The sequence below is a fragment of the Gorilla gorilla genome, chromosome X, assembly GCF_029281585.2.
Source record: "Gorilla gorilla gorilla isolate KB3781 chromosome X, NHGRI_mGorGor1-v2.1_pri, whole genome shotgun sequence".
NCBI classification, from domain to species: domain Eukaryota; kingdom Metazoa; phylum Chordata; class Mammalia; order Primates; family Hominidae; genus Gorilla; species Gorilla gorilla.
The window spans coordinates 151215258-151791973 of record NC_073247.2 but is presented as its reverse complement, the minus strand read 5'-3'; the positions used below and the strand labels follow the sequence as shown (position 1 = coordinate 151791973).

Sequence of the window (576716 nt, the reverse complement as noted above, 5' to 3'; positions counted from 1 at the left end):
AGTAATGATATTAATCATCAGAAAAACTCAAAATTCAAATTAATTTTAAAGTTACCTCTTGACTGGAAACTAGTAAATAAACAGGAAACTTTCTCTTCTATACTGTTCAATTTCTTAGAAACCATATGCAGTCATTATCTCTACAATAAAAATAAAGGACAATTAAAGGCACAATTTAAGACAATTTAAGTGATTCAGACGAGGCTAGGTTTGATAGTTTCTGAGCTAAATTACAGTTAATATTTTTGGAGGTCTTCAAAGATAGGTGAGGATAAATGGATTAACATGTGTATTGGTTCTTCTTGTGGTATCCTTAGTTTACACATCCACAAAACATTACCAAATGTCATAGCCAAATTACTAATATTCATTACAACCTAGGCTCCATTTCTGAAGCAACAGTAGTATTTCCACTTACAATTTAGATCCACATGATTGTTACCAGATACAGACAATGGACCCTTAGCTCAGTAAAATACAAGTACAGAGAGAAAACAGAAGAAAAGCAAACAAACAAACCAGGACTGTTTGTTTGTTTGTTTTTGTTTTGTTTTGTTTTGTTTGAGACGGAGTCTCGGAGTCTCGCTCTGTCACCAGGCTGGAGTGCAGTGGCGCAATCTGGGCTCACTGCAAGATCTGCTTCCTGGGTTCAAGCAGTTCTCCTGCCTCAGCCTCCCGAGTAGCTGAGACTACAGGCACGTGCCACCATGCCCGGCTCATTTTTTGTATTTTTAGTAGAGACAGGGTTTCATCATGTTGGCCAGGATGGTCTCAAACTCCAGACTTCATGATCCACCCGCCTCAGCCTCCCAAAGTGCTGGGATTACAGACGTAAGCCACCGTGGCCAGCCTGTTTTTTAAACAAATAATGCTGGAACAAATGGATATCCATTTGGGAAAGAATATAAACTTCTACCCTTATCTCACACCAGGCACAAAAATTAACTCAAAATGTTCCATAGATAGACCCAAATGTACAAACTAAAACTATCAACTTTCTAGAAGACATAAGAGAAAAATTTGGGACCTTGTGGTAGGCTGAGATTTCTTAGGATACAAAAAGCATAAACCATAAAAGGAAAACATTTAATAAATTGGACTTCATAAAATTCAAAACTTCTATTCTTCATAAGATACAAGGAGAAAATATTCGCAATACATACATCTAACATGTATCCAGAATCTATAAACATTTCCTATCACTCAGTAAGAAAAAGACAAATAAGCCAATTAAAAATAGGCAAAATGTTTGAACAGACATTTCACAAAAGTAAGTGTATGAATGGCCAATAAGTACATGAAAAGATACTCAACATCATTAGCCATATGAAAAAAATGTGAATTAGAACCACAGTGATACATCACTACACACCCATTCAAATGGCTAGTATTAAAAAGACTGACAATACCAAGTGATGGAAAGGATGTGGATCAATAGATCTCTCATAGAAATTGCTGGTGAGAATCCAAAGTGGGTATAACCACTTGGAAAACAGTATGGGAGGAGGTTATATATGTTATGAAATTAAACATACAGTTAACATACAACCCAGAAATTCCACTTCTAGATATCTACACAAAAGAAGTGAAAATATACATCCAGAAATACCCACACTCAAAAGTTCATAGCAGCATGATTCATAGTAGCCCCAAACTGGAAACAATTCAAATGTCCATCAACTGATGAATGGATAAACAAACTGTGCAATTAAAAGGAACAAATCCTGATAGACCCAACAAGATGGATAAATCTCAAAAATATTATGCTAAGTAGAAGTCAAATACAAAAGACTGCAGTGACAGAAAGCAAATTAATGGGGTCTTGGAAGGGTATAAATTGGCACAAGGAAACTTTTTAGATATACGAAACTGCACCATGACTTAATTGTGGTGGTGATTACACAACCGTATAAAATTACTAAAATTCATCCAACTATACATTTAAAACTGGTGGATTCATGGACACATTGTGGGGAACAACACACACTGGGGCCTGTCGGAGCCGGGGTGTTGGGAAAAGGAGAGCATCAGGAAGAATAGCTAATGGATGCTGGGCTTATACCTAGGTGATGAGATGACCTGTACATCAAACCAGCATGGCACACGTTTACCTGTGTAACAAACCTGCGCATCCTGCACATGTACCCCCAAACTTAAAATAAAAATTGAAGAAAAATAAATAAAAATAAAATAAAATCTAAATCATCTAAAAAATAAAATAAAAATAAAATGGGTGGATCTTATTATCTTATTGTATCTAAATTACAACTTGATAGAGCTGGAAATATTCTAAAAAGGAAAATTTTTTTTGGTTTTCTCTTCACCAAGGTATCAATCCATGTTAGTTGTCCGGTCTACCTGCTGTGAATGTAAGTCACTTGGGAGAAATCTTCCAAGCAGGCAATCACATCAGAAAGCTACCACATTAGGGACACAGGGACTCCACAACTCATGTAGACTGCCTCTTTCTTGGAACATGGTATGTAGAACTTTCCTTTCTTCTAAACTTTAGCCATCTGCAACAGTGCCTCCTCCAGTTTTTAGGCCTTTCTTGAGGCCTCCTTCTTCCTTTCAGAGTCTAAGCTATATATACATTAATTTTACTTTTCATTATTCCTTCAAGTTCCATATTTTCTTTTTTTTTTTTTTTTTTTGCAGTTGCAAGATGTAATAGAGTGAAAACAGAGCTCCCATACAAAGGGAGGGGACCCAAAGAGGGTAGCCATTGCCAGTTCGAATGCCTGGGTTTATATCCCAGTCATTGTCCCTCCCACTGTGCTCTCAGACAATAAATGATTGGCTATTTCTTTACCTCCTGTTTTTGCCTAATTAGCATTTTAGTGAGCTCTCTTTACTACCTGATTAGTCAGGTGTGAGCTAAGTTGCAAGCCCTGTGTTTAAAAGTGGATGTGGTCACCTTCCCAGCTAGGCTTAGGGATTCTTAGTCAGCCTAGGAAATCCAGCTAGTCCTGTCCCTCAGTACCCCCCTCAACAGGAAAACTCAAGTGCTGTGGGGAGGTTGGCCAATGACTGCTCTAACTGCTTCCTGCTGAATTGGGGTGTAGTAGAGGTCGTGCAGTTGAGATTTCCTCAGGAGGGGTGCCTTCAATATCATCAACGTTGGAGCATGGGCTAGCAGGCCAGTCCAGGGGTCTGTGGTAGATTTTAGTCATGGACTGCATCTGGGGCTCCATTTGAAGAACCATTTGTAGCTTTATGGCTTTGATTCTGGAAGAGACAAGCTTAACAAGGAGCTTAAAGATACAAGGTCCAAAGAGGAGTAACAATATTATAGCTGCTAGAAGTCCTAAGAGGAAGAATCCAGGGCATCCATTGGCTGAGGAGGCCCCAGGGTCCGGTGTTTTGAAGCTCTTCTTCTTAAAATCTCGAATTTTTTAAACTTTTTCGGTGATGATTCCGGATTGATTAACATAATAACAGCATTTTTCCCCTAAAAATAAACAGGTTCCCCATCTTTTGGTGGTTAGCAAGTCTAAAGCTCTTCAATTTTGAAGGACTACTGCTGCTAGGGAGTTAAGTTGATCTTGCAAGGTGACCAGGGAGTCGGCGACCCGTTCCATGTCACCATTTAGTTTTTGAGATAGTTTGTAGAACAGAGTAGAGGTTGTGATACTGCCAATGCCAGTACCTAGTCTGCCTAGCACTCCTGCTCCGATAACAAAAGGAAGAATGGGTACTCTTTTCTTGTGGGGCTTAGGTACGACATAATTGTATAAATCTTGTTCAGTGTAGATGGTCATAGGGGGCACTAAGAATGAGAGGAAGCACGTAGATTCTGAAGAGCCATTTAAACAACGATAGGCTGAGGTACCACAGACAAAAAATATTTCTGAGCGTAGGCAGACTATTTGTGTGGGAGGAGTTACCCACCTGATGCATTGGGAGTTGGTTGTGTCTATAGTATTGCTAAATTTTACACAGGTGAGGTTTGAGGTATGGGTTATTTCCAGATTGGAAACAAGAGGTCCTACTAAAATGGAAGTGGTGTTTATTTCTGTGCTGAAGTTGTTCGATTGTTCAGGTACAGGGATTGAAATGTATGGCCTGAAGCGCAGGGGGGTTTTTTTGGCACACTTCACGAGCCATGACCATCTGCTTGATAGTTTTGAAAAGGCCTGGTCCAGTAAATAATGATTTGGCCATCTGATGGTTGCTATCAATCCTAAGTGAAAGGTTTGGTGAAGGGTTTTAAGTAATTTCCATTGGTTAGCTGCAGGCAAAAGTATTTTTCCTTCTTTGGTGGCTAGCCATCCTGAGGGGAGGAAACTATGTCCTCGTGAGGTTCCCCATTCTATTTTTTCTTTTGAGTACTGGGGCTTGGTTTCCCGGAGGGGATTATCCCATATTAGGGGTCCTTCTATAAGCATTTTTAATGGAAGGTCCTGCCTTGTGGCTCTTTTGGCTTTAATATCCGCTTGGCGGTTTCCTTCTATTTCCCTTTTTTTTTTTTCTGATGACTCCTGTAGTGTAAGGTCTTTAGGTTTTTGTACAGCCAATAATATCTCCTAATCGCTTCCTGACGTTTGATAGGTGTTTCCTCAGAAGGTAGGAATTCTCTTTCTCTCCATATTGCTGCGTTGGCATGGAGGACTAGGTAAGCATACTTAGAGTCTGTATATATATTTATCCTTTTTTTCCCCCCTAATTCTAGTGCCTGAGTGAGGGCTATTAGTTCTGCCAGCTGAGCACTAGTTTCTGGAGTGAGGGGATTACTTTTAAGTATTCCATTATTACTGACCACTGCATACCCTGCTTTTTGAAGTCCTTTTTCTACAAAGGAACTTCCATCAGTATACAAGTTGAGGTTGGGATCAGTCAAGGGAACCTCTAGAAGGTCCCCTCGAATGGTGTAGGTTTGGGCAATCACTTGACAGTTATGTTCTATTTTTTCTTCATTGTCTGGAAGAAATGTGGCTGGGTTAAGAGATGCAAAAGTGCGCAGTCGCAGCACTGGCCCTTCAAGTAATAGAGCCTGATATTTAAGTAAACAGTTGTCTGACAGCCACAAGTCTCGTTTAGCAGCGAGTACGCCATTCACATCATGAGATGTCCACACAGTAAGATCTCCTCCCTGTATTATTTTAACTGTTTTAGATACTAACACTGCTACTGCCGCCACTACCAGTAAACAATGAGGCCAACCCTTTGCCACTACATCAATTTCCTTACTCAGGTATGCCATGGGTTGCAAGCTCATCCCTCGGACCTGTGTAAGGTCTCCTAGAGCTATTCCTGTTTTTTCTGTGACATTTAAACAAAAGTCTTGCCCTGTTGGCAAGCTTAACACGGGCTTGGGTTAGGGCCTTCTTTAGGGCCTGGAAAGCCACTTTTGCTTCAGATGTCCATTTTACTAAATGGGTATTGACTTTCTGAGTTTCCTTAATTAGTGTATATAATGGCCTGGCTATTTCGCCATACCTGGGAATCCATATTCGGCAGAAGCCTGTTATGCCAAGGAACCCTCTTAGTTGCTTTAGGGTTTTGGGATTAGGATAAGCCAGTATGGGCTGGATACATTCCTCACTGAGGGCCCTGGTGCCTTTGGATAATTTTAGCCGTAAGTATTTAACCTGCTGTGAGAAGAGCTGAGCTTTTTGTTTGGAAACAGCCACAGGTGGCGAGGAAGTTAAAAAGTGCTTGGGTGGTTTGATGGCACAAGGTTTCTGAACAGGTGGCTAAAAGTAAATCATCCACATACCGAAGGACAAGAATGTCCAGGTATGAGAACTGGCTCAAGTCTTGGGCTAATTACTGGCCAAATAGATGAGGGCTATCCCTGAACCCTTGGGGTAAAACAGTCCAGGTGAGTTGAGACCTCAAAGGCAAACAAGAATTGAGAGTCAGAACTTCCGTATTTTCAACACCTCAGTCACAAACTTTTTGTAGGCTTTGTACAGGAATATGGCTCCCATTTTCACTTGCTAGTGGATTCTCCACATTTACAACATGTATATATCTCCTCCAACCTCATGCTTTTGAATTCCTGTGCCCTCTCCAATTCCTTTGACACATCAAATGTCTCTCTACTCTGCCACCAATTTGAGGAGGTTGGAAGAAAGAGACAAATTCCCTTGAAGAATAGAGAGAGTATGTGTCCTAAACCTCCGACATGTTGTTCCCCCAGGTAACCTAATGGGTTTCTCAGCCAAGCCGCAAGCATGTAACTGCAACTTGAAGGAGGAGATGTCTTTAGAGACTTGGAAAAGACCAGCAAACTTCTTTACAAAATGGTCTCTTCAATCCTGGCATCCACTTGGGACCAATGAGATGGGATGTTCATCCTCATAGATTTTCACATATGTATCTTTAATGGTATCCCCAGGAGCCTGTGAAGTGCATCAGGACTTTATTTCAATGAAGTTCACACTAAGCCAAAACAAGGTATGCCCTATTCAATTTCTTGTGTCCCATTACACTCAGCTTTGCTGTCCAACTGATCACACTAGCTGAAGTCAAAAATGTGCACCAGAAAATAAAATGAGGCCTACTTACCAGATTGGCAAAGATCAAACAGGTTCATAAACCCCCATTTGGTAAATATATGGAAAAAACACATCTTTTTATATGCATTGTCATATATACATACATATATATGCTGCATTAATATATATACAATAGTGCATAAAAATACGTGTGTTGCTGTGGCTCTCGGACAAGAGGCAATGTGGTGTGCCTCTTGAATAAGAATTCAGCAACGGTATTAGAAATTTTTCACATGCATGCTCTGACATAGCAATTCCACATTGAGAAATTTGTTAAAAGCATAGACTCTGGAGTGAGACAGATCTGGATTTGAATTCTGGCACCAACACATCCTTCCTAACTGTGTGACTTCTCTCTGTCACAGTTTGCCCCTCTGTAAATTCAAGGTACATAATGGCACCCTGGCAACAATGGGTGGCACTACACTGCCCTTTATCAGTAAGGTAACTAAATGTCTGTGACTATAGGAAGTTGCCAGGATGTGGGACTTTCAGGGCTAAATACTGAAAGGTCCTTGGGAAACCAAGGTGAGCACCAGGTCCATGTTGCCTCCTTCAGGAACAACAAGTTCTTGACCAGTCAGCTCTACGAAGTATCAGAATCATTCCAAGTAACCATCTTGACCATTTATGAAGTACCAGCCACACCCCAGGCCCATTATATTTATCAATGGTTCTTAAACCTGAGCTTGTATCATGATCACCTGGAGAGCTTGTCAAAACACAGATTGCTGGGCCCAACTCCAGGGATTCTGATTCAGTAGGTCTGGGTTGGGGCCTGATCTTTTGCATTCAAAAAACTCCTAGGTAATGCTGCTGGTCCAGGGTATACACTTTGAGAACCACTAGCCCAACAAAATACCAATTAGGAGAGTATATGGGAAAGACACTTGAAAAAGCAAGGAAGCTTAAATTCTTGTAATAATGTATCTTCTCACCACCCCACGACACACACATATGCTGAAATGAGGGTTAAACCACCATATCAGGAGGCCCAGGCCCAGCCAAGCCCAATCACAAAACAGTCTAAAACTCCTAAGTGAAACCCATCACAGAAATGTATAGCAGTCACAGCCCAAGTGGTGATCTGAAGTAAGGTGACAAGGTGGACGGGGCCTCACAAGATAGAAACAGCAGGTAAAGACCATGAAGTTCACAACTGTCACTGGTCTCCACAGCAACACGGAGTGTTTTCTAAAACAGGGGACCCCATCTCATTCATCCTTGAAGTGTAGCCCAGAACTGGATGTATAGCAGGTACTCAACAAACGAACAATTCTCCTTGACGCCTCTATAAGGAGATGGATCTTTTAGCGCAAGCTCAGATCACACCTATTACCCCAGCTGACGGGTTTGCTACCTCATTTCAGGACACATACCCTAAGGACTACTAGTACTGCCCCAGGATGAGATTTATCCAGTGGCCTTTCATTCAGCCATTGTACATTTACTGAGACCTTCGCTAGGCCCTGTGCAGGACTCTAAACTTGATCATGGGCTCTGGGGTCAGCCAGGCCTGGGTGCAAATTACTGCTCTCCACTGATCAGCTTTGTGCACTCGCGCAACTTCACTTCTGTAACCCTTGATCTCCTTATCACGAAAAAGGGATGGAAATCCTACCAATTTCACAGGATACTGGTGGGGATGAAGTCAGAGGATAGGGGTGACACTCTGAGCACAGGGTCTGGCACCCAGGCAATGCTCCATATAGGTCGGCTATTGTTACCCAAGATCCCTGCCCTGGAGCCCTGCTGTCTGACCACAGGATGTGGTGGCTGTGGAGAGTCCAGGATCCCTGCACGGTCCCACTTGGCCACTTCCTAATTAGCCAGCAATCCTGGGGCACAGGAGGCAGGAGGTGAGTGAGGAGTGGCTGATGAGAGTCACTCTCAAGGACCTCTCAGCTGCTCTACGAAGAAATCAGTATCAGCCAATGACCCAATGGCAGAATGAACACCTAATACACCAGGGTTGGAACATGTGGGAACAGGAAAGCCTGGTTTTCAAAAGTAAGCAATAGGACTGTGGCAAGGATTAAGTACATTGATTCATGCAAAGTACTTAGTAAATTGATTCACGTAGAGCCCAGGGCCTAGGTTCAGTGAATATCAGCTTCTGGTACATTAGCCGCGGTCTCAGCCCCTTAGGGATCTGGCTAGTGTAGAACCCAATGTAATCATGGAACCCACCTGCACTTGTAGGGAGTGGCCTACAGTAGTGGAATTTGTGGAGCCCTAAACAGGCCCTGCTGCCTCAAAACCCCCTCTACCCCAGATGTCACAGTGCCACACTGTCATTATGAGACAGGCACTCCACATAGAATGGGTGGTGAATATGCAGCACTAGTTCTCAGAACACTTCCACCTTCATGAGAGCAGATATCACTGAAGAGGTTCTCTGTCCCATCAAGTCCAGACAGGACCTTGGATCAGGCTTCATGACACAGTGCTCTGTGTAGAAATTGCTCTGGGAGTTGTACCTCTTGCTTCTCTGAGACAGGTTCTCTGTCATTGCTTTATTTTATTTCTGATTTAGTTTTACAATTAGTGGCACTTTATCTGTCACTGTCTATGTGTTTATTGAAATCTTAGTTGAGGTAATTGTTGATGTAAGAGATAATACAGAGAGATCCCATGTACCCTAGATCCAGTCTCCCCAAAGGGTAACATCTTAGAAAACTGTACTACAAGATCACAACCAAGACAATGACATTTGTACAATCCACCGATGTTATTCACATTTCCCTGGTTTTGCGTGTACCCATTTGCATGTGTGTGTATTTTGTTCCATGGAATTTTATCACATATGTAGGTTCATGTATCTAACAGCACAGTCAACATACTGAACAATTTTATTACCACAAGGATCATTCATTTATCCTTTTATAATCACATGTACCTCCCTCCCAGACCCCAGCACCCATCCCTAATCCCTGGTAATCACTAATCTGTTTGCCAGTTCTATAATTTTGTCATTATAAGAATATTAGAATATTATATAGGGTAATAGGCTTAGTGCCTGTGTGATGAAATAATCTATACAACAAACCCCTGTGACAGGACTTTGCCTATATAACAAACTGGCACATGTACCCCTGAACCTAAAATAAAAGTTTAAAATAAATAAAGAAATAAATAATAAAAAAGAATATTATATAAAGGGAATCCTACTGTCTGTAACCTTATGGATTGGCTCTTTTTATTCAGCGTAATTCCCTGAAGAGCCATCTAGACTGTTGTGTGTACTAACCGTTCACTAATTTTCATGGCTGGGTCATATCCTGTGGTGGTGGATATACCACAGTATTTTTCTCTAACCATTCACCTACTATAAGACATATGAGCTGTTTCCAAGTTTTGTTTTGTTTTCCCTTCTTTTTTTTTTTTTTTTTTTTTTTTTTGAGACAGAGTCTCACTCTGCTGCCCAGGCTGGAATGCAGTGGCACAATCTCGGCTCACTGCAACCTCCGCCTCCCAGGTTCAAGTGATTCTCCTGCCTCCACCTCCCAAGTAGCTGGGATTACAGGCATGCGCCACCACACCCCGCTAATTTTTGTATTTTTAGTAGAGGCGGTGTTTCACCATGTTGGCCAGGCTGGTCTTGACCTCCTGATCTCAGGTGATCCACCTGCCTCGACCTCCCAAAGTGCTGGGATTACAGGCATGAGTCGCTGCACCCAGCCATGTTGTGTCTTTCTAATACAAATAAGTGTGCTATGAATATTCATGTACACATTTTTGCATGAGCACAAGTCTTCATTTTCTGGGACAAATGCTCAGTAGTGCAATTGTCAGTCATACAGCAGTTGCATGTTCACTTTTTAAAGAAATGATTTTCCAGAGTGACTCTACCATTTCACATTCCCACAGCAATGTATGAGTGATTCTGTTTCTCCATACCCTCAGCAGCATTTGTTATTATAACTACTTTTCATTTCAACCATTCTCTTTGATAGCTGTATAGTGACATCCCATTGTAGTTTTAATTTGCATTTTCCTTATGTTGAGGTATTGATGTGGAACACCATTTAAAATTTTTTTACCTTTTTTTTTTTTTTTAAGATACAGGGTATCACTATGTTGCCCAGGCTGGTCTCGAAGTCCTAGGCTCAAGCAATCCTCTTGTGTCAGCCTCACAAAGTGCTGGGATTATAGGCATGAGCCACCATGTCTGGCCTGGAACATCTTTTTATGTGCTTATCTGCCACCTGTATATCCTTTTCAGTGAAATAAATATTCATGTGTTATGTTCTATTTCTAATTAAATTATTTGTTTCTTGAGTTTTGCGAGTTTTTTTTAGTATTTTAGGTCCTAGTCTTTTGTCAGATATATGGTTTGTGAATATTTTCTCATAGTCTTTTCACCTTTTTTACATGTCCTGATTTTAATGAGGCACAGTTTATAGTTTCCCTTTTATAAATGGTGCTTTTGCGCTATTCATGGGATTTCAGATAAGGCTTAGTGGACATGTCCTTTTTGTCCTGGAGACCAGCTTTCTTGGAGGTTTGTGAATTGGGGTCAGATCTTAATCACTATGTGCCAAGCATGCTCCAAACATTACTTCATTTAATCCTCCCAAGAAGCCTATGAGATAGATGCCATTTTATACATGAAGAAACTGAGGCAAGAATGACTCCGGGCCTGCCCCAAGGTCCCAGAGGTAAGAACTAGGAGGTGGAAGAACTGGGACACAAATCTGGTCTGTTTCTGCCTCCAGAGCACCTGTCCATTGGTCCTTTCAAGTTCCCAGCAGGCTACATAAAATTCTGGTATACAATGTGTTTATAACTCCAACTTCAGACATGATGATACATTAGGAACCTTCTTGTTACCAGGTCAAGAAACAACAGGGACAGCAATGTACTCAAAGGCAGAATGCTCTCTGCCCAGTCTTTCATCTTCAGAATCCAAACACTACTGAACACCCAGTGTATTGCTCCATGTCTTCAGGCCAGCATGTGTCTGGTGGCCTGATGGTCGTGGACTTTGCTGGGGTCACCACTAGGCCCATGCACATCACTCTCTAAGAAGGCCCTCTGGCCTGGCCCCAAGCTTTATTGAGGACTTCAAGATTCCTAGATTTCAATTCCTGCTGCCTCCACTCAGAAAAATGAGTCCTATGCCCACCAATGTCTTTGAGGCCTGTACTGTCCCCCTACCAACCCTTCCCCTATGTGCTGCAGAGAAAAAAAGGCCTTCAGCAGCTCAATTATCTCAGAGACAGCTGCCTGCCTGCTATGGCTTGAATGTGCCCCCTGAATTTTATGTGTTGGAAACTAAGTCTTCAAATTCATATGCTGATGGCATTTGGAGGTGGAACCTCCAAATTAGGGCTAGATAAGGTCATCAGGTTGAGCCCCACCCCCTCACCCTGCAGTCAAAGGTGGGGTTGGTGGTTTTAAAAGAAGAGGAACAGAGACCTGAGCTGGCACACTGTTGCTTTCTTACCATGTGATGTCCTCCATCATGTTATGATGTGGCAAGAAAGCCCTCACCAGGCACTGGCCCCTTGATCTTGGACTTTCCAATCTCTAGGATTATGAGCTAAACAAACCTGTATTCTTTATAAATTACCCAGTCTGTGGTATTCAGTTCTAGCAATAGAAAGTGGAGTAATACATTGTCCACATTTGTCTCCTCCAACTTTCCTTTACTTCTGACTTGTGGATTTTGGTTAAGAAACTCATTTTGGACTCAGGTTCCTGAGCAATGGATATTCACATTCTTCTGTTCTTTGATGCATGTGTATCGATGGCCAAAGACCTGACCAACTTCCATGACATTTAATCTTACATCTTTGTCTCCTTCAGCAGCTTCTCTCTATTGACACAATGATTCCAAATCTTTTTTTAGAAAACTCTTTTCTTGAAACCTATTTGTTTCTTTAATTTATTCATTTTTTAACATATTCTTACTGAGACTCTACTCTTTGCTAAGTACTGTGCTAGGCACTGGGGATAAAGCACAGAGCAAGACAGACACAGACCCTGATGTCCTAATGCTTGCATTCTATCTAGGAGAAATTACTATCAAAGCATTACAGAAAGCATTGTTGGCTCCTGTCTTCACCCCTGGATTTATATCCTACTCCCACCGTCAAACCTTATGCGTTAGTGAAGGTGGATTAATCACCTTCCCCTAAACATACATTGGGCTTTCCCTCCTCCAAGCCTTTTTACATATTCTCCACTCTGCTAATATTTTGCCACCACATTTCCAGCAATTACCATGTACCTTAATATCTAATGCCTTCCTTAAGACCCAAATGAAATCCTTCTTCTTTAGTGGAGGATTTCTCCATCATCCCTGCTGTACATGATGTCTTCCCTGTCTGTATTTATAAAGTACTAGTTACCACTCATGACTCTGACTATACATGCACTACTTTCTGTCCTGGTTATTCCATACTCTTATTGCTTCACCTGAAAGACAGTAGAGTCCCTGAAGGTAGGGTCTACTTCTGACATGTCTGCATGTACCTCACACATGTATCAGTGCCTTGAATATAGCAGGCATAAAATGTACTCGGTGGGAGTATGGCTTCCCTAGACTGTTCATTTACTTAACAAATACTTGGGTAGTAGTTACAATGCACCAGGCAATGCTCCCTTAGACAGTAGCTACCAAGTACCAGACACTGCTTTACTATCTTGTCAGACATCAACTCCCTGGATTCTCACAAGAACCCTAGGAGGTAGGTACTTTAAAGAGCCACATTTGTAGATGAGCAAAGTGAGACTCAGGGAGGCCCAACATTTTGCCCAACCTCAAGGACCCCATATGGTAGATGTCAGAGCTAGGATTGAATACCAGGCAACCTTCTTGAGACCTGAGCCCTTAGCCTTGGTCCTTTAACCAGGCCTGGAATGATTTGCCCAGTGTGAAATCTGTAGCTGTAGGACAGAAAATATTGAATCCATATCTGATTCTTTTTGGCACTCTGCGGCACCACTTCCCTGCTTATGTTCTTCATAGCAACTATGTCTCAAAGGGGTGATGGGGCTAACTAAGTTATATAAAGTACTGACTTTCATTGGGTCTTTCTGAAGCATTTCTGAAAGACAGAGCTCCTCTAGCTCTCTATGTCAGTCCCTCAACCTTCATTTTCCTTATTGCCCTCCCACCTCCAGGAGTCTTTTTAGAACTTTTTTCCTAATTGCCCCCTTTCGAAATTTTAATACCACAGATATACTCTATATCAGTTTATGTACTGTATGTATATCTGTGCTTTGTATAAATCGAAATTTTCTGTCGCCCAAGAACCAATATTCTTCCCACCTTGGAGATTATATCACCCTATTAAGAATACATGCTTGATGTTGAAGGGCTTTGCATGCTTCTCATATCTAAGAGAAGAGCATAAGCAGGGATTCTTACCCCTATTTTACCCTGTGAAACCACAATTTTCAGTATCATCTCAGTGAAGTGACACACATTTGCAGAACTGACCTAGGCCCAATAATTACTATAACATCCACAACAGCAATACTTGTGATGGATGTTGGGAGAGAGGATGATCAGATCCCAGTCTCAGGTTCTGATAGGCCAAGTAATCATGAGGAAAATACATTTCTTCGAATTCCCAAAGACTCAGTTTCTTCCTCTGTGAAAGGTGGCAATAAAACTTGAAGTACTCACCTTAAGGAGCTTTTATGAGACCAATGAAGTTCTAAACTCTGCCAATTATTAAGCACTATGCAAAGGTAGATGGTAAAGTTACAGCCACCTAAATGAAAATGGGCTCAACTATTTTGAAAACCTCATTGAAAAGTCAACTTTACTCTACGTTAACGTATAATAATAAATACTGCAATGTCTGCCTGAGCATTGCCTGAGCATGTCATACGTCATACCGTAAAAGCATCCTCTGCCTATACTAGATTCTCTAACTGTAGCCACAAAAGCAAAAATCACATAATTGAAAGTTAAGCAGGGTCCTTCCATTGTCATTCATCTTCTTGCCATGACCTACTTTTTTTTTTTTTTTTTTTTGAGATGGAGTTTCATTCTTGTTGCCCATGCCGCAGTGCAGTGGTGTGATTTCCACTCACTGCAACCTCCACTTTCCGGTTTCAAGCGATTCTCCTGCCTCAGCCTCCCAAGTAGCTGGGATTACAAGCGCCGGCCACCATACCTGACTAATTTTTGTATTTTTAGTAGAGACGGGGTTTCACCATGTTGGCCAGGCTGTTCTCGAATTCCTGACCTCGTGATCTGCCTGCCTTGGCCACCCAAAGTGCTGGGATTACAGGCGAGAGGACCGCGCCCATCCAATCTACTATTTTTTTTTTTTTTTTTAGACAGAGTCTCACTCTGTCACCCAGGCTGGAGTGCAGTGGCGCGATCTCGGCTCACTGCAACCTCCACCTCCTGGGTTCAAGCAATTCTCCTACCTCAGCCTCCCGAGTAGTCGGGACTACAGGCACGTGCCACCATGCCCAGCTAATTTTTTGTATTTTTTTTTTTTTTTTTTAGTAGAAACGGGGTTTCACCGTGTTAGCCAGGACGGTCTCAATCTCCTGACCTCGTGATCCACCTGCCTCAGCCTCCCAAAGTGCTGGGATTACAGGCATAAGCCACCTCACCCGGCCTCCGGCCAATCTACTTTTAATTGTAAATGTAAAAGTACATTTTGAAAATGTAAATTTTTAAGATGGGTAAATATATTACGTGAAAATGAAATGCTTTTGTCCAGAGTTTCCCAAACACCTCCAGGCTCTGCCCCAGACATGTAAGGGTACATAGGCATGGCTGGGAAGTTTTATTTTTAATAAGTCCAAGCCTTGCCCTCTCTTTTTCCTACCAATCTTCTAAAATGCAGATTCTGATTCAATTGGTAGTAGGAGGTAGCACTGGATTGAAATTCTGCATCTTCAACCATAAAAAAGAATGAGTTCATGTCCTTTGCAGGGACATGGATGAAGCTGGAAACCATCATTCTCAGCAAACTAACACAGGAACAGAGAACCAAACACCGCATGTTCTCATTCATAAGTGGGAGTTGAACAATGAGAACATATGGACACAGGGAGGGGAACATCACACACCGGGGCCTGTTGGGGGGTGGGGGACAAGGGGAGGGATAGCATTAGGAGAAATACTTAATGTAGATGACGGGTTGATGGGTGCAGCAAACCACCATGGCACGTGTATACCTATGTAACAAACCTGCACGTTCTGCACATGTATCCCAGAACTTAAAGTATAATTTAAAAAAAAGAAATTCTGCATTTCTAATAAGCTCTTGAGTGATGTAGGTGCTGTTAGTGCATAGACCACACACTGAGTAGCTTCCTTATCTTATATAAGAGTTACATGCATGCTGAGGTTACTGATCTCATCATGTCCTTGAGGTTACTGGGCTAATCTTGGGTCAGCCAGGGTACTTTGACTGGTCATTGCTTTCCAGAACCATCCTTTTCTAAGCTCCTTGCAGCTGGTTAGAGAGAACCAGGTTCTGATAAGTGTGCCCTTGAGAAAATGTTGATAAGACTGGTTTAGGCTAGAGCAACATGACTTATTGATTACCCAGCTATGAAAAGAAAGAGAGAAAAGCAGAGCCAACATTGAAAAGATGTCTCAGGTTTCTAGATTTGCTATTTGATGACATTAACCTAAATAGAGAACACTGCACAGAAGTTGGTGTGTGTGTGTGTGTGTGTGTGTGTGTGTGTGTGTGTATGTAGGAGGGAGATGAGTTCAATTTTGAACATACTGAGTTGGAGTTGCCTGTAAGACATCCAAGTGGAAATATCCAGTAAAAGACTGAGTGGATGAAAATATTTGGGGCAGATGGAGAAAAATCCAACACAAAGACTGAAAAAAGAACATCCATAGAAAAATGAAAAAATACAGCTGGGCGCAGTGGCTCATGCCTGTAATACCAGCACTTTGGGAGGCCGAGGCGGGTGGATCACCTGAGGTCAGGAGTTCAAGACCAGCCTGGCCAACATGGTGAAACCCCATCTCTACTGAAAATACAAAAATTAACCGGACGTGGTGGCACGGGCCTGTAATCCCAGCTACTCAGGAGGCTGAGACAGGAGAATCGCTTGAACCTGGGAGACAGAGGTTGCAGTGAGCCGAGATTGTTCCACTGAACTCCAGCCTGGGCGACAGAGTGAGACTCCATCTAAAAAAAAAAAAAAGAAAAAATACAAGATTGTGTGTTTCTGTGGAAAACAAGGGAAAAAAAAGAAAACTTTGAGAAGGAGGAAGTGGTCAGTAATGTTGACTGCTACTAAACAGTCAGGTAATTGAATGCTTGAAAGTTTCCATTAGCTTTAGCAACAAAGAGATCACTAGTGAGAGCAGTTTCATGATGGGAGGAGTAAAGAAACAGAAAAAAATATTGTGGTGGATGGAGGAGTGTTAATGAGAAAATGTGGGAACTGTTTTAAAGGTGTTTAGTTGTGAAGGTCAAGAGAGATACAGGGCAGTAGTCTGGCAGGGAGACATGTGACCAAAGAAAGATATATTTTAAAGATGAGTGCATGTTTAAATGCTGATGAGAAGTTGATAGTAGGGAAGAGATTTTCAATAGAGGAAGAAAGACAGAATAGTTACTAAATCAGGCAAGATGCCAGAAAAGGCAGGCAGGAAGGCAAGTAGATCATGGCAAGAAGATGATACCTCATCTGACATAGAAAAAGGATGCAGCTAGGATTATAAATGTGGTGGAGGAGATTGAAGTAAGTTGTATCTGATGACTTCTATTTTCCCTAAGAAGAGACCTGAGTCGTTGTCTAAGAGTGGAGATGGAAGTAGGTAGCAAGGTCAAAGGTTTGAGGAAAGTGGAAAAGATTTAAAATAGTTATTGTACAGTGTGTGGCAATGAGTGAATTACTAGGCTAGGTTTAAGGACCACTTGAGGTGAACAATCATGAATGTGCAGTGGAATGAATTTATCTTGTGTGACCTTTTCTGGTAGTGCTCAGCTACCCCAGGAAAGGTATTAAAAAAAAAAAAGCAGATAATTTGAGTTAATCCAGATTTGAGGATTTCCTAGACAGTAGGTTGAGTTGATTGAGCCTCCTTCCCACACCCCCCTTCCCTGGCACAGAATGTAAGGAGGCACTCATTCTTAGGATCATACAAGTGTGGGTTTGGCACCAGAGAATGTATGCTCCCTTATATTTTGTATAGGGGGAAGAAGAGAGGGGGGGAGGCTCACTTGTTGTGAAGAATATTGACAAAAGAGCAAAAGATGAGCCATGTTATGCAAGATGGAAGGAGAAGAAAGTCAAAATAGGGGAAAGTAGAGGGATGAGGCAGTGGGGTCGGGGGTTGGGGGTAGTGGGAGTGGCAGAGACTGACTATGCAAACTAAAGGGCTAGGAAGTTGTGGTCAGAGAGGAATGTCAGAAGTCATGGTCTTAGAGATGGAACAATTCTGGGGTGCTAAAAAATTACGAGGTGAGATAGGAGATGAGGGTGGCCGAGGTGGAAGTCAAGCAGCTTCAAGATTAAGGTGTCAGATAGGTTGCTCACATAAGCTGTTGACTTTGCCCAGAATGTGTGGTAAGACTTGGCATGGGGAGAGAGTGGGCCTACTGCCAAAGTGTTTCATCAATACAGAGGTAAGTCTAGGAGACCCATAGATGATGGTGACAGGGAAGGTTAAAGAGCAGTTCAACTGAGGCATACGTCTCCAAAGGAGCAGAAATTTTTGGCCTTGTTTTTTGTTGTTGTTGGTTTTGAGTCTTGTCTTTGCTTAAAAGAGGGTGGAGGAGCTGTAAATGGGTTTGGAGAGTGAAGAAAAAACTAGCCCTGCTGGCCCATGAAGTGTGGGAACACGACGTGTAGGCAGCTCAAGGAGCAGCTGGAATGATGGTCTCTTTACTGAGGAACTAGGTTTCACTTAAGGCTAAGTCATGAAAAGACTGTTTTAGGAAAGGGTTGAGTTTACAGGCGAATTGGTTAAGCAGTCAGTGTGAATTCCAGATGATTTGAAGGGAGTGATTGAAGCATGGTAGAAGTAGCTGGTTCACAGGGTTGGGGAGGCAGCGTCCCAGTGAGTCCCATGGAGGAAGGTGGGCATCCATAACTCTAAGAATTCTATTTTGGCCTGCATGTGACAACCCGAAGCTACTATATGGGGCTCAAATTTTTTGTTTTTGTTTTTTCTTCCTCATGGTCCTCAGGGATGGGAGATAGCAGTCAGTGGTGATGGGGAGAATCTCACTGTGACTTCCATTCCTTAGTACCTTCTTTTCAGCCCGGTTGATAACAATGATAAAAATAATTATAATAATAACTGTAAATTTAGAACATTCTTGCCAAATGTATTAAATGCCTACTATGTGCCAGGCACCATTCTGGGTGCTGGGAACAGTTCATACATGACAAAGTTCCTGACCTCACATAACTTATATTGTATTGTATAGTCAGACCATGAACAAGGACCAAAAAAGAAATATATATATATAAGGTTGAGGTGCTGTGTTGTGAAAGAAAGTTAAGGGAGGTAAGTACAAAGACAGTGAGGATGTGATGGGGGGAAGGCTATGTTAATTTGGGTAGTCAAAGAAGGCCTCTCTAAGCAGAGACCTGAATGAAGATAAGAAGCTAGCCATGTGAAGATAGAAGGAAAGAGTATTTCAGATCAAGAGACTAGCAAGTGCAAAGGCCCCATGGGTGAGTAGGAGTATAGGATGTTTGAGAAACAACAAAAACATCATTATGGCTGGTAAGAGGTCTTGTTCCAAAACCTGAAAGCATCTCCTTTTAACCACCTGCTGCTAAGGATGAGGTTATATGGTCTCCATGGTTGAATTGTGTAACAACCTGAATCTCCCAGAGCTGATCCAAGAAGGTGAGGCTCAGAGAGAGCAGCAGATTACCCGTGGGGGTGGTAGAAGAACTGAGGAAACCTTTCCACACATTGTGTGAGAATAAACTTGCATAGTAGGTCAAAGCCATCTTAGTCTCAGTTCTACTGCCGAATCACAGTGGTGATGGGGAAGTGCCATTGCCACTTTCACACCTGAAAACATTTTATCATAAACTGGGGACTTGCCTAAGACCTTTAGCTTAGGGCTATTACATGAGGTAGTATTTGCTAGGGGCACCAGCAATGTGGTTGGCAGAAAAGTGGCATGAAATATAGGATTTTATTTTTCCATGACAAAGTCATCTCATGGGACTCAAGGCAGAAGAAGACAAAGACCAAAAGGAAGCAGGAACAGTGTGTCATGGACAGCACAACTAATGGGATGCTAGATACACACCCATCTTAATGATGGCCTCATGGATTGCTGGTTTCTCTAACTGGGATGCCTTATGTCTGTGAATCAGAGTTGATTCCATGGAGTCACCATGAGTCCCTGAGACTATCATTACTTTAGTAAAAAGGAAAGAACCTACACCTTGAGCCCTAATGGGATGAGGAACACTCCATTATAAGACTGAGGACCAGGCCAGGCACGGTGGCTCACACCTGTAATCCCAGCACTTTGAGAGGCCAAGGTGGGCAGATCACTTGAGGCCAGGAGTTCGAGACCAGCCTGGACAACATAGAGTAACCCCGTCTGTACTAAAAATACAAAAAGCTAGCCGGGTTTAGTGACAGGCACCTGTAGTCTCAGCTACTCAGGAGGCTGAGGCAGGAGAATCGCTTGAACCCAGGAGGCGGAGGTTGCAGTGAGCCAAGATCACACCACTGTACTACAGCCTGGGTGACAGAGTGACACTCCAGCTCAAAAAAAAAAATGACTGAGGACCAGGATACAAAATGGGGTGGGACTCAGCAAAGGCTTGGACACACCTAGGAGCCTAAATTCACTAATAAAGTTGTTTTTATTATTGTTGCTATTTGGCCTAGCAATTCACATAAACACAGAGGATGGTGGATATGGGAAGCCAGCCAGGGTAGTTATACGAATGTGTAAGCTTTATTGGGAGGTTCCTTGATAATGCTCGGGTTTCAGGAATTCAGGTCTAGCACACGACATGGAGTCCCCTCCCCCTCAAGCACCTCAGGCCTTCCTGGAGATGTCTGCAAGGCTAGAACTTTCAATTCAAGCTCCTGAAAAATGTAAAGGTTGAAGGAATGGTTCCTGCCTCCAACCTCAGAATTCTCTAGAGCACATCAAGGCCTTTGGCCAGGCAAATGTAGGGAAACACCAGCTACCTCAACAGAGCAAGAAGTGAGGTGTGAGGAAATGTTGGTATTTAGATTGCATCAGAATTTTTTTTTTTTTTTTTTTTTTTTTTTAGAGTTGGGGTCTGTTGCCCAGACTGGAGTGCAGTGGCATGTTCATAGCTCAATGCAACCTCAAACTCCTGGGCTCAAGCAATCCTCCCACCTCAGCCTCCTGAGTAGCTGGGACCATGTGCATGAGCCACTGGGCCCAGCTAATTTCTAAATTTTTTGTAGAGATGGGGTCTCACTGTGTTTCCCAGGATGCTCCTGAACTCCTGGCTTCAAGTGATCCCCCCTCCACGTAGGCCTCCCAAAGTGGTGAGATTACAGATGTGAGCCACCACATCTAGCCACTCCATCAGAATTTTTAATGACACCTCACCACAAACAACAAAGACTACAAGGATCCTTGCAATGACTATTTTAGCTCCCCTCCATAGCTTAGGGAGTATCTCCATGTTCTGCCTTTCATCCTTCTGTTGAAACATTCCTTTTCTTGTCTGGTCTTCCTGGTTTTGATCCTATTGGCTCACCTCCAGATTCTCCCTCTCTGCCTAGCTTGTCTGCATTGATGCCTCCTTTGGATGACTGGCTTCAAGTTGGTACCACCCAAGAATGTTGCCTCTCAATTTGGCCATCTTAGCACTACACGCTGCAGTTCGAGGCAAATGTTGTTCCTCCTATGCCCATCCTAAGCCCCCAGATACCAAAGCTCAGGGACCCCATTTCTTTGAGAGAGCTGTAATTATATTGCATATTAATATTTGTGGCCAAGTGCAGTGGCTCATGCCTGTAATCCTAGTACTTTGGGAGGTCAAGGTGGGACGATCACTTTATGCCAGGAGTTTGAAACAAGCCTGGGCAACATAGCAAGACCCTGTCACTACAAAAAAAATAAAAATTAAAAAAAAATTAGCCAGGCATGGTGGGGCACACCTATAGTCCCAGCTACTTGGGAGGCTGAGGTGGGAGGATCACTTGAGCTTGGGAATGCGAGGCCACAGTGAACTATGGTTGCACTACTGCACTCCGGCCTGGGCAACAAAGAGAGACCCAGACTCTTTAAAAAAAAGTAAATAAATAAAATAAAGCTATCTATATGTTGGCCTCTGCACTTCTCTACTGCACTGAACCCAGACCTGGAAACTTCCTGGTCTGGATCAGCTTCCTCATCTGTTAAAAAAAGGAATAGAAATGTCATCCCTGCCTACTTTATAGGGTTCTCCTGAGAATAAATGGAGACAAATGACAGGAAAGCACTCTGGTAAGGTGTAAAACATCATAAAAACGTATTACTATCACCTAAACTCTACAGATAACATACTGAGCTTTTTCTAATCTGGCCCCTACTCACCTCTCCAAACTCAAGCTCTAACCAGTCCTATCTCCTTCCATGTTCAGCAAGCTCACCATGGCGTTGAGGGAGGGAGCTGCCTCTGACGAGGAACCTTACTGTAGTGAAAAACTTAATAACCGCTATACTCATCTTCCTATACTATCAGAAGACAGATAACACAAAGGTACAATAGAAAACAGAAGTAGAAAGAGCTGATAAACTCACCACGATTTGGCCAGGGTGCTCCCTACACTTCACACATAGCCTGCCTTCCTCCTCAGCATGCCTTGACTTTGAACCAGTAAAGAGGTACTCTGTTGCGGACAGCCACTTCGTGATGCTCAAGGCATATACAAACACACAGCACATTCATTCCTGCTTCCTGATCCATTGTTCACCTTGATCCCCCTCTTTGAAATAATCTCCTCTTGCCCTTTGCTTGCTAAATTCTCCCCATCCTTGGGGATCCAGTTTCAGTTCAATTTCATTCAGGAAGCCTTCCCAGAACATAACTCCCTCATCAATCTCTTCTTTCCTTTGACTTCCTACAGTATTTAGAATCTGCGCCTGAATGATTCAGCATCTGCAGCTAGTCCTTTGTCGTGTGTCTCTCTCCCTAATTGTTTGGGATCAGTTAAGCTAGTCTCCTTGACTTCTGTGTACTTGTATATCTTTCGTTGTGGTGTCCAGCAAAAATACTGGGTACATACTAAGTGCTCAATAAATTCTTGTTGATGGAAGAGCATGGTTGAAAGCTACAGAAAAGGGAAATTGATGATGGACTTCATCCACCACACACTTTTGCCTCCAGCTGCCCTTTAATAGAAAGGCCATGCCATAGTTTGTAGTCTTGGTAATATCTGACTAATCTCAGAAAAAAATTATGCAGATGTTTTTGGGCGGGGCATGGTGGCTCACACCTGTAATCCCAGCACTTTGGGAGGCCAAGGCAGGTGGGTCATTGAGGTCAGGAGTTTGAGAACAGCCTGGCCAACATGGTGAAACCCTGTCTCTACTAAAAATACAAAAATTAACCAGGCATGATAGTGCACATCTGTAGTCCCAGCTACTAGGGAGGCTGAAACGGGAGGATCACTTCAACCCAGGAGACGGAGGTTGCAGTGAGCTGAGATTGTGCCACTACACTCCAGCCTGGGTGACACAGTGAGACTCCATCTAAAAAAAAAAAAATATATATATATATGGTGGCCTTCTCAAAATTAAACATGATATGCAATTTTTCTGTTAGGTGGATAATTTATTTTTATCCTAAAGAACTAGAAACACTTTATGTTCTTATTTCATGTATGCTTTCATTTAATATTTTGAGTGTCTGCTATCTGTCACATCCAGAACTGGGCCCTAGGGCCAGAAAGAGGAAAGAAACCCAGCTTCTTCCCTCAAGGATCTCAGCAGCTGGGTAAACTGGACCTATAAATAATTCATTAAATACAAAAGAAGTGCTCTGATAGAGGACTGGAAGGTATATCACAGCTTCACAGAGGAAGTGACAAAGGAAAAGACTTATTAAATACATACATTGTTATCTGTCAATTAAAAAATTTATTTTAAAAATCCTATAAGTTTTTGGCCTATAATGAATTTAAAAAATATGATATCCTCTCCCTTCTCCCTCTCCTCCTCTCTTTCTCTCTTTCTCTCACTCTCATAGTACACATATTAGGTGTAGAAGCATCTAGACACTTTAAACTATTTAAAGGAGCTTTTCTGGCTATCCTATCACACAGTGTTTGATGAAGTAAATAATAATTTATTATCATGAAGCAAATATAATGCCCTAATTGTTAGTCTGATATCTAGCACACTTCAAAGAATAAACTATAATTGAACTTGTATCCCCATGAATCATTTTCCTAGAAAGACAGTACTGGAACTTTCTAGTAGGAGTCCACACCTACCTTGGTTCTGCAGATGCCCAATTCCTTAAAAAAAGGGTCCCAGAACTTTGTATCGATATGCTTGCTGGGAAAAAAAAAAATCCGGATAATTCCTCAAATACAGCCCCCAGACATCCATAAGCGGTTGTGCTTAAGAAGTTCTTTTCATTCAAAAATCTTCATTTGGTCTTCTTTAGTGCTTTTCCTCAAGGCACTCTAATACTAGATGGGGCCATTTTTAAAAATCTTGTATCAAGTTTCTCCTTTAACATCTTACTCAAGCGTAGGTAACCACTCTGTAACTATTTTTTAGGATGAAATTTTTGGAAAGTAACTGAATATGTATACAGAGTTCTAGATTTTGGCTTTTGGCCAGTCTTGAAAAAAGCTGGTTGTTCAGCCAGGTTCACTTTAGTGATCCCAGCTTTCCACTTTCACTTTTCTTTTTTTTTTCTTTTTTCTTTTTTCTTTTTTTTTTTTTTTTTGAGATGGAGTCTCGCTCTGTCACCCCAGGCTGGAGTGCAGTGGCGCGATCTCGGCTCACTGCAAGCTCCGCCTCCCGGGTTCACACCATTCTCCTGCCTCAGCCTCCCGAGCAGCTGGGACTACAGGTACCCGCCACCACGCCCGGCTAATTTTTTCTATTTTTTAGTAGAGATGGGGTTTCACCGTGTTAGCCAGGTTGGTCTCAATCTCCTGACCTCGTGATCCGCCCACCTCGGCCTTCCAAAGCGCTGGGATTACAGGCATGAGCCACCGCGCCCAGCCCCCACTTTCACTTTTCTTTCCCACTCTCTATAACCCTCTCCTTCACCACTGTGCCCAGAGCTTTCAGTCCTGTGTGTGTTATTTTGATTTTATTATCCAATTCAAGAGTGTTTGTACTCTGAAAGGAGCTCAGGGTGTGGAACACCCAAAGAAAACTCAGTGGCACCAATGCTGTGATCTGATCTGAGGCTCAGCTCTAAAGCAGTTCCCCACCCAGGCTCCCCCACAAGCCCATCACTGGCTGACCACTCCCCTCTGAAGACTGGGCATATTTTTCTAACCACGAGTTCTGATCCAAGGTTCAGCAGAGGAGTTCTTGTGCCAATTCTGGCTGCAAATGACAGTCTGAGAAACAGTATTTGGACACAGATATTTGTGAAGATTGACTTGTTTTATGGTGATATATCTGCAGACTTTTAATCTGAAAAACACCAGGAACAGGGGCAAGTTAGTAGTATGATTCTATTGCCCTGATGTTAGGTTCCAAAGGGAGGCAGGGCAGACCATTAACTTTTCTGTTCAGACGTTCTCTAGTGGCCCCTCAAAACCTCATTATTTCATTGAATTTGTGTGTTTTTTGCTTTTTGTTTTTTGTTTTTTTTTTAGACGGTGTTTTGCTCTTGTTGCCCAGGCTGGAGTGCAATGGCATGATCTCAGCTCACTGCAACCTTCGCCTCCTGGTTTCAAGCAATTCTCCTGCTTCAGCCTCCCAAGTAGCTGGGATTACAGCTCCTGCCACCACGCCCGGCTAATTTTTGTATTTTTAGTAGAGACAGGGTTTCACCATGTTGGCCAGGCTGGTCTCGAACTCCTGATCTCAGGTGATCTGCCCACTTCGGCCTCCCAAAGTGCTGGGATTACAGGCAGGAGCCACTGTGCCCGGCCAAGTTTATGTCTTTTTAACAGCAGGTAGTTATTATTAGGTAGTTTTTAATTGTTCAGTATATGCCAGATGTATTTCATAACAGCCATATGAGGTAAGCACTGCTATTATTCTCCTTTTATACATGAGGAAACTGAGGCTCAAGAATGTTAGACTTCCCAAGTCAGGGCCTAGTTTCATGCCACGGTTTGTTTTATTCCAAAGCCAGGCTCGCCTTTAAATTGGGTGGGCCCCGCCTCCTGAGTTGGTGAATTTGCCCTCACGAAGGTGCCTCTTCCGTGATTATCTCCCTCCACCTGGCAACTCCCTCACTAGGCCTCTTACTCGATTAGTGTCTTTTCTACGCCTTTGGGAGACAATCCCACACTCTTCAGCGCCAATCCCACACTCTTCAGCTTCGAGTTCTCCATTGTACTCCCCTCACCGCTGGGTTCGCCTGGCTCATAAGTAGGCCAGCTCTCTGCTGCCCCCTCCTGGCATAACTCAGGACCTGTCTCAGTGGGACTTGCACTGAAAGATGTCTCCTCCCTTCTATTTGCAAACCCAGTCCTAGCCCGCCCAGCTAACGCACTCACCAGATCTAGGAATAAGAATGATTCACCTGACTATCTTACATCTGACCTTGACAAAGGTTTCCCAGACTCTGAGACCGGCACCTATTTCAGAAGATGCACATTTGAACAACCCATAGTAAGATCACCTGTTCTCTGCATTGATTAAGTGGCAAGTTGACAAAGCGACTAGGGTATTTTGCTCCCAATGAACACTGGAAACACTGAACAATTCAAATTACTTAGTAGTAAATTTTGAAGCTCTGAAAAACTGAATAGAATATCAAGGAGGCTTGTGTTGTGTTTAGTGATTCTCAGCCGAGGGAAAGCACTTTTTGACTAGCACAGCTATAGAACTCATGAAGAATTGCTCTCACCAGACTCTTGTCCTTGGTACAATACTTGATGCTAGGGTAACCACTGGATTGGAGGAACTTTGACTAGGATGCACTAGGTCTTGCCTGGGAAGCACTCTTGCAATTTTTTCCTTTGTGTTTAAAATGAAGTCCTCAACACTGTCAGTCTTTTGGACAAGGTCAGGGTGTTCAATGGAATCGAAGGCAGCCAACTGGGCTGGCAGAGATTTTTATTTAAAATAACCTCTAGGCTGGGTACGGTGGCTCACGCCTGTAATCCCAGCACTTTGGGAGGCTGAGGCAGGTGGATCACTTGAGGTCAGGAGTTCGAGACCAACCTGGCCAACATTACGAAACCCGTCTCTACTAAAAATACAAAAATCAGCCAGGCGTGGTGGCGCGTGCCTGTAATCCCAGCTACTCAGAAGCCTGAGGCACAAGAATTGCTTGAACCCAGGAGGCGGAGATTGCAGTGAGCCGAGATCGTGCCACTGCACTCCAGCCTGGGTGATGGAGTGAGACTCTGTCTCAAAAATCAATAAAAAATAAAATAAAATAATCTCTAAACAGTACTGGACAAGGAGTCAGGGGATCTGGGTTCTGATACCAGCACTGTGACAGAAGTGAAGAATTGCAAGTAAGAGACGAGTTAGGAAAATTATAGAGGTTTACCCAACTATGGAAACTGTAGGGACAACAATGTTTAGTTCAATATGAAAAAGATCATTCTAACAAATTAGAATTGTTCAACAAAGGAAAGTATGATTCAGGAAGCAGTGAGGTCTCTTGTTACATGGAGGGTTGAAACTGTAGCTGGGTCACCTTTAAGGTACATGACAGAAATAAATTCTTATATCAGTTGAAAAATTAGTATGGATCATTTCTAAGGTTCTGTATGCACTGTGCACTTAGCCCTTAGTAGGTACCCAGGAAAAGTTTGTGGTAGAAAGGAAAGAAGGGAGGGAGAAGAGAAAAATGAATCTTTCACTTCTTTCTCAATGGAATGGGTTAGGCTATAAATAAATAAAAGCAAGCCACATAAATACTATTTTAAATTGGCACTGTGAAAATAAGAGTAATAGATGTTGGAGGACTACTGTATTAGATAAGACTGTTTTTAGTATGATATAAACAATAATGCTAGTCAACATTTATCAAGCACTTAACATGTGACAGGTGTCATTCTACAACCTATTTAGATACTTCTATCAGACCCATGAGGTGGGTTCCCTTAGTTTAGGAAAGATAAGCAACCTTCTCGAGGCCTCATAACTAGAAAGAAACAGAACTGGGAAATGAGTGTGTGTGTGTGTGTGTGTGTGTGTGTGCGTGCGTGTGCGTGTGTGTGTGTGTGTGGCCCCGAAGCCTATCATGGTAGTTTCTCATGCTTCCTCTCCACTTCAATATATGGTTATGAGTTGTTATTGTTGTTTAAAATGAAATTATTTAAAAATACTTAACAATGCATATACTATACAATGCAAAACATTTAAAAAAGGAGTAAAAAGTAAATCCAAAAAAAATCTCTCTCCTATTCCTCTCCCTCAGCCACCCAGTAACCTGCCCAGGGGACAACCATCGTTAACAGTTACGCTTTTTTTTTTTTTTTTTTAACTTTTACAATACTGTGGTTTGACATTCCAGCATTTCATCGTCCACACAAACTTGAACTACATTACTACATATTTCTTCTCTAATTTTTAAATTTTACTTTTGTAAAACGTTCTTCAAAATTGGTCCCATAGAAAACATGATAAAAACAGCACACAGTGCATTGCAAATGCTAATGCTTTTCAGACATTAATTGTTCAATTGGTTAATCAAGCTTGGTGACATAGTATTTTCTAGTTGTTTTACATTTTCTATTTCTGTGATGTAACATCTTTTTACAATAAGATGGAACATCTGTCTGATGAAAAACGGGCCATTATTATTCATCTTAAGCCACGAAGCATCGTTCTACAGCTCTGAACTAATGGTCATTACATCAAATAGGTTTTACTTTAATCATTATTTCTAATACGTGAAATTAATACACAGTGTTTGTCATTACTGAGCACGGGAATATAATTCTAGAAGACGCAATTACTGTCTATCAGAAGTTTTTTGAAATATGATTATCAAATACTCTACTAATGAATCATTTGCATATCTGAAATTATAACCTAAACATTAAGCACTCTTGTGATAGGATGCATTAGGCTTAAGAATGAAAAAAAAGAGAGTGAGAGAGAGACTTAAGATATCAAGTTATATATATTGTCTGCTTCCCTCCCAACTCAGAATTTTTTCTGAGGAGAATGCATTTTCAAAACAACAGTTAAACAGCTTCAGGGGAAGGCATTTCTGGTGCTTTTCCAGGAATTAAAATTTTCTTTTCTTTTATTTCTTTTATTTACATGAAAAAGAATGTTGTTTAGAAGACCTGGACCTCTAAATTTAAAAAAAAATCATGGTTAATTGTCAAACTCAATTCCTATACAGAAAAATGCCATCCATTTCCAAATGATGCTTGTAAACTCTCTCTGCAAAGGGGCAAAGAAAAATGCACTGTATTTCCCCTGCAGTGTTATATTGCACGTTCACCTTAAGAAGCATATGCTGCTCTTTTGAAATATGCAGACTCCCCCATCATTGTACAGGGCATCTGTGAAAAGATAGAGGGCTCTGCGGAATTAACATATGAATAGGCTAACATACCTCCCAAGAAGCCCCTGCACGGGGTTGGGGGGGCACAAATGGAAGAGATTCTTTACATTCATTTTACAGTTAATGAAGAGTAAGAGGACCTTTTCTGACCAATTTTCCCCGGGGATTCAGAATTTACACCTAAAATGTTGAGTATAGAAAATATCCATTTAAGCCTGGATGCCTATTCATAACTAACCAAGCCCACTGGAAAAGGCAAATGTCCAATATCTGAAAAGAGTAACTGCTGATATCAATATTAATCATTGAAAGCTGATTATCACTGTTCTTGCCAATTGGCTACTCAATTCAGTTCACTTTAGCAAAAATGCTTTACCTGGAAGAGGTGAACTGACTAGGTTAGAGTCAGTGTTGTAGATGTAAGGGCATGACCAGTGGGAGGAGGTGTGAAGACAGTGTTTCTGGGGAATGAAGCCTTGAAAGTAGGACCAAGACCAGGAGCTTAGTCCAAAGGGATAAAGTCAGATTTGGCAGGATTACTGTCACCAAAATTCTAAGTAGAGCTCAAGACCCATTTACTAAGGAGATTAGGGTGCCTGCTGCTCTAATCAGCTCTAATAGAGGGTTCCATATCTCTTTCCCACATAGAAAGAGTTAAGTGTCACTTCCTCTGGAGGCAACCTCCCCTGACCTCCACAGCTGGGTTAGATGCCTTTCTCTGTGCTCCCACAAAACCCTGTACTTCTTGAAATATTACGTAAAAATTCCAGCATTGCTACACGGATGTGCCTCCATGTCTTTTTCCCTCGCTGTGGTGTGTAAGCTCTGTGAGGGTCACAGCCATGCCCACACTGTTCTTTGCTGTGTCCTGAGTCTGGTACAATGCCAAGCATATAATTGATGCACAGTAAATATTTGCTGAATAATGAAAAGTTTGGTTCTAGGTAGAAGTGAGTCAAAGCCATTGCCATGGTTAAGGCCCAGGAAACCTTGCGATTTGCTTCATGGGACAGATATGTTGATGGGTGCATGTCCATGGAGCAGTCAGTCTCGTGGACCAGACCACCAACTACCATTTTGTTTTGGGGTGATGCTTTCTGCTAGAACTGCATCATCGTACACCAGGATGTCGCTGGAATTAGAGTAATTAGATGGGAAGCAGGGACTGTACACAATCAGATGAGAACAAGTAGAGGAGACTAGGGTAAGAAACAACCTGTGCACTGAGTAAGGTGGGATGGCGTGGTGGTGGAGACATACCATGAAACGTAACTCATGGAGACAGGAAGCTGAAAATGTGATTTAAGATGAGGTCAGCAAACTGGACTACAGACCAAATCTAATCTTCAGTCTATTTTTGTACACCCTGGGATTGAAGGATGGTTTTTATATCATTAAATGGTTATTAAAAACATAAGAAGAATATGCAACAGAGATGGTATACGGCCAACAAAGCCTAAAATATTTGCTATCTGGTCCATTACAGAAAATGTTTGCTGATAGATGGTTTAAATGAATAAAATAATGATAGCAAAAAGCAACCACACCCACAGACATCGACATGCTCATACACACACATGCACGCACACACAAATGTGCTGTAATAACAAAACACAATTTTGTTGTAATCTGAAAATAGCAAACAAATGTTGATGTCCCACGAAGTTTGTGAAATGGAAATTAACTCATTTTTATTCTTTGGCAATTAAAGTAACCATAAATATATTTTTTGTAAGGCACTGTTTCGGTATTTTTTTGAAGACCGATTTTTCTTTTCTCTGGCGTCTCAGATATGGGTGTCTTATCCAGCCTCTGCTGTAATCATTCTGTTTGCCCTTGGACCTTTTCCTAATTATGAGAATTTTGCACCTCCTGAGAAGAGACTGCATAATGTGAATATATTTGAAAGATAATAACTTTGATTTGATCTCATTCAGCAATGTTCTTTGAAATACAGTCAGAATGCTCCAGAGCTGAAAGAGACCATCTCATCCAAATCCCTTGTTTTACTGAGAGAAAAATGGAGATTAAGTAATTTATTATATCTGAGGTCGTAAAATAAGCCAAGGCCAGAGTGAGACCCAGAAATCCTGGTCCCGAGCTTTCTCACACTGCTTCTTAGGCATGGTATTGTTCCTCCTCTAAACTCCTAGAGGGCAGAACGTGTCTGTTTTTTCTCTTGCCAGTGTGCAGCCCATTGCCCGGCACATAGTTGGTACCAATGTGTGTGTTGAATAAATGAATGAATTATAATCATGGCTAACATTTATTTTGTGCTTACCATTTGCCAATTATTATGGCAAACACTTTTACATACGTTATATAATTTGACCCTCACAACACCTTATGAGTAGGTTTTATTACTATTTCTATTTTACAAATGAGGAAAGTTAGGCACAGAGAGGTGAAATGATTTGCCCAAAGTCACACAGGTAGGAAGTTGTGAAATTTGACTTTGAATGGAGGTCTTAAGTAAGCCAGTGTTTTTAATCACCACCCTAAATGTGTGTTGGGAACCAATGAAAACATCAATTCTGGAATTATGCGGAAATGCTAAGCCTGTGCACTTACACATCAAAATACAATTTTCTACCCTGTCTTTCCTCAACAAATGAAGCCCAGTGAACGGGACCCTCAACTTGTTTTTTCTGACTTTGCCCCGACTCCTTTTGTGGCTCCACACAATCAGCTAATCTCTCAAGTAACCCAGTTCCCCAAATCCATTGCATAGCCCTGCTTTTTGTGACACCCCAGGGGGCCTCTAATTACCCCAGAGGGGTTTCATAAAATTCTCAAAACAAATTTTAAATGTAATCTTTTTTTTTTTTTAAAGAACATATGCTTTACAAAACCTTTAGGAGGATATAAGGGATTTGCTTCAAAGAAAACAAAACAAATGAAAACAGTTTTTATAGTCCCAGCGTGCAAGCCAAATGGTAAGGGATGCAGCGCCATCTGCTGGACATCAAACGCTCTAATAATAATTGTGATTAAATGTTGATAATGGGGAAGTATTTGTAGTCTGCAGCATTTCTCATGGTCTATTCTAAATATTCCTTTTTTGTAAATAACAAAAATACATGGCCATTGTCAAAAATTTGTAAAACACAGAAAAAATGACCACAAATGTTATAATAAGCACCTATAGTCTCACCTCCCTGAGAAACCTACCACATTAACAGTTTTTCTTTTTGTTCCCATGCATCTATGTTTTTTTAACCCAGGTGAAAACATATATGTACAGTGATGTATCATCTTTCTATTTCTAAACATTATATAATAAAGGTTTTCCAAGACATTTAACAGTCATCATAGGCACAATTTTTATTATTTATTTATTTATTTATTTAGAGATGGAGTTTCGCTCCTGTCACCCAGGCTGGAATGCAATGGCACGATCTTGGCTCACTGCAACCTCCACCTCCTGAGTTCAAGCAATTCTCCCATAGGCACAGTTTTTAATAGCTGCATACTATTCTAAGATTATACAATAATGTATTTACCCAAATCCCCATTGTTGAACATTTAGGTTGATTGACAATTTGGTTATTATAAATGGGCATCTCTTTGCATAAATTTTGTCTGGACCTCAGCTTACTTCCTGAGAAGTGATTGTTATTATATTAACAGTGGAGCTACAGGTCAAGGATAAGACGATGTTTTAGCTCCTGAAATATGTTGTCAAATTGCTTTCCATGAAGACTGCATCAGTTTATGCCCCCATTACCAATGTATGAATCCCTTTCTTATGCTACTCTGGCTAACTAGAGTATTGGAGTATTATCTTTTTTCACCTTTGTTTCTTTTTTTGTGTTTTGTTGTTGTTGTTTTGTTTCGTTTTGTTTGTGTTTGTGTTTTTGAGATGGAGTCTTGCTCTGTCACCAGGCTGGACAGGCTGGAGTGCAGTGGCAGAATCTCAGCTCACTGCAACCTCCATCTCCCAGGTTCAAGTGATTCTCCTGCCTCAGCCTCCCAAGTAGCTGCGATTACAAGTGCACGCCACCACGCCTGGCTAATTTTTGTATTTTTAGTAGAGATGGGGTTTCACCATGTTGACCAGGATGGTCTCAATCTTCTGATCTCATGATCCACCCACCTTGGCCTCCCAAAGTGCTGGGATTACAGGCGTGAGCCACCGCGCCCTGCCATCTTTGTTAATTAGTAGGTGAAAATTGGGCTCTTGCTTCCATTAGCATTTTTGATTACCAGTGCAGGTGAACATTTATTCATATGTTTATTAGCCATTCACTTTCCTCTTTTGTGACTTGTTTGTTAATGTCATTTTCCACTGAAAGCCTTTGGATTTTCTCATTATTTTGTATGTGCTCTTTAGCTATTCAAGACATTATTTTTTCTGTTATAAACATGGCAAATATTTTTCCAAGTTTGTTCTTTGTCTTTTATTATATTTGGTATGTAGAAGCTTTTTATTTTATATAGTCAGATATATAAATAGTTTCTTTCATGATTTTTCTTCTATCATTTTTAAGCTTAACATGTCCTCTATACAGAGGTGCAATAAATATTCACATTGTTATGGTCTTAATTTTTGGCCCCCATTTTTGTTGTTTCCATTTGTATGTACCTGAAACTAATGTTGATATAAAATATGAAATATGAGGATATATTTTTTATCATCATTTATTGAATTGTCCTTCTCTGCCTTCCTAAGTTGTTAAATTATCACCAGCATATATTTCACACAGCATTGTTCTTGTACTCTATGGAGAGTTGCAAAAGTACAAATTTTGTAGTAAACTTTGAAATGGTTTCCATTTTGCTGACAAAAAGATTCTGGAATGCGGAGATATTATAGGGATCATTTAAGAGTTTTGAGTGGGGAGTTAACACAATCATGCCTGTATTATTAAAACAAGGTGACTATCACATAATGTAGAATGAGAGTAGTGCAGAGCGGGGGAGAGTTTGGAAGCAGCCATGTCAGATGGTTTACAGTTTTCTAAACAATTTGTGCTTTCTTCTGAGCCTTATAGGCATCTTCCTCCTTACCCTTTGTTTTCTCAGTATCATCTCTTTAATCATTTTGGTATGTTCCAGGCACTGTGTTGGGCACTTTATATATGTTATCTCATTAACTCTGCCAAACTCCCAGTGAGGTAGGTATTATCACCCCCCTTTTACAGATAAGGAAGTTGAGGCTGAGGGATGTCATTTAAGTTGTTCAAGGTCCTACAGCCAGTAAGTTGCAGGATGCATAACTGAAACCCAGGGATTTGGGGAAAAACTTAAATATAAAACACTTAAAACAGTGCCTGGCTTGATAAATGGGAATTTCTTACTTGTCATCAGGCCTCATGAACTTAAAATTTTATATGTTAAAAGAACTTGCTGGCATCACGTTAACAAAATATCCCAGTAATTAAAGAAGGCTTATTCAAACATACCTGTGAATTATTTTGCCCTCTGATGTTTGTGTAAAAAGGGCTTCAGCATGGCAGTCAAGAAACCTAGCTGCTAGCACATCTTGTAGTGCTACGAAGTTGTGTCACCTCGGGCTACGAAGTGCTACCTTGTAGTGCTACGAAGTTGTGTCACTTGACCGTAAAGTTTCCTTGTCTGCATAACAAGAACAACAAAAGTAATCATGCCCCCCACAGGGTTTTCAGTGAAATAAAAACAAATCCAAAATGCTTGGAAAAGTTTCAAATTCCACATGATCTTATAGATTTCCCAATTAACAAATCAAAATTATTAGGCCATGAAAATGCCTATAGAAACAAACTACAATGAACAGTGAAAATGACCTCTGTGTTTTAATTTGTTTCATTTTTATTCTTCATCAAGTCCAATTTTCAAACACACAAAAAGTAGAGAGAACAAGTAATGAGTCTCCGTGGCCAGTCTCCTAGCTTCAGTGATTATAAACTCTGCTATTATTGTTTCATATAGCCCCCAAACATTTTATATGTCCGTACATTTTAAAACAAAATCCAAGGCAGTATATGAATATGATTCTTTTTATGATTATAAAAATAATGGAGTTGTATTTGATTTTCTCAAATGCTGAAGAAAAAGTTAATTTTAATACCTGGCAAATTCCAAGCAAATATTGATTTTACTTGGTCTTGCTGCTTTTAAAATGCCTCAGAATAATGAATCTCTGATCTAAATAATACATCAATTTTTCAGTACAGACCAAGGGCTAGTGAATTTCAATGGTCTATGGAGGACAAGCTGGTGGGGGAAGGGGAGGGCTCCATCTAGTCTACACAGAGGGCAGCATTTTATTTTTGTAATAACTATGTATATCATCAAACATTTAGCTGGTTTAGTATATTAAACCAGTTTGACTTCAGGGTAATTCTGACCAGAGATTTAACTATTCTTGACAAAGTGAGTGAAGGTAAGAAGATTAATTATTGGTTGGTACAAAAGCAATTGGGGTTTTTGCCATTAAAAGGAATGGCAATTACTTTTGTGCCAACCTAAGAAGAAATTTTTAAAAAAGAACAAAAACAGCCTATGCTGCCCACTAATGAAGCAGCTAGGAACGAGTTTCTCTCTAAACATATGTACTTGCCATTTTTTTCCATATGTCTAGTTTGCAAAAGCTCATTGACATTCCATAATCCACAGCCTAATGACAATGGCAGGGCAGGCATTAATGTACCCATTTGGACAAATTAGAAAGTGAAAGAGGTCACACAACCTGGAGAGTGACAGAGCTAGGGACCAGGGCCTAGGTCTCTTGTTGCCTATGCCAAAAATGACTCCCTATGTAAGCAAATTTACTGAAAAAGAATAAATTTCTTCACCTTCTATTTTCAGTCTCCCTGAGACTTAACACAGTACCTGTACTTTGTAGCAGCTCAGTAAATATTTCTTGCCTGTCAGACTATTTCCAAATAATGGTAGAAAAGAAATATTACAGGTAGAAAAAAAAACAGGAGAAATTGGAGAAAATGTTAAAGAAATAGGAAATGACAGTGACAAGCATAGCAAATAAAGAATAAGGTAGGAAAAATGAAACATGGAGGGAAAACATGTTAAACTGCAATTAAGAATCATAAAACATATGCCAGAAAAAAATATTTGAAGGCCATGTACCAAAAAACTGATGGTGGTGGTAATGACAACTGTGACTACTACCACTTACGTTTACCAGGCTCTGTGGTAAGCCTATTAGTCCTCTAATATTATGATGATGATGATGATGATTTATTTTATGTATTTATTTTGAGATGAAGTCTCACTCTGTTGCCAGGCTGGAGTGCAGTGGCGCGATCTCGGCTCACTGCAACAACCTCCGCCTCCTGTATCCCTCTAATATTATTATCCTTACATAACAGATAAAGAAAGTAGGGCTCAGAGAGGTTAAGCAACTTGCCAAGGATATATCTCTAACAAGGATAGATGTTAAAGAAATAGGAAATGACAGTGACAAACATAGCAAATAAAGAATAAGATAGGAAAAATGAAACATGGAGGAAAAACATGTTAAACTGCAATTAAGAATCATACAACATATGCCAGAAAAAAATATTTGAAGGCCACGTACTAGGATTCCAACCTAGACAGTCCAACTCAATTTTCATATTTTTTTGTATATTTTCTGTATTTTGCCAATTTCCTGCAATGAGCACGTATTACCTTTATTTTTTAATCCCGTAGCGTTCACCGTGTATAGAAATAATTTTGTCATTACATCATTAACTCTAGTTAATTACTATTTCTATTCATCATTTGTATGTCACCTCAATTAGACTGTTGAGAGCACTCCTCGGGGAGTGTCATGTTTTAATGCATATTATAGCTGCTCTATGAATATTTCTTAAATGAACGGACAATGGAAAGAAAAATGTGGGAATGCGAAGCAAACAACCACAAAAAATGGTTTAGGGAGGTGATGAAAGAGATAGATAAGGAACAGAAAAAGGGGCACAGAAACCTACCATCATGATCACTAACAGGAGATATACTTGGGACCTAGGTAGTAAGACAAACACATAACTATAAAGCAGGGTAAATAAGAAAGAAAGCTAGCTAAGTAGAACCCTGTTTTGGTGACCTCGGACACTAGGATGGGAGCTAAAATGCATTAACAAAACATGCCAGTCACAGCAAAAATGGAGATTTTTTAAAGATACGGTACTTTAAAAAATTTAAATAGAAAAATTGTTTCAGAGTACCTTATGAGAGGGGAAAGTACTAAAATTGCTTTTCTGGCAAAGCCTGTCCCTTCATCCAACAATTATCCTAAGATACTTGAGATCTCATCTCCATAAATTCAATAGGCAATTGGGGCCACTTTCTCTTTTGAGGCCAGATGCAAAAACAGAAATTACAGTCATTTCCTATATTGCAGAAATTAGCTGGCCAGTTGAAAGCCACCTGCACGCATTAATTCACATCATCAGAGGTTGGCATCTAGAAGGCTCAAGGCCCTTCTGTCTCTGCCACATACTTCACCCACATGGAGGCCAAGTTCAGATAATCAAAGGTGAAGCCTAAGTTTCCAGTTGAGCCGTGTTATGAGATGGTAGTCTCTTTGTAGCTCCTGCTGGCTTGTGAGTTAAAGAGCAACAATTTTTGTTTTCATAGTAACACATACACATAAACATAAAATAATATTGAGGCATGACATAGCAAATAACAGCAGTCCCCTACCCCAGCATTCCCCATCACCCTCCCAAGAAACAATAATAGCTGTTTCTTCTGATTTCCACATTATATTATCTAAATAATATGCCTAAAGAGCTATTTATTTATTGATGTTAGATACTATCTATTGATTTTCTTTTACAGTAGTTGACAATTTAGCTTTCTTATACCTCCCCACACTGCACACCCAGATTCATCAATTCCCTTAAAATTTCTATCACAATGCTTGATTAAATCATTGCCAGGTTCACACGATTATGGCTATGCAATTATTGTTTGCTGCTAAGCAAAGTAGCACATTATTGTTAGTCTTAGCATATTATTGTTAGATTTTGGGGGGTTTTTTTGAAGTTAATAATGGCTTCAGTATTTTATTATTTGAGATTTCAATATTTCTAATGCTTCCCCCCCCCAGTATTCTAACAGTTCTGTAAAATATCTATTAATAATTTTTCCAAACACTCTGATTCATCTAAAAATCTGCTGCTTCCATATTCCCCCTAAAGATTGCCGTTTTGCAGCTCCCTGTTCCCCCGCTACAAACTAAGCCAGTTATTCTCATGGCCTTGAACATGACTGTCTTCCTGGGACTCTCCCTTCCCATCCCCTGGAGTTAGAGTCTTTGTTTCCTGGATCTTACCCTATGTCTTTCTTTTTCTTGGCTTACTCCTTCATTTTAGTAGAGCAAAACCTCCAATTGCTTCCAGAAGAGTTCATAGGAGGAATTTTTTGAGTCCTTGCATATTTTACTCTAACATTTAACATGAGCATGTTTGGATTGCCATAGAATTTTAAGATGAAGATAATTTTCCATTAAAAATAGACATTTATGGTCAATTGATTTTTGACAAGGGTGCCAAGACCCTTCAGTGTGGAAAGAGTAATCTTTTCAACAAATGGTTCTGAGGCACTTGGATATGCAGAAGCAAAAGAATGAAGCTGGACCCTTAACTCACACTATACACATAAACTCCATATGGATCAATGACCCAAATGTCTCATCTAAAACTCTGAAGTTATAAAATGGTCAGAAGAAAACATTGGTATAAATCTTCATGACCTTAGATTAGGCAATGGTTTCTTAGATATAATACCTAAAAAGCACAAGTGCCCAAAGAATGAATACACAAATGGGACTTCAACAACATTAGAAACTTTTACACTTGTAAGGACACTATCAAGAAAGTGAAAGACAACCATAGAATGGGAGAAAATATTTACAAATATAACTGATATGGGACTTGTATATAGAATACATAATAATACTTATAATTCCATAATGAAAAGACAAATTACTCAATTAAAAATGAGCAAATGATCTCAATAGACATTTCTCCAAGGAAGACACACAAGTGGCCAATAAGGAGATGAAAAAAAGCATCATTAGTCATTAGGGAAATGTAAATCAAAACCAAAATGAGATACTACTTCATACCCACTAAGATGGCTAAAATTTTTAAAAAGGAATAAACAAGCACTAGCAAAGATGTGAAGATATTAGAATCATTGTATGTTGCTGGTAGAAAGAAAAAATGGTGCAGCTAATGTGGAAAACATTTTGGCATTTCCTCAATAATTTTAAGATGAAGTTACCATATGATGTAGTATTTCCATTTATAGGTATATCCCCAAGAGAATTAAAAACATATGTGTACAGAAAAATGTGTACACAAATGTTCACAGCAGCATTATTCACAATTGCCAAAAAGTACAAGCAACCCAAATGTCCACCAACTGATAAAATGGAAAAACAAAGTAAGGCATAACTACCCAATAAGATATTGCTCAGCCATAAAAAGGAATGAAGTACTAATACGTGCTACGACATGGATGAACCTTAAAAACATTATGCTGAGTGACTATTTACAATAGCAAAGACTTGGAACCAACACAAATGTCCATCAGTGATAGACTGGATAAAGAAAATCTGGCACATACACACCATGGAATACTATGCAACCATAAAAAAGAATGAGATCATGTCCTTTGCAGGGACATGGATGGAGCTGGAAGCCATCATTCTCAGCAAACTAACACGGGAACAGAAAACCAAATACTGCATGTTCTCACTCATAAGTGGGAGTTGAACAATGGGAACACATGGACACAGGGAGGGGAACATCACGCGCTGGGGCCTGTCAGGGGGTGGGGGGCAAGGGGTTGGAGAGCATTAAGACAAATATCTAATGCATGCTGGGCTTAAAACCTAGATGACGGGTTGATAGGTGCAGCAAACCACCATGGCACATGTATACCTATGTAACAAACCTGCACGTTCTGCACATGTATCCCAGAACTTAAAGTAAAATTTTAAAAAAATTATGCTGAGTGAAGGAAGCCAAACATGAAAGGTCACATATTGTATAATGCCATTTATATAAAATGTCCAGAAAAGGCATTTTCTGGACATAGAAAGTAGATTAGTGGTTGCAAGGGAATGGAGGCAAGTGGGAGTTGGCAGCAACTACTAGTAGTTATGAGATTTATTTTAGGGTGATAAAAATGCTCTGTAATTAGATAGTGGTGATGATAACACAACTGTAAATATACTAAAACCATTAAACTATACACTTTACTTATGTATTTATTTATTTATTTATTTAGAGACAGGGTCTTGCTCTGTTGCCCAGACTGGAGTGCAGTGGCCCAATCACAGTTGCACTGCAGCCTTGACCTCCTGGGCTCAAGCGATTCTCCTGCCTCAGCCTCCAGAGTAGCTGGGACTACAGGTGTATGCCACTATGCCTAGGTTGGTTTCTTTCTTTCTTTCTCTTTTTTTCTTTCTTTCTTTCTTTCTTTCTTTCTTTCTTTCTTTCTTTCTTTCTTCCTTCCTTCCTTCCTTCCTTCCTTCCTTCCTTCCTTTCCTTCCTTCCTTCCTTCCTTTCCTTCCTTCCTTCTTTCTTTCTTTTTCTTTCTTTCTTTGCTGGGGTTTCACCATGTTGCCCAGGCTGGTCTGGAACTCCTGAGCTCAAGCAATCCACCCACCTAGGGCCTCCCAAAATGCTGGGATTACAGACGTGAGCTACCATGCCCAGCCAGATTGTACACTTTAAATGGGTGAAATTTATGATGTATGTCTGGCTTCTTTCATTTAGTATAATGTATTTTAAAAAGTAATGTAGGAACCAGGTATGGTGGCTCACACCTGTAATCCCAGCACTTTGCGAGGCTGAGATGGGTGGATCACTTGAGGCCAAGAATTCGAGACCAGTCTGGCCAACATAGTGAAACTACATCTCTACTAAAAATACAAAAAAGTAGCCGGGCATGGTGGCATATGCATGCAATCCCAGCTACTTGTGAGGTTGAGGCACGAGACTCACTGGAACCTGAGAGGCAGGGGCTGCAGTGAGCTGAGATCAAGTCACTGAATTCCAGCCTGGGCAACAGAGCAAGACTCTGTCTCAAAGAAAATAAATAAATCAAATATATATTTTTTAATTTTAAAAAGTAATGTAGATACTGAGAGGCTGAAGTGGAAGGATCACCCGAGCCTGGGAGGTCGAGGCTGCAGTGAGCCATGATCGCACCACTGCACTCCAGCCTGGGTGACAGAGCAAGACCCTGCGAGACTGTCAAAGAGTGATCAGGAAATCACTGAGACAGCCTGAGTTTTCACCAAAAGGCAAAGGATAGACTACCAAACCTGAACAAATTTAAAATAGTGGGAGACAAAAATAAAGTTGATTTTGTAATTACAAATACATAAACATACTCACATAAATAAATAAAACAGGAGAGATAATAACAGCCAAATAAAAGGTTTAACAGAAATTGTGAAGACAGTTTACAGCTGGAGGAGAGGGAATGGAGGGCTCAGAGGGCACTATAGCCCAAGCGTCTGCAGAGGGGGACAAAGAGCAGTAGGTAAATTAGTCACCCTGTAGAACATAGAGTGCCCCAGAATTTGAAGGCATGGAATACAGTTGAAAACAGGAGTAAGGCACAGAGTTCAAAATAGAAAAGGACAGTTAAAAGTCAAATAATGGACCCCTCAGGTATCTTCCCCTGACTTCAGATGGCTGCTGGTAGACAATCCCACCTATGCACAAAGAACTTCCAATCTCGTTCTTATATATAAACAAATAGCTTACAATCATCAGAATTTTCAGAAAAATTTTCAATGCTAAAGAGAAAGAATAACATAAACAACAGAAATGAAGGGATTCTGAGGAAACAGGCAGTGCAGGTGGCAGAAGAAAACTTTCAGACATTATCATTGTCATCCTTAGAGATAAGAGAAAATATTCTACTCATACCAGAAGTATAGAATGTTATAGAAAAGAAAAATTTTAGGACAAGAACTATCTCTTTAAAAATTAAAGAGGGTGGAACAAGATGGCCAAATAGAAGCCTACACCATTTTTCCCCCCAACAGAAACACCAAATTTTAACAACTGTCTGCAACAGAAAAGCACCATCACAATAACCAAAAATCAGGTAAGCAATCACAATACCTATTTTTAACTCCATATTGCTAAAGAGGTACTGAAGAGGGTCAGAGAGACAGTTTTATATTACCAGCGCCACCTCTTCCCCATCCCCTGGCAGCATCCCTGTAGTGCAGAGAGTATGTGCGCACTGGAAAAGGAGAGCTCAGTGACTAGGGGACATTACATTGAACTCAGTGTTGCCTGTCATAATGGAGAACAAAGCCATGCTGGGCTCAGCCAGTACCCAGGCATGGAGGGAGCATTTGGACAAGACCTAGCCGGAGAGGAATCACCCATCCCAGCAGCTGGAACTTGAGTTTCTTGGCAAGCCTCGTACTGTGGGCCAAAGTGCCCTGGGGTCCTTGGTAAACTTGAAAGACTGTCTGGGACACAAGCACTATGATTACTAGGCAATTCCTAGTGCTGAGATGGGCTCAGAGCCAGAAGACTAGGGTGGCATGTGACCTAAGGAGACACCAGTCGAAGTGACTAAGGGAGTGGTTGTGCCAAACCTCCCCGACCCCGGGCAGTGCAGCTTGCGGCAATAAAAGTGACTCATTCTTTCTGCTTAAAGAGAGGAAAGCAAAGAGTAAAGAGGACTTTATCTTGCATGTGGCATATCAGCTCAGCCACAGGATAGGGCACCAAGCAGAGTCATGAGGCCCACATTCTAGTTCATGGCTCATGGGCATTTCTAGATACACCCTGGGCCAAAATGGAAACTGCTGCCTTGAAGGGAAGGCAGGATTCATCACTTCCAGACTAAAGAGCCCTTGGTCCCAAATAGCCAGCAGTAATAACTAAGAAGTATGCCATGGGCCTTGGGCTCTGAAATGTGCTGACTTCAGGTGTGACCAAGCACATTCCCACCTATAAGTGAAAGACTCCTTCTGTTTGAGAAAAGAAGGAAAAGTAAAAGGGACTTTGTCTTGCACCTTAGATACCAGCTCAGCCACAATAGGGTAGAGCAACAAGCAGGCTTTTGGGGTCCCCAATTCCAGGCATAGCCTCTTGGACACAAAATCTTTCTTCTGCTTGATTACTTCTGCTGTTGAGAGACTCTGATGCACTATGTATGTATGTATTTATGTATGTTTGTATTTATTTAAGACAGGGTCTTGCTCTGTCACCCAGGCTAGAGTGCAGTGGCACGATCTCAGCTCACTGCAACCTCTGCCTCCCAGGTTCAAGTGATTCTCCTGCCTCAGCCTCCTGAGTAGCTGGGACTACAGGTGCATGCCACCACAACTGGCTAATTTTTTTGTATTTTTAGTAGACACAGGGTTTCACCATGTTGGCCAGGCTGGTCTTAAATTCGTGACCTCAAGTGATCTGCATGCCTCAGCCTCTCAAAGTGCTGCAATTAGAGGCGTGAGCTGCACCCAGCCATCTGATGCATTTTTCAGTTTGTCAATTGAATTTTTTAGCTCCAGAATTTCTGCTTGATTTTTTAAATAATTTCAATCTCTTTGTTAAATTTCAATTCTGGGACTCCAAATTCTTTTTCTGTGTTATCTTGAAGTTCATTAAGCTTCCTCAAAACAGCTATTTTGAATTCTGTCTGAAAGGTAACATATCTCTGCCACCCCAGGATTCGTCACTGGTGCCTTGTTTAGTTCATTTGGTGAGGCCATGTTTCTCTGAATGTTCTTGATACTTGTGAATGTTCATCAATGTCTGAGCATTGAAGACTTAGGTATTTATTCTAATCTTCACAGTTTGGCCTTTCTTGTCTTGTCCTTTTGAGAAGGCTTTCCAGGTATTCAAAGCGAATGGAGTGTTATGATCTAAGTCTTTGGTCACTGCAGCCATATCTTCACTAGTGGAAGCCCCAAAGCCCAGTAGCACTGCAACTCTTGTATACTCCTCATAGATGTCTTAGTGGGCTTGGCTAAGATCTGTGAAAATTCCTGCATCACCAGGCAGAGTTTCTTGTATTCTTCCCTCACTTTCTCCCAAAGAAACAGTCTCTCTCTCCATGTTTGGCTGCCTGGAGTTGAGAGAGGAGTGATGCAAGCACTCCCACTGCTACCACAGCTGGGACTGTGCTGGGTTACACCTGAAGCCAGCATTGTACTGGGTCGCATCCGAGGCCAATGGCAACTACTGCTTGGCTACTGCTGATGTTTATTCAAGGCCCAAGGGCTCTTTAGTCAGAAGATGTTGAATCCTACCAGAGCTGGGTCCTTTCCTTCAGGGTAGCAGGTTTCTTTCTAGCCCAGGGTAGGTCTAGCACTGTCACCCAGGAGCTAGGGCCTGGAACTGGGGGGCTTCGGGACTCTGCTTGGTGCTTTATTTTACTGTGGCTGAGCTGGTATCCAAATTGCTAAACAAAGTCCTCTTTACTCTTCCCTCTCCTTTCCGCAAGCAAAAGCAGTCTCTCCCCAAGCTGCACTGCTTGGAGTTGGATCTGCAAGCTCTTCCTTGGCTGCCCCAGCTGGTGTCTCCATGGGTCACTTGTGCCCAAGTCCACTGGCTCTGAGCCCAGCACAGCAGCAGGACTTGCCCAAGGACTGTGGTCCTTGTGGCCTAGACTGCCTTTCAAATTTTTTCAGGACCCCAGGGCACTTTAGTTCACCACTGGTGGGGCTGGTCAGAACTCAGTTCCCACTGGAGTGTAGGATTCCCCTCTGACTGGGGCTGATCTAAACGCTCACTCCATGAGCATTGACCAAATCCTTCTTCCTTGTCTTGTGTTCTGCTGTGACAGGGTAGCGCTGAGTTCCAATGCAAAGTCCCACAGTCACTTTCTTCTCCCTCCCCAAAGGACACAGATTCTCTTTCTGTGTGCTACTGGGGAATGGGGGAGGGGTGGTATAGGCAATGTAAGACCATCTTTCCTACTCTCTTCAGTGCCTCTTTCCTTAATATTAAATATTAAAACCAGGTACTGTGATTGCTCAACTTGTTTTTGGTTCTTATGAAAGTGCTTTCTTCCAGGGATAATTGTTAAATTTAGTGTTCCTATGTAGGGATGATCACTGGAGGATTCTATTTGGCTATCTTGCTCCACCTCCTCCTTCTTGCTTCTTATAAGTGGTTGATTAGGAATATCCAATTGAAATATTTTGCATACTTCAGTTGCCAGATCGTGCCATGGATTATCAGTGCTTTTTCTTACTACTGGAAATGGTTATTAGCATCTTTAAATCTAATGAGATTAGACAGCCAATTCCAGACACCTTAGAACCATTCACAAAACTCATCCTTAAAATTCTGTTTCTCTGAAACCACTCTGTACCAAAATCTTTATTAGTCTGTATTTTCCAGAAAAACAAAACCAGTATCTTTCTTTCAATATTCAGAGAGCGATAGATAGATAGATGATAGATAGATAGATAGATACATAGATAGAGAGATAGAGAGAGAGAGAAATATAGATAGATACAGATCAGATAGAGATAGATAGATAGACTATTAAAAATTGGGTCATGTGATTAGCTAAGGACAGTGAAAAGTTCAAGATCTGCAGGTGGCAAGCTGGAGACCCACAAGAGCCAGTGATATCCTCCAGTCTGAGGCCAAGTCTGAAAGAGGGAGACCAATGGTCTAGCTGAAAGTTCAGACAGGGAGAATGAATTTTTTCTTACTTAGCTTTTTATTCGATTCAGTCTTTCCACAGATTGGATGAGGTCCATCCACACTGGGGAAGGCGATCTGCTTTATTCACTCTATGATTCAAATGTTACTCTCACCCAGAAACACCCTCACAGACACACAGAGAAATAATATTTAACCAAAGATCTGGGCAGCCCATGGCCTAGTTAACTTGACACATAAAATTAACCATGTTCTGTGGTGCAAAATTTTTAATTTTGATGAAGTCCAACTTGTCAATGGTTCCTTACACAGATCGTTCTTTTGGTAGTATGTCTAAGAGTCTTCACCTAGCCCTATTTCCCAAATATATTCTCATATGTTTTCTGTAAAGTTTTAGAGTTTTATGTTTATATTTATATCCGTGATCTATTTTGTCTTAATTCTTGTATATGATGTGAGGTTTAGGGGAGGTTTGTTTTTTTGCCCCTATGGTTGTCCAATTGTGCCAGCATCATTGGTTGCAAAAATTATCTTTCCTTCATTGAATTGCTTTTCATTCTTTGTCAAAAATCAATTGAACTGGGCAATTATTTCTTAGATATGGCACAAAAAAGAAAGCAAAAACAATATTAATAGATTAATTATACTTGATCAAAATTTAAAACTTTTGTGCTTCAAAGTGTCAGAGGCGTGTGAGTTAGAGCAACTCCATTTTGAATAGGAGATGGGTAAAATGAGGCTGAGACCTACTGGGCTGCATTCCCAGATGGTTAAGGCATTCTAAGCCACAGGATGAGATAGGAGATCAGCACAAAATACGGGTCATAAAGACCTTGCTGATGAAACAGTTTGCAGTAAATAAGCTGGCTAAAATCCAACAAAACCAAGATGGCAACGAGAGTGACCTCTGGTCGTCCTCACTGCTACACTCCCATCAGCGCCATAACAGTTTATAAATGCCATGGCAATGCCAGGAAGTTACCCTATATGGTCTAAAAAGGGGATGCATGAATAATCTACTCCTTATTTAGCATATAATCAAGAAATAACCATAAAAATGAGCAACCAGCAACTCTCAGGGCTGCTCTGTCTATGGAGTAGCTATCTTTATTCCTTTACTTTCCTAATAACTGGCTTTCACGTTACCCTATGGACTCACCCTAAATTCTTTCTTGCATGAGATCCAAGAACCCTCTCTTGGGGTCTGGATTGGGGCCCCTTTCCTGTAACTAATGCACCATCGAAAAAGTGAAAAGATAGTTCACAGACTGGAAGAAAAAATTTGAAAATCATTTATCTGGCAAGGGACTTGTATCCTGTATATATAAAGAGCACTTACAATTAAATAATAAAAAGACAAATAACCCAACTGAAAAACAAGCAAAGAATTTCAGCACATTTCTCCAAAAAAAAAAAGACATACAAATGACCAATAGGCACATCAAAAGATGCTCATTGTTATTTGTTGCTAGGGAAATGGAAATCAAAATCCCAATGAGATAACATTTTATACCCACTAGTATTCCTAGAATCAAAAAGATAAACGATGACAAGTGTTGGTAAGGATGTAGAGAAATTCAAACACTCATGCACTGCTGGTGAGAATGTAAAAAGATGCAACTACTTTGTAAAACAGTTTGGCAGTTCTGCAAAAGTTAAATATAGAGGTATTATATGACCCAGCAATTCTGCTATTAGATATACACCCAGGATAAATCAAAACTTATGTCAACACAAACACTTGTACACAAATACTCATAAGAGCATAATCCATAATAGCCAAAAGTGAAAACAATGCAAATGTCCATCAGATGATGAATGGATAAACAACATGGAATACTATGGGATTTTTTTAGCCCTTCATTTTCTCTATTTTTTTTTTTTTTTTTTTTTTTTGAGACCGAGTCTCACAGGGCCTCACTCTGTCACCCAGGCTGAAGTTCAGTGGTGCGATCTTAGCTCACTGCAACCTCTGCCTCCCAGGTTCAAGCGATTCTTCTGCCTCAGGCTCCCAAGTAGCTGGGACTATAGGTGTACACCACTGCGCATGGCTAATTTTTGTATTTTTAGTAAAGACGAGGATTCCCCATGTTGGACAGGCTGGTCTTAAACTCCTGACCTCAGGTGATCCACCTGCCTCAGCCTCCTAAAGTGCTGGGATTGCAGGCATGAGCCACCGCGCCTGGCCTGTTCTTCTATTTTCAACTGCATTGATTTCTGCTCTTTTTATTTCCTTTCTTCTGCTTGCCTGGGGTTTATTTTGCTCTTCTTTCTTTAGTTTTTTGAGGTAGTCACTTAGATTATTGATTCGAAGTCCTTCCTCCTTTCTATTGTAAGTATTTAGTGCCATAAATTTCTCTCTCAACAACTGTGTATAGCTCTTTTTGGTTTTCATTTTGTGATACCGTGGTATTTTATGAGATTCCTACTTTAATGGCGCCCTCTTCTGTCAGCATAACAAAGTTCAGCTATTTAGTAAATTTGTGCTTTTGTTTTGGTAATAGAGAAGGGGGTTTTTCTGTTCTCTGATTTTGTGGTTCTTCTCTTGCTGAACATAAATTTTGACCTTTTGCTTTTTTCCCCTTCACCACTCAATTGCCAAATCGTTCTTCATTACTTTTTTACCTTTTTTTCTTTCCCAGAAGCTAACTGTTTCAAAGACTGCCCCTTCAAATCACACATACTTTTAAATTTTTTCCCCTGTAGTCCATATACTCTGATCTACTTAGACACTTTTTAAAAAAATTTAGAGTATATTCACTCTTTCCGGTGGTGGTTTTACTTATCTTTTGGCCCTTTAGCTACCTTCCCTCTTCTGTTTTTCCCTCAGATTTATTCAGTCTGCCTTGCTGGCCACAATGTCTCATGGCAGGGCGAGTAGGAGGAAAGAGAAGCATGAGCAGCAATGCATTATGATTTGGTGTTATTTCTCCTTTTACTTACAGTTCTTTTGAATTTGGAGTATTCTTTCTCTTCAAGTTATTGTGAGAGTATGGTTTTGCATAGTTTTGTTTTTCTCTTGTTGTTCTGTATTGATTTTGGAGGGATATTAGGAGATTGGGACCTAGGTGGCTGCCATTGTTGTTAGCTACCCAGAAGTTCCCCTATTCTAAAAACAGACATATGCTATTTCTGGTGACTAAGTGTTTATTGGCATAAATATATATTAATTTCTGGTAAAAATTGATAGCACGCTAAAAATGATGTTGAAAATAATTTTCCTAGTTCTCAATTAATGTTGCTCCTCCTTATCCTATTTTCAACCTCAGTGTTTTGTTTGGAAGACAAATCCCTCCTCTTTCACTAACCACTACTACTAAATATGAACTGCCAAAAATCTAATATGTAAATTATTTTAGTTGTTATCTCCAGAATAAAATGAAATCATGGAAATATCAAGGTCTCTGTGTTCTGACTTAATTAAAACATTTTGAGAATAAATTGCAGTGTATCTTATTCTAATTGAAAGCATTTAGCCAGATGAGAAAAGACAAATTATTCAAGAGTTCGTTCCAATTTTCACCTATTTAGATTCCAACCTCTCATCCTCCATGGTTACCTTTGGAAAGCCCTTACTTAATAGAGTCATGATAGAGAAAATAGATTTTCCTTATGACATCTGTTTTTAGGTGTGGCCGTTTTAAGATAGTATGCTTTTCTTTTTTTTTTTTTTGAAAAGTTAAAAATTCCTTAATTTTTTATTCCTGGTACCACTACCACAATTTACAGGGCAATATACCTGATGTAATGAAAAGAAAAAGAAAAAGACAAAGCTACAACAGATAAAAGACCTCAGGAATGTACATCTAATTGACACTACATTGCATTAATCAATAGCTGCACTTTTTGCAAACTGTGGCTATGACAGTCCTGAACAAGAAGGGTTTCCTGTTTAAGCTGCAGTAACTTTTCTGACTATGGATCATCGTTCCTTCTGTGGCAGATTTTTACAGTTCCTCTAATGCATTTGGGACGACTGTCTCAAAGTAACCTGCAGCTTTCCTGACAACTCCTCGCTCTCTCTCTCTCCTGCTAAGAACTGTAGCCCTTTTTTGCTGTTTTTAGAACCTTCTGCTACCATATCCACCACTTCCACCACCAGATCCATAACCACCACCATAGGGACTGCCCGAGCGTCTTCCACCAAAACTGCCCCCTTTCATGGGTCCATAATTTGATTGCTGTTGTCCACTATAATCTCCAAAATCATTATAGTTCCCACCACCACCATAGTTACCACCGCCAAAATTTCCTCCTTCATTGTAACCATCATATCCTCCACCACCTCCACCATATCCACCACCTTGGTTTCCATATCCTGGTCCACCACCGCCATAGCCCCCTCTACTACTATAACCAGGACCACTGCCATAGTTGCCACCATCACCTCCAAATCCATTATATCCACCATCACCTCCCCCATAACTACCTCTGCTGCCACCACCTCCACCACCATAGCCTCCTCTTCCACCAAAGTTTCCACCACGGCCAAAATTACCTCCACCACCTCCAAAGTTTCCTCCGCAACCCATAAAATTGCCAGATCCACCTCCACGACCTCTCTGTGATCCAGCAGACTGCATCTCTTGTTTAGAAACGGCCTTTTTCGCTTCACAATTATGCCTATTAATAGTGTGGTATTTCTGAACAACAATTTTATCAACTGTATCATGACCATCAAAAGTTACAAAAGCAAATCCTGTCTTTTTTCCACTCTGCCTGTCTTCCATAACTTCTATGGTTTCAATCTTGCCATACTTTTCAAAGTAGTCTCTCAAATTATATTCTTCTGTATCTTCTTTAATACCACCAACAAAAATTTTCTTCACTGTTAGATGGGCACCAGGCTTTACAGAGTCCTCTCTAGAAACAGCTCTCTTTGGTTCCACTACATGCCCATCAACCTTGTGTGGTCGAGCACACATTGCTGCATCTACCTCTGTAACACAAGAATAAGTCACAAAACCTAAGCCCCTGGAACGTTTTGTTTGGGGTCTCTCATTACCACACAATCTGTGAGTGTGTCCCATTTCTCAAAATGTTCTTTTAAACTATCATCTGTAGTTTCAAAGGTCAGACCACCAATAAACAGTTTTCTCAACTGCTCTGGTTCCTTTGGATCATGGCCCTCCTCCCTCTGGCAGCGACAGCCGATGGCCGGAGTTGGGCTGGGGGCGACCAGGCGGTGGTTTTACCTCCATTTTGAGACCAGACTCGCCTCTTCCAATTTAAGTTCAATATAGATAGTATGCTTTTCGATGGCAACAAAAGCCATAATTGACAAATGGGATCTAATTAAACTAAAGACTTTCTGCACAGCAAAAGAAACTATCATCAGAGTGAACAGGCAACCTATAGAATGGGAGAAAATTTTTGCAATCTACTCATCTGACAAAGGGCTAATATCCAGAATCTATAGAAAATTAAACAAATTTACAAGAAAAAAAAAACCCCATCAAAAAGTGGGCAAAGGATATTAACAGACACTTCTCAAAAGAAGACATTTATGTGGCCAACAAATATGTGAAAAAAAGCTCATCATCACTGGTCAGTAGAGAAATGCAAATCAAAACCACAATGAGATACCATCTCACACCAGTTAGAATGGCGATCATTAAAAAGTCAGGAAACAACAGATGCTGGAGAGGATGTGGAGAAATAGGAATGCTTTTACACTGTTGGTGGGAGTGTAAGTTAGTTCAACCATTGTGGAAGACAGTGTGGCGATTCCTCAAGGATCTAGAACCAGAATTACCATTTGACCCAGCAATCCCATTACTGGGTATATACCCAAAGGGTTATAAATCATGCTACAATAAAGGCACATGCACACCTATGTTTATTGCAGCACTGTTCACAATAGCAAAGACTTGGAACCAACCCAAAGGCCCATCAATGATAGACTGGATAAAGAAAATGTGGCACATATACACCATGGAATACTATGCAGCCATAAAAAAGGATGAGTTCATGTCCTTTGCAGGGACATGGATGAAGCTGGAAACCATCATCCTCAGCAAACTAACACAAGAACAGAAAACCAAACACCGCATGTTCTCACTCACAAGTGGGAGTTGAACAATGAGAACACATGGACACAGGGAGGGGAACATCACACACCAGGGCCTGTTGGGGGTTTGGGGGCCAAGGGAGGGATAGCATTAGGAGAAATACCTAATGTAGATGATGGGTTGATGGGTGCACCAAGCCACCATGGCACGTATATACCTATGTAACAAACCTGCACATTCTGCACATGTATCCCAGAACTTAAAGTATAATTTTTTTTAAAAAAAGATAGTATGCTTTCAAAATAAATGCTAATGTTCTCACTCATATGTGAGAGCTATAAAATTGGAACACATGGAGGTAGAGAGTGAAAAATTAGATGACAGAGACTGGGAAGGATGTGTTGGGGGAGGGGAAGGGTAAAGAGAAGTGGGTTAAAGGATACAAACATACAGTAAGATAGAAGGGATAAATTCAGTGTTTACTAATAGAATAGGATGACTGTACTTAACAAAAATGTATTGTAGTTGGGTGATGGATACTCCGAATACCATGACTTGGTCGCTATGTATTATATACATGTAACAAAATTTATGTACCCTATATATTTGCACAAATTAAAATAAATAAATAAATGTTAATAAATTAAGTTTTAATGGCCACATTCTCTCGTGAATCTTTTTCAGAAATTATTATATTGGATTCAATATAAGAGTGGTTAAGGAGTGAGACTCTCAATGCCAGAATACCTGGATAAAAATCTAAGTTCCACCATTGTCTAGATGTGTGACCAAGTTACTGACAACATCTATACCTCTATTTTCTCATCTAGAAAATGGAGGCAGTAGTGGTACCTACCTCATATGATAGTTGTGAGTAAATACATGTACTTAGAATAGTGCATGACACATAGTAAACTCATGTGTTTGCAATATTTATATATTAATATACATAATTTATATAACTTAGTTGTAGCAGTATCTTTAATGGTTGTATCAGTAATCTATTGATGCACAATAAATTGCCACAATTTCACAGCCTAAAACAATACCCATTTATTATCTGACTGTTTTTGTAGGTCAGGAAACCGGCCGCTGCTTAACAGGATCTTCTGCTTCAGGGTCTCTAATGATGCTACAATCAATGTGTTAACCAGAGCTTGATTCTCTTCTGAAGGTTGGCTGGGGAAGGATTTGCTTCCAGTCTCATGTAGTTGTTGGGAAAATTCAGTTCCTTGTGGTTTGTAAAACCAAAGGCCTCAGTTTCTATCTGGCTATGGGCCAGGGGCTGCCCCAAGATCCTTGCCACAGTGTCCTCCTCAACAAGACACTTGCTTTTTCAAAGCCAATAAGGTAGCAAGTGTGCTGGAAAAACAGAGATTACCATCTCCTGTAACTTAGTCACAGAAGTGATAACTCATCACCTGCACCATATACTCTTTTTTTTTTTTTTTTTTTTTTTGATACAGGGTCTCGGTCTGTCACCCAGACTAGAGTGCAGTGGCGCAACCTCGGCTCACTCCAACCTTGGCCTCCTGGGTTCAAGCGATTCTCCTGCCTCAGCTTCACAAGTAGCTGGGATTACAGGTGCATGCCACCACGCCTGGCTTATTTTTGTATTTTTAGTAGAGACAGGGTTTCACCATGTTGGCCAGGCTGCTTTGGAACTCCTTACCTCAAGTGATCCATCCGACTTGGCCTCCCAAAGTGCTGGGATTACAGGCATGAGCCAGCACACCCGGCCAGCACCAGATACTCTTAGTTAGAAATGAGTCACAAACCAGCCCACATTCAAGGGGAATGAATACCTGGATGTAGGAATCACAGGAGGCCATCCTAAATGGCAACCACGATGTCTTAAAAAGGAAATGAAATATTGTCGAGATGTTTAAGAAGATTGATTTTGTAGTCAATTTACCCAGGTTTAAGTGCTGAGTGATTTTGGGCAGGTTACTTCATCTTTCTGAGCCTCAGTTTCTTCACCTATAACATAGAGTAATAATAGTACTGCGAAGATACTTTGGGGAGTATTACACGTGAATAACTGTTTATCAATCTTGGTTTAAACTTAGTGAGTGCTTAATAAATGTTAGTTAATGTTATTATAAAGCTAACAGAATGGGGACCGGGCATGGTGGCTCACGCCTGTAATCCCAGTACTTTGTGAGGTTCAGGCAGGCAAATCACTTGAGCTTAGGACTTTGAGACCAGCCTGGGCAAAACGGCAAAACTTCATCTCCACAAAAAATACAAAAATTAGCTGAGTGTGGTGGCATGTGCCTGTATTCACAGATATTCGGGAGGCCGAGGTGGGAGGATCACCTGAGTCTGGGAGGTCAAGGCTACAGTGAGTCGTCACTGTGCCACTACACTCCAGCCTATATGACAGAGTGAGACCCTGTCTCAAAAAAACAAATAAATAAAAAGCTAACAGAATGGTATTTAGTTTAACAAACTACTATAGCCAGGGCGCAGTGGCTCACGCTTGTAATCCCAGCACTTTGGGAGGCTGAGGTGGGCAGATCACTTCAGGTCAGGAGTTCAAGACCAGCCTGGCCAACATGGTGAAACACCACCACTAAAAACACAATAATTAGCCAGGCATGGTGGCATGCACCTGTAATCCCATCTACTCGGGAGGCTGAGGCACGAGAATCACTTGAACCCGGGAGGCAGAGGTTGCAGTGAGCTGAGGTCACGCCACTGTACTCCAGCCTGTGCAATAGAGTGAGACTCCGTGTCAAAAAAAAAAAACACGAAAACAAAAACAAAAACAAAAAAACCAAGCTACTATATTCCATATATTACTACTAAAAAGGTGATCAGATGGGGCTTGGGAAAAATGAACATAAAAGGCCATCACAAAATTGTTACACTCCCTTGTTAATTATGCCCATTTGAAAAGTGTCACTCCTGTATATACTCTCAGCTAGGTTCTGGTGTTTTTACAGTGCTTCTATGCTCACAATGAGATTAATAATGACAATTAGAACTCAATCCTCCACACCAGCTATTCTTCGACTACAATCAAGCCAGAGCATCTGCTATGCATATACAAGACTTAATTGCAGAATTGGTACGTTTTCTTGATTTAAGTATGCAATCATTGCAATCCCTCTATAGGCCAGTCCTTTGTTGAACACTGCGGGGACACAGTCCCTGACGTCAAGGAGCTCACAGTCTCTATGGAGTGTCAGGTAAACAGGGAATGACAGTAATATGGTGTGACACACACTGCAGCAAAAATTGGCTTAGGGTACTATGGAGGCACAGAGAAAGAGCATTAACCCAAATTGGGGGAATCAGGAAAGAGTTTTCTGGACCTGAGGCTTGACGAGTGGGTAAGAAAGGATATTCCCAGCAGGGAATATAAGAAGTGAAATAGAGATATTCTCTGTTCTCAGTTTCACAGTTTATTGGGGAAGATAAATTCATGGAAAGCTAATGAGAACACTGCTTGTGATGAAATGCTGCAGGAGCCTAAGAAGGTGGATTCTGACTGGGGAGGAGGGTGATCAGTGAAGGGTTCACAATGGAGGAGAGAGCTAGCCAGACTTTAAGGATGGGAAATTTTATCAGTGTTTGGTCTTCTTCAAGTTTTCTCCATTGCTACTTCCAGCAGTAGGTGGGAGTCATTTTATTTTTTGTTAATCAGTCTTCACTATTCATGAGTGACTCAAAGAATAAAGTCAGGCCGGGCGTGGTGGCTCACGCCTGTAATTCTAGCACTTTGGGAGGCCAAGGCAGCCAGATCACCTGAGGTCAGGAGTTTGAGACCAGCCTGGCCAACATGGTAAAACTCCGTCTCTACTAAAAATACAAAAGTTAGCTGGGCGTGGTGGAGGGCGCCTGTAATCCCAGCTACTGGGGAGGCTGAGGCAGGAGAATCGCTTGAACCCAGGAGGCGGAGGTTGCAGTGAGCTGAGATCACGCCACTGAACTCCAGCCTGGGTGACAGAGCGAGAATCTGTCTCAAAAAAAATAAATAAATAAAAATAAACTCATTGGAATTTAGAACGCTAGGACAGTCTACCAGCATTACACCTTGGCTGTTTCTCAACTTAAGCATTATCTTTGCCCTGCATGTTCATATATTGCCTGAATAATGACATATGAATAACGATAGTGGTCTAACATTTGTATAATGTTTTTCAGTTTATTAATCATATTTTATAGAAGTTAAATCTACAGATTAATTGTAAGTTGCACTTGATAAAATGATAACACAGCCACCTACAATCACCATGCAATTAACTGGACGCTACCATTTTGCTTCATTTGCTTCAGCTCTCTCTAAGAAATAATGTATTACAAATACAGTAAAACTCTACAACCCATGACCTCTTCATCCATATCTCTCCTTGGGTAAACACTGTCCTGCAGTTGTCATGCATCACTTTTGTGCATATATTTGTACTTATGTATGAATATAAGCAATTATTTCAGCCGGGCACGGAGGCTCACGCCTGTAATCCCAGCTCTTTTGGAGGCCGAGGTGGGCAGATCATTAGAGGTCAGAAGTTCAAGACCAGCCTGGCCAACATGGCGAAACCTATATCTATTAAAAATACAAAAAATTAGCCGGGCGTGGTGGCGGGCATCTATAATCACAGCTACTCAGGAGGCTGAGGCAGGAGAATCACTTGAACCCGGGAGGCGGAGTTTGCAGTGAGCCAAGACTGCGCCACTGCACTCCAGCCTGGGTGACAGAGTGACACTCCATCTCAAAAAAAAAAAAAGTATTTCAAGTATTCTTACAATTTTTAAAATTGAATAGTGTATGTTTGCTCTTTTTCTTCATTTTTTCTATGCAATATTGTTTTCAAAAACTTATTCATGCTGATTAATGTTGCTGTAGTATTCACTCTAGTTCATTCATTTTAACAGTTACATAGCATTCTACTGTATAAGTAAATCACAGCTTAATTACCCATTCATCAACTGAGAGATAATTAGGTTGTTTCCACTTTTTAATTTCAATTTTATATTTTGCTATTACAAAGAGTACTGGAGAAAATGCTCTCGTGGCATGTCCGTTTGTGCCCACTTCTGAGAGTTTTGCTCAGGGAGAGACTTAGGAATTGAATTGCTGGGCCACAAAGTATAAGCATTTTCCAGTTTACTAGATTTGCCAAATTACTTTGCAAAGTATTTTCTCTGTTCTGAGCACTTTGTATGTATTAATTCATCGTATCCTCACAACAACCATAGGAAGAAAATACTGTATAAACTCCTTTTTACAGATGTGAAAACTGAAGCTAAGAGAACTAAAGCAACATGTCCAAGGTCACACAGCTACAAGCAATAGCGCTATGCATTTGAATAGAGGCAGCCTGGTTCCAATGCCCATGATTTTAACCACTGCAGTGTTATATCTCCTGATCCAACCTATTATTGTTTTAATTTGCATTTATTTTTCCCATTACTAATGAAGTTGAACATCTCTTATTACCCCCCACCTTCTTTTATTGGCAGGAACGCTAAGTACTGTGGAAGCAGTAAGTACTGAAAAAAAAAAAAAATGCCACAGCCTTATCGTCAAGGGAAATGATTTTTTACAAAAGCCCAGCTTTGCCCATGGCCTCAGCAGGAAGTTTAGAAGACTACTGCAATTAGGCCGGGCGTGGTGGCTCACGCCTCTAATCCCAGCACTTCGGGAGGCCAAGGCAGTCGGATCACTTGAACCCAGGCATTAGAGATCAGCCTGGGCAACATGGCGAAACCCTGTCTCTACTAAAAATATACAAAAAAAAGTAGCCAGGCATGGTGGTGCATGCCTGTAGTTCCAGCTAGTCAGGAGGCTGAGGGGGGAGAGTCCCCTGAGCCTGGGAATTTGAGGCTGCAGTGAGCCATGATTGCACTACTGCACTTCAGCTTGGGCAATGGGAGTGAGATCCTGTCTCAAAAAAAAAAAGAAAAGAAAAGAAAAGAAAGGAAGACTACTGCAATTAATGGACTGATTTGGAGGAGGAATATCTTTTTAAAATTAGTTTTACATGGAATGAAAAAAGAGCCCACATTGCCAAGACAATCCTAAGCCAAAAGAACAAAGCTGGAGGCATCATGCTACCTGACTTCTACAAGGCTACAGTAACCAAAACAGCATAGTACTGGTACCAAAACAGAGATATAAACCAATGGAACAGAACAGAGGCCTCAGAAATAATGCCACACATCTGCAACTATCTGATCTTTGACAAACCTGACAAAAACAAGGAATGGGGAAAGGATTCCCTATTTAATAAATGGTGCTGGGAAAACTGGCTAGCCATATGGAGAAAGCTGAAACTGGATCCCTTCCTTACACCTTATACAAAAATGAATTCAAGATGGATTAAAGACTTAAATGTTAGACCTAAAACCATTAAAACCCTAGAAGAAAACCTAGGCAATACCCATCAGGACATAGGCATGGGCAAGGACTTCATGACTAAAATACTAAAAGCAATGGCAACAAAAGCCAAAATTGACAAATGGGATCTAATTAAACTAAAGAGCTTCTGCACAGCAAAAGAAACTACCAACAGAGTAAACAGGCAACCTACAAAATGGGAGAAAATTTTCGCAACCTACTCACCTGACAAAGGGCTAATATCCAGAATCTACAATGAACCCAAACAAATTTACAAGAAAAAAACAAACAACCCCATCGACAAGTGGGTGAAGGATATGAACAGATACTTCTCAAAAGAAGACATTTATGCAGCCAACAGACACATGAAAAAATGCTCATCATCACTGGCCATCAGAGAAATGCAAATCAAAACCACAAGGAGATACCATCTCACACCTGTTAGAATGGCAATCATTAAAAAGTCAGGAAACAACAGGTGCTGGAGAGGATGTGGAGAAGTAGGAACACTTTTACACTGTTGGTGGGACTGTCAACTACTTCAACCATTGTGGAAGACAGTGTGGTGATTCCTCAAGGATCTAGAACTAGAAATACCATTTGACCCAGCCATCCTGTTACTGGGTAAGGATTATGAATCATGCTACTATAAAGACACATGCACACGTATGTTTATTGCAGCACTATTCACAATAGCAAAGACTTGGAACCAACCCAAATGTCCATCAATGATAGACTGGATTAAGAAAATGTGGCACATATACACCATGGAATGCTACTCAGCCATAAAAACGGATGAGTTCATGTCCTTTGTAAGGACATGGATGAAGCTCGAAACCATCATTCTGAGCAAACTATCGCAAGGACAGAAAACCAAACATCGCATGTTCTCACTCATAGGTGGGAATTGAACAATGAGAACACTTGGACACAGCGGGGGGAACATCATACACTGTGGCCTGTCGTGGGGTTGGGGGAGGGGGGAGGGATAGCATTAGGAGACATACCTAATGTAAATGATGAGTTAATGGGTGCAGCACACCAACGTGGCACATGTATACATATGTAACAAACCTGCACATTGTGAACATGTACCCTAGAACTTAAAGTATAATATAATATAATAAATAAATAAATTTAAAAAAATAAAAAATAATAAAATTAGTTTTATTTTTTATTAAATAAATATACACATGTAGTTTAAAGAGACAACTAGATCTATAAGACCTGTTAAGAAAAGCAACAGTCCGTTCTCCACATGTATCCCAGAACTTAAAGTTAAATAATTTTTTTAAGAGAAATTCTGGCCCTGTGATGGCAAAAAAAAAAAAAAAGAAAAGAAAAGCAACAGTCCTTTCTTGTATTCTGCTCCCCAGATGCAAACACTTTCAGTTAGTTCTTTGAGCTGATTATATTTCTATTTACAGCTACTTCTCCAAATTCCATGCTTGCATGAAAAGGGCTTGGGTTTACAGCTTGAAGCATCTTTTAGATTGAGTTTACACTACGGGAGATAGGAGTTAGCCTCTGTACCTGTCTCTCTCTCTCTCTGCTTCTCTCTTACACACACATCCCACGACCCATCCATATGCTCTCAATATAGTTACACTTTTAGTTCAATATTCAATGTTAACATTATTATGATTATGTAGACACAATAGTCAACTTAGTCATGAAGTACATTATGATTATTTTCCATCTCCTTCACATTTTTCCCTAGCATTTTTAAAACTTACTTGATTTTCTATGTACTTACCACCAAAACAACCCCAAACTCTCCTCCTGGCAATTTCATCTTCTTGAAGAAATCTCTCCCAGAACTTTCAGGACTGCTGGAATCTGAACTCATTGCTCTAGGCCTGCTGAACAGCTGTGATCTAGAGATCTCTTTTTACCATCATCCTAGAGATTTTTTTTTTTTTTTTTTTTTTTGAGACAGAGTCTCGCTCTGTCTCCCAGGCTGGAGTGCAGTGGCAAGATCTCGGCTTACTGCAACCTCCATCTCCCGGACTCAAGTGATTCTTCTGCCTCAGCCTCGCGGTTAGCTGGGATTATAAGCACCTGCCACCATGCCTGGCTCATTTTTGTATTTTTAGTAGACATGGTTTCACCCTGTCGGCCAGGCTGGTCTCAAACTCCTGACCACAAGTAATCCACCTGCCTTGTCCCAAAGTGCTGGGATTGCGGCATGAGCCATGGCGCCCAGCTCATCCTAGAGATTTTCTTTGCATCTCCCTTGTGTTGAATTCTTGATTGCTTAGATCCACATCTTCTACTTTTTGGGCCTGCACTCCCATTTCAGTGTAGCCCACTCTCCAATAGTTGCCTAAGAAAGGGTGTGCAGTAAACTCTATATTTTATTTCCCAAGAATGGCCACAGAGATATGTTCTGTCCAACATATTTCTCCAGAATCTTGCCACTTCTCTGTGCAGAGGTAGACTCTGTGTTCCCTCCTCTTCAACCTGGGCAGACCATTGAGCATACCTTGACTAACAGAGCATGACAGAAATGATGCCGTGTGGTTTCCAAGTCTAGGCCATAAAAATCAGTAGTTTCTACCTGGCTTTCTCTCAGAATCCTCATCCTTTGAACCCAGCCACTGTGCTATGAAGAATCACAGGTCACAGGTAGAGGTCTATGTGGAGAGAATCAAGGACTCCAGCTCTCAATTCTGTCTAAACTCTCAGCCAGCAGCCAATATTAACTGCCAGACACATGAGTGAGCAATCTTGAAGTGGGCCTTTCAGGTCTCAATTGAGACACCCTAACTGATACCACTTGAAACACGAGCCCAGCCTTCCCCATTTAGACCTACTCGAATTTCAGAGTCATTAACAACAACAACAAAATTATAGTTGTTTTTTTAAGCAACTATGACTTAGGGTGGTTTTTATGTAACCAGAACAGAATGAATTGGAGGTAAATATTTTGAAAGCCTGCATATCTAAAAATGTATTTATTCTGTCATAACATTGGAAACATAGTTTGGCTCAGTATAAAATCCTAAGAAAAAATTTATTTTCCATAAATAATATATTAAGACATTCTTCCAGTATCTTCTAGCATCCAGTATTGCTATAAAGAAGTGAAATGCAATTTTCATTCTCATTCCTTCATATGTGATATTTGACTTTTTTTTCTCTGAGACAGCATTCAGGATAATTTATTTATCACAAAATTCTGAAATTTTGTGATAAAATTTTTTGATGATAATATGTATATATTCATTCCTTTTGGTGGACACTCATTGGGTTCTTTTAGTCTAAATGGAGACTCCAGTACCTCAGTTCTACGGAAATTTTATATATTACTAAATGATAATTTCACGTTCTTTATTTTCTTTGTTTTCTCTTTCTGGAATCCCTATTATTCAGATGTTAGATCTTTTGGATTGACTTTCTGAAGTTATTATTTTTGCTCTTATTTATTTTTCTTTTATTCTACTTCATAGAGAATTTCTTCACTTTGTATTTCAGCATTAGTATTCAATTTCTGAAATTGAGGTATGCACAAATTTCAATGTATAGCTAGATGAAATTTTACATATGTATATACCCAGTCATGTAACCCCCACACATATCAAGATATAGAATATTTTCATCACTTCAGAATATTTCCTCATGCCCATTTTCCAGTCAATATCAAACCCAAAGATAAACAGTATTCTGATATTTATTGCCACATATGGTTTTGACTGTTCTCAAACTTCAGAAAAATTATAGAGTATATTTCTTTTATTTAAAATAATGTTTTTGGAATTTAATCGTGGTTGCATGAGTTTTTGATTAATATTTAAATTTAGTTGTTATATTTTTTAATTTTCAAGAACTAGTTTTTGTTCTATTATTACATTTGGAAACCATCGTGGTTTGGGGATCTTATTGTTTATTTATTTATTATTTTTAGTTATGATGGGTATATAATAGTTGTCCATTCTGTTTTTGTTTTGTAAATGTAATTATCTGCCCTTATCTCTCTAGAATAACAATAGCTTAAGAACCCTTTATTTAGGTATAGTCGACATGAAATAAAATGCATATATTTAAAGTGTACAGCCGGGAACAGTGGCTCATGCCTATAATCCCAGCACTGTGGGAGGCCAAGGTAGGAGGATCCCTTGAGCCCAGGAGTTCAAGACCAGCCTGGGCAACATAGTGAGACCTCCTCTCTACAAAAAATGAAAAAAAAATTAGTCAGGTATGGTGATGTGTGCCTACAGCCCCAGCTACTAGGGAGGCTGAGGTGGGAGGATTGCTTGAGCCCGGGAGGTCAAGTCTGCAGTGAGCCCAGATCACACCACTGCATTCCAGCCTGGGCAACACAGTGAGACCCTGTCTCAAAAAATAAATAAATAAAGTGTACAAACTGAAAAGGTTTGACGTACATAATCATCTATGAAACCATCTCCACACTTAAGGTAATGAATATATCCATTGTTCCCAAAAGTTTCTGTGTGCTCCTTTGTAATCGCTCCTTTCTACTCCTTCCACCTTGACTCAAATTTGTCTCCAGGCAACTAATGATTTTCTTTATCACTATGGATTAGTTTGTAATTTCTAAAATATTATATAAATGGAATCATATAGTAAACACTTTGTTTTGTCTGGTTTCTTTCTCTCAGCGTAATTATTTTGAGATTCATGCATGTCATTATGTGTATTCTTAGTTCATTCGCTTTTTATTGCTGAGTAGTATTCCATTGTATGAATATACAACAATTTGTTTATTATTTAATCTATTAATGGCCATTTGGGTTGTCTCCAGTTTTGAGCATTTGGAGATTACGAATGAATATGTTCAGTATTTTAATTGAGGTGTTGGTTTACCAGATGTATATGTATGTGGAAACTGATCAAATTGCATACTTTAAACATGCAGTTTATTGTAGGTTAATTATTCCTCAATAGAGATGTTTAAAACAAAAAGAAAAAAGAAAAACAAAAATACCAGAGACTGGGGCCAAATTATGAGAGATTTTAGATAAAAAATATTTCCCTCCATGACACAATTAATATACTTCTCACCTGGATACACACACACACACATACACACACACTCACACACACACACACAGCCAATTTAATTGAGCTATAATTACATGCCATACAATTCATTCATTTAATGTACAACCACTTAATAAATGTACATAATTGAATGATTTTTAGTATATACACTGAGTTGTGAGATATATTTTTAACGCCGCTACCTCAACAGAATATTTTTAGTAATACACATGAATTAACACAAATAATTATAACCAGAAAGAAAATAAAGTGTAAATTTTCTCTATAAAACATTTTGCATATAGTTGTCATAGTAAAAATCATAAGACAATTTTAAGAAAATTAAGCAAAAGTAAAATGTAGGCAACTACTAAAATATGCAACTGATATAAAATTTTAGCATTTTGATTTTTATGTAGTATTAATGAGCAATTAAAGAATACATTTCATGCTTGAGTACATTGTTCAAATTCAGTAAAATATTTTATTTTCAAATGTAATAAAAATGTCTTTATCCCCCCAAATTTTACTCCTTAAATTTAACACTTCGTTTCACTGATTTAGACACCAATAAAAACAAGTGATTACACAGAATCACAGAGCTGAGGTAACTCCGGTTGTTCTTTGCCTTTATAATCACATGCTATAATTTTTAATTTCATGTACTTTTAAAGTGTAGACATATGTATCATATATTACCACAGGGACTGCAGTCTGGAAGTATGCTCAAAGAAAGCTCAAACTGAGGTAGGAGGCAGGACTTGACTCCAGAGGCGGGGCTTGGACAGCAGACCGAACTGAGGACTAACTAAACCAGGTCTAGGGCAGAAGCAGCTTTCCTTAAGCCTTGTCTAGCAATGTGGCATGTCAATTTACCGTTGCCATGGCAACACCCAGGAGTTACTGCCCCTTTCCATGGCAATGACCTGACAACCTGAAGTTACCACCCTCATCCTAGAAATTTCTGCATAAATTGCTCCTTAATTTGAATATAATTAAAAGTGGGAATCAATATGAGTGCAGAACTGCCTCTGAGCTGCTATTCTGGGGACACTGACTATGGGGCAGCCCTGCTCTGCAAGGAGCAGGAGCAGTACCTCTGCTGCTCTCTACACTTCTGCTTCAATTAAAGTTGCTGTTTAACACCACTGGCTTGCCTTTGAATTCTTTCCTGAGTGAAGCCAAGAACCCTTCCACCTAAGCCCCAAGTGTGGGGCTTGCCTGTCCTGCATCAAAACAATTCCAAATTGTTAAGAACTTACTTTAGAAAGGAACAGCCTATGTCTTGGACCAACTATTTAATAAGGATTTATCCAAATTAACTTCCCTGTAGAATAAAATGATTATTAAAACATAAATATTAAAAATCAGCTAATTTGCACCTTACATTGATTTTGTTCAAGCTTAAATTTAACCACAGCAATCTTTCACAACTCAGACCAAAAGAGGATTTGGGGAGAGAAAAATTGAAAACTTGTATCTGGTGCTAATAAGTAAAAGACAGACTTTTCCTGGGTTTTATTATTCTTATATTAAAATTCTCTGCAGACAATGTTTTTCTTTATGGCCAGCAAGTGGGCAGACCTCTGCCACTGCCCCCACACTTGGTAGGCCACTGCTCCATCCTAAGCTACTTAACAAGAAAGTGGCCTAATTAGTGCTGGGTTTGTGGCCTCCAAACTCTACTATTTGTCTTTCAGGGTGCTGAGAGTGACTCTTGATAGGATGAGTTTTGGGTCCTCCTGAGGGCCTTTACTTGCTTATAGCATAGTGTGGGGTACAACATACACCACTATGACACGGGTGACCTGGAGGTGGTTTTATTGTCTTTTTGTGGAGTGTGTTATTGCCACACACATCACACATAAAACCCTCCTCCTAACTGGGTTCTGGGAATTTAGACCTTGATGTTGCTACCCACACCTACCCTAAGTACATGTAGAAACACCAAAGCCCTTTTTCTTCTTGTCTGTGGGGCAAAGTGTTGATTTGTCTACATTTCTTAGTCCTCACCCACTCCTTATCCCCCGATGGCTAACTGTATACCTGTTGGTCTGGCCCCGAACCATACAGGACCCCGCCTCTCTCCCTCTTAGCAGTTTTTCTTCCTTAACCCCCTCCCCACTACAGACAAACATCCACATCATCCTTTTACATTGTGCTGATTTTATTGCATTCATCAGCATGGGTGGAACACTGTTGGGCTCAGATTTGGCCTTTATGTGATTGGTGATTCCCCAGAGTTGCTGTTGCTAGTTGTACGTTTCTGATCCAGGCTCTGCATTTACTGGCAGCAGAGATGGTCACTTGGGATGGTTTGCTTTTGCCAGCGGCTTCTGGGCTTGCTCTTCTGATTTTTATTTTCTGTTGTCTTTCGTGCTTGCTCTTCTGATTTTTATTTTGTGTCTTATTCTGCTTGTGGTGACACACAAATATTGTTGGTCTCATTGTTATCCTAGGCTTTTTGGAGCAGGAAGGAGGTGATTGAGTTTTTTTTCTTGAATTCCTTTGAAGGGGTTTCTTTACCTTTATGATTTTCTTCTCCACCTGGAAGGACAACACAGTGAGCCAGAAGGACATTGGTCTAGGGGAAGAGAAAGAGGTTGTATAGGAAGGGGAGCTTTATGAATAGGAGTGCAGGCTGAGGAAGGGAGTTGTGCTAGGCAAGGACAGGGTAGGGGTCTTGAGAGAATAGAGGGGGAAGAAAAGAAGGAACAAGGATAGGATCATCTGACCTTGCCATTTTTGTTGGTCTTTTGTTGAGAAGAGTTCTTCTTTTCCTTCTTCTCTTTGGTTCTTGGGGTTGGCATTTTCGTGCTTATAATTGGTTGTTTCATATTTTCTTTAGGCTTCACTGGCGTGTGGGTCTCCTTAGCCATATTTAAGCCTCCCAACGGTCTACCCCATGCTCCTGACCTCCTTCTGTATACCCACCCCTGGGTAATGAGGAGCCCCACCCTTCAGCTTTGTTTGGTCAGAATGGGGCACCCCTATCCAATGGTAGTCCTGGGGTGGCTTGGACATCACAAAGCGCTGATACCTCTGTGGGGGTGGTGTTGCTGGGGTGGCCAAAATGTGGTTGGAGAAAGGGGATTTTTCCACCCCAAATACTACCCGAAGGTCCATTTCAAAATGACCTGCTACCCTCATCATTTCCCCATGTTCAATTCTGGTGGGTCACATAGCAGGGAGAAGGTGTTTCCTTAAAGGCATTCCCTACAGCCACCCCCATTCAGTGGTTCATTCTGTTCTCTCCCACCCTTTACCATGACCTACTATTTTGGATGTCTTATCTGAAATCCCTCCAAGGTACAGTGGCCTTATTTAATTCTCAGTCAAAGTATGAATCATTCCACTTCCCTCAAACAAATTTCCATTTGTATCTGTTTGGGTATGGTTTGTAAACTAAGACAGGTGTTTTTGGTTTTTTTTTTTTTTTTGGTTTACATTTCTAAATGGTTGAGAAAAAAAGCAAAAGAATATTTTATGATGTAAAAATTATGTGAAATTGAAATTTCATTGTTCATAAAACTTTATTAGAACACAGATACACTAATTTAACTGTCAGCTATGGCTGCTTTCACACTACAGCAGAGTAGTTGCGACAGAGATTGTATAGCCTGCACCACATAAAGTATTTGCTATCTGTCCTTTTAGAAAAAGAGATTGCCAGCTCATCTATTCTGTTCCATTGATCTATTTGCCTGTCCTTATGCCAAAACCACATTGTCATGATTAATTTCATGTCATGTCACAATTTTATGCTAAGACATAAAATTAGGTAACACAGCTCATCCAACTTTGCTCTTCTTTTACGAGATCATTTCAGCTATTCTAGGTCCCTCATACATTCTTTTTTATTATTATTATGCTTTTAAGTTCTAGGGTACAAGTGCACAACGTGCAGGTTTGATACATAGGTATACATGTGCCATGTTGGTTTGCTGCACCCATTAACTCGTCATTTACATTAGGTATATCTCCTAATGCTATCCCTCCCCTAGCCCCCAACCCCCCAACAGGCCCCAGTGTGTGATGCTCCCCACCCTGTGTCCAAGTGTTCTCATTGTTCAATTCCCGCCTATGAGTGAGAACATGTGGTGTTAGGTTTTCTGTTCTTGTGATAGTTTGCTCAGAATGATGGTTTCCAGCTTCATCCATGTTCCTGCAAAGGACATGAACTCATCCTTTTTTATGGCTGCATAGTATTCCATGGTGTATATGTGCCACATTTTCTTAATCCAGTCTATCATTGATGGACATTTGGGTTGGTTCCAAGTCTTTGCTATTGTGAATAGTGCCACAATAAACATACGTGTGCATGTGTCTTTATAGTAGCATGATTCATAATCCTTACCCAGTAACAGGATGGCTGGGTCAAATGGTATTTCTAGTTCTAGATCCTTGAGGAATCGCCACACTGTCTTCCACAATGGTTGAACTAATTTACACTCCCTACATTCTTAAAAATTTTAGAATCAGCTTTTCTATTAATGTCAAAGCCTGTTATGATTTCATTGTGACGGTGTTGAATTTATAAATCAATATAGGGAGAATTGAAATCTTAACAACTTTGTGACCTTCAATTTGTGAACGTATATCTCTTCATTTATTTAGGTGTTTAATTTATGTCTGCAATGTTTTGTAATGTTCAATTTGTTTAAAATTGGTATTGTTTCCTCCTTAAGTATTTGGTAGTAGTCATCCGTGAAGACATCCATTCCTGAAACTTTCCTTTTGAGAAGCTATTATGTTTTGAATTAACTTTGGTATTTACACTATTCAAAAAGTCCAGTCTAATGTTAGTTTGGAAAATTGTTTTTCAAAGGCTTTTTCCATTTCATCTAAATTGTCATATTTGTTGGCATAAAGTTGTACATAATATTCCCTTCATATTTTTGAAATGTGTGTAGCATGTGTAGCGACGCGACCTCTATAATTTCTGAAATTGGTAACTTATGTTTTGTGTTTTTTTTCTTGATTACTTTTAGCTAGGCTTTTATGAATTTTATTCCTTTAAAAACTATCTTTAGCTTTCTTGATTTCTGTCTATCATTTTGGCTTTTTCTATTTCAATTATTTCTGTTCCTTATCTTTACTATTTTATTTTTTCTATTCAATTTGAATGTAATTTATAGCCCCTTAAGGTGAAATCTTATATTATTCACTTCAAACCATTCTTCTTTTCTAATATAAAAATAAACCTATAAATTTTCCACTTAGGACTGCTTAAGCTGCATCTCACAAAATTTGATATATTGTGTTTTCTTATGCAGTTTGATATATCTTTAATTTCACTTCTAATTTCTTTTTAAACCATGAGTTATTTAGAAAAATGTCCCTAATTTCCAAGTATTGGGGATCTTCTAGATATGTTTTTGCTATTGGTTTCTGATTTAATTTCTTTGTGGTCAGAGAACATATTTCATTATTTAAATATTTTAAAATATATAGAAACTCATTTTATAGCCCAGAATTTGGTTTATCTTGGTGTCAGTCAAATTTGGTTGATAGAAGTTTTCAAATACTGTATATCCTTACTAATTTATTTGTCTGCTTCATTTGTCAATAATTAATAGAGGAGAGTTTAAGTTTACAGCTGTGATTATGGATTTATCCATTTCTCTTTTTAACTTTGTAAAATTTTGCCTCATGTATTCTGATGCTCCGTTATTTCTTCCATACTCATCTATTGTTTGCATTGCATATCTCCTCCATCCTAGTACTTTCAACCCAGCTGTGTTTTGTATTTTAAGTGCATTATTTGTTAAGAGCATATAATTGGATATTGATTTTTAAATCAAGTTCATCAACCTCTGTCTTTTGTTGGAGTGTTTAATACATTTATACTTAGTGGGATTATTGACATGGCTGTGTTTAAGAGTACCCACTTTCTTTTTGTTTTCTATTTGGTCTCTCTGTTATTTGTTATATATATCCTTCTTTCATGTCTTCTTTTGGGTTGAGGGTTTTTTTTGTATTTTATTCTGTTTTCTCCATTGGCTTTTTAATAATAGCTTTTTATATTATTATTTTTTATTTGTTGTGTGGATTACAATATGCATCCTTATCTTGTTACATTCAACACAGAATTAATGGAAGCTCTAGCCAGATCAATCAGGCAAGAGAAAGAAAGAAAAGGCATCCAAATAGGAAGAGAAGTCAAGCTATCTCTCTACACAGACAATATGATTCTATACCTAGAAAACCCTAAAGAGTACACCAAAAGGCTCCTAGAACTGATGAATGACTTCAGTAAAGTTCCAGGATACAAAAATCATTATAAAAAATCAGTACCATTCCTATACACAAATAATGGTCAAGCTGACAGCCAAATCAAGAAGTAATCCCGTTTACAATAGCCACAGAAAAATTACTTAGGAATACATCTAACCAAGAAGGTGAAAGAGCTCTACAAGGAGAACTACAAAACACTACTGAAAGAAATTATAGATGACACAAACAAATGGAAAAACATTCCTTGCTCATGAATTGGAAGAATCAATATCATTCAAATGGACATACTGCCCAAAGCAATCTACAGATTCAGCGTTATTCCCATGAAACGACCAACATCACTTTTCACAGAATTGGAAAGAAACTATTCTAAAATTCGTATGGAACCAAAAAGAGCCAGAATAGCCAAAGGACTTCTAGGCAAAAAGAACAAAGCTGGAGGCATCACACTACCTGACTTCAAACTATACTACAAAGCTACAGTGACCAAAACAGCATGATACTGGTAGAAAAACACACATAAACCAATGGAACAGAATAGAGAGCTGAGAAATAAACCCACACACCAACAGCCATCTGATCTTTGACAAAGTCAATAAAAGTTAGCAGTGAGGAAACGGCAGTCTTCAATAAATGGTGCTGGGATAGCTGGCTAGACATATGCAGAAGAATAAAACTGGACCCCTACCTTCCACCATATAAAAAAGTAACTCAAGGTGGATTAAAGATTTAAATGTAAGACTTCAAACTTTAAGAATCCTAGAAGAAAACCTAGGAAACACAACTCTGGACATCAGCCTTGGGAAAGAATTTGTAGCTAGATCCTCAAAAGCAATTGTGACAACAACAAAAATTGAAGTGAGTCACGCCTCTGTCACCCTGGAGTAACCACATTGGTGCGTTCTCTGAGGCTTCTCCATCTCATTGTGAGGCTACTGGGAACAAGGCTTTATCAGGGTTTATGAGAGCAAAGTACACCTGTGATCAAGATGGTTAACTAGACACAGCCAGGGGGAACATCTGCCACTGAGGGATTGGGACATTGGGAAGACTGGTGCACTCTTAGCAGATCTTCAAAGGGAAGGCATTGAGAGCGGTTGTAGGGAAGACACAGATGTCGGGCCGAAGAGGGAGGAAGCTGGGAACCCTGCACGGGGCTACCATGCACCAGGACTCATTCCTAGCCCCCAACAACTCCTGGGGAAGGGTTGAGTTGAAGAAGCAAAGAGCAACCTGCTCTAACCATGGGCCTTTGGAATCCTGGCCAGAGGAGTCCCCATGACCACTGTGGACACTTGAGTTGGCAAAGACGGCTGCTTACAGAAGTGGTCAGGGCAGAGTTCCAGCCAGTGTGGAGCCCAGAGGGTTTCATGCAGGAGCATCTGTAGTGGAGCACAGCCAGGGACACCCATTCCCTTAGGCTCAACTTACTCCTATTGGAGACTTAGCCCTAGAGGAATTGTCATACATGAACTCTGCAGGGTGGTCTTGGCCATGAGATGGGACTGGTCCAACCTGAACACCCCTCAGCCTGCTGGACTCTCCCTGGGTGCTTGCAGTGCAGCCTCAGGTGCCCAAAAGGGGTGTTCCTCTTGGTGGCCTGCATCATAGCTCCTGTGCTGGCAGACCACACCTGACAAGCAGAGAGCTCCAGCAGAGCAGCCTCCACAGACACATATCAGCCTGCACATGCTCTCCTTCCACTGCAGCCTCCCCAGTGGTACCTTGCCTGCAGATACTAGCCCATGGCCACCTCCCAAATCACTTTGCTGGCATGTGTGTGCACAGGCAGATGTGCACCCTGCCATGCCACTTCTGCCAGCCCCTGCCATTCCCATCGAAGTTTTGGAGGGCATGGAGCCCCTTAGCCTTACCTGCCACCAGCACCCTGCCCCTGTGTTGATGCTGCTGTTGCCAGAAACTAGGCAAAGAGAACAGAGACCTGCCCTGGCCCAGAGCAGCCACCGCCACCCATAAACACACACAAAGAGCTCACACAGTCCTGTGGCCACCAGGGCCCCACCACTATGCTAAAACTGTCACCAGCACAAACATACACAAAGATGCCAGTGGGCCCCCCTGCTTCCCCATGACATGCTGCCAATGCTGCTGCTGCAAATGCCCACATGACAACCAGCATCCTGGCACCTGCTAGCACCTCACTGCAGCTGAAAAGTGGACACCTTATCATCCTGCCACTGATGCCACTCCTGCCATGGGCGAACAAAGATAAATCATGCTGCCACTGCCCTAGGAAGTACTTTGGTTGGCACCGCCCATTGGACTGTTGTGACTAGTGCTCTAGGAGCACCTTGGCCCCTCTAATGCAGCAGGTTCCTAAACTTAAGTGGCCAGAGAACAAAGCCAGGGCCTGATACTAGTCCTCCAGAGTTAGGACACGCAGTCTAGGAGTCCTGAGCTAAGTGTTAGCCCCCTAAAATCTTCCAGAAATGAATCCAGTTGACTGAAAAAACTTATGCCACAATCAAACCCCTAAGGTCATGAAATAGCATAAAAGGGGGAAAAAATCCAAAAATAGCAACTTCAAAGATTGAAGGAAAATCAGCCCACAAAGATGAGAAAGAGCAATTGCCAGAAGTGTGACATTTCAAAAAGCCAGAGTGTCTTCTTTCCTCCAAACGACCACATTAGTTCCCCAGCAATGTTTCTTAAAGAGATGGAAATGACTGAAATGACAGAAATAGCATTCAGAATATTGATAGGAACAAAGATCATCAAGATTCAGGAGAACATTGAAACCCAATTCAAGAAAGCTAAGAATCACAATAAAATGATACAGGAGCTGACAGACAAAATAGCCAGTATTGAAAAGAACATAACTGACTGATTCAGCTGAAAAACACACTACAAGAATTTCATAATGCAATTGTAAGTATTAACAGAAGAATAGACCAAGCCGAGGAAAGAATCTTAGAGCGTGAAGACTGCCTTTCTGAAATGACAGTCAGAGAAAAATAAAAAAAACAAGAATGGAAAGGAATGGAAAAAACCCTCTGAGAAATATGGGATTATGTAAACAGACCAAATCTGTAACTCATTGGCATCCCTGAAAGAGATAGGGAGAATGGAAACAATTTGGAAAACTTATTTCAGGTTATCATGCATGAGAAATTCTGCAACCTAGAGAGGCCAACATTAAAATTAAGCTAATACAGAGAACTTTAGCAGGATACTTCACAAGAAGATCATCTCCAAGACATAATTATCAGATTCTCCAAGATCAGATGAAAGAAAAAATCTGTTAAAGGCAGCTGGAGAGAAACGCCAGGTCAGCTACAGAGGGAAGCCCATCAGACTAACAGCAGACCTCTCAGCAGAAACCTTTCAAGCCAAAAGAGATTGGGGGCCTGTCTTTAATATTCTTATAGAAAAGAAATTCCAACAGAGAATTTTATATACAGCCAAACTAAACTTCATAAGCAAATGAGAAATAAGATCCTTTTTGGACAAGCAAATGCTGAAGGAATTTGTTACCACCAGACCCGCCTTTTTAGAGCTCCTGAAAGAAGCAATAAATATGGAAAGGAAAGACCATTACCAGCCACTACAAAAACACTTAAGTACACGGGCCTCTGACGCTGTAAAGCAACCACATGAACAAGTTGGCATTATAACCAGCTAACAACATGATGACAGGATCAAATCCACACATATCGATACTAACCTTGAATGTAAAGAGGCTAAATGCTCCAGTTAAAAGTCACAGAGTCGCAAGCTGGATAAAGAAGCAAGACCTGATGGTAGGTATGCTGTCTTCAAGAGACCCATCTCATATGCTAGTTTAAAGTCTGTTTTGTCTGAGATTGTGAGCCCTGCTTTTTTCTGGTTTCCATTTGCTTGGTAGATTTCCTCCAACCCTTTATTTTGAGCCTGTAGGTGTCCTTGCATGTGAGAGTTTCTATTTCTTCCTGATTTAATCTAGGAGGGTTGTAAATTTCCAGGAATTTGTCCACCTCCTCTAGATTTTCTAGTTTGTGCACATAAAGGTTTTCATAGTAGCCTTGAATGATCTTTTGTATTTCTGTGGTACCAGTTGTAATACCTCTTGTTTCATTTCTAATTGAGCTTATTGGGATTTTCTCTCTTCTCTTCTTGGCTAATCTCACTAATGATCTATTAATTTTGTTTATCTCTTCAAATCAACTTTTTGTTTCATTTATCTTTTGTATTTTTCTTTTTGTTTAAATTTCATGTAGTTATGCTCCGATCTTTATTATTTCTTTTCTTCTGCTGGGTTTGGGTTTGGCTTTGGCTTGTTCTTGTTTCTCTAGTTCCTTGAGGTGTGACCTTAGATCGTCTATTTGTGCTCTTTCAGATTTTTTGATGTAGACATTTAATGCTAGGAACTTTCCTCTTAGCACTGCTTTTGCTGTATCTCAGATGTTTTGATAAGTTGTGTCACCATTATCATTCAGTTTAATGAAATTTTAAATTTCCATCTTGATTTTATTGTTGACCCAAAGATCATTCAGGAGTAGATTATTTAATTTCCATGTATTTTTATAGTTTTGAGGATTCCTTTTGGAGTTAATTTCCAATTTTATTCCATTGTGGTCTGATAGGATACTTGATATAATTTTGATTTTCTTAAATTTATTGAGACTTATTTTGTGATCTACTGTATGGTCTATCTTGGAGAATGTTTTATATGCTGATGAAAATAACATATTTTCTGCAGTTCTTAGGTAGAATGTTTTCTAAATATCTGTTAAGTCCACTTTTTCTAGTGTATTGTTTAAATCCATTGTTTCTTTGCTGATTTTCTGCTTTGATGGCATGTCTAGTACTGTCAGTGGAGTATTGAGTTCCCCCACTATTATTGTGTTGCTGGTAGGCTGTGGAGAAAAGAGAATGCGTATACATTGTTGGTGGGAGTGTAAATTAGTTTAGCTACTGTGGAATTAAGTTTGGAGATTTCTCAGAGAACTTAAAATGGAACTACCATTCAACCCAGCAATTATACTACCAAAAAGCATATGCACTCAAATGTTTATCACAGCACCATTCACAATAGCAAAGAGGTGGAATCAACTCAGGTGCTCATCAATGGTGGACTGGATCAAGAAAATGTGGTACACATATGCCACAGAATACTATACAACCATAAAAAAGAGTAAAATCATGTCCTTTGCAGCAACATGGAGGCAGCTGGAGGCCATTATCCTAAGTGAATTAATGCAGGAACAGAAAACCAAATGCCATGTGATCTCACAAGTGGGAGCTAAACATTGGGTACTCATGAACATAAAAATGGCAACAGTAGATACTGAGGACCACTAGAGGGGGAGGGAGAAGGGCAACTGTTGAAAAACTAACTACTGGGTAGTATGCCCTCTACCTGGATGATGGGATCAATCATACCCTAAACCTGAGCCTCATGTGATATAGCCATGTAATAAACCTGCACATGTTCCCCCGAATGCAAAATAAAAGTCGAAGTTATAACAAACAAATAATATACCATTTATGTATAATAATAGTAAAATTATGTCATGATGTTTACACCCTTCCTGCTTTTAGTGCTATCATTGTTTTATGTTTTATGTTTTACTTTTACTTATGATATAACACCTCAAATATGTTGCTGTTATTACATAATTTCAACATTCAATTGTCCTTTAAAAATTTAAAGGAAAAAATGTGTTATATTTTACTACCTATTTAGAATTTCCACTGCTCTTCATTTATTACCTTATGTCTGAATTTCCATCTTGTTTTATCATTTTCACAGATTTTCCTTAGCATTTTCATAGATTAGATATGCTGGCAACACAATTTGCCTTTATGTTTACAAGATTTTTTACTGGACATAGATTTGTACATTGACAGGTTTTTTGAAATCACTGTATCACCAGCATCTGGCATGATTCCTGACACACGTAGTGAAGTCATTCCTTAAACACAAGATACATCCTAAAATCAACATGTAAAATGAAAATCATCTGGTCAAATGACTTTGCGTAATGCCTTAGGAAGGTGTGACATTGAAGAATGACATTCTTTTCTCAGAACGTTCAGCACTGCCAGCTTCTCCTCCAGTGTAGGAGCAGACGACTGGGTTGTTCCTTTTGTTTGACCCGCAGGTTAGGTAACTGGCTTGCACTCGTGGCTGACCACACTACATGCAAAATATGTATCTAAACAAAAGAATGACGTTCAGCAAAGTGAGGTGTTCACACTATGAGATGAAAGAACAAATTCGTGCCTTTCATCTCACACTCAACCCAGGGTATATATTAACTGAATATAATGGTGGGATAATTTGCCTGTACTATTTAAACAATTATCTCCTAGTGTGTATAGCTGAATTCATGTAAATGAAATATGTCTATGAATGCCAATGTCAAAAAGTTTCTTTGCGTGACATAATTAATGCTGTTCTCTCTACTTAAATATCTTCCTTTTGTCTCTGCCTATCAAAACCATATACATCTTCACAGCCAAGCTGATGAACCACTTATTCTCCCCAGCAGGCTAATTATTTCATTTATGATGTGTCTACTCTGCAGCACATAATGCAAAACACCTAATACTCTTTGCCCTCCTTTAATCCTCACACCAACTCCATGAGGTAGGAATAATGAATGTTCTTCCCATTTTAAGGATGACACTGAGATGTAGAGAGTTTAACTATCTTGCCCAAGATAGGTGTCATCTACCTTGTTCACTGCTGTCTCCCTAGTGCCAAGAACAGTGTCTTAACAAAAATCTGTTGACTGGGTAGAATGGCTGTCAAATTCTTGACCTGTTTCAACTCACAACCCTAACCATGCTTTCTTAGTCTATCATTCGCATATTGGTTCCAGCCAATATTATATTAATATTATAGATCTTTATTTGTTTTACATTTGTATTACAAAATCTGTAGGTATCTTAAATGTTTTTCCAAAGTGCACCTGCTCTTGGAGAGTCTGATATGTTTCTCCTTCCTCATAGCCCCTGTAAGATGTAGGGTCTGTACCACCCACATGGCACTTAATAAGATACTGCTTTGCATTGTAGGTACTTGCTGTCATACCAGACTCCTATTAACTTCAACAGGGATGGTGCCGGGTTCAAGAGGCCAAAGAAGAGACCCAGAGCCAGCAAATGAGACATAGGGTTTCATTAGCAGGAAGCTTATATGCAGGGATGGTCCGGTGGTGCTGGACTGGACAGGAGAACCACCTTACATACAGGGAAAGTCCAGTGGTGGCGGGCTGGGCAGGACAACCACAACGGCTTACAAAAAGCAATCAGTTTATATAACATATTCACTTAGCACCCTCCCCCTAACAACCTCCACCAAGCAAATTTCATTTAACCCAAAACAAAGGGCCTCACTCCCTTCTACATTCCACTGGATGGCCAGGGGTTCAGATGTTCCTCCTGGATATACAGGCAAGGAACGTATCTCCCAGTTGGCCATTTCTGGATTCCTCAGCTCAGAACTCACACTCAGGTGCATCTGCCATATAGGGTAATTCTCAGGTTATGCTTAAGTTTAATTTCACTGCCAGGTGTGTCTACCATACACTTGCATACACATCTCTACTGCTGTAGGAGGATAGATGCTCACTGACCAGTGTCATTCTCTGAAGTATTCATTAATGGAGTTTTGTTTAACATTGATTGATTGATTTTAAGTTGAAATATTATAATTATATGTATTTGTCATATATAACATGTTTTGAAATATGTATGAATTTGGGAATGTGGCTAAATTGAGCTAATTAACATATGCATTACCTCACATACTTATTATTTTGTGGTGAGAACACCTAAAATCTACTCTCTTAGCAATTTTTAAGAATACAATACATTGTTATTAACCATAGTCACCATGTTGTACAATAGATCTATTGAACTTATTCTTCTAACTGAAATTTTCTATTTGGACCCTAGTCTTGACAAGGTAAACGACTAGAGTTAATTGCCCTTCTGCTGACATGGTCAAGGCCTTGACAATCTAGACCAAAGCAGATGTCTAAGCCTTGCAGACTCCTGGTTTCCATCATATTAGTGTCCTCTTGCCCATACTGGCAGGAATTGGCCAACTGGTAACTATGCCTCAGTCTGTCTAATCAGGTGAGACCGTTTTCTTTAGCAACTGGCAACTTCTGAAACATCAGAGATTTACAAAATGTATTTTACTGCTGACTAAATATGCAAATCAGGAGATAGAAGGGTGACTATCTAAATATTGATGTGATTTACTTAGATCTTAAGATTTACTAATGATTTATACATGTCTGCCATGTGGCTTCATGGAACCCTCGGATCATTCTGAAGTTCTGGACTAGGAACATGTTTAGCTTTTAACCAGATAAAGAGATGCAATGATAATCATCAACCACAAATGCATCTATTTTAATAAGCAGGGTTATGGTGAGGTTTGCAAATGCAGAAGTCACAGTAAGGAGAGATCATACAGTAAAAGATCCAAGTTCAGAAAACTACCAATGGCAAAATCTAAACTAGGTAAAAATCACTAGACTAGACTTCTAAGAGAATTTTTCCATAGGCTGTACCTGTATTATCCTTAGCCAATCATTTTGATCACTACAGTGAGGCTTCAGGAGGGGTGGGTGGGGAGACAAATTTTGGCATTATGTACTAAGTGCTTACTGAATGCCAAGTTCTTTAAGTGGATTATCTCATTTAATTATTACAACTCCAGGATGAAGATACTGTTATTATCACCATCTTATGGAAGAGGAAACCGAGGCTCACACAGATCATGATTTGTTTATGATCATAGCCTATAAGGGCAGAGCTAAGATTTGAATCCAGATCTGACTCCATGTCCTGTGCTCATTTTACTATACCACGCTGCCTCTCCGTGGTCTCCTATTAACCTATGATAATAATAGCAATGTTTATTGGGAACTATCAGAGCAAAACAATGAAAAATTTGGGCTCGTGCTTTATAAATAATAGTTACCATTCATTGAGCGCTAGGTATGGTAATAAGGGCTTTACATATAATAGCTCATTTAATCATCAAAACCACTCTATGAGGTATGCATTATTATTATATTTGCATTTTACAGATGAGGGAAGTAAAGTTCAGAGGGGTTAAACGACTGGCCCATAGTTAGCTAGAAAGTTTCAGAGCCAGATTTCAAACCTGTCAGTTACCAGAGCTAGAGTCCTTATACCTCCAGTTCAAACCTGAGTGTGCATAAGAATCACCTAATGAGGCTATGAAAATATAAATTTCTTAGCCCCATCCCTGAGAGTCTGAATAAGTAGGTCTTTTAAAGAAGTTTCCAGTATTTTATTGAGGATTTTTGCATCAATGTTCATCAGTGATATTGGCCTGAAATTTTCTTCTTTTCTTGTGTCTCTGCCAGGTTTTGGAATCAGGATGATGCTGGCCTCATAAAATGAGTTAGGAAGGAGTCCCTCTTTTTCTATTGTTTGGAATAGTTTCAGAAGGAATGGTACCAGCTCCTAATTGTACCTCTGGTAGAATTTGGCTGTGAATCCGTCTGGTCCTGGGCTTTTTTTGGTTGGTAGGCTATTAATTACTGCCTCAATTTCAGAACTTGTTACTGGTCTATTCAGGGATTTGACTTCTTCCTGGTTTAGTCTTGGGAGGGTGTATGTGTCCAGGAATGTATCCATTTCTTCTAGACTTTCTAGTTTATTTGCATAAAGGTGTTTATAGTCTCTGATGGTAGTTTGTATTTCTGTGGGATCAGTGGTGATATCCCTTTTATCATTTTTTATGGTGTCTATTTGATTCTTCTCTCTTTTCTTCTTTATTAGTCTGGCTAGCATTCTATCTATTTTTTTAATCTTCTCAAAAAACCAGCTCCTGGATTCATTGATTTTTTGAAGGGTTTTTTGTGCCTCTATCTCTTTCAGTTCCTTTCTGACCATAGTTATTTCTTGTCTTCTGCTAGCTTTTGAATTTGTTTGCTCTTGCTTCTCTAGTTCTTTTCATTGTGATGTTAGGGTGTCGATTTTGGATCTTTCCCACTTTCTCAATGTGGGCATTTAGTGCTATAAATTTCCCTCTAAACACTGCTTTAGCTGTGTCCCAGAAAGTCTGGTACATTGTCTCTTTAGTCTCATTGGTTTCAAAGAACTTCATTATTTCTGCCTTAATTTCATTATTTACCCAGTACTCACTCAGGAGCAGGTTGTTCAATTTCCATGTAGTTGTGCGGTTTTGAGTGAGTTTCTTAATCCTGAGTTCTAATTTGATTGCAGTGTGGTCTGAGAGGCTGTTTGTTATGATTTCCGTTCTTTTGCATTTGCTGAGGAGTGTTTTACTTCAAATTACGTGGTCGATTTTAGAATAAGTGCTATGTGGTGCTGAGAAGAATGTATATACTATTGATTTGGGGTGGAGAGTTCTGTAGGTGTCTATTAGGTCTGCTTGGTCCAGAGCTGAGTTCAACTCGTGAATATCCTTGTTAATTTTCTGTCTCATTGATCTGTCTACTACTGACAGTGGGGTGTTAAAGTCTCCCACTATTATTGTGTGGGAGTCTAAGTCTCTTTGTAGGTCTCCAAGAACGTGTTGTATGAATCCAGGTGCTCCTGTATTGGGTGCATGTATATTTAGGATAGTTAGCTCTTCTTGTTGAATTGATTGGTGACAAAAAAATCCCTCAGCATTTGCTTGTCTGGAAAGGATTTTATTTCTCCTTCATTTATGAAACTTAGTTTGGCTGGATATGAGATTCTGGGTTGAAAATTCTTTGCTTTAAGAATATTGAATATTGGCTCCCACTCTCTTCTGGCTTGTAGGGTTTCTGCAGAGAGATCTGCTATTAGTCTGATGGGTTTCCCTTTGTGGGTAACCCAACCTTTCTCTCTGGCTGCCCTTAACATTTTTTCCTTCATTTCAACCTTGGTGAATCTGACGATTATGTGTCTTGGGGTTGCTCTTCTCGAGGAGTATCTTTGTGGTGTTCTCTGTATTTCCTGAATTTGAAAGTTGGCCTGTCTTGCTAGGTTTGTGAAGTTCTCCTGGATAATATCCTGAAGTGTGTTTTCCAACTTGGTTCCATTCTCCCTGTCACTTTCATGTATACTAATCAATTGTAGGTTGGTCTTTTCACATAGTCCCATATTTCTTGGAGGCTTTGTTCATTCCTTTTCAATTTTTTTCTCTAATCTTGTCTTCACGCCTCATTTCAGAAAGCTGAACTTCAATCTCTGATATCCTTTCTTCCGCTTGATTGATTCGGCTGTTGATACTTGTATATGCGTCATGAAGTTCTCGTGCTATGTTTTTCAGCTCCTCCAGGTCATTTATGTTCTTCTCTAAACTGGTTATTCTAGTTAGCAGTTCCTGTAACCTTTTGTCGAGGTTCTGAGCTTCCTTGTATTTGGTTAGAACATGCTCCTTTAGCTCAGAGGAGTTTGTTATTACCCACCTTCTGAAGCCCACTTCTGTCAATTCATCAAACTCATTGTCTGTCGAGTTTTGTGGCCTTGCTGGGGAGGAGTTGTGATCATTTGGAGGAGAAGAGTAATTCTGGTTTTTGAAATTTTCACCCTTTTTGCGCTGGGTTTTCCTCATCTTCATGGATTTATCTACCTTTTATCTTTGAGGTTGATGACCTTTGGATGGGGTTCCTGTGTGGGGATTCTTTTTGTTGATGTTGATGTTATTGCTTTCTGTTTGTAAGTTTTTATTCTAACAGTCAGGCCCCTCTTCTGCAGGTCTGCTGCAGTTTGCTGTAGGTCCACTCCAGACCCTATTTGCCTGGGTATCACCAGCGGAGGCTGCAGAACAGCAAAGATTGCTGCCTGCTCCTTCCTCTGGAAGCTTTGTCCCAGAGGGACACTGGCCTGATGCCAGCCGGAGCTCTCCTGTATTAGGTGTTTGTCAACCCCTCCTGGGAGGTCTCTCCCAGTCAGGAGGCACAGTGGTCATGGATCCACTTGAGGAGGCCATCTGTCCCTTAGCAGAGCTCGAGCGCTGTCCCGGTAAAACCCTCTTTGTCAGGATCAGCTGCTGTCTTCAGAGCTGGCAGGCAGGAACATTTAAGTCTGCTGAAGCTGCATCTACAGTTGCCCCTTCCCTCAGGTGCTCTGTCCCAGGGAGATGGGAGTTATATCTATAAGCCCCTGACTGGGGCTGCTGCCTTTCTTTCAGATATGCCCTGCCCAGTGAAGAGGAATCTAGAGAGGCAGTCTGGCCACAGCCACTTTGCAGTGCTGTGTTGAGTTCTGCCCAGTCCTTAGCACTGTGAGGGGAAAACCACCTACTCAAGCCTCAGTAATGGCGGACACCCCTCCCCCGACCAAGCTTGATCATCCCAGGTCTACTTCAGACTGCTGTGCTGGCAGTGAGAATTTCAAGCCAGTGGTTCTTAGCTTGCTGGGCTCTGTGGGAGTGGGACCCGCTGAGCAAGACCACTTTACTCCCTGGCTTCAGCCCCCTTTCCAAGGGAGTAAACGGTTCTATCCCACTGGGATTCCAGGCGCCACTGGGGTATGAAAAAGAAAAACTCCTGCAGCTAGTTCGGTGTCTGCCCAAACAGCTGCCCAGTTTTGTTCTTGAAACCCAGGGCCCTGGTGGTGTAGGCACACGAGGGAATCTCCTGGTCTGCAGATTGCAAAAACCATGAGAAAAGCGTAGTATGTGGGTGAGATAGCAAAATCCCTCACAGCTTTCCTTGGCTGGGAAAGGCAGGCTCCCCTGCCCCTTGCACTTCCCAGGTCAGGCGATGCCCCACCCTGCTTCTGCTTGCCCTCCCTGGGTTGCACCCACTGCCTAACCAGTCTCAATGAGATGAACAGCGTACCTCAGTTGGAAATGAAGAAATCACCTGCCTTTCGCATTGGTCTTGTTGGGAGTTGCAGACCAGAGCTGTTCCTAGTCAGCCATCTTCTGCTTGTCTATTTCAGCAGTGAATCCATATGGGTCTGCAGCAACATCAATTCTTGCCTTCCACTCCTGCCCTAAAACTTGCCTCAGTCTCTTTTTCTGCCTTATGCCCCTCAGTCAGATTGTCAACATCGATGCAAAAATCCTCAATAAAATACTGGCAAACCAAATCCAGCAGCACATCAAAAAGCTTATCCACCATGATCAAGTCGGCTTCATACCTGGGATGTGAGGCTGGTTCAACATATGCAAATCAATAAATGTAACCCATCACATAAACAGAATCCATGACATAAACAGAACCAATGGCAGAAACCACATGATTATCTCAATAGATGCAGAAAAAGGCCTTTGATAAAATTCAACACACCTTCATGCTAAAAGCTCTCAAAAAACTAGGTACTGATGGAACGTATCTCAAAATAATAAGAACTATTTATGACAAACCCACAGCCAATATCATACTGAATGGGCAAAAGCTGGAAGCATTCCCTTTGAAAACCGGCACAAGACAAGGATGCCCTCTCTCACTACTCCTATTCAACATAGTATTGGAAGTTCTGGCCAGGGCACTTAGGCAAGAGAAAGAAATAAAGAGCATTCAAATAGTAAGAGAGAAGGTCAAATTGTCTCTATTTGCAGATGAAATGATTGCATATTTAGAAAACCCAATCGTCTCAGCCCAAAAATTCCTTAAGCTGGTAAACAACTTCGGCAAAGTCTCAGGATACAAAATTCTTGTGCAAAAATCACAAGAATTCCTATACACCAATAATAGACAGAGTGCCAAATCATGAGTTAACTCCGATTCACAATCGCTACAAAGAAAATAAAATACCTAGGAATCCAACTTCCAAGGGATGTGAAGGACCTCTTCAAGGAGAACTACAAACCACTGCTCGAGGAAATGAGAGGACACAAACAAATGGAAAAACATTCCACACTCATGGGTAAAAAAATCAATATCGTGAAAATGGTCATACTGCCCAAAGTAATTTATAGATTCGATGCTATTCTCATCAAGCTACCACTGACTTTCTTCACAGAACTAGAAGAAAACTACTTTAAATTTCATATGGAACCAAAATAGAGCCCATATAGCCAAGACAATCCTAAGCAAAAAGAACAAAGCTGGAGGCATCATGCTACCTGACTTCAAACTATACTACAAGGCTACATTAATTAGCATAGTAATAGCACCATACTGGTACCAAAACAGATCTATAAACCAATGGCACAGAACAGAGGCCTCAGAAATAACACCACACATCTACAACCATCTGATCTTTAACAAACCTGACAAAAAAGCAATGGGGAAAGGACTCTCTATTTAATAAATAGTGCTGGGAAAACTGGCTAGCCATATGCAGAAAACAGAAACTGGATCCCTTCCTTACACCTTATACAAAAATTAACTCAAGATGGATTAAAGACTAAAACGTAAAACCTAAAACTATAAAAACCCGAGAAGAAAACCTAGGCAATACCATTCAGGATATAGGCATGGACAAAGACCTCATGACTAAAACAGCAAAAGCAATTGCAACAAAAGCCAAAATTGACAAATGGGATCTAGCTAAACTAAAGAGCTTCTGCTCAGAAAAAAAAAAAAAAAATTGTCATCAGAGTGAATAGGCAACCTACAAAATGGGAGAAAATTTTTGCAATCTATTCATTGACAAAGGTCTAATATCCAGAATCTACAAGGAACTTAAACAAATTTACAAGAAAAAAAAAACATCAAAAAGTGGGTGAAGGATATGAACAGACACTTCTCAAAAAGATATTTATGTGCCCAACAAACATATGAAAAAAAGCTCATCATCACTGGTCATTAGAGAAATGCAAATCAAAACCACTATGAGATAGCATCTCACACCAGTTAGAATGGCAATCATTAAAAAGTCTGGAAACAACAGATGCTGGCGAGGGGAGGAGAAATAGGAACACTATTATGCTGTTGGTAGGAGTGTAAATTAGTTCAACCATTGTGGAAAACAGTGGGGCAATTCCTCAAGGACCTAGAACCAGAAATACCATTTAACCCAGCAATCCCATTACTGGGTATATACCCAAAGGATTATAAATCATTCTACTATAAAAGCAAATGCACACGTATGTTAATTGCAGCACAATTTACAATAGCAAAGACTTGGAATCAATCCAAATGCCCATCAATGATAGACTAGTAAAGAAAATGTGGCACATATACACCATGGAATACTACGCAGCTATGAAAGGGAATGAGTTCATGTCCTTTGCAGAGGACATGGATGAAGCTGGAAACCATCATCCTCAGCAAACTAACACAGGAACAGAAAACCAAATACTGCATGGTCTCACCCATAAGTGAGATCTGAACAATGAGAACACATGGGCACAGGAAGGGAAACATCACACACTGGGGCCTGTTGGGTGGCTGGGGGAAAGGGGAGGGAGAGCATTAGGACAAATATCTAATACATGTGGAGCTTAAAACCTAGATGACAGGTTGATAGGTGCAGCAAACCACCATGGCACATGTACACCTACGTAACAAACCTGCACATTCAACATATGTATCCCAGAACTTAAAGTAAAATAAAAATAGGTAAATAAATAATAATATGTGCATTGAAATAATGATAGCAATGCATAATAATGCATTAAATATAATAAGAATCCATGAATCCATACTGATATTAATTAATTAGTTATTGAGTTAATTATTAGAGTAGAAGGAACAGTTCTTCCTTAGAGTAAAATACAAACCAATAAATCTAGAAGAGGCCGGGTGTAGTGGCTCACACTTGTAATCCCAGCACTTTGGGAGGCCGAGGTGGGAGGATCACCTGAGGTCTGGAGTTCGAGACCAGCCTGGCCAACACGGTGAAACCCTGTCTCTACTAAAAATACAAAATTAGCCAGGCGTGGTGGTGTGCACCTGTAATCTCAGCTACTTGAGAGGCTGAGGCAGAGGAATTGCTTGAACCCAGGAGGCGGAGGTTGCAGTGAGCTGAGATGGCGCCATTACACTCCAGCCTAGGCAACAAGAGCGAAACTCCGTCTAAAAAATAAAAAAAAGACTAAGCCTCCAGTACAGCAGTATTCTTTAAAGAAACTTACTGGCCACTTGGTGGCAAATTAACTAGATTGGGCCCTCCCATTCTGGAAAGACCTGCAGTTCATCTTTACAGGGATATATATATTTTGGAGATGGAGTCTTGCTCTGTCGCCCAAGCTGGAGTGCAGTGGTGCGATCTCGGCTCACTGCAACCTCCGCCTCCCAGGTTCAAGCAATTCTTCTGCCTCAGTCTCTCGAGTAGCTGGGAATACAGGTGCCCGCCCCCATGCCCAGCAGATTTTTTGTATTTTCAGTAGAGATGGGGTTTCACCATGTTGGTCAGGCTGGTCTCAAACTCCAGACCTCAGGTGACCCTCCCACCTCAGCCTCCCAAAGTGCTGGGATTACCAGTGTGAGCCACCATGCCCGGCCTTTTTTTTTTTTTTTTTTTTCCCTCAAGACAGAGTCTTGCTCTGTTGCCCAGGTGGAGTGCAGTGGCATGATCTCGGCTCACTGCAACCTCTGACTCCCAGGTTCAAGCAATTCTCCTGCCCCAGCCTCCCGAGTAGCTGGGACTACAGGCTTGAGTCACCACATCCGGCTATCTTTTTTTTTTTTTTGTATTTTTAGTAGAGATGGGGTTTCACCATGTTGGCCCTGCTGGTCTTGAACTCCTGACCTTGTGACCCACCTGCCTCGGCCTCCCAAAGTGCTAGGATTACAGGCTTGAGCCACCCGGCCGGCTCAGGGATAGATATTTATCCAGGCATAAGTTTGCCTTTTCTGCTTATAGAGCCTCAGCCAGCACCATTATCTGTGAGCTTATGGAATTCCTGATCCATAGGCCTAGTAGCCCATACAACATAGCATCTGACCAGACTACCCCCTCATAGTAAAGCAGTTGCAGGAGAGAGACTGGCTCACAGACTTCCTGAAGGCAGGGAACTCCTTAGACCAGATGACAATCCAGGACACTTCCACTTTCTAAGAGTTTATATTTGATTGACATTTTTTGTAATAGTGCTTTCAAACACATGAAGTCAGTTGTTTCCAACTTTTATTTTTGATGTAATTTCAAACTTAAAGAAGAGTTGCAATCATCGTAAAAGTACCCCCACAGACCATTCTCTAAGGTTTGCCAATTGTCTCCACTTTGCCCCTGTGTTGGTCCAGATCCTCTGAAAAGCAGATGTCAATAAAGGATTAAATGTACAAGAATGTTATTAAAAGAAATACCTGTGTGAAAGGAAATAAGGAGGAAGCTTGAAGAGTCTGAAAGCACCCTCAGACTGCAATACAATTCTGACTCTGGATGAAGGAAGCAAGGAGAAAAGTTTGGGTGGAAGTGTCCTGGATTGCCATCTAGTCTAAGGGAGTTCTCAGCCCTTGCTGGGAGTCGCCTGTGGGTGGTGTGGCACAACAGTCTCGCATAGATTTCAGAATGCAATAGCTGAGGCCCTTAGCCAATTATGGTCCCTGTAGTAAGAGGTCTGTGAGGTGCATTCTCATTGCTGCCACTGTCCATCCACATCTTTGGCCACACAGATTTACTCTACACAGTTTTGTGGAGAAGCTCCTGCATTGTCCCATGAACATTTCTTTCTGAGAGAAACATAAGAAGGTAGTTAGTGAGATGAACTACAACCCCAGTCGTTGTAGTTGGTCTGAGAGAGTCATCCTCTCCCTCCTCTACTATCCATTCTAAATCTACCTCTCCCTCAGCTATCTCCTCCGCAGGTCTTGTTGACTTCCTGGTGATGTGGTCCAAATCTTTATTCTTGAGTGGTCTGAGACCTACTTAGTCTGGAATTACTGCACTTCCCTATTCAGTTAGAATGGGGCAAGAGACTACCAGGAGGTACCCAAGAGGATCACCTAGGATCGCCGCACAATTCCTCCCCACCACCACTGTGTAAAAACCACCATACCAGCCGGGCGCCGTGGCTCATGCCTGTAATCCCAGTGCTTTGGGAGGCCAAGGCGGGCAGATCACGAGGTCAGGAGATGGAGATCATCCTGGCTAACACGGTGAAATGCCGCCTTTACTAAAAATACAAAAAATTAGCAGGGTGTGGTGGCGGGCATCTGTAGTCCCAGCTACTCGGGAGGCAGAGGCAGGAGAATGGTGTGAATCCAGGAGGCGGAGCTTGCAGTGAGCCGAGATTGCGCCACTGCACTCCAGCCTGGGCAACAGAGTGAGACTCTGTCTAAAAAAAAAAACAAAAAAACAAAACAAAACAAAACAAAAAAAAGCCCACCATACCTTCTCCTAAATGCCAGGATCAACTACCCTTGCCAGTATAGTGGCTCTTCTTACCTGCTTGATCCTGGGGCATGAGGAATCCAAAGTGCCCTGGAATCACCTCTGACTTGTAGTTAAATGGGACCCTTGCTGTGTTTCCTGGAAAGAGTGCATACCCAAGGGGCGGAGCCAAGATGGCCGAATAGGAACATCTCCGGTCTACAGCTCCCAGAGTGAGCGACGCAGAAGACGGGTGATTTCTGCATTTCCATCTGAGGTACCGGGTTCATCTCACTAGGGAGTGCCAAACAGTGGGCGCAGGACAGTGGGTGCAGCACACCGTGCGCCAGCCAAAGCAGGGGAAGGCATTGCCTCACGCGGGAAGCGCAAGGGATCAGGGAGTTCCCTTTTCTGGTCAAAGAAAGGGGTGACAGACGGCACCTGGAAAATTGGGCCACTCCCACCCGAATACTGCGCTTTTCCGGTGGGCTTAGGAAAGGGCGCACCAGGAGATTATATCCCACACATGGCTCGGAGGGTCCTATGCCCACGGAGTCTCCCTAATTGCTAGCACAGCAGTCTGAGATCAAACTGCAAGGCGGCAGCGAGGCTGGGGGAGGGGTGCCCGCCATTGCCCAGGCTCGCTTGGGTAAACAAAGCAGCAGGGAAGCTCGAACTGGGTGGAGCCCACCACAGCTCAAGGAGGCCTGCCTGCCTCTGTAGGCTCCACCTCTGGGGGCAGGGCACAGACAAACAAAAAGACAGCAGTAACCTCTGCAGACTTAAACGTCCCTGTCTGACAGCTCTTAGGAGAGCAGTGGTTCTCCCAGCACACAGCTGGAGATCTGAGAATGGACAGACTGCCTCCTCAAGTGGGTCCCTGACCCCTGACCCCCGAGCAGCCTAACTGGGAGGCACCCCCCAGTAGGGGCAGACTGACACCTCACACGGCCGGGTACTCCTCTGAGACAAAACTTCCAGAGGAATGATCAGACAGCAGCATTCGTGGATCACAAAAATCCGCGGTTCTGCAGACACCGCTGCTGATACCCAGGCAAACAGGGTCTGGAGTGGACCTCTAGCAAACTCCAACAGACCTGCAGCTGAGGGTCCTGTCTGTTACAAGGAAAACTAACAAACAGAAAGGACATCCACACCAAAAACCCATCTGTACATCACCATCATCAAAGACCAAAAGTAGATAAAACCACAAAGATGGCGAAAAAACAGAGCAAAAAAGCTGGAAACTCTAAAAAGCAGAGCACCTCTCCTCCTCCAAAGGAACACAGTTCCTCACCAGCAATGGAACAAAGCTGGACAGAGAATGACTTTGACGAGTTGAGAGAAGAAGCCTTCAGACGATCAAACTACTCCGAGCTACAGGAGGAAATTCAAACCAAAGGCAAAGAAGTTGAAAACTTTGAAAAAAATTTAGATGAATGTATAACTAGAATAACCAATACAGAGAAGTGCTTAAAGGAGCTGATGGAGCTGAAAGCCAAGGCTTGAGAACTACGTGAAGAATGCAGAAGCCTCAGGAGCCGATGCGATCAGCTGGAAGAAAGGGTATCAGTGATGGAAGATGAAATGAATGAAATGAAGCGAGAAGGGAAGTTTAGAGAAAAAAGAATAAAAAGAAATGAACAAAGCCTCCAAGAAATATGGGACTATGTGAAAAGACCAAATCTGCGTCTGATTGGTGTACCTGAAAGTGATGGGGAGAATGGAACCAAGGTGGAAAACACTCTGCAGGATATTATCCAGGAGAACTTCCCCAATCTAGCAAGGCAGGCCAACGTTCAGATTCAGGAAATACAGAGAACGCCACAAAGATACTCCTCGAGAAGAGCAACTCCAAGACACATAATTCTCAGATTCACCAAAGTTGAAATGAAGGAAAAAATGTTAAGGGCAGCCAGAGAGAAAGGTCGGGTTACCCACAAAGGGAAGCCCATCAGGCTAACAGTGGATCTCTTCGGCAGAAACTCTAAAGCCAGAAGAGAGTGGGGGCCAATATTCAACATGCTTAAAGAAAAGAATTTTCAAACCAGAATTTCATATCCAGCCAAACTAAGCTTCATAAGTGAAGGAGAAATAAAATACTTTACAGACAAGCAAATGTTGAGAGATTTTGTCACCACCAGGCCTGCCTTACAAGAGCTCCTGAAGGAAGAACTAAACATGGAAAGGCACAAATGGTACCAGCCGCTGCAAAATCATGCCAAAATGTAAAGACCATCGAGACTAGGAATAAACTGCATCAACTAATGAGCAAAATCACCAGCTAACATCATAATGATAGGATCAAATTCACACATAACAATATTAACTTTAAATGTAAATGGACTAAATGCTCCAATTAAAAGACACAGACTGGAAAATTGGATAAAGAGTCAAGACCCATCAGTGTGCTGTATTCAGGAAACCCATCTCACGTGCAGAGACACACATAAGCTCAAAATAAAAGGATGGAGGAAGATCTACCAAGCAAATGGAAAACAAAAAAAGGCAGAGGTTGCAATCCTAGTCTCTGACAAAACAGACTTTAAACCAACAAAGATCAAAAGAGACAAGGAAGGCCATTACATAATGGTAAAGGGATCAATTCAACAAGAAGAGCTAACTATCCTAAATATATATGCAGCCCATACAGGATCACCCAGATTCATAAAGCAAGTCCTGAGTGACCTACAAAGAGACTTAGACTCCCACACAATAATAATGGGAGACTTTAACACCATACTGTCAACATTAGACAGATGAACGAGACAGAAAGTTAACAAGGATACCCAGGAATTGAACTCAGCTCTGCACCAAGCAGACCTAACAGACAGCTACAGAACTCTCCACCCCAAATCAACAGAATATACATTTTTTTCAGCACCACACCACACCTATTCCAAAATTGACCACATACTTGGAAGTAAAGCTCTCCTCAGCAAATGTAAAAGAACAGAAATTATAACAAACTGTCTCTCAGACCACAGTGCAATCAAACTAGAACTCAGGATTAAGAAACTCACTCAAAACCACTCAACTACATGGAAACTGAACAACCTGCTCCTGAATGACTACTGGGTACATAATGAAATGAAGGCAGAAATAAAGATGTTCTTTGAAACCAACGAGAACAAAGACACAACATACCAGAATCTCTGGGACGCATTCAAAGCAGTGTGTAGAGGGAAATTTATAGCACTAAATGCCCACAAGAGAAAGCAGGAAAGATCCAAAATTGACACCCTAACATCACAATTAAAAGAACTAGAAAAGCAAGAGCAAACACATTCAAAAGCTAGCAGAAGGCAAGAAATAACTAAAATCAGAGCAGAACTGAAGGAAATAGAGACACAAAAAACCCTTCAAAAAATTAATGAATCCAGGAGCTGGTTTTTTGAAAGGATCAACAAAATTGATAGACCGCTAGCAAGACTAATAAAGAAAAAAAGAAGAATCAAATAGACGCAATAAAAAATGATAAAGGGGATATCACCACCAATCCCACAGAAATACAAACTACCATCAGAGAATACTACAAACACCTCTACACAAATAAACTAGAAAATCTAGAAGAAATGGATAAATTCCTCGACACATACACCCTCCCAAGACTAAACCAGGAAGAAGTTGAATCTCTCAATAGACCAATAACAGGATCTGAAATTGTGGCACTAATCAATAGCTTAGCAAGCAAAAAGAGTCCAGGACCAGATGGATTCACAGCCGAATTCTACCAGAGGTACAAGGAGGAACTGGTACCATTCCTTCTGAAACTATTCCAATCAATAGAAAAAGAGGGAATCCTCCCTAACTCATTTTATGAGGCCAGCATCATCCTGATACCAAAGCCGGGCAGAGACAAAACCAAAAAAGAGAATTTTAGACCAATATCCTTGATGAACATTGATGCAAAAATCCTCAATAAAATACTGGCAAAACGAATCCAGCAGCACATCAAAAAGCTTATCCACCATGATCAAGTGGGCTTCATCCCTGGGATGCAAGGCTGGTTCAATATATGCAAATCAATAAATGTAATCCAGCATATAAACAGAACCAAAGACAAAAACCACATGATTATCTCAATAGATGCAGAAAAGGCCTTTGACAAAATTCAACAACCTTCATGCTAAAAACTCTCAATAAATTAGGTATTGATGGGACGTATCTCAAAATAATTAGAGCTATCTATGACAAACCCACAACCAATATCATACTGAATGGGCAAAAACTGGAAACATTCCCTTTGAAAACTGGCACAAGACAGGGATGCCCTCTCTCACCACTCCTATTCAACTTAGTGTTGGAAGTTCTGGCCAGGCCAATTAGGCAGGAGAAGGAAATAAAGGGTATTCAATTAGGAAAAGAGGAAGTCAAATTGTCCCTGTTTGCAGATGACATGATTGTATATCTAGAAAACCCCATCATCTCAGCTCAAAATCTCCTTAAGCTGATAAGCAACTTCAGCAAAGTCTCAGGATACAAAATCAATGTACAAAAATCACAAGCATTCTTATACACAAAAACAGACAAACAGAGAGCCAAATCATGAGTGAACTCCCATTCACAATTGCTACAAAGAGAATAAAATACTTAGGAATCCAACTTACAAGGGACGTGAAGGACCTCTTCAAGGAGAACTACAAACCACTGCTCAATGAGATAAAAGAGGATACAAACAAATGGAAGAACATTCCATGCTCATGGGTAGGAAGAATCAATATTGTGAAAATGGCCATACTGCCCAAGGTAATTTACAGATTCAATGCCATCCCCATCAAGCTACCAATGACTTTCTTCACAGAATTGGAAAAAACTACTTTAAAGTTCATATGGAACCAAAAAAGAGCCTGCATCGCCAAGTCAATCCTAAGCCAAAAGAACAAAGCTGGAGGCATCATGCTACCTGACTTCAAACTATACTACAAGTCTACAGTAACCAAAACAGCATGGTACTGGTACCAAAACAGAGATGTAGATCAATGGAACAGAACAGAGCCCTCAGAAATAACGCCGCATATCTACAACTATCTGATCTTTGACAAACCTGAGAAAAACAAGCAATGGGGAAAGGATTCCCTATTTAATAAATGGTGCTGGGAAAACTGGCTAGCCATATGGAGAAAGCTGAAACTGGATCCCTTCCTTACACCTTATACAAAAATTAATTCAAGATGGATTAAAGACTTAAATGTTAGACCTAAAACCATTAAAACCCTAGAAGAAAACCTAGGCAATACCATTCAGGACATAGGCATGGGCAAGGACTTCATGTCTAAAACACCAAAGCAATGGCAACAAAAGCCAAAATTGACAAATGGGATCTAATTCAACTAAAGAGCTTCTGCACAGCAAAAGAAACTACCAACAGAGTGAACAGGCAACTTACAAAATGGGAGAAAATTTTTGCAACCTACTCATCTGACAAAGGGATAATATCCAGAATCTAAAATGAACCCAAACAAATTTACAAGAAAAAAACAAACAACCCCATCAAAAAGTGGGCAAAGGATATGAACAGACACTGCTCAAAAGAAGACATTTATGCAGCCAAAAGACACATGAAAAAATGCGCATCATCACTGGCCATCAGAGAAATGCAAATCAAAACCACAATGAGATACCATCTCACACCAGTTAGAATGACGATCATTAAAAAGTCAGGAAACAACAGGTGCTGGAGAGGATGTGGAGAAATAGGAACACTTTTACACTGTTGGTGGGACCGTAAACTAGTTCAACCATTGTGGAAGTCAGTGTGGTGATTCCTCAGGGATCTAGAACTAGAAATACCATTTGACCCAGCCATTCCATTACTGGGTATATACCCAAAGGACTATAAATCATGCTGCTATAAAGACACATGCACACGTATGTTTATTGCGGCATTATTCACAATAGCAAAGACTTGGAATCAACCCAAATGTCCAACAATGATGGACTGGATTAAGAAAATGTGGCACATATACACCATGGAATACTATGCAGCCATAAAAAATGATGAGTTCATGTCCTTTGTAGGGACATGGATGAAATTGGAAATCATCATTCTCAGTAAACTATCTCAAGGACAAAAAACCAAACACCGCATGTTGTCACTCATAGGTGGGAATTGAACAATGAGAACACATGGACACAGGAAGGGGAACATCACACTCTGGGGACTGTTGTTGGGTGGGGGGTTGGGGAGGGATAGCATTAGGAGATATACCTAATGCTAAATGACGAGTTAATGGGTGCAGCACACCAGCATGGCACATGTATACATATGTAACTAACCTGCACATTGTGCACATGTACCCTAAAACTTAAATTATAATAATGAAAAAAAAACTCTAGAAAATGAAAGAGAAACAATAAGAACCAAAGAATCAATTTAAATAGCCTGAATTGAAGACAAAACTTTGCAATACTCTTTTGGAAGGAAAAAGGCCTCAGTAGCACTGGAAGTGTAGAAAGTGGGAATTAGTGCTCAATTTCTTGGTACTTCAGAGTGAATACACTCAGACTGTTTTCCCCCTAGGGATCACTGGGAGCAAGAATTAAAGTCTTAAGTCGTTGAGTACAACTGTCCAAGCTTGGATTGCGAGTGAGGCCCTTGTTCAGAGTAGGCTGGAGTTGACTGGTTTAGTCTTGCCAAGATTATATGCAAACAGGAAAGGGAATACTTCCCTAAAGAAGGATTGGGATGCACTCACCAAAAGAAGGGGATAACCAGTCTGGGGAGAATTAAAAAAATACCAAGCAGGGGCTCATCAAGGCTGAGGGTCAGCCAGATCCTATATCCTCTGCTGGGATGGTCACTGCTCAGTCTGAGTCCATCTGCATTCCTCTTCCTTCCCACAGGCACTGGGGGTTCAGCCTGCAGTTCTCTCCACTAAGTACACTCACAGGACTCCCCTTCCTTCAGGTCTCACAGTCTCTGTCACTATTTTTCCTTCATGTCTCCCTTGCCTGTTGGAGTTCAGGCTCACTTCTTCAAATGGACGCAAGGTTATAGCAATAAATCAAAAGAGAATAAAAAGAGGAAGATGTACTATAAACTGTCTCAGTCGAAGGGATAAATAATCTGAGGAAAGTCAGGTTAAAAGAAATAACTACCATGAAGAATTAAACATTTATTGGATCACAGTGGTACCCCAGAAAAGACAGAGGAATAGGATTGGTGGAAGAAGATACCCCTAACTGGTCCATGCTGGGAGCAGGCCATTAGATATCTAGTGAGATGAGTGCCAACCATTCACAAAAATTTGAGGAGACTTTAAATGAGGGACTTTTCCTTCTTCACGTGAAAGACCCACCATTAGGGACTTTGTTCAGAAACTTTGGTGGGCATCCAGCTTCAAGGAACCAAATTCCAGTATTACTGACCTGAGTGGACAGAAGATACATCTGTATATGTATTTGTAAAGTTATTGTCACTGTTCCCAAACTGAGTAATCACGAGCTGAAAAGGAAAAGGAAGTTGGGGGGGGCATCATAGGTCCCCTTGCCATTCGGGCACCAGACACTTCTGTGAAGTCGAGTCAGGGGCCATGGGCCCTTTGCATTTCTGTATGTGAGAATAAGCAATAGATCATGTGAAGCAAAGCACCCACAGGCATTCTTCTGGAAGTGACTCTTTGTGTCTCAAACTGCTTAGCCCGCACCTGATCATCTGGTTTGACTAACAACTGTAGGGCAGCCTAGAACACACGTGATCCCTCGACCTTAATCCCTTAGGGTGTGGCAGTTAAGGGAAGGCTCTCAGGTCTGAAGGGGTTGGACTAAACAGAAACAGAAAGGACATACACTCACACCTTAAAAGTACACAGCGCCTCACGGTGTAAGAACTCACTGCACTTGCACTATTACTGGCATTTCCAATTGTTTCCCCAATAAATAATGAACATCCTTGTAAAAAAAAAAAAAAAAAAAGAGTGCATACCCTTTGAGAAACAAGACCTCCAGCTTAGCAGAGCCCAGAGTTAAAATGACAGAAAGTATAATCTCCCAGTGAGTCATTAAGAGTGAAAGCAATCAGGGCCACTCATCCTTCCACCACTTGGATTCTGAACTCATGTATCCTTAACACTGGAGCACAGCACCATATAGCAGTCTGTGATTTAACAAATACACTGTACTTTGAAGGTTGGCTCCCCATTTTCAGAGTGTTTCTTCTGAGCTGACACTTCAGTTGTACCTTTAGAAAGCTGCTCCAGGCCGGGTGTGGTGGCTCACGCCTGTAATCCCAGCACTTTGGGAGGCCGAGACGGGTGGATCACCTGAGGTCAGGAGTTTGAGACCAGCCTGGCCAACATGGCGAAACCCCATCTCTACTAAAAATAGAAAAAATTAGCCGGGCATGGTGGTTCATTCCTGTAATCCCAGCTACTAGGGAGGCCGAGACAGGAGAATCGCTTGAACCTGAGAGGTGGAGGCTGCAGTGAGCCAAGATGGTGCCCCTGCACTCCAGCCTCCATCCTGGGCAACAGAGCAAGACTCTGTCTCAAAAAAAAAAAAAAAAGAAGAAGAAGAAGAAGGCTTCTCCAGTGTTCTATGAGACCAGCTGCCTCTGGATGGTGTGGTAAATGAGATGATCAGTGGAGCTCATGGCATTTGAACTACTCCTGCACCTCCTTTGCTGTGCAGAGGTAGTGTAGTCAGATGCTATGTCGTGTGGGATAACCATATTTATGGATCAGGAATTCCATAAGGCTGCTTAGAGTGGTGCTGGCTGTACAAGCAGGAAAGGCAAGCTCATGCCTGGATAAGTATCTCTCCCTGTGAGGATCAATTTCCAGGATGAAAGGGCCCAATGCAGTCAACTTGCCACCAAGTGGCCAGTTCGTCTCTTCAAAGAATAGTGCCATACTGGGGGCTCAGTCTTGGTCTCTGTTGCTGATATGATGCTGAAATGGATGGGAAGAGTTTAAACAGGACTACAGTACTTACAGCACTGAAGCAAATTTTGTCATTTTCTTCACCTAAATGTTAGAGTTTGATTTTAGAGTACCAACTTTAATGTTACTCCTCTCAGATGAAAAGGTTTCTATCTACTGTCTCCGGACAGTTAAACCCAGATGACATAGTTTCTTAATGTCAGCACTCAGGCTGAAAGCTCACACCTGCTTTCATACCACTGTCAAAGAGGGCAGCTTTTACATGGAATTCATCCAGTCAAAATTCCCAGGCCCATGTTTCTCTCCTTACTTCTCTGGGCAAATGTCCTGCTGATGTTTACACACTGGTTTCCTTTTTGCTCTTTTGGGTTTTTTTGTTTTTTTGAGAAGGAGTCTCTCTCTGTCCCCCAGGCTGGAGTGCAGTGGCACGATCTTGGCTCACTGCAACCTCTGCCTCCTGAGTTCAAGCAATTCTCCTGCCTCAGCCTCCCAAGTAGCTGGGATTACAGCCATGTGCCACCATGCCCGGATAATTTTTGTATTTTTAATAGAGACGGGGTTTCACCACGTTGGCCAGGCTGGTCTCGAACTCTTGACCTCAGGTGATCCGCCCACCTCAGCCTCCCAAAGTGCTGGGATTATAGGCATAAGCCACCATGCCCAGCCCTTTTTGTTCTTTATGGCTCTATTTTCAATAGATATTTGGAATAAACAGAAGGCCCTGTCAATTCTTTCCTTCCTCTATGGCTTTTGTCTGTTGTCAGACCCGCTCTAGGATGGCTGCTTTGACCATAAGGCAGATAGGGTTTCTTTTCCATTTCCAAACAAGACAAACAAACAAAATTTGGTAGATATTTTATTTTATTTTATTTTATTTATTTATTTTTGAAACGGAGTCTCGCTCTGTCACCCAGGCTAGAGTGCAGTGGCAGGATCTCAGCTCACTGCAACCTCCACCTCCCAGGCTCAAGCGATTCTCCTGCCTCAGGCTCCCGAGTAACTGGGACTACAGGCGTGCACCACCATGCCCAGCTAATTTTTGTATTTTTAGTAGAGATGGGTTTTGTCTTGTTGGCCAGGCTAGTCTTGAACTATTGACCTCAGGTGATCCGCCCGCCTCGGCCTCCCAAAGTGCTGGGATTACAGGCATGAGCCACCGCACCCGACATTACATTTATCTTTAAACTTAAGTGCACCTTGTGAAATATTAAGTACTTTAAGTTTGAATGGAGTAATCATTAAACACATGTTGACAGAAAGGAGCCAGAGGACTAAGGACTGCAAAGAGAACTTGGAGACCATCTTGTCCACCCTCTTCATTTTACCTATGGAAAAACCAAGGCACAGAGTGGAAACATCACTTGACCATGGTGGTAGAGCTGGGGTTAAGATCCAGGTTTCCTGATTTCTCAAACGAGTGCTCATTCAACTGCATCCTAATGCTTCACTGCTGACAACTTTTAAAATTGTAATTTGCAAAAAACATTATTGTTGTATTCTTGTGAATCACAGTAGAATGTAAGTATATAAAGACAAACATAGCTACTGATAAAAACGTTATAACAGCATTCCAGAAAGTCTGGAAAGCAGAAGGGAAACACAAACCATAATGCCAGCATCCTAATGCAGCGTCTCGGTAGTGATTTACCAGTGGCATAATATTTGCTACTGCCAGCACCTCATGGGCACATTCACTATTTTTATACTCTCTCCTTTTCTTAAAATGGTTCATTCTGCCTGTCTTCATTTCCTGATTAAATCCATACTGTCACACATTTTTAACATCTCTATTTTTTTTTTTTTTTTTTTTTGAGAGGGAGTCTTGCTCTGTCTCCTATGCTGGAGTTCAGTGGCACGATCTCAGCTCACCGCAACCTCCGCCTCCCGGGTTCAAATGATTCTCCTGCCTCAGCCTCCTGAGAAGCTGGGACTACAGGCTTCTCAGGAGCCTGTATACAGGCGCATGCCATCACACCCAGCTAATTTTTGTATTTTTAGTAGAGACGAGGTTTCACCATGTTGGTCAGGCTGGTCTCGAACTCCTGACTGCAAGTGATCTGCTGGCCTCGGCCTCCCAAAGTACTGAGATTACAGGTATGAGCCACCACACCCGGCCTATAATTTATATTTTTAATGAGTCATTTAAAATCCATGCCTTCACATTTTAAGAAAACATTAAAGCTGGGTGAAGACTGATAGGACATATATTTTTAAAACACTATTATAAAGGACACTGGTCAAATTCTAACCCTTTAGACGGTGATGTTGATCTCCCTTCTCCCTATCCTAGGTGAGGCTTGGGACACAGCTCTTATCATTGCTATAAGGATAAATTTTGTTCTGATATTTTAATGATTCAGTAGAGTAATTTAAGACTTTTGAGATATATGTTATGATAGGAATGAAATATTCTTATTTTACTTAAATGCATTTGTTTTGAAATATTAAGATAGTTTTCACTTTAAGAAAACAAATCAAAAATGGAACTTGCAAAACAGTACATTTGAACAATTTGAGTTGCAAAGCAGAACAGTTTTACACAGTTCATGAGAACTGCATGTTAAACCAAGTGATGCTCTATTGGCGAAAAAAAAATAAAGTGACTTGTTTTAGAAGTCAATTGCATTTAGAAAGAAATAAACCTTCAGCCGGGCGCGCTGGCTCATGCCTGTAATCCCAGCACTTTGGGAGGCTGAGGCAGGCGAATCATCTAAGGTCAGGAATTCAAGACCAGCCTGTCCAACATGGCGAAACCCTGTTTCTATTAAAAATGCAAAAATTAGCCGGGCATGGTGGTGCACACCTGTAATCCCAGCTACTCGGGAGGCTGAGGCAGGAGAATCGCTTGAACCCGGGAGGTGGAGGTTGCAGTGAGCTGAGATCACTCCACTGCGCTCCAGGCTGGGCGACAGAGCAAGACTCGAAAAAAAGAAAGGAAGGAAGGGAGGGAGGGTGGGAGAGAGGGAGGGAAGAAACTTTCGACAAAAGCCTCCACACTTTCATTTCCACAGAGTTGGAAAGGACCTGGAGAGACCACCTGGTGAAGCCACCTGCCCTTCACGGCAATTGCTCTCCTTGTGGTCCTCTCACCTCGGCTCCCAAAACTAATCCCCACTAAGGCAGTTGTTTAGTCATTTGGTTCCAGTCTATAATGAAAGAATTTCAGGCATTTGACGTGTAATGGGAAAGAGCTTTTTGGACAAAAAGCCTTCCAGGTGCCCCTTAAACCACACCATTCTAGTTCTTCCCACTTTCTTTGCTGTCATACATCCATCTCTGAGCTTCATTTTCAACTCCTGCTCAACATGGTCAGAATTTGGAAAGGTGCTTTGAGATGTTTTACACAATTTACAGGCTACCTGAAATTGTTTACAGGCCACTCTTAACTATTTCAAAATAGCTCTTTCAGTAAGGCTTGTGTAAAGCTTCAAGGTTATCTCAAATTGCATTAGGCCGTGCTTAGGAAACCAGGCAGCCAGCAATCAGCTTGCAATGTTTTTTTGCGGCCCAACAATCAGCTTTGGTTGTTTGTTTATTGATTTGTGTGTAGAGTAACTGGCCTTTGTTGAACATTAAATTAAAAACGCATTATAAAGTAATTAGGTCTATTTCACTCACTAGCACTATGTCTGACCTGCCAATCCAATTTTCTAACAACAACAACAACAAAAAGTTGAGCCAGACAAAAATCTAACTAACCAAGTTATCAAAAGCTGTTTATTGCCGAGCGCAGTGGCTCATGCCTGTAATCTCACCATTTTGGAAGACCGAGGTGGGTGGATCACTTGAGGCCAGGAGTTCAAGACCAGCCTGGCCAACATGGTGAAACCCTATCTCTACTAAAAAAAATATATACATATATACAAAAATTAGCCGGGCATGATGGCGCACGCCTGTAGTCCCAGCTGCTTGGGAGGCTGAGGCATGAGAATCACTTGGGCCCGGGAGGAGGTCACAGTGAGCCAAGATCTCACCGCTGTACACCAGCCTGGGTGACAGAGCAAGGCTCTGTCTCAAGAGAAAAAAAAAAAATGTTAACCAAGTTCCTTCTTCCTCTATTCTCTAGCAGACTCCTCTTAAGCATACTTACCAGGAAAAGGAACAGATATTTTAGGGAAAAGATACTTGATAAAAGCCAGAATATCACTGATCTCCATGACAGGCGGCACAGTGAAGAGAGAGTAAAGATCTCTGGCTATGCAGCAGAAGTCTGCAGCCCCAGCCCAAGTTCTTCCCTGTGTTGGTCAAATCATTTCCAGTCTCTGGGCCTCAGTTTTCTCTTCCAAATCCTTCTCAACTTCAAAAGTCTTAGATTTGGAATATTCCCAGCACACACAAAAAAATAAATGTTTGAAATGATGGATACCCCAGTTGTCCTGATTTCATTATACATTGTATGCATGTATCAAAATACCACATGTACTTCAGAATATGTACAATCATTATGTATCAATTTTTAAGTCTATGTACCCACTGGTGTTGAAGGAAAAGCTATTCTTTAGGTTTCAAACTTCCACGTCACTTGTATTAAAAATTATACATAAATAGGCCAGGCGCAGTGGCTCATGCCTGTAATCCCAGCATTTTGGGAGGCCGAGGCGGGCAGATCACGAGGTCAAGAGATCGAGACCATCCTGGCCAACAGGGTGAAACCCTGTCTCTACTAAAAATACAAAAATTAGTTGGGCGTGGTGGCGGGCGCCTGTGGTCCCAGCTACTCGGGAGGCTGAGGCAGGAGAATCGCTTGAACCCAGGAGGCAGAGGTTGCAATGAGCTGAGATCGTGCCACTGCATTCCAGCCTGGTGACAGAGGGAGACTTCATCTAAAAAAATATATATATATATATACACATATATATATATAAATACATTTTTTTAATCAGGATGGATATGCACTTTAAATATTAATTTAACTTTCTCTAGGTGGTGTTTATGAAAGATATTTTTTGTTTCTATTTCCTGTTTTTAAGATAGTGGCATAAGTTCTTTATTTAAAAAAATAAACATTTTTAAAAGTTTCATCTTATTATAATGAATGAGTAACTCTGCATTATCTTAGAGTGCAGCATTAAGTTTGTTGCACATGAGATTTTAAAGGATTTGATTTTGATCATCCCTGGAGCAACCCTGTGAGATGGGTGGATGCTGTCTTGTTTCTGTAGATCAGCATTTTCAACTGAGGTTCTGTAAAGCGATTAAGCCCTGATGCCCTAAGGCATCCACCCTGTGTAATGAATTAACTTCTTTCCTATGCATCTAGAGTGGTACCAGTCATTTCTCCTTAAAGAAATGAAGGAAATTGAGGAAATAGTCACTCAAATAATTTTCTCTTTTCAGCAGTTCATATGAGGAATTTAGTTGAAAAAGACTACACGCCAGGCAAAAAAAAAATTCACCTACTTGATCACTTGATGAGTAGTTCCTTAAATTTCACTTTGAGTCATAGGTTAGTAAAATTGTTTGAATTAACTTTATTTATTGCTGTAGGCTCTAGGAATGAAAACTAAATGTTTTAAAGATTACTTGTTTCCCTAGGTAGTAAAGATTATTGAAATTTCCAGTTATTTAATTAAGAAATCTAGCCAGGTGCAGTGACTCACACCTGTAATCCTAGCACTTTGGGAGGCTGAGGTGGGAAGATTGCTTGAGGTCAGGAGTTCAAGACCAGTCTGGGGAATATAGCAAAACCTCGTCTCTACTAAAAATCAAAAAAATTAGCCGGGTGTGGTGGTGCATACCCGTGGTCCCAGCTACTCAGGAGGCTGAGGTGGGAGGATTGGTTGAGCCCAGGAGATCGAGGCTGCAGTGAACTGTGATCATGTCACTGAATTCCAGCCTGGGTGACAGAGCAAGACCCTGTTTCAAAAAAAAAAAAAAAAAAAAAAAAAGGATACTCTGGGCACACTGCCTATAGGGTAGCTCTGTTCCAGAAGGAGAAGTTTAAAAAACAGAGAGAGAGAGAGAGAGAGAGAGAGAGAGAAAATATATATATAAAATTTAAAAAAAAAAGAAATCTTTTTATCAGCACAATTTAATGATAGTGATCAATCAGGTTTTTAATACACAAGGCATCAATAAGTACTCTTTAGTGAGCAGGAAAACTTTTAAAACAAAAACAATGAGATTGAACAAAATCAGAGGTCCAATCAAGAGCATTTTACCAAATCATCTAGCTCCTGCAGTAACTATTTGTGAATCACATGTTTTTTTTCCTCAGTCCCATCCAAATCCTCATTTGCTCTGTAAGTCTGAATCCAAGATAACAATAGTAATAATAATAATGGCTAATAACTTCAGGTACATTTGCTCTTCACAAACTCTACCATTTTAATACAAAGAAACTGAGGTCTAGACACTTAAAATAACTTGTTGAAGGATTCACATTTAATAACTGGTGGAACTTTGGAAATTTGTGTCTTTCTAAGTTGTCATGTTTATGGGCATACATTTATTTATAATAGTTTCTTGTTATCCTTTTAATATCTGTAGAATTTATAGTGATTTGTCTCTCTTCTCTTTTTTTTTTTTTTCCTGGTAAGTGTGGCTGGAGATTTATCGATTTCATTGATCTTCTCAAAGAAGCAGCATTTGATTTCATTGGATTTTTCTGTATTGTTTTGGTTTTTATTGTTGTTTCACATTTCATTTACGTGTGCTCTGATCTTAATTATTTCCTTTCCTCTGCTGATGTTGAGTTTAATTTACTCTCCTTTTTCTAGTTTCTTAAAGTGAAAACTGAGGTCACTGACTTAAGACCTTTCTCCTTTTCTTTTTTCTTTCTTCCTTTTCCTTTTTTTTTTTTTTTTTTTTTTTTTTTGAGACAGAGTTTTGCTCTCGTTGTCCAGGCTGGATTGCAATGGCACGATCTCGGGTCACTGCAACACTGCAACCTCCACCTCCCAGGTTCAAGCGATTCTCCTGCCTCAGCCTCCCAAGTAGCTGGGATTACAGGCGCCCACCGCCAGCCTGGCTAATTTTTTTGTATTTTTAGTACAGATGGGGTTTCACCATGTTAGCCAGGCTGGTCTCGAACTCCTGACCTCAGGTGATCCACCCCCACCCCCAGCCTCCCAAAGTGCTGGGATTACAGGCGTGAGCCACCACGCCTGGCCTCTCCTTTTCTAACATAGGCATTTAGTGCTATAAATTCCCCCCAAGCACTGCTTTAGTAGCACTCTACAAATTCTGTTATACTGTATTTTCATTTTTATTCATTTCAAAATACTTACTAATTTCCCTTCTGATATCTGTTTGGGCCCATATGTTATTAAGAAATGTGTTGTTTAGTTTCCAATATGTGGGGGATTTTCAAGGAACTTTTTTTATTGATTTCTAATTTAATTCCCTAGTTGTCAAACAGCCTACTCTGTATGGTTTGAATCCTTTTATTCAATCCTAATTTTCTGACACAGTGTATGCACTATGGGAAATGTTCCACGGACACTTGGAAAAAAAACGTGTTATTCTACTTTTGTTGGGTAGAGTCTTCTATAAATGCCAATTATGTCAAGTTGGTTGATAGTACTGTTCAACATTTTTTTCCCCCCACTGGTTGGGCTTTTTTTTTTTTTTTTTTTAACTTTAAGTTCCAGGATACATGTGCAGAATGTGCAGGCAGGTTACATAGGTATATATGTGCCATGGTGGTTTGCTTCACCTATTGACCTGTCCTCTATGTTCCCTCCCCTCACCCCCAACCTTCCAACAGGCCCTGGTGTGTGATGTTCCCCTCCCTGTGTCCATGTGTTCTCATTGTTCAACTCCCACTTATGAGTGAGAACATGCGGTGTTTGGTTTTCTGTTCCTGTGTTAGTTTGCTGAGGATGATGGCTTCCAACTTCATCCATGTCCCTGCAAAAGACATGAACTCATCCTTTTTTTTTTTTTTGAAACACAGTCTTGCTCTATTGCCTAGGCCGGAGTGCAGTGGCACAATCTCGGCTCACTGCAACCTCCACCTCCCGGGTTCAAGCAATTCTCCTGCCTCAGCCTCCCGAGTAGCTAGGACTACAGGCACCCGCCACCACACTCAGCTAATTTTTTGTATTTTTAGTAGAAATGGGGTTTCATTATGTTGGCCAGGCTGGTCTCAAACTCCTGACATGGTGATCCACCCGCCTCAGTCTCCCAAAGTGCTGAGATTACAGGCGTGAGCCACCGCGCCCGGCCTGAACTCATCCTTTTTATGGCTGCATGTTCAACTTTTCTATATCCTTCGCAATTTTCTACCTACTTGTAGCAATAATTGAGGAAGAAGTATTGAGATTTCTGACTATAATTGTTATTTAACCTTGCTGCTTCTTCAATTTTGCCTCATACATTTTGGAGTTCTGTTCTTGGGTGCATAAACACTTAGAATTATTATTTCCACTCAATGAATTGACCCTTTTGTCATTATGAAACAACTTCCTTTATCTGTGACAATAATCTTTGCTTTTGAATTTACTTTGATATTTATGTAACCACTCCAGGTTTCATCTAACTAGTGTTACCACAGTATATACTTTTCCATCCTTTCACTTTGCCCCAGCTCTATTGAGTTATAATTGACAAATAAAAATTATATATATTTAAAGTGTACAATGTGATGTTTTGATATACATTGTGAAATGATTACCACAATCAAGCTAATTAACATATCCATCATTTCACATAGCTACTTCTTCCTGTGTATGGTGAAAATACCTAAGATCTATTCAATTGGTAAATCTCAAGTATAGAATACCTTATTATGAACTATTATCATGCCAACCTAAAATAACAATGGAGAGAGATTCTGCAAAGATAATGGGTTTATTCAGGAATTAGCAGGATTATAATCCAAGACATGTGCTATGATGGACCATAGGCATATCCAGGGAGGCTGAGGCAAGGGGAAACTTATAAAGGCAAAATGAAGACTGTTACAGAAATTATTTTGAAACGATTATTCTTGGCTACAAGAATTAATAACAAGGGTGGCATCAGTCAAAGGCTGAATAGGCAGTTGCTGAGCAGACATCCTCGCCTAAGTGTTTTTTTTTTTTTTTGAGACAGGGTCTCACTCTGTCACCCCAGCTGGAGTGCAGTGGTGCAATGGTGGCTGACTGCAGCCTCCCCTTCCCTGGCTCAATTGATCCTCCCACCTTAGCCTCCCGAGTATCTGGGACTACAGTTGTGCACCACTACACCTGGCTAATTTTTGTATTTTTTGTAGAGATGGGATTTCTCCATGTTGCCCAGGCTGGTCTTGAACTCCTGAGCTCAAGCAATCCGCCTGTCTTGGCCTCCCAAAGTGCTGGTATTACAGACGTGAGCCACTGCACCCAGTCTGCATAAGTATTTTTTGTGCAAGATTGTGGTGGTCCTTGTGCAAAGTTATGGTTTTCGGAGAGTACTTGGAATACTTTTTATCACAGGCATGTGTGTGTTAGAGCCCCTCCATTATGGCCTCCTGACTCCATTTCGTTAGGGTTTGGCGTAAGTGACTTCATTTTGATTCTGAAAACTCTCACAGTCACCATACTGTACATTATGTCTCCAGAACTTATTCATGTTACAACTGCAAGTTTGTACCCTTTGACCAATCTGGCCATCCTTTTATTTTTAACCTATTTGTCTTTATATCCAAAGTTGGTTTCTTATAGACAGAAGGTTGCTGAGTGTTGCTTTTTTATCCAATATGACAATCTCTGCCTTTAACTGAAGTGTTTAGACCATGTACATTTAATGTAATTACTGATATAGTTACATTTAATTGTATCATCTCATTAGTAGTTTCTCATCTCTTTCTGCCTTATTTGGGATTATTTATTTATGATTTCATATTATTTCCTCTGTTAACTCATTAGCTATATCTCTTTGTTTTATTGTTTTAGTGATTGCTTTAGGGTTTATTGGATACATCTTCATCTTCTCAGAGCCTACTTCCAATTGTTATCCCATTTCACACACAGTATAAGAACTACACAATCATATACCTTCATTTCTTACCTCCTTGCCTTTGTGCTATTACTGCCATATATCATACTTCTACTTTATTGTAAACCCTCAGAAAGTCTGCCTGTCTCCACCTGGATTCCTCCTTCATGCAGTGTGGCCCGGAAACTCTCTTAGTGTAATAACCTGGGACACTGTAGCATTCATCTTATGTTCCATCTCCCATCTCCCAGGATTACTATCCTCTATTGCCTGATGTTTTGCATCTTAAGACTGCTGTTTCATATATATTTTGTCTGTTTGTTGTTGTTGTTGTTGCTTCATGTGGCAGAATAAATGCAGCCCATGTTGCCCCATCTTGCTTGAATGCTGAACTCCAGGCTAGGGGTGGTGGCTCACACCTGTAATCCCAGCACTTTGGGAGGCCGAGGCAGGTGGATCACCTGAGGTTGGAAGTTCGAGACCAGTCTGGCCAACATGGTAAAACCCTGTCTCTACTAAATATATATATATATATATATATATCTAGGCATGGTGGTAGGTGCCTGTAATCCTAGCTACTTGGGAGGCTGAGGCAGGAAAATTGCTTGAACCCAGGAGGCGGAGGTTGCAGTGAGCTAAGAACGCACCATTGCACTCCAGCCTGGGCGACAGCACGAGACTGTCTCAAAAAAAAAAGAAAGAAAGAAAAAGAAAAAGAAAGCTGAACTCCAGAAGAGGCTTTTTGAGTCCAGTTAGGGAGCCTACTTTGTCTCATAACAAGGTTGCAATTAGGCAGGTACTTTAGGGTTGACAAATATCTGAAAAAAAATGCCTCAGCTAGTGATGGATGAGTGAGCCTGGGTTCTATGGAAGCGTTTGAGGGGAATTACTTGGAGCTGAGAATGAAGCAAGTTCCCAAATGAGAGGCAGTGTCTAAGGGACACTGGCAAAGAAACAGGCCAAGGATTGTGGAAGGACAGATTGAAATCAGTAACCCAAGTTAATGGTGACTTCTCGGACTATAACCTGCTTTTTGTGAGTGGACGGTGGTTAGCTAGTATTTTTGCAGATATAAACTGGGATTCAGAAAGAGCGTAGTTTGACTAACTTGCAGTCTTTGTGGGGCTAGTGTGGCTAATTTCTCATTATCTAATAAAAATAGAGGGCCAGCCACGGTGGCTCACACCTGTAATCTCAGGACTTTGGGAGGCCGAGGTGGGCAGATCACCTGAGGTCAGGAGTTTGAGACCAGCCTGGCCAACATGGTGAAACCCTGTCTCTACTAAAAGTACAAAAAATTAGCCGGGTGTGGTGGCGGGTGCTTGTAATCCCAGCTACTCGGGAGGCCGAGGCAGGAGAATCGCTTGAACCTGGAAGGCAGAGGTTGCAGTGAGCCGAGATCACGCCATTGCACTCCAGCCTGGACAATAAGGCGAAACTCCGTCTCAAAAAAAAAAAAAGAAAGAAAGAAAAAAGAAAAGAAAAAAAATAATGCAAACTTATTTCCATAGCTTTGAAGTAATCGAGTTGCTTATGATTATTTTATCCTCATAACAAGACTTGGATGAGATAAGCACCATTTCCCCCATTTGACAGATTAAAAAAATTAAAGTATCAAAATGTTTAAATGATCTACCAAAATTTAATCAGTTAATAAATAAGCACATGAGCAGGGATTTGACCTGAGGGTCACATGACTGCAAAGCCAAGGCCTTAATGACCATCTGTAGCACTGCCAAAAGGAAGGGAGATTGAGGTGGAACTTTATAACTGTGGGTCCGGAATATGTATGAGCACAGGAGTCAATGAACAATGAAAACCTGAGGCCTTAGGAGGTGTTTCAGTTATCTATCGTGCGTAACAACCATTGCCAAAACTTAATGGCTTAAAACAGCAACCATTTTATTATCTCACATTGTTCTATTAGTGAACTTGTCTCAGCTGGGCAGTTCCTTAGCTGGTTTCACTTGGATTATCTCAAGTGGTTGCAATTAGATAGTAAGATGCACCCAGGCTAGAGTCATCTGGAATGCTTGGAAGGTTGAGCCTTTCTCTTTTTCCTTGTATATCAAGACCTCGCCACTCCAGGTGGCCTTTCCAGCAAGGTATTTAGGCTTTTTTTTTTTTTTTGAGATGGAGTCTCACTCTATTGCTGGTATTTAGGCTTTTTACATGGTGACTGAGAGCTCCAAAAATTGCATATTTCCTTCAAGCCTTCACTAACAGTTTCTACACGGCCATTTCAGCTTTTGCCCACTGCCACATGTTTTAGATTCTTGTTACGTCAGCACTCTACTTTCACATATTAATTTCTATTTTGGTCACTTTTTAAATTTTTTTTTTGAGACAGAGTTTCACCCTTGTTGCCCAGGCTGGAGTGCAATGGCGCTATCTCAGCTCACTGCAACCTCCGCCTCCCGGATTCAAGCGATTCCCCTGCCTCAGCCTCCCGAGTAGCTGGAATTACAAGTGTGCACCACCACACCCAGCTAATTTTTGTATTTTTAGTAGAGACGGGGTTTCTCCATGTGGGTCAGGCTGGTCTCAAACTCCCAACCTCAGGTGATCCACCTGCCTCAGTCTCCAAGGGCTGGGATTATAGGCATGAGCCACCACGCCCGGCCTTGGTTACCTATTATTACATAACAAGCCACCCTAAAATTTAGTGGCTTAAAACCATTGTATTATCTATCATGGTGCTGTGGGTTTATTGAGCTCAGCTGTGAAGCTCTGCTGGTCTATCTTGGGAGCCCTCCTACAGTTGCAGTCACATGATAGCTGAGGCTGGAGTCATCTGGAGGCTTGACTGGGACACTGGTACAGCTGGACTGCTATGTCTCTCCATATGGTCTCAGGGCCTCTACCCTCCACATGACCTCTCCCTGTGGTCTCTGCAGAAGAGTGGCTAGACATTTCACACAGTGGCTCAGGGTACCCAAAAGTGAGTATTCCAAGAGATAGGAAGCAGAAACTGCCAGTCCTCTTAAAGGCTAGATCTAGAACTGACACAGTGTCCCTTCTACAGCAGTCTATTAGTTAACACCAGTCACAGGCCAGCCCATATTTAATGTGGGCAGAGATTACACAAGGGTGCAAATGCCAGGTCGTGTGATTCCCTGGGGGCTATCATCAGAATCTAGCTATCACAGAGGGCCAAAGGCAAACTTCACTTACTTCATAATTATTAATTCTTATCTTGGGTTTTGTTTTTATTGTCTGTATGTTGCAATCCAATGGGCAAAACCTGAGTTAGACTTTCAGACTCACTCGACCAGCAGTAAAATCTCCCAAAGAACAAAGATAATCATAATTCACAGTTGCCTTGTTAACAGGTTCTCTCCTTATTCTAGGCCAATGGAAGCTGATTTTTTGCTCTAAAATAAATTCCTGAAAATTTATTCTCACGTCTTTCAGAACTGTATATGAGAGCCTAAATGCATTTCAAAAAGCAAATTTAAAGTTGTTTGATGATCAAAGAGGATTTGACAGTGGACCCATGGTGCAATGGTCAGAAAGATATTTTGAAATAAGCTTCTGGAAGTTCATCCAAATGTGAGAGCTAACTGATAAAAAAACATAAGAGCTAGTTTGAATCCATCTGGTTAAAATTAAAACCCAATTTCACCATATAATATGGTGTAATACTTGAGAGCTGTTCAGAAGTAGTCAGGTCTAGCAGGTAAGGTCTGGCAGATGCCGTAGGTAAAGTCAGGCAAAATGTGAGGTACCGAGAGGTTAGCTGCCTAAGGCAGAGGTGAACACATTATGCAACATCTGTGCTGGCTTTTTTTCTGTTCCTTACATGCACCAACCTCTGACCTGACTTAGAACCCTTTCCCAAGTGCCTCCCCCAACCTGGAATGCTCTCTCTGCCCCATCAACTGATGCAACTTAATGCCACTAAATTTGAAATCTTTTACAAATTTGACAAACTCCTAGAAACCTACAATGACATGCCATTTTAACCTCATTAGTTTGGCCAAAATTTAAAGTTCTGGCAACTTCAAATGGTAGCAAAGGATGTAAACCAATGGAAACTCTCATACATTCCAGTAGGAACATGAACGGATATAATACAACCACTTTGGAAAAGGATATTAGGTTGTTTTGTAAAAGTTGAACATTTGTATTCACTATAATGCAGCCATTTGTTTCCATGTATATTCCCTAGAGAAACTTTTACACCATGTCCCACAAGTCATGTACGTGAGCATTTATAGCAGCATTGCACGTAATAGTGAAAAACTGGAAACAAGCCAAGTGTCTATCAGCAGGAAAATGAATGAGTACATTCTGGCACGTTCATGTGCCAGAATTCTATACTGAAATCTATACATTGGTGAAATTGGAATAGAATAGAATTGAATGTATAGAATTCTATACATTGGTGAAAAAAGAACTGCAAGTACACCAAGCAACATGGATGAATCTCATGAGCAACTTTGAGTGAATAAAGCAAGTCACAGGAGAAACGTAAAATGTATAAAAATTCCATTTTTATACATTTCAGAACAAAGCAAAACTAAACACACATACTTTTGGAATAAAACGGTAATGAAAATCAAGGGAATGCAAAAAAAGGATAGTGGCTATCTCAGGGCAAGGAGACAAGAGGATAGGGTCAGAGAGGAGCACCCAAGGAGATTCAGTGGCATTGGTGGTGCTGTTTCCTTAAGTTAGTTGGTGCATTCATAAGTATTGGTTTTATTATTTAGCTTCATAAGACATAGATATACATTGCCTTGTGTGCAATCGTATTCCTGTAATTTGTATTTCTTTGTACATAGTTTCCTAATGAAACTTTTTTTATAGTTTCCGTTTATATTCCCAGCTTATTTTCAAAACCTTCTGGCTTTGCCACTTACTACCTGTGGGAATTTAGACATGATACTTAGCCGTTCTGGATCTCAGTAGGCTCATCTGTAAAAGGAAGATGATAATGCAACGATAGTGCCTACCCAGCTGGCCTCCACCCAAGGGATTGCTGCGAGAATTCCATGCCTGGCATACGGTGGTGCTAATATGCGCTAGTTCCTCTGAGGGACACTGCATTCCAATCAGCAAACCCTCCAACCTGAACTCCTTGTAAAGATTTAGTAAAAGTAGTCAGCTTTTGGCCGGGTGCGGTGGCTCACGCCTGTAATCGATCCCAGCACTTTGGGAGGCCGAGGCGGGTGGATCACCTGAGGTCAGGAGTTTGAGCCTGGCCAACATGGTGAAACCCCGTCTCTACTAAAAATACAAAAATTAGCCCGGCATCGTGGCCGGCGCCTGTAATCCCAGGTACTCGGGAGGCTGAAGCAAGAGAATCGCTTGAACCAGGGAGGCGAAGGTTGCAGTGAGCTGAGATCGCGCCACTGAACTCCCGCTTGGGCAACAAAGCCAGACTCCGTCGAAAGAAAGAAAGAAAGAGAGGGAGGGAGGGAGGGAGGAATTAAGGAAGGAAGGAAGGAAGGAAGGAAGGAAGGAAGGAAGGAAGGAAGGAAGGAGAGTCAGCCTTTTTACGGGGTGGTGCGAGGGGACTTGTGTTTCCTCCCCATGTCCTTCCCACTTTTCCTCTACCCCTGGAGAAAAAAAAAAATCTCTAATCATTAGAGCCCTTTTCAAATGCAACCTTGGGTCATTAACACCTTGATGTTTGTGTTCCTTGCCCACACGATGGCAGAATAGGCAAAGAAGTGTGAAATGGATACTAGAATGTCAAGATCTCCCTTAGAGAATGGTTAAAACCTTCTAGAAAGCAACCTATTACGATTTCATTAATGTCAGTCACTGAACAAATTGAGGCTGGACGACAGTTCAGATCAAACCAGCTATTCATTCTTTATGTGGTAATAACTAGAGCACATTAACAGACATATGGCATATGAGATTTAAAAATAAACGAAACATAATTTCTAGTACTACAGATGCTTCCTACATGTTCTACCCGAGAGCTCATGCATATATGTGCATGTGTGAAGACCCTGGAGGGCACGCATGTGTACACATGTTGTGAACGTATGCAGGTAAGAATACACATGCCTTTCACTGGCAGGGAAGTCTTACTGGCTATGCACAGAGATATAAGAGGGGAAGCTGTTAACAGTCTTCTCACCAGAAATGTCCATGCCTGCAAAGAGGAGATGTGTTGGTAACTGCTGGCAGGGGAACATTTAAAATTCCAGTGAACGTGGGTGTCAGATTCATTCTACCTCAGCAGCATCCCCTGTGCTACAGAGGTGTGGCTGGGGGCTGCTGTCCCGCGAACAAGTATGCTGGGTCTGGCTTTGACCCATCAATCTGAATTAACGGCTCAGGGACCTCCGTGCTGTTATCCTGTTGTTTATATACACACATCACATCAATTTGTATTCGTTAGAGCCCTTCTGGTTGAAAATGACACAAAGCCAGTTCCAACCAGTGAATCAAAAAAAGGACTATATTAATACATATAATCAAACCACTAGAAGGGCAGCAATGCAGATGGCTGTAGGAAAACAGGAATTGTAACTCTCCTTGGAAGACTCTCCATCTTTCATCTTTATGTTTCTCTTTATGTCACTTTTATTCTTTGTTTGTTTATTTTGAGACAGAGTCTCGCTCTGTGGCCTAGGCTGGAGTGCAGTGGCGTGATCTCGGCTCACTGCAACCTCTGCCTCCTGGGTTCAAACAATTCTCCAGCCTCAGCCTCCCAAGTAGCTGGGATTATAGGTGTGTGCTACCATGCCCAGCTAATTTTTGTATTTTTAGTAGAGACGGGGTTTCACCATTTTGGCCAGGCTAGTCTCGGACTCCTGAACTCAAGAGATATGCCCGCCTCAGCCTCCCAAAGTGCTGGGATTACAGGCATGAGCCACCACACCCAGCCACTTTCATCCTTTCTAATTAGCTTACTCCTGCCGTCAGGGGCTGTGTCACAGGTACCTTTGGACATCTTTTCCAGGTTTACTGCGCTGGTGGTAAGGGAATTTCTCAGCCCAGATTGTTTGAAAAATCTTTGGGGAAAACTTCTGATTAGCCTGTCCTGAGTCACATGCCCAACTATAAACCAACCACTATGGTTAGAGATGGGAACCGATTACTGGTCTAGCCTGAGCCACATGCTCACCCTTGTGGCCAGGAGAGAGGGATACTATAATTGTTAGTTCTTATCAAGACCATTTGGTTGAGGTGGAAAGAAGTGGTTTTCCAAAATGATAGATTTCCTGCCCCCAAGAAGATAAAACAATTCATTATGTCTGTGAAAAAGAGAAGGAAGGACTGTAAAGTTTCATATATATGTATATATGATCAACCCTATTGATTATATTTTATGTTATTTACATATTCTACCTCCTTAATAATTTTGTGTCCACTTGATTTATCTTGAGCTGAAAGTTGTGTAGTATAACTTTGCTTCTATTTGTTCTTATATCTCTTCTACTTTTTGTTTCATAAAGTTAAACACTAGAGTTGATTGGCAACCACTCACTTTCCATTTGGGGACTCTTCTGCTTCTCTTTCTGGCCCCCATTCTCAAATTCCCTTCAGTCCCTGACTCCTGATACTAACAACATAGGTATTATCTGCTGGCCTACTTTATCGACTCTCTAAAAGTGGGTACTATATCCAATAATAATAACATTTCTTGACCACTTATTTTATTTTATTTTATTCTATTTTATTTTTTTTGAGATGGAGTTTTGCTTTTGTTGCCCAGGCTGGAGTGCAATAGCGCAATCTCGGCTCACTGCAACCTCCGCCTCCTGGATTCAAGCGATTCTCCTGCCTCAGCCTCCCGAGTAGCTGGGACTACAGGTGCCTGCCACCACACCTGGCTAATCTTTGTATTTTTAGTAGAGACGGGGTTTCACCATGTTGGCCAGGCTGGTCTCAAACTCCTGACCTCAGGTGATCCACTCTCCTTGGCCTCCCAAAGTGCTGGGATTACAGGCGTGAGCCACCGTGCCCAGCCACATGTGACTTTTTTTTTTTTTTTACAAGGAAATGGTTTAAGCATTAGTTGTGTATTTTTTAAAAATATTTTTATTGTAGAAAATTAATATAACATAAAATTTACTATTTTAACCGTTTCTGAGTGTACACTTCAGTGACATCAAGCAGATTCACGTTGCTGTACAGTCATCATCACATCCATATCCAGAAGTTTTCCACCATCCCAAACTGTACCTCTGTCCCCATTAAACAATAATTCCCCGTTCGCCACTCTACCCAGCCCCTGGTAACCACCATTCTACTTTCTGTCTCTATGAATTTGACCACTCTAAGTACCCCATATAAGTGGAATCATACAATATGTGGCTTATTTCTTAGCATAATGTTTTCAGGGTTCATTCATGTTGTATTATATATTGGAATTCCCTTCCTTTTTAAGGCTAAATATTGTTCCGTTGTATGCATATACCGCATTTTGTTTACCCATTTATCTGTTGATGGACATTTAGGTTGTTTCCACCTTTTGGCTATTGTGAATAATACTGCTATGAATATCAGCATATGAATAGTTGTGTGATTTTTTTAAATCCTGAAAAGGAATATTTATAGAATGTTCCCATTTATATGTAGTATGGGTGTGCATCATGTACATAGATATGTATGTAAATATGTAGAAAGAGATCTGAGAGATGCACATCAAATTTTTGTGTCATTGTCTCCAGAATGGGGATAGAGTGGAGTGGGGAAGGAAAAGAGTCTATAACGTTTTATTCTGTATATGTCTGTCTTGCGTATTTTTCATAATGAGAATGGGTTAATATTAATATATTCCTAATGCAATTTTAAAGTGCAATTAAAAATAGAGATGAAGATTTCAGGCATCTTCGCAAGCTGTGAGTAAGGAATATTTAAAGCAATTTTAAAGGGGTCAGAAGATCTCAAGGGATAAAGGAAGTCTGAAATACCTCTGTGTGATTTAAAATTTTTATAAGGCGCATATATTTTTTTTAATTAAAAAAAATCAAATGAGGGGAAAAAGTTGAAGGCCCAAGGCGGAATTGCACTGTCAATTGAGGTCCAGAGGAGGGCAGTAGAAATCCCCAAGGTGGCAACCCCAGAAAGGTTCCTCTCACCCGGATGAGGGCAAAGGTTCAAACTTGCCATGTGGGTGCTGGGAAGAGCTTAGGAGCTTTTCCTACTACTGATTCCTATAGATATGATGCCAGCCAGACATTGGGAGCAAGACAATCAAATATAATGGTGGAAATCAGAAAAGTGGTACAGGTTAATCTCTGGAGAACCAAGGAGAGAGAAACCAGGAGCAGCCATTCTTCACCAAGAATCATTACACAAGGGCCCAGGAGCAGCTCTCTGGGGAAAATGACCTAGTGAGATTTTTAGGGGTCTTGGGGACACAGCCCTGTTAAGTACCTGGCTAAGTCCTTGGACCCTTCCCCTCTGCTTTTTAAAGTGGAAAAGAATAAATATGGCCCTGCAGGCTCAAGATACAGAGCTGGGATTAGGGTGAGGGGAGTGGGACAGGCTCATGCAAATGCAGAATCAGATCCTGTCTTTATTTAAATGTTCAATATTTTGTTGGTCATAGATTTTTGGCATTAATTTTGATTTTTAAATATCACGTTAAAATCTTATTTGATTACTGAATTTTGCAACACCCCTTAAATTTTGTGCTACAGGCAAATATCTCACTGGGTTTTACTCTAGTCCTGGCAACAATCAAAACAATAACAACAACAAATATGAAGCAAGAAATGGGGTTTTATAGTGTACTTATTATACACAATTTTTATCAAAATAATACCTAGAATTTCTGAGTGAAATCTATTATTACTAACATGCTAGTCATGTAAACTTGCAAATGAAATAAAATCATATAAATCTATGTTAAAGCCAAAGAAAGTAAAGTGTTTTTGTAACCATTGTGAATATGAAGTTAATGTTCAAATTAATTTGGAAGCTGTTTCTGAAATACTGGCTTTAAGATATTTGTCTACCATGTATCCAACACTAGGGAAAAAAAAAAAAAAACCTGATTTCTTTTTTTAAAAAAGGTGACAGATACATTCTTTCACTTTATAAGCCCTATTCAAATTTTCAAAAGCAGCTTATTCAAAAGCAATAGAATAACATTTTCTGATTTTTATACAGTTAAAAAGTATGAGCAGGATTATTTAGACCTTCAGGGTAAAACTGAGTTGTATTTTTTTTTTTTTTTTGGTTTTTTATTTTTTTTAAGATGGAGTCTTGCTCTGTCACCCAGGCTGCAGTGCAGTGGCGCCATCTAGGCTCACTGCAACCTCTGCCTCCTGGGTTCAAGTGATTGTCTTGTGTTAGCCTCCTGAGTAGCTGGGATTACAGGCGCCTGCCATTACGCCCGGCTAATTTTTGTATTTTTTTTTTTTTATGGTAGAGAGGGGGTTTCACAATATTGGCCAGGCTGGGGGTTTTCCAATTAATATTTAATTTTATTATATTCCAATGGCCCCAAATGCATAATTTCAAAGACTGTCACCTTTATAGGACATGTTCTTTCATTTCTTTTTTACTCTTTATTTTATTTTTTTTGAGACAGAGTCTTGCTCTGTCGCCCAGGCTGGAGTGCAGTGGCGCAATCTCAGCTCACTGCAACCTCCACCTCCCGGGTTTAAGTGATTCTCCTGCCTCAGCCTCCCAAGTGGCTGGGATTACAGGTGCCCACCACCATGCCCAGCTATTTTTGCATTTTAATAGAGACAGGGTTTTACCGTGTTGGCCAGGCTGGTCTTGAACTCCTGACCTCAAGTGATCCACCCACCTCCGCCTCCGAAAGTGCTGGAATTACAGCTGTGAGCCACCGTGCCTTGAACCCGGGAGGTGGAGGTTGCAGAGAGCCAAGATGATGCCATTGCACTCCAGCCTGAGCCAAACTCCGTCTCAAAAAAAAAAAAAAAAAAAAAGTCATTTGGTAAAATTTGTATACAGAAGCTTATGCTTCCCTATGGTGAGATTATGTTGTCAGAGTATGACACACAATGGTAATGATGTCATAAATGCCTAGAACACTCTGAACTGTATAAATTCAGTAGTTACCTTAGAGTAGACAAATCATTTGAACCAAGTTGCGGACATGAATCTTGTTATTTGTGTCCTACTTTTGTCCATTTGGACAAATAATTGTATGACTACAAACCAAACCAATGGATCTTCTACTACAGGTAGGTGCCTAACCTTAAAACTTGTAAATTATGATCTGTTATAGTATACATTAAAGTATTTAATTAGAAACGCCAGCTGTATTTAAGAAATCTGCTGTTACTTTTAGCGGTGTTACCATTAGTAGGTCTTCAAGAATTTCTAATACAACAGCTGATATTAAAAAACTTAAGCAAAATATAAGCATCAAGATGACAGACTTATGGTCCTCCTTTACCACCCTTCCCCACTCAATATACTAACCTGTCCCCACCAAACTAGCTAATACTATATAAATGAATCTGGCAAGGGACTTAACATACAGTAGGGGTTTATTTTTGTTTTTTGTTTTTTTACTTTAAGTTCTGGGATACATGTGCAGAACGTGCAGGTTTGTCACATAGGTATACATGTGCCATGGTGGTTTGCTGCACCTGTCAACCCATTATCTAGGTTTTAAGCCCCACATGCATTAGGTATTTGTCCTAATCCTCTCCCTCCCCTTGCCCCCAACCCCCACAACAGGCCCCAGTGTGTGATGTTCCTCTCCCTGTGTCCATGTATTCTCATTGTTCAACTCCCACTTATGAGTGAGAAAATGAAGTGTTTGGTTTTCTGTTCTTCTGTTAGTTTGCTGAGAATGATGGTTTCCAGCTTCATCCATGTCCCTGCACAGGACATGAACTCATTCTTTTTTATGGCTACATAGTATTCCATGGTGTATATGTGCCACATTTTCTTAAACCAGTCTATCATTGATGGGCATTTGGGTTGGTTCCAGGTCTTTGCTATTGTAAATATTGCTGCAATAAACATACGTGTGTATGCGTCTTTACAGTAGAATGATTTATAATCCTTTGGGTATATATCCAGTAATGGGATTGCTGGGTCAAATGGTATTTCTGGTTCTAGATCCTTGAGGGATTGCCACACTGTCTTCCACAGTGGTTGAACTAATTTACACTCCAACCAACAGTGTAAAAGCGTTCCTATTTCTCCTCCCCTCATCAGCATCTGTTGTTTCCACACTTTTTAATGATCACCATTTTAACTGGCATGAGATGGTATCTCATTGTGGTTTTGATTTGCATTTCTCTAATGACCAGTGATGATGAGCTTTTTTCATATGTTTGTTGACCACATAAATGTCTTCTTTTGAGAAGTGTCTGTTCGTATCCTTCGCCAACTTTTTGATGGGGGTGTTTGTTTTTTCTTGTAAATTTGTTTAAGTTCCTTGTAGATTCTGGATATTAGCCCTTTGTCAGATGGATAGATTGTAAAAATTTTCTCCCATTCTGTAGGTTGCGTGTTTACTCTGATGATAGTTTCTTTTGCTGTGCAGAAGCTCTTTAGTTTAATTAGATTCCATTTGTCAATTTTGGCTTTTGTTGCCATTGCTTTTGGTGTTTTAGTCATGAAGCCTTTGCCCATGCCTATGTCCTGAATGGTATTGCCTAGGTTTTCTTCTAGGATTTTTGTGGTTTTAGGTTTTACATTGAAGTCTTTAATCCATCTTGAGTTAATTTTTGAATAAGGTGTAAAAAAGGGATCCAGTTTCTGTTTTCTGCACATGGCTAGCCAGTTTTGCCAGCACCGTTTATTAAATAGGGAATCCTTTCCCCATTACTTGTTTTTGTCAGGTTTGTCAAAGATCAGATGGCTTTAAATGTGTGGTGTCATTTCTGAGGCCTCTGTTTTGTTCCTTTGGTCTATGTATCTGTTTTGGTACCAGCACCATACTGTTTTGGTTACTGTAGCCTTGTAGTATAGTTTGAAGTAAGGTAGAGTGATGCCTCCAGCTTTGTTCTTTTTGCTTAGGATTGTCTTTGCTATACAGACTCTTTTTTGGTTCCATATGAGATTTAAAGTAGTTTTTTCTAATTCTGTGAAGAAAGTCAGTGGTAGCTTGATGGGAATAGCATTGAATCTATAAATTACTTCAGGCAGTATGGCCATTTTCACGATATTGATTCTTCCTATCCATGAGCATGGAATGTTTTTCCATTTGTTTGTGACCTCTCTTATTTCCTTGAGCAGTGGTTTGTAGTTCTCCTTGAAGAGTTCCTTCACATCTCTTGTAAGTTGTATTCCTAGGTATTTTATTCTCTTTGTAGCAATTGTGAATGGGAGTTCACTTATGATTTGGCTCTCTGCTTATCTATTATTGGTGTATAGGAATCCTTGTGATTTTTGCGCATTGATTTTGTATCCTGAGACTTTGCTGAATTTGCTTATCAGCTTAAGGAGATTTTGGGCTAAGATGATGGGATTTTCTAAATATACAATCATGTCATCTGCAAACAGAGACAATTTGACTTTCTCTCTTTCTATTTGAATACACTTTATTTCTTTCTCTTGCCCGATTGCCCTGGCCAGAAGTTCCAATACTATGTTGAATAGGAGTGGTGAAAGGGCATCCTTGTCTTGTGCAGGTTTTCAAAGGGGATGCTTCCAGCTTTTGCGCATTCAGTATGATATTGGCTATGAGTTTGTCATAAATAGCTCTTATTATTTTGAGATATGTTCCATCAATACCTAGTTTATTGAGAGTTTTTAGCATGAAGGGGTGTTGAATTTTATCAAAGGCCTTTGCTGCATCTATTGAGATAATCATGTGGCTTTTGTAATTGGTTCTGTTTATGTGATGGATTACATTTATTGATTTACGTTTGTTGAACCAGACTTGCATCCCAGGGATGAAGCCGACTTGATGGTGGTGGATAAGCTGTTTGATGTGCTGCTGGATTCAGTTTGCCAGTATTTTATTGAGGATTTTAGCATCAATGTTCATCAGGGATATTGACCTGAAATTTTCTTTTTTTGTTGTGTCTCTGCCAGGTTTTCATATCAGGATGATGCCGGCCTCATAAAACGAGTTAGGGAGGAGTCTCTCTTTTTCTATTATTTAAAATAGTTTCAGAAGGAATGGTACCAGCTCCTATTTGTACCTCTGGTAGAATTTGGCTGTGAATTGTCTGGTTCTGGGCTTTTTTTGGTTGGTAGGCTATTAATTACTGCCTCAATTTCAGAACTTGTTATTGATCTATTCACGGACTTGACTTCTTCCTAGTTTAGTCTTGGGAGAATGTGTGTGTCCAGGAATTTATCCATTTCTTCTAGATTTTCTAGTTTATTTGCATAGAGGTGTTTATACTATTCTCTGATGGTAGTTTGTATTTCTGTAGGATCAGTGGTGATACCCCCTTTATTATTTTTTATTGTGTCTATTTGATTCTTCTCTCTTTTCTTCTTTATTAGTCTGGCTAGTGGTCTATTTTATTAATGTTTTCAATAAACCAGCTCCTGGATTCATTGATTTTTTTTGAAGGGTTTTTCATGTGTCTATCTCCTTCAGTTCTGCTCTGATCTTAATTATTTCCTGTCTTCTGCTAGCTTTTGAATGAGTTTGCTCTTGCTTCTCTAGTTCTTTTAATTGTGATATTAGGGTGTCAATTTCAGATCTTTCCTGCTTTCTGATGTGGGCATTTAGTGCTATAAATTTCCCACTTAACACTGTATTAGCTGTGTCCCAGAGATGCTGGTACGTTGATTCTTTGATCTCATTAGTTTCAAAGAACTTCTTTATTTCTGACTTAATTTTGTTATGTACCCAGCGGTCATTCAGGAGCAGGTTGTTCAGTTTCCATGTAGTTGTGTGGTTTTGAGTGAGTTTCTTAAATCTGAGTTCTAATTTGATTGCACTGTGATCTGAAAGACCGTTTGTTATGATTTCCGTTCTTTTGCATTTGCTGAGGAGTGTTTTACTTCCAATCACGTGGTTGGTTTTAGAATAAATACTATGTGGTGCTGAGAAGAATGTATATTCTGTTGATTTGGGTTGGAGAGTTCTATTAGGTCCACTTGGTCCAGAGCTGAGCTTAAGTTGTGAATATCCTTGTTAATTTTCTGTCTCATTGATCTGTCTAATATTGACAGTGGGATGTTAAAGTTTCCCACTATTATTGTGTGGGAGTCTAAGTCTCTTTGTAGGTGTCTAAGAGTTTGTTGTATGAATCTGGGTGCTCCTGTATTGGGTGCATATCTATTTAGGATAGTTGGCTCTTCTTGTTGCATTGATACCTTTACCATTATGTAATGCCCTTGTTTGTCTTTTTTGATCTTTGTTGGTTTAAAGTCCGTTTTTTCAGAGGCTAGGATTGCAACCCCTGCTTTTTTTGGCTTTCCATTCACTTGGTAAATATTCCTCCATTCCTTTATTTTGAGCCTATGTGTGTCTTTTCACGTGTGATGGGTCTCCTGAATACAGCATACTGATGAGTCTTGACTCTTTATCCAATTTGCCAGTCTATGTCTTTTAATTGGAGCATTTAGACCATTTACATTGAAGGTTAATATTATTATGTGTGAAGTTGATCCTGTCATCATGATGCTAGTTGGTTATTTTGCACATTAGTTGTTGCAGTTTCTTCATAGTGTCATTGATCTTTATATTTTGGTGTGTTTCTGCAGTGGCTGGTACTGGTTTTTGCTTTCTATATTTAGTGCTTCCTTCAGGAGCTCTTGTAAGGCAGGCCTGGTGGTGACAAAAATCCCTCAGTATTTGCTTGTCTGGAAAGGATTTTATTTCTCTTTCATTTATGAAACTTAGTTTGACTGGATATAAAATTCTGAGTTGAAAATTCTTTTCTTTAAGAATGTTGAATATTGGCCCCCACTCTCTTCTGGCTTGTAGAGTTTCTGCAGAGAGATCCTCTGTTAGTTTGATGAGCTTCCCTTTGTAGGTAATCTGACCTTTCTCTCTGGCTGCCCTTAACATTTTTTCCTTCGTTTCAACCTTGGAGAATTGGATGATTGTGTGTCTTGGGGTTACTTATCGCCAGGAGTATCTTAGTGGTGTTCATTGTATTTTCTGAATTTGAAAGTTGGCCTGTCTTGCTAGGTTGGGGAAGTTCTCCTGGATAATATCCTGAAGTGTGTTTTCCAACTTGGTTCCATTCTCCCCGTCACTTTCAGGTGCACCAATCAATCGTAGGTTTGGTCTTTTCACATAGTCCCATATTTCTTGGAGGCTTTGTTCATTTTGTTTTCATTCTTTTTTCTCTAATCCTGTTTTCACACCTTATTTCAGTAAGTTGATCTTCAATCTCTGATATCCTTTCTTCTGCTTGATTGATTTGGCTATTGATACTTGTATATGCATCACGAAGTTCTCGTGCTGTGTTTTTCACCTCCATCAGGTCATTTATGTTCTTCTCTAAATTGGTTATTCTAGTTAGCCATTTCTGTAACCTTTTATCAAGGTTCTTAGCTTCCTTGCATTTGGTTAGAACATGCTCCTTTAGCTCAGAGGAGTTTGTTATTACCCATCTTCTGAAGTCTACTTCTGTCAATTCATCAAACTCATTCTTTGTCTAGTTTTGTGCCCTTGCTGGAGAGGAGTTGTGATCATTTGGAGGAGAAAAGACATTTTGGTTTTTGGAATTTTCAGCATTTTTGTGCTGGGTTTTCCTCATCTTTGTGGATTTATCTACCTTTGATCTTTGAGGCTAATGACCTTTGGATGGGGTTTTTGTGTGGGGGTCCTTTTTGTTGATGTTGATATTATTGCTTTCTGTTTCTTAGTTTTTCTTCTAACAGTCAGGCCCCTCTTCTGCAGGTCTGCTGCAGTTTGCTGGAGGTCCACTCCAGACCCTATTTGCCTGGGTATCACCAGCGGAGGCTGCAGAACAACAAAGATTGCTGCCTGCTCCCTCCTCTGGAAGCTTTGTCCCAGAGGGGCACTAGCCTGATGCCAGCCAGAGCTCTCCTGTATGAGGTGTCTGTTGACCCCTGCTGGGAGGTCTCTCCATCCGGGAGGCACGGGAGTCAGGGACCCACTTGAGGAGGCAGTCTGTCTCTTAGCAGCTCTGTGCTGGAAGAATCCTCCTTGTCAGAATCCACTGCTCTCTTCAGAGCTGGCAGGCAGGAATGTTTAAATCCGCAGAAACTGTGCCTACAGCCACCCGTTCCCCCAGGTGCTCTGTCCCAGGGAGGTGGGAGTTTTATCTGTAAGCCCCTGACTGGGGCTGTTGCCTTTCTTTCAGAGATGCCCTACCCAGTGAGGAGGAATCTAGAGAGGCAGTCTGGCCACAGTTGCTTTGCAGCGCTGTGGTGAGTTCCACCCAGTCCGAACTTCCTGGCCTCCTTAGCACTGTCAGGGGGAAAAGTGCCTACTGAAGCCTCAGTAATGGTGGACGCCCCTCCCCCCACCAAGCTCCATCGTCCCGGGTCTACTTCAGACTGCTGTGCTGGCATCGAGAATTTCAAGCCAGTAGATCTTAGCTTGCTGGGCTCCATGGGAGTCGGATCTGCTGAGCGAGACCACGTGGCTCCCTGGGTTCAGCCCCCTTTCCAGGAGAGTGAACGGTTCTGTCTCACTGGGCTTCCAGGTGCCACTGGGGGGAAAAAAAAACTGCCACAGCTAGCTCTGTGTCTGCCCAAATAGCCACCCAGTTTTGTGCTTGAAACCCAGGGCCCTGGTGTTGTAGGCACACGAGAGAATCTCCTGGTCTGTGGATTGCCAAAACCATGGGAAAAGTGTAGTATCTGGGCTGGATAGTACAGTCCCTCACTGCTTCCCTTGGCTGGGAGAAGGAGGCCCCTGGCTCCTTGCACTTCCCAGGTGAGGCAATGCCCCACTCTGCTTCTGCTCGCCCTCCTTGGGCTGCACCCATTGCAGTCCCAATGAGATGAACTGGGTACCCCTAAGTAGTTCCAGTGAGATGAATTGGGTACCTCAGTTGGAAATGCAGATATCACTCACCTTCTGCATTGGTCTTGCTGGGAGCTGCAGACCAGAGCTGTTCCTATTTGGCCATCTTGCCAGATCTCCAGCATATAGTAGGTTTTTAACAGAGGTTTGTTTTTATCACATCCCTTTTCAATTACACACACACATTCACACACACATTAACACTCAAGTACACTTATACATGCAAGACATACACACACAGATTCAAAAACCTGGGTAATGTGATAAGCAAGCCAAGATTCAGGGATAACCCAGGTAATGGTATGGATTAGTCAGCGATGCCTCCCAGATTTAGCTTCTGGACTAGCTGGATCCATGAGGTAAAAACATAACAGTGGTACAATTAATCAGGTTTAAAAAATAATTGATGAAGAAATGTTATTTTGATCTACACTATCAAACCACTATCAATGTGGAAAAAAACTTGGTTACCTAACACCTTCTCTGATTATACAATCTCTTTGCAGGAGATAAACCTGTTGAATCAATGCAGACAAAATTGAACTACCTTAGAAGAAATCTACTCATTTTAGTTGGTATTATCATCATGGTTTTTGTCTTTATCTGTTTTTGTTATCTCCATTATAATTGTCTGAGCGATGATGCGTCCAAAGCAGGAATGTAAGTTTTACTCCTTTAAATTAAGAGTGCGAGGTGTGTGTGTGTGTACATATAGTGGAGGTTTCATTGTTGTTCAGGTTACTTAATATTAACTTTAGACTTCTGAAGAGCTACCAACCTTTTGCAGGTGAATATTTTCCCTTAAATTATATCAGCTCTTAAATATTCTCTAGTACATTATTAACTTCAGTCAAAGTGTCTCTTGTTCAAGGTTCAGCTGAACTCCAGGACATTAATTGCATTATAAATTCAGTGCAGGAAAAGAGGGCATGAATATCCAAATAAGAGTGGGAAAATGAAGAGAAAGAGAGAGGGAATTGGGTCTCTGTTTTTCAAAGACAATAAAACATTTTGGATAATCTACCATTTTAAGACTTAATCGCATGAAAAATTATTCACTGTTGTTGCTCTCATGATCTCAGTGCCTGCCTTTTATATACTAGTTCCCTAAAAATATCCCATTCCAAAGACTGGTGACTAAAACGTGGTACCAGTACTGTATTCCTTTAGTTTCAGAGGAATGTTATTAATTTAAATATGCACTGATAACTTGATGTTGTAAATATGATACAAAAACAATGGCTTTTCCTACAGTTTTTTTCTTGTGATACATTATCAATTTGTGACTTTTTTATAAAAAGTTTAATTCTGAAATAAGTGAGGTTCATTCTCTCTCTCTCTTTCTCTGTGTGTGTGTGTGTGTGTGTGTGTTTCTCTCTTTTTACAGCAGATTTGAAACAACTTTGTGTAATTCTATATGTGGATTATATGGTTATCTAATGTGGTTAAATAGTAAAATGCTCTTAAGAAAAAGCATTAAACAAGAGTCCATATTTATAACCTTAGTTGTGGCTTTCACCACTCTCCAATTCTGTTTTTGTGTTTTTGTTTGTTTGTCTGTTTTTGAGACAGAGTCTCACTTTGTCACCCAGGCTGGAGTGCAATGGCATGATCTCGGCTCACTGCAACCTCCGCCTCCCAGGTTCAGACGATTCTCCTGCCTCAGCCTCCCAAGTAGCTGGGGACTACAGGTGTGCGCCACCACACCAGGCTAATTTTTGTATTTTTAGTAGAGATGGAGTTTCACCATGTTGGCCAGCCTGGTCTCGAACTCCTGGCCTCAAGTGATCTGCCCACCTCGTCCTCCCAAAGTGTGGGATTACAGGTGTGAACCACCGCACCCAGCCGTCACACTCCGCTTCTTACTGTGTTCAGTTTTCATATTAAAGCCCCAAAAGACCACAGGTCTAAGCAGTACCATATGTTCTCCGATAATAGTAATAGGTCTCTTTTGTTTTAAATCATTATACTCCAAATTTTCTATACTTTCAGGGTCAAGAAAAAAGGCGTAGCAGCCAAGTCATCCAAAACATCATTCAGTGAAGCCAAGACAGCCTCTCAATGCAGTCCAGAAACACAACCCATGCTATCTACTGCAGACAAGTCATCTGATTCCTCGAGTCCAGAAAGGGCATCCGCACAATCCAGCACAGAAAAATTAATCAGACCCTCAAGTCTACAAAAGCCATCCATACCAAACACTGCAGGAAAGTTAACTAGGCCATCATATCCAAAAAGGTCATCCAAGTCATCATGCTCAAAAAAATTAAGCAAGTCATCTCACCTGGAAAAGGCACATAAGAAAGGCAGCCTAGAAAAATTATGTAAGCTAGACTATGCGTGTAAGCTAGCCAGTTCAGATAAGCCAGTCAGGCCACCTCAGCTATTCAAGCCACTTTATTCATCTCATCCACAAAATGAAATCTCACCATCCAAGCCATTCGGTCTACAGGAATTGGCTAAGCCTCCCAAACATTTTAATCCAAAAAGGTCAGTGAGTCTAGGCAGGGCAGCCTTATTATCCAACTCTGAATTAGCTGAAACTTGTCAACCCTACAAGAAAAAACATCTTGTTGCCAAAACTTATAGGCCTTTGGTCAATGATATTTCTGAGGCAAAGGAGAAAAACACTCAAAACCTACATGTTTCAAGCAAAGTCAAGTCCTCTTCCAGGTCCTTTCGTAAGTTAGATTCCAGGAACAATGCATACGGTGATCATGTGAATGACAGTGATACGATGAAATATTCTAGTGAGGTTGACAGTGATAAAGTTATAATCATTACGTGCGACAGAGAGTACAATCAAGTCACCTCTGAAGTAACCCTAAATGATTAGGAGCTCAACAAAAATAAAATCCAAGTGTGAAAGAGCAAACTTATACCAACTATTTTATGCTCATCATCCCTTAAGAAACCAGTAGAGGGAAAAATCACTATCAAGATCACCCATATCTGTCTTGGAGGCGATTTATTTTAAAAATATCAATAAAATGCATGACATAAATTACTATTGTAATTATTATTTCATTTTAGGGGGCACAAGGATCTTTTGATGTCTCTTACTTAGACCTGGTCACTTGGATAAGAACCATAAACATACACTCACACAAACCTAGAAAGAAATTGCAAGATGGGGCCGGGTACGGTGGCTCACACCTGTAATCCTAGCACTTTGGGAGGCTGAGGCGAGCAGATCACCTGAGGTCAGAAGTTCGAGACCAGCCTGGCCAACGTGGTAAAATCTCGTCTCTACTAAAATTACAAAAATTAGCCAGGTGTGGTAGTGGGCGTCTGTAATCCCAGCTACTCGGGAGGCTAAGGCAGGAGAATCGCTTGAATCCAGGAGGCGGAGGTTGCAGTGAGCCGAGATCGAAGAGCTGCCCTCCAGCCTGGGTAACAGAGCAAAACTCCATCTCAAAAGAAAAAAAAAAAAGAAATTGCAAGATGGGTATCCTAGACTCTTCCTTCCCTAGGATTAGCTCTCAACTGAAGTCCCAATCCAATTATTTTTTAATGTTTATGTGCAGTCCTCACAGTTGAAGACTCTTTTTCTGTCATGCCCAGTGCTTGTTGGAAATAGCTCTGTGCTATGGACTAAATGTTTGTGTTCCCCCTAAATTGATGTGTTGACACCTAATCCCCTATGTGATGGTATCAGGAGGTATCAGGCTTTGGGAGGTAATTAGGTCATGTGAGTACCTTTCAGCCCTATATAAGGGTACTAATCCTTTATAAGGGACTGAAGAGACTAGAGTTCACCCCTTCCGCAATGTGAGGATGCAGTGAAAAGAGCCCACTTACACATCATAGAGCCGGCCCTCACTGAATACTCTTGTGCCTTGATCTGAACTTCCTAGCCTCCAGAATTGTGAGCAATAAATTTCGGTTGTTTATAAGCCACCCAGTTGATGGTATTTTACTATAGCAGCCTGGATAGACTAAAACATTCTGTTCTCTTGGTTCCGGCTGAGTTGGAGAAATTCCTGATAACCACTTGTTGTTGTTGTTGTTGTTGTTGCTGTTTTTGAGACAAAGTCTCACTCTGTCGCCCAGGCTGGAGTGTAGTGGTGTGACCTCGGCTCACTGCAACCTCTGCCTCCTGGGTTCAAGTGATTCTCCTGCCTCAGCCTCCCAAGTAGCTGGGACTACAGGGGCATGCACCACCAAGCCCGGCTAATTTTTGTATTTTTAGTGGAGACAGGGTTTCACCATGTTGCCCAGGCTGGCCTCGAACTCCTGACCTCAAGTGATCCACCTGCCTCGGCCTCCCAAGCTGCTGGGATTACAGGCGTGAGCCACCGTGCCTGACCTTCCTGATAACCACTTTTAACACCATTGTCTCTGGTGGCTGTTACCTAAAATGAAGATCCAGACTGTGGCACCCACACTTGGAGCACCATAACATTAGTCTAAGTGTTCTAAATTTCGTAACTCTCAACGAGGCTTTTCATTGTTTTTGTTACTCTTCAAAATGGTAAAAGAGTTTGCCCTGCATGCATTCTCCAAAGGTCTCAGTTGGTGAGACCAAAGGTCTCACATATTTGTTCTACATGTCACCTCTCCACTCTGAGTCAGAAAGGATGGGAAGCCAGAGGAGAATCTTGGAGTTTTATCCTCTAGGTTTCCCATTGATGAAATGTTATCCTTCCCTTCTTCCAAGGGCATCATTGAGAAAATCAGGCAAAGTCCTGTATTCCCAGCCTATATTCTAGTAGAGTACAATTGTCCCCTATAACATCCAGCAGGCAGAATTTAAATGCCACTAGCAAGCATATATTGGTTGTATATTATTCTTCAGGTACTGTACTAGTCCCTTTATATTTCACAGGTCCTAAATTCACCTTCAAGTTTGCTGATTCACCATGAGGACTCATAAAACTCAATACTCATGGTTAAGGTTTTGTTAGAGCAAGATTACACAGACTAAGAGCAACAGGAAAAATATATCAGGAGAAATCCAGAGAGGTTAGGGACAGGCTTTTGAGTACTTTCCCATCTGGGGCCACATAGGATATGCTTTCTCTCTAGCAGCAAACTGCATTGACATGTGCAGAATGTCTCTGCCCGGGGAAAACTGTTTAAGTCTCTTCGTCTGAGACTTTTATTGAGATTCAGGCTCATAGCGACATCATGCTACATTACCAGCCAAAGCAACTGAAGCACAGGTTCACAAATGAAACCAAATGCACTTCATATAGGTTGATGTTTATGCAAAGCAATCCTGACAAGCTGATGAGGCCTGGTCCATTGCTCCAGGTGTATAAATCATAATCATCAATCATTCACATAAGAACATTCTGAAGGCCACATTTCTAGGGGTTGGCCAAAGATCAGTAATGGTTCCAGGTTCCCTTGAAGACATGCAAGGACTGAACAGCCAGACCTGCTGTACTAACACTACATATCTTTTATTTAAACTTCAACAGTCCCCCAGTATATGGGGGATTAGATGAGTAAACTGAGGCTCTGGAACATACTGTAAGATTGCATCTAGTGATTGACTGAACCGAGATTTGGATCTATGACTGGCTTATGCTCAGTCATTCATTATGATGTACTGCCTTCTCACTACCAGCTACTAGGATGCTGATTACTCACAGATCACCCAATCCATCTATGTGAGCAAAATCTCTACTTCACTTCATTTTTTTCTTTTTTTGAGACAGAGTTTTGCTCTGTTGCCCAGGCTGAAGTGCAGTGGTGTGATCTTGGCTCACTGCAACCTCTGCCTCCTGGGTTCAAAAGGTTCTCCTGCCTCAGCTTCCCAAGTAGTTGAGATTACAGGTGCCCACCACCATGCCCAGCTAATTTTTGTTCCTTTAGTAGTAGAAACGGGGTTTCACTGTGTTGGCCAGGCTGGTCTCGAACTCCTGACCTCAAGTGATCCGCCCGCCTCGGCCTCCCAAAGTGCTGGGATTACAGGCGTGGGCCACGGCGCTCAACCCCTACTTCACTTTTAATCAGTCTAAGCTATTCTTTCAGCCTGCAAGGGGCATATAAATATGTTTTATTCATTCAGATCTGACTTCCCCATCTCTGCTTCTACACAGTTGGTCCCCCAAGTCTTTACCCATAAAGCCATCATAAAATTACCAGACGGCACAAAGTAGCTGCTTATGTATAAAAGGTTTCAGAAACCGTGTATGTATTAAAAAAGGATTGTGGGGGCCGGGCGCGGTGGCTCACGCCTGTAATCCCAGCACTGTGGGAGGCCAAGGCAGGCAGATCACTTGAGGACAGGAGTTTGAGACCAGCCTGGCCAACATGGCAAAACCCCGTCTCTACTAAAAATACAAAAATTAGACAGGTTTGGTGGTACACACCTGTAATCCCAGCTACTCAGGAGGCTGAGGCAGAAGAATTGCTTAAACCTGGGAGATGGAGGTTGCAGTGAGCCGAGATCACACCACTGCACTCCAGCCTGGGCAACAGAGCAAGACTCAGTCTCAAAAAAAAAAAAAAAAGGATTGTGGCCCAGCACTTTGGGAGGCCAAGGTGGGAGGATCATTTGATCCCAGGAGTTCAAGACCAGCCTGAGCAACATAGCCAGACCCCATCTCAGCAACAACAAAAAAGGATTGTGGGAGCTGCAGACTTGATTTCCTATTGGTACTACCTGTTTTAAAGCCTAGTCTTTTTTAAATTCACAAATAGAAAAAGTTTTCATCAAATTTTTAAACTGCTTATTGTGAAAAACGTTTAAACATGTACAAAAGTAGAGCAAGTAGTATAATGGACTCCCATATAAGCATTACTCAGATTCAACAATTATCACTACATGGCCAATCTTATTTCACTGAACTCCTATCCATTCCCCCTCCCATTTGTATCTGTAAAAGATAAAGACTTAAAAATACATGCAAACAATACCACTGTCTCACCTAAAATTAATGATAAGTGGGAGACGCGAAGGTAAAAATAATTAATGATAATCTTTTAATACTGATTATCCAGTCTGTGTTCAAATTTTCCCATCCATCTCCTAATGTATTATAGTTGCTTTGTTCAAATGATGTTGATCAGTGTTTGAAAACATTTAAGATTAATTTGGCCTGTCGCGGTGGCTCACCCCTGTAATCTCAGCACTTTGGGAAGGCAATGCATGCGGATCACTTGAGGTCAGGAGTTCAAGACCAGCCTGGCCAACATGGAGAAACACTGTCTCTACTAAAAATACAAAAATTAGCCAGGCACGGTGGTGCACACCTGTAGTCCCAGCTATTCAGGAGGCTGAGGCAGGAGAATCTATATCTTCAACTCAGGAGGCAGAGATTGCAGTGAGCTGAAATCGCACCACTGCACTCCAGCCTAGGCGACAGAGGGAGACTCCATCCACCCAGCTCCACAAAAAAAAGACTAACTTTTTAAAAATCGGAATTGCGATTTCTTTTTTTGTGTGGGAACCTCCCGCAGAAATCAAAAATTGCAATTTCATTGCCCAATCTGGCTTCATATTTTAGGATGATATTGGAGCTAATGTGAGCTAGCCTGGAAAATAGCAAAAGTAGAAATTGTATGGTTTTCAGTTTACATTCTTCTAGTATCTTGATAGACAAAGCCAAATAATCTAAGCTCTTTTCTCTTTCCTATTTTGAACCTGGAGACATGTAATGCCTTAAAAGCTGTGAATATTAATATCTAACAAAAGTGACTAACTGCTAGTGATGGCCAATATAATGACATCTTAAGAAAAGTCATCTGCATGACTTTTTTTTTTTTTTTTGAGACAGACTTGCTCTGTTACTCTGTTACCCAGGCTGGAGTGCAGTGGCAGGATCTTGGCTCACTGCAACCTCCACCTCCCAGGTTCAAGAGATTCTCCTGTCTCGGCCTCCCGAGTAGCTGAGATTACAGGCATGCGCCACCACCCCTGGCTAATTTTTGTCTTTTTAATAGAGATGAGGTTTCACCATGTTGGTCAGGCTGGTCTCAAACTCCTGACCTCAGGTAATCTGCCTGCCTCGGCCTCCAAAAGTACTGGGATTACAGGCATGAGCCACTAAGCCCAGCTACATATGTTCTTTTTTAAACCACACTTAATTACAGAGTAGGAGTTTACAGAATATTTGGAGCTCATTAAATATGCAATTTTTTTTTTTTTGAGACCGAGTCTCACTCTGTTGCCCAGGCTGGGGTGCAGTGGTGCAATCTTGGCTCACTGCAACCCCCACCTCCTAGGTTCAAGAAATTCTCCTGCCTCAACCTTCCAAGTAGCTGGGATTACAGGCGTGCGCCACCATGCCCGACTAAATTTTTTATTTTTAGTAGAGACAGGGGTTCACCATGTTGGCCAGGCTGGTTTTCAACTCCTGACCTCAAGTGATCCACCCTCCTCGGCATCCCAAAGTACTAGGATTCTAGGCATGAGCCACCGTGCCCAGCCTCAATATGAAAAATTCTAAGTGCATTAATGCAGGCTTCACACATAAGACCACTATAGGATATGTAACAGAAATAAATGTACCATAAGTCAGAGAAGAATTTTAGCACAAAAGGAAGGACGGAAGGAAGGAGGGAGGGAGGGAAGGAAGGAAGGAAAGGAGGGAGGGAGGGAAACAGGGAGGGAGGGAGGGAGGGAAGGAGGATTGACTGATTTACCAGTGAAAATTTGGCCAAGCTAATACTTAAAATAATTAAGCCCTATCACTCCAATAGATAGTCTTTAATACTTCTTGGAAATGTCCTGATTTAAGTAAGAGAGTCACAAATTTCTCCTTCTTGGCCTTTTTGCAACATTGTCTTATCTCTTATGGTACCTTACTTCCTTCTCTCCCACTCTCTATTTTGTCTCCCCTATTCAGTAAGACCTATTCAGGGTCACGTGCTCAATCCATCCATTGCTACCTTACTTTTCCCTTCTCCAGAGGGCATTGTGAAGCCAATTTCAAGTGCAGTTCTTCCCTCTTAGACCAGTCCTGCTCCTTTTCTGTTGAATCACCTTTCTTACACTCATCTGCTAAGTTTATAACCTGATCCTGGCTATGGGCCTGAAACGGATTATATTATATTTTGCTCCTTTTGTTCAGTACAATCCTTTCTAAAAATCCATTACTTTTTAAAAAAGCATTAAAAGGTCAAATTTTAAACATTTCTCTTGTATATTCTCTACATGAAATTATATAAGCATAGAGTTAAAAGGATTCTTAGAGATCCTCAATTCCACCCTCCTGTGGGGAGAGGGGTTGTTCTGAAGAGCTGAAAGAATGTTCATTCAGCAAGAAGACTACTTTCTACCGGGGCTAGGGGTGAGCTGGCTGTGGGATGGTGCTGGGAATCACAGATCTTTGGGCAGTCACAATGAAGTAGTATGCTACATGTGAGATGGTTATAGTGGTGTCAAGCAGGGACTTACTAAAAGTCTTCAGCTTTGTCAGTTCCCACAATTCTACAGTCCCTGCCATACTGTGTGCAATCTCTAAGAATTAGAAGCAACAAAGGAAGGGAAATAGAAGTAGGACAAAAGGGCCGGGTGCAGTGGCTCATACCTGTAATCCCAGCACTTTGGGAGGCCTAGGCGGGTGGGTCACCAGAGGTCAGGAGTTCGAGACCAGCCTGGCCAACATGGCGAAATCCCGTCTCTAGTAAAAATGCAAAAATTAGCTGGGCGTGGTGGTGGGCACCTGTAGTCCCAGCTACTCGGGAGGCTGAGGCAGGAGAATCACTTGAACCCAGGAGGCGGAGGTTGCAGTGAGCCAAGATCACGCCATTGCACTCCAGCCTGGGCAACAAGCACGAAACTCTGTCACACAAAAAAGAGTGATGGTGTTGGTGTTATGGGTTGAATTGTGTGCCCCAAAATTCATATGTTGAACTCCTAACCCCCTGTGCCCCATAATGTGACATTATTTGGAAATAGCATCATTGCAGATGTAGTTAAAATGAGGTCATACTGGAGTAGAGTGGGCCCCTAATCCAATGTTACTGGAATCATTATAAAGATGGGGATATTTTGTGGCCGGTCTCATGCAGATGGTAGATGCTGGGACTTCTCAGCCTCTACAATTGCATGAGCCAATTCCCATAATAAATCTCCTCATATATCCTATTGGTTGTTTCTCTGGAGAACCCCAACTAATACAGTGGACTCTGAGAAAAAGAGCAAACAATCTCAGTTCCTGCTTGGCTATTCCAGCTTTAATTACTTTGTGCCCTGGCTGTACTTCACAGTCCAGACATTTGTAATATTGTCTGTTGTATTGTTAAGAAATCTCCCTTTTCTGAGCTAGTTTGAATCAGATTTTACTCCTTGCTACCCCTGCTCTTTAATTAAGACAATGTACCATAAGACCTCTAAAAATTAGAACAGAAATGACAAATGGATTTCAACTCAAATGACTACTCTGATCTATTGACATGACTGTGTAGAGGGCCAGATTGAAAAACATTATGGTATTACTTCCAAATTCAATGACAAAGAGTGCTGTGATTGACTAACACTATTTGTTATGAAGGTGGGAGCAGAGAGTAAGCAGTGGCAACCGGCGACATATGTGCCACATATTTGCCATCACTGCCATTGAGGATGAAATTCAGATAAGTGTATGTCTTCCTGTAAAAAATGCCAAAGGTCCCTGTGTGACTACATTATGGAAATATGAGGTACACATAAAGACCCCAAATATACACAATCTCATAACCCCATAATCACAGCAGTTTGCTTAACTTTTGCCTGTTTCTTTCTTTCTTTTTTTTTTTCTTTTGAGACAGGGTCTTACTCTGTCATCCAGACTGGAGTGCAGTGGCGTGATCTCAGCTCACAGCAACCTCCACCTCCTGGGTTCAAGCGATTCTCCTGCCTCAGCCTCCCGAATAGCTGGAATTGCAGGCGCGGGCCACTACCACCCAGCTAATTTTGGTATTTTTAGTAGAGACGGGGTTTCACCATGTTGGCCAGGCTGGTCTCCAACTCTTGACCTCAAATGATCCACCTGCCTCGGCCTCCCAAAGTGCTGGGATTACAGACATGAGCCACCGTGCCTGGCCAAATTTGCCTGTTTCTAAACATTCTTATACTTATGCAATCCTTAGATCACCAATAGAAATGACTATGAATCCATTTCTCTGGAAGGTTTTATTTGGACTTTTTTTTTTTTTTTTTTGAGATAGGGCAGGGATTCTACAGGTATTACAAATATGCACACTATCCGGGAAGCACATCCCTAAAGAGGATGAATCAGGGCAGTGATCAAGAGTCCTGTACTTTAGGGTCAGGAGCAGTGGCTCACACCTGTAATCCCAGCACTTTGGGAAGTCGAGGTGGGAGGATCTCTTGAGGTCAGGAGTTCGACACCAGCCTGGCCAACATGGCAAAAACCCATCTCTACTGAAAATACAAAAATTAGTCGGGCATGATGGTGCGTACCTGTAGTCCCAGCTACTCAGGAGGCTGAGGCAGGAGAATTGCTTGAACCCGGGAGGTGGAGGTTGCAGTGAGCTGAGATCACACCACTGCACTTTTTCCAGCCTGGGTGACAGAGTGAGACTCAAGTCTTTTTTTTTTTTTTTTTTTTTTTTTTTTTTAAAGAGTCCTGTACTTTAGTCCTGTACTAAAGAAGGGGACATTTTGTGGCCAGGCTCATGCAGATGGCAGATGCTGGGACTTTTCAGCCTCTATAATTGCATGAGCCAATTCCCATAATAAATCTCCTCATATATCCTATTGGTTGTTTCTCTGGAGAACCCCAACTAATACAGTGGACTTTGAGAAAAAGAACAAACAATCTCAGTTCTTGCTTGGCTATTCCAGTTTTAATTACTTTGTGGCCTGGCTGTACTTCACAGTACAGGCTGGGCGTGGTGGCTCATGTCTGTAATCCCAACACTTTGGGACTCTGAGGTGGGCAGATCACTTGAGGTCAGGAGTTCAAGACCGGCCTGGCCAACATGGCAAAACCGCAGCTCTACTAAACATACAAAAAAATGTAGATGGGCATGGTGGCACGCTCTTATAGTACCAGATACTTGGGAAGCTGAGGCAGGAGAATCGCTTGAACCCAGGAGGCGGAGGTTGCAGTGAGCCGAGATCGCACCACTGAACTCCAGCCTGGGCTACAGAGTGAGACTCCATCTCAAAAAAAAAAAGAGTCCTGAACACTAGATTGCTGGTGGACTGAGAAATAACTCAAGGCAGCCCCAAAGAGATAAGAAACCTAATGATCCAGTGCTTAAAGAGAAATAGAAAACTGTTGCATGATGAACACACATGCACTTGGTCCATAAACTATTCCACCCTTTTGTGACCTGTCTATTCCTTTAAGCTTAATTTCATTTGGATAGCAATATTGGGATGGGGAGGTGAGTGGGTCTGCAAGAGATTTACAGTAATTAGACCTAGCTAAAACTTCCTGTGGATACCTGGGTGCCATTGGAAACATGCCTGCCCTATGGTAAAATACAACAGTCATTAATGATAGAAGATTGTTCAGCAGTCAAGGAATGACAGTTACCAGAGAAATAGCCTAATTATTTATTATGACTTATAGCTGAGCAGGAGTTCAGACATTACCAATCATAGTCTTAGTAGTGTTCTGTAAGAGAGAAGCTAATTAACTTCTTGTGAAGAATGACATGACCATTGTGCCTTTAAAGTCCAATATTCTATCTGGTTGCCTGGGCGATTGTGGGCAATCTATATGTATTTATGTACACACACAGTCAAGGAAGTAGCTTTACTCTGAATTTTAATGAAACGTACAATGTAAGTACTTATTTGATGGGTTTCTTTTGTTGTTGGGTGTTCTCTGTTGCCCTCAGGATTGATTAGGAAGATTCTCATAAGCCACTGGTGCAGTAGTCCAGAGTGGGGGGGTGGGTGGAGTAAGAAGGAGGTGTTGAAAATTGAAAGGTGAGCCCACTGGGGCAGAGACCTTCCCACAAATGTAAAACAGAAGGTATTGCACAGAATACTTGGCAGTCACTTACAAGGTGTCATTCAAGAGGCAGTAGGTCAGTGAACACACTCAAAAAGCTTACTTATTGATACTTGAGGTCTCATCATCATAGACCCAGCATTGCTCATTCCCTGTGGTTCTTATAAACATTCACACACTTTTAGAAGTCCTCAAATTCTTAAATTGAAGAGGTTTATCAGATCTCATTCCTCAACTCATAAGGGCAGAGGGGATTGCAGAAGAGCCCTGTACACTTGAGGCAGTGGCTAGAAAAAGGCAGTGATAAAAGGAGGGAGGCAGGAGTTTGAGAAGCTCTAGTAGATACCTATTGTGATGGACGGCTTGCTCACCTCTATTTCCTGTTTTGATGGGAGCTCTCTTTTTAAGAAGAATCTCCTGGTTTGCTGATGAATTCTAGTGGAGATGAAATGTCTACCCAGGTAGGATGACACAGCTGCTGGTCACAAACTGAGTGTTATCTGATCTGGCTGGCCACACAGTCTGGTATGCTCAGTGATATTTCATCATCTTGTGGAAGGTGTATATGTGGGAAAAGGCCTTTTTTTTTTTTTTGAGATGGAGTGTTGCTCTGTTGTCTAGGCTGGAGTGCAGTGGCATGATCTTGGCTTACTGCAACCTCCACCTCCCAGGTTCAAGAGATTCTTCACCTCAGCCTCAGGCACTCACCACCACGCCCGACTAATTTTTGTATTTTTAGTAGAGACAGGGTTTCACCATGTTGGCCAGGCTGGTCTCGAACTCCTGACCTCAAGTGATCTGCCCGCTTTGGCCTTCCAAAGTATTGGGATTACAGGCGTGAGCCACCGTGCCTGGCCAAAATAAGTTAGTTTCATAAGCAAGTGGTCCAGGCTCCCATGGCACTTTCTCCTGCCATATTGCTGCCCCTCCCTAAATCCATACCAGTGGCCTTATGGCGAGTCACCTATGACCAAATGACTGAAGAAAAAAAGAAATACATGAGGCTGGTTTACACACAACTTTGCACAGTTAAGGTGGCAGGCACCATCTGAAAGCGGCAGACTGCACCACTGGAAGCCCACCATGGGATGCCCATAAAGGACAATGGAAGAGACAAATTTTCCCATGTGGACAGAACTTTCGAGTAGCATATTTAGTTGCTTATTATGTCTACGAGAGATGACCTGAGGTACAGATCTACTCTGACTCACAGGCAGTAGCCAAGGAGTTGGCCAGGAATTTAGAAAATGTTTCTAACAGCAATCTAAATATTGCTATTTGGAAACCTAAAATTATATCCACTTTAAAGTGGCATGTAAAATCCATACAATTTCAATCAGAAGCAATTTAATGTCATCCAATCCCCTCATTTTCACATGGGAAAATAGGGTCCAGCGAGTATAAGTGATTTGTCTGGGAAAAACTCTAGTTAACAGGTACAACTGACATCTCCTGGATCTCAGTTCAGGGCTGTCTCCTTAACAGCACATAGATAACCATTCATTTGTTGTCAGCATTCCCTGAGCTTCAACATTGTGCCATGTTCTTCCCTGGGAAATGGGACAAAGATAAATAAGGCATAGTTCCTGCCCTGAAGAAGCTCTTGCGTTTGTTCTGTTTTGTGCATGTTGGTGTATTTTTGGTGCATGTTGGTGTTATTTGTGCACAGTTATATCCTGTGACAAGAAGTAACTGGAACCAAAATGGCAAACACGTTTTCAAGTAAGGCAGACTAAATACTTGCTGAAGAGTGCCAAATGGAGTTACAAATGCTAGAAATTGAGCCAGTAAGAACTATATGGCTTAAAAATAAAACAGACACCAACAGAGATATTAATTAATTCAAGGTTGGATTTGATTGTTAAGGGGAGTTTGCATCTCTATCACTGCTGGGAAGAGAGCCATTTTTAATGGATTTTGATGGCATCCTGCCTGAGTCTTAGTACCTAAATGTTGGCCTGGGTGAGATAAAATTTGAATTAATTGATCAGGAAGACTGGAGGATGGTGCAATCTGCTATTATTTTAAAACAGTAGAAAGTGGTTGAAATAGGGCTGTGGAGTACCAAAAGTTTTGCTAATTTTCAGCTCTGAACCTCAAACTGTATTCTTTGATTCCTTCTGAAACCCCATCCCCTTTCCCAGTTGCCCATTCTCATAAAAACTAAGCTTTGCTCAAAAGATAGAGACCACATACTCACATGCATTTTCTTCACCTAAGACCACTTGATTTGCTTTTTCTTCTCTCAGCCTTCTTTATAGTCTTAAGGAAGAGCACTCCCTCCTCCTCTCTCAAATCTGAGCCGTGTGTTCTCTAGTTCATCCCTTTCTACCTCATTTCACACCTAGCTTCCTCAATTATCTTCTTTAGCTTCTCCTTTCTACAGAATTTTTCCTTTTCTACTTTTAAACACGTGTAGGTCTCCTCTAGTTCAGAAAAGAAAAGTTGTTTAACCCTGCTGACAGCCCTCCTAAGCTATTGTACGACCTTTTTTTCTTTCTTCCACCATCAAGCTTTGCAAATTAACAGTTTATATCTATAAACTCCTGCAATCTGGCTTCCAGCCCAGCTAACACTGAAACTGTACTTTTAAAGCTCATGCAGAATTTCTGAAGCATTAAATGAAATAGCTTTTCTGAATTCTGATTTCCCTTGACCAGGAATAGATTTTTGAGGTTTAGAGCATCTTATACTAAGCTGTAACACCACATTTTCCATGCATACTGTGCATTTTTTATTTGAACACCCTATTATTACTTCAACATAGTTAAAAATGAACTCATAATTTTCTCCACTGAGGTTCCCCTGAGTGATTTTCCTATGGATGACAGACAATAAGCTCTATGAGAGCAGGGATCGTATCATATTTCTCACATTCATTGCTATATTTCCACCAAATTACTTGGATGTAGTCGATATTCAGTAAATATTTGTTAAAATGAATAAACGAATGAACGTCATTTTCCTAGTAAGTAAGCTTTAATTTCTTAGAGTTATTTTGGATTCATCCCTCTCTGTTCTATAAATTATTTCAGTGATTAAATCTTGTCAATTATGCCCCAAAACATAGTGGCTGAGAGTATGGATTTGTTGTCTTTTTTTTTTTTTTTGAGATGGAGTCTCTCTCTGTCACCCTGGCTGGAGTGCAGTGGTGTGATCTCGGCTCACTGCAACCTCTACCTCGTGGGTTCAAGGAATTCTCCTGCCTCAGCTTCCCAAGGAGCTGTGATTACAGGGGCATGCCATTATGCCCAGCTAATTTTTGTATTTTTAGTAGAGACAGGGTTTCACCATGTTGGCCAGGCTGGTCTTGAACTCCTGACCTCAGCTGATCCGCTGCCTGGGCCTCCCAAAGTGTTGGGATTACAGGCATGAGCAACCACATCCAGCACTTTGCTCTGCTACTTTCTAGCTGTGACTTTGAGCACAACTTTGAGTTTTGTTCCATAACCTCTCAGTTTCCTTACCTATAAGATGGAAGATAATAGTAGTACTTCCCTTATTGGGTTAGTGAGTAAATGAGTGATATAGTGTGTACAAAGTGACTAGCACAGTGTCTGCACATAGCGAGTACTAAATAAATGACAGCTATTAAAATTACCTTTGACTACTCCCCAATGTGGACTCTCACTTCCCTAGGGAGGTCTACTTAGTATTTTCTGTTTCATGTCTTTGCTGTTTCTCTTGGCTGAAATATTCTCCTTCCCTTCTGCCCATTCAAAATGCCATTTATTCTCGTTTATTAATTTTTATTTATTGAAAGTAATGCATATTCATAGTAAAAAGTTAAATATATTTAAATGGCTTATAAAGAAAAAGAGCATGTGGCCAGGAGAGGTGGCTCACGCCTGTAATCCCAGGATTTTGGGAGGCCCAGGTGGGCAGATCACTTGAGGCCAGGAGTTTGAGACCAGCCGTTTGAGACCAGCCTGTCCAACATGGAGAGACCCTGTCTCTACTAAAAATACAAAAAAAATTTAGCTGGGTATGGTGGTGCATGCCTGTAATCCCAGCTACTCGGGAGGCTGAGGCAGGAGAATCGCTTGAACCTGGGAGGTGGAGGTTGCAGTGAGCCGAGATCCTGGCATTGCACTCCAGCCTGGGCGACAGAGTGAGACTCCATCTCAAAAAAATAAATAAATAAATAAAAGCAAAGCAAAGAAAAGAGAAACGAAAAAGAGCAGATGCCTACTCTCTCTCTCCCAACTTCTGATCTGCACTACTAGAGAAACCACTTTTAATAGTTTTAACTGTTTCTTCTAGTATTAACTTCCATATTTCTTTTCTTGGTTTTTCTTTTTTCTTTTTTTTTTTTTTTTTGGAGGCAGAGTCTTGTTTTGTCACCCAGGCTGGAGTGCAGTGGCACGATCTCAGCTCACTGCAACATATGCCTCCTGGGCTCAAGAGATCCTCCTGCCTCGGCCTCCCAAGTAGCTGGGATTACAGGTGCCCACCACCACGCCTAGCTAATTTTTGTATTTTTAGTAGAGACGGGGTTTCGCCACGTTGGTCAGGCTGGTCTCTGATTCCTGACCTCATGCTATCCACATGCCCCGGCCTCCTAGGTGCTAGGATTACAGGCGTGAGCCACCGTGCACCCGGCCAGGCTAATTTTTTTTTCTTTTTTTTTTTGACAGAGTCTCGCTCTGTCGCCCAGGCTGGAGTGCAGTGGTGTGATCTTGGCTTATTGCAGTTTCTGCCTCCTGGGTTCAAGGGATTCTCCTGCCTCAGCCTCCCAAGTATCTGGGACTTCAGGCACGCACTAACATGCCCGGCTAATTTTTGTAGGTTTTTTTGTTTTTTTTTTTTAGTAGAGACAGGTTTTCACCATGTTGGTCAGGCTGGTTTCAAACTCCTGACCTCAAGTGATCCACCCATCTCGGACTCCCAAAGTGCTGGGATTACAGGCGTGAACAACCGCGCCTGGCTTTTTTTGTATTTTTAGTAGAAATAGGGTCTCACCATGTTGCCCAGACTGGTCTCAAACTCCTGAGCTCAGGCAATCTGCCCACTTTGGTGTTCCAACATGCTGGGATTACAGGCAAGCCACTGTGCCCAGCCCCATATTTCTATATAATGTACTTATATGGATATTTCTTAATCTTTCAATTTGTAGATACTACTTATTTTCTTTGTATTATGGAAAACAAAGACTTAGATCTCTTACAACAAAGCTCCCTCTAACTTGTTCTCCCTTTATCCTACAAAAGAGTTTTAATTTTGTAAACCAAGAATATAGTGTTTTGATTGCTATGACTATGTGAATGTCTGTCACTGTGGAGTCAGGGAGTATTTTATCATAACTCATTTACTTTCTTGAGCAACTGTTTGTTTTTCTTGGCATTAACAGCTGCCTTGGTTTTCGTTACTTAGTTTGCTTTACTTTCTATGTGTTTATCACTAAAGTTTCACTAATTTTCCCACAATACTGTAAAACCTTTCTGAATACTATTCTCCACATGGTCAAATACATTGAGTAATGTATCGGTTGTTTTTCTATTTTCTCTAAAGACATCCCTCCTTGATTCCTCTATCTTCCTACTCCCCTCTGACCTCTCTAGGTGTGCTACACAGCTGTCTACCTTGAATTTTCATTCATTATCATCTGGGGAATTCCCTACTCCTCTCTTTCATGTTCATCCCATTTTCTGGATTCCATGTCTTCCTCTCTCTTAGTTTATTCTCTCATTTGGTAGAATGCATATTCCAGTGGCTTACTGAGAATCAAAGTTAAAATTTTATACCATCTACTACTTGTGACCCCCAAAAATCTGAGACAGGTCTCAGTTAATTTAGAAAGTTTATTTTGCCAAGGTGGAGGACACGTGCCCGTGACACAGCCTCAGGAGGTCCTGATGACATGTGCCCAAGGTGGTAGGGGCACAGCTTTTATACACTTTAGGGTGACACGAGACATCAGTCAATATGGGTAATATGTACAATGGTTCAGTCCGGAAAGGTGGGACAACTCGAAGTGGGGAGGGGGCTTCCAGGTCATAGGTAGATACTAGACAAATGGTTGCATTCTTTTGAGCTTCTGACTAGCTTCTCCAAATGAGGCGATCAGATATGCATTTATCTCAGGGAGCAGAGGGGTGACTTTGAATAGAATGGGAGGCAGGTTTGCCCTAAGCAGTTCCCAGCTTGAGCAATTTTGGGGCCCCAAGACTTATTTTCCTTTCACACACTCCTCAGTATGGACTATTGCTTTTCTAGACAGGTCTACTTACTATTTACTGAAGTATTTTTTCACTTCCACATCTTTGCCATTTCCTTGGCTATAATGCTCTCCTATTCCCTGTTTTTGTGTCCAAATGCTATTTGTATTTTAAACTAATTTTTATGAAAATAACGTGTGTACACAGTTTAAAAAGTAGAACAGTTACAAGGCTTATAAAGAAAAAAACGTCCTTTATCCCTTTCTTCCCTACTCTAGATTTGTGTTCCCAAAGGCAAGTCATTTTTGTTATTTCAGTTGTTTCTTCTATTTACCTCCTCATTTCTAAATAAAATAATTATATTATATTAATATATCTGGACAATAACCAATAACTTCTTATTATTGGGGATAAAGATTTAGTCTTTTTTTTTTTTTTTTGAGAAGGAGTCTTGCTCTCTTGCCCAGGCTGGAGTGCAGTGGCAAGATCTTGGCCCACTGCAACCTCCACCTCCCGGGTTCAAGCAGTTCTCTGCCTCAGCCTCCCAAGTAGCTGGGATTACAGGCACCCGCCACCACGCCCTAATTTTTGTATTTTTAGTAGAGATGGGGTTTCACCATCTTGGCCAGGCTGGTCTTGAACTCCTGACCTCGTGATTCACCTGCCTTGGCCTCCCAAAGTGCTGGGATTACAATCATGAAGATTTAGTCTTTTTATGCCATATCTTTCTAACCTCTTCTCTATCCTCTCAATATAGTTTTGTAGGATGTTAAATTCTGAATTAGAAATTTCTTGGCCAGGTGTGGTGGCTCACGCCTGTAATCCCAGCACTTTGGGAGGCTGAGGCAGGTGGATCACTTGAGGTCAGGAGTTCGAGACCAGCCTGGCCAACATGGCGAAAGCCCGTCTCTACTAAAAATACAAAAATTAGTAGGGCGTGGTGGTGGGTGCCTATAATCCCAGCTACTCAGGAGGCTGAAGCAGGAGAATTGCTTGAACCCGGGAGGCGGAGGTTGCAGTGAGCCACGATCGCGCAACTGCATTCCAGCCTGGGCGAGAGAGTGAGACTTGGCCTCGAAAAAAAAGAAGTAATTTCTACAGAATCTTGAAGGCCAAACTTCACCTCAGTGAACTTATTGTGGCTCCTAGCGATTGCCTCTTCCCTTCCATGGTGATTTTTAAAAAAACAAAACTATCCTTTTAATGGTCAGTTATAGAACCTTACCTGCCTTCAATATTATGATTACTAGAATATACCTTCTTCCTGTTTTTGAAAAACAAGACAATATTAGATCATCACTCAGTCCCTTTGGACTTCTGCCATTCTCCATGATTACTAACCTCATCTGTCAGTACCCTAGGATGTAATTAATATGGGCTATTTGGAGGGCAATAACAGGGAGCCCTGATGTCATCTGAGGAAGTGACATTTAAGCTGAGAGCTGAAGGATGAATAGCAACGGTGGGTGAAAGCGTTCCAGCAGAGACTGTTGCCTGTGCAAAAGCTGTCAAGAAAGAAGGAGCTTTGGGAACTCAAGGAAGTAAGCAGACGCGTGGGATAGAGCCTGATGAGAGGAAAAGTCGTCCACCTGAGGTTAGAGGGACGGCAGAGGTCAGAGAATTCAGGGTTCTTGTTGGTGATGTTAAGGCAGGATTTTGAACTTATGCTAAGAGAGTGGGAAGCTACTGAAAAGTCCTAAGCAGGGGAGTGATTTGATCTGACTTGCTTGCCATAGATTTCTGTGGTTGCAGTGTACAGAATGAATTGGAGGGGCCCAAAAGGAAGATACAGGTAAAACTGATCATAAATAAACATCAAGGCTAGCCTTGAAAGGGGGAAATAAATTTCAAATGGGCAAAAGATAGTCTTACCAGATATGTTTGGAAGCTCAGACAGACAGTTGAATTCCTTCGATTTGCTAATGATGGGGTGATTTAGATGCTAATACAACAGCCTCAATTTTTTCTTTCTTCTTTTTTCTTTTTTTGGTATTAGATGGAAGTGATTCCTTCGCACCGCTCCCCTCCTGCCAGATTACTTGAATTGCTGACCGACCCACAGATCCCAGAAGCAGTTTGCGCTCCTCCGTCACAAGTGTGGCCTACATCCTATGCTCTAGTGGTTGTTTTGCTCACTTGCCATGGTGAGATTTCTGAGGGGTTGAGGTAGAAGGTATGGAAGATTGGGGGTGGGGACAATAGGGAAGAAGAGCTCCTGGGTAATTAGTACAGAAATGGTGCAACAGAATTGAAAGGATTGAGAAAGCACTCCTTCCCTTCTCTCCCTCAGGTAGCAAGCATTATCTAGTCAAGTTGGTAATAAGGACAGAAACAAGACTGTTTCCTCTGAATTCCTACCTGTGGGGCTTCTTTCTGTTGCAGTTAGCTGATCCACCAGAAGAGTTGGTGTTATGTTTCAGGGGTTCTGACAGTTTAGGCAGGAGGAAGTTCATTTTTGCAGTTCTGTTCAATGGAGTTGTCCCAATGAAAATGCTGGCTGAAGGCCTACTTTACATAGTCACAGACAACAGCTTTCTACAACACCTGGGTTTTCTTTGGAAACTGAGGAGGCACTAAAAAGAACCAAAATCTTTTTTCTTGTCTTAAAAAAACTCACAAAGGAGTGACTCTGAAGGATGTGTGTGAGAGTAGCTCTAATTTCAGGTTGAGTTTGGATACAGAAAAAATCACCTTGCATAATTTCATGTTTTGCTGAATATATTTTGATTTGTATGGAATTGCATTAAAAAAAAATAAAGATGAGGTCTTGCTACGTTGCCCAGGCTGGACTCAAACTCCTGGACTCAAGCGATTCTCCTACCTTCGCCTTCCAAAGTGCTGGGATAACAGGTGTGAGCCATCCTGCCCCCAGAATTGCATTTTTTTTTTTTTTGAGACGGAGTCTTGCTCTGTTGCCCAGGCTTGAGTGTACTGGCGCGATCTTGGCTCACTGCAACCTCCGCCTCCCGGGTTCGAGTGATTCTCCTGCCTCAGCCTCCCAATCCCGAGTAGCTGGGATTACAGGTGCGTGCCACCACGCCCAGCTAATTTTTGTATTTTTAGTAGAGACAGGGTTTTGCTATGTTGTTCAGGCTAGTTTCAAACTCCTGACTTCAGGTAATGTGCCTGCCTCGGCCTCCCATAAAAATACCTGGTATAAAAATCCCATAAAAATGCCTGGAATTGCATTTTTATAGTTGAGCAAATTAGACTAGACCCATGAGTATAGGTGGCGTATTGAAATAAATTGAGAGAATAAATAGCAGAATTATAACAAATAAAAATCAACAATACTGCTATATCTTTTTTGGGGGGTGGGGATGGAGTTTTGCTCTTGTCACCCAGGCTGGAGTGCAGTGGTGTGATCTCGGCTCACTGCAACCTACACCTCCCAGGTTCAAGCGATTCAACTGTCCTGTCTTAGCCTCCTGCGTAGCTGGGACTACAGGCATCCGCCACCACGCCTGGCTAATTTTTGTATTTTCAGTAGATACAGGGTTTCACCATGTTGGCCAGGCTGGTCTCGAACTCCTGACCTCAGGTGATCCACTCACCTTGGCCTCCCAAAGTGCTGGGATTACAGGTGTGAGCCACCGCGCCTGGCCCAATACTGCTGTATCTTGAGGAATCTTAAAATTCCTGTGATTAGGCTGCAGTAACATGACAATGGGTATGTATGAGAGCATAATGCAAACAAAAAAAAATTTCAGGTCTCTAATATTTTTTAAAGTTGATCTGTTTGAATCTATAAGCAAAGTACATTTTTTCCATTTGTTTAACAGAATTGAATTTGGAAAGATATTATTTACTATTCACTAGCAAGCACTTGTATCCCCAAATGTCTAAATTAGTTTTTTATTGATAAGGATGTATTTTGGTAAGAATTCTATACTTATACCTAGAACTAAAGACAATAACCTCCTCCACCTCCCAATTCCAGTATCTAGAATAATGTCTGCCACATAGCAGTCGTTCAACAAATAAACTAGTGAAGAAATTACAGTATTTGCTGTGTTCAATAAAAGTAAAGCTAGAGGCCGGGCATGGTGGCTCACGCCTGTAATCCCAGCACTTTGGGAGGCCGAGGCGGGTGGATCACCTGAGGTCAGGAGATCGAGACCAGCCTGGGCAAGATGGTGAAACCCCCGTCTCTAGTAAAAATACAAAAATTAGCCGGGTGTGGTGGCAGGCATCTGTAATCCCAGCTACTTGGGAGGCTGAGGCACGAGAATCACTTGAACCCAGGAGGCAGAGGCTGCAGTGAGCCAAGATAGCGCCACTGCACTCCAGCCTGGGTGACAGAGTGAGAATGTCTCAAAAAAAAAAAAAAAAAAGGTAAAGCTAGAAAGCTAGAAAATAACTCCATTTGAAAATCTTTAAAGCAGTAGAGAGCAAAACTTTAGATCTCTTTTGTCAATAAAATATCATATCTGATTAATATAAATTTAACATAAATCTTAAAAATCATTAGATACAGGCTCAACTGTGAGCAGAGAAGGAATCATAAGAGGGGAAGAATTGAAAACGGTTGGTTTTACTTCTTGGCAGTTAGGACAGTTTGGGAACAAACCTTAGGTCTCCTGCATTTGCATTTTATTGGGAGATGGGCTTCTCGTTGATCACAGAATGAAGTTCAAACTTCGTAACATGTTTTTGAAGAATTTTAGATTTTAGCTTTCGTTCGAGCCGCCCTTACCTACACGTCCTGGGCGTCTGCCACTACAGCGTGATCTCTTAGTTTGTCCTGCGCTTTTTCACTGACCTCTCCCTCTACCCTGGACTTTGTCCCCTTGGGCTCAGTCAGGTCCCTCTACAGCCTTCCCACGTTTCAAGGGCTAGTTTAATCTCCAGAGCTTTTAGGAAAACTTCCCAAACCCCCTTTTCAGATGCAATGTCGCTCTCCCCTATTTCTCTAGCACTTTGAACTCTAGCTATTATTAAATTCTAACGTGGCATTTTCGCTTGTTTGTATCCCCCAACCAGATTGCGACCACCCTGTTGGGGAGGTCTTTTAAGAAATCGCTGTGTCCAGCCCTGGCACAGTGCCTGGTACAAAGAAAATTCCCAGCAAAGGTTTGCTGAAATGAATCCAAACTCCGGAGGGTAAAGGAGAAGCGCCTATGCCTAGTAGTAAAGGCCTATTCGCGACCTTTGGGAAGGCCTGTGGTGTGGCTGGGCCCTGTCCCCAGCTCTAGACTGGCAGGAGAATGCGGCGAGGCGGAAGACTCGTGTAAGAGTCTCTGAACTCCCTTTACTTCTTTTTGACTTTTATAGAAGAATCCGCAAGTTCTTCTCCAACAGCCTTGGGCCCCGCCTTAAGGGGCGGTGAAAAGGGGTGGGGCTGTGGTAGTTGGGAGGGATGCCCAGCCTCGTGGCAATTCTGGACTCGCTTTTCTTTTGTAATTTTTAAAGTTTCGCAAATTCCAGCTCTAAGCTGGGGGCCGAGGGTGTAGAGGGTTTCCTGATGCGCACATTTTGCGTTCCATGGAAAGCTCCCAGGATTCGGAGCTTTGCCTAATTTATCCTTCTCACATGTCCCACCGCTAGGAAGCTACCGAGTGCGCCCGACCTCCACACCCAGCCGGCCAGCGTGGAGAACCCGCTGTTCAGCCCGCGCTTCCTTCTTCAACCCTCTGGGCAAACCCGGGACTAGCGTGTGGGGGAGCTCCCAGCCCGCGGTACCAGGCGAAGTAGGGGGACGGTTGGACTACAACTCCCAGGCTGCCCCGGGAGCAAGGAGGGGGAGGGGGCGAGCGGGAGGGGCCTGGGTGGGGCGGGGTGGGGGTCAGGGAAATCCCGCCCCGCTGCGCAGCAGCAACGACACAAAGCCTGACTTTACAACCTCAGAGAAAGTGGAAGTAAGAAGGATTAGGTGGGCAGGCAGGACGAGAGAAAGACTGAGAGGAGGGAAAGCCGCGTAGGTGGGAGTACAGCGGAGCGAGGGTCGAGGGGGAACCCTCGTCGGTGCAGATGAGGAGGGTGGGCTTTCAGAACTAGTCCCCCCTCGCACCCCGCCCCGCCCCTCCCGCGCTGGGGTCTCCACGGTGCCCTGCCTCAGAGCCCGGCTCCACCACGCCCGGAAGAGGGAGTCTGGCCGTCGGCTGGCTCAGGGCGGGCCGGTTGGCTGTACCCAGGCTCCCTGGCCCGAGTGCGGGACGAGAGCGCGGGGCGGCGCGGCAGCAGCGGACCGAGGAGGGGCTGCGAGCGAAACGGCGCGGCGCGGCACGGCGGACGAGTTAGGGCCGGGGCGAGGGAGGCTGTGGCTCCCGACAGGGACAGGGGAGTAGTGTCGGGCTGAGGCGAGGTGAGGCGCGGGGTGCCTCGGGAGGGTTCCCCGTGCCCCGAGGGGGGCGGCCGCGGAGTCCAGCGGGGAGGCGGGCGGTGGTGCCGCGTCGGGGAAGAGCGCATCCCGCGGGGTGCCGAGCCCGGCGCTGGCGGAGAGACGGGGGCGCCCCCTCCCCACAGGAGGAGCCTCGCGTTCCTCCGCCATCCTTCCCCCGCGCGGCGGGCTCGCCTTCTCAGTGGGTGCTGCGCGAGCTGCCGGCCCGCGGTGCCGGGGCCAGATAAGGGCGATCCGCGGGGCCGCCGCCCCCGGGTCAGGCAGGCCGGGGGCGGGCCGCGAGTGAGGCGGGGCGGTGGCTAGGCTGCGGGCGGCTGGGGGGCGGGGGAGCGCGGAGAGCCGAGGGGGGCAGGCGGCGAGCGGGTGGCCCGGCCGCCCGCCTCGCTGCTCCGCTTGGCGCCGCCGGCCCACGCCGCAGTGTGTTTTGTGGACGGCGCCTTCCCAGACAGCCCGGTAGAGCCCAGCTCAGCGCCCGGCAGCCTTCGACGCGATGTTCCGCCGGAGCTTGAATCGTTTTGTAAGTACACTCGCTGCGGCTCCGCGCGTGCCGGTTTGCTTGCTCGCCAGCCCCTTCGCCGGGTCCCTCACAACAGTTTACTGAGGGGGCAGTTACGTCTCTGGGAGACACCACCACCCCTCTTCTTTTCACCGAAACACGGTGCCCAGGCGGCCGGGGAGGGGAGGCAGGTAGGGCTCTCGGGGTATCCCACCCTCGCCCCCAGGACAATTCGACCAGGGCTTCCCGGAGCTGTTACAAACTCTGCCTGAAACTGGGGGCCGCCTTCGGGCTGGGTGGTGGGGGGGACTCGTGGGGGGACCGACCCGGGGACCCCTCAGTTTGCCAATTAGTCGAAGATGGCGTTTTATTCTCAGGGAGGTTGCTTTCTTTTGTTTCCTCTGCCACGAGCACATGGAGGTAAACCTAGACCTGTCACCGTGGCCCAAAAGAAGAGCTGGGGGCTGAGGGAGCCGGAGGCTAGGGCAAGACTCAGCCTTGCCTAGGGCTCAGCCAGCGGGCGGCTTCTGACCGGAGGCCGGGCAAACTTTGGAGACCCAGCTTACAAAGCTCACCTTTAGGGTGTTTGAAAGGCGAGCGTGATTGTCAGGGTGGGCCGGGTGGATGTGCAGCCGCGAGGAGGCTGCGCCGCCACTGCCCGTGCTGCCGATCGCTGGTCTGAAGCCTCGCGGAGGACTGAGCACTCCAGACCTTGAACCCATGGGAGAAGGCGGACTGTGACTGGACTCCTCCGTCCACGTTTACCCCCTTCAAAATGCCCAGAAAAGGGAATTTCATTTTCATGGGAGTTAGCCATAGGGAAAAATCGCTTTCTGGCTACTGACTTTTTTGAGTAACCTGTTTACTCCTAGAGGGTACATTAAGAATGGAGCGAAACAGGACCATTTACGTTCCGTGCTGCTATTTGTAGCAACTTCCTTAATTGCAAGAGGAGGTGGCGGGAATAGGATTTTATTTCTGCCAATGATGTGAAAGAAAGGGTTCATCTGCAAATTTTGATTTTTCTGTAGTTAGGAAAAAGGGTTGAAAGCTGAGTGCTTTCCTCTACCTGCCTTAAAATATATCTTTTGAGAACATGTCGATTTGGTTTTATTCATGCAGTTATTCCTAATCAAAGCGTTGCTAACATTTTTCATACATCGGATATATTTGCTCTCATTTTTCCTTCATTTGAAACTTTCACAAATGTACACTGGCTAAAAGTAATACTTGTACATCCCTTTTTAGAATAGTGCTGTGTTAATGGTTTTCTAAATGTTGACCCCACCCAGGAACATGCAGTATGAAATTGGAACAGATTATTACTTGTGGCATACAGCAGTAGAGGTTGTACATATCAATCATCTTGAAATCCGTAGGTGATGGCTTGTACTGATAGCTTTGCTGAAGCAAGTGACTAAAATTGGTTTCTCACATTTAGCCTGAGAATACAAACGGGTATTGTTCTTAATAGCTGTTTCACATAGATTCTTGTGATCTTGGAGTGTTGCGTGGGGGTGACAAAAAGGGAAAGGTGGCAATGAAAGCTAATTGTATTTAGGAAAAGGATAATCTTTTCACATGGCACTCTTATGGTGGAAAACAACTGGGCTCTGAATCATAATAAAATCATTAAACTTAAGTTGTTGAAATCCTTTTTTTTTTTTTTTTTTTTTTTAAGGATTTGAACATTTGAAACCGAACACCTCAAGTATTGGTCTAAAAGCCCATTGCTTCCCTTTTGCAAAAAGTGATCTGCATCGTATCAGAGTCTAGTAATTAAGCAGTGCTGGCCCAGGAAGCCAGGGCATGCAGTAGAATTTGCAGCAGTTGTTGAGGTGCCAGCCTGCAGGTTTGAGGCTAGTACTTTGCATCCCCGACCAAGATCTCAGCAGAGAATCACTTTTGCTAATACTGAAATGAGCTTTGACCTTATTGTTGCAGCTGGAATATTCAGCTGTTCACATTTTCCTGCGCAGCCATGACTGTGGTATCAGGAATTTGTACCAGTGCGGTAAGCTGGAAGGTTCTTAGGAGTTGTGTCTGAGCCCTAGGCCCAGGGCAAGGAATTAATCTGCATACCGTTGGACTGAATGTGAAAATTACTATCAAATAATCATTGCTAAAAAACGGCTTCAAAATTTGGGGGAGGGGGGCAATTTTTCCATCTCTTAGATCAGTAAACCATGCGCTGTTCTCATCTTTTGCCTGACAAATTCTTTGAGGGGTACTTCCATTTGAATTACTAGAAGACTAGAATTAAAGATTTGGGTGGAACTTTGAGACTTTCACAGCAGTATAGATGTAGTCAAGGTTGTGAGTTGTCTTATGATTGTTTTAATATTTTAGAAATAGAGCTATGAATTCCTTTCAAAATGAGTTGTTTTTTTAGTGTACCTGTACGTGTCTGATATTGGTTTTGATTGTGAAATAAATTACAGTGGTGTTGATTGTAGTTGTTGGTTATTGAAAACTAGACTACATATTAAAGAAGTGCTTCCTTTATATTTTAAACCTGACGTGGAAGAATCCCTTAGGATTCTTACAAGCATCATCTTCTATAGCTCAGTTGTGTTTGCTGAATCATTTTTGAAATGCCATTTATTTTTCGAGTTTTCCAATTTCAAGCTAAAAGAAAATAGTGATTCATTGTATTTTTTTAAATACATGGTCTTGACTTCTTTGCCATTAATAACTGTGTTCCTTTCTTTCTGATGAATTATGACTTTCCTTTTGACAGTTTTGAGGTGGAAAGAAATTGGTGGATTTGGTGTATAGCATTTTAGGGTTGAGGCATGTAGAGGGTGTCCTAAAGGATTTAAGAGTTGGATGTCTCTGAGTGCAATAAAAGCACCACCTGTTCTCAAGTAAACATCTCCATAAATACAGTAAATAAGTAATAATAGCTCTGTCTGTACAATTTATTTTCTTCAAAGGCATATTTAATCAGAAGTCTGGACTAGTTGAGATTTAAGAGTCATGGACTTTTATGTTATCCTGTCTTGTTTTATTCTTAATGCAATTCCTAGTGACTATAGTAACGTGTTCTCTTGGGTTTAAAGATTTATTGAAAGTCTAAAAACAATTCCCCCCTCTTTTTGGCTTATGAAATTATTTTATACTAAAGATTCAAAATAAGAGATTTCTTGATAAAGTAGGTTGGGGGCTTGGTCAAGAGGATGCTGTCAGTTTAGCTTGTCAGAGAGTGATAGTTAACAGGTATGCATTTCTAGACCTTTGATACATGAAAGCTTAATTGTGAGTGTGAAATACTGGAGTACATTTAAATCTCTGATTCTAGAAGCCCTTAAACTGCTTTGGTTTCATAAAGCATGTAGCATATAATCATAATATCACACAGAAAATGCCCAGGACTAGGAAGAAATTAGACTGCATAAGGAAGAATGGAAATTTAAAATAAGACTAAAAAATACAAAATAAGAATTAATGAAATAGGTAGCTAATTTATTGCTTTGAGTCCAAGGCAAGGCTAGTCTAATGAAGCAATATATGGAGGCAATTAAGAAAATAGTTCAGGTAATTGCTTTTTTTTTCCCCCCAGGAGCAAGAAGGTTTTTAGTTTCCCCTTTAAACTATCAGAGTAATTAAACATTTTTTTTTTCTGTTTCACTTTACTAATAATCCTGGCCTGACATTGATGAGCGGGAAAATATTGATTTTATTTTACTGTGTTTAGAAATATATCTGTATGTATGTATTGCAATATTTTTACATTTGCACAACTATTACAAATGGTCTGTGTATCTCGGCTCCCACATGGCTGTTCATAGAGGTCTAGGTTTAGCAGTTGAACTTGACCATACTTAAAAGCAACTTTTTTTTTTTTTTTAAATCATATTGTGTTATAATTGCCTTTTAACTTGTATGGCTCCCTAGTCTTTCTCAACATGGAGAGAATTGGCACTGATGCCCTAGGACATGCATTGTTAATAACAAATTAACATTTTCCTGCGCAGCTGGAGTGAAGGAACCCTAATTGAGAAAGGCTGTCCTAGACAGGGACAGTTCACAGTGTGTTCTTAGCTCCTAGCACAGTGCCTGGTCCCTAGTAGGTGTTCAGTAAAATATTTTTTGAAAGAACAACTTTTGTATGTATCCCATAAATAATAACCTTTACTTACAGATAGTGATTATTGTAAACCCGCTCTTATGCAGAATGAGCAAATAATGAGTTCTTGTTAATTGGGTTATACCGTATACATTACTAGTATTCTAAGAATTAGAATAAGTACATCTAATGCCGAAAGCTATACTGACCATAGTATAATCTTTTTTTTTTCCTTTTTTTTGAGATTTATTATGGGGATTGGATCATGCAGTTATAGAGGCTGAGAAGTCCCAGGATCTGCCATCTGCATGAGCCCGGCCACAAAATATCCCCTTCTTTTATTTATTTTTATTTTTATTATTTTTTTTTTGAGACAGAGTCTTATTCTTGTCATCCAGGCTGGAGTGCAGTGGCACGATCTCGGCTCACTGCAACCTCCGCCTCACGAGTTCAAGCGATTCTCCTGCCTCAGCCCCCCTAGTAGCTGGGATTACAGGCGCCTGCCACCACGCCTGGCTAATTTTTTGTATTTTTTAGTAGAAACGGGGTTTCACCATGTTGGCCAGGCTAGTCTCGAGCTCTTGACCTCAGGCGATTTCCCTACCTCGGCCTCCCAAAGTGCTGGAATTACAGGCAAGAGCCAGCATGCCTGGCCTCTTTCTTAGATGATTAAGGCATTGTATGGTTTTGCAGAGCAATTATCATTCAGCAAATATTCACTGAGCACCTACTATGTGCTGGGCATGATAGTCAATCCTGCGGTCGTAGATGAGCAAGACAGACAAGGTTCCTGTCTTCCTGAGCTGTAATTATCGTTACATACACAACTATAGATATAGAGGGCATGGTAACTGCATTGCATCGAATACATTTGTGACATACCATGAAATTTGATCTTTGTGAATAAGTTACTATTACATACTTGTCATTTTTCTTTCTACCAAAAATAGATTGTACAATATCAGTTATTTTCTGGTTGTTTGGATGTCAGTTAAAAAGGAGTTTCTTGCATTTGTCTCCTTTCATCTGACCTATGCATGGCAAACTGCTCTTTTGCAAATAGATGCTAGGCTGACCCCATGCAAGGTGGGAAACTTATTTAGAAATGAACCACTGTAACTTGAAATAAATCTTTACACAAGTGAAAGCAGGTTTTGTCTTCTTTTTTCCTGATCTACCTTTTAGTGACTAAGCAACATAAAACTCTGAATGTGTCCTGAATACTTTCTATAAGTGTTTACTGTTTGTTCCTTTTGTTTATGCTTATTGCTAATAATTCAGCCATTTAGTGAGTAATATTGAGTGCCTATATACCAGGTAGTTTCCAGTGTTCCTAATTAACTTTTAGCTGAATTGAGATTTGGGCAGGTGAAGCTGGCCATTTTTATATTGATGCAACTGTTCAAAAGAGCTTGTTTTTTCAAAAAAGCTGCCAGTTTACCACCTGCTGAGCAGTGGGTTCTAGGAGGTAAAGGATGGCCAGTGGCCCCTGAAAGAACCGTAACTAACCTTGCTGTGTCTGCATGATGTGCAAAGAACTAGCCCAATGAGTGAAATCAAATACTGGTTTGTTGAGTGATGGAAAAAATCAAGGCTCATTGCTTGTCTAACATGGTTATTCAGTTCTCTCAAAGAGGGTGAATGCATGGGATATAAAAAAAAATACTATTTTTTTCTTCAAGGTGGTGGAATTTCCTGTACATCTGTAGTGCTTTATACAGATGAACCTTTTACATCTGGAACCCTCGAGACTGGGGGAGTTTTTCTGGTTAGGTGGAGGGAGGTTCTGGGCTTCCACAAATGAATTAGGTGCTGGCTCTCGAGTTTATTTCCTTTCACTTAACATTTACCTTCTTGGCCTGGTATAAGGGTAGATTAGCGGTGATCGTAAAACAAAACATACTGGCACAACTGCAGCATATGTTAACACTGCTGCAGCTTAATGATGAATGAGTGCTCAGCACTGCAGATATGGGCACAGGATGCCCTATGCCCACACATTGGCAGACAGCCCCTCAATTATTGCAGTGTATGGACGGATTACTGGGTCGGCTGACTTCTTGGTAATAGAAGATGTGATTTATAAATGATAATGGACCATGGATTTCCAGATTTAGAAGGTTAACCTGTATTTGTGAAGTAGAAATCATTGATTTCTTGTGCCATATGTATTTAATGGAATATGGGAGGATTGGTGATGTTGATGATGTTGCTGTTCAAGCAGATATCATCATTTGTTTTTTAGGCATCTCTATCATATGTTGTCATAAAGTATTAATGTGGCAATGTTTTCCTAGTCCCTTTCTCTTTACCAAGGTATTCTTGGAAAAATCAGAAGTGTTCTTGAAAATGATCTTGCAGTTAGCACAGCATCAGGTAAACAGTAGATGTTCAATTAATACTTGTTTAATTGTTTTGAGCTGAATTGGTAGCACAGTCTGAGTCAGTAATAACAGATGAAGAATGATCAGTTTAGGAAGCAGCCACCAAGAAGCTTATGCATTTCAGACTGGGCTACATTATGCATTTCAGACTGGGCTACAAAATTAGCCAGGAGTGGTAGCACAGGCCTGTAATCCCAGCTACTTGAGAGGCTGAGGCGGGAGAATCACTTGAATCTGGGAGGCAGAGGTTGCACTGAGCCGAGATTGTGCCATTGCACTCCAGCCTGGGCAACAAGAGCAAAACTCCATCTCAAATAATAATAATCCTGTATGCTTACTATAAATACAGATTCCTGGGCCTTGAACTTACTGAATCCAAGTCTTGGGTGATAGACCCCAAGAAACTGTGTTTTTAACAAGCATTCCAAGTGGTTCTTAGGTTCACTAAAATTTGAGAACAGCCATATATAATATAGTAAACACGGAAATATTTATTTTCTGGGCACAATCTCTGTTCACCTTTTTGAACTTCAGTTTCTTCATCAGTAGAATGGGAATAATAATACCTATTTCACAAGACTGTTGAAAAAAACGTTTGGTAGACTATTCAACACTATACCAATTGTGACAGAGGTCCTCAAAACCGGCCTAGGTTTGTTGATTCACTGGCAGAACTCAGTACGTAGACACGCTTGGGGATGTGATTTATTATAGCAAAAGGATACAAGAGCAAAGTCAGTAACGGGAAAAGGCTCATTGGGGCCAAGTCTGGAGGAAACCATGTGCAAGCTTCCAGTCCTCTTTCACTGAAATCACACAGGTCATGCTTAATTCCTCTAGCAAATGAGTTTTGACAACTTGTGTGAAATGTCTACTAGGGAAGCTTATTAGAGATTCAGTACCCAGGGTTTTTATTGGGAGCTGGTCACACAGGCACCCTCCACCTGGTACACAGCAAAATTCCAGACCCCAAGGAGGAAAGCAGGTATTCAGTGTAAACCCTATTGTTTACACAGCTTAAGCAGAGTGAGCCACTCTTATCAGGGTGATGGAAACCCTCCCAAAATCCAAGTCCCCAGACACCAGCCAAGGACCAACCTTGCAAACAGGCCTTACTAAGAATAGCAGTGTCAGGCCTGCTATGTTAACTCTTTCCATCACGCAAATATTGTGAAACACTGGTATTTTTTCAGTGAAAGGAAATGACTTGTCCAAGATCATTAAGCTAATCAGCAGTACAGCTGAGACAGACTCCCAGCAATCACATCTTTTCATTGCTGCCCATAGCCGTGCTTCTAGATTATGGGTCATTCCTTTTCATACTGTCATTGAAAGCACTTACTATTTGTCACTTGAAGCAGAAGAGCAGCCTGCCGGTGGTAAATTGATGCACCCAGTGGGGGAGCCAGGAAGTATTGATGTTTCTGCCAGTTTAGCGTCAACACTTGCTGGTTTCCTCTCTGGAGCATCGCCAAGTTCGTGGATTTTCATTTTTCCTGACTTTTGGACTTTTGTTACTGCTCCCATTCATTTGCTCATAGTCCTAATACTCATTTGCATCATCACTTCATCCCATTCTATACCTTTTGGGTAACACAATTTCCAAACGGTGGGAATACTGCAGTATTTTGTCAAAGAAGACTATATAGGGAAAAAAAAATTCTGAGCAATGAATTTTATGGCAATATTTACAAATATTGGTTTATATCCTGGATTGTCTTTTGAGTTTTGTAGTCATGGAAAACCCTAGGGATATCTCTGGTTATTTGGAGTTTCAACCATTTTTACTGTTATAAAGGAAAATTAACAAATTTTTTATGATTGGAGCAAGGAATAAGGAAATCATACTGGATGGTGCAGTAATCCCACATATCGACAGGGAGTAGAAGCCAGGAGGGAATTGCCACAAGTAAGTAACAGCTGGGTAGAGCAGATTATGTAAGCTACACCTGTTGTGTAAGCAGTGGGGACGTTCTTTAAGCTTCACAATTAATGTATTTTGCAGTAATAAGGATTAAGGGATCTATAGTATAGTGTACAATTTACTCTGGCTTCTTTTCTGAAAACATTCATGTGAATCACAGCTTTCTTGGAACACTCATCCCCTATTTGGTGCTGTAGAGGTGTGTAAGGTACAGCCCTGCTCACCAGTAGCCTGCAGTTTGGTAGAAGAGAGAGAAGACCAGCACACAGGACCATCCTCCACACAAGGCCAGTAGGTCACCAGAGCCATCCTTTTGAAGGACATACACAGTAAGTGCAGTAGGCATTCAGAAGGAGGCACTGGCTCCTGGCTTTATTTCTTGGGGAGAGCTTTATGGAGGAAGTAGCCTGTCAACTGGGCCTCTGGGGACCCAAAGGGCTGAAGGTTCTGAGATTTTAGGGATGGGCAGTCTCATTACAGGAGGAGGCAATTACCTGAGCAATGGTGCAGGGTCATTGTTGCACTTAAAGCATGGGAACCAGTCAATTTAGAGAACATACATGCCAACCCCAAATGAGTTTGAGCTGTTATAAAAAAAGTATAACAGGTGGGGCTCAGTGGCTCACGCTTGTAATCCCAGCACTTTGGGAGGCTGAGGCAGGTGGATCATTTGAGGTCAGGAGTTCAAAACCAGGCTGGCCAACATGGTGAAACCCCATCTCTACTAAAAACAAAAATTAGCCAGGTGTGATGGAGAGCGCCTGTAATCCCAGCTACTCGGGAGGCTGAGGCTGGAGAACTGCTTGAGCCAGGGAGGTGGAGGTTGCAGTGAGCAGAGATGGCACCACTGCACTCCAGCCTGAGTAATAGAGCGAGACTCTGCCTCAAAAAAACAAAACAAAACAAATAAACAAAAAGTATAACATAGATTCAGTGGCTTATGCACAACAGAAATTTATTTCTCACAATCCTGGAACTTGGAAGTCCAAGATCAGGATGCCAGCATGGTTGGGTACTGGTGAGGGGGCTTCACGTTGCAGACTGGTGACTTATTGTATCTTCACATGGCAGAAAAAGAGTGAAATGAGCTCCCTAGGGCACTAATCCCATTTATGAGGGCTCCACCTTCATGGTCTGATCACCTGTCAGATGCCTCACCTCCTAGTACTGTCACCTTGGAAGTTAGGATTTCCACATAAGAATTTTAGGGGAACACAAACATCCTGTCCATGACACAGCAGAAACACCAAAACCTCGATCTTCAATGCCTTACGTTTGCTGTAGTTTTGATTTTAAAAAAGGAGATGCTAAAAACAGGTGGCTTTAGGTCTCCACAACAATAGCTATAGGAATCTTCCCATACATAGATGCTCTTTTCTGAAACCTATGACTCCAGTAAATTTATGTCATTTAAAAAAAATACATACATACATACATATATATATATATAGAGAGAGAGAGAGAGAGAGAGAGAGAGAAGGAGAGAGAGACAGTCTTGCTCTGTTGCCCAGGCTGGAGTGCAGTGGCACAATCTCGGCTCGCTGCAACCTCTGCCTCCTGGGTTCAAGTGATTCTCCTGCCTCAGCCTCCTGAGTAGCTGAGACTACAGGCGTGTGCCACCACACCTGGCTAATTTTTGTATTTTTAGGAGAGACAGGGTTTCACCATGTTGGCCAGGCTGGTCTTGAACTCCTGACCTCAAGTGATCCACCTGACTCAGCCTCCCAAAGTGCTGGGATTACTGGCGTGAGCTGCCATGCCCGGCCTTATTTGGTGCAGAGACAGTAAGGCAGAGACCAGGATGAAATATATATTTGGGGTAATATATCATGACACTACTTCATATATTATTATAGGACTGCTTACTTAGTTACCCTGCTTAAATTATGGGTACACATTTCTGGTAACTTTCACTACACATGGGAGACAGGATGGCAGTTCATTTTCTTGAGTACTAGTGGTCATTTATTTAAAAAGCTGGAGATCAGGCCTTTTTTCAGGAGCACATTCCTTACCAACACATTTATAGTTCACTGCTATTAGATAAGAAAGCTTTTGATAGACTTTCAGATCTGACTACATCATTCGGACTTACCAGAACATGAATTGCATCTCATTCCCTCTGTATTAGTCTATTTTCATACTGCTTTAAAGAACTGCCTGAGATTGGGTAATTTATAAAGGAAAGAGGTTTAATGGACTCACAGTTCCACATGGCTGGGGAGGCCTCAGGAAACTTCCAATCATGGCAGAAGGCAATTAGGACGCAAGACACCTTCACAAGGTGGCAGGAAGGAGAAGTGCCGAGTGAAGGGGGGAAGAGCCCCTTATGAAACCGTCAGATCTCGTGAGACTCACTCACCATCACGAGAACATGGGGAAAACCATCCCCATGATTCAGTTGCCTCCACCTGGTCTCTCCCTTGACAGGTGGGTATTATGGGGATTATAATTCAAGATGAGATTTGGGTGGGGACACATATCACCCTCATAACCAGTTCATCACGACACCATGCTCAGTCATTGCCACTTTTCTTTATCATCATAACTGCCACCCTCGTCTAAGTCATTAGCATCTCTCCACTTTCATATTTGTTCCTCCTCCAGTTTTCCTGTTCAGTAAATGGCACCATCCCCCTCCTAGTAGCTCAAGCTAAAAACCTAGCAGTCATACTTAATACTAACCTTTCCCTTCATCACATTTGTCAGAGAATCCAGTAGGTTCTATTTCTGAAAATGCTGTCACATCCATCCACCTTTCTTCATGCCCGCACCTACCACCATTCAAGTTCAAGCTACTGCTGTCATTTACCTGGACCTTTGCAATCGATTATTTTATTATCCACTTTTGCCCTCTCTTGTCTGTCTTCCACACAGCTCCAGGGGGATCTTTTACAGACACACACCAGGAGCACTTCATTGACTTTCGACTGATTTCTGGTTAAATACTTTGCTGGTATTGCTCTCTCTCTTTCACTTTTTTTCATTCACTTTTAAAAACTGAGATAATTCACCTAACATAAAATTCACCACTTTAAAGTATACACTTAAGTGGATTTAAATTTCCTATGCTGTGTAACTATCACAGCTATCTAATTCCAGCACATTTCCACTACCTCAAAAAGAAACCCCATCCGTTAGCCCTTAGTCCCAGTCCTCTATCCTTCAGCCCTTGGCAACCACCCATCTACTTTCTTATCTCTGGATTGCCAGTGGAATCATACAATATGTGTTCCTTTGTGACTGAATTCTTTGGTGTAGCATAGTAATATTTTCAAGATTTGTTCATGTTGTAGCATGTATCAGTATCAGTACTTAATTCTTTTGTTTTTTTTTTTGAGGTGGAGTCTGTCACCCAGGCTAGAGTGCAGTGGTATGATCTCGGCTCACTGCAACCTGTGCCTCCTGGGTTCAAGCGATTCTCATGCCTCAGCCTCCAAAGTAGCTTGGACTACAGGCATGCACCACCACACTCGACTAATTTTTGTATTTTTAGTAGAGACGGGGTTTTGCTATGTTGGCTAGGCTGGTCTTGAACTGACCTCAGGTCATCCGCCCGGCTCGGCCTCCCAAAGTGCTGGGATTATAGGCGTGAGCCACCGCGCCCGGACTCATTCCTTTTGAAGGCAGAGAATACTCCGTTTTATGGAGAGAGCACATTTTATTTATCTGTTCATCAGCTGATGGACATTTGGGTTGTTCACACTTTTTGACTCTTGTGAAAAATGTTTCTTCGAACATTTTTGTCCTTTCTTTTTTATTTTTTTATTGAGACAGAGTCTCACTCTGTTGCCCAGGCTGGAGTGCAGTGGCGCCATCATGGCACATTGCAGCCTCCGCCTCCCAGGCTCAAGCAATTCTCCTGCCTCAGCCTCCTGAGTAGCTGGGACAACAGGCGTGCACCACCACACCCGGCTATTTTTGTATTTTTAGTAGATATGGGGTTTCACCATATTGGCCAGGCTTGTCTCGAACTCTTGGCCTTAGGTCATCTGCCCACCTTGGCCTCCCAAAGTGCCGGAATTACAGGTGTGAGCCACTGTGCCTGGCACATTTTTTTGCTTTTTAAAATGAATATGTTTTTACTTGAGTATATATTAGTGGAATTGCTGGGTCATATGGTAATTGTATGTTTAAACTTTTCAGGAACTACCAAACTGCTTTCTTCAGTTCTTCCTCACTTAAATAAGTAGTTTGTGTGTGTGTGTGTGTGTGTGTGTGTGTGTGTGTGTTTGAGTTTGAGTGCAGTGCTGCGATCTCTGCTCACTGCAACCTCCGCCTCCCGGGTTCAAGGCATTCTCCTCTCAGCCTCCTGAGTAGCTGGGATTACAGGTGCCCGCCACCACGCAGCTAATTTTTGTATTTAATAGAGATAGGGTTTTCCTGGGATTATAGGCGAGAGCCACTACGCCAGCCATGTGTGTGTTTTTTTGAGACAGAGTCTTGCTCTGTCGCCCCGGCTGGAGTGCAGTGGTGTGATCTCGGCTCACTGCCATGTCTGTCTCCCGGGTTCAAGCTATTCTCGTGCCTCAGCCTCCTGAGCAGCTGGAATTACAGGCACACGCCACCATGCCCGGCTAATTTTAAAAATATTTTTATTAGAGACAGGGTTTCGCCATGTTGGCCAGGCTGGGCTTGAACTCCCAACCTCAGGTGATGCACCCTCCTCAGCCTCCCAAAGTGCTGGAATTACAGGTGTGAGCCACAGCGCCCGGCCAATAGCTAGTATTTTTAATTGTAAAGAAAACACCTAAAACTTACCATCTTTCTTTAAAGCATAGAGTAGTGCAAATTGTATTCACATTGTATGCAACAGATCTCTAGAACTTTTTCATCTTGCAAAACTGAAACTCCATACCCATTAAACAACAGCTCCCCCACTTCATGCAGTATTTGTCTTTTTGTGACTGGCTTATTTCACTTAGCATAAAGTCCTCCAGGATTCTCCATGTTGTAGCATGTGAGAGGATTTTCTTCCCTTTTTTTTTTTTTGAAATGGGGTTTCAGTCTGTCACCCAGGCTGGAGTGAAGTGGAGTGGTTTCGCTCTGTCGCCCAGGCTGGAGTGAAGTGGAGTGGTCTTGGCTCACTGCAACCTCTGTTCCCACCCCCACCCCCGCCCCAGGTTCAAGCAATTCTCCTGCCTCAGCCTCCCGAGTAGCTGGGATTATATGGGATTATAGTTACCCACCACCATGCCCAGCTAATTTTTGTATTTTTAGTAGAGACGGGGTTTCGCCATGTTGGCCAGGCTGGTCTGGAACTTCTGACTTCAGGTGATCCACCCGCCTCGGCCTCCCAAAGTGCTGGGATTACAGGCATGAGCCACATGCCTGGCCTGATTTTCTTCCTTTTAAAGACTGGATTATGTTTCATTGCGTATATATATATTTTTTTTATACATTCATCTGTAGATAGTCATTTGGATTGCTTCCACCTCTTGGCTATTGTCAATAATGCTGCTATGAACATCAGTGTGCAAATATCTCTCTTCGAGATTGTGCTTTCAATTCTTTGGATATATACCCAGAAATGAGACTGCTGTGCATGTGGTAATTCTGTGTTTAATTTTTTAAGGAACTTCTGTACTGTTTTCAACAGTGGCTACATCATTTTACATTCCCATTAAGGGTTCTAGTTTCTCCATATACTCACCAACAATTGCTATATTTTTTATAGTAATTGTCTTTTTTTTTTTTTTTTTTTTTTGAGACAGAGCCTTGCTCTGCTGCCCAGGCTGAAGTGCAGTGGTGCGATCTCTGCTCACTGCAATCTCTGCTTCCCAGGTTCAAGTGATTCTCCTGCCTCAGCCTCCCGAGTAGCTGGAATTACAGGCGTGTACCACCATGCCCAGCTAATTTTTGTCTTTTTGGTAGAGACTGGGTTTCACCATGTTGGCCAGGCTGGTCTCGAACTCCTGACCTTATGTGATCCCCCTGCCTTGGCCTCCCACGTGCTGGGATTACAAGTGGGAACCACCACACCTGACCTATAATAGCTGTCTTAATGGGTGTGAGGTTACATCTTATTGTGATTTTGATTTGCATTTCTTGGATGATTAGTGATGTGAGCATCATTTCCTATGTTTTTTGGCCATTTGTATGTCATCTTTTGAGAAATGTCTACTTAAGTCCTTTATCCATTTTGGTTGCGGGGGGGGGGTTATTTCCTTTTTTGTTGTTGCTCAGTTGTAGGAGTTATTTACATATTCTGGATAATATTTCCTTATGAAATATATGATTTGCAAATATTTTCCCACATTCCATAGGTTGCCTTTTCATTGTGATGATTACTTACTTTGATGAACAGAAGTATTAAAGTTTGATGTAGTCTCATCATTTGTCTATTTATGCTTTCGTTGCCTGTGCTTTTAATGTCATATCCATGAAATCACTGTCAAATCCAAATGTCATGAGTCTTTTCCCCTCTGTTTTCTTCTAGGAGTTGCATATTTTTAAGTTTCATTGATAGTTTATAAGTCTTACATGTAGATCTTCAATCGACTTTGAGTTAATTTTTGTATGTAGTATAAGATAAGGGTCCAACTTCATTCTTTTGCATGTTGATGTCCAGTTTTCCTGGCACCATTTATTTGAAGACTCTCCCAGCATCGTAGGACAGGGTAAGAAAAAAAGAGAAGACTCTCTTTTCCCCCACTGAGTGGTTTTGGCACCCTTGTTAAAGATCATTTGACCATGTACATGAGAGTTTACTTCTGAGATATTTATTTTTATTCTGTTTGCCTGTGTGTCTGTCTTTATGCCAGTGCCACGTGGTTTTGATTACTTTGATTACATATTGTTTTGTAATATGTTTTGAAATCAGGAGTTGCGAGACCCCCAACTTTGCTCTTTTTCAAGATTGTTTTGGCTATTTGGGGTGCCTTAAGATTCCATATGGATTTTATGGTGGATATATATTTTTTTTAATTTCTGCAAAAAACCTTCCTCATTTTTTGTGTTCCATCTGCCACAGGACCGTTGTATATACTGTATATTCCTGGTACACTTCTCTCCTGTAGTCAGTTGTCTCAACTCTTACTTATTTCTCAGAGCTCAGCTTAATCATCACTTCCCTAAGGAAGCTGTTCCTGATCCTTCCCTCAGACAATGCCAGGTTCTCATGTTACTATGAACCTGTCCTTCATATTCTTTTTGTAGTTGACTTTACATTTGCATACTGTATTTGGTAACTTACTTAGTGTCTAGATTTCCTCTATATAGTATGCTCCATGAAGGTAAGACCTGTGACTATTTTTGCTCATTGCTATATCCCTAATGCCTCACTGCCTGACATAATATGTGCTCATTAAATGTTTGCTGAATAAGTGAAATACGATTTCTATTTGCATTTCTAATCTTACTTCCCATTTATAATTATAGACTTGTAGTGCTTGACTGAGAGATCAAAGACTAAGTGATGTCCAGTCTTTTTTTTTTTTTTTTTTTTTAAGACAGAGTCTTGCTCTGTCACCCAGGCTGGAATGCAGTGGTGTGATCTCGGCTCACTGCAACCTCTGCCTCCTGGGTTCAAGCGATGCTCTTGCCTCAGCCTCCCGAGTAGCTGGGATTACAGGTGTGTGCCACCACGCACAGCTAATTTTTGTATTTTTAGTAGAGACAGGGTTTCACCATGTTGGCCAGGCTGGTCTCGAACTCCTGACCTCAGGTAATCTGTCTGCCTCGGCCTCCCAAAATGCTGAGATTACAGACGTGAGCCACCGTGCTGGCCACATGTTGTGTTTTATAATACATACATCATGCCTTTTTAAATTATGATTTTAGTTATTTAATATTCTGTGATGTAGTTAATGAATTAACTCTATAGGCTTCACTATGGTTTCATACACATTTACAATGTTGATTTTCTTCAGCAATTTGCTATTATATTTTCAAAGTACTTAACGTACTCCTAAAATATGTACAACTATTATATATCAATTAAAAATACTCCAGTATAAATACCAAATGAAGTGTTTATTAATCAAATATTTTTTTTTCTTTTTTTTTTTTTTTTTGAGATAGAGTCTTGCTCTGTCACCCAGGCTGGAGTGGAGTGGCTCACTGTAACCTCTGCCTCCCGGGTTCAAATTATTTTCGTGCCTCAGCCTCCCGAGTAGCTAGGATTACAGACGTGCACCACCATGCCTGGCTAAATTTTGCATTTTTAGTAGACTCAGGGTTTCACTGTGTTGACCAGGCTGGTCTGAAACTCCTGGCCTCATTTGATCCTCCTGCCTCGGCCTCCCAAAGTGCTGAGATTATAGGTGTGAGCCACTACGCCCGGTGTGATTTTTAAGTCCTTTTGATAACTTTTTGTCTATGTGTTTTTCAAATTCTTGTTTCAAAATTTGTTTTTAAACAGCTTTATCGAGGTGCAAGTACTTTTAATGTTATTATTTTTGTGAGTTTATTGCAACTTTAGGGGGTACCAGATATTCAGCAATGATAGTAGTGTCTCATTTAAGTCCTTATTGCACAAAGATGGAGCTAATCTAATTATTTTATGTGGGTCAAGATTTGAAATTTTTAAAAATCTTTTTTAAAATTTTACTTTAGGTGTAGGCATTTGTGTTTTGTTAGGATATCTGTGTGCAGAAATAATTAAGTCAGAGCCTTGAATTGCTGATCCATGATTTCATTGATATGTTGCAGGTTTATGGGATTGTTATAGTTGTAAGCTGTTTTTCTTTGCCTTTTAATCATCATAACAGCAAAACCTAGAGTGGTAAGTTCCAGGAACTGTTTTAAGTGCTGTGTAAGCATTAGTTTATTATACACATTTGGTTATTAGGATTCTCCAGAGAAACAGAACCAATAGGATATATACAAGAAGTGATTTATCATAAGGAATTGGCTCATGGGTTTATGTAGCTTGACAAGACCCAAGATCTGCAGTCCACAAGTTGGAGACCCAGAAGAACTGATGGTGTAAGTTCCAGTCTGAAGACTGGTAGGTTCAAGACTCAGGAAGAGTCACTATTCAATTCTGAAGGCAGGAAAATGCAGGAGGAGTTATTCCTTAGCTGAGGGAAGGGGAAGGGCAGCCTTTTTGTTCTACTCAGGCCTTACACTGATTTGATGAGGCCCACCCACATTATGGAGGGCAGTCTGCTTTACTCAGTCTTCTGATTCAAATGTTAATCTCATCCAGAAACACCTTGGCAGACACATCTAGAATAATGCTTGGCCAAATACCTGAGCATGCTGTGGCCTAGTCAAGTTGACACATAAAATTAACTGTCACATTTATGTCCTAGGATCATGTGAAGATGAATGAACAAATCTAAAGTGTCTATAGGCCAGGAACGGCAGACTCTACTATAAATAATTGTAGTTTGCTAGACTTCCCATCTGTAAAATAAAGGGCTTGGGCTGCTAGATGGTCTGTAAGGCTCAGTGAATCCTAGAACTATTAAAGAACCTTAAGAGGCCATTTAGTAGTCCAACATCTTCATTATAGCTGGGAAAATGGACTGAGAGAGGGTAAGTGGCTTTTCCAAGATTATTCAGTGAATTGAGAATTCAGAAATATGGAATTCCAGGCTCAGTTCTATTGCCCTTGTCTTCAGTTTCCTCATCTGTGAACTGCATGGGCTCCTGGGATGATATATATCTAAGTTATTTCCCAGCTTTATAATTCTGTACTATGTGTTTAGGCTTAGAGTCTAGGAGTGAGCGAATCTTTTGACTATTTTCTGTTGGGTTTTTATCTGTTTTACTCTTTGGGTCTCCATCTCTTGATTGCACATTTGACGGTATTCTACCCCAAATTTCAGTTTCCCCTTTAATAGTAATGAGTTTGAACTGAATTTTATATACTTTGGATGGGAACAATGACAAATTTTAGGAAGTACTGTTTCACTCGCGTCCGTGTGAAGAGATCACCAAACAGACTTCGTGTGAGCAACAAGGCTGTTCATTTCACCTGGGTGCAGGCGGGCTGAGTCCGAAAAGAGAGTCAACGAAGGGAAATAGGGGTGGGACTGTTTTATAGGATTTGGGTAGGTAAAGGAAAATTACAGTCAAAGGGGGTTGTTCTCTGGCCGGTAGGGGCGGGGGACACAAGGTGCTCAGTGGGGGAGCTTTTGAGCCAGGATGAGCCAGGAGAAGGAATTTCACAAGGTAATGTCATCAGTTAAGGCAGGAACAGGCCATTTAAATTTCACTTCTTGTGTGATTCTTCAGTTACTTCAGGCCATCTGGATGTATACCTACAGGTCACAGGGGGATATGATGGCTTAGCTTGGGCTCAGAGGCCTGACACTGTTTATGGGTTTTTAATAGGGGTATACTGTTTAGTTTTACACTGATCTGAATGATTGAGGATCTAATGTAGACCCATGCCTTGGTTAGTAACTATGCTCTAGAATTAATTAAACTCAAATCTAATTATATTAATCTTTTAGCTAACAGCACTAATGGAGGAGAGGATTTTTGTTGATGCTGGAATATTATGGGGAAGCTTCCTGGGAATCAACACTGCCTTTGCCAGTGGTCACCTGCCATTATTTTTCAAAAGCACTCTTACTCATCTCTACTTATGAATACAATTAATTAGTTGCAGAATGTTAGATAGGGTGGCAGTCCTTGGACAGGCTGAGTGACAGCTGCTAGAAGACAGTAGGAGGCAATAAGTAGACAATTCATGTGTATATACTTGAGAACAAGTGGTAATTTGGTCGAGCTGAATTGGGTGCCATGTTTATTACAGCCAGTGATTCAACCTAAGGCTGAGAGCCCTAGCAAGGGAGCAGTTTCAGAAAATTGAGTCTGTAAATAAAGTCTATTTTAAAAGTCACAATCATTTGTTAGGTCAGACCCCAGACCTCGATGACAAGTATCAGGAGAACATATATCCCTGTTTTGAAATTTCAGGCAGTGCAATTAAAATATTCCTGTAAAAATTCAGACATATTACTTATTAAAGATACTAATGAAGGCAGTGCAATCAAAAGTCATACGTAATCAAATCAGAAGACTTATTAATGGATTTATAGAATCCATGTTTGAAATTGATGATTTTAAGTAGTCATGAAATTCAATGTGCATTAACAAGTATCTGTTTATTTCCTAATATGTACCTCACATTGTGGAAGTTTTTTGAGGTATGGGGGTGGGAACTTCTTTGTTATGGTGCCTCTACTAATGAGCAGTGTAGCCTTGGAAAAATCACTTCCTTTTAAAAGAAACTGTCATTTTAAAATGTAATATTCTATGCAAATAGAATAGATATAAAATATGTGCATAATAATAAAATAAACCCCTGCATACCCACTACCCAACTTGAGAATTATAACATTAGCAATACAATTCTACCTATGTACTACTTCCCTGTCTCCTCTCCTTGCCTTCCCACCACCGTGTAACCATTAGCCTTATTTTTGTAATAATCATTCTATTTTATAGTTTTAACATGTATGTATGCAAACTTAGATATTTAGCTTTCTTATTTTGAGCTTTATAAAAATGGTTTGTATATTGTTTTTTACTCAATATTGTATTGCTAAGTTTTTTTTTTTTTTTTTTTTTGAGACAGAGTCTTACTCTGTCTCTCAGGCTGGAGTGCAGTGGTGTGATCTTGGCTTACTGCACCCTCTGCCTCCTGGGTTCAAGCGATTCGCCTGCCTCAGCCTCCCAACTAGCTGAGACTACGGGCATGTGCCACCATGCTTGGCTGATTTTTGTATTTTAGTAGAGACGGGGTCTTGCCATGGCCAGGCTGGTCTTGAACTCCTGGCCTCAAGTGATCCGCCCTCCCTCGGCCTCCCAAAGTGCTGAGATTATTACAGGCGTGATCCACCGTGCCTGGCCTGCTAATATTCTTTTTAAGGTTTTATGTAGGCATAATTCATTCATTGTCACTGCTGAATAATATTTCACCTTGGGAGTTTACTAGAATTTATCCATTCTCCTCTCGACGGGCCTTTGGGTTGTTCACAGGATTTTTAATTTTCCTGGCATGATCAGTGCTGCTAAGAACAATATGTATCTTTTGGTGTGTGTGTATTTATTAAAGGATATTTCTCTTGTGGGGTGTGTGTGTGTGTAGGATTTGCATATACATAGAAACACAAAACCGTATGTATAGGAAGTCTCACATACGTAATCATAGGTCTTGGAATGTGCATCTTTACAAAAGGAGGTAAAATTGTTACCCAGAGTAGTTGTACCAATGGGCATTCTCACTAGCAATATATGAGTTTCCATTGATTTATATTTTCTCAACACTTGCTATTGTTTGAGTTCTTTCTTTTTGCCAATCTATGGTGTGTGAAATTTTATTTCACGATGATATTAATTTGCATTTCTCTGATTACTAATGAAGTTAAACATTTTTGCATATGTTTATGGGCCATTTATGTTTCTCTCCTTATATACTGGTTTATTTCCTTTTACTATTTTCTATTGGGTTATCTGTCTCATACTAACTTTAAGAGTCCTTTTCATATTCAAAACACTAAAGCTTTGTGGTTATCTGTGTTGCAGATATCTTCTCTAAGATACTTTGCCTTCTCCTTTTACTATTTTTTTTTTTTTTGGTACCTTTTGATAAACAAGTTCTTAATTTTAATGTAGTTAAATTTTTCTGTCTTTTTCTTTATGGTTAATGCTTTATGTATCTTGTTTAAGCAATCTTTCTCTATGCCAATGTTGGGAGCTAGTCTCCTGTTTCTTTTTTCTAAAACTTTTAACATTTTGCAAATTATTTTTTGAGCCTCACTTTTCAGGTCTTTAGAATGCAGGTATGGAACTAGATGTTCCTTAACAAACGTTCTGGTCTCTTACTCTTTGACACTGTGACCTGAAGTAGATTTCGGATATGTGACTGTGTTTTCAGAATATGCAGTGTTCTTTTTTATTTTTTAAAGAGGTTTTTTTTTTTTTATCATGTATCTGTAACGTTAGGCAAAATTATTTAAAGTCAATAAATTTTTATTCAAGGAATTCCATGTTGTGATTTCTTCCACTGTCCATCAAGGTCACTTTAGATCTTCTAAAGAGCTGGAGTCAAAAGATTTATCTTCAAGTTAGCCGTTTTTAATGAAACTGATGCTTATTTTAATCCAGTTGTCCTGTCAGCCCATAATTCTTTTTTTTTTTTTTTTTTTTTTTGAGACAGAGTCTCACTCTGTCATCCAGGCTGGAGTGCAATGGCAGAATCTCGGCTCACTGCAACCTCTGCCCCCTGGGTTCAAGCGATTCTCCAGCCTCTGCCTCTTGAGTAGCTGGGATTGTAGGCACCTGCCACCATGCCCGGCTAATTTTTTGTATGTTTAGTAGAGATGGGATTTCACCATTGTTAGCCAGGATGGTCTTGATCTCCTGACCTCGTGATCTGCCCGCCTCGGCCTCCCAAAGTGCTGGGATTACAGGCAGCCCATAATTCTTTTATTTTGGCTTCTGTCATCTCCTTTTAATATGGATATACTGATGAAGACTTCAAAATTCACCAAGAATCTTCGGGATCTAATTTCTTCAATTTAGAGTCATTTTTACTGTAGGTGGTGGATCTGCCTGGTTCTCAATTTGACACCCTCTCTTAACATGAGTTCAAATCATATTCATTCCTAAGTGATCACACTCAAGAATAGTACAGATGTGTGGAATATGCCAATACCTGAGGTAAAAAAGTAGATTATCAGGTCTTTCATACGTTTAGTAACTGTCGTTTTCAAACTTGTAGCAACTGTCTTATAGTTCTTTCCCACAGATCTAGCAATAGTCCTGTGAGTAAAGTAAAACCACAGTTACTTTATGAGGTGTTTCTAAGGACGTGCAGGCTACAGGAATGCAGTGTTCTTTTAGTAACCTTTCCCACTATGAAGTTTCGTATTTACTCCTACTTCTCTTTCTCTCATTTCCCCATCGTCTTCCTTCCTGTTTTCTTCAGAAAAGTAACCAGCTGAATTCTGTAGTATCCTAGAGTTTCTGTGTTGAAACAGCATTTTTGATGTAAAATTTTATTGAGATATTTATGGATACACATGGAATTGTAAGAAAAAATGCAGAGAGATCCCACGTACTCTACCCAATTTCTCCCCAGTGGTAACATCTTGTAAAATTGCACTATAATGCCACAACCAAGATACTGATGTTGATGCCGTCCACCAATGTTTTTCAGATTTTCCATATTTTGTATTCATTTGTGTGTGTGTGTGTGTGTATGTGTTTAGTTCTATGCAGTTTTATCCCATGCGTAAGTTTGTGTATCCACCATCACATCACAGACCAGATACAGAAGGAAAGAAATGTTATTTAAAAACAGTGTGGGCCGGGCGCAATAACTCACTCGTGTAATCCCAGCAATTTGGGAAGCCGAGATGGGTGGATCACCTGAGGTCAGGAGTTTGAGACCAGCCTGGCCAACATGATGAAGCCCGTCTTTACTAAAAATACAAAAAAATTAGCCAGGCGTGGTGGCAGGTGCCTGTAATCCCAGCCACTCGGGAGGCTGAGGTAGGAGAATTGCTTGAACCTGGGAGGTGGAGGTTGCAGTGAGCCAAGATCACGCCACTGCACTCCATCCTGGGCAATAAGAGCGAAACTCTGTCTCAAAACAAAACAAAACAAAACAAAAAAAACCCAAAAGCAGTGTGGTTTAAAGTCTCTGTCACTGAGTACCCCCAGATTGTTCCATGTGCCCAGTTTGGCTGGTGCCCATACAGTTTTAGAGAGCAATCTCAGCTTACATAATTTAGAAGCAAATTGATTAACTGAAACTTTGACCTGAGAAAGCAGAGGAGCTTTAGTCCTGGGTCCTGGGAGGCCAGTTGGCATGGTCCTAAAGTATAATAATCATTTATTTTAAATTATATCCCCATGTGAGCCTGCATTGGAAACATCCTAGTAAAAGCTACTTAGTCCATCATACCAATAGGAGTCATTAAAATTCTACCTGCTTATTAGCAACTAAAAGCTAGTAGTGCAAAGAGGGAGTGATAATCCTTCTAAGAAAGCGATAAAAACTCTGCCAGGTTTGTGCATTGGTTTATAGCCCCATAAATAGAAACTTATGTTATTGTCAGGAAGGTAGTCAAGGACATTTGAATACTGTATTTATGGAGAGCTACATATGCTTTAAGTAACTCATATCCACCCCAACATACTTAAACATGCAACATCTTTAGTGAAGTTCATTTGTTTACTCCTTTATTACCTATTTATAACCAGCTAGGCACTATATGCTAGGCAATGGGGACCAAGTGGTAAATAAAAACAAAAGTGGTTCATGTCCTGATGGACCTTATAATCCAGTTTAGAATGGAAAACCCAACACATTTTTTATTTACTCATTTTCATAAGTGTTATGAATAAAATGAATAGGATACAGAGATAGCAGAAATAGGATATGTTTTGATAGGGTAACATGAAAGTTCTGTCTGAGGAGATGACATTTAAGCAGATAACTGAAGGAATGAGGACTACTTCTGCAAAGGGGTTTGGGAGTAGTTACTGGAACCAGCTTGCTCAAAGACCCTGAGTTGGGCAAGAGTCAGGCACATTGGAGAAGCTTAAAGGAGGCTAGTGGGGCTGAAGGGCACACTCAGTGGAACCAGGGGAAGATGGCAGTGAATGGGATATAGGAACTTCTGGGGAGCATTTGGATTTTGTAATCTAATTTCTGGTAGCCATGAAGGTGATCTGGAGATGGGGAGGGCGATGATAATAAAGTTGTCTATTTAATCCATTCACACATATTTATTGAGTATCCTATCACATGCCAGACACTGTTCTACTTGGTAGGGATGGACTGATGAGCAAAACAGACAGGAATCTCTGACCTTTTTGTCTCTACATTCTAATGTAGGAAGCTGTTGTTAGGGTACAGGGTAAAATAATGTAACAAAGAGTTCCAAAATACAGTGGCCAAAAAATTATAGACGTTTGGTTCTCTGGCATGTAACAACCCAGAGAAGGTAAGCAGTCTCTTTTCTTTTTCTTTTCTTTTTTTTTGAGACAGAGTGTCGCTCTGTCTCCCAGGCCGGAGTGCAGTGGCGCAATCTCGGCTCACTGTAACCTCCGCCTCCTGGGTTCAAGCGATTCTCCTGCCTTAGCCTCTCAAGTAGCTGGGACTACAGGCGCCCACCACCATGCCTGGCTAATTTTTTGTATTTTTAGTAGAAACGGGGTTTCACCGTGTTAGCCAGGATGGTCTCGATCTCCTGACCTCGTGATGTGCCCCCCTCAGCCTCCCAAAGTGCTGGGATTACAGGTGTGAGCCACCGTGCCCGGCCAGCAGCTTCTTTTCTATGAGGCCATCCACCATTCCAGGCTGTGTTGGTCAATTCTGTCTTTCACAGCATTTAATTTTTAAAGTTCCAGCCAGCATGAAGGAAAGGGTGTGGAGAAGCTTCTTTAGGAAGGTGACAGAAACTTTCACATATTACTTTTGCGCACATGCCATTGGAGAAATCTTAGTCATGTGGCCCTCCCTAGCCACAAGGGAGACAGGGAAATGTAGTTTCTGGTTGGAAAGCGAGGTGTTCAGGAAGAAAGGAAGAACAGATTTGGGAGGACAATCCAGTGGACAGGGAGACAGGCAGTAAACAACATAATTGTAATATCTCCTGTGATGAGTGATAAAGGAAAGATAAAGCAGAGAATGATGATAGAAAGTGTCAGGGGTGAGGGTTGCAGTTTTTCAAAGGGTGAAGAAGGCCTCACTGAGAAGGTGTCATTTGAATAAATCCCCAAATGAAGTTTTGTGAGCAAGAAATACCATTTTGGGTTGTTACGAAGCCTATAAGAATGCATGGTTGGTTTTAACATGCTTGAGTCTAGGACCTTATCAGACCCCATCAGAAAGTAGTTAGCGTGGAAAGACACCATTGTGCCACATATTCACCTACTGCAAGCAATACATGGCCTTAATGAATTTTTGTTTTTGTTGTTGTTGTTGTTTGTTTTGTTTTTTTTTTGAGACAGAGTCTCACTCTGTTGCCCAGGCTGGAGTGCAGTGGTATGATCTCGGCTCACTGCAACCTCTGCTCCCCGGGTTCAAGTGATTCTCCTGCCTCAGCCTCCTGAGTAGCTGGGATTACAGGTGCCTGCTACCGCACCGGGCTAATTTTTGTATTTTTAGTAGAGACGGGGTTTTACCATCTTGGCCAGGCTGGTCTTGAACTCCTGACCTCGTGATCTACCCTCCTTGGCTTCCCAAAGTGCTGGGATTACGGCTGTGAGCCACCATGCCCGGCCAATGAATGTTAAATTAATGAGTTATGCTAGGACCTGGACTGAGGTATCTGATTTTTTCTTGACTTTTTTTTTTTTTTCCTTTTTTTGGAGACAGTGTCTTGCCCTGTCACCAAGGCTGGAGTAAAATGGTGCAACCACAGCCCACTGCAACCTCAACCTCCTGGGCTCAAGCGATTCTCCCACCTCAGCCTCCCAAGTAGCTAGGACTACAGGTATATGCCATGACCCCAGCTAATTTTTTTTTTTTTGTAGAGATGGGGTCTCACTCTACAGGTTGGTCTTGAACTCCTGGGCTCAAGCTACATATGCTTTAAGTAACTTATGTCCACCTGCCTCAGCCTCCCAAAGTGCTGAGATTATAGGCATGAGCCACTATGCCCAGCCTTGGCTTTTTCTTAGATGGAAAGCTTAGCTCCCAAAGAAGGGAGGGACTAAGATTCTTCTGCCACACACAGTTAAGAGTGTTGCACATACTTGGACTGTAGAGGTATTTGTTGTGGGGGCGGTGGGAGGGGAGACAGATTTTTGCGAAGGGTAGAAATTATTTATGGTCTGAGTTTGCTGTAGAGCTCTAGTTAACTTCAATTAGCCATTGTCAGTGCGGTTTAAGGATGTGGTGACATGAAAGAGTGGAAGTATTTTCATTTTTGCCCTTGATCTTCCATTCATTTTTGCCCTTGATCTTCCAAATCTTGCTTAGTAGCCTTTCCAATTACAGCAGGCAATATTTTCCAACCTTTTACTATTTTCTTTAATTATATTTGATTGCTGCTTTAAACATTTTTACATAAAATATGTAAGTACTTTAAAAAAAAACTTTTCCTGTGTCACTTTTTTAAGGATAACTCATTTGTTTAATGAGCCAAAAGAAAATAATTTTCTGCCTATTTTTTCTCTAATCCCCTTCCTACTTACAACATCCCTAGGTTGGAGTACATAGATTGTCTTTGGGATTTCTTATTTTTGTGGTAAATTATGTTTCACTAGGGAACTTACAGTTTTAGAAGGGAGATAAGAAACATTGTTATATAATGAAAATACAAGACAGAAAGTGACAAATGCTATGAGAAGGTAGAAGTAAGATGCTCCTATAGTTCAGAGACTATGGCATGAGATGAATAATCCTGTCAGTCTGCTTCCACAAATGTGAAAGGAGACATTAAAGCTAACTACGAGCTTAATATATAATGCTCTCAAAAGGAATTTTCCATTCTTGGAAAAGGGAAACATTTGATCTGTCATCCTACTGTTTATTTTTGTAAGCCCCGTCTTTTCCCAGGCACAGATAAAATCCATTGTTTTCCTCTCACACTATGCCATAGGGAAAAATTCAGTTCAGATTGGAAAAAGCACTACTAATCACTTCACAACATTTTGTAGAGTTAGCCTTGAATCTTTCTTCCTTTCCCTCGCTCCATCTTACCCAGTCCATCACCCAATTCCACAGATTGTGGTCCCCTGAATTGTTTTTTTGGATCCACTCTTGCTACTCTTATTCCATCTCTGCAAAGCAGCTAGGCTGACTCTTTTTGAAACATACATTAAGTTAGTTTCTAGCTAAGAATCCCTAGTAGCTCCGTTCATACTTAGAGCACGATTCAGACTCCTTACTCTGCCTGCTAGGCTCTGCATGCCTGCCTGCAACAGTATCTCTGGCCTTCTCTGAGGGATCTACCCTCCTACTGTATTCTGTTTCTACCGTGTGCAGTTTTCCCACTATATGGAATGCTCTCTCCCCGAGGACCCCATTTCTGCTCCTCCTTGAGAACTAAGTTCAAGTGTCTTTTCCTTAAAGAACCCTTCCCTGACCCAGGCTAATGTCAGACCACCCAATCTTACAGGGCCTCATAGCACCTTGTACTTCTCTTATGTACCTCTTTCTGCAATTGTAATTAATGAATTACGAGACTAGTTATTAGCCCCCCTCTACCTGTAGAACAACATCTAAAAAATAAAAAAGCATATTATTTTTTCGAGATGGAGTTTCGCTCTTGTCGCCCAGTCTGGAGTGCAGTGGTGTGATCTCGGCTCACTGCAACCACTGCTTGCTGGGTTCAAGCTATTCTCCTGCCTTAACCTCCCGAGTAGCTGGGATTACAGGCGCCCACCAGCACGCCAAGCTAATTTTTTGTATTTTTGGTAGAGATGGGGTTTCACCATGTTGGCCAGGCTGATCTCGAACTCCCGACCTCAGGTGATCCACCCACCTCGGCCTCCCAAAGTGCTGGGATTACAGGCGTGAGCCACCGTGCCCGGCCAAAAGCATGCGTGTTTTAGTTTACTCAGTACTCCACCCAGTGCCAGTGTCCAGTCTAGTTCTGGGCACTGGAATAAATGCTCAAAAAATATTTGTTGCAAAAGAGAAAGCAGAAAATTCACAAATTATGTAAATTTAGTTTTGAATTTTGTTTAGGTCCTTACATTTGATCGTAGGTTTTCTAATTTTGTTAGAGTGTTTACAAAAGACAAGACAGTGTATCACATCACCTGGGAGCTGTTAGAAATGCAATTCTCAGGCCCCTGATTCAGACGTACTACCCCAGAAACTCTGGGTAGGGCCTGGCAATCTGTATTCTAACAAACCCTCCAGGTGATGGTGAGGCATAATAAAATTTGAAAACCGGTGTTCTATAAAAATATTGAGTGAAGGTTGTCTTTGCCCTAGTTCAGGCTGCTATAACAGAATACCACAGACTGGGTAGCTTAAACAACCCAGAAATTTACTTTTCAAAGTTCTAGAGCCTGGTAAGTCCAAGATGAAGGCTCTGGCAGATAGGATGTCTGGTGAGGGCACTCTTCCCGGTTTGCAGACGCTGTCTTCTGGTTGAAATCAGAGAGAGGGATAGCAAACTCTTTGGCCTTAAAAAATTTTTTTTTATAGTTAAATTTTTTTTTTTTTTAATGCTTACCGGTTTATTATAAAGGGTACTACAGAGGATACAGTTGAAGAGACGCATAGGGTGAGATATGGGGGAAGAAGCTCAGAGCTTCCAGGCCCTTCCAGGGGGTGCCACCCTCCAGGAACCTCCATGTGTCAGCTATCCGGAAGCTTACTGAACCCTGACCCCTTGGGTTTTTATGGAAGCTTCAAGACATCAGCATTCCTTCCCCCAGGGTATAGGGTGGGACCCTTGCATGGAAGGCTCTTAAGACCTACAATAAGAAAGGAGGGCAGGAAAAGGTCAGAGGCCTGCCCCCTGAGTCCTAACACACCCAACATTATAACAAAATGCTGTAACAAGGGCTATGGAAGTTATGAGCCAGGAACCGTGGATGAAAACCAGTATATACCATAATACCACAGGCCACCCCCTGGTTTTTGACTATGGATTTTTCACATAAAAGTATATACTATGCACAATCATTAATAATTACTTCAGCCCATCATAGTATATGAATGTCTTCCAAGATGAGGCCACTCCTGTTTGTGGGTTTCCTCTCAATCTTGTCAGCTTCCAAAAGCAGGAGTGGCCTTGGTAAATATATATAGCTTTACCCTTTCAGGCATCTGGGATTATTGAGCTTATAGACAATGTTATCTCTTGCTCTGAGACTCTTGAGTTGGTAACATAATATTTAATTTTCCTCAATATCCCATTTATTCATTTCTTTAATTTCAGCTAGTATTTCTCCTTCTCTCCGTTGGTACACTAACTTTTTCAACATTGGAAGAGACATTAGAATTGCCACTGTGCTAGTCTAGATAGCAGGCAGCAGTACAAGTCTGGCAAGTACCTCCTCCTCAGTCTACTCAGACAGGGTAAGGTTACAGAGGTGTAGAACTAGTGAGCTATTTTTACCACCAGGCAATATAGCTGCAATCACAGCCCCAATTTTGCTAGATGGATTGAAGGCACACTCCATCATGACCTTAGGAATTTTGACGTAAGGTTTAAAAACATAGTTTGTTTTTTGCTTAGAAATCATCCCTGCTGTTCTAACACTTGTACTTGCAGCCCTGGTCCTAGGGCCATTGCATCAGGTAGGGGAGAAAAAATTAATGTTTTTTTCCTGAGGTGATTTGAGGAAGAAAGAACAAACTATAGTCGTTATGTTAGTGTAGTCCTCCCTTGGCAGGAACTACATAGTCATATCAGTGTGAACCCCAGATATCTGAGATAGGTCCAGTTAATTTAGGAAGTTTATTTTGCCAAAGTTAAGGATGGTCTGTGACAGCCTCAGGAGGTCCTGATGATATGCGTGCAAGGTGGTCGGGGTACAGCTTGGTTTTACACATTTTAGGGAGACCTGAGCCATCAATCAATATGTACCTCGGTTTAGTTGGGAAAGGCGGGACAACTTGAAGCTGGGAGGGGCCTTTCAGGTCATAGGTAGATAAGAGACAAAAGATTGCATTCTTTTGAGTTTCTGATTATCCTTTCCAAAGGAAGTAATCAGATACACATTCATCTCAGTGAGCAGAGGGATGACTTTGAATAGAATGGGAGGCAGGTTTACCCTAAGCAGTCCCCAGTTTGACTTTTCCCTTTAGCTTAGTGATTTTGGGGTTCCAAGATTTAATTTTCTTTCATACCGGCATCTTCCCCACCCCCTCTTCCCCAGATAAACCAGAAAAACAGAGGAAAAAAAAATCTATCAGGGACACTCTAGTCCCACTCGTGTTGAGGTGTGAGCACACACTCATGAAGGTGTGTAAGCCAGCCCTTCATGCTTTTATCTCCCCGTTTTAGACAACCAAGGTTTCAGTTGCCCATTCTACTTCTCTGTCAAACTGTTACGCTAAGGATATCTTGCTACTCATTGTTGGACTTTGTGGGCTGTACAGTGTGTTCCTTGGTCTGAAAAAATGATGGCCAGCCATCCAAATCTATACAATATCTTCTATATTTTTTTATGGTACTCTGAGCATTTTCATCTTCCATTAGATAAGCAAAGCCCACTCCAGAGTCAGTGTTTATTCCTGTCAGGTCCCATTTTTAGCCTCCCCACGGGGCTACCGGCATTAGTCTCAGTTGCCAGCTATGTTCAGGGCCTTCCCACCAGAGAATCTGCCCCGCAGCCATCAGCAATCTCTGTCTCTTTTGCTGAGAAACAGAACAGTTCTTTCTGGCATTTTGTGCCTGAGAGGTGCAAAAGGAACATGTCTAGATTCAGCCCATCACTGTAGTGCTACAATACCCCAATATCCACTCATTTCATGGGCCCAGGTGGCCACTTCAAGGGAGCACACAGGGATATCTACTTGTCGATTCCAGTCAACTTCCAAACCTGGAAGGGAGTTCTGATGGGCACTGACTTACTCTCCTTTAATGCCCCCTCACGTCTCCACAGGACCATGCTTCATTTGGGCATTCTTTTAATAGTCCAGGTGTCCATGGCCCTCTTGTCTGAGTGTATGGCTAGGCCATTGGTCACTGCCCATGAGTCAGTAAAAACCCAAACCCAGGGGTTTGCACCATTGTTCAATTCTTTCATCACTGTTAGAAAAACTGCATGTAATTCAGCCCACTGAGTGGATCTGTTTTTACCTTCTTTGATCTAAGTAGCAGCCTTCCAAACAGGATGGTGTCCATTCACTTTGGAACTGTCTGGCTTCTTTTAAGGGCACTAACTCCTCCAGGCTTCACTGCCATGATCTAATCACCTCTCAAAGGCCCTACCTTCTAATACCATATTGAAGGTTAGGATTTCAATATTAAGAACTTGGGGTTGGAGGGGAAACCCAAACATTCATAACACTTGGTAAGTAAAATATAAAGTCCAGTTTACACCTCCTTACCTATTTACAAAATTAAGTGCATTGTTTCTTACCAACACTGGGTAATGAACTGCTTTTTGCCCCCTCCCCATTTTATCAGTTGATGTCTTCAGATGTCACCCGGAATGTAAACAAGCTCTGCTTGACCAACTGAACTGTAAACAAGTCTACTCAAACCTGAACTTTAAAAAATAAGGGTTCTCCAACTTCTGCCTCCTGAATTCCTGACTTTTATATACTGCCATATAAGTCCAGGATTCTATAGTAACTGTTGGAGGGTTTTAATTTTTTTCAAAAATGTTTATTGTAAAAGGACAAAACTTTTTTTCCCCCCTAAAGCTTAGATGGTAGTTTCTGATTTTGTATCTAAAGCTTTGTGAAGCATTAGCAATTTTTTTTTTTGAGACGGAGTCTCGCTCTGTTGCCAGGCTGGAGTGCAGTGGCAAGATCATGGCTCACTGTAACCTCCACCTCCCGGGTTCAAGTGATTCTCCTGCCTCAGCCTCCCAAGTAGCTGGGACTACAGGCGCATGCCACCACACCCAGCTAATTTTTGTATTTTGTATAGAGACGGGGTTTCATCATGTTGGCCAGGATGGTCTCGATCTCTCGACTTCGTGATCCACCCGCCTTGGCCTCCCAAAGTGCTGGGATTACAGGCATGTTCCACCGCGCCCGGCCAGCATTAGCAATTTTTGAATGTGCATATTCTTGGCTGTTCAGGCTCCAGGATTGTGCTACACAATCAAGTTGTTATTGCTGATGGATTGACCACATTGTTAAAATAGGTCGCTCATCCCCGATTTTGCCACTGGCTCTTAATTCACTTCATGTTTGACTCAAAGACACTATTTTGACAAAACCACTTCCATCTGATGACTATTAGATGATCCATAGGAAATTAATTGCAGGTTTCTTTCTTGTACAACAGGTGTCCAGGGCTCATTGATTCTCTTTCTGATATGTGGTTAGAAGCAGAGTTTGGGGATTCTTTCTTGAGATAACCAAGAAATCTTTTTAAATGTTTAAAAAAAATTTTTATTTTAGAATCATTTTAAATTTACAGAAAAGTTATAAAGATCGTGTAGTTTCCATATATCCTGCACCCATTTTCCCTATTGTTAACATCTTGCACTAGTAATGTGTAATTTGTCACGATTCATGAATCAACATTGATACATTATTTTGAACTAAAGTTTATACTTTATTTAGATTTTCTCGGTTTTTCTTTAATGTCATTTTCCTGTTCTGGGGTCCCTTCCAAAATGCCACATTACATTTTTTTTTTTTTTTTTTGAGACGCAGTCTTGCTCTGTCACCCAGGCTGGAGTGCAGTGATGCGATCTCAGCTCACTGCAACCTCTGCCTCTCAGGTGCAAGCAATTCTCCTGCCTCAGCCTCCCGAGTAGCTGGGGGTTCCCGCCACCACGCCTGGCTAATTTTTTTGTATTTTTAGTAGAGATGGGGTTTCACCATGTTGGCTAGGCTGGTTTTGAACTCCTGATCTCAAGTGATCCCCCTGCCTCGGCCTCCCAAAGTGCTGGGATTATAAGCTTGAGCCACTGCATCCGGCCCCACATTACATTTAGTCATCATGTCTCCTCAGGCTCTTATTGGCTGTGACAGTTTCTCAGACTTTCCTTCATTTTGGTGATGTTGACAATTTTGAGGGATACTGGTCAGGTATTTTGTAGAATGTCCCTCAACTGGGATTTGTCTGATGTTTTCCTCATGATTAGACTGGTGTTACTGAGTTTTGGAAGACGAGAGATGAAGTGCCATTTCATATCATATCAAAGGTAAATGTTAACAGCATGACTTACCACTGTTGGTGTTGCTATAACTCAGCTATCTAAAGTAGTGATTGCCAGGTTCCTCCACTGTTAAGTTACTATTTTTCCTCTTTCCATACTGTACTCTATGGAAACAAGTCACTAAGAGTAGCAGAAGAGATTGTTATTTAAGTAGGAGATTCTGAAGAATATCATTTCTTGCTGAGTGAGACCTTCTCCATTGTTTTTCAGTATTTCCTTTTAAGTTTTACTTTATTAGGAGACAGGTGTATGCAGTTGACATGTTTCAAATATTGATTTAAATTGTGAAGCGATTTGACATTAAAATGAATATTTTAGTGAATATTCTGGAGCACTTAGTTGGAACCTAACGTATTTGTGTAAATGCTCCTGTGTCCACCTGTTGCCCACATCTACTCATACCCATGTCTACTCATCCCCCAGCCTCCAAGCCTTCTCTGTTTGCCTGTAGCTCCTGGAATCTGATTGCCTCATAGCTAAAACCTTTATGAAAACATTTGGGTAGAGTAGCCCAGGATTTCTTTGCTTGGTAAGAGCTCACTTGCTAAAATGGCTTTTATTAAAATATGTTTGTGCTTCACTACTGTGCTTCTTTTGCTAGAATAGATGCAGCCCTAAAGATTTGCTTGTCTTCCTAATTCCTTTCTTAATACCTCATAGTAGTGACTGAGCTATTGATCTGAAGGGATAATAACAGCCCTACACGTGCTTTTTGCAGGTTCTGATATCTTAAGAACTAACCGAGAGCTTTGAAAAAGAACATTGCCTTACTGACATAAATTCAAGCCTGCTTCAAACCGAATAATATACAGCATGTGTCATAAAGAAGGTTCATTCCTAGAAATCATCATATTCAAAAGGAGCAAAGGATGAGGAAGAAGGAATTACAGCAAGTGATAGTACTTGCTCAAAGACTGTTAACCAGGGTCAGTGCCATGGGAACATTGTCTCCAGCAGCCCCACTCACTCTCTACCCACCCCACTCCTAATTCATATCCCTGGCTGCTGCTGCTTTTTTTTTTTTTTTTTTGGACACAGGGTTTTGCTCTGTTGCCCAGGCTGGAGTGCAGTGGCATGATCATAGCTCACTGCAGCCTTGACTTCCCCGTTCAAGAGATCCTCCCACCTCAGCCTCCTGAGTAGCTGGGACTACAGTCACGTGCCACCACGCCTGGCTAAATGTCCCTGGCTTCTAACATGCACTTAAAGCACTTCTCAGAAAGACTGTCCCAGTAGAAAAGGTGCACAGAAAGTAAACAATTCACTTTCTTTTCTTTTTTTTTTTGTTTTTTGAGACAGAGTCTTACTCTGTTGCCCAGGCTGGAATGCAGTGGCGCCATCTCAGCTCACTGCAACCTCCTCCTCCCAAGGTTCAAGTAATTCTCATGCCTCAGCTTCCTGAGTAGCTGGGATTATAGGCGTGTGCCACCATACCCAGCTAATTTTTGTAATTTGAGTAGAGACAGGGTTTTGTCATGTTTGAACTCCTGGCCTCAAGCTGTCCACCCACCTCGGCTTCCCAAAGTGCTGGGATTACAGGTGTGAGCCTCTGCCCTTGGCCCAATTCACTTTTCACTGAAGTTGACCTTTAGTATATTGTTAGTAGTTTTGGATTCTAGTTTGAGTTATCACTAGAAAAAATAGTGAACAATATTTTATTATTTTTTATTGATACATAATAGATGTACATATTTTGGGATACCTGTATATGCCCCATACCCAGTTTCCCTTATTATTTTGAGACAGGGTCTCACTCTCTCTCAGGCTGGAGTGCAGTGGCCCAATCTTGGCTTACTGCTACCTTGGCCTCCCGTTTCAAGTAGTTCTCTCACCTCAGCCTCCCGAGTAGCTGGGACCACAGGCATGCACCACCATGCCCAGCTAATTTTTGTATTTTAGGAGAGACGTGATGTCACCATTTTGCCCAGGCTGGTCTCGAACTCCTGAGCTCAAGCCATCTGCCCACCTCGGCCTTCCAAAGTGCTGGGATTTCAGGCATGAGCCACCACACCTGGTTCAGTTTCCCTTACTATTAACATCTTACATTAGAATGGTACATTTGCCATAATTAATAAGCCAATATTAATATATTATTATTATTGGGAGGCTGACTGGGCCTTGAGGTCAGGAGTTCGAGAATAGCCTGGCCAACATGGTGAAACCCCGTCTCTACTAAAATTACAAAAAAATTAGCCGGGTGTGGTGGCACGCTTGTAGTTCTAGCTGGGACTACCCAGGAGGCTGAGACTTGAAAATCGCTGAACCCAAGAGGCCGGGGTTGCAGTGAGCCGAGATTGTGCCACTGCACTCCAGCCTGGGCAGAGAGAGAGAGAGAGAGAGAGAGAGAGAGAGAGAGAGAGAGAGAGAGACTCTTTCTCAAGAAAGGGAAAAAAAGTGTGTGTGTGTGTGTGTGTGTGTGTGTGTGTGTGTGTGTGTGTGTGTATGTATATATATAAAATTAACTGAAGTTCATACTTTATTCAGATTTCCTTAGTATTTCTCAAATGTCCTTTTTCTTTTTCAGGATCCCATCTAGGACACCACATCATATTTAGTCATCATATTTATTTGGACTCTTCTTGGCTGTGACAGTTTCTCAGACTTTCCTTGTTTTTGGTGACTGACAGTTTAGAGGAATACTGGTCAGGTGTTTTGTAGAATGTCCTTCAATTGGGATTTGTCTGATGTTTTTCTCATGATTAGATGTGAGTTGTGGATTTTGGGGAGGAAGACCAGGGAGGTGAAGGGCCATTCTCATCATATATCCACGGTACATGGTGTCAACAGGCTTATCATTGATGATGTTAACTTGGTCACCTGTCTGAAGTAGTGTTTCTTAGGTTTACACACTGTACAGTTATCTTTTTAAAAATGATTTGTATTGATTTTTCCGTCTCTGATTCTGCAGAGGAGGATGGTTCATTTTATTTATTCATTCAGCAGAATGAAATATACAGTAGATTATTGTTAACTGTAGTCACCCTACTGATCTATCCAACACTGGGTCTTATTTCTTCTAAGTGTATGTTTGTACCCATTAATCAACCTATAATCCCAGCACTTTGGGAAGCTGAGGCGGGCGGACAGCTTGAGGCCAGGAGTTCAAACATGGCAAAACCTTGTCTCTACTAAATGTTTCCAGCAAAAAAAAGAGATAAATGTTTAAGGTGACCTTTAGTATATTATTAGTAGTTTTGGATTCTAGTTTGATTTATCACTAGAAAAAATACATCTCACTGTGTTTAGATGCGTCTACTATAAAAGCCAAATAGACAAAAATTAACTGGGTATGGTGGTGCATGCCTATAATAAGGTGATGGATATCCCAATTACTCTGATTTGATCATTACACATGAATGTATGAAAATATCTCACTATGTTTAGACACATCTACTATAAAAGGCAAATAGACAAAAATAAGCTATTCTAGGCCAGGCGCAATGGCTCACACCTGTAATCCCAGCACTTTGGGAGGCTGGGGCAGGTGCATCACTTGAGGTCAGGAGTTCAAGACCAGCCTGGCCAACATGGCAAAACCCTGTCTCTACAAAAAATACAAAATTAGCTGGGTGTGGTGGTGCGCACCTGTAATCCCAGCTACTCAGGAGGCTAAGACAGGAGAATCGCTTGAACCCAAAAGGTGGAGGCTGCAGTGACTGAGATCGTGCCACTGCACTCCAGCCTGAGTGACAGAGCAAGACTCTGTCTCAAAAAAAAATAAAAAAAAAACTTATTCTAAAAGTAGGGATTTTTTGCTGGACAAATTTATTAATCTAAGTTCTGCCTAATGAGGTCTAGGGGAACTCCCTGAATTTGAGCGAAATGCCAAAAAAGTAAGCTAAAGGATATTTAGGTTTACATTATTTTCCTCACTGTCACTTTCCAGTATCTCTTATATCCGTTTACCACGTGGAAGAATCTAGTACTCACTTTTAAAATTTTTTGAGATGGAGTTTTGCCCTTTTTGTCCAGGCTGGAGTACAATGGCATGATCTCGGCTCACTGCAACCTCTGCCTCCTGGGTTCAAGTGATTATCCTGCCTTAGCCTCCTGAGTAGCTGGGATTACAGGTGTGCTCCACCATACCCAGCTAATTTTGTATTTTTAGTAGAGACGGGGTCTTGCTATGTTGGCCAGGCTGGTCTCGAACTCGTGACCTCAGGTGATCCACCCACCTCGGCCTCCCAAAGTGCTGGGATTACAGGCGTGAGCTACCATGCCCGGCCGGTTTTAGGTAAATTTTAAAGTTTTTTTCCTTAAAGTCCCACTTTTACTAATTAGAGAAATAAAACATATTTAAGCAACAGCTTATGCTTTATAGGTAACAAAAAGTTGGTCAAGTTCTAGTTTCTGCTGTGCAGTGTTTATTTGTTTAGCTCTTCTAAATATACTGGGATTTTCAACAAAATTTTTTGTTTGATTACACATGAATAACATTAAATAATTAAAATCACATTCTTCGATGTCATACCAACTCAATTATTTATGATTTACCAGTTATTAGACTTTCTCACCTCTTCAGTAATTTTAGTTTTTTATTATTTTTATTGATACATTAATAGATGTACATATTTTGGGATACCTGTAATATTTTGATACATTCATAAAATGTGTAATGATCAAATCAGTAATTGGGATATCCATCACCTTAAACATTTATCTCTTTTTTTTTGCTGGAAACATTTGGAATCTTCTTTTCTAGGTATTTTGAAATATACAGTAGATTATTGTTAACTATAGTCACTCTACTGATGTATCAAACACTAGGTCTTATTCTTCTAAGTGTATATTTGTACCCATTAATCAACCTCTCTTCATCTTCCCTTCCCCCAAACTCTTCCTCTGATAACTACCAGTCTACTCTCTATCTTCATGAGATCCATTTTTGTAGCTCTCACATATGAATGAGAACATGTGGTATTTGTCTTCTTCACTTATTTCGTATTCATAAGTAGTGAAAAGTGTGTCCTTAAGTGAGACCTTTTCTGTCTTCCCAGCTTTAATATAAATACAAAAGATTGTGTGATACTAGGGATAAAGCAACCTCCTTATTTTCATTCCTTCAAATGCTAGTCAAGGTAACAGATGAAGATCAGAAAGTACTAGGAAAAGAAGTCACCATCACATCTTGTGTTGAAATTTGTTAGGGAGTTTCAGTATCAAGGAATGAGTATGTCATGCAGCAGATGAGCCTCTAGGATGAATTTGATTAATTCTTCCCAGCAGCAAAATCTCATAATCAAATAATGTTGCTTGAGGCCTTCTTTTGCTTTGGAGTTAGAGAATCTAAATTGTGTAAGCTCTAGTGGATTTCCATTCTGTCGTATCAAGTATCGATGGTCTGTGTGAGTGGAAAGAGCAGATTTTCTGTTGGGCTATATATATGAGCTCATTGGAAAGAGTTAAGAATTATTAAAAAAAAAAAGAATTATGAGTAAATACATTTTACTGGATTTAACTTCCTAATGACAGGCATCTCTACCAGATTTGATGATACTGCAAACATGGAAGGAACATAGGCATCTGGGTGTCTTTGCTGGCTCTGCCACTAGTTTGTTGTGCAATTTTTTTTTTTTTTGTAGTTTGTTATGTAACTTTCTCAATGGTCCTCAGATTTTCGTCTGTACAGTGAGAGTACAAAGGCCAGAGCATTGCTTAAACCCCTTAAGACCGTCTAAATCTGTGGTTCAGAATGGGAAATAAGAGTAGCAATATTGACTGTCTTCCCAGTTACCTGTTATGCTCATGATAAGGTGCATTAGATAAAAATGTAAGAGGAATCTGATTTTCCCACAAAACGTTTCATATATAGTTGGGGACATGATCTTAACCTGGTGTCAAATTCTTTTTTCTAGATATGACTACAAATATGAGAATGAATAAATTATATGAAATGTGAACATGAATAGATTTCTAGGTAATACCTATGGGCCATAGAGCTTTTTAAGATATGCATTTTTGGCCAGGCCTGGTGGCTTATGCCTGTAATCCCAGCACTTTGGGAGGCTGAGGCAGGCGGATTACTTGAGGTCAGGAGTTCGAGACCAGCCTGGCCAACATGGTGAAACCCCATCTCTAGTAAAAAACAAACAACCAAACAAAAAAACCCAAAAATTAGCCAGGCTTGGTGGCACGCTTCTGTAGTCCCAGCTACTCGAGAGGCTGAGGCACGAAAATCGCTTGAGCCTGGGAGGCAGAGGTTGCAGTGAGCCGAGATTGCCCCACTTGCACTCCAGCCTGGGCGACAAACATTCCTAAAAGTAGTTGTGAGTGGAGTAAATGTACAGAGACAAGATCTCTGTATACTGGATTCCATATTCCTCTTCTCCTTTCTTTCTGTGTGACAGGCTCTCATTCTCTTTCACTGGTATTTTTGAGCACCTCTTTTGAACTTAGAGGCGTGCCTCATACTCTCTGATGTTGGGGGGACTCTGTGGGCCTCTTGGCTTCTCTGTCTACATGGCTTTCCAATGGACAGAGCTGGGGCAGGTCAGCCCTGAATGAGGCTTTGAGTCTTAGCCTGTCTTGAGTTAGAGAGAATTTTGGGAACCTCAGACTGCTAGCTCAGCAGTTCAGCATGTTTGCTAGTATCATTCTGACTTTGTGTGGTCATGTTTTTGTAAGATTGCTGTTGTCTGGCTCGTTGTGATTAAGACTAGCCCTTGTATTTCTGGGCCAGAAACTGGTCCTTACTCTGTTTATCCCCTGTGAAGTCCTTTTATGGGTACAATGGTTGGCACCCCAATTCATCCAAAGGTAGGAACATGTTTTCTTTTTAGCTAAGCTTCTGGGGAACTTAAGCTCTGCCTAGACCCATACCTGTGGTTGGGTCTTTGCTGCCCAATCCTGATGTTATTGATGCTCACCCACTAATTGCCTTTTTACCAGATTTCCCTGATGTTATATTCTGTCTGCTTTTACCTTGCTGAGTATCCTGATGCTCACTGCTCACCTGCCTGGACCTTTGGTTGTTGCTGCACTGTCTTTTCTAGTAATGTGCTCTTGTCACTTGGATTTCCTTCTAGGCCTTGCTTCTGGGTCCACCTCCAAGCACCTGACATTCTGTACTTTTTGATCTGCCATGCTGTCTGCCTTCAGTAGCTTAATTATGAAAATCAGTAGTTTTCTTTCTCTGGAACCTTTATTTTAAAAATCTATTACTAGGCCGGGTGCAGTAGCTCGCGCCCGTAATCCCAGCACTTTGGGAGGCCGACACAGGCAGATCACATGAGGTCAGGAATTGGAGACCAGCCTGGCCAATAAGGTGAAATCCCATCTCTACTAAAAATAGGAAAATTAGCCAAGCGTGGTGGTGTGCACCTGTAATCTCAGAGACTTGAGAGGCTGAGGCATGAGAATTGCTTGAACCTGGGAGGTGGAGGTTGCAGTGTGCTGAGACTACACCACTGCACTCCAGCCTGGACAACAGAGTGAGACCCTGTCTTAAAAAAATTAATTAGGGGCAAGGGAGAACTAGAATCATGAAATCTTCGTATTGAAAAAGACTCTCAGAAGCTTATACTTCAACTTTCCATCAGATGGATAGCTTGGTAACTCCCAAGATAACCCATCAATCGCATTTTGCAGTACCTCTCTATTGGTTTCTTGTGCCAAAACCATCAATGCATTCATTTATTTATTCACTCATTCCTTAATGTCTGCACAGTTACTAAACATCTACCTTTAGCTGGGCAATGGGGAGATGAGTATGTGTGCATGCATGTGTGTGTGAGTGAGAGAGAGCATTCCAGTTTCTAGGAAGCTGCTAGTCCAGTTGGGGTAGAGAATAAACAATCATGATGGCTAGCTAGAGATATACATTGGGCAGGAGAATGAGTCATTTTCTCTGCATGACTGAAAGGTGGTTCATGGAGGGCTTTCTGCCATTCCAGTTAACACCAACTTTCTCTTTTTAATTTAACTTTTATTTTAAGTTCGGGGTACATGTGTAGGTTTGTTATATAGTTAAACTTATGGGGGCTTGCTGTACAGATTATTTTGTCACTCAGGTATTAAACTAGTACCCATTAGTTAACACCAACTTTCTAGTCCACCACCAGCTTTTCAGCTAAAATACAGGAAACTCCTCATCTTCCTTCTTTTTTTGGCCAATCTCCGACTTGCTTTTGGAATCATCTTTCTTTATGCAAATCTTGATTTGTTCCTCCCCTGTTCATAGGCTGCCCATTGTTTACCCCACACCCCACAAGGATATCTAACTTCTTGGCATAACTCATGAAGCCTTCGACCTTTCTGATTCATGCCTACTTCTCCAGTTTTATTACATGCTATTTTCTATCAGGTTCTTAGTACCCTAGAACTTAATGAAGTTTGCTGGCTACACTGTGCTTACTTGTACTTCTGTTGCATGTGCTGTTCCCACTGCCTGGAGTGGTTGCCATTTTTGCTTTCCTGGTGAACTCTGGGGCACTGAGAACTTGATAGAAAATGGTATATGGGGAAAAATCACAAGTCTGATTTTCCTCTTCTGTTAAGGTGTACTCCAGCCTGTTGGATGCTGTTGCACTTTATACACCCCCCACTCCTGCCCACCAGAAGAATGTAAACTACTTCAGTCCAGGTTATCTTTATGTCTTCAGTTTAACACAGAGCCTGGCCCAGAGTGGGCAGTCCATAAATAATTGTTGGATGAATAGATGAAGGAATGAGTGAATAAATACAAGTTTCTATAGTCTGTTTTTCAGTTTACTTCTTCCTTGGGGCTCTGATAATGGTACTTAAATGGATCCTGTCACTGTTTTGTTTCATTTAGAGATGGGGTCTGACACTGTCACCCAGGCTGAAGTACAGTGGCATTTTCATAGCTCACTGAAGCTTTGAACTTTTAGGCTCAAGGGATCCTTCCACCTCAGCCTCCCAAGTAGCTGGAACCACAGGCGTGTTCCACCATGCCTGGCTTTTTAAAAAAATTTTTTGTAGAGATGAGGTCTTGTTTTGTTACCTAGGCTGGTCTCAAACTCCTGGCTTCAAGGAATCCTCCTGCCTCGGCCTCCCAAAGTGTTGGGATTACAGGTGTGAGCCACCACACAAAACCACACTGTTTTGACCATAGCTCCTTGCAAAGCCAGAACCATGCACACTGGCTTATCCACTACTGGATAAGCTACCTGCCTGCCAAAACAGAGAGAAAAGCCCTTTAGGGGTTTTAGAAAACTCTTGATCTTCTCCCACCCTGTTGTCTCTGCTGCCTAGATAAGCTTCTACTATGTCTTTTCAGAACTCTGATCAAGAGGTAGAAATTGCATAGAATAAAAATATTTCACCCCTTCTCTTCTAAATCAGAGTGGTTGTGAAGTGAGGAGAATTAGTACTTGAATAAAATTCCTGTCTCCTTAGGCAGTTCTTTGAATGAGTCATCTACAAACTCAAGCAATTTGTAAGGACAATTATGGCCATTTATTCTGTTGTCAGCCTGTTTTGAATAAATACCAAATGGAGTATTTTGGTTCTTAATTATGCCTTTCTCACCTTCTTACCAGAGCCCCTTTTTACACAATTATATCAATTAACAGTGAAAGACACATACACAACTTTCATGAACTTAATCTGCCCTGCATATCTTCCTGTGCTTTAATCATGATCTTAAATTTATAATCAGAAATCAGCCTTTTCAGTTCAAATCAGTTGTAGATCTCTGCCTAAAATAGTTGCCTCTTTCGAGGTTGTTACTTTTGTAACACAACTTTTTTCTTGAGAATTATTGAGGTATAATTTACATACAGTAAAATTTGCCCTTTTTAGGTATGTAAAAATCGATGAATTTTGACAAAATTATATAAATTGTAATCACCACTGAAATCAAAATAATCAAATTTTCTGTCACCTAAAAAGTTCCCTCATGCTCCTTTGTAGTCAGTCCCCTCCCTAAACTGCCAACCCCTGGCAACCGCTAATCTGATTTCTGTCCCTTACAGTTTTGTCATTTCTAGAATTCCATATAAATGGGATCAAAATGTATAGCCTTTGAGTCTGGCTTGTTTTACTTGGCATAATGCTTTTGGGAGTCATCTATGTCCTTGCATTTATCCAGTTTGCTGCCTTTCATTGCTGAGTAGAATTCCATTAAAGAGATAACACTATAATTTGTGTATCCATTCACAAGTAGCTGATGGACATTTGGACTGTTTTCACTTTTTGGTGGTTATGAATAAAGGTGCTGTAAATATTTGTGTTCAGGCCAGGCATGGTGGCTCACACCTGTAATCCTAGCACTTTGGGAGGCCAAGGTGAGCGAGTTACTTGAGGTCAGGAATTCGAGACCAGCCTGGCCAAAATGGTGAAACCCCGTCTCTACTAAAAATATAAAAATTATCTGTGTGTGGCAGTGTGTGCCTGTAGTCCCAGCTACTCGGAGGCGGAGGCATGAGAATTGCTTGAACCCGAGAGGCGGAGGTTGCAGTGTGCTGAGATTGTGCCACTGCACTCCAGCCTGGGCAACAGAGTAAGACACTGTCTCCAAAAAAAAAAAAAAAATTGTGTTCAGGTTTCTGTGTAGATGTATATCCTGTTTTCAGTAAATATATAAAAGCATCATAGACTGAAATGTACTGGGTACATTTTCATACTGGGTAGTATGAAAACTATGTATTTAACTTTATATCTTAAGCTGCCCAACTATTTTTCAAAGTGACTATACCATTTTTGTTTCCTAACAGCAACATATAAGGTTGCATTTGCTCCATATCCTCACCAATATTGTTATTGTCTGTCCTTTAAAACTTTAGCCATTCTGGTAGGTGAATAGTAATATCTCATTGTAATTTTATTCTGCATTTTTCCTAATGACTAATGATTTTGAACAAGTGTCTTAACATTTTTTTTGATTTGGCAGGGTTTTGAAAAATTATACAGCTTTGGGCTGGGCGCAGTGGCTCACGCCTGTAATCTCAGCACTTTGGGGCCAAGGTGGGCAGATTACTTGAGGTCAGGAGTTCGAGAGCAGCCTGGCCAACATGGTGAAACCCCGTCTCTACAAAAATACAAAAATTAGCTGGGCGTTGTGGCGGGCGCCTGTAATCCCAGCTACTCGGGAGGCTGAGGCAGGAGAATCACCTGAACCTGGGAGGCAGAGGTTGCAATGAGCTGAGATCGCACTGTTGCACTCCAGCCTGGGTGACAGAGTGAGACTGTATCAAAAAAAAAATTATACAGCTTTACAGCTTTGAGTGTTCTTTATATATTCTGGCTACTGGTCCTTTATCAGATATGTGTTTTGCAAATGTTTTTCCCAGTCTATGGCTTGTCTTTTTACTTTTTAAATAGTGTGTTTCAAAGAGCAGTAGTTTTGTGTGTGTGTGTGTGTTTTTTTTTTTTTTTTTGAGACGGAGTCTTGCTCTATCGCCCAGGCTGGAGTGCAGTGGTGCGATCTCGGCTCACTGAAACCTCCGCCTCCTGGGTTCAAGCAATTCTCCTACCTCAGCCTTCTGAGTAGCTGGGACTACAGGTGCACGCTACCATGCCTAGCTAATTTTTTGTATTTTAGTAGAGATGGGGTTTTACCTTGTTGCCCAGGCTGGTTGCAAACTCCTGAGCTCAGGCAAATCTGCCCACCTTGGCCTCCCAAAGTGCTGGGATTACAGGCGTGAGCCACCACCCCCAGCCCAAGAGCAGTAGTTTTAAGTTTTGATTGAAGTTCCATTTTTCAGTCTTGTGTTGTCTTTTTTTTTCAGACAGGGTCTTGCTCTGTCACCCAGGCTGGAGAGAACTGGTTCAATCATGGCTCACTGCTGGCCTCCTGAACTCAAGCAATCCTCCTACCTCAGCCTCCCGAGTAGCTGGTACTATAGGTGTGCACCACCATGCCCAGCTAATTTTTGTGTTTTTTTTTGTAGAAACAGGGTTTTATTATGTTGCCCTGGCTGGTCTCAAACTCCTGAAGAGATCCTCCCACCTTGGCCTCCCAGAGGGCTGAGATTACAAACGTGAGCCACTGTGCCTGGCCTCAATATTTTCTTTTATGGTTAATGGTTTTTCTGTCCTATCTAAGAAACAGTTGCCCAACTCAGGATCATGAAGATTTGCTTCTATTTTTTCTAGAAATTTTACAGCTTTAGGGTTTACATTTCAGGCTATGATGAATTTCCGGTTGACTTTTATGTATAGTGCAAGATACAGGTTGAGATTCATTTTTTGAATATAGATATATCTAATTGTTCCAGCATCATTTGTTGATAAGATGAAAAAAACTATACTTTGTCTATTGAATTAGCTTGGCATCCTTGTCAAAAATTAATTGACCATATATGTGTGGATCAGTTTCTGGAATTTTTATTTTGTTTCATTGATCTATGTTACCCTTTTGCCTATGCTGTCTAGAATATTATAGCTTTATTGTAAGTCTTGAAATCAATTGGTATGAGTACTCCAAGTTTCTTTTTTTTTACAAAATTGTTTAGGTTATCCTAAATTATTTTTTCCATATAATTTTAGAGTTACCTTATAAATTTTTGAAAAAGAAACGGGATTTTATTTGCTGTGAATTAAAATCTATAGATAATTTGGAGGAGAATTGCAATACTGATGATATTGAGTCTTCTGATCCATGAACACAGTGTATCTCTGCAAGGAAGTCTTCGATTTCTCTCATCAGTGTTTTTGATACTTTTCAACATACAAATCTTATAATATTTTGTTAGATTGATCCCTCAGTATCACATGTTTCTTGGTGCTGTAGTAACTGGTGCTTTTTTTTTTTTTTTTTTTTTTTTTTTTGAGATGGAGTCTTGCTCTGTTGCCAGGCTGGAAAATCTCAGCTCACTGCAACCTCCACCTCCCGGGTTCAAGCAATCAAGCAATTCTTCTGCCTCAGCCTCCCGAGTAACTGGGACTACAGGCGTGCTCCACCACGCCCAGCGAATTTTTGTATTTTTAGTACAGACGGGGTTTCACCATGTTGGTGAGGATGGCTTCAATCTCTTGACCTCGTGATCTGCCCACCTTGGACTCCCAAAGTGCTAGGATTACAGGCATAAGCCACTGCGCCTGGCCACAACTGGTGCTTTTAAAAATTTCATTTTCCTGTTCTTCACTGTTGTGTATAAAAATACAGTTGATTTTTTTTATAGCAAGGCAAGGAAAAAAAACAATTTTTATATATTGATCTTATGTTCTCAAACTTTGCCAGTCACTAATTATATCTAGTAGTTTCTTATAGATTCTTTTATATTTTCTGGATAGATAATTACATTTTCTGTGAATAAAGGCAGTATTATTTTTCCTCTCCCATCTATAAGTATCTGTATTTTTTTTCTGTACCTTATTGCATTAGCTAGGAGTTCTATCTTATATGATGTTGAGTAGGAGTGTTAAGAGTGGATTCCTTGCCTTCTTCCTGATCTTAGGGGGAAATCATTTTGTGTTTTCTTATTAAGTATGAGTTAGCTGTAAGTTTTTCATAGATGCTCTTTATCTTTTTTTTTTTCTTCATAGATGCTCTTTACCAGGTTGAGGAAGTTTCTTTTGATTTCTAGTTAGCTGAGTTGTTGTTGCTGTTGTTTTTTAAGTAATGAAGGGCTGCTGAATGAATCTTGCACTTTTTCTGTACCTATAGAATTAGTCATACAGATTTTTCCTTGTTAGACTGCTGACACTGTGAATGGCATTGTGTTTGACGTATGAGTGCTGAACTATTCTTGCATTACTAGTCTAAATTCCACATGGCAATAATAGCTTATTCTCTTGTATTTTATGGATAAAAATCATGGATAAAAGACATGAAGTAGGTAGCAATTCCTTAACCATATGTGTGTTTTATAAGTCATAGAAATTTTTCCATCCTAAGGGAAGTGCTAACTCCCTTGCTTAGCATACAATACAGGTAGCATGTTTTTGGTTCCTCTTCGTTTGGTCTTTTAGGCTATCAAAAGTGAGTGGGGGGAAATGTAACAAAAATAGTATGTACTAGGCAGTGTGTATGTTTATCTTATTTAATCTCACTTGATGGAAAGTGAGGTCCATCAAACAATTTGTACCACCAAGTCTTGGAGCTAGTAAATGGCAGGGTCGGGGGGCGGGGGGGGCGGTCAGAATTTAAATGCAGGTGTTTTGGATAAAACCGTTATTAGCTCACTGTGTGGTATCGCCTCTCTTTGGAAGTGAGTGGGTATGTGTGTGCATGTGTTTGTGTTTGTGTGAGAGAGACAGAGGAAGGGAGGGAAGGACAGGAATTGGGAGAGTGAGGTAGAAATTGAGATTTGGAAGGAGAGAAAAGCCCTCCCACCTTTCATTGCCATCTAAAATCTGGGCTTTTAGATATCGTGATTTGTATCTCAGCTTTGCCGTTTACTTGATTTGTGGCACATTTGTCTCTCTGAGCCTCATGTTTTAAAAATTTGAAATGTAGAACATTTACATTGAGTTATGAGGAATACAGATAATATATGTAAAATGTCTCACATAGAATGTGCTCAATTTAGTGGTGTCCATTACTATCATCATTATTGATTTCCTACCATTAAATGTATTTTGTAAATGAAAATAATCTGGTTTTAGAAGATGGCAAAGGAGACTTAGAATGATTTCTATAGTTGTTTATTTAGTTCTTTTGACAAAATTGCCTAAAGTTCTTTTATAAAAATGGAATTCATTTTCTCTACTTTTCACTCCTTCTCAAGTCAATAACACAAGGTATTTACTAAATTAGTTTGCAAATTTGGAAAATTTTAAAAAGTACTGCTGAGCTGGGTGCAGTGACTCACGCTTGTAATCCCAGCACTTTAGAGGCCCAGGAGGGAGGATTGCCTGAGGCCAGGAGTTCAAGACCAGCCTGGGCAACATAGCAAGACCTCATCAAAATAAAAAATAAAGTATTCCTGAATGCTCTGGACTTGCCTACTGGTTTGGAAGTGGTTATCTCAGTGTGGAGGATTGGAGATGCCGTTTTTATTTTACATGGACAACAAACCATTGCTAGCTAACTTTAGTCCCTTAGCCCATGTAGATCTGACAGTTTATGACGTGAGACTGTCTTCTCTAAGTGACACAAACCATTTCACGTTGTTTCAGTAAGGTTATTTTGGGTCTTACAAGCAGGGCCCAAGAGCTTCTGTGTGTTTCATTAGTCAAGTCAGGGAGATGAGAATGAGTCTGAGAAAGGGCATCAGACTATCAGTGCCTTGGACTTTGGGAGGGCTGTTGGCTCCACCTCTACCAATCAATAGCCTTCTGGGAATTGGTTCATATGATTATTTGATTTCATAGAAGTACTCTTCCAGCCAAAAGTGCTGCTTGACACATGAAAATTGTATCTTGACAATTTTTGGATAATACCACACCATCCCTTGATATTGTTGAAAATCAGAATTGGTAATCAGTATGCTTTCCTTCTAGCCATGAAGTCTTTAAGTAAATATGTTAAACTTAGAGTTTTATTGTAGACTTTGTGGTTAATTATGACCTTTCTTAGCAAGCTGATGTCACAATGTGATAAGTAAGTTATGTTTCTCATATTTATTCAGAAGTCCAGGATGTCTTTGTGTTAGGGTGATATTTAGGTTTTGATATCTTCGATTTGTCTATTTTTCCCAATTGTATATTCAGTTTGTAAAATTTATTTTACTCTTTTCCAATTACAGTGGCCACATCTTCTTATTTAATTTTCACCTTACTTTGTACATCATTTTAGGGTAGGTCTTATTGCCGCCACCTTATGATGAAAAAAATAAGGCTACATTTTCCCAAAGATCATCATTGGACAGTGAGTCCATATTCAGAAGCCAATTCTGAGTTTTGTTTATGTTCTTTGGATTAGACCTCTGGGCCTTGAGCTTGATCTGGCTCTCTAAATTTCATTGATTTGGTTAACATTCAAAAACTAAATATCTAATGACTACCTTTGTCCCACAGTTAGGATCAACAAGTGTGATTAGATGCCTGTCTTCAAAGGAGTTCATGAAATAACCAGTCGGCAAGAGGCAAAGTTTGGGAATAGTTTCTTCTACCCTTCATACACATAACCATCTCTTTCTAGATTGATGGAGAGGGTTCCAGTGTCCAAGCAGGAGTGACCAGGCTTCATGAAACTTTTGAGTGGCTTTAACTAAAATGTTGGGCCATGAAGTGAGGCCCAACCTTGTAGATTTAGTGGGGCCTCTTGAGGAGCTACTTCGTGTTAAACACTATTCTAAGATTAAAGCAAAACAAGCAAAAAATATGATTTCATCCTTCAGGACCTCACAAGCTAGCAGACAAGATGGAAGCATACATAGAGGTGCTTCCAATTTCTGCTTTGCCCTGTCCACCCTTCGTTCTGCTAGCAGAACAGTTTTTTGAAAAACATGCCCTTTCCTTGCTTAAAACTTTCTGGTGGCTCCCTGTTTCTCATAGGACCAAGTTGAAGTTTCTTATCAGGACATACAAGGCCTCCACTGATTTGGCCCAGCTTCTTCTACACTTCCACAGCTTGCTCCAGGCACATACCACTCCTTGGGGTGCTTAGAACCCATCATGATTTTTCATACCTCTGGGTATTTATTTATGCTGAGCTCTCTGTATAGAATGCTGTATTAATCTGGGTCCTCTGAAAAACAGACACACAGGATTAAATTGGCAAGGGTTTATTAGGGGAAAATGCATGTGGAACAGACAATGGTGAGGGGGCTGAGAAGGCTGGGAGTGCCATTAGTCCTTCATGCAAGTCTGAGCCCTAGTGAAGGGGATAGGGGAGAGCTGGTTAGGCAGAAGGTTTCCAGACGGCTGTGCAGTCTAAAGAAGATTCAGAAAAGCTATTGGGGAGTCCAAAGTCAGCTGTTAGTGGAGTCCTGCAACTTCCAGCAACAGTCTGCTTTGGTATCCCTGCTGTACTCAGTGATTGGCTGAGAGCACCCCTTTGGAGGTGTGACTTAGTACAGACACTAGGATGAGTTTCTGAGGCAGATGGGGTCCTTAATCAGTTGTGCTCCTTGTAGTTGGAGACCCTTGAGTTGCCTCTTGGCCTCTTCTTGGTTGCCATAAATTCCTTTTCTCTTTCGTTAAATTCCTCCTGCTTGTCCTTAAAGGGCCAGCTGTAAATGTTTTTTCTTCCAAAAAACTTTTCATTGAAGGAAAATCTCAGAATGTCCATCATGATCCCACGTCCTGCCATGATCATACCATAATCTTTGCTTGGCAAATTTTTAATACATTTATTTGATTTGTACCCCTACCACCTATTACAGGACGAAAAATCTGTTAGGTACTTAGGAAGTGTTTGTTTGAATGAATGCATTGGTAGGGCTTGGACAGGCAGATCTGGGGAGAAGGTGGTTGAGGCAGAGGGAACTGCTTAAGCAAAGCCATAGAGGGAGAAGAATAAAGGATTTACACTGTAGTTAATAAATGTCTTTTTTCCCCAAATAAGTATATCTTCCCCCAAAGCTGTCATTTTAGAGAAAGCCTATTATGATGCAAAACAGTGGGGGAAAGGAGTGTCTTCCTGGCAGTTGAAAATGATTCATATTTGAGAACTTTGTTGAACAATGTTTTGAGTATTTCCTGAGAGACTTCTTTCTTGAGAGGAAACAGTTGATGGAAATGGAATTTTACTGCTGCCAGGAAAAGTGCGATAAAGATAAAATCTCATGCAACAACTACTACCAGAATAGAAATTTCCATAGAGCAAAGAGATTTCAAAGTCTCAGCTAATGGCTCATATGTATTTAGTATTCAGTGCAGCTGAACTGTAATTCTGTAATGGAATTTGACCAATTTTGAGAAGCCAGTTTGTAATGTATGAATTAGTGGAGACCCATACATTTTGACGTTTGCTGACTCTGCCAGATGTTGGTTATATTTCTGATGGAAAGAAACAGAGAGCTGGCTGGGATCCCAAATCTTAGAATTGCCACCGGCCGCCTACCACTGCCACATGTTGCAGTGGTAGGAGATAAACATGCTGAGGATAAGACCTGAAAAAAAATCACTCTATATCAGCAACTGGAGATACAGCCCATACTCCTTATGAAATATTCTACTCTCGTGGCCTGGGTTGAACCATGTATGAGGCAGGCACTCCTTTTAGCCCAGGCCCAAGTCTGCTCTATGCAGTCTTCCTCATATCTTGTTTCCCTAGAGTTACCACTTGAAGGCATTCCTTATTCGTAATGTGGTGATGATTAATGGCACCTACCTCATGGGCTTGCTGTGAGGTTTCAATCAGATAATGGATGCTGAAGGCTTAGACTGTGCCTGGCATAGAGTAAGTGCTCAATAAATGGTAGCTAGAGTTCTTTTATTATGCAATAGAAGCAGGACTCTGAGGGTAACATCTTAATATTTCCAGTTGAATGTTATCAAAGTCAGTTGTTCATGCATTTGTTAAATTATGGGCCATAGCAACCCAACTCTACGGACCTAGGCTGCTGTGTCCCAGACTGTAATTAACACACAGTTGCTTATATCTGTCTTTTCTTCCAAGTGAGGACAGTTTGTTATGACTTGTAGATAAGCAAAATTACTTGCTTCTCCATTGTGTGCTAACCTGGTGTGGAATACCTTTTCTTGTCTTATTTACCATCTCTCTTACTTTCAAATTCCTATTATAATTCTCCTTTAGATTACATATAGCTAACTTAAGAAAGTCCCAGATGTGAAAATAAGGCAAGTGCATGATGTATCCCCCTTCCCTTGATTTTTGCTGATCAGGTGGGGAATCTGACCCAATAGCTCTTCTTCTGTATCCTTTCTTCCCTTTCAGTGGAGTAGTTGACATGGGATATTATCTCCTTTACTTGTCTTTTACTACTAACACATTTCTTTTAACCATCTTCCTCCTTTGTTTTCCAAGTTTTGCCTGATTACATCAAGAACTACCTCCTCCTCCTCCTCCTCATTCTATCCCATTTGAAAGCCAAACACATGAATTGGATTGTAAATGGTAGGAAATAGAGTATTACTATTGAGAGATGTGTACCAAGGCAAAGGAAAGCCATACATTAAAATGAGCAAGGGGAAAGTAGTATTTGAATTCCCAAAGACATCTCATACTCAATATGTCCAAATCTGAAATCACTCTCTATCTTCTTCTTTAAGCCTTCTCCTGCTAAAGTCATCTGGAACTTTGTGGCAGCCTACTCTTCAAGATGTTTCACCAGTGGGTTTATTTCATTCTTCTTACTCCTACTATTCTTGCTCTGGGCCTGGCCCTCATCATCTTTCATCTTGAGGTAATAACTTTTTTCCTCATCTTTTTGTACCCTCTCTGCCCTGGATGGCCTATATAGTGGCAAAAGAAGGTGTTTTTTTTTTCTTTCCTTTTTAGCTTTTTTATTGTAAAATGAGACAAGAATTTAAAAGATCAAACAAATGTGTAGCTTAATACAATATTACAAGGCAAACATACTTGAAATCACCATCCAGATCAAGCAGTAGAGCTTTGTCAGCCACCCCAGAAAGTCCTTCCAGGTGCCCTCTCCCAGTCAAAAACCTTCTCTCCTTCTGAAATAACCATTATCCTGACTTTTAAAGTAGTTATTTCCTTGCATTTCTTTATCTAGACAGTGCTATTTGAAAACACCAGTCTTGCTGCATCCAGTTGCCTCTATGCCAAAGTCTAGAGGTGCGCAAATTCCCTAATGGGTGTTCTTTTTTGAAAAATTATTTTAAAATATTTAATTGACAAAGATTGTATAAATTGAAAGTGTGCAGTGCAGTGTGATGATTTGATATACATATATATTGTGTAATGATTATCACAGTCAAATTAATTAACTCATCTAATACCACCCATGGTGTACATTAGAGCCCCAGAACTTGTTCATCTTCTATCTGAAAATTTGTGCCATTTGATTATTTTCCTATCTCACCCCCTTATCTCTGGAAACCACTCTTTGTTTCTGGGATTCAGCTTTTCTAGGATTCCACATATAAGTGAGACCATATAGTATTTGCCTTTCTGTGTCTGGTTTATTTCACTTAGCATAACTGTCCTCTAGGTTCATTCATTTTGTTACAAATGGCATGATTTTTTTTTGTTTTTTTAATGGTGAATAATATTCCATTGTGTAATATATACCACATTTTCTTTATCCATTTATCTGTTGATGGATACTTAGGTTGTGACCATATCTTGGCTACTGTGAATAATCCTACAATGAACATGGGGGTACAGATATCCCTTCAAGATACTGATTTTATTTCCTTTCTCTCCGGCCCTCACAGGTTTTCTCAGGCCTACATTTATAGTCTCCTGTTTTGTTTTGTTTTGTTTTTGACATGAGGTCTTGCTCTGTTACCAGGCTGAAGTACAGTGGTACTATCGTGGCTCACTGTAGCCTCAGACTCCCCAGGCTGAGCCTCCTCCCAGCTCAGCCTCCTGAGTAGCTGGGACTACAAGTGCACGCTACCATGCCTGGTTACTTTTTGTATTTTTTTGTAGGACAGGGTCTTGATATGTTGCCCAGGCTTAGTCTCCTTTCTATGATTCCCCCCTCCCCTCCCCCTAGTCTCTGTCCGTACCACGCTATTTATAGGCTGCTAGATACCTCAGGTACCTCTTGGTGTTTGCCAGATGCCTCTAGGTATTGGCTCCTGTTGTTCCCTCTTTCTGAAGCTGCCGCTCTTCCATTCACTGGTGAAATCCTAGACCCAACTCAAATGTCATTTCTTCTGTGGTATGCTGCCCTGGATCTTCCTTCTCTGACGTACCTGGGGTAGAACGAATTCTTCCCGTCCCTGTGTTCTGTGTCCATTATAGCATTTTACACTTGCTTCTATTGTTAGCATTTTTCAGTCTTTGGTACCTAACAGATTTTTTGTAGGTGCTCAATAAATGTTCTTTGAATGAATGAATCTATGTAATCCATAGTTAAAGGTCTTTCAGGGTGTCAGATTTTCTTCAGAATCAACAAAAATATCTTGTTTTGATTTTCACACAAAGTTAAAAACATATTAATTTTATTTTCTGTCTGTAACTATTATTGCCAATATTTGGCTTTACTAACTTTGTATGATAAATATTTGCTATTTTGGCCACATTATTGGTAAAATAGACCTTTGTGGGCTTTTCTGGCTACCTGCACACCATTTTTATTATTTCAAGGGTAACAATAATTATTGAGTACAACAGTGTGCCAGACATTGTGCTAAGCTTTGTCTGTGCATTATTTGCTGACTCATCACCCTAATACTTTATTATTTTCATTTTACATGTCAGAAAGTAAAACTTAGAGAAGTTAAATGAGTTAAAGTTATAACGCTAAGAAAGGGTAGATTCAGGGTGCAAATCTAGGCAGTCTGACTATAAATGTAAAACCCATTTTTTTTAGCCATTATTTTTTTGTTTGTTTTTTCCTCTTTGAGACAGAGTCTCACTTGCTGTTTGTCCAGGCTAGAGTGCAGTGGCATGATCTCGGCTCACTGCAACCTCCCTCTTCCGGTTTCAAGCGATTCTCCTGCCTCAGCTTTCCAAGTAGCTGGGATTACAGGCACGTGCCACCACGCCCACCTAATTTTTGTAGTTTTTGGTAGAGACGGGGTTTCATCACTTTTGCCTGGCTGGTCTCGAACTCCTGGCCCCAAGCGATCCACCCTTCTTGGCCTCCCAAAGTGTTGTGTTTACAGGCATGAGTCACTGGGCTTGGCCGTTTTTTACCATTCTGTGTTATTTCTTATTAAGAAAGATAATAGTTCTCAGTAGCCAACAGTGGACTTTTGCAAAGCATCTGTGGAGCACAGCTCATTTGTGGAAGTTTGCTACCCACTGCCGCACTGGGACGCAAGTCAATTCTTTAACATTTTCATTCCCCCTTCCCTAAATTGCTTCTGTGCAAGGCCCTGTCCAGCTCTACTGATACTAGGTGTGTATATCTTGTGGTGAATGGGTGGCAGCTTGGTTAATGACTCTTGGTGAGCCGGAAATAACAAGGTTGCTCTTATATTGACATGTCTCTTCTTAGCCGCATATATTATTTAGCTTACGGCTACTGTCTTAAGGGTTATCATCACTATAAATGATGTGTTTTGTGCCTGGCAAGGTCATAAGTTGTGTCTTCTAAAATGATATTGGTCATAAATGTTAATTGCTACTTCTTAACTTCCCTTTGAGGTGTTACAAGGAAATCCACGTATGAACAACTGAGGAAGCAATTAAGCAGAAGAACAGCAGCACAGGAAAATCCAATAGTTGGTACTGCACATAGGCCCCTGGGCTTACAGAAACTCAGACCAGGGGCCCCAGAGGAATTGCCTTTGAAATAGCAGCAGTGGAGGCTCAGCCATTTGGGGAATCATTGATGGTCATTGGTAGATGGCACAGACGAAGTCCAGTCTCACATGAGTGTTTGTCCTGTTTCCCTCATTAACATGTCACTTTTCCAGGTCGGAAATTGTAGTCTTTCTTTGGTTGAGCCCTGTGCCCCTTAATACTGCCCAGTCCTGCATATGGCATAGATATGGCATTGTTCACCTGCAGGCATTTCTTGTCTATTTTAAATAACCCTCTTACTGCATTTTGGTTTTTTAAGTCAGTTTTCCATTTAAGCAAATTGCCAAGGTTTATCTAGAATTTTTGGTTGTGTAAAACTTAGCTGCAGCAGCTAACATTTTCTGTTCCTCTGGCAAATGCCAGGTGCTGTTTAAAACACTTTCTACATAGTTACCTCCTGGAGTCCTCTCAAATCCTTTGAGGTAGGTACTGTTATTCTCCCTGCTTTCTAGCTCAGGATGAAAATTGGCATCACTTGCAGCTTAGAAGATTTCTTGTTATAAATAAAGAAATGTGTTAGGGAGATGTGGTGATGCCCACCTGTGGTCCTAGCTACTTGGGAGGCTGAAGCAGGAGAAACCCTTAGGCTCAGGCGTTCAAAGCTACAGTATGTGATGATCTTGCCTGTGAACAGGCACTGCACTTGTGCCTGGGCAACATAGTTGAGACCGCATCTCAAAAAAAATTGTTGTATTGGGATTTCAGCTGCACTTTCTGCCTAAGGTACTGCCTTGTTTGGAAAGGGTACTTGACAAACATCTGTGTGGCTGGGAGGGTGCCTCTAGAGATAGTGATTTTTCTCTAGGATCAGTTATATAATCATTTTGGGAAAAAAACACACCATTTTTGTTTTGTTCTTGTTAGAGAAGTGGCTGTAGCATTTTCTTTCAATGGACACTTTATCAACAGCTTTTCTAGGAAGTTTCATTTTATTGTTTTTGTGGGGGTGAGCTTCAAGACTATATTTGCTGTTGTTTCTTTTCCCAGACTACCCTACTTCCTACTGTAGTGTAAGTACTGTAGAAGGATTTAGTAACTGAAGGTCAGCAGTTTGGCTCTTTTGTTAATTCCTGATGCTGCAGATGAAGTAATGTGTTTTCTTGTCAGATAAAATGTATAAGGCTGCTACTCAGCTTGACAGGAAGAATGAGCTAGAAGTACTTCTCAAAGAAAAACGTCTCAGAGATAACTTCTGACTTTTCCTTTTTCACTTCCTAACGTTGTTCTCCTGTATCCTGCTCTACTCCTAAGCAGGTATGTGATTTGGGCAATTCATTTAATCTCCCTGTACCTCAGTTCCCTTATTTATAAAATACTGAAAACAAGCAGGTTCCTCTAACAATTTTATGAGATAATATCTGTATAGTACACATCACAGGGACTGGAATATAGAAAGCACTCAATAAACCTTAGCTATTATTAGCAACCACTTGAATATAAAAATGTACACTTATTCAGGGGCCTGAATGCTCTCCAGGTTCATGCTCCAGGAGTATTGTTTTTTTTGTTGTTTTGTTTTGTTTTGTTTTGTTTTTTTTGAGACAGGGTCTTACTTTGCTGCCCAGGCTGGAGTGCAGTGGCACAAACACAGCTCACTAAAGCCTCAACCTTCTTTCTGGGTTCAAGGGATCTTCCCACCTCAGCCTCCGAGTAGCTAAGACTACAGGTGTGTGCCACCTCGCCCAGCTAATTTCTTTTTTCTTTTTCTTTTTTTTTTTTGTGGAGATGGGGCCCAGGCTGGTCTTGAACTCCTGACTTCAAGCGATCCGCCCACCTCGGCCTCCCAAACTGCTGGGATTACAGGTGTGAGGCACTACGCCTGGCCAAATTGGTGTTATTAGTCTCCAAAGGAAACCTAGGTTGATATCCTGCTTACCCTAAGGAAGGTTCTTCAGAGGTGTTTTACTGTTCTTGGCTAAAGAGCATAAGAAGGGCAGTAACTAAAAGAACTTTAGTGGCCAGATGAGAAACCAGGTAGTTACTGGAAATAGATATTATAATATCTAAATTTGTGCAATTTTATTCTGAGAATATGACATTTGGTTTCATCTTCCTACAATGGAACCAAATGAATGGGTAACTAAAAGTGGTGTGATGGAGAGGATTGAGTCCTAAATTTGTGTAGTATGCTCTTCCATCAAGGATTGAGATTAGGGGGAGGAGGAGGTAGTAGGAGAGGGAAGAATATTTAAATAAGACGAGACATTTGGCTGGTCTTGGAAATTGATGTCAAGATTCATGCCCCACCTGCTAGTAAAGTTAATCAAGACCAGAGAAATCAGGAAGCCTCACTGTAGAGCAGATTTCATTCATTTTACCTCTCCCTTCCTCTCCTCAAATTCCCCACATTGTGTCTGATTATAGCCAGATATGGCTGGGCGTTCTAAGCCTCACCTCCGGAGATTGGTATTCACTAAGTTTGGCCTGACACACAGAGCTCTGCATTTTGAACAAGTTCCCAGGGGATGCTCCTGCAGACCTTCTCAGAAGCACCTTTTGAGAAAACCTGGATTCAAATTAAGGCCCACATATCGCCATAATTGGTCAGCCTGGAATTAGCATTGAGTTTTGGCATCTAGCCACACACATTCACTTGTCCTCTTGCACTTTTGCCAAAATGGGAACAAATGCATTTCTCTTTAGTTTGGGAAAATCAACTTTTTATATTAATGTGGTTGCTAATAATAGCTAACGTTTATTGAGTGCTTTTTATATTCCAGTCCCTATGATGTGCACTGTACAGGTATTATCTCATAGAACTGTTAGAAAAACCTGATTGTGCCAGGTGCGGTGGCTCACGCCTGTAATCCCAGCACTTTGGGAGTCCGAGGTGGGTGGATTACCTGAGGTCAGGAGTTCGAGACCAGTCTGGCCAACATGGTGAAACCCTGTCTCTGCTAAAAATACAAAAAAAAAAAAAAATTAGCCAGGCATGGTGGCACACGTCTGTAATCCCAGGTACTCGGGAGGCTGAGGCAGGAGAATTGCTTGAGCCTGGGAGATGGAGGTTGCAGTGAGCCGAGATCGTGCCATTGCACTCCAGCCTGGGTGACAGAGCGAGACTCTGTTTAAAAAAAAAAAAAAAAACCTGGTTGTTTTCTATATTCTGTAAATAAGGAAACTGAGGTGCAGGGAGATAATAAATGAGTTGCCCAAATTACATAGCTGCTTAGGAGTAGAGCTGGAAGTTTATCCAAACAACCTACTTGAATCTGTACTCAGTTTTTGTTCTTAATTGGTCTCTGGTGCATGGAGTTGTTGGCTGCACTTTAACTGCTACACTGCACTGTCTTTGGAGCCAATCAACTTTTTTTTTTAATGTTTCAGAAACAAGCCAATTTACTTAAAATTTTTTTTTTTAAAAATTGTAGTAACATACATGTAACGAAATTTACCATCTTAACCTTTTTTTTTTTTTTTTTTTTTTTTTTTGAGTTGGAGTCTCGCTCTGTTACACAGCCTGGAGTGCAGTGGTGAGATCTTGGCTCGCTGCAGCCTCTGCCTCCCAGGTTCAAGCAATTGTCTGCCTCAGCCTCTTAAGTAGCTGCTATTACAGGCACCCACCACCACTCCTGGCTAATTTTTGTATTTTTAGTAGAGACCTGTTTTTGCCGTGTTGGCCAGGCTGGTCTCCAACTCCTGACCTCAAATGATCCGCCTGCCTCAGCCTCCCAAAGTGCTGGGATTACAGGCGTGAACCCCCATGCCTGGCCCATCTTAACCATGTTTAAGTGTACTGTTCTGTGGCATTAACTGCATTCACACTATTGTGCAACCATCACAACTCTCCATCTCTAGAACTCTTGTCATCTTGCAAAACAAATTCTGTATTCATTAAACAATAAACTTCCCGTTTTCTTTTCTCCCCAGCCCCTGGCAACCACTGTTCTACTTTTTGTCTCTATGACAAAGCCAATCAATTTTTGTGTTAAGTGTATACCATTAATCTCTACAGCCAGTAGCTTTCTATTGAATTTTTTAGATAAAAAAATTTACAAGTCAAACCAGGATTTATAAACATATACTCAGTATTGAAACAAGAAGCCATAGACATTTTAAATAGAATTTAGCATGTCTTTAAAAATGTGTAATTGTATCTTTTAAAGGACTTGAAGTCTGCTCCACTATGTAATACAACTAGATTAATATTTGATAACTTACACGTAAGAAAGCTGCACTGAAAGGAAAAACAAGCCCTATTGCTGGGTGGTTCCTTTATGCTTGAGAAAGCAGTTTCTTTGGAAAATAAATACGTTTGTGATCACATGAATTAATGCAAATTGCTGCATCAGGCTAAAAATCCATTATGCTCAGTAACTTTAATGAGATTGTACATTTTGGGATGCTTTGGACAGAGCAAAGCAATACATATTAAAAGGGCTGATTATGAAAGCTGAAGCCTCACTTTTCCTCCTGTCAATTTTTTTTAAGTTGAATTGCCTACAGGTTACTAATATTTAGAAAGCTGATTTGTGAAGCTGGAAACCATCATTCTGAGCAAACTATCGCAAGGACAGAAAACCAAACACCACATGTTCTCACTCATAGGTGGGAATTGAACAATGAGAACACTTGGACACAGGGTGGGGAACATCACACACTGGGGCCTGTCGTGGGGTGGAGGGAGGGAGGAGGGATAGCATTAGGGAGATATACCTAATGTAAATGACGAGTTAAGGGGTGCAGCACACCAACATGGCACATATATACATATGTAACAAACCTGCACGTTGTGCACATGTACCCTAGAACCTAAAGTATAATAATAAAAAGAAAGCTGATTTGTGTGGTTACACAGGTATAATAGTTTTATTTCAAGCTTCTGAAGATACAGTTCCACCCCTCCCCCCCCACACACATTTTTATTTTATCTTTCTGGGAAAATCCTGAACCTAGAAGCTTCTTTTATAAACTTTGTTCTGTGTCAGATCATTAATTTGTAAGCTTGATGTAGACAATTTCAGATGCTGTTATTATTCTGAAATGTACTATGGTTGTTATCAATTTTTAGCTGTTTACACAAAGCATTACTATGTTTTAATTTTTTAGGCTCTCTTAAAATACCTGAATTGTGTCAGCCAAATAGGGACTGAAGGGTGCTTTATAATAACTTAAAACTTAGATCCTTTTTTACCTAATGATAAAATCAGTAGGAGTGTATTTTTTCATTCAGGGTCATCTGTCTCTTTGATTCTCTTTCATTTACATTGTATGTAATCAGGATATATATGATTTTAAAAATTTGACAATTAGTCATGAGGATTTGTTTTAAAATTAAAAAGTATTATATGTGGTTAAAAATTTTTAAACAGGTCGGGTGAGGTTGCTCACGCCTGTAATCCCAGCACTTTGGGAGGCCGAGGTGGGCAGATTGCTTGAGTCCTGTAGTTCGAGACCAGCCTGGGAAATGGGAAACATGGTGAAACCCTGTCTCTACAAAAAATACAAAAAAATTAGCCAGGTGTGGTGGCACACACATGTAGTTCCAGCTACTCAGGAGGCTGAGGTGGGAGAATCACTTGAGCCCATGGAGGTTGAGGTTGCAGTGAGCCAAGATCGCACCATTGCACTCCAGCCTGGACAACCAGAGTGAGACCCTGTTTCAAAAAAAAAAAGTGGGGGTGGCCAGGCACAGTGGCTCATGCCTGTAATCCCAGGACTTTCGGAGGCCGAGGTAGGCGGATCACTTGAGGTGAGGAGTTCGAGACCAGCCTGGCCAACATAGTGAAACCCCATCTCTACCAGAAAATACAAAAATTAGCCGGGCGTGGTGGCGCACACCTGTAATCCCAGCTACTCGGGAGCTGAGGCATGAGAGTCGCTTGAACCTGGGAGGTGGAGGTTGCAGTGAGCCGAGATCACGCCACTGCACTCCAGCCTGGGCAGACAGAGCAAGACTCCATCTCAAAAAAAAAAAAAAAAATTACAGAAAGTGTAAAAAAGTTTATATCCACACTTCATTCAAAGCCCTCTTCAGTTTCTTATCTAGACTTTCATATGGTTTTTATGTCAGTCTGAGTACACACACACATATACACAGTGCGTGTATCTTTTTATACACAGAAGAATCATACAATTCTTAATATTCAATTTAATTTTTAACTTACTATATATTACAAATTATTTCATATGGGTATTTACGTAGCTACTCATAAATAGATGTCCCACAGTATTCCAATGTTTAGATATTCCGTAGCTCATTTAAACAGTCTTGTCCTGAGGGACATTTGGATTATTTAATTTGTTTGTTTTACTGTTATAAACAGTGCTGTCAACAAACATCCTTCTACATTTTTGTTTACTCATGTTTGAGGAATCACATAAAAACTTTTTTAAAGAAAAATTGGAGTAATGATATTGAAAGTTTGTACATTTTGCTGTTTGATAGTTCCTAATTTTAAAAAAGCCAGTGTAAAAATAACATTTGGAACAATAAAAATGAAAACCAGTATCATATACTTGAACATAGATAACTAAACATACGTGTAAATATTTTGAATAATTACAGCTATCATTTAATGATCACCAATGTACTGTATTTACTTCCCACAACACTATGGGGTAGGTACTCTTTAAAAAAATTTTTAAAGCAGCTTTATTGAATTATAATTGATAAAACTGCACATATTTAATGCATACAATTTGATGAGTTTGTACATATGCATACACCCATGAAACCACTACAACTAAAGTAATAAACGTATCTATTGCCTCCAAAAGTTTCCTTATGCTTCTTCTGGTTTGTTGTTTTAAGAACATATGACATGAAGTGGGATCATACAGTTATTTGTTTTTCTGTGACTGGCTTATTTCATTTAACAAAATGTCCTCCAGGTTCATTCACGTCACAATGGGAGGATTTCCTTTTTTAAGACCAAATGGTATTCCATTGTATGAATATATCACATTTCCTTTTTTTTTTTTTGCCAGTCTAGTTTTACTTATTATCTCTTCATTTCCCACGTTCACCTTCCCAGAACTTATTATATTATTTTATTATTATTATTATTATTATTATTTTGAGACAGAGTGTTTCTCTGTCGCCCAGGCTAAAGTGCAGTAGCATGATCTCAGCTCACTGCAACCTCCACCTCCCAGGTTCAAGCGATTCTTGTGCCTCAGCCTCCCCAGTAGCTGGGATTACAGGCACATGCCACCATGCCCAGCTAATTTTTTTTTTTTTTTTTTTTTTTTAGTAGAGAGGGGTTTTCGCCACATTGGCCAGGCTAGTCTTGAACTGGCCTCAACCGATCCACCCACCTTGGCCTACCAAAGTGTTGGGATTACAGGCGTGAGCCACCGCGCCTGCCCCCATAACTAATTTTAAGCAATTTCTAAACATCATATGATTCTATTCATAAACACTTCAGCTATCATTATTATTTAACATAGGAAATATTAACATATATTATGGGTACAAATGCTATAATATTTAAAGCACCTTTATGTTATGATATTAAATGTAAATATTTGTTTAAATTCCTGGCTTTCCTTGGTTCATCAAATCAGGTAATAAATTAACCAGACAGGTTCCAATTCAATCAGATATGAATATACCACATTTTCTTTATCCATTCATCTGTCAATGGACATTTGGGTTGCTTCCTTATCTTGGCTATTGTGAATACTGCTTCAATGAATATGGAAGTGCAGATATGTCTTCAAGATTCTGATTTTAATTTTGTGGTGATGTACCCAGAAGTGGGATTGCTGGATTGTATGGTAATTCTATGTTTAATTTTTTGGGGAACCACCATACTGGTTTTCATAGCAGCTGCACCATTCGACATTCCCACCAACAGTGTTACAAGGGTTGCAGTTTTTCCACATCCTCACTGACACATTTTATCTTTTGATTTTTTTGATAATATCCATTCTATCAGGTCTGAAGTGATACCTCATTATGGTTTTGATTTGCATTTCCTTGATGATTAGTGATGTTGAGTTCCTTTTCATTTACCTGTTGGCCATTGTATGTCTTTTTTGGAGAAGTGTCTATTCAGTTCCTTTGTCTATTTTTTAACTGGGCTATTTGGTTTTTTGCTGTTAAGTTGTAAGGATTTCTTTTTTGTTCTTTTTTTTTTTTTTTTTTTTTTTTTTGAGACGGAGTCTGGCTCTGTCACCCAGGCTGGAGTGCAGTGGCATGATCTTGGCTCACTGCAACTTCCACCTCCTGGGTTCAAACAATTCTCCTGTCTCAGCCTCCTGAGTAGCTGGGACTACAGGCGCACCGCCACCACGCCTGGCTAATTTTTTTTTTTTTTTTTTTTGTACTTTTAGTAGAGATGGGGTTTCACCATATTGGTCAGACTGGTCTTGAACTCCTGACCTCAGGTGATCCACCTGCCTCCGCCTCCCAAAGTGTTGGGATTACAGGCTTGAGCCACCGCGCCTGGCCAGGAATTTCTTATATATTTTAGATATTAGCCCCTTGTCCGATACATGGTTTCCAAATATTTTCTCCCATTCCATAGGTTGCCTATTTGTTCTGTTGATTGTTTTCTTTGCTGTGCAGAAGCTTTTTAGTTTCGTGTAGTCCTACTTGTGTATTTTTGCTTTTGTTGCCTGTACTTTTGGGGTCATATGCAAAAAAATCATTGCCAAAACCAGTGATTTATTTTTATGTTTTCTTATAGGGGTTTCAGTTTCAGGTGTTACATTTAAGTCTTTAATCCATTTTGTGTTGATTTTCATGTATGGTGTAAGATAAAGGTCCAGTTTCACTCCTTTGGATGTAGATATGCAGTGTGTCCAAAACAGCTCATTATCATCTCCACTCATAAATCTGGTTTTTCTGTATTCCCTGTCTAGGTGATAATGTCCCCATTTACTCTGTCATTTAAGCAATACACCTCTAAGTCTTTTCAGTTCTTTTTTTTATCTCTGTTAACTCCTTCTCCTCTTCCATTCTCATGGCTGCAGCTTTGGTCCAGGCCCTCAACAGTTATCACCTAGGTAAATACAGTCATATGTGCCCCAGTGTAGCTTGTCCAGCCTTGCCTCTTGCTATCTTTTTCCTCATATGTTTTTCTTCAGCAATAGGTGAACTCCTTGTGGGTCACTCAGTCACCCCATGCCATCTCCTGCCCTTGGGCCTTTGCGCATGCTAGCTTCTCTGCCAGATCCTCCCTCTTACTTCTTAGCCTGTTTAACCCCTACTCATCTTTGAAAGGCTTGCTTCAGGCATCACATCTAGGAAGTCTCTGCTGACCCCTGAGTTTGGGCTTAGGCACTCTTTTTCCTCACACTTGCCTGTAGCTCCTCTGATGTTATATTCACCACACTGGGTTATAATGATCTATTTGGGTGCCTGTCTTCTCTTCTGGATTGTGAATTCTTGGAGACTGCAGCCATGGGGAAATCTATTGCATTTTTCTGTGTGTGAATGGGAGTGGGGTCTCTCCTTTAGTCATAATGTGTCCTTCTCAGGGAGGCCTTCCTTTGTAACCCTATCTAAAATTGCAACCTCTCCCAACACTTCCTATCCCCCTTCCTTGATTTATTGTTCTCCTTGGCACTTATTGCTGTCTACCATACTATAGATTTTACTTATCTTGTTTATTGTCTGTCTCCTCCCACTAGAATGTAAGCGCTATGAGGGAAGGGATTTTTGTCTTTTTTTAAACTGTTGTGTTCTCACTGCCTAAATCATACCAGGTATGTAGTAGGCACTTAGTGAATATTTGTTGAACGATTCAACAAATTCAGCTGCCTCTGATAGTAAATTTTGTTTTGTTTTGTTTTTGAAGACAGGGTCTTGCTCTGTCGCTTAGTCTGGAGTGCAGTAGTGCAAACACAGCTCTCTGCAGCTTCAAACTCCCAGGCTCGAGTGATCCTCCCACCTCAGCCTCCCAAGTAGCTGAGATTACAGGCATGCACTGCCACACCTGGCTAATGTTTTTTGTATTTTTTGTAGAGACAGGGCTTTGCCATGTTGCCCAGGCTGGTCTCGAATTCCTGAGCTCAAGCAATCTGCTTGTCTCGGCCTCCCAAAGTGTTGGATTTATAGGTGTGAGCCACCATGCCTCGCCAGTGTATTGTTAAGAGTGTAGTGTTTGGAGCCAGACTGTTAGACTTCAGATTCTTCCGGCGTCTTTTTTTGTTTCTGTTTTTGAAACAGGGTCTTCTTCTGTCACCCATGCTAGAGTGTGGTGGCACAGTCGTTGCTCACTGCAGCCTCGACCTCACAGGCTTAATGTGATCCTCCCACCTCAGCTTCCCGAGTACCTGGGACTACAGGTGTGTGCCACCATGTCCGGCTACTTGTTTTATTTTTTGTAGAGACGGGGTTTCTCCATGTTGTCTAGACTGGTCTCAGACTCCTGAACTCAAGTGATTGGCCCACCTTGGCTTCCCAATGTGCTGGGATTATAGGGGTGAGCCACGATGCCTGGCTTCCTGCAGCTTTTTATCTGTGTGATCATGGGCAGGTCACATAATTTCTCTGTGTCTCAGTCTTTTCTGTTTTTTGTTTGTTTTTTTTTTTTTTTTGAGACGGAGTCTTGCTCTGTCACCCAGGCTGGAGTGTAGTGGTGCGATCTTGGCTCACTGTAAACTCTGCTTCCTAGATTCAAGCGATTCTCCTTCCTCAGCCTCCTGAATAGCTGGGATTATAGGCGCGCATCACCACACCCAGCTAATTTTTGTATTTTTAGTAGAGACAGGGTTTCACTATGTTGGTCAGGCTGGTCTCGAACTCCTGACCTCGTGATCTGCCCGCCTCAGCCTGCCAAAGTGCTGCTATTACAGGCATGTGCCACCGCGCTTGGCCCTTTTCTGTTTTAAAATGGGACTAATAGTCATCTTTACTGCACAGAGTAAATAGTTCTGTATAACATATTACAAGATTACCTGGTATGTAGTAAACATTGAAAAAGTATTACTTGTTTTTATTCCTGACTTGGAAAGTTGGCCTTAGAGATGTGTTTATCTTGGCATTTCCAGAGCCTGGCCTGGTAGTGTACACCTGAAAGTATCAAATAATTCTTTGTAAGATAAATGTTTAAATGGAATTTAAGCAGATTTTTCAAAACTATTGTCTTGTCTTATTTATTTATTTATTTATTTATTTATTTATTTTTTTGGGACAGAGTCTCGCTCTGTCACCCAGGCTGGAGTGCAGTGTCACGATCTTTGCTCACTGCAACCTCCGCCTCCCGGGTTCAAGCGATTCTACTACCTTAGTCTCCGAGTAGCTGGGATTACAGGTGCGCGCCACCACGCCCGGCTATTTTTTTTGTTTTTTTAGTAGAGATAGGGTTTCACCATGTTGGCCAGGATGGTCTCAATCTCTTGACCTCGTGATCCGCCCGCCTCGGCCTCCCAAAGTGCTGGAATTACAGGCGTGAGCCACCATGCCTGGCCTGTTTTGTCTTCTTTAAATTAGTGTTTTGGATTTTTGATAATTAATCATAGCAGTTTGTATTTAAATTAGATATGTGAATACCTAAAGGACAAAATCTTAAAACATCCTGTTTTTCTTTTTTTGAGAATCTCACGCCATTGCCCAGGCTAGAGTGCAGTAACGTGATCATGGCCTCGACCTTCTGAGCTTAAGTGATCCTCCTGCCTGAGCCTCCCAAGTAGCTGGGACCACAGGCATGTGCCACCATGCCAGTTTAATTTTTTTTAATTTTAATTTTGTAGAGATGAGGTCTCGCCATGTTAGTCTTGGACTCCTGGGCTCAAGCAGTCCTGCCTCAGCCTTCCAGAGTGCTGGGATTATAAACATGAGCCACAGTGCCTGGCCTTAAACATTTTAGACAAAAATGGGAACTTTTGAGCTTTGACTTTGATTAGACACAGTAAGCGCACTCATGTTCTAAGGCTAGAAGCTCCTTTAATTTTCTGTGGAATGTGGATACTGTTGTAGAATTCCAGGCTGTGCTTAAGCTAGTGGATCTGTTCCACTTTTTAACTCCTTGCTTCATTTTTACCAGCTTTAGAGCCCTATGTCTTTGTAGCCAAGAAAGAAATTAGTCTAGGCCTGTAAAGACTCACATCTAGTTAAGATAGACAAGTCTTCAGTTTTCAGTAATATGTTGCAAAAAAGGCAGAAAACTACTCATCTTGGTTTCTTGGAAAGTGAAACTGTATGTGTACTAAGCTCCATCTGTCAAAAGTAGTATTTAATACTTTTTCCTTAGCATCTTTTCAGAAAATGGGAGCGTGGGTGATGGTGATGGAAATTAACATTTACGGAGTGCCAACTATGGGCCAGACACTATATGTATGTTATTTTGTTTAAACCTTATAGGAATATTGTATGTCCCAATTTACATATAAGGACACTGAGGCACAGAATGGCTAAGTAACTTGGCAAAGATGACATATCTTGCTAGTAAGTAGCAGAGCCAGTGTTTTGATCTAAAATCTTTTTTACTCTCACTTTCCACATCTGCCACACACTTGAACAAGAAAATGTACAGTTGTCATTCATCTTGAATGTTGATAATTTGTCTTATTGTCAGGTTTTTGCTACTTTCAAAAATTGGCACAAAGGTAAAAGAACCTTGCATTTCTTGAAGTTGAGAGGTTTGTGGTTCCATTTGTAAGAAGTTAAATCCTAAAAATATACTGTAAAGTATACTAAATGAGCAAATTAAACATTAATAGCTGTAAAACTGTACATTTATATTATACATACTGATTTATGTAATATATAAACTAAAAATTAGAGGTGTGAAGGATCCTTAATATGGTCACATATGTTTCAGTTATCCTAAAATACTTTTTTTGCTAATACTCTTTTCATTTTTCTTCCTTTTTTATTTTTTGAGGTAGGGTCTTGCTCTGTCGCCCAGACTGGATGGAGTGCAGTGGCTTGATCTCGGCTCACTGCAGCCTCAACCTCCAGGGTGTAAGCAATCCTCCTACCTCTCAGCCTTCCAAGTAGCTGGAACTACAGGCACGCACCACCACGTCCAGCTAATTTTTGTATTTTTTATAGTGACGAGGTTTTGATATGTTGCCCACGCTGGTCTCAAGCTCCCAGGCTCAAGCAATCCACCCACCTCGGCCTCCTACAGTGCTGGGATTATAGGTGTGAGCCACCACACCCAGCCCACTAATACTTGATTCTTAAAAAATATTTTAAGAATGTTTTTTCTTATGGCTTCAGCATTCTTTGGAAATGTACTTTCCATCAGTAAAATGTTCCTAGTTTCTACTCTAACTCTGGAGCAGTATTTGTATGTGTCATCAATTGTTTAAATTTGAATCAAGCATCTTAGTAATGGCATACCATTTGGGCTGCTTTGTGGCCCTGATGAATGCTATTTTATTTTATTTATTTTTTATTTTATTTTAATTTTGAGGCAGAGTCTCCCTCTGTCATCCAGGCTGGAGTGCAGTGGCCCAGTCTCGGCTCACTGCAACCTCCTCCCCCTGGGTTCAAGTGATTCTCCTTCCTTAGCCTCCCAAGTAGCTGGGACTACAGGTGCGTGCCACCACACCCAGCTGATTTTTGTATTTTTAGTAGAGATTGGGTTTCGCCATGTTGGCCAGGCTGGTCTCGAACTCCTGACCTCAAGTGATCTGCCCACCTGGGCTTCCCAAAGTTCTGGGATTACAGGTGTGAGCCACCACACCTGGCCTGTGAATGCTATTTTAATATAGTTCTCAGGAATGATTAAAAACAAATGTGTTTTTCTAAGTGGTAGAATTAATAGATAAAATCACTTTGAAATTAAAGTCCTCAGGTAACATAGAATTCTTTTCCCTGAACAAGTCATTATGTAGCACATGGTATAATTTTGGCAGACCCAACTTTATTACCAACAAAACTGTAAAGCGAGTCCTATGCCCTGTTTGTCTTTTCTTCTTGGGGGTTTCTGTTCTTACTAGAACAAATCAAAGTACAGTGTGTGTTTCTGGTCTTCACGAATTATTAGTTTTTGTTGTAACTGTTTAATGCAGAAACAGATGCTAGAGCAGTTATTCCCCAAGGCACCATGTGCCTAAGGCATTTTTAAAGCACTAGTATGTTTTCAGTGTGATACTGCTACTCTGGAAGAACTGTATACATAGTGGTTCACTTTTCCAGTGTGGTTAGAACTGACATTTCTAAGATATAAAGAAATTTAAGGCCAATTTGGATTTGTACTCTGGCTCTGCTTCCTGCTTAGGTGGAAGACTTTGAGTGATTTAGTTATCCTCTCTGCCTCTATTTTCTCCTCTTCAAAGTGGGGATGATGAAACCTACTTTATAACTTTGCTGTGAGGATTTGTTTCGGAAAAACTCTCAAATCAGCTCTGCTCTCACACCAACAACACAACAACAATCAACACAGAAGACTTCCGTGACAAAATGTGGGGATTTTTTCCAATACACTAAGCAGTGAACACCAGCTGTGTCCTCTAATTCAATTTTGACACCATCTTTCTGGAGATAGCATCAGATCCCACAGGTAGAGGGCACAGTCCCCAAAATTGCCCCCTCTCCCAGGCACCAGTTCCAAGTCTGGGCCTCTGCAACTTCTGACCGAGGAGCTTCAAGTTGAGGTTCCCATGAACCTCTCCTTGGGTTTGATTACTTTGCCGGAGAAGCTCACAGAACTCAGGGAAACACATTTACTGGTTTATTACAAAGGATACTGATGAAGAAATGTGTAGGGCGAGGTATGGGGGAAGGAGAGTGGAGTCTCCATGACCTCCCTGGGTGTACCACCCTCTAGGAACCTACATGTGTTCAGCTATCCAGAAGCCCTCTGAACCCTTTCCGTTTGAGTTTTTAATGTATTTTATCTAAATACAACCATGTAGAAATGTGATTGGAGAAAAAGCTCATGATCTAAACCCAGCAAGGCTTGTCTGTTCAGACTTTTCTTGGCTACTCTGTGTAGCATTCCTTCCCTTAGGGTGTGGGACAGCGTCCTCTTTGGAATGAGGGTCTGTTGATAAGAGTCTTCCCTTGGGCAGGTGAAAGGAAGACAGGAGAGGGTCAGAGAGATCTGTTTCCTGAGGCCTAAAGTGCCCCAACATAATAACAACAGATTATGACAAGGGTTATGGAAGTTATGAGCTAGAAACTGTGGATGAAAGGCTGTGTGTGTGTGTGTGTGTATATATAACAGGATTATTATCTAGGACTACACGAATTTGATTTGTGCGTTTGCTTAAGACAGTGTAATACTGTGTTAGGTATGCAGGCTTGAGAGTCAGTCCATTGAGATACAAATTTTGGCTTCGCTCCTTTTTAGTCACCTGAACTAGGATCACCCACATAACCTCTTTGTGCTTCAGTGTCCTCATCTGTAAAATGGGGAAATTAATAACTACCTACATCACAGAGTTGTTACAAGGATTAAATGAGTCAATACATATGAAATGCGTTGAACTCCACCTGGTAAGTCTTCAATAAATGGTAAATATTATTAATTTCTTTAATATTGTTATCTCCACTTGTCAGCATGCTATGTCAACATTCATTCACTGTGTTCACTAAACTGAGACTTCCTTGAGAACTTGGCCAAAATCAGTATTTGTATCTCCTGAACCTGACATATTTGTACTTAATTTAAAATGTTTATGCAATGAATAAAATAGTGAGGGAATACCTTCATGCTTCTCAGATCTACTCTTTTTCTTCTTTCCATTTCCTTTGAAACTAATCTCTTTCTCACGTGACTCATATCATATTTGAAGCTGGACTGTCTATGTTTTCTAGAACAAAAATTTGGGATACTTGGTCTAAAAACAGATTAGTCTTGTTAAGGCTGCCGTACTACTTATCACAGTCCCATATTCTGTGTCTCATTAGATGTATTTCTTCTCTCCTGCTTCTTCCTCTCTGGTCCCCAACACACAATGTAGAGTCTGGGGCATTGGGGCGTAGAAATGCTTGATAAATGATTATTGACTTGAGCAGAGAGTCTACAGGGGTGATTCAGGGCATGAATTAACCTTCCTCATGCTTTGATCTCAGATGGAAATAGAGCTGCTCATTCACACCAGTGATGGTTTCAAGGTTATTAGGAGCTGTGGTATCTGAATCTGGCTTCTTTTTATTTTTATTTGTTCTGAGACGGAGTCTCGCTCTGTTGCCCAGACTGGAGTGCAGTGGTGTGATCTCGGCTCACTGCAACCTCTGCCTCCCGGGTTCAAGTGATTCTTCTGCCTCAGCCTCCCGAATAGCTGGGATTACAGATGTGCATCACTATGCCTGGCTAATTTTTGTAGTTTTAGTAGAGATGGGGTTTCACCATGTTGGCCAGGCTGGTCTCGAACTTCTGACTTCAGGTGATCCACCTCCCTCAGCCTCCCAAAGTGCTGGGATTACAGGTGTGAGCCACTGCACCCAGCCTGAATCTGGATTATTTTGAAGTAACACATTTCGAACCTCAAATGAGGTACAGGATATATGAGACCCAGAAACAGGCATTTGACAATATTCTGCTTTGTAAAATTAGATATCCGTGCTTTTCTTCAAGGGTATTCTTTTCTCCTATCTCTTAAAACCTGTATATCTGTTTTTTTAAATTTTCTATTTCAAGTCCTCAAATGGTAAATTAGATTGGAAATAATTCATTGGTAAGTTGCAGTCACTATGCAAGGAGAGTTGGCATAAATGGTGCAGTTTTACTCTTGCTGCATCTCTCTACCTATAGCAACATAGAAATAATCTTTTCTAATTATAGTCATGAAAAGTCTAATGAACTCTATTCTGTTTTAAAAAAGCCTTTTCCATTTTGTTAAGCACTTTCTTTTCATTTGTGCCATATATATTGTTGAAAATTGCCATTTATATACCCTTCTGGCTTTAAACAATTGGTTCCATTTTCCATGTAACTAGACACAAATGCATTATGCAAAATTGTGTTTGTAAGGAGAGATCATCCTTCATTCTGTTTCATAAAGGTTTTCTCTTTTTTACTGTTTACGTGAGGGTTGAATATGTCTGCCTTCTGGTAACACATTAAGGCTGCAATATTTGTCTAGTTGTAGGAATGCTTAGCTCTTGTTTGTTTGTATTTGACATAACATATGGGTAAATCTAATCCTGATGGAAAGTTCCATTTAATTTTTTTATAACAACTTTTAATTGACACATAATGTATTTATGGGGTATAGAGTGATATTTCAATACATGTATACAATGTGTAATGATCAAATCAGGGTGATTAGCATATCCATCACCTTAAACATTTATCATTTCTTTGTGTTGAGAATATTCAACATTTTCTCTTGGCTATTTGAAAATATGGAATAAATTATTAATTGTAGTCACCCCACAGTGCTATAGAACACTGTAACTTATTCCTCCTGTCTAGCAGTAATTTTGAATCCAAGAGCCATCCCTCCTGCCTATCCTTCCCAGCCTGTAGTTGCCGCTATTCTGCTCTCTACTTCTATGAGATCAGCTTATTTAGAAAGCTCCCTTTTTAAACACATAAAAATATTTTTGTAGTGTAAAACCAATATATGTACACTGTAAAAAAAAGTTTGTCTTAATCAGCTTAACATATGTTTGAATTTTAAAAAAATGTAATTATCTTAAAGTTTCAGTTTCTAAAATCAAAGTAAAGTACTAATACCAGTGCTTCCTCGTGTATACTCGGTTGAGTTTCTTTTGGGGGTGATGAAAGTGTTTTAGAGTTAGATTGTGGTGATGGTTGCACAATGCTGTGAATATGTTAAAAACCATGGTATTATTAAATGAGTGAATTTTCATTTAGTATGTGATTTATTAATAAAGCTGTTTTATGAAAAGGGTACTCATATCACTATGAATCAGCTCTATCACTTAGTAGCTGGCTGTGTAATAACCTTGGATTAAGTTGCTTTCATTTTTTTGTGCCTTGGCTTCCTCATCTGTACAATGGGGATAATAATATCTTTTTTGTTGGTTGGTTGTGAGGACTAAATGAATAAATACATGCAAAGAGCTTAGAATTGTTTTTTGAAACATAAACCCTCAAATGTCAGTGGTTGTTATTATTCTTATATTGCATGTATAGTTCAGAAGAGAAGTCTGGGGCTGTAGATACACCTTTTTGGTGTGATCAACATAAAGATGGTAATTAAAGCCACACTTGTGGATTAGGAAACCCAGGGAGAACATGTAGAATGATGAAGGACAGAGAGCTGAGAGCCAAATCTAGAGAAATAGCATCATTTAGTATGGGAGCAGGACAAGCATATCTGGCAAAGGAAACTGAGAAGTCATGTCCATAGAGGTGAGACAGGTGTAGTGTTAGGGAAGGAAAGGAAAAAATTGTCTTCCAAGAAGGAGAATATGGCTAATAGTGTCTTGCTAAAGAGAGTTTATCTTAGTCTAATTTGTGTTGCTCTAACAGACTGGGTAGTTCATAATGAAAATAAATTGATTTCTTACCGTTCTCAAAGGCCGGGAAGCCCAAGGTTGAAGGGCCTGCATCTGCCGAGGTCCTTCTTGCTGAGTTGCCCCATGGCAGAAGGTGGAAGGGCAAGAAAGTTTGAGAGAGCAAGAGGGCAAGAGCAGGAGGGAGCCAAATTAATTTTTATAACAACCCACTCTAACAATAATCTATTCATGAGGGCAGAGCCCTTATGGCCTAATCACCTCTTACCATCCTGGTCCCACCTCTTAATACCATCATAGTGGCAATCACATTTCAGCATGAGTTTTGGAGGGGACATCCAAACCATAACTTTCTGTTCCTGACGCCCTGAAACCCATGTCCTTCTCACATATGAAGTATATTAATTCTACCTTAATGGCTCCAAAACTTTTTTTTTTTAATTTAAAAATTTTCTTTTTAATTCTCAGCAAGGCAAGGTACTTCTATATAGAAGGGTGCGCCCTTACAGATGGAATAATGGTGAGCGCACACTTGGACAAGGGAGGGGAAGGGGTTCTTACCCTGACGCACGTGGCCCCTGCTGCTGCGTTGTTCCCCTATTGGGTAGGGTTAGACTGCACAGGCTAAACTAATTCCGATTGGCTAATTTAAAGAGAATGACAGGATGAGTGCTTTGGCGGGAATCAGGGCAGAGCAGGTAGCAGGTAATCGGAATGAGTTAGAGTGGAGCAGGTGATCGGAATGAGTTAGGGTGGAGCAGGTGATCAGAATGAGTTAGGGTGGAGCAGGTGATCGGAATGAGTCAGGGTGGAGCAGGTAATCGAAAAAGATTCTTTACGAGGAAGTTAAAAGTAGAAGGAAAAGAATTGAACACACTGACATATTCTTTGAAAAGAAATTTAGAACTCATATCTAACAGCCCCTCCCCTTGTATTTCCTTACAGCTTTCTTTTCAAACTTTAACATGTCTTAGCTTAGTTGTTTTGCTTGATTTTCTAAAAGAAGAAGCTTCTCTGGATAAGGTGGAGGATAGTTAAGGGAGGTTTTAGTAAGTGCCATTTTTATGAGCCTCTGCATCAACTTACGGGTGCATGGTATGACACAGCACCCGACAAGAGTAAGTACACTCATTATGGCTGTGAGAGAAATAAGAATTGAGGCTATTATTTCTTTCCGTTTACCAAACTACTTTTCTAGCCATTCTGTAAAGGGGTCATTTACCCCTGAGTTGCTGGCTGACTCATTGGATAGAGCAGTCAGACCTTGCAATGCCTTTGTTATACTTCCATTAGGGGTGGTGGTGTTTGGGATGAAGTGCAACATTGAGTTTTAATCATGATGCAAACTCCTCCTCTTTCTGCTAATATCATGTCTAAGGCTGTCCTATTTTCCTAAGCCATCTGGCTAGTAGCCCCTAATTGTTCAGCTATTCCTTTAACAGCATCTCTAGTGTAGTTAATAAATCACTGTTGGTTGTAATAGATGTAGTTTATCCAATCTACATTTTTATTAACTGTCACCCACCAAAATATTGACAAATCCTGCAGCTATTTGATTTCGGGCTTTAAATTGATCTGGTGTTCCCCGTGGGACTCCAATTGCATCTAAATAGACGTGAGAGTCAAAAGACCCATAAGGTGCTTCTCTCGCTTTACAATGTCTTATTTTTCCTCCTCCTGGTTGATGAAATGCCAGGGTGAAAGGGATAGCCAATTGGACTAAAGCATAAGTGCCACTTCAGTTACTTGGCAGAGTGTCCAGTAAAGGTCCACCATAATACCACTACACATCTGCTCAGGGATGAATAAAGGCTGACCGATTGGTAAGCTTTTGAAAATTCTTAAGCTCACTACATCCCTTCAGGTCTCCAAGGAGTGATAAGTTTCCTCCCTGTCAAGGGAGACATGAAGTGAACCTAGTGTTGGGAGACGGAAGCTGGATGGCCCTTGGGGGCTGACCCGCAGGGTGCCGAATTTCAAGATATAGCAGAGAGAGAGCTTGGCACGACTTATAACTCTAGGCTGTAGAATCCTGGAAAAGAGCTACCATGCAGTCCACGCCTGGTCGACTGGAGGACCACCCTAGTGGAAAGGGGACAATCTGGGCCTCTGGCCTGCCGTGCGCACAAGCATAACAATTGCTTTGTTAAACGTGCGGTCGGAATATTTGATCGATTCCAACCAGGCATTTGCATCTTGGTATCCTGTCTTAATTGCCAAAGTTTATTTTAAGTCTTTAACTTCTATGATCCTCTAGTAAAATGAATATATGGTTTTAGGAAATTACAAAAACCAACGGGGGCAGTCCACCCTTGCTCTTTAGTGGTCCACAGAACACTGGACCAACTACTATATAAAGGTCTACATCGGGGGGCAAGCCTCCTGGTTGACACTGGGGTCTTTATCGAAATCTCCCCAGATTAAATGGTCCCAATTTACTAATGTCCAGTCTGAGGAGAGTCAGGAGGGACAGAGGTATTTTTCTGAAGTAGAGAGCTGTCTTTGACTTGGCAAGTCCCCACAGGGTTTAACAAGGCAAGCATTAAATGCAATAGTTTGAGGCAAAATTGACTTGGTTATGTTAATAACTAAATGGTCAGCAATAGAGCGAGGAAAGAAGAAAGAGTAATAGATAGATGAAAGAGTTAAATTTTTCTTAGCTTTAGTTTGGTAGGGTTTTCTCCTGGGACTAGGGCCCACAACTCTGGAGGGGGTGGCGCTTTCTTGACTCAGGTATGATGAGTCCATCCCTTTTTTGCTGTACGAACAGCGGTGGTTAGCAGCACAAGGTAGGGTCCTTCCCAGGCTGGCTCGAGTTTTCCTTCTTTTCACCCTTTGATGAGAACGTGATCTTCAGGCTGGTGCTGGTTTACCGGAAATTCTAGGTGTGGTACATGTGCTAAAAGACTTTTAGTTTTGAGGGAAAGGAAAGTGGAAGATAAACCAAGTATATAATTTCTAAGAAACTGACCTTTTGTTTTAAATGTGGGGACATCAGCAGTGGACTTTATAGTCCTTGGTGCCTTCTTACTGAGAAATTTCCTGTAGCACCTATTTTTATTAGTTTTTAGACCAAAGAAAGCCAAACACCATTTTATATTTGACAATGCTTCCTGTATTATTTTTATACCAGATAAGCTAAATTTCACCTTTATATTAGTGTGTTATTAATTTTAAACTTAGTTTTAATAAAACTTTTAGACATAATTTATTCAATTTTTAATGTCTGACCATAAGGTAAGATTTTTATAGACTCTTTTTAACCTTTTATAATTTTTGTTAAAGAGCAGGTTAGTGCTTTAAGAAAAACGCTTTGTGTTTTTATTTTAATGTCCAGTTCACAGAAAAATTGGATGATACCCTTTCAACCTTAGCCAATATGTTTGCATACAGTTTCCTTTACAATTAACGTTTTAAAACTTGCTTAAACCTTCAAAACAAATTTTTTTAACCTTTTAATGTAGGTAAAAATCCACATTCTTATGCCTCCTTATAATCCTTTTACTGAAAGTATATTTTGCTTTGCTTATACACCTTGCAAATAAACTGTTTCTGCAATAGTTTTACATTCAGGAGGTCTAATTACTTTTAAATTATACAACATTTCTTGCATAAATTCCTTTTTATAAGACACTTTTTTTTTCTTTCACGGCTTTCACAGACAATTCTTCGACATGCCTCAACTTTCTGACTTATTGCAAACATCCCTTTCTTTAAGCAACCAGTTATTTCAGGACAAGAATTTACCATATAACATTCTCTTTACATAAATTCTCCTCCCCCCTCTTTTTTTTCCTAAAGATGATAACCATTCTTTTCCAAAGCGAACTTCCTTCATATCTGTGGACTAGACTGCCTAAGGCAATAAGATTAGAAGTTAGGATAATACATGTTACAAGTTAGGATAATACGTTAACTTTTAGCAAACTTTACTTTTGTTGAAAACTGTAAGTTTGGGATTTCAATTATCCTTTGCTGTTAATAAGACCTTGTTTAGTCCAAATTAACTTAGAATTGATATAGATGGTTCCTTCCTGATTCTGTAAGTACTTTAAGGTTTAGCTGAGTGGAAACAGCTCGTCCATGTTTGATTAGACCAATTATTAGGCCATTTTCCTAACTCTGCTTTTACAAGAGTTTCCCTATCAATTACTGAATACCTATTGTGTCTTTTTCACTCAGTCACCTGGGAGGAACCATCTATTGTCCTGTCCTGAAGGGAGTTCCTCCTAGGTCTGGTCAGACCTTTGTGTGGTAATTAATTAAGATTTAGATACCCTGTTAGGAAACCTGCGTTAAGGGAATTATCCGTCCTTAATGTTAAATCATCTTTTTCTAACAGAATAGCCCCATACTTTAAGATTTTTGAGTTAGTAAGCTACCTTTTTTTTTTTTTTTGACTTAGGATAGTTCTGAACTGGTGAGGTGTGCTCTCACAATGAGGTTTCCTCTAAAAGTTATTTTTTTACTTTCTTCTGTTAGCAAAGCCATTGCTGCTACAGATAGAATGTATTTAGGCCATCTGCGGGTTACTGGGTTAAGGATTTTTGATAAGAAGGCTACGGGGTTGTCCGTGGCCTCAGTGCTTTCGGGTTACGCCCTTGTTTACACTGAAAACGAAGTGGTATTGGAGTGTTATAGGGTCACGGAGAAGACCTTTAATTATCAAGTACAGGTTCCAAATTTACCTTGGCTTTTAAAGGAATAGGGTACACTGTTTTTTTCTTAACTACTTGTATATCTCTCTTTCTTTCTCTTTGACTTTGTCTCTCTCAATCTTTGACTCCCTCTTTATCTCTCTGTCTCTTCCTCTCTCTCTCTTTGCCTCTTCTCTTTCTTCCCCCTCTCTTTCTTCCCCCCTGTCTTTCCCCTCTCTCTCTCTTTCCCCTCTCTCTTTTTCTCTCCTCTCTGTCTCTCTTTCTGTCTCTGTCTGTCTCTCTCTCTGCTGGTCTTTCCTTGCCTCTGCCAGCCGCTTATGCTGCTGTTCTCCCCTCTCCTTCCTCTTCCCCTAGGGGAGGGACTGGCGGGAGTGGAGCTACTTTTTCTTCCCCTAAGAAGAAAGGGGGGGTTTGTGTGAGGTTCAAGCCTTGAAATTAGCAGAAGTCTCAACCCCTGAAACCAGGGATGTCTCGCCTTGCCTGTCCCAGGAGGCTCAACCCCTCAACACCAGGGAAGTCTCGCTTTGCCTGTCTCAGAAGGCTCAACCCCTCACACCAGGGATGTCTTGCCTTGCCTGTCCCACAAGGCTCAACCCCTCAAACCAGGGGGTGTCTTGCCTGTCCTAGAAGGCTCAACCCCTCAAACCAGGGAGTATTTTGCCTTGCTTGTCCTGGGAGGTTGACCTGTTTCCCCCCTTTCCCTCTCTGAAGGTCCTTTGCACACTTCCCACTCGTGCTGTCCTCTCTGGCTGCTCCCCTAAGGGAGAATTAGGCCCCTGTTAGTGTTGGTGTGCTGGTATAAATCCCGTGGCAGGATCTGCCCTAAGCCATATGAGGTAGCTATGGAACCATGGAGAGGACCCACTCACTCCATCCTGCAGTAGGACTTGTCACCATCCACACAACACCGTAAGCAGGGTTGTTGGTGATCATTCACGCATACACATATTTAGCCCTCCAGAATTTGACCACCAAGGAAGTACTTTACGGCTCCCGCGGCTTATCCTTCCTTGGTCTGCGCACAGAGTCATTGCCACAGTATGTGAGGATCCTTTAAGCTAGGTTGCTGGCCAGTTTCTCCCCCACCCCCCCACATTGCTGAGAGCTTGGGTTATTCCTCGCACTGGGTGGGTCTTGATTTCTCACCCCTAAGGCCACCACAATAGGGCAGGGTGCACTGCAGCACCAGAGACCACCCCAGGAGGGGAATGTAATCCCGGATGAGCCCCCAAATTGTCACATACAAAGTTTCAGTGCCGCTAAAGGAATAGCATTCGAATATACAATTTTCTTTTTAATTCTCAGCGGGGCAAGGTACTTCTGTATAGAAGGGTGCACCCTTACAGATGGAACAATGGTGAGTGCACCCAAAAGTTGTTGGGTTTTTTTTTCTTTTTTCTTTTTCTTTTTTTTTGCATGATCTCATCTCACTGCAGTGTCAATGTCCTGGGCACAAGCGATTCTCCCACCTCAGTCTCCCACATAGCTGGGACTATAGGCACATGACACCGCAGAAGTCTTAACTCATTCCAGAATCAACTCCAAATCCCAGAGTCTCATCTAAATCAGATATAGATGAGAGACTCAAGGCATGATTCATCCTAATGTGAATTTCTCTCCAGCTGTGAGCCTGTGAAATTAACAAGTTATGTGCTATCAGAATAGCATAGGTTAGACATTCTCATTCCAAAAGGGAGGAATAACCAAGAAGGAAGGGATAACTCATCCCCAGTAAGTCCAAAACCGTTCAGGGAAAACAACATTAAGTTTTAAAGCTAAATAATAATCTCGTCTGACTACATATCCTGCATCCTGGGTACACTGGGATAGAGATTTGGCCCCCAAGGCCTCAGGCAGCCTTGCTCCTATGGCTTTGTTGGGTTCAGTGCACTCAGTAACTCACAGGTTGGAGTCTCCTACTTGCAGCTCTCCCAGGCTGATGCTGTAAACTAGGAGCTCTACAGTTCTGGAATCATGGTAATGGTCCCAGTCCCATATTTCCACTATGCATTTCCCTATTGAGGACTCTCTGTGCTGGCTCCAACCTCACATTTCTACTTGGCATTTCCCTGGTAGGAGCTTTCTGTGGTGGCTCCACCCCTCTGACAAGTCTCTGCCTGGGCACCCAGGCTGTCTGTGACATGCTTTGAAATCTAGATAGAGTTAGCTATGCCCCCACAACTCTCATATTCTGCACACCTGCAGAATTGGCACCATGTAGACACCACCAAGGTTTATGGCATGGACTTTGTGGAGCAGCAGCTCGATCCTCACCTGGGCTCCCTTGAGCCATGGCTGGGTGGCCATGGAGCGCTGGGCTGGAATGCAGGGAGGAGAGACTCTGGGCAGATGGCCTGTGGAGTATGCCCCAGGTCTGTCCTCCAGAACCATTCTTCCCTCCTGCAGCTCTGGGCCTGTAATGGGAGGGCAGCCTCAAAGATCTCTGAAATGCCTTTGGGGTCTTCCTCCATTGTCTTGGTGATTCCTTTTGTTAGTATGAATCTCCGTAGCAAAGGGTTGCTTGGCCACACCGTTGGTTTGCTCTCCAGGAATGCTTTTTCATTCTGTACCTGGCCAAGCTGAAAAATTAAAAAATCTTTCTGTTGTGCTTTTTATTTTATTTATCTATTTTTTTGAGACAGAGTCTTGTTCTGTCACCCAGTCTAGAGTGCAGTGGTGCAATCTTGGCTCACTGCAACCTCCGCCTCCCAGGTTCAACAATTCTCTGCCTCAGCCTCCCGAGTAGCTGGGATTATAGGTGCCTGCCACTACGCCTGGCTAATTGTTTGTATTTTTAGTAGACAGGGGGTTTCACCATCTTGGCCAGGCTAGTCTTGAATTCCTGACCTCGTGATCCACCCGCCTCGGCCTCCAAAAATGCTGGGATTACAGGTGTGAGCCACTGCCCCCGGCCCCTGTTGTACCTCTTTTTAAATTGTAAATTTCGTCTTTAACTCATTTCTTTCTTCTCAACTCCTACTGTATATGGTTAAAAATAGCCACACAGCTCCTTTGATATTCTGCTTAGAAATTTCTTCTACCAAATATCCTAGTTCATTAGTTCATTGCTCTTAAATCCTGCCCTAGGTCATGCACACAATTCAGCCACATTATTTGCCACTTCATAACAAGGATGGTGTTTACTCCAGTTTACAATAAGATATTTATCTTTTTTATCTGAGACCTCATCAGAATGGCCTTTATGTCCATGTTTATACCAACATTCTGATCATGACCCCTTAAGTAATCCCTAAGAGGCCTCAGACTTTCCCCATAGCACGTCTCTTCTTCCGAGCCCTCATCAGAATCATCCTTAATACTCCATTTATGGCAATCTAGGCTTTTTCTAATCTGCTCTTCCAGGTTCTTCCAGCCCCTACCCATTACCCAGTTCCACATTTTCAGTTATTTTTTATAGTAACAATCCTACTCTCGGTACCACTTTTCTGTCTTTCTTCATTTTGTGTTGCTATAATAGAATACCACACATGGAGTAATTTATAAATAAAAGAAATTCATTTCTAACAATTCTGGAGGGTAGGAAGTCAAAGGTTGAGGGCTCGGCTTCTGTTGAGAACCTTCTTGCTGCATCATCCCATGGTGGAAGGCAGAAGGGCAAAAGAGGGCAAGAGCAAGTGAGCAAGAGAGGGCCGAACTTGCTTTCATAACAATCCACTCTCATGATAACCAACCCACTTCTGCAATTAAGACATTAATCCATTAATGGGGGCAGAGCCCTCATGGCCTAATTATCTCTTAAGGGTTCCGGTCCTATCTCTTAATACCATCACAGTGGCATTTAAATTTTAACATGAGTTTTGGAGGGGACATTCAAACCATAGCAGAGGTTTAAGTAAGATAAAGACTGAGAACTATTCATTGGATTTGGCAAGTTAGAGTTATGGGAGTGTGGGTCTATGGACCAGCCTACAGAGAGAGGGCTGAAAGAGTGAAGAGGAGGTGAGGAAGTAGAGATGGTATATTCTTTTGAGGAGAATGGTCATTTATTCAATGGTTATTTATTGAGCTCCTACCACGTGTCAGGCCTTGTTCTAGATGTTAATGGCATGTCAGTGAATAAAACAAACACATTTCTGCCCTGAAGAATACCACTTTACATTGGGCCTATAGAGGGAAGGGGAGAAGAGGCTAGAAATAGGGTACATAGTCAAGGAAATCGTGGAGTTTTTTTTAAAGGAAAATAAGTATTTAAATATATTTAAGTTAAGGAAACATGGGTAGATAGAAAGTAGAGATGAAGTGGTTGACAGTATAGGAAAGACAGGATAATTATTGGTCGAAAAATATGGGGAGATAGAGATCAAAACATAGGTAGAGGCTCTTTGTGAGTCTTGAATGGGAGAAGAGATACTTTATTCTTTCTCAAACTGCAAGGAAAGAGCTGATGTGCACACAGTGTGAGAGAATGCTTCCTAGACGACCCTGATTTTCTAAGGGATGTAGGAGCAAGGTCACCCATATAGAGAGGATTGTGATAGGGGACTTGAGAGTCATGAAGCTTTGAAATGAGCATTTAGGGTAAGTGGAGAGTCAGATGAAGGAAGACAAGTGGAGGTTTGTGGAGTAGCACTGAAGAATTTGTAATGACATTCATTTTTTATCAGTGTGGTTTTACCAAAACTGTTCTCAGCCTCCTACATGCAGGAATGAAGAAAGCAGTTTGCGAGATTGGTCCTGGATTTAGAGCTTTGTAGGTAAGTCATTTATGGCAAAAAGCCAGGTTGGGAAGGAATTGAGAGGGCTAGTGAGAGAATAGGTTCCATGAGTCAATATGGTGTTCAGAGATCAGAGGGAAAGTGTAGGTGAGGACTGGTAAGGGCTTTGAGAAACTGAGGGTAGGGTCAAAAGAGTAGTGGTCTTTAGCTGAGTGCAGTGCTACATGCCTGTAGGCCCAGCTACTCAGGAGGCTGAAATGGGAAGATCACTTGAACCCAGGTGTTCAAGGCTGCAGTGCACATGATTATGCCTGTGAATAGCCACTGCACTCCAACCTGGGCAACATAGTGAGACCCCTGTCTCTTAAAAAAAAACAAAAAAGAGAGTAGAGGTCTTAAAGAGCTATGTAGTAGAAGTTATGGAGCTGATAAATGAGAGAGGGCTATTATGTGTCAGGGATGAAGCAGTATGTGATAACAGATCCTACTCTCTCACTATAGAAGAGGTAGGTAAAAAAGAGTGGAGGTGAAGATCCTTAAAGCAAAGGAGTTTTGGGACTCAGCAATCTAGGTTTCTGGATTGGGGTGGGTGTTGCATGTGGATGATAGAATTTTCAAGTACCATGGCAAGTGTTGGCATAGAGAACAAGTTTGAAAGCCAAATTTCAAACTCTTCAGCCGATGGGCAATAAGTGACCAGAGACCGGTGTTTGATAGTGATGACAACGGATGGTAAAGGTCACTACAGATAAGAAGTCTGAGAACTATAAGATGGTGTGTTCAGATTTCATCAGATGATGGCAGGAGATGAGATGAAGAGGCCACCAGTGACCCAAATGAATGAAGGCACATGTCCAAGGAGATAGATAGATGACCATGATGAGGATGGGTAAAAGCTGGTATCTCCAGATGATATCAAACTAAAGGAATGATGCCATGAGTATGGAGTAATAGACTCTATAAGCAAGGGGGAGGCAAGAGGAAGCTTGCTTATTGCCCTCTGAGTTACAGAGTTAAGAGGTTCACAGGGGGAAGAATTTTAAGAAGACAGCCAAGTTTCAAGGATGTGGGTGGTTGTAAGGTAGGGTTTCTGATGTTAAGATATAGAGAGTTTGATTAACAAGGATGGCAGGTTCTATAGGACGTAGTTTTTTTTTTTTTTTTTTTGAGATAGGTTCTTGCTCTGATTTCCAATCTAGAGTGCAGTGGCACAATCATAGCTCACTGCAACCTCAACCTCCTAGGCTCAGATGATCATCCTGCCTCAGCCTCTGGAATAACTAGGATTACAGGCATGAGCCACCACATCCAGCTAATTTTTTGATTTTTTTTGTAGAGATGAGGTCTCACTGTGTTGCCCAGGCTGGTCTCGAACTCCTGGGCTCAAGCAGAGTCCTCCCACCTCAGCTTCCCAAAGTGCTGGGATTATAGGTGTAAGCCCCTGCACCCAGCCATATAGGACATAGCTAGTTTGTTTGTTTGTTGATGAGACAGGGTCTCACTCTGTTGCCCAAGCTGGAGTGCAGTGGCGTGATCTTGACTCACTGCAATCTCTGCCTCCCAGGGTCAACTGATCCTCCTGCCTCCATCTCCCGAGTAGCTTGGACTACAGGCGTGCACGCCACCATGCCCAGGTAATTGTTTTGTATTTGTAGAGAAGAAGTTTTACTATGTTGCCCAGGCTTGTCTCGAACTCCTGAGCTCAAGCAATCTGCTTGTCTGGGCCTCCCAAAGTGTTGGGATTACAGTTGTGAGCCACTGCGCCTGGCCCAGGACTTAGTTTAATGAATGGGAGAGAGAGAGGGAAGGGAAACAATTAGGTCATGTATGTGGGGTGGAAGAAGGAAGCCCAGAGCAGTAAGTAGATGAGGATAGGCAATTGGATGAGAGTCATGGGTAGATGTAATTGGCCTTTGAGTCCCACAATTTTTTTTTTTTTGTACAGGCATTTTCAGTAAATGTCATGTAAGCAGTGCAGAGTGCCACAGGAGTCACTGGTCAGTCGCTTCCACCAACCGTTTCCTTTTGCAGATACTGCCTGGGTCTGAACCTGATTAAAGTTCTACATTATAGGCTTCCTACTCCAAATCCTAATGTTTATTCTAACTAGTATCAGTCTGTTTCAGTCAAAATACAAACTATAACGATGAACACGCTATTTTAGAAATGTAGCCAAAATCCTTACTTATGATCTATGTTTATGTTTCTTTTAAATTTTAAATGTATTCCTAGGAGTGAACGAAAGCGTTTCTTCATAGTGTTTTATGGTCACCATTAGAGCCCAAATCCTGCTTTCCCTATAGCAACTGGGTGGTTGTGTTTTTATTAATCTATTAGTTTATTTTAAAAAAGAAAAAAGAACAGCAGCAAAAGTAAAGTAAACCTTAGGAGTTACACAGTAGATTGCATACTTAATGCTATGGACAATTGCTAACCCAACCTTACTTTAACATTTACAAAGCCAGTTTTGATTAGCTCTTTATTCCTAGTTATCAGATATACTCCATTTCTCTAAATTAAGTCCAGAGGTGGTCCTTACTGAGATTTATAGCCACTGATACCACAAAGTCTTATAATTTAGCTGTTTAAGAATTCTTTTGGGTAAAAATAATTTAGGAAGGAAATCTGGTGTTCACCAGGTTGGAAACAACTGGACATTAGTAAAATTGAAACTCCTTAGCAAAGCTTATTCCGGTTTGTTATATAACATACCGATTAATAGCCAGAGGTTACCTGGATTCATACAAGAGGCACTATTTCTCAAGGTCAAGCATTGCATGGCCCTTTATTGCAAACTTTTCTTTTAAATATGAACGTATAAGTCAGACTTATTTTTGGATGATCATAGTGAAACCCGAAGATCCATAATGAAGTTTATGTGACAGAGATCCCCACACAATAATCTGAGCGATCTCTATAGTGGTGTACAACTTCCCTGTTGCTTTGGCAGTTTCTTAAAGGTAATTATTCCCAAAGCAAATCTATTCAAGCATATTTAAAAAGAATGGGACAGTATTTGGCAAGCATAAGCGTGTTTTAAAAGTGATTCCAAAGATTTCTTTTAAAGGTTTTAGCTGTAAGAATGATGGATAATGAGAACTGCAGAAAATTAGCGAGAGTTCTTTTGCCAAGAACAGTTGTTTGGGAAAGCTTTGGGCTTTAAATAGAGGGAATTATGAATAAAGACAGTAGTTGATAAAGATGAATACAGTAAAAATTAAAGTGTTGTTGCCTTTAAGAGTATTTTATGTATAAACTTGATTGATGTAAACTTAATTGTTCAATGTTTAAAAGCTCTAATTAATGTAGTTTATACTTAGTATGAAGCACATCAAGGTCTCCATTTCCTCTACTCACTGGAATAATTGAACTATATATTCAGACTTCTCTCACTGCTTCACTCCCTACATATATTCCCCTTTACTTTTCTCTCAAAAATCCCTGACTTCTCCTGATAAAAATAAATTGCTTTAAACATTTATTGTTAATAAATGCATTAATGAAAAAGCAGAAACATTTGTGGTGGTTTCTCTAGTTTTTTAAAGCAAATCTCTGTAGGGGTTCCTAATTTAGTTCTGTTCCACGTTGCCCTCTGGTCACTAAATCAAACACAGAGCCACTGCTGCTTAGGGAGCTGGCATTCTAGCAAGGCAAGGCAAGCTAGTGCTAGGGCACTAGCTGGAAGCCTGTTTTGAGCTGACTGGAGGCTATGAACCCCCTAAAGAAAGAGACAGGGTCCCTTGGGCCTGAGGCTTATCAGTGATGGGAGGAAATGTTGGGTCCAGCCCCTGGGGAGGTGAGGTGCACTAGAGAAACTGAGAGGCAAATAAGTGTGTCCACCAGGACCTAATGTTGCTCACAACCCCTTAACCACTTAATCATCTGTCATTCGTTTAAGTAAATATCTGCTTATGCTCATTTTATCGTTTTGAACATTCCTTCTTCAGGGTGCTAACTTGACAAATTTTTGGTAAATCTGTACAATATTAGATAACCACAGGAACCTTGTTATTCAACTCCCACATTTTATGAATGGGAAAACAGACTCAGAGAGGGGGAACTGAGATACAGAGTTGGCTTTCTGGTAAGATAAGCTTCCTAATTTAGCATGGGGATTATGCTTATCACTGTGTCTAGCTCATTCCATGTTCTTTAAATATTTGTTTCAATAAAATGGGATAGGCCTTTGGATTAGGGGATCTCACAAATACACAGGCCCCTACACACACACAGATTATTGATTTGATTTGGAAAGAATGATAGGAGAAGGTGAATGTCTGAGGCCAACCATTTGCAATTCTAAATCTGTGGCCCCCTTCTTGTTCAGAGCTGTTAGCTGCTCTGACCATCTTCTCCTCTTTAGTTAGGGTGCTACCAGGGCAGTATGGAAGGTTTCTTCCCACTGCTTGCCCTGCATATGTGCTTTCTTCTTACTCGGCACCAGGCCTTTCCTGCATTGCAGGTATTGCAGGGCCACGTGGTATGACACAGTTGGGTGAATTTGATTACACATGCTGTTTATTTTTGCTTCCAGTCTAGTGCTTACCCAGAGCCCTCCACTCTCTGCTACTCCTTGCATTCAACCCTAAACTGAGTCATTTATCATAACCTTTGCTGAACCTTTTGAAGCTGATTTTTCTTTCCTTTTTGCAAGCATTTTGTTTTATTTAAGTCTTGAATGAAGTCACAATGTACTATTCTGTCTTTTGTTCATATGCTAATTAAGAAGTGTTATCTGGTTAGCGTGGCATAGTTCATTTACAAAACTATTCATGGTCATTTTGATTTTATAAGGTTTCTCTCTGTTTCTGTTTCGCAAAGACTGTATATATGTTTTTTAGTTAAACAAAGTTAATGTTAATTTCTTTCATTTGTGCTCCCTGAGTTTCAAATGTAATAACCCTGCAGATATATTTCACCTATTTGTATTAGAATTATATTTTTTTCCATGGACATCAGTTTTTTTTTTTTTCTGTGTCAGAAGCAACTAGTTATTGGCAGCAAAGGAATTTATTATTCCATTGTGCTATATAACACAACTAACATTTTTTTTTCAGTATTTACAATATGAAGGCACTGTTTCATAATTGCTTTATAAGTTGTCATCAACATAATCACCCCCTTTGAGACTGGTGGGAAAACTGAGACATCACATGGTTAAGGAGCTTGCCCCAGGTTACATAACTAATAAGTGGCAGAACCAATATTTGAACCCAGATATCTGGCTGTAGAACTGATACACATAGCCAGTATGCTTCTGTTCTTCATCATCCCTTGTACAGCCTCTTTGAAACAACCTGGTAATTGCCATGCTCTATGAAAAAAGGCCATTAAAATTGCAAATATTGGAGTACCCCTGATTTTTGAGCATCAAAAATATACCCATCAGAAGATATTCATGGGACAGTTAAACATTGAGGCTCCAACCTTGTTTATACTATATTTTCATCTCTGGTCATACATAACTTGATGACCCTTGGTAATCTCAAATGATTCTAAATGATACTCTGATTTTGGGGCTAGGCCTGTTTAATCAAATGAGTGAGCCATATCTGTTTGTAATTCTTCCATCCATCCATCTTTCCATCTGTCCATCTATAGAATTCTTCATCTGCACGTAACAGACACTTAGGTGTTACTTATCCTTACTGCAGAAGAAGTCCTGTTGTATCCTAAGAGAATAAGACACAGCTTCAAGAATCACTGGCTGATCACCTTGAGGGGAAGCCAGTTTGTAAGGGTTCGCCAATTTTATGTATCTGCAGCCTTCCATATGTTACAGGGACTCTTAATTAAGCTGCTGAATTTGGCATTAGTTGAACTTTCAGTTTACTTTCAAGGAGAGTCATGCAGACAATTCCAGTCCAAGAGAACAGCAGTTGGGAATAAACTGAGATACTTGGCGAGAAAATGAGGTGGGAGTTGAATTTGATGACAGCAGAGCATTCTTGCTGGAGACTACTAGTGGAAAATGAAGTTAGAATGGCAAGGGAAAGTAAGGTTTGTTAGAGTAGCTCTGAAACCAAGCACAGTATACAACTGAAAATAAAATTCTCTTGTCATTGTATGCAGACTCTAGCTTTGGAGGCTGGCACGTGTGAATTATACAAAGATTTTCAAACTAATTTGATCGTATTCTAGATCACAAGAGGCCAAAATTACCCAACGCTCAGACACATTAATCTCTTGGAAATTTAAGACAAACTCTACGCAGCCCCAGTCAGCCTCTACATTTCAGCAACTCTTATTCCTTTCTTCTGTATTTACTTAGCAGTGCGCTGCAAATATACTTGTATACTTCCTTCACTTATGTCCTACTTGTGTTTCCTGTCAACTCTATGAGATTGTAAACTTGCCTATTGCAGGAATTGATACAGCCCTAGCTCAGAGGTCAGTGAGAGGTAGAATGCAAGCAAAAGGAGAGAAGTGATTGGGCTTCGCCTCAGCCTGTACCTACTACCCAGCTGATACTTTTCACAATGGCAAAAGGTGAAAGAGTGGAAGAAAAGGGGGAGAGTTACTCTATGGCACATGGCAGGAGGAAGATTGGTACCCTTGGAGGGCATGTATGGAATTTAAAACCTGCTCACTTTGGGAGGCTGAGGTGGGCAGATCATGAGGTCAGGAGATCGAGACCATCCTGGCTAACACGGTGAAACCCTGCCTCTACTAAAAATACAAACAAATTAGGTGCGTGTGGTGGCCGGTGCCTGTAGTCCCAGCTACTTGGGAGGCTGAGGCAGGAGAATGGCGTGAGCCTGGAAGGCGGAGCTTGCAGTGAGCCGAGATTGCACCACTGCACTCCAGCCTGGGCGACAGAAGGAGACTGTCTCAAAAAAGCAAAACAAAACAAAACAAAAAAACCTGCTCATGCATTCTGGGCAGGGCAATGCAAGGCAAGATAAGTGGAGCCTTGGATAGCAATGGGCCTGTCTTTGAGTTATAACCTGATAAGGTCCTAGTCCCAGGAACATAGCTAGGGGAACGAGGAAGAAATAACTTTCCTTAGGGAAATCACTTAAAAAAATCACCTTACTAGGTTCCATTGTTTCTGAGCTCCAGAGCAAGATGGAGTGTGTATATATGTGTATGTATGTATAATGTTTTTAAAACTTTATTGTTTATTGCCTTTTCCATCACAAGGTACCAGAAAATTTCATAAGTGGCAATTTTTGTGATTGAAATATACCACTTAGGTGTTCTAGTTGTTTTTCTACACAAGATTCACTGTAGTCTCAGCATGGGGATGGCAAAAGCTGATAGGAGAAAATTCTCTCTTGTCTTTTGAACATCAATGAAAGGAGAGTTTTCCTTACCTCTCTGCAGCTCTTGAATGTTGAATTTTAATATTCTCATTTGGAGTTTCATGTGAACAAATAGCTTTCTTCTCCAAGCCATTGTACCACCAATCATTTCAACCTGCAGTTCTCCTTCTCTACTCCACCTCACCCTTTGTAGAAACAATTCTTTGGTCTTAGAAAGGTTTAGACACAGTTCATTAACTAGTATTTTGTATTTATAAAAATTCAAGTGTGTGGATGAAAACTACTGAAACAAGTCTTGTTGTCTAATTGTAGTAGAGTATCTAGGTTTAGAGTTGATTGCCCAGTAGTGTTGTAGAGACTATGACCCAACAAATAGTGCCGTTGATTACATGCTGTTATTTACTCATTTATTAGTAAGCACTTTGTGTGGGCTTCATTACTAATTGTTATGTCAAATATCTGTATAAATACATAATATCTGTTAATCATTGAGATGTTATTCTTTAAAATGTAATTTTCAGGTTCTAAAAAGTGCAAAGATAATGTTATATCACATCAGTGTCCTTTGACGGCTTTGGCAGAGTCTTTAAAAAAATTTTTTTTATTTCCATAGATTTTTGGGGAACAAGTGGTATTTGGTTACATGAGTAAGTTCTTTAGTGTGATTTGTGAGATTTTGGTGCACCCATCACCCGAGCAGTATACACTGAACCCAATTTGTAGTCTTTTATCCCTCACCCCCTTCCCACCCTTCAGTCTTTTTTTTTTTTGTATGAGACTTTATATAGGTTAGTGATATTTCTCCCTGCTCTGCTTGCAGAGAAATCAATGCTGTGAAAAATACCCTGCCCCAGTTTATGATTATTAAGTGAGGTAAACTTAAAAAGAGAACAGCTCATGACTGGCTGATTTGAATGTTTGTCTTGTGCCCAGCCTCTGTTCCATGGTACACACTAGTGCCAGATGATAGGCCCTTCTGAAAACCTTTTACAATTGTCCTTGTATTTTATGGCAGGTTATGTTCACAGAAAATTTTCTGTAAGTCAAAATAATGTAAATTGAATCTGATTTTCTTCACAGAAACAATATTACATTGGGGATTATATCTCTGGCCTAAAGCCTGACTTTTTATAAAAATAGAAATAGCTGTAACCATCATTTTAATCAACTGTTTAATCAGCTGGAAATGATGAATCTGAATACTGTTCAGGAGAAAATTGTCTGAAGTATGTTTAAAATCAGTTAACAAGGCATCACAACAACCAGTCACATTAAATTATGTTTAATGAACTAAAGTGTCGTAGTAGACTATACAAAGTTTTTGTCATAATCACTGCCTTGTTTTTACTGAAACTAATTAGAAGGTGGTTTTTCTTAAAGCAGTTTCTGCAAAGTCAAGGACTTCTCACAGGATTTCTTTTAGTAAATTTTGATAGGTATGCTTGAGGAGACTTTTGGGGGAGACTTTGAAGAGACTTGGTGTTTCGGCTTTTTGAGAAACTGAATTGAGATTTTCTTCATGCTTTGCTTTTCTCATTGTAAATTCCCTGTAGCAGACATAGATTTTGGAGAACAAATTGTTGGTCTGTCTTCATTTTGATTGTCACCAGAGAAGGGTTAATGATAAAATTATGGTTGTTGAGATCTGAAGGATTATTATCAGCAGGTAAAGAGGGAAGAGTATTCTATGCCGAGGGAAACGGTGGAATACTCAGGGACAAGAAGGGTCCTCCGGCTTACCTGGAATGGAAAAAAGGCCAATGGGTTATAATAGAGAAAGAGAAGAGGAGGGCAAATGAAGTTGAGGAAATAGGAGGAAGAGACCAGACTGTGTATAAAACTTTGCAGGTCAGAATAAGGATTTTAATTTTCAGTTCTAAGATCAATGGGAAACGATTCAAGTGGGGCCTGGAGGAGCAATATGGTTAGGTTTGTGTTGCACATGGTTGTTGTGTGGTCCTAGTTAGGTTAGCCCTCAGGGTACTGTGCAGCCATCGTTCTTGGCACTTAGCTGAGTTGTATGAGCATTTGATGAATGCCTGGTCTCCCCTCTCCCTATACTCTAAGCTCCTTGAAGGCAGGGACTATGTCTTTTTTACTCATCACCCTGTCTCTAGTGCTGTACACATAGTAGGAGCTCAATAAATATTGGTTGAATGGATGCATCAACTGTGTTAACGGATTTACCTTGTGACCTGCTATTAGGCAAGGGAGTTACTTTTTTATTGAGGTGAAATTCACATAACATAAAACTAACCATTGTAAAGTGAACAATTTATTGGAATTTAGTACATTTATATTTTTTATAACCACAAACTTGTACCTAGTTCCGGAACATTTTTATCTCCTTAAAAGAAAACTCCATACTTATTAAACAGTTACTCTGCATTCTCCCCTCCCCCTAGCACCTGGTAACTACCAATCTGCTTTCTGTTTTTATGGATTAACCTATTCTGCATATTTCATATGATGGAATTATGCATTATGTGACCTTTTGTGTCTGGCTTCTTTCACTTAGCATAATGTTTTTGAGATTCATTCACATTGTGGAACATATCAATGCTTCATTCATTTTTATGGCTGAATAATATTTCATTGTATGGATATACCACATTTTGTTTATCCATTCATCAGTTATGGACATTTGGGTTGTTTCCACCTTTTTTTTTTTTTTGAGACAGAATCTTGCTCTGTTGCCCTGGCTGGAGTGCAGTGGTGTGATCTCAGCTCAATGTAATCTCTGCCTTCTGGGTTCAAGCGATTTTCCTGCCTCAGCCTCCCAAGTAGCTGGGATTACAGGCATCTGCCACCACGCCTGGATAATTTTTGTATTTTTAGTAGAGACAGGGTTTCACCATGTTGGCCATGCTGGCTCGAACTACTGACCTCAGGTGATCCGCCCACCTTGGCCTCCCAAAGTACTGTGATTACAGGCATGAGCCACTGCACCGGACTGTTTCCACCTTTTGAATAGTTCTGCTATGATCATGCATGCACAAGTTTTTGTTCTGATACCTGTTTTCAATTCTTTTGGGCCTATGCTTAGGAGTGGAATTGTGGGGTCATATGGTAATTCTATGTTTAACTTTTTAATGAACTGCCAAACTGTTTCTCATAGGAGCTGAATCATTTTACAGTCCCACCAGCAATGTATGAGGGTTCCAATTACTCCACATCCTTGCCAACACTTGTTATTTTCTTTTTTTTTTTTTCTTACAGGCTGTTCATTCATGCCATCTGGAATGCATGAATGAACTTCCCCTTATTTGCAGTGAATATTTCATTCCTTGGTACTTTATTACATGGTTATTTCACAGTATGAAAATAGAAGTAAAACTCAAAGGTATATTGGACAGAATTGGATTCTAAATTCATAAAATTTGAGTCCTACAGCATTCTGGTACATTGCTTTCTGAGATAGACCTGCAACTATTAGGAGAACCCCAGTTTTTCTCTTATATACTATTTTTAGGATTGAAGAAGCAGTCTAAAGGACTAATCTCACATCCAAAGAAGTTTCTTCCTTCTGAACATATGTATTGGTTAAAGCATTTAACAACTCTTTTATTGGAGGTGTCTTTTGAGAGTTGCATTGAGAATTATGAGGAAGCCCCATGTAGTCTTATAGCTGAACGTTCTCATCATAGGCAATTTTCTATTGGTTTGACACATTTGTATTTCTACCCTTCTCCTTTTTGTTTTTGTTTTGTTTTAGTTTAGCTGTGCTCAGCATGCAGGGAATAGTTGTATTTGCTTATAGTAAATGACTGGGAACCAAGCTGAGATGTCAGCAGAACATTGTAGAATACTCAAGTACACTGACTATATAAAGATCATTCAGATTCCTGTCCATCTGAAGTAATCAGACTATCAGTCCACCATTAATTTGAGGTCTATCAGTCCTCATTAATAATGCTACCAATGCAAATGCACTTTAATTCCATTCTTTGAGGACTGCCTATATTTCATTGGGTTCTGCCATTTTTCTTCCCTTAAGTAATGCTATAACTATTTTCTATTTGACAGCATGTAGAACATTTTACATCATATCCGAGTTTACAAAGTAGAGTAAGAATAGACTTAGAATTGTATTAACATGTTGCATACACATGTGCTTTTTATAATAATGCAAAGTGGAGTGAAATGCATTGCAGTCAGGAGAATTGAGTCTTTATGAACTTTTAATTTTTGAGTACTAGTCATAACTAAGCTGCTTGCATTCCACTGAGCAAAGGTTTCCTAATGAAGAAACCTACAACTACTGTGTTGTTTCATGATTTAGCTGAAAGTATTATTTTCTGTTTAAAGCTTCCTAGGCATTTTTTAATGTTGGCTGTAAATTCTTATAATGGTTCTAGATACCCCCTATGTGTGCTTTAGAAATACCCCATTGCTATTTTCAATCATACACTTGAATAGAACTTCTAACTACTGTTTGTCTTATTTGGTAAAAAACATTTGTTTTGTGGAAAATTGTTTGGTTTGAGGGTGGTTTGGCCTTTAGTGTGAGTGGTGTTTGTTTTTGTGAAGTCATGCGTTTTGAATGTATCCACTCTAATAAAAATTATTTCAAATGGCTTTATCTCTACCCCCTGTCCCTGTGTGTGTGTGTGTGTGTGTGTGTGTGTGTGTGTGTGTGTGTGTGTGTGTATGTATGTGTATGTGTGTGTGTGTTTTCATTTTACAGCAGAAATCCTGTGTATAGGTAAGATTTGTATTCTAAGAGGTTTATTAATTTTAAAAATTGCCCTCATGGTAGTTAAGTCTAACCTGATTTACTTGCAGTTGTTTGTACCTTGGTTGCTGGGAAATGGATTTCATTCTGTTTTATCAGAGGAGTAAACAATTTCCCTAGGGTAATAGGCACATTTGAGAAGGCATTCATTTTTTCACATTTAAAGATTACCATTAAGTAAATTGCTACTGTGGTGCTTTAAGTGGGCATCTTAAAAGCCTGAAAGAACCAATGTACCCTCTAGTGTACCAAAATTAGCACCTTTAAGGAGTTTTATCTAGTCAGTTTGTACTTAAACATTTTTTTTAAAGGCATTAGCACATGAACCTTTCCCTGGTCTTTGTGACTTTTCATGAGGTTTTATTTATTTTTCCCTCCTTTTCTGCTTTGAAGCCTGAAATTGTTTTTGATTGTTTTTGTTTGTTTTTGTTTTGGAGAGAGTCTCGTTCTGTCACCCAGGCTGGAGTGCAATGGTGCGATCTCGGCTCACTGCAACCTCCGGCTCCCAGGCTCAAGCGATTCTCCTGCCTCATCCTCCTGAGTAGCTGGGATTACAGGCACCTGTGACCACTCCCGGCTAATTTTTGTATTTTTAGTAGAGGCAGGTTTTGCCATGTTGGTCAATCTAGTCTCGAACTCCTGACCTCAGGTGATCTGCCCACCTCGGCCTCCCAAAGTGCTGAGATTACAGGCATGAGCCACCGTGCCCGGCCCAAACCTGCAATTTTTTATTCCACGTATATTGTCTTCTCGTGTGTATTAGTTTGTAAGTTACTCTTTATCCTGAAACAGGGAGTAATTTCTTCCTCACCCTTGAATGCTTTTTTTTTGTTTTAGGGGACTAGGCTGAAACAGGTGGCAAGTGATGCAACATCTAAAGCCACTTTTCAAGCTTTTTTTTTTTTTTTTTTTTTTTTTTTGAGATGGAGTCTCGCTCTGTCACCCAGGCTGGAATGCAGTGGTGCGATCTCAGCTCACTGCAACCTCCGCCTCCCGGGTTCAAGTGATTCTCCTGCCTCAGCCTCCCGAGTAGTTGGAATTACAGGTGTGTACCACCACGCCTGGCTAATTTTTGTGTTTTTAGTAGAGACGGAGTTTTGCCATGTTGGCCAGGCTAGTCTCAAACTCCTGACCAAGTGATCCACCCACCTCGGCTTCCCAAAGTGCTAGGATTATAGGCGTGAGCCACCGCACTCGGCCGGCCACATTTCAAGTTTTATTGCTAGAAAGTCCGTCCCCACTTGCTGGGTGCAGTGGCTCACGGCTGTAATCCCAGCACTTTGGGAGGCCGAGGCGGGTGGATCACCTGAGGTCAGGAGTTCGAGACCAGCCTGGCCAACATGGCGAAAACCCGTCTCTACTAAAAATACAAAAATTAGCTGGGTGTGGTAGTGGGCGCCTGTAATCCCAGCTATTCAGGAGGCTGAGGCAGGAGAACTGCTTGAACCCAGGAGGCGGAGGTTGCAGTGAGCCGAGATCGCACCATTGCAGTCCAGCCTGGGTGACAAGAGCGAAACTCCGTGTCAAAGAAAATCTGGCCCCACTTTCCCCTGCTTCATTTTAGATCAGATTATTTAGTCAAGTCCTCTCCAAGTTACATATGAAGAAACCAATGCCAGGACTTCCCCAAGACACATACAGACCGATTGATGGTAGAAGGCTATTAGGACCTTGATCTCCTGGTTTCTTGCCTCTCTTTATTAAGCTTTAGAAGCAAAGACACCCACCTGGGATCATAGCCAAATACTTAATTTTATCAATTTTTGGCATACATGGATAGAAATTGTCACAAATACAACAGTGATCTCACCTCATAACCTTGAGTGCTTTGCCAGTATAGCTGATTGTGAACCCATGTGTTTTTTCTACCAGTGGACTCTAGCATAGATGTAGCCCAGATATGTAGACATGTTTGCTGAGATAAGAGGTATATTACAGTAGCATTGCCCAAAACATGTTGTACAGAATGTGATGTCACTGGATTTTCCTTGTGGGAAGAAAAGAGTTCTGTGGTCAAAAAATTTTGGGAAATGCTGACTTACACAAAGTTTAAAAGAGGTTTCTTCAAGACTTTATGGAGCTTTTACTACATGGGTATGCATTGTGAATAACCAGGAGGAGGGGTGGGCTTCCCCTTTCTCTAAGGAACCTCATTATTAACTTGTTCCATGTAATTCAGTCTGGGGAACATTGAGTGTGGTGTCCTGATATTCTTGCCATTTATCTTACTGTGGCATTCCTAGTTGGCAGTACTCAAAGGCACATTAAAATTTAACAATCTAAACAATTTTTATTTATATGTAAGGCATTACTGAATATTTGTCGTGCTCTTCTTTTTATGCTTCAATATCCAAGTTATACATTACATTTCAAACGTCTTGCTAATTTATATAGTCTCTTTTAAGCATGTTTTAGGAATAATTACAATCAGATCATCTGTTATATTTATAGCAGCATCCAGTCTTTATAGTGCACAGAAGCTTCAAATCCAAAGCTTTGGGGAGAGGGAAGAGATGATGGAGAGACAGTGTCAATAATTCCAGTGCAGTTCACAAGTGCCTGTGTACTCTGCCACAAAGGGAGAAACGAATTCCTATTTTTACTGTCAGGGTGTCAGATCAACAGTTCCAAAATACTAACGGTATATGTTCTGGACAGCAGCCTCCATAAGCTCCTCCAGTGGCCCTCAGTTGTCATCAAACATGGCACTTGTCAAGCTCCCTGGCTAACTCTAGTCCTCTTCATGAACATTGAAGAACAGTGTTTTCAAAACCAAGCACTCTCTGCTAGTGGACCATAATTCATCCTGCCCCTTTAGGCAGGGGTAGCACCAAAATTTCCCGTGCCTCTTCTGTAGAGCCAGAAACTTTCTTGCTTTAAATAAAACATTTACATGTGGGTTATGCTGAGGACATTGCCTAGTTCCATGCTGGCCCAGTTGCTAGAGTTTCAATATTCCTATAGTTTGTTAACATCTGCAAACCTCATCCTTTGTTCCTGTGAATAGTTTACAGTCATTTAAAGTGATTTCTGGGTGTTTCTGTTAATCCTGCTGTAAGCAGTCTCTTACGTTATGTGACCTTATTTTATAGATAAGGAAATGAGGCTCAACTAAGCCATTTTCTCCAGGTCTCATTTTGAAGAAAAAAAAATGTAAATAATATTTCTCAGAGTCATAACTGTCTTGCTTCCCCTGTCCCCTCCAGATTTTGCCCTGAAAGCTTTCCCTATAGGAAGAATGTTTGTTTTTTTTAAAGAGATGGGGTCTTTACTCTGTTGCCCAAGCTGGAGTGCAGTGGTGATCATAGTTCACTGTAACCTCGAACTTCTGGGCTTAAGTGGTCCTCCTGCCTCAGGTTCCCTAGTAGGTAGGACTACAGGTGTGTGCCAGCATGCCCCGCTAATTAAAAAAAATTTTTTTTTTCGTAGAGACAGGGGTCTCACTGTGTTTGACCAGGCTGGTCTGGAACTCTGGGCCTCAAGCAAAGCATTGGGATTACAGGTCCAAGCCACTGTGCCAGGTCCAGGAAGAATGCACCCCCCGCCCCGAAACCCTTTACTTTCTTCATTTATTCAACTAAGCCATGCTCCACAATGGAAACTTGCTTTTTATCTACCTCTTTTGTTGGGGATGTTAAGAAAAGTTATAGCCTGGATGTGCTCTTTAAATTAATTACATTTACAGCTCGGGCAGTTTTTAAGCCAGTTTGCTTTTTGTATGGTATTTAACAGTTTACTTGGAAAAATGCATTCATTGGTTTTGCTGGACACACTCCAACTTGTATTTGAACTGGCAGACCTTTCTAGGAAACATCACTTTTATAGTAATGACACTATCACTGAAAAAAGAAATAAAACCCTGTTCAGGTCGTCAGACACCAGTTTTACAATATTTTTTCTTTTGCTCCAGCTAGAGTTTCTTATCTCTTCTTAAACTGTAATAAAAATTCTTCTGTGGTGATCTAGAAAGTAATTTTTGGATGAGAATTTATCTCTTCTAGGTAATGATGCTGGTCAAGGCATTTTTCTCCCTAATATCCAGTGGCTTTTTTCCTTGCGATTGCTAGATATTACTGTTGGCTGCTGAGATATAACTTTCTTACCTCTGAGATATCTAAATAGTGAGAAAAATCTTCCATCCCTAAGGGACCTTTCCACATAAACCATCTGCTTAGGCCTTTGTTGCATATATTTTTGAAGCTTGAATTTACCGTATTACAGTGACTCTTAGGGTGGAGAAACTGTATCATAGTGAATACTTAGATTATGTCTCTTCCTCTTAAACTACAACTAAAAGTTCAATTCAACTTTCCTCGGAAGCTTATTGTTTAGCCCCACTTTTTATTGTGGTCCATTTATTGTAGGCAGGGATTAGAAAAGAACTTCCCAAGATGAGGAAAAATTACTGTGTGGTGTAAGATACTGATATTTAAAATAATAACACCTTAAAATACAGAAGTTACAAAGGCAAATCAGGTCTTTGGAGAAGAATAACAAAAAGATATGAAATGGTGCAATAATGGGGCTAAGGCCGCCAGAGTACTGCTTTGAGCTCTTAAGGAATAGACTGTCATCTGATGCTTCCTTTGCTGCCTCCCATGGAAGTACAGGAACTAGGCAAGCCATAATTGGCTCACTTCCCAAGTTCTGGGAAACTTTACAAGGATCACAGGGGTTGGTACAAGTTGCTTGATAATCTGCAGCATTCTCTCTGAGATTTAGCTGCCATTGTGTTGCCAAATTTCTGCATGTCAGTATGCAGATGGTCCCATCTCTCCCTCCAGCCTCTGAGGTTTGTAATCTGTATTTATTTCTCCTCTTTTCAGCCAGGTTGGGTTTTGAGGTCTTGGGGCCTGCTTTATTCCTGCTTTTTATTTGCATGTATATTTTTATCCATTTCCTGAGGGTAATCGTAAATGGTTAGCTGGATTTTCAGCCTCACTGCTCCTATCTTTAAGAGTTAAGAATCTCCTCATTTAGAGTTTTAAATTTTGTTAAGTGTTTGGAATGAAAGGCTGTGTGTAGAGATGGGTAGGGTGAAAGTGAAAGGGAACTTCTGAGGCTTTGTATACTTGCTGGTTAAGTTTCTGTGCATATTGTCAGGCTTTGGGTTAGGAAAGATTCTGTTAATAAGGGAAGTTGAGTTGCTGAGACCCCAAAGGAACACTGAGAGTCGCAGGTTACTTCCTATAAATGGAAGAACCTGAATCATTAAAAGATAAAATTCCTGTTAGAATCTTGAATCACAGAATGTTTACAGTATTTTTGATCCATCAACTTTCTATTAGCAATCCTTTAATGAAGCTGCATTTCAGTCTTTAGAGCCACAATTTCTGAGCCCTGAAGTTCTTGGAGTAAGGGCATGCTGGGGGAAGGGGGATCAGATTGGGAATACTTAGAATTGATTGTCCCTGGTGAAATTAAACTGCTCAGTGGATCACTTTGAGATAATGAAAGGTCCACTCTGAGCTTCCAAACAAGGCATTGTTCTTATCCAAATCCTCATGGTCAGTCTTTTTCTTAAGTGTTGTGCTTGCTGATTTAGGTGTTTGTGTGAGGCTTAATATCCATTTCCTGTAGTAGTTTTTTTTTTTCAATTAAATGTGAAGCCATTGGGTAATGCCTAATTAGAGAAATCTTTGTGTTTAGGGATAAACTTTGTGTATTCATGTGTCCTTTGGTCAGGTGTTTGAGAATTTCAGTTAATATGACTGTAATTAAGCTTTAAAGGCAGAACAACACAAAATGCCCCATCAGTCTTACTTCACTTCCTTTGGCAAAAGGAGAGACAGCTTAATCACTTCAGAAGTTGCAGTAAAAGCAAAATCTGAAAAGTGCAATTTTAAGGATCATTTTAGAGTTATGATTGTAAATTACACATTAAGTTTATTCATTTTTGCTTGTTATAATGGAGTGGGCTTGGAAACCTCAGCAATTTGACCACCGAATACATTGTAGTTATTTTAACCAAGAAGCTTAATACACTGGAAATGTTTCCTGGCACTGTAGTGATCTCCTCCCCATACCCCCACCCCTTCAGCCCTAGTATGGAAATGCTGACTTCTGGGAGCATTTTAGTAGACATCTGAAATTTTGATGAAATGCTCTGTCTTTCAATTTTGAATTTGGCCTTTTTAAGACACTGTGCTGTTCAAAAATATTCCTGCTTCAGAGAAGAAAATAGCTTTGGGCTGGAGAGTGGAGAACCATTTTAAATCATTGCCAAGTCTTCAGATTTTAATAAGAAATTTTTTTGTTCATTTTTAAGCAAATACTTTTATTTGCTGTGGTTGCTTACAGAAAGCAGTTCGATGACCAATAAAAGTAATGCTGTAACTGCCAGGGATTACATCGGTTTTAAGATTATTTGCTGATAATCCAAGTAGCTTTGCATTATATCAGGGCCTGTAATTCTCATTATCAGTGATCTGAATAATTGATGGGAGATAACCACATGCAAAATAAATTGTCGAAGGGGAATCTTACTTTGCGAGCAGCTTAAAATGGTTGGACGGAACACTGAGGGTTATTTGTATTTTTAACCTTTGGAAAGCAAATTGTTTAAATTATTTAAAGAAATAGTGCAAGATTATGGCTGGCATACTAAAAACTTGCAGGATGTTATTTAAGGACGATCACTGTTTGAAAGAGTCTGTGGCAGTAATTCTTAGCTGTGCTTGCAAATTAGAATTGTCACCTGGGGAGCTTCCAGAAAAATTAAATATTAAATAAAAGAACCAGGCATCAGTATTGTGTTTAAATCCACTGTGTGACCAGGATTAAGAGTCAAAGATCTATGGCTAACTCATAAATATAAGTTTGCCAGCAAATGGAAAGGATATAGAGGTAGGCTTTATTTCAGATCCTGTGCCAGCTTTTATAGTAACAGTCTTGTATTGAGGTCTCTGTTTTTCTTCAGTTCTTATCTAGTCAGGTCTGGAGGCAACCAAGGAACAAATTTTGTTTCCAATGGCTTTTCATTTTTTTATGACTAGCAAAGACATAGGATTTTAAGATGGTGCCAGTTAAATAATTACTGTGTTAGGTTTTTTATTGAGAGGCCATTTTGGGGTATAAATTACTTGCTTTATTTTTTTTTACAGTATTCAGTTTATACTATGGAGGTATAAATTAGGAGTACAAAAGGTTGATTTTTATCTTGAGAAAGAAATTTACATTGCTTTCTCTGTTAATTCATATATTGTAAACATTTTTTAATATTTGCCATACTTTATTATGTAGTGTGATGTGTCATTAAAATAGAGTCAGTACCAGCATATTCCAAGTTTTAAGAAATGCTGTTCTTAAGGACAATTGAATGGGAAGCAGTTCAGCACAGGATGGACTCCTAATGAATTACAATTCATTACGAAGTGCCAGGAATCACACACTCCCACTCCAGACTACACTGCGTGCCATCCAAATGGGAATTTTAAAAATGATTTCTACTTAGCGTTTCTCTGCTTTGGCAAAGACACCTACATTATTCAAAATCACAGGAACTAACACCACTGTTTTAACACTCTATATTGGCAGCAGGTGGGCAATTACATTGAATTTACTTGAGTTCAGCATTGCTATTTTTTATGTGAACCAAATATTATTATACAGTTGCAGGAAATTCCACCAGACATTGCAGTTTCATCAGCTTTTAGGGTGAAACAGGCACGGAAAAGTCACCTACTTCATGCTACCCCACCCCCAGTCTTAGGCACTTCTCAACCCAAACCTGTTTAGGGTAAAGAGACTGTAAAATGCTATTTTGGAAAATGCTCAGGAGTGGACATTCTGCTGCTTCTTTCAGGCTTCTGTTTCATCATCTAACAGCAATCACTGCCGGGATGTGCACACACAAAACCCCAAACCTGCATAGTAATTTCAATCCATTTTCTCCAATTTAATGGAGATAGAGGCCACTTAGGCCTTATTCAGAAAAGATCAGAGAGATAGTGTATGAGGAAAGCTCTTAGTAAAACTGGAAATGTCATTCAAATGTAGGGAATTAATAAAAATATCAGTGTGCCTAAAAAAATTGTATTGTGTTTTTTCCTTTTGTTCTTTGGCATGGAATGTAGAAGACAATTCAGAATTGGGAAAGCACTAGTCCATTTTTGTTTTAAGTTAATCAGTGGTTGCTGTAATTGAGGGGAAAAATCTATATTGACAGCACATGACATATCCTACTTCACTGATTCTCTACCTCCTTTGCCTCTTCCCCCTTTCCACTTGTAGAATTAACTAAGAACTTGTATAAAAGGTAACTCTGCCTCATTTACTCTGCAGGCACTTCTTCCTTGTGTGAAAAACTAAACAGCCATATGAATATTACATTAAAGGTTGCAAATTGCAATGTATACGTGGACTTGGCATTTTCTGTAATTCAAATTGGTACATTATAAGAGTCAGGTCTGTTGTGGAGACCACAGAGAGGCCTTAACCTGCAACAGAAGGTGGGAGCTGGGGTGAAGCCAGATAAACTATACATCTGGCAGGTGCACACACTTTCACTTTTAAGTTTTACAAAATGGATATTATGGAAAATTTGGTGCTCTTATCAGTAAGCTGTGTCAGAACCTGTATATTACAGTTGCAAACAGAGAAGTAAGCCCCTAAATCAAAGCTACCACTTGGTAAAGATACTGTTTACTGGTTTCCAGGAACTGTGTGAAAATTTATCTATGAATCATTTACTCTTAGCATGCGAAGGACCTTGGACAATCAGTTGTTCTAATGCCTTGTCTTTGGGCAGGCAGATAAATAACTAAGCTATCCAGCATAGATACTTAACTGACTTTTTCCAGGTCTCCAGGGATCCCACAAATTGTCTGAGCACATGCCAGAGTAGCTTTCCAGAGTTATATACAGCCTGAATCTCTTCTACTTCAGTTTGTCCCAGTTACTTTTTGCATGATTCCCTACAAATTTTGAAGGCAATATCATAAGCTTAAATGAAAACGCAAGGCAAAGAGGTTTTATCTATACTTTGGGGGTGATTTTTAATTTTTAAACGAAGAAATAATTTTCCACATACCATCTACATAAGATGCACAAATTCAGACTGGAGTACTTTCAGACATTGTAGATAATTGGAAGACTACAAGTTCTAAGTAGTCTTGCTTAAAATGGTTACTTTGAGGGTGGGATTTATACCTTTGACCTTTAAATAGATCACTGAAAGGAAGGAAAATCTTTGTGACTACATATATTAAAACATTTTAGGTTGGGGAATTATAGTTCTAAAAAATAATGGGAATATATAAATGGGTATTTGTTTCTGTCATGCATCCTTTGACTTAAATATTTGGTAGTCTCAGATATGGTAATATAGTACCATACAAGGAGACTGTCCCAAATTTATATAAGAAAAGGGTATTATCCTGATTAAAGTGAAGAGAGTGAGGCCTTAGCAAAATTAAAGGGTGGGATAAAATAGAGCCCAATCTTGAAACTTTTAGGTTCGGTGAGTCTACTTATTAAAAATGTAAAAGGGGCATGAGAAATATATTGTGTGAAATGGAACTTTACAACAATAAGGCTCTGAGAGATTGCAAAATAAACTGTCCTGTAAAGCCAAATAACTAATTTCTTTTTAGAAAAAGTCGATCATTTCTTCAATAGAGGCAGCCATTGTATTTCTGACCTTTACACTTATACACAATTATTTTGTGTTTAGAAGTAATCTGCATTATGCTTTCTGTTCTCTAGTAAGGTAGTTGAAAGGTTGTCCTCAGTAGTTGCATAATAAATGAAATATTCCCAGTCCATTCTTTCGTGAGTTAGTGTGTTGCTAGTGAAGGTTATGGTTAAGATTCATTTGGGCTGTGGATGAAAGAAAAATGATTGGCAGTAAAAATATTGTTTCTCTAGGGTACTTTCGTTAATCATTTTAGAATTGCACTGTTGACCTCAGAACAGTTGGTTCAAACAGCACTTTTACTAATCTTTACTATGTCAGCAAATAAGAGCTTAATGGATTTTGAATTCCCTAACAAGGTTTTCTCCTCTCCCTACTACTTTCTCGCCAGATTATGGCCCAGCATGCTTGGACAAGAATTATGGGCTTGGTAGAAGTGTGGACAAATGTGATGAAAAACTGAATTTTTTCCCTTTTCTCTTGGTCAGTGTGCTGGAGAAGAGAAACGAGTTGGCACACGCACAGTGTTTGTTGGCAATCATCCAGTTTCGGAAACAGAAGCTTACATTGCACAAAGATTTTGTGATAATAGAATAGTCTCATCTAAGGTAAGTTTTTGTTTTAACTCAATAGATGTTCATGTAGTGAATCAGATAATGCATTCTAATTTGTGCTTCTGAGGAAACTGATGCATTTATGTATGTGTACATGTATTTGCATGTATACGGATCATATACCAGCTATAGTAAGTATTCCTCTGAAAGACGGTTTATTTAAAAAATCACTTTGTCTTGTTATAGGTGAAAGATCATTCACTTGCCTTCCGTTATGATTCACAGTGCTTGTTGATTATGCATATTACTTTAAACCGTGAAGTTTGCTAAAAATACGAATTACTTACTTGTGCAAAGCTTCCTGAATTACCCTTGAATGGATGAACTAGGATATAAAAGAATGCAAATTCTTTCATAAAAGATTTGCATTCTTTTGGAGAATGCTGTCCTGGAATGACTTTATTTGCATTTCTTTCTAGTTCCCCTGCCAACCCTTCCACCTCCCATCCCACTTCTCAAGTATTAACACACTCCTACGTCCCAAAGGGTGCATGCTGCTCAGTACACTGCTTCAGCTGTGATCTGTTAAGAGTTAAGTCACTGCAGCTGTGTCACCATTTGAATGCATCTTTCTTCAGCATAGTGTAGGACTAAGAGCATTGGCCTGGAAGTTTGAACACCTGTATTTAAATCCTGGCCCAACCACTTACTAGTTGTGTCACCTTGGTCAAATTAATCGCCCCGATTTTAAATGTCCTCGTTGGTGAAATGGGGCTGATACTCTGTGAAACCACTTCTTATAGCTCCTAGTACTCAGTAGTCATCATTCTGCAAGTGTCATTTAGCTAGTCTTTACCTCTGGCTGACCAGGTTAGGTGCTAGGTTGGCCTACTGCCATCTCTTGTAGAATGGAATAGATCTTGAAGATTTTCCTCACTTCCTCGTGTGCCCTGGCAAGGCAGAGATAAAAGTTGGTGACATTTGGTTCACTGTACACTTGTAATCACTTAGAAACTGAAACACAAAATTATGCCCTTCCTTAAAAATATGTGACATTTTGGTTTTCAAATATGCATTTAATTTCTTGTTTGGGCGGTGATACAGTAGTGATCATGTTTTGCTGGGAGATTAACATGTAAAATATGGTCAGGACAGGTGAAAATTTTGTTGCCTAATGAGCAGATATGTAGGCCTATAGAACATTTTATTTTGGATAAAAATGTCTATTTCCTCTTAATCTTACACACTAGTGGCAGAAATTTTATTCTCAGCCAGAGGTTGACATACTTATGCCTAAAATAGTGAATAGTTCTTTTACTGGAAATTTCAACTCACCTTGTGGTATCCAATTAAATGGTCTGTAGTAGTCCTTTGATTCAGAATTGTGGACTTGTAGAGCTAAATGGTCTTAAGAGGTTAAGGCCAGAGAAATTTAGGCACATGGTCACCAAGCAGAGTTAGTAATAAAACCAGGAGTAGAACTACTTTATAAGGTCTAGTTGCTCTGAATAAAGAGGTCTTTTTACATCATTGTGCTGTTTGGGTTCCTTCCTCATTTTTTTTCTCTCCTCTTGCATTGTGCTTGGCATGGGGCGACAACTCAAACGGTAGCTGCTATTGTTATTTGTGTTTCTGTGATTATTATTACAATAGTGAGTAGTACTATTGATTTCCTCAAGTTCATGTGTTTTGAATGTGTGGGATACTGTCTCCTAAATGGAGGCCTTCAGGTCTACTCCGAAAAGACCAACAATTTCATAATTTGACTTTTTCTTCCTCACATTGTCTTGGTTGTTTGTATTTATACCAGAATTTTTTAAAAGATTATTTTTTCAAAATATACTGTTTATAGAATATGTTAGCTGCCTTCCAACTTTGTAGCAAGTGTTGATTTTCTTTCTCCACCCTTCAGTCATAAAAATAACTATCTTAATTGGATGCTGCTTTTGTTTACAAATACCACCAGTAATGTGACATTATAAATGTTAAGGCAGGGAACACTGAAGACAAACATTTTGACCTACTTTAAATTTTATTTGCTTATAAAAGCAGTGCTTTTTTTTTTTTTGGGAGACAGAGTCTCGCTCTGTCGCCCAGGCTGGAGTTCAGTGGCGCGATCTTGGCTCACTGCAAGCCCCGCCTCCTGGGTTCACGCCATTCTCCTGCCTCAGCCTCCCAAGTAGCTGGGACTACAGGTGTCCACCACCACGCCCGGCTAATTTTTTGTATTTTTAGTAGAGACAGGGTTTCACCGGGTTAGCCAGGATGGTCTCGTGATCTGCCTGCCTTGGCCTCCCAAAGTGCTGGGATTACAGGCGTGAACCACTGCACCCGGCCTAATGCTTTTTGTTTTTTTATCTCCTGGGAACACAAATACTTTCTTTAGAAAAATTTGGCCTCTACAGCCTCACAAACTTTAATGTACTCTGCAGGGATTTTGGAAATCACCAGAATTTTGTAGCTGGTGCAAAACTTGGAAATTCCCTTCTTTAGCAAAAGGAGCATTGATTGTACTCTGCTATGAATTTTAGGATCTTTAGTTTCCATCATGTTTATCGTTGTGTGTTTTTTTCCTTTAAAAATTTTTAAGGTTTTTTTAAAAAAATTAATTAATTTTTTTTTTTTTTTTTTTTTGGTATTTTTAGTAGAGACGGGGTTTCACCATATTGGCCAGGCTGGTCACAACTCCTGGCCTCAAGTAATCCCCCTGCCTCAGCCTCCGAAAGTGCCGGGATTACAGAAGTGAGTCACTGCACCCCGCCCTTTGCCCAGCTTTTAATGGAGTTGATTTTTTTTTCTTACTGTTTGAGTTCCTTATAGATTCTGGATATTAGTCTTTTGCCAGAATCATAATTTGCAAATATTTTCTGCCATTCTATAGATTGTCTGTTTACTCTGTTGATTATTTCTTTCGCTGTGCAGCTTTTTAATTTAAGTCCCGTTTGTTTATTTTTGGTTTTCGGGCATTTGCTTTTTTGTCTTTGTCATCAGTTATTTGCCTAGGCTAATGTCCAGAAGAGTTTTTCCTAAGTTTTCTTTGAGCAGTTGACTGCTAACTTTATTATTACTTTAAATATCTAGTACTTTATTTTTACCTTTTTCTCTTTCTTTTTTGCTGCTATTCAGACACATTAAAAGTTATTTGGAGTCTTAAGTTCCTCATCTGCATTTTTAATGCTAAACCATCAGCATTTTTAATGATAAATTGGAAATCTTGGGTAACACAGAACTGGTCAAAACAAGTAAAGTTCTAAAGCCTCCTTTTGCTTAAATGAAATAATTGACTCTCAAAGCTGAGATTCTCTTCAACTTTCCTCCTTTGGGAAATTTGCTTAGTAAGTTTATAAAGTTTTGGTTTCAAATTAAATTAGATGATACATATTTGAGGCAGTGACCCACAACTTTTTCACATAATTTCATCTTTAGTGGCCACACTTGTGTACAGATTATTTAATCCACTACAAAGCATATATAAAATGCATTGTATATACCGGGAAAGCTGGCGTTTTTTGTTTGTTTGTTTGTTTTTGAGACAAGAGTCTCTGTCGCCCAGGCTGGAATGCAGTGGCGCGCGATTTCAGCTCAATGCAACCTCCGCCTCATGGGTTCAAGCGATTCTCCTGCCTCAGCCTCCCAAGTAGCTGGGATTACAGGCGCCCACCTGGCTAATTTTTTGTGTTTTTAATAGACACGGGGTTTCGCCATGTTGGCCAGGCTGGTCTCGAACTCCTGACTGCAGGTGATCCACCCACCTCAGCCTCCCAAAGTGCTGGGATTACAGGTGTGAGCCGTGATGCCCAGCCCAAAGCTGGCATTTTCTGTATAAATAGTTTTAAACATGTTCTAAATGTCTGGGCTGCTTTTTAAGTTTATAGTTGCACTTAAAGATAGTATAAAAGAGGCCCGGTGCAGTGGCTCACACCTGTAATGCCAGCACTTCGGGAGGCTGAGGCGGGTGAAGTTCCAGACCAGCCTCGGAGATGGTTCAAAGGGAGACCCCGTATCTACAAAAAATACAAAAATTGGCCAGGCGCGGTGGCTCACGCCTGTAATCCCAGCACTTTGGGAGGCCGAGGCGGGCAGATTGCCTGAGTTTAGGAGTTTAAGACCAGCCTGACCAACATGGTGAAACTCCGTCTCTACTAAAAATATAAAAATTAGCAGGGTGTGTTGGCGTATGCCTGTAATTCCAGCTACTCGGGAGGCTGAGGCAGGAGAATCGCTTGAACCTGGGAGGCGGAGGTTGCAGTGAGCTGAGATCACACCACTGCACTCTAGCTTGGGTGACAGAGTGAGACTCTGTCTCAAACAAACAAACAAACAAACAAAACAAAAAACAAAAACCACACACAACAAAAATTAGCCAGGCATGGTGGTGTGTGCCTGTAGTCCCAGCTACTCAGGAGGCTGAGGCGGGCGGATTGCTTGAGCCTGGGAGGCAGAGGCTGCAGTGAGCTGGGAACGCGCTACTGCACTCCAGCCTGGGTGACAGTGTGAGACTCTGTTTCAATAAATAAACAAACAAACAAACAAACTATTTACTGACGTCTCCAAGCAAGAACTAACTTGTAACAAAAACTGAATTCTCATCATTGTGTCTAAAAAACTGCTATACACATTTTCTTCTTGTGATTAACTTTTTTTTTTTGCCATGGAGGTCATGCTTGAGATAACATTGTTTTTGATTTGTAGCAACTGACCAAGCTGGAGAATCTACTTTTTAGATAAACAAGTTAATTTGAATAACTTGATGTATATGGCTGTAACTCAATTTCACTTTTAGTTAGAAAACTCTAAGAAGTAGACTTTTCTTGGTCTGCATTAAAATCTTACATTTGTATTATACTAAAAAAGATGTGCTAGAAACTAAGTTTACCTTTTAGTTAAACCAGTAGAGTAAATGGCTAGGGCACAAGTTTTAATAAAGATTTCTTGTATATCTTCTGTGTGCTAAACTATTGTTCTAGGCACCTGTGATAAGGGGACTTATGACATGCTCCGTGATCTCTTAAGAGCTCATGACTTGATGAAGGAGAGAAGAGGGCAGTCATTTCCTATGAAGGGAATAATCAGAATTCCTCAAGGAAGCAGTTCATTTAATAAAACAGTGGTCAACTAACAGTTGGGACTTAAAAACGACAACAGCAAAAGTATTCCCTTTTGATGTGTTTATATCACCTTTCACAGATGACTCTGTAATGCTTATTTGATTAATTAAAAACTCTTTAATTTGGGAACAGAAGGGTAACGTGCCAGAAGCTCAGCCATTAGCCTGTTGTTGGAGTTTAGCTTATTGTTTTAGAAAGTTGATTTTAAATAATTGGGACAGTTAAAAATGCTGGTCTGAACTATGTCAGCTTCAAAGTGACTGGATCAGTGGTTTTGAGTGGCTTCTATTTTTGGTCACAAGCTACCTTGGGAATCTCATAAAAAGTGTGGACCTTCTTCTCCCAAGTGGTGCACATCCATGCACAATTCTGCATTTATTTTAAAATTACCTTCCCTAAGGAACTTCTTGGACTCCAGGGTAGAACCTTTTCTAAGTTGGTTATTGGTTGTAATGCAGCTGTTCTACTGAATGTACTTGCCTCCTTTTGTGTTTTTTCCCTGAGGATTCCCTAAATTTTGAGCCCATAAGCCTTTTTAAACTGAAAGGTTAGTAAATTCCCATATATTATGTCGTGCTCTACAACTTGGCTTTTCAGTCACCTCTTATTAAAGGATATGTTCTCACATATTATACAGATAATTGGGATGGGCTTTGGTAATTGGTAATTGGTAAAAGTTTCATGCTAAATCGCACATGGTCAGAAGACGAGAACTCTTAGGCCAACTGTCAACCGCAGAACTCTCAAATGTAAATTTAGCTTTTTAGGTTAAGAAACATTTCTTTCTTTCTAGTTTCTGGTCTTACTAGGTCATCTGAAAAATTCAATGATTTTTGGTCACTTTTAAGTGATTCAGTCCTTGAGCTTAAGGTATCAGGGACAAAGTACGATTGACAGTTGGCCTAAGAGTTCTGCAGTTGACAGTTGGCCTAAGAGTTCTGGCCATGTGCAATTCAGCATGAAACTTTTACCTATTACCAATTACCAAAGCGCAGCCCAGAGTGGTATGTTATTGATTAAAATGAAAGCCCTCCATGGCCCAGGGTTGTGTATACACCTTCCCAGCTGTCATGGAAATTGGAGGTACTCATAGGGACAGAGTGACTCATAGGGGTATCTGTTATGATCATCAAGACTCCAGAGGTTAGCTGAGCCAGAAATTAATGTGTTCATTCATTCCTCCAAATAATTTATTTATTTATTTATTTATTTATTTTATTATTTATTTATTTTTGAGGCAGGTCTCACTTTGTCGCCTAGGCTGGAGTGCAGTGGCACCATATCAGCTCACTGCAGCCTCCGCCTCCGGGGTTCAAGCGATTCTCGTGTCTTAGCCTCTCAAGTAGCTGGGACTACAGGCGTGCACCACCATGTCCAGCTAAGTTTTGTATTTTTAGCAGAGATGGGGTTTCACCATGTTGCCCAGGCCTTTTTTTTTTTGGCGACGGAGTCTCATTCTCGCTCTGTTGTCTAGGCTGGAGTGCAGTAGTGAGATCTTGGCTGACTGCAACCGCTGCCTCCCAGGTTTAAGCGATTCTCCTGTCTCAGCCGCCCGAGTAGCTGGGATTACAGTGTGCACCACCACACCCGGCTAATTTTTGTATTTTTAGTAGAGACAGGGTTTTGCCATGTTGGCCAGGCTGGTCTCAAACTCCTGACTTCAGGTGATCTGCCTGCCTTGGCCTCCCAAAGTGCTGGGATTACAGGTGTGAACCACTGTGCCTGGCCATCCAAATAATTTATTGTCTGCCTTGTACCAGGCACTGTGTTGAATGTTGGGAAAATTGTAAACAATACAGGTGAACAACCTGCTCCTATAGAACTCTTTGCTTATCAAGGGAGAAACCTTAATTTAAAATGTACACATATATAACTCACTATAATGAGTGTTATCAAGTAAGTATATATAGGATGACATGAGAACACATAACAAGGAACCTAATTTAGATTGGGTCAGAGAAAGCAAAGGTATGAGACTAGATGGTTATTGTAATGCGTAGAATGAAAGCTTCATTTCTGAAAAAGGTTTTCATATACAGTGCCTCTAAATATATGCTTATGTATATGTGTGAGATTTCGGTTTCAAAGTGTTGGACATACTAAATATCACTTTATATGATAATGTGGACCCATAATCAGTCATTACTATTAAGATTTTTCAAGTTTTCTTCGTAACAGTGTTCCTTTTTCTTCCTCCCTTACAGTATACACTTTGGAATTTTCTCCCAAAGAATCTGTTTGAACAGTTTAGAAGAATTGCAAATTTTTATTTTCTCATAATTTTCCTTGTACAGGTAAGAGCTCCTTAAACAGCCACTTAACTTTTAGAAACTTGATTGCTTTAAACGAATTTTCAATCTATTTCTAACCTTAAAATGCCATGTAATTAAAAAAAGACATTCCAGAGCTTGTTACAATATGACTTCTTAAAGTAGAAACATAACATTTAAAGATTATCATTTTATAAATTTCTAAAGTTGTGTTTTTACTAGAAAACCTGTTGAGATTTTGTTTCATTGTTACTTTCTTTGAAATCTTCATGGATATCATATTTTTGCTCATCCCAGGATGACGTGTATTGTGTACCATTAAATGAAATGGAATATATCAAAACTGAAAATAGTTCAACCTAATAGTTTTATTTTGTTGCATACCAGTTTCAGCCTAATTGGAAACTTCTCACTCATCTTCCTGATTACCATTTTTGCTCTCTCTCATTCATTTACTCACTGTAAGGGTGAGAGCCTGGTTAGATCAATCTGCTTCTCTGTATTCTTTCTACTGTTTTGTGTTTTAAATTTTAGACAGTTTAAATTGTATCTTCCATCTTTAAATCTGTAAGCTATTAAAATCTTTTCCTCGCCATAATTACCCCTGAAAATTTTACTACGACATTAAAGGTACTTTTTTTCTCATTTCATTTTTTAAATGAAGCAGAAAAATCCCATTGAAATTGCTCAAATGCCCTGTTGATGTTAAGTGCTTCTGTTGACTCACTTTGAGGCTTTGAGTAAATGGTACTGTAATTGAATTTAGCCTTGCTACTTAAAATCAGTCTGGGATATAATATGGGCAAGAGCCTATTTTAATCCTGAATGATGGAAGATTTGAAAAGGAGCTCCTCTGGATCCATGGTCAGATGTCTTACAGATATAGAATAAACTACCTAGAGGATTCTGCTTGAAAGAATCATTCTACTTGGTGGGCAGCGCATTTCATTTCAGTTCAGCAAATGTATACCACTCATCTACTTACTATGTGCTGTGCAGTAGGACAGACAACAAAAATGGTAGCAGGTACAATGAAGATCAAGATATGGCTTTTCTACTCTTAAGGAATTTATGCTATAGCTGAGAAGACCAGTCACATAACAGTTATCTATTCACTTAATGTAGTAAAGCCATTCAAGAAGCATTAACAGAATGCTTTGGGTATACAGTGTAAGTTATCATTTTTTTCTACCCAAGAGGAATTTGAGAAGGCTTCAGAGAATAGATGCTATCTGAACAGAGCCTTTAAGGATTAGAAGGATTTACTTGGTGGAGAATGCTGAACTGGTATTTCAGGGATAGGGAAGAGATTGCCTAAAGTCACAGAGCCATGTAGAAGCCTTGCGTACATGGAAGTATATATTGTATCTACAACACAGGGTGTATGGCAGAGGCAGGCCTTGTTGAGGGTTGGAGATGAGAGTCAACGAGTTGGGAGGGCAGACTGAACTCAAAATCATCCTCCCTTAAATGTAGTTCTTTTTCAGTATTTCCTGTCTCAGTAAATGATGACAACATTCACCTAGACATGCTAACCCGATACTTGGAAGACATCTTTAATATTAGCATTTACATCTAACTCTTGGCATTTTTGCCTCCTAAATATTTATAGAACTTCTTTCCATGCCTGCCGCTAACACTAGTCCAAGCCATCATCTTTCACCTAGATTACAGCAATAGCCTCCTAAATAGACTCCCTGCCTTCACTCTTGTTCCCTTCTAATTCATCTTCCACAGAGCAGTAAGAATGATCTTTTCAAAATGCAGTTCTGTTCATGTGACCTTTCCTTGCTTAAAACTTTCAAGGATTTCCTGCTATTTGTGGGATAAAGAATGAACAGCTTACTTTGGCCTAGAGGGCCCTGCACAGTCTGGCTCCTGCCTCCCTCTCCAGCCCCATCTCACACCACACTCCCTCTCGCCACTGGCTTCCTTTATTTCCTAGAGACCTGCATATACTGTTCACTGTGCCTAGAAAACTACCTTTCGTCTAGTTAACTCCTGTTTACCCTTCAGACCTCAGCATCTACACACTTGTTTTACTGTCTGGTTTTTCCTGTAAGCTGCCAGCTACATGAAGGCAGGGACTTGTCTCCATCTTGTTTAAAGCAGTATCTCTAGAGCTTGGCTGATAATAGCACAAGCGCTGACAGAATGGTGCTCAGCAAATAGGTGGTAAGTGAATGGATATATTTCAATAAAGGGGTTAATCCAAGCTAGGATAAAAACTATGCCTGAATTTAGGACTATTTCTTAAACTAACTGCCATGTAGTTTGCTTTTGTTTTAATGAAAATTAATATTTACCCTACTACTGGAAAGTGTTTTGTCTGTGTTTCTGTTTGAAATGTTTGCAGCATGTAAGTGCTGCATATGGGTTAATGACAAATTTTCATTTTACTTTCAATTTAATTTTATTTACCTAGGTCACAGTAGACACACCAACTAGCCCAGTTACCAGTGGACTTCCACTTTTCTTTGTTATAACTGTTACAGCCATCAAGCAGGTAAATTTCTTATTTACACTTGCACCTGCATTTCAGTCCAGGCTTGTTGGAATTTCATTGTCAAAGGCTCTTTTTCATATTTATATACAGTGGGTAGTATCCTTTATGGATTTATTTTATATTTGGTTCCTCTTGAAAACCTATTAAAATGATAGGCACATCCTTAATGTATTTCCTTGTTTCTTCTTAAACATCTGTGTATGTGGGTGTAAATGTAAAAGAAAGAGCAGGTAAAAGGTACAGCCCAGTCAGGAAATAGGAGGCAGATTTTTTAATGCATATTAATTGTTTCAGCGTGGTATGTCTGTGTGAAAAACTCCCATTTTTGTGGATTTTTTAAAATTGCTTATGCCTGTAGCGAGAACTCAAGGGAAGAATACTTTAATTTTCTTGTTTTTTCCTTCTACTGCTTCAGGGGGTAGTAGGTAGAGGGGACATTTCCTGTTTTTTGTCAGAGCTGATAGACTGCCACAGATTGTGATATGGATGTCTTTGAAGTATTTTGAACATTTTGTATGCTAGTATGTTTGAAAAATTCCAGATGAAAATGGAAACAGGAAATTGGAGGTGAAAGGGTAGGTTAACAATGTTAATCATGTTTTATGTCAGTCCACAGCATCTGACTATTTACAAACATATTTTTAGATGATACTTAACAAAGTGCTTTTAAAAAGGATACCAAAGAAGCTTGCAAAACAAAGGTCTTCTTAGCATTATTGGGAACAAGATTACCTTTCCTCTTGGGGTTATCTGGTCTTATATCTTGCCTACCAGGAACTATAAGAATATCTTATCAAGTGTTCAGTTGCAAAATAAAGACTTTTGGAATGTTCTTTTCCTTAGACTGATAGGATTATTTTCTTTAACATCATAAAATTGCTGGTTCCAAGAATAGCATGTGTGGTTTTCAAAGGCTTTTTTACTGATTCATTCTACTCCCAATACTGGTTCATGTTAGGACCTTTATTTCTTCACCAGCATCACAAAATGTACTCTATAAAGTGATAGCTTAGCATTGTCATAAAGAGGACAGAAGAAGAATGGATATAGTACCTGAGGGGAAAAAGTGGGGGGAGGCGATGAAGAGACTTTTCAAACAGTTATGTTTGAAAAGGTACAGACATTATTACAACGAAAAAAGACAAAGGTATATAAAAAAGGAGAGGAGGTCATGATCAAACATTCATGAACATCCTTTAGATCTTTTGGCTTAAATCTACTTTAGATGAAAAGTCCAAAGTAAAATGAGCCATTAGATCTTTCTCTGATTACTTTTAACTGGAAACGATGAATACCAATTTATATTTTCTTTTGTCACCAAGTCAGTTGAAAAGTTTAGCTGTTGATCTCTACAACTTATCATAGCTTCTCTGCCAAAACAATCCTTGCTTGCCTTTTCTATTCTCTGTGGGTGAGAAATAATTAAAATACTCCCTTGGAGATGATTACTCGAACAGTCTACTACAGCATATACAAAAGATTATATGTAAGTGATTATGGCTATAAGAAAATACAAACCCAGGACAATCTTTTTTCAAATTAAAAAATAGAATTAACTAACTCAAGAGTACAGTTAAAATAAATCATAGCCTTTCACACATGAAAATATTAAGTCTCCAGTGCTTGTGTTTTCATTAATGTTTAAAGAGTGGAGAAAACTTTTAACACAACAAAGCTATTTATCTAAGGAGTATTTTGAAAGTGTGTCTCAGATTTGCTATTAAAATGTGTAGCATTGTCTCTTTAGCATTCTGAGTTTAAATTAATGCTATAATTATAAATATTTCGTGTTGACTCATGGGAGGATATAGAAATTTATTAACAGCTTTATTTCATTATCTGAACTCAATTATATAGTTATTTTTATCTTTCAGGGATATGAGGATTGGCTGAGACACAGAGCTGACAATGAAGTCAACAAAAGCACTGTTTACATTATTGAAAATGCAAAGCGAGTGAGAAAAGAAAGTGAAAAAATCAAGGTATTTTTTCTTAGTCCACTCCTTTTTTAATGGTAAAAATGCACCGTTTTAAAGTGTATAATTTAATGTCATTTAGTACTTTATAATGTTGTGCAACCGTTAACTCTATCTAGTTCCAGAACATTTTCATCACCCAAAAAGGAAACCCTATACCCATAAGCAGTCACTCCACATTTCTCCCTCCTCCCAGGCCCTGGCAATACTAACCTTCTTTCTGTCCCTATGGATGTATGTATTCTGAATGTTTCATATTTCTTATGTGTCCTTTTTGCCTAGCTTCTTTCACTCAGAATGTTTTTGAGGTTCATCTGCATTATAGTATATAGCAGCATTTCATTCCTTTTGATGGCTGAATAACATTTCATTTTATTTATTCACCAGCTGATGGATATTTGGGTTGTTTCTACCTTTTGGGTATTATGAATTGCTATGAACATTGAATTACAGTTTTTGTTTGAACATCTGTTTTTAATTCTTTGAGGTATATACCTAGGAGGAAAATTGCTGGGTCATATTGTAATTACATGTTTAACTTTTTAATGAACCACTAAACTATTTTCCATAGTGCCTGTACCATTTTACATTCCCATCAGCAACATAAGAGACTTCCAAGGTAGTAGTATTTTTTTTTTTGACAATCTCAGGCAATTGTTTATTCCAGTTAATCATTGTTTATTATTTACCCAGTAAGACCCTGTCAAATAACATTTTTGACTTGTCCATGTCAAACACTAATTTTTTGGTTCTCATTAGATTTTTTAAATTAAAAAATTATATTTTTAGAGCAGTTTTAGGTTCACAGGAAAATTGAGTAGAAACTATAGAGAGTACCCATAAACCCACTGTCCCCAAACACATTTTCTCTGGCTGTCAACATCCCACACCAGAATGGTACATTTGTTACAATCAGTGAACCTATTTTGGCACACTATCACCCAAAGTCCATAGATTATATTAGGGGTCACTCTTGGTGTACATTCTGTGGGTTTTGTTAAATATAGGATACATATCCACATAGCCTACATTTGTATATATGTACATATGTATCCATAGTAGTGTCATACCAGGATAGTTTCACTGCCCTAAAAATCTTCTGTTCTCTTCCTGTTCATTCCTTATTCCCCCCAACCCATGGTAACCAGCGATCTTTCTGCTGTCTCTATAGTTTTGCCTTTCCTAGGATGTCACATATTTAGAATCATACAGTCTTTTCAGATTGGCTTCTTTCACTTAGTAATATGCTTTCAAGTTTCTTCCATGTCTTTCCATGGCTTGATAGCTCATTTGTTTCTAGTGATGAATAATATTTCATTTTCTGGATATACCATAGTTTATCCATTCACCTACTGAAGGGCATTTTAGTTGCCTCCGAGTTTTGGCAATTATGAGTAAAACTGCTATAAACATTTGTGTGCAGGTTTTTATATGGACATACATTTTCAATTCATTTGAGTAAATACAAAGAAGTGCTGAATTGTATGGTAAGAGTATGTTTTGTTTTGTAAGAAACTGCCAAACTATCTTCCAAAGTAGCTGTATCATTTTGCATTCTCACCAACAATGAATGGGAGTTCTTGTTGTTCCACATCCTCACTGGGTTTTGATGTTCTCAGTGCTTTGTATGTTGGCCATTTTAACAGGTGTGTAGTACTTCTCACTTTTGTCTTAATTAGCATTTCACTGATAACATATGATATGGACTTTCTTTTCATATGGTTCTTTGTCATCTGTATATCTTCGTTGGTGAGATGCTGCTTAGTTTTTGCCCATTTTTAAAGCAGGTTGTTTTCTTATTGAATTTAAAGAATTCTCCATATGCCCAACAATAGTTCAATTTCCTTGCATCATCTTATAGTAATGATGGGAGGAAGACTACAGAGTAGGAGGGTCACCAGTGTTTGACATAGAATGTCTTCCTTTTTCTACTTTTTCTTTTCTCTATTCTTTACATCCTGGTCAAGGGGGAACTTGTGCCGAACTAGGTTAGGTTAAGATCTGAAGTTTTTGAAACAATTGTAGAAACTCAGCATTATTGATCAGCGTAAGAACCAAAGGCAGACTGAGTACAGTGGCTTACGCCTGTAATCCCAGCACTCTGGGAGGCCAAGTTGGGTGGATCGCTTGAGTCCAGGAGTTGGAATCCATCCTGGGCAACATGGCAAAACCCTGTCTCTCCAAAAAAATTAGCCAAGCAGTCCCATCTACTTGGGAGGCTGAGGTGGGAGGATCACCTGAGCCCAAAAAGTTGAGGCTGCGGTGATCCGAGATCGAGCCACTGCACTCCAGCCTGGGTGACAGAGTGAGACCCTGTCTCAAAAAAAAAAAAAACAAAAAAAACCAACAACAATAACAACAAACAAAGGCTGCCTAAATGATTCATAGCATCCAATCTGTTGTTCCCAGTACACTACGTAAAATTGCAAAGCAGGCAAAGGCCTCTTACATCTCTCCCTTTCTTTCATTTCCTCTTTCTGATTTTGTTGACACTCTACCCCACCCCCCTTTACAAAGGCCCCCATTTTTCACTTTCCTTCCACCAAGCTTCTTTTCCTTGAGGCTGAACTCAACCAGGTATAATCTTGATTAAATAAATGTGAAGCTATTGTGATTAAATTATTGTGTGAGATGCTATTTGATGTAGCTGTTTCTGGAGTGTAAGTGTGTGGGAAGAGATGCTTATTAGCCAGCAGTCTCTAAATAGCAGATTGCTTGGCTGGGGAGTAGGGGGAAAGAGTTTGTTGAGACTCCTTTTGAGCAAGAGAGAGACTTGGTCTGCATCCTTAGTGTGGTGGGGAGTCTTTGAAGTGTTAAAGCCAGAGAGTGACTTGATGATTTTTAAAAATAAAACTGGAGTGAGGCAAAATGAAAGCATGAATGTGCAATCAGAGAGATAGAGCTTAGGCAAAAAATGATAAGGGCTTGTATTAGGATGATAGTAGTATTGATAACAATAATAAAAATAGTAGTCACCATTTATATGGTATGTAGTATATGCCAGACAGTCTTTTTTTACATTCTGTTAACTCATTTAACCCTCAACAACAGCCATATGAAGTAGGTATTTTTATTATCCTCTCTTTACAGATGATGAAACCGAGGCATAAGGAGGTTAAGGAACTTGCCCACTACTAGTAAGTTAGAAAGCTGGGATTTGAATTAAAGCAAGCCTAGGTGTAGAGTCCATGCTCTTAACCACAACTCTCTACTACCTGTTTAGATTTTAAGGGAAATGGATATATTCAGGATATTTTTTGGAGGTAGAATAATCAGGATTTAGTGATTTATTGGATGTAGTGGGTGAGAGAAACAGAAAAAAAAAAAGAATAATTAAGATAGCCTTCCTGGTTTTGGCCTGAGCAACTGAGGGAATTACATAGTGCTATTAAAGAAAATGCTAGTGCTTTTAAATAAGATGGGAAAGCCTAGGAGAAAAACAGATTTAGGGACAGAGGTGGGAGTGAAGAGAAATCAGGAATTCACTTTTGGCTATGTTAAGTTTGAGAAACCTATTAGACATACAGTTGGAGTTGTCAATCCTGGAGCTCAGAGGAGGTGTTTTAAATAGAAGTTGAAATTTGGGTGTCATCAGTCTGTACATACCGTATGATGCCACGAGACTGGATGGAATTTCATACAGCATAGAGAATGAGACTTATAACAGGACTTGAGGAATTCCATTGTGAAGACACTATTATTTTTAATGGAAGGAGTATTTTTTGGCGTCAGAAATATCAGAAACTAGCTATAGTAAGACACCTCTCAATCATATGTCATGCTTTAGTGCCAAATAGAAATAAAAGTTATACTCTAGTACTTCAACCAATGAATCAACCAAAATATATTGAAATATTGTGCTGAGTTACAGAAGGGTTACAAAGAATGAAAGAGATGGTTCATGCTCTCAAGAAGTTTTATAGTTTAGCTTAGTAGTCATGCCACATAATGCTAAAAGAATAAAAATACAAGACCATAACTGGTCAGAACCCAGTGAGTGCTTCTGGAAAAAAAAAAAAAACAACTCTGAATTTAGAGAACGGGAATGAAAACAGTTTTCTCACATGAGATGGGCATGAAATAGATTGTAAAATTCAGAGAGGCAGAGTGTGAAAACATATGGATTGGGGCAGAGAATGAGGAACAATGCTAAGAGGTAAAGAAGCTCCTTGGATAAAAATGAGGTGTTAGGTTAGATTTAGTAAAAGGAGTTGATTTGAACATCTTTTCTAATATAAATGTTTAATGCTATAAATTTTCCTCCAAGTATTGCTTTAGCAACAGCCTACAAATTTGGATATATTATGTTTACATTTTCATTTAGTTTAATATTTTCTGATTTCTCTTTAATTCTTCCTCGATTCATGGGTTATTTAGAAGTTTGTTATGTAATTTCTAAATATTTGGGAATTTTCTGGTTATTATTATTATTTTTTGAGATGGAGTTTCGCTCTTGTCACCCAGGCTGGAGTGCAATGCCGCAATCTTGGCTCACTGCAACCTCCACCTCCAGGATTCAAGCAATTCTCCTGCCTCAGCCTCCCAAGTAGCTGGGATTACAGGCATGCGCCACCATGCCCGACTAATTTTGTATTTTTAGTAGAGATGAGGTTTTACCATGTTGGTCAGGCTGGTGTCGAACTCCGCAGTTGATCCATCCACCCCGGCCTCCCAAAGTGCTGGGATTACAGGTGTGAGCCACCATGCCAGCCTAGATACCTTTTTGTTATTGGTTTCTAATTTAATTCCGTTGTGTTCAGAGAGCATATTTTCATTTTCTCATTCACACCCTTTGTGTTATTGTTGTCATACGTTTTACTTTTACATTTTATAAAGCCCACAATATGTTACTATTTTTGCCTGTGAGTTGTCTTTTTTGGTAATAAAATATATAAAATAAACTTTACCATTTAACTTTTTTTCTTTGAGACGGAGTTTGCTCTTGTTGCCCAGGCTGGAGTACAATGGTGCGATCTTGGCTCACCGCAACGTCTGTCTACTGGGTTCAAGCGATTCTCCTGCCTCAGCCTCCCAAGTAGCTGGGATTACAGGCATGCGCCACCATGCCCGGCTAATTTTTTTTGTATTTTTAGTAGAGACGGGGTTTCTCCATGTTGGTCAGGCTGGTCTCAAACTCCTGACTTCAGGTGATCTGCCCGCCTCAGCCTCCTAAAGTGCTGGGATTACAGGCATGAGCCACCGCGCCAGGCCCCATTTAACCATTTTTAAGTAACCATTTTTAAGTGTACAATTTATTTATAGTAAGTACATTCACAATGTTGTACAACCATCACCACTATCCATTTCCAGAACTTTTCCATTATCCCAAACAAAGCTCTATTCATTAAACAGTAACTTCCCATTTCTCCCTTCCTCAGCCCCTTGTGGCCTCTATTCTATTAATACTTTTTGTCTCTATGAATTTCCCTATCCTCAATACTTTATGTAAGTGGAGTTGTACAATACTTGTCCATTTATGTCTGGCTTCTTTCACTTAGCATAATGTTTTCAAGGTTGATCCATGTTATAGCATGTATCAGAAATTCCTTCCTTTTTAAAGGTGAATAATATTCCAATTTATGTATATAACAGTTTGTTGATCCATTTATGTGTTGATGGACATTTGAGTTATTTCTAACTTTTGACTATTTTGATTAATGCTGCTGTGAACATTGGTATATAAGTATCTGAGTTTTTGCCTTTGATTCTTTTGAGTATATAACTTAGAGCAGAATTACTAGGTTGTAATTATCTTTTTAAAACCTTTTTTTTTTTTTTTTTCTTTTTTTAAGACAAGAGTCTCACTCTGTCACCCAGGCTGGAATACAGTGGCATGATCTCGGCTCACTGCAGCCTCTGCCTCCTGAGTTCAAGTGATTCTTCTGCCTCAGCCTCCTGAGTAGCTGGGGTTACAGGCATGCAGCACCGCACCTGGCTAATTTTTGTATTTTTGGTAGAGACGGGGTTTTGCCATGTTGGCCAGGCTGGTCTCGAACCCCTGACCTCAGGTGATCTGCCTGCCTCAGCCTCCCGAAGTGCTAGGAGTATGGGTGGGAGCCACCGTGCCCAGCCTAAAACTGTTTTTAAAAGATTAACAATAAGAACTATATTTTATATTTACCCACATTTTTTCATTTCCCTATGCAGATTTAAATTTTCATATAGTATCTTATTTTTTATCCATGAAGAGCTTTCTGTAGTATTTTATAGTGTAAATCTGCTGGAAGTGAATGTTCCTATGGAAAAGTTTTTATCTCACCTTCAATTACCAAAATTATTTTTCTGGCTATATAGAATTATGGGTTAGAGGGTTTTTTCTCTTTCAGTACTTTAAAGATATTACTCCATTGTCTTCTGATATGCATAGTTTCTAATGAGTCTTTCATTTCTATTCTCGTTCTTGTGTATATAATATTTCTTTGATGCCTTTACATTTTTCTTTCTATTTTCAGTTTTCAGCAGTTTGACTATGATATACCTACATTTTTTTCATCGTAGTTATCCTTCTCGAAGTTCTCTTGGATCTATTGTTTGTCGGCTTTGATTAACTTTGGATAATTCTTGGTCATTATCTTTTTGAAATATTTTTTCAGACTCATTCTCTCTATTCTTCTGGTACTCCAATTACATGACTGTTATACTGTTTGATATTTTCTCTCTTGAGTAATTTGTTGTTTTTTAAAATACACTCCTTTTTCTCCTGTTTATATATCATTTTGGATAATTTTAGTTGCTCTGTCTTCAGAATTAGTGATTATTTCCTTTGTTGTACCCAGTCCACTAGTTGAAGGAAATCTTCATCTCTGATAACATGGTTTTCATTTCTGACTTTACATTTTCATTTTTTTATAGTATCCCTCTGCCAGCATTCTTCGTCCACTGTTACATGTTGTCTACCTTTTCCACTAAATACCGTACCATTTAATATCTTTTTTTTTTTTTTTTTCTTTTTAAGAGACAGGGTCTTACTCTGTTGCCCAGGCTGGAGTACAGTGGCGCAGCCATAGCTTACTGCAGCCTTGAACTCCTGGGCTCAGGCAGTCCTCCCACCTCCATCTCCAGAGTAGCTGGGTCTATAGGTGTGCAACTACACTTGGCTAACTGTTATTATCATTTTTTGTAGAGATGGGGTTCTGTTAAGTTGCCGAGGCTGGTCTCAAACTCCTGGCCTTATGCGATCCTCCCACCTTGGCCTCCCAGAGTGCTGGTAATATAGATGTGAGCCACCACACCCCACCCATTTAACATCTTAATCATAGCTATTTTTAAGTCCCTGTTTCATAATTACAAAATCTGGACATTTTGGGTCTGGTTTCATGGACTGCTTTATCTTTCAATGATGGCTCATTTTTTGCTTGTGTTTTTGTGCATCTCATTTTTTAATTGAATTTTGGGCATTGTATGTAAAAGAATGGTATTCACTGAGGTCAGTGGTATATGTGTTCTGAAATGGGCCTGGCTTCTTCTGTCAGGCCACTAGTGTTGGCGGTTGAGTCAATCTAGTCAACAGTTGGGCTGGCTTTGGTTTTTGATGTTTTTAATGTGTCACTTAACTTCAAATTCCTTAAGTGGTAGAATGCCATTACCTTGAGCTTTGTGTGGGGCCTGGTGTGCCGGAGAGTTTTTTATGGTGTTCCTGTTATACTATCTGCTTTCAGCACATCCTATATTCCCGAGTCCCAGAGGTTGCCCCTCCCCGCCCCGCGTTCCCTTGCCTTTTCTCCAGTGGTAGACTGCTATTTCTTGTTTGTTACTCAGTGTAAGGCTCTTGGCAGGAACAGAATGATTTCTTGGTTTTCTCATTCCAATCACAATATTAAGCAGGCCATATGCACCAAAGCCTCAGGGTAAGACTTTCTCAATATCCCCGCCCCCACCCCGCCCATAGTAACTGAACTTCTACCTTGTATCAGCACCAGGTTATTGGTATGAATAGGTTTCCTGTCCAATTCCCTGTAGCAGGTCCCATCCCCTGTAGCAGGTCACTTTTGTTTCTACCTCTCCTCTAACAGTAGTGATGTCTCCTTAAGACTATGCCAGGGAAGGTTTCCTGCCTTTCTCCTAGATGCAGATGACGTTTGCTTAATATGAGAAAGGGGTCTATGATTCTGGCATGGTTTTCTTGTGCCTATTTCTTCACAGCAGTCACCACCTGTATGCCCGTGCCAGTGAGAAAGGTTCTTTTAGGTCTCCTGCCTGTATGCTTTCTCATGAACAGTCAGTAGAAGCCTCTAGAGAAGAGCTGGTGAATGGTTGTGGTCTCTTCTTGTCTCTCAGGCTTGTAGAGATTCTGAACTGTCATACTAGCTCACACTCAGTCTTTAAGAATTGGTTAAAAATCTAGTTGTTTTCTTCTTACCCACTTTCATGGTAGCCATCTCTTCCTCCTATGCTTGGTCAGTTATGAAACAGTTCATCTGTCCTGTCTCTCCTCAGAAACACTTGTTACCCTTTGAAATTCAGTTCACTTGGTTGCTTTGCAACCTCAGCTCTCTGATGGACTAAAAAATACGTATTTGTTTTTAGATTATCCATTTTTTCCTAATGTTTGTAATGGGAGGTGGTGATGTTCTCTTGTGGCTTTTAAAATGGTAAATAGACCTCTAGAGTTCATTGTCTAGAGATCATTCTAGAGATCATTGTCTAGAGTTCATTCTAGAGATCATGTTATTCCCTGTCTTTAAAAGTCCTGTACCTATCCTTTTACCTTTAGAGTGAGGCCTAAATCCCTTAGGCTGGCCTGCCAAGCCGTTTGTGATCTGACTCATACCCATCTTGTCAGTCTGAGCTTGCACTGCAGATGTAGGGGCCTTTATATTTCATATCTGACTACATCCTAACTGTTGAAAAAAATGCTCTCTTTGTGTGTTTTATTTATCAATGCCTGAGAGTCATCTTCCGACCTCTAATGGGTGTCTCCTTCTTGTAAGATGTGTTAGGATTCTGTTTGTTATCTCTCTTCTGCATATTTAAGCATAAATTGTGGTTTTATGTAAGCAACATAAGTGTTTATGTAAGTGAGGAAGGAACAATCCAACAAAATAAAATATTATTTACAAGTTAGTTCAATTATTGATGCTGTTGATCTTGGCTAGTGATTAAGATTGGCAAAGAAAATAAAATTCTTCCTGAATAGGTCTTGAAATCCTCATCTTTATCTGCTGAATCATATTGCAAATAGAAGTCAGGTGTTGCATGTATTACCTAGCATTTCACAGTCAGTGTGTCTAGGTCAGTGTGCCAAATATTGACTCCCTTCTAAAGTGGGTTATCTTCTGCATCCAGCAGCCTCTTCCCTTTACCTGAAGGTGCTGTACAAAAGTATTATTTATAATTTTCAATATGTACCATGGTGTGAAAATCTTGGGAAGGACCAGACTGGAGGATTTCTTATATCTTTCCAAAAAAATGTTATGACTCTTCATAAGTTGGGAGTAAAGTAGTTGCAGGATGTTAGTAATAATTATAATTAACACCTTTGAAGTAGTTAATATGTGCCAGGCACTTTGCTCAGTACTTTTCTTGTATCATCATTTCGTGCTCACATTAATTCTCTGAGGTAGTTGCAATCGTCTAAGACACTTATTTAAGGTCATATAGTTAAGTGGCAGAGCTGGGACGAGAAGTCAGGTTAAAGAGTCCAAACTTTTAATGGTTATGATTTACTTAACCCTACATTATTAAATTATTCATGATTTCTTCTCTCAGGTTTTTCCTTTCCTTGAGCTTTGGGTACTTGCTGATAAGAAATTGTTTCTCATTGCTATATTAAGTGATTCTCCTGACAGCAGATGAATTCAAAGAAAGTGACCTATAGAAAAAAAATTCAAATATTTTGGGAAAAATCAATGCCTCTCTAATTAACTGGGATTTTCTGAGCACTGAAGAAGGACCTGGCACCCAACAACACAGTTGTTACCACATGGCAGGCAAAGTATGTTGAAGTATGCGTGGTACAGAGTGGGAGTGTGGCTGTTCAGTGTTCATGAAGTGCCCAATTTGTGACATGTAGATTTTCTTGATTCATTCATGAAGTGATAATGTCATTGTCTTATCAAACATTTGTGCAAGAAATATCAGAGAGCAAACGGATGTCAGAATCATTTATTAAAGGTAAAGGTCAGTGCTAAGGTAATCTGAAAGCATCCTAAGTCCTTCTAACCTTAAAGAGGATTCTGAATATTGAGTAATATTCTTTCATCACCTTTCACATGATGTAGGATGCTGAGATACTCTCAAAGCCCCAGAGCTAGAGATAATCTCTTGCTAATGTTTTGACTTTTGTATGAGTGTAATGAATGCTTTGTTTGGAATTTAAAATATTTATATTTATTTCTCAATTCTAGGTTGGTGATGTAGTAGAAGTACAGGCAGATGAAACCTTTCCCTGTGATCTTATTCTTCTATCATCTTGCACCACTGATGGAACCTGTTATGTCACTACAGCCAGTCTTGATGGGGAATCCAATTGCAAGGTAACAGACTAAACCTTGCCTAAACATTTTGATCTCAGGATAGTTAATCATACAATACTGCCTCCCATCACCCTCTAATCTTTTATTTTTTCTTAGGTTTTATATTTGAAAAGAGCTGTTATGTAATTGTTTTTTAACTTCTAAGCAAACACTCATCTTTGGGTAAAAGGGTGGTAATTACGTGTGGAAAAACTGAGCCCCAAGTAAAAGCTACCACAATTTTTATAGCACTGCTTGAATTTAATATTGACACAGCCTGTTTAATATTTAGACTCTAAAATGGGAGTAATCATAGGCTTAAACTGTGTGACTATACAAATAACTTCATGTATGCTAACCTTACAATTTGATCTATTTTTTTCTAAAATGTATATTTTCATTAAAAATGTATATTCTTGGGATGTAAGAAACCCAACCTGGAGTAATTTGATTGCTATTTAAAAATAATACTTAGGGCTGGGTGCGGTGGCTCACGCCTGTAATCCTAGCACTTTGGGAGGCTGAGGTAGACGGATCATTTGAGTTCAGCAGTTCGAAACCAGCCTGGCCAACATGGTGAAACCCTGTCTCTACTAAAAATACAAAAAAATTAGCCGGGTGTAGTGGTGGGCGCCTGTAATTCCAGCTACTCGGGAGGCTGAGGCAATAGAATTGCTTGAGCCCGGGAGATGGAGGTTGCAGCGAGCCAAGATCACGCCACTGCACTCCAGCCTAGGTGACAGGGTGAGTCTCCATCTCAAAAAAAAAAAAAAAAAAAAAAAGAGTGTAGTTTGGAAAATGTTTGCTTTATAAGTAAGTTATAAAGCAACATTTTATGTACATATAACAAATTATAACTCATTTATAATTACAAGTGACTTAAAGTAAATTTGGCCAAATGGGGGTAACTTATTTCCCTCATACACTTTCTGGCACAGTCGGTTTTCTTGGCCATGGTCCAGAGCTCCACAGGGCATGAAGATGTATCCTCTCTATGCTGCCTTTAAGGAGGGTTACTCATGTGGCTCACCTCTGGGTATGTCCTTGGAGGGCTCCTCTGTTTGTTTATTCCATCTGGAGTTGAGGACTACGACACAGTATGTAAAAAAGAACCTTTACCTGTTGGATGACTAATTCTGTATTTCAAAAGCATGGTAATGACCTGCTTTTAACCTTTTCAAAAACAAAGTTATAATTTAGGGAATGTCAAGATATAAATCAAGAAATCTACATAAAGATTTCCTGATAGTGAAAAAGTTGTTTGGAGTAAGAAAACTTTCAGATAGTTTCTTTTTTCAGTTAAGTTGTTCTGATCGAATCAGCTAAAAGTACAGAGGTTTTCAAAATCAGGAGATAGTTTTAAATATAGTTCAGACATTGCCGTAATATTTCCCCCAAGATGACAACAACAGCTTTCCCTTCTGCCTAAGTGGTGCGCTCTTTGAGTCTGCTTTAGCCCTTGTTTGATGATTTATAAATGGGTTCATTGGCGCCTGCCTTGAGTTCTGGATGAATCAAGTGCATAATATACACTAGTAGAATATTCTAATTATCTGACTAATGCAAGACACGTCATCTCCCTGCCCCTTGTACAAAATGTATCCATATTGAACATTTTCAAGATCATTAATTAAGCTATTTGTGTAATGGAACTTTTAATGATTTTTTTCTTGCTGTTGGCAAAATTTTAGCATTTTTATGACCAAAAAGGTTATGTTCAATTCATATGTGTATATCTCCATTGCCATACACTATAGTGAGCAAAATAATAAGTCTCAGTTCTGTAAATAGGAAAAAAAATAAATGTATTAACTTTTTCACGTGGTTTTAGTTAATTATATGCATGTTGTGAATAGAATTCTCTCAGCTGTCCATGTCAAGAAGAGCTTTTAGGTTTTTAATTGTCTTTGAAACCCTCCTTGCGGCAGGTTATCTTTCTAATTATTTGTAATATATTTTCATAATAATACCATAAAACTTATTAGTGGGAAATGTTAATATTTGTTTATTCTGCCAAAGCCTCTTACTAAAACATAAACTAAATTTGTTTCTGAAATCAGTTGGGTGTATGATTATGAAAAGAAACAGTTTTTTTGGTTTTCACTTTTTCTTCTGCTTTCAACTAGACACATTATGCAGTACGTGATACCATTGCACTGTGTACAGCAGAATCCATCGATACCCTCCGAGCAGCAATTGAATGTGAACAGCCTCAACCTGACCTCTACAAGTAAGAATCACCTGGTTTCATTTTACTTCTGTTTGTTGGCTCTGCTTCTCTTTGCTAATAGTATTGCAAAAGAAACACCCACCACTTACCAGCCTACTCTCATTTGTGTTTTTATGGGCGATTCCTTCCTTCTGGCAGAAAAATGAATCAAATCAGCCTTGTTCACTATCAGCCCAGAATAAATCATTGTGGGCCCAGGTATCTTATGATTTTTCTTTTATTTTTATTACTTGTAAACATGGCCATATATCAAAATTTTAGATTATGTTACCCTGTAAGGCTGATCTATCAGACTGATGCAGTAACCAGTTAATTAAATAAAAAACAAATCCTTTTACATGCCTTCTAACATTAAAGAGAGAAGGGGGATATCCTCTTCATGCAATTAGTAGGTTCTATCCTTTCTTAGAATGATCATGATGCACTAAAGATTGCAAATAGGCTCTTTCTTGTCCACAGTAAACAGTTAAGGGATGAGTACAATGGTGTAATTTCCTCTATTTTACTATACTTAGGCTCTCTGGAGTAGGTTTGCTGATTATTAGTCATTGTGGGTTGTCAAAAATTGGCGTTTGATTTCAAGACTGGTTAGTTGGGTTGATTAGAGAGCATGGTACTAATCAGGGTAGTGTAACAGGTTTTATCCCCACGTGGGCTAATTAATTTTATCCTATTCTACCGTTGCAGATGGCATCCATTACCCATCTTGTTAATGCATGCTGTTAGTCATAATGAGCGACCAAGTGGTTGGATGTGGTTTACACTAACACCTAGTAGTGGAAAAACAAAGTATTCATTCTACTTCAAGAACAGTGACCTCCCTCCTTCTCATCACTTTTTCTTTCCTCTTTCCCTTCCTCTTCCGTATTCACCTTGATGATAGGAACTAGGGCCAAAAAGTGTAACAGTTATTCTCTACCTTCAGGGGACTCACTGTGAGCAAAAGAGATGAAGTAATAAAGCTAAGCTTATACAAGGTGATAATAGAGGTGAGTGTAAGGTCTATGGAATCACAGAAAAGGGAGTAACTTATTCTGCCTGAGCTAGAGAACAGTATCTATACCCTTGCCTATTTATAGGGAAATCCCCACATTTTTCAGTTGCTTTAAGTATGAAGGAGAATGATAGGACAGGGAAGGTTATTCCTTATTTCCTTAGACGATTGAATTCCTTGCTCTGTGACTTCGGAATACCTTGTACTTCTATCACTCTAGTGGTAAGCACTTGCATCGTAATTGCCTATTTACTTTTATAGGGCAAGGAGCCATTTCTTTTTTGCTTATTAGTACATCTTCAGCACTTAGTATAGCACTGGCACAATTAATATATGATGAATGAATGAGCAAACCTTCATATTTTGTGTATATGAGTAATATAATATATTTCTATTTTCTGGGGAAAATGCTGTTTACAATGCAGATTATAAAACACTCATGTTAACGAGGGATTAGGTATTTTTACCTTATTTTGCAGAAATACAGGTTACCGTACACCTATTATATTAAGTGATTGGGTCAAGCTCAGTATTGAGATCAACTGCAAGTCACAGGCTGGACATTTCCAAGATGGCATTCAAGTGTTCACTGTCTAAGACTAGTACTATGGTTTAAAGAGTGGTTTCAGGACCAGCAGCAGCAGCATTACTGGGGAACCTGAATCAGAAGCTCAGGGATGGGACCTAGAAATCTGTGGTTTAATTAGCGCTCCAGTGATTCTGATGCACACTCAAGTGTAAGAACTACTGAACTAGCGGTTTTGAAAATTGTATTTTAGCACCAGAAACCTTTCTTTACACGATCCAAGATAGAAGTTACGTTATTTATATAAACTTATAAAAGAGAGAGGTGTTGTGTGCATGCATGATGTTAAACAGAACTTGAAAATCAATTGAGAACCTTTGTTTCTGCTCTTATAATCCCATCATGTTATTTAAAAATTATATGAAAATGTTATACACCTTATCAATTCAACATAACCTTTTTTCCCCCAGAAATATAATAGGCTTTTGTAGTTCATTCACAGTTTTATCTATCTCTGTTTTATTATTTGTATTTTCATTCATTCTCATATTTCTGGTACATGGATTTCACCTGGATGTAGAAAACACATTTGCAATTTTGTTCTTTTTACAGATTTGTTGGGCGAATCAATATCTACAGTAATAGTCTTGAGGCTGTTGCCAGGTAAGTTGCTGTTTCTTTAATTTGTCCTTTGGTGGTGGGGGGGGGGGTGTCTATTTTTCTGTTAAATCAACTAAAATAGCCAAATACCTTTCTATTATAGAAAGGAATATAGGCCGGGTGCAGTAGCTCACGCCTGTAATCCCAGCACTTTGGGAGGCTGAGGTGGGTGGATCACCTGAGGTCAGGAGTTTGAGGCCAGCCTGGCCAACGGGGTGAAACCCAATCTCTATTAAAAATACAAAATTTAGCTGGGCGTGGTGGCACACACCTGTAATCCCAACTACTCAGGAGGCTGAGGCAGGAGAATCTCTTGAACCCTGGAGGCGAAGGTCGCAGTGAGCCAAGATTGAGCCATTGCACTGTACCCTGGGCAACAAGAGCAAGACTCCATCTCAAAAAAAAAAAAAAAAAAAGGAATATAAAGGTGAATAAGCAACTAACCTTGTGATTGGTAGAGTTGTGGTGATAGGGTCTCTGTGTTGTGGGGAGGGGGCTGTTAGAAGTAATGCTTATGGTTTCCAAAATAGCAGAGCTCCAGACATTTTGGATTATATTCCCAAACCTGTTCTAGCCATGGTATTTATTATCCTCGGTTGTGAAGTGGCTGACAACATTGGAATTATAACTGGAGAACAGTGGGAGAGTAATTGAGAAAGTAAGCAGTGGGTAAAATGCTGGAAGAACTACCTGGACTTACGTAAAATGAAAGGCTTCGTTAAAACGATAATTAAAACTTCAGTAAAATGATAAATTGTATCAGCCTTCATACAATTTATCAAGCAGTTCATACAAAAAGGGATGCTTTCTTTCCTCTTCTGTCATCATATTAATTACCACAACTTTTCCACTTGGCCTTTACAGCCACACTCAAAAAGTTAAAGAAATACAGGGTCCCCAGTGATCCCCCAAAAGGAGGGTTTATTCTCTCCAAATATGTCAGTGTATTTTTCCCACCTTGACGTTTGCATTCCCTGTCTTTTATTGATGGCTCTCTGCTTTTGTGTCTTGCGATCTGCTGCTCTGTTTTGTTCTCGTCTTGCTATCCATGATTCATAATCCTTTTATCCCCCCCAAGTATTTTTTTTGCCTATGTGTGTTGCTGGCTACTCCCGTACTGTGCTTCCATCTGTGCTGTACCCTCAAGTAACTTCAGAGTGAAGGACCTTTCAGCTTGTCCTGGGGAGTAAGCATATGGTATAAGTAGACAGATAACATTCTGAACCCCTTGGAGATAGGTGTGTGTCAGGGCAAAATCTGTCCCCAGAGTTGTGGATGCTATTGGCTTGTTTGGATAAGCTGTGTTCATTTTTTATTTAGGTCTTTGGGACCTGAAAATCTCTTGCTGAAAGGAGCTACGCTAAAAAATACCGAGAAGATATATGGTGAACAATTTTTAAGATACACCTATCAAAAAATATGCTTTGTAAAGGCTGTGAATAAATAGTGCATATTAAAAAGTAAACATGGCAGGTTTGCCATTTAATTTAAACCTACATTTAGGTGTTGGGAATTTATAACGTGGTAAACTAAGACGAAATATGACAAATACTATATATAATTAAAATTATCCTATAAATGATATACAACTGGTGAGTGGAAGAGGGCCTAGATTTCCCACTTTTATAGACTTAAAAATTCATAGAGCCAGCTGGGTGAGGAGTTGGTTGACAAGTTCTTAGTTTTTATTATATTCTGTAATTTCTTAGGAGTTGCTGTTTACACTGGAATGGAAACCAAAATGGCTTTGAACTACCAAGGGAAATCTCAGAAACGTTCTGCTGTTGAAAAGTTAGTATGCGCCACAATTTGTTTAGTCATTATTGATTAAAATAGTTACTTTCTTGGTAATTCCAAGTAACAAGCATAACAAAAAACAACATCAATTATAATAGCAACTACAATTTTAAGCACTTGTTTATGTACCAGAAACTGTGCTCAATGATTTGTATGTCTGATTTGGTTTAGTCCTCTGAAGAACACTGTGAAGTAATTCATGTTAACCTCTCCACTTTACAGATGAGGAAATGGTCTTGGAGATGGTATGTGACTTACCTAAGCTCACATAGCTATTAAAGGGCAGAGTTTACTTGAACTGTAAATTCATTCCTTTTTGCTAGTGGAGTTAATGGTTTGGAGTCCTTTAGTTGCTATATGCAAATTGGTTCTATAATATAGATAATAGTCTCCTGGCACCTATTGAAGCAGTGCCTCGTAGATCCTCAAGCCAGTTGCCACTGTTATAGACCTCACCCTGTATTTGGCATGGATAACCAGTATATCACTGGTACCCTTTCCATAGCTCCACTTTTAAACTGAAAGAACCTACACCGAGCTTGAGGATTTCACATTGCTACTGTGCCCTCTACCCCAAACATTTAGGATTCAGGGAAATGGAGACAAGATACTCTTTCTATAAGGGTTGAGTAAGTAATGGTGTGTGTATGTGTGCATGTGTGTACCTCTCCTGTCACTTTACAGGAACCTTAATAAGGTGTGTTCAGCTAGTCAGCCATTGCACTTGGGGGAGCATTGGTGGTCAATAAACAGTTCATGGCCAGCTTTTCCATTTTGCCACTTGAAAGTAATGCTGCAGCTATGATAACTGAGGTTAATACACAAAGGCTTGTGCTGTAGTTACGCGTCGTACACAGAGAAAGCTTTAGATGACTCAGTAGTTTAATTCATATCTGACTGATGTCTTTGGTTTTAAAATCCATGCTATCTTATTTTTCAGATCTATTAATGCTTTCCTGATTGTATATTTATTTATCTTACTGACCAAAGCTGCAGTATGCACTACTCTAAAGTATGTTTGGCAAAGTACCCCATACAATGATGAACCTTGGTATAACCAAAAGACTCAGAAAGAGCGAGAGACCTTGAAGGTAATTTGTTTTCTGCTGAAAATTGAAACTATTTTTTGTGACTGAGCCAACCTTCACTGAAATGCTGCTCAGGGAAACGGCACCTTTTGTTAGCTTCTGAATTTTCTCTCGATTACATGGTGGCTCTAAGCCAATAAATAAGAAGATTTATTGTAAAAGAAAAAGAAAAAAAAGTTTTTTTTTGTAAAAAAACTTGTCTTTATTGTAAAAGAAAGAAAAAGAAAAGAAAAAAAGAGTTTTTTTCTTTTACTTTAGGCATCTGTGCTTGTTTTTAGCTCTTTATATAAGAATTTAAGATGAAACAATTTGGCAAGATGCTTTGGCATTTTAATGTAATAGGAGTATGTGAGATGTCACGATAAAAGCATAATGAGTGCCTTACATATGAACTTTGATCTCACATTCATATCTTAGGGTGGAGTGAGCAAAGAGAACTTAAAGAAGTGAAAAAGTACTGACAGAAGTAGTATATACTGAAGAATAATGATAAAATCGAGAGTGTTCTTAAATGTTCTCACATACCGTGATAATTTTGGCTACAGTGATGTAGTGTTATTAGGAAGTTCCATCTTTATAGCAAGAGCAGTGTTTTCAGCATTGAAATAAAGATGAAATTAATTCTTCCTTTATATTATATTGGTCTGATGGAATTGTATGTCTAATTAGCATGAACTATCTCTTTTATTTTAGGTTTTAAAAATGTTCACCGACTTCCTGTCATTTATGGTTCTATTCAACTTTATCATTCCTGTCTCCATGTACGTCACAGTAGAAATGCAGAAATTCTTGGGCTCCTTCTTCATCTCATGGGATAAGGACTTTTATGATGAAGAAATTAATGAAGGAGCCCTGGTTAACACATCAGACCTTAATGAAGAACTTGGTCAGGTTAGAGCATTGTTTTACTTAAAATAATTTGTCAACGTAGTGAAAATATCTTTTTGTGTAGTCTGGATTACCAATATATGTGACCATGTCACATTTGGAAAAGTGATTCAGAGAAAATTCTTTAATGCAGGCATGTAATGAAGGTAAGCAGTGTTTTCATAGTTATAGCATCAGTTCTTTTGCTGGCATTCTTGAGAAGGATACAATTTATGTATTAAATTTGAACGTTACTGAAATTCTCCTTGGAACTGAGTGATGTTACATTATTAGCTATTGCTTTGGAACAGGAAACAGTCTTCATCACCATCTATAACCATTTGTGGATAGAATATGGGGTAGCAAATATGGCTCTTTTATAAGTCTATTTTGTTCCATAAGCAAAATTGACCAGAGTTGTCCTATTGACATTTTCTTGGTACATTTCTGATCAGGTAGAATATAGACCTAACAAGCAGAGTTATTTATTCCAGTACAAGAATTTCAATGAAGGGAAAATGTGAGGGCATGCACTCCTCAAAATGCATTCTTCTTTATATACCAATGTAACCCAGACTGTGACCCCATTCTAACCCAGGTGCATTTATTTTCCAATGCAACACAGTCTGGCTATAATTCTTCAAGTGATGATTTCTTAGGTGCTTTTCTTATTAGTATCGAGAAAGTTTTCCCCTTTTTTTGATTTTACTCTGTGTCATGTAATGATCTTTGTGAGCTGAAGGAATTTTTTGGCTTGCATTTTATTCTCATGGCATTTAGAATGTCAAGACTGTGGAAATGTCATTTTTGTGACTGGGAGTTCCAAATTCAGTTAATGAAACTGTGTGGCTGGAGCAGAGCCTCACACTTGTTTAAATGGGGCTGATTTGCATTCTCACCTCAAAACTCTTACTTCCTGGCTTTAGGCCTCTCCGCAGTCCCTGCTTTCTGTTTCTACTCTTGATATAGTCTTTGCCTAAATCAAAGTACCCACATGACAACTGCAGTTGAAAGGTAGAAAGGACTCTCCAGATACCGTTTTGTTTAGACTTGACTTCAGGACACCAGTATCTGAAACCATGGAGTCTACATCCTGTGTAGATACCAAGGCACTAAGAATAGGACAAAAATTGAATGGACAAATGGCTTTTCCTTTGGATATTGTTCCCACAAGGTTATTTTGTTGACAATGTGGGCTGCCGTACCTGACCATTGTCCTTTAGGCCAGAAGTTTTCATCCAGGGTTAGAGCTATCTGAGTAGAACTGCTCTAATCTCAATAAAAGGCATCAATTTACAGAGTGCATGAGAAAAAATTTTGAGTATATAAGCCACCTTAAGTGAACCTTTCCCTGACAGTTAATTTAGTAGTTCATTCTAGATGCTGAGCAAATCTGCCTGTTCTGGATTTAGTGCCTGGCTGTATGTGTTAACCTACTCAAGGTTGAGCATGACTAGCTTGGGGCTAGCCTCAACTACTATTACAAATAGAATAGCCATCATTCCGAATATGACACTTAATGTTCACTAAAAACAGATAAGATGCCCGGGTCAGGTTCCATTTGATGAGACTCTTACTTCTTTCGGATCTTCATTTCAGCAGATTCCATATTACCTATGGGAATGCAGTCTTCTTATCATCTAGACTATGTTAATACTGCAGAAAGTAAAGCAGAGCTTTGGGTAATGATCTAGTAAATTTGATGAGTGAAAAGAAGCTACAGTCTTCCTTTTATTCACCACTCCTTTCTCCCACTAAACCTTGCATTTCTAGCTGTGGTTGTCATTTAGTCAAATCAAGTTAATAGCCAGACCATCACTTCAATTAATACAGTGTATAAGCAACTTGCCATTGTTATCAGTTTGCATGTATAGAAACGACCTAAATGAAAGTGCAAAGAAGTCTTGAAATGGTTTCTTAGGCCATTTAGTATTCAGTAAACCAGTACACACAAAATTAAGTGTAACCTGTTTTTTCTTTGTTGAGTCAAATTTAAGATCTGTGTAACTTTTTATGTTACTAAAGGCAATGTCATTTAATTCCTGTTCATACCATTGCAAGCATTTGCTTAACCTCTTTTAATGTGACCCACACTGGGATTAAAAATAGAAAGATATGTTTAGAACAGTGCTTGACATGAGAAACAAAAGGAAGTAGACTGCTCAGCTCAGTTGGAAAATAATGCAGTCTTTTATGATTAGACATCAATCTTTTAGACAACCAAATGATTGTAATCCATACTGAAAAACCCGTGGGGCTACTCTTCTTTGTGTCACCTTCCCATCTTGCGGCTCTGCCTAATGGTGGAACTTTATAGTGTGAGTATATATTCTGATTCCAATAATTCAAGCCAGTAGCTGTTATTCACCTTTTACTGTCTGGGATGTGTGTGTGTGCTAGGTATTATTATGAAGTAAACAAGAAACCCTCAAATTTTTAAAAATATCACTGGGGAGACACACACATCAGACCTAACTATAGCAATGTGATCATAATCAATCAGAAAAAATGTGGGGCAGTGCAAAGAGTCTGGTATTCTTTGATTTTGGTGAAGTCAACATCAGTGACAGTCACCATGTATATAGCACCTTTTAGGTTATAGATCATTATTATTGAGCTTAATTTTTTAATCTTTACATTCTTGTGCAGCAGGTATCGTTAAGGTTAATATTTGAAGTTCATAGAGATAAAGAGATTTTCCTAAGGTCACAAAGTTAGTAGGTGGTGGAGCCAAGATGGAGTCCAAGTGTTCCATTAAGTTGAACCATTGGTAATTTTTGATCTACAAAATACATCATTTCACATGTTCAACATATACTTGAGAGCCTTTTCTACCCTACAGCAGTTGTCTCACTGATAGGAAAAGAAAATCTTTTTTCTTTTTTTAGAAATTATATTCAATGAAATACTAATTAATCCATAAAAGTTATTATGTAAATCTATATTCTTGACATGGAAATACATATGTATATGTGTGTGAGAAAAATAGATTACGTAGCAAACATAATGAGATTACATTTCTGTTCAAGTGGTAAATACACATTTTACCACTCAAAATATTAACATGATTGTTTCTGTATGATGGGATTAATATGTGTTTCAGGGAAAACTCCCAAAATGTGTTTTTACTGTGCTCTCACAGCAAACAACACAGAGACTTCTGTGTCCAAATGTGGGAGGGAGCAGTTTCTCTCACCAACAAACAGTGAACACCAACTGGGTGTCCTCTAGTTCAATTCTGTCTACCTGGAGATAACATCAGATCCCACAGGGTGAGGGCCCAGTCCCCAAGACTGCCCCCTGACTCCTAGACACCAGTCACAAGTCTGGGCCTCCGGAACTTCTGATCGACCAGCTTTAAGTTGGGCTACCCACAATCCCCTCTTTGGGTTTGATTAACTTGCTAGAGCAGCAGACAGAAGTCAGGAAAACACTTAACTTATGTTCACCAGTTTCATATGAAGGATATTGCAAAGGACACAGATGAAGAGACATGTGGGACGATATATAGGGGAAAGGGTGTTTAGCTTCCATACCTTCCTTGGGCGCACCACCCTCCAGGAACCCCTACATGTTAGTTATCCCTAAGACCCTGTTTTTCTTTCATTATTCTCACATAGCCACTCAACACTTTTGACAAAAGGTATGTGAAGTTTTTTCCTGACACACCAAGCAAGCAGTTCTCCAGCAAACACCAGCTGGGTATCCTCCAGTTCACTTTTGATACTGCCTACCTGGAGATAGTGTATCATGTCAGATCTCACAGGTTGAGGGCTCAGTCCCGTAAGACTGCCCCCCACTTCAGATGCCAGTTGCTAATTCAGGTTGTAACTTATGCTTCTGATTGACCAGCTATAAAATGGGGTCCAGTAGTTTACTAGACCCCCTCCTTGGATTTGATTAGTTTACTAGAGCAGTTCATAAAACTCAGGGAAACAGTCATGTTTACTGGTTCATTATAAAAGGATATGACAAAGGATACAGATGAAGAGATGGGTGAAGTATGGGGGAAGGGGCGTGGAGCTTCCATGACCTTTCTAGGCATCCTTCAAGAAATTTCATGTGTTTAGCTATCCAGAAGCTCTTTGAACCCAGTTTTTTGGGGAGTTTATGGAAGCTTCATTATGTGGGGATGATTGATTAAATCATTGGCCACTGGTGTTAAGCTTAACCTTCAGCCCCTCTTTCCTCCTTCCCCAGGTCAGGTGTGGGGCTGAAAACCCCAACCCTGTAATCATGCCTTGGTCTTTCCAGTGACCTGCACTCATCCTGAAGCTATCTAGGGGCCCCCAAACCACTTGTCATCTCATTAGCATACAAAAACACTGTTATCACTTTGGAGATACTAAGGCTTTAGGAGCTTTATGTCAGGAAACAGGAAGGAAGATCAAATATATATTTATCAAATATATTTTACAATATCACGCAAATGATGGCTTTGAGCTTACTGATATAGAGGAGTCTTTTTGGCAAGCTTGAAGAAGAAGACAGGCTGCTTGAGAGTCAGTAAAGCAGCAGCCTCCCCCTTCATTCCTTTGTCTCTGTTAAATATGAGAATAGTTAAATTAATTACAGTCGATCTACTCCTCATCTGAGTATAGATCATATATTAGGGCGGTGGTTCTGTAAATATGATCCTAGGACCAGCAGCATCAACACTACCTGAGAACTTAGAAGTGTAAATTATTTGGTCCTACCTCTGACCGACTGATTCAGAAACTCTGGTGATAGAGCAGTGATCTGAGTTTTAACAAGACCTCCAAGTACATGTGATGCATTCTACAGTTTGATAATTACTGCTTTTGGGTATAATTTATAGGCATATACCTGTGAGATTCAATGTATCCAGATTCATACTGCCCAAACTGTTTGATATAGGTGAATAAATTGTACTTTATATTTTAAAGCTACCATCTTCGACACTAACAAAAGAGATTCTAATGCTCATCCAAGTGCAGGAGATGAAATAATCCAGGACACCCTTCAGGGAAAAATGAAGGTTAATAATTTTGATCAGAAAAAAGCACCAAAGAATTTCATTTAAACTGGAAGAATCTAAATGATACACAAGTAATACCACTTGGATTAATTTAAAGAGAGAGTTCAAACTTGGCTGGCTTAACAGAAAAAAAAAAAAGATTGGAATGCTATATTTGTGCCAGTGCTGCTACCGTGAAAAGCTTTGAAAAATAATTAGAAAGCAACTACTGCTGTAGTTCATCTCTTTCTCCCTTACATAATAAAAACCTTAATCTTGTCCTTATGCTTGTTCCTATCAGCCCATAATTTTAACTATTTAAGCATAAATTGCCAAAACGAGAATAAAATTGTGGGTTTCCAAAAGCCAGATGTTAAAAATAGAAGAGATAAAAACCGAGATAAAATAGAAATGCTCAAAATGATTTATCTTAGTGGCAAATTTATTTCTTGGCTTATATTTTCCATTATTTATGAAAATATACTTGTGTTATACTTTATCTGCTTTTTTTCTAAATTTGGAAACTTGAGTATTTTCAAAATATGGATAGTAAAAAGAAAGAAATTTCAGTTATGGTTTTGATCACTACTGACCTATACTGTATCTTCCAATTAGGTAACTGTTACTGTTGTTATTAATTCTTATGTATATTATATGATGTGGTGCATTTTATTTTAATTCAGTATTTTTATAGAAAATTTTACTTTTAAAAGGGGAAAAAAACCTTCATCAGTTTCTGTTTTATTTTGTTACATCCCATTTAATTTATTGGGAAAAAATTTTTAATGGGTAATGTACGTACTAGCCCACAAAGTGTAAGAGTGTGTGTGTGTGTGTGTGTGTGAGAGAGAGAGAGAGAGAGAGAAATAAGTGGTCAGTATAGTCTTACTTCCCACTTGAAAAATTGACTTATGTAACTTCTTTACATCAAACAGGTTAACTGGCTGGGCATGGTGGCTCATGCCTATAATCCCAACACTTTGGGAGGCCAAGGCTTGAGCCCAGGAGTATGGGACCAGCCTGGGCAACATAGTGAGATGCTGTCTCTACAAAAATTACAGAATAATTAGCCTGGTGTGGTGGTGCGTGCCTGTGGTCCCAGCTACTTGGGAGGCTGAGGTGGGAGGATTGCTTGAGCTGAGAAGTTTGAGGTTATAGTGAGCTATAATGGCTACTGCATTCCAGCCTGAGTGACAGAGTGAGACCCTATCTTTAAAAAAAAAAAAAAAAAAAGTTAAATGAGAAGCGTTCTTAGTTTGATAAAATAGTCACTTTTTTTTTTTTTTCCTGAGACAGATTCTCACTCTATCACCCAGGTTGGAGTATAGTGATGTGATCTCAGCTCACTGCAACCTTTGTCTCCTGGATTCAAGCAATTCTTGTGCCTCAGCCTCCCAAGTAGCTGGGATTTCAGGTGTGTGCCACCACACCCAGCTAATTCTTGTATTTTTAGTAGAGACGGGGTTTCACCATGTTGGCCAGGCTGGTCTTGAACTCCTGAGCTCAAGCAATCCTCCTGCCTCAGCCTCCCAAAGTGCTGGGACTACAGGCATAAGCCACTGTGCCTGGCCAATAGTCACATTTTTTTCTATTCATCTTTTACATTTGAGTAGATCTACCCTAGACATGTGATAGCATTTTGGTGTCTTTAAAAATACTAATTTATTCCTCATTTCTTTGGTAATATTGTCTCTGTAATTCCCTGACATTTGACAAGAAGTCTTAGAAGGGGTGATTTCCTATGGATATGAAAATAGCTTTGCGTTACAGCAAACTAAAAATTAGTCACACTGAAGAAACTAACAATATATGTTTGTGTCCTTGTTTTAGGTGGATTATGTATTTACAGATAAGACTGGAACACTCACTGAAAACAGCATGGAATTCATTGAATGCTGCATAGATGGCCACAAATATAAAGGTGTAACTCAAGAGGTTGATGGATTATCTCAAACTGATGGAACTTTAACATATGTTGACAAAGAAGATAAGGTGCATTTGCATTATTGTTTTATATAAGAAACCAATCTGTGTATGCATGTTAACATTCCATAGTAGAAAATAATTTTTAGGTGGACACATGACATAGACTTTTGTGTTTTTTTTTTTTTTTTTTTTTTGAGATGGAGTCTCACTCTGTTGCCCAGGCTGGAGTACGGTGGCGTGATCTCAGCTCACTGCAACCTCCGCTTCCCAGGTTCAAGCGATTCTCCTGCCTCAGCCTCCTGAGTAGCTGGGATTACAGGTGCCTGCCACCATGCCTGGCTAATTTTTTTGTATTTTTAGTAGAGACGGAGTTTCACCATGTTGGTCAGGCTGGTCTCAAACTCCTGACCTCAGGTAATCCACCACCCTCAGTCCCCCAGAGTGCTGGGATTACAGGCATGAGCCACTGTGCCCAGTGACTTTAGAATAACTATTGTTGGATTCACCTTTCTTGTTTTACTGACACTTCTGAAATTTGTAAATGAGTAGAATTTACAAGTAAAGAGAATTGTGGGAAATGACATTTGGGTGAAAGCTTGCTTGTCTGTATGATCATAATTTTTTGTGCTTTGTCTTTTAAAATGTAAGCTCCTCCAAGAATGATGTCTGTTCAAATGATTAAAGTCTCAGGAGTGTCTAGGCATTAAATTAACCAGAGTCTCCCTACACTTGAGCTATTGCTAGATTGTGAATTAGATACTGAATGAAGTTTTTTAGACCATGAAGAAGTCACTGCTTTGGCTTAGGTGGTGCCACAATAACCTTAATGAGTTAACACAGCCTATAGGGTATGCTAGCTGAGAACCAGGAACTCTTATTAGGTACTAGGAGAATATATAGCTGATTTGAGTGTTAAGAATTTATACGTATCTGCTACTAAGTTTGTTAGAAGTTATAACATTCTCTCACATTAATATATTTTCTCCGTTCACTGCCTAGTTACCGGGTGATCAAATTAAAAATAATAATCATTATTTTGTTGCTGTTCCACAGAATCGAGAAGAGCTGTTTCTACGTGCCTTGTGTTTATGTCATACTGTAGAAATCAAAACAAACGATGCTGTTGATGGAGCTACAGAATCAGCTGAATTAACCTATATTTCCTCTTCACCAGATGAAATAGCTTTGGTGAAAGGAGCTAAAAGGTAAAGTATACTTTCTTATACTTCTCCTAAGAAAGTGAAATCACAGGAGGACAGAAGTTATTTGTTTTCTTCCGTTTGCTTCAGTGACCTTAGCACATACATCTCCTATTATTTAATAAAAAACACAACTGCTTTAGCCAAAAATTTGTGGAAAATTCCCACACCTAACCAGTTAAGACTAAAAAGAAAATAGTTACATGTAGGTATTACTTGCCTTACTATTTATTCATGCCAGCCGGAAGTCTGAATGTTCATACTATGTTTTGCAAATAACATAACAGTGGCCACTTTTTGTACAACACATGTTATTTCTGAGGTGCTCCCAGCAATTTTGACATCATTTGAGAACCGAAAGTCCAGTTTTACCCATGAGGTTAAAGATAATTAAGTGGCTCAGAGGTCACCCAGTGTGTTAGCCGTAGAATCAGAAACCCAAATTGTCTCTCCCTTGGTTACAATAATTGTGGCTGGGCATTGACTTTCTCTGTTATCAACTTATCCAGGAAAAGAAAGTACAGTTATATGTTGAGATCATATGAAAGAGAAGAAAAGCATAAACAAGCATGAGTTACCCCATTGAAAGTAAATCATTCTAGACCAGGTGCGGTGGCTCACGCCTGTAATCCCAGCACTTTGGGAGGCCAAGGCGGGTGGATCACCTGAGGTCAGGAGTTCAAGACCAGCCTGGCCAACGTGGTGAAACTCTGTCTCTACTAAAAATACAAAAATCAGCCAGGTGTGGTGACACACACCTGTAATCTCAGCTACTCGGGAGGTTGAGGCAGGAGAATCGCTTGAAACTGGGAGGTGAAGGTTGCAGTGAGCCGAGATCACGCCACTGCACTCCAGCCTGGGCAACAGAGTGAGACTCTGTCTCAAAAAAAATAATAATAAAAAAATTAATCATTCTTTAGAGATACACAAGGTCTTTTTTATTGTTTTTGATAGGTACGGGTTCACATTTTTAGGAAATCGAAATGGATATATGAGAGTAGAGAACCAAAGAAAAGAAATAGAAGAGTAAGTAGCTCTGTGTTTGATGTTTGTCATTTCTTAACCCCATAGTCAAATTTAAGTGGATTCAGGCAGGGCAGCAAAGGAAATGATGCCACTAAAAATACAGGACTCTGCTCTCCCAGTTCAGAGTTTTATGTAAATATAGTTGGGGTAGAAGCCATGTTACATAGAATGGCAGAAACTGGAGTTTGAGGTGGAAATTCCAATCTGGTTCACATCTGGGTCCAGTAGCCAGAATGAGAGTTTGCCTGGAATGTTTCTCAAATTTAGATGCCATTTCAGGTCTCTAACACATGCTACAGGAAAAATCAGTGAATATATGTGAAACCTTCTGCTATGTAGTGCCCAAGCAATCACTCTGGGATTGCAAGCCCAGCCAATAAAGGCAGCTTTGCTGTAAACCAGAAGCCTTGTTTGGTTCGGAATGTTCAGGTGTGAGCCTCAGGGCAAGTACTCTGATGCTCCAGTGTCTTCACATTTCCTCTTTTGCCACAAAGACCCTAATGAACAAAGCCACCTTATCTTAATGGTGGATTTTAATTAGGCTCTGTGATTAATTTGAATTTCTTCATCTGAACTTGAAATATAATTATGTTATCTGACTTTCATTCTGGCCCCTAGGATCTCCTGAGACCCATCTCAGAAACCTGTAATATGTTTACAGGTACTTGGGTAATGCACCCCTTTGGAGAGAGATTCATAGAAGCCCAGAGGAAGGTTCTTGGTCTGACTGACAGGGACCCAGGGTCATTGTCAGAGTTTAGATTCTAGCCCATCTGCAACAGTGCCCACATCTGGCCAACAGCAAACCAGATGCCATGTTAGATGTCTTATACATATACTCCCGCAAGACTAATGACCCCCTCACTCCCACCAAAACAAGCTGTGTAGTAAATACTTTTTAAAAAAATACTAGTTGTTTATTTTCAAGGAAATATTTCCTCTCACTTTTTCTAATAACCAACTCTTATTTTAACTCTTCTGTGTCTCTCCATTGATTAGTTCAGCCATCCACACACACATTTGACCAGTCTCATCATGTCATTCCACTGTTTAAACCCTTTTATTGGCTTTCTTTTGCTCTTACAATACAATCCCAAATTCCAGAAATGGCTCACAAAGATGTGTTTCCAGCCCCTGCTTACCTTTCTTGCTTTATCTCTTACTGTTCCCCTGTTGATGAGTTTTTTGGGCGTTGGTGAACTACTTAAAGTCTTCCATGGGCCATGTGCTCTCATGCTGCCGTGCTCATTCCCTCTACTCAGAATGCCATGGCCCCCTTTCTTCATCATATTACCCTTGCAGAACCCAGCTCAGGCATGTCCTCTTCCAGGAAACCTCCTTTTAGATGACTTCCTTCTGTGTTCTTATATCTTCCCTGTAAGTGCCTTTATTACAGTATTTGAGAAACTAGAAGGGTAGTTATCTCATTATGCTCTGTCTCCCTTATCATATGGTGACCCGCATAAGGGAAGGGACTCAGGCAGATTCACCTCTATTCCCCAGCACCTAGCACTGTGCCTGGCACTCCATACATAAATGCTGCTGAAATAATTGGCAGAGTGGGGCTGTTTCTAGACCCCTCCAAATATGGCTTGGTGGGACAGCTCTTTATCTTCCATTTTTATGTGGTCATTCTCCTTACCATTTTAAGTAATATACTGAGGGGCTATAAATACCCCTTAACTAACACTGGTGTCCTCTGACAGCATGTTCTATGTTCAGAGAAATTCTGAGACAAAGGAAAGTACCAGTTGTGCACACAACCAGTGACCCTCATGGAAAGAGGATAGCGGTCTGTTGATTTAAGATGTTTAAATATCTTAACATATTTCTGTTGTGCTTTATTTTTCTCAGTATATTCTAGGTTTTTTACTTTGCTCATTTCTCTTAAAGATATGAACTTCTTCACACCTTAAACTTTGATGCTGTCCGGCGACGTATGAGTGTAATTGTGAAGACTCAAGAAGGTACATGTCTGAAAAGCTTGAATTTTTCTCTTTGTTCATTTGTAGGCTTATTGGTTGATTCACTCTTTCAGGAAAGAGAATCATTTCATGTAGTAGTGTAGGATCAGTGAAAGTCATGCAAAGCAGTAGCTTTTGCATATGCTTTCATGTATTTTTTTAAGCACAGATGTTCTGTTTACCAAATTGTTAGTGACAGAACCCTTGTTATGACAGGGTGTGCCTTTTCTTGGTAGCAGAACCATATCCCTCTGCCTTGGGTGTTCGAACAGGAACTGAAAGGATGACTTTTATATGGTTCAGGGTACTGACCAGTCTACCAGTAATGTTTACATGCAGCCACCCAGCATAGTTGGATGGTTTGGGATTACTAGCAGCAGAATCCTTGAGTATAGGGAGTTGCTTGTTATCCCTCACTGACCTTCCTGGTTCCCCTACTGCTTGACACTCCCTGGAAACAGGTGAGGTAGAGAGGACTAAGGGCCTGGTTTCTGGGAAATGGCATTGCAGTTTCACTCCAGAGCTCAGGTTCTTTGTTGAGCAGAGTAAAGCTTGCCCTTTGCGGGGGAACTGGTACTGTAATCCTGGGCTCCCTCATGTCTTTGGAGGCACCATGGTGGTTTGCCTTCTGCTCAGATTCTGCAAGACCCATGGGTGAGCAATCCTGCTTTATTCGAAGGCTCTCAGATACGTGTGTGTGTGGTGTGCCGAGGTGGTTTGTTTTCTAAAAATTTTTGATTTATTTCCCAGTAATTTATGTTTTACTATTAAATTTTCTAAATTCCTTAATGTCAGAATGGGAGGATACAGACAGATCCTTGGGGGAACATATCCCACTTAATTCATACTTGTGGTGTGATTGCAAAGTCATGAAATTGATTTTAATAAGTGACCATGGAGTTTGTTTTGTGAATTTTAAAATACACTTTGGATGTGTAAGAATAAATGAAAAAAAAAACACAACATTTCAAATACTTGCTATTCTTATGTGTGCACGTCCACATGTTCTACAGCAAATGGTGAAATGTCTGTGGAACTGGTCTACAAAGGTCATTGACCTCAGAGCTACACTTTTTAATTTGTTGACCTCAGTTGTTTCCCTTATAAGGATAAAGTGTCTGTCTTAGTGCACAACTGTGAATATTTCCTGGGTGTGTGAAGTGATCTAAAGCTGCAATTATACCAGCATTCTACAAAGCTATTCTCATCAGTAAAAACTATCAAGCCATTGTTTTAGAAGCTAGTTAATATAGTTTATTCAAAATTATTTCAGCTTGTTTGAGCTTGAGCTTTCTTCTTGACATCTGTAGATGCCATATGTGTGCTCTAGGCCATGGCTTCACTGCATTTTTTTTTTTTTTTAAGACACGGTATTACTCTGTCATCTAGGCTGGAGTGGCAAGATTATAGCTCACTGCAGCCTTGACATCCTGGGCTCAAGCAATCCTTCCACCTCAGCATCCAGCGTAGTTGGGTCTATAGGTGTGTACCACCATGCTCGGCTAATTTTTTAATTTTTAGTAGAGTCAGGGTCTCCCTATGTTGCCCAGGCTGGTCTTGAACTCCTGAGCTTAAGTGATCCTCCCACTTCAGCCTCCCACAATGCTGGGATTACAGGCGTGAGCCACTGCACCTGGCATACATTTTCAGAAGAAATTCAGATGCAGCTCCTTGACACAAGCCCAGCCCTCCATGAATTGGTGGGAGGAAGTATATTTTAACAGAGGTGCCTATTGTAAACTCTGGCTTATTAATTGTGTTCATAATGACCTTGAAGAGGTGGTACATGCCTTTCTGACAGACTGAAGGCCAAGATTTCTCATTCCATTTAGGTGAGTATTGCAAGGCGTGCTCAGAATATACAACACTTGGGTGAGAGAGACCGCTTTAAAAGGTACTCTTACTAAAACCACAATACCAGCCTTAAAATTCTAAGTCAAGTACTATGGTTCTTTATTTTAGGAGACATACTTCTCTTTTGTAAAGGAGCAGACTCGGCAGTTTTTCCCAGAGTGCAAAATCATGAAATTGAGTTAACTAAAGTCCATGTGGAACGTAATGCAATGGTGAGCCTATACTCCTTCCCCCACCAATAAGTAAGCAGAGAAATGTTGAAGATGACTATGTTTATTGGATTTGTTTAAATGACAGTTTAAATACATTTTAGCTTATTTTTGTGGTCTATGTTTTGTATTTGGGGATTTGGTAATATTACTTTTTTTTATCTTAATATAAAACATTTTCCTGGAGCAAGTTTCAGGTCAGAATTTGCAGCCTTAAAGACTTTTCAACAACCTTTGTTAAAAGAACTGTTACTTCCTTTTTCTGAACCTAATTGAATGTTACCTTTTCAGTTGTAATTTCTTCATTTTTTCAGACTAAATATGTGTCAGAATTTCTCTTGTACATACGGCTAAAGCAAGAGTATTTACAGAGTGTGTTTTTTTTTTTTTTTCCAACTATTATTAGAATAACTACAGATCTCCTACTTTACTCCTAGGATGGGTATCGGACACTCTGTGTAGCCTTCAAAGAAATTGCTCCGGATGATTATGAAAGAATTAACAGACAGCTTATAGAGGCAAAAATGGCCTTACAAGACAGAGAAGAAAAAATGGAAAAAGTTTTCGATGATATTGAGACAAACATGAATTTAATTGGAGCCACTGCAGTTGAAGACAAGTAACTAGAAAATGATACTCTTATTATTTTAATGACCAGCGTTTTGGGTGTGATCTGCCCCAGATTAGTAATTTAATCTCGAAGTTTGAAATCTTTAGTTTTATTGTTTAAGTGGACTTAAAGATTTATTTATTATAGCAAGTATGAAAAATTACACCAGATTTTGAGCTGTTAGTAGGAATGATTTTTTTTAAATTTTTTAATTAATTTTTTTTTTTTTTTTTTTGAGACAGAGTCTCGCTCTGTCGCCCAGGCTGGAGTGCAGTGGCGCGGTCTCGGCTCACTGCCAGCTCCACCTCCCAGGTTCACGCCGTTCTCCTGCCTCAGCCTCCAGGGTAGCTGGGACTACAGGTGCCCGCCACCACGCCCGGCTAATTTTTTGTATTTTTAGTAGAGATGGGGTTTCACTGTGTTAGCCAGGATGGTTTCGATCTCCTGACCTCGTGATCTGTCCGCCTCAGCCTCCCAAAGTGCTAGGATTACAGGTGTGAGCCACCACGCCCAGCCAGTAGGAATGATTTTTAAGGTAAATTCATGTAACCTAGAAGAATGAATCAGTTTTCACTCAGGTCTTTTGAATGTTTACTAAGCTATCCATATATTTATGCACATATTATCAAATAGTCTTGACATGTTTAGGGAAGGGTACTACAGCCATTGTTTGAGCTGGTGCCTAGACAAAGGGGTAAGATTTTCAGAGATAGGTGAGCTGAAAGGAAATTTAAGGTAGAGTGAACAACGTGAGAGCTTAATCTAACCTGGTTCAACAGACCAGAGTATGTTTTTGCATACTTTATTTTGTTTTATTTTTATTTTTATTTATTTATTTATTTTTGAGACAGAGTCTTGCTCTGTCGCCCAGGCTGGAGTGCAGTGGCACAATCTCGGCTCACTGCAACCTCTGCCTTCTGGGTTCAAGTGATTCTCACACCTCAGCCACCGGAGTAGCTAGCTGGAATTACAGGCATATGCCACCACACCCAGCTAATTTGCATATTTTTAGTAGAGGCGGGGTTTCGCCATGTTGGCCAGGCTGGTCTTGAACTCCTGGCCTCAAATAATCTTCTGTCTTGACCTCCGAAAGTGCTGGGATTACAGGCATGAGCCGCCGTGCCTGGCCTGCATACTTTAAAATAATATGCTTTTAACTTACAGGCTGACCTTTTTCAGACTTGATTGCAGGACACTGCCATTGATCTGCTTGAAATAATAAGTTTTAAATTCTTAATATTTTTGGAATTTTCTAAATATTATATATGAAAATTATGAGAATTAAAAAGTTACAAACATATGTTTAGTCACGTTAAGAGGTACTGAAACTCTGATGAAATTCCTTTAGTCTAATTTCATTGTTATTCTGTGGCCAAAAGAAACCCAGAGGAAAGTATTGTTTTTCTCTCGTCGTCTTTAAGAATTATAATTAAATTCACATTCAGGATGACTGGCGTTCCTCTTTTTTTGGAGGGTGGGTCGGGGTTATACATTCAGGTAGTACATGTGCAGGTTCGTTATGTGGTTATATTGTGTAATGCTGGGGTTTGGGCTTCCATTGATCCCATCACCTAAGATATTAACATAATACTCAATGGGTGGTTTTTCAACCCTCACTCCCCTCCCGTCTTCCCCCTTTTGGAGTCCCCATTGTCTGTTATTTCCATTTTTATGTCCATGTGTACTTATTTATTAGCTCCCACTTATAAGTAAGAACATGTGGTATTTGATTTTCTGCCTCTGAGTTATTTCACTTAGGATAGTGGCCTCCAGCTGCATCCATGTTGCTGCAAAGGACACGATTTCACTTTTCTTATGGCTGCATAGTATTCCAGCAATCTTGCCTGATTGCTCTGGCTAGGACTTCCAGTACTCTGTTAAATAGGAGTGGTAAGAGTGGATATCCCTGTCTTGTTCCAGTTTTTAGGGGAAATGCATTCAACTTTTGCACATTGAGTATGGTGTTGGCTGTGGGTTTGCATGTAGGGTTCTTATTATTTTGAGGTATGTTTCTTTGATCCCTAGTTTGTTCTCAGGGTTTTTTTTTTATCATCAAGGTATGTCAAATTTTATTGAATATTTTTTCTGCATCTATTGGGATGATCATATAATTTTTGTTTTAATTTTATGTATGTGGTGAATTACATTTATTGATTTGCATATGTTAAGCCGTCCTTGCATCCCAGGAATAAAACCCGTTTGATCATGATGAGTTATCTTACTGATGTGCTGCTGGTTTCAGTTTGCTAGTATTTTGTTGAGGATTTTTACATCTATGTTCATCATGAATAATGGCCTGTAGTTTTCTTTTTTTATTGTGTCCTTGCCAAATTTTTATTTTAGGATGATACTAGTTTTGTAGAATGAGTTATGGAGGAATCCCACCTCACTGATTTTTCTTGGAGTAGTTTTAATAAGATTGGTACCAACTCTTCTTTATATACATCTGACAGAATTCTGCTGTTAATCTCTCTGGTCCTGGGTTTTTTTGATTAGTAGATTTGTTATTACTGATTCAGTTTCATAGCTTGTTTAGGGTTTCTTTTTCCTTCTGGTTCAATGTTGGGAGGTTGTATGTTTCCAGGAATTTATCCATTTCGTTTGTGTTTTCCAGTTTGTGCTCGTAGATATGTTCATAATAGTCTCTGAGGATCTTTTGTATTTCTGTGGTATCAGTTGTGATGTCACCTTTGTCATTTCTGATTGTGCTTATTTTAATCCTCTCTTTTTCTTTGTTAATTTAGCTACTGGTCTGTTTTTCATTTTTGTTTCATTGATCCTTTGTATGATTTTTTTGGTCTCAATTTACTTTAGTTCTGCTACAATCTTTGTTACTCCTCTCTTAGCTTTGGGTCTGGTTTGTTTTTGTTTTTCTAGTTCCTTTAGGTGTGACATTAGGTTGTTCATTTGAGATTTTTCTGCCTTTTTGATGTAGGCAATTAGTGCTATAAACTTTCCTCTTAACACTGCTTTTTGACATATCCCATAATTTTTGGTATATTGTGTCTCTATTTTCTTTGGTTTCAAAATTGTTTTTTGGTTTCTGCCTTAATTTCATTGTTTACTCAAAAGTTATTCAGGAGCAAGTTGTTCAGTTTATACGTACTGATGTGGTCTTGAGAGTTCCCCTTGGTAATGATTTCTAATTTTATTTCACTCTGTTCTGAGAAGATGCTTCTATATGATTTTGAGTTTTGAATTTCAGGAGACTTGCTTTATGACCAAGCATGTGATCAATTTTAGAGAATGTTCATGCACAGATGAGAAAAATGTATGTTCCGCAGTTGTTGAGTAGAGTGTTTTGTAAATGTCTATTAGGTCCATTTGGTCAAGAGTCCAATTTAAGTCCAGAGTTTCTTTGTTAGTTTTCTGCCTCGATAATCTGTCTTGTGCTATCATTGGGGTCTTAAAATCCCCCAGTATTATTGTATGGCTCTCTGTCTCTTTCCTTAGGTCTAGGGATGATTGTTCTATCAATCTGGGCACTCTGATGTTGGGTCTGTATATATTTAGGCTAGTTAAATCTTGTTGAATTGAATCCCTTTTCATTATGTAATTCCCGCTTTGTCTTTTTATTTACTGTTGTTGGTTTAAAGCCTGTTTTATCTGATATAGGAAGATCAAACCCTGCTCCTTTTTGTTTTCTATTTGCGTGATAGATCTTTCTCCATCCCTTTAGATTTAGCTTGTGGTCATCATTACGCCTGAGATGGGTCTGTTGAAGTTTTTGAGACAGAGTCTCACTCTGTTGCCCAGGCTAGAGTGCAGCGGCGCGATCCTGGCTCACTGCAACTTTGCCTCCTGGGTTCAAACCATTCTCCTGCCTCAGCCTCCTGAGTAGCTGGGACTACGGGTTGCCTGCCACCACACTCAGCTAATTTTTGTAGTTTTAGTAGAGACGGGGTTTCACCATGTTGGCCAGGCTGGTCTCGAACTCATGACGTCAGGTGATCCTCCTGCCTCAGCTTCCTTAAGTGCTAGGATTACAAGTGTGAGCCACCACGCCCTGTCTAACAGATGGTATTTTTGTATTCATTGTGGCAATCTATGTCTTTTAAGTGAAGCATTTAGGCCATTTACATTCAAGGTTAATATTGATATGTGAGGTTTTGTTCCTGTCTTAGTGTTGTTAGCTAGTTGTTTTGGTAGTCTCAAGTATATAATTGCTTTATAGGATCTGTTAACTTTCTACTAACATATGCTTTTATAGTAGCAAATATCATCCGTTTGTTTCTGTGTTTAGAGCTCCTTTAAGCATTTCTTATAGGATAGGTTTGGTGGTGACAGATTCCCATAGCATTTGCTTGTCTGGGAAAAACTTTATTTTTCCTTAACTTAAGAAGCTTAGTTTATCAGGATATAGAATTATTGGCTGCAGTTGTTTTTCTTTAAGAAGTCTAAAGGCCAGGTATGGTGGCTTATACCTGTAATCCAGTGCTTTGAAAGGTTGAGGTGGGAGGAACACTTGAGCCTGGGAGCTCACAGCCAGCCTGGGCAGCATAGCGAGACTCCATCTCTACAAAAATTTTTTTTAGATAAGTAGGCATGGTGACACGTGCTTGTAGTCCCAGCTGCTTGGGAGGCTGAGGTGGGAGGATTGCTTGAGCCCAGAAGTTACAGTGAGCCATGACTGCACCACTGCTACACTTTAGGTGACAGACTGAGATTTTTGTCTCTTAAAAAAAAAAAAGGCCAAAACTACATCCCCAATCTTCTGGCTTCTAAGATTTCCGCTGAGAAATTCACTATTAGTCTGATGGGATTTCATTTATAGGTAATTTGTCCTTTTTATCTAGCTGCCTTTAAGATTTTTTTTTTCTTGTTAACCTTGGGTAGTCTGATGACTATATGCCTTGGTGATGGTCATCTTGTGTAGCATATCACAGTTGTTCTCTGAATTTCTTGTATCTGGATGTTGACCTCTAGCAAGGTTCAAGAAATTTTCCTGAATTATTCCCCAAATATATTTTACATGTTGCCTTTTTTTCTTCTTTTCTCTCAGAAATGCCAAGAAGTTACAGATTTTGTTGCTTTACATAATCCCATATTTCTCAAAGACTTTGCTCATGTTGAAATTTTTTTTTTTTTATCTGACTGGATTAATTTGAAAGACTGCTCTTCAAGCTCTGCAATTCTTTCTTCTGCTTGGTCTAGTCTATTGTTATAGCTTCCAGCTGTATTTTGAAATTGCTGTAGTGAATTTTTCAATTCCAGGTGTTCTAATTGGTTTGTTTTATTATAGCTATCCTTATCTTTCATATCCTGAATCATTTTTCTGGTTTCTTTGTGTTGAGTTTCAACTTTCTCTTGGATCTCGTTGAGTTGCCTTGCAATCCATATTTTGAATTCCTTATCTGTCATTTCAGACTTTTCATTCTGGTTACCCTGTATTATTACAGAGGTAGTACAATCCTTTGTGTGTGTCAAGACACCCCAGCTTTTTGTACCGCCAGAGTTCTTACACTGATTCCTTCTCATCTGAGGGATCTGTTGCTTCTTATTTTTGAATTTGCTGTAGTTTGGATGAGACATTTTTTATTTTTTAATTCTTTTTTCCCTTGAGGATATGACTGTGGTATATGTTGTGTATGATTGTTTGGCTTTGTTTCTGGGTGCTTTCGACGGGGCAAGGCTCTGTATGGTTTCCTTGGTTGTGGATAGCTTCAGTGCAGTGGCTTTCTCAGATGCTGTTTGCTGTAGTGATGTATTGGATGCAAGGGCCGACACACTGCCTCCCGCAGGGCTAAGGGTGTGGAGGTGTCAGAAAGCTTAGCATGTGTACTAGCACTAAGCCCTTCTGGCAGCAAGTTATTTATTTGGTGGTGCAGTTCAGGCTTCAGTCTGGTAGGTGGAGTTTAAGAGTAAGAGTCAGTTCTCCCTCTGGGAGATGATGAGTGGAAGCACCTACCCTGAGGGAAGGATGGTGGCAGGGGTTGGAGATCAGGTTGGGGTATGCTGGGTCTTGGGGAAAGGAACAAGGAGGGGTGCACCAGCTCCTCATCCTGTGCAGGTAGGAACATGATCCGCTTCTCCATTATGCCCCTGTCGTAGGGCTCACAATCTTCAGTTTGTATAGACTTTATCCTTTGGTTCCTGGTCACATTGTGGCTGCAGACCATGGATACATCTCTCTGATGGTTGCCACCAAAATGGGCTTTGGCCGAGCCTTTCCCCCAAGTTCAGAGCAGACAACTCTGCAGCTTACCTGTCTGTTGCTGGGATGCTGCTGCTCTGTGTAGGGAGTTGGAGTTGGGCCCCACCCTTTGTGAAAGCCCAATTGGCCTGAGCTCATTTTCAGCAGGGGTAGAGCCACTGCGAAAAAGGTGAAAAGTTTCTCCATGTACATATGCGCTACCATCCACTGGGAAGAACTGCTGCTGGCTGCATCAACAACAGTGTACAGGGGGTGGACACAGTGGGAAATGACCCCTCTCCATGACTGTTCCTGGCCCTCAGTGCTACCCCCTTCAGTGATTGTCACTGTGCCCACATTTCTTTTGTCCCAGGAGGGCCCTTAGCAGGCTGTGCTTACCTCCCCCTTAGGGGCAGTCCATGCCGAGGGATAGATCTCCAGGGATCCCATAGCTCCCTGGGGACTCACTGATCCCCATGAGCTTGCCAAAGTCAGAGCGGGTTGGAGTATATTTGCAGGGAATCTGATGGTGTGATAACTCAAGGGCAGAGATTCCCCTAGGTAGGGCATTGGCCCACTACAGCAGCACAAACACAGTGGTTCCTGCCCTCTAAGTTTGGGTCTGAGGGGAGTACTGACATGCCTGCATGAGCTGGCCACCTGGATCTCTGTCCCTGGGAAGCTCCTATATCGCCACTGATGGCATTGCCCTAGGTAAGGAGGGCAGAGGGGTTCCCCAGCAGTTTGATGATCAGGAGATTGTCACAAGGTGAGGGAAGCAGAGAAGCATTTCCACCTACCCTTTACATGGGGCTTTGAGTTCCTTAAGGGACAGTCTCTGCCAGACTCTCGCTTCTTTCCTTTTCTGTATCCCAGCTTTCTCTTGTGGGCTCTCCAACAGGTCCTGGCTCTCTTCCCACAGTTTTCAGTTCAGAAGATGTCCATTCACCAGTAACTTTGATCTTTTTTATGAGGACAACTGGCATTTGATGTCCCTAGTCAGCCATCTTGAAAACCCATGTTCCTGTTCTTAAAGCTCCTCAAGGATAGGGATTCACTAATTTCCCTCATCATCTGATTAGAATGTTTGGACCTTTATACTTTGAATGATGTTAAGTGATGTTAATTGGTATGGTTAGATATAAAATGAAACATGCTAAAGTGACATTGAGTACAAATGTTTCTGAACATTTTAGCTTAGAATGATGATACTCAATTCTGCCATTGGATACCAGTTACCCAAGGTGTCACAAACTTTTCAGAACCTCATTGTTTGAAATTTGCTTTAATAAGTAAAATTATGCCCGAGACAACACTCAGAATGAGTAGGGGATGTATATGAAAGTCAACCGTGATAAGGTGTCAGGACTCTAGAATTGCTGTGAATTATAAAAATATTCTCTTTAATAAGCCTTCCTGTAGAATCTTTGTCAGGAATTTTAGAAGATCACAAGGTTTCTTTTGTGTTCCCAGGCTACAAGATCAAGCTGCAGAGACCATTGAAGCTCTGCATGCAGCAGGCCTGAAAGTCTGGGTGCTCACTGGGGACAAGATGGAGACAGCTAAATCCACATGCTATGCCTGCCGCCTTTTCCAGACCAACACTGAGCTCTTAGAACTAACCACAAAAACCATTGAAGAAAGTGAAAGGAAAGAAGATCGATTACATGAATTATTGATAGAATATCGTAAGAAATTGCTGCATGAGTTTCCTAAAAGTACTAGAAGCTTTAAAAAGTAAGAAAGTACATCAGTTTCTTATATTTAGACATTGGTGTAGATGTAAATCACAGCTGCATATACAAAAGGCTTCATTTTCTGTAATGCATGATTTTCTGTTTGCAGGTGTTTTATCCTTATAAGTTAAAATCGTCCCTGAGGACTTGAATAATGGCCCATCTGACATTATTTGGCACTTTCCACCTTTTCTTTTAACTTAAGAGAAAACTGCACATTTCGGAAGGTTTAGAAAAATGGCTCAATTTTTAAATGTTTAGAGTCTAGGTATTCAATGTTGATATTCTGGCCTGGTCCATGTTAAGAAAAAAATATTCCTTTCACAGTCTCTTAAATTGAATGTAATAAAATCAATCTTTATGACAATTTTCATGCATTTTGAGGTTCTGGAGCCATTTTCTGTGCATTTTTATACCCCAGAGCTCCAAATGGAATCAAATACTTGTTAATGTGGCCACTTTCTTTAGAGGACATGGCCGCTTTGACTCTACTTTCAACTAGGAAGAACTTGTGGAACATAAAGGTGTCAGGGAAAGCCACTGATAAACAATAATTCAGTGCCCAGAGATATATTTTCTATACTTCCCATTGACCAAGGGTCAGCTTTGTCTAAACCAATTACTTGAATTTACCTTGGCCATAAGCAAATTGATTTCCTTTTTTGAAATGCCACTGGATGTGTCTGTACTAACTTGAAATATCCCTAAGCAATATTATTTTCAATTTCTTAAGCACACTTTATGTTCCAGGAACAGTGTTAAGGGCTTTGTATGATAATTATTATTTAATCATCATTAACAACCCAGTTAGGCAACCGTATTTTCTTCATTTCACACATAGAGATCACACAGCTAAGAAGAAGTTCAGAAAGTCTCTCCAATTCCAGATCCCATGCTTATAACAACTCTGCTATATCTGTATCCTCATCGCTAATGTTTAAGCAAGCTTTAAAAATGATTAGCCCACATTCATGAGGCTGTGGCCAATTCTAAAACAGCTGTTCTTCTAGTACTTGGGCATCAGTGATAATAAATAGGTTTTTATTAATTGCCTATGAGAAACTTTTTCCTTTAGCCAAATGGTACTTATAAAGATAGTCCAAAGTATGTGCGTTTTACTTCTCCTTTTGTCTTAGTCTGCTTGGGCTGCCATAACAAAATACCATAGATTGGATGGATTAAACAGTAGAAATTTATTTTTCACGGTTTTGGAGGCTAAAGTTCTGTGATTGGAGTGCCAGCATGGTTGGGTTCTTGTGAGGGCTTTTTTCTGGCTTGCAAATGGCCGCCCTCTGCTGTCTCTTCCTCTTATAAGGGCAGTAATCCCATCATGGAGGCCCCACCTTCATTAACTCATCTAAAGTCAGTGTATTAGTCTGTTTTCACACTGCTGATAAAGACATACCCGAAACTGGGAACAAAAAGAGGTTTAATTGGACTTAGAGTTCTGCATGGTTGGGGAGGCCTCAGAATCATGGTGGCAGGCAAAAAGCACCTCTTACATGACAGCGACAAGAGAAAAATGAGGAAGAAGCGAAAACAGAAACCCCTGATAAACCCATCAAATCTCATGAGAGTTAATTCACTATAATGAGAACAGCATAGGAAAGACCAGCCCCCATGATTCAGTTACCTCCCCCTGGGTCCCTCCCACAACACATGGGAATTCTGGGAGATACAATTCAAGTTGAGATTTGGGTGGGGACACAACCAAATCATATCATTCTGCCCCTGGCCCCTCTAAATCTCATGTCCTCACATTTTAAAACCAATCATGCCTTCCCAACAGCCCCCCAAAGTCTTTCAGCATTAACCCAAAAGTCTACAGTCCAAAGTCTCATCTGAGACAAGGCAAGTCTATTCCGCCTATGAGCCTGTATAAAATCAAAAGTAAGCTAGTTACTTCCTAGATACAATGGGGGTACAGGTATTGGGTAAATATAGCCATTCCAAATGGGAGAAATTGGCCAAAACAAAGGGGTTAGAGGGCCCATGCAAGTCTGAAATCCAGCAGGGCAGTCAATTATTAAAGCTCCAAAATGATCTACCTTGACTCCATGTCTCACATCCAGGTCATGCTGATGCAAGAGGTGGGTTCCCATGGTCTTGGGCAGCTCTGCCTCTGTGGCCTTGCAGGGTATAGTCTCCCTCCTGGCTGCTTTCACAGGCTGGCATTGAGTGTCTGCGGCTTTTCCAGGTGCACAGTGCAAGCTGTCAGTGGATCTACCATTCTGGGGTCTGGAGGATGGTGGCCCTCTTCTCATAGCTCCACTAATCAGTGCCCCAGTAGGGACTCTGTATGGGGACTCCAGCACCACATATCCCTTCGCACTGTCCAAGCAGAGGTTCTCCATGAGGGCCCCATCCCTGCAGCAAACTTTTGCCTGGACATCCAGACTTTTCCATACATATTCTGAAATCTAGGTGGAGGTTCCCAAATCTCAGTTCTTGACTTTGTGTACCCTCAGGCTCAATGCCATGTGGAAGCTGCCAAGGCTTGGGGCTTCCACCCTCTGAAGCCATGGCCTAAGCTCTACATTGGCCCCTTTCAGCCATGGCTAGAGCAGCTGCACAGGGCACCAAATCCCTAGGCTACACACAGCACGGGGACACTGGGCCTGGCCCATGAAACCACTTTTCTTCCTGGGCCTCCGGGCCTGTGATGGGAGGGGCTGCTGTGAAGGTCTCTGACATGGCCTGGAGACATTTTCCCCATGGTCTTGGGGATTAACATTAGGCTCCTTGCTTCTTATGCAAATTTCTGCGGCTGGCATGAATTTCTTCTCAGAAAATGGGTTTTTCTTTTCTGTCGCATCATCAGGCTGCAAATTTTCTGAACTTTATGCTCTGTTTCCCTTTTAAAATGGAATGCTTTTAACAGCATCTAGGTTACCTTTTGAATGCTTTGCTCCTTAGAAATTTCTTCTGCCAGATACCCTAAATCATCTCTCTCAAGTTCAAAGTTCCACAAATCTCTAGGGCAGGGACAAAATGCCACCATTCTCTTTGCTAAAACATAGCAAGAGTCACCTTTGCTCCAGTTCCCAACAAGTTCCTCATCTGTGTCTGAGACCACCTCAGCCTGAACCTTACTTTTCATATCACTATCAGCATTTTTGTCAAAGCCATTCAACAAGTGTCTAGGAGGTTCCAAACTTTCCCACATTTTCCTGTCTTCCTGTGAGCCCTCCAAACTGTCCCAGCCTCTGCCTGTTACCCAGTTCCAAAGTTGCGTCCACAGTTTTGGGTATCTTTTCAGCAACGCCCCACTCTACTGGTACCAATTTACTGTATTAGTCCGTTTTCATGCTGCTGATAAAAACTTACCCGAGACTGGGAAGAAAAAGAGATTTAATTGGACTTACAGTTCCACATGGCTGGGGAGGCCTCAGAATCAAGGCGAGAGGCAAAAGGCACTTCTTACATGACTACGGTAACAGAAAAATGAGGAAGAAGCAAAAGCGGAAACCCGATAAACCCATCAGATCTCATGAGACTTACTCACTCTCACGAGAATAGCACAGGAAAGACCGGCCCCTATGATTCAGTTACCTCCCCCTGGGTCCCTCCCACAACACATGGCAGTTTTGGGAGATACAATTCAAGTTGAGATTTGGGTGGGGACACAGCCAAACCATATCAGTTATTTACTCTCAAGGGCCCCACCTCCTAATACCACAACACTGGGAGTTAAGAGCTTCAACAGATGAATCTTGGGAGAACACAATTCAGTTTATAACAGATGCAAATCCCATCATGAGGGCCTCACCCTCTAAAGGTGCTATCTTCAAATACAATCACATTGGGGGTAGGGCTTCAGCATGAATTTGCAGGGGAACACAATTCAGTCTATAGCACCATTCAACAGCCCTGAGGACACTTTTGTAAAAGCCAGGGCTTGTGGAAAACTTAATTTACTGTCACTGTCTCAGATCAGCCCATCTTCCTGGTTATTTGTTTGGAGTCGGGCACAGTCTTTACTTACTTACACAGGGTTCAGACTCAGTCTCCTTTGCCAGCTTCTGCTCCTTTGCCCTTTCCCCTTCAAATCAGCCCCCAAGCCATATTCATACTCCCATTCTCACCTCTAGTGCCCCACCCACATCAGAGGTCTAGTACATCATGCATGAAATCCCTTAAGCCCCTCTGCCAGATGAATGATCTTTAAGTGAAGCACTGTCCATATCATAGTTCCGCTCTGAAAACTTTGGTGGTTCTCCATTAGTCACAGATTCAGGCCACACCAGAGGCCTTAAGTGACCTTTTCAACGTGCTTTTGCAGTGCACCCCAACGTACATTCTATTACATCACCTCTTTACTCCCTGTTTTTCAAGTCCTACTTTAGATATTGCACCTCACAAAGAATCCACTATTCTTTCCTGTGTGGATATGTCTGAATAACTGGACATCAACCATTGATTATCTTGTTTGGTTAGGTAGTTCTCTCATGTATGCTTCTATCAATCTAAGGAGATTTTCTATTCTCCATAAAAAGATTAGTCCATAATTCTTTGTATTTCTCTATATAGTGTGCTTATAGTTGGTGTTTACAAGTTATTTCTTCATTGGTTATTGAGTTGCTGTTTTCAGCCCCGTAAGTAAGCTATTAATATATGAGTAGGGGAGCAAAGAAAGAGAACACATCATTCATGTCTCTTTATTTAGTGAATAAAATTATACAGCAAAATATTTGTAAGTATAAAATGTTATGGTATTAGCAGTATACACTGAAGAAATATGGAATAAAGGAATGATGAGATATATTAGGCCCTCACTACTCAAAGCTTCATCTATAGAATAGCAGCTCCATTGTCACTGGGCAGCTTGTTAGAAATGCAAAATCTCACATCACACGCCAGACCTAACGAATCCGAATTTGCAGTTTAACAAGATTCCCAGGTGATTCCTTTGCACGTTAAACTTTGAGTAGCATTAAATTAGATAACTGAATCTCTGAGATCCTGCTTTGTCTAATGCTTCCACTGCAGTGGTTGTCAAATGGCACCCAAGATTCCCCGGAGCAAAACTTGAATAACCACTTGTTTGTTTCCTAATTGAAAAATAAAAGTTAATTGGCAGAATTTTCTCAGTTGTAAGTTTTACACTATATTTTTCTTAAATACTTGGCACCTGTTACACATTTGTCTTTCCTGACACCTAACACCTCTTAGTCCTGGCTACACATGAGAACCACCTAGGAAGCTTTTAAAATATACCTATATATAACCAAGCCCTGGCCAAGGTACTCTGATTTAATTGGTCTGGGGTTAGGCCCCAGGCATGGGCAATTTTTAAAGCCACCCAGATGATTTGAATGGGATGGCTAGAGAACCACTAAGCTAGTATGTAAAATGATACATTTAAAGTATATATATATATATATATATATACGTATATATATATATGTATATATATATATACGTATATATATATATATATATACGTATATATATATATATATATACACACATATATATATATGTATGTTTGCCCCAAAGCCATTTGTCTTTTCCCTGTATTGCTAGGGAGTTTCAGACTAATTGATGATTTGTCTTCATAGCAGAGTTTGACTAATTAATTTGAATTCCAAATACTCACCATATGTTTCTTATACAGAGTCAGGATGCTTAACCTCTTATTTTCTAAACATCAAAAAAAAAAGTTTATATTAGTCAAAGTTCAACCAGAAAAATAGAACCAGTAAAAGAATATATTGAGAGATTTATTGTTAGGACTTGGCTTGGGCAATTGTATTATCTAGCTGGGCAGGTCTAGATTTGTGGGATAGGCTCTTAGGAAGGGCTGGGACTCTCAGGCATGAGCTAAGGCTACTGCCCTAGGAAGTCTCAGGAAGTAGCTAAGGCTACTGCATCAGGAAGTCTCAGCTCTCCTCTTAAAACCTTTCAAGTGACTGAATCAGGCCCACTTTAGTTATCTAGGATGATCTCTCTTACTTGAAATCAACTGCTTGTGGACTTTCATCACATCCACAAAGTACCTTTACAGCAACACTTAGACAATTGTTTGATTAAATAACTGGGAAATGTGGCCTCACCAAGTTGACCTTTTAGAACTTGTAGTCATCTATTATGTGCAACTTGGGTCTCAAAAATACGATTGCAAATCACTGTTGTGCCATTATTAGAGGCAGTTGCTTCTTTAGAGTGAACAGGTTGAGGAACCAGATTGATGACTCCCCTTATCTGAGACCACCCCCTTTGTTGTTTAAAAAAAAAATCTGGATCCTAAACAGAAATCTGTAATAAATCCAAACATAGCATTGTTTCTCTTTTTCAGAGCATGGACAGAGCATCAGGAATATGGATTAATCATAGATGGCTCCACATTGTCACTCATACTAAATTCTAGTCAAGACTCTAGTTCAAACAATTACAAAAGCATTTTCCTACAAATATGTATGAAGTGTACTGCAGTGCTCTGCTGTCGGATGGCACCATTACAGAAAGCCCAGGTAACTGTGAATATTAGTTAATGTTCCATTCTGGATACTTCTATACATATATGTGCAAATGTTTGTTTTTTTAAAAAATTATTTCTTCTTCAAAGGGCCATTATTACTATCTAATTTCTTCCTCCAAGGCTTCTTTCTTTTTGTAATCAGACTCAGAAGTCTTTCCCCATTTTGAATTAAACTTATGCTGCACCTTGTTGTCCCCTCAATCTGGCTGTCCCAGTTCCTCACCTTCCAGACTTTTTTCTCTGATGAGTGCTTTGTGCCTGCTGCCACTGCTCCTAGATCCCTTATGACATTAGCTCTGTGTGTTCTTTCTGCTCTTCTTACTCCCTTGGCTTGCCTGCAGGTAGACCTGGCCCATCCCTTGTGTAGTCTTCCATTCTCTTTCTCATTTCTCCTTTGCTCTTGACACCATCAGTTATATCCTCCTTAAAATTATGCTTTCATGGTCTCTGTGATGGTCCATGGTCCTGACATTTTATTTGTCAATGTAGTGACTTTTTATTTTGTGCCATCCTCTATTTTCTCCGTAATTATCTGTTTTTTCTAGGGCAAAGTTTTCTCTCCACTTTTAGCTTTATGGTCTCTCTCTGGATAAGCAAGTCTATTTCTCTGACTCCCATTGATAAATGTGTGCCCCTGACTTTTTCTTGACATTAAGTCTTCTATTTCTACCTGTGTGCTAGACAGCTATATATGGATTCCCTACCGTCACAAAAATTCTGGTGTCCAACACAGATCTTAAAATTTTCTTCCTCAGACCAGTTTGGTTTTTCTTTTATATTGTTCTTGTTACCGGTGCCACTTTTCTCTTGCTCCCTATGTCTCAAAACTACCATTGATCCTTCTCCTCTCCCTCTATATGTAGTCGCCATGTCCTGTTGGTCCTACCTTTTGTCATAGCTCTCATTTTGATGCCATCTTTCAAAACCTTTTACTGCCCAACTAGTCCAAGCCTTTATGACTTTACACACAGACTATTTGATTTAGTCTCCTCACTGGTCTCCTTGCTTTCACCCACCCATTTTTAATCTCTCCACACTCCCAAATTAATCTTGTTAAAACACAACTCTTCCTATCATACATTCTTTTTCGGACACTTTCAGTAGTTTCTTAGTCCCTTAGGATGAAGGGCAGTTGAGTGAATGTGGCGCCTGGGGCTCCCCACTGTTGTCCCTTAACATGTCTCTACAAATTTTGTACTTTGTGTCCACTATCACTCCTTTCTCTGGTGTACATTCTGCACTCCTGTTGGTTGTTCTTCCATGGTCTTCCATATGTCATGCTCAGGGCAACTTTCAAAACTTTTGTCACATCATTTCCTCATCTGGCACTCTCTCTGAATTCCCCTGGCCTAACACAAATTTTACTCATAATGAAACCTAGATGAAGGGCCACCTCCTACATGCTTTCTTTTCCAGCTCCTCCAGTCCAAATTGCCTCACCTTGCTTCTTTGTATTCACTAGGTAAAAGGAAACTTAGAGTCTCCATTACCTACTTTTTCATTTCCATATATGCTATAGGATAATCTTTCATATGTGTTAGTCTTGCTTCATCAGATTCTTTAACCACTTGCTCTAAACAAGGGGATGGCTGTGTCTGTGGCTTTTCTTTTATATACTGTGCGCACGCACACGCACACATACGCACACACACACACACAGCGCCCATCATATTTGAGGCATTTCTTCTGTCTGCCTTCTAGCTGTCAGTCCCCACTGCAATCAGAGGCTCTTCTTTCTTTTCTTCAATCTTGTAAACCTTTCTTGGCCCCAGGTTGGGAATCAGATCCAACCAGAATACACTATTCAAAAGTATCTGTCCCCTTAGTCAGAGGTTTTCCTGCAAAAGCGATCTCTTTTTTTCCTTACGTTCAGTGTATGCTGCTCAAATTGCTCACCTGGGTTCTGACTGCTTTACTGCCAGGCAGGTATATGAATTCCTGACCCCATGCTGCTGCTTCCACCTTAATTATGCCACCACTTGTGGTTTATTCCTCATTCTGTTTTATTTCTGTCACTATAGTTATTTTTTGCAGGATATTACATACTTAGCTGTCATGTTCATGTATGTGATATTCAAGTCACTATCTCCAACCCAAATATTTGGTGATCTACTTTACTTTTTCAGCTGTTTCCCAAACACATATTCTTGGGTGTGGCATTATCACCCCAAATCTGACTTCTCTAGAGTCCAACCATCATTTTCCTTGGCATCTTCTTTTTCTATGACTGACCTCAGTGTACTTCCAGATTTCTAGATTCAAAACCTTGAAACCTGTGTTGCCTTCCCACATACCACATACATTACTCTTTCATTGTAGTCTTAGTCACTAAATTTTGTCTGTTTCTTATTACATTGTCTTTTCCATCTATTCCTTTCTTTTCATTACCTTTCAGGGCTAGGCCTTTCAATAGCTCATTGAACTCCTGGAACTAGCCACCTAACTTCTCTCTTTGCCCACAGTCTTGCTTTCCTCCAGTTCTTCCTACACCCTGCTGTTGAACTAGCTCCAGATATTTCTGTCCATGTCTCCTATATGAAAATTCCAATTGACCTGGGCAAGCCAGATCTATTCTCTCAGCATTTACTGTATTTATCTGGCTATGTGCTCTTGGATATGCTAGTTCCTTTCTCTGGAATACTCCTTTCTTTCTTTCTCATCTATGCGAGTCTTACTAATATTTCATGATTTAGATCAAATCACTCTTCCTTCTGTAAAATTCCTGATCACTCTGGCATATATGGTATCTTCTCCCTTCTCTGACATCCTAGGCCTTCTTACATGGATGACAATATCATGCATTCCTGCACAGATGCTACATTTTGTTACCTTGTATTGTTAATCTGCTTATCTAATATTCTTGTACTCATGACCTAACTCTACTACTTCATTTATATGCTTTTTAAGGTGTGTGATGAAACCTTATATCTGTTTTGGCTCTTAGCACATTCCTGTATACAATATAAAGCAAGCTATTATACTTGATGAATAGATAGTATTTTGGTAAAATATTTTTTTTTTCCATGAAGCTATCCAAGAGATTGAAGAGGTCTTAATCCAGTTGATCTAGGGCTGAGTGAAAAAGTCCATGTTTACGAATCTAAATCCCTTCATGATTTTATGGTCCATGATTGTATATCCTTTTATCTTTCTACAGTGGAGAGTTTTACTCTTTTTAGTCTATGTTTTCATGCAGAATCTGTCACCCTTGATAATTTTATTGCCTTCCCTAAACCTTGGGTGCGTATTTTTTCCTTGAGGTGCAAATCGTCACTGCACACAGTATAACAGGTGCACTTAGTTAACCATTATTGTAGCCTATTAAAAACACATTTAGTTTGGGTTCTTTAATCTTTTATTCTTTCACTTACAGGTTATTTCTGACAGTCTTCTGTAAAGTTTTTAAGAAGAACCAAGTTGAGGGGAGGGATTGGGGGAAGCTGGCATTTCATAGTCACATCATTTTTGTGTTAAGTGGAATTGGATGTGGGGTTTTTTGTACTATTTAATACAACTAAAACCTGATTGAATTCTATTTAAAGAAATAACTGCAGGGTGCCTTAGCCTCATGAATTATTTTTCATCACTTCAGTTATGTTGAAAATGGATTTTATTTATGTTAACTGGTCAGAACAATTGTGACGACAGTATTTTTGCAAAGCATTATTTAGCTACTAAATTATTTTTTTTTAAGCCGCTAGATTCCAAGGGGTTTTGTGGCTTGCCACATCAAACAGTGATTATCTAAAACATAGGGTAGGAGGGCAGCTGATCACCCAATGCACTTCCCACAAGTAACTCTGCCAGGAGGTTTTTGGAGAACCCCAAGGCAGAAGTATTTTAATACCAGGGATGAACATTTTATTCAGTACATTTATACATCTTGAAGAAACACTCAGGGAATAGCGACAGGCTTTGTACACTATCTTGGACATCTTTCTGCAAATGTCAACCCCTTTAGTGTACCTCTTTTAAAATACAGCTACTCGTAGGAGAGGTCAGACCATATTGAGCAGTGAGAGATTTATTAAAGTTTAGTTGGCAGCCAGATAGGTGCAAGAATTTAACATTAGGTAAGTTGGAATAAGGGTTGATGTGCTCCTAGGGAAGGTGAGAGTGTCAGCAGGGAGGAGAGAGTAGAAAGTAACCAAAAACATTGTTCTCTGACTTCCTACTTGGTTCTGGTGGCCTTATGTATGTTACCCGAAATCAGCTTTCTGGCTTCTACTGTCACACATTCAACATCTGATCTGAAAGAACACATGATGCAATGAAAAAAGAAGGAAATGTATTGACCTCTAATATGCATGAGAGGCAAAGTTTTTGATAGTTCATATATGCACAGAACTAGGACAAGTGGGTGCTGGTGTTACATTTTGAATGGCTGTGTTCTTCTGCATCTGTGAATTTGACACTATTGTACATATTATAGTTGGCCCTCCGTATCCATGGGTCCTGCATCCACAGATCCAAACAACTGTGAATTGAAAATATTAGAATAAAACTAAAACAACGAGCAGTATAACAATAAAAATAATACAGATTTTAAAACAATACAGTATGACAGCTATTTACATAGCATTTACATTGTAGTTAGTTATTAAAAGAAACCTAGAGATGATTTAAAGTATGCAGGAGGATTTTGGTATCTACGAGCGTCCTGGAGCCAGTCCTCCAAGGATACTGAGGGATGACTGTATGTGCACAAACTACCTTTCTGTTTGCAAGGCTGCTGTTGACAAGTGTGAATGAGGCATAAACTCCTAAAGTAGCCCAATCTTACATTCTTCTTTGACCTTTTTTACACCTCTTTTGTATTTAATATTTAGATTGTCAGAATGGTGAAGAATTTAAAAGGCAGCCCAATAACTCTGTCGATAGGTGATGGTGCCAATGATGTTAGTATGATCTTGGAATCCCATGTGGGAATAGGTAAGATACATCTAATGAGATGGCAGCTGTGAAAAGTATCAGTATTGCTTTTAGGTAGTGTGGTCTTACATTCTAGAGTGACTGTTTTGGTTACTCATCTTGAATTTGAATTTTGGAATGATAATTGTTAATTAAATGAAGGCCTCATCTGATCATGCAACATGTCCATCCCAAGGTCCTACCCCGTGGTAGAAATGTAGCAATGTAACAAAGTTAAAGGATATTTTTCAATTAGCCAAGTAGAGTGAATTTCCCAAAGCTACTGGCAGCACAATTGATTGTTTAGCTCTTACTTTGACAGCATGCATGAAATTTTTATTGATTTTCTGCCCCTGGCCAGACTGCCTGCTTATGTTGCTATACTATATCTTTTGACATCTCAACTGTTTGGGGCTAAGAAATGATAATTGGTTGGCTGTTTTTCAACATGGCAGTATTAATGGGTGGTTTGGGCTGTAGTGTTGAATTTATATATTGACATGCAACAACAGCTTTTCCACCACCTGTACCATTTTTTCCCCTTCTCTGGTTGGTATTAGGCAACACAACTAACTCCCCAGCAAGTTAGTTAGCTAGTTTGTTTGTTTTGGCAGGGTGGTGGGGCCAGATATGGAATTCATATTTTGGGAATTATTGTACTGCAGTTTAGGTTCCCAAATTGTTCTTTTCATTTGGAAGTATTCCTATTTCTTGTGCAACTTGAAGTACTACTCATTGGTTATCCAAGTGTCAAATGGCCTAAAGCTGCTCGAGCTCATAGAACCCTTGCGCTGCTAGTCACGGTTTCATTCATGAAAGAATTTCACTGTCTTCTCATTGAGCTCCTAGACCACAAACCCCAGGTTTCTGAGTTCCCTTAATATAGCACCTAGTCTAGCGTCATACACAATTAAGCACTTACTGAGTGACTTAATTATTTTTAAGTTGAGTTTTTTTCCTTCAGATAATTTTTACCTTGTAATGATTGAAATAATGATTCTATTTAATTGTTGTATACTGTATTACAAATAGGGAGTTACCAGTTAAACTTAGTTAAATTATTTGGTAAGTCTCAGTGTCACTGTTAAAGAAAGCTCTTTTGGTTTTTAAAAAAGGAAAACTAATTGATAGAATTGAACTATAACATTGAACCAAGTTGAAACTGTGAACATAAATCAGGGAGTCATTTATTCTAGAAAATGCTCACCATATAGAGATACTCTCTTTTAGGTATTAAAGGCAAAGAAGGTCGCCAAGCAGCTAGGAATAGCGATTATTCTGTTCCAAAGTTTAAACACTTAAAGAAACTGCTGTTGGCTCATGGACATCTATATTATGTGAGAATAGCACACCTTGTACAGTACTTCTTCTATAAGGTATGTGATAAAATATATGTAATTTAATTTCTTTTTAATCCAGCATTGGCTCAGCTTGGTCATGGTTTTGTTCTTCCTTTTTTTTTTTTTTTTATGCTGCTTTTGATATCTCATACTGAAATTTGCAGTCAACAAAGCAGAGGTGGTCTATTGGATGAATCAGAAACCAGAAATGCCTTTTGATGCAAAATATTTGATAGGAATTTTTAAGCCCTCCTTATTGAAATGTAAATTAAATACAATAAAGTGTATTCATCAAAAGTGTACAGTTCCATGAGTTTTGCCAAATGTATACATCCATGTAACCATTACACCAATCAAAAAATAGAACATTTTGGCTTGGTAGTGGCTCATTCCTGTAATCCTAGTGCTTTGGGAGGCCAAGGCGGGAGGATCACTTGAGGTCAGGATTTTGAGACCAGCCTGGGCAATAATATGAGACCTTGTCTCTACAAAAATAAAAATTTTCTAAAATGAAATTTTTGCAGTCATTTCTAATTGTTTATAAGCATGTCAACCAAGAGAACCAGTGGTACACTTTGATATGTGACCTTGCTGGTCTTTTGTCTATACAAATTAACATATGTACTTTTTTTATACTTTTATACACTATACACTACATAGAGGTTTTTAAAATTTTTTTGAGATATAATTTAACAAAATTCACCTTTTTTTAAAGAAAAATTTTCTTAAAGACAGAGTCTCACTCTGTTGCTCAGGCTGGAGTGCAGTGGCGTGATCTCGGCTCACTGTAGCCTCTGCCTCCTGGGTTCAAATGATGCTCATGCCTCAGCTTCCCGAGTAGCACATGCCACCACACCTGGCTGATTTTTGTGTTTTTAATAGAGACAGGGTTTCACCATGTTGGCCAGGCCGGCCTCAAACTCCTGACCTCAAGTGATCTGCCCCCCTCAGCCTCTCAAAGTGCTGGGATTACAAGCTTGAGCCACCATGCTTGGCCTAAAATTCACCATTTTAAAGTGTATAATTCAGTGACTTATAATGTGTTCACTATGATGTGCAACCATCATCATTGTCTAATTCTAAAACTTTTCTATCATTTCCAAAAGAAACCTTGTACGTATTGGTATAATACATATTGCTTTGCACTTTGCCTTTTTCACTTAATTTATATTGTGAACATTTTTCTCACCCAATTTAATATTCTTCCAAAACATGATAATTGTGCAACATTGCAAATCCCCAATATTGGACACTGAAGTAGTTTCCTCAACAATACCTTGGTTTCCTTTTTATCACCAAGCATTAGCGTATACGTTAGACTGAGTCTGCATACTTGTTATTGTCTACCAGGGAATAGAATTTACCAAATTTCTTAATTAGATTCTAGTTTGTAGGTAGAGTATTTAGTGCATCTTCCAACTACTCGAATCATATAGTATTTAGTATATAATTCAAGTAGTTATGATATTTGAATTTCATACCCTATATTTTATAAGAGTTAAAGCTCAGCACCTGATTTTGTGTGTCAGTTGTCTATAGTCAACCCTAGGTCTTTCTTACTAACTTTATATTTAAAGAAAATACATATTTATAAAACTATGAACCCAGTTTCACAAATTTTCTAAGACCCTGGTAGCCAGTATCTGCTGGTAGCCAGGCCAAACACTGTGGAGGAGGAAAATGATGATAATGATGATGGTAACCCAATATGTGTAAGGTATTTTGCGAGTTCACAAAATCACTTTTTAAAAAATGTAATCCTCACGAACATCCTATGAGTCAAGTAGTAGTATCTCCATTTAAAATACATGGAAAGTAGAGCTCAGAGAGATGGTATAACTTGCCTTTGGCTTTCCATCCAGGAGGTGACAGAGCTAGATGTTCCACCATAGATTCATTTACTCCAAATCCAGGACTTTTTATGTGTCACAGTTAGGGTCTTTTGGGCCTTGCACCCAGTAACAGCAGCTCATGGAAATAAAGGGTTATTCTCTCTTGACCTTCACCTAGTAGGAGATCCCTTGAAGATTTGTCATACAGATCTGCCTAGTAATCTGAACCTATTTCAGAGGCTTATTTTGCCTCTTTTCAGTTTTGGCCTGCAATTTAAGCAACTGCCACCAGATGGAAGGAATGCTCTGTTAAGGAGAACAAAACAAGCGTTAAAATGGCAAATGTTGACCAGTGGTTATTTATGTAGATGATATCCTCTGTCTTCGTTAGTATCTCTAGGCCCATTATCATCTTGGTTACTGACTCAGCAGTATTTCTTTTTTATTACTATCTTTTGTGCCAAGAGGATTTCTAAAATTTTCAACTCTATTTGGCTGAGCTGAGAAGTCTTTCCATCCTCTCGCCATTGCATCTTCAAATTGTTATTGCCCACTCCTGGAGTACTTCAGTGACAGGTCTTCCTGCCTTCTATTTCTCCATTTAATCCTCCTCATGTAATTCAACTAGATTAGTGTTTAAAGAATGCCACTTTTCAACTTGTCCCTTAGAACCTTTACTCTCCACCGTCTCAGCTTTAGTCTGGCTTTTAATGCACCCCACAGTGTGACCCTGTCTTACCGTATAAGTTTAAAATATATACATTCTTGCCTTGGTTCCTGCCATCAGCATGTCCTATTCATCTTTATTCATAGTTCAAGTTCTAAGTTCTTTATTCAATCAGTGAACAAATATATTTTAAATGTGTTACCGTGTGCCAAGGCCTGTTTTAGGTGCTCGAGGATACACCATGGAATAAGACAGGCAGTGTCCCTTTTCTCATGAGACTTCCATTCTGGTGGGTGAGGTAGATACCTGCTCTCCCTTCTCAGTGAAGCATCCCCATGATCCCCACTGAGCTCTACCTGCTTCAACCTCAGAACACTTATTTTTTTCATAAACTGTGACTCTAGGAATACTATGGACTATATTTTGCATTGTACCAGAACTGATAATGTATAAATGAGTGTTGCTTTTCCAGGTGATGACCTTGGGAGCTCTGACTCATGCTGCAGGGGCGATTCAAAACATGTTGAGCTCATTTCTTTAGAAACATCCTCCAGAGCCAGTAGTACATTGATCGAAATATCCTCAGCTGTGGTAGATGTTCATCTTTTGAGGTTGCATTTGATTTTTAAAAACAGTCTCAAGTCTCCTAGAGCTAATTCTGGAGAATTAGCTGACAGAAGGGAGGAGACTGGTTTTCTGGCATGACTGGAAAGTGGGCTCTTGAAGGGGCTTCTTGAAGAGAAGTTCAGAGACATCATGACCAAGTAACAGTAAAAAAGCTCACAGCCTGCTTTGAAGGATAACACTTATTTGAAAATTCTAGTGCTGGTAGTTTTGCTTAAAGACATTACTTTCAGTATTTTATAATCACACTTAGTAGCTTTTACTACCTTATGAATTCCCAGCTTGTGTTTCTTTTCTGCTTGTCTTTTTAGTATTTCTCAAATTAAATAATAAGTCCCTTAGGACAGTGGTCCCCAACCTTTTTGGCACCAGAGACCTCGGGCCCTAATGCTCACTTGCCTGCCACTCACCGCCTGCTGTGCAGCCTCGGGGGAGGGGCGGGGGAGCCCTGACTTAGGAAAAAGAAGTTGACTCTTTTTTTGTTATCATCTGTGTGCCACCTTTGTGTGTAGTAGATGCTCAGTAATGATATGTTGATTGTTTGATGAGGTAGTAATAAAGGCATTAAAGCGTTAGTTGATATTGTTAGTGTCAACATAATCTATAATAATTTCCCAACTATTTATTGGCATTAATTGACTTTAAATGTACACTTACAGCATTGTCAGTCTACTATATGATTTGCAAATCTAATTGGTGTTAAAGAGACAGTATCATTAGGTGTTCATATTGGAGGAGCTCATTTATTTCCTGGAAGAAGGACAGCAACAGATTCTCATAAAGTAGATAAGATCCTCTTCTGCCTTGATAGGGCAAAAGTTGGCCTTAATATGAATTAATCATTGTTTTAGTTGTTTCCTTATGTCTGTGGAATAGAGGTTTATTGCATTCTGACATTAGAAGGATTTAGGAATAATTATAAACTATTTGGAATATAGTTTCCCATTTTAGTTTAGCAAGTTGATTAAGTGAAAATGTTAATCCTTGTCTTAATTTTTTTTTTTCAGAACCTTTGTTTCATTTTGCCACAGTTTTTGTACCAGTTCTTCTGTGGATTCTCACAACAGGTTTGTTCTCAAGTTATTCGTTATAATGTAGTTTACATTTGCTGTTAATAAATTACCCTTATATATTAGATTTCTAGAGATTAGAGATGTATGTACAAAGTAAAATGATCTCTTGGTTTTGACAACAGCAAATGTTTATGTCTTTGCTTTTCTAGTTTTCTTATTGTTACCTTCATTTTGAAATGCTTTTGGTACATCCTGTTGGAGTTGTGATAACATTAAAAAGAGTATTTTGAATTTTTTCTTTTTATCAATGTATAAAAAGTGTTTCATAATTCTAAAATGTTATAGTTTAATATTTCATCAAATGGAATCTCCCAACTTTGCAGGCTCTCAGGTTAGTTTTATAGAAAAGCATTAATCTTTAAGCTAGCCAAGAACCTGTGATTCCTAGAGAAAGCTTTGGATTACGTAAAGCAGCTATAGATGTTTTGCCTTCTATTGTTTTCTGAACATGTATTACATAAGGAATATGCTATATATTAACTTGATACATAAGTGGTAGGATGGCAAGGCATCTTTGTTTTAAAAACTGAAATGGATTTGGCATTGCTTCTAGTGGGAGGTATAGCGAAATACAGGAGCTATAGTACTCAGTGACTCAGAAATTTTATAATTAATCTATGAGAAGTTCAGTGATTTTGCCAAACTGAGCTACCACATTGCCATAGGTGTTAAGTTTCTAAATTTCAAAGGCAAGCTTTATATATGCTTCTGTGAATACAAAGTACACTTATGAATACACTTATGTATTCTTCTTGGGTCCTCCTGGTAGGAAGTGATTTTTTCCTAATTCTTTGGCAGTATTTTTTTTTTTTTTTTTTTTTACTTTTAGGTTCAGGAGTGCATGTGCAGGTTTATATAGGTAAACTCATGCCACAGGAGTTTGGTGTTCAGTTTATTTTGTCACCCAGGTAAAAAGTATAGTACCTGATAGGTAGCTTTTTGATCCTCTCCCTCCTCTCACTCTCCACCCTGAAGTAGACTCCAGTGTCTGTTGTTCCCTTCTTTGTGTCCATATGTTCTCATTGTTTAGCTCCCACTTATAAGTTAGAATATGCTGTATTTGGTTTTCTGTTTGCGTTAGTTTGCTTGGGATGATGGCTTCCAGCTCCATCCGTGTTGCTGCAAATGACATGATTTTATTTTTTATGGTTGCATAGTATTTAATGGTATATATGTACCACATTTTCTTTATCCAGTCTACCATTGATGGGAATTTAGGTTGATTACATATCTTTGATATTATGAAGAATGCTGCAGTAAACGTGTATATGTGTCTTTATGGTAGAATAATTTATATTCCTTTGGGTATATACCCAGTAATGGGATTGCTGGGTTGAATGGTAATTCTGTTTTAAGGTCTTTGAGGAATCATCACACTGCTCTCCACAATGGCTAAACTAATTTACATTCTCACCAGCATTCTGCAAGTGTTCCCTTTTCTCTGCAACCTTGCCAGCATCTGTTACTTTTTTGACTTTTTAATAATAGCCATTCTGACTGGTGTGAGATGGTATCTCATTTTTGTTTTGATTTGCATTTCTCTAATGATTAGTGATGTTGAGCGTTTTTTCATATGCTTGTTGGCTGCGTGTATGTCTTTTGAAAAGTGTCTGTTCGTGTCCTTTGCCCACTTTTTAATGGGGTGGTTTGATTTTTGCTTATAAATTTATGTAAGTTCCTTATAGATGCTGGATATTACATATTTGTCACATTCATCATTTGTAAATATTTTCTCCCATTTTGTAGGTTGTCAATTTACTCTGTTGATAGTCATCTTCTTGTATGCAGAAATTCTTTATTTAATTAGGTGACATTTGTCAGTTTTTGTTTTTGTTGCTATTGCTTTCAGCATCTTTGCGATGAAATCTTTGCCAGCTCCTGTGTCCAGACTGGTATATCCTAGGTTATCTTCCAGGGTGGTTATAGTTTTAGGTTTTACATTTAAGTCTTTAATCCATCTTGAGTTGATTTTTGTATATGGCATAAGAAACGGGTCCAGTTTCAATCTTCTGCATGTGGCTAGCAAGTTATCCTAGTGCCATTTATTGAATAGGGATTCTTTTCCCCATTGCTTGTTTCTGTCAGCTATGTTGAAGATCACATGGTCATAGATATGTGGCGTTTTTTCCGGGCTCTCTATTCTGTTCCATTGGTCTGTTTTTGTATCAGTACCATGCTGTTTTGGTTACTGTAGCCTGTAGTATAGTTTGAAGTCAGGTATTGTAATGCCTCCAGCTTTGTTCATTTTGCTTAGGATTGCCTTGGCTATTTGGGCTCTTTTTTGGTGCCATATGAATATTAAAATATTTATTTCTAATTCTGTGAAGAATGTAATTAGTAGTTTGATAGGAATAGCATTGAACTTGTAAATTGCTTGGGGCAATATGACCATTTTAACAATATTGATTCTTCCTATCCAAGAGCATGGAATGTTTTTCCATTTGTTTGTGTCATCTCTGATTTCTTTGAGCAGTGTTTTGCAATTTTCATTGTAAAGATCTTTCACCTCACTGGTTAGCTGTATTTCTAGGCATTTCATTATTTTTGTGGCTGTTGTGAATGGGATTATGTTACTGATTTGGCTCTCAGCTTGGATGTTGTTGGTGTATAGGATTGCTACTGATTTTTGTACATTGATTTCGTATCCTGAAACTCTGCTGAAGTTATCAGGTCAAGGAGCTTTTGGGGCAAGACTATGAGGTTTTCTAGATATAGAATCATATTGTCTGCAAACAGGGATAGTTTGACTTCCTGTCTTCCTATTTGGATGCCTTTTATTTCTTTCTCTTGCCTGATTGCTTTGGCTGGGACTTCCAGTACTATGTTAAATAGGAGTGGTGAGAGAGGGCATCCTAGTCTTCTGGTTTTTGAGGGAATGCTTCCAGCTTTTGATTGTTAAGTGTGATGTTGGCTATGGGTTTTTCTTAGATGGCTCTTATTATTTTGAAGAATGTTCTTTCAATGCCTCGTTTGTTGAGAGTTTTTAACATGATGGATTTTATTGAAAACCTTTTCTGCATCTATTGAGATGATCATGTGGTTTTTGTTTTTAGTTCTGTTTATGTGATAAATCACATTTATTGATTTGCAGATATTGAACCAACCTTGCATTCTAGTGATAAAGCCTGCCTGATCATGGTGGATTAGCTTTGTGATGTGCTGCTGGTTTCAGTTTGCTAGTATTTTGTTGAGTATTTTTGCATCTATCTTCATCAAGGATATTGGCCTGAAGTTTTCTTTTTGTTGTTGTTGTTGTGTCTGTGCCAAGGTTTCCGTATCAGAATGATGCTGGCCTGATAGAATGATTTAGGGAGGAGTCCCTCCTCCTCAATTTTTTTGGAATAGTTTCAGTAGGAATGCTACAGATCTTCCTTATACATCTGGTAGAATTTGGCTGTGACTCCATCTGGTCCTGAGCTTTTTTTTTGGTTGGTATACTTTTTATTACCTTTCAGTTTTTGAAGTCATTATTGGTCTTTTCAGGGATTCAGGAAATCTCTGGTTTTCTGACTGGTTCAGTCTTGGGAGGTTGTATATGTCCAGAAATTTAACCATTTCTTATAGGTTTTCTAGTTTGTATGCATAGAAATGTTCATAGTAGTCTCTCAGGGTTTTTGTATTTCTGTTGTATCTGTAGTATCATCTGCTTTGTCATTTCTGATTGTGTTTATTTGAATTTTCTCTTTTTTTTCTGTATTAGTCCAGCTAATGGTCTATGTATATTATTAAATTTTTTCAAATAACCATCTCCTGGATTTCTTGGTCTTTTGTATGGTTTTTTTGCATCTCAGTTTCCCTCAGTTCAGCTCTGATTTGGGTTATTTCTTGTTTTCTTCTAGCTTTAGGGTTGGTTTGCTCTTGTTTCTGTAGTTCCTCTAGTTGTGATGTTGGGTTGTTAATTTGACCTCTTTCTAACTTCTTTCTTTGGTTTCCTTTTCTTCTTCTTTTCTTCCCTTTCCCTTTCTTTTCTTTCTTTTTCTCTTGCTCTGTCACCCAGGCTGGAATGCAGTGGTGTGATCTTGGCTCACTGCCACCTCCACCTCCTGGGTTCAGGTGATTTCTCCTGCCTCAGCCTCCCAAGTAGCTGAGATTACAGGTGCCTGTCACCACACCTGCCTAATTTTTGTATTTTATTAGAGACAGGGTTTCAGCATGTTGGTCAGGCCGGTCTTGAACTCCTGACCTCAGATGATCTGCCTGTGTTGGCCTCCCAAATTGCTGGGATTACAGGCTTCAGCCACTGTGCCCGGCCCTCTTTTTTAACTTTTTGATATGGGTGTTTAGTGCTATAAATTTCCCTCTTAACACTTCCTTAGCTGTGTCCCAGAGATTCTGGTATGTTGTATCTTTGTTCTTCATTAGTTTTAAAGAAATTCTTGATTTTTGCCTTAATTTCATTATTTACCCAAAAATCATTCAGGAGCAGGTTGTTTAATTTCCATGTTGTTGTATGGTTTTGAGTGATTTTCTTCGTATTCATTTCTATTTTTATCACACTGTCGTTTGAGAGTATGGTTGGTATGACTTTTGTTTTTTTGAATTTGCTGTGGATTGTTATGTCCAATTGTGTGGTCGATTTTAGAGTATGTGCCATGTGGTGATAAGAGGAATGTATATTCTGTTGTTTTGGGGGTAGAGAGTTCTGTAGATGTCTGTTAGGTCCATTTGGTCACATGTTGAATTCAGGGCCTGAATATCTTTGTTAATTTTTGGCCTCAGTGATCTGTCTCATACTGCCAGTAGGGTGTTGAAATCTCTTTGGCAGTATTTTTAAGAGAATGCATTCTTCTCAATGGGAATGACTGTTCTCTTTCTCTTGAATTTGCCTCTTTACTATTTGGTATGCTGTCTCTTACATCAGTGCCATGTCATTAGCCCAGTAGTGCCAGTTAAGCAGATAATCTTTCATTATAAATTAAGCATCTTGCAGTTTTTGGAAGTGCCATCAACCTTCTTGTATTCAAAATTAATAGTATTAGAGAGTTTCGTAAGTTCTGGTCAATCTGTTTTTCTTGAACATTCAAATTGCTATTGAGCAAAATGTTGCTAATTCCTTACTTTCTTGGATGGATGCAAGTATTAAAAGTATATTTGAAATTCTCTTAACTAATGTGTAGCAGTGTGCTAAAGGTAAGTTGGCTTGTTCTGGTGGAAATATTGTTTTCATTTTGAAAGGAGTCTGTTGCTTTATTATCCTTTTAAAACATGTTTACCAAGCACAAATTTTAGGGGAAAAAGGACTCATTCCTTCTAAAGCCAGCTGAGATTTAAACCGTGGATTGTCTTCAGTCTTCTTAGATTACCTTAACTGCTTATGGTTCCATAGGAGTTGATGTTTGGCTCCTTCCGTTGCTCAACTGGTAGGTTCATTCATTTGGCAACTATTTCTTGATTGCCTACTTTGTGTCAGGCTAAGTGCTGAGAATATTGCAGTGATCAAAATAAACTTCCTTGCCCCCATGAAACTTGCAGTGTGTAGTGATAGGGTGAAAGACAACAATCAAATATATTATGTTGGGTACTGATACATGCTATGATGGAAAAAAGAAAGCATAATAAAGGGATAGAGTGTGACTGGGAGAGAGAGAGCTGCCGTTTTAGACATCTGAAAAGGTCTCTCTGATGAGGTGACATTTGGGCAGAGACCTGGAGGTAAGGGAAGGAATAACGTCGACATCTTAAAGGAAAAGTGTACCAGGTAAAAGGAAGGTAAAAGAGTACCAGGAGAGCTCAGGAGGTAATGTGATGTGCAAAATCTTTATTTTTGATTTTGGTTTTGTGCTAGTGCTGAATGTAGCAACCTTTATTGCAAATATCTTTGGAGTACCTTTGAGTAGTCAGCCTTTTTCAGTCCAGAAGCACATTAGGCATTCTCTGGAACTTGCGAGGAGGACTATGAAGAATGTAGAAATGGACCAGGATTCAGATTCTTTACACAAAAAGCTTCCCTTTCTTTAGCAAAACTAGGATACTAAATGTCTTTTTTTTTTTTAATGAAAAGGAAACATTGTAACAGGTTTCATAAAAAAGCAGTATTATCAACTTTATCTGTTTGTTTTGGGGATATTCTGTCTCTTCTAATTATGTACCTAAGAATTACAATTATCTGTCATGTGATTTTAAAGTACCATAGTGAAACAAAAGTAGATTGATGCTTCTTTTGTTTGAATGAAATTCAAGACTAAATTACACACCAGTCAATCTGAGTTGTATTTTTTTTAATTTACTCATTAGTGAAAATGAGTAGTTTCCAAAGAAAATGTGGTGTTATGTGCCACGGACTAGTCCTCTCCTTTGAAAATAAAAAGGAATGCAACACTTTTTTTTGTACTTTTTAATTCAGTGGAATATCTTTGCTGAGCTTAAATCTTTGTTTATAGAAAGTACGTTGGAAGTGTCTTTTAACTTCATGGAGAATGTTGCATCCATTATCATTTGCTTTGTCTCTCCTGCCAGCCAGAGTTGTAGTCCCCTCCTCTGGGTTTCCCCAGCTCCCTGTGTACCTCTCATTCTGCCTCTCCATCTAGAATTTGAACTCCCTGGTGGATAGGGGAAGAATCGTCTCTGTCCCTAGTACTTGTCATTTAGTAGGCACTCAGTAAATGTTCTGAAGTCAACTAGTGAACTAACTAATGCACCATTCAAGTAATTCCCAGCCTTTTGTAATTATCTTTAGTAGCCATTGATTGAAAATACATTATTTTGTTAATTTGTGTCATAGTTTAATGCATTTTATTAAGGGACATTTATACATGTGAAAAATACATATGAGTATGGGGAATTATTTATTCAGGCCACAGAAAATGTTTGTATGACAATCTTTAGCACTGTGTAGATAAATACTGATGTAAATGCTTTCATCAGAATGAGGTTCATAGAATACTTTAAATTTTTTCAATAAAGGAAGATTTATAATATCAGAGCAGGCCTTTATAAATGTTATAGCTTCCGATCTGTCTTCATTCATTTATTCATCTGGTGTTTATTGATTGTTTTTGTATGCCAAGTTCTGTTATAGGAGCTCAAGATTGTCCAAGTTCTCCAGTCAAAGACCCCCATGAACACACTTGTAGTTGATCAAATTAGGTTTATTACTCAGTTCAGGAAGGAAGAACACATGCCATGAGGAACTGTGGGACTTCTCAGGAAGAGGATGTTAGAAAAGACTTACACAATTTGGACTTGAAAATACTAACCAAAAATATGTAAAATATTAACCAAAACATTTGTGACACAGGCTGGCTGCTGCCTGTATTTAGTTTCTCTGAGGATTCCTCACTTATACTTAATGGTCTTTGCTGAAGTAACTCCTGAATAGCTAGTTTTAGCTACTAAGCAATCTTGAAAAGTTGTTCATGTCTATTAGAAATGCAGCTTATAGCATGTAAACATTCTGAATAAGATTCTGTTAAAGGGGAGGTATATTAATGTGACACATCACAATATGTTAGTTTCTTTGTTATAGTTACTAGGCAGTGACCTTATTTACAGATTCCTTTGCCACTACCAAAAGCATGTAAAAAAATTTCTTATTTTAGCTAGTAAGTTTTTCACATACATAAATATCATCTTGTAGATGATTGTTACATGAAATTTCTTTCTTTCCTCCGTTGTTTTTCATTTTAGCCACTGTATGATGCTGCTTACCTTACAATGTACAATATCTGCTTCACATCCTTGCCCATCCTGGCCTATAGTCTACTGGAACAGCACATCAACATTGACACTCTGACCTCAGATCCCCGATTGTATATGTAAGTTAAATATATAGTTAAAACCCCCTAAGACTTTCAGTGTTGTGATTTTCATTTTATCTGCAGATGGGAAGAACACAGAACTGTGCACTTGGTTTGTGGTATGATTATATGGTTCTGTTTGGAATTTTTAGCTATTGAAAGCAGACTGCTCAACAGGAAAATGACATATTTCCTAGGTGTGGGTTTTGTACTTGAATATATGTGAAACATTTAGTTCAGAGTCACTAATTCCTAAAACTTAAACCTATATTGTCATAGTGTTCTAGTGTCTCATGGGAAGACGTGATATTTTAACTGCAAAGAAAAAAAGCATACACAAAGATCTTCTGTAGTTTAGAATGTTGATTCCTACTTGTAGATTGAACTGATGAAGTTATATTACCCTTTCTCATGTAAACTGCACCCATAGCATTAGCCGCCCCACACCCCACCTTTGTTAGCCCCATTCTAAAACTGTTGAAGAAAATAATGGACTCATAAGCCATTGTATTCATTTTGTGTCAGTTGAAAATGGATGCTTTTCTCTGTGGATGGGGGACTTGGCACTAGCCCCAGTTGTTTAACTTATGATTTAATTGGATTTTTAGAATTGTAGCCTACAGCTAAGGATAAAGATATTAATTTATAGCAGATTGTAAACATTGCTAAATAGTAGGTAGCAAGTGCAATAGAGAGGTTTGGATGGTTTATTTGTATGAAATGAAGATACACAAATTTAAGGGATTTTTTTTTAACCAGCATGACTCATAAAATTTACATTTAGCAATTGTTAGAATTATACAGTTGTAAAATTTATCATTTTAAAGGTCTTTATTAAGGAAAATTTCAGACATACATAAAAGTAGAGAGAATGCTATTTATATAATGAATGAATGTAAATAGTTGTTGAACCACTCAGCTTGTCCTAACCACTCAGCTTCAACAACTCTCAATTCCTTGACATTCCTATTCCACTGATAACCCCGTCTGCTCTATCACAGGCTTATTTTGAAGTAAATCTCAAAAACAGTTATTTCATTATGCATCTCTTAAAGACAAGGATTTTTAAAAATAATAATACCCTATCACTTAAGTCCTTAATATCAAATAGTCAATGGTCACATTTCTCCAGTTGACTCATTTCTTTTCATAGCATGCTTATTTGAATCAGGATCTAAAGAAGGTCCACACATTGCAATTGGTTTATATACTTTCTGAGTCTCTTTTAATGTTTAGGTTAACCTTGCAATTTATTTGTGGACAAAACCAGATTATTTATGTTGTAAAATTTCTCCCAGTCTAGAGTTTGCTGATTGCATCTTCATGGTGTTTACATGTTCTGCTGATCCTGTATTTGTTGTAAATGCATAATTAGATGTAGAGGAAAATCATTAGAACTTTGGTAGAAATCTTACAAGCATCAGCTCTTACAAGCATCAGCTCTTACTACACTCTTTTTGAAAATAAGGAACCAGGGCCCAGAAATGACTTACCTAAGGACACAGGGTACAACCAGATGCAAAATGAAGATCAGAATTCAACCCTCTTGCCAGTGCTTTTTCCAACAAGCCAGTGGTTTTAAAACATTGTTTTAACTATAGTTGTTTCCAGACAACTTCTAAAGTGAAGCCCGATAGTGCAGTTGCTCTGGTTGAAATGGGGTTTGAGGGAGTAGTAGGCAGAATTCCTCCCATTCCGTCCCACCAAGAGCTCAGACTAACACCTGGGCTGAAAGCCTCTGCTACTTACCAGGTGACCTTACCCAGGTTACTGCAATGTGCCTCAGTTTCACCTTCAGTAATATATGGGCAACAGTAGCACCTAATCTCAATGGTTTTGTGAGGAATACATGAGCCACTATGTATTAAAGAACTTAAAAAATATAGTGCCTGACAAGTTTTCAAGCAACGATAGCTATTAATCTTATTATTATTCTAACACCCTCCTCCAGCCTTCAGAGCTGTGCTGAACACTTGTATAAATTAAGAATGTCAAAAATCTGCAAAAAGCTGTTGAGTACAAAATATCATAAGGGTTTCCATAAGGTTTTAGTGACTGTGCTAGGTGTAGGTCATGATTTATTGAATTTTGCGTAGACTTGCCACATCTGATGCAAAAATAAAGGCCATGGCATACCTATTGCCGAGCCCAAAGTGCAGTTTTCCTTTTTGATCTCATACTTGGAAGTCGTGAATGCCTGCTCTGACAAGACACTGCTCTTGGCCTGTCACCAGACTGTAGATAGTTTCATTACTCTGACTGTTCTTTTGTGAACATGAAGCCCTGGTCTTCCTATATGGCTCTCTGTACAGTATGCCAATTAATATTAGCAGTGACGTTGTGTAGTGTATTATAGATTTTACCTTTGGTGATTTAGTGACTTGGGTATTACCAAACACTTGAATGTGAAACGACATAATTGGGTGTTTTTATATTTTTAAGAGAAATTTAAGAAATAAACTAGTTTTTCTATAGAGGGAACAGGTGTAATTTGTTTCTTCTACAGCTTTAAAAGGCAAAAGAAAGGGTTCTGGTATACCTGCTGCCTACCATAATATGGAGGTGCTCAGGCCTTTGCTGCTCATCAACCTCTCCCCAGATCTTGATTCTCTCTCATGCTGTCCTTCATGTTGATTGCCCCATTCTGAGTTTTTGACAGCTTCTTTATTCGAATGCAGCTAGAAAGCCTGACCTATAATTCAACATATGCTGCTTCTGCTCTTTTCCCCCACTGAATGTGATATAATTCCCATCGATGGTCTGTAAAGACAGGAACTACTTCCTGCTTTTGCCCTTTCTTCCCCAGCCCAAGTCAGTGACTGTCAAAAGCCACATTGGCTGGCAGTTGTTGGGCACTGCCTGCAAGGATCTTTACGGAGGTGCCTTACCTGTGGTTCCTAGTTGCCTTGGAAACATGACTTACTGGCTATAGGGAGAGCTTGTTTCTGGGAAGCAGCTACCTCATTCTGCCATTTTTCTAGGACAGAGAGCATACCCTGAGTTTCAGATCCCTGCATGTACCTGGAAACCCTAGTAGGTAGAAGTTGCATAATTGCCATGTGCACGAAGCCCCACAGTACTCAATACCAACTGAACAAGGATCAGTTGCATTTATATTACAAAGGTGTTTCTTACTTGATACAGCCCAGTGACATTCTTGGTAGTATTAGCGACAAGTATGTTATTTGAGTAATTAGATATCATTTATTAAATGTTAAGAGCAATTTGAAATAGAATCCAAAAGAAACACATGCACCAACCCATCTTTTTCTGCAGCTCTGCTCCATTAGAATTGGTAGCCTTATTTAGCGTTCTGACTTAGGCTGAGAAGGTTGTGCTATTTTTGACAGATTTAAACTTAATCTATCCACCTCCCATTTATCAAAGTATCATTATACAACTGCAAACATGTTATTTGACTTGATGGAAAAATATAAAGGGCACCGTAAGACCTAAAAAAAGGTGAAATTTCCAGGAGTAAATCTTGATTAAAATAAATATTGTAATTGTTCTTGGAAAGCTTGGTAGCTTGGTTGAGAGCATATGCTCTGAAGTCAAGTCAATCCAGGATTGTATATTAGCTCAGTCTGTTACCAAGTGAACTTTGGCACGGCTGCTACACTAGTGGTTCCCAGACTATACTGCACGTTGAAATCAACTGGTGGGCTTTAAAAATATCCTGACCTCCAGGCTATACCTTATGCCAATTAAATCAGAATAAAGATGGCAGCCAGGCATTAGTAGTTTTTAATGATCCTCAGGGGATTCCAAAGTGCATCAAAGTTTGGGTACCATTGTGTTACACCTTTCTGAGGCTCCTTATTATTAGCAAATGTGAGTGGTAGTAATACCTATCTCATGTTTTTATGTGGATAAAAATAATGTCTGTAAAACTGTGAACCCAGTTCCTGGTATATAAGTACCGTTAAATGGAAGCGAATTATTATTGATGTTATTGTTGTCAGTGACCAAAAATTTAGAAGAGTTTAGAGAGTTTACTCCACTGGCTGAGTCAGGAGATGATTGCATGAAGGTCAGCCTTTGGCTCAGTCTGACCCTTTACCAAAAATCTGTCAGGCCGTTAAGGGTAGCCCCCTTCATTATAACAGGGTCAAATTCCACGCCCCCCTTTGACATTTCACTGTATGTTTAAATGAAAAGTTTCACTAATGGTTTTTTCCCCCCATTTCTCAATAGGAAAATTTCTGGCAATGCCATGCTACAGTTGGGCCCCTTCTTATATTGGACATTTCTGGCTGCCTTTGAAGGGACAGTGTTCTTCTTTGGGACTTACTTTCTTTTTCAGACTGCATCCCTAGAAGAAAATGGAAAGGTAAAAAGAACCTGTCATTACATCTTTTGGTATTATAAGCATGGCTTGTCTTTTTCCCATAGGCGCTGGATTTGTCATATACATACTCTAGCTGTAATCATTTTACAAACTTTTTCTGAAGATACAGTAGTTAGTTCTAACAGCTTCTTTAGAACAATAGAAGTGAAATAAGAAATCACTTTCTGTGTGCATGGCTAACTAGAGAGCTTATGTGCAAACTTTCTGGAACCTTAACTTGGCTGTAATTTTTACTAGATGAACAGAGTTCTTGGGACTTCAGACTCCTGCTCTTTGATGTGAGAAAGGTTTTTCCCATTTTAAAGTAAAGCCTGGCCGCATTCAGTTTTTACTCATAGTGGCCTTCCATGCTTGGAGCTGAAGCGGGTAGCTGCCATATCTTTGGAGTGTTGGCCCAATATGTGAAGAGAGGAATTCTCTTCTCTCCCTCCTCTTCCCAATGGAAGCACAGTATTCTGCAGAAAGGCTACTCTGGTCCTGCCAGTGTCTTCCCAGAACATGACTATCTCATTCAGCAGTTGCACTGGGGTAATTTTGCCCTGGCTGTACTCTAGGAGAAAATTACTGATGGCGGGGACAGCTGAGGCCTTTTTCTGCAGCCACACAATAGGAAAACAAAAACACTACCTTGCATACTGCTTTCACTAAGTTCTCCTTTGCTATTTCTGAGATTCTTCCTTTATGGTCATTCATTCTTTATAATCATAATGTGAAGGAAAGCTAAGGTTCAAAAAGAATTTACTGAGGATACTATGTCTGGAACCTGGTAACACCTGTTACAGAAGTAATAGGTTCAGTGAATTTGAATGGTACTTTAAAATTAGGCACTACAGTCAAAACCTCTCTAATTTGGACTAACAAAAATCAGTTTAGTATGAATCCATGAAAATTATTAATCATAAAGTACTTGTTGGGGAAACACAGATCTCCTTTAAAGTAGTCACATGTAGAACTTGCCAAAGAGAATGTCCTGCTAAATCCTGTGAGTACTTGGGAAAATCACATCAGTTTCCCAGGTCAGCTTTGCCCATCAGTAAGAAGAATGGATTTGATTTTATGATTTCCTGGCCTCTTCAGATTTATAACTGATTGTGCGACTTTCACTTTTTATTTTAGTTTTATTTGGCAGACAGATTTTATGTAGCTGGCTACTGCTTAAAAGGAGTTTGCTCCAAAGTAGGCAGATACTCTCCTATAGTCGATGTGATTCATTTGCTCAGCAAACTTTCCAGGTGGTGCATGAGAGCATCAATTCAGCGTCTGTTTAATTCATTACCCATTTTGAGTTCATAAAGTCCAAATTAATAAGGTTTTACTGTATATGTCACCATCCCTCTAAATGTTTGCTGAAATTACAGTAAGTGTATGAATTACTTTTAGCAACAAAACATAACACTCATGTATAATTTGAGTGAATCCTTTTTTTTTTGCTTCTATTAACCTTAATTTTTGTTTTTATTTTTTTGAAAAAACGTTTTACATCTCATTTTCTGTTTTAATGTTACGCATTCAGATCTTCGCAGCATTTGGTAAGCATATGTGCCATTCATTGCCATCATTTGGATTTATACATGGTATCTGCTTTTTTTTTTTTTTTTGATGTGCACATGCTGATAGCTCTTGTATTTACAGCCAAGAAAATTAGACTCATTTAAAAAATGTGAATCCATTTGTCTATAAATTACTGCTCATTTGAGAGGTTTAGTTCTATATTATAGGAAAATCCCATATCAAATTCTTTAGAGACATGAATCATCCAAATGACTTGTTTTGATGAACATTTTGCCTTCTTTGGCCTTTATCACAACAGTGAGTTCCCTCTTCAGTGCTGCATGGAGTAATAGAAATAAACCCTACCAGCCACAGGTGTGGTGTACCTTTTTGTGAAAATTGGATCACAGGAAAATCTGGCATTGTGGCCTGATCTTACTGACTAGCTGTTTCCCTAAACAATTCATACAAAACTATTTGGCACTTAGACACAGGATTCAACTTGGCTTTTTTTTTAAATGAAAAAATACTAAGATAATACTTGTATATACATGGTACATGTAATTATTAAATGTTTTTCAGGTATACGGAAACTGGACTTTTGGAACCATTGTTTTTACAGTCTTAGTATTCACTGTAACCCTGAAGGTTAGATTTTTACTTATTCATGTATTTTTTAATACTGTTTTTGTAATACTTTCTTGTCTTATCCTAATATACCATTTTTTTGTCTCCTTTATTTCTTGTTATGGGTTGTTATTCAAGTGTTTGCCTTAATACTTACCAAAATGTGTATGATACTAGGGATTTGGGTATTTGTATACTATTTTTTGATCAGTTTTTTCCCCAGTATATCGTAATCCTCTTTATTTTGTTTTACTTAAAAAAATTCAAACACCATACTTATGTCAAAAATCTGTTTCTTCTTTATTGCTGTTTTTAAGGCGTTATGATAAGTGGCATATAAACAGGCTGTGGGTGAGAGTGAGAGAGAGAGCGAGAGAGAGAGAGAGTGTGTGTATGTGTGATTATGTTAAGTACTTGAATCTTCTAAAAATTATACATCTGTTTAAGAACCCCAGGCCTAAAATAGGTATATATGAGCAAGATAATATGTGAAAAAGAGCTTGGTAGTAGTGAAATCTTATAAAATGTTTTCATCACTGATGGCCAGGTTGGTGGCTCATGCCTATAATCCCAGCACTTTGGGAGACCAAGGTGGGCAGATCGCTTGAGCCCAGGAGTTCAAGACCAGCCTGGGCAACATAGCAAGACCCTGTCTCTATTTATATATATATATATTTTTTTTTTTTTTTAATTTAAAAATAAATATAAAAAAATAAAAAATATATAAAATGTATTCATCATTAAAATTTACCCATGTTAGTGATAAAGTGCCTAAGAATATAATGCAGGTAAACAAAAGGTAGGTAATTTTGGCAAAATCATTGGCATTGACATGCAGCCATGTGATAATGCTGTGAAGCCTCACTGAATGCTACCCTTGAGGCCCATGATTTGGGGATCTCTTATAGTTGAAAGCATAATCAAATTATTTTTGTCATTCCAATAATAAACACATGGGTTCCATGAGTAAATACCTTTAAATGAATTCTGGCATGCCCAGGGGTTAGAAGCAGAATTCAGAAGTATAATTGTCAAAGGATCTCTCTTACCTTTCCCTCTAAATTTTTGTTCCTGGTTTATTTCTTATACCAGATAGAGCTAACATATGTTTGCTTTATTCATCTATTTCAGTAACATTTTAGGACCTTAAAAGGACATTACAATTCATCTCAGTATAGCCACTTACTAGCTGTGTGTCCTTCGGCAAGTAACTTTACCTCTCTGTGCCTCACTTTCCTCTTCTATAAAATCGAGATAGAAGTAGCACCTACCCTTTTTGAGGACTCAATTAGTGAATAAAGCACTTAGGATGGTGCTCATTTCAATACATGCTAGTTTTCGGTTTTTATTATGTCTCACAGTATCACAATTTGAAATGGATGCCTCCCCCCTCCTTTTTTCCCCTGGCCTTGCATATAGCCACAGGGCTTCCAAATGGCCTTCACAGTGTTTTTCAAGTGTATCTCAAAGACTTTCACTCCCTCCTCTTTGGATTAATATTAGTATTATCTTTGGATTCATATTAGTATTTTCCTTAGCAACCAGAAGAATAGCAATTCAAGACTGAGCTACATTAATAATGTTATCAACATCCTGTTTATAAATGAGAAACTATAACAGAGAGCTGATGACCATGGTGTCACAGCAAGTAACAAAACTGAGACACCATCTCCTCTATAAAAATTAACTGCTCTGGATATTAGCTCATGTGACCCAGAAGTTTTAAGCAAGCGAAATAGTCCATACTTTTGTTTTTAGATCACATTTGAAAACCCCAGATGCCACAATCTGAAAACATGATTGGTCCTGGCAGAAACATGAAGAGATTAAAATCTAACTGAATATTTTATTAATTTAATGGACTAGATACAGGTTTTGCAATTGGAAAGATACACTACATAGTCAAACCTATGATTCATTGCTACATGATGTTAGATGTATAGAGCCTTTGCATTTAGTGACTCCCGTCTGTTGTGTTCGAGCTTTCACGACACCTTTGAAAGTTTTGTGGTTTGTCTGCCCTTCCTAGCTACCCTTTCCCTCTCCTACTTCTTTTCAGCTTATCTGCCCCCACCAGCTAGGTCTCCTTTTGCCATCATCTTCCTGGCTGCCATTGCCTGAGGACTTGGGGCTTGGGCCTCCTAGATATTACCATTACTTCATTCCTTGCCCATTCCCCAGTACTGAGATATCTGCAGCCCTACACCTACTAGCTACTTAGCCTGATCACACCTCCAGCCTGTACGCCAGAGTTTAGAGGCCTTAGGGCAGAGCTCAGCTTTCTCACCCTTGTTCTTTGAAAAACCTGGATTCTGTTTAGTTCCCCTCTTCTCTGGATCCCTGGCCCAAGCTAGATCCTTTCATAGGTATCATTGTGTACTAGTTATCAGATACTATAGCGTATTGCCTGGTGCGATTCGTAACCGTCATGAAATCTTTTGTGTTGTATCTTTTCAGCTTGCCTTGGATACCCGATTCTGGACGTGGATAAATCACTTTGTGATTTGGGGTTCTTTAGCCTTCTATGTATTTTTCTCATTCTTCTGGGGAGGAATTATTTGGTAAGCAATTGTACATGTGTGAGCAATATGTAAATAGCAAAGTAGATACATGTGTATGTACACTATATATGTAAGCATTCATTATACTTTAAAAATTTTAATTATATAAGATGGCGCATCTTTAATATTAATGGCCTGAAGGTTATTTGTTAGCTGGTAGTGCTACTAATTTCAGGTAAGATTTTAAATACACGTATATAGACTGCACAAATCACTCAGAAGACCTCCCTTTGGTAGCTTCTGTCTGTTTGAAGGTGTTGTAAACATCTCTCTAGTGAAACTATAGTTTTCAGCACAACCTCTCGTGATTTTCAGAGGAAATACTCATCCTGTGAAGTTTCTACCTGATATATTGACCAACAGATACATTATTGTCCATTTGGACCCTTATTTTCTCTTGATAGTATATAACCATGATTCACGTTACTACAGGTGTGCTCAGGGTATAGGATATATACAACTTAATAATTCAGAGGGTTGTATTTTGAAATTGCCATCTTACTGTTTTGGTGGAGGAGGGAAGATGTAGAAAGGCAGACTCTGCAGCTTGTCTTTAAAGTTCATTTAGTTCATCTTGGTTCAATAGATGGATGTTTGTTCAGAATCAGTTTTGTGCTTGAGACTCTATGGGTTAGATAGATGACTAGACTGTACTCAAGGAGAATAGAGTCCAGTGAGGGACACATAAGCTGTGATTGGGAGAGTTATATATTTGCATCTCCTTTCTTTACTCCCAAAAACATATATTTTATTTTTAAATGTCAGAGTTGTTTTTTTCAGTGAATGGCTTCCCCTGACAAGGATGCCAGCAGCAGAGAACATGGCTAGAGCAAGCCATAGTGTAAGATTTCAGGAGTACATATTTTCATTGCTTTGAGCAAAATCTTACATACAAAATGATTCTATTTTATCACAGAGATGTGAGGCTTATGTTTATGTCCCTTGAGTCTTAATTAGAAGAAACTCTATTTTGAAAAGCTTTTTAAAAATAAAAACCTTAAGAAATAAAAATATGAGGAACCTAATCATTTAAGGAAGTACCAGCTTTAAAAAGTATAATTACAGCATATATTTGGTACCTCTATAGGTAATTGAGAGCAATGAAGCTGGAAGAAGTCTCTATTTTCTTTAATAATATAACAAATAAATCAAAGTTGATTAAGAACATACAGTATACAATTGTATGTCTGCCCAGAGTACCGTAATTCTATGAATCTATGTAATCAGCATCTGAACTGATTATGCAAAATTTCTACAAAAATAAAATGTTTCCAGCGAACTCATTTCCAACCCTTTCTACAGACTATTCCTTATTGATGAAAATAAATCCAGTAAATGATTACGGTATTGTCACACCTGTTTATTCATTAGTGCTACTAAAAATGAAATGTTAATCTATTTTTTATTTTATTGCCTGAAGTATTATCATTAAGTAGAGTTGAGCCACTGCATGAATATAAACTTATAAAGCAACCAGTAAAATGTGACTAGAAACAATGTGAAACTTCAGCTGAATGTGGTCACAACTGATGTCTCTGGACATGTTTTACCCTGAGGCATTGAGTCACACCCGTCTTTGGGGTTGGGTAGTGAGAATGATGACTTCCGAGCCCCAAACCACATCCAGAAATAATAGTGTTTATTTTTTACTGCCCTACTACAAAACTCCATAGATGACATGGAGGTTAAAAAAAAAAACAAAAAACAACTGGAGACATTAGTCAGAAGGTATGATGCCAAGGAACACTCTGTGACTAGCTGCCATTTGTCATCTGGGCCCCTGTTATGGCTCAGTTAACTGCCTAGAACATTATTCAAGGTGTTCTTCAGAATTTGAGTGAAGTAGAGTTCTGCAGAAGTCTTTTCCATGTGGCAGACTTTTCCCAGAAAGCCTGTGTAGCCTAGGCCTCATAAATTTTTCTACCTTCCTGTTCTCACTTTTATTCCACAATCTAATTTTCATAAAAGTAGAGCCACAAACTCAGTTTTATCATGTTACATAAGGGTGCATAGACATTAATTTTTAAATGAGAAACCAAATTATCTTCAGGAAGCATGATGTGTCATCTAATAAACAGGAGCCATGGTTATCTACCTGGAGCTCTTTAATCCTAGGGCAGTCTGATGTGCATGCATCCTGTCTTTAAGCAACCACTTCTTCCCCCTCACCTTCAAAGAACAATAGCTTCACCTACTGAGGCTCTCTGTGGTTCAGCTCAGACAGAAGGGAAGGGAAACAGGCTGTGCTTCTCAATGGCCACTTTACAATGAAGTGGATGACTCAGAATGAAATCTAACTCCAGAATGGGGGTTCCTGCTGGATTTCTGGATTCTAAGGCTTAATGTCCAATTAGCAATATTCTACTCTGTGTCAACCTATTTGGCACATACTGTTAATATATATTTGTGGATGACAATGGTAGATTCCTTCCATTTGAGAGAGATGATAAGCTTCTACTGTCCTTTTTATATTTACATAGTGTTTTTATTGGGAGAGAGTTATAAAAATGTCTTTTGAATTTCTGAATACAGAACACAAATCCATCCCCATCTTAATAAAACAGCTGAGGAAATAAAATGCTTGTTAGGATAAAAATGAACCATTTCTCTTGAATATCTTTTAAGCACCAGCATTTTCTAATGCACATAAATAGTCGCCAGTTGGCAGCTTTAGAATTGATTGCCTGATTGTCTTCAAGTCAAATGCATTTTATCTTTTTTCTCCTTTGATTATCATTCCTTTTTTTCCAAACATTTGGTAAATGAAATTTGTTTATTACTTTGGGATAGTCTAGAGAAAATTATTTTTATTAATGTATGTAAGGAAGATTCTTTTTAAATACAAAAGACATTTTAATTGAATGTCCATTTCATATGACAGGAATTGATTTGTTTTTCCATCATGTATTTTCTTTCCACTGCAGGCCTTTTCTCAAGCAACAGAGAATGTATTTTGTATTTGCCCAAATGCTGTCTTCTGTATCCACATGGTTGGCTATAATTCTTCTAATATTTATCAGCCTGTTCCCTGAGATTCTTCTGATAGTATTAAAGAATGTAAGAAGAAGAAGTGCCAGGGTAAGAACTAAGTTTATCTTACAACTTGATTTTTGGAAGGGGCCTCAATATCTGCCATGAGCTAAAAACCTGATTTAGAAAATTATATTAGTTACAGCATGTTAAACCCCTCCTTACAGGTTCATCACTTAATTTCCTCTTCTGCATAAAAAGTATAGTAAAAACTTCGTTATCCAATGCAGGTGGTAAGTAGATTCCTTAATAGTGTTCTATGTGACCTTCAGCAATCCATATGGAGTATCTCATATGCTCCATATGGAATTTTAAAAGGAAAAAATTATTTTATTTTGTATTTAGCCTAGAATTTTCACACCAGGAATTTCCACACCAACATTTTCGCTTTAAACTTAGAAATTTCCCTGTGGGCTGTTTGCAGATTTTTTTCAGTTGATAATACCAATTTGCCTCTTTCAAACCTTTCCCCTTCCTTTAATTATAGTGCTGCTTAATCTCTGCGTTGCTTCTAGCCCTGTCTGTCCAGCAGTATATTTGAACCAAAGAGAATTCCCTGGATGTGGTTTTGACATCCTTAGCCTCTGGAACACACTCGTAAAAATTCAAGATAGTTTTATGAGTGTGTTTTTATTTTTCCTATTAAATTGTAAATTTCCTGTGGGAATGAGAAGTTATTTTTTCTGCTGCCTCATTATGATATCTTTTAAACATTTTTTAAAAAGCCTTTAAAGCGAAATAGGGAGATGAGCATGGAAAATAAAACTTTTGGCAGATTTTGACCAACAGGCTAATTAAATATGTCATATTCCTGCCAACAGTAGCTGATTTTATTAAACAAAACTGTTTCTGTCATATTGACACCAACTAGATCTTGTAGCACCTCCAAGGCAGTATTTTCAGGTAATATTCTAAGCTATGACTACCTGACTTATTTGATAAATTTGTCAACCAGTTTAGCCACAAAACTGTTACATCATGATTTTGTTTTTGCCTGTTGAATTGATAGAATCCAGTAGTTGATATTACATAGACATGGGGATCTGAAATGATTAGAGTAGGAAAACCTTCAGTGATTAGAATTGTAAAAGAGGAGATTCATGTTGCAAGTCAGTGTCAGCCCCAATCAAAAACAAGAGAACTGTCATAGGGTACATTGATTCTTCATATACAAGGCCAGTCAGTGTGTAATTAGGTGGCCAGAATTGCCCTTAACTCCCTGCTTTCTACATGTCTTATGGGCTGAAACTGAACACAGTAATGTTAGCTTAGTTACGACTGCTTTACTCTAGTCTGTTGTTTTAGGATGGAAAAGTTGCATTCAAATACCTGATTATGTCTTAATATCGGTTGAACAGGGATAAAACAGTTTGATACAACAGACTCCACCCAGAATGTTTCAAGTGGCAATTTGCATGAAACCAAATAAAATAATGTTGCAATAAGAAATGATTTGGGGCTTTTTATAATAGAGAATTTTCCAGGGAAGGATTTCCAAGTTGCTCTTCCATCCTTATTTGGGAGTATACTTTGGAATGATCCTAAATGTGTCTCTTATTTGAGGTAATGGAGCTCATTTTAAATAATGGCTCACAGCCAGCTACGTGGTCTAAAGATGATAGAAAAATCTCAGAAAACAAAACTTTCAAACATGTCATCTTATCTTCTTCCTTATTAGGCCCTCTCAAAAAAGTTAGACATTGGCTGGAGGTGACTGTTACATAGACCATTAAATTGTGGGATGCTACTAAGCAGTCACAGATAAAGACTTAGAACATTTTTTTTTCACACGAACAGATTCTGAACTTCTGTTGAAAGTGTGGAGTTCTGGGACTGCGTCCTTTTTTACTTAGCAGCATAGACTGTTGCCAGGGGTTTAGCATGAAATTTGTTATGGGTTATGTCCAGCGTAGGAAGAATTCTAGTGTCTGTGCTATGGCTTGGCATGCTGATATGCTAGAACAACCAGGAAAATTTCCATAATCATTTTCATTCATGCAATCATTCATTCATTTATTCCTACCCTTGTTGAACGAATAAACATTTGTTGAACCACCTACTGATGAACATCTCTCTTTACATCCAGTGTCTGAAAGGCTAAATGGTTTTTCAGACTCTGGGGGATTTCAAGAGTCACAAATGAGGCAAAATGTTGTGGGCACTCAGCAGTGCTGCCTCTTTTTTTTTTTTCTTATGAGAAAATGCAAGAGCAAAGTAGTGCAATATGAATGCATAGAGGCCTACTGCAACATGGCAGCCACGGCTATTCTGATAAATCACATCTGTTTATATAAGGCCCTATTTGGCTATATCAAAGAGGTGGAGGCCAACTTCTAAGATAAGGGAGAAAGAGTATGTTATTTTCCCCCAAATATTTTAGTCTTTATGCTCAGTGACCAACAGTCTGACACTCTGTGTGATTTCCTACTGTGTTCTATATTCCTTGCTAAGACATTGGCCTCATTTTAAAGAGAGGCAAAAGATACTGGGTCTGCCCCATATCCTGATAGATCCCCCAATGTGGTCAAATGTGTGTCTCTACCTAGAGTAGAAGAATCCCTGACTTCAACCAATAAGTATCGTGGACACTTCATGTACACAGCCAGAAATGTGGCAGGTCAGCTGCCAGTGCTGTTCTTATGTGGGTCTTGGCAGCTGCTTTGAGAAGGGGACTTAGCAGTGTGTAGTGAAAATGTCTCTATGGCATTTGAGAAAGAAGCTAAGCTATTTATATTTAACAATTATAAGAGCAACCTTATGCTGAATTCTGTTCAATTCAGCATACCTTGCCTGAGGGCCCACTATGAGTTAGCTACTGTACTAGGTGTTGGTAATTCAGGGATGAATCAGATGTGGCCCTAGCTCACAAGGAGCTCTCACTCTGGTTATAAGGAGCATTCATATGGAATACTTCTGTAAGCAGGTATTAAACAGAATAGCAGAATCAGTGATGTGGCTTGTTTTAACACAATTGAGCTATTTCAAGTCACTACCTCCTGAAACCTCCAGTAAAATCGCTAGTATGGCAGCCTCCACTGCAACTGAGTTCTGTCATAATGCTAGTATTAGAAAGAATTCCAGTATCTTCAAATGTAGGTTCTCTCAGTTGTTTAACTCAAGGGTTGTAGTTAAGCCATGTATCCATCAGCTGTATTTTTAGCAATGAGGTTAATTTTTTTCCCCAAAGTTCCATTATTAAGGATCCTAGAGCTTTTCTTTAGCTTTATGAAGTGACAAAGCTGCATAGCAATGCTGTTGAGGGTATATGATGAAACTACCATTGAGCACTGAACAGTGAAACAGCAGGATAACACCTCAAGGAAAGGTCAAGTATAGGATTTTTGTATTTCAAAAAGTTGTGTCCCCCCTAAGCACAGTCATTGGCTGTCTGTAAATCAATGAAATATATCTGGACTTTCTGGCCAAGTAGCAAATACCATTTCACATTTCCAATGGAGAAATTTCCACATATCCTGTGTGAAGTTTTCTCATGTAAGTCACCACAATCAAAAAGGAGGCTTAACTTCGCTGAAGCTTGACAAAGGAAGACTATAATTTAATGGGAATGCACCCAGCAACATGGCCATGCTTAGCATGGGATGTCAGCACAAACAGGAAGAAATATTCCATTATGTAGAGAGCTCTTTCAGAGTGGTAGACAGGGAAGGGAAGAATGTCAACTGTCTGAGCCAAAGTCCCAGAGAAAGCATTTTGGAAATTTTGGAGAATATAGTTAATCATTATAATAATGATGATTACTATTACGATTCTTACAGTGTCATATACAACCATGGGTTCAGAGGGCAATAGCCCTGTTAGCTGGATTAGACAAAAATAAAGTTTAATCCTAATGTCGTGGCTGTTGAGATGGGCCTTTATCCATTGGCCTCTTTGACATACTGCTGATTGAGCTGGTGTCAAAGCTCTCTAGATGACTGCAAAGGAATGTGGAAATTTCATTCTGTTTTAGCTCATTATCTCTTGTTTACCCCACCCCACTGCCGGTTGCTAGCTATATCAATTTTTTTATTGCTTTAGTTACTCTTTCCATGCTTTCTCCTGCTTTCTGTACTTTCATTTCCTTTATAAAGTAGTTTTAACACCTAATCTATTAACTCCTAATATTTCTGCTTCATAGAAATACTTTTATCTCCGATGGTTGGATACAAGTGTTTGAGCACACCAAAACGTGCTTACAGTTGCAGTCTTGAATAGATAGGTTTGTGCATTAAACACGGGGGTGGGGAACTTGGTATCATGCTGATCTTATCGCAGGGTTTTTGCCCATAAAATAGAAGACAGAAACAATTAAAATCTTTTTCTCAGAATCTAAATATTCTCTAGCTTTATCAATTGGTAATTTGCATTCTATCAATATGTCTATCAACTTTCTTCATTCCACCAACTTTCTTCATTTAAGGTAAAAACAAGAAAAAATGTAGTTGTCAAAACATGAATAAATTATTTACCTTTGAAAGTTTAATTGTTTATTAGAATCTTCTGGAAACAAATGTTACTTTAGCTGGTTTCTTTTTCTAAGCCCATTTTAGGTCACTAAGTAGACAATATGGGTAATCTTTATTAGCAGAGGTGTTCAAGTCATCCACATTGTTGACCACTCATCTTCTGTTTTGCTTGGGCAATGCCAAAACTGAGTCTGTAAATTACCTTATAATTTCAGGCACAGAATCAGAAGAAAAAAAATAACCTTAGGTTTGCTAGTTAAACTTTATCCATTTTCACTTTTCTGGGTGTTTTAAGGGGAAAAAAAATAATACCTTACCCAGGTAAAATTTAGCCTATCTTTCTAAAGAGGACTCTGTAGGAAAAACAGGGAAACCAATCAAATTAGGTTGTAAGAAAGGAAGTTAAGCATTGGTCAGAGGCAAATGGGACTGAAATGTGGTATCACCAAATGTTTTCCCATTGTTATTTTTGATTAAGTTTTTATCCTGCAACTGCTTAAGAGCAGTCAGTCCCTTCATAGTGTATCTGTACAGTTGCATAGGGGAGATAATTGCTTCAAGATAGATTGGTGATTGGCAATGGACCCTGGACATAACTCTTTGACCAATGGATTTTGAACAAATGTAGGATAGTGAATTAATGATTAGAGATAAGTCTTATTTTAACGAGAAGCATATTTTAAAGCTATTTTATTTAAAATAGTCAATTTTCCCATTAACAAAATAATTTCAAATTGATATGTAGAGAAATAGTAGTTGGCACGTAATAATAGACTATTCCTATCTCTGACTCTGCTTTTACTTCAGAAAATAATGTCTTCAAAACTAACATATCATTTCGGCTTCGAATTCTCAAGGTTTCTTTTTAAATGTCTTACATTTGAGAGATTATTTACTTTTTTTTTTTTTTTTGGTTTCTGCATTTCTCTTTTTTCTACTGCAATTTTCCACCTTTTGTGCAATTGTGAACAAGGTAACGAAACGCCTCCCTTCCTCAGGAACATCTACTATCTTCATGCTTTCTCAAACTTCCAGCAATCACAGTTTCTCTTGGAGTGAATAAGGTGATTTCCTTTCTTAATGTACCAACTTGCTTGCATTCTCATTTGCCTGACACCATTTTCTAATTCTTTATGAAAAATTACTTCTCATGACTCATTTTATATCTTCTATTGATGCTTAGAGTATTTTGTCATTTTCTTTTAATCATGTGTTCACCTTCCAAATTGTCACACTGGAGAGGAAGTAATTTTTAAAAGCTTGGACTACGGGTCTGTAGTCTTCATTGATCCACGGTATGCAGTAGCCATGGCGTGTTAGAGCTAGTCTGTTCACCAGGACAGGAATGTTTTGCACAAATATCTCTTTGTTTGATAATACGGCACCGGCACAATTCTCAGAGGTGTTCACCAAAAGGATGGTAAGGTTTACTAATCAAACCATATTGACTCATCTTACCATATTACTTACCAGTGCCATTCCAAAAACCCAAGTTTACTACATACTACTGTTGTCTGTTTACTTCTACCACAAAAACAATTCGAGTTGGAGACTTTCTTAGGCCTTTGAATGTATTCATTTGAATGTTATACATTTACTGTATAGTGTAATCATTTGTACTTTTGGCCAGAGGAGTAGTCTATAGGAAATGATTTTTTTCTTTTACCTTTTTTTAAATATATAATCACCAGGTAGGTTAACCAATTTTCAAATGCTTTAAGTATCTTTGCCTCACTATTACAGAGAAATCTGAGCTGTAGAAGGGCATCTGACTCATTATCCGCCAGACCTTCAGTCAGACCTCTTCTTTTACGAACATTCTCAGACGAATCTAATGTATTGTAACAGGTACCTAGTGTTAAACAAATGGGCTGGCTTTAAAAAATCGGATTAACAGCATTATAAAGAAAAAATGAAAATATCACTCTCTAAATTTTCTCTGCTGTTGGTGTGGTGAACTTTACAATATTCTTTGCAAAAATATAAAGATGCATTACTTGGAATATGGGGAAATATGCATTTAAAATATTAAACATTAAAATATGATAAGCCCCCCCAAATAAAATGTTAAACATTTTTCAGAGCCAAATGTTGATACAGCATATTTAATTTGTAAGGGGCAAGTTGTCATGGCAAGGCCACCATGTGAAAATGTTTGTTAATATTGATCAGGGAAATATAACTTTGATTTATAAAGATCATTTGGAAAACTAAAAATAAATATTCCAAAATTGCATCTGTATAATATCAAGCCAATTTAGCATTGCATGTTCTCTTGGGAATTATGTGAAAATAACTAAATGTGTTTGTACCTTCATGTGCTGTGTCTGTGTGTTTGCAGATACTGTATACACTTACGTCCTTGTAAATGTCTGATCTCCAAATATATATCAATGAACCAGTCTAATCATAACTTTTTTAATGTCAAGTTTTATTCAAGCTAAATGTTTCAACTTTCAGAGGTAAAATATTTCATAGCCATTCAGGGGGATGCTTGCCTAATGATATAAAATGCTTTATAATTAATGTTTCCAAAAATGATTAAATTCACTTTATAATGTTTCATTTACCCCCAAAAATATTTGGGAGGAATTGATATGCCGTGGGAGGGCCCCTTGAACTCAGAATGACTCCTTTATGTATAGTCTGTATTTCCTTCAGTGGGGGCCTTTAACAACTCAAACCTCTGGAGGTCTTTTATCCATCCATAGGAATTTAGAGTAATTAATGAACAAGGCTTCCAAGCTTGTCAGCTTGGAAACAACTCTACACAGCTTAAAGCAGGGCCATCTTTCATGCACACATAAAAATTAATGATCATCATGAATAAAATTGTGGGTTAGTTCACTTTGAAGCTAATAATTGCGAGTCCACCTCATAGGCCCATTTTTTTCAACAGCTGTCAACTCTGCCACCCTCTAGCAAAGAATACAAGTTAAATTAATGGATTGACTCCATTGGTTCTTCTGTCTTCCTGGAGTTCATCGCAGTCTACATCTGCACTGTTATTTTAGAAGCAGACTCATTTTGCCACAGTTAGCATCTTTTTACCCATTTTTGAACAACTTACCTGCGTATGTTTTCCCTTAGTAATGAATCTGCTTCACAAGTAACCTTCAAGGTCTTTGACCCCTTTGTCCCAGATTGCCTTGCTCTAAGTTGTGTGATGCATTTTAGCTATATTGTTTCTGGCTAATTTTGTATCCCCCTGGATTGCTCTCTTTAGCTTGGTCTGTGGTTTCCGGGACTGGGCTGGATAGAAGACACTGCTGTTGCTTTTGGCCTCTCCAGGGCCTTATCTCCTACAATGTCTAACATAGAACTGAGGAAGTATTTTTTAAAAACAATTGTCTTATTTTTAATGTAGTTATTTCTTCCAGGAATAGATTTTCATGTGGCATTATTTCTCCTCCAAAGACAGTAATTAGCAGCTAGTTTAGGCATCTAGTTTGTTCCTTGGTTGGTAAGGAAACTACCTAACTCCTCAATGTGAGTTACGTTCTCAGTATGAATGGCAACCTTATTTTGGTTAGAGTCACCATGACCCTGCAGAGCTACCTGAAAACCTACTAGTGGTTCTGGAGAATGTGGAACATAAATAGAAATGGAAGGTATTCTAATGAGCTTCTAGTCCAGCCATGGCAAAGGAGGTGTCCCAGAATGGGAAGAAAATAGCATACTACTTAAGACCTTCCACTACTCAGGTTCAAAAAGATTGAGTTTTAGAGTGGAGAATCAGGCTCCCTGTTTTGACATATGACTTCCATTTCTTAACATACTTGACTTACACTTAATGATCAGTTTGTCTGTCATGCACCATCCTGATCATAGCATTTGATGATGTTTAGAGGACAGAGAAGAATCTACAGATTTGATAGGGAAATATCCGTGGTTTCTCTTCCAAAAAGATGAAGCATAAGAAAAAACAGAAGAATCAATCGACTCATAGATACGTGATCTACCAAAAGGAAAATTAACTTCCGTATTGTAGGGGGGAAATATGCTTCTTTCAGTAAAAAGGAAGAATATTTTCACAATAATCTTCCAAAGCTGAATATATCTTCAGACTTCCTCTGTCAAAATTAACACATCAAGAAAAACAACAATCTAATCATTCATCAAACATTTCCTGAGTATCTGCTGTGTGCCAGACACTATTACTAGCTGCTGGAGATAGAAGGTAAATAAAATGTTCCTGTTTTCAAGGACCTCCCAGCCTAGAGGAGAAGGGATCACAGCAAGCTAAACCTCTGCTATGGTAAATAATCCCAGAGGTAGAAAGTATTAGGAGAACCCTGGAACAATCCAAAAGCAAAAAGCAAGCCTGAATCTATTCAGCTGACAAATGAAGAAAGGATTAAAATCTGGTTATAGTGTCACTCTTTTTTTCCCCTGCATGTGAATAAAACTTGGCACTTTGTTAAGACAGTTGCTTTACTCTCATAACAAAATTTACTACTTATTTCTGAAAATGCTTAACAGATGGTTTCACATTATTAAAGTAAGCCTTTTAAATCTGTATATTTTACATTTTTCAGAATCCGAATCTTGAACTGCCTATGTTATTGTCCTACAAGCATACTGACAGTGGTTACAGCTAAAAAAGAAAGCATGAAGAAACAACTACAAAAAGTTATCATCTCAGGATACTTGATATGCAACACACTAAACCACTCTCATGTCTAGAATTCACAATAAATGTTCATTAAAATACCAAATGATTCTCTTAAGCATTTACCATTATTGTAAGTAGCCTTTATGGCCAAAGCTGTAAGTTAAGAATTATATGAAAGTTGAAAGCAAGAATACTTAGAATTCTGGCTTTAGATAGAGTAATATAACTCAAATGGGTGCTCTTTTAACCCATGAACTTTGTGAATGGATTTAAATACAATAGTATGAAGTAGAAGTTATGCAATGAGAATGAATAGATTTTGCTAATACTACTTTTTTTGCCTGGCAGAAGAAATAGACTATTTGGATCACATTTCTCATTCCTCCTAAATGATCATCTTAATTTTTTTTCCAAAGTACATAAGGAATACTTGAAAATACAGAATAACTAAATAGTATCAATGCATCAGACAGAATAGTTAATCCCTTCTGTTTACCCACGTGCTACTAATGTCTTGGTAGAATATTCTTGCCAAAAAAATACCTTGAACGCTTATGTGGAAAGTGTTAACTTACGGGTATTTTTGTGGGAATAGAAAAAAATTCTTTATTTTTTATTCTTCTGAATTAAACCCCACTTATGGGTGTAAGCCTACTAGACTTGAAAATAAGGTATAAAACATTTCCAATCACTTAGTAGCCCCTCAAAGTAGTTAGAAAATAAACAGATTTTTCCGGTGTTGATTTTACTGGGATCTGCAGTAAGGTGGTTTAAACCATAGTTATATAAAAATAAAGGTCATTCTGAATATCAGCCTTTTATAATTTTATGTGAAGAGGAAGAAAAATAGCTTATTTTAAAGTTTTGACAGTTTTTATTTGAAAGAGATTGCATTTATGCATATATGCAGTGCTTTTTCTTAAACTTGGCCAATTTGGAAAGGGGGAAGGAGCCACCCCAAAACGGTGGTTCAGCTTGTAGAGCCATGACTCTGTGAAGATGAATGTTGTCTCTTAACTTGGACAGGGAAATGGTCTAACTCTAAACCATGAAACTGACCTTAGTAAAGTCCTTGACTAACTGAACTAGAAGGAAGGTTTAGCCTTCTAATTAGTTCACTTGAAACATAAATGTGAAATGTCTTCATTCAATGTTAAACACATACTTTTTTGGATATAAATGACCATATTTATTTGACTGCTGTTTTTTTTTTTTTTTTTTGTCTTTCTGGCATGCCTGTACTATTATTAATGTTTATATTGTACCTTGATTTGGAAAAGTATTGGAGTTAATCTGTATTATATTTATATAGTCCATATGGCACATTTGATTCTTCCACATATATTTTGTGTTAATGTTTAGGTATGATTTTTTTCTAAATTCTAGAAAAGAACATAATTTCAGTTATCAGAAGCCATTCCATCATTATAGACCCTTTTTCATTATTTCATTTGCTCTCATATATCAGTATTATTTTTGAGCATTTTGTTACACGTCATTCACAACTTACCTAAGTGTGCTGTGTTCTGGTAGCCCGTATTTGAGGTAAGCTGCTGAAAACAAAAGTCTCTATATTCTTTGCCTATTCCAAAGAGCTAAAAAAGTCTAACCCAGGAAAGCTTTTGATATTTTGTGTTTGTTTTCTTGTTCTTATGGTTGTTGTTGCTGTATTATTATTGCTGTTTTACATAAAATCTATGGGAACTGTGAATACAGACAAGAGAGCCACAGTAGAGAGGCTTGTTTAATGCAGTACCATTGGAGAGTTAACAGAATAATCTAGTAGAAAAATAACTGGTTGCATGTAAAATTCCTTCCAGCCAGAAAGAAAGAAAGACAAGGAGTAAGGGGGATTTAGAGTTATGTCTCAGCTACACATTACATTGTGATACTGCAGCTCAAATTCAGAATGGCAATGATACATGATATCATGGCCTAGATCCTTGAGAGGGACCTGGCTTTCCTTTTTAAAAGATATTTTACTGAAGAGCTAAAAAATGGCTAGTGTGGGGTTAGCAGATCGAATAACTTGAAATAGACCATGCAGTATTCCTAGCACTCAATGTAATCACCCTATTTGTGACAGAGAAAGGGAAAAAAATATAATAAGATCATCTACCTATAATTTGAATAATTTTGAGCTATCAAAATGTCTTTGTAATTTTCACAACCGTTGTCCATTGTTTGAGGATGTTACCTACTAAACTGAAAACATTCATTCCATATCTACTTACACATACACCAGCAACAGTATAAATGTAAGCCTAACTTTGCAAAATTCGTAATAATTTAGTGATGGAATTTTTTAATAACATGCAGTATATAAATGTGCAGATTTTATGCGTGTTGACAAAATCATTTTTCAGCTTGCAAAATGGGACTGCAATATTACATTTTTCACTTAAGCAGTTTTTTACATCTGCGTTGTTGCTTTCTAAAATGAATGTGAATGCCATCTTTTATGACTGCAACTTGCCTTTTCCATTACAGAAATTTTTGTTTGATGTAATCAATAAACTTTGGTATGATATGATTGATATATCAGCCTCTTTTTTTGGGAAAGGTCTCAGTTTGACATTAAAATAATATGGAAGCAATTTGTTGATGGGAACTAAGTTTCTAATTTCTTCTTGACCTGCACAATTGACAGAAGTTTGACCATTTCTACATGAGTTCAACTGGTATTTTATGGCAATACCTAATTTGGGGAGGGTAAGATATTTGTAGGAGTTTTTAATAACACTGTACCTTGTTACTGCATAGATAAAAGTCCAGCCAAATCAGCAAATACATATTGAAAGTATACTTTGTGCTTGGCAGTGTGCTTGATGCCAGCCATGCATTGAAGGTAGCATATGTTTGGTCTTTGTGGTCTGTGTCTTCAACCCATTGAACTCATTTGATTCTTAAGCAGTCAAACATGAAGGGATTTTACAGTAGCTTGAAAGTTGGTCCAAAGGTGTGTGTGTGTGTGCACACCACTTCCCCCACCTCTTCTTACATTGCTCAGCCTGCACCCAAGACCTTGTGGAAGAAAGTCCCTTTTCTTGAAAAACCTCACTGTCCTTGACTGCCAAGAAACCAGAGTTGCTCTACGGAAACTGGTTTCATTGCATTTCTACATTTCAGTCTCTATGTTTTGGTAGTCTTTTAATCCTGTTGGTCTTTGATCTATATTTAGTGTGTATTTTCTTCTTTTTCATTAAGTGGAAAATATGCGAAAACCTGAATTAAAGTATCAGCTTTGCCACATTTCTCTCTGAATCCTTTTTCTTTTTCACCTGTAAGATGGTGTGTGGCAGGGCAAGTAAGGTAAAGAATGAAAATTGCTTTGTAAAATGTCATTTGCTATTCATATGTAGGTATTGTTACTTTTATATTAAGGGTTTTTTATTGCTTAATTTTTTAATGAACAGTTGTCATTTACCACATTTTCATAGATGTCTTACGTTATTTTTGGCTTATTGGAATCAGTCAGTTCAAGCTTCCTTCCCTTCCCCCATCCAGCCTTATGGGGCGCTCCCTCTTCACCTCACTGCTTAGTCTGCCCACAGTTGGCCAATACAGTGAGTATTGTGAGGGTCCGAGTGATCTGGCCCCTTCAACAAGAAGCACAGGCAGAGGTTAAGGGCTGAGGTTATCACTATGGTTATTCAGTGAATGTGTCCATGGGCAAAGTGCTGGATGCATACTAATGAAGTCTGAAGGCCTGTGTTCTGAGAATAGTTATCAGGGGAAAAAAGTGGGCTTAATTATTTTGCAACTTTTAAAAAATTAATTTGACACAATTTTACCAACAACTGATGGGCGAGGAAACATGGGCTCAGTTCCTAGTGCGTAGACCTATTGTGCTAAAGAAATGTTGCAGCGTGGATCAAGCAAGTCCTCATCTCTTGGGCTTTGGGAGTAAGTGCTCAGGCCTGTGGCTGAGAGAAACAGTGCACTCATGGTGGGCCAGAATTCCTGCTGGCAGTGAGTCTTTGGCCTTGGCTCTTTGGGCAGGATTGAGCAAAGGATGTACATAACTAAAATACCTGCTGCTGCTTTGGTCTCTTCAGCAGTTGCCAAAACCCAATTCTTCACATTAGCTAACACTTACACAGCACTTAATATGTGCCAGCAACTGTTCTAACCACTTTACACGTATTCATTCCTTTAGTAATTCCAGTAACCCTAGGAGATAGGTACTGATGTTTCTTCATCTGACAGATGAGGATACTGAGTCCCAAAAATACTCAAGGTTACACTGTCTGGTGGAGCCAGAGTTTGAATCCAGGTATTCCAATTAGAGTCTGTGAACTTAACTAGGACACTGTGTTTCCATTTTTATATCACCCCTGATGGCATGAATAAACAAATCATCAAAATGTTAGTATTAAACTTGAGAAAACAGACAAACCAAAATTGAAGGATATTCTGCACAATAACTGGCTTCAAAATTACAAAGATCATGAAAGAGCAAGACTGAGTAACTCTCCCAGATAAACAAAACAACTAAAACTTTATTGTGAAAACTAACCATGGCATATGATCTTGGACCAGAAATTGAACATTAGTGGGATAATTAGTGAAGTTTGACTACAGGATCTAGGCTATATAACATTGTATAGGCAATATATCTATGTTTTCTGATAATTTGGAATTATGCTGTGATTATGATATATTTTGGGGAATCCAAGTGGGGGGTATATGAAAATTCTTTGCACTATTTTTACAACTTTGAAATGGTTTCACAATTTTAAGAAAGCTAAAACAATGAAGCTTAAAAATATTAATGGGAAAACATTAAATTAAGCTGATACAGAAGACTATCTAACATCTGCATAGCACTTTATGGACTGCTTTTGTATGTACCTTATTTAATTTTCACAATAGTCCTATGTAGAGATCATTAAACTCCAGATACTTAACATATCAACTGAGGCTCAGATAAGTTAATTATCTTGCTAGTCTCCCAGGACTGAACTCAGGTATGACCCATGTGTTTCCTTCTATACTACACTTTGCACTTTGTCTAGGACTCTTAAAGCATTCCCCGTTGGATTCTAGAATGATCAAAAGGCAAGTGTTACTGCAGTCATTTTTGTGTGGGTCCATCAGATGCAGTCAGATACAACCATAGATAAAACCATCGATAAAGTCATGTCATTGCTCTTAGGGTTGAGGTGAGTGGCCTGAGAATGGCCCAGGCCTAATTTTTCGTTTTCCCCCTTTCGTCTAATCTGAAGCTGCTGAACTGGGCCTCGGCACCGGTACTTATTCAGGTATTTTCCAAGGCAAGTTTTAGCTTACTACCCCTGCTTCCCACCCTTGGAGTGAGAATACAAGAACACTTCTTTAATTTTAATAATGAAATTAATACAAGGAATAGATTACACAGATAGTATAGCTGAACAGCCCATTGGGGATTCTGTGAAACGGCCCAGAGATTAGAAAGAGGCAGAGGCCAGAACCATCCTTAGGTTGTGGGGGCAATAGGAGGAAATTGACTTCTGGAGCCAATGGCCTGGTCATTTGGCAGAAGTCGGAATCACTGTGGGCCTATCAGGAGCGGCTGGGGCCACAGCAGAGCCATGGCCACTATTGGAGATGCAGCCTGAGGCAGAAATACCCTGGCTTCTGTCCCCAAGCCTGCAGTCTGCCTTCCATTAGCTAGACCCAGCTAACTTGAGGACCTGAGAAACAATACAAAACAGAGCAAAGAAGTACAAGGAATGTATCTGAGGGTAAAGAGGCCAGGGACTAGCACATCAAGGATTTAAGGAGTCAGGTTCGGATTTATACTCTTAAAAGAGTGTGTATAAACATAAAGGTGAAACTTTAAGGGGCTACATTTCATCCCCTTTATAAATGTCAATTATATATCCCATATGAAGAAAATGCGGAAAAACAAGTCACTCCTGTAACATATTTAGTGCAATACTGATGATAATTTTTAATGGATGCTTGAATTAATGGAAATAGAGGGTCCTTGTATAATTCAGCCTTCTTAATTAGTAATAAAGACACTTAGCATTAAAAAAGACCTAAATAAAGGAGTTAGCGTATCATTTCATAGATAAATGAAGTTCACCTACATCATATTCAAAATTCAAGAATAATTCACCAGGCTCTGGAAAAAAAGCTGCAATATTAATTGCAAAGGAAATGACTTTCCTTCTTTTCATCCTTCTGCTTCCACTCATGAAATAGAAACTGTCTTCCTGCAGGAAGCATGTGGAAGAAGGTTTCTGCCCTCCACTCCTCAATTAGCTGACTGGTGAGACTGGAGAAGGGGGTTACTCCACATGTTTAGCCCCACTTGGGCCCTTCCTCTTTCAGAACTGCCAGCTTGCAGGCTGATCGCCTTCCTTTCTCCATTCCCAAATCCTTCATGCAGTATGCTCAGTGCGGGCAAGGAATCCGATAGGCAGGGTGGAGGAGGTGGCTCTAGTTTTCTAGCCACTCAGTCTGTGATTAAATGGATAAATTCAATTCAGAGGGGAAGGAATGGGAAGTCATTTTGGCCTCAGACTAGGCCAAGTTTTAAAATGCATCTTTGCAAATAATAGATTGCTATTTTGTCTGCTTCAGGCGCTGCTGTATTCTTAGTGCCTAGAGCAATGCTGGGGGAGCATAATGTTTAAAAATATTTGTTGAATACACAAACGCATTATATCTCTGATGTCTGGCTTATTTCTTGACTGGCTTTGAACTGAGAGGGGAGAGGGATATGACAATATATGGGGCATTTTCACCCTTATGTTCTCCATATTCAAACAGATGGCCAGCCTCATGCTCATTACTTTAGAAGTATTAATATATGGCACCAGGAAAGCATAAGATTGCCTGCAGAGCTTCTTGGCTTTTCTGTTCCACAGACAGATCATTAAGAATGTAGGTTTTCAGAGGAGAGGGAAAAATGGGTGTCATGGGCATAGAGTGTCTTGGAACTACATGATTACAGAAGACTTTCCTCAAATTGGAAGAACAGGATGCCCCAGGCTGCAGGGAGGAGAAATGAGAAAGGATCTTTTAGTGCAAAGATCAGGTCAGACCACTGTTCTGCTGAGCAGCACCTTCAGGGAAACAAGAACAGAGAGGACAATAGAGGGGTGCTTCAAGGCAAATGGCATCCTAGCCAGCATTGGCAGAAACCATGCCTCAACATGGCAAGAACACAGCACAGCTTCTGGCCCTGGAACACATGATGCAGATAGGGATAATGGACCTCCTGAGTGGTAATGTGTGTGGATGATGAATGAAGATAAGACAGGTGTCCTCCATCTCCAACACCTTGACACTGCATTAGCTCCAAGAACCATAGAACAACCCTAGTGAAAGGGGGACCTCAGGCCAGATAATTTTCATTCATACATTCACTCACCCATTCATTTATTTAGATACCTCTCCAGAATGGGAGCTAGGCAGGGTCCAAGCTGAGTTTAATTTTTTAAACGTATTTATTGAGTGCCTTCTCTCACATTTACTACATTCCTTAACAGCTGCCTTTAATATTATTTTTAAAGCATTATCTCTTTCATTCTGCTCTGTCAATTTCTACATCGTTGCATTTGCTAGACAACTGCAATTATTCTTTGGGGCATTAAATTTTTTTCTTCAGGTCATCGTGGGTGGAAGTCTTTTTATAATATGTTGCACTCATCTCTGCCTTCATATGCAGAAGGCACAGAATACCACCTCACCTTCTCAATAACGCTGAGTCATCATTATGGATATCCACTAAAGGACTCGGCAATAAGTACAGTAGTGCCAGCCTTTCTGGGTCTTCACACTGCTTAACTTTAGGAGGATATCGTATTTCTTTCTATAGTCTTCCTGTCAGCTCCCTTGCTCTCATTGTCAATATTTAATTTTTGTTACGCCTATTGGTCCATGTCTACCTTCTTCCTCTTGACTTCCCCCACAGATTTTTTTTCTTTTTCTTTTTGAGCCAGAGTCTTGCTCTGTAGCCCAGGCTGGAGTGCAGTGGCGCCATCTCAGCTCACTGCAAGCTCCACCTCCCGGGTTCACACCATTCTCCTGCCTCAGCCTCCCGAGTAGCTGGGACTACAGGCGCCTGTCACCACGCCCAGCTAATTTATTTGTATTTTTTAGTAGAAACGGGGTTTCACCGTGTTAGTCAAGATGGTCTCGATCTCCTGACCTTGTGATCCGCCCGCCTCGGCCTTCCAAAGTGCTGGGATTACAGGTGTGAGCCACTGCACCCGGCCCACAGATTTTTTTTAAATTATAGCATGTAACTGACTAAAAATCCAGAGTAGTATATCAGAACCTAGTGTATACTTTTGGACTGTACTGCACTCTCAGGGTAGTGCCCTCTTCTTCCCACCCCAGAGTCCCTGGAACCATGTAAAAACCTCTGCAGCTGGCTGGGTAGTCACTGGTTCAAGATATTCCTCTAGACCTCTCTGACCTGCTTCCTGTGTTGAGCCTCTCATGCATGGAATTCCAAAGGGCTAGACTCATTGACCTTGCTGTTTATCTTCCCCTTTTGTGGAGACTCCACGGGACACTGCTAATCTTTTTGCCTTTGCCTCCATGCTCCACAGCCTAACAACCCAGGCTGTCTCAGGCTCCCAGGTTGCTGCAGACCAGCCCTCCAGCTTGCCTTTCTCTTCGGGAAGGAAGAACAGACACTGTATACGAAATGATGAGAGACAGGCTCTGGGTGAGGCAGCCCTAAGAATTTTTCTGAATGAAGTTTATGGGCTTTAATGCATAGGCTTTGGCACCAACCATTTTGTCTGCTCAGAAATGTTCTGATTCTTTGGGGTGTTTGAGATAGTTAATATTTCCTTGTAAATGATTTCTGAGGAGTACTTTGACAATGAATTGTATAATTTGCTAAATTCAGGTGTGGCAAAGGGTCACTATTGTGTAGGGGAGACAGTATGATATGGTGGAAAGAATACTAGAAGCAGGGGGATCTGAGTTCAATTTTTAGCTCACCCATGAACAAGTTATATGACTTTGGGCAAGGCACAATCTCTCTCAATCTCAGTGCTCTAATCTGTAAAATGGGTATATATTAGGTTTCTCCAGAGAGACAGAACTGACAGAGAGAGAGAGGCATGGAGAGGAGATTCACAGGGAAATTGGCTCAGGTGATTATGGAGGCTGAGAAGTCCCATGACAGGCCATCTACAAGCCGGAGAATGAGGAAAGCCAAGTAGAATGGTGCAGTCCAAATCCAAAGGCCTCAGAACCAGGGAAGCCAATGGTATAACTCTCAGTCTGAAGCCATAGGCCTAAAAACCTGGTGAGCCATTGGTGCTAGTCTTAGAGTCCAAAGACCAGAAAACCTGGAGTTCTGATGTCCAAGGGCAGCAGATGAAGGGTGTTCCAGCTCCAGAAGAAAGAGAGTGAATTCTCCTTTCCTCTGCCTTTTTGTTCTGCACCCTGAGCAGATTGGCTGATGCCCACGTACAATGGGTAAGGGTAGATCTTCCTTACTTAGGTACACTGGTTCTAATGCCAATCTCTCCTGTAAGCACCCTCACAGATATACCCAGAAATAATGCTTTGCTAGTTACCTGAGTATCCCTTAATCCAGTCAAGTTGACACCAAGAACAATTCATCATGGGGGAACATACCTACCCTGTAGTGTGGAGAGAGTTATATGAGATCATGCATGTTAACACACCTAGCACAGGCCGGGTGTGGCAGCTCACACCTGTAATCCCAGCACCTAGGGAGGCCGAGGCAGGCAGATCACCTGAGGTCAGGAGTTTGAAACCAGCCTGGCCAACATGGCGAAATGCTGTCTCTACTAAATATACAAAAATTAGCCAGATGTGGTGGCGGGCGCCTGTAATCCCAGCTACTCGGGAGGCTGAGGCAGGAGAATCGCTTGAACCCAGGAGGCAGAGATTGCAGTGAGCTGAGATTGCACCACTGCACTCCAGCCTGGGTGACAAGAGCGAAATTCCGTCTCAACAAAACAAAACAAAACACCTAGCCCAGATTTTAGCTTTAGCATATACTAGGCACTCAGAAATTGTAAAACATCTTAACAGTTTTATTAAACCATAAAATAGGAAACAACCAAAAGGAAAAAAACAATGCTTTCCGAAAGCATCCAACCTAACCCCATAATTTTACATAGAAGAAAACTGAGGTCTAAAGAAGGGGAGATGATATGTCCAGAGTCACACAACCAATTAACTACAGAGGCAGGACCAGATGTCCTGTCTCTGGAATTAGGAAACAGCACTTTTCCCCGTTTCAAATACTTCCAATGTTTTGAATTTCTGTAATCAACAGTCATTAGTTTTTTCTTCTGTTTTACTTTCCACTTGCTAAACCCAATTTTGCCTCCTGGAGCAACACAAAACAAGATTACTTCCTCTTTGACAAGATAGCTTTTCACATATTCCAAGGTTACCCTCATGTTCATTGATTTCTATTCCAAGATCCCCATCTCCAGTGCTACCAACTCATCCTTTGTATGGCAAGCTCTCCAGAACCAACACAGTTCCAGTCACCTATCTCTGGCTAGGCTCCCGTTCATCAATGTCTCTCTTAAAAGGTGGCACTTAGAGCAGAGTGCAATATTGCAGCTACGTGGCAGAATGATTAGCTTCCTCAGTCTATTAACTCTGTTTCTCTTGTGGCAGCCAAAGACTGCATTTGCTTTATTTTTGTTGTTGTTGTTTTGAGACAGGGTTTCGCTCTGTCACCCAGGCTGGAGTGGTCCAGTGGTGCAGTCTTGGCTCACTGCAACCTCCACCTCTGGGGCCCAAGCAGTTCTCCTGCCTCAGCCTCCCAAGTAGCTGGGATTTACAGGTGTGCACCACCACTCCCAGCTAATTTTTATATTTTTAGTAGATACTGGGTTTTGCCATGTTTGCCAGGCTGGTCTGGAACTCCTGGCCTCAAGTGATCCTCCCGCCTCGGTCTCCCAAAGTGTTGGGATTACAGGTGTGAGCCACTAGGCCTGGCCCTGCATTTGCTTTCTTTATCAGTCACTTCATGCTGTTTGCCCAGATATTTCTTACATAAATCATTGCCAAGCCATGGGTCCCTATATTACTGTCCCTGGGCGGATGTAACAAATTACTACAGACTTTGTGGCTTAAAATAACAGAAATGTATTCTCTTTTGCAGTTCTGGAACCAAGAACTCTAAAATGAAGGTGTCAGCAGGGCCACACACTCACTGAAGGTTCCATAAGAGTCCTTCTTTGCTTCTGCCAGTTTCTGGTGGTTCTAAGTCCTTGGCTTATGGCTGTATAATTCCTATCTCTGTCCATCTTCACATGGCCTTCTCCTCTCCTCCCTTTGTCTCTCTTTTGTGTGTATCTTACAAGGATTCTTGCCATTTAATTTAGGACCCTCCAGGACAACCTCATCTTGAGATCCTAAATTTAATTACACCCGTAAAGAGCCTTTTGCCAAATAAGATCACATTCACAGGCCCCAGGGATTAGGGCATGGACATATATTTTTGAGGACCACCAACCCACTACAGCTTCCCATCCTCTAATTGTATAATTGGTTTTTGGAGCATGAAGGCAGAACTTTTTACTTACCCTTGTTGTTCTAATTTCCATTTCCCAGGATCACACTAGCTGGTTTAAAAATTGCATCGCAATAATAGGAGTATGATGTTTTGCTGATTTTGTGCTTACCTGCTACTGTGGGACCCTTAGTGCACCACCAAAGTCATCTCTTTTGCAGGTTCTCGTAAGAGCCCATGAACACAGCTCTCTCCATATGGCATCTGAAGGTCTCTTCTGTTTCTTCTCTGCCTCCCACAGTGAGATATCTGTGGCCCCAAAGCTGCTGTGAAGGTGTTCCATGGCTGCCTGATTACACTAATACCACCTTTCACCATGGATACCACCATGCAATTGATGCTATCTTCCCAGATGTAGGTGTCATGGGGGGAATCCCTGTCTCCATCTCTTTTGTGATCCCTAGACAATTTCCCTTGTGTTCCCTCCATCTCACACAGATAACCTATAGTGCCATGTTTGTCTAACAGGAGGAGGTCCCATGGGGTCTGCTCCCCCGTGGGCCTGAGGCAAAGGACAACCTGAGTGATGGAGACATATGCCTCCTGAAATTGGGCCAGAGTCCCAGGTTATCTGCTTCCATTACTCTCTGTGCTTCCCTTTTCATGTCACTTGTTCAATATCTTCCTTCTCTGCTGGCCTGCAGGCTCCATTGAGGGCAGTGAATAAATCAGTCTTGTTCATCAGTAGATCCTTATTGCCTAGTGTAGTGCCAGCCACACAGTGGGACCCTAAGGAAATGTTTATTGAGTTAATAAGTTCTGAACAACTAGTGGCACTAAATCACCTGAGAAAAAGTTGTGAGAGTCACGATCTGTCACTCTGTACCTGTACCATTATCATCCCAAAGCAGTATGGCATGGGAGGTAAGCATGTGGACTCTGCCACTTACAAGTAGGGTGACCTTGAGCAAGTCACTTAACCTATCTGTGTGTCAGGCTCGTCATCTGCAGATTGGAGATATTATCAGTACCTACATCATATGGTTGTTGTGTGGGTCAACTACATGTAAAATGCTTAGAGCAGTACGTGGCACAACATAGGCCCTATATAAATTTGATTAAATAATAACATCATCCTTTATTATCTTACATATTTCCTCCAATTATACTTGAGAGCTCCTTTAAGGACAGGGGCCTTGTCTGCTTTTGCTCCCCATATATCCCTCAGTGGCTAGTATAGTATCTTGAAAATAGTATGACCTCAATATTTGTTGAATGAATGAACAAATGAACCTACTATACTAAGAATATTTCTCCTTCTAATAATTAGCCTAATTACTGTCTGTGGGCCTTGACATATTCCGTAAGTGACTTCCTTCGTATGAGGCAACTCAGTCCCTTTCTCGGGATCTAGACCGGCTGCCAAGTCATCTTTCAGATCTTCTAGACATAACTCCCTTATGGATGGATTCTGGAGAAAGAACAATTTTAGGTCCAAGTGGAGACCTTGCTACGCTGGACTTTAACCTAAATATCCCAATCTGCTGAGATATTTAAAATCTTGGTTCTATAATCTCTGGTAATAATGCTACCTCCAAAGTCTGTAGCATCTTGCTAATTTTATATACATGCCTTTTAAGATTTGATTCAAGTCATCAATTCCAAATAAATAACTTTGTTTGCCTGCAATAAATTACACAACTCTATATTGAAAATTGTCTATGGGAAAGAACTAAAGATATAATCATTACAATAACAAGCCAGCAATCATGAATGAGGAAATTCTAGAAGTAATAACTGCTTTTTGAACACATAATAGATGATAGCTAATGTAGAAGGTGGCAGACATTAGTGATTTATAGTACTGAAAAATAGTGAATGTAATATTGAGTTCAATACTAAATTCATATAAAGAATCAACTTGAGAGTGTAATTTCCTCGTAAGATAGAAGTATCAGAGTCAAATATGTTTTCAGTACAGTTCAGCACGATGCATATTTGCAGGAGAAATTCTTAGACTTCTCCAATAATTAGGCTCATGTGAGCTATCATAGGACAGATGGCTCTGCTATTTAAAACAAATTATAACCTTTAAAGATGAACATGTACTACTGAAATCTAAGTATAACTTTGCTTTGCATTTTAATTGAATGGTACCATTATTTAATAGGTGCAGCTGATATGAAGACTTCGGAGTGTTTTTTTAAAATAAAGTAAGAATACATCATAAATGACAAAAATATTACGCAAAGCTTATTTATGCGATTTGCATTCAGTATTTCTGGAAGCTTGAAAAAAGCCTTTTCCTGACGTTTAAATTATCTGTTCTATTGGATAATTTTGGAACTTAAAAGGGATGACAAATTTTTATCTTGTTTTTTTCCCATGCCTTAAAGTTACCATGTGTGTAAAATTTGGATAGCAATTTTAACTTTCATGTCAATCACTGATGTGTCATCAAAAGGTGTGTGTAACATAGTGTTCACTGATGGCACATTGAATATTTTCCCCCAAAGATTCTACTTTTGACAATGAAAAATCTTCTGACCATTTGATTGAAATCACTGTCTAGTCCAGTGTTTAGATGTCAGTGTTTTGGGCCAGGTGCGGTGGTTCACGCCTGTAATCCCAGCACATTGGGAGGCCAAGGTGGGTGGATCACCAGAGGTCAAGAATTCGAGACCAGCCTGGCCAACGTGGTGAAACTCCCTCTCTACTAAAAATACAAAACTTAGCCGGGCATGGTGGTGCATGGCTGTAATCCCAGCCACTCGGGAGACTGAAGCAGGAGAATCGCTTGAACCTGGGAGGCGGAGGTTGCAGTGAGCCAAGATCGCGCCGCTGCACTCCAGCCTGGGTGACAGCGTGAGACTCCATCTCAAAAAAAAAAAAAAAAAAAAAAATCAGCAGTTTATAAATGAGTAACTAGTTTTAAGAAGGGACAAGGCATGTTGAAGATGAAGCCCACAGTGGCAGGCCATCTACATCAATTTGCAAGGAAAAAAATTTATTTGCACTGTAATTGAAGAGGACCAACAATTCCCAGAAGAAACAATAGCCAACACCATAGATATCCCAATTGATTCAGCTTACAAAATTCTGACTGAAAAATTAAAGTTGGGCAAACTTTCCACTCGGGCGCCAAAACCATTGCACGCAGATCAGCTGCAGCAGAGTGTTCAATGGCAATTCAAACAAATGAGATCAAGATCCTGACAGCTGTAACAAGAGATGAACATGGCTTTACCAGTACAATCTTGAAGACAAAGCACAATCAAAGCAATGGCTACCAAGTGGTAGAAGTGGTCCAGTCAAAGCAAAAGTGGACCAGTCAAGAGCAAAAGTCATGTCAACAGTTTTTTGGAGATACTCAAGGCATTTTGTTTGCTGACTTTCTGGAGGGCCAAAGAACGACAACATTTTTAGCACATCTTTAGGCATAGCTTTAGCAGAAAAAATGCCCAGGAAAACTTCACCAGAGAGTCCTTCTCCACCATGACAATGCTCTTGCTCATTCCTCTCATCAAATAAGGGCAATTTTGTGAGAGTTTTAATGGGAAATCATTAGGTATCCACCTCACAGTCCTGATTTGGCTCCTTCTGACTCTTTTTTTGTTTGTTTCCTAATCTTAAAAATCTATAAAGGGCACCCGTTTTTCTTCTGTTAATAATGTCAAAAAGACTAAATTGACATCTCTTTCTTAAATGGCTGGTATCATCATTTACCAAAGTATCTTCGTCTTTATGGAGCTTATGTTAGAAATAAAGTTTATATTTTAATTTTTATCTTTAAATTTTATTTTCCACAAACTTTTTGAAGTCCTCTCATATTTGGAATTTTTAACAATAGAGGTATGAAAGAACAAATTCTGCAATTGTAATCTGTTAACCTTATTTCAACACTAGTTTGATATTGAAAGCCTAGACATGTTTGTCTTCACACTTATTAAAAAGCTATTGTCAGTGGGAAATGAGTATGCTTTCATGCTTAGTAAAAAATACGTATTCAAAATCATAGACAGTATGATCTCAAAATGACTGCAAAAAAAAGCCATAATGTTAACTGTGGTTGCCACTGAGTGATGCAATTAAGGCTAGGGTTCACTTTTCTGTTTCTTTATGCTTTTTCATAGTTTGCAAGTCTTCCACAATGAGCGTGTTTTACAAAAAGTGACAAAATAAAAAATAAAATCTTTATGAATAAAAGTGTAGCAAGTTTGAACAGTTTAGTACTGTACTCCCATTTCATATGTACCAGCTTTAATCTGAAGTCCTGTTGTAACTTTGTTAGCGAACCCTTTTTGGTTGATACTGAAATCTGCACTGTGGATCCATAACAGCTGTTCTTCTGTGTGAAACACGGTACAAGTGAAGTGCTGTGCCTAACGCCAGGGCTCTGATGCCTCTGTTCACTTACAATTTCATTTTCAAACATGGGAAGCTTCCATGATAGAGTAACTGAGTATTGCTTGGCTGCAAATTAAAGACAGCAATGTGGGAACACAAGTTCCCTGTGCGTTTTCTGAGTGAGCACTTCCTTGGATGCCTTTCATTATCCCTCTCCTCTCAACTCTTCCACTCCCTAGCTTCTCTTGTACAGTGGTCAGTGGGGTGATTTTCTTGTACCTCCACTCTCTGTGCCCTGGGTTGGGAATATCACACCAGTATGGTGCCAATGAGTGTTCACAGAGAGTTGGAGAAAAGAGGTGGCAGAGATTAAAATGCATAAATCATAGAATTCCCAAAAGAATATTTTTAAGACAAGTTAATGAGTAACTCTGTCCTTTTGGTATAAGAAACAAACCAGAAAGCAAACAAAACCCATAAAAACTATTTGTTCAAATTGTGAAAACTATCTTGCATTATTATATTGTAAGAATAAGTTTAGAAAACTGTTGCACTTCAGGCAAAAGTCCATTTTAATTGACCTGAGGTTTTGCTAAATTCAATAAGAATTTTATTTTTTTCTGATTATACTGACGATACTTGCTCAAAATCAAGCAATACCTAATAATATAAACATAAAAGTCACTTAGTATCACAACCCCCCTGAGGTAACCGTATTTTTTTGAATATGTATATGTATATATACACATATACACAACATATATATATATAATTTTGTATATATTGAACTATGTTATACACACTATAATTTTAAACCATAAAAAGTTGTATGATTGTTCTATATAAATTAATTCATATATATATATGACTTTTAAATAGCTGTGTGGCATTTCATTTATTTCATGCACATGGTTTAACTATTTCCTAGTTTATTGTATAAATTTCTTCTCCTCCTCTTGCCTGCTATTATGAATAACATGGCAGTGTATTCTGTACAAAAATATTTCCATTCCTGCCAGAGTAGCTTCTTGGTGTAAAATCAAAAATGTGGAATTCCTGGGGCAAAAGATATGTACATGACAAACTGTCTTTGAGAAAAGCTATATGAATCTGTGCCCCCAATAACAGTCAGCCAGTTTACCCTCCCCATTCTCAGCATTAAGTGCTCTCCATCTTTAATCACTCCTCATAGATCTGGGGTCAGCAACCCAGTCAGCATCTTTAGGGCTGTAGGGAAAAAAAGGTAATGAAGAATGTCTGATCAAGACTATATGTGGCCCACAAAGGGGGACATTTCTATTATCTTAGCTGTTTACAGAAAAAAAAATTTGCCAACTCCTGGATTAAAGGAAAAATAGTGTTTACTCTTGGTAATATTAGCTTTCCTTTGCTTATTTGTGAGTTCCAATAGATTTTCCATGTACATATGGGTGTTTATATTTCTTCTTTTGTCAATTACACTTCCTTCACCCATTGTCCTATTAAGTTGCTCATCTTTTTTCCTTTTTTACTCATTATAATTCTGTATATTAGAATATGTGCATGTTGTCATGTATTTCACAAATATTTTTCTCTGTGTCAATTAATCATTAAGAATGTATCTTTTATATTGCACAGAAAGTTTTAGTGTTTATGCAATCAAAGCAAATATTCCGAGAATGATAGCAGGTGCTACTTTAGATATGGTAGTAAAAGAAGTTCTCTCTGACAAGGTGACATTTGAGCAGAGAACTGAATTAAGTGAGAGAGGGAGCCATTCATATATATGGATGAAGGGGAATCCAGGCCATGTGAACAGCAAATGCCCAGACCCCAAGATAGGAGCTTTCATGGCATATTGGAGGTACTGCCGGGAGGTCACTGTGACCAAAATGGAGGGAGATTGGTAGGAGTTGAAGTTAGGTATGGAAGGATGAGAGCATGTAGAGCTGTGTAGACTATGATAAGGACATTAGATTTGATTCTGAATTCCAGTAGAAGTCTGGAGTATTATGAACAGAGGAGTGACATAATCTCACTTAAGTTTTAAAAGGATCACTTCTACTTTTGGTATCTTTTAAAAATATGTGTTATATTTTCTTGTTATAAAGTAAATGCATGTCCATTTTCAATTATATAGATAACATACAAAAAAGAACCAAGTAAGGATGATAGTATTTTAATAAGCTTTTCTGGAGACATATATATATATTTACCTTTATCTACATATATTAAGGTTGGGACATACCTTAAAGATCTTCTGGCCCAGAAATAAATCCAGGCATTTATGGTCAACTGTTCTTCAAAAAAGTTGCCAAAAACACACAATGGAGAAAAGACAGCCTCATCAATAAATGGTGTTGGGAAAACTGGATCTACACATGCAAAACAATGAAATTAGACACATCTCACACCATGTGCAAAAATCAACTCAAAATGGATTAAAGACTTAAAGGTAAGACCTCAAACTGAATGTTCTTACCACAAAGATATGACAAATTTATGAGGTCATGGATATGCTAATTACCCTGATTTCATCATTATACAGTGTATACATGTATTAAAACATCACACTGCACTCCATAAATTTTATATATATATATATATGTATGTATATATTTGCTATGTGTCAATTCAAAATAAGTAACATAGAAGAAAAGTTTCTTGACATTAGTCTAGGCAGAGATTTTTTGGATATGACCCCAAAAGCACAGACAACAAAAGGAAATATAGACAAATGGGATAGCATTAAACTAAAAAGTTTTCTGTACATCAAAGGAAACAACTGAGTCAAAAGACCACCTATGGAATGGGAAAAATACTTACAGACCATACACCTGATAAGTGGTTAATACCCAAGATATATAAAGAACTCAACTCAATAGCAAAAAGTAGTAAATAACCCAATTAAAAATGGTCAAAGAACCTGAGTAGACATTTCTTAAAAAGAAGACATACAAATGGCCAATCAGTGTATGACAAAATGTTCAACATCACTTATCATCACAAAAATGCAAATTAAAACCACATTTAGATAACATTTTGCACCTGTTAGGGTAGCAATTATCAAAAACATAAGATAACAAGTGCTTGTGAGGATGTGGAGAAAAGGGAGCCCTTGTTGGTGGGAATGTAAATTAGCACAGCCACTATGGAAAACAGTATGAATATTCCGGCCCAGAAAAAATCCAGGCATTTATGGTCATATTATCAATTACCATAAAATCCAGCAATGCCACTACTGGGTATATATCCAAAGAAAATGAAATCAGTCTGTCAAAGAGATATCTACACTCTGATGTTCATTGCAGCACTATTCACAATAGCCAAGATATGGAAGCAACCTCAAGAAAATATTTTTTATATATACTGTATATATATATATATATATATATATACACATATATGAATGATAGCATTCGTGTATATATAGTATATATATATACGAATAGCATTCATATATACTATATATATAGTATATACTATACTATATATACACGAATGCTATTCAGCCTTTAAAAAAGAATCAAATTCTGTCATTTGTGACAGTACGGATGAACCTAGTGGACATTATGCTAAGTGAAATAATCCAGACACAGAAAGAAAAATACTGTATGATCTCACTCCTATGGGGAATCTAAAAAAGTCAAACTCACAGAAGTAGAAAGTAGAATGGTGGTTTCCAGAGGATGGGGCAGGGTTTTGGGAGATGTTGGTCAAAGGATGCATCATTACACGTAGACAGGAGGACAAAGATCAAGAGATCTATTTTTTAATTTTTAAAATTTTTTTCATATTTTTATTTGTATATATTTTTTGAGATGGAGTCTTACTTTATTGCCCAGGCTGGAGTGCAGTGGTGTGATCTCAGCTCACTGCAACCTCTGCCTCTTGGCTTCAAGCGATTCTCCTGCCTCAGCCTCCTGAGTAGGTGGGATTACAGGTGTCCGCCATCACACCCAGCTAATTTTTGTATTTTTAGTAGATATGAGGTTTCACCATGTTGGCCAGGCTTGTCTCGAACTCGTGACCTCAAGTGATCCACCCACCTCGGCCCCCAAAAGTGCTGGGATTACAGGTGTGAGCTGCTGCGCCCTGCCAAGAAACCTATTGTACATCGTGATAACTATAGTTAATAACAATATATTGTGTACTTGAAAACTGCTAAGAGTAGATTTTACATGTTCCCACCACAAAAATGATACATATGTGAGATAAAGAAAGTATTAATTAGCTTGATTTAGCCATTCCAGGATGTATACATACATCAGAAATCATATTGTACACCATACAATTTTTATTTGTCATGTACAAAAAAAGATATGCCCAGCTTCTTCTGCATTTTGTGCAAAAGTATTTTGTTTTCAAACTGTCGGGCTAACTCTTGAGTGGGCGTTCTGTTTCTCCAGATTTGTCCTTGTAAATAAAAAAAAAATTAGGTCTCCTTCCTCTACTGTGATACAGTGTATGATTTATAATTTTGTTTCTGGGTTCTACTTCAAGTCAAGGCTTCTCTACACTTTCAGTTGCTGACATCAGATTGGCTTTGAAACTTTTTTTCATGTTAAGAGCAAGAAGGCTTTTGTTCTTGGAGCAGGCAGAGAGTATTGTACATTCTTTTGGCCGAGGAAACAGAATGAGCTGCGACAGTCTTAAGGACAAACATTTGTGGTAAGGATTTCTTTACCTTAGAGTAATATAAGAAATGGATTGGGGCAATGAGTGGGTCAGTCTTGGAATATTTTTATAGATAGCATCCCCCATAGCCAGTCATTTTCATTCCTGTAGTAGTTTCCCCTTTTCCCCAGAATCCCCCATTTCTAGGACCAATGATTTGCAGGACACAGTGCAGTTCTTGTAAAGGTGTATCCGTCCATACAGACCGCAATAGCCTGCTTTGGGTTTCTCTGACAGTTCTTTGTCTACTGTTCAGTTTTTTCTAAAATAATTAGGATTCCCAAGTAAAGGCAGGTGGGAATTTCTCAGCTCTGGATTAGAACTTCACCACTGTAAACCTGGAACTATTAGTATAACAAATCTGGTGTGCACCTGGGCTTCATGGGATGGCTGTACCTTGGTGTGGTTCCTATGCAATGTATGGGCCTCAGTCTCTGAGCCGTCTAGGGATTAGGACTTGAGAAATTGCCTTGTGAACTTGCATATGGTTGGCTTATAAATTTGGACAGCAGATTATTTATTTTCAGTGGGTAAAAGACCATTCCATTATTTGTGTCCAGTTCTTTTTAAGCACGCAAATTTTCCAGACCAAGAAGAACTACCTTGGTCCCCAGAAGGTAGCCGGGGGGATGTAGACTTGGAGAGCAAAGAAAAATGGGAGGTCTTGAGGGCAATCTTCCAAAAGAATATGGTGATGTTTCTCACATTTTTTAAAGCAGGGTCTCTAGTGAGGCAAAACCACATTTTATTCTTGCCTCTATAGTATTTATTTGTGGAGGTAGAAAGTTTCTGGGGAAGGAGTGGGACTGTTTATATGAAGAACCTAGAGGTCTTCTCAGAATGAAAGGATTGGAAACTCCAACCCTTCTTTTCTCTGATATGCAAGGTTCTTGAAAGTTGCTCGAGGGGCCCAAAAAGATCCTAATGAAAACTCACCAAACTTGGTGAGAAAGAGGTAGAAAGGGATGGGAGCAGCTCCCTCCCAGAGCCCTCCATCCTTCTTTTTTCATCTGAGCTGGTTACTCTGCCGGCTAGCTGCACATCTCTTTCTGAAATTCCCTTTGTCTTTGCTCCTGTATCGGATCATTATTTCCTAGATTCATTGTCTTGCTCTTCATTGATTTACTTCATCATTTTTTGGGGGAATACATTCTCTACTAACTTCTTTATATGGGTTATAAACTTTTATTAATAATAATAATAATAATTATGTCTGAAAATGTCTTAGACAATCTTTATTTTTGTTTGAGAGTCTGACACAGTATAAAGTTCCAAGCTGAAAAACCTTTTCCCCCCTGATTTTGTGTTTATTCTTCTATTAGTTTGTAGAATCCAGTGTTGCTATTGAGAAGTTCAATGTCATTTTGTTTCATTTTTTTCAACTTTAATTTTAGATAAGGGGGTACATGTGCAGATTTGTTATATGGGAATATTACATGATGCTGAGGCTTAAGGTACAGATCCTGTCATCCTGGTAGTGAGCATAGTACCCAATAGTTGTTTTTTTTTTTATCCTCCCCACCTCCCTGCACCCTCTAGTAGTCCACAATATCTGTTGTTCCCATATTAATGTCCATGTGTGCTCAATGCTTAGCTCCCTTCATAAATGAGAACATGTGGTATTTGGTTTTCTGTTCCTGCACTAACTTGCTTAGAATTATGGCCTCCAGCTCAGTGCATGTTGCTGCAAAAAATGATTTCATTCTTTTTTATGGCTGCCTAGTATTCCATAGTGTATATGTAGCACATTTTCTTTATCCCATTTACCACTGATGGGAACCTGGGTTGATTCCATGTCTTTGCTATTGTGAACAGTGAAGTGATGAACATACAAGTGCATGTGTCTTTTTGGTAGAATAATTTCTTTTGGGTACATACCCAGTAATGGGATTGCTGTGTCCAGTGGTAGAATTGTTTTAAGTTCTTTCAGAAATCTCCAGACTGCTTTCCACAGCGGCTGGACTAATTTACATTTCCACCAACAGTGTGTAAGTGTTTGCTTTTCTCTGCTGCCTTGCCAGCCAGCATCTGTTGTTTTTTGACTTTTTAGTAATAGCCATTCTGACTGGTGTGAGATGGTATCTCATTGTGGTTTTGATTTGCATTTCTCTGATGATTAGTGATGCTGAGTATTGTTTCATATATTTGTTGGCCATTTGTATGTCTTCTTTCGAAAAGTGTCTGTTCATGTCATTTGCCCACTTTTTAATGGTGTTATTTGGTTTTTACTTGTTAATTTATTTAAGTTCCCTATAGATTCTGAGTATTAGACCTTTGTCAGATACATAGTTTGCAAATATCTTCTCCCATTCTGTAGGTTGTCTGTTTGCTCTGCTGATAGTTTCTTTTGCTGTACAGAAGCTCTTTAGTTTAATGAGGTCCCACTTGTCTATTTCTGGTTTTATTGCAATTGCTTTTAGGGACTTAGCCAAAAATTCTTTACCAAGGCCAATGTCGAAAAGAGTATTTCCTAGGTTTTCTTCCAGGATTTCTATAGTTTGAGATCTTACATTAAAATCTTTAATCCATTTTTAGTTAATTTTTGCATATGGAGAAAGGTGTGGGCCCAGCTTCAATCTTCTGCATATGGCTAGCCAGTTATCTCAGCACCATTTACTGAATATGGAATTGTTTTCCCACTGCTTGTTTTGGTTGGCCTTGTCAAAGATCAGATGGTTGTAGCTGTGCAGCTTTATTTCTGAGTTCTCTATTCTGTTCCATTGGTCTAGGTATCTGTTTTTGTACCACTACCAAGCTGTCTTTATTTGTTTGTTTGTTTTTGAGACTGAGTCTCACTCTGTCACCTAGGCTGGAGTGCAATGGTATGATCTCAGCTCACTGCAACCTATGCCCCTGGATTCAAGCAATTCTCCTGCCTCAGCCTCCCCAGTAGCTGGAATTACAGGTGCCCGCCACCACGCCTGGCTGATTTGTGTATGTTTTAGTAGAGATGGGGTTTCACCATGTTGGCCAGGCTGGTCTCAAACTCCTGACCTCAAGTGATCTGACCACCTCAGCCTCCCAAAGTGCTGGGATTACAGATGTGAGCCACTGTGCCCGGCCACCCAAGTTGTTTTGTTTACTGTGGCTTTATAGTATAGTTTGAAGTTGGGTAGTGTGATGCCTCCATCTTTGTTCTTTTTACTTTGGATTGCTTTTGTTATTTGGGCTCTTTTTTGGTTTCATGTGAATTTTAGAATAGTTTTTTTTTTTTTTCTAATTGTGTGAAGAATGCCATTAGCAGTTTGATAGGAATAGCACTGAATCTGTAAATTGCTTTGGGCAGTATGGCCATTTTTATGATATTGATTCTTCCAATCCATGAACATGGAATGTTTTTCCATTTATTTGTGTCATTCCTGATTTCTTTCAGCAGTGTTTTGTAGTTCTCCTTGTGGAGACTTTTCACCTCCTTGGTTAGGTGTATTTCTAGGTATTTCATTTTCTTTGTGGCTATTGTGAGTGGGATTGTGTTCTTTATTTTTGTTTAATTTTTCATTTCCACAGGTTATTGGGGAACTGGTGGTGTTTTGTTACATGAGTAAGTTCTTTAGTGGTGATTTTTGAGATTTTGGGGACTGTGTTCTTGATTTCACTGTCAGCCTGGATGTTGTTGATGCATAGAAATGGTACTGATTTTTGTACATTAATTTTGTATCCTGCAACTTTACTTAAGCTGTCCAAATTTATAAGCCAATCATATGCAAGTTCACAAGGCAATTTCTAGGAGCCTTTTGGCAGCATCTTTAAAATTTTCTAAGTATAGATTCATATCATCAAGGAAAAGAGATTGTGTGACTTCTTTTCATACGTGGATGCTTTTTATTTCTTTCTCTTGCCTTATTGCTCTGGCTAGGACTTCCAGTACTATGTTGAATAGGAGTGGAGAGAGGGCATCCTTATCTTGTTCTGGTTCTCAAGGTGAATGGTTCCAAATTTTGCCCATTCGATATGATGTTTACTGTGGGTTTGTCATAAATGGCTGTTATTATTTTGACGTATGTTTTTTTTGATACCTAGTCTGTTGAGGGGTTTTATCATGAAGGGATGTTGGAAGTTATTGAAAGCTTTCTCTGTGCCTATTGATTCTCTGTAACAGATTTACTTCTTTCCAGCTATAAATATTTAAGTTCTCTTTCACGTCTGTGGTGTACTTTAAAATTCATAAGGATGTATACCAGTGTGGTTATTTTTGAATAATCTCATTTTGCATCTGATAGGCCCTTTTAATACAAATATTCTTGTTCTTCAGTTCCAGAAATTTTTTTTCTATTTCTTCTATTATTTCTTTGAAATATCCTTCCCCATTTTCCCTTGTGTGTGTTTTTTGTTTTTTGTTTGTTTGTTTGTTTTGACAGAGTCTCGCTCTGTCACTCAGGCTGGAGTGCAATGGCACAATCTTGGCTCACTGAAACCTCCACCTCCTAGGTTTAAGCAATTCTCCTGCCTCAGCCTCCCAGGTAGCTGGTATTACAGGCACCCGCCATCATGCCCAGCTAATTTTTGTATTTTTGTAGAGATGGGGTTTCACCATGTTGGCTAGGCTGGTCTTGAACTCCTGACCTCAGGTGACACCCCTCCTCGACCTGCCAAATTGCTGGGATTACAGGCATGAGCCACCGTGCCCAGCCTATCCTTTCCTATTTTCTCTGTTCTTTTTTTCTCCTGGATTCCTGTGGGATGTTGGACCTCCTGAATTTATTCTTCATGTCTCTTATCTTTTTTTCTCACTCAACACTGAGACAATTCCACTATACTTTGCTAGAAACTCAATTTCTCACTCTAAAATAACAATTTCACCCTTCCCTTATATCCTCAAATTTCCTACACTCACTCCTCTCTCTTCTCCTGATCACTATCATCTAATGACTTCAATTCATGACTTAGAAGAGAAAATAGATACAGAAGGTGTATTAGGGCACATTACTGGGATTACCACATGCAGAAGAGTAGGGAAGAGAAGGAAGAAGGCTTCGTGACAGAAGCCTCATGCAACCTTACAAGAAGTTCTGAAGATTGGATAATTTGCCGGAGTGGTCCCCATTTGGGACCAGGGAACTGGCCCCTGATACCCCAAGTTGTTCAGTCATTTAATGTGGGATGCCTTTGGAAGGGGCTATGACCTTGGCTAGGTAGCTCTTTTCAGCTGAGGCAATCCCTGAATAAGGCTGACAGCCAAAGACTTATCTGGCAGCCTTCTCAACAGATGGGGTAATAAGTCCTTCATTCCTGAGGGAGGATCCGAAGGGCACATTACAGTGTCTACCACATCAGCTACCTGCACCTATCAGTGTTGTCCTGATATTGGCTCGAACCAGCTAGTGAGGGCCAACTCTGCACTTCCCTTCCCAATTGTGCATTCAGTGACATTGTGTTGGTAACTTAGGACTTTTCTGTGGAAGTTTTAAAGTTTCACCAATCTTTTTCAGGTCTGAAAGCTCTCTTTCTTTTTCTCCAATTGTTCTTTGTTCACAGTATTCCGTTATTGTTTATGGATTATAATAATGATTTGAATCTTTCAGTGTGTAACCAATTAGCATTGTTTTTAAAGTTCACTGTTCCCTGAACTACGTCTGTTTCTCTCAGAGATTTTTTTTCCATTTATCATTCCTTCCATATATCGTCTCTTCAACTCTTAAAGGACCAGGCACTGTGTTAGGTGATGGGGACACAATAGTGAACAAGACACGAATAGATCCTTCTTTAGTTCATAAGCGTGATGATTGGGTTTTCATGTACATGTGTGAGATGTGCCTCCCTCAAAACTTGTTACAACATTGGCACATTACCTGTCTGACATGAAAGGAAAAAAAGACGTAAAGGGTTCCTGTTGTAGACATTTTTTTCTTGTCAGAGAAAAAACTAGTAAATATACAAATAAATAATATTATTTAAGGAAGTTGTCATTGCTATGAACGAACAAAATTCAGTGGATGGAGCATATGGGAGTAGGGGGATGTCTGTTTTAAAGAGTAGGCTGGGACCATGTCTCTGCTGTGATAGTACTTGAACAGAGACCTGAATACAATCTGGATAGCAGGCCAGGTAAACCATTGCAGTGGGAGGCAGCCCCAGGGGTGACAGACTCTGAGAAAAGAACAAGCACTCTGTGTTCCAGGAACACCAAGAAGGCCAGTGCGGTTGGAGCAAAGTGTACAAGGTTAAGTTTGACAAAGCAGGCAGGGCCCAGATCATTTCCACTGTTTGTCTTGGTCTTCTTTTGCATTTGGTGACTTCTGTCTGTTGGGGTTCTACCCGAGGAACAAGAACTAGTAAAATTTGTACATGTATATGTAGAATCTTATGTGTGTGCTTTACATTTGTGTATTATATGTGTATTTTTAAATTGTGTATTATATACATTATATACATGCATGTATAATCTATTGACAGAGTGAGACACACAGAGGCAGAGAAAGATAGAGACAGAGAAAGGGTGTTTTTGTAGTAGGTAGGTGGTTATTTCAAGAAATTGATTTTCAGGATCATGGGGTGCTGGCTAGACAAGTTTGAAATACATAAAGCAGGCCAGCAGGCTGGAAATTCTCAGGCAGGAGTTGGCACTTCAGACTTGAGGCAGAATTTCTTCTCCTTCAGGGAAATTTTAGTTTTGCTGTTAAGACCTTTCAACTGACTGGGTGAGCTACGGTTTTCACGGATAATCTCCTTTGTTTAAAGTCAACTGATTGTAGAAGTTAATCATATCTACAGAAACCTTACAGCGACACCCAGATTAGTGTTTGATTGATTAATTATAGCCTAGCCAAGTTGACACGTAAAAGTAACCATCACAGTGACTTACCTCAAACATTTGGTGATCTTAGCCTGCCTGTTCATATTTAAAGGTGAGATCTAGAAAAACTGGTGGGGGTATTTATAGGAGAAGATTGCCAACTGGAAATCATTGCTTTAGGGTGACCAAGAGGAGGTATAGAATCTTATAATGGGAAACCCCTAAATACCAGATTGGGAAGTTTTTCCCTCCAGAGGGCCTTCAATTTCCCCTGAAAAGTCTCTACTCCCTTGGGAGGAGGGGATGTGCTATGTGTGGGTGCTGTCCTTCAATAATGAGTGGATCTGGGGAGGCAGGAGGGACTTTTCCCACATTAGAGTCTTTTAATGAATGTCACTGTTTTCAGGCATGAGCCTCACTCCTACCCTTCACAGCACCTGGTGTCTCCAAATCGCAAGGCTTCCCTTTGATCCATATTCCTTTCTGTGAGCCTATCTCCCACCTCATCCTAAGCTAGGGTTCCCTGAACATTTACTCGTGACTTTATCTACTTTTGACCTTCCAAAAATAGTGGAAATAGTGTGTTTCATCTGCCATTTCAAACTACACAGACTAATTATTGCATGAAACAGCCTTTAAACATTGAAGGGAAGGGAAGGAAGGAAGTGTCTTTCTTTGTATCCTGAAGAACCACAGTGGCCTGGGAGAGATCTGAAATAGCAACAGCCACAGAGCCAGTGACTGAGATGTAGCCCAAATGCTATAGACCTCTGGGTTTCAGTGGACCCCCAAGGTCCCTGGATCCATGGCTTGGTCTGAATATGGGTAGTGGCGGTGAAACTCTCCTCCAACTACAAGGGTATTTCAAGTCATGCCAAAATATCAATATGCTATTAAAATGGAGATATGGTTATCATCTTCTTCCCAATATTATAACGTGCTGTTCCTCCTGGGGGAGGCTCAGATGAGGCTGTTCTGTCCTTCTGGGTTGAGTGCCTCCAGACAGGATGATTGAGAATGAAGATTCTGGGTCGAACAAATTATCACAGGAAGGGTAGGCTCCTAAGAAAAGAAATCTGGCTTGGATGGAAAAGGAGGAAGGAAGCAGAAGGAACCTAAACCAGAGAAAAGGAAGTGGTCAGGTTAAAGGGAAAACATTGGAAATTGGGCCTAAGAATCTCCCAGCACCTATTTCTCTCCTCTCATCATCCTCCATCACAACTTCATTCTCATGCCCCCATTTTAATGCCCACACCCTAGTCTAAATTTATTCCATCAGGGTCCTCTGAAAGAAGACCAAGGACACAAACAGACTCTGAAAGAACAGACAAATGACTAGGAAACAGAAAAAGATGCTCGACCACACAAGTAACCCAGAACTAGCTATTTCAACAACAATAAGAGGCCTTGGAAAGTTTGTCCAGTTTGTCCTGAGAATACTTTCAAAATGAGGGTATCTCTAGCTTGAAATTTTAATACAGGATATTCTCTGTGCACATCCAAAGATTAGATTTCAGATAAAAATGACAACGTTCTTAGGAGAAAAAATATTGTGTTAGTTTTAAAATATCAGGGTTTCAATATTTCTATATTTAAAAAACATGGTATCTATCAACTGATGAATGAATAAACAAAATGTGGTCTAGCCATACAATGAAGTATTATTCAGCCTTAAAACGGAATGAAATACTAATACATGCTACAGCATGGTTAAACCTGGAGAACATGCTAAGTGAAAGAATCCAAATATAAAAGTTACATATTACAGGATTCCATCTACATGAAATGTCCAGAATAGGTAGATCCATTGAGACAGAAAATAGATTAGTGGTTTCCTAGGGCTGGTGGTGATGTGGGGCCTTAAGAAGTGACAGCTAAAGGGTACAGGTTTCTTTTGGGGACGATGAGATGTTCTAAAATTAGATTGTAATGGTTGTACATCTCTGTGAATATATTAAAACCATTGAATTGTACACTTTAAATGGGAGAATTGTATGGCATGTGCATTCTATCTCAATAATGCTGTTACAATAAAAAATATGATACTCTGGAATATTGGAATCCTTAAAATTGGTACAGTAATTGCTAAGAGGTGAATCTCTTCATGGATTGGGAGACTAGACTTTATAAGCTTTAAAAGCACTAAGATTCCTTTAAGACAGAGGAAGACTGGGAATTACAGAATTTTGTTCTGGCGTAATGTTAACAAGCTACAGATCTGCAAAATTATAATTCATTGGTATGGTTGTTTTCATTTCAGAAATGCTAGGATTAGAGTCAGCCAACTTACAGTCTAGATCTAGTTATGCTTTGGACAAACGGCACAAATTTGGGCAACTGAGCTCCTCAAAACCTCAGTCTCCTCACCTGGAATGTGGCAATAAATAAACTGGGCCTTCCTTGTACATGTGTTGGGAGGATCAAATGAGATGACAGATGAAAAAGTGCTTACAAACATTATGCAAATGAAGATGGTATACTTATTATTAATTTTGTAATTATTAGTAGTAACAGCAACTGTATATCAAATTAAGATGGTAAACTGCTCATCATGTAAAGACTTGATTCTTTAAATTTGTCCTTATATGAACTAAACAACATGTCTTACATACTAAGTCCTCTTTGTACATTTCTTATTGGTCATCGTTGCCTAAGAATATATATTTTTGAGAAATAACCAGGTCATACGTACAATTATGGACCTTAGCGTGAGTCTATTACCTATACTTTTATCTTCATGTGACCTATATAACCAGTCTGGTAAAACTAGTTTTGTTAGGTCAAGCTGTTTAACTTGGTCATCTAGCTGTTTAACTTGGTCATCTTTTCAGATGGCAGTCTTCAGTCCCAATTCATGTCAGTAAATATTTGATTGGGTGGCACAGAAATTCAGAAAGAAACAAGCTATTCCCATTTCATTGAGCCTAAACTCATCATGCCTAATGTGGAAAGAGGCAGTTCTAGCTAAAAATTAAAGAAAGAGTTGGGAAGTTATGATTCCAAACTCCTACTCCTGACTCTAATTTTGCCCCAAGCAGTTAACATTTACATTTCCAATATATCATCATCGTTTGAGCAAGTACTCAAAGCATTTCATTTACAGAAGTAGTTGTTTGCTCTACTATAAATATAATTGCATTGGAAATATTCTTAAACTTTTTACACAGCCTTTGGCCATCAGAACAGAGCAAGGATTTTTATTTTTATTTTTATTTTGAGACAGGGTCTCACTTTGTCACCAAGGCTAGAGTGCAGTGGCACAATCGTGGCTCACTGCAGCCTCAATCCCTGACCTCCAACCAGGCTCAGGTGAGCCTCCCACTTCAGACCCCAGAGTAGCTGGGACTACAGGGATGCACCACTACACCCAGCTAGTTTTTGTATTTTTTATAGAGACAGGGTCTCCCTTTGTTGCTCAGGCTGGTCTTGAACTTCTGGGCTCAAGTGATCCTCCTACCTTGACCTTCCAAAGTACTGGGATTACAGGCGTGAGCCACCGCGTCTGACCCAGAGCAAGTTTTAAAGCGGCTACTTCTTCTAAAGCACAACAGAAATCATATTTACCTCTGAAACAATATTTTCTTCAGAAAGGAAAGTTTTGGCCTTTAAAATGGCAACAAATTGAAGATCTATAAATGGAAACATATAAGAATAAAATTTCTGAGGAATTTCCTGAGAAGGGGTAAACATTAAGTCAATGTCAGGGCGTGGATTCAGGTCAATTCATTGACCAATCTCTTTGGGCTTACTTAGCTGAGGGTGTCAAAGTGACTCCCTTGCATTTAACATACTTTTCAGGATTTTTACATACATCTAAGAAGCCTCCATGATGCCAATCTGGAGTTAGATTATAATGTATTAGTCATAACGTATTAGTTTGGATTTTTTTGGTTGCAAATGATAGAACCCCAACTGTAAGCTAGTTTAAGCACAAAAGAAAATTTATTGATCTATGTAACTGAAAAATCTAGTGGGTGGATATTTCTTCAGTCATGGCTGGATCCAGATGTTCAAATAATATCATTGGGAATCTGTCTCTTTACATGTATCAGCCCTGTTTTCATGATATTGGTTTCATTTTCAGGCAGCCTGTCTTTGCGGCCTTAGGTTTACCTCATCTTTGTAACTAACAATTCAGTGAAGATAATCTCTACCTTTCATTGGTTCCAGAAATTACTGGGATTGTGTATCATTGCTTCAAACTTATCACAGTGGCCATAGGGACAGAATACACTCATTTATTTGGCCTGGACTACCCTCCTGCCCTGAAGCAGGGGTTTGCTGGAAGTCTCATCTGTGTCACATGGATTTAGAATGGAATAGGGAGACTCTCCATGGGAATGTTGAAGTACATAGATGCCAACTAGGCAGGCAAAAACTACCAATGTCCCCTGCATACATGGCAAAGAACCTAATGTTTGAAACTTGATATAGTCCTTTATATAATCTTAAGTAATTTATATAAATTGTGAGGTTGCTATTATCCTTATTCTATAAATGAGGAGTTTTCATTTGGTAACCCCCTCACATGTCAATAGACTTCCTGAATTCTGTAGAACCTCTCAAAATCAAAGGTAGTAAGGATATTTTTACTTTTATTGCCTACCTCCATTTTCAGCATTTCAGAGGTTCTGGTTTCTCAAAACCTATGCCTAATTTACTATAATGAAATAATATTCCAGGCCAAGGTGGGCAGATCACTTGAGGACAGGAGTTGGAGACTAGCCTGGCCAACATGGCGAAACCCCGTCTCTACTAAAAAAAAATACAAAAATTAGCCAGGCATGGTGGCATGCAACTGTAATCTCACCTACTTGGGAGGCTGAGGCATGAGAATCGCTTGAGCCCGGGTGGTGGAGGTTGCAGTGAGCTGAGATTGCGCCACTGCGCTCCAGCCTGGGTGACAGAGCAAGACTCTGTCTCAAACAAAAACAAAAGACTCTGTCTCAAACAAAAAGAAAAGAAGAGGAGAGGTGAGGAGAGAAGAGAAGAGAAAGAAGGAAGGAAGGAAAGAAAGAAAAGAAAGAAAAAGAAGGAAGGGAGGGAGGGAGGGAAGGGAGGGAGGGTATTCCCTGTTACTCAAATTCCCTGTGTCCTACTCAGGAGTGGTAAGATTTAGGCAAATGATGTAACACACCTTACCACATCACATTAGAGAGAGGAATTTGGTATAAGGCTGGTTTATCCTTAGACTTCATCCAAGGGCATTAATGAAATAATACCAAAGGGCCTTATTTCCAAAAGAGTTAGTTACATTGTAAGGCCCCAAAGACTGCATTATAGAGTAGTGCAGATGAATCTGAATGTGCTATGCAAATTAGAGACTGAGTTACAGCTATGCATCTTTTTCTTCAGACCTGAAAAACCCTGAGGTTAGTGTTCTTTCCAATAAGGGTTGGCAGTAAAATTAAGACTGATGTTCACTCATTGTTACTTTATTCACCCATTCAGGTAACCCACATTTTGAGGGCCCACTATATGCCAAGCCCTGGAAGACAGTGCTTAATAAGACATTTCTTCTGGCATCAAGGGCCTCAGAATATTTCTGAGTGATAGACCTGCAAACAATTGCAACACATGATAAGAATCAGCTTGAGAAAGGTAGGATGAACGGGCATGAAAGAAGGTGTTTGGTTCAGGGAGTCTAACAAAACTTCAGAGAAGAGGTAATTATTTTCAATGACTGCATAATTAATGATTTTATGGATGACACAGAAGGAGCTCATGTGAGCTTAGACTTTCTCTCCCTCTCTCATATTTGGCTGTCATCTATCCATCCACTCCATGTTTTTTCCAGCATTCTTTCAATGCTTATAGATGGCATGTAGTTGAAATTATACTACATATTCATCTTGCACGCAGATAAGTCAATCAACATAAGGTCATGATCATTTTCTCATGTTCTTAAAAATCCTTCAATAATTTCATTTTAAAAATTAGACTTTTAAAGATAATTCTAGATTCATAAGCAGCTGTAAGAAATAATACACAGAGGCTGGGCGCGATGGCTCACGCCCGTAATCTCAACACTCTGGGAGGCCGGGGCGGGCGGATCACCTTAGGTCAGGAGTTTGAGACCAGCTTGGCCAACATGGCAAAACCCCATCTCTACTAAAAATACAAAAATTAGCCAGTGTGGTGGCACGTGCCTGTAATCCCAGCTACTCAGGAGGCTGAGGCAGCAGAATTGCTTGAACCCAGGAGGCAGAGTTTGCAGTGAGCTGAAATCGTGCCACTGCACTCCAGCCTGGGTGAAGAGCAGACTCCAACTCAATAAAAAAAAAAAAAAGAAAGAATACAGAGAGATCCTGTATACCCTTTACCAAGTTTCCCCCAATGGTAACATCTTGCAAAACTACAGTACAATATCACAAGCAGAATATTGGCATTGATAGAATTAAATACAGAACAGTTCCATCACTACAAGGAATGGCATTTTTGATAACTGATATGCTTAACAATCCATTTTATGCATTTATGGATAAAAAATCCATAAAACCCATTATGGACAATGGATTTATGGATATCCATTTATGGATGCATCATAATTTATTATCTGCTATTGTTTGACATGTGGGTTGCTTCCAATTTGGGGCTATAATTAATAATGCTTTGCATACAAACTTTTGTCAAAAACCTCTGATTATTTCTGTAGGAGAGATCCTCAAGTTAAAGGGTATGTACATTTTAAGGTTCACAATTTGTTGAAAAGACTATTCTTTCTCCATTGAATTGTCTTGGCACCATGGTCAAAAATAATTTACCTTAGATGCAAGGGTTTTCTCTGGATTCACAGTTCTATTCTATTGATCTATAAGTCTATCCTTATATTAGTATCACACTGATTTGATTATTGCAGCTTTGTAGTAAGGTTTGAAATCAGGAAGTGTGAGTCCTCTTTGTTTTTTTTTTCAAGATTGTTTTGGCTATTCTCAATCCCTTGAAGGATATTATTTTTTTGGCTACCTTATTTCTTTGTAAATAACCTCCCATTTGTGATTTGACTTTTGTTTATGTTTTTAATTATACAGAAGTTTAAATTTTTTCTTCTTTGATTTTTGTATTTTTCACATACATAGAAAACATTCTTTTATATTGTTAAGTTTCTAATAGCTTTCTAAACCTAAAGTTATTTTTCCATTTATTTCCTTCTTTTATAAAAAATGGAATTACAAAAATAACAATTGCTCACTGTAAAAAGTTTAACATAATTACTTATTGGGCAAAAAACATGAGATTTCTCCTATAACCAAGTGCTTTCCAATTTCACTTTACAGAGATCAACACTAGTAGCAGTTTTTATCCTTCCCAATCATTTTCTATCCCCACACACATGTATAGTGTTTAAAATAAGGGATCAAACAATAAACATTGTTTTGCATCTTACTTTTTTACACTTGACAACATAGCAGGGCATCTGTCCATATGCAGATCAATCTCATTTTTAAATTATGCTATGGAAACTCTTTCCCGTTGTTAGATTTTAAAAATGTCTTCCTAGGTTGTTATTTAGTACTTTTATAGACTACCCCTCATTTGTGTCTTATTTATTTTTAACTTATTTTACAACAACTGCCACATCAGTAGAATTCTTAATGTCATCCTACCCACAGTAGTGCGGAAATTTTAACTATTTGCTCCTCTACCCTGTGCACATATTCAAGAGAGAGGCTGGCAAACATTCTGCCTGGTTGACTTAACACATTCAAATAGCTTACACATTCAGATAAAAATATATAAATCAACTCTGAGAAGTTGAAAAAGCAAGGCGAGGGGAAGAGGTGTGTGCTTGTAGGGGGGACGTGTGTGTGTGTGTGTGTGTGTTCCTCCCCTACTCACTCTGCCTTTTGCACTTGCCTACCCCCACTTTCCTCGGGTATAAATTGGCGATTCCTCATAAGAGATCTACTTGGAATGATTGGCCTGTATAATATTAATCCACTCTCCTGCCAGAAAATTTTGAAAAGGATAAGTATTAAAGAGAAAAGTGGCATGTGGCATTTGCAATTCACATCAGGACTTCTAAGCATTAGAGCAAAATTGGGGCGAATCCCTATGGCATTAGCTCAGCTTCAGACACACATTTTTTTTAAATGCTAACACCCCTGGCCTCTCCTCAGCCGGCTACTGCTTCACAAGCAGGGCTCCCTCAGGTCCTGCATACCGTTTTCCTTCCAGGCACTGCGGAGCTCCATCTTCCCTCGGCCCAGTCCCTGAGTGCTTTGGGTTCAGGGCAAGGAAGGAACTCTAGCTCCTTTCATTTTCCGTTTGGCTTCTTAAACGGGTTGCCTCCTCTTGCCTTTCCGTTTTCTCGTGTCCTCTCTAAAGCGTGTCAAGTCTCCCATGCCCATGGCAGATGGCAGCTCAAGTGTCTATACAGGAGGCTTGGCGTTTGGGACCTGAAGGGCGTGGGACTTGGCATATCCAAAGACTGAGATCAGAGTATGTCTGTGTGTTTGTTTGCATCCTCGGAGGACATATTTCGGCTTCAGCACAGGACCTTTCAGACTATTCAGGGCTAGTATCCTCTTCGGGCAAAGACAGCAGCCCTGACAGGGCCACCTGCATGTGCTCACACAGTGTAACTCCCTTGCGCCGAGTCTTTGCCCAGGTGGATACTGGCCAGAATGCTAAGGAACCGCCAAGACTTGCATGAGTTGCCATGAGAGTGCGAGGCTGGGCTGTCTCCTCCCACCACAAGTGCTAGCCTAGGCTGGCCTTTCGTCCCTCGAAAATGGGAATCTCTGCAGAAATTCTCTCTTTTGGCTCCTTGCGTCCCTCCTCCACAGCCCCCGCCTCCTTTCATCCACCGGTGGCTAAGCGGGGGCGTGGGTGTGCGCACCCAGGGAGAGTTGCCCTCGCAGCGGCGGGGGCCAGAGCGCTCCGCCAGAGCCCCAAACTCCTAACAAGTTCCTGGACTCCGCGCGCGCGGAGCTCTCGGGCCTCTGCGCCTCTGTCCCTACTAGTGGGGCTCCGGAGGACTGGCGGCCGCGGCGCAGCCGGGCTGAGTGGGGCCAGGGGCTGTACCCCTCCGGCAGTGCCTGAGTGCCCAGCGGGGGCGCGCGGGTCAGAGCTGGGCAGCTGCTGGCTGGAGTAGCGGCCCTGCCCGGCTCTCCAGCGTGAGGATGGCAGCGGCAGGGGCCCGGCCCTACCTGGGTTCGCCAAGGCGGGCGGCCAGGCACATGCCCCAAGCTGCCGCTTCGGCGCGTTGGACCTCAGTGTCCTGCGGCAGGATCCCAGGCCTGCCCCAGAACCCAAATGGCTGCACTTTCATGCCGATAGCCCAGGCGATCCCTCTGCAGGTGGACATGGCCATGGCCCTGCAGCGCGTGAGGATTGCCGAGAAGTACGGGAAGAACTACCTCTGCCTCCTGCAAGCAGTCTTCGTGGCAGGTAAGTCCCCTCCTCTCATCTCCTCCCCGGCGGCCTCGGGCTGTCTTGCCCTTCTTCTCACCCGCTGCCTCCCCAGCCCGCCCGGGTTTTCTTTATTTTCCAGTCCACACCCCTCCCCGCGCGCACTTTATTTTCCAGTCTATACAACCCCCCCACCCCGCCCGCCCGCCCGCCCGCCGCGCACACACACTTTCCTGCTGCAGTGGCGCTCCTAGTCACGAACTCGCTGGGTCATCCGTTCTCTGTTCCTCTGGCCAGCTGCCGCGCTGCAGGCGTGCAGCTCTGGTCTCAGCTCGCAGGAGGTGAGATCAGGAGCTCTGGTCCCGCAGGAGGACCGTGGGAAAGTGCAGGAAGCAGTATGAAACTGTCTCTGCCATTGCTGGTTCAGGTCTCCTATCCCCTTCTCACCCACTTTGGTGCGTCTCCGGAGAAGTGGGAATAGAGTGTATCTTCCCACACTGCATCTCACACACCAGAACCCAGCCTCTTTGAGGAGTGCACTTCCCTTGTAATATTCCCTGAAGCTGAAAAAGCAATTTTTTTTGTTTTTGTTTTTCCCATAACGCATGTGGAGGAAACCAAGTCAAAAAGGCACTCGGGTTCGGAAACAAGCAGCAGGGCCGTGGCAGGGCAGGTGGGGGAGGAGTTGTAGGGAAACAGCTGCTGCCACTGACTTGGGCTTTGCACCCAGAAAAGCGCATCTTTTCATCTTGGTCCATGAGCTTCTTGCTTCCCTACAAAGGCAAAAGCTCTTGTTTGTCTGGAAGGACAAACAAAAGCAAAGACAAGTAACTCACAAAGTCTTTACGGCCGCTGCCATGGTTTGATTAAGGGGAGTAAGTGGGGTAACATGGACTTGGTCAGTTGCCATTCGTGATACACTCACATTTAGCAAGCTGAAGTTGCCCGGCTTTGGGGTTGATGCAGCAGGGAGGATGCTGCAGGCTGTGGGGCTGCGTTCCTATGGGGCCATTCTGACTGGGGCACTGGGGCTGCCTCAGAACAGAGTGCAACTCTGAGACCTGAAGTTCAGCCAGAGCTTTTCAGAGAAGTCTGCAAGGTGCTGCAATTGATGTGCGCGCCTTCCTGTGCACCCAAGGTAGTTTTGACTTAGTAGGTTCTAAGCCTTGCAGTGGAAGTTTTGGTATTCAAAAAATAGACTTGGGGGCAATTTCCCACAGATCAGATAGCCACAACACTTGTTGCAAATATACCTCCCTATTCAGTGCTATCCACAAATCTAAAGGAGGCCATGCAAACATCTTCAGTTAGACCAGAGGAATTAATTCAAGGCTGTGGTCTGTGCATCTTCATCACACAGAACTCTTTGGTCTTGCTTGTTTTGTTTTGAGCTGGTCGATATTATTTTCTAGATGTAATAAATCATTAAGGGCAATGTGGTGATGGGGCACAAACTAGTTCCGGTCTTAAGAGCAATTTAAATAGTTTTTGGAGACTACAAAAAAATCTTGCTGAAACATTCCGTGCAGTACAGTAGAAAGTACTTTGCGTTTTGTTCTCATTTACCTTCTGCATCATCTTGGGAGCTTAAAAAAAAAAAAAACTCCTTTGGAGGAATGCATGCTTATGCTTAATCACAAAGGTTAAATTAGTTATGTTATGAAATGTAAGTTGATATTTTTGCTGCTAGTGATTTCTCTTATTTCTAGAGTTGTGTGATGTTTCATCTGTTCACACTTTTGAAGGCTCCTACATGTTGACAGGCCCCCATTCCTGTGGCATTACAATGTGTCATAACACCTAAATGACACCAGTTGCTGTGCTGTGTTTTTACCTGGGCTTGCAATACCTTTCTACCTTTTCAGCATTTGCCCTGGAAGGGATTTGTAGCCATGTGATTAGAGTACACACTACAGTACAACAATTTTAAATGTAAAATGGATTTCCATATACTTCGAAGCTATTTATATATTAAAATATGTTTACAAAGTTTTTCATTGTGGTAAATAACTTTCTGAACAATCACGTCAAAAATGACCATTGTGGATTGCTCAGGCCCAGAAATTATGCTACAGTGTAATAAGCTAATGACATATGTGTGTGCAGAATCTTCCCTGGGGCAACCAGAAGAGAAAATGATTGGCTTCACTTAGGGAGTTAGGGGAAGACTTGATGGAGAGAGTGATGCATGAGTTGAATCTTGAGAGATGCACACAAATGTCCAGCTGGACAGCGGGTGGGGATTGAACGTGGTAGGGATAGGTGGGTGAATGGTATTCCAGGCAAGGAAATAAGATATGCAAAGACAAGCAGAGAGAGGAAAGCAGAGTAGGTTTGGGGAATTGTAAATTCCTTTTAAATGACTGGAGTGTAAAATATGGGGGGTAAAGGAGAGAGAGAGATTTGGAGAGGTAGGAGGGGCCTCGTAAGGCATGTTGAGTGGTTTTACTTTATTTCCAGAGCAATCGGAAGCCACTGGAGTGTTGTAAGCAGGGCAATAGAGAAAGCTGCTGCATATGATTGAACAGGTTGTGCACTGCAAAACCCCTAGGGCCTCCACTGACCCAGACCACACCAGGAATGACGCCCTTACTATGGCTGTACAGTGCACAGTATACACAGTGGTCAACAGCAGCTATGAATGGTGGAACTTTTTGCTTTCACAAAGATCATTCAAGTTGTGTGGAGGATTCAGTGTGTAGCTTATGCCGTGGAGAGGAAGAAGACGAGATAAAATGACTAGCTAGAACACAGTTGAAGTAAGCTGGCTCTGAGTGGATAGAAGCATGGACTGTCACTTCTGGGGATGAGGAGAAGGGGAGAGGTCTGAGAGCAATTAAGAGGGTAAATTGATTTGACTTGGTGACTAGTCGTGGTGTTGGAGGGACAGGGAGGAGACTAGGTTAATTTCAGGTTTCTGGTTAGGGTGACTGAATGGAAAGAGATACCATTAACACAGGGAATGGAAGAGGAAGAGGTGGTTTGATTTTCAATTTTGGGTATGTGGTTTCTGTGGAACATTCAGGTAGAGCTGACGAATGGGTCTGCAGCTGGGAAGAAGTAAATGTTATTTCTTATTCTCATCATCTATAGGGTTCATTAAACATCTCCTGGCACTGAAGTTCTTTCCTTAAATCTACTTCTCCATGGGCTATATTGATAACTCAGCAAGTCTAGTACAGAAGTAGGCACACATTATAAAATTACCTTTCAGACTTGTTCTTTATATTTTCCCTCACACATTTCTTTACCTGATGATGAAAAAAAATGAAAAAAAGAAACGTCTTGTATTCATCACAGGAGGAAAGAATGTAAGCTATTCTGATCTAATGTAACCTCAGATAACTTACATAACTAGTTGTGAAAACCTGTTCACTGCAAATTTTACTCATCAGAGTATAGCTCAGGGAGATATGTAAATCACAACAAAATTTATTCAGTGTGCATTCCAGTATGGTGTGAAGATTTATTTCAATGATGATGGGTCATCTATTAGGCCACACGATACTGTGAGTGTTCCACATAACTGATTTTTCTGGGTAACTGAGGTTCAACACTTTTAGTGCCTGACTTTTTCCCCTTAAAATATGTACCCATTTTGGATGAGAAACTTTTCAAAAATACTGTTTACCTTCCTGACCCCTGAACCTGGAAATAATTGCATCCTTTTTTGATGGGTTAAGATTGTCCTTATAATAGCATTAGTTCTTTCAATGTGCTGTATTCAGTGCTGCCTCTGGGCTCCTAAACTGTGGAGGGCTGTTTGTCCCTATACTAAATGGGGACAGATTGTTGCGCTTTTTAATTTTCAATGCCTGACTTTTACCCTCTAACTTTTCCATAGATTTCCTCTCTGTTAGCTGATATTTTTTGCTGCTGTTAATTTAACTGTTTCTACTGGCCAGTTGTTATTGCCTAATTCTCCATGCCCCCTCCTCCATTGCCTTCTCTGAGTGTTACGAACTAGGGAACAAGATAATCAAGCTTGTTCGAACTGTGTGAAAAGTATAATAGACCATGAGTAGGCCTGTGGGGAATCTACCTCAACTAATGTATATGAGCTTTAGTACATGGACTCTGTGATATCTATTCCAATTGCAAAACATCTTTTTCTTTTCTTTCTTTCTAGTTCCTTTGTGTGTTTTGGAGGGTTGATGCAGTTAAATAAGTTATCAGTAAAAATCTATGTTCTCCTGCTAACTGAGGTATAATAACATGTGAAATTGTAATATTTTACTTCCTTGTAAAACAAACAAGTGTGTTCAGAATCTGTCAGCAATTCCACATGCGTTTTATCCACTGCATTTCTCAGACATGCCTGTGCTTGACACCAGAAGGCACTTCATTCTTAAAATTTGCCCCCAGGTTTGAAAGCACATGTCCCTGTCTCTGCTCAGCATCTTCTTAAGCAAGCATCCTCTGAAAGCTCAATAAACAACTTGCACCTTACCTACTCTAGGGCAGAAGCAGAGGCCAATCCCATGAGGAGAGATGCCTTCTATCTGATGGCTGACAAGGCCAGTGCCTCTTTCTGTTGCTTCGAGGTCTTGTTCCAGAGACAGTTAGCTCCTGGCCAGAGGCCAGTGTCACAGCAGTTACATTTATTTTTTCACCCAAACTTCCCCTCATTGTATGTTTATGGCAGATGTAAGAATCTGAGTGACTTCTTGTTACTTTCAGCACTGGGAAGATGCCATTGAGCAAAATCCTGAAGGAGGTAGGAAGTGAACTACCAGAGGTAACTGGGGGAGAGTGTTTCAGGAAGAGGGGGCAGTCAGTGGAAAGGCCTTGAGACAAGAGCGTGCTGACAAGTTCAAGGAACAAGAAAGAGACGGGTATGGCTGAAGCAGAGTGAGCGTTTGCATATGTGTGTGTGTGTGTGTGTGTATGTGTGTGTGTGTGTTGTGTGTGTGCATGCGTGCCTACATGAGATGAAGCCATAGATGTAATAAAGTCTGGATCACATAGGGCTTGGTAAGAATTTAGGCTTTTACCCTCAGTCAGATGATGAGCCATTGGAAGGATTTGAGCAAAGGAGTCACTTCTGTGTTAACAGAATCCCTCGATGCTGTGTAGAGAATAGGATTAAGGTCAGACAAAGATGGAAGCAGTGAAACCAATTAAGAGGCTATTAGCATTAATGATGGCAACTTGAACCAGAGAGGTAATTTGTGGAGGTGGTAAGAGTGATCAAATAGATTCTGGATATATTTTGAGGATAGAGTCAGAAGGATTTGCTAATGGTTTGGATATGGAGTATGAGAGAAAGGAGTTAAGGATAATGCTAACATTTTTGGCTTTAGCAAGTGGATGGCAGAAATTTTCATCAGTGGAGATGGAGATGCCTGCAGGAGGCGTAGGTTTACGGGGAAAAATTATGAATATCAGAAGTTTGGCTGTTTGAACTTGTTAACTTTTTTTTTTTCCGAGATAGAGTCTCACTCTATCACCCAAGCTGGCATGCAGTGGCACAATCTCAGCTCACTGCAACCTCTGCCTCCCAGGCTCAAATGATTCTCTCACCTCAGCCTCCCAAGTAGCTGGGATTACAGGTGTGCACCACTACACCCAGCTAATTTTTGTATTTTTAATATAGAATCATGTCATCTGCAAACAGGGATAATTTGACTTCCTCTCTTCCTATTGGGATGTCCTTTATTTTTTTTCTCTTGCCTGATTGCTCTGGCCAGGACTTCCAATACTATCTTGAATAAGAGTGGTGAAAGGACATCTTTTCTTGTGCCGGTTTTCAAGGGGAGTACATCCAGCTTTTGTCCATTCAGTGTGATGTCGGCTGTGGGTTTGTCGTAGATGGCTCTTATTATTTTGAGGTACGTTCCATCAATACCTAGCTTATCGAGAGTTTTTTTTTTTTAACATGAAGGGGTGTTGAATTTTGTCAAAAGCCTTTTCTGCATCTATTGAGATAATCATGTGGTTTTTGTTTTTAGTTCCATTTATGTGATGAATTGCATTTATTGATTTGCATGTCTTGAACCAAACTTGCATCCCAGGGATAAAGCCTACTTCATCATGGTGGATTAGCTTTTTCATATACTGCTGGATTCTGTTTGCTAGCATTTTGTTGAGTATTTTTGCATCTATGTTTATCAATAATATTGCCCTGAAGTTTTAGAATTGTGTCTCTGTCAGGTTTTGGTGTAAGGATGATGCTAGCCTCATAAAATGAATTAGGGAGGAGTCCATTTTCGAGGAGTATTTAGGGTTTTCTAGGTGTGTGATTGTAGCAGGACAAGCCACAGACAAAACCCCTCAGACACCGAGTTAAAGAAGGAAGCAGTTTATTCGGCTGGGAGCATGGGCAAGACTCCTGTCTCAAGAGCCGAGCTACCCGAGTGAGCAATTCCTGTCCCTTTTAAGGGCTGACAACTCTAAGGGGGTCCACTTGAGAGGGTCGTGATCGATTGAGCAAGCAGCGGGTATGTGACTGGGGGCTGCATGCACTGGTAATTAGAACGGAACAGAATAGGACAGGGATTTTCACAGTGCTTTTCTATACAATGTCTGTAATGTATAAATAACATAACCGGTTAGATCAGGGGTCTATCTTTAACTACCAGGCCCAGGGTGTGGTGCCAGGCTGTCTGCTTGTGGATTTCTTTTCTGCCTTTTAGTTTTTACTTCTTCTTTCTTTGGAGGCAGAAATTGGGCATAAGACAATATGAGGGGTGGTCTCCTCCCCTATGATCATGTCATCGGCAAACAGAGATAATTTGACTTCCTCTTTTCCAATTTGGATATCTTCTATTTCTTTGTCTTGTTTTATTGTTTTGGCTAGGATTTCTAGTACTATGTTGAATAGGAGTGGTAAGAGTGGACATCCTTGTCTTATTCTAGTTCTTAAGAGTAATGTTGTCAACTTTTCCTCATTCAGTATGATCTTGGCTATCTGTTTGTCATATATGAGAGCCTATTTTTAAAAATAGCTTTTGTAGAGCTATAATTCACATACAATTAACCTACTTAAAGTATGCAATTCAATGGTTTTTAGTATAATCACAGAGTTGTGCAACCTTTACCACAATCTAGGTTTAAAATATTCCCATCACCCCAAAAAGAAACCCCATACTCGTTAGCAGTCACTCTCCATTTTCTCCCAACCACCTTTTTCCTCAGCCCCTGGCAGTCACTAGTCTACTTTCTATTTCTATAGATGTGCCTATTCTGGACATTTCATATACATAGAATCATACAATATGTGATCTCTTGTGACTGGCTTCTTTCACTGAGCATAATGTTTTCAATGTCCATTCATGTTGTCGTTGTGTCATTCTTAAAATGGCTGCATCTTATGCAGTGCATCGATGTGCCACATTTTAATTATCCAATAAAAATGATAGGCATTTGTGTGGTTTCCACCTTTTGGTTATTATGAATAATGTTGTTATGAACATTCTTATACAAGTTTTTATGTGGACATATGTTTTCATTTCCCTGTGGTATGTATCTAGGTGTGGAAATGGCTAGGTCCTAGAGTAACTGTATGTTTCATCCTTGAGGAAATCCCAGACCGTTTTTCAAAGCAGCTGCACCCTTTTACATTCCCACCATCAACATATGAGGGTTATAATTTCTCTACATTCTTCCTAGTACATGTTAATCTCTCTTTATTTCCCAGCCATCCTAGTGGGTGTGAAATAGTTTTTTATTGTAGTTTTGATTTACATTTCCTGAATGACTAGTGATGTTGAGCACCTTTTCAGGTGTTTATTGGCCATTTATATATCTTCTTTGGATAAATGTCTACATGGATTATTTGCCTGATTTAAGATTGGGCTTTTCCTCTTTTACTGTTGAGTTTTAAGAGTTCCCTATATACTCTGGAATGGAGATCTTTATCAGACATTTAATGTGCAAATATTTTTTCCCACTCTGTGGGTTGTCTTTTTACGTACTTCATGGTTTCCTTGAAGCGCAAATATTTTTAACTTTGAGAAGGTCGAATGTATCTATTTTTTTCTTTTATTGCTTGTACTTTGGATGTCAAATATAAGAAAACATTGCCTAATCCAAGGTCATAATAAATTACAACTATGTGTTTGTCTAAGAGTTTTATAGTTTTACTTCTTATACTTAGATCTTTGGTCCATTTTGAGTTGATTTTTGTGTATAGTGTGCGGCAAAGATTCAGCTTCATTCTTTTCCATGTGCACATCCAGGTTTCCCAACATCATTTATTAAAAAGAATATCCTTTCCCCGTTGAAATGTCTTGGTGCCCTGGCTGAAAATAAATTAACCTTCGGTACAAAGATCTATTTCTGGACTTTCAATTATTTCCCACTGATGTATCTATAAGTCTATCATAATACCTATCTTTATTACTGTAGCTTTGTACTAATTTTGAAATCAGAAAATATAAACTTTCCAAATTTGTTTTTCTTTTTCAAGATTGCTTTGGTTATTCCAGGTCCCTTGCGTATCCATATGAATTTTAAGACTAGCTTGAAAATTTCTGTGCAAAAAGCCATCTGGGATGTTGCTAGGGATGGCATTGAATCTGTAGATGAATTTAGGAAGTACCTTAACCTCATTTTTATAGTGGCACAAATTGAGGTTTCCCAAACTATGGACCATTCACATTTAACATATTTGGAATTATTTACTATAATGGATATTGGCATTCTGCCCTTCAGTGCTCACATTGGATAGTTATTCATCTTTAGTTTGTCATGAATTTACAAAGTTTATGGCTGGGTGCGGTGGCTCTCGCCTGTAATTCCAGCACTTTTGGAGGCCTAGGTGGGAGGATTGCTTGAGCCCAAGATTTTGAGACCAGCCTGGGCAACATAGTGAGACCTCATATCTACAAAATATATTTTAAAAAATTAGCTGAGCATGGTGGCACACTCCTGTTGTCCCAGCTACTCAGGAAGCTGCGGTGGGAGGATCACTTAAGCCCAGGATGTCAAGACTGCAGTGAGCTGTGATCTCGCCACTGCACTCCAGCGTGGGTGACAGAGTGAGACCCTAACTCAAAAAAAAGGAGAAAGTTAGCAACGTATTCATTCCTAGTATGAGAATTATTCTAGACACTGTGCTGAAGTCTTAAAAGGCAAGAAGGTATCAACCTGATCTCTCCCAAGGGAAAACAATAATACAAATGAAAACAACAACATCATCACTAACTCAGTCGCCTTTGTGTTTGTGATTCAGCATTTGGCAGGCAAGTCTGTGTAGGACCGGGGTGGGATAAAAGAAGAAATGAGAGGCATATGTTTGGATACCACACTGCCAGGAATCGGCAAAGGCTTTTTCATGCTGGACAAGACAATTTGTCAATCAAGTGTGTAGTTATCCTCCCTGTGGCAGGAGATATTTTTTAGGAAAATAGACTGCAGTGGCTCGATAAATGGACTTGGACCGGATCTACAGTGGATTTGCTGATGCTTTAAGCAGGAAAAATATTTACTTATTTCTATTTTTACGTATTGTAAATCACCACGTATGTAGTTCTTCTTTACAGACTGATTCAGTTCCTCTCAAAATTTACCTACATGTTTTGGATTTCTGGATAATAAATTCATTCAGCTGTGATTATTAGGGAGGTTCCCAAGACAATGTGAGCTCCTGCTGCTGTACAGGGAAAACCTGCCATCTCTACTGAGTGGTTTTTAATCTGAAGGAAGGCTGAAGGAAAAGGTTTCCACAGACATGCTCTTAATTAAACACCTACAAGAGATATAGTCAAGGGGCAGCAACCTGGGACACTAAGCCTGTGGGTGGAGGTCTTGTCACTGTCACTTCCCACCAGCTGTTTCTCATTTTTTCTCGTGCATTTTTCCTGCCCTCTCTCTTTCATCCCTCTCTTTTCTCGGTTCTTCCCCTTATTTCTCCCTTCTTACTCCTGTCATTTCCGAGTGCCTTTGAGTCTTCTTTTTTCCTGTTTTTGTTTTCTGTTTTTGGTAGGGAAGTATCTTTTATTTCCTCATCTTCTATTCTTATAATTAAATTATGTATGTGTGATCTTTGTAAAATATCTAAACAAAACAAATGCCCATAAACTAATAAATGAAAGTCAACCATGTGCCTAGCCCAGTCCTGCTCCTTGGTGGTAAACACTGCTAATAGTTTGTGTGTGAGGACATAGGAGGTTTTCTATGAATGTAGATATATCAATTCAATTCAAACATTTATTGATCACCTCCAGTGTGCTAGACACTATTGAGATATTATGGTGAACAAGTAAATAAATCTCTGCCTTCAGGGAACTTATTTCTAATGGTGAGAGCAACAATAAAAAATCCACATATATCTAGATATTTTACCAAACTGGGATCATACACCATATGTTGATCTAAGACTTGTATTGGAATGTGTGTATTTAAAAATTACTTCATTATGAAAATTTTGATACACATAAAATAATGCAAGAGGAAAAGTAAAGTATATAATATAAAATCATGATGCTAAGATATTTTAAAATTTCCCTTTCATAGAGCACAAAGAGGCTACTGTATCTTTTCAGCATAAAGCATTTGCCCAGTTTTGTCTTAATGGGCTTATAGTAGACCCTGTAGATGCTACTGGAATATGAATTTTGCATAACTTTGTGGCTGGAGGGTGTGGTAGAGGTTGAGCTGCCCTTTCATAAATACCTTGACTAGGTCAGCATCAGCCGCTGCTATCAGCCAAGAGTATTCTTTACATTCAAGGATACTGAGAGTTCTCTGGTCATCACGTCTTCATTTGTACTCGTGTACCATTGTTAAGTGGAAGCAATAGCTGTTGCATATACACTGTGATGAGAAGAATAACCTTTGAGAGTTATTTTAAATAACATTTTCTCTGTTTTAACTGAAATTGTGTGATTAGGTATATGTATTCTGAGACTCTTTGATGGCAATTAGAAGGAATATGCATATTTGGGGGCATCTTTGAGTTTGCAATTGCAGGCTAGATCATGGGATTAGCCATAGAGCAAAAAAGCAGTGGCCCTGTTTTTATTTGTAATTTTGCACTTGTCAGTTTACAAAAGAGGGTCAGGTTTACTTTCTTCATTAACATATTCAAAGGACCATGAACAGATATTGTGTGTTCTTCTGCATGCATTACAAACTAAAATAAGTCATTTTAATTGGATTTACCATTGCAGATGCTGTACATTTCAAAATTAGATTTTATGAACCCAAGAAGAGGTGAATAGCTACAGAGTAGGAGATCTGGCATTTAGTCACGTCTACATGGATATTGTGAGTTCTGATATCAGTGGGTCATCTTGTCTCTTTTTATAGCTTGTGCTTTAAATAGCTGCTCTCAAAAGGTCTGATGCCATAATAAAAAATTAAATAGGGGTTAATGTAAATATTTACCTATTGCTAAGATAGTATGTTTGGAAATATTTAGTGGTGGCTGTGGCTGTAGTGGTCAGGGACTAGTGTTTCTTTAAGCTCATGTTCAAACATGCCCCTACTCGTTTACACTGCAAGAACTGAACAGTGATTATTTGGGTGAATAAAGTAATGCCCTTTCAGATGCCTTTTCCCCACATTTCTGTTGTTAAGGAATACTCTGGCATATTCAAAATGTCGGATGAAGAGATTTCTTTTTAACTGTGCTTTGCAAATTATCCAAGGAATCTAATTCTCAAAGGCAGTTATATTCATGACTACAAAAAATTTTTTAAAAACCCACACAATTAGCCAGATGTGGTGGTACTTGCCTGTAGTCCTAGCTACTCAGAAGGCTTAGGCGGGAGGATCGTTTGAGCCTAGGAGTTTGAGGCTGCATGAAGCTGTGATTGCACCACTGCACTCCAGCTTGGGTGACAGAGTGAGACCCTGTCTCTAAAAATAAATAAATAAAATAATAAAAAATAAATAAAGATGGAGATTAAAGTTTTAAAACCCTCCATTTTAAACACTTAATATTTTCATGTCTGCACACTATATGAATGCACATATACGTGTAAATATTGATGTTTACAAAAATTACAGAAATGAATGGCTTCCCTTTATTTGCAGCACATACAAACATGTCTGGTCTATGAAAAGGCATGTTTGAAAAGATGAGGGAGCTCACTATCATATTGCTCTCGTCCTTGGAAACAGGTCTTAATTATTAATATACTTAAGGTTATATTGTAACCTTAATATAATATTGAGTCAGGACCTGAAGAGGTGGAAGGTCTTTCAGGTCCTGACTCAATATTATGTGCTGAAAGCGTCCCAGGAGGTACTTGGCGTAGGTTAAGTACAAAACCTTTTTATTTTTTTGTTTTTTTTATACATGATCTATTTTATGAGTTTAGTGCTGGATGTCCTTTCACTGTGTGCTCTTGGCATCCTGGGCTCAATACTATTGTAACACTTATCACTCTGGCTTTCACTGCTTCCTGCCTCTGGATGTAGAGTCCCAGGAGATCCAGACCAGTGTCTAACTGGTTTCTGTATCTATCCCCAGTGCTGCACAGGGCCTGATATAAGATAGGAGCCTAACAAAGGTTTGTTGAAAGAAAAAATTCATGAATGATTAGAGTGGCTGAAAAACACATGGAAAAAAAAGTTAAAGTTGTGTGGAATTGTGGATTCCTGTTTTGTATTCCTATTCTTTCCTTCCATCCTCTCATTCCTTCCTTACATTTCACATCTTCCTTAGAATTCCACTTTGTGCTACTGAGGGTAAAATAATCCTGTGGTTCCTTCCTTTAAAACACACTTAGAAGTCTGAGCATCTGAGAACAGTCAGATCTGTGCATGTTTTTTTCCAGATGTGGACACTATTCATTATTATGTGCGCTGTAAGCACGTGGTAAAATGACATTGAATGCATAGTAGGTGCTCAGGCAAACACTAAAAGTTTGGGTTGACATTGTACATGTCTTTAATGTGATCTCAGAGTTCCTTTGATCTTTGTTGCCACATCTAACTGATTTTGTTTCTCCATTTTAGATTGTTTGTGTCAAGTCATTTGTATTTACCCTTCAGCTCTAGAGGGGTAAAATTTTACTTGGGATGTTTTCTTTCAGTTATGACTAAAATAATTTTAAGGTGGTCCTTCAAAATGGATGTTTTGTGAAAATTGAAAAGTAAACCTGTGATAAGAGCAAAATCCAAAACCAAAACACATCTGTAATGATGTTGTTGCACATATAAGTGCTTGCTATTGTTAGATTTTTTTAAAAAATGTTGCTTAAGTGGTGAGTATAAAAGGTTATCCTACTCTCCTTGAAATTTACATTTCACACACTACAAATGCAGTGGAGCATCTTTTCAAGTGTTCATTGGCCATTCTTATTTCCTCTTCTATAAAATGCCTGCTTGTGTTTTATTTTTCATGTATTTATGGGGTTGTCTTTTTCTTATTATTGACTTATAATCTTTTATATATCCTTGATATTAATTACTAATTCTTTGTTGTTACATGTGTTGAAATTATCTTCCGTCAGGTTTTGGACTGTCTCATCACTTTCTTTATCATGTATTTTGAGGAAAGAAATGAAAAATTTTAATGTAGCATAATTAATCAGTTTTTTTATTTTATGCTTTCTGCTTCTTCCATCTTGCTTTAAAAAGTCTATCCTACCCATAGGTTACACAGATATCATACTATATTTTCTCTGATCTGATTCCCAACAGTGTAAGATTTGAATCCTCACCAATGCATGACCATTAGCGTGAAGGTGGAAATTGTTAGATATCCCAGGGGTAACTGCTATTATTTGTTGGCTTCTCCCACAAGATATTCGCCTAAGTAATGATTTTGGCCTCTGAGGATTTGCTTGTCTTTCCAGCCAGCCCAGCGATGCATTAAAAAAGATTTTTTTTTGAGACAGGGTCTTGGTCTGTCACCCAAGCTGTAGTGCAGTGGTGGAATCACAGCTCACTGCAGCATCAACCTCCTGGGCTCAAGCGATCCTTCCACCTCAGCCTACCCAGTAGCTGGGACTACAGGCGCCTGCCACCACACTTGGCTGATTTTTGTATTTTTAGTAGAGACGGAGTTTCACTGTGTCAGCCCAGCTGCCCTCGAACTCCTGACCTCAAGTGATCTGCATGCCTTGGCCTCCCAAGGTGCTGGGATTACAGGTGTGAGCCATCGTGCCTGGCTGAAAAGGATTTAATTTTATTTTTCCCACCATGTTTTTGTATTTTGTACTAGAAGGTTTTTCAGGATTTTTAGTTACCCATATGACCAAGAATGGGAGCTCCTCCATGTTTTTCAAACTTAGACGTTCAATGTTTAGATTCAAATATGATATCTAATGTAGGAGTTTTTCTTGTACACAAGATGTGAGATATGGATCGGGAAACATAACCCATTACCCCATCCACAGATGGCTTAAAGGGGGAAAAGATGGGAGTGGTGTTCTGGCTCTGGGGTCCTTTGTGATTGTTTGGGGAAGGTGATGCAGAATTAAAATCTTTGCAGAACTATAGTGGTAATAAACTCAGCATGTTACCTGTGGCGTATTCGTATGATCTGCAGCAACCTCAATTCTTGCCTCCTCAGAAGAAAGAATTCAGCTGAGGGTCATAAGGCAGAAGAAGAGACCGAGGCAAGTTTTAGAGCAGGAGTGAAAGTTTATTAGAAAGCTTTAGAGCAGGAATGAAAGGAAGTAAAGTACACTTGGAAGAGGGTCGGGTGGGCGACTTGAGAGATCAAGTGTATGGTTTGACCTTTGGTCTTGGGGTTTTATATGTTGGGATGCTTCTGGGATCTTGTGTTTCTTCTCCCCTGATTCTTCCCTTGAGGTGGGCTGTTCACACATGCGGTGGCCTGCTAGCACTTGGGAGGGGAGCATGCACAGTGTGTTTACTGAAACTGTATGCATCCTTACTTGAGGCATTCTTCCCTTACCAGTGAAATGTCCTAGAAGGTCATAATACCAGTTAAACTCCACGACTTTTCCTCTTAATGTGCATGCATGAGCCCACTTACCCAACTCCTGAGATCTTATCAGGAGCTGCTGATCACCAGTTTCAGATGTTTCTGTTTATTAGGAGATGGCCTTTCCTTGGCACTGGCTGTGACCAATTATTATTTTAGAGAGACAGTTTCATAACTGCCTGATCATCACCTGTTGGTTGCCTGACATTCCTGGTGGGGAAGGTGTCCCTCTCCTGCCCTGCTCATGTCTGACTAGCTACCCTCTGTAACAAGCATTGTCAGTGACTGCATGAATGCTAACTTTTACATGAAACCTCTGAAATTGTAATGTCATTTTTTCTTTATAACGATGGCTGACATTTATTAAGCACTTACTATACACTAAGGTAAGTGCTTTGCATATATGAAAAACTTATTCATTACAATAACCCTGTGAAATAGGTGCTGCCATTTTTTCCACTTTACCAATAAAAGAAACAGACACAGATTTTAAGTAGCTTGCCCAAGGTCACATAACTACCAAGTGGTACAGCTGGAATTTGAATCCAGTCAATCTGTTTCTGGAGTGAGAACTCATAAGGAGTATGCTATATGACCTCTATAGGAAATGCTTATTTGTTCAGAAAAATAAGAATTTTTTTCCATTCCAAGATGGCCAAATAGGAATGGCTCCAGTCTGCAGCTCCCAGCGTGATCAACACAAAATATGGGTGATTTCTGCATTTCCAACTGAGGTACCTGGTTCATCTCACTGGGACTGGTTGGACAGTGGGTGCAGCGCATGGAGGGTGAGCTGAAGCAGGGTGGGGCATCACCTCACCTGGGAAGCGCAAGGGGTCAGGGGATTTCCCTTTCCTAGCCAAGGGAAGCCGTGATAGACGGCACCTGGAAAAACGGGACACTCCCGCCCAAATACTGTGCTTTTCCAATGGTCTTAGCAAATGGCACACCAGGAGATTATATCTCGCACCTGGCTCAGCAGATCCCAAGCCCACAGAGCCTTGCCTACTGCTAACACAGCAGTGTGAGATCAACCTGTGAAGCAGCAGCCTAGCAGGGGGAGGGGGTCTGCCATTGCTGAGGCTTGAGTAGGTAAACAAAGCAGCCGGGAAAGCTCAAACTGGGCGGAGCCCACTGCACTCAGCAAGGCCTGCTGCCTCTGTAGTCTCCACCTCTGGGGGCAGGGCATAGCTGAATAAAAGGCAGCAGAAACTGCTGCAGACTTAAACATCCCTGTCTGACAGCTCTGAAGAGAGCAGTGGTTCTCCCAGCATGGTGTTTGAGCTCGGAGAACAGACGGACTGCCTCCTCAAGTGGGTCCCTGACCTCCATGTAGCCTAACTGGGAGACACCTCCCAGTAAGGGCCAACTGACACCTCATACAGGCAGGTGCCCCTCTGGGACGAAGCTTCCGGAGGAAGGATCAGGCATCAATATTTGCTGTTCTGCAATATATGCTGTTCTGCAGCCTCCGCTGGTGATACCCAGGCAAACAGAGTGTGGAGTGGACCTCCAGCAAATTCCAACAGACCTGCAGCTGAGGGACCTGAGTCTTAGAAGGAAAACTAACAAACAGAAAGGAATAGCGTCAACATCAACAAAAAGGACATCCACAGCAAAACGCCATCTGTAGGTCACCAACATTAAAGACTAAAGGTAGATAAAACCACAAAGATGGGGAGAAACCAGAGCAGAAATGCTGAAAATTCTAAAAACCAGAGAGCCTTTTCTCCTCCAAAGGATTGCATCTCCTCGCCAGCAACGGAACAAAGCTGGACAGAGAATGACTTTGATGAGCTGACAGAAGTAGGCTTCAGAAGGTCGGTAATAACAAACTTCTCCCAGCTAAAGGAGGATGTTTGAACCCATAGCAAGGAAGCTAAAAACCTTGAAAAAAGATTAGATGAATGGCGAACTAGAATAAACAGTGACCTGACGAGCTGAAAACCATGGCACAATAACTACATGACACATGCACAAGCTTCAATAGCCGATTCGATCACAGGGAAGAAAGGGTATCAGTGATTGAAGATGAAGTTAATGAAACCAAGCGAGAAGAGAAGTTTAGAGAAAAAAGAGTAAAAACAAACAAACAAAGCCTCCAAGAAATATGGAACTATGTGAAAAGACCAAATCTATGTCTGATTGGTGTACCTGAAAGTGACAGGGAGAAAGAACCAAGTTGGAAAACACTCTTCACGATTTTATCCAGGAGAACTTCCACAACCTAGCAAGGCAGGCCAACATTCAAATTCAGGAAATACAGAGAACACCACAAAGATAATCCTCAAGAAGAGCAACCCCAAGACACATAATTGTCAGATTCACCAAGGTTGACATGAAGGAAAAAATGTTAAGAGCAGCCAGAGAGAAAGGTTGGGTTACCCACAAAGGGAAGCCCATCAGAGTAATAGCAGATCTCTCGGCAGAAACTCTACCAGCCAGAGGAGACTGGGGGCCAATATTCAACACTCTTAAAGAAAATAATTTTCAAGCCAGAATTTCATATCCAGCCAAACTAAGCTTCATAAGTGAAGGAGAAATAAAATCCTTTACAGATAAGCAAATGCTGAGAGATTTTGTCACCACCAGGCCTGCCTTACAAGAGCTCTTGAAGGAAGCGCTAAACATGGAAAGGAACAACCAGTATCAACCACTGCAAAAAACATGCCAAATTGTAAAGACCATTGATGCTAGGAAGAAACTGCATCAATTAATGGGCAAAATCACCAGCTAACATCATAATGACAGGATCAAATTCACACATAACAATATTAACCTTAAATGTAAATGGGCTAAATGCTCCAATTAAAAGACACAGACTGGCAAATTGGATAAAGAGTCAAGACCCATTGGTGTGCTGTATTCAGGAGACCCATCTCATGTGCAGAGACACACATAGGCTCAAAATAAAGGGATGGAGGAAGATCTACCAAGCAAATGGAAAGCAAAAGCAAAAAAAAAAAAAAGCAGGGGTTGCAATCCTAGTCTCTGATAAAACAGACTTTAAACCAACAAAGATCAAAAGAGACAAAGAAGGCCATTACATAATGGTAAAGGGATCAATTGAACAAGAAGAGCTAACTATCCTAAAGATATATGCACCCAATACAGGAACACCCAGATTCATAAAGCAAGTCCTTAGAGACCTACAAAGACACTTAGATTCCCACACAATAATAATGGGAGACTTTAACACCCCACTGTCAATATTAGACAGATCAACGAGACAGGTTAACAAGGATATCCAGGACTTGAACTTAGCTCTACAGCAAGCAGACCTAATAGACATCTACAGAACTCTCCACCCCAAATCAACAGAATATACATTCTTCTCAGCACCACATCACACTTATTCCAAAATTGACCACATAGTTGGAAGTAAAGCACTCCTCAGCAAACGTAAAAGAACAGAAATCACAACAAACTGTCTCTCAGACCACAGTGCAATCAAATTAGAACTCAGGATTAAGAAACTCACTCAAAACCGCACAACTACATGGAAACTGAACAACTTGCTCCTGGATGACCACTAGGTAAATAATGAAATGAAGGCAGAAATAAAGATGTTCTTTGAAACCAATGAGAACAAAGACACAATGTACCAGAATCTCTGGGACACATTCAAAGCAGTGTGTACAGGGAAATTTATAGCACTAAATGCCCACAAGAGAAAGCAGGAAAGATCTAAAATCGACAGCCTAACATCGCAATTAAAAGAACTAGACAAGCAAGAGCAAACACATTCAAAAGCTAGCAGAAGACAATAAATAACTAAGATCAGAGCAGAACTGAAGGAGATAGAAATGCAAAAAACCCTTCAAAAAATCAATGAATCCAGGAGTTGGTTTTTTGAAAGATCGACAAAATTGATAGACTGCTAGCAAGACTAATAAAGAAGAAAAGAGAGAAGAATCAAATAGACGCAATAAAAAATGATAAGGGGGATATCACCACCGATCCCACAGAAATATGAACTACCATTAGAGAATACTACAAATACCTCTACGCAAATAAACTAGAAAATCTAGAAGAAATGGATAAATTCCTCAACACATACACCCTCCCAAGACTAAACCAGGAAGAACTTGAATCTCTGAATAGACCAATAACAGGCTCTGAAATTGAGGCAATAATTAGTAGCCTACAAACAAAAAAGAGTCCAGGACCAGATGGATTCACAGCCGAATTCTACCAGAGGTACAAGGAGGAGCTGGTACTATTCCTTCTGAAACTATTCCAATCAATAGAAAAAGAGGGAATCCTCCCTAACTCATTTTATGAGGCCAGCATCATCCTGATACCAAAGCTTGGCAGAGACACAACAAAAAAAGAGAATTTTAGGCTAATATCCCTGATGAATATCAATGTGAAAATCCTCAATAAAATACTGGCAAACCGAATCCAGCAGCACATCAAAAAGCTTGTCCACCATGATCAAGTGGGCTTCATCCCTGGGATGCCAGACTGGTTCAACATATGCAAATCAATAAACATAATCCATCACATAAACAGGACCAATGACAAAAACCATATGATTATCTCAATAGATGCAGAAAAGGCCTTTGAGAAAATTCAACAACCTTCATGCTAAAAACTCTCAATAAACTAGGTATTGATGGAACGTATCTCAAAATAATAAGAGCTATTTTTGATAAACCCACAGCCAATGTCATACTGAATGGGCAAAAACTGGAAGCATTTCCTTTGAAAACTGGCACAACACAGGGATGCCCCCTCTCACCACTCCTATTCAAGATAGTGTTGGAAGTTCTGGCCAGGCCAATCAGGCAAGAGAAAGAAATAAAGGGTATTCAGTTAGGAAAAGAGGAAGTCAAATTGTCCCTGTTTGCAGATGACATGATTGTATATTTAGAAAACCCAATTGTCTCAGCCCAAAATCTCCTTCAGCTGAGAAGCAACTTCAGCAAAGTCTTAGGATACAAAATCAATATGCAAAAATCACAAGCATTCCTATACACTAATAACAAACAAACAGAGAGCCAAATCATGAGTGAACTCCCATTCACAATTGCTACAAAGAGAATAAAATACCTAGGAATCCAACTTACAAGGGATGTGAAGGCCCTCTTCAAGGAGAACTACAAACCACTGCTCAACAAAATAAAAGAGGACACAAACAAATGGAAGAACATTCCAAGCTCATGGACAGGAAGAATCAGTATCACGAAAATGGCCATACTGCCCAAGGTAATTTATAGATTCAATGCCATCCCCATCAAGCTACCAATGACTTTCTTCACAGAATTGGAAAAAACTACTTTAAAGTTCATATGGAACCAAAAAAGAGCCTCCATTGCCAAGACAATCCTAAGCCAAAAGAACAAAGCTGGAGGCATCACGCTACCTGTCTTCAAACTATATTACAAGGCTACAGTAACCAAAACAGCATAGTACTGGTACCAAAACAGATATATAGACCAATGGAACAGAACAGAGCCCTCATAAATAACACCAGACATCTACAACCATCTGATCTTTGACAAACCTGACAAAAACAAGAAATGGGGAAAGGATTCCCTATTTAATAAATGGTGCTGGGAAAGCTAGCTAGCCGTATGTAGAAAGCTGAAACTGGATCCCTTCCTTATACCTTATACAAAAATGAATTCAAGATGGATTAAAGACTTAAATGTTAGACCTAAAACCATAAAAACCCTAGAAGAAAACCTAGGCAATACCATTCAGGACATAGGCATGGGCAAGGGCTTCATGACTAAAACACCAAAAGCAATGGCAACAAAAGCCAAAATAGACAAATGGGATCTAATTAAACTAAAGAGCTTCTGCACAGCAGAAGAAACTACCATCAGAGTGAACAGGCAACCTACAGAATGGGAGAAAAGATTTGCAGTCTACCCATCTGACAAAGGGCTAATATCCAGAATCTACCAATAACTTAAACAAATTTACAAGGAAAAAACAAAGAACCCCATTAAAAAGTGGGCAAAGGATATGAACAGGCACTTCTCAAAAGAAGACATTTATGCAGCCAACAGACACATGAAAAAATGCTCATCGTCCCTGGCCATCAGAGAAATGCAAATCAAAACCACAATGAGATACCATCTCACACCCATTAGAATGGCGATCATTAAAAAGTCAGGAAACAACAGATGCTGGAGAGGTTGTGGAGCAATAGGAACACTTTTACACTGTTGGTGGGAGTGTAAACTACTTCAACCATTGTGGAAGACAGTGTCACAATTCCTCAAGCATCTAGAACTAGAAATACCATTTGACCCAGCAATCCCATTATTGGGTATATACCCAAAGGATTATAAATCATGCTACTATAAAGACACATGCACACGTATGTTTATTGCAGCACTATTCACAATAGCAATAACTTGAAACCAAGCCAAATGTCCATCAATGGTAGACTGGATTAAGAAAATGTGGCACATATACACCATGGAATACTATGCAGCCATAAAAAAGGATGAGTTCATGTCCTGTGCAGGGACATGGATGAAGCTGGAAATCATCATTCTGAGCAAAGTATCACAAGGACAGAAAACCAAACACCGCCTGTTCTGACCCATAGGTGGGAATTGAACAATGAGAACACTTGGACACAGGGCAGGGAACATCACACCCCGGGGCCTGTGGTGGGATGGGTGGAGGGGGGAGGGATAGCATTAGGAGAAATACCTAATGTAAATGACGAGTTAATGGGTGCAGCAAACCAACATGGCACATGTATACCTATGTAACAAACCTGCACATTGCGCACATGTGCCCTAGAACTTACAGTAGAATAAAAAAAAGAATTAAATGTGTATAAGATAATAATCCCCAAATATAACATTGGTGCTGTGATGTCATTGCAGTCTTTTTTCCCTAGCATACATTTCCAAAAGTGTAGCCTACTTCTTATGTTTTTGGTCTTTTTTTCTTTCATATCTCTTTTTTAAATAATTAAATCCTTTTGAAAAGATAAGTGGAAAAAAGTACATTCATCGTTCAAATGAACTTTTTTCTTATAAATACCAAATTTTTCCTTGAGCTTTTTGGTAATGGCTTAGTTGGGATATAATACACGTATAATACAATTTACCCATTTAAATTAAATGTTTTTAGCATATTCACAGAGGTGTATATAACCATCACTGCAATCAATTTTAGAACATTTTGTTACTCCCTAAAGAAACCCTGTATATTTTAGCTATCATTTCCGAAGCTCCCTGATTCCCCTAGCCCTAGGCAATCTCTAATCTACTTTCTATCTTTCTCTCTATGCTTATTCTAGACATTTCATAGAAATGAAATAACACAATATTTGGTCTTTTGTGTCTGGCTTCTTTCACTTAGCGTGTTTTTTTCAGGATTCATCCGTGTTGTAGGATGTATTAGTCCTTCGTTTCTTTTTATTGCCAAATAATTTTCCACTGTATGGATATGCTGCTTTTGTTTACCCATTCTACAGTTAATGGATATTTGAGTTATTTCCACCTTTGGGGTTTTATGAATAATGTGGCTATTAACATTTGTGTATAAGTTTTTGTGTAGAAATATGTTTTCATTTCTCTTTGCTGTATATCTAGAGGTAGAATTGCTGGGACATGTGGTAAATCTATGTGTAACCTTTTGAGGAATTGCAAAACTCTATTCCGTAGGGGATGAACCATTTTACATTTTATAATAACATTTTACATTTACATGTATGAGGGTTCCAATTTGTCCACGTACTAATCAACACTTGTTCTTGTCCATCTTTTTTGTTACAGACATCCTCTTGGGTGTGATGTGGTATCATTGTGGTTTCCATATACATTTTCCTAATGACTAAATGATGTTGAGCATCCTTGCATGTGCTCATGGACCACTTGTATATCTTCTTTGGAGATATGTCTATTCAAATATTTTGCCCATTTTAACTCAATTCTTTGTCTTTTTGTTATTGATTTATAAGTGTTCTTTATATTCTAGATACATGTCCCTTATCAGATATACGATTTGCAAATATATCCTCTTATTCTGTATGTCATCTTTTCACTTTCTTAGTATCTTTTGAAGCACAAAGTTTTAATTTTGATGAAGCCCAATTTATATAATTTTAAACGTTTGTACTTTTGATGTAATGTATAAATAAGAAGGTTTTGCCAAATGCAAGGTCACAAAGATTTACTTCTATAATTTAATATTTTGATTGTTTTAGCTGCTACATTTTGGTGTTTGATCCACTTTTAGTTAATTTTTATATATATACATATATATATGACATATGTAGATATCCTGTTATTTCATCACTGTTTCTTGAGAATACTGTTGTTTTCCCCAGTGAATTTATTTGTTCTTGTCAAAAGTCATTTGAGAGAGGTATCATGATGGCTGAATAGAAACGTTTCATACTTGCCCCCTCCACTTAGAAAAACCAAAATAGTGTATAGACAATCACACATTTTGGATACATTATCCAAGAAAGAACACTGAACTTCAACAGAAGAGTGACAGGAAACACCAAAATCAAGGAAAGAGAAGGAAGAGAGGCAGCCTGCTTGGCTGGGATTGGCAGGGAGCTGGGAGTGACTTCCCAACACAGGGAAAGGTTAAGTGAGAGACTTTCAGTGACTCACATCCCCACACTGGAATCATGCAATCCTGGCCATGGAAGAGGCCCTCTATCTTCTCAAAGCCTGAAACAAACATAAGGAGTTACCAGGAGACCGTGAGATGGAACTGCTCCAGGGAAGGAACTAGCACTAGGACCCACACCTGTTCTGAGTCTTGAGTGGCTACATCAAGACACTATTTGCAGTCTTAGCCTTTAACAGACTGCACAGTATCCTGGAACCCAGCGGTGTTGGGATTGAGGTGTTATTGCTGCTGGAAACTGGGGAATCAGCCTGCTGGTAACTGCCAACATTGCTGTCAGTGTACACTACCCTGGGGCACAAAGATAGGCATGCTCAGAGACTGGGAGTGAGCTGGGAATGAACTTACGCAGCTGGAGCTGAGAAGCAAGTGCATGGGTTGCAGCTGCCGGTGCTAGAAAGCGAGGACCACTGGGACTGAGCTGGGACATGAGTGAAGCATGAGCTGTGGCTGCAACTGAGTCATGGGGCTCCTACAGCTGGGGCTGAGGCACAAGCTAAAAATGGGCTACCACTATGTTGCTCAGGTTAGTCCCAGTCATCAGGGTTCAAGTGATCCTCCTGCCTTGGCCTCCCAAAGCACTAGCATTACAGGCATGAGCCAGCATGCCCAAGCAGTATGCTACCACTGCTAGAGCTGGGGAGTGTGCCCCACTGGGATCGGAGTGTGAGAGTTACATGTGCTCACCACCCACCAGCTTGGACTGTGGCCACCAACAGCCCCACCCTCTCCAGTGACAGGGCCTTAGCATGGCTGCTACCACCCTTTCCCCAAACACTGCCCAAAACCTGAAGATCACCCAGATCCTACCTACCACAAGCAGTGCCTGCTCTCACCATTGGAGACCTGAGCATGAGCCTGCCCACACCCCCTGAGACAGAGCACATAGCCTGGAATAATGAAGGTTGAACAACCCAATTCACCACTTTGGGCACTTGAACATTCCTCCTAGGGGCTGGATGTACGACCTAAACTCCTGGCTACTACCACCTCAGCTGACACCTACCTGCAAATGCTACCTGCAGGCCTGGAGACTGGCTTGGCCAGCACATTGCAGCCACCACCTACATCAGTGCATACCGCTTGGGCATGCTGGCTCATGCCTGTAATGCTAGTGCTTTGGGAGGCCAAGGCAGGAGGATCACTTGAATCCTGATGACTGGGACTAACCTGAGCAACATAGTGAGACCCTATCTCTTAAAAAATAAAATAAAATAACCCAAGCATGGTGGCACATGCCTGTAGTTCTATCTGGGTAACAGAGCAAGAACCTGTCAAAAAAAAAAAAAAAAGAATTCAAAATATTGATTTTAAAGAAACTCAGTGAGATACAGGAGAATTCTGAAAAATAATACAAAGAAGTCAGAAAAACAATCAGGATATGAATGAGAAGTTTACCAAAGAGATGGATATTTTAAAAGAGAACCGAATAGAAATTCTAGAACTCAAGAATTACTTGAAAGAAATACAAAATACATTTGAAAGCATCAATAATACACTAGACCAGGCAGAAGAAAGAATCATGGAACATGAAGACAGGTCTTTTGAAGTAACCCAGATAGAGAAAATAAAGAGATTAGGATAAAAAAAGAGCAAGCAATTTTTTGGGACATTTGGGACAAAATAAAGCTACTGAATATATGAATTATCAGTATCCCTGAGGGCAAAGAGAAAATGAAGAGATTAGAAAATCTATTTAAAGAAATAATAGATGAAAACTTTCCAACCCTAGCAAGAGATTTTAGGTGTTCAGATGCAGGAGTCTCAATGATCCCCAGGAAGATATAATGCAAAAGGTCTTCTTAAGGGCACATTATATTCTGACTTTCTTAAGTCAAAGATAAGGAGTGAATTCTAACCACAGCAAAAGAAAAGTGTCTAGTCACCTGTAAAAGAAACTGCATCAGACTAACAGCAGATTTCTCAGCAGAAACTTCAGAGGCCAATAGAGAATGGGATGATACATGTAAAGTGCTGAAAGAAAAAAAATACCAGCCAAGAATACTATATCCAATAAACTATCCTTCGTAAATGAAGGAGAAGTAAAGTATTTTTTAAACAAGCAAATGCTGAGGAAATTCACTTTAGGGCCACCAGACTGGCCCTAAAAGAAATACTCAAGGGAGTCCTAAACCTGGACACACATTTACTGGACATACATTTACTACCATAATTGAACTCATAAGCATAGAGAGTAGAAGGATGGTTACCAGAGGCTGGGAAGGGCATGGGGTGTTGGGGGAGAGGTGGGGATGGTTAATGTGTACAAAAAAAAAAAAGAGAATGAATGAATAAGACCTACTATTTGATAGCACAATAGAGTGACTATAGTCAATAATAACTTAATTGTATATTTTAAATAACTTAAAGAATGTAATTGGATTATTTGTAATAATAAGGATAAATGCTTGAGGCGATACATACTCCTTTCTCCATAATGTGCTTATTTCACATTGTATGCCCGTATCAAAATATCTCATGTGCCTTGTGTGTGTGTGTGTGTATGTGTGTGTATATATATGTATATATATAATATACATATATATATATGGTTTGTGTGTATGTGTGTGTATATATATGTATATATATAATATACATATATATATATGGTTTGTGTGTGTGTGTGTATATATGTGTATATATATATATATATATATATATACACACACACCTACCATGTACCCATAAAAATCAAAAGGAAAGGATTATAATATCCTTATAAAAACACATGAAAACACATAACTCACTGATAAAGCAAACACACAAAGGAGAAAGGGACACAGATACTAATCTGAGGAGCAGAGCAGGATGGCAGAATAGAAGGCCCCACCAATCATACCCCCTGCAGGAACACCAAATTCAACAACTATCTACATAATAAAAGCACCTCATAAGAACCAAAAATCAGGTGAGCATTCATCATACCAGGTTTAAACTTCATATCACTGAAAGAGGCACTGAAGAGGGTAGGAAAGACAGTTTGAATTGCCAATGCCATCCCTCCCCCACTACCCTGCAGTAGCCACATCTCTGCAGCATGGAGAAATCTGTACACTTGGGAGAGGGAGATCACAGAAATTGTGGGACTTTGCATTGAACTCAGTGCTGCCCTAGTCACAGTGGAAAGCAAAACTGGGCTGAACTCAGCTGATGCCCACCCACAAAGCGAGCATTCAGGCCAGCTTCAGCCAGAGGGGAATAACCCATATCAGCAGTAGGAACTTGAGTTCCAGCAAGCTTGCCGCCATGGGGTGAAGTGCTCTGGGACCCTCAATAACCTTGAAAGGCAGTCTAGGCCACAAGGACTGCAAGTCCTAGTGTGGAGTTGGGTTCAGAGCCAGTGGACTTGGGGAACATGTGACTTTACTGAGACACCAGCCAGGGAAGCTAAGGGAGTGCTTGTGCCACCTCTCTCACAACCCAGGCAACACAGCTTGCAGCTCCAAAAGAGACCTCTTCCTTCCATTTGAGGAAAGGAGAGGGAAGAGAAAAGATGACTTTTGTCTTATATCTTGGGTAACAGCTCAGCCACAGAAGGATAAGCCACCAATCAGAGTCATGAGGCCCCCATTCCAGGCCCTAGTTCCCATACGGCATTTCTAGACACACCTTGGACCATAAGGGAACCTACTGCCTTGAAGGGGAAAAGCCTATCCAGGTAGGATCCATGACTTGCTGACTAAAGAGACCTTGGGCCCTGAGTAACCAGCTGTGATACCCAGGTAGTATGCCATGGGCCTTGGGTGAAACTCTGAGATGTGATGGCTTCAAGTGAGACCCAACACATTTTTCAGCTGTGATGGCTATGGGGAGAGACTACTGCTTGAGAAAAGCAGAGGGAAAAGTAAAGGGGACTTTACTGTCTTCCACTTTAGGTACTAGCTCAGCCACAGTGGGATAGAGCACCAAGAGGGCTCATGCGGTCCCTGATTCCAGGCCTTGCCTCTGGGAGGGCATTTCTGGACATGCCCTGGGCCAGAGGGAAACCTGTTGCCCTGGAGGGTGATTCCCAGGCATGGCAACATTCACCACAAGCTGATTAAAGAGCCCTTGGGCCTTAAGTGAATGGAAGGACAGAAGCCTGTATGGCTTCACCTTACCAATAAAGAAACACATAGACTCAATGTAAAGGAATGGACAAAATATATTCCATGCAAATGGAAACCAAAGGTGACCAGAAATAGCTGTACATATATCAGATAAAGCAGATTTTACATCAAAAATGGTTTTGTTTTTTTTTTTTTAAAGGCTGGGCGCGGTGGCTCAATGCCTGTAATCCTAGCACCTTGGGAGGCCGAGGCAGGCAGATTACTTGAGGTCAGGAGTTTGAGACCACCCTAGCCAATATGGCAAAACCCTGTCTCTACTAAAAATGCAAAAATTAGCTGGGCATGGGGGCTTGTGCCTGTAGTCCCAGCTACTTGGGAGGCTAAGGCCGGAGAATTGCTTGAACCTGGGAGGCAGAGGTTGCAGTGAGCCGAAATCGCGCCACTGCACTCCAGCCTGGGTGACAGAGAGAGACTCTGTCTCAAAAAACAAAAACAAAAACAAAAAACAAACAAAAAAAGCCATCCCAAAAAACAAACAGTAAAAAAAACAAAACAAAACAAAAACTGGAGAAAGAGAAGGGAGTTCATTATATATAATTAATGGGTCAATCCAGCAAGTGGATATAACAATTCTAAATATATATTTACCCAACACTAAAGCACCCAGAACCATAAAGCCAATATTACTAGATATAAAGAGAGATATAGACTGCAATACAATAATAGTGGGGCATTCAACACCCCACTCTCAGCATTAGACAGATCACCTAGCCAGAAAATCAACAAAGAAACATTCGATTTAAACTGTAAATTAGTGGGAGCTAAATGATAAGAACTTATGAACACAAAGAAGGAAACAACAGACATTGGGGTCAGCTTGAGTGGGAGGATGGGAAGAGGAAGAGGAGCCAAAAAAAAAAAAAAAAAACAAAGCAAACTATTGGCTATTGGGCTTAAAACCTGGGTGATTAAATAATATGTACAACAAACCCCTGCAACACGTGTTTATCTATGTAACAAACCTTCACATGTACCTCCAAACCTAGAATAAAAGTTAAAAAATAATGAAAAAGTCTGTACATGAGACTGAATGGACCTAACAGACACTTACAGAAGATTCTATTCCTTAACTGCAGGATATATATTCTTTTCATCTACACATGGAACATTCTTCAGGATAGACCACATTTTATGCCACAAAACAAGTATTTAACAAGTATTTAAAGGGAATTCTTATATACTGCGGGTAGAAATGTAAACTAGTACAGTCACTGTGGAAAATACCATGGAGATTTCTCAAAAAATTAAAAATACAATTACCATTTCATCCAGCAATCCTGCTACTGGGTATCTACCCAAAGGAAAAGAAATCAGTATATGAATAAGGGATACTTGCACTCACATGTTTATTGCAGCATTATTCATGATAGAAAAATATGGAATCAACCTAAGTGTCCATCAACGGATGAATGGATAAAGAAAATGTGGCATATATACACAATGGAATAATATTTGGTCATAAAAAATGAAATCATGTCATTTGCAGCAACATGGATGAAACTGTAGGTCATTATTTTAAGTGAAATAAACCGGGTTTAAAGGTAAATATTGCATGTTGTTACTTAAATGTGAGAGCTAAAAAAATTCATCACATGGAAGTAGACCGTGAAAAGACAGATAACAGAGACTGAAAGGGTGAATTTGGAGAAGGGGGAGGGTGAAGAGAAGTGGGTAAAAGGGTACATACAATTAGAAGGAATAAATTCAATGTTTCATAGTAGAGTAGGGTGACTATAGTTAACAGAAACGTATTGTACCTGGGTACCCAAGCACTTGGGTACTTGGGACACCTTAAATACCATTTTGATCCCTACACATTATATACATGTAACAAAATTTTACATGTACCCCATTAATTTGTACAAAAAAAATCAACTGACCCTCAATATATGGGCTATTTTTTTGGACTCTCCATTTCATTCCATTGATCTTTATGTCTATCCTTAGGTCAGTACCACACTGTCTTTTTTATTGTAGCTTTGTACTAAGCTTTGAAATCGGGAACTGTGAGTTCTCTAACTTTGTCCTTTTGTTTCAAGACTGTTTTGGTTAATTTGGCTCCCTTGTATTTCCATATGAGTTTTAGGTTCCACCTGTTAATTTCTGTAAGAAAAAAGCGAGCTAAAATTTTTATAGGGGTTTTTTTCCATCTGTATATCAATTTAGGGAGTATTGCTACTTCAATAGTATTATATTCCAAGATATGAACATGGATTGGCTTTCAATTTCTTAGATATTTAATTTCTTTCAATAATATTTTATAGTTTTAAGAGTATGTTTTCCATTTATGCTTTGTACAATAGAAATAAAATTGATTCTTCTATCTTGACCTTGTATCCTGCACCCTTGCTGAATTTGTTAGTTGTAACAGCTTTTGTGTGTCTGTCTGTCTGTCTGTGTGTAAATTCCTTAGTGTTTTTTATGTACAAGATCACATCATTTATAAATAGAGATAGTTTTACTTTTTCCTTTGGGGAAGTGACTATGAGCAGTGGGTTCCCCAAGACTATCCCAGGTAAGATGGTTTATGAGGTGGACTCACATGACTTGAACATAGTTGAACTCATGGCTAATATTATTACAACAAATATATTTATATACATATGTGTCATACATATGTCGGTTATAAAAAGACTGGAATTTATTTTTTGAATTTTCTTTTTCTTTTTTTATAGTTGTATTTGCTTGGCTCTAAGGTACTTAATATAGGGTTTTGGAGAGAAAAATGAAAAACAATCAAATGTGATGATGGCATTCAGATCTAAGACACCTCCAGATTTCAGAAATGTTAACATTTGAATAGAATAGTACTTAGCATCTTAGATTAGTATTCAGGACAAGTTTTGTTTGGAGTTTTATAACTGATAAGAGAGAGCCTTCCTCCTACTTTTCCTTTCTCCTTCTCCTTCCCCCACGTTTTGTTGTATATGTGCTTGTACAAAACCTGAGTCATAGGGAATCTTCAGTGAATTGCCTGAGGTTATATCAGAAGTTGGTAGCTAATTCACTGTAGAAGCCACCAGTTCTTATATCCCTGCCATTCTGTTGTAGGCGTTGACTGCCTGGACAACATCTTGTGTTAAGTCAGTGATGCTGAATCAGAGGCTTTCAAGAAGCCTGTTTTCCTCCTCTGTCAGCATGCAAGATCCTACACTTTCTGCTTCTGGTCTTGCTTTCTAGCTTTAACTAGATCATCCTATCTCTATACTCAAACCATATCAGTCCCTATAAAGTCCCTGATTCTTTCACCTACTCCTATATTGATGCCTTGTTTCTTTCACTTGGAATGACATTCTCTGTTCCCCTGTCCATGTATTTGAATCCTAATCAATTTTGAAGGCTCAGCTTACATGTCTCATTATCTATTAAACCTTCCCTTTTCTCTCATCCTCAATTTAGATGTAATCATTTCTCCTCTCTCCATACTTTATATTGCATATTTCTATTCTAGCATGTACTATACCCTGCCTTATATTATGGCCAGTAGTTTGTATGTATTTCTATCTTCTCTTAATTTTTATGCTTTGTGAGGTGAGGAACTCTGTTTATATTCCCATGGGCCACAGCACCTAGCAGAGAGGAGCAAATGAGAATCCAGTGGATATTTGCTGAATTGAATTACACAATGGATTGGAAGGCGGCTCCAGTAGGTGTTAGCAGGAAAAGGATTTAATATGAATCTTGGTTTTATTCTGTTAGCACAGAATTATGAATGTCTTTTATATTGTACCTTTATTGCAGAACAAAGCACTGCATAGATTGTTTTACTGTAGTCCAATGGGAATTCATTTTGTGATGGTTTCAGAATTACCCTTTTATTTGTTTCACCTTTTAAAGCATAACATTTGTCAAGACAACACTTCAGTTTATTGCATGTGCTAAGTCATTACTATTTACAGATGGTATAGAGTATCAATGTTCAGATTGAAAGGAAAAAAATACACACATAGAATCCCATCTGCCTTGCACAGGATTTAGGACTCAAACAAAACCTAATTTTATCTGTCCTGCACATCAGAAGTAGGGAACTTTCAAAGAAATCATTGCTAAAAGTAAACATCATTGTTGAGAATTTCAGGCTGTAAAAATAATGGAGTTTCTTTCAAAAGATTGTTTATAAACATTCTTGATATGGTTTGGGATGAAACCCATCCTGGAATAAAATGGGAGGTTATGGAGTCATATCTAGTTAGTAATTTGCGTTAGAGCTATTTGGGTATAACCTTCTGAGTACAGATTTTAGATGACCTATCTGAAGGTTAGGGAACTAGATAGATGACATGGTAAAAGCTTTGCTGAATCTCCTACTAGATTCTACTTTGCATCTGAACAGTGCCTGGCACCTGGCATTTGTTCAGTATGAGTCTTTCAAATGAATAAGAGAAGTTTGAATGAATGGTATGTATGAATGGTATGAATGAATGAAGTATGAAACGTAGCCTCCCTGAGGCTGTTAACTTGTCTGCAAGATGAGTGTTTTAATATCAACCCTGGAGGATTGTTGTTAGGACCAGAGAAACTGCATATAAAGTGCCTTGTGTAGTGCCTGGTTGATACTAGTTGCTCAGCAAATGGTAGCGATTGTTCATCTACTACACTTTCTCAGTCTGTTTTCATATTGGTGGTGGCAATGAGTTTATTGCCATGGAAGAGACTATCTTTCTGGCTGACATTTCCCTTTCTATTTTTATTTGTTTGTGCTCTGTTTTTACCTCTTATTTATTTTTAGGAAACCATGTGAGAATAGAGGCATTTCCTCTTTTAAGTAGTTTATTTGCTATGGCTCTGTAGTGCTTGGATGACATGGCACGTGTGTGCAGCCTGGTTCAGAACTCATATTTTTCTATTGTATATGAATAGAAACCCCAGAGAGGTTGGATAAATGGAAATGAGAGAGCGTCGCTGTGAAATAAAGTTCAAGTGTTGGAATTATTGCTGTTACACTCTGGGATCTAAAGTAAAAAAATGTTTTCTATAAAATGTGGAAGCTTATAGATGCCAATTTACTTAATTTTTAAGCTATCATTAGCCCCATAGGAATAACTAATAAACTTAGTATAATTTAAATTCCTGGAATGGTGATATGTACTCAAATCATGAAGGCAAAGACTCTCAGAGAAATAGTTTTTTTTTTAATTTTTAAATTTTTTATTATTTTTTTTAGACGAAGTCTTGCTCTGTCACCAGGCTGGAGTGCAGTGGCACGATCTCAGCCCACCGCAACCTCCGCCTCCCAGGTTTAAGCAATTCTCCTGCCCAGCCTCCCAAGTAGCTGGGACTACAGGCACGTGCCACCACGCCCACCTAATTTTTGTATTTTTAGCAGAGACAGGGTTTCACCATGTTGGCCAGGATAGTCTCCATCTCTTGACCTCGTGATCCGCCTGCCTCGGCCTCCCAAAGTGCTGGGATTACAGGCATGAGCCACCGCACCCAGCCAGAAGTAGTTCTTAAAAGATCATTTGACCGGGCCTGGTGGTTCACATCTGTAATCCCAACACTTTGGGAGGTCAAGGTGGGAGGATCACTTGAGCCCAGAGTTCGAGACCAGCCTGGACAACACAGGGAGACACCCCCTCCTCCGTCTCTACAAAAAATAGAAAAATTAGCTGGGCATAGTGGTGTGCGCCTGTAGTCCCAGTTACTTGGGAGGCTGAGGTTGGAGCATGGCTTGAGCCCAGGAGATGGGAGGTTGCAATGAGCCAAGATTACACCACTGCACTCCAGCCTGGGCAACAGAGTGAGACCTTGTCTCAAAAAAAAAAAACAACAACACATCTTTTTTTAGCAGAGGCTTCACTCTGACAGGGTAGGCTTAAAGAATTTTGACCCTCTATTTGTAACTACTCATAATGTATCTTAAATTTCAAGTTTCTTGAACTGTTACCAAAGAAAGTTTCCTTGTTAATAACTGCTTGTCAGGAAATTTTTATTTTATATTTGTGAACTTAATTTCTGTGTTGTCACATAATGAGACAATAGGATGTTACGTAGATTTTCTATAATCTTTCTGGAGCACTTAACAACATATCTCCATACACTGATTTCCATGCTGAAAATAATTTCACAAGGAAATAATTCATTATGGGGAAAAAAACCCCACATAGCTTAATCCAATTTAATTTACTGAAGGAACAATATTCACTTAAGTCCCCAATCTCTTCCTTCTTATAGAGGACTCTTGGACATTGAAGATGAACTTTTACATATTCTTAAGGTAAAAAATATAAACAAATCCCAAAACAAATGAATATAACTCAGAATTCTATTAATTTGAAATTTGGAACATAAAAGCTAAGTTCCTCCTGTCTCCCTTACTGACCCCTCCCAAATTCATGAGTATATAGATTTTTTTTGCTTTCTTTTCCTAGAATCACTTACTGTTGCTGAGAATGTACCATTAAATCTTATTGTAAAAGATAATCTATTCCAATCAACTATATGCTTGATTTTCCTCTCTTTTCTTTACCACAGAGCAGCTTGGCCTTTGTTTGAATGCTATTAATGATAGGAAAGGGATTGTCTATCTTCCATGAAAGTCATTTCATCTACAGATAGTTCTGACTTTAGAACAAAGTGCTTCTTCATATGGAGTCTTTCTAGCTCTCTCTCTTGCTTTCTGTTTGTCTTCTGTCTCTCTCTGAGGGTAAAAACCAACCAACGAACAACGAACCGACCAATAAACTGACTGACCAAACCTGATCAATAGGTTTGAGAAATACTGTATACATAGCCCATACCCAAGGAGTCACAATGTGTACATGTGTATTTACTAGGAAATATTGCAGTGTGTTTAACCCCTAATATTTCACAAACTTACTTGATTGTGAACTTTTACTTTTTTTCAGAACATCTGTCCAAACACAGCTTAGAGCAGAATCTGGCATATAGTAGACACTCAATAAATATTTGTTTAAAAAGTGAATGAATGCAAAATAAATCTTTAAAAACTTTAAAGCACATGCTGTATTGAGGTGATCCATGTTCTGCATTTTTACAAGTGACACGGCCAGACTAGAGCTACTGATTGGATGCATATACCTTCCTTCTCTATGTGAGCCTTTCTAAATCAATTATTTATTTCCACACATTTTAGAACTTTAAAAATTCATATTTGGATTTCTAAGTTTGTATCCTCATTGGCACAACTACCTTTTAAATAATAAAATAAATATTAGTGATGTGTTTGCTTGACTCTTTTGCTTTTTGATCATATGTAGGAATGAATTAATTGGAAATGCTTATTTTGACTTTTGATTTCAATTTGTATCTGATTGTGTTTGATTGTACAAGCACATGGATTTTCAGCAGAAGTCTTAAAATGAAGATTTGCTCCAGTAGGGTGTTTTTAAGGGTGTTTATCAGATTACCTGTTGAGTTACAGCCCTTTATTTGGCTTCTAAGTCAGCTCCTTTTTGGGCTTAGCAACGAGTCCAATGTAAGGAGAATGAATCCTTTTTATTTGTGAGTAGTTGAGTTTTCTACATGAGACAGCTTGACAACCTTCCTATCAAATGTAAATCTAGTCAACAAGGAACATGCTGTAATGTGGACTTGATCCATGTTTGGTGATCTAGGCTTTTTATTTCTCATGCTCTAAGTGAATGCATTTAAAAGGTCAGCAATAGGAACAGTATAAATTATTTGTTCTCACTTTTATATTTCAGGAAAAAATCTGTGTGGAAATTCGAGAGGGTCAGCTACAAAGCTGGGTGTAACTCAGTGTCACAACTTTATCTAAAGTCAGTATTTTCTGTTTCTCTTTGTTCTCAGCAACAATCTTACCTCTTCCCTTGCAGCTGCTCAATTGATAACTGTGTGTCTTCTGTTGTCTTTCCTGTGTTATCTTCTTCCCCTTCAGTCTGTTTCCAACCCAGAACTTGATCATTTATTAAAGTAGTAATATTTTCTCTTGTAACCATGATTTCATCCTTTTTCATTAGTGTGGAAATGTTATTTTATTGGCACAGTTGTGGGCTACATTTTATGATAGAAAACATCAGTCTGTTTTTACATCTATGGATTTTACATGTTGTTGGATCTCATAGAATGTAAGGTACCTTAAAAAGCATTTACTGGCCGGGTGTGGTGGCTCATGCCTGTAATCCCAGCACTTTGGGAGGCTGAGGCGGGCAGATCACGAGGTCAGGAGATCGAGACCATCCTGGCTAACACGGTGAAACCCCGTCTCTACTAAAAAACACAAAAAATTAGCCGGGTATGGTGGCGGGCACCTGTAGTCCCAGCTACTCGGGAGGCTGAGGCAGGAGAATGGCGTCAACCCGGGAGGCAGAGCTTGCAGTGAGCTGAGATCGCGCCACTGCACTTCAGCCTGGGTGATAGAGCGAGACTCCGTCTCAAAACAAAAAACAAAAACAAAACAAACAAACAAAAAAGAACAGCATTTACTGTATTGCCCTCATTTCTAAAGTGGGAGTAATGACCACAGCTAATATTGTACTGAATGTGGAAAAATTGAAGGCCTTTTGTCCAAGAACTGGAGCAAGACAAGGATGCCCACTTTTCCCACTTTTATTCAGCACAACACTGGAAGTCCTGGCCAGAGCAACTAGGCAAGAGAAAGAAATAAGGGGCATCCATACTGGAAAGAAAGAAGCCTTATTAGTTTTGTTTGTAGATGACATGATCTTGTACCCGGAAAAACCTAAAGACTCCATCAAAAAACTGTTAGAACTCTATGAGAACACTTGGACACAGGAAGGGGAACATCACACACAGGGGTCTGTTGTGCGGTGGAGGGAAGGGGGAGGGGGGAGGGATAACATTAGGAGATATACCTAATGTAAATGACGAGTTAATGGGTGCAGCACACCAACATGGCACATATATACATATGTAACAAACCTGCACGTTGTGCACATGTACCCTAGAACTTAAAGTATAATAATAATAATAATAAACTGTTAGAACTGATAAACAAATTCAGTAAAGGTGCAGAATACAAAATCAACGTACAAAAGTCAGTAGCATTTATATACACCAACAGCAAACAATCTGTAAAAGAAATCAAGAAAGCAATCTGATCACATTTACAATAGCTACAAAAATATAAAATACCTAGGAATCAATCTAACCAAAAAGTGAAAGACTATAAAATTTGATGAAAGAAATAGAAGAGGACACAAAAAATTGGAAAGATATTTCATGCTCATGGATTGGAAGAATTAATATTGTTAAAATGACAATACTACCCACAGAAATTTACAGATTCGATGCAATCTCTATCAAATTCCAGGGCATGCTTCAGATAAATAGTAAAAAATTCTAATAACGTATACAGAACCACAAAAGACCTGAAATGGCCAAAGCAGTCCTAACCAAAAAGAACAAAGCTGCAGGCATTGTACTAGGTAACTTCAAAACTTGCTACAAAGCTGTATTGACCATAACAGCATGATACTGGCATAAAACAGACACATACACCAATGGAACAGAATAGAGAACCCAGATGTAAATCCATACATTTACAGCCAAGTCATATTCGACAAAAGTGATAAGAATCTACAATGGAGAAAGGAAATATTTTCAATAAATGATGCTGGAAAAACTGGATAACTGTATGTGGAAGAATGAAACTAGATCCCTATCTCTCACCATACACAAAAATCAAATCAAAATGGATTAAAGAACTTAAATTGAAGACCTGAAACTATGAAACTACTAGATGAAAATGTTGGGGAAACTTTACAGAACATTGGTCTGGGCAGAGTTTTTTGTGCAAAACCTCAAAAGCATAGGCAACCACAGCAAAAATAGACAAATGGGATCACATCAAGCGAAAAAGCTTCTGCATAGCAAAGGAAACAATCAACAAAGTGAGGAGACAATTCACAGAATGAAAGAAAATATTCGCAAACTATCCATTTGACAAGGGATTGTAACCAGAAAATATAAGGAGCTCAAACAACTCAATAGCAAAGGACCCAAATAATTCAATTTATAAAACGGGCAAAAGATCTGAATAGACATTTCTCAAAAGAAGACATAACAATGACCAACAGGTATATGAAAAAATGTTCAACATCACTAATCATCAGAAAAATGGAAATCAAAACTACAATGACATATCTCACCCCAGTTAAAATGGCTTGTATCAAAAAGACAGGCAATAACAGATGCTGGTGAGGGTGTGGAGAAAGGGGAATTCTTGCACACTGTTGGTGGGAAAGTAAACTAGTACAGCCACTATGAAGAACAGTATGGAGGTTTTGCAAAAAACGAAAAATAGAACTACCATAGAATCCAACAATTCCACTCTGGGTACATATTCAAAAGAAAGAAAGTCAATATATTGAAGAGATATTTACACTCCCATGTTTATTGCAGCACTGTTTACAATAGCCAAAATATGGACTCAACCTAAGTGCCATTCAACAGATGAACGGATAAAGAAAATACGGTATATATACACCATGGAATGTTATTCATACATAAAACAGAATGAAATCCTCTTATTTGCAGCCAAATGAATGGAACTGGTGGCAATTTTGTTAAATGAAGTAAGCCAAACACAGAAACACAAATACTGCGTGTTCTCACTAATATATGAGAGCTAAAAAAATGGATCTCATGAAGATAGAGAGTAGATTGGTGGTTACCAGAGGCTGGGAAGGGTAGAGGGGAGGGGATGAAGGGGAAAAAAGAATGTAAATATATTTATTACCACTGAACTGGACACTTAAAATGGTAAATTTTATATGCATATTTTACCTTGATAAGAAATATAAAATAAAATGGAGGTAATGAGGTGAGGGGTGGGGAGTGACTTGTTGAAAATTACAGAGCAGCTAAGTGGTCAAGCCCACACTAGGCCCTGGTGCTCCCACTCCCAGCCCACAGACTTTTATTTTGTGTCCTGAGGCCTCTCTCATTACATGAGTGCTTAAATTGTAGAGTAAGTGGACATAGTTTCCATAGCTATGCAAGAGTCTGAGTGGTATCAGAGGAATCAAGTTGTTCATATTAATACTTCCAGATCTGCCACCTGACATAAAATGCATCAATTTGTCTCTGTACTTGTTCCTACTGATCAAAGCAAGGGAGAAATTTGGGTCTCGTATTATGTAGGAATATTTTTATGTCTGATGCTTTCTCATTTAAAAAGTAGAACACGTTTTAACTATTGCCACTTTTGCAGGCTCCTGAGGGGAGAGAGTGTTCTTGTTTCTTTTGCATTACCCTCATTCTCACTCTTCTTCCATGGCTCCATGCCTGAAAATGTCAATATGTGACACATGTTTGTAGCTGTTATAAACACATTCTTTTATCTGATTAAACATCTAGCATGGAAAGAATAACTGCGAGTGTAAATGTGCATGCCTTGGTCTGAAATATATCGAGTCTAAATATATAAAATTACAAGACATTTTTAAGAAATGACTTTATGTCTTGACAAATTAGATATTTGTAATGGCATGTATCTTATGAAAATAAACATCAATTAAAATTGCTTTCTGTTTCTAATCATGTGTTGGGGGGTGTCTATAACAGATAACCTATTCCACTGTCTATTGCGGAACCATTGAGAACTTTTTTTTTTTAATTCCCTTGAGGATTGTCCTTTATAAACCACATCCATGTGGTGTGATTTGAGGAGCACTGAGAAGGGTAATGCATCATCAGCCTGACACCACCAGAGACCAGGACTTTGAAGGCACTTTGTGTCAGAGAGCAGGTGAAAAATATGGCTTCAGTAAGAGATGTGAAACCACAGGCATTAAAACCGACAAGCCAAAATAGCCTAGTTTGATGACCCGTTTTCTTTTAAAAAGTTTTCCTTGTTCATGGACCAGAGGCAGGTAGTGTACTTTGATTTTTGGCCCCTATAGAGTTCACTAGAATTGAGCATTGTAAGTTAACACTTAAGATCTGGGACAATCAAAGCACATTGAACAATGCATGGACATAGTTCCATCTGTAATGATAAAAAATGAGTTAATATGCTACTTTTTATTGAACACTTACCATTATGCCAGGTATTTCACATTTAGTTTGCATGGTACCTTGTGAGATAGATATCATTATGCCCCGTTTATAGCTGAGGAAACTAAGGTTTAGAGAGGCTAACTAACTTGCCCACGTTTGCATGGCCAGTAAATGCAACAAGCTGGATTTGAATCCACGTCTATCTAGACTAAGAAGCCTATATGGTTAACCACTTGTAAAATGGGATAACAGTACCTACCTTAGAGATTTTTTAAGGATTCAATAAGATTAAAAAATCCAAAAAGCACTTTGTAATTGCTAATAAAGCCTTGTAGAATGAAAGGCATTATCAGAAGTAGAAGACAATCTGCTACAGTGTCTCGCCATGACCATCTACCCTTCAAATAAATCCGAATGTCCTGGAGTTTGTGCCTTTGTCCTTGGCTTTCTGGTGAGTGAGAGTAGTTTATGTTTTGGGCATAGATTCTGAGAAGTAGGTCACTGGTTCTACTTATTCAGTGATATTTTCGAGTGTGATTTCTTTGCCATGTAGTTGAGAGGAGGAAAGAGATCGACAGTGTCTGTGGACACAGACCTGTGGGGCTCCCAGAATAATTTTAGACACAGTGAGAAATCATGTGTCTAAAATCATGTAAGGCTGTACCTTAACATGTATGTCATTTCTTCTATTTTCGTTTGTCATAGAAACCGATCTGCTCCTCCGTATAAAGGACATCAGCCATTTCTTAATGCAAGACATCGCCTTCTTGTCTGGTAAGCAAACTTTCTTATTTATAGTCCAGATAGATATATGACTTGATTAGCAGTTAGTTTGGTACCTATTATATAAATAGCTCTCTCTATATATATACAGCTATTATATATATTCATTTGAGAAGCACTATTTCAATAAACATTTGTACATTGTGCACCTAGTTGCTAAACAAATGGACATTTAGAGAATAATTGGAGGTTTTAAGCATTTTAGATATATGAGTAAAACCGACCTTACCACTCTTATACATTTGACTTTCAGACGAGTCTTCAGAAATCTATGATAGTTGAAAGTAGAATATGTCTCCTAGGTGGTTGCAGGCTGGGTGGGAGGGGAGCAGCTGAGGTAGCTTCTTTGATTACTCAAATGTGTATTACAAATGATGGCAAGATGCACTAAATAATCAGCATGCACTAAGTATTTTTTTTTAGGATTTCATTTACACATTATAAAGAAAGTTGATTTTTCTCAAAGATGTATATACACTTGTGTATAATTTTTAGTAATTATGGTAAAATAAATTTAACATACAACTTATCATTTTAACCATTTTTAAGAGTACAGTTCAGCGGCATTAAGTATGTTTACATTTTTGTGCCACCATTGCCACCACCATCTCCAGAGTTTCAGGTCTTGAAAAATTGAAACTCTATATCCATTAAACAATTACTCCCCGTTTCATTCCTTCCTCTCTCTAGCCCCTGTCAACCACAATTTTACTTTCTTTATGAATTTGACTATCCTAGGTACCTGATGTAAATGAATCACATGGTATATGTCTTTTTGTGACTGGCTTATTTCACTTAGCATAAGGTCTTCAAGTTTCATCGATGTTGTAGCATGTGTCAGAACTTCCTTTTTAAGGCTGAATAATATTCCATTTTATGTATATTCCACACTTTGTTTATCTGTTCATCCATTGATAGATACTTTGGTTGCTTCTACCGTTTGGCTATTGTGAATAATGCCACTAAATAGCATTACACATTTTTAGAGACGTAACTATGGTAAACCATCCTGCCCCTTTAGCTTCTGGTCAGACTTTGGGGAAAGTTTTGCTTAAAAACAAGCAAATTACTTTCAGGTATTAGAGTAATTTGAATTATATCATTAAATATTACATTTAGCATATTAAACAGATAAAGAAAACTTACTGGTATATATTAATACATTGTTTTTATAAAGACGAATGCTTCTTAGGTATTGAGAGTACAAGAAACTAGCTTATTCCTTCTAAATAGTTTAATTAATTCTCTGAAAAATGGCACTTACATGCTCAGTTTACTAAACAAGCTTTTACTTTATAAGTGATCCTAATTAGACACTTCAATCTGGCCTCTGCTTTTATTATCATTATTATTATTTTTAAAGACAACTTCTTGCTCTTTTGCCCAGGCTCCAGTGCAGTGGTATGATCATAGCTCAATGTAACCTTAAACTCCTTGGTTCAAGTGATCCTTCCACCTCAGCCTCCTGAGTCACTGGAACTATAGGAGTGTGCCACCACGCCTAGCTAATTTTTATATTTTTGTAGCAAAAGGGTTTTGCTATGTTGCCTAGGCTGGTCTTGAACTCCTGGCCTCAAGCAATCCTCCCATCCTGGCTTCTCAAAGTGCTGTGATTACAGGCATGAGCCGTCGCACCCAGCCTGGCTTCTGCTTTTAAGTGATTATAATTACACCTATGATAAAGCTTAATTAAAAATGATTCTAATTAGTGGTAACTGTGAATTAATGATGACTTAATTAATATGGCTTTATGTTTTATTTTATAAGTGGCAGAAATGTGTGAGTGTCAGTAAATTTAGCAGTATGTTACGTTCACTTTTAAGTTTTGGAGATTTTACTTAAGATTATCTGTGTTTTCCAAACCGTGTTCTAAATAGAACCATCCTCAGGGCTTGCTGCACCCATCCAGACCCCTCTCTACACCTTTCCTTCCTTAACTGCTTTTTGTATTTGTTTTAAAAATGCTTCTACCTATAGCTTCCTTTGAAGAAAGGGTTCCCAATGGTAAAAAATAATTAAAACTTCCTGATTTGGAATATAAATATCTCTTTTTATCTCTTCTCACAAGTTTACTCCTAGGACAGTACTTGTAGGTGTTCAGTGGTAATAATCATTTATAGATTAGTCAATGATAATTACTCTTATAGGAGCCTTGCCACCTTTCCTTTGATAAGTATAGTTTGCCTAAGTGCTAGATGGTTCTGTCCTTAACTAGAGTGCTCACCAGCTTGCTTGGCAAGTATGTAGTTATATTTAAGATATTTATTACATTATATATTACATATAATTTATATTACTAGTTCTATACCATACTCTATCTATAGAGGCCCTTTGTTTAAAGATTCACTAAATCTCTTGGTTCAGAATTGTACAGTTTCTCCTTTGAGTTTCTTAAAAACTCTTCAGTGGATGCCATTATTCTCAATGATTATTTTCACTCTACTCTAATTCTGGAATATCATACAGTGAAGATTAATAACCCTCTGATTTAATACTTTGGACTAGTTTGATTAAAAAATAATTTGGGAATGAATACTGTCTCTCAAGTTTCCCTTGGTAAATATTGAGGCAAATAATTAATTTGATCTTCTTCCATGTGCACTAGAGAAGAAAGTGTATTCTGCTTTTGTTGGATGGAGTGTTCTAGAAATGTCAATTAGGTCATGTTGGTTGAGACTGTTGTTCAGGTATACAGTATCCTTGCAAATTCTTTGTCTACTTGTTCTATCAATTATTGAGAGATGGGTGGTGAAATTTCTGACTAAAATTGTGAATTTGTCTATTTCCTCTTGCCACTCTATCAGTTTTTGCTTTGTGTATTTTGAAGCTCTGTTATTAGGTGCATAAGCATTTAAGATTATGTCCCATTGATGAATTGACCACTTTATCATGATCAAATGATCATTTTAATATCTGGTAATATTTTCGACTCTGAAATCTACTTTGTCAAATATTAGACAGCTTTGTTTTGATTAGCACTGTCATGGTATACCTTTTTCTATCCTTTGCTTTTAATAATTTGTACTTTTATATTTAAAACATGTGTTTCTTGTGGGCAGCATATAATTCAGTCTTTCTTTTTATCCAGTTTGAAGATCTTTGACTTTTAATTGCAGTGCCTAGATCATTGACATTTTATGTGATTATTCATATGGATGGATTTAAATCTACCATCTTACTATCATATAATAAGCAAAATACAAATAGTGAGATGGTAGCTTTTTCCATTTGTCCCATGTGTTCTTTGTTTTCCTCCATTTCTGTCTTCTTTTGTGTTGAGTATTGTTATGATTCCATTTTATATCTTTTTCTTTTTCTTTTTTTTGGGGGGGGGGTGGAGAGACAGGGTCTTGCTCTGTTGCCCAGGCTGGAGTGTAGTGGCGTGATCTTGGCTCACCGCAACCTTTGCCTCCCAGGTTCAAGCGATTCTCCTGCCTCAACCTCCGGAGTAGCTGGGATTACAGGCGTGCACCACCACACCCGGCTAATTTTTGTATTTTTGGTAGAGACAGGGTTTCAACATGTTGGCCAGGCTGGTCTTGTACTCCTGACCTCAAGTGATCCTCTGGCCTCGGCCTCCCAAAGTGCTGGGGTTACAGGCATGAGCCACTGTGCCCGGCCTATATCCTTTTCTATTGTCATATTTTTATTGCAGATTGAATTAAAAATATTTTTACATCTTTATTCACTTAAATTCAGCCAAATAAAAATTACAACTGAACTAAAAAAATTTCTATTAGTGAGCTAATTTCAAAGGCCACCTTGCAACTTTCCTCCTAAAATAATTCTTCAAATTCTATTTGGCACTTAATATTTATTGAGCATTCGCTCTCTGTGTAGGTGCTAGGCTGGCTGCAGATGTGAACCTTAAACACATGTAAGGCTCATCTCTGCACTTAAGTGGCTTTCGTTTTCAATATTTCTCATCCTTCAGGCTGCATAGAGGGCCATTGGGCTGGGTGGAGAAACGGGTAGAAACCAAAATGAAAGCCCAGAGCCGGTGCAATCATTCCCTCACCAAAAACCCCTATGACAGTTACCATTATTCCTGGTTCCTATGGAAATGGGCTTAGGGCAACCTCACCTATGAGCACTGGGATCCATGCTTTCCAGGGGTCAAGGTCACCCACTTGGTCACGATACTGCTGGATGCAACTGCTCCAGGTTAATGGTTGCATGGGTCTGCGGGTAGCTTCCACAACCCTACACCTCTGCCTGGACCCCTACCCAGGCTGAACATTGAATTTTGACCCGCAGATAATTTGTGATCTTTCTTTGCATTAATAAAATTCCTATGTCGTTCCTGCCATCATTCCTTTTGTTGTTTCTTCCATAAACACATTAGACCATCACCTATTTCCTATAGGGTGCTCTGTATCTTTTCCTGCTCACCATGACACTAAGAGATCGATTATATCAAATTTTCCACTTGCTGTCAAGCCATCATTCACTCATTTTAAATTTAGGCTCATTGGTATAGAAACAGTTATTTCCCAACCCCTTGGTAGTCCAGATTGGGGAATCAGCTATTTTCCACTGTATTTATTATATGCATTTCATGATATTTTCTTCTGACTATATTCGTTCATTTTACTCTCTTTCTTTTTCTTTTTTTATTGAGAAACTACTCTGCCACCTTTTAAACTTAAAGTGTCAGGAACTTGGAGCCATTTTGGTTGTATGTGGAGATCATCATCTTCGTAAAAAAGTTGTGTTGCCGCAAAACAGTATTCAAATCTAAAATCCTCTTCCTTGCTTCATTGTTATATGCATTTTTAATTCAGTTGATTATTTTTCTATTATTGTAGGTGGCCGGGGAAAGGACAATGCTTGGATCATTACGTTTCCAGAAAACTGTAATTTTAGATGTATACCAGAGGAAGTAATAGCAAAAGTACTTACTTACCTGACATCTATTGCAAGGTATAGTATTTCATTACATTTTTTTCAATTCGCTTTATATCAGATATCCATCTGAATGTCATAACATGAAAATGGCTTAATATAGCTATTATTATCATGGTGAATAACCAACTGACTTAACTTCAGAGTAGATAAGAAGTACAACTTAGAAGGAGAAGCTGGCAGCTACCTAAATTGTTACAAAAATTATCCTGAGAATCTATGAAAATAAAATTGGGGATCTAGGAGTATTTGTTCCCATGAAAAAGAACATAGGTTGAGAATGATGGTCATACATATATGCTTTAATTTGCTTAAAAGGAAATATTACCAGCCAAGAGTGAGTACAGCCATTTTTCATTTCTTCTGAATATAACACAAGAAGACTGAATCTTAAGTAGATTCAATAGTGGTACTGGGAGATACTAGGAGGAATGTCTTGAAATTAAAAATTATTTGGAACTAGAATGCTTTAAAATGGAAAGTTTAAAAAGGTTTCTTAGAGATTTTATGTGTGTTAAAGACAAAATTTTCAAAGGAAGAATTTTCTAGTTACTAACCCTGAAGAACAAGAGGACACAAATCTAGGATGATAAAATTCAAAGTCTCATGAACAAAAATCAAATCTCAGAAAATGAAACTTACAATGTACCTATTGAAGCTTGAAAGTGATCTTTTTAGGGCAAATAGAAGTTATATTTTCCATTAAACTGCATTTCCTCAGGAGCAGACTAGAGTTAGAAAAATAGATTTAGCAGTGTGATTTTGAATGAGTGAATGGATCATTGACTCATGACGGATTGCATGGAAAGTTAAATCTGATATCATGAAGGACAGTTATCTTTTGAGTTTTCCCACACCCAAGATTACAGTATTCTAAATCAATTTTAGTGACCTATCTTCATTACACTATCACTTTCCTATTTAAAAGATTGACATTAATGCTGCAAAAGAAATTTTAAATAGTGAGTAAGGGAATATGTATTCAGATTAGTTTTCTAAGATAGGACTTTGTGATAGCTTTCCAATTCCAAATCTGTCTTCAGTCAAGACATCAAATGTAGATGAAATAATCAGAAATAGAATGAAGGCATATATAACAAATTTGCATTATTATTAAGAAAAAGTTCTTATTTCTTCTCATTGTTCAGGCAAAATGGATCAGACTCCCGGTTTACCATTATTCTGGATCGAAGATTGGATACATGGTCTTCTCTCAAAATCTCTCTCCAAAAAATCTCGGTAAGTATCTATGCATTATACAGTAACTTTTTATTTTTGTTTTATATTATACTTTCTGTTTTGGGAGGTATAGATTACTTTGGTACTGACGGAGACAATAAAAATTGATGGAATGTGAGGAGGGAAAGTAGAAGGAGAGGTTGTAGCAGAGACTGAGATAAATAACTCTACCCAAAATAAAACCTAGTAAGAATGAGTGAGTAGTTTGTGGCTCCAGTTATGAGTGAGAAGAGATTCATGGTTCTATGTGCCTTTCAGAACAAGGCAAGTTTTTATGGAAGCTTTTTAAAATTATTTATTTATTTATTTATTTATTTTGGTGGAAATAGCTGTGTTGCATACTCATATGTGAAAAAGTATAAAGAAGAAAGTTTAAAACAATAGTAATCCAACCACCCCAAAATAAGCAGTTTTTAACATTTCAGTGTACAACTTTCTAGATTTGTTTTACCCTAGGATAGGGTAGGGAGATGAGTCACATATAAAATGATATATAACTTCCCTACTGGTATCTAGTCCCCAGCTTCCCAAGACCCAGAGAGAGAAACATTTTCTCTAATTAAAACAACGAGAGGTACAATTCTGCCCATGACCAAGATAATCTTTTACACTTTTAGGCTTACAAGGATATCACAAAATTGTTTGACACTTCACTTTCATAGACGAGGAGGGAGATGAGAGACCCCCAGACTCCTTCTGAGCTGGCAAGAAAGATATGGGCTCTCTGTGGAAGTGGCATGTGGCCAACTTCCTCTATCAGACTAGAATAGCTAGGAATCAATATATTTTTTTCTTTGAGATTCCAACATTGCCAGCCATCTGAAATTCTTACTTTGTCTCCTGACTGATTGAGGAGGTCATGCCCACCACAAGAACTTGATTTAGTTGCAAAGTCAAAACAAAAATCTAGGTTGTTGGACTTCCAAGCCAATGTTCTAGCACTCGCAAGGTAAAATGGGTAAGATCATTATTCTTTTAATACTCAGAATGAATTATTCCTCACTTTGGACAAATAAGCAAAAAGTGGTTTCCTGTTTATTTAACAGAGGTGTTTAATCATTAGCAGTGGAGAGAAGAGTTAACATTAGATATACTCAAATTACTAAAATAAAATAGAAAAAAATTTGACTTTCTATAGCATATTAGTGCTTTTTCAAAAGCATTCACATTTATTAAGTATTGTTGATTCTCTTCATTTCCTGATTAAGTACTGCAAGTAGGTATCACTATAATTGTCTTATAGATGATGAAATCACATTGATATTTGTACTTTGGAATGGTTATGTGATGAATCCAAGCTCAAATAGCCAAGTAACCAAAAAAAGCCAGAGCAAGAATTGAAATGTCAAGAATTCCAGTTGGTGATGGTTTCTATCATTTTCCAATTGGCTTACAAATAGACAAATAAATTCAATGTTATTTAGATAAAGGTAAAATTTCTTTTGAGAGATTAGATCTGTCCTCCATATACAATTGAGCCTTATCAGTGGGGCTAAATAAAGTAAAAGCTATTTCCCTTGCTCTGGTCTTTTAGGATTGGTCCTTGGGCTTGCTGAGTAGACCTTGGTTTATGCTAATAATTGCTTCTCTTATACTAAATACAGCACTTGTTGCATTAGAACATTTTTTATCACCCAGGTTTTTTTCTTTTGGCCAACACTGCACCCGCCTGATTAAATTAATTTTCATTTTGTGACTGGTTTGGCACCTGACGTTAGTTTTTTTGGTAGAGTTTTATTTTTATTATTCAAAATAGGTGGCTTGTAACAGAGGTTCTATTTTTCATAAAAGAGAAATATAAGATTAGGTCATGATCCTGTCATTTTGAAGTCAACAGAGGGTAATTACTTGTCTACCGGGGAGTGATACTCCTTTTTCTGTATTCCCAGGGCTGCTTTCTTAGTGGAGAATTTTGACCTATGCTCAGTAAAGCACTTGGATCCCAGGGTCCCTTTATTTTCATAACTGCCAAATTGATCGTGCTGGGCAAGGGAGGGGTACAGATTCTGACCACATGTAACTGGCTATAGGTTGTTTTAGGTGTTTCTTTTTTAACATGTTAAATGTTTTTGCTTGTGGTATAGTTTCTATACTCATACTCAAGAGCACATTAATTACATCTCAACCATTAATAACTGTTGGTTACTGTTTGAAATAAAGGTAAATATTGAATGCAAGCTAATTTCAAGTGCAAAAGTTGGCATTCGGAAAGGATTTCTAGTGAAATCTACCATTGTGTAGCTAGGTATAATTGCCTGTGGTGTATTATTTCAAACAAGTGTCTGTGAAATAATCATACAATTCAATTTGAATACCTTTATTTGTAGATTTCAAAACAAATAAAAGCATTTAGGTTGTATTTCATAATTAATGAGAGGAGACTTTATTTTAGTTATACATTTTGGGGAAAGGTTAATTTGGGAGAGAATTGTATCCGTCTTAGAAAGTTTGTGTGTTCTATTCTTTCTAGATTGTTACCAGGACAAAATTTTGCAAACTATAGCCTTTCACAAGGCTTAAACCCAGAATACAATAACAGAGAAAACAAAACAGAATTGAAATTTAAGTCACATACCAGGGTAGGACGAGAGTAAAAAGCATGAGTTAATACTACCTTCACAAAGATTCTTAGCATTCCACCTTAAAAATCGAACTGCGCAGAGGAGAAAGCCAGTCCCATCAAGCCTGCTCCTAGGAAGAGAGCTGGGTTTTTTTTCCTCCTCCTTCCACTCTTAGGACATGCCTGATCTTCTTGAGCAGTCCAGCACAAGCTAATCCACAAGGTTCAATCAGGCTAAGTAATTGGAGGAATGTGTTAACTCTGAATTACAAGGAGCAGAAGGGAAGGATCTGTCAGCTGACTAATCAGGGATAGTGGTTTTTTTTTTTTTTCTCCCCAGCATTGCTGCCACTGTGCTAATGGAAGCAGCTACGGCAGCTTTGTTTGATAGAGATTTTTGGCTGCCGTTTTTAAATACTACCCAAGAAGCAGCTCGTATTTCATCAATGTTGCATTGACAATTGGAAAAGAAGAGTGTAATTGCGTACAGGCGAAATGGCAGAAGCAAATCCCCGGAGAGGCAAGATGAGGTTCAGAAGGAATGCGGTAAGGGCTCTGTCTGCACTCCTGGAAAGCCTGTTCCCAAGTTCAAGTGCTGGGATGCTGCAGCATGGTGCTATAGCACAAACTGCTGAGTAGGGTTTTTAAGGACAGATGGAGAGAATGGAGACTTATATTTGCATGGATTGCATTGATGTGATTACTGTGATATTGACATAGGGTAATTTTCAGGCAATTGAGGGGGTAGAATATAATTTCAAAATCTAAATGTCATCAAGTTTATGAATGAGCACCTTAGTCATGTTATTCGTTTAAGACTGTATGAACAATTTTGAATCATTGGACAGCATAGCTTTAAATAATGACTTAAAACAATATCTAACAAAAGGATTCATCCTTTCTTTCACCATGATCAAGTAGAGTATATTGCCACGGATAGGTCTGGAGGGGATTCCATCATCACTTAAAAATGCAGCCTTTCCTGGGTGTTACCGTATAAGTGAATAAATTTAAAATCTGTAATGATTTGAAATCCTTATGGTTTCAATTCTTCTCCAAACTGAAACTTCATAGGTACAAAATTGTCACCTGCTGACAACTTTTTTCTTTTAGGGAAAAAGACAGTAACTCACTTTTCAATATAGACTAGAATTTGGAAGTCTCTCCTCTCAGGTACATTTCATGCAGTCTTTTGCCTAAATTTTCCCTTCATTCATTTATTCATATAGTAAATTCCCAGCAAATTTCTAATGTGATCTTTAGATGTATTTTGGAAAAATGTTGAAATAACACTAGCTAATTTAATAAAAAACTAATCATCAAAAAGGCTTTAAATGCCACTCTTTTTCTTTCAAAGATTAATATAATGTTATTGATGTTATGGTTTAAAATATAAACTTGCTCACTAAAAATATCGAGATAACACACACACACAGATAAGAAGGTAAAAATTGACCATAGGAAAAAAAATGACAGTTTGAATTAAAATTATGATAAAGAAAGTAAGACTTTTATTATTGTTGAATGACAGTGAACATCAATAGGTGTGTAAATGATTTATTTTCTAATAAAGCTCTTAGCACAGACTGCTATTTTAAAAACTATAGTTGGTTTTATTTTGACAAAATTATATCTTTGGCTCTATACATGTTTTTATATTATGAGAATATAGATTCAGACTTTTAACAGACGATTTATGGTGCACAAGAAATGTTTGTGTATGTACTTTGCAGTGTTGTAAGCAACTGATATTAGCACTTTTGTTATCAAAGGTTAACTTAAGCTTTCAGAAAGTTCCTAATTTTATATATATATATATATATATATATATATATATATATATATATATATTCTCAGTGCTGAACTTAGTTTTATGTCTATACACATGCATTAATATACACACAATAAATACAGCACAGGGGTACTCACTGAATAGACATATCTAGCACTGTGATATATACAACATAAGTTACAAAGGTAAATATGAAATGGCTACTGGGCTGAAGGAACTCTCAATCTAGTAGAAAGGGTAAGACATGTTCGTAAATGACTGTTTTGAAAAGAAATTCTGGCTGGTGGAGAAGGCCTTATACAGGAGATGGCATATGTTTGGGTGTTAAGTAAGAGCATATGTTGCTGTTACCTTTGCTTGATTCTTTCCTGTGTTTTTTTTTCTCATAAATGAATTAAGTGATATGTAGGAACAGATATGAGTGGGATTAATTGGATTAATTCTGAAGCCTAGAACTATAGTAGAAGACACATATGCTTTCCTTATATGGGTAGGACTTGACCAGAGTAAAGAATTTGAACCTTAGCTAGTAAAAAAATGGTTTCACCTTGAAGGGTCTCTGGAATTGGGCTGATTCTGGAGGCTGTGGATAGGTAACGTCTAAAAGGATGGTCCAATGCCACTTGAAGTCCAAAAAAATGTTTGAACTAGTTACTTGGTAGAAATTTCAATGACTGTAGCTGAGTGAGAGAGAGGGGAGGAGAATAGATATATATGTGACGAAAAGGGCAAACCACAAGGAAGGAGTATTGCTTTGGGCTATCCTCCTGAGGTCACTTGACAAGTTGCTTGACAACTCATACTGTCTGTACTTTTTAAGGTGGGGATATGGGGGGAAGAGTGTGGAAGTGGCTCATACTGTTGCAAACTATTCTCTATAGCTTGAGGTCATGAGATTTTTTTCCCAACATATTCTGCAGAGATGGTTCAGACCTTATGAAAGTCAAGTGCCTGTCAGCATCTCAACATTTGTCTGATAGTAAATTATGATACTTTCCTTTCAGTGGACTGTATATGCTAAATTGTTTCCAGCAACTTGTTTCAAATGTTATTTGTCCCATTTTGGAAACATCAAGGTCAAATCATCCCTGAATGGCAAACAGTAAATCTGAGTGTGCATTCAGTCTATGAGGTGTTAAGTGTCTAGAAAGAGTTTGCCCTTAGGATCCAGATAGGCCGTACTACCGCTGCTTACCAACTGTGCTTCAGTTTGCTCCTCTGTAAAAAGGGAATAATATCCAGTTTACTGCAATGTTTTGAAGGCTAAATAAGATAATATATATATATATAAGAAGTCTGACACATGCATAATGGCTTTTAGTCAAGGATCTCTCTTATTGTTACTGCCTTTCTTTACCCTAAAGATTAAATAGGAAAAGCTATAGGAAAATAAATTATTTTTATAGTAAGTAACCAAACTTTTATGTTTTATAAGTTACTTTAAACATTCTAGAAATAATAACTAGAATAACTGAAAAGTGTGCACAGGGTGATGAATTGCCTCCCTTAGAGAGCACACACAAGATTATTAAACAAGGTTAATTTCTAGACTTCGGTAGTGAAATGATGTATTTGGTTTACGCCTGCTCTTGTTATTGTTGTTACTGCTGTAAGATCATAGAACTAGGCAATCTGGAAGTACGTGTGAGTAAAAGGGAGTAAATCTGTTCTCTGGGAGGGAAAGATGAGAGGGAGCTTATTTTGTGCTCGTTACCTTGAAGAGCCTGTAAGAGCTGCTGCTGAGGGCTGGGGTGGGACCACGTACAGTGATTGGACACGTGGCTCCGAGTCCTATGTGATAGGCAGCTGGTTCGCTTTTACTGAGATGTCTTTAAGCAGTCACATGCTGGAACTCCAGAAAAATGTCTGCGAGAAGCTAAAACCAATGCTGTTTCCTCTCTCGTGCAAACTATTTTTTTAAAAAAGCAAAAACACATTGAAATAAAACAAGACTAACCTTTGCCCAAATCCCTTTGCTTTTTTGACAAGTTCTCAAAAATGAATTATACTTTCAAAATCTCAGTTTTTATTTTGGGGAAAAAGAAATTGTGCTTTTTCATGTTTATATAACCATACAGATTAGAGGTTCTTAAAGCAGCATACCCAAGAATTTAGAAATATAATATTCCCAAACCAAAATGGGAAAGTTCACTGGTCTTGAACTATATTTGCTTTGATATGTGCATCTGATACCCTATGCTGTTTGATTGTTCATTTAAATACTAGCTTTAAAATGGATTATCTTAAGAATTTTAGTTGTTACAAATATTGGTATATAGAGAAAAAGTACTCTCTGTATATACTTATATGTATATCCACATAGATACATACAAACTAATCTTAAATGTATATGGCTTGTCAGGTTAAAATTGCTCAAGAGTGTTCTGTCCCCTCTAGATTCTCATAGCCGGCAATCACAGATAAGGACGTGTCCATATTATTGATATTGATTGATGTTCAGATCTATGAAGCTTTTTGGTTCAGAGGTTGCAAATTGTCAGTGCACAGATGCGTTTTGTTTAGAGTATGCAGCATTTTAACAAACTTTCAATTTGTTTTCTATCTTTAAACATCTGGGCTTTGCATGACAATCTGGATTTCTGTCTTCTCTTGAGAAACCAAAGAGTTGGCAATGCTGGGCCCACCTTGCCACATGACAACATGTAGCTGGAACTGATTTATGAGTGAACTGACTTATGAGTGCCCTCTGCTTTGAATGTTCTCCAGTTCACCATGGTCCCCACCACTTCCTGTTACTCCTTGTCATATAGGAGGAGTATGAATTGCTATTTTCCACCTAATTTAGGCTGTTCATTAATTAAACCTACTTCACATTTACATTATCTCCCTAACACATGTGGTAGGCATTCAAGTTTGTCACCTCTGCTTTAGGTCTCAGGTTTAGATTCTCAACCAACCTGATTCTTGTGTCATCCCTGCTATAACTTCTGCAAATTCCTCTTGTTGACTGAGTCTAGTTCTACAGGCAGGTGAAGCGGGGTTTTAATTCTGCTACTTATGTGCTAGAAGGTCTTGAAAAATTGCCTGACCTCACAAAACCTCAATGTATTAGTTCCCTATTGCTGCTGTAATAGATTACTACAAACTTAGTGGCTTAAAACAGTGAAAATATATCATTACGGTTCTGGAGGTCAGAAGTCCAAGATTACCCAATTGGGCTAAAAATCAAGGGTCAGCAGAGCTGTGTTCCTTCTGGAGTCTCTAGAGAAGAATCTGTTTCTTTGACTTTTCTAGCTTGCAGAGATCGTCCACATTCCTTGGTTTATACCCCTGCATCACTTTGACCTCTGCCATCACATCTTCTTCTCCGACTCTCCTGCCTCCCTCTTATCCTAATGATTACATCGGTCCCACCATGATAATCCCGGATCATCTCCCCATATCAAGATCCTTAATCACATTTATAAAGTCTCTTTTACCATATAAGATAACATATTACTAGGTTCCAGGGATTAGGATGTAGACATCTTTGAGGATAATGGCACTCAGTTTCTCCAGTTGTGAAATGAGGACAAAAATAGAACCTACTGCATGTAAATACTTAGCACAATGTCATAATAGTGCTCTTTACGGGCATAATTCTAGTAGTATGCATTCAATAAATGACATTTCCACCCCTGTCCAACTATCCAATCTCCTTTCCCTACCTTAAAACTTTGAGAGGTCCTGAATATATAAATATACATAAATATACATTTTTTTTTGCTAAAGAGAAGCTATGAAAAGTAGTCGTAAATGTCATACTTTAAAAGTGTGACAGTTTGGTAGGCACCTATTATGGTCTGGGTTAAGTGAATGGGAGTGGGATTAAAAATTCAGGTGTGTCTTATTCACGTGTGGGCACGAGGGATGAAAACAATACACCTGGTCTGAACTATATGATTTAGTTTTCTAGAAAAATAACTGACAAATCAAATAAATTGTTTGAGTGCCACCTGATTGCTGTGATTGCTTAGTAGTTGTGTAGCTATTGCCTACAAGTTATTTAGTCTCCCAAATGGCTACTAAAATTGGGAGTAACTGTTGGGTTAACAGAATCCATGTGCTCTAGGAAGATATGCAAAAAAGATTATAAAATTGTACTATAAACTATAACAAAAAATATTGTAAATGTAATTATGTAGTCAATAAATGAAGTTGTCATCCCTTGATGGTGCATTTTCTTTAAAAGCCCAAGTTTTTCTGGGCTTTTTGTGACAAGTGAATTAATAAATATTTTGAAGGAATTAAGGAATGAGAAGGTATGCTAAGATAATCAGAAGGTTTTACTTAAGAATGAACTGATTAGCATATGGAATGATCTTTAGAAGCAATTTATATAGCCGTCAATGTTTGGGATAATCCACTTTATTAAATAGAGCAATAACAGGTTTAATAAACATGCAACATAAAATCCCTAGCTTATGAGCAGCTGAATACCCCTACCCCTGCTTAAAATCACTTCCCCACTCATCTTGCAGACAGTGATTTTCCTTCTCTCTCCTTTCTTTCTACTTTGTTCCCTGCTATGTGATCAGCTGTCTCTGGACCTGGCTGCTGGTACAGCCTTGCTCTCCTAGGAATGGCAGAGTAGACAGCAGGGCCTTACCTCAGGCAGAGAGTTGCTACATAGCTCTCTCTATTCCCATAGTATCCTCCCATCCCCTCCTCCCTCACACATAATTTTGGAGATGGGTGAGTACCCCTGGCTTGAAGTCAGCCCCAGGTTCTTGTATCCAGATAATTCTAGATACAAGAGAATATGAGATTAAGGGAAGTCAGAGAGAGAAAGATGAAACCAGATCAACTTAGAATCCATGAAAGAATAAAAGTAATTTTGCTTTAAATGTTGGCAAAAGTAGGGTGCTTTCAATTTCATTTAAAAGTGAAAAAATAAACAGGTTCAAGGCAGGTGAGTATAATAATATAATGGGAATTTACCCAGGTGAAGAAAAAGGAGAGGCTCAACTCCTAAAATTAAGGGAGTAAAAATAGAATCTGTGCTTTCCACTTAAAAATAGGCCAAAAGTTCCCACAAGTCCCTGTCAGATTCTTCCCTTAAGCTAGCCTTTATCCATGTCCCTAAAGTTTTCTACCCAAACCTGCTTGTCCTGACGTCCGAGAATCCAAGGCAAAATTTTAAAACTATCTTATTAATATTTTTTACAGTTTAAAAAGTGCCTTTTCATGTCCTTTGCCCACTTTTTAATGGGGTTGTTTGTTTTTCTCTTGTAAATTTGTTTAAGTTCCTTAAATACTGCATGTTCTCACTTAAAAGTGGGAGCTAAATAAGAAGTTATGAACACAAAGAAGGAAACAACAGACACTGGGGTCTACTTGAGGGTGGAGGGTGGGAGGAGGGAGAGGAGCAGAAAAGATCACTATTGGGTACTGAGCTGAATACCTAGGTGAAGTAATAATATGTACAACAACCCCCACTGTGACACGTGTTTATCTATGTAACCTTTGCATGTACCCCCAAACCTAAAATAAAAATTTTAGAAGTGCCTTTATATTCATTATTTCTTTTAATTCCTGTAATAACTGGAAAACATATATTTCTTTTTTTTTGGCAGAGTCTCACCCTGTTGCCCAGGCTGGAGTGCAGTGGCACAATCTCAGATCACCGCAGCCTCCACCTCCTGGGTTCAAGTGATTCTCATGCTTCAGCCTCCCCAGTAGCGGGGACCACAGGCGTGTGCCAACACACCTGGCTAATTTTTTGTATTTTTAGTAGAAACGGGTTTTCACCATGTTGGCCAGGCTGGTCTCGAACTCCTGGCCTCAAATAATCCTCCCACCTCAGCTTCCCAAAGTGCTGGGATTACAGGTGTGAGCCACCGTGCCCAGCTGGAAAATACATATTATACTTAACATAAAATAAAATATACATTATGTACATAATAGAAGGTAGGATATACATTACCATTGGAACTCTCTGTTTCTCTGTCTCTCTCTGTTTCTGTATACATGTTAACTTTATTCTTTTCAATGTTTCCCCAGCAGCAGGGCTCTTGGCAATCTGCTGCTTTTAAATGGCATCCTCAAAGTTTCCTTCACTCAGTACTCGTTTGAAAATTCTAGGGCAGGACTTCTTTGGCCCTGCTTACATCAAATGTTCATGCTTACCTTTTTTCTTTTTCTTTTTTAAAAAGATGAGGTCTCGCTCTGTCGCCCAGGCTGGAGTGCAGTAGCACCATCATGGCTCACTGCAGGCTCAACTTCCTGGGCTCAAGTGATCCTCCCCCCTCAGCCTCCTGAGTAACTGGAACCATAGGCGCATGCCACCATGACTGGATAATTTTTAAATTTTTTGTAGAGATGGTGTCTCACTATGTTGTCCAGGCTGTTCTGGAACTCTTGGCCTCAAGTGATCCTCCATCCTCGGTCTCCTAAACTGTTGGGATTACAGGCATGAATCACCATGTCTGGCCCTAATCATACTTCTAATCACTATTAATCATTGTGTGTTGGAAGGGCAGGGCCGTGTAGGAAAATAAGAGTTCTCATTTGGAACCAATGTGTAGAATAATAGAAGGAGGAGTCGTTTCTCAGATGAAGGGAGGGAGTAACAGTCATGGCCTCCTGGGGGAATTATGAGTTGGACAGCCATCCCAATTTATGTATATTGATAATCATTGTTTAATTTATTGATTTAATTTTATGCTCTTTTAATTTACTTATTTGTGCTTATCACACTCATTTCTCTTTCATTTACTCTAGTTCTCATTGCCACTTAACATTTTATGTTTTATCACCATCTCAAATTAAATTAGGAAAATCCGCAGTTTTGAGCATCATTTCCCAAAGAGTCTATGTTTTATACCCTGGTGGAAGTTACTTTTTTCTTTTATTTTAAAATAGACTTTATTTTTTTAGAGCAGTTTTAAGTTCACAACAAAATTTAACAGGAAGTACAAAGAGTTCCCATAAACTCCTTGCCCCACAGTATCTTATTCTTAGTTTATAGTTTTGTTTAATTACTAGTATTGTAATATGCCTGAAATATAATTGCAGGTGGAACATTTTTCATATATTTTGCTCTATTATGCTCTAATCTGCCATCTTGAGGCTGATGGCTCCTGATTCTGCACTTTTAGCCTAGACTTCTTTCCCTTCTTAATTGTACAAACAGCTATCCGAAGGACATCATCTGGATGTCCTGCTGACCCTTCGAACCTAACGTGTATATGAATGGAGATCAGAATCTTGTTTCCCTTCTTAAAACCTGTTTCTCTTGTGTTTCCCATCTCAGTGAAGGTTGTACTATTCAACCAGTTACTCAAGCCCCAAATCTGGAGTTTGATCCTCCTAGTACCTCCTTTCTCGGCAAGTACATCAAGTAGTTATGTCTTGCTGATTGTGCTTCCTAAATTCTACTCTTATTCCTGGTATCATTACTTTAGTTCAGAAACTCATCATTCCTGGCTTGGATTACTGTACCAGCCTCCTAGCTCATCTGTCTGCTTCTACTCTTGTTCAAATCCAGTTCTTCCCAAAGCCAAAGTGATGTTTCTAAAATGCAAATTTGACCATGTTGTTCTGATGCTCAAAACCTTTTAGAGACTCCCCTTCCCTCCAGGAAAAAAACCCATGATCCTTTATGATGTGGTTCTGGCCCATTTTCCCAACACCATCTCCCATTGTCCCCCAGCGTCATTTCATCTAGCTCTCTTGACTAGGGCCTTTTCAGGAGGTGGAGTAGTTTAGTGATGAAGAGCACAGACTTAGGGGCAAATGAAGGCTTTGCCAGCTGGGGGAAGGTATCCTTAAACTCTCTGAGTCTCACTTTCTTTATTTGTAAAAGTGAGTAACCTAACTCCTTCATAGAATTATTATGAAAAGAATTTATGATAATATTGGCAAAATGCTTTGCACAGAGTAAGCATTTAGTACGTGGTGATTTGTTATTAAAATTGGGCTATGTTACTCCGTTCTCCACTTATTTTGCAATGTGTCCTCCTTCTTTGTCTTTTGAATTCTTTAGTGTAGCAGTTATTTTTGACTGCATACTATGTGCCAGCAAGTTCTAGAAGCTGGGGAAACATTGGTGAACTAGAACAACATTCTGATCCAGTTAACTCCTTGTTATGCTTCAAGATCTTTTTGACCTTCCTATGTCTCGGAGAGTTTGTGCTATCATTTCCCCTTGTATATTTTTCTAATTTCTTTGATTACTTATCAACTTAGTTAAAGAATTGCTGATTAGCAATGGACTCTGCAGTTGAACTGTTGGGTAGAGATTGTATTTTCTTAATTTGTGAACATTCAGTGCCTAACAGAGCTTGATATTCATTTAAATACATGAAGTAGACACATAGAAGATGTTCAGTAAATATTGATTGGATTAAAATAAAAATATAATCCCATAATAAAGTTTTCTTTCATTGTTTAGTGTAAATACACAGACAAAAACCCTTTGACTTTTAAGGTTATCCTAGGAAACTGCCACCTAATTCTATTTGTTTTTATAGGAAATAGGTGCAATTTGAGTTCAAATAACTCTAAAATAAAGATTCAGAGTCTATTTCTTCATAACGTTGGATCTGCTTCTTTAGTGTGAGAAAATTTCGTACCAGAAGTGTTGCAAGGATCTGACCTGGAGCCTTACATTATTTTTCTATTTGCATGTTTTTAGATTTTATCAATATCCATTTGTAAAGTGTTGGCCTTTTACTGGCTTTTATGAATTTAAAATTTGTTTCCTTCAGTTACATATTTTCTGATATGTGCTCAGTTGAGTGTGTGTTGACAATTTTTTTTTCCAATTTCTTTTGTTCTTTCTTCCTACAGGCTTCCTTCCCTGGGAACTTGCACTTGGTTTTGGTTTTACGTCCTACCAGCTTTCTTCAACGAACGTTCACAGACATTGGGTTTCGGTTTAGTCAGGAGGATTTTATGCTTAAATTACCAGTAAGAGTATATTATTTAAATGTTTTGTTCCTGTAATTCTCATGAAGACCTGTACCATGCTGTTTATATTTTACATGTGTCCATGTGTCATTTAAAAGAAAAAAATTAAAATTTGTCTTTTAAAAGTATACATTTGAAATGCCCAAAAGTCTTTCACTTCTACCATTTGAAAAAGAAATCGATTCATCAATTTATAACAAAGCAATTACTTTTGCAAAAAATATGTCATATATGTTATATATATGTGTATATATGTATGTGTGCATGTGTGTATATGTATGTGCGTGTATGTGTATATAAGCAGGAAATTTAATTTTTAGTAAAATTGAGCGTATGTTTTATGTATTTGAACTCCCGTGAACTTACATCCTGAGCTAGTCCAGAGTACCATGACTTTTTAAAAATATTTTTGTATGTTTTTAAGGTTAGGAATAGGGTGCTCATAAATTTTGATACTTTTGAAAAGGTCACCCCTCCTGATAAATTATAACTTACTACATAAAGTCCTTTTCTTTGTTGTGAGCATAGCATTCTTTTAGAAGCTGGACCATTAACAATGCAAACTTTTAGATGGAGGAAAATTAGGCGTTTTGGTTTCTGTAGAGATTGATTTAGCTTTACAGAAAATGTTTTGTAAATAAAAACTGTTATTATCTGAAGAAGGTAGCGCATACATGTATGGGGGCATGTACAGGAGAGAACTGTTAAAACCATTTATCAGAGGTAACTTTCTGCTAAGTGTATGACAAAGTTCATTTTACAGTTTAATGGAGGGATGGCATGAAGGGCAGTTAACAGTATCTTTTTTGCTTATTTATATAGGTTGTTATGCTGAGCTCAGTTAGTGATTTGCTGACATACATTGATGACAAGCAATTAACCCCTGAGTTAGGCGGCACCTTGCAGTACTGCCACAGTGAATGGATCATCTTCAGAAATGTATGTTGTCTTTGCCCTTACTGTAGAGCCTATAGTTCTTCATGTTAGCCTTTAAATCTAGTTCTAGAATTCTTTCCTATTTGAAAAAACAAAACAAAACAAAACAAAACAAAAAAACCAGCTTTCTGGGCCCTCACTTTTCACATACATATAAATTCAACATCTTGGTTTTCTTCCATAGGCAATATCTAGAAATGATGAGCAGTCACTGAGGATGGCAATTGAAGGAGAATCCTAGGGAATAAGGAGATCATACTCTGCCCATCCCCTCCTGTGGCTATGTAGTAACTTGAAGAAAAAAAGGGTTTGGATTCAAATCCTGGCCCTGCTGATTTTTAGTTATATGACCTTGGTCAATATACATAACCTCTCTAAGTCTTAGTTTTCCTAACTGTAAAATGGGACTAATAATACCTTACCTCATAGGGATCTTAAAAAGACTAAATGAGATAGCAAAAGTAAAATGTTTTACACAGTGCCTAGCATATGGCAAACCGTCAATAAGTGCAAATAGTATTATTAATCTCATTATTCTAGTGATGCTTCTGAGGCATTTAGATTTGTAGCAAAGAGTGTACTTCTGTTTTAGAAATTTACAAATAGGCAAAGGCCCTGCACCTCCCAAGTGTGTCTGTGGTACATAAGTATCTTGACTTCTAATCCCAGAGATAGGGGAACCCTTCTGAAGAAATTAATGATGTCCCATTAAATTAGGATTCCATTTTCCTCATACTTGTTCTTCACTCAACATTTCATTCATTAATTCATTTAACAATGCATTCATTCAACAATTCATTCATTCACATGAAGATGTATTGCCAAAATTAGCAACGCCTAGCCTTTAATAACCTGTAATGCTATAAATAAACAAGCAAATATTTTGATATGCATGGTTAACAGATAGTCATATGGTCTCTACATTTTGCCCTTCTTTCTCAGAGTAATTGATTTTAGAAACAAAAGAAACAACAAAACCGTACTTACCATTTTATGGCAACAAAGGCTTTGGGGCCACCATTCCAAATATTCTATAGTACCTGAAATGAGTTGTTGTGACTAGTTTTTCCCCAATTTCCTTCAATTATCACCTTGTTTGGAATGCTAATGCTTATTCACAAATGATAATAAACAAATATAAAGCGACTTTACTGTTCTCATCTCTCTTCAGAAGTAAAGTTATTATAAGGCAATTTTGCCAATTGGAGAGTTTATAGAATAAGGAAAATACCGATATTTTCAAGAAAATAAAACAAACTACTCAATACATGGCATCTTTAAGAAATAGTTTTCATTAGTGTCCAAGAAATAAGTCAAGAAATTTGGATAAAAGATATTCAGGAAGACTCTTAATCTTCCTTCAGTTTCTTAGAGTTTTAGATGAAGAGTTACAGTTGATTGCCAAGAGCAATGCCATATTTCTCTAGCAGAGGAGAGTTCATAGCATATGTGTTTGCCGTTATACCCCCAATAAAAACAAATACACTTACTGATCCAGTTTTTGATATGCTCATGGAGTTATCATATAATTAAAGTAATCACCGGCTCTTTGCAGGCTATAGAAAATTTTGCCCTCACAGTGAAAGAAATGGCTCAGATGTTACAGTCCTTTGGAACTGAGCTGGCTGAGACAGAACTACCAGATGATATTCCCTCAATAGAAGAAATTCTGGCAATTCGTGCTGAAAGGTATCATCTGTTGAAGGTATGTCTGATAGAGTTAACAAACAAAAGATTTCCATGGTCTTTATCTAGAGAGGTGTTTATTATCTCCATTTTACACTGACTGTTGCATAAGGGGACATAAAAGACATTTATGTAATATATTTAAAAACTAAAAAAATTATACTTTATAAGAGAAGACTGTCCTGGATATGTTAGACCTAAGTGTCCCCTCCGTAAATGGTGCATTAATTTGAGAAGTTATTTAAAAACATCTTATAAATGCTGCAGAAAAAGAAATATAGTCTTTTGTTTTACTATGTGCAGTCATGTACTGCATAAGGTTGTTTTGGTTAATGATGAACCACATATATGACAGTAGTCCCATATGATTATACCATATTTTTACTGTACCTTTTCTATGTTTAGACATGTTTAGATACACAAACGTATACCGTTGTGTTACAACTGCCTACAGTATGCCTACAACTGCCTACAGTATACAGTACAGTAACATGCTGTACAGGTTTGTAGCTTAGGAGCAATAGGCTATACCCTGTAGCCTAGGTGTCCAGTAGGCTATCCATCTAGGTTTGTGTAAATGCACTCTGTGATGTTCACAAAATGATGAAATCACCTAACAATGCATTTCTCGGAACATATCCCCAACATTAAGTGATGCATGGCTGTATTTTTTATTTTTGATGAGAAGTCAGGAGGCCAAGTTTCTAGTCCCATCTCTGCTGTGAGCTAGCATTGTGACCAAGGCTAACATTGCTCAATTGATTGTAAGTTCTCTTCTCTGCAGAATACTAGGTCTTGATGTTTCCTACAGTAGACCAGGGGTTGCAAATTGTTTGTGCTCTCCTACCCAGGTCTTTGTGGAGTGTTGTTTTGTGAAGGATTCTGAAGTGCAATTCAGATAATCAGCAAGTATTTTTTGGATCCACTTTCTTCAGAAAGTTTAAGAATAATCTGAACAAGCACTGGGCATTCATATAACTTGTCTCTTTCATCTGATAATAGACATACTGTGTGCATTAGAAGATTAAAGCTGTATATAGAGATATGTGTTTAAATTAAAAAGATAAACTGAATTTTTTTCCAACTTTTATTTTAGGTCCAGAGGGTACATGCGCAGGTTTGTTACATGGATAAATTGTGGGATGCTGTGGTTTGGTGTACGAATGATCCTGTCACCCAAGTAGTGAGCATAGTACCAGATAGGTAGTTTTTCAACACTCTCCCTCCTCCCACCCTCCTTCCTCTAGTAGTCCCCACTGTCTATTGTTCCCATCTTTATGTCCATGTGTACCTAATGTTTAGCTCCCACTTGTGAGAACATGCAGTATTTGGTTTCCTGTTCTTGCATTAATTTGCTTAGGATAATGGCCTACAGCTGCATCCATGTTGCTGCAGAGGACATGATCTCGTTCTTTTTTATGACTGTATAGTATTCCATGGTGTATATGTACCACATTTTCTTTATACAGTCCACCATTGATGGGCACCTAGGTTGATTCCGTGTTTCTACTATTGTGAATAGTGCTGCAATGACGTATGAGTGCATCTGTCTTTTAGTAGAACAATTTATTTTCCTTTGGGTATAAACCCAGTAATGGGAATGCTGGGTTGAATGGTATTCTGTTTTAAGCTCTTTGAGAAATCTCCAGACTGCTTTCCACAGTGACTGAACTAATTTACATCCCCAACAAGTATGTGTCAGTGTTCCCTTTTCTCTGTAGCCTCACCAGCATCTGTTATTTTTTGTCTTTTTAATAATAGTCATTTTGACTGGTGTGAGATGGTACCTCATTGTGGTTTGATTTGCAAGAAACTGACCTTTTGAATCACAATCTAAAAACAAAGCTCTGTCCAAGGAAAGAAAGCTCTGTTTTTCACAAACTGCACGTTGTCAGGCAATTTGCTTACCTTTTCTGAGTTGCAGTTTCTGTATCTTTACAGTGAGGTTGGTGATGACGATGATGCATCATACCTGGTAGGATTGCTGTGAAGATGAATGAGGCAAAGAAAGTGATCTATGTATAACAATGTTCCGTACATAGTTGGTACTTTGTAAATATTGGCTTTTAATGTTGATATTATTACCCATATTGGTGATGGTGTCATGGAATCTGTCCTCAGAATAAATGTACACCAAAACTTTTGCTTACAATTTCAAGGGACTCTTGGACCACCTGAAAGAAATCTTAAATCACTCTTAGATGTCTGAGAAAGGTCTATATTGTTACACCACCCACTGAGGTTAAGCCCTTCTGAATAGAGGCATATACTTCTTGATGAGTTAATTAAACCTAAATGTGAAGTAAAATAAGACTTAAGGCAGGGAGTGATTGGTAGCAATTAAGGATTAGTAGCAAAGGCATTTAACTGTATCTGAATATGCATTAAGTATTATTTGCAATTGTATGCTTTCTACTGTGGTGGTTTTTATTGTGCTACTACTGCTTTATTTGAGCTCATTAAAAGTGTTAGCAGAACAGTGCCAGGTGCAGTGGTACATATTTGTTGCCCCTGCTACGCGGGAGCCTGAGGCAGGAGAACTGCTTGAGCCCAGGAGTTTGTGTCCAGCCTGGGCAACATAGCAAGATCCCATCTCTAAAAAAGTAAATAAAAATAAAATATTAGCAGAATAGGATGGACTGGATTGGAACTTTCTACCAGTTAGAGAAGGAGGCTACAAATAGAGCACATGGTACTTCTGCCCATGATGATCTTATAAAAACATTAATTGCAACATCCATCTCTAAGGCAAGGGCTTCTTGGATCTTCACAGCTTTTAGATTTTGTGGCACTGAGATTTTGAAATTTTGTGAATTTTCAGAGAGCTATGAAAGCAAAGGCCATTCTAGAATTAACTGTTTCTATTCTTCATGCCATAGTTGTATGCTCCCTTCCCATCACATCATTCAGGTTGGATTACTAATTAGGTGATACTCCTTTTGTGTCTTTGGACAGAATGATATTACAGCTGTAACCAAAGAAGGAAAAATTCTGCTAACAAATCTGGAAGTGCCTGACACTGAAGGAGCTGTCAGTTCAAGACTAGAATGTCATCGGCAAATAAGTGGTGACTGGCAAACTATTAATAAGTGAGTACTCTCTTTTTGGTTTAGAGTTACTTATTTTATATTTTTGAAAGGAAATTATACATTTTTGCTACAATATGTTAAGTGTTAAAGTATTCCTGGACCTCTGGAAACCTGAGAACTTATTTCTAGGTTGTCCTACAGAGATGATTTTGCTTGTAGAAGAGATTCTGTGGACATTGGTTGTCTCTATAGGTAGATCCAAGTGTCATGGGCTATGACTTTGCCTATAATTCTTAATGTCCAGACCACACTTATCTACATACTTACAAAACAGATAGTTGCTTTTAGGAATTTATTGGAGTTTTCTTTCTTAAGGTTGCTGACTCAAGTACATGATATGGAAACAGCTTTTGATGGATTTTGGGAAAAACATCAATTAAAAATGGAGCAGTATCTGCAACTATGGAAGTTTGAGCAGGATTTTCAACAGGTCAGTTAAAACATTTCTTTGTATACCTTTTTTCATTACACCAGAGGTTTTTACTCCTTAATCATGAGAAATCCTGCCTTGCAAGATGCCCATTTGTACCCACAAAGAAAAAAAAAAGAGGAGGCAAATGTAAATGAACCTTGGCTTAGACTGAAGAAAACCTCTACTAAAATTCTGAGACTTCTACTTTTTCAGCTTACTCATTTCCTTTGAGAAAGTATCAAACTGCCAATATATATGACAGGGACAAAGTTATTCTCTACTTTGAGGTTTGTTATTCAAATTTATCTTAGCTCTAAAGGGTATTCAAGGTTATGAGGTAGCTTTCCAAGGGAATACCAACTTCCTTCTTGGTTTTTAAATCCCATGTACCTATGCTGACCATATTTAATAAGACCTAACAAGCTTTTATTCCTGATCCAGGAGTTTATTCCTGTGAAAAGCCTGAGAGATGAAATTAAATAAGTTTAATAAATAATTAAAAATACATTCCAATTGGACCTTCCTGGAAAATCCATCATATATGGTCAAGATGCATAGATTTAGTTTCTTTTCCTTTTGCGGTCATGTTCAACCTTCTCACAGTCTCTCTCACAGTATATACTTCACCAGAGGATCCAAGGAAAACTCACTTGTTCCTCTTGCATGTGCCCAAGCTTGTTTTCTGCCCATGAATGGCTTACTTGCTTTGTATTTCACTTGCTCATCAGAGTTAGGTTTGGGAGGAGCACTGTACTCTGGACACAGGGCTCAGTTACCACTAGCGCTTTCTCTCCTTTGTTTCAAACATCTTTTGAAATGTTCTGCATGAAACCTTCCCTGAAGAAAGAATAGGTCAAGTTGCTCTTGGTCTTTCTAGGTATTTGTGTTTCTCCCTTGTCTCCAACTGAATACACAGAAAGTAGCACTTTTCCTGAACATACCCATTATGCTTATACTTACATATTAATTTGCATCCATACCAAATTCTTGTCCTGTGGTTATGTTCTGTTTCCCCAAGTCATTAATTCCTGTCTTTAATCAATATTGTTGTTTGTCTTAGATTACAATCTCACTGACATGGTGTATCTCATAGTGACATGTCGTATCTCATAGTGACATGTCGACAAGTTCTGTATGTCTAGAAACATGACTTTTTAAAAAAACACGTAGAAACATAAACTTACAGAAAAATTGCAAATATAAGAAAAATAAAAATACCCATATACCTTCTTCCCAGATTAACTTAATGACAATATTTTACTCCATTTGCTCTATTATTTTTATTCCCTCCCTCATATATATACAGATAATATTTTTTTCTGATCTGACAAATAATATATTTTCTGACCCATTTGAGTGTAAGTTGCACACATGATGGCCCTTTCCCCCTAAATGCTTCCATTTTTTCTAGTAATAGGGATATTCTGTTATATAACCATAGTACAGTTATCAGATTCAGTACATTTAACAATGCAATACTTTTATATTATCTACCATTGGTATGTCAATTTTGTCAGTTGACTCAGTCAAGTCTTTTATAGCATTTATTTTTCCTTCAGAATCAGATCCTATATAGGGTCCAGTCTTGCAGTAAGTTGTTTCGTGTCTTTAGTGCCCTTGAATCTAGAACATTTCCACAGCCTTTCTTTGTCTTTTATGACGCTGACATTTTGAAGAATATAGTCCTTTTTTTTTTTTGAGACAGTTGTGTCTCCCAGGCTGGAGTACAGTGACACAATCATAGCTACTGTAGCCTCAAACTCCTGGGCTTAAGCCATCCTCCCCCCTCAGCCTCCCAAGTAGCTGGGACTACAGGTATGCACCACCATGCCTGGCTAACTTTTTAATTTTTGTAGGGATGGGGTCTCACTGTGTTGCCCAGGCTGGTCTGCAACTCCTAGGCTCAAACAATCCTCCCGCCTCAGCCTCCCAAAGTGCTGGGATTCCAGGCATGAGCTATAAGGACTCATGCCCAGCCATAGTCCCTTTTTAAATACATTTTTCTTCATTTGGAGTTTGTTGGACATCTTCTCATGATTCTATTTAGTATACATGACCAGCTAGAATACCACATTAGTGAAGTGTCCTTCTTAAGGAATCATATCTGCAGGTGAATGAAGCCTACCTCCCTCTTATTGTTGATGTGGATTCTGATTACCTATTCAGGGTGTTGTTGAATTTCTCCACTGTAAAGCTACTTTTACTCCCCTTCTAACTAGTAGGAAATGTGTGGGGAGAAAATTTAAGGTTATGCAAATATCCTGCTTCTCATCAAAATTTCCCCGTAAATTTAGCATCAACTGATGATGTTTGCCTGGACAAATCTGTGCTGTGATGGTTGCAAAATAATGATTATTTTCAACCCCCATGTCCAGTCCACATTTATCAGTCCACACTAGGCATTCTACTGAAGCAAGAGCCTTCCCTTCTCTCCATTTATTTCTTTATTTGATTCAAAGATTTTTACTTATTGGTTTTTAAAACTTTCAACTTTTATTTTAGATTCAGGGCATACACATACACGTTTGTTACATGGGTATACTGTGAGATGCTGAGATTTGAGGTATGAATGATGCCATTACTCAGGTAGTGAGCATAATATCCAATAGTTAGTTTTTAAGCCCTTGCCTTCCTCCTTTTCCCCGTTTTGGTAGTCTCCAGCATTTATTGTTCTATCTTTATGTCTATGTGTAACCAATGCTTAACTTCCACTTATAAGTGACAACATACTGTGTTTGGTTTTCAGTTTCTGTGTAGTTTGCTTAGGATAATGGCCTCCAGCTGCATCATGTTGCTGCAAAAGACATGATTTTGTTTTTTTATGGCTGCATAGTATTCCATGATGTATTTGTACCACATTTTCTTTATCCAGTCCATCATTGATGGGCACCTGGGTTGATTCCAAGTCTTTGCTATTGTGAATAGTGCTGCAGTGAACATACAATTGCATTGCCTTTTTGATAGAATGATTTATTTTCCATTGGGCATATACTCAGTAATGGGATTGCTGGGTCAAATGGTAGTTCTGTCTTAAGTTCTTAAATATTCAGGATGCCTTCCACAGTGGCTGAACTAATTTACTTTCCCACCAACAGTGTATCAGCGTTCCCTTCTCTCCATAGCCTCACTAGCATCTGTTCCTTTTCGTCTCTTTAATAATAGCCATTCTGACTGATGTGAGATGGTATCTCATTTGATTTGCATTTCTCTGATGATTAGTGATATTGAGCATTTTCTCATGTTTGTTGGTAATTTGTATGTCTCCTTTTGAGAAGTATCTGTTCATGTCCTCTGCTCACTTTTTAATGGAGTTATTAGTTTTTTAAATTTTATTATTATTATACTTTAAGTTTTAGGGTGCATGCGTACAATGTGCAGGTTTGTTACATATGTATACATGTGCCATGTAGGTGTGCTGCACCCATTAACTCATCATTTATCATTAGGTATATCTCCTAATGCTATCCCTCCCCTCGCCCCCCACCCCACAACAGGCCCTGGAGTGTGATGTTCCCCTTCCTGTGTCCATGCGTTCTCATTGTTCAATTCCCACCTATGAGGGAGAACATGCAGTGTTTGGTTTTTTGTCCTTGCGATAGTTTGCTGAGAATAATGGTTTCCAGTTTCATCCATGTCCCTACAAAGGACATGAACTCATCATTTTTTATGGCTGCATGGTATTCCATGGTGTATATGTGCCACATTTTCTTAATCCAGTCTATCGTTGTTGGACATTTGGGTTGGTTCCAAGTCTTTGCTATTGTGAATAGTGCCACAATAAACATACCTGTGCATGTGTCTTTATAGCAGCATGATTTATAATCCTTTGGGTATATACCCAGTAATGGGATGGCTGGGTCAAATGGTATTTCTAGTTCTAGATCCCTGAGGAACTGCCACACTGACTTCCAGAATGGTTGAACTAGTTTACAGTCCCACCAATAATGTAAAAGTGTTCCTATTTCTCCACATCCTCTCCAGCACCTGTTGTTTCCTGACTTTTTAATGATCGCCATTCTAACTGGCGTGAGATGGTATCTCATTGTGGTTTTGATTCGCATTTCTCTGATGGCCAGTGATGGTGAGCATTTTTTCATGTGTTTTTTGGCTGCATAAATGTCTTCTTTTGAGAAGTGTCTTTCATATCCTTCACCCACTTTTTGATGGGGTTGTTTGTTTTTTTCTTGTAAATTTGTTTGAGTTCATTGTAGATTCTGGATATTAGCCCTTTGTCAGATGAGTAGGTTGCGAAAATTTTCTCCCATTCTGTAGGTTGCCTGTTCACTCTGATGATAGTTTCTTTTGCTGTGCAGAAGCTCTTTAGTTTAATTAGATCCCATTTGTCAATTTTGGCTTTTGTTGCCATTGCTTTTGGTGTTTTAGACATGAAGTCCTTGCCCATGCCTATGTCCTGAATGGTATTGCCTAGGTTTTCTTCTAGGGTTTTTATGGTTTTAGGTCTAACATGTAAGTCTTTAATCCATCTTGAATTAATTTTTGTATAAGGTGTAAGGAAGGGATCCAGTTTCAGCTTTCTCCATATGGCTAGCCAGTTTTCCCAGCACCATTTATTAAATAGGGAATCCTTTCCCCATTTCTTGTTTTTGTCAGGTTTGTCAAAGATCAGATGGTTGTAGATATGCGGCATTATTTCTGAGTGCTCTGTTCTGTTCCATTGATCTATATCTCTGTTTTGAGAGTTATTAGTTTTTTGCTTGTTGAATTGTTTAAGTTCCTTACAGATTCTGGATATTAGATTTTTGTCAGATGCATAGTTTGTGAATATTTTCTCCCATTCTGTAGGTTGTCTGTTTACTCTGTTGATAGCATCTTTGGTTATGCAGAAGCTCTTTAGTTTAATTAGGTCCCACGTATCAATTTTTGTATTTGTTGAAATTGCTTTTGAAATTTTAGTCATAAATTCTTTCCCAAGGCCAATGTCCAGATTGGTGTTTCCTAGCTTTTCTCCCAAGATTCTTGTATATTGAGGTCTTGCATTTAGATCTTTAATCCATCCTTAGTTAATTGTTATATATGGTGAAAGGTAGGGGTCCAGTTTCACTCTTCTTTATATGATTAGTCAGCTATCTCAGCACCATTTGTTGACCCCCCCACCTCCCTCCTGGATGGGGCGGCTGGCCGGGCAGAGGGGCTCCTCACTTCCCAGTAGGGGCGGCCGGGCAGAGGCGCCCCTCGCCTCCCGGAGGGGGCGGCTGGCCGGGCGGGGGGCTGACCCCCCCACCTCCCTCCCGGACGGGGCGGCTGGCCGGGCAGAGGGGCTCCTCACTTCCCAGATGGGGTGGCTGCTGGGCGGAGGGGCTCCTCACTTCTCAGATGGGGCGGCTGCCAGGCGGAGGGGCTCCTCACTTCTCAGACGGGGCGGCTGCCGGGTGGAGGGGCTCCTCACTTCTCAGACGGGGCGGCTGCCGGGCGGAGGGGCTCCTCACTTCTCAGACGAGGCGGTTGACAGGCAGAGGGTCTCCTCACTTCTCAGACGGGGCGGCAGGGCAGAGGTGCTCCCCACATCTCAGACGATGGGCGGCAGGGCAGAGACGCTCCTCACTTCCCAGATGTGATGGCGGCCGGGAAGAGGCGCTCCTCACTTCCTAGATGGGATGGCCGCCGGGCAGAGACGCTCCTCACTTTCCAGACTGGGCAGCCAGGCAGAGGGGCTCCTCACATCCCAGACGATGGGCGGCCAGGCGGAGACGCTCCTCACTTCCCAGACGGGGTGGCGGCCGGGCAGAGGCTGCAATCTCGGCACTTTGGGAGGCCAAGGCAGGTGGCTGGGAGGTGGAGGTTGTAGCGAGCCGAGATCGCGCCACTGCACTCCAGCCTGGGCACCATTGAGCACTGAGTGAACCAGACTCCGTCTGCAATCCTGGCACCTCCGGAGGCCGAGGCTGGCAGATCACTCGCGGTTAGGAGCTGGAGACCAGCCCGGCCAATACAGCGAAACCCCGTCTCCACCAAAAAAATATAAAAACCAGTCAGGCGTGGCGGCGCGCACCTGCAATCGCAGGCACTCGGCAGGCTGAGGCAGGAGAATCAGGCAGGGAGGTTGCAGTGAGCTGAGATGGCAGCAGTACCGTCCAGCTTCGGCTCGGCATCAGAGGGAGACCGTGGAAAGAGAGGGAGAGGGAGACCGTGGGGAGAGGGAGAGGGAGAGGGAGAGGGAGAGGGAGAGGGAGAGGGAGAGGGAGAGGGAGAGGGAGAGGCATGGTGATCTTTTATACATCATGAGTACACATTGATATCTATGAGGTTAAATTTTAACAGATTGTAGCTATTTCTGTGAATAAAATAACTAAATTTTTTTATATGTGTAATTTCTCCATGTCAATATTTTTGTTTAAAAGCATTTTGTATAAAACTTGATCATAAGGGGATAAATTTTATGTTTTTAAAACCTCTTTGTTTCCTATTTTTAGCTTGTGACTGAAGTTGAATTTCTATTAAACCAACAAGCAGAACTGGCTGATGTAACAGGGACTATAGCTCAAGTAAAACAAAAAATAAAAAAATTGGAAAACTTAGATGAAAATTCTCAGGTAAGATTGTGTTTTAGATGTCTGCTATATTATACAGTATAATAGTCATGTTTTGGTGGGAGTAGGTAGTATAAACCCTTATTATTAATTTCTTTATTTTTATTTTTCCATAAGTTACTGGGGTATAGGTGGTATTTGGTTACATGAGTAAGTTCTTTAGTGGTGATTTGTGAGATTTTGGTGCACCCATCACCTGAGCAGTATACACTGCACCCTATTTGTAGCGTTTTATCGCTTGCCTTCCTCCCATCATAACAACATTCTGTATATTAGGCACAATTATATTGGTCTATATTCTGTTTTGTTCAATGCAGGCCAGAGGTGACACTACAGATATATCATGTAGTTAGTTGTAAAAGGAGGTCACTGAGACAATGGCGTGAACTGTTTCAAGCCCACCAATAAGAACAAGGGCATAAATTATTTTGGAGAAGCTAGAAAAATGTGTATCAAGAATGATACATGGTGCTTGGAAATGATGGGAACATACAAGAACATAATTCCTTAAACGCCCACTTTAGGATATATGCAGTTTAACCAAATGGAGACTCACATAGATATTTCTACTTATTCTTACTATCTGTGACCTTGAGTAAATTGATTTCTAATCCTCAGGGTCTTCATCTATAAACTGGGGATAAAATGACCTACTTTGCAGAGCAATTGTGAATATTCATTTAGGTGTATATAAAGCACCTGGCACAACACTGGGCTATATAGTAACCACTCAAAAGAGGCAGTTTTCATTATCCCTGCTAGTCTTAAAGTTTGGACTAATGGCTTTAATACTTAAAAAACTCAGCTTTTATGTGAGAGCAAGGCCATGCTTTTTATGTGAGAGCAAGGCCACGCTTTTTAAGATGAATTCTCAGCATACAAACAGATTTATGGGTGAACCATGAGTATGTGAAAACAAATATTGAAGAAGCAACAGTTATGATAACTAGTTCTGGAATTATGCTTGTATATCTGTGTGATCATGGGACACTTTACATAGCCCTATGGTATAGTAGAAAGAGGAGGCAAACTGGTTTGGAAACTAAGGGAGACTTAATTTTTTTCCATTTAATAATTTTTCGTTTCTAATTGTGGTAAAAACACATAACATGAAATTTACCATCTTAATCATTTTTAAGTGTTCAGTTCAGTAGTGATAAGTAAATTCGCATTGTTGTGCAACAGCTCCAGAACTTTTTCACCTTATAAGATTGAAACTGTATACCCATTAGACAACAGCTCTCCATTTTAAACCTGGTTTTCCCACTAGATAGAGAGGCCAGTCATTTCCTCATTCTGTTTCAGTTTTATTTATTTTATTTTGACAAACATTTCTTGAACCCCTACTATGTTCGAGTCTCTACACTGGGGGGAGTGAGTAGTTGATGGAGTGGAGGCAAGGCCACTAAAGGTCATTTTTTGACATAGAAACCCTGTGACTTCAGGTATGTGAAGTAGTCCAGGTACATGACAACTCTGATGAGATTTCTAAGGCTGAGATGATATGAAATACACTTGGCTGGTGTGTATACCTCATTTAATATAGGTGGTTCTATTCTAAATCCACACATATTAGGAGAAAAAATCTCACCCACGTTCTGTGTGTGATGTGCAATTTTCAGTTTCTATAACCAGAAATGCATGAGCTTCTAATGACATCACTGCTGCAGCTAATTATTATAACTGTAAGTTTTTGTTTTTGTTTTTGTTTTTTTGTTTGTTTGTTTGTGTTTTTTTTTTTTTTTTTTTGCAGCCTGAAGAAGTAGACATCAAATTGTATTTTTGGCAATGTATCCTTCTTGCTCAAACATTTTGCTTCTTAATTATTTTCTTCTTTTTTTCTCTATAGGAACAGAGATCATGTATTCATTATTTTTTGTCTTTGTTATAATCAGGAGCTATTATCAAAGGCCCAGTTTGTGATATTACATGGACACAAGCTTGCAGCAAATCACCATTATGCACTTGATTTAATCTGCCAGAGGTGCAATGAACTACGTTACCTTTCTGATATTTTGGTTAATGAGATAAAAGCAAAACGGATACAACTCAGCAGGACCTTCAAAATGCATAAACTCCTACAGCAGGTAGTGTAATGGGAAATGATCCATTTCTGAAAAGGAACACACATTTTTTTCCAGGTCCTGCTAGCCTGAAGCACCTTGCCCTTCTGCCGCATGGAATACTTTTTATCTTCTCAGAGGTTATATGGTCAGGGACTGGTATAGCTTTGGAATTAAATTTGTAAGAAGTCTGAAGGACTGAGTTTGATTATGATTTTTTCATCCATCTACCAATGAACTATTCATGAAAGATCCAATATAGTTCAAATTTTGCCCTTTGTTCTAAATATTGAGATTGTGGAGTAATGGCTTCCTTTGTATTTTGGATACATCTCTGAAGCCTCCACTGGTGATGGTTTGTACCTGGAACATTTTTAAAAGCCTGGGGGGCATTTTGCTAAAGCCTGAAACTCCTTTCACATTTCATAGTACAGAAATAAAATATTAAACAGTGACTGGAAAATATTCCTCCATGGCTTGTGGGTTTGACCCTTTTCACGATTAGGCAATGAATTGACAGGTCACCATATGGACCTGGTGTTGGCAGTGGAATATAAAATAGGGGTATCACTTACAGACATTATATCTGAACATAAACATTTTAATCTTTACATCTCATTCTTTGGGAAGGAAACTTTATTCTTGTCTTTGGCCATCATTAAGCATTTGTATTACACTTTATATTTTTCTAAGAATTTCATATTTCAGTTACTGATTTTGGGAAAGTAACATGCAACTAAAGTGTTAGTGCTGAGAAAATGGTCGGACTCCTGCTGCAGAATAAATTAGTTGTTGTGAAATAAATGCAGTGTTTCCCAACCTTGGCTGTGTATCAGCAATATCTGTGGAGCTCTGTAAAAGTATAAATGCCCAACTTATGGCCCAGAGCTACTGAATCAGAATTTCTGGGGGCAGAACCCAGATATCTTTTTTTTTTTTAACAGCTCTGAAAGCATTTCTGACTCACAGAAGCCAGAGGCTGAGAACCACTCACTTATTGGACAAATATGTTTTCTCTTTATTAATTCATGTTTTTTTTTCTTCTTGATTTTCTTACCAGGCTCGTCAATGCTGTGATGAAGGGGAATGTCTTCTAGCTAATCAGGAAATAGATAAGTTTCAGTCTAAAGAAGATGCTCAGAAAGCTCTCCAAGACATTGAAAATTTTCTTGAAATGGCTCTACCCTTTATAAATTATGAACCTGAAACACTGCAGTATGAATTTGATGTAATATTATCTCCTGAGCTTAAGGTAGAGGCTTTTTTATTTTCAAATAAATATTTAAAGAAAATTATAATTGCAGTACTGTGGGTAGGAGGAGTTTTACTACCTCACAGCTAACTTTATGTCAAATTGCACTTACATTGTCCTCTTAGGGGTGATAGTAGTGCCACTGTCAAGCATCAAATAATTCAAAGGCATATGTTTGCTATATAATGAAGAATAATTTCCTTTTTGAGCTCCAAATCCATTATTTTAAAACTCTTTTATGTGCTAGGTGTTCTCACACATATTTTGTTGTGCATCACTGGAGAAAGGCCCAAAGCTCTTCTATAATAGAATGTTGGGTCCATGTCAAGAGCACTTTACCCCAGACATCTTTCCTTTGTGCTGCAGTGACCATCAGCAGATGCTCTGTGGATGATGTTGCTTTCCTACTCAGTTTGAGAATGAAAGCATAAAGATAGGATTTGGGTCTTCTTGGAGAAGGAGGAGCAGGCAGAAGTTGGTGTTAACAGGGTGGACAGCTATAGGTTAGTTCAGTACTGCCCCCTTGGAAATGACATGAAGGATTTTCCACATTGTAGATAAGAGCATTTGTGATGCTATTTGCTGCTAAAATGTGTAGTTGACTCTAAGATTGGAGCAGTATCTAGATCCATGCTTAGCGGGATATCCTAGGGGATGCCCCAGGAAATCAGAAATGCAGTCATGGCAATAGCCAAGTGATTCTCTGGAAGCAACCAAGCTTAACTCTAGCTGCCTCAAAGCATCTAGGAGAGGTACAAAGGTGTATTATCCATTGGTGGCTCTGAGGAGCCTGCTGCAACATAGAAGACTGTAACAAGAATGTCCTACAGGGTAAAATGTAACAAAATATTATATCGATGTGATTCATTTGATTGTTTTTATAGCTTGGTGGCTTTCTTATGCTAAACAGGAAAGAGCACTATGCCTTCTTTCCCAGCCATTATCTGATTCAGCCAATGAACCAGTGAAGGGCAAATCACTCTATGCAGTGACCAATTTCATGACTGCTTCTTGGTAATTTTTTCCCTCAGGTTGTTTTGGTTGAGATTTTGGTTTTATATCCATGTGAACATAATACATTAATCTGTCTTGTTATTTTTCTAAATGTCTTGTAGTTATATTTTGAACTCTAAATTATTTTTTTGACCATCTGAGTCTGAGAAATGTAATGGGGTTTGTAATGACCTCATTTCAGAAAATATTTCCTATAATTCTTATACAACTCGCAGGTTCAAATGAAGACTATACAACTCAAGCTTGAAAACATTCGAAGTATATTTGAGAACCAGCAGGCTGGTTTCAGGAACCTGGCAGATAAGCATGTGAGGCCAATCCAATTTGTGGTACCCACACCTGAAAATTTGGTCACATCTGGGGCACCATTTTTTTCATCTAAACAAGGTAAAATGTCTTACTTTCTCTGTCTCTTTTTTTCTTGCTGTTGTTCATATTGTTACTCTTGATGTAAATACTGAGTTTATTCTTCAATGCTGATAGATGAAAATTTCACTTTAGCATCTTTGGTCATATTTATATTGTGCAAGGCAAGAGTCAGATTGAGGTTATTGTACAGTACTAAAACATAGTAGTGATATAGTACAGTACAAGGAATTGTGAACGTCTCAGTACTGAGTACTCCAGCCTTGAAAATGAGTATGAAAATTTTACCAGCATCAAACTTGCATTTTTTTTCAGCAGGTGAAGGAAAGTATATGAAGCTAGTATACACATGTGTGCATGTACACACACACACACACACACACACACACACACATATTTACTGCTACTCTAGATAAGCAATGATTTGGTTCCTTTTTATTTGTATAAATTTGGGAGTACAAGTACATACAGTTTTGTTACATGAATATATTGCATAGTGGTGAAATATGACTCGGTTCTTATAAGCTTCTAGTAAGTGAATGGCTTAGATAATAAAATGGATTTCCTTTTCTAAATAAATGCTGTTAAATAGAATAATTTTGTTGGTAATTTACTATTACAGAGTTCATTTTCTAGTTTTAATCTCCTAGTTTTATCCATGTAAGACCTATTTTCTTTCTAAGTTCTATGGAAATAATAATTGTCCTTATAATGTGTTGAACTACTCTGGATATGGATGGCTCAGGGGTTCCCTTGAGCTGCCTTTGGGGCTTCTTAGAGGAGAGTAATTTGGTCTTTAGGGCCCTAAGTAAGTGGAATGGGTGAAGATGGGAGTAAATTTGGTCTGTCTGATCTAAATAGAATCAGAAGCTTCATTAGTGTAGGAGAACTGCTTTGGAATTCAGAGAAGGCTTGAGCCAAGGATAATGAGCATAAAAATAATAGCTTATATCTAGCATGGATCAGATTTTCAAAAGGTGATGAAAGCAGGTAACTAGGCTAAGATTATGAAAGTTACATGTTTAATACTTATGAAATATATAAATATATTTACAAATAAAACTATAAGCAATGTCTTAAATACAATATCAAAGATATAGCAAAGATACAGGGAATATTAAAACTACTGGAAAAAGAGTAAAGATAACAAAATAAAAAACAGTAAGGGGATAAAACCCGATAGCTATGAGAATAAAACTGAAATAGGTTGATATTCTTGAGCAGAAGACAGACCTCGGTTAGATTTCTGGCTCCATGTACTGGCTCTGTGTCCTTGAACAGTTCACTTAGCCTCTTTAGCCTCAGTTTCCTTACCTGGACAATAAGGATGATAATACCTACTGACTCCAACAGGTTATTGTAAAGATAGGGTGAAAAAAATTGAAGACTATAAAAAAATACTTGATAAACTGGACTAGTCCTTTCCTCTGGTTAAAGCTGCTTGCTTAATTGTCCTCTAAAATCTCAACTCCTCCTAGAGGTTCTTAAAGTGGTACACCTTGGGTTGAGGAACGGAGTTTTGAGGAGACTGTTACAGATCCATGCAAGTCATTAGCCACTCATTAGCACATTTTGTTTTGTATTGTTTCATTTTTTCTGATATTCTTATTTAATGGCGTTACAATTTCCTTCTGCAGTGGGAGTTGGATACTCTTTCTTTCAAGCATGTAAACTTTTTTCAAAAGGTACCCATCTTTATTATATTACTTTTGCCAATACATTTTTCTGAGTTTGTGTAGATGTGAAAAACCAGTTTGGCATCTAAAAACAGCAGCAGTTCATTCTTGCATTCTACCTGCAAGTAACTTTTTCCTGTTTTTCATAATAACCATCCATTATTCTCTTTGTATTATGCTTATGTTGGAAAATGACTATATAAAATGTAGATTATGCTTCTAAACTCAATGTCTTTCATAAAGTGACCCCCCAAAAAGAACAAAGAAAAACAATTGGCGATGCTAAAATGAATCAGGCCTTCTTTTGTTTAAGATACTTCATGATCCAACTTTTTGTTAGGAGTAGCTTGGATTTGCTTCAGTTCGAGACTGCCTAATGTATTTATGAGGATGAAGGCAGCTTAATAAATAAGTGACATGGATGGATAAATGTTTTTATCTATTATACATCATGCTTTGTAAATTAAATCAAAACATTATGTATGCTACAAACCTTGTTCATTTTACCTAATTGCTCTGTTAGTAATAGGGATTATAGCAATCCATTCCAAACAATTTCTTAAGACTTTTAATTGCTAAGCCAAATATATAAAATTTGGTCAACTCAAAACATAAGTATTAATTTCTCATAAAAATGAGTCAAACTGTTTTTTTGTTCTTTGCTTTTATTTTAGTTTTTTTTTCTTTTTGCATTAAATATAATTCTGCACCTAGCACAGGGCCTGGCACTTAGCAAGATGTAATAAATATTTGTAGAATTAACATTGAATATAGAGTGTAGCTATTGAGAATGGGAGATATTTACAGCGAGGAATAAAATGTAAAATGTGACTTGAGCTCCTAAATCTGGATCTTTAGCCTAGATCTTTCTTCTAAGCTTTGGACCTCTGTTTATAATTTGCCTTTTTGAATTTCCCATAGGCAACTCAGACTCAACATACCTCAGATTAACTCATCTCTCCTGCAATCTTTCTACTCTTCATCTTGGTGAATGGCACTATGATTTCCCCAGTTGCCCAAGCCTGGGACCTTGGTCCCTGCTCACTTATGCCCTACCTCTAATTGGTCAAAAATTCTATATCCTGTGGATTTGTGCCTACTAAGTATCTCTCTCGAATCCATTCACTTTTTTTTTTCATCCCCACTGCTATCCTTACTGCCACTTTCCTAATCCGAGCTAACATCATCCTGGCCTTGGCAACTGTGACAGTCTTTCTGTCTCTTCCACTTACCCTGCCCACTTTTTCTTCCCTTTCCTAGGTGTCTTACTTTGTGGACATTACACACACTGTTCTCTCTCTGGAACACTATTTCCTTTCCTCTCCCTTTCCCACATGTTAGCTTCTACTCCTCTATCAGATTTCCTATTTCTAGGCCACTTCCTTCAGGTAAGCTTTTCCTCCCCAGATCTCCTCCTTCCCTGCACCCCTGTTTGCTTAGGTGTTCATGCTGTGTGATAACAAGTACCCCCAAATTTCTTCTTGGCTTTAGTGGAATTGTCTGTTTTCTGTCTCTCTTGCTAAACTAAGCTCTGTAAGGGCAGAAACTGTGTGCAGTTCATCTTTGTATCCCCAAACACAGAGCTTAGCATATGGTGTAGGTGCTCAATCATTTTGTATGTATTTATATTGTTAAAAATGAATACATCTACCTTGCTTTGAAGAATAAGATGTGTTTCTCGTAAGTTGTGCATATATTTATTTTGTATCTCTTAATGTATTTGCAAAGAATTAATTGGCAAAACTAATAATTGCCTCTTAAGTTACCTTTGAAAATAAGTTTGGATCTCTGTAGAACAGGTTTCTTTGAAGTGGAGCATATTAGTATTCATTGAGAAATTAATTTTGTATAATTCCCACTAAGTTTAATATATATTTACATATAGGATGATATAAACTTGAAGTTTAGATAGAAAATATATTTTAATAAGTGAAAGTGAAGTATGGAGTCTAGAGAACATAGCAGCCCTTCGTTTTCCTGAGTGTGCCTGTCACTGGCTCCTGCTGAGGAGGGAAGGACAAAAGGTTTGTTCCTTTCATGGAGAGAGGAGTCTCATGCAGCCTGTGTGAGTAACAGCCTTTTCAGCAGCCCTGAGAATTAGGATCTAAACAATCTAGTCTTTGGTTGGACCATGCCTTCGGCTTTGTAGGAATGTCTGGATTCCTTGCTTAATAGTACAGTGGCTCACCCTTTTTAAACTAAACATTTAAAAAATAAAGATGAAAGTTTTGAATTTTGATGACATGTTTAACATTTTATCATGCTTTGGAAATGTTTATATGGTGGTTAGAAACATTCTGAGAGTAGATTATATGAATTTGAATACCACCTCTGCTTCTTGGACAAGATATTAACCTTAATTCCTTATCTAGAAGATAGGGATAGAAGTTGTTACCTACCTCTTACGATGATTTTGAGTATTAAAAAAGAAGATATATGCATAGCTCTTCGAACAGTGCTCAATATGTAGAAAGTGCCAAACAAGTGTAGATGCTCTAATTAGTAGATTAAACTTAGATTGTTTTCAAAATTCTTTTTGATTGAGTTAATCAATGAGCTACAATTTGATTAAATGTTTTTGTGTCAGAATGAATACTAAATCTGCAAATAATTATGAGCACTAACACCTACCTCAATGCTTGGCAAGTAAGTGAATGTTTGATGAATGAGAGAATGGGTGAATACATAGCAAAATCATGCTCAATAAGAAGCTGAAATCATGTGAGTAAGTCCAACCAAACATTATCTTCTATAGTGTGATTTTAAAATACTAATATAAACATATTGGAATATTAACTCAAGTTATTTAATAAATATATATGTGTTTCTATTAAAAGTGCTGACTTTAATTCTGGTTTGAAATTCTTCTTTCACATTTCTCTACCAGGGAAGAAGACTTGGAGACAAAATCAGAGCAACTTAAAAGTAAATATCATTAATTAATTCAAAATTGACTTTATTGCTTTAGTTGCAGAGTTGGTATGAGCCTTAAATCATATGTTTCATTCACTAGACAAATATTGTGTCTTTGAAAGACTATTTAAAAGAAAAAAAGCTGCTGCTGCATTGTGTTTCACTGCATTACTGGCATATCCCCAGATATGCCAGTTTCTCAGTATGAGCTGTTTCTCAAGTCCTGGCTCAAGGTTGGAATCATTTCTGTAGAACGTCTTATATATGTTCCAGCTTCTTTTTACCACCACCCACCATCAATTCAATAATCGTAAATAAGTGTTGCACCTTTGTGCAGAATAAACTTTCTTTCATGAGCAATTCCAGTCCTACAAGTATGAAAGCACACAGGACAGGTCCTAATGGACCATGCAGAGGCTAACTCTTAGCTCAAAAAAGATATCCATTCTTTTTTGTTGTTGTTTTTAAGTTTTTTAAAGACAGGGTCTCACTATGTTGCCAAGGCTGGAGTGCAGTGGCCATTCACAGGGGTGACCATAGCTCACTGCTGCCTCTAATTCCTGGGCTCATGCCACCCTTCCACTTCAGCCTCCTGAGTAGCTGGGACTACAGGTGTGCATCACTGTGCCCAATCTACTTACTTATTGTTAGATACAAGATTCTGTTCTTCTCAGTTATCCATGATAATCTGATATCTGTAAAGAAGTAGACTCATCATAGCTACAACATCCCACATTTTCTTTTCTCTCTCTCTTTTTTTTTTTTTGAGACAGGGTCTCGCTCTGTTGCCTAGGCTGGACTACAGTGGTGCGATCATAGCTCACTGCAGCCTCAAACTCTTGGGCTCAAGAAATCCTACCACACCAGGCTCCTGAGTATCTTAGACTACAGGCATGGGCCATTATGCCAGGCTAATATTTTTAACACTTTTTTTGATAGACAGGGTCTTGCTATGTTGCCAAGGCTGATCTTAAACTCCTGGCCTCAGGTGATCCTCCCGCCTTGGTCTCCCAAAGTGTTGGGATTACAGGCATGAGCCACTGCTCCCAGTCCCCAAGACCCCACATTTTCTTCGTGTGTTTTTTGTGGTAAATAAAGATGAGAACATATTTTTAAGGGGCAGTACAGCATAGTGGTACAAATTGTAAAACTAGACTGCCTGGCTTATAATCCCAGTTCCATCACTTACTGGCTATATAAACTTGGGTAAGTTCTCTGGAACTCAGTTTCCATATATAAAATGGGCATAAAAATAGAACACTCTCATCATGGAGTTAAAGATAAAATAATCTAATATTTGTGAAGCACTTTGAACATGTGTGGCATATGATAATGCTCTAAGTTTTAATATAATTAATAGCAGCCTAGTGAATGGTCTATACCGATATACGAAGCCTGGTTATTATTCTGTACGGCCACAACTTCTGGTTTCAAGAAAGAAACAGGGTGAATACCAAATTCTGTAGTATTACATGTTGTAAAATCTCTCTGAGCCTCAGTTTTCCCATATTTAAAATGAGGAAAAGAATGCCATTGCTTGCTAAATGCTGTTTGGATTAAATATAATATGTGTTAAGCACCTAGGACTGTGGGTGCCTAATATATAGAAAGTCATAATACATGTTTGTTTCTTTCATTTGTAATAAGTAGGTCACATTTTGGGGAAATATTTAGCTGGTAGATACTGTGCTTCATTTTGGGTTCTAGTTGTCACAAAGAAATGTTGCATTTACTTGGAGGTCAGGCTTTTGGCAAGCTCAGCTGTCCAATACAGCTGAGATTGGATACCAGGAATATACTTCAAATGCTTCTTAAAACAAATAATCATCACAAATCTTTTGCAGTTGACTCAGTAGGCCAGTCCAAGTCCTTTAGAGTCTGTAAAATAAGGCAATTTATTAGAATTAGGGAGGCAACTTATAGCGACTAACATGTGGCAGGGAGTAGAGACAGAGATGTACAGCTTACAGTTATTTCAAGAAAGAATAGAGTTCTGCAGGTATCCCTGCAGCACATCATTAGATTTTATCATATTCAAGCTTATGATGATGCCATCGAATCATCAGGAAAAGGATCTTCTAGCTTGCCCCAGATCTTAGAAAAAAAAACGAAAAGGATCAGTTATGTCGTGTGTCTTTGATTAAAGAAAGGATGCATATAATATTTTCTAGAAAGGTTTCCATCAAAAATCACTATGGTTAAAAAGATGTTTGGTTCTTCAGTGAATACCCTTTAGTTATCTAGAAAATTAACTTTTTATGAATCAACCTTATTTTCCAAGAATGCCAAATAAATAAAGAGTTAATACATAAAATAAGTTCTAATTAGTATCTTAAATCTGTTTTCTTAGGCAACTTAAATCACTTTTTACTAGTACGTATCAAAGTTATTTTGAAAAAAATCATAGTTTTATTTTTCAATTTATCTTCAGAGTTAGGACCTAGAATAAACTTAATTTGAGCTGGATCGCCTTGAAGAAAAATTATACCTACAGAGGTGCTAATTTAACTTTTATTTTCTGTATTTCAGATTGAAGTGGTGCATGATTGTCAGGAGAAGAGAAGTTCTGGTCAATCCTCCAGTTTGGACAATGGCAATAGCTTGGATGTTTTAAAGAAGTATCCTTTATTTATTAATATAAACTCACATACACATCTAACTGTGGGAGTCTGGTTCAGTGTTCAAGGCCAATGTGATTAGAAATTTGAGTTCACAAAATGGGGTTTTACCGGGTGTGATGAAAAGAGCGCTAGTTTAGGTGTCAGAAGTCCAGGATTTAGGCCTGGCCAACCTATAGCCTATTTATGTGATTTGAAGAAAATTAACTAAACTTTTTCAGAATGTTGGTATCTTCTTTTTTTTACCCCAGACTGAAATAAAATGGAGGTTTTTGTTTATCATTCTTAAAAAAAGTTTTATTATTATTTTTCATTGACACATAATCATTGTTCATATTTATGGAATACAGTGTGAAATTTTGATACATGTGTACGATGTATAATGATCAAATCATGGTAGTTAGCTTATCTATTAATTCTTCAGCTTTACTGATATATAATTGACAAAATTATGTATATTTAAAGTGTACAATGTGATGCTTTGATATGTGTATATATTGTGAAATGATTACCATATCAAGGTAGTTAACACATCTATCACCTCACATAGTTACCATTTTTTTTTTGTGGTGAGAACAGTTAAGATCTATTCTCTCAGCAAATTTCGATATACAAAATGAATAGAGTGGTACATCAAAAATTACAAATGATTATACAGATTGATACAATGTTATTTTATAGATTTTTTTAAAATTTTTTATTTATTTTTTTATTTTTTATTGATCATTCTTGGGTGTTTCTCGGAGATGGGGATTTGGCAGGGTTACAGGACAATAGTGGAGGGAAGGTCAGCAGATAAACAAGTGAACAAAGTTCTCTGGTTTTCCTAGGCAGAGGACCCTGCGGCCTTCCGCAGTGTTTGTGTCCCTGGGTACTTGAGATTAGGGAGTGGTGATGACTCTTAACGAGCATGCTGCCTTCAAGCATCTGTTTAACAAAGCACATCTTGCACTGCCCTTAATCCATTCAACCCTGAGTGGATACAGCACATGTTTCAGAGAGCACAGGGTTGGGGGTAGGGTCACAGATCAACAGGATCCCAAGGCAGAAGAATTTTTTCTTAGTACAGAGAAAAGTCTCCCATGTCCACCTCCCTCCACACAGACGCGGCAACCATCCGACCTCTCAATCCTTTCCCCACCTTTCCCCCCCTTCCACTCCACAAAACCGCCATTGTCATCATGGCCCGCTCTCAATGAGCTGCTGGGCACACCTCCCAGACGGGGCGGTGGCCGGGCAGAGGGGCTCCCCACCTCCCAGCAGGGGCGGCCGGGCAGAGGCGCCCCCCACCTCCCGGACGGGGCGGCTGGCCGGGCAGGGGGCTGACCCCCCCCACCTCCCTCCTGGACGGGGCGGCTGGCCGGGCAGAGGGGCTCCTCACTTCCCAGTAGGGGCGGCCGGGCAGAGGCGCCCCTCACCTCCCGGATGGGGCGGCTGGCCAGGCGAGGGGCTGACCCCCCCCACCTCCCTCCCGGACGGGGCGGCTGGCCGGCGGGGGGCTGACACCCCTTTATAGATGTTAATAATTGTTTTGTTCATTGTTATAATGGTATATTAATATTCTAGACATAAGAATATTCATCTTTTTAATTTTATGTTACAGTTGTAATTAGCAAGCATTTTGCAGCAAGTTGTATGTATACATATGTATGTATGAGATACATATATATATACACACACATATTTATACTGTAAGACTCTCAAATGTTAAATGCTTTAATATGCAAAAAGAAAAAGAAAAAAAGCCAAAAGTATAAGTTAAATCAAATGGGTTACTTATACTGGGGACAAGGGAAATGAGTTTTAAATATGATGTCAATTGGAAATCACATTGAAAGGAAAATATACTTTATTTTCCAGAGACAGTAAACAAAATTATTACAGAAACAGGTGGGGCGTGGTTATTCACGCCTGCAATCCCAGCATGTTGGGAGGCCCAGGCGGGCGGATCACTTGAGGTCAGGAGTTCGAGACCAGCCTGACAAACATGGTGAAACCCCGTCTCTACCAAAAAATACAAAAATTAGCCAGGTGTGGTGGTGAGCGCCTATAATCCCAGCCACTAGGGAGGCTGAGGAAGGAGAATCTCTTGAACCCGGGAGGTGGAGGTTGCAGTGAGCCGAGATTACCCCACTGCACTCAAGCCTGGGTGACAGAGTGAGATTCCGTCTCAAAAAAATATTTATATACATTACGGAAATATAAGTATGACCTACACTTGAGGAGACCAGGGTAAAAAAATCTACTGCCTCCTTTAGAAAATTTCAGAACATTACTGGGAAAAGGGAAAAATAGTGCCTAAAATGCTAATACTTATTTTTTAGGGAAAAAAAGGGTATTAAAGTTCATAAACTATGCTACCCCCAAACAATAAAAACCTCAGACATTTAGGAATAGTTATTGTGAGTTTTTAGTAAATTTATTCCTAATCTCAGTGAGTTAGAAATAAAGTTCTTTAAAGCTAATAGTAACCCTTGAGCATATATATGTATATACATATGAAAGAAAGCGGGATATATATATATATATATATGTTATATATATAATGAATATAAATACAATGTATAAAAACCACCCATAAGACTATATATATATAGTTTTTATTCTAGAAACCATAAGAGTAGTTTCATATTTTGATGCTAAAACGAAAACCATTGATAATTCCTATGCATTAGCTATTTTTACCTTCTCATGATGATAATACTTGAAACATTGCAATATAGATCTCAGTAATAAAATAACTGATAAATATGGTCTTTTCATTTTAGCCACGTACTAAATGAACTGATACAGACTGAGAGAGTTTATGTTCGAGAACTGTATACTGTTTTGTTGGTAAGCGACTCAAATTGTATTTGCCCTATCTTTTCCCGAATGATCCCTTGCTACATTCATTAGAAAGTGTTTAGGGGCAATCTTCTACTTCCGTCTCCTTCCTTGGTTGTCATATGGCAGCAGTGGGCATTTCTTTTATTGTTTGATGCAGCATGTCGGTTAAACGTGCACATTCAGGCTCTCCCTCAGTAATGGGAATGATTGATTCAGAATTTATTACAGAAGAGAAAATGTTCTCTTAGGGATACAGCCAATTGTTACAATTATTCCCAGGGTGCTATTTAGAGATCATGATGTAAAAAACTGAGAATGGGATAAGATATTCTTTTGACAAAAATGTCATGATATTAATTTGGTCTGAAAAAACCTGAACACGTATTGCCAATTTAAGGAGAAGCTGATGACCTGTAATCTATGTTTTTATCTTGGTTTCTATCTTGTTTCCTACACTACAAGCTACTCTGAAGGCCAAAGAGCTATTACTTTATTCTGCCTATTTGACTGGAAAACTTGACTTCCTTTCCTTGCCCTGCCTTCTAAAAAAAAAAAAAAAGTCATGGATAACTTTGGGAAGTAGGAGATTTGAATTGAATTAAAATTGAAATAAAATTCAAAAAACTTCACCATCAAATCCCTTAATATTCTGCTGTACCTACACCATTAGTAGCCCAACCAAATGTGCATGTAATTATTTTAAAATGCATGAATGTATTTATTTTGGGTAGGGTTATAGAGCGGAGATGGATAATCCAGAGATGTTTGATCTTATGCCACCTCTCCTGAGAAATAAAAAGGACATTCTCTTTGGAAACATGGCAGAAATATATGAATTCCATAATGAGTATGTAACTGCTGAATTGAATATTTATTTTTTATAAAACTATTTAAAGTGCTCTCTTTACCAGTTTATTATATTTCACATAAAATCATGCAATTTTTTTTCTCTGAAATTTTCACAGCATTTTCTTAAGCAGCCTGGAAAATTGTGCTCATGCTCCAGAAAGAGTGGGACCTTGTTTCCTGGAAAGGGTTAGTTAAATTATTTTTTAAATATATATAAATATGCACCACCAAAATAGCAACTCACTTATAAGAACAGATTTGGAGACAAGATAGGTACTTTATGTCTTTATGTTTTTGGAGAAGATACATTACTCCAGCAAGTATTTAATACCAAACCAAGTTTTGCTGCAGAAATGGATGCACTGGGATATCCAGAGCATAAAAATACCCATTCCATTCTGTGGTATCAAATGCTTCAGTGGCTCACCTCTTGAACACTGACTCCTGGATAATCCTAGTAATCCAGGGACCATCCTGACTATGAAGATGTAAGAGTTGGGATCATCATAACAAAACCATCTGGGGCTTGGTTAATTTTTTTTTTTTTTGCCTAAAAAACCCCTTATTATTTATATTATTTGTCTTATTAAAATACATGTAAAGTTTTAGAATTGGATCTAGTCTGACTTTCAGCCATCAAGGCATCTATCACAGGAACTTCACAGAAACAGAGAGCTGTCAGTTCTTTTCATTCAACAAAAGCATTTAGGGAGGCCCATTCCTCTGTGTCCCGAGTATGGTTAATACAATTGACTTTCTAGGTTAGTGATCATACTCTCCTCCATTAGTTTTCTTTTAGAATATTTTTTGTGTATGCTTCTCCGCTTATGCAGTTTCTCTTCTTCCTGAAAGATCAGTTTTGTCTTGATTTAAGAGTTAATTCAATAGAGGTGATTGTTGAAAGCTTCAAAATAGATGTCTTCTCCCAGAAAGTGTTTATGAAATGAGAAGAAAATAAGGATAAGAAAGAACTGTGTGTCAACCTTGCACAACGTGTTCTAACTTTATTTTTTTATTTTTTTATTTTTATTTTTGAGACAGTCTCACTCTGTCACCCAGGCTGGAGTTCAGCGGTGTGATCTCGGCTCACTGCAACCTCCACGTCCCGGGTTCACACCAGTCTCCTGCCTCAGCCTCCCGAGTAGCTGGGACTACAGGTGCCCACCACCACGCCCAGCTAATTTTTTGTATTTTTGGTAGAGATGGGGTTTCACCGTGTTAGCGAGGATGGTCTCGATCTCCTGACCTCGTGATCTGCCCGCCTCAGCCTCCCAAAGTGCTGGGATTACAGGCGTGAGCCACCGTGTCCGGCTAAGATGTTCTAACTTTAAACATATTTAAATTATGACCAAATTCTTTCCCAACCTCATCAAGCAATAGCAGTTTATCCTTCCTTTAGACTCCATAGTATGTAATGTCTATCCTACTTATTGGAGATTTTATGTTTACTGTGCTTGTGCACCTTTACATGTATACGTGAATTTTCTCCCAAACTTAATGGAAAGCCCTTAGATCGAGAGTCCATATCCTATATATTGTTGTATCTCTCATTAGGTTAGCAGCGTTCTTAGCAACCAGTTGTGGTTTAATAAATGTTTATTGATGAATTGTTTATTTATTCGACAACCATTTACTGGTCACCTACTATGCACCAAGCATTGTGCCAGATAATGTGGATACCAAGCCCAAATCTATTTAGGTATAAAAACAGGGAAATTATTAATTGTGTAGAAGATGAGTTGCATTAGATTTGAAATATACAAATGGTCCTGGGAAAATCCAGAAGAGGGGCGTCTTACATAGAATGGGGGTATAAACAATGGTCGTACAGAAGAGATAACTCATGAGATAAATGTTAAATAATGAGTAGGAGGTAGCCCATTCATGAGTGTCAGAGAAAGAGGATTCCAGGGAAAGAGAATTGCATAAGTGCCTAAATGGATTATGCTACAATGATAAAGTCCCAGTGATGAACCTAGGACTGTAGGCTCTAACTTGGAAGTCAGCTACAAGTTCATTCACTAGGGAATCAAGAGACTAATAACAGAATATATTTCTTGGCAGTCTATTAGTTCATCGTTTTGCAAAAAGTAGGTTTTTATAGTTCAGACAGAGAAGGCTCCATCTAAGCCTCAAGCTTGGCAAGTGGAAGTTCTGATATTACTTAGATAATTATGTGTCCTCCCACCAGATGCAATGGGCATGCTGTTCTTGGAATATAAAAAAGGCTTTTGACCAGCTGCTAGTACAGTTGGCCCTTTAGGCCACATTTCCTAGGATGCTTGGTTACACTCTTGTTTAGCCTTTCTTGATGGCAAAAGTCATATTCACATATTAGTAATACATTTGAATTTGTTTTTTATCACAGAAGGATGATTTTCAGATGTATGCAAAATATTGTCAGAATAAGCCCAGATCAGAAACAATTTGGAGGAAGTATTCAGAATGCGCATTTTTCCAGGTACAGTAATTATTCAAGTATTGGATATACTCGTTCTGGAAGATATTGGGGTATTTCTTAATTATAAATTCATTTTCTACTTTAAGTACGTTACATGTGCATATACATATATGGGTTAAAGAGCAAATCCACCCTCCCCCCCAACACACACAAACACATTTGTAACTTCCCAGAGGCAAACACTTTCAGCACTTTTAGCTACATCCTTTGGTATTTACCTCCATAGCTCCAAATGACATGCTTATCTTTATCCTTTATACTATGGAAGATGAAGATTTAGCTCTCTTTCACGTCCCCCCACCCACCCAACTACCACATATGCAAATATACTTCTTTTCTTTCAAAATCTCCACTATAGTCATATCGTAATTTTGGTTAGATTGATATACAGTATTAAATTAAGACTATGTAATTTCTTTGCTCAGATGAATCATGTGGTATAATAGGGCTGCTTTTCCTTCCCTTCTGTTTGTCTTGCAATGGTCTTTTTACTCAGTTTTCTAGATACTTATCGTTATTCTACCCCAACCTCTCCCAGATGTGGGAGTTACAAAAATCTCTTCTTATTACATTTAAACACATTCTATTTTCTCTGAATTTCATATTCTTAAAGAAATATCTCCTGGGGTTTTCTGTCTTGCTTGTCTAGACTCACTAGGCTTGTTGCACAGCTGTCATCTGGGGATCTTGGTGAACATAATTTTTGGAATTCTCCTCACCTGTCTATTGCATAGGCTCTCCTCCTTCCTAGGTGCCATGTCTTTATTTTTCTTGTTTACCTCCCTTGTTTGGTGGAACACATCCTCCGGTAGTTTTCCTGAGAAAGTGTACACAGTACATAAAAGTTTTTGAGAGTGTATGTGTCTGCAAATATCTTTATTCTACCCTAAGACTTCATTGCTAGTTTGGCTGTGTATAGAATTCTAGGCAAGAAATAATTATACTCAGAATTTTGAAGGTATTGCTTGATTGTCTTCTAGCTTCCAGTGTTGCTATTCAGAAATCTGATGCCATTTTAATTTTTGTTCCTTTGTAGGTGACTTAGTTTCTGTCCTCTGAAAGCTTATGAAAACTTATTTTCAGTGTTCAAATGTTGGCACTATTTTTATCCATTATGCTAGTATTAGGGTGATAACTTTGAATTTGGAACCTCCTGTCCAAATTTACTTGGAGTTTTTCTTTAATTTCCTCCACCCAATTGTCTCCATTTTCTCTTTTTGGAATTTCTGTTGTACAGATATTGGATATCCTGGACTGGTCCTCTAATTATCTTATCTTTTCTATTTTCCATTCTTTGTCTTATTACTCTACTTTCTAGTCCTTCTTTTGAGGTTTCCATTTCTGCCATTGTGTTTTTAATTTTGAAGAGCCCTCATCCTTTTACTGTTTTTTCAATGTTTCTTTTAATAGAATTCTGTTTTCATTTTATGAATTCTGTATCTTCATTCATGTATACAAAGATGATAATAGATTTTTCTTTTAAAAATGGCTTTCTTCTCCCTGCGCATCTTCTGTTGTCTTCGCATTGCTTTTTTTCTTCTCTTTCTCTTTGTTTGGTTCCTATTACCCATCTTTGATGCTCTCCTCAAATGTCTGGTGATACTTGTCTGTCTACTTACATTAGGAGTAAACACTAAAAAGCTCATTGGAAGTTTCCAGGGCATATGTGGGTTTATTGACCATGATCCTCATTGTTGAGTTATTTGTCTCAAGCTATTTGCTTGAAGGGATTCCCAAATACCTGTATCTTTAGAGCATTTCTATTAGGCTGGTCAGATTCCTTGAACTGCTACCTTGTGTATAATGATCTGGATGCTAGTGTTGTGGTAGCCAAGTTGGGAGAAAAGGCTGAGGGTCACTTGTTTGAGATATAACATGGAGAGTACTTGAATATTTTTCAATATGGTACTCTGCCCTAAGTTGAACCTTGTATCCTTTGGTCCATAGGGCCTGTGTTTTACTCTTTCTAGATAAACATCCATTTTTCTGCCAAAGGAAGGGAAGAGAAGGCACCCAGCTGTGCAAAGTGGTATGGTTATCTGAGAGCCTTATTGCTTTTGTTTAGATTTTCATGCCATTTATTTTCTTTTTGTAACAGCTTTATTGAGCTATAACTAAAATGCCATCAGTTCACCCTTTTAAAGTATACAATTCAGTGGTTTTACTAGATTCACAAGGTTGTACAACCATGTTTTTATCACTAAAAAGAAACCAGTCTTACCCTCCCTTTTTCCCCCAATCTAAGCAGCCCTAGGCAATCACTAATCTGCTTCCTGTCTTCAATAGATTTGCCTATTCTGGACATTTCATATAAATGGAATCATACAATATGTGGTCTTTTGTGTTTGACTTCTTTCTTTCATTTAGCATAATATTTTAGTGGTTCGTCCATGTTGTAGCATGTATTAGTTTTTTATTCCTATTTATGGTTGAATAATATTCCATTATATGGATGTATAGCATTTTATTTATCCATTCATTGATTGATGCACATTTGGCTTGTTTCTACCTTTTGATTATTATGAACAATGCTGCTGAGAATGCTTTTGTATAAGTTTTTCTGTAGACATGTATTTTCATTCCTCTTGGCTATACACCTGGGAGTGAAAGTGCTGGATCACATAGTAACTCTACATTTAACTTTTCGAGAAACTGCTGGACCCTTTTCCAAAGTTACCGCACCGTTTTGCATTTCCAACAGCAGTGTATGAGGGTATTAATTGCTCCATATCCTCACCAACACTTGTTATTATCTAATTACTTCTTAAAAAGACTTTCAACAAGCATCCTTTCTTGAACCTCACCTTTACCTCCCACTTTCAGAGGTACTTGGTGTCTATAAATCCCTGAGACTTTGTGGAGGGCAGGGAAGAGATGTTTATAACGTAAATTGAGTTGTTCCTTGGCTTTTTCCTCCACCAACTTGAAATCCACTTCTCTCCAGTGTGCTCGGTTGTTGACCACTTCTAAGTTTGGTTTCCAGTTTCCAAATTTTGTGGAAGTTTTCCCCTTGCTCATCTTCTTCATAACTTTGTGATTTTGCCTAGTAAAATAACTTTTCCATCATTTTAGTTGGTTGTCATGAGCGAGGAGATCTAAACGCATGTATCAAGTTGGTGCAAAAGTTACTGCGGTTTTTGCCACTGAAAGTAATGGCAAAAACCACAATCACTTTTGCTCCAACCTAATAGCAGTCCCCCATCTTTAACTCTCATTTGAATTAGATTGTATATTGGATTTTACCCATATTCAGAGGAGAGCCATGGTTCTTATTCAGGCGTATTTTTCCCCCATCCCTTTGTGTTCTATACTTTCTCTATGCACATTTCATCCTAAATATCTGCATCTTGCCCTAACTATGGGCCCCTACAATGTTCCCAGAACCCAGCGTCATGACCCTTATATTTATAGTGGCAATGGGCCAATTGCTGAAGTATAGCACCAGTTGATGATGGCTTTTTCTTGTTATATTAAAAATTTTGTTCTCAGATCCAGTCTGATTTATATTCAGCACAACCAATTTCTTTTCTGAGCCTTGGCTTGTAGAGCTTGGTCTTTTGTGAATTTTCTTGAATATATTAAAGAACGTTTTAATCATGTTAATCTATAGTCATTCCCTGCTTTCACACCTTTTAAGCATTCCACATCAATATGGATTTATATTTGAAAACTTTTAAATCTTTGAAATGTTGAAATTGTTTACCTCTCCAATCCTTGAAATAGTGTTTATGGTAGTTTTTCAGATATATTGTGTCTTATAATTTCTGTACTATAACAGTGATTTTTCCAATAAATATTCTTTGAGATGTAAGAAACATTGGGGCATTAGGTTTAATCAGTGAACACTTGGCATTTTCACAGGTACATGTCTTAATTTAATTTTATTGATATTTATCTTTTAATAACAGGAATGTCAAAGAAAGTTAAAACACAGACTTAGACTGGATTCCTATTTACTCAAGCCAGTGCAACGAATCACTAAATATCAGTTATTGTTGAAGGTAATTATATGAAGCATTTGTTTGTTTCTTTACTTTTTGAGTCAGATATGACAGAGCCATTAAAAAGGAAATAGTTTACTAGGAAGCACTAGAAATAGGTAGGCTCAATGACTGGGAAGGCTGGATTTGGCAGAATTTTGCAGTGTGCTCCATCAATTCACTGTGGCTACAAATGCCATAGGCATAGATATCAGGCTGAGAATATCTGGGGTCTTAGCTATTTAATTTTTCATACAAGTTGTGTTGATTTCCGCACAATGTTTTACTGAAGAACTTTAAATATTTGTAAGAAGAACTAAACAAAGCAAATATTTCTTATTTCATAGGGGCCTTCCTAATGAAAAATGCAAATGGCACTCCCCTAGTATAATGCGAAAAGATTGCTAGAATCTTGTGTTAAGTATAAATACAATACGGCTTGTTTTAAAGTGAATTTTCATAATATTCTATGCTATATGCATTATGAGTGCATCATGGCTAAAACAAATTACTGTATGTAGAGGACAAAAGAACCCTACATGTAATGGCTTTAAAAATTGATCTCTGATGTGTCTTAATAGGTATTATACTTCAACTCCAGAAGCATTAAATGTCCTTTGTTTTATACTATTCAGTCACTATTCTACTTCCTCTATTTTGACAGCCATTAAAAATATTACTGCAGCAAAGAGCATGTAAAAGGAATTACTCCAAAATGTGACATTATATTTGGATTCCAGCTTGAAACCATGTTAGCCAAAAACTTATTCATTTCAACCAGATATTAATATCTGCCTAATATTAATTCCTGATTTCTAATTACAGGAGCTATTAAAATATAGCAAAGACTGTGAAGGATCTGCTCTGTTAAAGAAGGCACTCGATGCAATGCTGGATTTACTGAAGTCAGTTAATGATTCTATGCATCAGATTGCAATAAATGGCTATATTGTAAGTACATTTTAATAATTGTTGGAATTTTAGAGGGTCAGCATCTCAACATCCCTGTTCCCCTCCTGGAACCAATTGAGAAATAACGTGTAAGAATCAGATAACTGGAGATCAAAATGTTGATGTTACTACAGATAATGCTAAGTGGAGAATTAGCTTCAGATCAGCAGCCAAATGGATTTATGAGATCCCCCTTGTCCCCAACAGTCTTCCCCCAATCCCAGACCTGGGAGATCCTGCTTAAGGAATGTTTGAGTCAGCTAAGAAAACGTATTGTTCCATAATTGCTGCTTGCCCCTATAGATAGGAATAGATAGGAAAGAAAAGAATAAAATCTTTAGCACTCGTGTAGCCTTTTAACAGGTTAGCTCCACCCAGTGGGAAAACTTGAACTGGTATATATCATGCACCAATCAGGATTGAAGAAGAGATGGGGAGACTTACCCTAGCTGAAATACCTCCAGATGATATGAAGCCAGAGAAAAGGAAGTTTCTTTTGTCCCCCACCCCCACAGTAATTTTGTACTTATGTGGTGCATGCCATGTTTTAACATACAAAGTTAAGTTTTAAAAAAAACATAAATTATTCTTCAGGGTTTTAGTAGCTCAAGCTGAACCCTAACATGTTGGTGTCAGAGAGCTGAATGTAGCTTTGCTTTCTACTAATGGGTTTTGATTTTCCATTCTAGGGAAACTTAAATGAACTGGGCAAGATGATAATGCAAGGTGGATTCAGTGTTTGGATAGGACACAAGAAAGGTGCTACAAAAATGAAGGATTTGGCTAGATTCAAACCAATGCAGCGACACCTTTTCTTGTATGAAAAAGCCATTGTTTTTTGCAAAAGGCGTGTTGAAAGTGGAGAAGGCTCTGATAGATACCCATCATACAGTTTTAAACACTGTTGGAAAGTAAGACAATTTGTATCGGGTAATGTAGTATTGTTTCGTGTGTGTGTGTCTCCCAGTTTGTACATTTTTTTTGTTTCAAATGAGTAGGTTTTATACTTTCGCTGCACATCTTTGTTTTTTTTAAAAAATCTTAAGTCTTATGTAGAAGTCAGATGAATCATAACTTCTCTGCTTGAAGTGAAGGTGAGGGAATTCAGAGCTTTGATTCCTCCTTTTCTTCTCACTACGATCCTAGGTATTCCCCAAGGGGGCTCCCTAGCATCCTGAAGAGCACAGTTTGAAATGATAAGGAGTGTCCCAGCCTCCTCATAAGCACTCTCTTTCGAGTGACACTGGGTGGAGTTCTTGGTCTTGTTAAAAAGGAGCCTTATGCTACAGGAGAGACAGGGAGGAAAGAGTTTCCTCCTTTTCGTCAATGCAATTTAAAAATGGATAAGTTTTGTGTTTAGCATGTCCCCACCTTCCTTTCTGTTCCTCCTCCACTCCCTAGCTCCACCCTTCCTGGGTGTTCAAAGCCACCTATAGCTGAATCCTTTCCATATCTGTCCTGTTCCATCTTTCAAAATTACTTTATTCTCTCCTATAAACAAAATCCCCATTTTGTCCTAATATTAGTTTGTTATTAAAAAGAGAACAGTATTGTTTGGGGAAGTTATTGACAACCCAATGATACTTACGCTGGTTTCTCCAATAGAGAAGAAGAACTTCCAATTCACATGAGACCCATAATTGACAGATTTGAATTTTTTTACATCTAATGCATTTCATCTTTTGAATTTTAAATTCTTTTTTTTTTTTATTTTTTTATTTATTTTATTTTATTATTAGTATACTTTAAGTTTTAGGGTACATGTGCACAACGTGCAGGTTAGTTACATATGTATACATGTGCCATGCTGGTGTGCTGCACCCATTAACTCATCATTTAGCATTAGGTATATCTCCTAAAGCTATCCCTCCCCCCTCCCCCCACCCCACAACAGTCCCCAGAGTGTGATGTTCCCCTTCCTGTGTCCATGTGTTCTCATTGTTCAATTCCCACCTAAGAGTGAGAAGATGCGGTGTTTGGTTTTTTGTCCTTGTGATAGTTTACTGAGAATGATGATTTCCAATTTCATCCATGTCCCTACAAAGGACATGAACTCATCATATTTTATGGCTGCATAGTATTCCATGGTGTATATGTGCCACATTTTCTTAATCCAGTCTATCATTGTTGGACATTTGGGTTGGTTCCAAGTCTTTGCTATTGTGAATAGTGCTGCAATAAACCCATGTGTGCATGTGTCTTTATAGCAGCATGACTTATAGTCCTTTGGGTATATACCCAGTAATGGGATGGCTGGGTCAAATGGTATTTCTAGTTCTAGATCCCTGAGGAGTCGCCACACTGACTTCCACAATGGTTGAACTAGTTTACAGTCCCACCAACAGTGTAAAAGTGTTCCTATTTCTCCACATCCTCTCCAGCACCTGTTGTTTCCTGACTTTTTAATGATCGCCATTCTAACTGGTGTGAGATGATATCTCATTGTGGTTTTGATTTGCATTTCTCTGATGGCCAGTGATGGTGAGCATTTTTTCATGCGTTTTTTGGCTGCATAAATGTCTTCTTTTGAGAAGTGTCTGTTCATGTCCTTCGCCCACTTTTTGATGGGGTTGTTTGTTTTTTTCTTGTAAATTTGTTTGAGTTCATTGTAGATTCTGGATATTAGCCCTTTGTCAGATGAGTAGGTTGCGAAAATTTTCTCCCATTCTGTAGGTTGCCTGTTCACTCTGTTGGTAGTTTCTTTTGCTGTGCAGAAGCTCTTCAGTTTAATCAGATCCCATTTGTCAATTTTGTCTTTTGTTGCCATTGCTTTTGGTGTTTTAGACATGAAGTCCTTGCCCATGCCTATGTCCTGAATGGTAATGCCTAGGTTTTCTTCTAGGGTTTTTATGGTTTTAGGTCTAACGTTTAAGTATTTAATCCATCTTGAATTAATTTTTGTATAAGGTGTAAGGAAGGGATCCAGTTTCAGCTTTCTCCATATGGCTAGCCAGTTTTCCCAGCACCATTTATTAAATAGGGAATCCTTTCCCCATTTCTTGTTTTTGTCAGGTTTGTCAAAGATCAGATAGTTGTAGATATGCAGCATTATTTCTGAGGGCTCTGTTCTGTTCCATTGATCTATATCTCTGTTTTGGTACCAGTACCATGCTGTTTTGGTTACTGTAGCCTTGTAGTATAGTTTGAAGTCAGGTAGCGTGATGCCTCCAGCTTTGTTCTTTTGGCTTAGGATTGGCTTAGCGATGCGGGCTCTTTTTTGGTTCCATATGAACTTTAAAGTAGTTTTTTCCAATTCTGTGAAGAAAGTCATTGGTAGCTTGATGGGGATGGCATTGAATCTATAAATTATCTTGGGCAGTATGACCATTTTCACAATATTGATTCTTCCTACCCATGAGCATGGAATGTTCTTCCATTTCTTTATATCCTCTTTTATTTCATTGAGCAGGGGTTTGTAGTTCTCCTTGAAGAGGTCCTTCACGTCCCTTGTAAGTTGGATTCCTAGGTATTTTATTCTCTTTGTAGCAATTGTGAATGGGAGTTCACTCATGATTTGGCTCTCTTTTTGTCTGTTATTGGTGTATAAGAATGCTTGTGATTTTTGTACATTGATTTTGTATCCTGAGACTTTGCTGAAGTTGCTTATCAGCTTAAGGAGATTTTGGGCTGAGATGATGGGGTTTTCTAGATATACAATCATGTCATCTGCAAACAGGGACAATTTGACTTCCTCTTTTCCTAATTGAATACCCTTTATTTCCTTCTCCTGCCTTATTGCCCTGGCCAGAACTTCCAACTCTATGTTGAATAGGAGTTGTGAGAGAGGGCATCCCTGTCTTGTGCCAGTTTTCAAAGGGAATGCTTCCAGTTTTTGCCCATTCAGTATGATATTGGCTGTGGGTTTGTCATAGATAGCTCTTATTATTTTGAGATACGTCCCATCAATACCTAATTTACTGAGAGTTTTTAGCATGAATGGTTGTTGAATTTTGTCAAAGACCTTTTCTGCATCTATTGAGATAATCATGTGGTTTTTGTCTTTGGTTCTGTTTATATGCTGGATTACATTTATTGATTTGTGTATATTGAACCAGCCTTGCATCCCAGGGATGAAGCCCACTTGATCATGGTGGATAAGCTTTTTGATGTGCTGCTGCATTCGGTTTGCCAGTATTTTATTGAAGATTTTTGCATCAATGTTCATCAAGGATATTGGTCTAAAATTCTCTTTTTTGGTTGTGTCTCTGCCCGGCTTTGGTATCAGGATGATGCTGGCCTCATAAAATGAGTTAGGGAGGATTCCCTTTTTTTCTATTGATTGGAATAGTTTCAGAAGGAATGGTACCAGTTCCTCCTTGTACCTCTGGTAGAATTCGGCTGTGAATCCATCTGGTCCTGGACTCTTTTTGGTTGGTAAACTATTGATTATTTCCTCAATTTCAGAGCCTGTTATTGGTCTATTCAGAGATTCAGGAGCTGGTTTTTTTGAAAGGATCAACAAAATTGATAAACTGCTAGCAAGACTAATAAAGAAGAAAAGAGAGAAGAATCAAATAGATGCAATAAAAAATGATAAAGGGGATACCACCACCGATCCCACAGAAATACAAACTACCATCAGATAATACTATAAAGACCTCTATGCAAATAAACTAGAAAATCTAGAAGAAATGGATAAATTCCTTGAATTTTAAATTCTAAAACCAATATAACATTTGTCACAAAAATTTCAAAAATAGAGAAAACGATTGTCCTTAATTCCCCAACCACTATCACGTTAGTTACTTTTCATGAGCATGTTCTTTCATAGTTCTCATCACCAGTATATTTGACAATTGATGAAATTTTCAGTAGCAGTTATAAAGAGGACAGGCAATATGTTTTGAGACAGGCATGAGGTATTTGTATTAGGAGACTACCTGTAAGCAGGCCTTGCTTTTGATTCTTCCCATAGGATCAGCAGCCCCTAGTTGTTCCCAACAAGGTTCCTGCCCAGGGTCGGGTCAAAAAGAAGTAGTTCTTCCTATCGTGTATTTTCCCTGCTTCACTCTGAACCCACAGCAGTTTCTTTAAAACTCTTGTTTTCGTCACAAAGGGCCAGTTGCTCCCTTGATTTTAGCAGTCCACCTCTAAGCCCCCAAATCTCAAAGGGCCTTCTAAGTAATTAATAAACATAGATTGAGAACCATAAATTTGTAATCCATGTCAGAGAGGGTTCAAATCTCTTGCTGTCTGTATACCTATTCCTTGGGAAGGTACTTTACCTTCATAGGCATATTTGACCCAAATCCATTTGATGTACATTTTATCGTGAGGTCACCTAATTTCTACCTAATATAGTATTTCTATTTCATATTAATTTTCTATTTTACCTTTAATTTGTTACAATGATGGACATGCCAACAAAATGTTTCTTGAGTACATTAAAGTAAGGGGGATATTAGGTGATTAAGTCATGAAAACTGAAACTGCAATAGGTACCATGGAAACAGAGAAGGTGGGATAGATTCAAGAAACATTTCAATAGAAGGTAGACAGATGGGCTTGATGACTTACTAGCTACAAAAATTAAATAATACCTGACATTGAAGGAGAAAATCTTTCTGATTCTTCTTTGGTTCCCCAGTAATGCTAAGTATCCTTAATAAACAATATTAGCCAGTGATGCCTACAAGGCTTTAGACCAGGATTCCTTGGAAAATGGTGATACCACTAAAAATTAGGATATTTCTTAGGGTTCACTACGCTCACTTCTGCTTGCCTGCTTATCATGAGATTCCAGCATTAAGCAATTGCTAGCATTCCTAATCAATGTGTTATTTAACAATCTGGGTTATTAGTTTCAAAGTATTACCCTTGGTAGAGAGGATCATTGCAGATATTCCACTGCTGAACCTTCTCTCTCACTTTTTTTTTTTTTAACTTTTATTTTAGATTCAGGGGGTACATCTGCAGGTTTGTTACCTGGCTGTATTGCATGATGTTGAGGTTTGGGGCACAAATATCCCATCACCCAGGTACTGAGCATTGTCCCCAAGAGTTAGTTTTCCAACCCTTGTCCCTCTCCCTCCATCCCTCCTCTGGTAGTCCCCAGTGTCTGTTGTTGCCTTTGTCTATGTCTCTCACTTTAAATGAACTCTTGTTTTGACTGCACCATACAAAGCTGGGATCCCATGGCCTGACCATGTACTTTCTAATTATTTATATGTTATATTTTACGTTGGCTGCTTATATGCAAGGAAAGGCCCTATTTAAAGTCAAAGTTGACCAGATGGGGAGATTCGAGTCCTTCAGATTCCTTAGTTCATGTGTTTATTATCATCGATTTTTAAAAATTTTACAAATTGCACATAGTCCTTACTATGTGCAACACATAATGGTTAGATTTCCTGGGCAACTCAGAAAAGTTCACTTAATTGATAATGATGTACTATATGTTTGCAATAAAAAAATAACAAAACAATTGCAACTTAAATAGGGGAAAGAGTAGAAAGCAAACTCATACTTTAAAAAGCTCATTATAGGATCTAAGCATTTACTCCATGCTATTTAGTCCTTATATCAACCCTATGAAATAGGTGTTCTTTCTATTTTATAGTTGAGGAAACTGAAGTTTAGAAAAGTTAAGCAACTTGCACCAAGACACATAGCTAGTGAATGGTAGAGATGTATTCCAATCCAGACCTCTCTAACTTCAAAGCCTGTGGGCCTTCCAGCTTATCATGTTATTAAGACAAAACCATGTAATGAAACAAAATTAATTTTTAAAAATATTGAATATGAGATTACTATTCATCTTAAATTGTGATATTTGAGCAGAAGTAGGTTAGTTGGAATGATGGAGTGAGAATATAAAGATAGTTTGGGACATTGTGAAAATAACTTCTTACTACGTTCAGGGTGGATGTTACAGGTTCTTTCATTAATATGTTATGTTAAATTACATTTCTAAGCATAAGTGCTTTTCTTCTCCTTGGTATGGCGATCTCCCTAGCACTATCTTTAATGCTTATCAGCTCTAATAAGGGCCATTTGGGGGGCTCATAACTAGAACAGAGAGTGAGATACTCCTTTAGATAATTAGGTTAAGAATTGAAAGAAAAGAGGAAGGCAGAAAGGAACTAAAAGAATGTTTGTGCAAAGGAGTGAGATTGCCCAAAATGCAATTAGCCAAGCTATTAGCAGAAAACGATGAAAGAAAATGGAAGAGTTTATGACTTGCACAATCACGCTGAGGAAAAGAAAAAATTGTGGTAAGGAAGAGATATTGTGTACAGAAGTTTCACTGGGTACAAAAAGACAACAATGTCCCATTACATATTTTTTTTTTTTTTTTTTTAGAAAGGCCAAGGGATTGGTGGAAAAATAGAGAGATCCCTGTGTACCTGGCTGGTTCTCTCCTGTCCCATAAATTAGATGTTTATAACTTGTAGGACTTCTATCAAAATAAATTATAATTTGTAGGATTAAATGGTCTGTCAAATGATTATTCTAAATAACTATTTAAATTAATTTTCAGTGGCTTTTCTTTATTGATGTTTAATTACTTCTGTGTTTGACCCAATAATTTGTTTTAATAGTGTACTATTAATTTATAACATAATTAGATCTTAGATGGGCTACTTGGATGTTCAGATTTATAACATTTGTGTCAACCACTGAAATGAAGCATGCAATCTGAACTATAAAGTGCATAGTTCAATGAAAACATTTAAATACTCTCGTCTATGATTGTAATTATTATTTCATATTCATTTAATATAACATGTATTTTTCTGCCCAAGAGAAATTCTGTTTCATTTAGAATATGATAGGGTAGATTTAATGTAATTTCATATTCAAAATAAAATGCTCATGAAAATTTTGACTTATTTGTTATAGATGGATGAAGTTGGAATCACTGAATATGTAAAAGGTGATAACCGCAAGTTTGAAATCTGGTATGGTGAAAAGGAAGAAGTTTATATTGTCCAGGTTGGTCATTTAAAAATTCTTCTAGAAACCCAAACCTGCATTGAAATACAAAAGCCCGAATTTATAAACAAAAATAATTTTGGTCGCATTTCAAAATTTCCACTCCTTTCATGTAGGTCAGTTAAATATTATTTGAATATTCTTTGTGATATATTTAAATGTTTTCTAGTAGTTACATTGAGATACGCCTGTGGTGTTCTCTAGGGCTTCAAGTTTTCACAACTACATAAGAGACTTATCAACTAGAGCTGTCAGCTTGGCAGGTACTTCTCTGTCCCCATCAAATTTCCAAGTTATGGAATTATAATAGTTCTGAGTTCCTCTTATGCTAAGCATTCTAGGGGTACCTGATTATGAGACATGGGGATGTGACAGTTCAGACTTGCTTTCTGCTTCTAAAGAACATGGTTAAAGCCCTGGCCAGTTGTATAGGGTCCAACATGTTTCAGGGAAGGGAAGAGGAATCAGAACATTTCAAGAGGATGTTGTCATTGCAATAAATATTTGTATCTGGACTTGTCAATGTGCTGTTATCTGTTAAAAATGCTCAGTGTTTTTTGTTTGTTGTAATTCTTTACTAGGTGACTGCAATCTATAAAAATATGTTTTCTTGGCTTGCTTAAGATATAATATTGGGTATCATTTAACAAACATCTTGTAAGTGATGGGAGGATATTTAAGGAGGATTTCATGTTACCATCAGTCACCAAGGTTATTCTGCAATAGATGGCCTTTTCAGAAATAGTAGAGCTTGTTTTATTTTACTAAAATTAAACATCAAAATGTTATATTTTAAAAAGAATCCTCCTGTAAAGACAAAATAAGTGAAATTATATTTCACAGTTTCATCCAAGCATTATTATACCATTATTTAAGGGCAATTTCAAAATGGATTTTTTTTTTTTTTGAGACAGTGTCTCACCCTGTTGCTCAGGCTGGAGTGCAGTGGTGTGATCTCGGCTCACTTCAACCTCTGCCTCCCAGGCTCAAGCGATTCTCCCACCTCACCCTCTCAAGTAGCTGGGACTACAGGCACATGCCACCACAATTGGCTTATTATTATTATTATTATTATTATTATTATTATTATTATCATCATTTGTAGAGATGAGGTTTCCCTATGTTTCCCAGGCTGGTCTCAAACTCCTGGGCTCAAGAGATCTGCCCACCTTGGCCTCCCAAAGTCCTGGGATTACAGCAAAAATGGTTCTGACTGTATCATTTCATCTAATCTGATAGCAAATTATTTGCTTCATAAAAATTTTAACAATCAAACGGTTAAGATTTAAGTATGGTGTTATAGGGAGTAGATCATATTTTATGTACACAATTACATTTGTTTTATTATAGTACATCCTTTTTAAAAGGAAATGTGTACCACCTCCCTCCCGCTTTTTTTTTAATCTTTAGGCTTCTAATGTAGATGTGAAGATGACGTGGCTAAAAGAAATAAGAAATATTTTGTTGAAGCAGCAGGAACTTTTGACAGGTAAATTCAAGCATGCATTCTTCAGAACAAGAAGTATAGTAACAGCTTATTGACTCAGATTTTTAAATTATTTTTCCAGAGAATGGGGCTGATATTTACTTTATACTATCACAATGAGAAGATTTGTTAATTTAATTAGTAGGAGATTGACATTCAGAGGATTGTTTAAACTATTTTGAAGAATGAACTTTACACTAGAAAATGAACCCTTGTGCTTAAGAAGCAGTTGAGAAGCAACACAGTGAACTGATTGTGGTAATCCCCAGTCCTTTCCATGAGGTGACTCTGCTTAATATCTCGAGTAATCATTGCTCTATAATGATGGAATGGGAGCCAGTTCTACTTCTAAACTTGAACTTCTTGAATAAAATATTATATGGTTCAGACCTTTCCAAATTCAAACTTGAGACTGGCCTTCCCTCTGATTATTTCAAGTCTGTGAAGGTTAAGTCTAATGGCAAGGATGCGTGTGTGTGTGTGTGTGTGTGTGTGTGTGTGTGTGAAAGTCATTGGTCTTCAAGGAAGTAAGAAGTGTGACTTCTGAATGATAATATGCTTTGTTTTATTTCTCAGTTAAAAAAAGAAAGCAACAGGATCAATTAACAGAACGGGATAAGTTTCAGATTTCTCTTCAGCAGAATGATGAGTAAGTGATTATTCTTTAACAAATATCACTCCTGCAATCTTTTGTTTTCTGTATGTAACATGAAACAATGTAATTAAAGTATCTCAGACAAGAACCATCCACCAATTTAGCAATAACTCATCAGATTCCATAAACATATCATTTTCTCAGGTCCAGCCTTATACTGGAGGCTGATAGTTCTTAATAGTTATCCCTTGGGTTGATTTCTAAACATGATTGAAAATGCTTTATTTTTAATATATCATTGGAAGAATTACATGTAGGCTGACAGGAAAGGAGGCTGTGCTCATAAGCTTTTTTTTTTCAAAGTATTTTTGGTCACCTTTGATTTGACTGGAAAAAGAGGGTTGTAAGAATATGGGAATAGAGCAAATGAAGGACTGGCTCACAGTTTTACAGTCCCTTGATGGGGACCTCTTGCTGGTGATTTGGCCTCTCTCTACATAGAGAGAAGGTATGCATCCTGGGAGGGAACTGAGCCTGGACACAACCAGGAGTCATTAAGGAAGCTGGCAGTCCTATATGACAGCACACTGGTATGGGTTTAGAGATGTAGTCATTGTATTCTGCCTCTAGAAGTTCCAAAAGGTGGAGTTCTCGCTGAACATTTGCATATATGCAGAAAGAATTCTCTCATTGATTCTGAAGGCCTGGCACAGAGATTCACCACACAGCATCTGCTTGCTGTGGTGATCATTGAATGACTTATTAGAAATACTGTTTTTTCCTTCGCTGCATGTCATCTTTCTGAGGTAGCTAAAATCAGATGAAACATATGGTGGTTCACATGGAGATTTAGGAGAACCATTTAAAAGTTGCAGAGAAAGTCTTTATCTTTCAGAGTTCAAAAAGCTCCATCTTTTATCGTACATTGTAGGAGTAACATCTTTAGGTTTTATGCAGTAATTGACTTAATAGTAGCTGGTACATACTCAACAATATGAATCAGTTGAAGGTTTCATCTTCATTTATATACAACAACTTACCTAATTCATTAATGTTATAAGTCCACAGAGCAACGGGGATTGTATACAATACACTTACTTTGGGTCTAGAAGGGAGTAGTTTTTCTCCTTACATAATAGAGAATCTGCTGGCTTGGATCTGAGATTTAAGCTTTTGTATATTATAACCTATTGCCACACAGATTTAAATAGGGAGTATTGGCTGTTTGGATGGATTCTCAGCATGTTCTTAACGCTTGGTATCAATGGAAGAAATACCACTTTAAATTTCTTTTTACTTGTAAACTGTACAAAAGCTCACTTAGTTTTATACATCACTATTTCAGAAAGCAACAGGGAGCTTTTATAAGTACTGAGGAAACTGAACTGGAACACACCAGCCCTGTGGTGGAGGTCTGTGAGGCAATTGCGTCAGTTCAGGCAGAAGCAAATACAGGTATGTGTCATGGTCATCTTAAGACGAGATTCATGGGTGTGCAAATTTTTACCTCGTATTATTAATTTGGAAATCTACCCACTTGGTATTTTTGTATAAACAAAATACAGTTAACCCATTTTTATAAGGCTCTCATGTCTTGCATATGCAGGACACTCTGATGGGCACTAGAGAGTATTGGTTGTCAAAGTGTGGTCCCTGGACCACTAGCATCAACATCACCTGGAAACTTTTACAGAAGACAAATTCTCTTGCTCTATTCAGACCTTCTGGATCAGAAACTCTGGGAACAAGGCCCAGCCACTTGAGTTTTAACAGGCTCTCTCTGTGATTCTGATGCATGGTCAAGTTTGGGAACCCCTGCTATAAAGGATATAGTGATGAATAAAACATATATACTGGCTTCAAGGAATGCGCATTTCACTTACCCTTGGTTTAATGAATAGAGAAGAGTCATTAACAGCCGAAATATTTATTCTTCCTCTGTGAATGGTTTTATTTGAAGTGATTTTAAATACTTTATTTAATTCAACAAATATTGACATAGCATGATCTGCATTCCAGGAGTTATGCAAAGTGCTAGGCATATAGTCTAACTAGGATACACTCAGCTGCCATCCTCATGAAGCTAGGAGAATAGAAAGATAGTTAAACAAGCAATTAAAAGTAAATTTGGCGAGTGTTACAGCAGGGAAGTACGAAGTGCTGTAGAAGCATACATGAGGATCACCTAAACAACTCTAGGATCAACAGCATAGACTTCTTTGGAGAAATGCCTAACAGAGTGCCTGATACTCAACACTTTAATATGATGATCCTTAATATGGAAGAGTTCTCTACTGGTTGAGGAGAAAAAGGTAATGATAGCCTTGTTGAGTTTCCATTTATCCAATTAAAGGTCACTTCCCTCAGGTCATCTATGCTGTGGCCCCCAAAGAAGTAAGGAGAGAGCATAGTACTAATGCCTTCATTTGACAGGTGAGGAAACCAAGTTAGAAAAAGGTGACAATGACTTTTCCCAGGTTGCATGAATAGTTTAATGTGGCCAGGATGAGATCTGTTAATTTGCTGCTTACATTAGATTGGTTAATCCATTTTTTAAAATTCAACTTTTTAAAGGATTACAGCTAGTTTTACTTCTCACCTTGTGGTAAATTAGCACCATGAAGTAACTGCCACATTCCACACTTTTCTTATAGTTTGGACTGAGGCATCACAATCTGCAGAAATCTCTGAAGAACCTGCGGAATGGTCAAGCAACTATTTCTACCCTACTTATGATGAAAATGAAGAAGAAAATAGGCCCCTCATGGTTAGTAATAATATAGTAAATTAAAATTATTGAGGCAGTTTTACTGACGAAATACAGGTGGAGCACATAGGGGCAATCTTTTGTCAGCATCCTTGAGGCCATTAGGAGTAAGCCATTGCTAAAATAGTTGAAATAAATCTTATTATGAACATCAGGAAGCACTTCTGTCTTTAAGTAGAACCTGTTTGACCTATACATAGAGCTTCTACTGATGTTGATGAAATAAATAGTCAATCTTTCCAAATCTCTAAAATCCCAGTTTTATCTTTAGTAGAGCTTCACCACTGTGTTTTCCATCCAGGCATGTGAAATAAAATCAGAGAACAAAGGGGCTTCAAATATACTTTAAAAACCAGTTTGGATTCCAGATTAGAAAATAAAGGAAATAAGCATTATATGTTAAAAACGATTTAATAACATCTGGGGGATATATTTTAGTGTGTTCTCAAAAATACACTAATGATATAAAATCTCAGCATATTAGAGCAAGGGAGCACCCTGTAAAATTAAAGGAGGTTGCTTTAAGGTCAAAGTGTTTATAGAAGGAATAGTTTGCAAGTTGGTAGGATACTAGTGGGCTATTAAAGAGGAGGTAGGACTGTTTGGGAGTAAATCCCTACTTTTCTAAAGTCACCAGCTTGGAAGGTAGGAGTGATGCTTGGAGATAGAGTGCTCCTTGGTGCCCTTCAGAGGAATCAATTACATTTGGCAGTTCTACTGTTAGTATAAGAGGGTAAACCTCGTCTCTTCTAAAAATACAAAATTAGGCGGTTGTGGTGGCGCATGCCTGTAATCCCAGCTATTCAGGAGGCTGAGGCAGGAGAATCGCCTGAACCCAGGAGGCGCAGGTTGCAGTGAGCTGAAATAGTGCCCTTGCACTCCAGCCTGGGCAACAAGAGCGAAACTCTGTCTCAAAAAAAAAAAAAAAAAAAAAAAAAAGGATAATGGCATGGATAATCACAAAGCTGTACAGCATTGACTCTGAAATGCAGTCTTTAAAAAAGTAGATATTGTTTCTCCTAATACTATGATGACCATAATACATATTTGTGTGATAGTTTACCATTTCCCAAATGATTTCTCAATTAATATTCACAGTATTAGTATGAAAAAGAGCGGGCTTTACTACCTTCAATTTACAGAGGAGGAAACTGAGACTTAGATCTGGTAAGATATTTGTCCAGAGTTAATTGTCTATACCTGCAGTTCCCAAACTTTTTAATGAAAGAAACCTTTACATCCTTAAAAATTGAAAACCCCAAAGAACTCTTGTTTATGTAGGTTATATCTTTTAAAAGATACTTTCAACTTTTATTTTAGATTCAGGAGGTACATGTGTAAGGTTTTGTTACATGGGAATACTGTGTGACGCTGAGATTTGGAGTATGAATGGTCCTGTCACCCAGGTAGTGAGCATAGTACCCAACATGTAGTTTTTCAGCCCTTCTGCCAACCCTCTTTCCTCCCTCTAGTAGTCCCCAGTGTTCATTGTGCCCATCTTTGTGTCCACGTGTACCCAATGCTTAGCTCCCACTTATAAGTGAGAACACGTGGTATTTGGTTTTCTGTTCCTGCGTTAATTTGCTTAGGATAACGGTTTCCAGCTGCGTCCACCTTGCTGCAAAGGACATGATTGCATTTCTTTTTATGGCTGCAGAGTATTCCATGGTATATAGGTTACATCTATTGATATTTACCATGTGATAAAACTAAGAAATACAAAATTTTGAATGTAATAATTGTTTTAAAATATTAATAAACCCATTGTAAGTTTATATAAATAAGATTTTTATTAAAAAGTTACATTTCTCAAAATAAAAATCAGTGAGAAGACTGATTTAAATACTTAAATACTTACAAAAGAAATACTTTTGTAAATCACTTTAACTTCTGGCTCAGTAAAAGGTGAATTCTCATATCCGCTTTTGCATTCAATTTGTTGTGCTACCATACACCTAGTATCCTCTAGAAAACTCCACCGTGTACTTGTGAGAGGATGAGAGTGAAAAAGGCAAATAGTGTCTTAATGTAGGTTGACCTTGCAGACCCCTTGAAAGGTTCTCAGGAACCCACAACAGCCTGTCTCCCACACTTTGGGAATCTCAGGCTTAGACTAATAATAAAAAGAAGTTTAATTTCTTTAATTAATGTTAGCTGGGGATGGAATGGATAGCAGTAGTTGTTAAATGCGAGCAAAAAGTCAGAGGAAGCCAGTTTGTGTTTAACCATTTGCTGTAGATGATCTATGAAGGCATTGTAAAGAACTCAGTTTTAAGTAGGCATTTTTTTTTCTAGCTATGGTATCAGAAGATAAAGTAAATATGCAAAATTGAAGAATGCTTTAATCACAGAGGATGGGAATATAGAAAAACCTATTAGTTTCTCTCTCTTTGTCCAATAATTCTCTGAGATGTGCTACTAAGGAAAACATATAAAAGAGCAACACAATGTATTCCATACACCCTTCTTTCCTGCCAAAACAAGAAGCTGGAATGACCTGCTCTTTTGGCTTCACTTGGTCAAGTTGTAAACTGAGCAATAATGGGTGCTGCTTCCCTTGTAGAGACCTGTGTCGGAGATGGCTCTCCTATATTGATGAAGCTACTATGTCAAATGGCAAGTAGCTCTTTCCTGCCTGCTTCTCAGCTCATTTGGAAAAATACTGCGCAAAAGACATTGAGCTCAAATGATGCAGATGTTGTTTTCAGGTTAATGGACACGCAAAGAAACCACAGCACATACTTCTTTTCTTTCATTTAATAAAGCTTTTAATTATGGTACGCTGTCTTTTTAAAATCATGTATTTAATGTGTCAGATATTGTGCTTGAAAGATTCTCATCTCAGAATACTTTTGGACTTGAAAATTATTTCTTCTCTACTTTGTAACCAAATGCAATCGGTGTGCCTTGGATTATTTAGTTTATTAATGAATTAAGTCAAAATTACGGCTGCAAAATGGCTAAGGTCAAGTAAAGCACAACATTATGATTTAATATGCTTTTGTTGAAACCACAGCTTTTGTGCCCATCATTTTAACCTGTGTGAAACAATACAAAGCCCAGAAATTCTTTTCGGGGCATGAGTAAATTTTGTTCAGGGCTACTGTCTGTATGTGCCCAGATAAAATTTTCATGAGAGTAGTTTACAAAAGCCGTATTTAAAAGTTAATATTTTCACACTTTTTTTTCTGGATTTCTGCTTATAATTAATGTAACTTAAATTAGTTGTGCTCTGCTATTTTCTGTATATTTCATGTTGTAATTCTTTTTTTCAAATAAAAATTAATTCTTCAGGTTAAATAAACTCGTTCTGCCTTTTTCGTTCCCCATCACATACTGCTTCATGTCTGTCTGTTCCTGCAAAGCTGCTGCAGCTACCACATTTACCAGTGAAGAAAAGAGTTAATTCTTCATGTTGCAGAGCAGGCAGTTATGCAAGTGGTTTTGCAATCAAGTTTGTAATATAATTGTTTAAAACAACTTTACAGTCTCCAGGCAAATATAGATCCCTAGCAGACTGCAGGAAGAGAGGCTCGGAAGACCTCCTGATTAGAAATGGAGATGTCATTCAGCTTCTCCATGGAAATGCTGAGAGTCAATGGTAGGTGTGTTTGCAAAGCCTGTGATGATCTCCAGCTGGGGCACATAGATAGCTAATCAAATGTTCTGCTTTATCTGTATCTTTGTTATACAGTCTCCAAAAGCAGAAATATCACAGCAATGGCTTTCATTTTCATTGCTTCAGCACTGCCTATAAAGCTCACTGAAAGGAACATTAACCTTTGGTGAGTGAAAAATGCTTTGAAAGAATGACGTGCTATGAGTCTGCATGTTCTTTTGTAGTTTACCTTTGGCTCAGATGTTTTAGCTGATACGTCTGGGCTTTGTAATGGCTACAGATCACATTCTATCTGGTCATTTAAATCATTCATTAGTCACATATTTAATGAACGCCTACTGTGTGCCAGAGACCACCCTTCACTACTTTACAACATAGCTACACTTCTGTTTATCAGGTCAAATATTGACTTTCTCATTCTACCCTTATGCCTTTGACTTTATATAGTACTGATTGTAAAGATGGTTTTGCCAAATATACTGTTTAGGTAGGAGAGAACCCAAAGCAGGAAGAAAATATTGTTTGGATTGAATGAAACTTCCATAATTCTTTTGGAAATTCTAAATGTAAGATTTCTGTCTTCATTGGGTCAATAACTTGAACTGAAATGCTACATTGACTGTGTACTCTAACCCTTTAGGTGGAAGAGTGTACACAGAGAGTTAAAAGTTAATGATGGATCATTAAAGTAATAATTTTTTCTAATAACCAAAGTCCTTTGTAGATTACTTAAAGGACTCATGCACAGTGTCATGAAGGTCTTTGAACACATGCAATAGCCTTGTGAAAGTTTGAGCTGTAACGTAATGTATTTGTTTTAATTCACTTAGTATTACCATTGTTGGCTACTAATTCATTTATTATTTAGGTTGGTGAAAAATCTAAACAGAAGAAAAGAAGGCCTGATTCTAGGAAACAGTTTACATATTTTAATTGGTGACCATAGGTTTCGGAATGCCAAAGTTACAGGTATAATATGAATAAACTGTACACAATTTGAAGACTAAAAATGTTAAAGGTTCACCAAAGAGGACATTGGCATAGAGTAATGACCTCTCTGCAGTTAGAAATAAAGCAGCAAACACATTATGTTAGCTAGGATTTATTTTTTTCTTTAATAGTTTTAAATTTATGAATGAAAATTTTAAAGGCACATTACACTTTTCCCTATAAAGTTGATAGTCTTGAAAGAGATTTAAGATACTATGGTGTTTTGTAAGATACCCTTCAGAATTAAATACTGAGGATATGCTTTTAAGGTACCTGCCTTACTGTCCAAGAATACTTTACTAGTATGTAGTTCTACACTGTCCTAGGAGCATGTTATTTCTTTATGGTAGGTGTCTGCTACACACACACAGACACACATACACAAACACACTTGTGTCTATACCCAAGACTTATGTGTGAAGGTAGTATGAAGCATTGGGAGCTAATCTGATGTTCATTTCTATTAACTTAACCCATAGTATGTAACATTTCTGTATATAAACCCGTTTTCTTGTAGTTTTTTCCTCTGACACTTAGTTGTCTGTTAAAAGGTAGCACAGAAAAGGAAAATCAATGAATTGTTAAATAAGATGATTCTTGCATGCACACACTTCCTCTGAAATCCTAGTTTTGGTCTTTTGTTTGTTCGAATTCCAGGTAATGGTAGACTGTTTAAACACACCAGGTGTAATTTATTTGGTTCCAAATTTTATTTATAACATAAAATGAAATCTAGGGATAATGAGGCTTAATAGAAATGCTGGGTCACATGGGAACTGCTCAAATGGAGTCACTTCTCATTTGTTTGTTTGATAACTCTAATATGGGTCATCTTTCAAAGGCTTTTTGCACTAATTGTTAAATTATTTAGATAATTATTGAATTAATTAGTAATCCAAAATCTAGTATACTGACAACCTGAACTATTTGACATTTATTAAAAATCTACACCCAACAACTGCAGAATGCATCATTATTTTCAAGTATACATGGAACATTCACCAAGATAGGCTACCTTCTGTGTCATAAAACAAGTCTTCATAAATTTCAAAAGATTGGAATCATATAGTCTCAGGATGTAATCTTAGAAATCAGTAAATCCAAAGTATTTTGATATTAAAGAATACACATCTATACAATACATGAGACAAAGAAAGTACAAGGGAAATTAGAACTATTTCAAATTGGATGAAAATGAAAACTCAAAATATCAAAAAATTTGTGGATGCAGCTAAAGAGGGAGGCAAATGTATGGCTTTAAATACCTCTATTAGCCACTTGAAAATCAATGTAATTCATCATATTAACATAATGAGGAAGCAAATTATATAATCATTTCAATAGATACAAGAAAGCCATCGATAGAACTTCATACTCATTTATGACAAAAACTATCAGCAAACAAGGAATAAAGGGAGTTTCTTCAATATGATAAAGCACATTATGAAAACCCACAGTTAGCATCATACTTAATGGTGAAATATTGGAAATTTTCTCCCTAAGACTGGAAACAAGCCAAGGATAGTCACTGACCATTTTTATTTAACATTATACTGAAAGTCCTAGTCAGTTCCATAACACAAGGAAAACATTAAAGAACTAAAAGTTTAAAAAAGCAGATGCACTGTCATGATTAGCAGACCATGTATATGTACAAAACCATAAGGAATTTACATACAAGTCCCTACTAGAACTAATAAGTGAATTTTACAAGGCCACAATGTGCAGTCTTTACAAAAATAAATTATAATTCTATATCCTAGCAACAAAGAATTTAAAAATAAAATTTCAAAAGAACATTTATATTAGCAACATAAGATATAGAATAAATAGAAATAAATCTAATAACAGATCACAAGGCTTCCATACTGAAAACTACAGATCATTGCTGAGATATATTTAAGATGACCTAATAAATGGAGAGCTATACCATGTGCATGATTTGGGAATCTCAATTTTGTTAAGAAACCCATTATCCCCAAATTGTCCTACAGATTCAATGAAATCAAAATCAAAATCTCAGCAACTCCTTTTGAAAATTTATAGGACAAATTTATTCTGAAAAATATGTAAAAAGGCAAAGGATCTAATACAGAAGAATCGTAAAAATTGGGAGGACTTAAGCACCTGATTTCAATACCCCTTATAAACTACAGTAATCAATACAATACGGCATTAGTGTAAGTATAGAAAAATAATGATTTCATAAATAGTCCCACATATACATAATCATTTTTAATCAAGGGGTCAAGTCATTTGAATGGGGAAAGGAAGGTGGTTTTAACAAATGATGCTTGGCAACTGGGTATCCATATGGAAAAAGAAGTGAACCTCCATCTCTATATCTTACTTCATACACAAAAATTATTTTGAGTTGGATCACAGATCTAAACCTAAAAGCTAAAATAATAAATCTCCTAAAACCAAACAGGACGATGCTGTCATGACTTTGAATAGTTAACAATTTCTTATACAAGACAAAAAGCTATGAGGACACAAAGGCATAAGAATGATACCATGGACTTTGGGGACTTGGGGGGAAGTGTGGGAGGGGGCAAGGGACAAAATACTACAAATAGGGTGCAGTGTATACTGCTCGGGTGATAGATGCACCAAAATCTCACAAATCACCACTAAAGGATTTACTCATGTAACCAAATACCACCTGTACCCCAATAACTTCTGAAAAAAAGACAAAAAGCGGTAGCCATAAAAGAAGAGTATCAGATAAATACAAAGAAACATTACACATGCTGAATTGAGCAGTTTACAACTTAAAAATATATATACATGTTAGAAAAGGATAAAATCTAAGACAGTAACATTTTGAACACTTTCAAAAGCCAAATAGTTCTAATTAATCAAAATTAACTGATCGCATCAGAGAGTTGTTAAGTTTGAAAATAAATATAGCCAGCTTTCTGCCAACTATTTCATGCTTATTTAAATAGTCAATGAAGAGAGAGAGAGAGGCAGAGATACAGAAAGAGAACAGAAATAAGAAACATGGGTCACTTAAAATATGTGCTCAAAGAACTGTTTGAATCAAGACATATAAATCAGTGTTTTAAATAAATTGTTTTTATGAAGCAATTTAAAAAACCCAATAAAGCCATAAAATAATACTGTAATGTATATACTAGAAAAAAAAGTTCCTTCTTGTGCTCAGATCTCCAAGATTCAAAAGTGAAAACACAAAGTGTACTCATCTAACTTCCATATAAACATTTGTACTCAACATTAAGAAGACCCAGAGTATATTTTCCATCACTTATCATCATCATTTTAAGTAGAGCCAGATCTCCTCACATTTAATTCAGGACAAAGTTAATTACATTAATTTTTAGCTAATTGTAATGCAGGACATATAAAATTATATATTTGATTAGTTTCAATTTGAAATTATTCTATTACTGTTAACTAATCCCAGTAGACTTATGGCTTATTAGCACCCTTTGAAAAGTGTATGGAAAAACAACAATTTCAGTCTACTTTGGGTCTGTGCTTATTTTTCAGGCAGTGAAGGGCTTACCTATACATTTATCAATGTAATACATTTTATTTGGGGGGAAACTCACATTATTCCTTTCTAGCCACTTTATTTCTACTGTGAGTGCACTTTTTCAATATTCTTCTTTTTTTGCAGTGCTATTGGGAGAGTTGAAATGTAATGTATTGCTATATCATCAGCATTTTAAGCATTTATTATTGTGTGGCATGATACTAGATAAGAGGACAAGGTCCCATTGATCTGTGTTCTCTAGAAGCCCCTGACTTAAGATTATTACTAAAATATATTACTTTCAAATGACATGCATTTTTGACTTAGGTTGAAATGACAAATTAATACTTCACGGTAGATTTTGGTTGAATGCTACAATATCAAGTGAGTCTTGATTGAGATCTATCCTCTCATTACATTGCACAGAGCGAAATAGTATATTGTGGCTTATAAAAATACATTGTGATGTGTGTCCATCAGTGGATTAGGACATTATAACTGACTATGCAACTGTCAACAGCATTAGGTTTAAAAAATAAGTTAGAGAGTTTCATTTACAATCTGGCAAATAGAATGTAAAGATCTCTCTGATATTATGCATTTAACATATTTCCTATTATCTTCACGCATATGGCATAATTAGTACAATATTTATAAAAATTGATTGTAGAAGAAGAGAATCTTATTTATTTTGTTTTGCTTTCAGTGAAGCTATATCTTTTATAAAATAAATTCCTTTAATAATTATGAAACTGAAGACCTTTCATATTAAAATTAATAACCAGAAGACATCACCTTGAGTTTATGATGGACCTTTTGAATCCTCACACTAAGCCTTAGAAGTTATAGCACAGATAACATTTTGGCTTTAAAAGTCATTTGAGTGTTAACATCATTCTTAATTATTTTGGAGATGCAGTTCTGAGTAACACAAGGAAACCGAGTTCCCCTTGAATTCAAGGAGATTGAATAGACTTTCTAAAAATAATATTTTCTTTGAGGGTGCGAACTGTATTATATTTCCTAAAAGGGTTACAGATAAACAGCACCACAGTCAGGTTATCCTACACTGCCCATGACATCTACAGACATTTCCTCAGCATGGAGTTGAACTTCGTCATTCGCAGCTTCTCAGTCTTGCAAGAAGCATCTTTGCATCTTCCATTACCCCAACACAAAAGTGAGGTGCTATTTTGTTGCCAATTAAAGTTTTTTACAGCCTCTGTTTAGATTTCACCTGAAAATCTGAAATCAATTCTTTTGAACTTTTAGAGATAAAAAGTTTTACTTGTATTTTTTGGGTAACTTTTCAGTAACAAAACTTCAAAGAGGGAAGAGAGAGAATCAGAGATTTTAAACTCCTGTGTTAATTGATAGTCTATTATTTAATTATGTGCTATCTATGTGATTATAATGCCCCAAAGAGATATGTTCTGAAGGATCTCTTTTGCATGCTGACTGACCTTTAGGGTTGTCAGAGCCATCTTATAGTTTTAAGATGATCGAAAGCTAAAAATCCTGTCGTTTTGATATGTTAAACTTTAAATTTTATGCATCGAAGTTTAGGTACACATCACAGCTTTAAGTTGAATATTCATATCGGCACCACAGCTGTTTCTTAATAAAGCTCTGCTTTTCAATGTCTTTACTTTTCAATTTTCTAGAAAAATTTATTCTAGAAAAGATTTTCTGAAGTTGTATTTCTTCTTAGTTTTTAAAAAATAATACATATATAGATTTCTCTTTTTTAAATATATAAACACTGTGATCACTTCTTTTGAAGCAAATGGCCAGTTGTTGCATGCAATGTTGAATTTATGTTTGGAGTATTTTATATTATGGACTTCTGAAAACAATGGTTTGAAACTTCTGCTTTTTGAATCATGAATTGTGAGTTGGACTTTCAAGTTGCATATTAGGTGCATGTTTTTCTGTGATTGGTTAATACAAAACAATAAACACAATAGCTATACAAAGTGTAATTTGTCTTTCAATTAGATTTATGTATTGTATCAAGATCACAGATTATGCCAGTGGTATCGTCTGATGGAACAATCTGTATGGCAAACCAATTGTATGTTATCTAAAGGTACTTGCAAACTATAAATCTTCTAATGTCCAGTTGCTGGAATTCCTGATGGTAGATTTATAAGTTACTCATTAAAGTGTCCATATGCTTGATATTTCACTTAATTCTTCTGCAACAACAACAGAATGAAATCAAAATACATTTATTTTGTGTGCTAATACTGATTTAGAAGACAGAATTAGGGAAATGGAATTCTTGAATAATGATGTCACTCTGCACAAAGTGTTTTAATTTCATGGTAGTAAACTAGAGATTTTAATCATTTAAAACAATGCTGAGTTCTGTTATAGTCATTTAATATTTTAATAACTGTACATGAATGCTATATTTGTATATGTTTACAAATGTAACTGTACTGTCTTAATTTTATTAGACTATAAATGTGTATTACTCTAAAATATAGCAGCAATTTCCCTTTAAGGTCTTCAAAAATTTAATTACATTGTAAATGTACTTACAATGTAAATGCACTTGTGTATATTCCACATTAAAAATATTCAACCTTAAATTCATTCATGTACTTTCTTCAGTTTGGTATAACATCAATTATACATTGAAAATAACTTTCCTCTCATTTATCAGTGACACTCTCCTAAAGGCCCCATAAGTATTTTTAGATTAATGTTTACCTTCAGCCTTACTTCATGATTCTCTCTTTGAGAGAGAGAGGAGAGAAAGAGGGAGATCTGACCAGAGCCAGAGTACAATGTTTTGCTCAAAAAGTTGCTTTACTCAAATCTGTAAGACAGCAATGAAAGCAGTTTCAAAGGTTAGATAGCCATGTTTATGAGTGCATGCTTCCATACCCTAAAAAAGTCTGCTTCCATATACTGAAGCTCAAGGAATCCTGGAAAGCACCTAGATACCTGCAGTTGTTTTCTGATCTATAACTTGCTTCTGCAAAGGACTCTTTAGTTGGAATTGCCAGACCTAATGATCTCTTTCACAGCCCATTTGGGAGCTAGTACACGTGCCTTAATATAGAGTGAGGAGAGAAGCCTATAACCTTGGTTTGACTGAATCTTTCATTAAAAGAAAACAACACTGAGATTGTTTTAGATGTCTTAATAAGCATCCCATCACAGGATAACTACCTTTTTTACCTTTAAATTTGTTTTGAGGTCTTTTGAGAAAACACTTGTATTAGGCCGTTCTTGCATTGCTATAAAGAAATACGCGAGACTGGGTAATTTATAAGAAATGAGGTTTAGTTGGCTCACGGTTCTGCAGGCTGTAGAGGAAGCATAGTGGCATATGCTTCTGCGGAGGTCTCTGGAAGCTTGCAATCATGGCAGAGGGCCAAGTGGGAGCTTGCACATCACACAGCAAAAGCAGGAGCAGGAGAGCGATGGGGGATGGGCCTCACACTTTTAAATGACCAGATCTTGTGAGAACTCACCCACTATCATGAGGACACTACCTAAAGGATGGTGCTGAACCATTCACAAGAAATTCGTCCCGATGATCCAATCACCTCCCACCAGGTCCCACCTCCAACATTGGGAATTACATTTCAACATGAGATTTGGGCAGGAACAACATCCAAATTATATCAGCACCATCAGTGAATTAGTTAATCAAATTAAATTCGTCTCCAAAGAACTCCCTGAAAAATAAAATGTGTATTCAAGTTTTATTCCTGTGTTGTTTGAGGGGTAAAATGCTATTGGTGATATTTCCAAAATTACACATGAGTCTCACAATATAAAATACATGGTTGTTCCATTGTGGAAGACAGTGTGGTGATTCCTCAAGGATCTAGAATCAGAAATACATTTGACCCAGCAATCCCATTACTGGGTATATACCTAAAGGAATTTAATCATTCTACCATAAAGATACATGCACACATATGTTTATTGCAGCACTATTCACAATAGCAAAGACGTGGAACCAACCCAAATGCCCATCAATGATAGACTGGATAAAGAAAATGTGGCACATATACACCATGTATTACTATGCAGCCATAAAAAAGGATGAGTTCATGTCCTTTGCAGGTACATGAATGAAGCTGGAAACCATCATTCTCATGAAACTAACACAGGAACAGAAAACCAAACACCCCATGTTCTCACTCATAAGTGGGAGTTGAACAATGAGAACACATGGACACAGGGAGGGGAACATCACACACCAGGGCCTGTCTTGGGGTGGGGGGCTAGGGGAGGGACAGCATCAGGAGAAATACCTAATGTAGATGACGGGTTGATGGGTGCAGCAAACCACCATGGCACGTGTATACCTATGTAACAAACCTGCAAGTTCTGCCCATGTATCCCAGAACTTAAAGTATAATAATAAAAAAAATCTAAAAAAATACGTGGTTGTTATAAAAGCCACCCTGACATCTAAGCGATCACATTCTCTTAAGAGAAAAATTTCATAATACATTGTGGAAAGTGTAGGAAAGCAGAAGAAATACTTGACTTGAAGAGAAATTAGGTCAGTGATTTTGTTTTGGGTCTAGTCAGAAATCAACCTGGTTTCACTCAACAGACTTTCACTGAGGAAAATGCTTATTATTTAGTAAGTATTAGAACACAGGAGCCTTCTTCCTGCAGGACAGCAGACTCTACGGTGTTTAACGAGTCAAGTCTCAGGCAATAAAATATCAAAACAAGTCATTTTTATTATATTTCAGTACACTTCCTCACATTGATTTTGACTGGTCAGTTTGTAAGGGGTTTTATGGGAAAACATGGGAAGAAACCAGTGTTATGGACAAAAACTAAACTCTTTATACTGTTCAAAAGGCAATTAGTAAAAGTGACAACCAGATTTTTAAAAAATTACTTTTTACTTCAAAATGCATTTTTAAAAATTTCATGACGTAGTTAAGTATTAAATTGTCCTTTGCATTTGGTGAGGGCTTAGTTGCCACTATATATTGATCACCTCATTTTTTTGCGTGTATGAATAAGCACATTAAATTCTGAGGAGGTATTTTAACCATGTGTCCATCAAATAGGACTCATAATGTGTACTGAGAACAGCCAATGAAGTTGAACTTTGTGAAGATTAAGTTCCTTAAGCTAAATGAAACTTTCCTTAAACCCACCCAAAACAAAATGTAAACCATTTCAAAGATAAATTTCATCTAAAAATTTGTCAGACTCACTAACTTATTTCCAAAATAAGCAACAAACACAACCTTTCTGGAGAAAAAATGAAAAATTATGGCCGGGTTTGGTGGCTTACACCTGTAATCCCAGCACTTTGAGAGGTCAAGGCAGGAGGATTGCTTAAGCTCGGGAGTTTAAGACCAGCCCTGGCAACATAGTGAGACCCCAGCTCTTCAAAAAAAAAAAAAAAAAAAAAAAAAAAAAAAAAAAAAAAATTAGCCAGGCATGGTAGCACATGCCTGTAGTCTCAGCTACTCGGGAGGCCGAAGCAGAGGATTGCTTGAACCCAGGAGATTGAGGCTGCCGTGAACTATGATCATGCCACTGCACTCCAGCCTGGGTGACAGAGTGAGACACTGTCTCAAAAAAAAAGTAAATTTAAAAAATTATAATGAAGCAGAAGTGGAGAAGAGAAAGTCAGAAAAATTTAAAGCATGAGAAGGACTTGGGCTGAGTTGTCTTAGTTGATAGTTTATAGCACAGTTTGATAGTGAATGCACTCTTTTACATGGGAAGTTATAAGAAACCAAATGATAACATGTTAAGTAATTAAGTGAGCCATAACTTTACAACCATAATAAAAATGACTTAAAAGAGAAATATCATAATGGACATTTTGTAATCTCATATTAGAGGCTAAAATAATTTCTTTACTGACCCCAAGAAGCACTTAGGGCTGTAGTCATACATTTACAAATAGTTTCAAATTACCTGGATTCAATGCAAAAGTAGGCATTCTATGTATGAATATTATTAGCTCAAAAATCTGCCCATATTTCTAAAAATAGCAACCGTTGGGAAGGACATGAAGCAAGAACTTGTACATGCTACTACTGGGAGCATACATTGATAACACTTTGGTGAGCTATCTGCTAATACCAAGTACAGTTGAAGTGAATGCTCTATGGCTTAGCATTTTTACTCCTAAGGATGTACCCCACACGAAGGCTCACACATGTGCCAGAATGTTTATAGCAGCAACGTTTAGAAGAGTAAAAAATTTAGAGACAACATGAATTACCATGAACAGAAGGTTACATAACTAGTTTATTGAATATCATGCCATAAAATTGATATACAAACTAAAATAAATGACCTAGAGCTAACCCATATCATCATAAATGAATCCCACAGGAAAGAAAAATGCAGGATATAAACAATATGATAGCATTTGTATAACGTTTTAAAATATGTAAAACAAAAATATATATTTTAATGGATAGTTTAGGGTTAAAGTATATGAACATGCTGGATAATGATGAACACCAAACTAAGAAAGATAGCTACCTCTGAAGAGAGAGAGAGAGAGAGAAATAAAAGATGAGAAATGGATGGGTGTTGGTACTTGGGAGTTCAAGATATTATTCTGAATACATTTTTAAATGTCAAAATCATTTTACACTGTATAACATTCTGCTCACTTTAGTTCAGTACTGGAAAAGTGGAATAAAATGTCGTGCCGCCTGATTGAAATGTAGTGAAACTGCATCACACTTACCTTCCATACATCCCTGTAGAAATTTTTTTTTTTTTTTTTTTTTTAGTTTTAGTGTTCTTACATGCTTACCAAAAATAGCAGTCAAGAACTCTTTTCCACAGTTTTTATAAGCATATTACAAATTACTATGAACTGACATACTGGCACAGCAGAAAAATACCATAAAATAAACCTTGGTGGATTACAATGTGTGAATGTGTTGTAGGAGAAATATTTGCACTTAAGAAATGTTACATTTTATTTTACAACACAAAGTATCTGTTACCATCTGTGAACATCTTTAAAGGCCTGGTTTTCTCAATATTTCTACTTCATGAACATTTTGCTTCCTTAAACAACCTTTATATTTTAATTTACAATGTGAATTTAGTGCTCAGTCATAGCAATAATTGAGTAGCTGTACTGCAAAAATGACGAGTTGTTAGTCAAACAATTATATTGTGTCCAGTTGTATGTTGGCAAATGGTAAGCAACTGATTCTCTTTAAAAGACACACCAAAACCCTATTTGTACCATTTGTTGATTTCTATGGTGTAAAGATTCCTACCATGGCAGATTTCAAGCTACCAACATGAGGACACAGAACTGGAAGTTAGTTAGGAAGTGATGTGCAAAATTGGCATTAAAAAAATGGCTGGCGCAGTGGTTCATACCTGTAATCCCAGCACTTTGGGAGGCCGAGGCAGGCAGATCACCTGAGGTCAGGAGTTTGAGACCAGCCTGGCCAACATTGTAAAACCCTGTGTCTGCTAAAAATACAAAAATTAGCTGGAAGTGGTGGCAGGTGCCTGTAATACCAGCTACTCAGGAGGCTGAGGCAGGAGAATCGCTTGAACCTGGGCGGTGGAGGTTGCAGTGAGCCGAGATCGGGCCACTGGACTCAAGCCCGGGCAACAGAGTGAGTCTCCATTTCAAAAAAAAAATAGTAGGGGAAGCCACTGGACACCCGACTTGGACCGCTCAAGCCCTTTAAGTTCCTACATAAGCAAACTGAAGCCCAATGTAAACAGTAAAAGGAGACTAGAGACTTTATCAATCAGAAATCAGCAACTCACCTCTGACTAGGGTATTTCCACTCTAACCAGTCAAATATATTTTGTCTTCCTTCTCTGTCAGCCCATAAAAACTCACTGCTCAGGCTGCTGCAGCAGAGCTCTCTGAACCTCCCCTGATTCTGACTGCTACACCATTCGTGAATCATTCTTTGCTCAGATAAACTCTGTTGAATCTTTTTCTTTGTTTTCCTTTTTTATTTTTAATTTTTGTGGGTAAATAGTAGGTGTATATATTTATGGAATATATGAGATATTTTGGTACAAGCATGCAATGTGTAATAATCACATCATGGAAGATGGGGTCTCCATCACCTTAAGCATTTATGCTTTGCATTACAAACAATCCAATGATACTCTTTTAGTTATTACAAATGTACAATTAAATTATTATTGACTATAGTCACCCTGTTGTGCTATCAAACACTAGGTCTTATTCTTTCTATTTTTTTGTATTCATTAGCCATCCTCACTTACCCTCCAACCCCCCACTACGCTTTCCACCCTCTGGTAACTATCCTTCTAGGCTCTATGTCCATGAGTTCAGTTATTTTGATCTTTAGATCTCACACATGAGTTAGAACATGTGATGTTTATCTTTCTGTGCCTCATTTATTTCACTTAATATAATGACCTCCAGTTGAATTTATTTTGTCTAAAATTTTACTTTTAACATTGGTTTTTGAGAGTTAGTTTGTATATGCCAGTTCCAGCATACCATTCATTGCACCTTAGGAAATAGATACAACGCTAGGTACATAGAAAGTGTACAGTAAAATTCTTTATTAGAGTGTACTAAGACTTCTGAATGATAACAATCCCACTATTAGGTAATGTGCACCTGTCCTTTTAGCATATCTGTTACTTAAATCTAGATTTTCTAAACTAAGGAAGTGGAGATTCTAATCTTAAGCATGTTCATCTAGGACTAGAAACAGAGTGTATGGAAGAGAACATAGACAACTAAAATATGGGAGGCATATTGAGAGAAACGAAATCCCTGTGGCCAAGAACAACAGTTTTGTTCAGATATTAAACTTTATCACAAGGTTATTTGATTGGGTAATAGCTATAGGGAGAAAGAGATTGAAATGAAAGCTAAGAGCTGAATCTATAAAAATAAGGTACAAAAACAAAATAGCTACCTAAATGAGGACAGAAAGCACAGACAAGAGGGGTAGATACAGCTTATGGAGAAGACAAACACAAAACGAGAGATAAAAAGGCCAGGGTTATAACCGTAGTTTCCTAGGCTAATCTTTTTTACATTTCCTAGAAATTAATGAAAACACCTCCTTATAGCCTAGGAAGAAAGTGAACGCAGGAGGCCTTTTTTTTTTTTGTATTTTTGTCTCCCTTCCTTTCCCTTCCTCCCTTCCTCCCTCCCTCCTTACCTCCCTCCCTCCCTTCCTTTCTTTTTCTTTTTCTTTTTCTGAGACAAGGTCTCACTTTGCCACCCAGGCTAGAGTGCAGTGGTGCAACCATGGCTCTCTGCTGCCTCAGCCTCCCAGATTCAAGCGATCCTCCCGCCTCAGCCTCCTGAGTAGCTGGGACTACAGGCATGAGCCACCATGCCTGGCTAATTTTTGTATTTTTTATAGAGACAGGGTTTTGCCACATTGCCCAGGCTGCTCTTGAACTTCTGAGCTCAAGCAAGTCACCTGCCTCAACCTCCCTGTCTCCCTTTCTATGACATATTCCCTTATGTGTTCAAGATAAATATCTTATTCCTACCTTAGATGACAGGGAGTTTTGCACAGAGTTGTGGTTAGTAATGGCTTTTTTCCTTCCTTTTCATTCATACATTGCTACATTCTTAATTTGGCTTCTTACATTTAGAGCTGGGTTTGAATCTTATGAAAATGCATACTTATTTTTGTAATATAGTCCAAAGGAAAATAGGCTTTTATATATAGATATTTATGAAAGCACGTAATGTGTAAATCATGGGAACTCTTTATCTTATGAGGTCAGCACTTAAGTCTCTTTGTGATTATTGATCTAGAGAAGCTAGATACTGTAGCATTTCTAGAGGTTTAAGAGTGATGGTATCAGGGAGATTTACTATGGTGGTAAATTTTTATGAATTAGTATCTCATACTTAACATTACAATGCAGCAACTGTTTGAATGAAAGCCTTTGGAATCATTAGTATCTTTCCTTCCTTCCTTCCTTCCTTCCTTCCTTCCTTCTTTCCTTCCTTCCTTCCTTCCTTCCTCCCTCCCTCCCTCCCTCCCTCCTCTCTCTCTCTCTCTTCCTTTCTTGCTCTGTCACCCAGATGTGAGTGCAATGGCACGATCTTGGCTCACTGCAACCTCTGCCTCCTGGGTTCAAGTGATTCTCGTGCCTCAGCCTCCAGAGTAGCTGGGATTATAAGCGTGTGCCACCACACCCGGCTAATTTTTGTATTTTTAGTAAAGATGGGTTTCACCATGTTGGCCAGACTAATCTTGAACTCCTGACCTCAAGTGATCTGCCCGCCTCGGCCTCCCAAAGTGTTGGGATTACAGGCGTGAGCCATCGTGCCTGGCCTGGAATATCCCTGTTTCTATTTCCAGCTTTCTCTTAACCAAGAGAATAGAAGGATAGCTCTCCTATTAGAGTGGAATGACCTGGCCAGGAGTTTGAAATAGTTCTGTGAAGGCATGGAGAAAATGTCTCTGCCTTCTTCCAGACAGAAGTCTTTGCCTCTTTGTCTACATATGCAAGAAAAGATCTGCCTGCTCTTCTTCCCTTTTGATACCTATATTAGAAGTTGAGATTAACTCAGAAATCTCAAGGCAGTCCATAGCCCCAAAGACAGGATGAAAAAGATTTGCCTCGAAACTACCATAGGAAAAAATGAGTAGAGTGATTTGTGGGCCTGGATTGATTGAAAAGAGCAGGGGTCCCACAGTCCTTTGCCTGCTGTGATTCTTTCAATAGTTTCCACAGTTTACAGAACATGTTGATTTTTATGGCTTTAACCCTGAGATTTTTTAGATGGGGCATAAGCCTCAGATTCAAAAAGAGCTCTGATTCCTGATTGCTTTACTCAGACAGGCCTTTCAGCATCTGTAGTCTGTTTCCCAATCATCAGCAGGTGCAATGCATTGTTAGAATCTCAGCTTCGGTGGGCCTTTGAAGCCTGCCTTCAACCCTCAAACAGCTTCTGGAGTAACCTGCTGTCTCCGTGTGCCGCACGTCTTCCCCGGCACAGTTGCAGTGAATAAAGTTGAATTGTTGCTGGAATGATTGTGTGCCAGATGACACTGTTGAATGTGCTATAGTAGTCAAATGTCACATCTGGAAGGCCCAGTGCCCACAGCTGGGCTAAACGCCAGACACCAGCACCACACGTTTATCCTACATGTATTTACTGAGAACCTGCTATGAGCCAGGGGTTGAAGCTCCAGTTTGTTATCTGACTGCCACTCTGCTTTCCAAGCTACCTTATTGGTCTCCTTGATTTTGTCACCTTTTGGTCAATTAGAGAATTGTTAGTAAGAATTCCAGGCAGTTTTCAGTCCCAGGGTTGTTGAGAGGATTGCCACCAATGCAGAATGCCCCAGCTGCCCTAAAAATATAGACAGTAGAGTTAATGTACTCCAGTTGAAAGCATTATTCTTTCAAAGTGCAGGGTGGGAGACTCGAGCTCTAGTCCTGGCTGTCATTGTGTTATCTTGGGCCTGGCCTTATGTTGCCCTCAATCTCTTCATCTGCTAAATGAGTGGAGTGGATTGGATGGTGTTTAAGGGCCCGTGCAGCTCTGACATTCTTGGATTAGACTGTAAGCATTCGGAACTTGTTTAGCAATTATAATTAGGCAGTTTTGTAAACTGGTCTGTTTTGGTTCAGGTAAGTAAGGAAGAACACCTTTTCTTTTTTCCTTGGCAGAGAAAATTGGACAGTACTTCGTTCCTGTCAGTATAAAACAAATAATATTCAAAAGAACTAAAAACAATCACACTTAAACAGCAAGTTAAAATGACTGCATTATATTCGCACACTTTCCTTCACTTGGCAAGAGTTCTATTTTAATCTGTCACTTCCAATATGACGGCAGCATGTTTTAGTCTATTTAGGCAAAGTAGCTACAGTAATTTTGAAAGCACTAATGATTCTTATATGGCAACTGCAAATGCCCTAGGTAGAATCCAGCCAGGGCTGGCTCTGAAGACATTGGCTCTTAGTGAGCTTAAAGGCCCCACATGTTTAGTGGTGGCAACATGCCACAGGTGGCTCATGATGAATTCAATCATTTTTGAGCCCATGGCAGAAAGAACTGTGGCTCAGAGATTTATGGGTCCAAGAGCTCCTTTCTCTGCCACAGAGAAGACCAATAACAGGAGTCCTGAGGCCAGTTTCCCACTGGTGCCTTTGTAAGGGGTGGTCTCTATGGAAACAAGGCCAGAGTGTCTTACTTTTACCAATTTTGAAGTGCTGAGGCTACAGACCTTTGGTCATTCAAATTTGAAGTAACGTGTTTAATGCATGAATTAGCTTCCTCCTTAAATCTGAGGCAGACAATTATAGTGTCTCTTCTCTCTTCCCTTCCTTTAGTCAACAAAAGCAGAACCAATTTCCTTTCATTTGTTCATAAAACCTAAACCCCAGGCATTATTCTTATTTAAGTGTGGCCTTCTTTCACGATACTCAATGCAAGACTAATTGCTACTCTGGGATAAACATGGATTCTGATTCAGCTAACAATTATTGAGCAACTACTGTCTAGCAGTGTAGTAGGCACTCACAAAGCAATTTATACACATTATACATTATTTATATATATATAAAATCTGAATTACAATTTAATGAACACTGTTGGTATTTGGCACACAGCAATTACTCCTTGAATATTTGTTGAATGAAGGAATAAAAATAAAAACATGAAATCACAGACTAACAAAAGTGCAAGGGATTTGGGAGAGCATCCTGTCAAACACTCTCATTATACAAGTGGAGAAATCAAATTCCCAAATGGAGAGTGACTTATTGAAGGCCATACTCACAGCTAGTTAGACCCAATTCTGTCTCAGGTGGATTCAGACCACTGTCCTCTCTGGGACACAGCTCACATTGCCTTATATGAAAACTGGATAACAGAGCATCAAATCTCTGCTGTGTTATATTGCATTTGAAAACATTTTTCAGAGTGTTTTATTGAATGTAGTGTTTGGGATGCCTCTCCATGAATGATTTAACAAGAAACGCCTCAAGAAATGTATTTATTTCTTTATTTTCTTTGAGACAGAGTCTCACTCTGTCACCCAGGATGGGGAGTGCACTGGTGCGATCTTGGCTCACTGCAACCTCCCGCAGCCCCCGCTCCCCAGGCTCAAGTGATTCTCCTGCCTCAGCCTCCCCAGTAGCTGGGATTATAGGTGCACATTACCAAGCCCAGCTAAGTGTTCTATTTTTAGTAGAGACAGGGTTTCACCATGTTGGCCAGGCTGGCCTGAAACTCGTAACCTCAGGTGATCCGCCCACCTTGGCCTCCAGAAGTGCTGGGATTATAGGCGTGAGCCACTGGGCCCAGCCAAGAAATTTAAAAATATGTTTATTTATACTTATATGTGAAGACAAAAATATATTGACTAAAAGAACTAAAGGAACTAGCAAGAGTGAGGCCTGGCTGGGGGTGAGGTGGGGGCAGGAGAAGGCAGCAGCTTGGCGGGGTCAGAGTGATTTTGTCAGTAGTCCCATGCATCATCAAATACAGGGTGACTGATTCATATCAATGGAATCCACAAAAAGCCGAGGTATGAACCAGAACACCAGTTTATTAATTCACACAGGGAAACATATGTCAGTTGGTCAGCAACTCTCTAGAAGATTCAAGATAGAAGGATTAACTATAATCAAAATGCTCCATGGTGAACACGAAACCAGAAAAGGACAACTTAGTTGGCTGATTGGAATGACTTATGTCTTTGAGCCTGCTGCACCCTTCTCCACTTCAGGGGTATGCTAGTTAAAGGAGACATGATACTTATGTCCTCTGGTCTAGGCAACTTCAACTTCTTGCTTGGCTCTGAACACTGCTGAAGACACACTGTTGAATTCTTCCTCAAAGTCTCTACTAGCTGTAGATTGCAAACGAACGGTTCTCTTCTTTCCGTTAGCATCATTATTATTATTTTTAGAAAGAGTACAATATGTCTGGGTCAATGTCAGCTTTTTTAGTTACAATGATATGCCAATCTTGCCTTTGTGGAATCATGCCTAGTCAGACCTCCATAACCATACAAGCTCTTAGAATGGCTTATTGCTTCCATTATATGTGTGTATGTGTGTGTGTACACACACGCATACACACACGCACAATATATTTATATTGTATATTATATATTTTATATATATATTATATATATATAAAATAACTTAACTCTCTGAAAGAAACTTTTCCCCCAAACTTTTCAGGCACCTTACTTCATCCCTATGTTCTGAAAAGCAAGTCTCCACTATGAAAGCAAGGCTGGGTTTGATAGACATGTATAACTGTGTACAGAAGTATAACAGAATGATGCTCCCCATCTCTCCTTTAATGACTGTGGAGGGTAAAAGGGAGAGAGGGAGTAAGAAAGAGAAAAACCGATTTGGGGATTGGGATTTGGAAAAGGTAAGAGATTCAGGAATAGGGTAGAGGAAAAGGAGTAGTGTTTTTTATGAGTTTTAGCCTCTCAGCTACTCTTGTGTTCTTTCTTCATGAGTGTGGTACTGGCCTTGTGATAGAGTAGACCAAAGATCCTATACTGTATACAGAACTAATAAACATTGATGTTTTGGTTGGAGAAGCAAAGAAGATTGGGAAGATGGAATGCTGCTAAGGAGGGAAAATTGAGTGAGTTAGTTGCCATAGTGGAGAACCATAGTATCTGATGGACAGAGCGGAGAATTTAACTTCACAATTTTGTCAAGGGCTGGGCCCTTAGAAATGACTGTAATTTCCTAACACATTATATTCCTCTAGTGGTTCCATTTTCTAATCAATTTGCTCAGGTAAAATATGAAATTCTCCCCTGTAAAGAGAAAAAGCAATGATCATAGAATGTATATATTCAAATCTAACAAAAGATGGGAAAGTGATTAGTTAGTGAGAGGCCCTGTTAATTTTCAATTCCAATGAATTAACCTTGGAAATCCATCTTTCATTAAGTGAGTTTTGTTTTTTCCTTAATCCAGTTGACATACCGGGATACCTTGGTATATATTCCATATTTGCCTTTCATTGCACACTCTTCACCCCAGCTAATGATTCCAGTTAAGAAACTGGTCCCTTCCACTTCAGTAACATGGGGTCCCCCACTATCTCCTTGACATGAATCTCTACCTCCTTCATGGAAGCCAGCACAGAACATGTTGTTATAGATGGTGAACTTTGTAGATCGAAGACATGTGGCTCGGTCAACAAGTGGAACTCTAAGGTACTGAAGAATTAAAGCTGATCTCCCTTTGTGGAAGACTCTTCCCCAGCCACTCACATAGCCAGATCCAAATTTGAGGAAGATGTTCGTGTATTCCTTGTCAGCAATGCAAATAGGTGTAACGTAGCTGTTTAGCACTAAGGGTTCGTCCAGTTCCAGAAGGGCAATGTCATGGTTGTACTTATTAATAGCTGCATTGTAGTTGTGGTGAGGAATAATTCGAATCACATTTCGCTTTTGCTCTGTATGTTCTGTCTCCTCAATATTATGTTCACCTATTAAAAATAAATTTCATTTTAAGTCACAAACAGTATTTCACATACACAGATTTTCTAAGTGTCTACTTGGGACCACTGACCTAATTGGCAATGTTAAAGATCTCATTCTTATATTGTGATAATTTTGGTTAAATGTAATGAGAGCCAATGCATATTTTTCAGACCAAAAAGCCATTCAGGACTATCATAGAGATGGTTCTGTTCACTCATGCTGTTATAAGCCTTTCATTGGTGATAATGAATCCACTAGTCATGAATTATCCTAGATTTTCCAAATTTCAAGTATCCTCACCCCTTTTTTGAGCACAAACTCATTTGGCCATTAATTCAAATGTTTGTTTTCTAAGGACCTGCTACAGGTTGTGCCAAGCACCAGAGATAAAAGGATCGGTGACATGACACTGGTTTTTGGGAAGGCTTTCTGGTATGGAAATGGCTACATCAAGAACTAATTGTACCTCACTGAAATGAGTGATAATATGGGTACATCAAAAGAACTATGGATGCTTGGAGGATGGTGCAATGTGGGTTCTGAAATTATGACCCTTCCGCCTTTAGCCCAATTTATTCAACAATAATTTTATTAGACCTTAGTAAAATACGGTGTACCAATCATATTAAAGAGCTAGTGGTGCTGCAGATTATTATTCTTTCTGTTTATTTACCTGCGACAACTGTAATTTTAACACCAGTTTCAACACAGTGGGCAGCAGTTACAATCCATTTTTCATTAACGATAGAGCCTCCACAGAATGCATCAACTTTACCATTCAAAACAACCTGTGAAAACAAAATTAAGACTCTTACTGCATAATATGTTTGATCTAGAAAAAATAAATATGTGTGCTGGTTACAGGAATAGGCAAAATATTGGCTCCTAGGTGCTGGCAGAAATGGAACGTTTCTGGAAATGTGAGCTTTGCAGATGAATTAGTGTTTTTGGTGCATAAACAAAAAAGCCATTTATGTAACTGCATTGAAAGCAACACACAATGAGAGACAGGGAAGCTTAAGCTGAGGCAAATCTGAGGAATGGCTTCTTTTGGTGATTTGAGGTCCTTGGATTTTTTTCCCCATGAGTCAGTTTCTCTGATGGCAAAATTTGCTTCATGGGGATACAGCAGATACATTAGGAAACACACTGACTTGGCTCCTTGAGATTAATAGTTATTAGGGTGTTCCCTGTACCTACATGATGAAATTGTTTTTGCTACATGTTACTCAAAAGAGAAAAACTACTGATTTTTCTAGGGGGTCTTTTCAAACCCTTTTCAAACTGGAATATTATGAAGCAAGACCTAAGGCCTCCATAAGGGCTGTGCTTATAGCCATCCAGGCAGTGAGGAATAGCAGGGCTCATTCATTCTTTCCACTCTCTCTTAACCATATTCTACTCCCCTCTGGCTGGATAGTAAGCTGCCTTTGTCCTAAAATATCAACTTAGCTGTGCTTGAATTTTGGGCAAAGTGGACAAAGGAGTGACGCATTGAGCCTGGGTATTATTAGATAAGAGGCAAGTCCATTATTTCACCTGGATATTCATTGCATAATTACAGTCGACAATGAATATTTTCTCCATCTCAATGTCTAGATCGACTTGGAGGATTTCAGTTCCAGTTGTAAGCAAGTGCCTTGATCCACCTTTACAGGAAGAAAGCGGGGAAGTGTGAACACTAGAGGGCACACTCAACATTTGGTAAATCCTTTTCAGGAACTGACTAGTTCTGAACGACTGCCCTTGTATTAAAGTGCACACAGTCTTAGGCATGAACCCATTCATAAACAAGGGAAAGGAGGTAGTCCATCACTTTAAGTGGATATCAGATGGTCCTTGGGGCATGTTCTTTTTGTCCTGAATTTAATTTACTGAACACCTACTATGTCCTAGACACTGAAGCACTAGCCTCCTACCTGGAGACCTACAGAGCTGACTCATTAAAGGGCTCTGACTTCCTTTTTCATACTCTGGCTCTCCCTCTCTTATCTTTTTTTTTTTTGACGGAGTCTTTTCCTGTCACCAGGCTGGAGAGCAGTGGTGAGATCTTGGCTCACTGCAACCTCCGCCTCCCAGGTTCAAGCAATTCTCCTGGGACTACAGGCGCATGCCACCATGCCCAGTTAATTTTTGTATTTTTAGTAGAGATGGGGTTTCACCATGTTGGCCAGGATGGTCTCAGTCTCTCGACCTCGTGATCCGCCCACCTTGGCCTCCCAAAGTGCTGGGATTACAGGCGTGAGCCACTGCGCCCGGCCATTTCCCTCTTTTTCTAGCTGTTGCTTTTTATTCTGAAATGTTGTAAAAATACAGAAAAAACTACATAATATAATAAACACCAGTGTGCATACAACCCAGTCTTAACAATTTTCCTAAATTTTTGAACATTTATTGAGTGTTTACTTTGGGCTAATCATTGTGGTGTTTTAAAGACATTTAATACGACATAATATCCTTATGACGTGATATTAATATATTTATTTATAGATGCATGAGCTAAAGTTTAGAGGTAAACATTAACTCCCCTGAGATCAGTTGGTAAAGCTAGGAAGCAAACTCAAGTCTGCCCGGCTCCAGAGTTTGTGCTCCTAAGCACCCAAATTCGGTCCAGGCATGGTCTGTGGACCAATTGCAGTAGAATCATCTGGGGATCCTTATAAAATGCAGATCTGGGGGCTAATCGAAGCTTAATTTATCAGAATATTTGGTGGGTGGGACTGGGTAAAATGAAGCTCTCCAGAATATTCTTTACATAATTAAGTTTGAGACCTGTTATATATCTACTGAATCAGAATTTCCAAGACTTGATAATCTTTATGTTTTAAAAGTCCTCACTCCGGGCAGGAATGGCTACATACTTTGTGGGGCTCAGTGAGAAATAAAAATGTGGGGCCCCTTGTTCAAAAGCTAGGAAGAAAAGTGCCATGGAAGATACTAAAATACAAAACTTTTTGCTTTCCTCTGTAGTCTCTTTTGCAACCCATCTTGTTACATTTTAAAAATTTGCCATTTAATATTTTTCTCCCTCTAGCATAGGGATATTTGCTGGGGCAGTGCAGACCCTCAAAGGTGCCCAGGAAGTGCACCCTACAATTTAACACCCACATGTCCTTAGGATCCCCTGCCTGCCAGCCACAGGACACTGGGCCCCAGCAAGGGATGATGTGTCAATCTTCCCTTGTCACTGGCCTACTGTGGCAATTAAGGTGGAGAGGTGATTCCCAAGGGACTGCAACTTTCATGCCAGGATGTGTTCCATGCCTGAAATAGAGGTGGACAAGGGGTGTGCCCCCACCATTCACCCTCCAAATGTGCTGTGGCACATTCTTGGTCCAGAGATGCCACATGGCCAAGCCCCCTTCCAAGATAGCATAGAGCACGTGCACCTGACCAACCTTAACTCTCCCTGCTCCTATGCCCATGTCCCTGCTGGGGGAGGGGAGTGGCAATGGTAGCTAGGTAGGGATGAGGAGGGAGAGTATGTCTGGGCACCATGGGATGGCAGTGCTCATTGGGCAGGTGTTTGGAGGGAGAGCCAGGGCTGGCTAAGGCACCAGGTGGTAGGGGAGTGGGAGGTCGAGAAACCACCCCAGAAGGTGGTAAGAAGTGAAATGGGGCTGCAGGGATTCAAGTCCCTAGGTAGCACATGCTCTGGCTGTCTCATCAGACTTCAGTTACAAAACAAAAATGCAAAGCAGTAAACCTCAGATGCACGACCTGTCTCAGTGCAAAGCCCTGTGTAAGTACGCCGGTCATAAGACCATGTGTCTGGCTGTAACTCCAATTGATTTTCAGCATCAATAAAACTTGGCCACCACTGTTATATACTGGTATTGATAGTTACAACTGAACATATTTGCTTAAGCAATTGGAATTAAGAATTCACATGCAATGATATCACGGTGCTTCTCCTCTGGTTAGTGTATTAGGGGGGAAATTGGACATCTCTCAGCTCAGTAGGCTAGTTAGGCCAGGATGGATGACATCCACAGCCCCTGGGCAGAGAGATTATGATGTAGCTAGTCTGACTCCTGACAAAGACTTGCTTCCTGGAGCTTCTACTACTTTCTGGTGGATGGCTAAGAAATATGGTTGTGTTCTTTTAAGTCTGAAGAGCATTATGTTTGCCAACCCCTGACCAAGCATCCTTGCCAAGGAAAAGGCCTAAAATATATTTGCATTTAAAGATATTACAAACTACTTGGTTTTGGAATGTTTGGCCGTTCAGGATCATAGCTATCAAAATATTAGCTATTTGGGGTATGAGATGTCTGCTCGGTCAAGGACAAGTTCTTAAAAGACATCATTTTGGGGAATAATGGGGAAAATGGGAAGGCATATGCTCTGAGTAAGACATCTGAGTTATAATCTGTCAAACATTTTTGTTAGTCATAGTCTAATGGGAGCCTGTTTTCCCTCTTTCAGACTCACACATACACAAACACCAACCACACACATGCTTCTACAAAATATACATTCACATCTGAATTTATGCTCTTCATTGACAATGCCAGCCCAGAACAACAGCTCTTACCCTTTTGTTTTCTTCCTGACCTTTAACTCCAACGTAACCGTTACCTGCGATTTCAGTAAAACCATTATTCTCCCTACTTACCCACCCAAGTTGTACAATAAAGAGTGTTTGCTCTCACTCATATACAAAGCAAATTCATTTGTTTGTGATGTACAGCTTGCTATGCCCACAGATGTGGTTTGCCTAGTCCTTTGCTCTAGGTCATTTGACTGGGAACAGATGGGATGCTCACTTTGGTTTTTAATGGTTAACTAGTCATTGAAATGCATTTCATCAAATAATCTTAGAGGATAATTGTTTAAATGTCTGTCCAGACTAGCTTTATAGAGCCAGGTGAGATTACACATGTCATGTTCTTATTTCTCTTAATTGAACTTTTATCATCTGAGATAGGAATAATAGAGGGCTTTTTCAAGTGAAGATATTACTATAGTCTTAAGACCTTAGTGTAACATCCTGGCCCCTAAGGAAAAACAAGTTCTGGTTCATACATATAATAACTTTGCATGTTATCTGCCACTGAGATGTGTCCTAATCGAACAGAAAGGATTGAATCTCTGTAGCTAGCTGTACAGGGCAAGAGCTGTACAGGGTACCTTTAAAGATAGCTTCAGGCCAAAGCTGAGGGAAGTGGAGACTGGGGAAAATGCTAAGACATTTTAAAGATTTTTTTTAGGTCAAAAATAGAATAAGAAATAGACCATTTCCCTGGACATTTTCTGTAGGTTAATATGGTTAACTATCGGTAAATGCATATGCTACAACTTAATATAAGCATAACGAAAGCTTAATCACTTGGCTTCCATTGTATTCTTTTTTTTTTAATCTAATAGAATGATCTTCAAATTGTTAAATGTAGAATAAATACGCCACACACCGAACTGAGGCCTATGGTAAAACAGAAAATGGAAAAACCAGGTACTTCACATAAAGGGCCAAATAGTTCTTCGGAAATGTGGGAGGAATTTTTGGGGCCAGTTTGCGCATGCTTAGAATTGTCAGCTGGCAGGGTCATGGGCATGGGATCCAAACCAAATTAAAGCTTTAGAAAGCCAAAATGCGGTGTTGCTTCTTTAAATCTGTCGCTTTTGAGCTGTTGATGAAAGCTATTTAGTAATACAGGCGTTGCAGTTTCCCTTTTTTCACTAATATTCAAAGGTTTTCATTTCTTCCCTACGTGGCGGTATGCAATTCAAGACTTGGTTTAGTTTACTACACCTCTAGACATATAGTAACTCTAAGAAAAACTCATTTCTGTTCCTGTGTAGTGCATTTAACCCTCTAGCTTCCTCTTTCTACTCCTGAAGTATTTCTTCAGAGACCCTGCTTCCTTTCCCGAGTTCTCAAGGAGCTCTGAGCCCATCGCTGGGCATCTGGAGGGAAACTGAAGTACCTCCTTCCATTGGCCTCACGCCGTTCCTGTCCGGAACCTTCTAACCTTGCACGACTTTAGAAGCTGGCCCGGCCCGCCAGTGCCTTTGGCTTTAGGAGGTAGCAAACAGGATGGGGCCGGCAGCGCCGTTCCGGAACCATAGGGGGCTCCTGGGAAGCTACCATCGCGAACAAGGCGCGGCTGCGTTGGCCCTTGGCTCCAGCCTGGCAAGCTGAGATGAAAGCCCTGGAATAAGGTAAGAAATGAGCGTGACCGCAGACGGGATACGTGCTTGGTGAACATGGCTCTGTAGGGTCTCAAAGCTGGACAGGATCCCAGCAGTCCCTTAGCCTGCTCTGATCTCTGGCCAGGTGAACAAATGCCCTCTCCCTGAATGGGGCTATCTAGCCGCTGCTGTCCCCAGTGACAGAACAGCTCTTTAAGTCAACAATTCCGACAAACATTTGTTCAATCAACATTTGCTCCCAATGCTGCCCAACCTGCGTAACCAACCCAGTGGTTGTTGGTTGGAAAGGGCTTTCTTAATGGAGGTCAGAATCGTCTTGCCTGCTTGGCAACTTTCACCCTTAAGTCCACAAAGAAGTTGTCTTCCCCTTTCCCTTGTGGCTCTTGCAAACAGCTCACCTACACCTTTTCTTTAACAGACTAACCATTTCTAGTTTGTTCAATCTGTTCATTACTCTAGATGAAAGTGAACTCTCTATGTTCTTCTTTGTGAGATTTCTTCACCAAGTGATCACTTTATTTCCCACCCTGGCTAATTTGAAAGATAAAAGAAACAACTCTGAAGAGAAAGGCTCTTATGAAGCATCAGCATTTTGAAACACTCTTTTCTAGGTGACACTGCTAAATAGTATTTCATATTTCAAAGCTAGATATATAATGTTTTCACCACTGAAGCCCCAGCTGTTGCTTGCTTTCTCTTGATGCCTTAGTCACAGCAGGTTTGCTGCAGTCTGATCTGCAATCAAATCTAGTATTTCCTCCCTGCAGATTAACCATGACATGGTGGAGCTGGCCCATCCACAAATGAGGAGAGATTCTGGTTTCTTTCATTTCCTGTTTCATTTTGTCTAAAAATGACTTTTATACACTCAATTTATCTCATATTTTTGAAAACCAGTAACCATTCATAAGGAACTGGATGGAGGTGGTGTGGAGGAAACAATGCAGAAGTATGACAGGGTCTTTCACAACTATTCTGGAAAGTAGCTCAGCTTCTTGCCTTGGGAAAAGAATAAAAGTTAGTGCTTTGAATCTGTACACGTCAGTAATCTTAGTTCATGTGGATGAAATAGGGAGTGAACATATGTGCATGTGTATGTGTGCACATGCATGTATGAGTGATCTTGAACATTCCAAATGATCTTTTGCTTGACAGCAAAAAGACAACAGGTACAATAACTGTAAGTGTGCAGTGAGGTCATGAAATGATTTGAAATAATGTGTATCATTTATATCTTCTCCCTCCCTGAACAACCACAACCACCATCTCATAGTCTCTTCTGCTTGAAAAGAAAATAAGGTGTCTGCTTGAGTTACTAAACTTTCTTTCAGGAAACATCTGCATTGTTAATGCATTGGCAAACATCTGGTTTAAAGGGGGTGGGTGAGAAACAGAAATGATGTGACTAAATTGAGCCTTTATACCCTGTTCCCCTTTTTAGTTCTGATTTAAATGTATTTGCCATTTCATTTCTGGAATGATAAGGAGACAATGCTAAACTCACAAAGCAGACATCTTTTTTTTTTTTTTTTAATCTTGGACTTTTTTTTTTTTTTTTTTGAGACGGAGTCTCGCTCTGTCGCCCAGGCTGGAGTGCAGTGGCGTGGTCTCGGCTCACTGCCAGCTCCGCCTCCTGGGTTCACGCCATTCTCCTGCCTCAGCCTCCCGGGTAGCTGGGACTATAGGTGCCTGCCACCATGCCGGGCTAATTTTTTGTATTTTTGGAAGAGACGGGGTTTCACTATGTTAGCCAGGATGGTTTCGATCTCCTGAATCTTGGACTTTTAAAAACGGAAGTTATCTTCTTAGCTAATATATTCTCCTGGGTTCTTGGATCCCCTACTCTAAGCACTGTTCTATGTCCCACAAACCCAAGGAAGATAATTGTCATGAAGTAGGATCTTTTGTTGTAACCATGTTATCCATGGAAGTTGGACACATAATGAATGAAAATACATGAGAACACAAAATGACAAAATTAGAGAGAATAGATACATGGATATTAAATACATTGAAGGCATAATAACAGTGCTTGCACTTAAGAGGGATTGTTCCAGGAAAGGTTCATAAAGAAGGTCAATATTACAGAGTTGTGAAGAAGAGTAAAGATATGGATGAGTGAAGGAAGGGGTTATGGTGGGTAAGGGAAGCAGTCCTCATAGGGTGCAATTAAGTAGAAACAGAGGAGGTAAAAAGGAACATACAGTGTCCCATTTATGAGTTATAAGATCAGGTCCAGCAAATATTGTCTTTTTAAAAAGCAAAGGTAAAAGAAAGGGAAAACCTTGATTGTGATGTTCTGCCACTCTTTGATACCATTCTCCACAATGCTTGTGCAATTATACCGACCACCCCATCCCCAGGTATATGTGTAATACCTTACATCCATTATGTTGAAAAATGGCAGGCATTCTCAAGAATCCTGGATAGATACACAGCTAGTCCCAGAAAATTCCAATGTTGTTAAAACTGAGGACATTTACCTGATTCTGGCTTAAATTGTCACCAGTTTGATAATTGCAAACTTTAAAGTTATCAGTCTCTAATGGCAGAGATTCTAACCTCAGTAGAGAAATCCATGAAATTACTACTAAATCATGACTGTGGCAACTAGGGAGTTTTAAGTTACACTAAACTATTATAAGTGCTATCCAATAGAAATTTCTGCAGTAATAGAGTGTTCTATCTCCGCTTGCACTCTCCAATACAGTAGTTACTAGCCACATGTGGTTGTTATGTGCTTAAAATTTGGCAGGTGCAATTGAGGAATTGAATTTTTAATTTCTCTTAATTGTAGTTAATTTAAATTTAAATAGCCATATGTGGCTAGTGGTTACCTATTGGACAGCACAACTTTATATAAGGACCATCCTGGCTTCCTGCCTGGGGAGGGGGGCCAAAGAGGTGGGTTATTTCTTCTCACAGATGGAATCTCTTAGGCTTCAGCTGTAGGCTAAGTTACAACCCAGATTTTGCTACAAATGTAGCTCTTGGTTGTTAAATGAAAAATGTGCATAGGTAATTCTACATATGTAGGTTGTTTGCAGACTACGCTTGGAGAAATGTCTGCAGAGCACCCGGGAAGGACTAGGTACAAGTCCATTATTTGGTGTTTTGAACCCCGGCTTCTGTAACAAGTTCATTTCCTTTGGGCCAGTGTTTTTCTTTTTCTGTTTTTTGAGATAGGGTCTTACTCTGTCACTCAGGCTGAAGTGCAGTGGTGTGATCACAATTCACTGCAGCCTCAACTTTCCAGGCTCAGGTGATTCTCCCACCTCAGCCTCCTGAATAGCTGGGAGCACAGGTGGGAGCCATCACACCTAGCTAATTTTTGTATTTTTTTTTAATAGAGGTGGGGTTTCGCCGTGTTGCCCAGGCTGGTCTCAAACTCCTGGGTTTAAGCAATCCTCCCGTCTCAGTCTCCCAAAGTGCTGGGATTATTGGCATGAGCCACTGCACCTGGCCTAGTTGTCAAACTATAATGTGCATCAAAATCACCTGCAGTGCTTGTTTGCGCACAGACTGCTGGGCCCCACCCCCTAGATATTCTGATTTGGTAGGTCTAGTGTAGAGCAGGAGAATTTGCATTTCTACGTTCCCAGGTGATTCTGATGCTACCATGAGAACTATAGCGGTAGATCAAGACTCTCTCTCATGCCCTGTTTCTTGGAACCTAGTTCTTGCCTTAATCCTTCCTCCTGGAGTCCCTTTCTTTACCCCCTTTTAAATAATCCAGTTTTTCTTGGCCTAAAGACTTTCCAACTCTCACCAGTTTTTGCAAGGGCTGAAGCTGAAGTAGTGCCCTGAACCTGAGTACCTGCGACCTTTCTTCCAGACCTTCATGTTGTTGACCAGTTGCCTGTCTGGAATCCTGCTATGCTGTTTCCTTAATGCTAAATTCTTCTTGACCTGTATAGTAGCTGGTTTTGAGCCTCCCTTTCACCAACTGCTCATCTCTGGAGGCCTTCTCACATTGGTTAGTGCTGAAACTTGCCTAAATACTTCTCACATCCCAGTAGGTCTGTCTAGTAAAATAGCCTCAGTCTCCCACCTGGCCTGTGTCTTGCCAGCTGAGCTCCAGTTTTGACGCACCATCAGTATAAAGTACCTGCCAAGGGAATTGACCTGGTTTGGCATCTTCTCCACCAACAACCCGAGTGAAGTCATTAAATGATTGGGTGCTTTGAGTGATGTTATCCAAAATGGTTTCAGCTTCAGTAGAATTTACATAGTCCACATCAGGAAAAACAGTCTCAGCACGGGTGAGCTTAGAAGTTTGTGAAACAGAAACTCTTCCACATGGAAATGGCACTAGAAAAATAGAAGAAAAATTAGTAACCTGATATTTCTCATTGGCAAATGGAACATGTATTACAAAAATTGAGATTGAGGCCCAACCTTGTCACTTCTGAGAAGCAGGCCCATCAGTATTTAAAAAAATCTAATCAGTGAATAGAGTCTCAAGCTAAAAGGTTGATTGCATTATTTTCATGGACAGTTTTCAAATCCTTCATGAAAAGAACATTTGGCTCCGGAATTCATCATCTTTACGGAAATAGAATAGGTGTTCCAGAATCAAATTTGGTAAGACTTTTACAGAGTCTAATGACTTTGTGTTTAGTTTCTTTACTAAAAAGTCTTACTCCCAATTGCCATCCCTGAATGGAAGTCTGATGATTGATGCTTTGTAACTTTAACTTTCCAATTTGGTAAATGGGACTTCTGCTGCTTATGATTAAGAAGGTTTCTTTTGCAGACTAAAAGGCCTTCTAGATTCCAAGGTGCATTTTACATATTTTCTGGGGAAAGATCATTGTGATTCAATTATTTGGGCTTCAAATATTAGCCAAAGAGATTGCTAATATAATTATCACAGCCATATTCACCAGGACCTGCCCACCATTTTTCCTTGGGTTGGTTTATTTTCTAAAGAAAAATAATGTATTGATACACTGGGGACTACCAGAATGGGAATTTGTAGTCAAACAAAGTCACTTCACATTTCATTTTCATTTATCACTTTCCTTCAAGCCACATTCCTTGTAACAGACATTTCTATAGCAACCAGCTGCGACAAAGTATCATGAAGACAGCAAGTGGTTGAGAAAACAGGAAATTAGTTCAAAAGACTTATGTATAAGTGTACATAATCAACAATGGCTACAGAAAAGGGACCTTTATCATTGAAAAGGCAGAAAAGCTTATTAAAGCTTATTTTAAGTTTGGCCTACTTATTCTGCTAAAGCTAAGGCTATATTCAAATATAACACTTAATAGCTGGAGGTGGTTCTCAATTCTGTTTCTCTTTTATAGCATAGAAGAACTTGTAAGGGTTTAGCTACTATGCCATCTGTCTATACTGGAAGTTAGGTTTTTAAGGTTAAAATACACAGACACACACCCACACACATATTCATGCTCCTCTCAAGGTAGACTAGCTTTGAGACAGTGTATGTGAAGAACCAGGCAGAAGAACAAGTGGGCAGGCCCTGAAGCCTTAGAGATTCTTCATTTTAGTTGCAGGATATATATTCCTGGCTTCTGGTTTGTTGGGAACAGGCCTCCAAATCTGGCCATAAACTGGCCCCAAAACTGGCCATAAACAAAATCTCTGCAGCACTGTGATATGCTCATGATGGCCTTGATATCCACACTGGAAGGTTGTGGGTTTACCAGAATGAGGGCAAGGAACACCTGGCCCACCCAGGGCGGAAAACTGCTTAAAGGTGTTCTTAAACCACAGACAATTGCATAAGCGATTTGTGCCTTAAGGACATGTTCCTGCCGCAGATAACTAGCCAGACCCATCCCTTTATTTCCCATAAGGAATACTTTTAGTAAATCTTATGACTGGCTTGCTGTCAATAAATATGTGGGTAAATCTCTGTTCGGGGCTCTCAGCTCTGAAGGCTGTGAGACCCCTGATTTCCCACTCCATACTCTATATTTCTGTGTGTGTGTCTTTAATTCCTCTAGTGCTGCAGGATTAGGGTCTCCCTGACCAAGCTGGTCTCGGCACTGGTTCTTTCTTTAATTTCTTCTGCCTGGTATAGTGCTGAGATAGGTACTGAAACAGTTACAGAGAAATGGTGCACAATTTAATGTACCAATTAATAAGATATCAGGCTTTAGAAATGCAAAAGAAATTATATCTAGTTTGCTTCAAAAAAGCCCCTCATTTATCAAATATAATTGACCCTGCAGAGCCTAAATTTTTCAAAAAATAAAAGTGTCTACTGCTTTCATCTTTAGATAACAGCCATACGAACATGGAGTGGAGGTGTTCTGAATACACTAATCAGCTGTTAAAATGGTGGCATGGTTGGTATGACTGGGAAACATTGTTTTGTTCACAGCCATATAGATTGTGCTGATCAGCCTAGCAGAACATAAAACGGTTCATTGCCGGAATCATTCTGACACCAAGTGTGTAAACTCAGCTTAAGACCCAACAATAAAAAATAACTTTCTCAGAGTAAACTAGCCAGCCCAGATAGAATCATGCTTCAAACTTACCGTCCTTGTACTAGAAGCCTATCACTCAATTATTTGTGTATATTTTATGATATAGTATTACTACATTGATTTGACTTGATGAATTACAAATACATATGCAGAAATCACACAAATTAATTGCTTTGTGATATAAATGTTAGAGAAAAAAATTGGACAAATTGGACACAGAAAAGAATTCAGGTTGTAGATGATTACATAGTTTATATTTAAAATATGATGCAATCTAGAAAATTAATTGGTCTAATTCAAGCTACTGATATTTTCTATGATTTCAAAAGGAAGCAGATTCAAGTAGGAATTAAAATTATGTAGGTTTGTTAAAATGCTGAAGTTTCAGATACAGATTTTCTTTAAAAAATCTTATTCAGATTATGACCTGCTGGTTCGCAGGACTTCTGGTTTTCTGCAAGTCGATATCCCTCAGTACAGGAGCAAACCACCTTGTTATCAGCACTATTTTTACAAAACTGCTCGCATCTGCCGTTCTTAATGTTACATGTTACATCTAAAAGAAGCAGAATAGACAGTAACAGCATCATTTAACATGCATTTCTAAAAAGTACATGGAACTACTGACTCATGTATGGGTCAAATATACATTGGGGGCATTCATGTTGCCCCAAATATACGTTGGGGAGAGAAATTTTGGAGCCTTGAAATAAGAGTGGAAAGAAAGGTAAAATAAACTTCTCAATAATGCATAAAAATGATGGTAGCACTATAATTGATTGTTTTAAAACTAAATGTTTGGATATTCTACTTTCACTAAATTATGAACTACAGGTTTAAAAACCCTATTTATTAATGTATCACATATATTCAAAAAATACACACAATTTTAGTGTAAGTTTTCACAAAGTAAATGAGCCTGTTTAAACACTAAACTGACCAATACATAGCACATTATCAATACCCCAGAAGATGCCCCCTCCCAATCATTCCACCCTTTTTCCTTTTTATAGGTTACCATTACCTGGACTTCTAACACAGTAAACAGTTCTTGCCAGTTCTTGAATTATAAACAGAAGTTCACAATATGTACTCGTCTGTGTCTTTCATTTAACATTTTGTCTGTGAGATTAAACCATGTTGTTTTGTACAGCAGTAGTTCATTTACATTGCTGTGTAGTATTCCACTGTATTACTATTACAGCTTTTATTTATTCATTCTACTGTTAATGGATATTTGGTTTGTTTCCAGTTTTTGGCTCTTATGTATAATAGTGTAATGAACATTCTTGTATATATCTTTTGGTGACATAAACATGCCTTTTTACTGGCTTATAATTATGAGTGTAATTACTGGATCACATGTTCAGATCTAGTAGATACTGCCAAGCAATTTTCTAAAATGATTGTACGAACTTAAATTCCCACCATCACTGTATGGGGTTCAGTTATTAGGTATCTGTATTGCAGATATCTTGTCTCACTCTGTGACTTGTCTTTTCAGTCGAAGTAGTGTCTTTTGCTGAACAGGAGTCCTTAGTTTTAATATAGTCCAGTTTATCAATCTTTTCCTTTATGGTGATCACTTTTTGTATTTTAAGAAATTTTTGCTTTCTGCAAGTTATGAATATAAATTGTTATTGTTTCATACTTCATGCCATATGAATATCTAATTGACCTATCACTTTTTATTGAAAACACCAATAATTTCCTTCTCTACTGCACTGGCACCTCTATCATAAATCAAGCCTTTATATATGTACAGGTGTGCTTCTGAGCACTCTAGTGTGTTTCACTGATCTATTTGTCTATCCTTGTGTCAGTACCACACTGTCTTAATAAATGTAACTCGATAATAAGTCTTGACATCTGGTAGTGTAAGTAGTACAAGTTTATTCTTCCTCAAAACTGTCTTGGCTATCCTTGGCTCTTTGCATTTCCATATGCATTTTATAATTAGCTGATGAATTCTGCCCGACCTCCCACCACCAAAAAAAGCCTGCTGGGCACTTTGGTATTGAATCCATTAGTAAACATTTGATATATTTACTATATTGTATCCTTTAATTGATAAACATTGCCTATTCATTCATTTATTTAGGTTTTCCTTAATTTTTCTCAATAACGTCTCATAATTTTTTATGTAGAGTTCTTGCACATCTTTCTCACATTTATTACTAAGCGTCTAATTTTTAATGCTATTATAAAAATCATTTTTGAATCGTTGCTGGTATATAGACATGTAACTGATATTTGTATGTTGACTCTGTATCCAGTAATCTTTCTATACTTATTTATTTTAATTGTTTAGATGCTTTGGGTTTTCCATATGTACAATCATTTTTTCTGAAAGTTACAGTTTTACTTATTTTTTTCAGTGAACACAAAAAGCAACAGCAATTTCATAATCTCATGTAGATACTGCCTTTCTGCATTGAAGTGTAATTTCTATTGCTTAGTTATTCTAGAAATTGCTTGGCTTCCAGAGCTAGACTGTTTAACAGGTTACCTATAAAAGTAGAATCTGGAAGTCTTTAGAAATTACAGTGTTAGAATAGCAGACATGGAATCAACCTAAATGCCCATCAATGACAGACTGGATAAAGAAAATGTGGTTCATATATACCATGGAATAATATGCAGCCATAGGAAAGAAGGAGGTTATGTCTTTTGTGGGAATATGAATGGAGCTGGAGGCTATCATCCTTAGCAAACTAGCGTAGGAACAAAAATCAAATACTGCATGTTCTCACTTGTAAGTGGCAGCTAAGTGTTAAGAACTTATAAACACAAAGAAGGAAACAACAGATACTGGGGTCTACTTGAGGGGAGAGGGTGGGATGAGGCAGAGGAGCAGAAAAGATCACTATTTGGTACTGAGCTGAATATCTGCGTCATGTAATAATATGTACAACAAACCCCTGTGACACATGTTTATCTATGTAACAAACCTTCACATGTACCCCTAAACCTAAAATAAAACATTTAAAAAAAAAGAAATCATAGTGCTAGGAAGTCCCTTAGGGCCAAAAAGCAACTTGAAGCTGGCTGAGGTGGTTACATATCAAATATAAGAGAATGAAATAGGGTCCTGTAAGGTAACTGAAGACCAAAGACCAATATGTCATTAGTGCTAAGCATTCCAGTGGCCCACATTTTCTTTACTCTCCTATGCAATTCCCCTTATTAATAAAAAAATCTCTTGTCTTTTGAAATGATTTTCCTCTTGGATTCTATTTTGTCTGATGTTAAGATTGCTTTGCTAGTTTCTTTTTGTTAGTTTTTACCTGATAGTTCTTTTCACATCCCTTCATTTTGGCCTCCCAGTGTAATTTTATTTTAGGTATCACTTTCGTTAACAGTATACAATTAAATTTTTAACTCCAAGCTGAAAGTTGTCATTATTAACAGATTAGTTTAACCCCAATTCACAATAATTGTGTTTCCTGATATTTTTGGCTTATTCCTGCCATCTTGTTTTGTATTTTCTAATTACTGTGCTTTCCCTTTGTTTCTCCTATGCAATACCAATAACAGGAAGTACCATGTTTCAGGACTTGTTAGCTTAGACCTGCTGAATTAAGAAAAACAGGCTCTGCTCTTGAGCCTATTTCTGTTTCTAGAGCAGCACAGGAACATAAACAATGTAAGACACCTTTCCCCTTGTGTACATGTTTGACAACAGTAAAACTTTCAATAGAAATCCTCAGTGGTCAGTGCAATCATAACATGGAAACTTTGAAAATGAGTGACTGTATTAGATACCTCCTATGCACCACCTTCATTCTTCTCAGCTTCACCTGTGTCTTTTTCCAGCATGGTGGTGATTAGCTCTGGGTGGATGTCAGCCAGCCTCCTAAGGGTGTATCCTTGAATTGCCTTGGCTCATAGCTGCACTATGTGTCTTTTGCCTTGAAGCTTCCCTGTTCATGCTGAGGCATGGATGCCATATGACCCTCTGGGTACCCAAGCATATCCAACTAGGAAATGTGAGGGAGTTAATTCCCCATAAGTCGAACTTCTAACCAATGAGAGACAGATACTGACAAATTCTTTCACCGCTTCTTCCCACTCAGGTGGACTAACCTGAGGCCAATTTGACTTATTGGAGACAGTCCCAGGAAGTTAAGCAATCAGTTGCTGTTAGAAACGAGTAGTTTGATAACTCATCCTCTTATTGGCTTTCTTTTCCTTTCTGCTTCACTCTTCAGTTCCTTTCTCTTGCCCCCTGGGATTGCACATGTTAACAAATAAGCTTGTGACTTTTTTTCTGGGGGAACACAGGCTAACAGAGTGACTGTATGGTTTTGGAGAATATGAATTTTTGAGTGACGAATCTAAACTTTTAAACTCTTATTTTACATATGCTAGCATAGCCAAATGTAATAATTGGCTCTTAGTCCTTACTGATACTTCAGGAGATAAAGGGAGGCAAATCAACTGTTGCCAGGGGAACAAAGGAACCAGCCTGAGCTTTAACCTTTGCTACCAATAATCCACTAAGGGCATGATCCAAAAAGATGGCACTTGGTCCTATTAATTAATTAATTAATTAATTAAAAGGCCTTTCTCCTCACTAACAGTGGTAATATCCCTGGATCTTTTTCTGTTACTAGCTATCATTTTGTTGCTACGAAGCAATGCTAAAGTGTTCAGCCAAATCAAACATTACCTGTAGAAAGTGTTCCGTCAATATGAGATTGTGATAAGTTACGAAAGGTGCAGCTTGGTTATCCAGGGCATGCACAATGGGAATGAATAAACTCTGTGTTTTCTCAATTGTGATTCTGTGTCATTGGCTAAGAAGTAACCAGACCTCTGTATCATTCTCCACATTTGTCATTGCCCTTTAGGGCTCAGTATGTTGCTGCTGCTGTTGATCTTTGGCTTGTTTTGCGCAGGAGGTGGGAAATATTGCTTCCTAATCAGCAATCTTTTGCCCTCAGCTAAAAGGCTGAAGATTCCAGAAATAAAATAATGGCACAAAGAATTCCAGGGGAGAGTTCCATAGAGCAGGGCTAAGGAACAGTTAGAATGGGACTCATTTATCAATTACTGAGCATTTATATGTCAGGTACTGTGGTGGATATGGGCTCTCTCTGGTCCCGAAGGGGGTCTCAGTGCCTAGAATATCTGTTGAAGAACATCTCAAAGCATCTGTTCTTCCTCCCTCCATGTTAACACAAACACTTTCTAATTCCCTTCATGCCTACTACAAATGTTAGTATGTTCTGCTTTAGTTTATTCTGCCTTTATATTTCCTGATATATCCACTTGTGTGACAACCAAAGCTTGGACAAAAGATGTTTTATTTAACAAGTTTACCACAAAATATGCTGTGCTTCAGCTAAACAACATATTTCCTTTTTTTACTCCTCAGAAATACGTAGTAAATAAGACAGTAGTGTCTGTGACATGCTGGGAAAATTGAAAAAGGTGTTTATAGGCTTGTGATTTTTTTTTTCTTTCCATTCTACTTTACTGTGGGAAAATGCCTCTGTTACTCTTTAGAAGAGACAGGAATGACCAAATTCTTACAGACCTTCATTTATCTGAGAGATATTTGGGTTTAATGTACAGCTAGGGACATCATACAGAGGTCTTTATTCTAACCAAAGGGACCCAATAGCCAATTAATATTCTTTAACTAGAATGCATGCCCTGAATGTTTACACCTCTCTCTCACAGTGAAGGGCCTGATGAACAAGGGAAAAAGATAACAAAAAACTCTTATTGATGAAAATCTCCTTTCTTTTTTTCAAGACCTTATAAGACAAAAGACTTGGGGCCGAGATGCCCCATAAACTGTGCTATCTAGTAGCTGTTGAAATTAGTCTTTAATTTGAAGCAACAAACTTAAATGGTAATTTGTTTATGCTTTTGCTGTAGCTTTCCTCTGTTGTCTGAGATAAAGAGCAATTTGTGGGAATTCTCATTTTGTTTGTGAGCTAACTGGGCTGAAAATATTTTTCTAAACCTTGATCAGATTGGTGGGTCAGATCAATATACCATAGAGGCCAGGAGTGGTGGTGGCTGCAGTACAACTGCACAGCCTTGACCAAATCAAAATGTGGGAACATGAGAGTATCCAAGTTGTGTCAGTTGTAGACTTAGCATTTTTGCTGGGTGGAACATAGCCACACACGTAGTAAACTCTGTTGTAGAAGTTTTGTGCTTATATTTACATTCCTCAGGGCTATTCCCTTCCTCCTTTTAAAGTATCTTTATTTTTAAACTAGGTAAAGATATTTATGTTTTCAATTATAGTTTACAACAATGTGCCCTTCAGTTGTAACTGAGACTAATTGAGTTACTCATTCCCTCAGCTCCAATGGCTATATTATTTAAGCTGATAATGAGTAACTACTCCAAGGATTTCTAGAGGTTTCCATAATAGCAAGATCAAATTTATCCAGGTAAATCTGAATTTCAAATTATAACCTTTCAGATGAAAGTAGCACTTCAGAGATATTGAATCAATTAACACACTCTCAAGAAAGGTAACCCAGGCATTAGTTTGTCCCCACAATGGAAACCTAAGGGAATGGGAGTCCAAGCCAGGTGTGCAAGTTCATTCACTCTTTTCTTTCTTTTCAAATGTCTTTGCCCTGTCACCTTTTCCTTTTTTTACCTTCTAAGAAATTTTCGAGCCTAAAGGAAGATGGTCAATGAATTTTTTAGTACTGAAAGGATTTCTGAACAACATTACAGGTGACTTTTTTCCTTTCTCAATAGGACAAGTGTAGCTGCTACATTTCATTTCATTTCATGCCTTTTTCATCTGTCAGGTGGATTGCTGTAATGCCTTAATAGAGTCCTGCTAATTTTCTACTCTTTATCCTTAGTCATGTAGCCTGTGGTGTTAAATTCTTCCTTAGGATTGCATCTCTATTCTTCTGGAGTGTCAGAGTAGAAAGCGAATTCCTCATTAGCACTCTGTGCATTTCTCAATCACAGTACCAGTAATATTGCATCTGGAGGTAATAAACAAGTAGGTAAAGGACACTGGGGTTTACTGCTCCAATTACTGAAACCTCGGAAAAAGAAATAATCTAGGCTTTGAGAAGAAAAGGTACACAAGGATTCTAAGGTTGCTATGTAACATTTTCGATGTAATCAATATAGTCAAATTCAGGGATGAGCTTTGAATGTTGTCAACAAGTTTAGCATATGAAGTGGTTTGTACATGTGGAGAATTCCCATTATATGGGATAATTGGCCAGTTATACTCCAGTTCTGTACTTAATTGACTTTCACTACCTATGTTGATAGCAATTTAGTCATGATTTCAATTTTTCTGGGTTCAGTTTTCTCCGAGTTTTGAATATAGTAGTTAGAAGCATGGGTTTTGGTCACACTGAAGTTTAAGTCCTGTCTAAACCATTTATGCCTCTGTAATTTTTGGCCATTGGAGTTGCAGTTTTCTCATCTGCATAGAATGGGCATAATGATAGTACTAACCACATACGGTTGTATTAAAGATTAATAAGTGAGTGGAACATCATTATTACTTAATATTACTTACCAAATATTGTTATTGATTTTAATGTAGCTTCTTGAACTCATATCCTGAAAACTATCACTACAAATGAAATGTTTATAAGCATCAAAGGTATGTTTTTAAGAAAAATTATGATACACCAATATTGCATTTTCCAGTTTCAACTTGTTTCAGAGGGAAACTTTGAACCATGAATATTCAAAAAATAGTTACTTACCTAATTCACAGTTCTTTCCTTCAAATCCAAATGGACACCAACATTCATAGGAATTAATGTCATCCTTGCAACTGCCGCCATTTAAACATGGATTGGACTCACACTGATCTCCATCTTTGAGATAGGTTAAGAAATTGAATTGGCACATAAACTGCTTAGAATGCCCAGTCCTCCCCTGTAGATACTCATTGGGATGGGAGTCTGATTTTAGGGTCAGAGCAAAACTACTGACCTGGAAGCCAGCTGCCTATAGGCATATGATGCTCCTGTCTTCCTGAGTTTCTAAAAGCCACCCAAACAAAGATCCTTAGGCTGACACTGTCCTAGAAAAGTGCCCTGAGGAAGGCATGTACATAGTTTATGCAATCCAAGGGAAGAGGGAGAAGGACGTTTTTGTATAGAAAGGTACTATATCAGCACAGGGTGAGAAGGATTTTCAATCCTTCCTTATAGAATGATGGCAGAGTTAATTCCAAGTCAAATTTAATTGCTTCAACAAATATTATCTCTATGTCACACAAGGCTCTATTGCAGGTCTTGTAGAGCAAACTGAGCTAGATAATATATGGCGTTTCCACTTTAGGAACTGACGGCCTAGGCAGGGAGCAAATGAATCTGCTTTCTTGTATTGTCACTTAACTTTGATATATCATATGCAGTAATGGTTCAAGACAATAGAAAACATGTCAGAAGCATCTGTTACTACTTAAAGATAGTCTATGTTTTACAAATTCGGTTTCAAATGGTCTAGGTAATGTGAGAGACAGCATTCGATATATCATACAGAATTTAAAAAGATTCTCCAGTGTGCTTTATTTATGTATGCATTGGTTATGTTTCCATTCTGCCTTTCTTGAAGTTTCTGCATTTACCGTGTACTTGAAAGCCTTTGAAGACACTGATGGTAAGAAAACAGGAGGAAGGAATAGGTGAAAGGAGAAAAGTCAGAATGAGAAGGGAATCTTTAAGTCTGGTTTCTTAGTGCTCTGCCTTAATCCACACTTCTAAAGGAGCTTTGGGAGAGAAGGATGAATAGAACCAGAAGGGAGATGGTAGGCACTTTGAACTAGAAAAATACCCCTGAAGAAAAAAATGGGAGCTTGATCTGTAAGACTCAATATATGAGAAACAAAGGAGTAAGAGATAAAGATAACAATAAGAATCAAAGAATGAGGGAAAAGGGGGAAACTGAGAAATTTCTAATTATCAGTCATATTTTAAAGCAAATCTCCTTGACATCTGGTGTGTAGATTCCTGCCTGTTCTCCCTCTTCTCTGTCAGAAGCGTGTATCCAGGTTCCGTTGACTAAGAGACTAATATCCCTTTATCATAAGTAGTCCCTCCCTGGAAAATTTGCTTATTTAAAAATTAGACCTTGTCCCCTCTGCTCCTAGATCTGATATGCTTTTGCATAGATACTCTAATTTGTTCCAATTCTATGAAAACAAAATCTGTTATCTCTGATTTATTACTATTGATGTTCAGAACTGGTCTAAAAATGAGCTACATTTGCCCTTTATATTATAGACCAACAAATGTGAATTATTCAGGATGTTTTACTGAAAGGGTCTGGGCTTTCAGCCAGCTACACAGGAACTCATTTGCTGAGACATGTCGTTAAAATGAGTGTCATTTTATCCCACATTTGGTTCTCCTTTGGTTTCTTGGCTGTGTGTACTTTGGGTTCAGGCAAAGCCATAGACAGTTGGGGTCAAATACAACAAGAGACAAGACCTTACCAAGGGAGAGATTCCTGTTTAAGACTACCAGGTTCCTGTTTAATGAATAACTGCATTTAGATTTGAAGGCCATGAGGTGTAATAGTGAAAGCAAGGGGTTGAGCAGCAGAGAATTTGGCTTCTCTTCTGGGCTTCATGACTCCCCAACTGGGAGACCTTTGGCAGTTCTTTTAACTTCCCTAAGCTTCAGTTTACTCTCCTGTAAAATGGAGTTAATAATGCTTTGGTCACAAGGATGGTGTGAGGGTTAAATGTGATAGGCCTTTTGTAAACTGGAAAGTCTTGACAGATGCTAGTAATGTGGTTGGACAATCATTCTTCAACCAGGCTCTTTATGTGATGAGTTGATGGTACAGAATAGCACAGCAGTGAGAAGCTTGGGTTTCTACTATGTGCAAGAAGAAACATAGGCTAATTTTGTAGTGGTTAGGAACCTTGACTGCAAGTGAAAAGAGGCAGGGAGTTTGTTTATTTTTTGTTCTTGTTTTTGTTGTTTTATTTTTTGGTTGATGAAGCAGTAGTAACAGAATAATACCCTCCATGTTTTCCAGATAGCTATACCTGTGGTATAGCAAACAGTGTACCTATGTGACCCAAATGGCAAGGGCCCAACTTTAAAATATGATGCTGGGGGTGGGGACTGAGCAATGAAGGGATTGTAGGAGTTTAATAGTCAGGAATTTTTTGGTGGGGAAAATAGGCATGGATTTACTTTTAGAAATAAATCATGTGATTCAAAGTTCTAAATTCTGCGGGAATGGAGATTGCAAAGACCTATTTGGACTAACTTTAGGGGGCACCTCAGTAGAAGTTGGTATGGTAGTATTCGTTTCTAAGATCAAGGAAAGGTAGATAAAACAATATAACAGAGTCAACTCTTTTTCTCTCATGATTTAAAAACAAAAGTGGAGGAGTTATGAGTTATGAGAGTAAAAGAGTGTCCAGTAGTGTCTCCAGAACATAAACTGTAGATAATAGAATTGGATTTCCAATTGATGGAAGTTGGTGAATTTGTTGTCTGGATCAATTTCTTTTTATTTATGCAGATAGTCTTAGGTAAGTCAATCTTTGAAACTTACCCTCCCTCAAAATCCTACTGCTGAATTTTAAGTTATTGTAGCTTTAAAGTTAGTTGTCATTAAAGTTTTGAGTTTTCCTTCTTTTGGTCAATTCATTTGATAAATATTTACTGAGTACCTCTTTTCCAGATACTGTTCTAGGTGCTAGGAATATATCAGTAAACAAAACAATTGAATATCCCTGCCAACACGAAACTTGCATTTTAGTGGAGTAGGAAAAAATAAATGATAAATAGTATGAGTAAGAAATTATATGATACATTAGATGGTGAAAAGCTCTGTTAAAAAGTAGTGTGGAGTTCTGTACAGGTGTCTAGAGTGGTAAGGCTACTGGGGCAGGTTGAAGTATTAATAGATGGTGAAGGTAGGCCTCATTAAGATGGTAACATTTGGGCAAAGACCCGAAGGAGGTGAGGGAGTCAGCCCACAGGAAGTTGGGAACAGCCAAATAAGAGAAACAGCCAGATAAAGCCTCTAAAGTGGGAGCATTCCTAGAGTGTGCAAGAAGTGACAGGAAGGCCAGGGTGGCTGGAGCCCCAGTGTGCAAGGAGAGAAGTAGCAGAGGAGGCAAGAAGGGTAATGGGGAGGGTGGGGAAGGACAATCATGGAAGGGCTTGTGGGCCATGATAATGAGGAGGACTTTGAAGCTATAAACATTTAAGTCAATCAGCAGTCTCTGATTTTACTGAGGAATGCAAACTTTCATTAGGTTCTAAGACACGATCATTTCAGTTTCTTCCTTCCACCTTCCTGGGGTTGAACAATGTTCTTTGTGAAGCCCTAGGGAGGATTAAACTTATTTACCAGCAATAGTTCCCACACTGGCATAACCCTGTAGTATATCACCATTCAATATGGGTTAGAGGGTTGGACTGATCTTTCTGAGTCCTTTTGACAAAGTTTAATATATTATCTATTTATGCAGAGAAAAAACCCACATAATTCTCATATGTTTCATATATTAGCTAGAGGATAAAATGAATTGCTTACCAACATACTGCTTCCAAAATTCAGTCTATAAAGAATAAAAGAAGACAAATTAATGGTAATATCTAAAGTGTTTTGGTATTGATTTCCTATCTTTTATAACATTTAAAATACATACATATATATGGATGCTTTAAAATTTTAAAGAGAAGTGTCTTTTTAAAGATTTTCTATTCTATGCTCTGCATCTGAAGGGTATTATGTGGAAATACTCACTGTTCTTTCAGTGTTTTCAAAAACTTCTCGTGCTTCTTCAAAACTACACTTTTCTTCCATACATTCTCTCTCAAGGTTCCCTTGAACAAACTCTTCCAATTTACCTGAATTATACCTCTTTGGCCGATTCAGAATTTTGTTGGCATTTTCATGATCAAGAAAAACTGAAATGTAAAAGAATAATTCTTTAGTTTTAGCAAAAAAGAAAACATCATGAAAATTTTACATCTCTTAAGAAAGTCTTTGTTTTTAATCCAAATAATCCGAAAGCCAATTTCTCTTTAGGGCATGGAGCCAAAATCTGTGATGTTCCCACAGTACTGTATACACATGGAGATTTAGGAATTAAAATTCAATTTTACTTTTAGTCAAGAGAATTCCAGTAATAAAAGGTCAGATTTCTAATCATATTTGAATTTACTTTGGATGAAAAAGAAAGTTCTCAAATGAGCGGTTAACTTCACACTTTGTCATCACTTGAAAATAGCTCATTGAGGATCCTTGCAAAGTGATCCATCACCCTGGCTGGGTTGTTTTCAGAATATGGTTGCCCAAATGACTTTGAACAAATGTCTCCTGAAGAACAGAAGCCTAATTATCGTCCAGCTGCAAATGTGACCCCAGTGTCTGTCACTAGATGTTAAAGAAAAATCACTGCATTAATTTAAAAAAGCAATTTCAGATCAACAGCACCTTTGGTTGGCAAGTGTTATAGGAATTGCAGTGATTTAAGCATCTCTCTAGAATTCAGGATATGTTTTTTTTTAAGCTACATCTACCTAGTCTGTAGAGACACTCCTGAACTCTGGAGGATTGATGTCTCTATCTGAATTATATTTCTCCTTCCCTCCCTCCTTCCTCTCCTCTCCTCTCTCTCTCTCTCTCGTTATGTGTGTGTACATATATATACACATATATATGTACATATATATACATATATATGTACATATATATGTACATATATATGTGTACATATATACATATATATGTATACATATATACGTATATGTATACATATATACATATATATGTGTGTATATGTACACATACATATATATGTGTGTATATATGTACACATATATATGTATACATATATATACACACACACATGTATATCATATATATCATATCATATATGTATATATGAGATAATCATTTGTTGCACAATGACATTTTGGTCAATGATGGACCACATTATACGACAGTGGTCCCATAAGGTTATAATACTGTATTTTCACTGTACCTTTTCTAGGTTTAGATACACAAATACCACTGTTACCATTGCCTACAGTGTTCAGTATAGTCACATGCTGTACAGGTTTGCAGCCCAGGAGCCTAGGAGCAATAGGCCACATCAATACAACCTAGGTATGTAGTAAGCTATACCATTTAGGTTTAGGTAAGTACACTCTATTATGTTCGCACAATGATGAAATTGCTTAATGACACATTTCTCAGAATATATCCCCATTGTTAAGGAATGCATGGCTGTATACACACACATGTGTTTGTGTGTTTTCATGTGTATACATATATGTGTGTGTATGTATAAAATTAATAACAGGGACTCAAGAAGTTGCCTGGAGTTGTTCCTTTCTTCAAGGGTCTAGCAATATATCTGATACCATCTCAAGAGGACCAAGGGCTTATAAGATGAACTTTCTGGGGTATTTGGGACTACTTCCTGATTAACTCCAAAAAGGAAGAGAAAGGAAAGTAAAAAGGAAAGGAAAGGAACGGAGATGAACTAAACTTTCTTCCCTTATTTTCGTTGCAGCTGTTCACTTTATGGAGTGTTCTAGTCCCTTGACATCCCTGCTTTTCCTTTGCTCTGCAAGTTCCTTTTGGGCTCACTTTTTTTCTTTGAATTTAGCCTAGACTTTTTCTCTTCAACTCTTTTTTTTTTGACAGAGTCTTGCTCTGTCGCCCAGGCTGGAGTGCAGTGGTGTGATCTCAGCTCACTGCAACCTCCATCTCCCAGGTTCAAGCTATTCTCCTGCCTCAGCCTCCCAAGTAGCTGGGATTACAGGCACCCGCCACCATGCCCAGCTAATTTTTGTATTTTTAGTAAAGCCGGAGTTTCACCATTTCACCTTGTTGGCTAGGCTGGTGTCGAACTCCTGACCTCAAGTGATCTGCCTGCCTGGGCCTCTGAAAGTGCTGGGATTATAGGTGTGAGCCACCATGCCAGGCCTCTCTTCAACTCTTCATTGGCCATATTTCTCAATTACCTTCACTCGTTTGCAATGCTGTGCCCACCCTGCAATCCTAGCCCCTAAATCGGAGCAGCCATCTGCCTTCATCCTTCTCTTCCCAGACAGCCAAGGACTGTGAAGGAAAAAATCACCAAAATGCAGATGGATGCCACCACATATTGATGCCTCACAGCCTCCACCCACCTCTCTGCTCAGCAACTCATTTACCTGGCCCTGGACACTCCTAAATAGCATCCATACCTGCATCCATTTACAGTCGTTCCTCAGTATCCATGGAAAATTGGTGGCAAGACCCCCTGCAAATATCAAGATCTGTGGATGCTCAAGTCTCCAATATAAAAATGGCTTACTATTTGCATATAACCTAAACACATCCTCCTTTGTACTTTAAATCATCTCTAGGTTTCTCTTAATAGCTAATACAATGTAAATGCTATGTAAATAGTTGTTATGCTGTATTGTTTAGGGAATAATGAAAGATAAAATAAGTCTGTACATGTTCAGTAGAGATGCAACCATCCATTTTTTTCTTGAATATTTTTGATCTGCAGTTAGTTGAATCTGTGGCTGTGGAACTCACAGGGAGAGCTGACTGTACAGTGTGGTTGAGTGAAAAAACAGACTTTAGAATCAGATCAGACAGAAATAGGTTTGAATCAAGTATCTGCCTCCTCTAGACCTGTGACCTTGGACAAGTCACATAAGCTCTGAACCTTAACTTTGTCAAATGTAAAATAGGTTTAACAGTAGTATACTAAGAATATCTACCTCACAGGTGTTGGCAGGATCAGTGAGACAATATGCTGGTTATCTCTTTTTCTCCCTACTCCTTTCATGTTGGCCCTACTTTCTTCTGTTTTAAATTTCTCAATTCTCTTTAGCTCTTTAATAACTTCTGTGTAGCTCTTTTCCTTCCTTAATCACATTTATATAATGAAATGACTATTGTCACAATCAGGAATGACCTAAAGAATCATTTTGAGTTTATGTATTTACTGGCTGCTCTAAATAATTTCTAATTGTTGATCTCTCCCTTTTTAGGAAACTCTTTTTATAATAATCACTCTATTCTGGTTCCCCGCTTTGCTGTAACTCCTGTTATCCATCCAGCACTTGAATTGATTAACTCCTGTTCCTCTCCATGGCCCTTAAATGTCCAGGGTTCTCCCAGGCTCCAGCCTCAGCTTTTTCCTTTTTCACCTTATATATACTTGCTAGGGCTGGGACAAGAGTGAACCAAACAAGGCATGTAGGGCACAATATTTAAGAGGTCCTCACTTCTCGGGGCGTACAAGTATATTTATGCCCTACAGGCCTTGCTTACCACAGTCTAGTCCGGCCCTGACCCTGTCAACAAAATTTACTGAGCGTACAACCACTACTGCCAGGCACTGTACTAGGCATCACAATATCCATGCTCACTCTCCAGATGCCCACACACGTGGCTGTAACTACTGTTTACAGAACAATGAGTTCCAAATACTCATCTATAGTCAGATACGTCTGAATTTCAGATTATCTTTCCAACTCCTTAACTGTATATCATAATGTAGCCAGTAATAGCTAATGTATATGTAATGCTTCTGCTGTGTCGGACACTGTGCTCAGTAACTTTGCATCCATTATCTCACTTCATCCTCACAAAAGTCCCACGAGATAGGCACTGTCATCTTATTTTTATAAATGAGGAAGACAGATTCATAGAGGCTAAGGGCTTTGCCCAAGGTAACATACTAAAACATCAGACCCAGGATTCAGACTCTGGCAGTCAGACTAAAGAGCCAGTTCTCTTAGACATTATTCTGTGGTCCATAATCACATCAAACACAAAGTCCCCAAGACTCTATCTATTTCCCCTTCCATACCCAGATGGTTAAGTCATACCACTTCTACTTCCTTAATATCATTTGAACTCCCCTCTTTTTTTGTACTGCTACTGTTCAGGTTCTAGCCTTTATGTCTCCTGTAGATAATTGCAATAGTCTCAAGACTGCTCTCTCCTAGTCTTGGTACGGCCCCCTCCCCCACTATCATTTCATTAGTGTGTTGCCAGACTGGGCATCCTAAATCAGCCATCAGTGGTACTCCTTATGTTTATACTTTGATACCTCCATATTGCATTTTATTGTCCAATCTCCTTAGGTTAATGACTTCATTATCTGATGACCAGCTCTGTCTAGTTTACCTGTCTCACTTGTCATAGTCCATATGGAACCATACAGCTCCTGAAATACCTCACGTTCTTGCAAATCTGAGTCTTTGCACATGAGTGATCCTCTTTGCATAAAATGCCCTTATATCAGACATTTAAAGAGAGAGAACGCCTACTCATCTTTTAAGACCCACATGAAAATATTATCTCTCTATCAATTGTTTCCCCATTTAACGTGTTCCTTTCTCTATGATCCCTTAGTACCTAGTGCACATTTTATCACATTGTATTGAAACCTCTCACCTGGCCTCATGGTGCTTTAGATCAAAGAGGGAGTCTGGTTTATCCCCATACCCCTAGTACCCTGACACAGTACCTGGCACCGTAGTTGTAACTCAGTAATGTCTGAATGAAGGACATCTTTGATGCATACACTTTACAAAACTAAACTGGTTTTACAGAACTGTTTTAATTTCAAAATTCCAAACTGTTGCAATAATACCTAAAGGCAGCAGCCATGAAAATGCAACATCTCAGCAAATCACTCACCGAAACTCCTTTTAGAAGCCAATGAGAGTTTAACAGCAGAAGAGAGTGCTGCATTAATACTGTCTATCCTTAGAAAAATTCCCCTGGCCCCTTCCTCAAGGGCTTATTATCTCTGGATACAATGGCTGCAGAATCACATTGCCTTTCTCCTTAGTATTATCTGGGGATCGTATATTTAACTTCCCTTCAGGTTTATCACTAGTCATTATTTCCCAGGCTCCAAAAGCCTGGTTCATCTTTATTCTTATCTATCCTTTCCCCAGCATCTGAAGTCTTCAAGGGGGCAGAAGCCCTCTTACAACCTTCATCATCTCACCACTTACATAGAAGAAAGGGTTTGGATCCTTTGTCCTCCCAGATGTCACACTAATGAGATATATCTAATGGCCTTGCTTTATGTCCTGCTTTGTGAGTTTTCCAACAAATTTTCTTTATCCCTTGACTTTACTCACTTTGCTAGTTTAACCTCTGTATTTTTTTATCGTTATTTCAGCATTTCAGTCTGATTTCACAGCTGACATCATGTCTGGAGTGGGAACCACAGGGCCAGTCAGCTTTCTGGGGGTGCTTAGGGTTGGCACCCCTGATCCTGGTACTGTCAGCTACTAGATTTGATTCTAGAAAGTTGACAAGTAAGTGTGATAAATGCTTCCTGTGAGAACATGCTGTTTGTCCAAATGGGATAATTTCTTCCCTGTATGCCTTCCTCTGGGGAATATATAAAGTCACTGTAGTTGTGAAAAAACAAAGTGATATATGTTGCATTAGCTAACTGCCTACTCTTTATGTCAGTTCTTAAGCTTGCTTTTCTCCCCTAGGGAACTCAACTGAGTATTGTGTTTCCCCAAATATCAACTCCAAGATGTTTGACATAGAGACAAAATGATTTTTTCCTAATCCATGAAAAGCTTTGGTGATAACTAACAGCTTGCTAATGAAAGGTTAATCTTTGTTTTAACTAAAACTTTAAATTGAAGATATATAATTTTAAAAATTAGAGACATACCTCATTACATACTTCTGAAATCTTGAAGTGTCATATATCTTAAAATCAGACTTTTTGTGTAAATAAGGCCATTGTTTGTGCTTTTGTTTCCCATTTTGATTTCAAAGTGGTAAGTCCAAACAAAAATAATGTGGTTATTTTTTTTTTCACTATATTCTGCTATTTCTTTGTTTTCCCACTTTTAATTTTTTTAAACCAAGGAGACGAATGTTTTCTAACAGGAATTACATGGCCAAATCATGAACTGAACAGTGTTTATTAAACATAAATGCATCATAAGCAATGTCGATCTATTTAGTTTTAAAAATGAAGAAGAAGAAAACCTAGCTAACAAAGAACCAGTACTTACCAACCTGCGTGCTGGCTGTTAGACTCTTCAATATTGCTGTCAAATCATGTAATCAAAATTTAGTGAAGAAGACAGCATCAGATATTTCTATATCTAAAAGGCAAGCATACTCAATGTATTTTTAAAAAGGAAACAAACCTGTACATTCAGCACTGAGTAGATATCCTAAAAGGCAGATGGTGATGAGGCCTGGTGATTCTGCCATGATCATGTTCACGCGCTGCATAACCTTTGCTAGCAGATTGTGAAAGTGGTAAGGTCGATTAGTTGTACCAAAGTACAAGCTGAGCTGTATTTACTTCTGGGAAATAATGTCCATCTCCCTCAATGGGTCTTTGGACTATTTCCAATGGCCTCTTGGGACAAGTGAAGAGAATGGGCAGTGGTCATTATTAAATTTCACCTCTGATTTCGTGGGCTTCTGCCACTGTGGCTGATTTGAGTCTGAAACAGGAAGTGACACATCTTCAGAATGGAGATAGGCATAGTGGCTACATTTACTGTGGCAGCACAGTTCATCAGTGGGACGCATCGTATCTTTGTCAGAGAGCAATGATGTTTCCCAAAATGGCTGTACCACTTTACATTTCCATCAGCAATGTATGAGTGGTCCAGTTAGTTTGATTGTTTTTTTTACTGTCAGATTCTTAAGGTTGTTTATATATTCTAGATATGAGTCCTTTCATAGATATGTGGATTAAATATATTGTCTCCAGCCTGTAGCTTGTCTTTTGTCCTCTTAATTAGGTCTTTCACAGAGTAGAATTTTTTAGTTTTGATGTAGTCCAGTTTATTTGTTTTTGTTTTATGGATCACATTTAGAACTCTTCCACTAACACTAGATCCTGGTGATTTTTTTCCTATTTTTTTCTAAATGTTTTACAGTTTGAAGTTTTAGATTTATGCCCATGCTCCATTTCGAGTTAAGATTTGTGTAAAGTATGATGTTTAGGTCAAACTTCATTTCTTTTTTTTTTTTCCATAGGTATGTCAATTTATCCAGCACAATTTGTTAAAACAAAAAACAAAAATACCACCCCATCCTTCCTTGATTGAATGGCTTCTGAAATTTTTTCGTAAATCAGTTAACCATATTGTTTTGGGTCTACTTCCAGTTTCTCTATCTATTCTTTGTGCCATTGATGTATTTGTCCCTCTGCCAATGTAACACTGTCATAATTACTGTAGCTATGTAGTAAGACTTTATATTAGGTAGAGTGATTCCTCCAACTTTATTCTTCTTTTGGTAAGATATTTTTAACTGTTCTAAGGGCTTGTATAAATTTTAGAATGATCTTTTTTTATTATTATACTTTAAGTTCTAGGGTATATGTGCACAATGAGCAGGTTTGTTACATATGTATACATGTGCCATGTTGGTGTGCTGCACCCATTAACTCGTCATTTAGCATTAGGTACATCTCCTAATGCTATCCCTCCCCCCTCCCCCCCACCCCACAACAGGCCCCAGTGTATGATGTTCCCCTTCCTGTGTCCAGTTCCCACCTATGAGTGAGAACATGCGGTGTTTGGTTTTTTGTCCTTGCGATAGTTTGCTGAGAATGATGGTTTCTAGCTTCATCCATGTCCCTACAAAGGACAAGAACTCATTTTCTTTTTATGGCTGCCTAGTATTCCATGGTGTATATGTGCCACATTTTTTTAATCCAGTCTATCGTTGTTGGACATTTGGGTTGGTTCCAAGTCATTGCTATTGTGAATAGTGCCACAATAAACATACGTGTGCATGTGTCTTTATAGTAGCATGATTTATAATACTTTGGGTATATACCCAATAATGGGATGGCTGGGTCAGATGGTATTTCTAGGTCTAGATCCCTCAGGAATTGCCACACTGTCTTCCACAATGGTTGAACCAGTTTACAGTCCCACCAACAGTGTAAAAGTGTTCCTATTTCTCCACATCCTCTCCAGTACCTGTTGCTTCCTGAGTTTTTGATGATCGCCATTCTAACTGGTGTGAGATGGTATCTCATTGTGGTTTTGATTTGCATTTCTCTGATGGCCAGTGATGGTGAGCATTTTTTCATGTGTCTGTTGGATGCATAAATGTCTTCTTTTGAGAAGTGTCTGTTCATATCCTTCACCCACTTGTTGATGGGGTTGTTTGTTTTTTTCTGTAAATTTGTTTGAGTTCATTTTAGATTCTGGATATTAGCCCTTTGTCAGATGAGTAGATTGCAAAAATTTTCTCCCATTCTGTAGGTTGCCTGTTCACTCTGATGGTAGTTTCTTTTGCTGTGCAGAAGCTCTTTACTTTCATTTGATCCCATTTGTCAATTTTGGCTTCTGTTGCCATTGCTTTTGTGTTTTAGACATGAAGTCCTTGCCCATGCCTATGTCCTGAATGGTATTGCCTAGGTTTTCTTCTAGGGTTTTTATGGTCTTAGGTCTAACATTTATGTCTTTAATCCATCTTGAATTAATTTTTGTATAAGGTATAAGGAAGGGATCCAGTTTCAGCTTTCTCCATATGGCTAGCCAGTTTTCCCAACACCATTTATTAAATAGGGAATCCTTTCCCCATTTCTTGTTTTTGTCAGGTTTTTCAAAGATCAGATAGTTGTAGATATGCGGCATTATTTCTGAGGGCTCTGTTCTGTTCCATTGGTCTATATCTCTGTTTTGGTACCAGTACCATGCTGTTTTGGTTACTGTAGCCTTGTAGTATAGTTTGAAGTCAGGTAGCGTGATGCCTCCAACTTTGTTCTTTTGGCTTAGGATTGACTTGGCAATGCGGGCTCTTTTTTGGTTCCGTATGAACTTTAAAGTAGTTTTTTCCAATTCTGTGAAGAAAGTCATCGGGAGCTTGATGGGGACGGCATTGAATCTATAAATTACCTTGGGCGGTATGGCCATTTTCATGATATTGATTCTTCCTACCCATGAGCATGGAATGTTCTTCTATTTGTTTGTATCCTCTTTTATTTCATTGAGCAGTGGTTTGTAGTTCTCCTTGAAGAGGTCCTTCACATCCCTTGTAAGTAGGATTCCTAGGTATTTTATTCTCTTTGAAGCAATTGTGAATGGGAGTTCACTCATGATTTGGCTGTCTGTTTGTCTGCTATTGGTGTATAAGAATGCTTGTGATTTTTGCACATTGATTTTGTATCCTGAGACTTTGCTGAAGTTGCCTATCAGCTTAAGGAGATTTTCGGCTGAGACAATGGGGTTTTCTAGATATACAATCATGTCACCTGCAAACAGGGACAATTTGACTTCCTCTTTTCCTAATTGAATACCCTTTATTTCCTTCTCCTTCCCGATTGCCCTGGCCAGAACTTCCAACACTATGTTGAATAGGAGTGGTGAGAGAGGGCATCCTTGTCTCGTGCCAGTTTTCAAAGGGAATGCTTCCAGTTTTTCCCATGCAGTATGATATTGGCTGTGGGTTTGTCATAGACAGCTCTTATGATTTTGAGATACATCCCATCAATACCTAATTTATTGAGAGTTTTTAGCATGAAGGTTGAATTTTGTCAAAGGCCTTTTCTGCGTCTATTGAGATAATCATGTGGTTTTTGTCTTTGGTTCTGTATATATGCTGGATTACATTTATTGATTTGCATATGTTGAACCAGACTTGCATCCCAGGGATGAAGCCCACTTGATCATGGTGGATAAGCTTTTTGATGTGCTGCTGGATTCGGTTTGCCAGTATTTTATTGAGGATTTTTGCACCGATGTTCATCAGGAATATTGGTCTAAAATTCTCTTTTTTTGTTGTGTCTCTGCCAGGCTTTGGTATCAGGATGATGCTGGCCTCATAAAATGAGTTAGGGAGGATTCCCTCTTTTTCTATTGATTGGAATAGTTTCGGAAGGAATGGTACCAGCTCCTCCTTGTACCTCTGGTAGAATTCGGCTGTGAATCCATCTGGTCCTGGACTTTTTTTTGGTTGGTAAGCTATTAATTATTGCCTCAATTTCAGAGCCTGTTATTGGTCTATTCAGAGATTCAACTTCTTCCTGGTTTAGTCTTGGGAGGGTGTATGTGTCAAGGAATTTATCCATTTCTTCTAGGTTTTCTAGTTTATTTGCGTAGAGGTGTTTATAGTATTCTCTGATGGTAGTTTGTATTTCTGTGGGATCGGTGGTGATATCCCCTTTATCATTTTTTATTGCATCTATTTGATTCTTCTCTCTTTTCTTCTTTATTAGTCTTGCTAGTGGTCTATCAATTTTGTTGATCTTTTCAAAAAACCAGCTCCTGGGTTCATTGCTTTTTTGAAGGGTTTTTTGTGTCTCTATTTCCTTCAGTTCTGCTGTGATCTTAGTTATTTCTTGCCTCCTGCTAGCTTTTGAATGTGTTTGCTCTTGCTTCTCTAGTTCTTTTAATTGTGATGTTAGGGTGTCCATTTTAGATCTGTCCTGCTTTCTCTTGTGGACATTTAGTGCTATAAATTTCCCTCTACACACTGCTTTGAATGTGTCCCAGAGATTCTGGTATGTTGTGTCTTTGTTCTTGTTGGTTTCAAAGAACATCTTTATTTCTGCCTTCATTTCGTTATGTACCCAGTAGTCATTCAGGAGCAGGTTGTTCAGTTTCCATGTAGTTGAGTGGTTTTGAGTGAGTTTCTTAATCCCGAGTTCTAGTTTGATTGCACTGTGGTCTGAGAGATAGTTTGTTATAATTTCTTTTCTTTTACATTTGCTGAGGAGTGCTTTACTTTCAACTATGTGATCAATTTTGGAATAGGTGTGGTGTAGTGCTGAGAAGAATGTATATTCTGTTGATTTGGGGTGGAGAGTTCTGTAGATGTCTATTAGGTCTGCTTGGTGCAGAACTGAGTTCAATTCCTGGATATCCTTGTTAACTTTCTGTCTCGTTCATCTGTCTAATGTTGACAGTATGGTGTTAAAGTCTCCCATTATTATTGTGTGGGAGTCTAAGTCTCTTTGTAGGTCTCTAAGGACTTGCTTTATGAATCTGGGTGCTCCTGTATTGGGTGCATATATATTTAGGATAGTTAGCTCTTCTTGTTGAATTGATCCCTTTACCATTATGTAATGGACTTCTTTGTCTCTTTTGATCTTTGTTGGTTTAAAGTCTGTTTTATCAGAGACTAGGATTGCAAACCCTGCCTTTTTGTTTTCCATTGGCTTGGTAGATCTTTCTCCATCCCTTTATTTTGAGCCTATGTGTGTCTCTGCATGTGAGATGAGTTTCCTGAATACAGCACACTGATGGGTCTTGACTCTTTATCCAATTTGCCAGTCTGTGTCTTTTAATTGGAGCATTTAGCCCATTTACATTTAAGGTTAATATTGTTATGTGTGAATTTGATCCTGTCATTATGATGTTAGCTGGTTATTTTGCTCATTAGTTGATGCAGTTTCTTCCCAGCCTCGATGGTCTTTACAATTTGATATGTTTTTGCAGTGGCTGGTACCAGATGTTCCTTTCCATGTTTAGTGCTTCCTTCAGGAGCTCTTTTAGGACAGGCCTGGTTTTGACAAAATCTCTCAGCATTTGCTTGTCTGTAAAGTATTTTATTTCTCCTTCACTTATGAAGCTTAGTTTGGCTGGATATGAAATTCTGGGTTGAAAATTCTTTTCTTTAAGAATGTTGAATATTGGCCTCCACTCTCTTCTGGCGTGTAGAGTTTCTGCCGAGAGATCAGCTGTTAGTCTGATGGGCTTCCCTTTGTGGGTAACCCCACCTTTCTCTCTGTCTGCCCTTAACATTTTTTTCCTTCATTTCAACTTTGGTGAATCTGACAATTATGTGTCTTGGAGTTGCTCTTCTCGAGGAGTATCTTTTTGGTGTTCTCTGTATTTCCTGAATTTGAATGTTGGCCTGCCTTGCTAGATTGGGGAAGTTCTACTGGATAATATCCTGCAGAGTGTTTTCTATCTTGGTTCCATTCTCCCCGTCACTTTCAGGTACACCAATCAGACGTAGATTTGGTCTTTTCACATAGTCCCATGTTTCTTGGAGGCTTTGTTCATTTCTTTTTATTCTTTTTTCTCTAAACTTCTCTTCTGGCTTCATTTCATTCATTTGATCTTCCATCACTGATACCCTTTCTTCCAGTTGATCGAATCAGTTACTGAGGCTTGTGTATTCATCACATAGTTCTCGTGCCATGGTTTTCAGCTCCATCAGGTCTTTTAAGGACTTCTCTGCATTGGTTATTCTGGGTAGCCATTCGTGTAATTTTTTTTCAATGTTTTTAACTTCTTTGCCATGGGTTCGAACTTCCTCCTTTAGCTCGGAGTAGTTTGATCATCTGAAGCCTTGTTCTCTCAACTCGTCAAAGTCATTCTCCATCCAGCTTTGTTCCATTGCTTGTGAGGAGCTGCATTCCTTTGGAGGAGGAGAGGTGCTCTGATTTTTAGAGTTTCCAGTTTTTCTGCTCTGTTTTTTCCCCATCTTTGTGGTTTTATCTACCTTTGGTCTTTGATGATGGTGACGTACAGGTGGGGTTTTGGTGTGGATGTCCTTTCTGTTTGTTAGTTTTCCTTCTAGCAGTCAGGACACTCAGCTGCAGGTTTGTTAGAGTTTGCTGGAGGTCCACTCCAGACTCTGTTTGCCTGGGTATCAGCAGCAGAGGCTGCAGAACAGCAGATATTGGTGAACAGCAAATGTTGCTGCCTGATCATTCCTCTGGAAGTTTTGTCTCAGAGGAGTACCCGGCCGTGTGAGGTGTCATTCTGCCCCTACTGGGGGGTGCCTCCCAGTTAGGCTACTCGGGGGTCAGGGACCCACTTGAGGAGGCAGTCTGTTCATTCTCAGATCTCCAGCTGCGTGCTGGGAGAACCACTACTCTCTTCAAAGCTGTCAGACAGGGACATTTAAGTCTTCAGAGGTTTCTGCTGCCTTTTGTTTGGCTATGCCCTTCCCCCAGAGGTGGAGTCTACAGAGGCAGGCAGGCCTCCTTGATCTGGGTTCCACCCAGACTGAGCTTCCCGGCCGCTTTGTTTACCTACTCAAGCCTCAGCAATGGTGGACGCCCCTCCCCCAGCCTCACTGCCACCTTGCAGTTTGATCTCAGACTGCTGTGCTAGCAATGAGCGAGGCTCCATGGGCATAGGACCCTCTGAGCCATGCGCGGGATATAATTTCCTGGTGTGCCATTTGCTAAGACCATTGAAAAAGTGCAGTATTAGAGTGGGAGTGACCCAATTTTCCAAGTGCCGTCTGTCACCCCTTTCTTTCACTAGGAAAGGGAATTCCCTCATCCCTTGCACTTCCTGGGTGAGGTGATGTCTCGCCCTGCTTCGACTCATGCTCGGTGTGCTGCACCCACTCTCCCGCACCCACTGTCCAACACTCCCCATTGAGATGATCCCGGTACCTCAGTTGGAAATGCAGACATCACCCATCTTCTGCGTCACTCACGCTGGGAGCTGTAGACTGGAGCTGTTCCTATTCAGCCATCTTGGCTCCACCCCCTCCAGGGTGTACTTTAAATCCATTGTTTCTTTGTTGACTTTCTGTCTTGATGACCTGTCTAGTGCTCTCAGTGGAGTATTGAAGTACCTCACTATTATTGTGTTGCTATTTATCTCGTTTCTTAGGTCTAGTAGTAATTGTTTTATAAATTTGGGAGCTCCAGTGTTAGGTGCATATATATTTAGAATTGTGATATATATATATATATATATATATATATATATATATATTTTTTTTTTTTTTTTTTTGAGATGGAGTCTCACACTGTCACCCAGGCTGGAGTGCAGTGACACGATCTTAGCTCACTGCAAGCTCTGCCTCCCAGGTTCACGCCATTCTCCTGCCTCAGCCTCCCAATTAGCTGGGACTACAGGCACCCACCACCATGCCCAGCTAATTTTTTGTATTTTTAGTAGAGATGGGGTTTCACCATGTTAGCCAGGATGGTCTCCATCTCCTGACCTCATGATCTGCCCACCTCAGCCTCCCAAAATGTTGGGATTACAGGCATGAGCCACCGTGCCTGGCCTAGAATTGCGATATTTTCATGTTGGACAAGGTGTTTTATCATTATATAATGCCTCTCTTTTTCTTTTTTTATTGCTGTTCCTTTAAAGTTTGTTTTGTCTAATATAAGAATAGCTACTCCTGCTCGTTTCTGGTGTCCATTTGCCTGGAATGTCTTTTTTCACCCCTTTACCTTAAGTTTATGTGAGTCCTCATGTGTTAGGCGAGTCTCTTGAAGGCAGGATATATGTGGTTGGTGAATTCTCATCCATTCTGAAATTCTGTATCTTTTAAGTGGAGCATTTAGGCCATTTATATTCAAGGCTTGTATTGAGATATGAGATACTATTCTATTCATTGTGCTATTTGTTGCCTGTGTACCTTGTTTTTTTTCTGTATTTTTGCTTTGTAGGTCCTGTAAGATTTATGCTTTAAAGAGGTTCTGGTTTTCTTTGTGTTTCCAGGATTTGTTTCAAGATTGAGAGCTCCTTTTAGCAGGTTTTGTAGTGCTGACTTTGTAGTGGCAAATTCTCTTAGCATTTGTTTGTCTGCAATAGACCAAATCTTTCCTTCATTAATGAAGCTTAGTTTCGCTGGATACAAAACTCTTCACTGATTATTGTTTTGCTTAAGGAGGCTGAAGATAGGGCCATAATCCCTTCTAGCTTGTAGGGTTTCTGCTGAGAAATCTGCTGTTAACCTGATAAATTTTCCTTTATAGGTTACCTGGTGCTTTTGCCTCACAGGTCTTAAGATTCTTTCCTTCATCTTGACGTTAGATAACCTGATGACAGTGTGCCTAGGCAATGACTTTTCGGCAATGAATTTCCCAGGCGTTTTTTGAGCTTCTTGTATTTGGATGTCTAGGTCTCTAGCAAGGCCAGGGAAGTTTCTCTTTGATTATTCTCCCAAATATGTTTTCCAAACTTTAGACTTCTCTTATTTTCTTCAGGAATACCAATTATTCTTAGGTTTGGTTGTTTAACATAATCCCAAACTTCTTGGAGGCTTTGTTCAGTTTTTTTTGGTCTTTTTTCTTTGTCTTTGTTGGATTAAGTTAATTTGAAAACCTTGTCTTTGAACTCTGAAGTTCTTTCTTCTGCTTGTTCAATTCTATTGCTGAGATTTTGTAGTACATTTTGCATTTCCCTAAGTGTGTTCTTTATTTCCTGAAGTTGTGATTGTTTTTTATTTATGCTATCTATTTCACTGAAGATTTCTCCCCTCATACCTTGTATCATTTTTTAATTTCCTTAAATTGTTTGTGCCTTTTTCTCATTTCTCTGGTGCCTTCTTTATTAGCTTAATAATCAGCATTCTGAATTCTTTTTCAGGTAAATCAGGGATTTCTTCTTGGTTTGGATCCATTGTTGCTGAGCTAGTGTGATTACTTGGGGTTGTTAAAGAACCTCATTTTGTCATATTTCCAGAATTGTTTTTCTGGTTTCTTCTCATTTGGGTAGGCTATGTCAGAGGGAAGATCTGGGGCTCAAGGCTGCTGTTCAGATTCTTTGGTCCCATGGACTGTTCCCTTGATGTAGTACTCTCCCCCTTTTGCCTGGGATGTGGCTTCCTGATAGCTGAACTGTAGCGATTGTTATTTCTCTTCTGGATCTAGCTACCCAGCAGGGCTACCAGACTTTGGTCTGGGTCTGGGGATTGTCTGCACAGAATCCTTTGATGTGAATTGTCTTCAGGTCTCTCAGCCATGGATACCAGCACCTGCTCTGGTGGAGGAGGCAGGGCAGTGAAATGGTCTGTATGAGGGTCCTTAGTTTTGGCTGTTTAATGCTGTCTCCCAAGGTCCTGCAGGAGCAATCCACTTCTTCACAGCAAAAGGAAACTATCAACAGAGTAAACAGACAATCTACAGAATGGGAGAAAATATTCACAGACTATGCATCCAAGTAAGGTTTATCCAGAATCTATAAGAAACTTAAACAACTCAACAAGCAAAAACCAAATAACCCTATTAAAAAGTGGGCAAAAGGCATGGACAGACACTTCTCAAAAGAAGACATATTAGCAGCTGACAAATGTATGAAAAAATGCTCAACATCATTAATCATCAAAGAAATGCAAATCAAACCCACAATGAGATACCATCTCACACCAGTCAGAGTGACCATTATTAAAAAGTCAAAAACCAACACATACTGGCGAGGCTACAGAGAAAAGGAGACACTTATATACTGTTGGTGGGAATGTAAGTTGGTTCAGCCACTGTGGAAAGCAGTATGGAGATTTCTCAAGGAACTCAGAACTACCATTTGACCCAGTAATCCTGATACTGGATATATATCCAAAAGAAATAAATCTTTCTACCAAAAAGACACATGCACTTGCATGTTCATTGCAGCATTATTTACAGTAGCAAAGATATGAAATCAACCTAAGTGTCTATCAACATTGGATCGAATAAAGAAAATGTAGTACATATACACCATGGAATACTACACAGCCATAAAAAGAATGAAATCATGTTCTTTGCAACAACATGGATATAGCTGAAGGCCATTATTCTAAGTGAACAAATGCAGAAAAAGAAAACCAAATACCACATGTTCTCACTTATAAGTGGGAGCTAAACATTGGGTACTCATGGACAAAGATGGCAATAATGGGTAATGAGAACTACTAGAGGGTGAGTAAGGGGGTAAGGGTTGAAAAACCACCTGTTGGGTACTATGCTCACTACCTGGGTGGTGGGATCATTTGCATTCCAAACCTCAGTATCACATAATATACCCGTGTAACAAATCTGCATATGTACCCCCTGAATCTGAAATAAAAGTTGAAATTGTAAAAAAATTGAAAATGATTCCAAAATACCATCAAATATCCAATCAATGTTCATCTGGTTCTGATTTCCTGATTGTCCTATAACTCTCCATTTTCATAGTGTGTTTTGCCAATGTCCTTCACAAGTAATTAATGAGGTATTTAAAAATACAATGAGCATTAAAAAAATTTTAGGTTCGGGGGTACATGTGCAGGTTTGTTACATTGGTATATTATGTAATGCTGGGGTTTGGGCTTCTATTGAGCTCATCACCCAATTAGTGAACATAGTACTCAATAGTTTTTCAACCCTTTTCTCCCTCCCTCCCTTCTGTCATTCTAATGTGAGCATTAACTGCTCTAAATTTCTTTCTCAGTATTGCTTTAGCTTCATTTCACAAAATTGACATGTTCTATTCTCATTTTTATTCAGTTCAATGTTTTCTTTAATTTCCTTTGAGGCTTCCTTTTAAACCCATGGCTTATTTAAAAGTTAGTTGTTTAAGTTTCATGTGTTTAGATATTTTCATTTCATCCTTCCGATATTGATTTCTAGTTTGATTCCATTATTGTCAGAGAACACACTATAATTTCAGTTCTTTTCTTATGTTGAAGTTTCTTTTATGGCCCAGGATATGGTCTGTATTTGTGAATCGTACGTGGCTCTTGAAAAAAAAGTGTATTCTGCTGTTGGGGGGCGGGTGGGGCAGCATTGTATATATACCGATTCTATCGTGTAGGTTGGTTGTGTTATTCATATCTTCTGTATTGCTAATATTATATCTAGTATTTCTATCAGTTGCTGACAGGGCAGTGTTGAAGTTCCCACCTATAATTTTGGATTTGCCTATTTATTCTTTCAGTGCTATCAGATTTAGCTTCATGTATTTTGAAACGCTGTTATTTAGTGTGTACCCATTTAGGGTCATTATAATTCCCTGGCAGATTGATCCTTTTATGTTTGTTATGTCCCGCTTTGTTTTTAGTAATTTTCTTTGCTCTTATGTTGACTTTGATATTAATATAGCTACTTCTGTGTTTTGCTTGTTTTACTATCAATGATTGCATGATATATATTTTTCTCTTTTTTTATTTTATTTTATTTCATTTTATTTTATTTTTTATTGATCATTCTTGGGTGTTTCTCGCAGAAGGGGATTTGGCAGGGTCATAGGACAACAGTGGAAGGAAGGTCAGCAGATAAACAAGTGAACAAAGGTCTCTGGTTTTCCTAGGCAGAGTGTTTGTGTCCCTGGGTACTCGAGATTAGGGAGTGGTGATGACTCTTAACTAGCATGCTGCCTTCAAGCATCTGTTTAACAAAGCACATCTTGCACTGCCCTTAATCCATTTAACCCTGAGTGGACACAGCACATGTTTCAGAGAGCACAGGGTTGGGGATAAGGTCATAGATCAACAGGATCCCAAGGCAGAAGAATTTTTCTTAGTACAGAACAAAATGAAAAGTCTCCCATGTCTACCTCCCCCTACACAGACACAGCAACCATCCGACTTCTCAATCCCTTCCCCACCTTTCCCCCCTTTCCATTCCACAAAACCGCCATCGTCATCATGGCCCGTTCTCAATGAGCTGTTGGGTACACCTCCCAGACGGGGCGGCTGGCCGGGCAGAGGGGCTCCTCACTTCCCAGTAGGGGTGGCCGGGCAGAGGCGCCCCTCACCTCCCGGACGGGGCGGCTGGCCGGGCAGGGGGCTGACCCCCCCACCTCCCTCCCGGACGGGGCGGCTGGCAGGGCAGAGGGGCTCCTCACTTCCCAGTAGGGGCGGCCGGGCAGAGGCGCCCCTCACCTCCAGGACGGGGCGGCTGGCCGGGCGGGGGGCTGACCCCCCCACCTCCCTCCCGGACGGGGCGGCTGGCCGGGCAGAGGGGCTCCTCACTTCCCAGTAGGGGTGGCCGGGCAGAGGCGCCCCTCACCTCCTGGACGGGGCGGCTGGCCGGGCGGGGGGCTGACCCCCCACCTCCCTCCCGGACGGGGCAGCTGGCCTGGCGGGGGCTGACCCCCACCTCCCTCCCGGACGGGGTGGCTGCTGGGCGGAGACGCTCCTCACTTCCCAGACGGGGTGGCAGCCGGGCGGAGGGGCTCCTCACTTCTCAGACGGGGCGGTTGCCAGGTGGAGGGTCTCCTCACTTCTCAGACGGGGTGGCCAGGCAGAGGTGCTCCTCACCTCCCAGACGGGGTCGTGGCCGGGCCGAGGCGCTCCTCACATCCCAGATGGGGTCGTGGCCAGGCAGAGGCGCTCCCCACATCTCAGACGATGGGCGGCCGGGCAGAGATGCTCCTCACTTCCTAGGTGGAATGGTGGCTGGGCAGAGACGCTCCTCACTTTCCAGACTGGGCAGCCAGGCAGAGGGGCTCCTCATGTCCCAGACGATGGGCGGCCAGGCAGAGACGCTCCTCACTTCCCAGACGGGGTGGCAGCCGGGCAGAGGCTGCAATCTCGGCACTTTGGGGGGCCAAGGCAGGCGGCTGGGAGGTGGAGGTTGTAGCGAGCCGAGATCACGCCACTGCACTCCAGCCTGGGCACCATTGAGCACTGAGTGAACCAGACTCCGTCTGCAATCCCGGCACCTCGGGAGGCCGAGGCTGGCGGATCAGTCGCGGTTAGGAGCTGGAGACCAGCCCGGCCAACACAGCGAAACCCAGTCTCCACCAAAAAAATACGAAAACCAGTCAGGCGTGGTGGCGCGCGCCTGCAATCGCAGGCACTCGGCAGGCTGGGGCAGGAGAATCAGGCAGGGAGGTTGCAGTGAGCCAAGATGGCAGCAGCACAGTCCAGCTTCGGCTCGGCATCAGAGGGAGACCGTGGAAAGAGAGGGAGAGGGTTCGGCATGAGAGGGAGACCGTGGAAAGGGGAGAGGGAGAGGGAGAGGAGACAAAGACTTTTAAATTATGTGAGAAGAGGACTGGTAGAATACCATATTTTTCTTTTTCTATCCTTTTGCTTTCATCCCACTTATGTTCATTTAAAATTATTTATTTATTTATTTATTTATTTTGGAGGTAGAGACTTGCTTTGTTGCCCAGGCTGGTCTCAAACTCCTGGGCTCAAATGACCACTCTGCCTCAGCCTCCTGAGTAGCTGGAACTGTAGACATGTGCCACCCATATGGCTGAGTCATCTTTTTTTAGTGTCTCTGTCAATTTCTGTCTTTTGATTGGTACATTTAGACCATTTATATTTATACCTCTGCTCGTTCCATCTTCCTATCCAATGCTCCAAGATTTTTTCTTTTATTATTTGCCTCTTTTTGAAGAATTTTTAAAGCCACTCATTAAAGATAAGTCTGTTGGCAACAAATTATTTTCATTATTCTTTGTCTGAAAATGTTTCATTTCCCTTTCACTCCTAAAGATTGGTTTCACCAAACATATAATTTGTGGTTGATAGTTCCTTCTTTCTTCTTCAGTACTTGAAAAATGTGCCACTTCCCTCAGACCTCCATGATTTCAGATCAGAAATTGATACTCATTCAAATTCAAATAGGTAATGTGTCATTTTCCACTGAGTGCTTTCAAGATTTTCATTTTGACTTTTCAGAAGCATACTTATTATGTGTTTTGGTATGCATTTATTTGTGTTTATACTACTTGGGGTTTATTAAACTTTTTGAATCTTTAAGTTTGTGTCTTTTGCCAAAACTGAAAAATTTCGGCATAATTTCTTTGCCCCTAGTTTCTTTTTCTTCTCCCTCTGGGACACTGATGATATAAATGTTGCATCTATTTTATTGTCTTACGGGTTCTTTAGTCTCTTTCATTTTTATTAGTCTTTATTATCTTTTTCTCTGTTCTTAAGTGTTGGGACCAGCCTCAACACCACCCGTAGGGTACCCAAAGTCCGGTGGCGATGAAGGAATGAGAAGAGACAGGTTAAGAGTGGGGGCCAGGGGTCCAATTGTAAAATGGAGTCTGCAAAAGGCTCAGAGCTCTGGTCTCCACATTATTTATTCAGTACAATTACTTAGATTTAAGAAGCAGATGTTCAGGGCAAAACAGTGAAAGGGAGGCAGTATGTCATATGCGTAATTTATAGCAGTGGTGGTTTAAGTGAATCTTCTTTGTGTTCAAACAGTATATCTTTAACTTATCAGAGAGTAGCTGGTGGGAGCGGGCTTAACTAGGAGCCTGCATATTTGTCCACATTCCAATGCTTTAAAGGAGTGTCTTTCTCCTTGAACACAGTGTCTACAGATAAGAGAGTGGGTCTCACTCTGACCATGGAAACATGATGGCAATTAGGAGGCTTTCCTCCTCAGAGGCCTCTTGTGGCTTTCCACAACTTATTGTCCCATATTTTTATGGCCAGTTTATACAGGCACCCCATAAGCCTTTCCCCCAACACTTAAGTAGATTTGTACAGAACTCTCTTTAAGTTCGTTGATTGTATCCTTGCTTAGCTACACTATAATACTGAGCCCATCCAGAGATTTTTTCCAAATTTGGCTATTGTTTTTACAGTTTTATAATTTCCATTTTCTTCTTTTAAAAAAACAACTTCTACATTTTGCTGAGGTTTCCAGCTTTTTAATTTTTGAGATAATTTGTAATTGATTATTGAAACATTTTTATGATGGCTGCTTTAATATCCTTGCAGATCATTTGGACATCTGATATTTCAAAGTTGACTCTCCTTGACTATCTCTGTTTATTACAATTGTGATTTTCCTGCGTCTTGATATGAAAGGTGGTTGTTATGTGTATTCTGGACATTTTGTAAAGTATGTTAGCCGACTCTGGATCCTATTTAGCAGGCAGTAACCCTTTTTAGGGTTAACACACAGGTCCTGGCCTAATTTTCTGGGCCATAATTCCAATTTAATTATCAGATCCTTTTGGTGTTATTTTGATAATTAAAGTTCCAAGTTAGTTGATGTTATGATATAGAGAATATCTATGTGGGCCGACACAATCAGGTGTGTTCTTTAGATGCAGAGAGCTTTCTACAGCTGATAGCAGAAAGAGAAGTCAGAGACACGCAAAGTACCTGAAGGATTTGGTAAAGCATTTGTGACTTTGAAGATGGAGGGGGCCACGTGAAAGGACTGAAGATTGGTCTCTGGGAGCTCAGAGCTACCCTTGGCTAACAGCTAGCAGGAAATTTAATTCTGCCAACAATCTTAATGAGCCTAAAAGTGGATTATTTTCTAGGGCCTCCAGGCAGGAGCCCAGTAGGCTTACATCTTGACTTCAACCTTGTGAGATCTTAAGCTGAGCTCTCACTTGAGCCAGCTTATGCTTCTAACTTACAGAAGACAGCAATAGAAAACTATTACTCCATCATTAGTGTTTAAGTTGTGCTAAGCATAGCTTTCTTTCTGAAATGTTTTTGAATTGTCCATGCCTCTGAGAAGGCCAACACATACCACTTTTAGAACATTAATCAAGTTTATAAAAGCTTTATAGTTTTAGCATTTATGTTTTAGACTATCATATATCTTGGATAATTTTTGTATATGAAATGAGGTAATAGTTGAGGTTTTTAATTTTATATCGATTTGGAATTTTCCAAGAATTATTAATTGATAAGTCTGTCTTTTGATCCTAGTATTACCTTGCCACTTTTCTCAAAAATCAATTGGCTGTGTACATGTGGATTTCTTTCTGAACTCTCCACTCTGTTTAGCTGGCATATATTTTAATTTATAAGAATGGGATGGTATTATATATCTCATTGTTTTTCTTAAGTTTTAAAATCAGTGCCATAATTTTAAGATATATTTTTATTGCCTTAGACATATCCAGTCTAGTGCTCCTAACTGCTGCCTGGTGTGCAGATACCACATTTTTTTCCTAACTACTTTCCCAGTAAATGACATCCAGGTTGCCTAAAACACCTTGTTTCCACAAATAATGCCTTCTTATCAGTACCCGTATGGAGTGGCGTGATAACTTACTTGGGATTTATGTACAGGAACATAATACCATGATGTTGGGGTATTCATATCTCTGATTTGTCTAGACACCGCCACTTTGTCTCCAGATTGGCTGCACCAATCTACACTCCCACCAGTAGTGCATATAGATTTCTGTACTGTAATTCTTGTCAATTATTTGCATTATCCTCCTTTATAAGTTTTGCTAGTTTAACATAAGTAAAGTGCAATCTGTTTTAAATGATATCCCCTTATTGCATTTTAGAATACATCTTGACAGGCTTTTCAGAATTTTGGGTTTCTGTTTTTGTAAACTGTCAGCTCACAGGCTTTGCCTAATTTTCTACCAGGGCTGTTAATTTGAAGGCTTTTCTTGAGTTTTCCAGATGTTAATTCATTGTCAGTTTTAGACATTACAAATAATGTTTCCTAATCTGTCACATGTCAATTAACTTTGTCTGTGTTTTTCTTATACTTTGTTGAATAGAAGCTCTCAATTGGAATTTATTAAATTCATTAGTTTTTGCTTTTATAGTCTGTATCTTTAAAGTTTTATTTAAGAAGTACTTCACTGCTTCTAGGTCATAAAGATATTCTCTTAAAATTATATACTAACTTTATAGCTTTATCTTTCACATCTAAATGTATAATTTAATGTAAAATTTGTCTATAATTTGATAACAGGGTTGATGAGAGTGTAGGAAAATGAGCACTCTCATATACTGTTGGTTGGAGTATAAAGTTCTGGAGATCATTGAGGCCATACCAAAAGCTTCAAAAATATACTCCTTTTGACATAAAAATCAAGGCAATAATTATAAAAGTACAGAAAATATCTTGGAGGATATTTGTTGCAGTCATTATAATAGCAAAATATTTCAAAACAACCCAAATATCCAACAATAAGAATTATTCAAATAAATTATGGTAACAAACAATAGAATATAAATCCATTAACATGCTATGGTTTGCCAGAATAGCCAAAACAATACTTAAGAAGAATGAAGTTGGAGGACTTATGTTTTCCGACATCAAAACTTACAGCAATGCTAGTGTAATCAAGATAGTATAGTATTGGCATAAGGCTAGACATGTAGATTATATTAGTTTCCTGTTGCTGTGGTAACAAAGCACCACAAATTTGGTGGCTTAAAATAACAAATTTATTATTTTCTTCTTCTGGAGGTCAGAAGTTCAAAATCAATTTCAGTGGACTAAAGTCAAGGTGTTGCCAGGGCTAGTTTCTTCTGAAAGAATAGAGTAGACATTCCATTTCCTCACATTTTTTGGTTTCTAGAGACTGCCAGTATTTCCAACTCATGGCCCCTTGCTTACATTACTCCAAACTCTTACTTCCATCGTTAAATCTCCTACTGAGTATGATCTTATTGCCTCTCTGTTATAGGAATTTTTATAATTTCATTGGGCCTATCGGATAATTATGGAATATCTCCCCATCTTAAGATTCTTACCCACATTTGCAAAGTCTCTTTTGCCATATAAGGTTACATATTCATAATTTCTGGGAACTTGGAAGTAGACATAATTGAGGGGCCAATATTCAGCCTATCATATGGATCAATGTAACAAAATGGAGTCTATAAATAAACTCTCACATTTATGGTCATTGATTTTGACAAGGGTATCAAGATAATTCAAAGGGGGAAAATAATAGCCTTCAGTACTGGGACAATCAGATATCTACATGCAAAAGAATGAAGTTGAATCCCTAACTCATACTATATGCAAAATGGATTACTAGGATGACTGTAATCAACAAGATGAAAAATATTAGGCAAGGATGTGGAGAAAGTGGAACCCTTCTACACTGCTCTTGGCAAAGTAAAATGGTATAGTTACTGTGGAAAACAGTGATTCATTAAAATGTTAAACACAGAGTTACCTTGTGACCCAGGAATTGCACTCTTAGGTATATACTCAGAAGAAATGAAAACATATCTACACAGGGCTGGACGCGGTGGCTCACACCTGTAATCCCAGCACTTTGGGAGGCCGAGGCAGGCGGATCACGAGGTCAGGAGATTGAGACCATGGTGAAACCCCGTCTCTACTAAAAATACAAAAAATTAGCCGGGCGCTGTGGCAGACGCCTGTAGTCCCAGCTACTTGGGAGGCCGAGGCAGGAGAATGGCATGAACCCGGGAGGCAGAGCTTGCAGTGAGCCAAGATTGCGCCACTGTGCTCCAGCCTGGGTGACAGAGCAAGACTCCGTCTCAAAAAAAAAAAAAAAAAAAAAAAAAAAAGAAAACAGGTCTACACAAAAACCTGTACATGAATGTTCATAACAGCATTATTGCTAATAGCCAAAAAGTGTAAACAATTCAAGTGTCTGTCAACAAATGCATAGATAAGCAGAATTTGGTATATCCATACAATGGAATATTATTCAGCCATAAACAGGAATGAAGGATTTATACGTGCTACAACATGAATGAACCTTGACAGCAATATGCTAACTCACAGAAGCCAGTCACAAGAGGCTCATATTGTATGATCCCATTCATGTGAAGTGTCAGAAGAGGCAAATCTATAGAGACAAAATAGTGGACTAGTGGTTATTGAGGGCTTTGTGGGAAGGTTGGGGGAAATGAGGAGTTACTGCTAATGGGTATAGAGTTTCTTTTGGTGGTGATCAAAATATTTAAAATATTGTAGTAATGTTTCCACAGTTTTGTGAATGTGCTAAAAATCATTAAATTGTACACTTTAAATTGGTGAATAGCATGGCATGCGAATTATGGTTTCAATCAATGTATACAAATAAATGAACTAGACCTGAAAAGTAATATGGTTTACAATGATTCTAAACTGGAACATCTGCTTTATTTTCAAGGAAGCTTAAAATATGCAATTTAAATTGGATTTAAATTGCAGTAATAGGAAAGAATATTTGATACGAAAAGATGCTCACAATTGCTAAGTGAGGGAAAAAAATCAGCGTGTTAATGTAATTATATTCACCGTGTGTGTGTGTGTGTATGTGTTAATTTTAATACATACATGTACACTTATAGTAAGTTACCCCAAAATTTTCAGTGTTTTTTTTCCTCTGAGGCTGGGTTACAGGTTTTTAGCATTTCTTTTTTTCCTGTTTATAATTTATTTTTTTTTGTAGTGAGTATTTAACTTTTAAAAATTAAGAATAAAACAGCTAGAGCTAATGTACTCAGATATAGCAGTGGCACTGAGGAAGTAGAAAAGTTCACTGAACCTCTGTTTCCCCCTCAACATACCTCCTTTGGTTCAGGGCAGGGGAGAGGAAAGACAAACCTTGCATCAATTGATATGAAAGAACCAGCCTGCTCCTTTTCAATGGAAGAATGGGGGATAATGCGCACAACGTTTCTGTTTATTTTGAGGTAAAATCTCAGAACAGCAGGCATATCCACGATCAAATATAAGCACCCAAAACACCTATACACCTAAAGCTGAATGTAAATGCATTTAAAAATGCCTATCATATGTCTAATTGGATTCCCTGCATCTTCGTTAGTTTGTGGGAATAAAATTGATAGGTTATTTGGTATTTGTTGTAAGTTGTTTCACTTATATATGTTTGGTGTCCCTGAGCAGCTTGTAAGTTTTTTGAGGTCATGTGATCTAGGCTTTAATTCCAGTTCTTGCTCTCTTGAAGCCCAGTAATGGTGCTTTGCACACAGCAAGGACACAGCCAAAGTAGATGAAACGGTTGTATTGGCAGAAACCAGAAGAGATTTTAATAATCAACTAGCCCTGCTATCTATTTGTATCTGGAGAGATTTTCTGTGTTCTATTCTCAAACCAAAGATTTATTTTTTGGTAAGTGGTCCATACCATTTAATTGGCTTATAGTTAACCAATAGACTATTTTTTTTGGAGAAAAGAAGGTACTTTTATTAAGAATTTTACATAAACCATAAGATACATTTTACATTACTTTGTGAGACTTCTTCCTGTCTTAATTCTTTTTGAGAGAATTCATTTCATTTTCATTTGGTTTATTTCCTTTTTGTTACAAAGATGATCTATAGAAAATATAGAAGTATAAGAAAATTAAAGATACTAACTGATAATCATTTAATGATTTAGTATCTGATTGTTTAGTCTTATATTTACTGTAGACAAATATGTCTACAGTTTTAAATTTATTTTATTTTATTTTTTATTATACTTTAAGTTTTAGGGTACATGTGCAAAACGTGCAGGTTTGTTACATATGTATACATGTGCCATGTTGGTGTGCTGCACCCATTAACTCGTCATTTACATTAGGTATATCTCCTAATGCTATCCCTCCCCTCTCCCCCCACCCCACAACAGGCCCCAGTGTGTGATGTTCCCCTTCCTGTGTCCAAGTGTTCTCATTGCTCAATTCCCACCTATGAGTGAGAACATGCGGTGTTTGGTTTTTTGTCCTTGCGATAGTTTGCTGAGAATGATGGTTTCCAGCTTCATCCATGTCCCTACAAAGGACATGCACTCATCATTTTTTATGGCTGCATAGTATTCCATGGTGTATATGTGCCACATTTTCTTGATCCAGTCTATCATTGTTGGACATTTGGCTTGGTTCCAAGTCTTTGCTATTGTGAATAGTGCCACAGTAAACATACGTGTGCATGTGTCTTTACAGCAGCATGATTTATAATCCTTTGGGTATACACCCAGTAATGGGATGGCTGGATCAAATGGTATTTCTAGTTCTAGATCCCTCAGGAATTGCCACACTGTCTTCCACAATGGTTGAACCAGTTTACAGTCCCACCAACAGTGTAAAAGTTTTCCTATTTCTCCACATCCTCTCCAGCACCTGTTGTTTCCTGACTTTTTAATGATCGCCATTCTAACTGGTGTGAGATGGTATCTCATTGTGGTTTTGATTTGCATTTCTCTGATGGCCAGTGATGATGAGCATTTTTTCATGTGTCTGTTGGCTGCATAAATGTCTTCTTTTGAGAAGAGTCTGTTCATATCCTTTGCCAACTTGTTGATGGGGTTGTTTGTTTTTTTCTTGTAAATTTATTTGAGTTCTTTGTAGATTCTAGATATTAGCCCTTTGTCAGATGAGTAGATTGCAAAAATTTTCTCCCATTCTGTAGGTTGCCTGTTCACTCTGGTGGTAGTTTCTTTTGCTGTGAAGAAACTCTTGAGTTTAATTAGATCCCATTTGTCAATTTTGGCTTTTGTTGCCATTGCTTTTGGTGTTTTTGACATGAAGTCCTTGCCCATGCCTATGTCCTGAATGCTATTGCCTAGGTTTTCTTCTAGGGTTTTTATGGTTTTAGGTCTAACATTTAAGTTTTTAATCCATCTTGAATTAATTTTTGTATAAGGTGTAAGGAGGGGATCCAGTTTCAGCTTTCTACATATGGCTAGCCAGTTTTCCCAGCACCATTTATTAAATAGGGAATCCTTTCCCCATTTCTTGTTTTTGTCAGGTTTGTCAAAGATCAGATAGTTGTAGATGTGTGGCATTATTTCTGAGGGCTCTGTTTTGTTCCATTGGTCTATATCTCTGTTTTGGCACACATTTTAGAACAAATCTATCTTGTATTGGGTACTTCTTTCTTTTCTTTTTCTTTTTCTTTCTTTTTTTTTTTTTTTTTTTTGAGATGGAGTCTTACTCTGTCTCCTAGGCTGGAGTGCAGTGGTACAATCTCAGCTCACTGCAACATCTGCCTCCCAGGTTAAAGCGATTCTCCCACCTCAGCCTCCTGAATAGCTGGGATTACAGGTGCATGCCAGCACGTCCAGCTAATTTTTGTAGTTTTAGTAGAGACGGGGTTTTGCTATGTTGGCCAGGCTGGTCTCAAACTCTTGACCTGAAGTGATCCACCTGCTTCGGCCTCCCAAAATGCTGGGATTACAGGCATGAGCCACAGTACCTGGCCATATTGGGTACTTATTTCTGTACAACAAATTATTACAAACATAGTGGCTTAAAACAACACATATTTATTACTTCACAGTTTTTGTGATCAGTAATATAGGCGTGGCTTAACTGGGTCCTCTGCTTGGGGTCTTATAAGGCTACACTCATGGTACCAGTCAGGGTGTATAATAATTTGAATACTCAAATGAAGAAGAATCTCCTTCCCAGCTCAATTAGGTGGTTGTCAGAATTCATTCTCTTGGGGTTAAGAGTACAGCGGGCCCTAGGTTTGTGTTGACTGTTGGCTGGAGGCTGTCTTCAGTTCCAAGAGGCTGCCCACAGTTTTTAGAAATCATCCATAGTTCCTTACCATGTGGACTTCCCCAATATGGTCACTTAACTTTATCGAACCAGCAAGGAGTCTGTAAAAACAGACTGCTAACAAAATGAAGTGGTATACAATGTAACCTGATCACCAGAGTAAGATCACTTTTGCCATATGTGTCAGTCAGAAGCAAGTCACAGGTCCTACCCACATTCAGAGGGAAGGCGTTATATAAGAGTGTGGATACCAGAAAGAGGGCATCATGGAGGCGACCTTAGGATTTATTTTATAAATTACACTTGTGATTTATTTAAAAATGTGTACCAGGAAATTATGTTGTTTTATGTTAGACATTTTATGATTATTTTGTATTTTTTAAATGACTGACATGAGTATTTGATTCACTGCAGCTAGACTCACTGCTAAATGACATGATTCTGTTCTTCATTGGTAGTCTAAAGGAGCTCCATTTTAGTGACTTGTCAAGCAACATTTTCAAGGACCTCCTGATGCTAAAATCCAAAACTCAGTTGTGGGCACCATATTTAGGGAGGGTCACCCAAATGTTGTTATCCATCCATTCCTACAAAAATTCTAAAACCTCTCTCTAAATTAAGCCAGACCTTTGGAGAGCTGCTTATCTAAATCCCGTAACTCTGGCTCGCTGTAGAAGCTGGACTGTGCTTTGGCTCGAAGCCAATCGCCTATAGGAGGAATCATAGAGGAAATAGCCCTATGAACTATGTTGTTGTAGATAATGTAATGTGATGTCTTGTCTTGGTACCCACGAATACCCATGCTTCTCTTGTTTGGCTTATTTCCTATAGGCGTTGTAAATCATGTAACTGCTTTTCCTTCTTCACACTGGCCAAATTTGTAGCTCACCAATTAGCCAATGTTTTGGACTTCCAGTAGACATTTTAAGTACTAACCTTTCTCCTGTCCCTGTTTTAACCTTTCTACCATTATTTTCACCTTCCCCTGATTTCCTGACATATTGTTTTTTCTTTTACAATTTTAAAAAATTTGTATAAATTTATGAGGTACAAGAATAATTTTGTTACATAGATATATTGCATAGTGGTGTAGTCAGGGCTTTTATCGTATCCATCACCCAAATAATGCACATTGTACCCATTAGGTAATTTCTCATCATCACTTCCCTTCCCGCTCCCAACCCATTAGATGGAGTCTCCATTGTCTCTCATTCCACACTGTATGTTCATGTGTACACATTATTTACAGTAAGCTACCTTACATTTTTTTTTGGTAACAAGGAGGAGTATAAATAACTTGTTTGATTGCTACAAAAGTCTCAAAGTGTACACTGTAATTGTGCCCATAGCCTCCAACACATGTTTCCTAAATGGAAAGGTGGATGTTGTGCCATTCAGCTGAATCTGATGAAAATACTGGTGTGCTCGGTAGCAACTCAGAAAGATGTTTCCTTTGTTGCAGTCACTTGCCTTGGCTAATGGGAGTGCCAATCCAAATAGCTAGGTACTGATAAAGAAGACTTACGGAGGGAACATTAATTTAGGGCAATAGTGGAGATTGATCTTAAACGAAACTACCACTGGGATAATGCAAGAAGTGGGGTGAAAAAAAGAGAGAGGTGAAAAGGAAAAAGCTCCCTTGTCCCTCTCGCGGGGTGGTTGACAGGGGGAGTGGCTTGCTTCTTTAGTGCCTTGCTACTCAAGCCTTTAGGGGAAGCATGCAGACCGGCAGGTTGTGGGACTCTGACCCCACGGCAGTGTCTAGGGGTGAATGTTTACAGCTCCTGAAGCCCCAGTGGGCGTGTGTTACAGTATGCTATTTCAGTTTTGCCGTTTGTAGGTAGCTTGTGTTTATCAGCTCAATTAGACCCTCTGCCTTATCGCAATGACAGAGGACTTTCTGTATACCGGGTTCTTGCCTTGGTGTACTGGAAAAATCGAATCACACGTGGGCTTGGAGAATGAGTGCAAGGTTTTATTGAATGGTGGAAGCTCTCCTCCTACCGCCCCAGCCGGTTGGTGGCCTGCTGTTGTCTGCTCTTGTGTTCTTCTGCCGGTGTGTTCCTCTCAATGTCCATCTGCTTGTGTCTCTGCCCACTAAGGTCTCAGGATTTTTATAGGCACAGGATA

At 39.4% G+C, this 576716-nt stretch overlaps 5 protein-coding genes, 3 non-coding genes and 2 pseudogenes across 21 annotated transcripts; 5 read left to right on the top strand and 5 right to left on the bottom strand.

Annotated features, from left to right (window-relative positions):
- Positions 1–3035: 3035 nt before the first annotated feature.
- Positions 3036–5218, bottom strand: LOC129529848 (syncytin-1-like; annotated as a pseudogene).
- A 44118-nt stretch (positions 5219–49336) lies between these two features.
- LOC115932438 (heterogeneous nuclear ribonucleoprotein A3-like) lies at positions 49337–50883 on the bottom strand (annotated as a pseudogene).
- A 14312-nt stretch (positions 50884–65195) lies between these two features.
- Positions 65196–65982, bottom strand: LOC115932372 (uncharacterized). The gene is made up of 2 exons (XM_031006099.3): positions 65782–65982; positions 65196–65593 (listed from the first exon to the last, which is right to left on the bottom strand). The coding sequence occupies exons 1-2, from the start codon at positions 65923–65925 to the stop codon at positions 65252–65254; spliced, it is 486 nt and encodes a 161-aa protein (XP_030861959.1). The 5' UTR covers positions 65926–65982; the 3' UTR covers positions 65196–65251.
- Positions 65983–117225: 51243 nt separating this feature from the next.
- CXHXorf66 (chromosome X CXorf66 homolog) lies at positions 117226–127031 on the top strand. Its single transcript, XM_004064954.4, has 3 exons — positions 117226–117338; positions 124534–124687; positions 126020–127031. Exons 1-3 carry the CDS (start codon positions 117251–117253, stop codon positions 126861–126863), a joined length of 1086 nt encoding a protein of 361 aa, XP_004065002.3. The 5' UTR covers positions 117226–117250; the 3' UTR covers positions 126864–127031.
- Positions 127032–148824: 21793 nt separating this feature from the next.
- Positions 148825–355452, top strand: ATP11C (ATPase phospholipid transporting 11C (ATP11C blood group)). 7 transcript variants are annotated; one of them, XM_055377045.2, is made up of 30 exons: positions 148825–148912; positions 149840–149911; positions 254934–255053; positions 262312–262401; positions 264803–264883; positions 266758–266865; positions 277206–277334; positions 279440–279543; positions 281676–281726; positions 283044–283108; positions 283433–283514; positions 284461–284611; positions 285302–285499; positions 292284–292445; positions 293433–293584; positions 294533–294604; positions 296498–296571; positions 298531–298634; positions 299069–299250; positions 306848–307111; positions 313409–313583; positions 318421–318523; positions 319733–319878; positions 323973–324032; positions 331665–331792; positions 335972–336107; positions 338199–338264; positions 340701–340804; positions 343729–343882; positions 350044–350146. In XM_055377045.2, exons 2-30 carry the CDS (start codon positions 149885–149887, stop codon positions 350143–350145), a joined length of 3390 nt encoding a protein of 1129 aa, XP_055233020.1. In that variant the 5' UTR covers positions 148825–148912; positions 149840–149884; the 3' UTR covers position 350146. The 7 variants fall into 7 exon arrangements, with proteins under 7 accessions (XP_055233020.1, XP_018875255.1, XP_055233019.1 ...); XM_019019710.4 differs by lacking the exon at positions 350044–350146 and adding an exon at positions 352839–355452 and having other exon boundaries at positions 148886–149358; XM_055377044.2 differs by having other exon boundaries at positions 148892–149358.
- MIR505 (microRNA mir-505) lies at positions 157724–157835 on the top strand. The gene has a single exon (NR_106441.1). It is a non-coding gene; the product is annotated as a microRNA mir-505 (primary transcript).
- Positions 196712–196834, bottom strand: LOC115932559 (U6atac minor spliceosomal RNA). The gene has a single exon (XR_004068823.1). It is a non-coding gene; the product is annotated as a U6atac minor spliceosomal RNA (small nuclear RNA).
- Positions 355453–370937: 15485 nt separating the features above from the next.
- On the top strand, positions 370938–500936 carry MCF2 (MCF.2 cell line derived transforming sequence). 8 transcript variants are annotated; one of them, XM_055377036.2, is made up of 31 exons: positions 370938–371157; positions 385564–385713; positions 389415–389505; positions 429694–429762; positions 434580–434694; positions 435825–435915; positions 449061–449180; positions 450003–450119; positions 451672–451821; positions 454758–454891; positions 455207–455321; positions 461735–461854; positions 463747–463938; positions 464975–465166; positions 466396–466567; positions 468184–468231; positions 471110–471147; positions 473665–473753; positions 476522–476588; positions 477314–477429; positions 477548–477617; positions 479800–479892; positions 483801–483893; positions 484698–484823; positions 485513–485734; positions 492666–492758; positions 494169–494247; positions 494821–494893; positions 496185–496294; positions 497494–497606; positions 500170–500936. In XM_055377036.2, the coding sequence occupies exons 2-31, from the start codon at positions 385690–385692 to the stop codon at positions 500200–500202; spliced, it is 3165 nt and encodes a 1054-aa protein (XP_055233011.2). In that variant the 5' UTR covers positions 370938–371157; positions 385564–385689; the 3' UTR covers positions 500203–500936. The 8 variants fall into 8 exon arrangements, with proteins under 8 accessions (XP_055233011.2, XP_018874345.3, XP_055233013.1 ...); XM_019018800.4 differs by lacking the exons at positions 370938–371157; positions 385564–385713; positions 389415–389505 and adding an exon at positions 373291–373373 and having other exon boundaries at positions 500170–500904; XM_055377038.2 differs by lacking the exons at positions 370938–371157; positions 385564–385713; positions 389415–389505 and adding an exon at positions 373291–373373 and having other exon boundaries at positions 499902–500904.
- LOC115932561 (small nucleolar RNA U13) lies at positions 379075–379178 on the top strand. The gene has a single exon (XR_004068826.1). It is a non-coding gene; the product is annotated as a small nucleolar RNA U13 (small nucleolar RNA).
- An 18287-nt stretch (positions 500937–519223) lies between the features above and the next one.
- Positions 519224–552041, bottom strand: F9 (coagulation factor IX). Its single transcript, XM_004064948.4, has 8 exons — positions 551928–552041; positions 545518–545681; positions 545305–545329; positions 541497–541610; positions 534206–534334; positions 531422–531624; positions 521831–521945; positions 519224–521162 (listed from the first exon to the last, which is right to left on the bottom strand). Exons 1-8 carry the CDS (start codon positions 552013–552015, stop codon positions 520615–520617), a joined length of 1386 nt encoding a protein of 461 aa, XP_004064996.1. The 5' UTR covers positions 552016–552041; the 3' UTR covers positions 519224–520614.
- Positions 552042–576716: the final 24675 nt, after the last annotated feature.

Excerpts from the sequence above, each read along its gene's own strand:
- LOC115932372 (XM_031006099.3), bottom strand. The coding sequence starts at position 65,925 with ATGGCTAAGGAGACCCACACGCCAGTGAAGCCTAAAGAAAATATGAAA. Across the intron at positions 65,594-65,781 it reads AGACCAACAAAAATGGCAAG|GTGGAGAAGAAAATCATAAA; the intron begins GTCAGATGATCC and ends TTGTCCTTCCAG.
- ATP11C (XM_063703056.1), top strand. The coding sequence starts at position 249,568 with ATGCAGATGGTCCCATCTCTCCCTCCAGCCTCTGAG. Across the intron at positions 284,612-285,301 it reads AAGAGCGAGAGACCTTGAAG|GTTTTAAAAATGTTCACCGA; the intron begins GTAATTTGTTTT and ends CTTTTATTTTAG. Across the intron at positions 307,112-313,408 it reads AGTACTAGAAGCTTTAAAAA|AGCATGGACAGAGCATCAGG; the intron begins GTAAGAAAGTAC and ends TCTCTTTTTCAG.
- MCF2 (XM_055377036.2), top strand. The coding sequence starts at position 385,690 with ATGATAAGAATCAGCTTGAGAAAG. Across the intron at positions 385,714-389,414 it reads TAAGAATCAGCTTGAGAAAG|GTGGACATGGCCATGGCCCT; the intron begins GTAGGATGAACG and ends ATCCCTCTGCAG. Across the intron at positions 485,735-492,665 it reads GTTTTAAACACTGTTGGAAA|ATGGATGAAGTTGGAATCAC; the intron begins GTAAGACAATTT and ends TATTTGTTATAG.
- CXHXorf66 (XM_004064954.4), top strand. The coding sequence starts at position 117,251 with ATGAATCTTGTTATTTGTGTCCTACTTTTGTCCATTTGGACAAATAAT. Across the intron at positions 117,339-124,533 it reads CAATGGATCTTCTACTACAG|GAGATAAACCTGTTGAATCA; the intron begins GTAGGTGCCTAA and ends ATCTCTTTGCAG. Across the intron at positions 124,688-126,019 it reads GATGCGTCCAAAGCAGGAAT|GGTCAAGAAAAAAGGCGTAG; the intron begins GTAAGTTTTACT and ends CTATACTTTCAG.
- F9 (XM_004064948.4), bottom strand. The coding sequence starts at position 552,015 with ATGCAGCGCGTGAACATGATCATGGCAGAATCACCAGGCCTCATCACC. Across the intron at positions 545,682-551,927 it reads ACTCAGTGCTGAATGTACAG|TTTTTCTTGATCATGAAAAT; the intron begins GTTTGTTTCCTT and ends TTTACATTTCAG. Across the intron at positions 541,611-545,304 it reads ATTTTGGAAGCAGTATGTTG|ATGGAGATCAGTGTGAGTCC; the intron begins GTAAGCAATTCA and ends CCTATCTCAAAG.